The sequence below is a fragment of the Macaca thibetana genome, chromosome 5 (assembly GCF_024542745.1).
Source record: "Macaca thibetana thibetana isolate TM-01 chromosome 5, ASM2454274v1, whole genome shotgun sequence".
NCBI lineage: Eukaryota > Metazoa > Chordata > Mammalia > Primates > Cercopithecidae > Macaca > Macaca thibetana.
Window position 1 is genome coordinate 160429462 of NC_065582.1, and position 551815 is coordinate 160981276.

Here is a 551815-nt window from a genome sequence, read left to right on the forward strand (position 1 = left end):
GGCCTTAGGAAAGCTACTCAGCCTGTCTGGAAAATGAGGATCATAATAGTATTTACCTCATGGGGTCAGTGTGAGGATTAAGTGCATCAATGTGTATAAAGCATGCAAAATAGAAGTTCATAAATATTAGCTATTAGTATTCCTTTTGCTGTTGCTGCTATTTTAAATAGCTTGGAAAGATCATGCCATTCAAGAGACTTGAATTTTTGAAATGGTTATATCATAAGTAAAATGGAGGGATAATTCTATCCAGTTTGAAAAATCCTACAATTTCAGACTCTTACATTTTCTTCCATATATAAAAATGATAAAATGACATTAAATGACATCAATCCTCCCATTTGCTCATTCTTTTACCCCACAAACATTTAGCGAATGCTTACATGCACTAACTATTGCAGAAATAAATGGAGATACAATTACAGCAAATGTGGTTGACAGGGCACTGCTCTCAAGGAGCTCAGGGTCCATCGTGGTGACAGATCGACCCTGCAGGCACAATGACATCACTGCATAGTAGGCTCTGAGACTGTGTGCTTGGGGCTATAACTACTCTGTGATCTGTAAATGCCTGTCTAAGACAAGTTACTTTCAAATCCAAGCTTTTATTATTGACAGGAGTAGAAATAATGTTTTCCTGACATTTCTCCTTTAATTGACTGGTTCATGAAAGGGTTAAAATCAAGTGTTCCATTCTGGCTCTCCCTTCCCAGTAATCAGGCCAGATAAGCATTATGGTGTTTAAACATTTCAAGGCACTTGTGTTTCCAATTGCTTTCACTTTTAAACCAGTTAATGGATTTGGTAGCTGTTACAATCCCAAAATAGCAAGTGGACTTGTGGGTGGATCAGATGCCACTGGGCACAAGTCTAAATGGTTCCCGTAAAAGCCACGAAGCTTGTTCCCCACGCCTCTGAGGAATGTGATCCTCAGGGTTTTAGTGATCCAGTGGTGCCTAGCAGCCTCCTCCTGACATGATGGGAGCATAATAACAGTGATATGGTAGGGCATTGGGCTGGCTGAGCTGGGACATAGACCTCCCACCACCCCAGGAAGACTCATCCATCCCTTTGCATCCTCTGATATTCCTGGGGGCTTTTGTCTCTTAATTTTCAGGGGAAAAAAGGGTTTGGATGGGGCAGTGCAGCAGGATAGCAGAGAGATGGAGGGCCACTGTGGGCCTTGGACTAGATTTGAGGGCTGGAGTTGATGGGACTGTTTTCCCAGGAGGCTTTCTAGGGTCTAACGCAGTGGGGCTCCTTGGGTGCTCAGTCCCCACTGCTGCACACTGTGTGGGAGGATGAGCCACTGCAGGACAGTGTCCTTTCGTGAGAATACATGAAAGATACAGAGACAGTGTCCTTCCCATGGTTCATGGCGTTCTCGTGATGAGATTCCAGTGGTTCAAGGTAGAAGTTTTCCGCAGTGGGATCCAGGGCAGGGGATAAAGTCATGGGTGGCATGAGGTAGCAATAGTTAAGAGTGTGACTTGCAGGTGTGTACATGAGGCCTGCCTTGAGGACTCCCACAGATAAGTGGAGGATGCCTCATACTGGGGCAGCACGTTGTTGTGTGAGAAATAGGACATCTGATGGAGTGTTTGTGCCCAAAAACTGGTGCTTTTTTCCCTCGTCTCTCTAGAACTCAGATGGAACTTTCCCTCACATGCACCATCTCATGGGTTCCTAACGCAACCCTGTGAGGTTAATATTATGATCTGCACTTTGTGGAGGAGGAACTGGAAATGCAAAGGAATGAAGGTCAATGGTAGAGCCCAACTGAGGTCAGGTCAGTGAAGATGGCCCAATAAAGTGGCACACTAGAGTTCCATGTGCTCACTGCGTAGCAGTGCCTCTTAGCTTCCTTCTCTGAGTGGTCCCGGAGAGCCTAAGAAAGGGTGAGAAAATTCTAAGCTAATTCTATACTGGCTTTGTGTTGACTCCCAAGTTAAGAGAACCTCCAAATACCTCCCCTAGGGTCTGCCATACATTATGAAATTTTATTCAGAGATTCATGTCCTTGAATCTTAAAGACTCACAAGCCTCCTCCTCAATTGCACTGAAGACCAGACCGGAGTAGGAACCAGTTTTTGGTCTCCGTTCCCAACCGACTCTGGAGTTTATTACGGTGATACTTTGTGCTGTTGGAGTTGGCATCAAGCCTACTTGGGTCTGAGTGCTGATTCTGCTATTATCATCTCTTTGAGACTCATTTTCCTCATGTGCAAGAAGGAATTATAATACCTTCTTTCTAGTGGCTTGAGGAGGAACACTGACCGACACATTGAGAAGTTACTGTAGTGACATGCAAAGCACAGCTCCTGTCTTCATGGAGCTTCTAGTGTGCAGACAGGTGAGCCAACAATCACACAAATTGTGATGGTGAATACTGAGTGTCAACTTGACTGGATTGAAGGATACAAAGTATTGATCCTGTGTGTGTCTATGAGGATGTTGCCAAAGGAGATTAACATTTGAGTCAGTGGGCTGGGAAAGGGAGACCCACTCTTAATCTAGGTAGGTACCATCTAATCAGCTGCCAGCACAGCTAGAATATAACAAGCAGAAAAATATGAAAAGGTTACACTGGCCTAGCCTCCCAGCCTACATCTTTCTCCTGTGCTGGATGCTTCCTACCCTCAAACATCAGACTCCAAGTTCTTCAGTTTTGGAACTTGGACTCGCAATCATTGCTCCTCAGCCTATTGTGGGACCTTGTGATCATGTGAGTTAATACTTAATAAACTCCTATATACATACATAGGCTCCAGCTCCAGTAGTCACATCTTCATTCCAGTCAGAGGAAAGATGGAAAGGAAAGAAAAGGACATGCTCCCTCTTTGTAAAGATGCTTTCCAGAAGCTGCACGTTCATTTCTGCCTACTTGTCAGTGGTCAGAACTTAGTCACATGGCCCTATCTAGCTGCAAGGGAGGCAGGAAAATATTTTATATATATATGTGTGTGTATATATATATATGAGTTTATTGGAATATATTTTTTATATATATAGGAATATAGTTTATATATATATATATATATTCCATTAGTTCTATCCCTCTAGAGAAACCTGACTAATACACAAATACACAAATCAATATTACAAGCCACAGTAAGTACTGCTAAAGAAAAGACCAGGTACCTGTGTGGGCAGCCAATGGGGAAACTTGTTTTAGTCTAAGTCCAAAGACAGATTTCCCTGAGGAAGGGCATTTGTGGGTGGGAATTCATGTGGGTAGGGCAGTCCAGACAGAGAGAAAACATGTGTGACGACTGACTGCAGGCGAGAGGAAGGGAGTGCACTAAGAGCATGGCAAGGGGGAGAAGCAAGTCTATGGCACACACAGAAAGGAATTGGGGTGGGGAAGGGTGTAAGGTGGGGCCACAGAGGGAGGCAGGGGCCATCCAGGTCATTGAGAGACTCACCGGAAATGTCTGTAAAGTCAAGTAGGGAATAACATTCTGGCTTCTATTTTTAAAATACCACACAGGCTACTGCATGGAGGAGGGATTGGAGGAGTCATAGGGAAAGCGGGGAGCTCCAGCAACTCCCCCTGGGAGAGGTGAGGGCCACGTGCACTAGGGCAACAGCAGCAGAGATAGACAAAAGTGGAAAAATGAGGCAGAAATTTATCTTCAACCCATGAAAGGACAAGACCACTTGATTAAGTCCCAATGAGTGGAATTCGTGGTAAGGGCTGTGGAGGTTGAGAGAAAAAACCCAGCAATGAGGGCTGTAAACTGGAGAAGGCTGCTGGGAGGTAGATTGGAGTTGGGTCTTAAAGAATAGTAGACTCTGGGCCGGGTGCAGTGACTCACGCCTATAATCCCAGCACTTTGGGAGACCAAAGTGGATGAATCACTTGAGGTCAGGGGTTTGAAACCAGCCCGGCTAACATGACGAAACCCCACCTCTACTAAAAATACAAAAATTAGCTGGGAGTGGTGGCATGTGCCTGCAATCCCAGCTACTCAGGAGGCTGGGCCAGGAGAATCACTTGAACCCAGGAGGTGGAGGCTGTAATAAGCTGAGCTTGCATCACTGCACTCCAGCCTGGGTGACAGAGAGAGGTGATATCTCAAAAATGTAAGAATAGTAGACTCTGGGCCAGGTGCAGTGACTCATATCTGTAATCCCAGCACTTTGGGAGGCCGAGGTGAGAGAATCACTTGAGGCCTGGAGTCCAAGACCAGCCTGGGCAACATGGTGAGATCTTATCTCTACAAAAATAAAAATAAATTTAAAAAGGAATAGTAGACTCAGATGAGGTGGTAAGGAATCAGACAGGCACATTGGGAGTCAGGGAAATATCACCAGTGTTCCAACCGATGGAAATATCACCAGTGTTGGTATGAAAGCTATGGTGATGTATCCGGACTATATTAATGGCTGTGGAGTAGTGTGAGGAAAAAAAAGACTAGAAACTAAAATTTGCAGACTCTCATTTACAGTGTTTCTGTTCAAATTAGGCTGAGAGTGGCAGAAAAATCCATAACAGCATTGGTTTTTTGAAATAAAATCCATTTTTCTTTCTTACATAAATGAAGTTTAAAGATAAGCAGTTCAGGTCTAGCTAATATACCAATTCTAAGATCGTCAGGGCTGGGCATGGTGGCTCATGCCCGTAATCCCAGCACTTTGGGAGGCCAAGGCAGGTGGATCACTTGAGGTCAGGAGTTCAAGACTAGCCTGGCCAACATGGTGAAATCCTGTCTCTACTAAAAATACAAAAAAATGAGCCGGGCAAGGTGGTGTGTGCCTGTAATCCCAGCTACTCAGGAGGCTAAGGCACGAGAATCGCTTGAACCCAGGAGGTGAAGGTTGTAGTGAGCCGAGATCATGCCACTGCACTCCAGCCTGGGTGACAAAGTGAGACCCTGTCTCAATAAATACATAAATAAGATTGTCGGGAATCCAGGCTCCTCAAGTGTCTTGTTTCGTTACATCCAACACAGGCACCCACCTCATGGTACAAGACAGCATCTCCAGCTCCAGCGGTCACATCTTCATTCCAGTCAGAGGAAAGATGAAAAGGAAAGAAAAGGACATGCTCCCTCTTTGTAAAGATGCTTTCCAGAAGCTGCATGTTCATTTCTGCCTACTTGTCAGTGGTCAGAACTTAGTCACATGGCCCTATCTAGCTGCAAAGGAGGCAGGAAAATATTATTCATGCTAGGCAGTTGCGTACCCAATTAAAAATGGGAGACCCTATTATTATGTAAAAAGAGAAGGGAAGGAGTTTCTGCCACACGCACACACTGCAGTTTATGACAGTGATTTGCAAATTAAACATCATTCTCAGCTTTTTAGAGCTCGTATTAGGTGATGAGAAAAACTTTAAGACCACAATAACTGCCCTATCTGGAATGGTCTTCTCCCAAACTGTCTTGAGACTCTTTCCCTCAGAAAGGCCTTCCTAATGACCCATCACTCTCTATCCCCAAACCCGCTTTGTTTCCCTTCACAGCCCTTTACACTCTCTGACATAAAACTCTATTCAGTTATTTGCTTATTGCATGTCCCTCACAGAATGAGAGCTCTGTAAAGGAAGGGAATTTGTTTTGTTCACCACTGTGAACAGCACCTGCCCCAGTTCCTGCTACAGAGCAGATGTTCAATAAATATTTGTTGATGGTATAAAGAAATGGGCAAAGCACAGAATCCTAAAAGATGCTCTGGCTTATCTTAGGTTTTGGTGAAGAAGAAATACAACTAGTAAACAAAGGTGGGAAATAGTGAGCATCTTTGATCATACAAGACCTGCACATTGGCCTTGCGCGGTGGCTCACGCCTGTAATCCCAGCACTTTGGGAGGTCAAGGCGGGCAGATCACATGAGGTCAGGAGTTCAAGACCAGTCTGGCCAAGATGGCGAAATCCTGTCTCTAGTAAAAATACCAAAAGAAAATTAGCTGAGCATGCTGGTGCACGCCTGTATTTCCAGCTACTCTGGAGGCTGAGGCCGGAGAATCGCTTGAACTCAGGAGGCGGAGGTTGCAGTGAGCCGAGATCACGCCATTGCACTCCAGCCTAGTGAGAGCAAGACTCTGTCTGAAAAATGAAAACAACAACAACAACAAAAATTAACCAGGCGTGATGGTGGGTGCCTGTAATTCCCACTACTTGGGAGGCTGAGGCAGGACAATCACTTGAACCTAGGAGGTGGAGGTTACAGAGAGCCGAGATCCTACCACTGCACTCCAGCCTGGGTGATAGAGCAGGATTCTGTCTCAAAAAAAAAAAAAAAAAAAAAAAAAAAAGGAAATAAACCAGTACTATTAAATAGCAGCCTTATAAAAGTACAAAGTATGATTTTTTTTGGAAAGCAATTGCCCAGGCCTGCCAGGTGACCAGCTCCAGGGGATCATGCACCTTGCGTGGACAACTATATGAGGTTACATTTGCGTTGCATTCAGTGTGAATGCTGTGATTGTGCTGAGGGCAGCCCTGAAGTTACCAATGTACATCAAATGTCACAAAAACATGTGTGCATGTGTTCACTTATGAAAATAAAAAGCTAACAATAAAACCTAAATATCGGCCGGGCGCAATGGCTCATGCCTGTAATCCCAGCACTTTGGGAGGCCGAGGCAAATGGATCACGAGGTCAGGAGATTGAGACCATCCTGGCCAACATGGTGAAACCCCATCTCTACTAAAAATACAAAAATTAGCTGGGCGTGGTGGCGTGCACCTGTAGTCCCAGTTACTCAGGAGGCTGAGGCAGGAGAATCGCTTGAACCTGGGAGGCAGAAGTTGCAGTGAGCCGAGATGGCGCCACTGCACTCCAGCTTGGGTGACATAGTGAGACTCCGTCTCAAAAAAAAACAAAAACAAAAACAAAAAACAAACAAAAAACCATAATCATGGAATAATGTTAAGTGAAGAAAAGACATATGCAAAATAAATATACAAAATAAGATGTATATAAAACGTTTTTTTAAATTCTCCGGATAATGGGGCTATAGATGTTTTTACTTTCTTGTCTATCTAAGTATTTTTTTAAAAATACGTTTTTCCGTTATGCTACAAAAAACACATTTCTCATTTTGAGAGAAATTTTATCTTAAAATTACATTTTCAAAAAGTGGTAAGTAGAATAATTATGGTATATAGAGTATTATACCAATTCTCTCTTTTTTTAAGAATGTATTTAGAGGAAAAGGCTGAATGGATAACCACCAAACCACTAACAAAGGTTATCTTGAGACAGTGGTATCAGGGTTGGTTTTAATGTTCCTATCAATACATTTTTTGCTTGTTATTATCATTTATTGAGCCCCTATGACATGCAAAGTGCTCTCCTGGGTGCACTTTTTACACACATTGTGACAAGTAAGGTCCCAACAGCCTCTGAGGTGTGCGTTATCGCTGCGAATCCATTTTACAGGCGAGGAAATGGAGACTCAGAGAGGCAAAGCTGCTTGCCCAAAGCCCAAGTCCACTTTGCTAAGTGACATCTTCAAGCAGACACAGTACTGGCTTTCCTCTGTTCAAGGAGAAGGGATCTATTCATCAGCAAAGGTCCACTGTGCTTTTTCCAAGGAGGGCAGCCGTGGGGGAAGAACTTGAGAGGGTGGTTGCAAGCTGCCTTCTGTGGGCACCAGGGATGTGTGAGAGCCTCAGGGCATTAACTCTTCCCAGAGTAGCCCAGCTCGGCCAGCGTGCAATGAGGAAGAGAAGTCCCAGTCAGCCAGTGGCAGAAGGCTGAGAAGGCTAGAGGGAGGAAAATAGAAAAACCCTAGCAAACGGCACTCTGAGTGAGTCTGGGACTAGAGTGAGGAATGAGGAATTCAGGGAATGACAATCTGAGCAGCAGAGTGTACGGAGAAAGTGCAGAGGCAAGAGAATTTTAAGAAATGTCAGGCTGCCCTATGAACTGAGTCTCCCAGAACATGAAATTGCCTGTTCACTACCTCTGAGTGTCTGAGTTTCTCTGAAAGTGGCACCACATTGAGAATGAATCATGTAGGGCCCCAAAATGTATTTGTGTTATATTTATACCTATCTATTTTTCTTTATTATTTATTTATTTATTTGAGACAGTGTCACTCTTGTTGCCAGGCTGGAGTGCAATGGCGCCATCTTGGCTCACCGCAACCTCTGCCTCCCGGGTGCAAACGATTCTCCTGCCTCAGCCTCTCAAGTAGCTGGGATTACAGGCATGCACCACCACACCCGACTAATTTTGTATTTTTAGTAGAGACAGGGTTTCTCCATGTTGGTCAGGCCAGTCTCCAACTCCCGACTTCAGGTGACCCATCCACCTCGGCCTCCCAAAGTGCTGGGATTACAGGTGTGAGCCACCATACCCAGCCTTTATTTTTCTTTATTTTTAAAAAATGTGCAATAAGCATGTGATTAATGTCATAATGGGGTGGGGGAATCCATATAAATCCTTTAGGTGTTTTAGAATGATTGTTTCTTAACACAGAGAATAGCTTGGAGAACAGTTAATAATTTTATCAACCAGGAATCCATGGAGATTGTTTACGTCTTTTCCTTCCAGGGCAGGGTTTGACAGAGAAGAGAGTCCCCAGTACTGAAAGAGTTTTATGGACTGCAGGAGGCACTTGGGCTTATGCCCTGTGTGTCTGTGTGTGTCTCAGAGAGAGGAGAGGCATTTATGCCATTCCAATTCAATTTAGTCCATTTGTATCAATTCATCTGGAACTGTGCCTAATCACAGGTTAGGTCTCCAGGGTGAAAAGGCATTTCCACTTTGCCCAAGTTACTCGTCTTCTATGTCCCACAGAGGACAGCGATTTCATGAGGACAGAAATTCCATCCACTTGGCTCACAAAATCCCTAGCACCAAATACAGCACCTGGCACTTATGAGACACTCACTATCATGTATGTTGAGGAATGAAACAAGGGCTGACACTTTGGAAATGCATCAGCTTTTCCCTTGAAAGTGCATTGGAATCTTTCATTGCAATTCTCTTTTGTTAGTTGAACTCTTAGGTAATACGAGGTTTTAGTCTGTTTTCATGCTGCTAATAAAGACATACCCAAGACTGGGTAATTTAAAAAGGAAAGAGGTTTAATGGACTCACAGCTCCACATGGCTGGGGAGACCTCACAATCATGGTGCAAGGTGAATGAGGAGCAAAGTCACACCTTATATGGTGGCAGGCAAGGGAGAGCATGTGCAAGGGAACTCCCCTTTATAAAAACATCAGCTCTCATGAGACTTATTCACTATCACAAGAACAGCAAGGGAAAGACCCATTCTCATGATTCAATTACCTCCCATCCAGTCCCTCCCACCACATGTGGGAATTATGGGAACTACAATTCAAGATGAGATTTGGGTGGGGACACACCCAAACCATATCACATGGGCTCACAAATTCAAAGTAAAAAATCCAGAGATGGCCAGAAAAGGAATCAATGTAATAGAATTATCAATGGGTGTAATAAGCAATGAAATATTGGCTCCTCTAATTTTTGCTGTTTATTCATTCATATTTACCAAGCACATACTATATGCCAGATTTTGTGCTAGGGTGTTGAAGATATTAATACAAGCCCTTAATCTGGCCATGATAATGGGATAAATAGAGCATCCCTAGAATTAATCTTACCCATTAGTAATAACAAATAGTATCCAGCACTATGTTCCAGGCATTGTTCTGAGTTGTCTCCATGTATTGTTTTATTTATAGTAGCATTATTTTATCTCTATTTTACAGACGAGCAAGCTGAGATTCAGAAAGGTTAAGTAATTTCTTTGTTCATGCTTCCCAACCAGCCAGGGATGAAGATCAGGCTTCAACTTCTGCCTTCTGACAGCTCCCCTCACCCTCTTAACGGGTCCCAGGGAGTTTTCCCACAAGTGATCCTGAGATCGCAGGTCTCCAAATCCCCAGGGATGCTGGATAAAAATGCAGATTTCCAGGCTCAGGGCTGAGGAATCAGAATCTCCAGGAGGAAAGTCTGGAAATCACCACTAATCCAGGTAATTCAGTTGTGCAGTAAAGTTTGTACAAAATAGAACTCAAAATGCTGCCATCCCCCCAACCGTGAGTTCACAAAATCGCTAACATCGACCACATCTCCCACTCCCACTTCCTACCAAACAATGAGCAGGAGGAAGAAACAGAATAGGAAGAAGGGAAAGGGAAGGGAAGGGAAAGGAGGAACTTGCCCCAAATTGGGCTCCATTTTGGTTTAGGGCAGATCGATGCTCAGCCCTCTGCTCTTCTGGTTCTCGGACTTACAGAACTACTGTCCCCCCAGCTTTAGAAGCAACTGCTGATGGGCCTGACAAGCCTCAGCAGGAGGCACCCTGAACGGCTGGTGACGTCTGCCCAGCTGGAGCAGCTGAAGCAGCAGCCGAAACCCTGGATGCTCATCCCTTCTCACATCAGAACACAGCTGCTCTGGGTCATCGCCCAGTGAGCAGGGTCCATCATCTGTGGACAGGGAGGATTCAGCCAAAAGGACTCATGGCAGGAAGGAGGAGTAAAGACGACAGCCCTGGCTCCAAACAGGCTACGTGATGCTAGAATGGGGATGCAAAGCTCCATGCCATGGGAAGAGCGGTGTGAGGATGGGGTCTGCAGGGCCCTCGAGGGGAAATCCACCACTTGTTCTCACCAGCAAAGCATGTGGCCACTGTGAGCCCCAGCCTTCTCATTTGTAAAAGGAAAATAGCCATTATTGTAGGAAGCTATGAATACTGCTGCCTGTGATTTATTGAACATTTTTTGTATGTCAGACACTGTCTTGAGTCAATCGTTCAATCTTCATAACAAATATCTATTAAATCATTCTGATCCCCATTTGACAGATGGAAATGAGTCTTAGGTTAAGAAACTTGCCCAGGCTGGGTGCAGTGGCTCACACTTGTAATCCCAGCACTTTGGGAGGCCGAGGCGGTTGGATCACTTGAGTTCAGGAATTTGAGACCAGACGGCCCAACTTGGTGAAATCTGTCTCTACTAAAAATGCAAAAATTAGCTGGGTGTGGTGGTGCACACCTGTAATTCCAGCTACTTGGGCGGCTGAGGCATGACAATTGCTTGTGACTGGGAGGTAGAGTTTGCAGTGAGCCTAGATCATGCCACTGCACTCCAGCCTGGGCAACAGAGCAAGACTCTGTCTCAAAAGGAAAGGAAAGGAAAGGAAAGGAAAGGAAAGGAAAGGAAAGGAAAGGAGGAGGAGAGGAGAGGAGAGGAGAGGAGAGGAGAGGAGAGGAGAGGAGAGGAGAGAGAGGAGAGGAGAGGAGAGGAGAGGAGAGGAGAGGAGAGGAGAGGAGAGGAGGGGGAGGGGAGGGGAGGGGAGGGGAGGGGAGGGGAGGGGAGGGGAGGGGAGGGGAGGGGGGGAGGGGAGGGGAGGGGAGAGCGGGAGGGAGGAAAGTAAGGAAGGAAGGGAGGAAGGAAGGGGGAGAGAGAGAAAGAAAGAGAGAGAGAGAGAGAAAGAAAGAAAGAAAATAAGAAAGAAAGAAAGAAAAGAAAAGAAAAGAGAAAAGAAAAGAAAAAAGAAAAGAGAGAGAAAGAAACTTGCCCGATATTTCCTAGCAGGTAACCAGTGAAGCCAGGATTTGATCCCAAGTCTGTCTGATGCCAAAAGTCTGTCCTCCTAATAATATCCACAGCTTCTCCAGTGTCCCTTCCCCTTCTTGTTTCTGTGACTAAATGCCCTGAACCATGTGGTCTTCGTGGTTTCAAGGAAAAGAGGCACCACTGTCTTTCCAGCCCCACATTGACAGTAAAAATGCGTTAGTTCCTCTGTGTCTGGCAGAGACTCAGCAAGATGTAGCATGCAGCCAGCGGAAGCACTGTCAGTACACAAGGAGCCCCACGGGTATCTAGCAAACAGACCAAGTCTCAGCACAGCCAAGCAGCACGTCAGAAACGCAGGTTCCACAGCCATTGTCGTGTGCTTTCCAAAGGGTCTGAACTGAGGAGATAATCTGTGCAATGGAGGCCGAAGGGCTTTCCAGCACCACAGAGCTTCATGGAACACCCATGAGTTGGTCCCCCTCTCTGATCTCATGTCCTGCTGTTTGCCCCTCACTCACTCCTGCTTCTATCTATTCGTACCTCAATGGGGCCACCCTCATTCCCACCTCAGGGCCTTTGCACGTGCTGTTACCACTGCTAAAAATACTCCTCCTTTTGCCTGGGAGAAGCTGTCCCCGGATCTTCACAAGACTTTGTCCTCCTTGTGGTTCAGGTCTCAGATCACAGTCCCCTCCTTGAGACACCTCTCCTGACTACCCCTTCTAAATTAGCAGCCCCAGGCCAGGTGCAGTGGCTCACAACTGTAATCCCAACACTCGGAGGCCAAGGCAGGAGGATTGCTTGAACTCAGGAGCTTGGGACCAGCCTGGGCAACATAGCGAGACCGCCTCTATTCTAAAACTAAAAAAATCAGCTGGGCTTAGTGGTGTGTACCCGTAGTCCCAGCTACTCAGGAGGCTAAGGTAGGAGGATTGCTTGAGCCAGGGAGATGAAGGCTGCAGTGAGCCATGATCGCACCACTCCACTGCAGCCTGGGGGACAGAGTAAGACCCTGTCCCCGCCCCCCCAAAAATCAGTCCCTAATCTGTTTGTATACATCACGTCTCCCTGCTTTACTTCCTTCATAGTACTTACTACCTGAAATAATTCTGTTCATTATTTGCTGACATGATAGAAAAGTGCCTGGCAAATGATTGACTCTCAATGAAGATGTGCTGAACGCAAGACTTCATGAATGACGAGGAAATCTTACTAACATCTTTTGTAATAAGGACCCAGGTACCTATGTTCAAAAGTACCTCAATCCTTCTAGTTAACAAGGGCAGAGACCACAAGAAATAACACTGTGTTTAGTAGCAACTTAACAACCAGCCAGCAGTTCTATCCACAGACACACACCACCGGGCATGGTTCCAGAACTAAAAAGGCACTAATTGCTTTTCTATAAGGAGGTAGAACACAGTCCCTCCGTGTTCTTTAGGCCTGATGGTCTGCATTATCGGATCTGTTACCGTGTTAATTGTTCCCGTCTCATACAGCCAGTTTGGGCTTTCTTCTGCACATGTCTTGGATGGTGACAGGTTCCTATATAGAGGAGTACTGGGGAAGCCTGTGTGTGTGTGTATGTGTCCGTGCGTGTGTACACATGTGTGTATAAAAGCAGCCACACTCTGAGAATGGTTAACAGGCAACCAGGCTGTCTGTGCTCAGGGCCCTAAGACTGGCCCAGGAAAGGGCCGGGGGGGTGGGGGGGTGAAGGTGGAGCGGGCTTCGCTTGCGCTCACTGCCTTTTCCACAACAGGAGTGCAAATGCTTGCCCAGCTGGAGTGAGTGTGGTGAACTCAAGTCGCCTTTAGGAATGGCTGAAAAAGCCCACACCTGGAAATCGCTCCCTCCCTGCTCCTCCACGGCAGGTTGCATTTGGGAGACGCTTCAGTCATTAGAGAAATGAGCCGGGAGTGAGCAATTCACCAGCTCTCCAGCACTTGGTGGAAAGCAGCAGGCAAGGATGGATGTGGTTGACAGCCTTCTTGTGAATGGAAGCAACATCACTCCTCCCTGCGAACTCGGGCTCGAAAATGAGACGCTTTTCTGCTTGGATCAGCCTCGTCCCTCCAAAGGTAAGTGTCGGAAGCTGTTATTTTAATCCAGGAAACTACTGAGTTGCGGGAGAAATCAGCAAAGGCAAGGCTGATAAAAAAATATACATAACCAAGTCATTGTGAGACAAGGCTGGATAAAGTCATATGTTCAGAAGTTTGCAGAAGAGATTAACAAGCAGAATAGAGTCAAATATTCTTATTGTCCCCCATGGGAGAGTTGGGCATTCATGAATAGGACTTGAGGGAACAAAAGCAGGGGAGGAAAAGCTGAGTGAAGCAAGAGGGAGTACAAGTGTCAAAGCCTGAACTTACAAGCACAGCAGAAAAGGTGTTGTCACCATGCAGCCGTTTTCTTTTCTTGGGGGGAAACCAGCGTGAAGTGGTTACAGTGAAATCATGCTTAGCAGCCAGGAAAGAAAGTGATCACTGTTCACTTGAGGAGCTTTGTTCTTAAGAAAAAGTGGTTCCCTGAGTGATCCTTTAACAAACCAACCTTCTACAAACAAAATAATTCAGTCTCTGCTTTCCTCAGTTTGTTTCTGCAAAATGTTGTCAGGACAGGAATGGTGGGTCCAGTGATGTACACCCCGGTGAGGGGGGAAATCGGCAGGAAATCACCCTTGGCTTCGGTTTTAGCATTCTGCTCTCATCACCTCCATCCCTCCGTCTTGCTCCTGTTACTGTCTGCAGAGTGGCAGCCAGCGGTGCAGATTCTCTTGTACTCCTTGATATTCCTGCTCAGCGTGCTGGGAAACACGCTGGTCATCACCGTGCTGATTCGGAACAAGCGGATGCGGACGGTCACCAACATCTTCCTCCTCTCCCTGGCTGTCAGCGATCTCATGCTCTGCCTCTTCTGCATGCCGTTCAACCTCATCCCCAGTCTGCTCAAGGATTTCATCTTCGGGAGCGCCGTCTGCAAGACCACCACCTACTTCATGGGTAAGTTGCTGCTGGTGACTCTTTCTGGAGCTTGCCCCAGACCCCACTCAGCCCCAGACCTTCCCAAACCTCTGACAATCACAGCAGAAGACCTCTGCTGAGGGCTGAATCACAGAACATTAGGCTGTGCACGGCTGTGTGCAAGGACATTGCTGCTGACTTGACGGTCATCCTTATACGTTCCCCGTAAGTCGGTCCCCATCATCCACGTTGGAGGTCAGTTTCTAAGAGTGAAATACATTGATAGGAAAACACAGGGGCAGTTAATTTTGCCTGATTCTATTTGAAGGAAAGAGGGACTTGCTTCCTTCTGTTTGAAGTCAAAAGTGACTTTAAGCTGCTCTATCCCTTTCTGGAAGCTGTTGACTGTGTCCTCAGCTATACCCAACTTGAGTCCTGGCTTCTAGGGAGGGTAAGGATTATGGAGGAGGGTTCTTTGTCATTGTTCCTCTTGTTTTCTTAGGGAACAGGGGCTATTTGAAAACCAGTTCTATCACAGTTCCAGATTCTCTTGCCAGGATTCACTTCTCAGCCTGTTCTCCCCAAAGCTGGGACCATCTCTGGCAGAGGGAGAGAGGTCTCTGCCCCTAGATGAGGAGTTGAATTTGCTCCTGGGGGCTGTGGGGTCGCTAAGCTGACCCTGATTGGCTGAGATATGTAGCTGTTTGCCTATGCCAAACAAAAATGATGATAATGAAAATCACAAGAGCTAAATTTTTTGTGCTTTTATGCACCCCATGTGGTACTAAGTGCTTTGACTTTCATGATCTTACCTTACCTCCCAACCACTCTCTGAAGTAAATGCAATGATTCTTCCTTGTCTCATTAAGGAGGAAACAGAGGCACAGAGAGGTTCATAATGTGCCTAAAGCCACACAGATGGTAAGCAACAGAGCTGAGATTTGAGTCCAGATTAGTAGCCACACAGTGGTGAGCATGCTACCTCAGTTTGCCAACTGCTGTGATTCTCCTGGAGTTGAACAAAGACACATTTCTTGGTCCCCTCTGGGTGCCAGATTGCCTAGTCCCTTGCCCTTTCTGAGAATTAGTTGGGAGAGGGGCAGAGGTGGGAAATAAGCAGGGAGTTATTTTTGTTCTGACCCAAGCCTTGAAGAATATGCAGCAGTGAGCTGGGCTAGGGTAGTCTTCAATGACCGGAAGGCTTTAAAAGTCTTTGTTTTTCCCAGTTGAGGAAGTGGGATTCCGCACTGACAAAATGATGATGAATTTCTGACCCTCGTGCCACCAAAAACCAAGAATGTGTCAATCCGTGTCCAAGTCCTCTGAAAAAAAAAAAAAAAAAAAAAAAAAAAAGGACGAAACTTACAAAGGACAAAGATCATTGTTAAATAATGAAGCAATAATAATAACTAGTGCTGTAGACATCCAAGGCCCATCCATATATATCTTATGGTAATACTATTTGGGAACCTTAACCGGAGAATGTGAACCGAGGTTTAAAACGAGTGTTTTCATGGTGGCAAAACATTCTGAGTGCCACAAAGTTGTTCAGTTTGAAATGTTTAATTTTATGTTATGTAAATTTCAACAGCATAAAAACAATTTTATTGGCCAAAAGAAAAGAAACATCATTCTGAAAGTATTTGCAATACCATAATAATTTTGTTGGATTTTTAATTCCAATAATTTAGGTTCTTCTCTTAATTTTGCAGTCTCCTCAATACTAATAATTAACATTGATTAGCTCCTAATTTGTAGCAACAAGAAAAAGAATGCTTGCCTGCCAGTGAGTTTATAGTTACTGAGGATCCATTACACAGAACTGACTCTTAGAGAGTTTTGGGCTATACTCTCGACTCTAAATGTCATCAACTCTTTAGGGTAAAATCCAGTAAAACACAGCAAATCCTATCCCCAGAACATGAGTTTTTAGTTAATGGTTTGGGGGTCATAGACTTCTTTAAGACTCTAAGGAAAGCTAGAGCCAGGCTCCCTAGAAAAATGACATTTTTGGATATAGTTTCAGAGAATTAGTTTATATCCATAAGAATAATGAGAAACTAAGGACCCCAGTTTCAGGACCTCTGCTCCCAAATTTATATTAATTCGGAGGTTTAAGAAATCTTGGTAAGAGATATTCAGAAGAATTGACAGAATTTATAGCGGAAGGACTCTACAGGGAATTTTAAGGGAATAATAGGACATTTTAATAAGTATGCATATACAAATACAAAAATAATAGAAATTTAGCTTTTTGGACAAGAAGCGCATGATTCTATTTATTTTTTATTTTAATTTTTATTTTTTCCATAGGCCATCTAAGACCAAGAAGTACATGATTTATTTTATTTTATTTTTGAGACAGAGTACCTCTCTGTTACCCAGGCTGGGATGCAGTGGTGCGATCTTAGCTCACTGCAACCTTGGCCTCCCAGGTTCCAGCGATTCTTCTGCCTCAGCCTTCCAAGTACCTGGGATTACAGACACATGCAGCCATGCCTGGCTAATTTTTGTATTTTTAGTAGAGATGGCGTTTCACCATGTTGGCCAGGCTGGTCTCGAACTCTTGATCTCAAGTGATCTGCCTGCCTCGGACTCCCAAAGTGCTGGTATTACCGGCATGAGCCACCACACCCAGAAAAGAAATACATTATTTTAAATGAGGTGTGTTTGATACCTTTCTCACTGTAATGGTGATGTTTGCTCCTTCTACAAAATACAGAAAAACAAAAACAACGAGACAGGAGACTTTATAGTCCCCCACCCAGAGAAACCTTTAGTTACCGTATGGGGCATTTTCCCTTGTCTTTTTACTACTTATTTTTTACAACAAGTTGCATTTTGAAATATAGATTGTTTCACTATTAAGAACAGTATGTACTCAAAATTTTTAGAAAAAGCCTTCATGCCTCCAGCTCAGGTCACAGTGACCTTTCAGGGTCAGAGAACGCTTGAGAATCTCGGGTTTTTAAAGTCAACTGAACTATGCAGACCGTACTCAAAATTAGAGCTTTTCTTCAGATTTTAGAGAAACCTTTTCTGTGGGGGCAAGAACAAATTTCATCCCCTTGGTTATTAATTAATGAGAGCCTTGAGCCTAAGCAGGTGTTAGGTGATAATCAAAGCTCAATAAACTTATTAAAAATTGGCAATGAGATGTATTTACAAATCCATTTCTTTAACTGCCTTAAACCCTTTCTGGAACAAAGCTGAGAATAAATCGTCTTTTAAAAATATACATACACAATATTTCCTTACCTTTTAAGCGTTTTCCTTTGATATCAAACCTGTGCGGATCAGATATATTCAAGCTAATGTGCAAATAAACTTTGGATTTCAGAGTCAACATAACCGGCTTCTTTGTTCCTTTCCCAGGCACCTCTGTGAGTGTATCTACCTTTAATCTGGTAGCCATATCTCTAGAGAGATACGGTGCGATTTGCAAACCTTTACAGTCCCGGGTCTGGCAAACAAAATCCCATGCTTTGAAGGTGATCGCTGCTACCTGGTGCCTTTCCTTTACCATCATGACTCCGTACCCCATTTATAGCAACTTGGTGCCTTTTACCAAAAATAACAACCAGACCGCGAATATGTGCCGCTTTCTACTGCCAAATGATGTCATGCAGCAGTCCTGGTAAGGTTGCATTGTTTATTTTTAAAAATACAACTTGATGTAATTTTGCAATATTATGAAAAACTGAGATGCCTTGTCCAGAGTGGTTGGGGGATCAGTTTCCTGGAGACTTTTTGAGGAAGTCATTCCAGCCTTGTTCTAGGATAATCACGATAGCAAACACTTAGCTGGGGAGCCCTGTTATAAATGCCATGAGTATATTCATTCAGTCAATCCTGTGAAAACACTCTAAGATAGGTATTACTGTTACTGTGCCCGTTTTGCAGTTGAGGAAACTGAGACTTGGAAAGGTTAAGTTTCCCAATTCACAAAGCTAAGGAAGAGGCAGAGCCTCTGTGTTCAACCATCATGTAGTATGCTTTTAAATGCTGTAGTGGAGGGTTAGGCTAGATTAATTGTAGAGCTATGATTTTTTTTTTTCTTTTTTTGAGATGGAGTTATGCTCTTGTTGCCCAGGCTGGAGTGCAATGGTGTGATCTTGGCTCACCACAACCTCTGCCTCCCGGGTTCAAGCAATTCTCCTGCATCAGCCTCCTGAGTAGCTGGGATTACAGGCATGCACCACTATGCCCGGCTAATTTTTTTTTTTTATTTTTAGTAGAGACAGGGTTTCTCCATATTGGTCAGGCTGGTCTCGAACTCCTGACCTCGGGTTATCCACCCGCCTTGACCTCCCAAAGTACTAGGATTACAGGCGTGAGCCACCGTGCCTAGCCTTCTTTTATTTAATAAAATTTTTACTTTAAAATACAGATTAGGTCTCACTATGTTGCCTAGGCTGGTCTTGAATTCTTAGGCTCAAGTGATCCTCCTGCCTTGGCCTCCCAAATGCTGGAATTACAGGCATGAGCTACTGCACCTGGCAATGATTTTCTAAAGAATTAAGACAGAGCAGGGAATGAGTCCCAAATCCCACGTGGTTTTTCTTAGAGTTGCAGCAGCTCCGGTACTTACCCAGAGCATTTTACCAGAAATAAAAAGGCAAGATTGTAATACTGGTTCCTTTGCTTACTAACTGGGGACCTTGGGCAAGTTCACATAAGCTCTCTGAACGTCAGGTTCCTTATCTCTATTAGGAGTTTAAAATGTGGATATTTTAAAAATCTCCCTCATTGGGTGGCTGTAAGATACAAAGGAGAATGTGTGCATAAAAATATCATGATAAAAAAAGGCTACACAAATTGCAGGGTATTATGTTTACCAATTCCAAGGATGTTTTAGAAGCAGGGAACTAGACATTGAGTAACAGCCCCAAACTGAGATCATCTCTGCTTTTTTTTTTTTGCTTTCCTCCTTTCATTTCAACCAAGTAGCACACACACAAAGGAATTACGTTGCAAATGAGAGGAATATTTCCAAGGCTTGAAAAGGAATCTTATCAAAACATGTCAAATTGAAATGAGAAATGGCCCAGCCACCATAAGCCTCTGACAATTTTATGGCCTAATCGTGTAACCTCACACATGCCAGACTGCAGAAGTGATTTAGGGGCCAGACTCATAAAGAAGGAGGCTGTGATTCCTCAGGAATCAAAGATGTTTAGAGAAAGCATAGCTCTACCCAGCCAGGCACTAGAATGACGATGCCACTGTGCCAGCCTCATGGGGTCATGGAGAATGGACGCCCATGTAAATGTCTGAGCTGCTTACGGGTCAGAAACAGCCAGAATGGCATGTTTTGTAAGACTCAGGAGGTTTTCCATTGTCCCTGCCTAAGCACTTGATTACTCTGTTGTTTGACAAATGCTATACTGTGATGCTTAAAAAGCATAGCTTCTAGGTTCTCGAATCATATTTTGGGGGTTCAAATTCCACCTCTGCTACCAGCTGTGTGACTTTGGACAAATTATTTAAGCTCTTTAAGTCTCAGTTTCCTCCTTTTTACTATAGGTATTAAGACAGTAGCACCTACCTCAATGGTTATTATGAGAGTTAAATGTAATGATGTATGTAAAATGCTTAGCCTATATGTAGCACATAGAAATCCTTGATGTAAGTCATTTTTAAAGGTTTTTAAAACAGCTTTATTGAAATGCTATTCACATACTCTCATTTTTTAAAGCTCACATTCTTTTTAATACATAGACTTCTTTCAAGCACAGAATTACACCAAACTTTTCCAATTAAACTAGTCCTTCATCAGAGACTTCATCTAAAAAAAGAAAAGAAGTAAACAACGTATAATGACTGAATCGCCAGACATGAAGTTGCCAAGGATATTAAATACTAGTAATTAATGCGTTTGCTCAGGCCAGTAAAAATAAACATAAACCCTATTCATTCCTTCCCATTTGAGTTTGAAGGCCTAAAGTTGCTGGTTATTGGATTTCTTCTGATTTCATTAGGCACACGTTCCTGTTACTCATCCTCTTTCTTATTCCTGGAATTGTGATGATGGTGGCATATGGATTAATCTCTTTGGAACTCTACCAGGGAATAAAATTTGAGGCTAGCCAGAAGAAATCTGCTAAAGGTAACTATCTTGTAGCTGTGTGTTTATGCCAAATGAGCACAAAAGCTTGTTTTCTATCATTTAAATAGAAATACCCGAGTTTATGTAAAGTTTGTTGGAAAATTTTTTAAGTATTCTTATGAGACTCTGTATCAAGAAGCACAGTCATGAGGCCCAGTGTCTCCATTTTCTCATCTGTAGAATGGGGAAATCTTTCCTTTCAAACGCATTCTGAGTGGAATAAAGTAACACACACATAACCCAATAACAAGCCGAGGCCTCTTCTGTGCCGAAAGTTCTGTAGTGCTGTATTCAAACAGAGCCCCTTCCACAACCAAAGCTACTTGTAATTCCAGCCTGTTTTGTGTCTCTCCAAAGGCACTGGAAGGGATTTGATTCCTAACCCACAGCTGGCTTTTTGTTGTCTCCTTTTCCTCATCCTCTCTCCTCCTTTTTATTCTCACCCGGCAGTGGCCACGAAACCTCACTCCTTCTCCATTTATTACAATCCACTGTCCATGAAAATTGACCTGGACACCCGTGTTGACATAGCTTTTCCCTTCTCACTCCATGCCCTAACTCAGCTCTCTACTGCATAGATAACTGAGTCTCTCTAGCTTCTTTGGTTTTCATGGGTTTTTTCCTTCTTATCCAAATTCCTCATAATAAAAGCAATCTGGAATCTTACCCAGCAAGCCCGAACCTTCCCTCTGGGGAGCTAAGGAAGTGAAGGAGAAGAGTGTGAATATTCATTCTTTAATCATTTTTTTCTTGTAAGCTACATGCATAAGATATTGTTTTTATCATATATTTTACTCATTTTAAGCAGCCTTTCATTGAAGGGCAGAACTAGTATAGATCAGTGCTTACCCATGTCAGTGTAAGGCCAGGTCGTCTGCCATTTTTCAGTTCCTTTTTGGTTTGGCCTTCTTCATGGAGGGGAGTGGGGGCTCCATGCCTTCTACCGGGCATGACCCATCCCCAACAATGAGTGGTCTCTTGCCCACGCAGAAAGGAAACCCAGCACCACCAGCAGCGGCAAATATGAGGACAGTGATGGGTGTTACCTGCAGAAGTCCAGGCCCGCGAGGAAGCTGGAGCTCCGGCAGCTGTCCACCGGCGGCAGCAGCAGGGCCCACCGCATCCGGAGCAGCAGCTCCGCGGCCAACCTGATGGCCAAGAAGCGGGTGATCCGCATGCTCATCGTCATCGTGGTCCTCTTCTTCCTGTGCTGGATGCCCATCTTCAGCGCCAACGCCTGGCGGGCCTACGACACCGCCTCTGCGGAGCGCCGCCTCTCAGGGACCCCCATTTCCTTCATCCTCCTCCTGTCCTACACCTCCTCCTGCGTCAACCCCATCATCTACTGCTTCATGAACAAACGCTTCCGCCTCGGCTTCATGGCCACCTTCCCCTGCTGCCCCAATCCTGGTCCCCCAGGGGCGAGGGGAGAGGTGGGGGAGGAGGAGGAAGGCAGGACCATAGGAGCCTCTCTGTCCAGGTTCTCATACAGCCATATGAGTGCCTCGGCGCCACCCCAGTGAGCTGTCCCCTGACCCTCCACTGCAGAAGGAAGGAGGGGAGGAGGCAGAGGAGGAAGAACAGAAGAAGAGATCAGGAAGAGAAGGAAGCAGGGGTGATGGAGAAGGAAGGTTCCATCTCCAGTGGGAACTCTTCAAGGTCTGCTTTTCATCCTTCATCTGGATTCCAGAGCACTGCTGCAGTGGGGCCATGACTTGGTTTCTAGGCAGTTCAAAGCAGGAAATGTTAAGTAACACTCACCATCAGAAAAACCTCAGCAGGCCAGGGACAGGAGTCCAACGGGGCTCCTACTGCAAATGGAGTTGCTAAGCACATGTTCAAAATGGAGATGTGGGGCCTACTGAGCTTTCGAACCTTCTAGAACATCCAAGGTGGGCTCTCACTCCTCCTGTGACACATTTCCATGCTCTGCTTTTTCTGCTCATGCAGAATTGTGGCGGTTGCTCTGCCTGTAGGGAGCCCGTCACCCTCTCATATATCCACTGTAGCCTTCCACCACATTGTGACCACAAAGCGAACACGAAGCAAACCCTCTCTGGCCATTTTGTCCTGGGTATGACAGCAGCCTGATTTCTTCATCTTGAGGCTGGCCAAGAACATTCAGAGTCATAAGCTAGTTTTCATCAGAATAGCATAAGCAATGTCTGAAAGATGGAATTTTGAACTTATTTCTTTTCTTTTCTTTTTTTTCTTTTTTTTTATTTTTTTGAGACTGGGTCTGGCTCTGTCACCCAGGCTGAAATGCAGTTGTGCCATCTCAGCTTATTGCAAACTCTGCCTCCTGGTCTCAGATGATCCTCCCACCTCAGCCTCCATAGTAGCTGGGACTACTGGGATTACAGGCATGAGCCACCATGCCCAGCCTTGAATTTAGCATTTTTAAAAAGAAAAGAGTATAAGGCAAATAGCTAGATGGAATTCTATCTTACTTTAAGGAATGTTAAGTGGCAGAAGGTGCATGGGAATATTTTTTCTATTTTAATGATATATATTACTTAATTTCTCCTTTATGTGGTGATATTAAACCTTATGACTTCTTTGCCTCCACTCAATTTCTCATATTCATCTACACTTCCTTTTTCCCAGAAAAGATCTCCAGGAACAAAGGAGCATTGTAAGTTACATGTACCTGGCCAAAGGTAGAAACACATATAATCAGGCCCAGAATTAAATCTGGCATACTTGGACTCAGTTAACAAATAGCTTTTGAATGTCAGAACGGTCTATGCCTTTAAATGCAATCTATATGCTTGCTAATAATTGGCTAATTTTATGTATATGTGTAAACCAAGCATAAATTACATCCTTTACATATAAATATACTCTTTGGTGTTCTTTAAAAAAAAAAAGAATAGTTATTGGATATAGGAATTCAGCTAGCATTATAATTTTACATTCCTTCATGACCAAGTTTCATGTGAACTTCATTTCTTAGCAGAATTAGTGTTGAAATATCTCTCCTCTGACTTAGAAATCTTAAATAAGATACAAGCTGTACATTCAGATACCAGGAAGTGCATTTCTAGAATAGTATGTATCAGTTCAGTCTACCAACACTTCTTACTTTTTTTTAGAGCAACATTGTCCTGTCCACTTACACAAATTAACGTGAACATATTTGACAGAAGCAAGTTTGCCTGCTACTGTGGGAAGCAAACAGGAAACAAACAAATAAACAACAACAACAACAACAAAAAAACCATTGTTCATAGTTTCATGCCTCTAGGCATCTGAGAAGTGAGCTTTGCTTTTTCTTGTTTCCATGGGGTTATGGCCGTCCATTGATCCAGGCCCGATGCTCTGTGTGGCACACAAGGATTTCAATTCTCAAAAGAATTCAATCTGGAAAGGGGAAAAGGAAAGAGAGTGACAAGAAGTGATGATGAATAGCGTAACAGATGTATAATGGGACAAGATGTGAGTGTCACATTTTTGGAGAAGGGAATTGTCACGTGCTAACGGAAGAAATTATTGAGTGCGTGACTAGTACAGGGGACCTCTCAAGCCAGACTTCCTCAGACTGAAATCTAATTTTACTATCTGTCACTAGCCACCTCAGTCAAAGATTTCAAGGTAAAAATTCAACCGACTCAAACACACACTGCTAAAATGGTGACAATAAAGGGTGTAAGAAATGAAAATCTCTCCAATATTTGAGTAAGTCCTACATTATCTACAATTTTCCTGCCAGAAGAAAAAATCCTTCTTTCTGGCAGTGTTAGCATATAAATGAAGATAAATTAGGCCCCCATTATTAGGAAGCTCTGGAAGTTCCAAAGGCCTGTTAACCCAAAAATAGCTGCTAAATTCTAACTTCAGATTAGCAATGAATAGCTTTTAGGATGACCACGTCTCATGCACTAAAATACATCCTGTATTTTATCTGGCAACCCTACTTAAAAATATTTTTAAAGCACATAAAGTTTAAAAATATTTTAAAGCACATAAAAATAAAAACAATTTCCCAGATATGGAGTAGTAAAATGCCCCTGTTCACTAAATTTATTGGAAAGTCTTTCACATATGGAAGCTTGTTTTAAAAAGAATTTTAAAAGGCATTAACTTTTAGAATCTTTGTCCTTTAAGAAGGTCTGATTTTAGTCTTTTTTTAAAAATTGACATAATTCTATTCTAGTACTTTGTTAACTGCCTTTATATCATGCTAAAGTAGAATGCTAATTTGAGTTTGAAATACAGTGGCTAATAGAGCTAAGAAAACACATTCATCATCATTCTCTGGTATTTTCTAGTGTCTTCTGGTAGCTCCCACTCATCCCCAGAGTAGCCAGGTAGAACTTGAACCCTGGAATGGAGACTTGTATCTTTGCTCTTCAGTTAAGCTGCATGTCTCAGTGGCTTCTTGTACCCCAGTTCCTGTGGGAATCTTGTATCATAAGCATGTAGTAGTGAAAAAGCATGTATGTATTTCTGTGGCTTGTTTACATACGTCTGTGTATGTTTAACTGGTGTTCCCACGGTTCAAATCAAATGTAACCTTCATGAGGCTGACAACAGCTGTTGAACCTCCACTGTATTTCCTTCCAGTGTTTTGCCCAGTACTCTGCACTTTGTGTGTTCAATAAACGCTGTTACTGACTTCCACAGTGCACCTGTGCTTCCGGCACCCTCTCTGTCCACAGTTGTGATTCCCAACAAGGAAAGGCACATTCTTGGGGAGGTGGAAAGGCATGGCAGCAGAATTTCTAGAAGAATTTTTCCAACTCTGGTGTATCCCCATCCAAGATTCTAGGTGTAAGCATTTGCTGCCTCCCCTTTTCTCTCCTCCTTGATGTGTGTGGGGGGAGAGGGCGAATGTAATCAAAGTGATGCCGTTGGGCTGGAGGAGGTCCCCAAATGCCGGTGGGACCTGGACCCCAGCTTGTGTCCAGGCTGTTGACACCATCACAAGAAGGAATTCAAGGACAAGTCAGAAAATAGTGAGCGTATAGAGATTTATTGCAAAGGGAAAAGTACACACTCAAGAAAAGGGGGTGTGGGTGTGCTCAAAAGAGAGACACACAATGGAGTTTGGGGTTGCTACCTCTACTCTATGGGTTTCTTTTCTTTTTTTTTTTTTTTTTTTGAGACATAGTTTCATCCTTGTAGCCCAGGCTGGAGTGCAGTGGTACTATCTCAGCTCACTGCAACTTTTGCCTCCTGGGTTCAAGCAATTCTCCTGCCTCAGCCTCCCAAGTAGCTGGAACTACAGGTGCACGCCACCACACCCAGCTAATTTTGGTATTCTTAGTTGAGACAGGGTTTCACCATGTTGGCCCGGCTGGTCTTGAACTTCTGACCTCAGGTGATCCGCCCTCCTCAGCCTCCCAAAGTGCTGAGATTACAGGTGTGAGCCACCGCGCCCGGCCAACTCTATGGATTTCTTTAACCAAGGGGTGGAATATTCATGAAGATTCCTGGAAAAAAGGTGGAGATCTCTCAAAGCTGTGATGCCACCCATTTTTACACCAAATATGGGTGGTCTCAGAGCTGTCATGGCACTGGTGGGTATGTGTTTAGTATGTTAATGAGTGAATAATGAGGTCCTAGGTGAAATCTAGTCAGATCCAGCACCATGTTGGATGCAGTCAGTCTTAGACCGCTTGGTCCACACCCTGGTTTTCAGGGTCTTATCAGCCCATAGCCTCTGTGGCTATTTCAACAGTTTCATTTTGCTAGTCATGTGGAACTGCTGCCTGGAATTTTCTGTTCTCCTGAGACCACCCTGTATTATTCCTGTCTCAAAAGATGTCACAATGGGAGGGTGTTGCACCTGTGCATGCTGTGAAGCCACCGATGGAAGAGGACTGGGAGCCTGTGGTCTCTAGTATCCCTCAGCTTAGAGCCTCCTGCCCTCATTCCCTTTAAGGAGAACAGTCAAAAACCATCAACATGTGTCTAATCCATACTAAAGTATCCAGTTCACTCATTAGCAGTGATAAATGTTGTCAAAGCCACATGGCTTGCTTGGCCCTTCCCTCCCATCCATCTGCTCTCCCGCAGGGCCTCTCTGGGGACCGCTGGGAGATTTTCTGGGCCACCTGAACCCATGCTACATCTGCCGACTCCCGGTGGCTGGCTCTGCTCCAAGCATGGCACTCCCCTCCCTCTGCCTCCTTGAATTGGATGTTTCTGACTTCCCTGGCTTCCTGGCCCCCCTCAAGTATAACACAGAGCCTCCTGGTTTCCTAAACCTGATGCCACAGCCCAGGGCCAGCCTCACAACTCCAAGACGCACCTCAGGTCTTGGAAACCCAGCCCAGGTAGAATTTCAGATCCTCCTTCTTGCCTAGGAAGAGAAGTCAGACAAGTATACATTATTCAGCACTTAGCATTGTTCACAGAACATAGCTCAATACACATCTCAGGGAATGAGTAGATGAGTGAATCAACCAATACACTTGAATGGCATTGTTCCTTGATGCCAGTTCTTTCCTGGTGTCTTTGGGAAGGGTATGCCTTCCCAATCAAGAGGACTTTCGTGCGGAGGGTGCAGCAGTGCATGATAAAGGAGGCAGTTGATTGGGCAATTGCGTTTCCAATCGTCCTCGCTGTATGTTATGTCTGGTAAATTTTGCTTTTGAATTCACTGACCATAAAAGCCACTTCTATGAGAAAAGAGGATATACTCTGGACTGGAAATTCTAAAGTCTGTATCCCAGTCTCAGCATCTATCACTAACTTACAGTGTGGCTCCAAGCAAGTCAGGCGCCTCCCTGGGTATCAATTTCCTCTTGTACATAATGAGGGACGAGGGGTTGTGGATCTGATCCTGTGTGACTCAGTGGGTCAGAATGTGCTACCCTTGATTGGGTGCAGTGGCTCATGCCTGTAATCTCAGCACTTCGGGAGGCCGAGGTAGGAGGCTCACCTGGGGCCAAGAGTTCGAGAACAGCCTGGGCAACATAACAAGACCCCGTCTCTATGAAAAAATACAAAAATTAGCTAGGCCTGTGGCATGCACCTGTAGTCCCAGCTACTTGAGAAACCGAGGTGGGAAGATTGCTTGAGCCTAGGAGGTTGATGCAGCAGTGAGCGAAGTTCATGCCACTGCACTCCAGCCTGGATGACAGAGCGAGACCTCACCTAAAAAAAAAAAAGTGTGCTACTCTTTTACTATTCCACACCCTCCCTTAATTACATTCGCTTCCCATTCACTTTGCAATCAGGGGAGCTCCTTGACACCCAAGCACAGAACCAAGGCTTCCAGGACAAGAGATCAAGAGGAGGGGCCTCAGGAGGAGGTTCCAGGCTCCCGGTCCCTTCTAGGTCACAGCTTCCCAGTGCCACCAGTGAGAGGCTCATCTCTGGAACACCAGCCTCATCCAATTAAGATGTAGGCATAAAAATCTACTCCAGGCCGGGCTCGGTGGCCCACGCCTGTAATCCCAGCACTTTGGGAGGCCAAAGCATGCAAATCATCTGAGGTTGAGAGTTCGAGACCAGCCTGACCAACATGGAGAAACCCTGTCTCTACTAAAAATACAAAGTTAGTCCGGCATGGTGGTGCATGCCTGTAATCCCAGCTACTCAGGAAGGCTGAGGCAGGAGAATGGCCTGAACCCGGGAGACAGAGGTTGTGGTGAGCCGAGATCGCGCCATTTCACTCCAGCCTGGGCAACAAGAGCGAAACTAAAAAAAAAAAAAAAATTCCACTCCAAAACCAAATGTGGCCTAGGATTGACAGGGGTACCAACATCTATTAAAGCCTGCCTTATATAGGCACTGCGAAAGTCACAAGTGACAGCAGGTGACAATGAACAGTGGCAGGAGGGAGGAATGAATGTCTGTTACATGTGGTCTCTTATTTAATTCTCCAAACAACATGTGTGAGGCATCATTTTTCACATTTCACAGGTGAAGGGATTGAGGCGCTGAGGGGCGGTAATCCGTCCAAGGTCAGACAGCTAGTGAATGACAGAGGCAGGGGTGAGCCCCGTCCTCATTCCGCCAGGCTGCTGTGGGATTAGCTGGCATCCACCAGCTAAGGAACCAAGAGCTGCCTATTTAGCTTCCTGTAAGGCTTTCTAGTTCTGAGGCCATGTGCTGTCATGGCCCTAAGGAAGAGAAATCCCCAGACTTGTTCTCTTTTCTTCCCTCCCCATGTGGACATCTGGGCCTCTCTCTGAGCTCCCTGAATCTGGAGGATTTGAAAGCTGAATCTTGCGCTTGTGTCCTGGATGCTTCCATCTCGATGCTTATTTTTAATTTTTTTTTTTTTTTTTTTTTTTGAGACAGGGTATCACTCTATCACCCAGGCTGGAGTGCAATGGCGTGATCTTGGCTCACTGTAACTTTGAACTCCTGGGTTCAAGCAATCCTTCCCATCTCAGCCTCCTCAGTAGCACTACAAGTGTGTGCCACCGTGCCCCTCTAATTTTTAAATTGTTTGTAGAGACGGGGTCTCATGATGCTGCTGAGGCCCATCTTGAACTCTTGGTCCCAAGTGATCCTCCTGCCTTGGCCTCTCAAAGCACTGGGATCACAGGCATGAACCACCACACCCAGGCCCCTGTGTTTATCTTTAGAAGGAAGATAATATACTTTGCCATCTCGTGGAAGCCAAGTGATAGTAACAGTAAATGAACTTTCAGCAAATTATCAGCATTCTTAAGGTAGATCTGTTTTCTCAGAATCATCAGAAAGGAGACAAATACAGTCCAACTGACAAATACAGTCCAAGGTGAGGCTTATTGCATCGGCCTGCAATAAAAAGCTTTCTGGCTTTCCCCTTCACCTGTTACCTTTTGAGCAAGTCCGCCCTTCCCTAGTGAAACGTGCAAGTTACTGTTACCCACAGGGCATCGCTGGGGTGTTCAACGTCCCCCATGGTAACTTCAAACTTACCATATCTAAAATGGAGCTAATTGTCATATCCCATATCACTTCTCATCCTGATTCACTCTAACTGTTAATGGTACCCCAGCCTCCCAGGTTCGTAGACTCAAAATCTAGCTCATCTTTTGAAAGATGGTATCAGGAAGGGGTGAAGAACTTCATCTTTGGAGTCAGAAAGACTGGAATTCATTTCCTAGGCCTGGCTATGTATGGAATAGCGGGCAAATGACTCAGCCCCCAAGTCTTAGATTCTTCATCCATAGTACTCACCTTACGGGGTTTTTAAATTTTTATTTTATTGTGTTTCCAACTTTTATTTTAGATTCAGGAGGTACACATGCAGGTTTGTTACTGGGTATATCGCATGTTGCTGGGGTTGAGGGTATGAATGATCCCATCACCCAGGTACTGAGCATAGTACCTAATGGTCAGTTTTTCCACCTTCGTCCCCTTCTCTCCCTCCCCCTTCCAGTAGTCCCCAGTGACTCGTGTTGCCATCTTTATGTCCACAAGTACACAATGTTTAGCTCCCACTTATAAGTGAAAACATGCATTACTTGGCTTCTGTTCCTGCATTAATTTGCTTAGGATAATGGCCTCTAGCTGCATCTATGTTGCTAAAAAGGATATTATTTCATCCTTTTTTATGGATGCATAATATTCCATGATGTATATGTGCCACATTTTCTTCATCCGATCTACCATTGATGGGCACCTAGGTTGATTCCATGTCATTGCTATTTTGAATAGTGCTACAATGAACATGTGAGTACCTGTCTTTTTGGTAGAACAATTTATTTTCTTTTGGATTTATACCCAGTAAGGGGATTACTGGGTTGAATGGCAGTTCTGTTTTAAATTCTTTGAGAAATCTTCAAACTGCTTTCCACAGTGGCTGAACTGTTTACATTCTCACCGACAGTGTATAAACATTCCTTATAGGGTTTTTGTGAGAATTAAGTGATATTAAATAATATTAAAAGATTTGAATGATATTAAATTTTAAAGGGATACTGAAGGGGTTCTAGACTCAGGTTAGGACTATAGACAGAGAATGACAAGTTGTCCAACATTCCAAACAGTGGGATGACATGTGAGTCCATGATTTGCTAAGAGATCATGAAATTTGTCCTTCAACATGTACCCCTTCACCTTTCTCCTGCCCCTACAAATATAAAGGGGAGAAAGAGAGAGAATTTCTTTGATAAGGTGGTCAACTGAATGGCCAGGGAATTCTGCGCCATTTTCCTTTTCCCTCACCATGAAACCACACCTTTCAAACCTTGCATCTGGAAACATTTGCGGAGGGTGCTGTTTTTGTCACACGGAAAATTGATCCTTCCTCTCATGGGACCTCAATTTGGGAACATAGTTCCAAGGGAACTTGTGTCTACTGGATTCAGGGTTTGTCTCTGGTGTCTGGTGCTGCGAAGTGTTAAGAAAGAGCCTGACTGGAGCCAGGTTTCCAACGATAGAGAGTGTCTTAGTTAGTTAGGGTTTCTATAACGAAAATATAGACTGGGGGGCTCAAACATTAGAAATTTATTCCTCACAGTTCTGAAGACTGGGACATCCAAGATCAAGCTGCCAGCCAAATCAGTCCCCGGTGAGGCCCCTCTTCCTGGCTTGCAAAAGAATGGCTTCTTGCTGTGTCTTCACATGGTGGAGAGAGGAATCATCTCTCTAGTGTCTCTTCTTATAAGGCCACTGGTCCCATTCATGGAGACCCCACCCTCATGCTTCAATTACCTTTGAAAGGCCTCCAGATACCATGACATTGTGGATTAGGGTTTCAACATACGAATTTGGGAGCGGACACAGGCATTCAGTTCACAGAAGAGAGGCAAAGAGGGATGGCTCCATGGACCCAGGAGACATCACAGGAAGTAGCCAGGCCTGGTCACCCTGGGGCAGAAGGAAGTCACATGGGCTATTCCACCAGAGCAGGAGCTGACCAGAGAATGTGTCTTTGCACCAGAACATGATGCAGTATTGGAGGTCCTCACACAATGTATGTGCATGGGAGAGTGGTCTCTGGAAAATCACAAAGTTGCCCCAAAAGAGAAGGGCTCAGCATTTGCCAAAGGTCCTTTGACCACTGAAGAATTACAGATGACACCACTTTTGCCCCTTTACCACTGACCTCTCCTTCCATCCTCAAGAGGAAGAAATAGAACATGGAAGAGAGAAAGAGAGAGAGAGAGGAAAAAAAGACCACCAGCTTCTTCTCACTGCAGATGTCTTGCCTGGGACCTGTCTGATTTAGAGGAAAAGAGAGAGACTTCAAACTGAATGTGAGATGAAATTTTGGATTTGTATCATACTAAATACCTGAAGATGAAGTTGTCCTAATGAAGAGATGAAATAAGCAGGAAAGATGTGGGGAAAGCTATCGGTTGGGCAGAGATATCATGGCCGGGGCAGAATATCTAACAGACAGGGAGTGAAGACAGAGGTAGAAGAAAAACAAAGCTGTTTCTTGATTGTTCCACACTTTTCAGTAAACTAATTACATGTGAAGAGTGTCTGACAAACAGTAGGTGCTTAATGAGTGATAGCCATTGTAAGTGATGTCTAAGACACTAATTTCAGTTATTAGCCTGGTCCAGTTGGTCTTTTTTATTTTTATTGAGAGCACTCTAAATCAGAATTAACTTTGTTACTGATAACCCAAAATGTCACAGTTGCTGACCGATTGGCCTCTCCCCCTCCCAGTTCTCTGTCTCCTCCACTTGACCCCACTCTCTGGTAAGAGACTGGCCTTACCAATATAAGGTTTGGATCATTTTTCTCCCTGCCCAGTGGCTCCCCAGTGCTTAGTGGTTCGATTTCCTTAGCCTGGTATCCAGGTCCCCAGCAAGCAAGAGTCAATCTCCCTTCCCTATCAGTCAATTTCCTCTTCTTTTCAGAACAGAATGATTTGCTGTTCCCAAGCACTTCTTTGCGTGCATGCCTCCCTCAATTTGGGGCAGTCTCCTTTCTTTAGCACTTCCTGATAAAATCTTATCATTCTTCATAGCTCTGCTCACCTGTTAACTTCCCCCATAAAACCTCCAAAATTCTCTATCAGAAAAGATTTCTCTTTTTTCTGAGCTCTCATAATGCTGTCTTTGTATATTTCTTGTCATCTAACAACAGCTCAGTCCCCCCACCCTACTCTTTATTGCTTGCTCATGAACTCCATAATGGTACAGTACAGGTATTGACAGTTGCTATGCTTTGAACGTGTTCCCCAAAAAGCATGTGTTGAAAATTTAATCTTCAATGCTACAGTGTTGGTAGGTGGGGCCTAATGCGAGTGCTTGGGTCATGGGAGCACTGCCCTCACAAATGGATTAGTGCCATTATTTCAGGAGTGGGTTCCTTATAAAAGGACAAATTTGGCCCCCTCTTGCTTGCTCTCTCTCTCTCACCCTCTCTTTGTCCTTCTGCCAAGTTATGACTCAGCAAGAAGGCCCTTACCAGATGCAGGCCCCTCGGTATTAGACTTCTCAGTCTCCAAAATTGTGAGCCAATACATTTTTGTTTATTATAAATTACCTAGTCTCAGGTATGCTGTTATAGCAGTACAAAATAGACTGAGACAATGGCATTATGTTCAGAGAAAAAGAGCCCATGTCCAGGAGATAAATCATGATAAATCTGTGCCAGACATGATAATCTTATTCCCTTTTGCTAGTTACCGGTTTAGGGGTAGGTTTGTGTCCCAGTCTGGCCAGGGATGTTTAACAACTTGCCCTCCAATTGAAAAAGAAAAAAAAATTCTAATCTATAGCCAGTTTGCTGATTTCTATTGCATAAATATGATCACAGACAGTTTCAAGTTACCAGCATGGCCTCATTGAACAGGGAGCTGGGAGAGACGTGCTGTAACACATCACTTTATAGTATTTCCACCACGCAGACGTAAGAAACATAAATAACAAGAGCATAGATAATAGCTACCTGTAGTAAAATAATTAAAAAGTGATGCTGATACACTTTGGATATTTGTCCCGGCCCAAATCTCATATTGAAATGTAATCCTCAATGCTGGAAGTGGGGCCTGCGGGGGAGGTGATTGGATCATGGGTGAGGATTTCTCATAAATGGTTTAGCACCATCCCTTTGGTACTATCCTCATGATAGTGAGTGAATTCTCACAAGATCTGTTCGTTTAACAATGTGAGGCACCTACTTCTGCTCTCTCTCTCTTGCTCCTGTTTTGCCCGTACAGCCTGCAGAACTGTGAACCAATTAAAACTCTTTTCGTTATAAATTACCCAGTCTCAGATATTCCTTTATAGAAATGCAAGAATGGCCTAATATGGATGCATTTTGAGTATCAACTACCATGTTTTCTGGAAATTTAACAACTGGCCCTTGCAAGTCAATACAAGCCAACCCTAACACACCATTGGCTCTAGCCAATGAAATGTAAGAAACTCTGCTTGAGGTTTCTGGGTTTATTCATCAGTGTTTGTTGTCTTGTGCTTGAATAAAAAGCAACCCCCAAATCTAGCACAGGACGTCATACATGAAAGTGTCATGATGACCTCATGCACACCCATGCACAGAGAGACAATCATGTGAACAGGCAGCAAGAAGGTGGCCAACTGCAAGCCAAGGAGAGGGCCCTTACCAGAAACCAACCTTGCTGACACCTTGATCTTGGACTTCCAGCCTCCAGAACTGTGAGATAATACATTTCTGTTGTTTAAGCCACCCACTAATGTGCCTCCACTCCCTAAAGGGTGTAGGATTCAAAAGTCCGCTCATTCCAAAGGCTCAGAACCAGCCCAACATGGTCAGAGAAGATGGAACCTTAATAATGCCCCTTACATGGCACTAGCAGAAACCACTGAAAACTTGAGCCAAGTCCTCACATCTGTTCTTTGACTTCTTCTTCATCAACTGCTTCTGTCTTTCTCTCCTATTCTCGAATTTCAATGACTTTTCTCAAGCACACAGGCAGCAGCTGCAACAAGAACAGAGTCAATTGAGGCAAATAAAAAAGGTGGGCAAGACAGAACACAAATGGCTAAGGGGCTTTTAGTCCAGCTGAAAAATTCTCCAGGGGTGGAGCAAACAGATCCCAAGACCTAATTCTGCAGGTGTTTTCTTGGGCACCTTCCAGGTGTAAGGTTGCCAGATAAAATACAAAACGCTATTTCAACTTGAATTTCAGATAAATGGTGAATAATGTCTTAGTATAAGCATGTCTTGGGCAATGTTGTATTTTTATTTGCATACTCGGGCAACCCTAACCAGGGGCTGTCAATGGGGTAGGGGTAAGCAGCAGAGAAGAAAGATGGAGATATGAGAAATTACATATGAATGAGGGCTGCACTACAGCTGCGCAGGCAGAGGACATGACCAGGGTGGTCACATAACAGGCACTGCGCCCATCTGGAAGGAAAGAAAGGAGTGCCTCTGGGCAATAGGTCTCTGTCAGCTTCCCAGACTTCTGGCCCTCATTTGGAGTCAAGTCCAAGAATCCTAGCTGAGGCATTTTCTTATGGCTGCTTTAGCAAATGACCACAAACATAGTGGCTTAAAACAGATTCGTGATCTTATAGTTCAGAAGTCTGAAATGGGTTCCAGTGGGCTAACCTCAGGATGCCAGCAGGACTGTATTTCTTCTAGGAAGTCTAAGGGAGAATAAATTTCTTACCTTTCTCAGTTTCCTGAGGCTTCCTGCAGGATCCTTGACTTGTGATCTCTTCTTTCATCTTCAAGGCCAGCATCAGCACAGCATCTTCAAATCTCTCTCTCTCCCTCCCGCTCCCTTCCCATTCCTCTCCCTCCTCCCCCCTTCTCCACATGTTCTTCTCCTTTCTTTCTCTTTTTCTTTCTCTTTTTCTTTCTTTCTTTTTTCTTTCTTTTCTTCCTTTCTTTCTTTCTTCTTTTCTTTCTTTCTTCTTTCTTTTTCTTTTTTTCTTTCTTTTTCTTTCTCTTTCTTTTTTCTTTTTTCTTTTTCTTCTTTCTTTTCTCTTTCTTTCTCTTTCTCCTCCTCCTCCTTCTTCTTCCTCTTCTTCTTTTCCTTCTTCTTCTCTCTCTCCATCCCTTCCCTTCTCCTCCTCCTCTTCCTCCATCTTCTTCTTTTCCTCCTCCTCCTTTCTTCTTCTCCTTCCTGTTCTTCTTCTCCTTCTCCTCCCTCTTCTTCTCCTCCTCCTCCTTCTTCTTCTTCTTCTTCCTCTCTCTCCCTATCCCTTCCCTCTTCTCTCTCCTCCTCCTCCTCCTTCTTCTCCTCCTCCTCCCCTCCCCCCTCCCCTCCCTCCTCCCTCCCTCCCTCCCTCCCTCCCTCCCTCCCTTCCTTCCTTCCTTCCTTCCTTCCTTCCTTCCTTCCTTCCTTCCTTCCTTCCTTCCTTCCTTCCTTCTTCTTCTTTTCTCTCTCTCTCCGTGCTTCCACCTACCTGTCTCCCCCTCTCTGACTCTGACTCTCCTGCCTCCCTTCTATAAGGACCCTTGTGATTGGTGACATTGGCCTGCCTGGAGAATGGTTACAGTAGTAGGTTCCGGGGATTAGGGTGTGGTGATCTTTGGCAGGGGGGTGCATTATTCTATCTTCCAGCATTGTTTCTCTCCTGTGACATTTTCCTCCTGTCAAAGCTACTATTAGGAAAAAATAGTTTGACCAGGGTCCGCCGCTCCTAGATATATACAAGCACAGTGCCAGCAAATCCAGGTTCTGAGTTTGGTGAGTATTGTTAACCTCATTTTATAGTTGAGACTTTAAGAGATCAAGAAGCCTGCCCAGAGTCACATCCCTGGTGAGGGCAGAGCAGGAATGTATATCTTTGGAACACATGTATTCATTGTCCCCAGTCCCAGAAGAGGGATAAGTGAGCAAGGCTCAGGACTGCGACTCACCAAAGGGTATACCCTTGCAGGGACCTGAGTACCCTCTAAGGAACTGAGTAGGTACCTGGGTCTAGAATGTTCTGGCAAATTCTTTGAAGTGCAAGAAGCACTGCCAGCCAGGGAACAATTTACTGTGGAGTGGGCACGTGGGAAGCCTGAGTGAATGGGGCCACCAGGCTCCAGTGGTGATGCAGCCTCCAACTGCGCCTATAGGCAGAAAGTGCGGTCCTCAGCCCCACACCCACGGACACACGGCTTGGCATTTGCCATTCTTAACTCCCAGATGCCACACCACCCTGCCGATGAAAATGACGGTCTTTTTAATTAGAAAAATAGCACTACTTCCCCAGACCAAAGCAATATTGGAAGGACTCCCTAGTAAAAGTTACAAAAGAAGACTAGCATTCTCAAATGTGCACGGAGAGCATGGGAAGCGTTTCATTGAAATTCAGGTTGCTGGGCCTCATCCCTAGGGCCTGGTGTGGGGCTAAGGAACATGCATGATTAGCAAGCTTCCGGCTGACATGGATGGCGGGTGGTTCATGGGTGCACTTTCAGAATTCCTGTTCTGGAACTTCCTGCTTCTCAGCAGTTTTTTGTTTGCTTGTTTTTTGTTTGTTTGTTTGTTTTTGAGACGGAGTCTCGCTCTGTTGCCCAGGCTGGAGTGCAGTGACGCGATCTCAGCTCACTGCAGGCTCTGCCTCCTGGGTTCAAGCAATTCTCCTGCCTCAGCCTCCCGAGTAGCTGGGATTACAGGTGCCCACCACCACGCCTGGCTAATTTTTTCATTTTTAATAGAGACAGGGTTTCACCATGTTGGCCAGGCTAGTCTCAAACTCCTGGCTTCAGGTCATCCACCTGCCTCGGCCTCCCAAAGTGCTTGGATTATAGGCATGAGCCACCGCGCCCCTCCTCTTCAGCAGTTTAGACTCCCTGTTTCCCAAGAGGAGGGTTTACGGGGCTGTGGATCTCACTACCGCCCCCCACTGCCTGTGAGCCACTGGAAGGGCCCCCGAGTCACAGACTGAGACTGACCCAGGACTGCAGTGGTCCAAGGGCAGGGAAGGAGTATCAGCCTTCCTATTCCATAAACATTATGGGACAGATGAGGAATGCTGGCATTGCCGGGGAGACTGGTGTCATGGATTTGGGGGGACACAAGGTGTAGGAGATCATCCACATTCTCAGCACCAGCCTCTGATTCTCCCTCTCAGACTGGACGCAAGAGATCCATTGCCAAACCACCAAGACCTGTGTAGTAATGGCGGGGTGGCTGGGGAGAGCCCACCACAAGCTGAGGCCCTATCCTCGCTAATTTAGAGAGTGTTGCTGTGGTGAAAAGGGGACAGGTAGCCTTACAGGGAGGACTCCAGAGCCAGACTACCAGGTTTACTCCCAGATTCTTACCTTTGCTGGCTGTGAGCCCTTGGACAAGTTAATAACCTCTCTGTGTCTCCATTTGATTGTCTATGAAGTGGGGGGAGGAGAGCAGTGTGTATTTCAAAGGGAATTGCAGAGAATGAATGAGGTCATCTTTTCAAAAAGGACTTATCATATCAAAAGTGCTCAAAAATGTTAGCTAACAGGCCAGGCACAGTGGTTCATGAGTCTCTACTAAAAATACAAAAATTAGCCAGGTGTGGTGGTGCACACCTGTAATCCCAGCTACTCGGGAGGCTGAGGCAAGAGAATCACTTGAACCCAGGAGGCAGAGGTTGCAGTGAACCGAGATCGCTCCACTGCACTCCAGCCTGGGCAACAGCATGAGATTTTGTCTCAAAAAATAAAAATAAATAAATAAAAGAAGTTAGCTAACTAAAATTACTAATCAATGAGACAAGACATGATTGGAATTATCAATTTCGCTTCTGGCAAGCCCATAAAGAGGAACATGGTACAGAGGAGATGCTCAATAAATATTTTTTGAATTTTGCAGAGAGTGTTGGTAGAGTTTTGCAGTAGGATTTGCACCTGTGCCCCGCTGGTCTGCGTGTTTGTAAACCTTCTTTGCATGTTCTTCCTGTCTCCCTGCTTAGGTCCAAAGCTGGAAGAGCAAGTTCAGTGCCCTTTGATCTTCTCCATGGTCCTCAGCCCAGGGTTTGCCCAAGGTGAGTCTCAATGTCACGGACCAGCTCCCCAGACATCACTGGAACAAAAGCCAGATAGAGGCAGATCCCATAAGACAGTTACTTCATTTCCCCTAAACCTTCCTCTCCTATTTTGAAAGTGGGCTCCCAGGGTTTCCCTCCCTATAAAAGTGGAAACTCAGTGTTGCTAACTCCTCACTCAGAGATTCCTTCACTATCCAAAATACTCTACTTGTAAACACATGGGGCCCTCCCTTCCTTTCTCACCCAGTCCTCAAAGGGCACCAGGCTGGATCTGCTGTTGGAGAAGAAGGGAGGTGACAGGAAGCCTGTTCCCGCTGCTCACAGGAATTGGGCAGGGCAGGTATCCACGCCGCCCAAGTCTCTCCCACTGAGTGAATTTGCACAACATGAGCTGGGTCCTGCTGATTCACTGGGGGCAAGGACTGCTGTTGCCCACTGTAATCGGCAGTCAACACCACCTGGGGAAGCAGAAAGCTGCTGCCATGCCTCACAGCCCTTTAGGGTTCCCATTCCTCCTGTTTACCTAAGTGGGTGCCTGTGAACCCAGCTGCTTGCAAATTGCAAGATCAAAGCCAAAGGTGAGAGGCACCGCGCATGTGCGCTGCAGGGCAAACAGGAAAATGTGTTTAGGTTTTGCTGTTGTCAGTTTTGATATGTCAATTTCTGATTTTTAGCTTGGCAGTAACAAAATACACTTATTAACTATGAAAATAACCTTTCTATTCAATTTCCTGCAAAGAAAGGAAAATCTCATTAAGGTGAGTCTGAAACTCTAGCTCCCAGGTCCCTGAACCCTTGTTTGTTTAAGGGGACTTTTGAAAAATTCCAGTATACTGAGCAATAGCTAGGTTTTCTATGGGGGTAGGGGATGGCCCTCAGTATTCAAACCAAGAATATAAAGGTCCAGAGAGGGAAAGGGAATCTGAACCTTTTTAGGCCAAGGAAGTACAGTAAGCAGGGCCTGATGTCCTAGAGTTCAAAGTGAGTGGTGGAAACAGAGGAGCATTTAGGAGAGAGGAGTTATTTGCAGAATAAAATTATAGTGCACTGACAGGGTGGCGGGGCAACATGACGTAACTACCCTCGACCTTAGTTAAGGTTCAATGTCCTAATTCTGTGAGGACCCAAGGAAACTAAAAGGGATAAACGCAATGCAGGATATATTGTGAGGCTGGTAAAGGTGGCCTTTGATATGCAGGCTGCCTGTGGAGGATTAAATTATTGCTCAGCAAACATCACCACTAGCACCTCCATGGGAGGCATACACTTCCCTGTCCCAGCGATATTGGGATTGACTGTGTGACTTACTTTGGCCAAAAGAATGGGGGTTCGGAGTGACAGTGGGCAAGTTTTAAGCCTAGGACTGAAGAGACTTGAGTGTTTCCACTCATTCCTCAGTATGAAGCTGGTCCAAGAAGGACAAGAGAGACCCAAAGCCAGATCAGGTTCTTATGTGCAGCTTGGAGCCAAGCATAAAACAGATCAGCTGAACCCAAGTTGACCAATGACCACATGAGGGAGAAATAAATGCTCAATAGATGTCACTGAGTCTGGATGTTTTCGTTACACAGCACTACTGTAGTGGTAGCTGACTGATACACTGTCCTTTCTTTATTTCCTTCCACCTCTCTCTATGTGCCTCCCAATCTTTCTTGTCTGCCTTCTCCCTACCAACACTTTTCAACCTAAAAGTCTGGGGTTGAGCTTTCACTTCTTAGACTGAATTTCAGTTACAGACTTTCTCTTCCCAAACGTATGAGCTTTTCAAGTCTTGTGTCTTTGCAAAAAGAAAGACTTTGCTATTAGGATTTGGGGAATCAGCAGTCTCATGAGAGCAACATTTACAAGCTGAGGACATTTTATTTGAGTCTCCTGGTTTCGTACTCCTAGCAGCCTAGAGTGAGGCCGACTCCAGAATAGAGCTAATTTTTCAGGAAGTCTCAAAATCCTGCAAGAAGGGCTTAGCAAAAGCCATGCATCTGTTTCATTCTATCATTTGCTCAGGGAAAGTTGAAGCCTGTTGGCAATTCTAGCTGGGCGTATAAGGACTTCTCTTCCTCTTCACCCCTCCCTCAAAGTTTGGCCAGATCCCCAGTCCACATGGCAGTATGTGTTCAAGAAGATGATTAATGTGAGCAGAAGGCTCCAGGAAATCTCTCAGGGCCCTTCTGTTTATTAAATATAAAAACTCATGTTTAAATAGAATGTCAAAGGTATGACATGCAACAACACGATCCAAGACAGACTGTTGGCTTTAACATTCAATAACTAGAGGTTCTTCAAGGTTTGACTTCCGAGCTTAAAGTCTCTTAAAGATTTTCCAGGAAGGCTCAAACTACTCAAGGAAGAAGTCAGCAGAGGTCAGTGGAGTCCATCCATTTGTTTCCATCATCTGTTCTTAATGGCAGAAGCTGTGGCTTTTGGGTTGGGGTACAGTGTCTAATTGAGTCAATGTCATGCACTGTATCAGGAAGCCATTCCCTGACAGCCTGGCCGGAGCTAGAGAACACAACTGCATTCTCTCATAGCACCCCAACTTCTCATGTCTGTTCACTCATTCCTGTAGGACATAGTTCTTGAGAACCTACTGTATACCAGACCCAGCTCCAGGAACTGGAAATGCATGGGATACAAGACAATGCCCAGGTCTCCTGGCTTAGATTCTAGAGGTGGAGAGACACACAACACACAAATAAACACACAGGTAGTTCGATCACAAGGACTATGAAGAAAATATAACAGCGTGATGTGGTACACTTGAATGGAAGGGGGTGTGCTGCAGGTGGGCAGGGTGGGTAGGGAATAACAGAGGAAGAAGTTTCTATGTTGCTTATGCTTTGGCACACACCATTCTAAGAACTTCGTGTATATTAACTCATTTAATCCTCACAGCAACCCTATGGAGTAGAAGCTGTTACCGCCCCTTTTCCAGATAAGAAAAATGATACCCAGAGAAGTGAAGTAACTTGCCCTGCTTCACACAGCTGAAAAGCAGGAGAGCTGGGAGGCAGGCCCAGGTATTGGCACCACGAGTCACACTGTCACCCACTACCCCACACACTGCCTCGGGGAGCAGGTGAGGTTGGGGTGCAGGAAAGGGCCAGCCTCATAAAGAGCTGAGGAAGAGTATTCTAGACAAAAAAGCAAGAAAATCATTGCAGTCCTTTAGGCAAGAGATGAGGGAGGCAAGGACCAGACAGCAGCAATGGACACAGTGAGACGTGGACGGCTTCAGATCTGTTTTTGCTCCGTGGTGGCATTTCTTATTTAAATGCCCACCTTTCCTGATAAGCTGGTAGCTCCATAAAGGCCAATGCCTCATCTGTTTTGCTCACCTTATGTCCCCAATGCCTGGTACAGCATTTAGTTCATTTTTTTTTTATAGAGATGGGGTCTTGCTATGTTGGCCAGGTTGATGCTTGAACTCCTGACCTCAAGCAATCTTCCTACCTTGGCATCCCAAAGTGTTGGGATTACAGGCATGAGCCGCCCCCAACACAACCTACAGATTTTAAAATAATTCTGTGTTGAGTAAGTAATTAGATAGTAAGTAATTAATGAGCATTAGGCCAGCCTGATGTTGGTTCTAATCCCAAATCCTTCACCTCCTTCACCTGTTTACTGTTCAACTCAGGCAAGTTACTTAAGTTATCTGATCCTCCTCTGATTGTATCTACGATGGGGATAACAAGGCAATCACAGGGTTGGGTGTGGAGAAGATTAAATGAGATAGCTTTTGTAAAGGGTCAATAGCAAGGCAGTCACAAGATAGTGACTACAGACATGTTGGCATCCAACTTTCTTTCCCTACTATTTAGAAAACCAGAGTCATTTCAGTCATTCAGACATGCATCGGTTGTAGAATTGAGAGCTGAAAGGGACTGAAAGCCACTATTACTCAGTATGGTCCAAGGACCAGCCCCATGAGCATCCTGTGGGAGCTGTTAGAAATAAAGAAACTCAGGCGCCTGGTACAGTGGTTCACACCCGTAATCCCAGCACTTTGGGAGGCCGAGGCAGGCAGATCACATGAGGCCAGGAGTTCGAGACCAGCCTGGGCAACATGGCAAAACCCCATCTCTACTAAAAATACAAAAATTAACTGGACATGGTGGTGTGTGCCTGTAATCCCAGCTACTCAGAAGGCTGAGGCAGGAGAATCCCTTGAATCTGAGAGGTGGAGGTGGAGGTTACAGTGAGCTGAGATCGTGACACTGCTCTCCAGCCTGGGCAACAGAGTGAGACCCTGTCTCAAAGAGAAAAAATAAATGAAAAAAAAAAAGAAATAAAGAAACTCAGGCTCTACCCCAGACCACCAAAGCAGAGCTTCTGTGGGAAAGGCCTCATTATCTGTATATGTAATCAGCACTGCCACCTCTCCCAGGGGATTTTTTTTTTTTTTTTTTTTTGAGATGGAGTCTCCCTCTGTCACCCAGGTTGCAGTGCAACGGCACGATCTTGGCCCACTGCAACCTCTGCCTCCAGAGTTCAAGTCATTCTCTTGCTTCAGCCTCCCAAGTAGCTGGGACTACAGGCATGCACCATCACGCCCGGCTAATTTTTGTATTTTCAGTAGAAACGGGGTTTCACCATGTTGGCCAGGCTGGTCTCAAACTCCTGTCCTCATGATCCACCCACCTTGGCCTCCCAAAGTGCTGGGATTACAGACATGAGTCATTGTGTCCGGCCTCCCCCAGGGGATTCTTATCAAGGAGAAAGTTGGAATAGGTTGAGCCTGCTGCAGTCAAGGGTCTCATGTCCTTCGTACTGTGCTGAACACTTTAACCCCCACCCTCTCCCTCCCTGGGGCTTGGTGCCTGGGCCTCCACACTTTGCTGCCAATCCATCTGCTGTGCTTCAGACACCTGCCGCTCCGAGCTGGGCTTCCAGTGAATTGAAAGCAGCCCCGTCAGACCCCCACCCTGGACTAATCAGCCGGGGCTAGGAGGTTCCAGTAGCATCACGCACAAGGGGAACCTGAGCCTGGCTGGCTTGGCCACCAGAGTCATGGCATCCTGGGAGACGTGCCTTCTGTCCTTGGCAATCCTCCTGGACCACCTGCTGTACCTGAAAAACACAGCAGAATATGATTCTGACTGTGGAAGGCGTCTCCCTTTCTGAATTGTCCACCCCATACACAAGCCCTAGAGACAGAAGAACAAGAGGACACATTCTTCCAAGCCTCTGAAACATTATCCAGACCTGTCTGTGCCGATTCATCAACTCTGAGCTCAAGGAATCATAAAAGTTTGTTTTTTCATATCTAAGAGATGATCCAACCTTCTGGAAACTAAACTTTCTTCTCTTAGTTCATGCAGAAGTCATTTTAGTGAGCCACAGGATCTGCTTTTCATTCTCGATGACTGTACCCATTTGGGATTGTGGGGAGAGCCAATAAATAACGTTTTTAAAAAGCTCTCTGTAACATCTTCGCTTTGCACCTCAATACACCTACTTCGAAAGGTCATTTAGAGACCATTTGCATTGGGATGATAAATGAAGTGATTGTACTAAAATGTAACTTTCATAATGGCAACAATCCTGTGTGCCACAACCGCCCCTCCTGGCACAAAGTGGGCCTTCAGTACAGATTTCTTAATAAATGCCATAAAGTATAGAGGTGCAAGCGGACTTTACAAAGATGCTCATTATGATCATAATTGGTGGTCACATTTCAGTTCACGTTTTTGTCGAAAGCTGTTTACCTTTAAGCCTATGCTATGCTCAGGCTGACTTGTGTGCTCTGTTACCTCAAACTACAGAAAAGCCATTTCCCAGATCAAGTTCAAACTTACTGCCATCTACTGGCCAACACTTAAAATTATCCTTACCAGCATATGTTTAAAATTTAACTACCTGCGTAAAACGGCAAACATTTGCAGAAAATTGTGGAAACATAATCTACTATAAAGACTTGAGGCTGGGCGTGGTGGCTCATGCCTGTAATCCCAGCATTTTGGGAGGCCGAGGAGGGCGGATCACCTGAGGTCAGGAGTTCAAGACCAGCACAGCCAAGATGGCAAAACCCCATCTCTATTAAAAAAAAAAAAAAAAATTACCTGGGAGTGGTGGCGCATGCCTGTAATCTCAGTTACTCGGGAGGCTGAGGCAGGAGAATCACTTGAACTCGGGAGGCGGAGGTTGCAGTGAGCCAAGATCCCGCCGCTGCACTCCAGTCTGGGCAACAGAGCGAGACTTTGTGTCAAAAAAAGGAAAAAAAAAAAAAAAAAAAGACTTGACAGTAGTATTTCATTTTCAAAAGAATGAACAGAAACTACTATTTTGCATTAATAGTGTTTTATATATATAATCTAACCTTTAAAATAGATATGTCTCCCCCAAGTATTCCTGCAAAAAAAAAAAAAAAAAAAAAAAAGCTTAGGCGCTCAATGAAATTTCTAACCAATAAATTATGTGACAGCCTCCTTTGAGAGATGTGCTGTTTCTGCTGGGTTTGATGCTACTCCTTCATAGACAGTGAGTCTGGGAAGAAGCAAATTGAGGTTGAAAGACGGAGAAGTTCTCCTGAAGATGCTCAGGCCTGGAATGTGGAGATTCAAAAAAGCCTGGCAGGTGGAGCTGCCCACTCAAGAGCATATGCCAGAAGTCCCCCTACCCCACTCCCCAAAAAACGTGTGTGTGTGTGTGTGTGTGTGTGTGTGTGTGTGTGTGCGCGCATGCGCGCGCACACACACACATGTGCTTCCTATGCTTTTTAAATATCTGCAACTGACATGGAGGGGAATTTGCAGAGAACAGCTCCCTTCACACTGCCCCCTACCTCACACTGCATATTTAAAGGAAAGTCTGGCCCAACTTTCCTCTGAGTGCAGAAGCAGCAAAACACACAGAGACCGCAGCAGAGAAAACCACACAGACATGTAAGCAAACAGACAGCTTCAATTTCAAAGATTCTTGCAACACGCAGTGTGGCTCAGGAACGGCCATCAAGAAGCTGATGGTTCTGGAATGGGCCCTGATGTTTATACACTCAAGGCCTGGCTGCTGGTTTTTTTTAGACTGACCAGAGCGGCCACTGCCTCACAGAAGCACTAAAAGCTCACTCTACCAGGGGCAGGCAGGCAGACTCTGTTGTAGTCCAGGAAATGTCCTCTTTCCTTGAAAGTAGATTTAAACTTTCTGAGAATTAATGTTTGTCCCTAGGAACAGGTGTGTGTGTATGTATGTGTGTTTAATGGTTGCCTCTTGGACAACTTCTCACCGGTAGGGAACACAAACCCCTCATCCCCTCAACCGAAGTGACCTGCTGGGAAGTCCCCATAGAACTTCATTTATTCTATAAATTCATCCAGTAAATATATCTGGGGCCTTTACAGACACTGTTCTTGGCTCTGGGAATACAGCAGTGGAGACAGATGTTTCCATTCTCTTGGGTCTTGCTGTCTGGTGGGTGAGAAAAACAATAAACAAGGACACAAATGCAGGAGCCACAAGGGCTACACAGAAAACAAAGCAGGGCATAAGAGAAGAGTGAATGAGCTAGGGGGCTGAAGGACAGAGAATTCTTAGGCTGGTTGTCTTTGAGAGGTGACACCTGAATGAAGTGAGGAAGTCCACCATGAGAAGAATCCGGGAAGAGCAACTCAAGCAAAAGGAAAAGTGGGCATGAAGGCTCGGGGGGTGGGGGCCCCTTGACATGTTCAAGGAACCAGAGAAAAGTGCTTCTTCATATATGATCTCAATATATCTTCGCAAAGATACTAAAAAGTACTGCTACGATCTTCATGTTAAAGATGAAGAAATTGAGGCTCAGAGAGGTTAGGTAACCTGTCCAAGATCATCCAGCTGGCAAATGGCAGAGCCAGCAAAGAACCCAGGCAGTGTGGCTGTGGAGTCCAGGCTGTTAAAGAATTTGCCTGGATATAGTAAGAAACCAGCGCTACCTATTACCTGCAAGAGTTGGGTGGGAGGGACTGAGTAGGAGGTGGAAGGTGGATCCCAGGACCAAACCAGTCTTTGTGGATGAAGGGTGGAGTTTCCTTCCAACTATGGGGCTCACGGAAAATAATCTTTCAGAAGAGCATGTACTGGCTAATGAGGAAGGAAAACGAGGGCCTACAGTGTGTCTACATGGGTCCCCAGTGAAATGCGTGTGTGTTTCCTTGGATAATGGAGATAGTCATACTGAGTACATCACTTTACATTCCTCCCCCCTGGAGACACATGAGCTCTCATTATCCAGCCCCTCTGTAGAGTTTTGCAGCCCCACGGGGTGTCCCCTCCCCACATCCCTGACTCCCTCGAGCTGGTGACAAGGTGGCAGCATAGGTCAAGGAGGCTGTTTCTAGAGATTCTAGAGAGTGAAGAGATGCCATTCTGACATCTTTTGCAAAATGGAAAATGTGAGGGAGTTAGCCCACGGGAATCCCTCAGCCAACGGAGAACAAATCTAGTGGGTAAATGCCACCCCCTTTCATTCCTCCAGGAAGCAATTCCAGTTGCATTACACATGTCTCCCAAGGTGGTTCCCTGTGGAGTCAACCTCAGTGGCCCATAGTAGTGATCAGCTGGATAAGGCACCTTTATGTGGCCTCTCTTTTTTATTTTTATTTTTTAACACTATTCCCTGTCTCCCACTACTGTTTCTTAGGAGGATGTCCAAAATAAACTGCCTGCTAGCTGTTGTCTCAGGCTCTGATTTTTGAAGGAAGCGAGGCTAAGACCATTGGGACCAGAAGGGTTCTAAATGCTGGCCAGGTGCGGTGGCTCACGCTTGTAATCCCAGCACTTTGGGAGGCCAAGGTAGGTGGATGACCTGAGGTCAGGGGTTCGAGACCAGCCTGGCCAACATGGTGAAACTCCCATCTCTACTAAAATACAAAAACTAGCTGGGCGCAGTGGTGCATGCCTATAATCCCAGCTACTCAGGAGGCTGAGGCAGGAGAATCGCTTGAACCCAGGAGGCAGAGGTTGTGGTGAGCCGACACCATACCATTGCACTCTAGCCTGGGTGACAAGAGCGAAAACTCCATCCCCCCCCCCCCCCAAAAAAATTAAAAAATAAAAAGTAGACGCTGTGGATAAGATTATGGAACCTCGGTGACAGGTTGATTTCTCCAGATCTCTTTTACCCTGGAAGAGGTTGCGATTTGCCATTTCTGGAATTGACGTCTATATCAGATATAAGCTTGCTTTCCCTGCCAACAGTACCCTTGCTGGCACCACCACCCACCAGGACGTGGGATCCTGCCTATGATTGCTTCAGATCAAGAGATCTGTTTATGGCCAAGAGGCATGACAGTGGGTGCCCAAACATGGGATCCACTGGCCCTACCATAACACTGCATCACCTGGCAGCAGCTCCTCTAATAGAATGATGGCACGGACTGATAGTGGTTGAGCTAAAATGCCAGTTTAAGCACCCGCTCTATGGGGCTGGGGAGCTGTCCTTCAGGAGGTGGCACAAGCTCTGAGTCAAAGGCCACAATGTGCCACTGTATTCCCAAGAGCTAGAATACTCAGGTCCAGGATCCAAAGGATGGAAGTAGGATTTTCCCCTCTCCCCATCACTCCCAGACACCCAATTGCAGAATTTTGATTTCTGTTTCACAAAGTGGAGGCTTTGCCCAGCGCCTCAGAAGACTCAGTTAGAGACTATGGAACCAAGAGAGCCCACCATTTAAATCCTTTTGGAAAGATGATAGATCCAGGGCTGGCAAAATAGGAGATAAATAACAAAGAGAGAGAAAAAGAGAGAGAGCGAATGAGAATGAATGAGATGGATGTTCTGGAGGTGTCTATGAGGGCGGTGGGTACTGGCCATACAGGTGGAAGTCAGCATGCAGAGACCCAAAAGAAGTGGCCACAGCCATGCACAAAGGTCACACACACACACACACCGACCCCAAAGTCTAGGGCAAAACTGAAGCATACGGGAGCTGCTTGAGAAGGAACCGTGAACATGAAGATGCTGGTCTGAGACAAATCAGCCGGGGAAGGGGGCCCAGGGCCCAGCCCTCCAGCCTTCTAGTTTTTAGGTAGCCATCCAGGTGAGGCCACTAAGGTTTGACTGAAGGCAGGTATCTCCAAGGTACGGGGCATCCAACAGGCGTCCTTGGCCATAACTGACAGGTCCTCTAGCAAGGGACAGTGACAGCGTGGGGTTACAGGGTGGTCAGCCTAGCTCTCCCCTTCACAGGAGGCTACAATGTAGGCCTTTGATACTACTTCCAAATAAGGATATAAGCCATCATTGTTTTTAAACTGGGTGTGATGAAAATGTTGATTTGCAAAAAGTAAACATTTAAAATATACCATGGTTATGAGAACCCTGTTTTGGCATTCCTTCTCTTTAAAAAAATTGATTTATTGAGGAATCATTCACAATTGAGGTATCATTTAAGTACAATTAAATTGTTTTAGGTGCATAATTCTATGCATTTGACAAACACATGTAGTTGTATAACCATGGCCATATTGAAGATACGGAGTATTTCCCTCACTGTTAAAAGTTCCCTGGAGCCCCTTTATACTCAATCCTCTCTTCTCCCCTGTCCCTGAAAACCATTGCTCTGATATCTGTCCCTCAAGTTTTGCCTTTCCTGGGTCATATGATGGAATCAGAGTTCACGGCCTTTTGCGTGCGGCTTCTTTCACTTAGCACAGTGCATTTGAGATCAGTGCGACTGTTGCATGTCTTAGTCATTTCTTCTTTTAATTGTTGAGTTGCATTACATTGTAGATGCATTACCACACAGTTGGTGGCTTAAAACAACAGAAATTTATTATCTCACAGTTTTGGAGGCCAGAAGGTGGAAGTCCAGGTGCCAGCTCCAAGAAGCCCAGGGCTGTGCTCTCTCCAGAGGTCCTAGAGGGGATTTCAGTTTCCTGTCTCTTCCAGCTTCTGATGGCTCCAGGAGGCCCTTGGCTTGTGGCTGCACCACTCCAGTCTCTGCCTCCATTGTCACATGGTCTTCTCCTCTTCTCCCCTTGTGGGCCTCTTACAAGGACACTTGTCATTGGATTTGGGGCCCACTCAGATAATCCAAGATGGTCTCATCTCAAGAGCCTTAATTACATCTTCAAAGACCCCTTTGCCAAAAAAGGTCACATTTACAGCTTCCAGGAATTAGCACGCAGATATAACTTTGGGGAGAGCTGCCACTCCACCCACCACACACGGAAAAGACACAGTTTGATTATTCTTTTGCCAGTTGATGGGCATCTGGGTTATTTCCAGTTTGAGGACATTATAAATACAGCTCCTCTAAACATCCACTGTTCTTTGCTGGAACCCATGCTTTCATTTCTCTTGGCTGTGGGATTAGGAGGCATTCCTTCACTCTGTAACATATAAGGAAGGTGCTGCAAAAAAATGGAAGTGAATAGTCAGGCATGGTGGCACAGGCCTGTAATCCCAGCTACTCGGGAGGCCGAGGTACGAGTATTGCTTGAACCCGGGAGGTGGAGCTTGCAGTGAGCTGAGATTACACCACTGCACTCCAGCCTGCGCAACAGCAAAACTCCGTCTCAAAAAAAAAAAAAAAGGAAGTGGCCTGTGGCCTTGCCCTGGGGCTTTGGATCCTCAGCTCATAGCACACTCCTTCCCTACCCTGGCTGCAGGCATGTTCAGGTCCAGTTGCCTGCACTGCTGCCCCTGCTCCTGCCCACACATCCCTGAACATCCACAGTCCAGCACCGTCCATTTACATAAATGGGCTTCTACAGAGCAGGGAATGGAGACAATCTCATTTCCTGGGCCTGCTTCCTTGTGTGCCAGGGTTTCGGCTCAGATGTGGCAGGTTCTTTTTGTCACAAGCCTTGACTCATGAGACCTCGGTGGCCTCGGGAAGCAACAGGTACAGGGGTATCATGCTGCTGTGTGGGCCTCTGGCAGCCCCCCTGTGACCACAACCAGGCTGACCCAGACAGACTAATGGGAGATTAAACAAAAAAAACAAGGCACACTGCTGAGATGCAATTTCCTAATCAGCCTGTAACTTGATTATCTCAAAAATACACGAACAATCAATACCGCTAAGCTCAGCATACTCCCCTGCTGAGACAGGGAACTTGAGCCTGGCTTGTGTTTGGCTACCCATGTCCCTCCTGTTGGCTCAAAGGAGTCTTCTGTTTAATGTCAACATTTGCTTTTGTGCCTTTTTATGTATTTTCATTATTTGCTTCTGCTTGTCCTTGCTCTGCGTGAGAAAAACCCAGTGCAGGGGCCTTTCTACTCTAGCTGGTTCCGCATTTGTGAGATCCTGCACACCTGTGTGACCCTCAAACTCTGACTTGTCTCACGCTGATTAGGACACATTCAGGGGAGGAAGGAGTCAGTGAGCTTGTTTAGAAACACGGCTTGCTGATGACGGCACCTGTTCCCCAGGGAAAGCTGCCTCCTAATGGGCAGGTGAGAAGGCTGGTGGTGTGAGGAGGGGCAATAAGCCCTGTTGCATCCTCTATTCCGGTTCCATTATTGACTCAGGGCTCTTTAAATTCTGTCCTTGACTTTCTGACTGCATCACCAGCAGTAACTCAGCCAGTCTGTGCTGTGTATCGTGGAAGGCTCCACTTCACCATTTCCCCCCAGGATTCTTTCCCTGTACTAAAAATCCCCCTCCCTAGCCCTTTATGGCTTGAAATGCCTCGGAGTTTTGCAGGGATTCAAATTCCTCGCACAATCTCCCTCGAGCAGAGCGTCTGTTTCTACAGCAGAGGCAGAGAGATCTATCCTAACTTCCTCCCAGCTCAACTTTTATATTCTCGGCTACCCCAGGAGCTTCCTGAATGTTATGCAGCTTAATTCATGATGATAAACATGGGTTCTGGGAGGCTGAGAACAGGGATCATTCACCCTTCTTATTAGAGAATACAGAGGGCCGCCCAGACACGGGTGAAGCCCCCTCACCTCCTCCACCAAGGGATAAGTCTTGGTGGGGTGAAAATTCAGCCGCCTTCCTTCCCATGTTCAGGTCTGCCTTCCACCCCAAAACACAGCTGAGTTTCCACATTGCCCAGATCAAACCTAGAACTAGCTGAAGGTAAACTTCATGCCAGGTACTTTTCATATTCCGTTTTTTATGTTTATCAGCAACCTCAATGAGGCAGATAACATTACCCCATTTTACAGGAGGAAACTGAGGGTTAGAGAAATATAATAAAGTGAGCTGTCCAAAACCACAGAGCTGGGAGTGAGGAAGCTTGAATCTGATAAAAGTCCAAAGATGTGTGCCTCTCGGGTTCATGTTCCTTTCCCATACCATGCTCCAGCTGCCCCTACAACTCCCCAGCTCTCACATCATTGACACTGTGCCCTTAGTCACGTCGTTTATCTTCTCTGTGCCTCAGTTTCCTCATCTATGAAATGGGTATAAGAAGTCCTGCTCTCTGGAGTTGCTGCTAGTTTTAGAAATGCAATCAGGCAGATGAAGTATTTAGCACACTTTCTGGTACCTAGGTGTTTAGCAAGTAGCGATGATGATTATTTTCTAGCAGCAGCATTGACGCTTTTGATGGTAGTCACAGATCACAGAAACTTCCAGCTAGAAGTCACCTTTGAGCCCATGTATCACAATCTTCCCCTTTACAGAAGAAACAGAGGCCAGAGAGTCTAGCTGACCTTCCTAAGCTCAGGGGGTCAGGGGCTGAAATGCAGGCCTGACTTGGGAAAAATAAAATATAAATATAAAATATAAAGTAAAAAATAAAATAAAACAAAAAAACTGTTATGCCTGTCCCCTGAGCTGCCTAGCTGTATTCTGGGTCGCTTGGTCTTTTTTTTTTTTTTTTCCTTTTGGTGTATGGGCTGGCGGGCTGGGAGGTGAGGGCAGGAAGATACAAATCACAATTGAAAAGAAAGTGGCAAAGGAAAGGTAGTTACAGGCTAACACTCCTAGACTGCTGGGTCTCTGAATTTGCATCAGCATCACCTGAAACTTCTTAAACAGTTTCTTGGGCTCTAATCCAGACACCCTGAATGAGAAACCCTGGGGGAGGGTAATCTGAATTTTAACCCTCAGGTGATTCTGTTGCAGGGTCAAGTTTGAGAACCATCACCCTAAGGCCAAGGATGGAAAATAATTGGTGTTTGTGCAGAGAGTCTCCATCTCACACACCAGGCATCACTGTTCGCAATGCCCTTCAGTTAACCACAGATGCAGCCTCTGAATCCTTCTGTTTTTATTTTTACTTTAAGTTCTGGGATACATGTGCAGAGCGTGCATGTTTGTTACATAGGTATACATGTGCCATGGTGGTTTGCTGCACCTATCAACCCATCATCTAGGTTTTAAGCCCCACATGCATTAGGTATTTGTCCTAATGCCCTCCCTCCCCTTGCCTCTGACCCCCCGACAGGCCCTGGTGTATGATGTTCCCCGCCCTGTGTCCACGTGCTCTCATTGTTCAATTTCCACTTATAAATAAGAACACGCGATGTCTGGTTTTCTGTTCCTGTGTTAGTTTGCTGAGAATGATCCTTCTTGACACACAGCACTCCTGACGACTATCACCACTATGGGCGACGGGGAGGGACTGGAGCTAGTCATGTGTTAATCCACACAGAGAAAGAGTCACTTCCCTGGACTCAATTGTCCATTTCGGGAGCAGCTCCTGACATTTCTGCTGTCATGTTCGAGCCCAGAGCCTGGTACAGATCTGGGCCTGTTTCGAGAACTTTGTTTTCTCAACTGTCCCGTCTCCTTGGGTACTGGGCTTCCCTTGCTAAAGAAGGCGCAAAACTCAAACAAACATGGAATGGAGAGCAGTTCAACTTGGCAAGGCTGGGTTTGATCAGCAGCGGGGCTGTGGACCAGCTCAGAGGCCCTAGGTGAGTCTCCAGCCTCATTCAACTTGTAGTTCCCCCTGTAACGATGAAAACCTGTGAGGTGTAAGGGGCGCGGCACAGGCTTTTGGAATCAAATTTCAGCTTCTATCCCAGTTCTGTTGTTTTTCGGCTGTGGAATCTAAGGTAAGTCACTTAAGGGATCATTTTCTTACCTGTAAAACAGAAATAATAACATCTGCTTCTCAGAGCTGTTTGGAAGACTAAATAAGATGATCTATGTAGAGCCCCTGACTCAGGGCCTAGTTTATGGGACAAAAATGATACATTTACTCCAGGAGGAAGCCTCTGTCTTTTGTCCTCCACACCTCAATCAGGATCTTGAGTCAGTGAGTGGAAAAAAAAAAAAAAATCAGCTACAGTGGAATATTCATAAAAACAAGAAATAGTATAAGTTTTAAACATATACATATTAATTTGTTTGATCTTTGATATAGGGCTAAAGCCTTTTCTTTGAGAATGTGCCCAATAATTTACATTCTCCATGATTTTTCTTGCAAAAATCTCATCCCCAATCTGTGACTTCTGGTTTGGGTTTATTATTATTTTTTATTTCAATAGCTTTTGGGGTACAAGTGGTTTTTGGTTACATGGATGAATTGTGTAATGGTGAAGTCTGAGATTAGAGCACTAATCACCTGAGTAGGATATATTGTATCCAATATGTAGTTTTTTAGCCCTCACCCTCTTCCTAGCCTTCCTGCTTCTGTCTCCAATGTCCATTTTACCACTCTGTCTGCCTTTGCATACCCATAGCATAGCTCCCACTTACAGGTCAGAACATACAGTATTTGATTTTCTATTCCTGATTTATTTTATTTCGAATAATGGCCTCCATCTCCATCCAAGTTGCTGCAAAAGACATTATTTTATTCCTTTTTATGGCTGAGTAGTAGTCCATGGTGTATATATACCACATTATCCATTCATTGGGCAATGGGCACTTATGGATTGGTTCCTTATCTTTGCAAGTATGAATTGTGATGTGATAAACATATGTGTGTGGGTGTCTTTTGAATATAATGACTTCTTTTCCTTTGGGTAGATATCCAGTAGTGGGATTGTTGGATCAAATGGTAGTTCTACTTTTCGTTTTTAAAGAAATCTCCACTGTTTTTCATAGAGGCTGCACTAATTTACATTCCCACCAGCACTGGGTAAGTGTTCCCTTTTCACCACATGCACACCAACATCTATGTTTTTTTTTTTTTTTTTTTTTTTTCCTTTCAATTTTTAAAATAATGGTCATTCTGGCTGGGGTAAGGTGGTATCTCACTGTGGTTTTAATGTGCATTTCCCTGATTTTGATGTTGAATATTTTTTCACATTCGTTGGCCATTTGTATTATCTTCTTTTGAGAAATGTCTACTCATGTCATTTGCCCACTTTTTGACGAGATTTCTTTTTCCTGTTCATTTGAATTCCTTGTAGACTCTGTGTTGGGAATAGGCCCCCAAAATCTGGCCATAAACTGGCCCCAAACTAGCCATAAACAAAATCTCTTCAGCACTGTGACATGCTCGTGATGGCCATGATGCCCACGCTGGAAGGCTGTGGGTTTACGGGAATGAGGGCAAGGAACACCTGGCCCACCCAGGGTGGAAAACCGCTTAAAGGCATTCTTAAACCACAAACAATAGCATGAGTGATCTGTGCCTTAAGGACATGCTCCTGCTGCAGATAACTAGCCAAACCCATCCCTTTATTTTGGTCCATCCCTGTGTTTCCCATAAGGAATACTTTTAGTTAATCTATAATCTATAGAAACAATGCTTATCACTGGCTTGCTGTTAATAAATACGGGGGTAAATCTCTGTTTAAGGCTCTCAGCTCTGAAGGCTGAGACCCCTGATTTCTGACTCCACACCTCTATATTTCTGTGTGTGTCTTTAATTCCTCTAGAGCCGCTGGGTTAGGGTCTCCTCAGATGCCCATGCTGGAAGGTTGTAGGTTTACCGGAATGAGGGCAAGGAACACCTGGGTCACCCAGGGTGGAAAACTGCTTAAAGGAATTCTTTGAATGTGTGGTAGAATTCAGCTGTGAATCCATCTGGTCCTGGGCTTTTTTATTATTGTTGGCAATTTTTTAATTACTGATTCAATCTCACTGCTTGTTATTGGTCTGTTCAGTATTTGTTACTTCCAGATTCAATCTAAGTGGGTTGTATGTTTCCAGGAATTTCTCCATTTTTTTTTTGATGTTTTTAGTTTGTGTGCATAGAGGTGTTCATAGTAGTCTTGAATCATCTTTTGTATTTCTGTGGTGTTGGTTGTAACGTTTCCTTGACATCTGAATTGTATTTGAATCTTCTCTTGGTTAATCTAGCTAATGGTCTATTGATTTTTTTTCAAAGAACCAACTTTTCATTTTATTGGTCTTCTGTACTTTTTTGTTGTTTCAGTTTCATGTAGTTCTGCTCTGGTATTTGTTATTCCTTCTCTTCTGCTAGCTTTGGGTTTGTTCTCATTTCTCTGGGTCCTTGAGACATGACATTAGATTGTCAATTTGTAGATCTTCCAGACTTTTTGATGTAGGCATTTCATGCTATGAACTTTCCTCTTAGCACTGCTTTTGCTGTATCCCAGAGGTTTTGATAATTTGTCACTATTATCATTTATTTCAATTTTTAAATTTTCATCGATTTAATTTTTAACCCAGAAATCATTCCTGAGTAGACTAATTCCCATGTATTTGTGTAGTTTTGAGGATTCCTTTTAGAGTTGATTTCTATTTCACTGTGATCTGAGAAGATACTTGATATGATTTCTATTTAAAATTTGAGACATGATTTGTGGCATATCATATGGTCTATCTTAGAGAATGTTCCATTTGCTGTTGAGAAGAATGTATATTCTGCAGTTCTTGGATAGAATGTTCTATAAATATCTGTTAGGTCCATTGTTGTAGAATGTAGTTTACGTTCAGTGTTTCTTTTTTGACTTTCTGTCTCGATGATCTGTCTACTGCTGTCAGTGGAGAGTTGAAGTCTCCCACTATTAATGTGTTGCTGTCTATATGCCTTTTTTTTTTTTTTTTTTTTTTTTTTGGAGACAGAGTTTTGCTCTTGTTGCCCAGGCTGGAGTGCAATGACTCGATATCGGTTCACCACAACCTCTGCCTCCTGGGTTCAAGTTATTCTCCTGCCTCAGCCTCTTGAGTAGCTGGGATTACCGGCATGCACCACCACTCCCGGCTCATTTTGTATTTTTAGTAGAGACGGGGTTTTTCCATGTTGGTCAGGCTGGTCTCAAACTCCCAACCTTAGGTGATCCACCTGCCTCAGCCTCCCAAAGTGGTGGGATTACAGGCGTGAGCCACCATGCCTGGCTGTTTTCTTAGGTCTAGAAGTAATTGTTTTATAAATCTGGGAGCTCTAGAGTTAAGTGCATATATATTTAGGATTGTAATCTATTCTTGTTGGGTTGACCCTTTTATCATTATATAATGACCTTCTTTGTCATATTTTACTTTTTTTGCCTTAAAGTCAGATATTAGGTAAGATATAAAAATAGTTTCTCTTGCTCACCTGTAGTTTCCATTTGCCTGGAATATCTTTTTTCACCCCTTTACCTTGAGTCTATAATATACCTTAGGTATTAGGTGACTCTCTTGAACACGGCAGATATTTGTGATTTCTTTTTTTACGCTTTCTGCCAATCTGTATTAAGTGGAGCATTTAGACCATTTACATTCAATGTTAATACTGAGATGTGAGATGCCATTCCAGTCATCGTGTTGTTACCTACTTTGTTTTCCTCATTATGTTATTGTTTTATAGGCCTTGTGAGTTTCATGCTTTCAAGAGATTCTATTCCGGTGCATATCAACCTTTTGTTTCAAGATTTAGAACTCCATTTAACATTTCTTGTAGGGCTGGCCTGGTAGTGACAAATTCCCTCAGCATTTGCTTGTCTGAAGACCATTTCTCCTTCATGTATGAAATTTAGTTTTGCTGGAGACAAAATTCTTGGCTGATGACTATTCTGTTTAAGAGGCTAAAAATAGGACCTCAATCCCTTCTGGCATGTAAGGTTTGTGCTGAGAAGTCTGCTAGTAGTCTGATAGGTTCTCTTTTACAGGTTATGTGATACTTTTGTCTCACTGCTCTTAGAATTCTTTCCTTCACACTGACTTTAGATAGTCTGATGACAGCTGGGCACAGTGGCTCACGCCTGAATCCCAGCACTTTGGGAGGCCAAGGCAGGCGGATCACAAGGTCAGGAGACCGAGAGCATCCTGGCTAACATGGTGAAATCCCATCTCTACTAAAAATACATAAAATTAGCCGGGCGTGGTGGCGGGCACCTGTGGTCCCAGCTACTTGGGAGGCTAAGGTAGGAGAAGGGCATGAACCCAGGAGGCGGAGCTTGCAGTGAGCTGAGATTGCAATGCCACTGCAACCAGCCTGGATGACAGAGCGAGACTCCATCTCAAAAAAAAAAAAAAAAAAAAAAAAAAGATAGTCTGCTGAGTATATGTTTTGATGATGTCCTCTGCAATGAATCTCAGGTTTGGGTTTATTTAAAATGTAATTAAGAAGTTCAGGCCGGGCGCGGTGGCTCAAGCCTGTAATCCCAGCACTTTGGGAGGCCGAGACGGGTGGATCACGAGGTCAGGAGATCGAGACCATCCTGGCTAACATGGTGAAACCCCGTCTCTACTAAAAATACAAAAAACTAGCCGGGCGAGGTGGCGGGCGCCTGTAGTCCCAGCTACTCCGGAGGCTGAGGCAGGAGAATGGCGGGAACCCGGGAGGCGGGGCTTGCAGTGAGCTGAGATCCGGCCACTGCACTCCAGCCCAGGCTACAGAGCAAAACTCCGTCTCAAAAAAAAAAAAAAAAAGAAGTTCAGAGAAGGGTGTGGTGAGGAGGGCATGAACATACAGTTGCCAACAGAGATTAAGTGAAGGTAACAATGATTCTTTCCTTGACCAAATGCTAGTCAGGCTCCTCTCACCCCCTTTCTCCACTAGATCTCAACCTTGGCCTATAAAGATTTGCACAAACACGAACACAGTTTCTAACAGCTCAAGATCACATCTCTAGGATGACCATAGCCTCCCTTAAAGTGCCTGCCTGAGAAAACTCAAGGCTTCCAAACGAACTTAGTTTATGCTAGTCAACACCCAAAAATAGGGCCCGATCTCTCAGTCTCTGTCCAATGCCAGCTGGCAAGCCCAGATGCATTTCTCATGGACCAATTCTTCCCCCAAACCCTCCATACGTTTTGAAAAAAATGGGAGCCAAAATGAAAAAGGGAGAGCTGAAAGGAAAATTAAAGGAAAACTCTGAATATGGGAAGAAAGAGTAAAGAGATAGAAAACAGATGATAAAAGACAATTAAAGAATTAATCCAGAGTGACAGGGTTGTCTGACTAGTAGAAATTCTAGAAAGAAAAGACAGAAACAATGGAAGGGAAGAAACTTTTGAAGAAATAACACTAGAAAACTCCATCGAAGTTCACAAGTATCCACTTTGAAAAAGCCCAGTGGAATGCTGAGCACCTGTGTGTGAAAAAAAAATACAACAGCACATATGTATCATTGTGAAATTTTAGAAACCAGGGATTTTTTTTTTCTTTAAATCCTAAAAATCTTCTGGAGAGTAAAAAAACAAATAGAACCAAACAAGTACACTGTAAGGGAACAGATATAAAGGAAAAAGCCCACAGAACAAATGGCAGTAAAGCAGAGGCCTCTGGAAGGAAGATTTTTAAGATAAAAAAAAAAAAAATTAATGATTATTTGATATGTCCAAGTATTTGGAAAATAACTGATAGGAATTTAACCAAGTATCAGCACCATGAGGGCAGAGATTTTGTAATTTGTTCAGTGCTGATCTCTAGTGCCAGGAACAGTGCCTGGTGGATACTGGAAACTTAGAATTAATGAAACTGATGGACCATTCAAAAATAGAGACTAGGTGCATAGAAAACTGAGTAGGGGAAGATGATGAACTAATTAATTCCAAGAAAAATAAACAGTTGTACAAAAAAGAAACATAGTATATACTCTACATATTATTGTATACTCTCAAGAATGAACCGTAAAATATAAGCATAATGTAAGCACTCATCAATAATTTAAGTGAAAACTATATTGTATCTACAAGTATATTTGGAGGAAAGGAAGAGAGGAATAGCCACAAGGTACAGGCAAGCAAAATCTTCATCTGTCATGGCAGTAAGATGATAGATTTTTTACAATCCCATATTCTTGGGATTTTTACAATCTCAAGAATCTCTTCGATCCCGATGTTTCTGTTGTCTCTGTGTTGGATCTCTGGTTTTGGGTAGTTGCTGTCACTTCCAGACACTTCTGTCACTGCCGTGTTCTAGGCTATGTTGTTCTTTATCAAGCTTCTGAATTAAAGCAGGGATCTGGATTGTCAAGATAGATTGGCCACACCATCCCGAAAACAGTCATCCATTTGGCAAATATTTATTGAGCATCTAACATGTGCTAGGCACTGTGCTAGGGTCTGGGGACACAGTGAAGAACAAAGTCCCTAGTCTCAAGGAGTTTTCATGCTGGTAGGAGGAGGCAGAAATAAACAAGTGGCCAAGTGATTACACAAAATGTCAAGTGATAAGTGCTGTGAAGAAAAAGCAGGTCAAGGGTAAATTAAGTGACGGGAGTAGAAATATAATTTTGCACATCTATGTAAATAACCTTCAGGAAGGACAGATGAAAAAGTGTTCCAGGCATAAGGCACACCAAGTGCTAAGGCCTTGAGGTGAGAGCAAGGTGAGAGAGTTCAATGAGTTAAATCAGTGTGTTGGCAGTACAGTGAGCCCAGGGAGGGGGGCAAAAGAGGACTGAGAAGTAGGAAGGCAGAGGTAAGAGGCATGAGGATGATCTTGGTGAGCAAAACAGAAAGTCTCTGGAGGCCTTTATGCAGCAAAGGGACATATTTTCAGATAATTGGTCTGAATAGACTTAAGATGGGAAGAGATGAAGTTGCAGGAGCAGTTTTGGACCAGTGCCAGTCAGCAAGCCCAGACGGGTTTCTCATGGACCAATTCTCCCATCTTAGCAACTATTCAGACCAATTCCCTGAAAATTCTTAGAAAGATACTGTAATAATCAATGTGAGACCATGGTGGCTTGGCCCACAGTGGTAGTGGTGGAGGTGATGAGAAGTAGCTGGGATCTGAGTATGTTTTGAAGGACTCAATGGCTGGATGTGGGATGTGAGAGAGAGAACCAAATCAAGGCTGCCTTCATAGTTCTCCTCTGAACAATTGGAAGAATGAGGCATTATTTACCCAAGGGGAAGGCTGGCTGGGTATGGTGGGATTAGGTGGAGGCAAGGGGAAGGAAATAATGAGCTAGTTTTAGATTGGAATGCCTATAGCCTTCAGATGTCAAACAAGCAGTTATATCTACATTTCTGGAGTTCAAGTGAGAAGTCTGGGCAGGAACTATGAATTATGAAGTCATTTCCATATAGCTGGTGTTTCAATGTGAAACGGGGAGAGGTCACCATGGGAGGAACACAGTTGGGGAGCACCATCGCTTTGGTGATTTTATTAGGTTAAAGGAAGTAGGTAGGACTTCCCAGTAACTGGAAGGATAGATGGTCCATTTCCTAAATCATTTTAGATAATTTCCATCAATACAGAAAGGGGGTGGGATTTGTAATACTTTCAGAGAAGAAAATCACATAGCATTATTTTGTGTTTACATAAGTCAGGGGATAGGATTTTGTTGTGGAACTGTCCAAGATGCAGAGGTTGGGTAGGTGAGAAGGAACCAGCAAGGCGGACTGAGAAAGAGCAGCCTGAAACATTGGTGTCCAGGAAGCCAAGTGAAAAGAGTTTCAAACATGAGAGAGTGATCAGCTGTGTCCAGTGCGTTAAAGCCTACGATGTGCAATATTTCAGGCAACGCTATAACAAAGTGATCTGCACCTAGTTAACAAAATGTGAGTTTGCATTTTTTTTTACATCTCAGAAAACAAAGTATTTCATATGCCCTAACATGCTACTTTCAATCTTTTAAAATATCTCCACATTTATTACAAATGTTAAAACAAACACAGAAAACAAAAGTAAAGCCCCAAGTTTGCCTGGGCTCTGGCGCCTACAAAGTCGTCTTTCTCTCCACTTGTCCACGATGAGTCAAACTCCAGTAACTGTGCCCAAAGCTCTGCTCTTTGCACACCTTTGGCTGGTGTTCAAATCACACGACAGAAAATGTTAAGCATCACATTCCCAATAGAGACTCCTTGGTTTTGTTGAAACATTTTCAGAGAAGGAGATTTGCAGTGTGTAGTGGTAGTGGGGATGCACACCCACACACGTGTGTGTTCCAGCTCTCATTAGTGAGGGGAGTGCACATCTCAATTATCTTCTGACAATCCGTCTTTGGGACCTCCACATTTCTGGGATCTCTCCCTCTACTTTGCTTCTCTCTGCTCACCTTGCATCTACAATCCCCTCCCTAGAAGGCACCTGTGTCTTTGTTGGTGTCATTTAGATCTCGAATCACAGTGTGGAAAAGAAAGTACGGCCCTTCCAGAGCCAGGCCACAGGAAGGTTTCTCTATAGATATGCCTGGCCAGAGTGAGGAGACACAGCTATGAGGATTGTCTCTGTCTGTGAATCTCAGCACAGATGCCTCTTTAGGTTTTTGAGATAATTTAGCCTCTCTGAATTTGCAGAACTGCTCTCATGAGTAGGGGAACCCAGTTAAAACTGAGGTGTTTCTTTTCCCCCAAACCAAAGGTTTTTTAAACTTGGGAGCTGCCCAACAGTCCTCTAACTTCTGCATGTAGCAATTTCACCTGGGATGTCAAAAGGCTCTGAGGTTTATGTGCACGGTTAGGCAATGCAGGCCTCTGTATCGTGACTACAGTTGCATGTGAACATTTTGGCTTTTGGACGGGACACATTATCACATTATCTGACTAGCCCATTTGTAATTTGTTATATGGGCCTTCTCAAGGATAAGGAGAAATTTTAACTATTTATTTTTTTAAATGACTGTTAACAGTTATTTGGAAAACAGTAACAATCACTAAAAATAATTACTTTCATGGAGCAAAGCCACTCTTTCACTTCTTGTCAATCACTCTCACTTCTGTCTAGGGACACACTAAACTCCTTTTGACCAGCAGCATCGGTGTCACCTGGGAGCTTGCTGGAAAATGCAGAATTTTGGGAGTCACACTGAAGACCTGAGAGTCAGACTTGGTATCTCACACCCTCCCCTGGGGCTCCTCTCTTCTCCCTATACCCCTCCCTTAGTGATCTCATCAGGATGATGGCTTCAAATATCATGTCCAAGTGACTGACTCCTAAAATGTTCCTATCCAGCACAGACGTCGCCCCAAACTCCAGACATGGAGATCCAACTGCCTACTTGTCATTTTAACAGGCATCTACTTGAAGTCTAACAGGCATCTCAAAATGAGCATAGCGAAAACTCTTGATTTCCTCTCCCACCCCCCAGCTTGCTCCTCCTTCCACCTACCTCCCGCTTCAGACTTCCCTGCTGCTCATCTAGTTGCATTCTGTGGTGGACACAGGTCACTCCTGAATCAAACCAAGAGTGACAGTGAGGCTCCTTCCTCAGCCCATCTGCGAGTTCCCTTGCCTTTCGTCAGCCTGGCTCCTCTGTCCCTGCCTCTAACTTGTCTTGACTCTGCTCTAAGGTGGGGTTCTATATCAGAAACTCCTTGGAGATCCTGTAAGTAGCGCCTTCTTGGCATAGAGGAATCCCAGAGTCACAGCTGGCTGTGTCAGTGTCTGGTGGGCTTTCCTTTTCTCTTACTCCTCTCTTGATCCCTACAGTTCACAGGGGTCATTCTACCCTGATGAATGGTATATCCAGGGGTTAGTTACCTCAAGGTGGCTGAAACAGACCCAGAGAAAGACAGCTGGGCCAAACTTAAGTTACTTAACCAGCTTCACCTTATTGTGATGTGTGCACAGCACCCCCACTGCAATAAACAGTGACATCAGAGGTATGCTGCACATCACGTATCAATACCTTTAGGACATAATTCTCGCCCTGGATGCTGCTAAGGTCCTTTGATGGTCAGATTCTATCTATCTCTGAGCCCTCTGATAGGTAAACATGTCTCCATACTGTTTCTTGCCTCTCTCCACTAGAAGGAAAGCTCCATGTAGCAGGCCTTTATTTATTGCCACATCCACAGTTTCTGGCTGTGGAGAAGCTACATTAACTAATTCAGCAAAGAGTTATTAATACCTTGTCAAAGACAGAGGCTAACAGGCCAGGCGTGGTGGCTCACACCCATAATCCCAGCACTCTGGGAGACCGAGGTGGGCAGATTGCTTGAGCCCAGGAGTTCAAGACCAGCCTGGGCAACATTGAGAAACCCTATCTCTACAAAAGATACAAAACAATTAGTCAGGTATGGTGAGGCACACCTGTGGTCCCAGCTATTCAGGTGGGAGAGGTGGGAGGGTCTCTTGGGACCAGGAGGTTGAGCCTGCAGTGAGCCATGTTTGTGCCAGATGTACACTCTAGCCTGGGCAACAGAGCAAGACCCTGTCTCAAAACAACAAAGAAAAGGCTGAGTGCAGTGGCTCATGCCTATAGTCCTGGCACTTTGGGAGTCCAAGGCAGGCAGATCACTTGAGGTCAGGAGCTTGAGACCAGCCTGGTCAACATGGCAAAACCCTCTCTCTACTAAAAAAAATACAAAAATTAGCCAGGCGTGGTGGCACATACCTGTAATTCCCCAGCTCTTGGGATGCTGAGGCAGAAGAATCACTTGAACCTGGGGGGCAGAGGTTGCAGTGAGCCGCGATTATGCCATTGCACTCCAACCTGGGTGACAGGGTGAGACTATGTCTCAAAAACAACAACAACAAAAAGGCAGAGGCCAAGTATCTTAGCAAATGTCAGTGGAAGGTTCCTTCACGAGGAAGGAAAGACAGTGGAGTCTCAGAAGGAATTGGCGCTGGGAATGCTCCCACTTCTTGCGGAGTGTCTCCTTCATTCTTCTCCTCGCAAACCAGTTCACTTTGATCCTCCGTTCACATGGCCAAACAAGGCCGATGGGAGCTTGCAAGTTTGTTTCTGCCCAGTGGCCAGCGGAGCCTGCCAGAAGTCTCTCAGCAACCCGGAGTCACAGTGGGAAGAAAAGCAGCAATGCCTGCCCGTGGAAGGGACATTTCTAGAGAAGACTGCAAGCTAAAGATGGGAGGGGCTTTGTGCCTCAGGACCTGGGCATCCTTTCCAAAAGCTTCCCAGTGTATTATTAGCTAATCAGAATTTGAGGAGTAAGAAATATTTCATATAAAGCCCTTAGCAAATAGAAGATAGTTTATTACTGAACCTATTGCTTGTAGTCCTCTAGAACGGCTGTCTGGCATCTCTTCTCCCATTCCAGCAACCTCCAGGCCTCTCACCAGAGAAACTAAACAGCCTCTAGAGGTTCCTTTTAACTGATGCTTCAAAGTGTACAGGGAGAGGCAAGTGACCCAGGCTCGCATGACCGTTATTCTCACCTGCAAGATGGAATCCTGATCAGGTATTTAAAGATAGAAAAGAGGGAACACATTCTAGTCCCCTAGATAAGCCACTCCTACGAGAAAAGATTTCCAAACTGCAGGACAAAACTAAGATGGAAAATATTTTGAAATGTCCAATAACAGCTATCATAGTGAAGGTCTACATTTTTAAACCTCTGAAGTATTAAATGCGAAACAACATTATCACTGTTTTCTTGAAAGAACAAGCAAAAATCAGGCCTCAGCACTGAGCTCCTGTTGCTCCTGGAAAAACCAAGACAAAATGATCTCTAAACCTGAGGACAGCCAAAGCAGATACTTGGGCATTGAAGCTAAACTAGGGCTGGATGGGCAGGACAGAAAGGAGCTTTTTGTGTCCTCTCCTAACTATGCATCATTTCCCCCCACTTAAATGAAACAAATTAGCAATGGAGAGCTGCAGAATCAGCCACCAGATGATAATCAATGGCAGGATGGTGTTTATGATTTGAGCATAAATCTCTGCCACGATTTCATACTCTGGTCCTCTGAGTTTGGGTCTTCCTAAAGCCAATGTGAGGTCCAGAAACATGAGGTCTAACCTGAAGTTAGAAATGACTATTAGCTCTATTTATAGATGAAGATCCATTACCTTCAAGATGAAAAAATGCTTTAAGACAGGAGTGTCCAATCTTTAGGCTTCCCTGGACCACACTGCAAGAATTGTCTTGGGCCATACACAGAATACATTAACGCTAATGATAGTTCCAAAAAAAAAAAAAAAAAAAAAATCGCAAAAAAATCTCAAGTTTTAATAAAGTTGACAAATTTGTGTTGGTCCACATTCAAAGCCATCCTGGGCCGCGGGTTGGACAAGCTTGCTTTAAGGTATCCATGATCACTCTCCCTAGCTTTGTGTAATCTAGCGCATATTCAAGTGTGAGACTTGGCCAGGGGAACTAAGAATGTTAGAGCAAAGGGGTCATATTTTTCCCCCAGACTTTTCTTTGTTTCATCATCTAAATATAAATATCTGACCACCACAATAAGAACTCAGTCATGAAGGTTTAACAAGCAGAAGAAAACCAGAAGCCCTGATTTTTGAGTTGTGTAGTGAGGAAGAATAAAGGGGAGGGCAGCCTAGAAGGGAGGAAAAAGTTCTAGGAGAAAAGAAAAGCTGCCAGAGCCAGCTCCAGGCCACTACAGGAGTAACCTAGTCACACTCCTTACTCCTTTATATGATGAAGGTGGGGGAGTGTTTCTAGATAGTTTGAAATGCAAGTAAATATGAGCATCCCGCCTCTGCCCAGCACTGGTAAAAATTATCAAACAGGTAAAGAAGCAAGAAACTGACTGACCTATATGCTCACATGCACTGAATGACAGGACAGTGGACTGGAAGGAGATGAAAAGCTTAATGGTAGATATACCTACACCTCATACTTACCTTTTTAAAAAATTTCCATAGAACATCAGAATTTAAAGTCCCTCCCTCAAAGCAAAACAGCATGTAAATTCCAATAGTTATCAAATAACCCATTTGCATTTAGTATGCTTCTTACAAGAAACTAGTTACAACCTTTTCATTTTTCTGTATTAAAGAGTATTTACCTGCATTTTCTATAAACCAAGATTAGTCCTGAGTTCTATATAGGTGAACGTTACAGCTTCACCTAACTCTGTTGAATACCTATGTGCCAGGCATATGGACAGCCTTACTCTGAACACAAAGAACCACGGGCATAACCGTCCAGTCTTATAGGTCCTGACAGGGCTTTAGGCTTACAGCTCGACCTCTTTGATGAAATGGTCTCATTTGTACTTTATATACAACAGCTTCATCTGTCTTCCTTAAGTGTTTTCTAGTATCAAACTTTCTGTTAGGGTTTCCTTTTTAGTGTATCTTTCCAGTTTGTTGCTGCTGTTGTTATTTTAGAGGGGAAACTTCACTCTGCGCCGACTCATTAGATTTGGAAACTAAATTGGCTTGCACATCATCATAACTGGTGGCCATCTAGGGGTTCAATGACCCAAAAAAACCAATATATTTCACGTTATTTTTTGTAAGATTAAAGTAACCATGCAGTACTTACAGCAAGGAATACAAGATTATTCTAAATTCTAAATCAAGTGACTCACTATCAATCTCAACCTCTGGAGGCCTCACAATTCAAACCCCAACTACATGTTTGTTTCTAACTTAACAATGAGTATATAGCAAGATGTCTTTTGCAAAATCCTCATAACTTAGATTCTTTCTTTGGGCAGGTCAATAACAACTGAACTTGCTATGATTTAAAAATTATGGGCTGGGCATGGGGGCTCATGCCTGTAATCCCAGCACTTTGGGAGACAGAGGCAGGCGGATCACCTGAGGTCAGGAGTTCAAGACTAGCCTGGTCAACATGGTGAAACCCTGTCTCTACTAAAAATACAAAAATTAGCCAGCTGCAGTGACGCATGCCTGTAATCCCACCTCCTGGGGTGGTTGAGGCAGAAGAATCACTTGAACTCGGGAGGCAGAGGTTGCGGTGAGCCAACACTGTGCCACTGCACTCCAGCTCAGGGGCGACAGAGCAAGACTCTGTCCAAAAAAACAAAAACAAAAACAAAAACAAAAAAAAACCTTATGTAACTTCCCCATTTACCTTTGTTTCATATTAAAGAATACTATCCCCACTTCTAGGACCCCCCTCCCCATCCCCCGAAAGACAAACTATTATGTGTTCCTTCCTATACCAGACAAAATGACCATCTTATATTGGAAAAGCAAGTTATTGCTAAATAATATTCTCCAATTTTGTTGAAATCAGCTTTAAATGATTCTGATTCGAGAGATGCCCCTTGAGTGACAAAGCCCATTTCACCATTTACATGGGGGAAAAAAAATCTCTTTAAAGCACTACATAGTTAAAAACATTGACATGGAAATTAAATTAGTAGAGCTATCACTTTGATGTGATATACATGGTAAGATTGTAAATACACCAACTATAATATAGAATTTAATTTTATCTTTATGAAGTATTCTGAAATCAAAGACGATAATACATGCATCAGGCACATTCGACAGAAGACTTTTACAATGGTTTACATTTCCTTTTTATTTATTCCTTGAAACTGCTCATATTGCAAGTTTTTCATGGATGAAATATGGAACTGAGCAGATTCTTTTTTTTCTACAAAATTATGGTATAAACTTGCTCGATTTTCTATCTTATTGCTAATAAACCTTACAGGCGCACAGTTTGTAAGATAAACCCCTTAAGGACTGAATGCGTAGAGCATGCTGCAAGGTACAAGAAATAAGCTAAAAATGAGCATATAAACCTACATCTGGACCAACACAGTACTGAATGCTGGCAAACATTTATCACGACACGGGGAAATTAACAAAAGGAGATACAGTTCAGTCCTGAAAGGGTTAAACAGAAACCCTAATATATTATTGTTTCTAATCATCCATCCCACATTGCAGTGCTTGAAAACAAAGTGTAAGTCTGGCACAGAAAATTACACACATTTGTTCAGTACTCATCAGAAACACAGCTGCTTTTGAAATCAAAGTAACTTGGTTACTAACTGAACAGCATTTTGTTTCAAAAGGAACCTCCTCCCCAGTGGATTTTCTGGTTAGCATGACTAGTTAGGTTAGTTCTCAAAAACGGCATTGGAAGTTTTTTGTGAAAGCACAGATGGTACCAGTTTCATTAAAAACAACAAAACAAAAAGAACTAACCAGTTATGATTGCAGATAAGTCTGTGCAGTAAAAGTGACAAACATTTCACGATTAAGTCATGTATAAGGATGCCTTTAATTGCCACAGTTTAAAGAAATGAGCAGCAAATTTAGATAGCATACTAGTGTTCAACTCTGAAATCACTCAAAATATAAAGGGCATTTTTAAAGCTTTTAGCTTGCCTTCTCAATCTATGTGATAAATTAAATGGAACAAATAAAAACATATTGGATCAGAGACTCAGCTTCTATGTGTATGTTTAGAAATTGCATAAAGTCATGAAAGCATAAGATACATTTCTAAAACAGAATTTTTAAAAATTCAAACATACTATAACTGAAGCACTCACCATTCTAAGAAGAGAGTCTTTCTGCGGGTAAATGATCAGCATGTCTAATAATGCCATTACTGGAGGAGGGGACACAGTCTACTATAACCAGAGGACAAGGTTCCTATAAATTATCATACTGAAAATGATTCACAAAACCATGAAAGAAAAAATTTAAGCAGCTGACAAAAAAACCACTGATAAACAAAAAGCTACAATGGACAAATCGTTTCACTTTTTAGTCTGTGGTATAAGAATGGCCAAAAATAGGTGGGGAAAAATGCCTGTAAAAGTAGATTCTTGGACTTTTCAAAAAAAGAGAGAGAGAGAGAGAGAGAAAAGGGTTTACAGTATAATATTTCAATTATCTTATGGAAAGAAACAATAAAAATAAAACAAACATTTGTTTAAAAAGCACAAGTTCATTTTAACAAAGTCATGAACTTGAAAAATTATTTTTGAGCTACAAAAATGGGTAAGGAATAGTTTGTTCTTCAAAAGTTTCTCTTTTGTTATTGGTTAATTTAATATGATTCCTTAACTAAATACCAAACCTAGGAAGTGGAGGAAACTTGTGGCCGTTAAAGCAAAGCAGCACTAGGAACATGTCCATGCTCTGAACAAAAGCACTGTGTAATGACTCCTGCCATGACTCCACAGAGAGGAGTAACTATTACTCAGAAATAAGCGGTCTGTAAGAAAGAGACGGTGAACAGTTACAACAAAGAAAGATAAGGCCACAATGAGTTCTGCCCTTGATCACTGAAACAGATTTAAGGTGTGAGGCAGGATTAGCTTATAAGAGAGATGTGAGTGACTGGAGCAGATTTGAAGAAAAAAGGCGATACAGAATAAAATGCAGCCTGGGGGTGATTAAAAAGGCTTGCAGTAAGAGAAAACTGCAATAACTGATTTAATCACCTAACGTGCTTTACAAATGACTTTCCCCTTGAAAACTGAGGAAAAGGCGATTTAAAGATGTTAGGAAGAATATTTACAGTGGCATAGTCTGAGCATAGAGTGAGTGATGAAGACAGCGAAGCTGAAAAAAAAAATGCTACTAATAATAATTTCTAAAAAGTCTATTAATGGAAACTTTTTCAAAACAGCCCAGGACACCAGAAAGACAATGTTCTGTAGGGAAACACTGTAGGAAGTTACAGTTTTGCATTCATAAGGTACTGTGGCTCCTGTTTTATGGGACAGTAAAAGCTTACCACAATCTAGAGGTAGTTTTTACTCTAAGAGGGATGATTGTATTACTAGACTGTGTCGTATAACATTACATATGTGATTCCTGTACTAAATGTAGCCCAATGAGTCTGCTGCAATTTCGAAGAAACCAAACAAAAGCATAACCAAAGTTCAGGAATGAAAGCAAGGTAAAACTGGCGGGTTTAGCATGCAAGGCCAACATACAACCCTGAATGCAACCAAATCTCAACTGAAAAGAAAAGAAACATTTTCTGAGTTAGGAGATGTTTGTGGAGATGCTCAGTACTGGAAAAGAGAAAACAAACAAAAAGGCAGAGAAAAAAATGAAAACATAAGTTACATTTGCATTTTATAATCTTACAACTATCTGTTTCTAAAGTACTGTCTTCCAGCTATTTTAGTTGATCATCTAATAGAAGCATCTTATGTTTTAAGATTACAATGATGTTCTGGCTAGCTACCCCCTTCAACCCCCCCCAAAAAAGTAAAGATAATAAAACATGCTTTTGCTGACATTTTCCTCATTCTACCATAAGGGCACCATCTACCAACTGGTAGCAAATACTTCCCATATTTTTTGTCACTTGCCAACAAGGCAGAAAATACCCTGCTGAATGAAATCACTAGGAACATTCCAAGTTCAAAATAAAATGTTTAACTTACACATAATACAAGTTATGTACAAGATTAGGAGGGGGGAAAAACCTGAACAAATCCTGGAACACACATTATGTATTTACGTTATGGGAAAAGGGGAGAAAACACTTCAAATATCAACATGTTCTGTGCCATTAACTCATTAATGGCTAAATGGCCACACCAAATTGCATGTGAATGTTAGAACCTCTTGGATAACCACTATAAGTCCATTTAAAAAAAAAAAAAAAAAAGGAACACACAGAAATTACTACCAACAGTGTCTGAGAAGAGAGACTAAGTTAACATACATTGCATGTATTGCAGGCAAGGCAGAGGCATTTTTTTTTAAAGCTTTTGCACAGACTTCATATAATCTTAAAAAAAAATACATAGGCCTTTACAAGATTTGACTTGCTGAAATCCAAACAATTTTGACTCACGAAAAGTCATAAGACTTCAGCTGAAAATAAAAGAAAAAAGTTCCAGCCTAGACCAAAAAAAAAACCTGGAAGAGTATGACAATTAGATTAAACAAGCATGGTCAGGCTTGGAACCTGAATGTATTTTAGAGCAAAAGCTCAAAGGTAAGTGGGGAAGAGAACAACCTATTTGGTAACAAGGTGTACTATAATACCGTGATATAAAAAAAGGTATGGTGAAAATGTACCTTTTACTAAAGCTTATACAATATACAAGTTCCTTGGTCCATAAAAACTGTGTTAGATTTGTGTCTTCTAGTTTGTTCAACTTGTATTCCAGCCACATTATTTACTTCTTGCCCATTTAAACAAAACCAAACAAAAACCAACCAACCAACCAACCAACCAAACAGCTGAAAAACTTGATTTCCAATAGTTTGTACATTTTGACTTTTTTTTTTTTTTTTTTTAACTGTGGCTTCTGCATTTCAAATCAGCACTTGCAGAGAGATAACGGGGTTTTTGAATAGTATCACCTGGTATGAAAAGTTCCCAAGAAACCACAAAAGATTGTTCATTTTTTCTCCTTTTTTGACTTTTTGCCACACTCAAGTCAGTTTAAGTCCTAGCAAAAAGACGGTAGTTAGGATACCACTGTGGCTGTAGATGATGTGACACTGGTTGAATTTGTGCTGGCGTTTGTGTAACTTCCCTCGCTGTTTGTGTTTGATTCATTAGGGGGCACCTGGCTTGAATTGGCTCGAAGGATTGCTCCTGCTGCACTGCAATGTGGCCGCGGCCCTGGTTCTGGTGTGTAGGTAAAGGTAAGGCTGGTGGAATAAATGATTCCATCATTTCGGACCAAAGTTACTGGAACCTGGACTGGTTGCCGGACCCATCTCCAACCTTCTCGGAATGCAGAAATGTCTGGGACGACACAGAGCATACTCTCTCCACACCTGAGGAGGAAATATAAATTACTTAAAAGCACTTTAAAAAGCAAAGTACATGTTAAAAATGAGACTTAAGACAAGGTTGTTTAATACATTACAATCAATGCCAGGAAAGAATCTCCTGTACCCACACCCCTCACAACCTCTGGATGATGTAAAAAGTTTTATCAAGTACCTGTACATAGTTTCAGCTTCTACATCCCCAAACCACACTCGTAAATTTGGAGTGAAATTCTGTCCTGTAAGTTCAAGCATTGCTACGTCCCCACCGCCATTCAACTGCAATTCATAGAAAATCACAACACTGAGAAAACTTTTCATTTTTCATTAAAGTACACAAATTAGATTCTCATTCAACTTCCATTTGTTTAAAAAAAAAGGGCAATTAAAATGTTTTTTATTACAAAGCTAGCTAAAAACATTTCAAGATAACACACAAGTTTATTTAAATTTAAATTTTCTGGCAAGTACGCTCCTCCTATTTTGTTTTTTTAAAAATCAACAAATGGTGAATATAAAAATCCCCAAATCACACAATTGGAGAAAAATCAAAACTCCCATGAAATGAAATGATGCCAAGTCATAGCTGAGAGTAGCTGCAAAGAGCTAAAGGCCAACTTAGACTAGGCAGTCTCACCTGAAGGCTCTCTACGACAGGCACAGGTGTGACTGGGGCAAGGACAGGGCCCATTCCCTCGTAAAATGTATACTCTGCCTTATCTGTGCTAATGATTGTCCAGGAAGCGCCATCATTTATCATCTCTTTATTTGGTTCTTTTGGACATGGAGTGGCCTAATAAAGAAAGAAGTTTAGAAACTAAGTTTTATACAGTTTGCATTAAGAGTATAAGAAAATTTTACCAAAGTAACCCTCAGACAAGAGTTAAGAGAATTCAGTAAAAACTTATAAACTTTCTAAAGCATGGTGCTTTGCCCATCTCTACATAAACACAAACAGAATACTAATACAGAAACCCCACAGACAGCAGTTTTTCTTATAATACAAACTATTTCAGTGACATATTAAATAATAATAACTTTCAGAGCAACCATGAGTACACCAATGCAGGTAGAAATTTCATTAATAGCAGATCAATATCTGTGATGTAAATGGCTGTTTAAAACTCTTCGGGAACTCCTAAGAAAGAGAATGGGGGTCCTCATGCTTAGGCAACAGCTAGAAGCTTATGCACGTTCCATAGGAGGGAATCAAGATGGGAAGGCAAAGCACCTACCCCTTCCTTAACACACCTAGACCAGGGATTCAGCATGCCCATCAGTGTGTGTGTGGCCATCTCTCTGGAAAGGAGTTTCACATGAAACTGTGACTATCTTATTAAATCATCTGCTCATGTCATAACCTCATGAAAGCCTTCTGAGTAAATGTAAAACATTAGCTTTTAAAGCATGTCATCGTTACTATCTTGGGAAACCACGATGTAAATCTGATGAGATTTTGAGCCTTCACCCAGAAAAATGCTTCGTCTATACAATGTTTGCACACAATTTCAGAAGATTCAATGAGCACTGAAAATCTATTTTTGGATATCCTGAGGGGCTCTTTGTTCTTCAATTAAGAACCCTAGAACTAGATGTTAACTCTTTCTCTGAGAACATTTTCATAATTTTGAGTTCTTCCTTGAGGAAGGATTGCTTGCATGTCTGAGGATTGTGTGTTAAGGATGCTCATACCTGAGATCCCTATCTGTGTATAGCTTCATGTATTTGTATATAATTAACAGCAAATGAAAATTTCATATTTTTGCAAGATGCTAACCTCACAGTTCGTATATTTTAGATTTCACCAGTAATTTAAAAACATACCTGAAATTGAATTATTCTTTCTTGAGAAAGGCACAAGTACATTCTTTCTGTATCCTTAAGGTAAAATGCACATTTATGGAGTTGTGACACAGGATCATCTGCATCCAATAATGCGGTCTGCTTATCAACTTTCCTAATTATCTACATTTGACAATTAAGAAATAAAAGGTCATCAATACATGGAAAGGATTTTCCTTGTGTACAACATCAAAAGTACATAGAAGTTATATACTGTATAATAATATCAGTTATTTGTCATATGCCTACATATATAAAAACATTCACAAACAAAAAGACTAGGAATAAAAAACACTTTTAGATTGCAAGCAGGTCAGAATATAGACATTGTTACCCTCTTCCCTGAACATCTTAAAAAAAAAAAAAATCAGGCAGGCAGGCACTTGTTTTCTAGGTCAGTACTTTTCAAACATTAATGCGCACTGAAATGAGCCGGGGTTCTTGTGAAAAACACAGGTTCTGATCTAGCAGGACCCTTGTGGGGCCTGATATTCTGCATTTCTAACAAAATCCCAGGCGATGTTAATACTGCTGGCCTACAGACCATATTTTGAATAGCAAGTTCTGATGATATTTTCCAATAATATGCATAAAATGACAAATATTCCAACATCAAACGGAAAAATCTCTAGAAGGCTACTGTCAGTGCAAACATCTTATATCCATTATCCAAAACTTACGTATTTAAAAACATAACAAAATTAAACTCATTTTATAGATTACAAAATGGGCTTAGAAAGGTCAGATAAATTGCTAAAAATTACCAGTTCAGTAGCTGAAGGACCAGAATATGTCCTGATCCCAGGGCTGGCTGCCTGTCCAAATGATCTCTAAATCTTAGAATCCAACTAGTCCACAAAACACATGAATATCTGAAAGATAATACTATCAAACCCTATATGACACCTGACACCTAGAATTAATGGCTAAGGAGATGATGACGATGAAGAGCAAGATTGGACACGGAACTTTTACTCTTAGTTTCCTTTTCTATCCATCACTTCCAACAACATACAAACATAACTACCGCTCACCTCAAAACCAAAAGTAAAGAGAACCCTGACTACATGCCAGCCCCCCTCTCACTACCTGCTTCTCCGGAAATGCCTCTTCCTCACTGTCTCATCCCCTACAGTCTCTCCCCTTTTACCTCAAAGACTCCACTACAACTGCTTTTCAAAGCCACCAAGGATTTCCAGACAGATGTATCTCATAACACTTTTCTGTCCACATTTTAGTTCATTTTCTCAGAAGCTCTCAACACATTTTGCCTTCAGAACCACACCTGCTCCAACTGACCTTTAGAATGCCCAGAGGCGAGTTCTCAGCCCTCTTTTCCGCTCTTTATAATCTATACTGTTTAAAATTTAAAGGTTGACAACTCCTAAATTAATTATCTCCAGACTTATCTTCTCTCCTGCATTCAACTTGTATGTACACTTAACTACCTATTCAACATTTCCACTTATGATGTCTAACAGGCATCTCAAGCTTACCATATCAAAAATAGATTTTTTGATTTCCTCCTAAACTTAATCCTTCCCCAACTCATCTAGATCAATAAATGGCACCAACATTCACTCAATCCAAAAACCTTGAGTTATCCTTAATGCCTTGCTTTCTCTCATATCCAACCATCCAATCTCCCAGCAAATTCCGTCAGGTCCACTTTCAAACAAATCTGTCACCCCTCAACACCTTACTACTATGATCCTGGGTCTAAGATACTATCAACTCCTGCCTCAATTACGACAACAATCCAAGCACCTGTCTCTCTGCTTCCACGGCCACATCACTATGCTCTCTTCTTCATCCAGCAGCCAGACGTATGCTTCTAAACAAAAATGGGCCGTTATGTTTAAAACCCTCCAGTGGCCTTCTAACATAGAGAGATAATATGAAGTCCTAACCCTAGATACAGAGAGGGATCCTACAAGATCTTGCCTAGTACTAATCTTACAGCTTCAGTTCTTGCCACTTGACCTCTCCTCCCTCCGCTCCAGCTCCATTGGTTTCTTTACTGGTCATCACACATCCCCTGCCTTCAGTTCTGTACTTGTTCTGTTTGCCTGAAATGCTCCTCCCTCAGTTGGCAGTTCTTTGACTTCATTCTGGTCTCTTCAAATACTGCGCCTTCAAAAAGACTTCCCTGACCTCTCTAAGCGCTCTTCCAATTCTCTATCCTTTTATTATCTTGTTTTGTCTTCTCATCACTACATAAATCCTTTACATGGGTATTTGGCTTATCACCCTACCAAAATGTAAACTCCATGAGGAGAGGCACTCGACTTTGCATGTCAGAATTCCTCAGTCATGAAACCCGTAGAAAGATTTATTTATCAGCATCTTAATAATGGTACTGCAACTTTTTCTAGTAAGTTAATGTTTTATTGCAACATTTTAATATAAAGCCATACAGTTTTGAGTGTAAAAACTTCAATTAATGACGACTTTCAAGTAAGGCAGACTATTGGTACTTTACAAACAACTATAAATGAAAACACTGTTTTAAATTTGGGTCTGTCTTCTAAGTGGTTTGTATTATAAATTATTGGGGATCAGAATCATCCTCCTAAATTGTGCTTCTGCAGTACAAGCACTTAACACTAAAGCAAACAAACATCATCCTTGGAACAGAGAAAATGAATGAGAAGAGAAAAAAATGAATAAATGCTGATTCAGATCTTATGCTTGCTTCTGTCTCCTGCTCTGTTTTTCATGCCCTTCATTCCCTAATGTTACCCTTTTTATTACAATTTGTCTCAACTGCAAAGCTTTACAGATTACTATTACTATACTTCATGTCTTTAGCTGACTGCATTGACATGGGAAATAAAATCACCTTGTACAATCATGACACAGGGCAAAAAAAAAACAGTAACACAGAAATGAATCACTGGCTTAGAAAATTGTAGATCAACCCGGCCTCTGCTGAAATGGCCCCAGAAAATAAAAGCCAGTGGAATATTGCACCAAAAAGATAAATAGAAGGCATGTTTAGGAACATTAATACTAAATGTTCTTCTACTCACCCAACCTCTTCAGTTTGACCTTGAATGAAACTTACTCATAAATCCCCTTCATCTTGAATATAAATAAATTGTATTGTTTCAGAAAAGGAGAGGGAAAATTGGGAGGGGGTGGCACTATAGAGCACTTTTGTTTTCATTTAACAAACAAAAGCAGTTTTTACAGTTTAAGATCTCCTTTTTAGTGGTTGTTGAGATAGGATCTCACTCTGTTGCCCAGGCTAAAGTCCAGTGGTACGATCACTGCTCACTGTAGCCAGGACCTCCCAAGCTCAAGTGATCCTCCCACTTCCGCTTGAGACTACAGGTGTGCACCACCACGCCTGGCTAAATTTTTTTTTTGGGGTGGGGGGGCGGCGTGGGGTAAAGACAAGGTCTGACCATGTTGCCAGGGCTAGTCTCGAACTCCTGAGCTCAAGTGATGCCAGGGTACTCACCTCTCCTTCTCCTGCCTTCACCTGTTGAAGTGCTGGGATTGCAGGTATGAGCCACCATGCGTGGCTGAGTTTCAATGTCTTCTATTGAACAAAAGCCCTAAATCCCAGCCCCTCTCCCAAAGTTAGAAACACCAATTTTATTTAAGTTTTAATAAATCTATCTTCTTGTGAGACAGTAAGCTAACAAAAATTATGCTTATATTTTAAAAGAAATAAGAATTTCTTCTTTATGAAAACTTGGTCCTACATTGGGATATGGCAGGTACCACAAAAAAATGAATACATTATCTGAATTAGTAAAGAAAACAAATGTAATTTATAGTGCCCTCTACTGAACATCTTCAGATAAACAGCTAAAAAGGAAATTGCCACCAAAATATATTGGAAATCATTTAAGAAAAAATCATTAAGAATGTACTTGTAAAAACTGGCTAATTACCTTAAAGCATTTCTGAAATAAGGTACAGTATAACTGTCAATTATAAACAGCTCTGATTACTAACACATCTTTTAAAATTAAAAAGCATAAAATTGAGGTATGTTTTTCCATTTGAATGTTGTGACTTTCCTGTTTAAAGAATTAATTTTTACTTCACATTATCACTAAAGCAAAAGTAGAGCCATACCAATCTTGGTAGTGCCATGCCAGTAACTGAGCACACAAGTTTGACTGTTTGTCCATAATGGATGTAGCCATCTCGGACTGTGAATTCTTCTCCTTCTGATTCATCATCATCCACTACAGTAGGTGGAAAAAGAAATCAAATTGTTACCTTTTTGAATTCATTTTATGATTAGGCAAATGACAAAACTTAATATATCCATATATCTCATCAAAAGAATTTAATGATTTCACACTAAAAACATTCATTGCACATTTTTATACTCACAGAGATGAATAAAAAATGCTCCCCACTGCTGTGAACTGGCATGAAAATTACCTCCTTCTACATGCAAGTATCTGGTACTAACTGTCTGGGATCGTAGTCGATTAAACAGAGCCACCTTTGTTCCTGAGGCAATGCATACTGCAAAGAAAAAAGAGCTCTTATTTATGTGATTGGAGCAAAAGGTGGGGAGGGAGCAAAAGAGGAAATTCTGCTTGGCAGTGTATAATTATTCTTTCTTATCATTTAACAGTTTGACAAATATTTTCACTTTCCAAGACAGTACAGATGACACCAAAAAAAGAAGTCAAGTTAACTGTTACTAATAATGTCAAGCTAATGATATCAAATGTCCATAAAAATAATTTTAAAGTGAAAGCTACACAGTATGTTTAATGTGGTGCTGATTATTACAGAAAAACTTACTTTAAAAATAATGAATGTTAGACCGTAGAAATTTAAATGATGACCTATTTAAAGGATGTGTATCTAAATATACTTGTAAGAAAATATTTTCCTGGAATATCACTGAATGGAAAAGCAGACTATAAAATACTCTGTACGCTGTGGTTCCACTAGGCAAATGTATACATTTTTAATATGAGTTTTCATCCAATTACACAGAATACATGCATAGAAAAGGGACTAGAAGGATGTTTATCAGAGTTGATGGTAAATGCCTCTGCATACTGTGATTTTAGAAAATTCTACTTTCTTCTAAATACCTTAAAGTACCGTATGAAATTTCTTGAAAATAAATCTATGTAAGCAGAAAAATATTCTGAAAGTGAAATATGTTCTCTGTCATCAAGAAACTAATATTCAGTACAAACACAAAGTTAAAGCAGTTATATAAAACCATGCAATTTGAAATGCAAATAGCCTGAATACAAACATAATATACCTCCTAGTACAGGAGAACACACCACCACCTTTGAAGTAGGTCTTGCTTTCCAGCAAGAAAACAAGAAACAAAGGACAACAAACTTAAATCTGATCACGATTCTAGACTAAAGATTCTCTCCTTGACCAAACTTTTAAGCAGGCTGCTCCGAGCATTCAACTAGTATTCGTCCTTGAGCCCTGTCATCAGTCTGTTTAGCTCAGCTGTAGCAAGAATCCTCCTAAATTATCCCCCACTCTGGATCTATGATCATCTTGGCCTGCCTTTAGCACAAATCCTAAGTCTGGTCAGAAAGAAACCTTCTACCTTTGATGTCTCCTTTTAGTAAGTTTCCATCCATTGACCCTCTCACTCTGCTTCATCCCCACTTGTCTTTGTTGTATTCTGAAATGGAACTTGGTTATATTTTCCCCTGTTGCAATAGTACTGAATGAAATCTGTCTTTCCAACTAGTGCCCACGCTCTATTTCTTTTTGACTCTGCCAATTTACAGAAAATACATTAAACTACACCAAATAAATGAAATTAGCAAAATCCAGTATGTGGAAATCTCTAGTGGCCAAATGTCTCAACTTACTTAAATAAATTGCAAGAGTTGGTGTGTGTGTAGCGCGGGGCGGGGAGGGTGGGGGGTTGTTCATAGATTATACTCAAGGACATGTCACAGTATAAACTGTACTATGTGGTAGATTTGAATTTTGATTCAAGCACTCTGATTTTTAAAATAACACTTTAGACCATTTTACATTTGAACATTGATTGGATATCCATCAAACTAAAATAGGGGCAGAAGAAAGTGGGCCTGGAGTACAGGTATAGATGAAGATAAAGTTGGTTGAATTTAAGATCACTGTTGAAGTTAGAGAATGAACATAAGAGGTTTCATTTTATGATGCAACTCTGTCTACTTGAGTGTGTTTGAAATTTTTCCATAATAAAAACTAAGTGATATTAGTGGACTGAGTGGACTAAAATATAACCAATCCAAAAAAAAAAAAAAACCCATGAGCTCATAATAAAACAAAATGAAAAGAAAGCAAACAAAACAAAAACTCTAAGACCCCACTGGTCTCTTTCAAGGAATGTTATCATTGTTCTGCAAATGAGTAAACAAGCAACTAATCCTACCTTTTCATTACATACTACAATTGAAGCAAATAGCTGATACGGCAAAGTTCCTCTTTGTAGAAAAAACTCCAGCTAACAAATGCAGAAGTTATGAATTTAAAAAATTAGAATATTACCTCTTTGCAGCATTTAATGAAATGGATTTAAACATCATCAATGGCTATTAAAACCATTAGGTTAAAGTTTGCTGAGGAACTTTATGGGTAGAATAGACTAACGACAGCTGAACTACTATAATCAATCCTAACATGAAAAAAAAGGGGATAATCAAATATTATGACTTCCAAAGGAAATGAATGTATATTTTACCAACTAGTTCTGAAAGTCTTTATGTCTAACCACCAGTTCATGGAAAATGAGAGAGACAGAGAAACATGTAATCAGGCAAACCCAGAATATGGAATTCCACAACAGAAAAATGATCCAGTTTCTTCAACAAATAAATGACACAGAAGGAAAACAAAGGTGTGACAGGGTGAGAAGAAACTATTACAGACTAAAATGTGTAGACCTTGTCTGAACCCGTGTTTGAACAAACCACTGTAAAACAAAACAAAGCAAAAAAACTATAAAAAGACATTCTGGGTCAATCTGATAAATCTGTACATGAAATAGGATATTAGATGACACTGAAGAGCTGCTGTCAACTGTTAGGTATAACGATGTTTCAAAAAAAAAAAAGGCATGTATTAGTCATTATTGCAGAAATTTTGGTTGAAAGGATAGGGTAAGATTTACATTAAAATACTTCAGCAATTAGAAGACAAAGAGGTGTTGGTGGTGATGGAGATAATGAAACAGAATGATAAAACCTGTTGAGGCTGGGTAGCTGGTTTCTCCCTTTTATATAAATTTGAAAGTCTCAGCCAGGGGTGGTAGCTCACGCCTATAATGCCAACACTTTGGGAGGCTGAGGTGGGTGGATCACCTGAGGTCAGGAGTTCAAGACCAGCCTGGCCAACATGGTGAAACCTCATCTCTACTAAAAAATACAAAATCAGTTGGGCATGATGGTGGGCACCTGTAATCCCAGCTACTCAGGAGGCTGAGGCAGGGAGGATTGGTTGAACCTGGGAGGTGGAGGTTGCAGTGAGCTGAGATCCTGCCACTGCACTCCAGCCTGGGCGACACAGTGAGAGTCTGTCTCAAAAAAAAAAAAAAAGTCTCCATAATAAAAAGCTAAAAAAAGAAAAATGGGTGTGAAGGTTAAATTTATAGTTCACACAGACAGTATACTTCTCTGGTAGTCTAAAAATAGGCTGATGAGACAGCAGTCTCTGCCAGAGTAACCACATTAAAAATTTTGTTTAGATTCTCAGGAAGGCCTGCCAAAAAGCCCATTTAATTAGTAGTGTTTTTCAAAGGGGTGCTTTTTGACACTGTGGGTAGATCAATTCTTTGTGGAATTGGAACTACCTTGGACACTGCAGGACATTCAATTGAGCATCATAGGCTCAAGATACCCAAAGCCAACAACATCACCCCCTCCAGTCACCATAACAACAGAAGGAGAAAACCTCCCATTTCTCCAAAATGTCCTGGGAGCACTAAGGAACCAACTCTGGTTAAGAACTGCTTCATTAGACCACATACTGTCGATTTACGATTAAAAAAAGAGAGACAATAAACAGGGCCACAAAAATATTAGTAAAGAATTAATTGGCTATTGAAAAGGCCATTTTTAATTTAACAAAGAGTCTGTCTTATTAATTCATGGTAGAAATTGGGGACAAATAAAAAAAGCATACATACAGTCAGCATTTTTCAATGACTGCTTCTTTTTGGAAGGTTTGGAGATGACTTTTATCCGCTTGCTGAGGAACACACCAATGTCATCACTGTTGCCATAGAACATCTTTACAGACAACATGAAGTGCTTCCGCTTGTCTGAATCAGATATGTACAATGTTTTGGCTGTGCAATAGTTCTGTGAAAGAAAAGTAAAGTTTTAATAGCAGCAAAACCCTGTTTGTTTATGTAGTACCTACAATTCAGATGGCCAGATAGTTTAAGTAATAATAAGAAAAACAATTCCAATGGATAGCTGATAAAACCAACTACAAAAATTATCAACTGTAAAACTTACTGAAATTGACTTCTGAAAAGTACAAAATCTTCCTCATAAAGTCTATAAAACACAAACATTGTCATCTATTGTATCTTCTTTAAAAGACCGTTTAAAAAAACAGTATTTTCTTGTTTTACATAGCTCTACAACTGTGTCATGGAATTATCACTCAATGTTACAGCAGTAACTTTTAAAATAATCTTTACAGTTAAAAAAATCAATGACTATCTTAAAAAAAAAAAGGCATCACAATTCAACAAATTATGTAAAATATTTTAGCAGTAGTTCTTCTTAAAACAGTGCATAGAATGTTTTTCTTTATATAGCTGAACACTAGAGTAATCACTTGTAAGTTTGAGGAAAACAATGCAAGACAAACTGGATGATTATAAAATGTCTTAACCAGAAAGAGATTATATAAGCATTACTCTAAAGAACTATTTTTAAAATGGTTAACTGCACAAAAGGGCGATTCATATGTACCACTAAAAGAACTGAATTTAAAGGTACTAGAGAAAATGCTCAAGGCATTATGTCAGTTTACTAGAATTTAAATTCTGATAACTGAAAAGATTAAGAGATACAGCACTTGACAAACAGCAAAGACACTTCAAAATGCTACTGCTTATATTATATATGACAATTCTAAAATCTTTCCTATTCTCTTGATCCCTGTGAATCAGCGAGGGATCTAAACTACTGTCCTTTTCCAGATAAGATAAATAATGCTGAAACACAGTATAAATATCTAAAGTATCTGAATTATATTTTTTTAAAGATCAACATTCCACTTTAAAATTAAGCTAAACAAGTTTTTTCAACTATGTCTTCTGTATCTTCCTTTTAAAAAGCAGAACAAATGCTACTCGGGAAACAGTTAATGACTTATAGGTTTTTATTTTTAAAATTTTACTCACAGACAGCTTTGGTAGCAGACAAAACTACTGCAATCATTTATTGTACTTCTCATAGCAAAGCTATATAAGAAAATTTAGGTGCCATCTTGAACATTATACATTCAATTAAGTTTTTAAAAATCAAAAGTTCAGTAAAAGCTTTGAGAGGTTTTGCTCTGTAGAAGACAAAAATAAGATAAAGCTAATCACAGTAATAAGAAAAATAAAAACAGGCCAGGCTGGTGGCTCATGCCTATAACCCCAGCACTTTGGGAGGCTGAGGTGGGCAGAGTGCTTAAGTCCAGAAGGTTGAGACCAGTCTGAGCAACATGGTGAAACCCATCTCTACAAAAAACACAAAAATTATCCAGGCATCGTGGTGCATGCCTGTAGTCCCAGCTACTCAGGAGGCTGAGGTGGGAGGGTAGCTTGAGCCCAGGAGGCAGAGGTTGTAATGAGCCATGATCCCACCACCGCACTCCAGCCTGGGCGACAGGGCGGCACCCTGTCTCAAAATGAAGAAAGATAAAGCAACAAAAAAACAACAGTACTTTGCAGTCACATCACTCCTTGCACCCAAGATCTCCAACACACTCAGAGATGGCATCTGTGAGCCTCTACACCCACAGGTCTGCCATACTCTTAAAAATGATAGCAGTGAAGGTCAAATTAAGCTTAACAATGAAATTCTTCTGCAACATAAGATGAGGTCTGTGAAAATGGGTATCAATGTACTAAAGCAGACAGTCATGAGAAGCAAAAATGAAATGTGTATCTAAATGAAGGTAATTACATTCTAATGGGAAAGCTTAAAACTGTTGAGATCGCTTAATTTTGAGTGTTAAAATTAAAAGGTAAGATCCATATCAGAAAGAGAAAATACTGGCAAACAAGAAAGGAAAAAAGGAACCAAGAAGGTTGGATCATAAGACCTACATAAAAAGAACTGCATTTTGTTCAGAAAAAACAAACACACATATATCTCCTTGGAAAGAAAGGAAATATATCCCTAATTACAATGAGTAGTTTGAATCCACAAAAATCATAACCAAGATAATTTTATGGGAACTATTATTTTTAAAAAACTATAAGGCCACCGACCACAAACTACTCAAATTCCATTAAGAAAAAAAGGAATCAGGCCTGTAATCCCAGCACTTTGGGAGGCTGAGACGGGTGGATCATGAGGTCAGGAGATCAAGACCATCCTGGCTAACACGGTGAAACCCCGTCTCTACTAAAAAACACAAAAACTAGCTGGGCGAGGTGGCGGGCGCCTGTAGTCCCAGCTACTCGGGAGGCTGAGGCAGGAGAATGGTGCAAACCCGGGAGGCGGAGCTTGCAGTGAGCTGAGATCCGGCCACTGCACTCCAGCCTGGGCGGCAGAGTGAGACTCCGTCTCAAAAAAAAAAAGAAAAAAAGGAAAAAGTCACTGACTCATAGAAAATAAGCAAATAAAACTAAAATTACATTTGCCTTGCTATTCTAAAAGGTTAAATTAGCTAATGGAATTCTAGAAGAGAAAATGGTATATAATCATCTCTCTAGAAATACTCTTTGAAAACAAGATCTTTAGGCAATAAAGACACTTCCTTGAAAGGAAGAAGAAATACCAAATCTAATGCTGCAAAGTGATACTTGCGAAAGACAAGCAGTGATACTATTGGTTGGTTGATTTGGTATTACCTCACTTAAAATTACTGGAAGCTGGAACTGGTTAAAATGAGCTATGAAGTAGGATTAAACAGTTATATATATACACAGGTAGCTAGAATCCCTGGCTTCTCACTACCTATCTGATCCACTCATTCATAGTACTGAATGTCTACATGTGAAGCCTGGAGGCATATAACTCTGAGATTTCCTAGGTAACAAGAAAACAGATGAGACAAGACTAAGATCTATTAGATTAACCCACCACTTAAATATATTCGTTACTTTAGCTCGGGGGTCATAATTTGAAACAGTTTGACTGGTTTAAGATGAAACAACTTTTATTGTAATAAGTATCCCAAATCTAATCTAAAATACATAGTCAACAAACCTTACTTACAAAAACTATAAAGATATAATGACATACAAATAGCTAAATTTGAAGGAGGTTGATATTAAGACCTGTAGTACTATCTGTAAAATCACTAAAATTGAATTTGAGAGCACATATCCCCTAGCTCACCTCCATCAACACTACTCCCAACCCATATCTCTAGTGCCAACTACAACACAGCAAACACTAAAATATTCAACAAAGATGCATCGAATGAAACAGCTGTTTATGCACTATTTTAGAAGACATTTAGTCATTGAGATCAGAACTAACCATTTTTCAAAGTACAGTAGCAAGCAAAAATAAAATCATAGCTAAATCCCAAGTGAATAAAAAACTATCTTTCAATATTAAAAGTATAGATTGGCTGGACACGGCGGCATACACCCATAATCCCAGCACTTTCGGAGGCTGAAGTGGGTGGATTGCTTGAGCTCAGGAGTTCAAGACCAGTCTAGCTAACATGGCGAAACCCCGTCTCTACAAAAAAATACAAAAAAGTTAGCTGGACATGGTGACGCACACCTACGGTCCTACTACTTGAGAGGTGGAGGCTGCAGCCAGCCAAGATTGCGCCACTGCATTTCAACCTGGGTGACAGAGTAAAAATCCCGTCCAGGGGAAGAAAAAAAAAAGATCTAGATTGACTGCTTTCTAAATTCATACAATTAGTAGAACTAGTTGATAAATTGTTTTCTCTAGAAAATTAATTAAAGAACCCCTGCTACGCACTAAAATTTGAGGATAACCAACTGTGGCTGTTCTTGTCTATAGTATCTCTGATGTCAAGTAAACATTTATGATCTTTATAACCCAGATAAATGCTTTCCACAATGTATATATCATTATGTCTAGTATAAAACTAAGATTAAAACAGCAGAGTAAAACATTACTGAACAATGTATTTTTGTTGAGATTTGAGTATCAAACCTCTGTCAAACAGAAGATGAGCAATCAGCCTCTTAAATTTATTACTGGCTTCCAATAGAAATCTGATTTGCTAAAACTGCTTGCAAGCTGGGGAAGCTTACTGCATGCCATCTTCCAATGTCAGCAGCATAAGCTTCATGAATGACTAGACCAAAGCGATCTGAGAGGCATACTTTTTGGTCCTAGTTTATATATTCCAGAAATTGTTACTAATAGTTATTAAAGAAAAAAATCTCCACCACAAAAATGAATATGAAACTACATTCTGGTACCATGGTGCCCCTTTCTGGTGAACTAGCAGTCTTGATTTACCTTTCCTTCCAAGTTTAGCTGCTGCATTTCTTGGTCACTATTTCCTATCCCAATAAATGCACACGGTTGAGACTCTTGTTCAGAACAACCATCGCGTTCCATTTGTTCTTTTTTTTTCTTCCATCCACTGCCCATAAGATACACACAAGGAGGAGGGCAAAAAAACCTGAAGAATAATGGGGGGATAAAAACAAAAAGCTCAAATCAATTAGATTCAAGAAAGCATTTCCTTTTCTTGAACATTATGAATAGAAAATCATATTGAAATGCACCTATTTCCCAAAGAAAAATTTTGGTGAAGCCTTTTGTAATGCAAATAATCATGCCCACAAGACAGAAATCGGGACTTCCACAATAACTAAATCTGTTCAGGTAAAATATTGGAGTTACGCGTACAGTTAGATTAAATACTTTTTAGAGTACAGAACTTCTCTTTGTATTTTCACATGGCTCAGAGTTCTAAACTACTGGAGTTCAGCAAATTCAGTGCACTCTAACATATTACAAAACATGATAAACCACCACAAAATCTGTAATTACTAATTAAGGCCTATTCAAAATGACACAATCATTAATGAGTGACATTATTGTTATGGATACTGCATTTAACTTAATGTGGTAAATTAACTTAATGGGATAAATTAACCTGGAAATTTGTATTAGAGTATTGTCCATAGTAGAAATACCCAAAATATTAATAAAAGCAAAAGAGTCAAAAGTAAATGGATCTCCTGATTATGAGCAATGTTGTATTTTACATATCTTTGAATTTTATATATACTTGGAACACCTGGTACACTGTAGATATCTGAGAAATATTTCATGCTCAAAGAACAATACACTATACTCTTTCAACTCACAGAATACCATAGGTTTGTTTTGCTAGTTGTCAAAAACCACCCTCACAAGTTCTTCTGAGAATGACTTTCTTATAATCTTTTCTTTAGCAATTAAAAATATTATCTACTGCAAAGCCTAGCTCAAGGCTCGTATTTTACATAGTTCAGACCATCAATCCAGTCCTTATATAGGGTGTAAATTCAGCTTTGCTCAATTATAATGCTGACTTGTACATACTTTAAAACATCTATGCCATATCTCTCTAGAGGGCCTGAAAACTCAAATTAACTATAGTAGCCACATAAGTCATATACATGGGTGAACGATGTATACAATAAACAGGAATATCTAGGCTGGGCACGGTGCCTGTAATCTTAACACTTTGGGAGGCAGAGGCAGGTGGATTGCTTGAGCCCAGGAGTTTGAGACCAGCCTGGGCAACATGGCTAAACCTCGTGTCTATAAAAAATACAAAAATAGTGGGCATGGTGGCAGGCACCTATAGTCCCAGCTACTCTGGTGGCTGAGGTGGGAGGACTACCTGAGCCTAGGAGCTCAAGGCTGCGGTGAGCTGTCATAGTGCACCTGCACTCCAGCCTGGGTGAGAGTGAGACTGTCTTTAAAAAAAAATTAGGAATATCCTTTAGTTTCCCAAAGAAGTAGTTTTCTTCCCTTCTTTCTTGAAACACACAGCCTCCATTGTCATTCTCACTTTTTGTACTGTTATTAGTACCCCAAATTTTTTACTTTTCTTAATCCTAGTATAAGAAAACCCAGATCTTAAATGCAATGATAATTAGCCACTGGTGTGTATATATCCACTCACACTCACGTGGCTGAACTACGGGCATGCAGGTCTAGTGTTGGTCCCGTCCTCCAATTGTTCAACAGATGCCTGAAATCAAATTTTGTATGAAATAGTTTTTTTTTTAATTTGGCAACTAATTTACACTTATTAACACTTTGTAGGCCAACAACGTGCAGACTAAAAGAAAAAAAACTTTGGCCGGGCGCAGTGGCTCAAGCCTGTAATCCCAGCACTTTGGGAGGCCGAGGCGGGCGGATCACAAGGTCAGGAGATCGAGACCACAGTGAAACCCCGTCTCTACTAAAAATACAAAAAATTAGCTGGGCGCGGTGGCGGGCGCCTGTAGTCCTAGCTACTCAGGAGGCTGAGGCAGGAGAATGGCGTGAACCCAGGAGGCGGAGCTTGCAGTGAGCCGAGATCGCGCCACTGCACTCCAGCCTGGGCAACAGCGTGAGACTCCGTCTCAAAAAAAAAAAAAACAACAACTTTATGTGCATATATGCACACACATGCAGACACCAGCAGGCTGGATTTGGTGCTTAGGTCTTCTTGAAGGTGGTAATATCTACTTCTTATTTGCTTCCCCCTCAGCCTCTACAATATTATCTACTGAATTGACTCAAAATATATTAATAGAACCTACTTTTTGCTCAACCCTAACCAGACTACTTTAGAGGCAATTTACATATGACTTACAAGAAGTAAGCTGGGTTTATTTAATATTCATTAATTCTCCAAATTATTTATTATATCCTGAGTGTGTAACAGATACTGGGGATATAGCAGTAAAAATAACCAAAAAAATTAAACAAAATTCCTGTCCTCATGGAACTTACACTTTAATAGGAGAGAGATAATAAAAACAGATAAATGAGTGAAATAACATGCACATGTACTCCGTTAGCTGGTGTACTCCGTTAGCTGGGGAGAAAAAAATAAAGCAGGCAAGGGGTACTTGAAATGGGGACAGCCCAAGGTGGCCAGGAAAAGTTTCCTTAAGAAGGTGACTTTGAGTCATGACTTAAAGCCATGTGGACACCTGGGGCAAGAGCATTTCCACAGAGGAAAGAGCCAGTGCAAAGGCTCTGAGGTAGGAAGGACTGTGACCAAGAGTGGGGAAATAACCAACAGACCAGAGTGGCTGGAGTGGAGAGCAGGAGGGGGATTAAGAGGCTGCGAAGCCAGAGGTAGTGGACAAGTAGACCAAGGAGGCCCTAAGGATTTAACTGAGTGAGGAGGGAAGTCTCTGTAGTCCTCTCACATTTATCTAATCCAATAGAAAAGAGCAGTTTTCATGCCTGTATACTTACACTGAGGCCAAGGATATAAAGGTCACAGCCAAGGTAGTGGGCCCAGTTCCAGGTCACTCTAAGTTTGGAGGGAAGCCTGGATTAACTGGGCTAGTTTTGGAGTGGGTTCAGTTCAAGTCTACAAAGGGGAGCTTTCTGGCTTATAATGCTGGGAGTTACCCAATGCTTACTATGGCACAGAGTCAAATACCTAGGCTGGCACACTCTCAGGAGGTTGAGAAGGCATCAGTTTTGGAAACACAACTCCTGTTAGTTTTCTATTGAACACTGATGTTAGGACTCCTTAGTAAATTGGTGTATCAGCTATAAAACTCAAAGAGCTGTGTTTTAGTACAGGTTGTGTATTCCTTATCTAAAATGCTTGGGACCAATAGTGTTTTCAATTTTTTTTTTCCAGATCTTGGATTGTTTGCATTTATTCTTAGTGGTTGAACACCCCAAATCTAAAATGCTCCAGGCTGGGTGCAGTGACTCACGCCTGTAATTCTAGCACTTCGGGAGGCCAAGGCGGGCGGATCACTTGAGGCCAGGAGTTCAAGACCAGACTGGCCAACATGGCGAAACACTGTCTCTACTAAAATTACAAAAATTAGCCAGGCATGGTGGTGCATGCCTGTAGTCCCAGTTACTCAGGAGGCTGAGGCACGAGAATTGCTTGAACCCGGTAGGTAGGGGTTGCAGCGAGCCAAGATAGTGCCACTGTACTCCAGCCTAGATGACAGAGGAAGACTCTTACAGGGTCATGTTGGCACTCAGGGTTTTCAGATTTTGGAGCACTTCGAATTTTTGGATTGGGAATGCACAACCTGTATGCCAAATACAGTAGTCAAATCTCAATGAGTTATCATAAGTGGTACTTCTTAATTTCACATCTGAAAAATATAAGGAGAGCTAAAATGATAAAAGAATGAGTAGTGCTAGTTTTCTCAAAAGTACTGTGACAAAATGCATGAAACGGTAAAATTCAGGTTGACAAAAAATTCTCTATTCAAAACAATGACCAAGGGTCTATCTTGAAAGTGCTTTCCAATCATGTAATAAATATAAGAAAAATGAAGACTTTTCAATAGTCTCTGAGTCTTTAAAAAAAAAAAAAAAATCAACTCTAAATTATTTCAAAAAGCCATGATGGAAGAAAGTAGCAAATCCAAAATAATCTAAACATTGAAATTATTTCTATATTGCTGATAAAATCATAACTTAAACATCCCAATATCATCATCCCCTAAAATACGGCAAACAAATCAAGTTGTTGCCCAGACTTCAGTAACAATACAGTGATTGAATAAATGTCAGCATATATACAAAAAAAGGGCAAGAATACAAGCAAAAGAAACCAAAGGGAGTGGGGTAAAAATAAAAGGCCACCAAATTAACAGAAGAAAACTCAAATACATCTTTATTTTATTTATTTACTTATTTATTTATTTAATTTTAAAGATAGAGTCAGACTTTCACTATGTTGCCCAGGTTGGTCTTGAACTCCTGGTCTCAAGGGATTCTCCTGTCTTGGTCTCTCAAAGTATTGGGATTACAGGTACAAGCCACTGCACCTGGCCTAAAATATATCTTAGGTGGTGTATTTTAGGCCAGGTGTGTGAAACTGACGATTTTTTAAAAATTTGGGCAGTTGGTCAATATGTATCAAACATTCAGTGAAAAGTTTGACCAGTAAGTGGTTAGCTTACAGAGTTTAACTGCTGCTACAAAAAGATACCCTATAAAACACATTGCCTCTATTTTCTCATCTTTCCCAGCAGCTCTATCAACTGACAAACAATACTTTCTCTGCCACTTGGTGGCGATATGCACACATTTAAAATTTTATTCCTGTCATAGCTGTCTTTATTTTCAGAGACTGTTTCAACACCTATTTCCTCAAATCTTGAGATGATGTCTGAAAACTGCCTTACAGATTCAAAGAAGGCTTTTTATCTGTCCCAATATATAAATTCGGTTAAACAGAATCCAAACTCATGACATTTGCATTATCTTGCTACCTTTGCAGAATCATTACTAACCTTTGATGATTATTCAGTTCACAAGGACCGTATTTAGGAACTTTCTGCATACCACAATTGGCCAATTAACACAAATCTCAATATGACTTCAGAATCAGTCTAAATGGCTTTACTGTTAATTGTTTCAATAGCATCATACTGCTGCTTAATTACTGCCTTCAAGAAAGCTGAATGTTAATATGTCAAATGACATATTAACATTTGTTATTAACAATGTTAATATGTCATTTGACATATTAACATTTCCTCTAGATAAAATAATCTTTTAAAAAGTTTATTTTTTAACCTAAGACCTTACTTAATGAGAAACTCATCACTAATATAAATGGGGTACTAGATGTGCCATGCAAATAAATATTAGTTATTAGGCACCATATTTAACATCAAGAACAATTTAAAATTTGGGGATAAAATTTCCTAACCAAGTATTTTTAAGCATCACTCACTGGAGTTATTTTATATGCCAAAAAGACACAGCCAAGAGGACTGTGATCATGCCCCCAGGTAACCTCACGCCTTGTGCCTTTGCAACTCTTCAAAAAGGCCTGAACCTGGATCAGCAAGAAAGAAGGCAGATCTTCCTCTTCCCACTATGCACTCCACCACCAAGTAAGAGCCCAGAACTCTTTTCTGAATCCAGGGGAGTTTGCTAGACATCCAGAGGGCTAGACTAGCATTAGCAATCCCTTAATACTAACACCTGTTTTTTAAAAAAATCAAGTACATTTAATGGGTTTCCCCTTTATTATAAAGTAATGCACGTCTACTTTGAAATTTTTAACAATACAAATCAGTGAAAATATAGGAAAGTAGTACTCTGGCCTTTTCATCATTTTTATTCATTTTTTAGAGGACTTCAAAGTTTAGATTGTTCAAGCTTTCTTTTGACTGGGTTTTAGACCAACTAGGCCATGCCCAAACAATACAGAGAAATTGAAAACAGGACGGGTGCGGTGGCTCACGCCTGTAATCCCAGTACTTTGGGAGGCAGAGGCGGGCAGATCACAAGGTCAAGAGTTCGAGACCAGCCTGGTCAACATGGTGAAAGCCCGTCTCTACTAAAAATACAAAAAGTAGCTGTGCATGGTGGGGGGTGCCTGTAATCCCAGCTACTCGGGAGGCTGAGGCAGGAGAATCATTTGAACCTGGGAGGCAGAGGTTGCAGTGAGCCAAGATTGTGCCATTGCACTCCAGTCTGGGCAACAAGGTGAGACTCCATCTCAAAAAAAAAAAGAAAAAAAAGAAGAAAAAATATAAAAGCTACTACAATAAAAGATAAGGCTAAATTTTCCGTTTTAACTCGATAAACCACTACAGCTCTATATGCATTTTGTTTGTTTGTTTGTTTTGAGACAGAGTCTCACTCTGCCGCCCAGGCTGGAGTGCAGTGGCACTATCTCGGATCAGTGCAACCTCCGCCTCCTAGGTTCAAGCGATTCTCCTGCCTCAGCCTCCACAGTAGCTAGGATTACAGCCGCCTGCCACCACACCTGGCTAATTTTTGTATTTTTAATAGAGACAGGGTTTCACCATGTCGGCAGGCTGGTCTCGAACTCCTAACCTCAGGTGATCCTCTCACCTTGGCCTTCCAAAGTGCTGGGATTACAGGCATGAGCCACCACACCCAGCCGTATTTTTTAACAGTAACTAACAAACAGGAACCTTATCTGGATTTTAACATAATTTTCTAAATAGCTCTTCCCCTTTTGTTATCTCCATTGGGCCTCAGTTATACATCCCGGTATTAAATGACATAGTGACTTTTAAAACTCCTAGTAAAGATCCTTTTGCATAAAACCTGGCACATAATAGCCAAATAGCCAACCAGAAATAAAGAATAAGTGAATTCAATTGTACTAAAACGCATCTTCAAAAATCCAGAGAAAAGAAAAGCAGCTTGCCCAAGTTTGAAGCTATATGATAAACATGCATCTATTCACAATTCAATTAGAACTAGCCCAGTCTCACCTAGGTAATGGTAAAAGAGTTAGTCTTAAGCAAAGTTAAGTTTACAAAGTTTAAGTACTCAGAGGATCTTTTCCTCCTTAGTCCCTGCTCTAGATAACCAACACTCAAACGCAAATGGAATGGTATGGCAATTAGGGTAGTAAAAAGGGTAAATATTTAAAATTAGGCCGTCAAGAGTTCCAACCCTAGCTCCACAGATTCCTAACTAATGTCAACCTGGACACATTTAAAATCTCTGATTTTTAGATTCTTTGCCCACAGAATTTGGATCATAACATGACTACTTTACAAAATTGTTATGAGGATTACAACTTTAAAATATTTATAAAGCACTTTTAGCTTCTTCTTCCATAATGATGGGTGCTGACTTTTTCTGTTTTGCTTAAAAAGCAGAAAACTTGCTATAAACACACACTACATTTCATTAATGAAAAAGAAATACTGAATTTCTAGTATCAACTTCGTGGGAAAAAAAAGGACCACTAATTTGAGTTGGTATGCTGTGTCCCAAACTACAGATACCAACTTCTTCCCATATTTAACCCTAAATCAGTGTTTAAGTTGTTTTAGTAAAGTAAGATAAAATAATCATAAATTTAGTAAGCCTGAATAACAATACCTGGCAGTATGAATCTTAAATACTGTTTTCACTTGTTCATCTTTGAGGATAAAACTACCAATTAAATAGCTTTACCTTCTTGGCCAAGCACGGCGTCTCATGCCTCTAATCCTTTGGGAGGCAGAGGAGGGCGGATCACTTGAGCCCAGGAGTTTGGGATCATCCTGGACAGCATAGTGAAACCCTGTCTCTATAAAAAATACAAAAATTAGCCGGCCATGGTGGTGAGTGCCTGTAGTCCCAGCTACTCAGGTGGCTGAGGTGGGAGGATCACCTGAGCCCAGTAAGCAAAAATCATACCACTGCACTCCAGTCAGGGCAACAGAGTGAGACCCTGTCTCAAAAAAAAAAAAAAAAAAAAAAAAGCTTTACCCTTCTTTTCAGCTCAGATCTAGTCAGCTTCCAGGAACTTCCTAAAAAGGGACTTCCTAATTCTCTTTTAACATGTAAATTAATCTAATCACATACATATTACATTTCCCTTCTCTTAAGCATAAGCTGAGGTTTCCTTTATGTCACAATCTCTAAGAATTCTACTCATTCCTTTCACAACAACCCCAAAACCTTAGTTTTCATTCCTTCTCTCTTCAGTTGGGTACCTTTCTAGCCAATTAAAAACCTTTGATCTTTCTCCATAAGCAGGCTTTTTCCATGAAATGCTTAACCAAAAAATGCTGTTTGAAAGACAGACTCAAGAAACTATTCACAAGAAAATTTCAGGAACCAAGTGAAGAAACAATGAAAGTCCCCAATTAAACATAAAAAATGCTGACATTTATAGAATACCACGAGAAATATTTTTAAATCACCTTTTGGTTAATCTACTTTATAGGTAATTTCTGTTGAGTCCACATTCAACCAGTATGAGAGTATGAACCCAGTTTTGCTGTTTCTTCTTAATAGCAACCCAAACAAGAATAGGATCAAGAGAGAGGGCCAGGATTTTCCTTATAATCACTCCATAGCTCAATTAACCTAAGCTCAAGACAGTTTTAGGATCAAGAGCTTGTTTAGCCTTTTCCTTTTCAAAACGGTACTTTTGGGGTCACATCTGTGTAAAAAACTACATTTTCCACCAAAGAGAAAGCTTCGCTGTGAATGACCTAATGTATCACATAAGTATTTGGGAAATATTATGTAGCCCAAAAGAAAAATTGTGGATTATTTGATTTTGTAAGATCAGGGATTTATTAACAAGATGACCTTTATTAAATTCTCCTTCTGGCTTGAGTATGTGTAGAAAGTAGAAAAGTTCCTCTTCAAAGCTCGTCTTGGTTTAAAAATAAAATAACAGACACTAGAAATAATAGCTTCTTACTCTAAAGCCTCCTATCAACTATTAGTTCTTACACTTTACCCCAATTAGTCGCTTTGGTTTACTTAGGCATGTCTGGGCAGGCCCAGACAAGTCTTAGCGCATAGCTTTATGCCTCTTCCTTATTCGGAAATGTTACTGCTTTCTTAAACCTTTTGTAAGCAACTTCCTCTCTTCTTTGTTCTTGCTTGTACTTACCTATTTAGGAAAGTTTTATGTTATTAGCAAATCGGGTATCAATTTAAGACTGTGAGGTCCAGCTCCAGCCAATGGATGCAGGACACAGAGGTAAGGATGACCCAAATGCATAAGGGACAAATATGTCTGCTTTCCCTTGGTTAAGTGTGCTCTCTCCATTACTCCATCTGCAAGGGGCACCTTTTCTGCAGAAAATAAAGATTGCCTTGCTGAGAGGTCCTCTGTCTCCATGCTGACTTTTCTTCATGGCACCAATTATCTATTCCTAACAGTATACTACAATTCACTTTGTTTCTCCCCTTGAGGAGACAAATCCCCTATTTTTTATTTTGTACTAGCAAATGAACCCAGTAATAGAAACCATCCTTTGACACATATATTAATATATAATTGGCAAATTCATGTGGTAACTACAATTAACTATCCACCAGAAAAACAATAATCTTACCTTTTTTCATTTCCATATGACTTCTGTGCAACTTTTGCATGAAGAATAAGTACTGTTTGATCCCCTCGCTCTTTTAAATAATTTCGCATAGCTTCCCTAAAATCAAATATAAATATTACTGTTACAGAGGTGAAATTCGTGATGAAATCTTCCTTCATTACTATGCTCTGTAATGAGAGGAATGCTTATAAATATTTTTTAAATAAGCAAACCTTAAAAACAAAAACAATAAAGCAAAGTAAATCCATAAATTAAACTGGAAGATTATACAATGATACTAAACACTGCTCATTTTCAATTCTATTCCTTGTTCTTTAAAAATAAGAAACTGTCTTGCATTCTTTAGAATTTATGATGTAACTCAAACCACAATTACACCTTCCAGAATAACTAGAATCAACATATACACTGCTAATGTGGCTTTAAAATATTATGAAGTTAATAAAATGCAGTAATTTTGTAGTTTAATAATGTAGTTCCCCTCCTCAGTTTCCCTACCCCAGCTCTCAGAAGCAACGTTTTTCACTGAATACAAAAGCTGTAACAAATCCTTAGGTCATCCAAATTTGTTATTACATGATCCTAAAATGACAATTCTATAGGGACCAAGAAAGGCCTATCGTTCACATACGAATACATAATTATCTCAAGGATATTAAATAAATAAAATTTAATAAAGGCTAATTGAAATCAATGAAAATCTGAATTTTGAAAAAAATATGTTAATTCTTTCAAGTAAAAACAACTCTACATATTTATTGAGCAAATGGTCGATACAAAGTTCAATATCTTAAATGTATTTACATACTCAATTGTTTTGCTAAGCAATATTATATAGTAAAAAGAAAGCAAGTTCTACACAGATGAAACTATAACAATTCTGAATAAGCAGAATCCCAATTCTTGAGATGTCTTACACAGCCCAAACTTAAATGTTATTCTACTCATACTATAAAGACAAATATCAGGTATAAGAGGGTAGCTATACAATAGTAATAAGTTATTAAATATTAGGATTTCTAGGTTTACAGCACTTACATACTAAGTAGCCTGGGGCAAATCATTTAACCTCAACCAGCCTGATTCCCTAACTGGAAACGGAAGATAATAACACCTCCCTACCACAGGGTGGCTGAGGGGATTAAATGAGATAACCTAGATAACAGCATTTATTTTTACCAACTGAAAAAACCTGTTAGCTCCAAGGCAGGGCAGTAATACCAGGATATAAATAGACTGAGAACTAATCCCTACCACTGAAAAGGAACTCAAAGTCCAAATTGTAATGAAATGCAATAATCCAAGTAGAAATATGTACAAAAAGCACCAATAAGGGAATGCCTATGTAAAGACAAGGGTGGATGGTAAAGGACTACATGCTGGGAAAAGTTTTTAGAAGCCCTAATCCTGAGAGAGAAGTAGACACAGGAAGTGGGAGGAGGAAAGCATAAGGTGCTCCAGGGCCTGAAAATAGTGTGAACGAAGGCATCGATAACTGCACATTCAGGCTAAAGAGTAAGGCAGTCACAACAGTAAAACAAGAGCAGCTAATGTTTCTTGAATGTTTCCTATGTGCCAGGCCTTGAGTTAAGCACTTTAACTCCATTATTTTATTTAATCCTCATAATGCAAAAAGTTAAGTACTGATATACTGCTAACACTATTTTGATTGTCATGCCCAAGTTCTTATAGTGAATAGTGGCAGTCGGGAATTCAAACAAATTTGCAAGATTCTAAGGTGAGCATGGCAGTGAATAAGGTTGACAATGACAGAGTCAACTATGAAAGGCTTTGAAAATTGGACATTTGTATACTTAAATACTAAGTATAAAAGTTTACACTATTTCAAATATTACCCCGTAACAGGTGATGATAAAAGTAGTAATACGTCTCTGCATAGCAAAAGAAACTATCAATGGAGTAAACAGACAACCTACAGAATGGGGAGGAAACACGTGCAAACTATGCATCTGATAAAGGTCTAATATCCAGCATCTATAAGGAACAAACAAATTTACAGGGGAAAAAAAAAAAACCATTAAAAAGTAGGCAAAGAACATGAACACTTTCCAAAAGAAGACATACATGTGGTCAACAAGCGTATGAAAAAAAGCTCAATATCACTGATCACTGGAGAAATGCAAATCAAAATCACAATGAGACACCATCTTACATCAGTCAGAATGGCTATTATTAAAAAGCCAAAAAATAGCAGATGCTGGAGAGGTTGCAGAGAAAAGAGAACATTTATACACTGTTGGTGGTAGTGTAATTTAGTTCAACTGTTGTGGAAAGTTGTATGGCAATTCCTCAAAGAGCTAAAAACAGAACTACCATTCCACCCAGCAATCCCATTACTGGATATATACCCAGAGGAATATAAATCATTCTACCATAAAGTCACATGCACACGAATGTTCACTGTAGCACTATTCACAATAGCAATGACATGGAATCAGCATAAACACCCATCAGTGACAGACTGGATAAAGTGTGGTACATACACACCATGGAATATTATGCAGCCATAAAAAAGAATGCGATCATGTCTTCTGTGGGAACATAAATGAAGCTGGGGGCAATCTTCCTTAGCAAACTAACACAGGAACAGAAAACCAAGTATCACATGTTCTCACAAGTGGGAATTAAATGATGAGAACTTATGAAGACAAAGAAGGAAACGACAGACACTGGAGTCTACTTGACGGTGGAGCTTGGGAGGAGGGAAAGGAGCAGAAAAAATAACTATTGGGTACTGGGCTTAATACCAGGGTGATGAAATAATCAACAAACCCCCATGGCATGAGTTTACCTATGTAACAACCCTTCATATGTAACCCTGAACCTAAAATCAAAGTTTAAAAAAAAAACTCTTGGAAAATTATTTGACGTACTTTTAGGGGAAGTATTGTTATATGGTTATTCATTATGATTAAACCTTTAAGTATAAAAAAAGTGGTAGCATGTAGTAAGATCCAGAGAAAAACTCAAAATGAAAAAAAAAAAAAAAAAAAAATCCATCCCTTTTGTGAACTGGGACAAGATCACCAGTCAATTTTCTCTCCAGCCCATTATAGAAAATCAATACTGTAGAAACTGAATTTTCAATCTAAACTAAAGGCAATGAGAGATCTTATTAAGGTTTTTTAAAAATACATAATTAATTTTACTTTTTAGTTATTTTTAGAGAAAGGATTCAAAAGCAGAGGGACAAGACAAACATAAAAAGGCTCTCACACTAAGAAGAAGGTAACAGAAGACAGTAGGGAACAGGAAAAATAACTATTTTTTTTGTTTTGGGAGAAGTGGGTATATATTATTAGGTTTTGCTGACAAAAGTCAACTCTGAAGTGCCCCTGGGACCTCCGAGTTGAAAGTATTCAGTAGGTTGTTGGAAGTATCTATGCATAGTTCAAGAGAGAGGTCTGGGCTGAAAAGGTGGAGTTCACTAGTATGTAATTGGCAAACAAAACCATGGAAGTAAATGTACTCCCCCGGAACAAAAACACATTGACAGGAGAGTCAAGAAGAAAATGTATTAAAGGAAACTGAGAACTGATAACAGGAAGAACTGAAACCAGCCTCAGGTGCTGTAGAAAGACACAACCTCGAAAGAAGGGAGCAATCAAAGGTGAGATGTTGCAGAAGTCAAGGTCACTTTAATTTCAGCAAGAAGTCTAACAGATGCCAGCTGGGCGAAGGACATAAGCAGGAGTTAAGTCTGAAAGTCTCTATTTTATTCGTAAAATGAGAGGCCATCATGATGTCTAATGGATAAGAAAACAGCTGTAAATACTGGAAATACCTTCCAGGGTATGGAAAAGGAAGCTAACTATGGACAAATAAAACAACTGAAGATTGGTATCAAAGGACCAGCTAATGTTGGAATCCAAAAAGAATGGTGTCAATTCCCACTAACATTCCAAGGAAGGGAATAGGGAGACCATACTCTCAAACCTGCTGGGTACTAGAGATGCAGCCTGGAGAGTGTAACAATGATGAGGGATTTGAGGTGCTACAAAGTCAGGTGACTGAACATAGAGTTCAGGGTGAAAAAGAAAACAAAAGCAGGTTGGGTGCAGTGGCTCACGCCTGCAATCCCAGCAATTTGGGAGGCTGAGGCAGGCAGATCACCTGAGATTGGGAATTTGAGACCAGCCTGACCAACATGGAGACACCCTGTCTCTACTAAAAATACAAAATTAGCCAGGCACGGTGGTACATGCCTGTAATCCCAGCTACTAGGGAGGCTGAGGCAGGAGAATCGTTTGAACCCAGAAGGCAGAGGTTGCAGTGAGCCGATTGCACCATTGCACTCCAGCCTGGGCAACGAGAGTGAAACTCTGTCTCAAAAAAAAAGAAAAAAAAAAAAAAAAAAGCAAAGCTAAGAGAAGGCCAATATCCTGACAAAACCAGCACAAAATTTCTCAGCACAAAACTTGAAGGGCTACTATATATTTGAATAATTTTAAGCCATTAAGTGTATTTCTGGATACCAAATTCTATTTGCATTTGTAGTCTCTATTACATTATTTAGCAGTAACTGCATTGTGTTTGTCAGGTTTCATGCTTATTTTTCTTGTCTTCCCAAATAAGGGCAAGATTCATACTTTACATTTCTATCCCTTTCATGACAACTCAGGTAAATCAGGACACAAACTTGGTATTTGATAATATCCAAGGCAGTCACAAATGCTTTCTACAAAGATTTTAATTATAATCATTAAACGAGCTAAAATTAAAAAATCACTCTACCAGTACTCTTCTAAGCATGTATTAACATAACCAACAACCTTGAGGGTAACACACTATTACGTACATTTCAGAAACTGGGTAGAGGTTAAGTCACTTTCCCAAGATGATACTGAAGAGCGAGGATTCAAATCTAGGTAGTCTAGCTTGTGAGGACAAAATTACACTATTAGTGGTTAGGGGTATAGCTCTGGTGTGATAGATCAGGGTCTGTTACTAAGGGTCTGTCTCACTAAGCCTGAGTTTTCTCACCTGTAAGGTAAAGACAGTAATACCTCATATTGGGGGTGGGGGGGACACTTTAAGTTAGTCCCACAAACTGACAGAAAGCAAGTGTCAGTAGCCTCTAATTATTAATATTATTTCCTTAGAAAGACTTCAACCTTCAATAGTACACAAAGTGCAGAGGGAGGGAAAATGGGACTTGCACTGAGGCTTTGAGAGCCAAGTTGAAAATGACCTAGGAATGAATGATCAGGCATCTTAACCAATGTGCAAAACACAAATTTTGTAAGTACACCAGGTAAACTGCACAACTATCCATCTTCCCACTGAAGATTTATCGAAAGCCCACTGTATTCTAGGCACTGGGCATTTTGCTGGCTTCTACTACTGGATGTAACTGTTCATAGTTCTAAGAACTCACGATGCTTATGATGAATGCAGGGTGACAGCTCTGGTTTTCCTTGTCTTTTCTTTCATATTTAGAATACAAATTCCTGAAAAAGTAACTAGAGCCTCAAGGTAATCATGAACAATAGTTGTCCTGTAAGAGTAATTTGCCAAATAGCTTCTTTCAACAGTAAAAATAAATTTTGCTTTATTAAACAGAATATTAAACATTAAAAATTATGTTCTCTGGCAATTAAAACTTGATCATTGACTTTCTGCACCTTAAGGAGCCATAAAAAAAGACGGTATACTCTAAAGAAGCACAATAAATAGTAAAGCCTGTCAAATAATAGCCCATATGCTTTTCATCCAAATAGACTAAGGCTGTGTCAATAAATAGGATTTCTACCTCAGCCCTGTTGACATCCTGGGCAAAATCATTTTCTGCTGTGGAGAGACTGCGCTGTGCATTGTAGGAATATGTAGCAGCAGCACTAGCTTTTACCCTGCAGGTGCCAGTAGCACCCTTCCTTGAATTATGACAACCAAAAATGTCTCCAGGTGGTGCCAAATGTCAAGAAAGAGGATGGAGTGAGATGGTCACATGGATTGAAAACTACTGGGATAAACCGAAAAAAATTTCAGTGGTAAGATATCACAATCATCCAGGTTTTTTTTTTAATAAAAAAATACTGAAAAATTTATTATTGGAAAAACATATTATGGGTGCTGAAGAATCCTTGACCATATAATTATTATGTTTTATACTGAACTTTTTTGAATACTTTAAAACATAATGTAAATTTTGAAGTCTATTGTTTACTAATTTCATTTAATGATTCCACATAAAATTTTCATTCTAAGTGAAAAGCAATTGGATCACACCTGTAATTGCAGCACTTTGGGAGGCTGAGGTGGGCGAATCACTTGAGCGCAGGAGTTTGAGGCCAGCCTGGCCAATATAGTGAAACCACCTATCTACAAAAAATACAAAAATCAGCCAGGCATGGTGGCACATGTCTGTAGTCTCAGCTACTCGGGAGGCAGGGAATTGCTTGCGGAGATCGCAGTGAGCCAAGACTGCACCACCTAGGCGACACAGCGAGACTCCGTCTCAAACCAAAAACGAAAAAAAAAAGGAGATTTTATTTTTATCAAAAATAATTTTACTAACATTAACTTATGACATTATGGCAAATGCCATTCTGGTTCAATATGTTTAATCTGTGATTACCTTCATCAATTTTTTTTTACTGTGGTTTGCTTTATAAAATTCAAACTTTTTTTACACAGCAAAAAAGAAAAGAAAAGAGAAAGAAAGAAAGAAAGAAAGAGAGAGAAAGAAAGAAAGGAAGAAACCACAAAGAGAATGCTAAATTGAAACATCCATGAATAGTAAGATAAGCTCATGTGCTGCTGTTACCAATGGATCTGCTTTTACTAGTTATGCCAATGGAGGCAATGGGAGTCTGCAAATAATGAGAAAAACCTGGTCCCCGCGTAAAGGTAAAAGACAACTTCAGTTAAGGGAACATAATCAATGGTATTAAATATTACAGAACAGTCAAGAAAGATAAAAATTAGAAACTCTTCACAAATTTGACAATTAGTTCATAAATGGAACAGCTTAATTACAATTTTCTCAGTGAGTTGGTGGTGAGGCAATACCACTGAAGCAAGCTACAAAATGAAAGGGAGGAAGGAAGCACAACGAATATAGTCATGCTTCTTGGCTATTAAGGAAAAGGGGTGGTGGTGGGAATAACTAAGGTTATGGCAGAAAAGTTTGTCTCTTTACAGGATTTTTAAAATTTTGGATACAAAGGGAAGTTTTTAATTACTAAGTCTGTTAAAACAAAAAAAGCCAAGAAGAAAATGTAAAGATGCACTGCAAAAAAACCTAGTGTCTATAAACTGAATACTTCTAAGCAGTTGAAGTATATAACACACAGAATTCTGAAAGACAGGCTGGGCGAGGTGGCTCCCGCCTGTAATCCCAGCACTTTGGGAGGCTGAGGCAGGCTCCTAGGGAAACACCTACAAATCTCCCTTCAATCCTCTCTTTTTATGATAGAAGTAAAAATGTCCCAAAATTCCAGTTTTTTGTAGATAAGTAGGTAAATTGCTTCAAATCCTGTCACACAGCTATGAGACATATCCTTTCAAATTCTGACCAGCTCTTGGTTTTCCCCTCCCCGCCTCCCACTCCCAAATAGGCATAGGCCATTACATTGACAGCAATGGGTCATCAACACATCTGTGTTCTATTAGCTTAAAAGGTTATTGTACAAATAAGCCATTTTGCTACTTAAGGTTTTACATCTCATGTACAGAAAAATTTGGGACTAGAGGAATTTGAGAACATAAAACAGTATGAGGTGTTGACAATCAAAGGCAGGTCACCATCTTGGTTCTCCTATTTTTAATCCTGGTTGATACTATCTAAAAGATGACCTTCACAACAGGATGCTTTTTCAATATTGCTTAATTTGGAGTAAGAATAGTGTATAACAGATTTCAAAGATTTTTTTTAAAGGAATAAAATCTGCCCGATTTTGAACTCTCTACACACCAGTGGAGAGAAAAAATGTTAAAATATTTTTCATCAAATAAAATAAGAGATACTAAAATTTTCCTAACTTGAATATTATTTAAAGGAGAAATGGAGAAAAAACCATTTTAAAAAGCATTCGCAAGGCAAGGCGTGGTGGCTCTTGCCTGTAATCCCAGCACTTTGGGAGGCCGAGGCAGGGGGATCACTTGAGCTTAGGAGTTCAAGGCTAGCCTGGACAACATGGGGAAATTCTGTCTCTACAAAAAATATACAATTAGCCAGGCATGGTCATGTGCACCTGTAGTCCCGGCTACTCAGGAGGCTGAGGTGGGAGGCTGGCTTGAACCCGGGACGCAGAGGTTGCAGTGAGCCAAGATCACACCACTGCGCTCCAGCCTGGGTGATAAAGCCAGACTTTGTCTCTCAAAACAAAACAAAACAAAAGGCCAGATGGTACCTAAAATTATAATATATTATCAAAAGGGAAAATTTCTGATTTCCAAGTTTGTGCTTAACAAAATAAAATTTTATCACAGATTTGGTCACTGATTTTACATTTCCATTTGTTGTTATACAAACTTTTTGCTAGATTTGCCTTATTTTAGCTTAAATAATAAGCAATATAAATCTGTAGTTTGCTGTCTTTCAGAGATTTAAAAAGAAATAAAACTTATCTGAAGCCAGGTGTGGTGGCTCACACCTGTAATCCCAGCACTTTGGGAAGCCAAGGCAGGCGGATCACTTGAGGTCAGGAGTTCGAGACCAGCCTAGCCAACACGGTGAAACCCCATCTCTACTAAAAATTAAAAATTAGCTGGGCATGGTGGCAGGCACCTGTACTCTAGCCTCGGCGACAGAGCAAGACTCCATCTCAAACAAAACAAAACAAAACAATAAACAAAAAAAACTTACCTGAATTTTCCCAAGAAGGTACACTAATCCCTTTCAGAATATTTTAGAATATTTTTCAAGTATAAAAGCTTCTAAGTTTTTAACAGCTTTATTGAGATTTAATTGAAATACAATAAAATGCGCTTATTTTAAAGTGTGCAATGTGACAAGTTTTGGCATGTGTATACACACCATCACCAAAATCAAAATAAAGGTATTCACAATTGTGAGTTTCCTTTCTGCCTTTCTGTAATCTTTCCTCCTGCCTCCCCCTATCCCCAGGAAACCACTGATCAACTTTTTGTCACTACAGATCAGTTTGCATTTTCTATAATTCTATGTAAGTGGAATCATGCAGTACATATTCTTTTTTCCTGACACACTTAGAAAATTCAGTATAATTATTTTAAGATCCATCTATGCTATTGCATGCATCGAGTTCCTTTTTTACTGCTTAATAGAAATTCACTGTAGAATACACTACAATTTGCTGATCCACTCACCTGTTGCTGGATATTGGGGTTGTGTCTGTGTAACTATTACAACTAAAGCTAACACGAACATTCGTGTTCAGGGCTTTGTATTCAGGTGTTTTCATTTTCCTTGATTAAATATGTAGGAACAGAATAACTAGGCCATATGGTAGAGGTTTAACATTTTAAGAAAGTATAAATTATTTTCCAAAATTATTATACCACTTTATATACCCACTGCCAATGTATGAAAGTACTAGCTGTTTCCATGATGAGTCCTTTAAATTTCAGACATTGTAACAGGTATATAGTATTAATAGTATCTAACTGCTAGAAAGTGTATGTGTCCCCTAAGATTCCTATGTGGAAATCTAATCAGAAATGCCATGGTAGTAGGAGGTGGGGCATCTGGGAGGTGATGAGGTCATGAGGATGGAGCCTTCAAGAATAGGATCAGTGCCCTTGTGAGGACACAAAGATGACAGCCATCTATCAACCAGGAAGCATCTTCCAACAGATATCAAACACACTGGCGTCTTAATCTTAGACTTCCCAGCCTCCAGAATTATAAGAAATACATTTGTGGTTTATGAGCCACCCAGTTAATGGTACACTTTATAGCAAACCAGTGGGACTAACACACTCACTGTAGTCTTAATTTGCACCTCCTTAATGGGTATTTGTTATACTCATACATTCTTTGGATTAGTATCTGTTCAGACCATTTCCGTCCTTTAAAAATGGATTATTTCCTTATTATTTACTTTTCAGAGTCATTTTCATCTTTGTTCTTTATTTTGATGAAGTAAAATTTATCAATTTCTTCCATAGATTGTGTTTTAGTGTCTAAGAAATGTCTGCCTAATAAACAACATTTTCTCCCATGTTTTCTTCTAAAAGCGGTGTAAAGTTTTACATTTAGGTCTACATTGAGCTATTTTTTTAAATAGGGTACTATGTATAGACTGTAGTTACTTTGTGTGTGGGGGGCAGGTTGAAGGAGCAATGGATATCCAATTGTTCCACAATCAACTGTTAGAAAGAGTATCATTTTAAAAAATCTAGCTAAATTGCCTTTGCACCTTGACTGGAAAGCAACTGATCATATATCTGAAGAACTATTTGTGGCCACTAATCTGACACAATGGTCTACTTAGCTACCTTTATGCCAATACAATACTTTAAACTACCATAGCTTTATAATAAGTTTTGAAACCAGGCAGTGTAAGTTCTTTTTGCTTTTTTTTCAAGGTTGTTTGCATTTCTATATAAATTTTAGAAACAGCTTGTCAGCTGTTACAAAAAACAGCTGAGATTTTGACTGTGATTGTGTTAAATCCATAGGATCAATTTGAGAAGAACTGACATTTTAACCATATATATTTATTTGAGACAGGGTCTCGCTCTGTCATCTAGGCTGGAGTGCAGGGGCGCAAACATGGATCACTGCAGCCTTAACCTCCTGGGCTCAGGCAATCCTCCTGCCTCAGCTTCCCAATGTAACTGGGACCACAGGCACATGCCACCATGCCCAGCTAATTTTTTTATTATTTGTAGAGACGAGGTCTCACTTTGTTGCCCAAGCTGGTTTTAAACTCCTAGTCTTAAGTGATCCTCACACCTTGGCCTTTCAATGTGCTGGGATTATAGGCATGAGCCATTATACCTGGCTCATTTCAACAATATATTAGGTCTTCTACCTGAAGAACATTTAATTAGGACTTCAAGTTCTCTCAGTGGTGTTTGGTAGTCTTCAGTGTAGAGTTTTTGCACCTTTTGTCAGACTTTTCCCATGGAATTACATATATTTTTATACTACTGTGTAAATTGTATTGCTTTCAAATTTCAATTTCCCATTGCTCATTAGTATACAGAAATACAATTTAGTTGTGTATGTTAATCATGTATCCTACTACCTTGCTAAACTCACTTTTTAGTTCTAGTAGCAAGATTCCGCAGAATTTTCTATATAGATGATCATGACATCTGCAAATAAAGACAGTTTCACTTCTTTCTTTCCCATCTAGACGTCTTTCACTTCTTTTTCTGGCCTTATAGTACATCAAAATACAATGTTACATGAAATCTGTGAAAGGAGACACCCCTGTGTTGTTCCTGATGTTGGAGGAAAAACATTGTGTTTCACCAAACAGCATGTTGTTAAATGTAGTTTTTTCATAGGCACCCTATGATGAGGAAATTCTCTTTTACTCCAAGTTTGCTGAGAATTTCTATTAAGAATGGATGTCAAAAGCTTTTTCTAAATCCCCTGAGATAACCATATGATTTTCCTTTTTTGTTCTATTAATATATTGAATTACATGAACTGTTTTCCATTCCTGAGATAAAGCTCAGTAGGTCAAGATGAATCATCCCCTTAATATATTGTTAGATTCCATTTGAAAATTTGTGAAGACTTTTTATAACTATGTTCAAAAGGAATACTGGACTGTAATTTCATTTTCTTGTAATGTTTTGCCTACTTTTCGCAACAGGGTAATGCTATGCTCACAGAATGAACTGATAAGTATGTCCTGCTCTCCAATTTTCTGAAAGGGTATATATGGAACTGAGATAATTTTTTTCTTAAACATATAGTAGAATTTCAACAGTGAAGCCATCTGGGCCTGCAGTTTTGTCAGAAGGTTTATAAGTTCAATTTCTTTAAATATAGGACTATTCAGGTTACCTGTTTCTTCTTGAGTAAGCTTTGGTAGTTTGCTAGTTTCAAAAAATTTGTGCATTTCTTCAAAAGGTGAATATTATTGGCAAAAAGTTAATTGTTGTATTTGCTTATTATCCTTCAAATATCTGTACTCTGTAGTGATGTCACCTTTTTTGTTCTTGATATTGGTAATTTGTACAGAATCGGATTTCTTTCTAGTATGATCATCCTTCTGCTTGAAGAATTTCTTTTAATACTGTAGGTAAGGCCTATTTGCAATAAATTCTTTCCATTTTTACTATGCCTAAAACAGTATATATCTACTGGGTATAGAATTCTAGGTTGACAAGTATAGGTCCCCCTTGAGCACTTCAAAGCACTTGCTCTGTCTTATCCATAGCAAGGTTTCAGATGAAAAACCTGCTGTCATCCTCTCTTTGTTCCTTTGTGCATAATTTGTCTTTTGTTTTCTGTTGTTTTTTTATCACTGACTTTAATCAATTTGATTATAGAGTACTTCCGGGTAGTTTCTGTACTCAGGATTAACTGATTTTTTTTTTTTTTGAGATGGGGTCTCACTCTGTCACCCAGGCTGGAATGCAGTGGTGTGATCTCAGCTCACTGCAACCTCCATCTCGTGGGCTCAAGTGATCCTCCCACCTCAGTCTCCCAAGTAGCTGGGACTACAGGCACGTGCCACAACTCCTGGCTAACTTTTTTTTTTTAACTTTCTGGTACAGATACGGTTTCGCCATGTTGCCCATGCTGATCTTGAACTCCTAAGCTCAAGAGATCTGCCCCCCTCAGCTTCCCAAAGTGCTGGGATTACAGGCGTGAACCACAGCACCCAACTTAGATCTGTGGTTTTACAATTTTCACTAATTTTCCAGTTAGAACATTTTTGCCATTGTTTCTTCATATATTGTTTTAATCATACTCTCCCTACAATGACTAACTACATATATATTAGGTCACCTGACAATAAACCATGGCTCACTAATGCTCACCACTTTTTTTCAGACTTTTTCTTTGTGTGCTTCATTTTAGACAGTATCTATTTCTATGTTTTTGTGTTTACTAATCTACTCTTTGTCCATTCTGAAATTAATCCCAAGTGTATTTTTCCACCTTAAATATTGTAGTTTTCATCTTTAGAGATTTGAGTGTGTGCGTGTGCGTGTGTGTGTGTGTATAATCTATGTCTCTAACCTCTCCTCTAGCTCAGGTATCTACTAATTACAGCCTGTAGGCCAAATCCTACCCATCACCCATTTTACAAATAAAGCTATACTTCACTGTACAGACAATCTAATTATTTACACATGGTCTACTGCTGCTTAGTAGTATGATAGAAGTTATATGGGCAACAAAACCTAAAATATACACCATCTGACCCTTCAAAGAAAAATTTTCCCAGCTCTTGATCTTGGCATCTTGGACATATAGAACACAAATATAGTAACTATTTTAGGCTGGGCACCGTGAATCACACCTGTAATCCCAGCACTTTGGGAGGCCAAGGAAGCAGAAGGATTGCTTGAAGCCAAGAGTTCAAGACGAGTCTGGGCAACATAGTGAGACCCTGTCTCTACAAAAAAACAAAAAAATTACTGTTTTAATGTTCTTATCCAATAATTCTATCATGCATGTCATTTCTGGGTTGGTTTTGATTCACTGATTTTTCTTGTTATGGATATTTTCTTGCTCCTTTGTATGACTGGTATGTTTTGATTTTGCCTTTCTTAGTGCTGGATATTTTTCTATTTCTATATTCTTGAGCTTTGTTCTGGTACACAATTAAGTTTGATCTTTTCAATCCTTCTTTAAGTTTGCCAGGTGAAAACAGAGCATCATGCCTGGACTCAATTTTATATCACTACTGAAACAAAACCCTTCTGAGCAGTCTAGCGAATGCCCCATAAATTAGGAGATTTTCCACTCTGGCTACTGTTAACAGGCACAATTCATAGTCCTAAGTGAACTTTAGAAATTGTTTCCTCTAATTTTTTGGGATGTTTTTCCCCAATCCCCACGACGGAGTAGTTTCCTTACACACGCATGCTGATCAGTATGTAGCTGAAGACTAAAAGGAAACCTCTGTGATAGATCTCTGGACCTATTTATACAGTTAATTCCTCTCCACTTTGCAGCCCTGCTGTCTTGCCCTCTGTGGACTCCCAGTTTCTCAGTAATCACTTATCCTTCTATACCTGATGTTCAATACCTGGAAAACTGTTGTTTTACATATTTTGTCCAGGTTTTTGTTCCAAGCCAGAGAGTAATTCTACTCCATGTTACTCTATCTTGGCCAGAGGCAAAAGTCTTAAAAGCTACTCAAGTTTTCCAAAGAGGGGAAACTGCTTAAAGGGCAAACAATGGAAAATAATGATAAACTAAATGGGACTTACTGCATCTATTTAGGGGAAAGAAAGGCACATTTCCTTATGAGGTTTATTATCATTGTACTGATTGTTATTTTTAGAGAATGTTATTTTACATTAACTTACTCATCAAAATATATCATTAGCAGTCTAACTGCTGCTGGTAATGAAACAAAAATGTTAAATTTTAAATTTCAAAATGTCTAGACATATGAATACAGCAATTCCACTCACCAGAACTGACTCAACGGAATATATATATATGAAAACAAGTAATTGAAAATATATTTACATGGCCTTGTGAGACAAGCTATATTTTCCCAGTTTACTTAACCTAGAATTAATATAATGCTTTTTCCAAAAAAAATTTAAATTTAAAAATAATATTGAGATTACAGAAATGTTGTAATAGTACAAGTAGTACAAAGAATTCCTAGTCTCCTTTCACTCAGACCTCCATAATGTTAACATTTTAAACCTTATTTGCATATTGTTATTTAAATCATTTAAGAGCAAATTGCAGATATAGTACTACCTCACCCAAAATATTTCAGCGTTTATTTCCTAACAAGGACATTCTTTTATACAATTTTCGCCGATTCAATACTAATACCTAATCTACAGATTTTATTCAAATTTTGCCAGCTGTCCCACGGAAGTCCTTTATGAGGGTCCCCTGGTGGGTGAAGTAGGTATTCTGAGAAACTACTACTGCCCTCAGGTCAAATCAGGAGGGTCACCAGTTTTTGTAAACAAAATAAAGTTGTACTGGAACACAGATATGTCATTCTTTTAGATACTGTCTATGGCTGATTTGGAGACACAAGGACAGAGTCGAGAAGTCCTAACACACTTAGTGAGGCCCTCTAAACAACATGTTTATTATCTGATCCATTACAGAAAACATTTGGCCACTTCAGCTTTACAGCAAAAGAAAAAAATTTTTTCCTTTTCAGGATTTGTTTAAATATAGCTTTGTCTCTTTGGTCTCCTCTAATCTAGAAGAGTTTTGCAGTGTTTTGTGTTTTATAATCTTAAAATTTAGGAAAAGCAAGTAACAATTTATTTTCTAGAATGTCCCTCAATTTGTTTCTGTCTGATGTTTCCTTATTCTTGGATGTAGCTTATGCATTTTTGGCAAAAATACCACAAAAGTGATATAATATGTCTTTCTTGGGATGCACATGATACCTATCTGTTCATTACTGGTGATAATAATTTACATAATTAAGGTGATGTCTGACAGGTTTCTCCACTATCATGTTATTACTTTTCCCTATTATCATTAAATACATATGTTGTGAGTGTATACTTTGAGACTCTGTAAATACTGTGTTTGTCATCAAACATTAATCCAGTAGCGTAAGCATCCACCGATGATTTTTGCCTACTGAGGTTGTCAAAGCCTAATTTCCTAATGCCACCACCATTCCTTCTACATTTATTAGGCAACATGCGTCTGTAAGGAAAAGCTATCCTCTTTGCCCTGTTTACTGATTATAAATAATTTTTACTTATATAAATAAATAATATTTACCCTGAGATTAATTATCTCCGTATAGACTTTTAGGCTGTTGTTTTATTACAAGGGTTTTAATCCATTACTCTCATTAATTATCTTGATAATCAAAGCGTCCCAGATTTCCCCTTCGAACTGTCCTTTGTATCCTTCATCATTCTTTAAGCATAACAGCTTTTTAAAACAATAGCAATAATTTGGAAATAACCTAAATGGTCATCAATGTGAAATATTAAAAGTGGTATGAAAACAATGAAAAACCATGGAGCCATTAAGGGGAATTATCAAGGTAGAAGATGTACTGTTAAGTGGCGTTAAAAGGTGTAGAACAATGATAAGAGTGTGATCTCAGTTGAGTTTATGAAGAAAAAGGACAGACATATATACATACAACTTTCTTGAAAGTCTCCAAAAATAAACGGCTAATAAGGCAAGGTTTGCACTGACTCTAAGACATGGCTACAGAACTAGGTCTCTTTATTTTACAACTCTGGCTGCTGGAAATCTTAAAAATCATTCAAGACTAATACTTTTAACATTCATAACTAAAACGTAAATTCTACAACTTACTTATACTCATTAAAAATAGATAAAACTTGTGTTTTCTTAAAATGGGTAGAAATTGTTTTCCTTATAACTCTTTCCTAAAAGCATTTACTTTCAAATCTCACCTGCAATCAACAAATTGTGATGGGCTAACCACAGCTAGATATAGAAAGCTATCTGCACTGCCATCCATGTTGTATTCACTACATTAGACTCAAGACTAATTCTAAGAAAGGTTTCATTTTCCCTTTTCAACTATTCCTTTTATTCCCGTTTTTGGTGAGGGAAGGGAGGAGAGATGAGGGAAAGGAAGGATGAGAATAAGTTTATGCTCTAGATAGTAATATTTGAATGACTTCAAGGGTACCTAACATAATATCTAAAACAATAGGATTTATACTTTCATAAATGTGTGTATGAAAAGCTGACTAATATAATACTTACCTAGTAAGTCGTTTAGGTGGAGGCCGCTCACCAAATTTCCTGGAAAAAAAAAATAAAGAAAATAAAGTTAAGTAAGCCATATGACACACTCTACAGAAAGCTTTTCAGGCATCATAAAATCTCCTTTATGACTTACACTTCAACCTCACTGAAGAACAATGAAGACAGAAATCCTCTGGTAAGCATTTGTATCCCCAAATTGCAAAACACACATTTAAACATGATTCTTAAACACAAACAACATGCCCTCAGCCTTACAAACCCACTCTGAACAAGTAACACACTGATTAGATGGGGAGGACAGTATCTTTTAGAGACGACTTACCGGCTAGTATAAAACAACTAGCCAACGACCCTCACAAAGTTCATCATGTCTCAGGCACTATGCTATACATTTGCTATACACCCTATGTAATCATTAAAAAATAATTCTATTAGCCTGGTGTGGTGCTGCATGCCTGTAGTCACAGCTACCCAGGAAGCTGAAGTGGGAGAAGAGACTGAGCCCAAGGGTTCAAGGCTGCAGTGAGTCATGATTGCGCCACTGCACTCCAGCCTGGGTGACACAGCAAGACTCTGTCTCAAAAAAAAAGAAAAAATAATAAAAATAAAAATAAAATTCTGTTGGGTATACATAGGCTTCATTTTAAATATGTAAAAAGCAACAAGCCCAATATCACAAAGTAATTAAGCATTAGGCAGAGATGAGACTTCCTAGATTTTAACTATTTAATTTGCCTATTTTTAAAATGGCCTAACAGAGAAGCATTTCAACTGGTTGGGAGAGGGCAAAGAGAAAAACAAGAGCAAAGGCAAGAAAGCACAATTCAGGCTAGAACTGGAGTACAACGTGACAGTTAAGAGAAAGACTAGAGTAAGACTGGCTGGGTTCAAATCCATGATTCAGTATTTACTTGCTGTGTAACCCTGAAGTTACTTGACTTTTCTAGACCTGTTTCCTCCTCTGTAAAAAGGACACAGTGACTGTGCTTACCTGAAAGAGTTGTTGAGGGAACTAAACATATTAATTAATATACAGAAAACACAAAAGGCTGGGTGCAGTGGCTCACACCTGTAATCCCAGCACTTTGGGAAGCCGAGGTGGGTGGATTACCTGAGGTCAGAAGTTCGAGACCAGCCTGGCCAACATGGTGAAACCCTGTCTCTACTAAAAATACAAAAATTACCCAGCTACTTGGGAGGCTGAGGCAGGAGAATCGCTTGAGTCTGGGAAGCAATGGGTGCAGTGAGCCAAGATCGCGCCTTTGCGCCACTGCACTCTAGCATGAGAGACAGAGTGGGACTCCATCAAGAAGAGGAAAGAGGAGAGGAAAGGAAAAGGGAGAGGAAAGGAAAGTGGGGAGAGGGGAGAGGGGAGAGGGGAAAAGGGAGAGAGGAGAGCGCAGAGGAGAGGGGAGAGGAGAGGAGAGGAGAGGGAATAGTGCCTGAAACACAGTAAATACTCAATAATAGCTAGTAATTATTATCATTTTTAGCTATAAGCAGTTAAGCCAAAATAACTAAAGGAACGAAATACGATTTTAATAGAGAGAAATAAGTATGTGAAGAAGCAGCTGTGGTTTCTATGTGACAACCTGCTATTTCCTCTGAACTAGGAAGTGTAAACTTCTGAAAGAAACAGTAAAGGCACAGCGCTTGAAAAAGACCAAGAGAAGTTGTTTTTCATTTTGAAGCAGGACTACAGTCAAAAATAGTTAAGTAACTTGTTCATAAACACAGTTACAGGGTATTAAGTCTTATTTGACTTAAAGATTTCTCTACTGTATTTGTAATGTTCCACAAGATTATTAACTTTGGTGATAAAAGTCATAGGATCCCATTTAGTTCATTTTGTTCATTTGTCCTAAGATACTGTTTATGACTTCATAATTCATAAGCAATAAGTATCTGTGACTGGAATATTTTAATATTTTCATTAAACCTGAAATATTGAAAAATGGCTTTAATTGAAATAGCACAAAAAAATGGGCAAATAACCCAAGTTTTTGAAATAAGAGTTACTTATAATTAGTTCTGTTTGATTTTATCCCACATGATACTCAATTTCTAAAATCAAGAAATAAGGCAAGGCATGGTAGCTCATGTCTGTAATCCTAGCACTTTAGGAGGCCAAAATGGGTGGACTGTTTTGAGTTCAGGAATTGAGACACGGCGAAACCCCGTCTCCACAAAAAGTACAAAAATTAGCCCAGCATGGTGGCGTGAGCCCCTAATCCCAAGTACTCAGGAGGCTGAGGTGGGAGGATCACTTAAGTGAAGAAAGTCGAGGCTGCAGTGAGCCAAGATCACACCACTCCACTCTAGCCTGGGTGACAGATCAAGACCCCATCTCAAAAACAAAGAAAGAAACAAAACACAACGTTTTACTGGTAACACCAGCAAGGTGGCTGAAGAACACAGATTTCAAAATACTGAACTACTGATCAACCCACGAATTCCAGCTATGGAATTAAATGCAAAAATCTGAATCTTTTTCTACAAAAAAATTTTTTACACTGATTAAATGTACCACTGTAGCATATGATTACAATAAAACTGCATTAATAGGTTATATATAGTTTACAAAAGCCAAACAGTTTAAGATACTCTTTAAAATACTTCTTTAGATATAGATATTTATACATATGTGAATATGCAGTGTTATACTTTATAAAGAGAGGCAAAGTGAGGTATGACCAAATTCTACCTAAGGGCTTAAAATGGTAAAAATTTTAGAGACACACAGTTAACAAATGAGATAAAGCATTTTAATGATGCTGCCACCCATCATACCAGCTACAAATACTAAATATGTAACCAGCCAGTGCCTCTTTGGATGTATGTAACACAGGATCTAACACAGGTTTATTACATGACTAGTAAGAGATGCATCGCACTCAAAATTCAACTGTAAATTTTGCTCCTTGATGCTCTGAAATTCTGTCAGTATTAGATTAACAAGTAAATATTAATTAAAATATCTAAGTCCTTTTTTGGAAATGCCCATTAGATCAAGTTGGCAATTACAAAACATGCCTATGCAATAACACTCCCGCCCCACAGAAAATATATGCAAAAGAGCTCAATATATTTGCCTGTTGAGTCTGGACAGCATTTTACACAAAATGATACATCCTTCTAGGAGTCATCCTAAGGCTAGAAATCTCATAAATGTTACTAAGATCAAATTGCTCCTTCTGTATATAATAAAACATTTCTATTAATTGCATGCAATCCTGATCTTTCTAATGCATATGCAATCACATTCCTACTTATCTCATTAAAGCTAATGGTTACTGTATATACTGGAGTAGGGAAATAAGAAAATGAGTTTTTTGAAAAAACTCAAAAGGAATGAGGCAGGTTGACAACACATAATTCTGGCAGGGCGCAAGAGCTCACGCCTGTAATCCTAACACTGTGGAAGGCCAAGGTGGGTGGATTGCTTCAGTGCAGGAGTTCAAGACCAGCCTGGATAACATAGCAAAACCCTGTCTCTTCTAGAAATACAAAAAACAGCCGGGTGTAGCAGCTGGGGTCTGTAGTCCCAGCTAATTGGAGGCTGAAGTGACAGAATCACCTGAGCCTGCGAATGGAGGCTGCAATGAGTTTTGATTGAGCCACTGCACTCCAGCCTGGGCAACAGGATTGAGACCCTATCTCAAACAAAACAAAATAAAACAAAAAAAGACAATGCATAATTCTGAGTTCACAATCAAACTAAATTCTAATTATTTAATAAATCTCCATAGGGATACACATTAAAAACTGTCAAGTTATACTAAGGTACTACATACATCCTGCACTTACCAAAGTCCACTTCCACTACTAATTTGATTAAACAAAATTCACAATGTAATATTTATTTTATGCAACCAAAATAATCACTTCTCAGCAGAATGACAGCAGTCAGCTATCAACTACTCACGGATTGATTGTAATTTAATGAATTACAAATCAATAACTGATTATACTGTCTCTCATCTTGCAATAGGGACACTGGGAAAGGAGGTACACATTTTTATCTTTATTTGCACTCTTTTAAAAATAAGGTGCCTATTGACATGATCTGTGTCGAGAATCAAACCAGAAATAAGTTGGACCAACCATATTTAGACAATTATTATGTAAAACATTTTTGATAATAGGCATATGGTGTATTTAACAATGGGGAAAAAAATCAATGCTTACGCATCTAGAGGCCCTTTTAACTTCACCAAATAATGAGTTAATTACTCATTGTAACAAAGAATCATTGCTACTACCCAGTTTATCTTTTTGCTAAGTATAGATTGTCAATATCTCATTTGCATAAGTAGGATTCTCAAATTTTCTGCATACTACGTAAAATCTAGTTTTAATTAAATGTAATAATCCTGGCACACATTTAAAGGAAAAAAGTTATGATTCTGGGCTTTAACAACAACAACAACAAAAAACAAAGCAAAAATGAGCCAGGATATAGTTGATTTGTAACATGCCCTTTCCTTCTTGCTTTATGTTCTGTATACTTTTCCCTCAGACTGATAGTGGCAACAAAGAAAACATTTGCTTACCGTCACCACCCAGTAAGGCTCATATAACACTATGGCTCAAGAAAATTTACATTCTTCACCATATATATGTCATAAGTAAAATTTAAAATTAGGAAATTAATTTTACTTTAATTTCAGTAGCTTTCCTCCTCTAAGAAAACAATGATTTTATATTCAAAGGAAGAACTTCTGGGGAAAATGCCAGTTGCTGTAGGTTAATCTGATTTCATACACCTGGAAGTATGAGACTTTTTTTTTTAAGTTGCAATCTATCATTAAACATAATGCTTCCTACCTGTAAACAGTATTAAGGTTCCCACATATCCTCCAATCCATTCAAATTTTGAAGTAAAAACCCTGCATACACAATAATATATATATACTTCTGTTTTGTTCACGGAGGAGGTATTGTTTTCTCCCAAACCACATACATTTGCTTCTACATACTTCCTTAATAGATAGGTGAATATGACCACAAATGTATTGAGGACAAATGTGATAAAAGTTATCAAAACTACACCATCTTAACACCTTTTCTGGCTAACAGATGCTTCACCTAAGAAAACCAACTCAAATATCACAAAGAAAAGGAAAAAAGAAAAAGAAAAGGCTTTTTTGAATACAGAAAAATATAGTAATTACACTGTTACAAAAAAAAAAAAGCAAAAATCTATCTAGAATGCTGTCTAGTAACAGTACTGGAACTTTGATTTGAAAAACATAGCTGGCTTAAAAAACAAGCTCACAGGGACACCCTACTTGCCCTTGGGTTGTGAAACTAGAAGTTACTTATTTTTCTCTATTTCACAAATCTCTGTAACACACAAAATGAGATAAAATAATAGGATTAAAATTAATTAAGACAAGAAACATGGTGAGGTATATGCTGGAGAGAAGTTTTAAAAAAGCATCAGCAATCCAAACTCGTAATTAAACCAAACTTTACACCAATCTGCCATAAACAGTATATAAATTTTAGGCAGCTCAAAAGTGCTGGGATTTCTGAACCATGAAGCAGTATTTGATTGGAGAAAAAATAGGCCACCTGATCCATAACCCCAAGGCAAATATGAACCAGAAGAAGAAAACAAATAGGTGATATACATTACTACTATATTCTGCGATAACAAATAGTATGAAAAGTTAAATGATACTAAGAAACTGTTTAGTTTTACACACAAAAAAAATACATAACAGGCTCATTAGTAAGACTACTATTGCTCCTTGTGTCCAGATCTGTTCATTCACCAAATAGTATTGAGCACCTTGAGTAGGGGGGCAATTATAGGTGTCCATCTATATAATTTATAAAAACAAAACATTCAGAAACTACTTAAATATTGTACCTACTGAATATGATTGAAGAGGTTAATATTTGAAAATACATTTTTAAATAAATATGTAATTTTACTTTTAAAAGTTTACTCATTCTCCACCCACAGATGCAGAAAGTAGCTTAAGTCACACAAGAATAAGACACTATGTCAGCCTTTGTCCTACTTCAATTTCTAGTTTTGAAACTGCTCTTATCTTAAAAACCACATTTAATGGCAATGCTGCTCAAAACCTGGCTAGCTATAACCAGTTGTCCTCGGCCACAGTAACAAAGGTGATCAAAGCAAGATGTGTTCTCCTGGACAATCTCATCTACTAAACATTTTTATGAAGAAACATCCTATGGATGTTTCTCTCTTAGGCACCGTGGCTCACACCCATAATCTCAGCACTTTGGGAAGCCAAGTCAGGAGTATCACTTAAGTCAAGAGTTCAAGACCAGCCTTGGGCAATAAAGACCCCATCTCTACAAAAATATTCATGTTTCGAGGGAGGAACCTGGTAGCAAGCAATCATGGGGGTAGTTTCCCCCAAGCTGTTCTCATGATAGTGAGTGGGTTCTCATGAGATCTGATGATTTTATGTGTTTGACTGTTGCTCCTCCACACATGCTCTTCTTCCTGTCGCTTTGTGAAGAAGGTACCTATCTCTCCTTTGCCTTCTGCCATGCTTTTAAGTTTCCTGAGGCCTCTTCAGCCATGCAGAACTGAGGCAATTAAGCCTCTTTTCTTTACACATTATCCAGTCTCAAGTAGTTCTTTATAGCAGTGTGAGAACAAACTAATATAGTGTTGCATGCCTGTGGTCCCAGCTACTTACGAGGCTGAGGTGGGAGGATTGCGTGAGCCCAGGAGTACCAGGCTGCAGTGAACTATGATCCCACCACTGTACTCCAGCCTGGGCAACAGAATGAGACCTGGTTGCAGAAAAAATAAAACAAAACAAAAAAACCCCACATCCTATGGGGTAGATTTCAAAGACAGGCCATGCAGCTGGCCACTTCAGGTGAAGAAATGTACTTTCTTCTCATTAAGTTTGCTGTATAGAAACATCTGAAAAGCACCATTTTCTTATTTTATTTTATTTATTTATTTTATTGAGATGGAAGTCTTGCTCTGTTGCCCAGGCTGGAGTGCAATGGCACGATCTTGGCTCACTGCAATGTCCACCTCCTGGGTTCAAGCAATTCTCCCACCTGAGACTCCTGAGTACCTGGGATTACAGGCACCCAGCATTATGCCCAGCTAATTTTTGTATTTTTGTAGAGATAAGGTTTCACCATGTTGGCCAGGCTGGTCTTCAACTCATGACCTCAAGTGATCCACCTGCCTCAGCCTCCCAAAGTGCTGGGATTACAGGCCTGAGCCACCGCACTCAGGCTCTTTTACTTAATTTTTAAAAGTCCTTTAATTCTACCTTTTTCAATTAAAAAAAAAAACAAACACCAATGAACTTCTCTTTATAACATTCTGCCAGCAGTTTACGTAAAGAAACAGGAAGAATGAAAAGACCTAAATGAGGGTAATTGACAGTATCAACTGCAGCCACCCTCAGCATCTGGATTTTTAGGTTCCTCCAATATTGTTTCCAGGTTTGGTTCATGTCTTTCAAAATATCCATACCTGGAGACGGATTCCCCTGGGTTAAATCTCTAGCAGCCATAAGCCCCACTATCCAGACACCACAACTAAGCTGTGCGAATACGGGTCTCCATTAATATCTTATATGAAGGCGTTAAATGAAAAAGTATGGCCTCAAAAAGAAATTTTTTAAATCTATGGCCTCAAAAAAAGAGGGGCAATCAGACTCTGGGCAAACTACTCCACATTTCATATATCAAGACTGAATGAGGCAAACTGACATCAAATGCCTCCTGATATGGTACACTAAGAAGACACCGTCACTTCTCTGATACTCTATTACTGCCAAAACCACAGAACCAGAATCTAAATGTAAGGAACAAAGCCAAATTGAGGAACAAATCCCAATTGTGGAACAGCTGACAAAATGAAACAAAAAACTGAGGCCCAGATTAAAGGAGACTAAGGACACACAGCAACTGAAAGGGACCTACAGTCCAGAATTTACTTTTGCTATAAAAGACATTACACTGGCTGGGCGCGGTGGCTCACGTCTGTAATCCCAGCACTTTGGGAGGCCGAGACGGGTGGATCACGAGGTTAGGAGATCGAGACCATCCTGGCTAACACGGTGAAACCCCGTCTCTACTAAAAATACAAAATATTAGCCAGGCAAGGTGGCGGGCGCCTGTAGTCCCAGCTACACGGGAGGCTGAGGCAGGAGAATGGCGTGAACCCGGGAGGCGGAGCTTGCAGTGAATGGAGATCACACCACTGCACTCCAGCCTGGGCAACAGAGCGAGACTCCATCTCAAAAAAAAAAAGACATTACACTGACAACTGGCAAAATCTGTACAAAATCTGTAAATTACATAATAGGATTTTAGCAATTTTAATTTCCAGATTTTGATAATTGTACAGTGGTTATGGAAGAGAACATCCTTACTTTTAGAACCACACACTGTGGTATTTAAGAAGAATGGGGTATAACGTCTACTTACCTTCAAATGGTTTAAGCGGGGAAAACAGTTTGCATGCGTGTGGGTATGTGTATGCATATGTGTATGTACAGATATACACAAGGACAAGGTAAATGTGGTAAAATGTTAACACTGAGGTATCTGGGGGAACTTCCTTCTAATATTTGTGCAACTTTTCTGCAAGCTGAAATATCAGAACAAAGAAGTGACACCTACAGAAGCACTCATCTCTTAATCAAGATGCTGGCCTATCTCTGCTTGCTACAGAACCTAGTGGTGACAAGCCTATCCAAAAAACATTCATCAGAGGTGACATGTAAGAGATTCTGGCCAGCTTCCTGGCCTAATTTTTATGTTATTAAGACAATTTACTGAAGAATTTCTTGCTACAGATTTAAAGTTTGATAATACCCAGTGTCAGTGTGCAAGTGGAGACAAAAGAACTTGCACACACTGTCAGGAGTTTAAATTTGTGCACCCTTTTAACATTTTACCAATGTGTATTATAATTCAAGATGTGCATTCCTTTGACCTAACCATGTCAATTCTGGAAATTTATTATACAGGTAGATAATCTGTTACTGTGCCAAAACATGGATACAAAGATGTCCAATAAAGCAACATTTGTAGTAACAAAAACATTTTAAATCCATGTGTACAATGAGGAATAAATTGCTAGTTAACACAGTACCTCCCAGTTATGCCTATATACTCACACAAAAAGTCACCCAGTTAGTAACATCAATATTGAAAGAGAAAAGAGATCTACATTTCTCATCTCCCCTTCCCCAGTGTATACATAAAACACACACACCCTACACGTGATTACTATTGATACTGGGCAGTGGCAAAAATTGCATTTTGCTTTAAAATGCATTATATAATTTGACAAAGAAGTTTTGTTTTGTCTTACCAATTAAGTTTGGCTTAAACTACAAGATACAAGATAAAATTGCATTCTCTACACATCAACTGATAGCCACTCAAGCACCAACTCTAGAATATAAGCGGCTTAAAATAAAAACAGAGAAAGGCAAATAAGTAAAAAATTTACAGGAAAAAAAAAAAGTCTCAGCAAGCAAATTTCACTAGGGAAACCATTTTAGAAAATACATGCCTGACTCAAACAAAGAATCACATCAAACCTAAGGGTTTGCCACAAAGAGAAATACAATGAAACTTTAAAGAGGTTCCAAGTGTTTATTCAGTTGTTACTAATAACTCCTTCAGATGCCTCACTTCATCTTATGAACGGCCTTTAAAATGGCACACATGCCTTTATGAACTTCAGTCACAGTTCCCTGATAATTTTGTCTGCCTTCTAGTTTGGCCACTGGAAAAAGTAAGATAAATCTTTGACAGAGGGAAAGCAGTGTTCAAGACCTGAAAAGTGTCACTTGATGAGAGCACACACACAGTTTCTCATACAGGCTAAGTGCATGGACTCAGGAACTAGGTTGCTTAAACTGAAATCCTGGCTTTATTGCAAACTAGTGGTGTGACCTAGAGCAAGAAATTTACTCCAACTCTGTGTGCCTCAGTTACTTCAATGGAAAACACAGATAAATGTACTTCTAATCAAAAAGGTTCATATATGTAAAGCACTGTAATAGTGTCCAGCACTAAGTAAGTCCACTACTACTCTTTCAAGGCTGGATTACTGAATGGTATCTAATCTAATGAATACTGTGAAACTGAAATGGTCCCTTCAAAACAAGTATATATTTATATTGCCTTAAAAATACATATAATCAAATATCGATACAGGATTTTATAAAGAACTCCTACAGCTCAACAACAAAGAAACTTGGTTTATAAATGAGCAAAGGAATAGACATTTCTCTAAGGAAGATACACAAGTAGCCAATAAGCACATGAAAAGATACTCAACCTCCCTAATTAGGGAAATGCAAATCAAAACCGTGAGATACCACTTCATACCCATTAGGATGGCTCTGATTTAAAACAAAAAACAATAACAATAAAGTAACAAGGGTTGGCAAGGATATGGGGAAAACTGGAAACTTTCATGCATAGCTAGTGAGAATGCAAAATGGTACAGCCACTATGGAAAACAGTATGGTTCCTCAAAATAACAAACACAGAATTACCATATGATCTATCAGTTCCACTTCTGAGCATATACTCAGAAAAAAATGAAAGCTGGAATTAGAAGACAGCTGTACACTAATATTCACAGTACCATTATTCACAATAGCCAAAAGGTGGAAAACAACTCAAATGTACACTGACAATGAACAAATGGATAACAAAAATGTGGTACATACATACATATGATTGGATATGATTCAGCCTGAAAAGGAAATTCTGATATATGTTACAACACAACATGAATAAACCTTGAAGACATGCTAAGCGAAATAAGCCAAACACAAAAGGACAAATTATTATATGATTCCACTTATATGAGGTACCTAGTAGTCAAATTCATGGAGACAGAAAAATTGGTGGCTACCAGGGACCTGGGGGAGAAGGGAGAATGGAGAGTTATTGTTAAATGAGTACAGAGTTTCAATTTGGGAGGATGAAAAGTTCTGGAGATGGATGCTGGTGATGGTTAAGTGCATTCACAATAACATCAATGTACTTAATGCCACCGGACTGCAGACTTAAAATTGGCTAAAATGGTTCATTTTACATTATGTATATTTTACCACAAAAAATATATTTAGTTTGTCCTTAAACTATGGCTTAGAGAGGGATAACTAAGCTCAGCTGTGAGGGGTCCTATGTTAGTGCCAGGTCAGGTGGCTCCAGCTGCCCAGTAACAGAAAAAACAGACACGTAGGTGTCAAAACTAGCAATAAAAAGGAAATAAAAAGGAACCTGAGGAGTATATGTATGAATATAAATTGTTCCTATTACCATCAAGGTAAGGATACAAAAGGAGAGAGAAACATAGTGAAGTCTGTTCTAGAATCCACACCTCCCTAGGAAGGGCAGCCAGACAGCACGCAGCATCCCTTTCCCCTGACTTGCTACATGATGGGCTTCATGCGCGCTTTGTGTGCATCCCAACAAAGACTGCTGGGGACTGAACGTCTTCCATGGAAAATCCACAATGTGATTATGGAAAACTGGCTTGTACATACAAGATGTCACACAGTTTTCTTCCTTGCACTTTCTCTCTTATTTCTCTCTTATTTCTCACCCTCACTTCAAATTGTTAAAGTAGTGAAATTCTTTTGCCTATTTCACCTAAAACTGAGATGAAGAGGAATGAAGGAGAATGGTAATAATTAATTGTTCTCCTAGATTCTGGTTCCTTTTCCCTTTCACTATTCAACACCCATTAGGTGTTAGGTACCACACTAGATACTCGGAACAGATAACAGCAAAAAAAAAACACGGTCCCTATCCATATGAAGTACATTACAATAGCAGCTACTGGAGGGCAGGCACTATGTTACATACTTTGTATGCATATCTCACATCATACCCACATTATTCTTTTTTTTTTTTTTTTTTAGACAGGGCAGGAGTGCAGTGACGTAATCTTGGCTCACTGCAACCTCCACAGGCTGAAGTGATCCTACTCCCCAGTAGCTGGGACCACAGGTGTGAGCCACCATACCCAGTTAATTTTTGTATTTTTTTGTAGAAACAGGGTTTCACCACGTTGCCCAGGCTGGTCTCGAACTCCTGAGCTCCAGTGATCCCCCTGCCTCAGCCTCCCAAAGTGCTGGGATTACATGCATGAGCCACCGCGCCCAGCCCCCACATCAATCTTACCAGGTAGGTATTATTATCCTCATCATACAGATGAGGAAACCAGCTTAGAAACTACCTTGCACAAGTTCATATACTGGTAAATTCTGTTCAAAAATGTTAACTAGGTTATAACGTTCATGATTTTCCACGTACTCTGCATTAGGACAGAATTTAATTGCATTTCAATTATGGACACTACAATGTGAAAGGGTGACAGGGGCTGGGTGTATTGGCTCACGCCTGTAATCCCAACACTTTGGGAGGCTGAGGCAGGGAGACAGGTGGATCACGAGGAGACAGGTGGATCACGAGGTCAAGAGATTGACACCATCCTGGCCAACATGGTGAAACCCTGTCTCTACTAAAAATACAAAAATTAACTGGGCATGGTGGTGCATGTCTGTAGTCTCAGCTACTCGAGAGGCTGAGGCAGGAGAACTGCTTGAACCCTGGGGGACGGAGGTTGCAGTGAGCGGAGATCATGCCATTGCACTCCAGCCTGGGTGACACAGTGAGACTCCATCTAGGAAAAAAAAAAAAAGGGGTGACAGAATATGAATTTTTATGACAGAAATGTAAAGTGCATTAACTGACCTAAAACCTTCTATGATATAGCACTGATTTGGTGTGAGTGAGGGGGGCAACAAAAAATCTGAAAGGAAACTCATTACCTTCCCAATCCTTCAGTTACTGACTAAATTTTACAAGGGTACAGAGTAAATTTTTCCTTGATTACTAGAAGAAAATGTTTTCTAAAGCTGTAAACATGGCAGAGCGCAGTGGCTCACGCCCGTAATCCTAACACTCTGGAAGGCTGAGGCGAGTGGATCACCTGAGGTCAGGAGTTCGAGACCAGCCTGGCCAACATGATGAAACTCCATCTCTACTAAAAATACAAAAAATTAGCTGGATGTAGTGGCGGCCACCTGTAATCCCAGCTACTCAGGACGCTGAGGCAAGAGAAATGCTTGAACCCAGGAGGCAGAGGCTGTAGTGAGCCGAGATCGTGCCACTGCACTCCAGCCTGGGTGACAGAGCAAGATTCCGTCTCAAAAAAAAAAAAAAAAAGTAAAATAAAGCTGTAAACACAACATTCAGGAAATCTAAAGACATCTGTTATGGGTGCCACACTTTGACTACATATATACACACAAAGACACTTGTGTGTGCACATATATGTCATAAATCTGATTCTGAAACAATTTATCTTGCATTTTTCCTGCAGGAGAGCACTATGTTACAATTGCAGTAGGGACTGTGACAGTCTTCTGAATGTATGGCTTACACTATCAATCAGAATTCTGCAAGGAACTTTTTTTTTCTAAATTGAAAAAGAACATGAATCTACATATCGTTCCATTTAACAAAGAGGTTTTGTGTTATTTTTTCTGTTGGTAGAAATTACACAGACATATTACGAGCCCAGCCTCCATCAAACCATGTTTGGCCAATTTCTTAGCAGCCAAGCCTTTGACACACAGTTTGGTATTTTCATGTACTTGAATTCAGCAGTGCATCTTTCCTTTTCAATAACACAGACCAGAGCTTTTATGGAGCCCTTCGAAATAAGGTCTAATGAACAAAGACAAGACCATGAGTCAGTTTTATAATGGGTTAAGCTATTTCAAAGAAGCCTGCCCCTAAGGAAAAAATTAAATATGGCAATTGCCACTCTTAAACACATATAAAATAGGACATTGTAGATATTCTACATACGAGTTTAAAAATAACACAATAAACTAAAATAAAATGATGGGAATCAAAATTCCTATGTTCAGAATAGGGGAGAAGAGATTTCCAAAACATTTTATGTAACACCACTACATGAAAAAGGAAATGCCTTTGTTGCTTGAGTATTAATACGAAACAATACATTTCTTCTTTTGAATTGTAACTTATATTTCTTCTTTTCAATTGTAACTTACATTATAATGATCAAACCTACATTTGTGGTAAAAATGAAAACCACTCTGAAGAAGCAGTCTTAACCACAATTCAAAGCTTAAAGAATGGCTTTCTGCCAAAGTGTATCTGAGCCATTAAGCTGTCATGTTGCCTTCCTGCATTGCTAGGACCAAAAGAGCAGGCCCACCAGCTAGTATCTGCTCACTCAAGCCTCATGGGAGGCCATGAGGCTCTGAAAGGGAAATAAACAGCACAGAAGCACAGGGCTCGATGGTGCAAGATCTAACTGCAAGCTGCTTTGCCTTGGGAAATACTACAGGCTGATTAATGCTTCTACAAACATCTGACGATGTTTGCCTCTATTCAGCACAGGCAAAGGAAAGGTTTGGAATTGAGACTGGACAGATCACCAAGCACTGAATAATGTATGCATCATCAGTAACTTATGGCAACACTAGTATAGGAGGGAAAGCCTTGAGAGAGTGAGTTGGGATGGCAATGCAGAAGACAAGAACAAGGCCCCTAGAAAGTGGACATGATTTTCAGAGTTTTGAGTCATTCATGTTATGTATTTACTTGGTACTTTGCTATGTATGAACTTAAATTGTACAAGCTGCAAAGGTGTTGTGTTACAGAGTTAATTTACTAGTTTACTGTCTAGTCAATGTCCCTACGTCAAATCGCTTAATTAAGAAACAGGAGATTAGTTTTACTTTAAAGAGGAGCTCCCCTGTAGCTATTTAATTCTTAATATTCCTTCTCTCACCAACTTCTGTCCAGGCATGTTTCCTAAAGTCATGCAGAATCTCTACTGTCTACAGCACTAGTACTACTGACCTCCTCCCTCATCTTGCCTTCCACCACAGGCAGTTCACTGACAAATTCCATCAACTGGATTTCCAAATTATCTTCTCTATCTCCATTCTCTAAATCCGTAAGATTAGATGAAGCTCTCATTGCCACTTATACCTGTGGCTTCCTCAACTGGCTTCATATAGCAAAGTAAACGAGACAGCAATAGACAGAATACATCTCCTTATGTGTATTCTCATTTAAGTCTCATTAACAATCCTGAGAGGTCAGCATTATTTCTTTTTTTTTTTTTTTTTTTTTGAGACGGAGTCTCGCTCTGTCACCTGAGCTGGAGTGCAGTGGCCGGATCTCAGCTCACTGCAAGCTCCGCCTCCCGGGTTCATACCATTCTCCTGCCTCAGCCCCCCGAGTAGCTGGGACTACAGGCGCCCGCCACCTCGCCCGGCTAGTTTTTTTGTATTTTTTAGTAGAGACGGGGTTTCACCATGTTAGCCAGGATGGTCTCGATCTCCTGACCTCATGATCCGCCCGTCTCGGCCTCCCAAAGTGCTGGGATTACAGGCGTGAGCCACCGCGCCCGGCCTATTTCTAATTTAAAAAGGAAAAACGAAGGTGGGAAAGCCACAAGGTGAGGCTTTCCCTCATTTCTGACTCCACAATGATCAACGAAGTTTAGATAATGAGCCCCACATACAAAACAAATAAGGAAACCATATTCTGTTCCATAAACTACTTAAGTATTCTTTGTCTTTCCAAAATAATGACTTATCCCAATTCATTGATAACATTCATTCTCTTTTCCCAGTAAACAAGCCATCTATCATTATTTAATGTTTCAAAGAAATCACTTATTAATCTGTAACTGATTAACTGATTTCTCAGCAAACCAAAACTATTGAATCCCAAGGATGAAATACTGTAATATTCCAATTTGAGAATATGAAGCAATACCATAAAGTGAAATAAACCAGGGAAATCTGTGTTAACAGCTGTAGGGATCAGTCAAATTCAGACTCCTAAAGAATTATAACTAGGCCGGGCGCGGTGGCTCAAGCCTGTAATCCCAGCACTTTGGGAGGCCGAGACGGGCGGATCATGAGGTCAGGAGATCGAAACCATCCTGGCTAACACGGTGAAACCCCGTCTCTACTAAAAAAATACAAAAAAATTAGCCGGGCGAGGTGGCAGGCCTGTAGTCCCAGCTGCTCGGGAGGCTGAGGTAGGAGAATGGCGGGAACCCGGGAGGCGGAGCTTGCAGTGAGCCGAGATCGCGCCACTGCACTCCAGCCTGGGTGACAGAGCGAGACTCCTTCTCAAAAAAAAAAAAAAAGAATTATAACTAAGTAACCTAGCAATGAAGAAAATGTCATACCACTGTATTAGTGCTGAGAAAAATTTAAAAGTGCCAACTAGTTTCCAAACGAACTGGAAATGCACACTAAATATTTTAGGCTATCACTTTTAATGCTGGCCAGTATTTTTTCTTAATAGCACACACAGCCATTAAAGAAATATGGCCAAAGTTAGAAGCTTGTATTATTCACATTCAAGATGACTCAAGTGTGTACAATATTGAGTTCTCAAATACAAATCTGTACGCAGTAAGTGCTCACTATATGAATAAACTATAACAGCAAGTCATCTGTTAAAACACATGCAACCAAAACAAAAAGATTACGGAATCTTATATATTAAACTACATTATTATTTAGAAAAATTACAATTTATCAATGATTAAAGCACAGTTAAAAATGATTTTTAAAAAACTGATCTGTAATGTTTAAGTTAATTTCCACAATGGAGAAAAAAATTGTAAGTTGACATTCACTTTTCAATTTTTTTTTTTTTTTTGAGACGTAGTCTTTCTCTGTCACCAGGCTGGAGTGCAGTGGCGCGATCTTAGCTCACTGCAAGCTCCACCTCCCAGGTTCACGCTATTCTCCTGCCTCAGCCTCCAGAGTACCTGGGACTACAGGCACCTGCCACCACGCCCGGCTAATTTGTATTTTTAGTAGAGACGGGGTTTTACCATGTTAGCCAGGATGGTCTCAATCTCCTGACCTCGTGATCCGCCAGCCTCAGCCTCCCAAAGTGCTGGGATTACAGGCGTGAGCCAGTGTGCCCGGCCCCTAACTTTTCAAAAAGTTTTACAATGGAGAGAAAAGGGAACTATTTTACCAAATTCAGGTAGCTAAAATTGATAGAACTATTTTTCACATGGAGAATGCCCTACAAAGACACAACACTATAGGTTACTGTTATTACTTGCTCCACAAGCGATGTTCTTTCATGAAGCATGTTGCCACTTCAAAAAAGTGATAATCCACATTTTTGACAGATTCTATAAAGAAGTGGTATCAAGATCTAAATGAGAGTCTCTCAATAAACCTTACAAATTCCCTCATGTAGTTTTCTTGAGTCTAAAACTAATTGATCGGAAAATGTGATAAACCATGTTCAGGTCTCCAGCAGTTACACCCAGGCAATTCTTTACTGTAGTAACAATAATATACCACTGTGTTTAAGATAATAATGACAATATTATTAGTCATAATGTTATTAGTTAACAGATTGATTACCTATGCTTTTAAAATGTTAGCAGCTCAAGATATAAAGGAGAATTTCAGATTGAAAAGAAAACTTTAATTCTAAGTAAAAATTTGAACTTTGGAACAAAAATCCAGTTAAAGGGGAGTAATTCTAACTGTTAATTTTTCCTACTATCTATCAATGTTTTGGTTTGGTTCTAGTATTTCTCCAAAATTAAAACCACTGGTCCAGTCATTATATTCGACAAGGTCTTTATTCTGAAAAAGAATTACTACTCATCCTGGATCAGCTCTCTCCTTTTTGAACAATCTCCTAAGATCTAAGATTTATGCTATTTCACAGCATCCTCCTGACTGGATCCTTGCTGGTCAGATCACTTCTCACTTGACCTGCCCCGTTCGCTGACTCAAAGCAACGTTCACGTATTATTCTTTTACAGGCAGAATGTACAGCAAACTCTTTTGTTTGTTCAGGCTGCATGTAAATGAGGAATGGGAGAAGAGAGAGAAAGGGGCTAGAAGGTTGGAAGAGAGAGGGAGGAAAGCAAGAGGACACTGGAGTACAAAAGATCAGTGAAAAAAAAAAGAGAGACAGAAAAGACTGAGGGAGTGTCACAGCCACCAAGTTGAAGAGAAATAAAAGAGAGCAATGGAGTATCTAGTGGCCATAAAAGGGCAACTGTCCACCTCCTAACAAACCAAATCTGGTCAGTCCCAAATATGGAAATGTTTTAGTTGAAATACAGAGCTTTTCTTCTATGGAATACGAGCACAGATCACAATCAAATAATCTCACACTTGGATATCCACCACTGTGAGAAAAATCTGGTGAATTATTACATAAACTCTTTCTACATTTTGCTTCCTCAAAATCCAGGTTTTTCTAACAAAAACAAACAAACAAAAAATCCCAACACTTTTATAGTTATTCTAGAGCTTCCGTCTCTGTAAAATAGGAATGTTAATTGTTAGCAATCTGCAGAGCTGTTGTGAAGACTGGGTAAATCATTTGGTAAGGGAAATCTTGTAAGTGCAATATTGATTCAATGTTAGCATAACACACTCAGATTTTCTTGGCCTTCAGATGTACCAATCCCCAACTCACAAGAGTTCAGTGATGACAAATTTCTAGAAATTGAAATCATTTCAAAATAAGATTACCTTCTTATGTATCTAGTTATTCTCTCAGTTTGTAGTTAAGAAGTTGGTAAATAAGAGTATGACCTGTTCTGCCATGACAGGATAGATGCATGTCTTAAAAACCTAGTATTATCAAAAGTTCATTCATTTGACTAATATTTGCTGAATACCTGTTATGACTATTCACTGTCCCAGGGGATGGAGATACAGGAGTCAACAAAATAAGCAAAATCTGTTAATGAGGGTGGGGGAAAGAATAGATTTAGAAAGTAGACCAAGGATTGAAAATTGGCTCCCTACAGAGACAGTGACTGTTTATTTCAAATATGAATGCTTTCAGTGTGTTCTGCTTGCACCCAGTCACCCCCATTTTATAAGCATATTTGTGTTACTTATCTCTGGCCTATCCCTGCCCCAGGGCTAGAATTTCCCACTCAAGTTAGTTTTTCCACTGAAACTTCAACAATAAAGGAGTTTATTTAAAGTTAAATTTCATGCACATTTGATTAATCTAGCTGCTTAGCTGCTGCCAACAACACTTCTACAGGCATTTTTAATCCCCTCATCACCCCTGGGTGCCATCTCTGGCTACTGATCTCAGTTTGGGGCCAACTAAACTAGAATGCAGTTTAGTTTCCTTCTAAAGTACACTCTAGGAGGAGAAATTTACCAAAGAAAAAGAATACAAGCTGCTAACATGCATGATGACAACCAAAGGAAAAAGACAAAGCTTTGAAGAAACAAATTCCACAGAGAGACAACATAAAACCTTGTGCTTCCAACAGGATAAGCAGCATGAGGTGGAAAGCGGTAAGACTGAAGTGACTAAACATAACTTAAGGGGGGGAAAAAAAGCAATCCTCTTGTATCGCCAAAAAGCCAAACCAATGCTATGGAAAAGACTAGGAAGAGTTGGATAATCTGGGAGAAGACAAGGGGTTAATGTGGAATAGGGACAATCTGGTGAAACAAAGCAATAGAAAAAAATAAATTCAACTCTTCTATACTCTGAATCCATATGTTTTCATTTACTGCCTCCACCACTGAAAATGTATGCCTGCACACATCTGTACAAAGACAAGCAACTATCATCAGGGTAGTTAACACACTGATTGGGAGAGGTTATTTATCTTCTATAATTTCAAAACATGATTTCTGAAAAGCATATCATGCCCAATTCAGAGAACTGAACTATGTACTTTGACTCAATTTCCAAGAACTTGCAGAAAAAGATGAATTATGCATATTATCTTTTGTCCTCCTCTTTTGGCAAATAATTCTTCCATTTTTCAACTCCCAAGTGTAGAAAACTAATGTACAATTCCACCACTATGAAACAATTTACCAGAAGTCTTCATCCTCTTACTGTTTTCTAAGAAGAAAGAAACTATATTTTAGACAATCTTAAAATATACATATGCTGATATCACCCTGCTTTGAAGCCTTATTTATTTTAAAATATTCACCAAAAACTCTGTGATCATCCTCAATAAATCTATAAAGTAAACATCTGCTGTTATGAGGACACTGCAGTAGGCACAGGAACTAACCCAAGAAAAATAAAATTTTAAATGTTATCGAAATCTTCACAAAAACAGAAAGTTTAACATTTGAACATTTAACTGCCTTCAATATCTGTATTTGATTTATGCTTAATTTTTTGCAACTTTAAATTTTATATTTGCCTTCTGAATTAAAGAAGCACCTATTATACAAACAAGTCCTAACATATAAAAAATGAAAAGTGAACTGAGAGGTTTTATTTTTAATTTTTATTTTTCTAAGACAACAGTCTTACTCTGTTGCCCAGGCTGGAGTGCAGTGCCATGATCTTGGCTCACTGCAACCTCTGTGTCCTGGATTCCAGTAATTCTCCTGCCTCAGCCTCCCAAGTAGCTGAGATTAACCGCATCTGGTTAATTTTTGGATTTATAGTAGAGATGGGATTTTGCCACGTTCGCCAAGAGTCTTGAACTCTTGACCCCAGGTGATCCGCCCACCTCGGCCTCCCAAAGTGCTGGGATTACAGGTGTGAGCCACCACGCTCAGCCTGAACTGACAGGTTTTAGTATGCATCATCATTTTATTTGTATTTTCTTTTTATTTTACTTATTTATTCATTTTTTTGAAACAGAGTCTCACACTGTCACCCAGGCTGGAGTGCAATGGTGCCATCTCAGCTCACTGCAACCTCCACCTCCTGGGTTAGGAGATTCTCCTGCCTCAGCCTCCCAAGTAGCTGGGACTAGAGGCGCCCGCAGTCATGCCTGGCTAATTTTTGTATTTTTAGTAGAGATGGGGTTTCACCATCTTGGCCAGGCTAGTCTCAAACTCGAGACCTCGTGATCCACCTGCCTCAGCCTCTCAAAGTGTTGGGATTACAAGCGTGAGCCATGGCGCCCAGGCTATTTGTTTTTTGTTTTTTTTTTTTTTAACTGCATGAGTCTCTTCCATCAATGCAAAGCAAGGGTAAATCCTTCCACAACCAGGATGTACTGTATATTTCTTATATATGAACCTTTAAATATTTACCAAGGCAGGCCGGGTGCAGTGGCTCAATTCTGTAATCCCAGCACTTTGGGAGGCCGAGGCAGGTGGATCACAAGTTCAGGAGATCGAGACCATCCTGGCTAACATGGTGAAACCCCGTCTCTACTAAAAATACAAAAAATTAGCTAGGCATAGTGGCATGTGCCTGTAGTCCCAGCTACTCGGCAGGCTGAGGCAGGAGAATCACTTGAACCCAGGAGGCAGAGGTTGCAGTGAGCCGAGATCACACCACTATACTCCAGCCTGGGCGACAGAGCAAGACTCCATCTCAAAAAAATAAATAAAAATCAATATATATATATATATATACCAGGGCAAACACACACACACATCACAAAACGATACAGCAACAAAAAAACAAAACCAAAGTTTTACAGCAAACTAACTGTTCTCTACCATCAGAGATTTAAAAAAAAAAAAAAAAAAAAAAAGACTGATCTGGTAATATTTGTCTTAGATATCTGAGGCTTTTGTGGCTGAGGTCAGCTTGGCGATAGGAATTTATCAGACTGAGTTTCACAGTTTTCCAGTTGATGATCACTAGAAATTAGGTCTCTGCAATCCCATACATATACATGCCACTGACACAAAGTTTTAGAAAGGTATATATTGTGTGATACATTCATAACATTTTCTATTTTGTTCTTTTCTGTTTCATTTGGGGGGTAGGGGGTTCATGGGAGGCAGCAGCTTACTAAATTGATTCCAGAGTGTGCTACCACTGGCAGTTTGAAAACCACTAATCTATGAGTTGATAACCATCACAATGCATGCCAAGGGGCAAGATACTACATCACTCTACTTAATAAAACAGCCTTGGTTAATGTCACTCAAAAGCCACTGCTGCTGTGTTCTCCTACTCTCTTTCTATTCCTTATTCTCTAATAACCTTTACTTCAAAAAATAAAAATAAAAGATGGTAGGAGGACCCTTGAAAGTAACGTAGAGGACTGGCATACCATTAGAAAGCACACTGAAACTTATGCTGATCACTTCTTCTCAGAAGGCACAAAATAATATAAAACTAATACCACTTTTAAGGGACATCTATGACTAAGGGAAATACCACTTTTAAGGGACATCTATGACTAAGGGAAACATACACTTAGTGGAACTAAACAATATCCACATAAATGTGTATATATTTTATTTCAATCTTTTGATACAACTAAAACAGAAGTTTTAAGAAATACATTCTTTTCTATATTCAATGCACTGATATTTTATTTTCTATTCTAATACATGTTCTAATGCTGGTCATAACCCACTGAATTTTTCTTTACCCACTCATGAATGTGCTGAAGCCTGCAATTTGAAAAACACAGCTTTAGAAAACACAGAAATCAACCCAGCAGGATAAGATGATCATGGATAAAGTAGCAGATTCCAGTGGCCACCTTCTTTCACTGATGAGAAAAAGCCCAAAGAATTGAAAACATCAGTCAAATAGTGATGGCTTATTTTACTCTAGGAATAGCATAGAAGAGTACAAGACTCAGTCAGGATAAGAAAAATGTAATAGTGCACCCTCTACAAAAAAAAAATTCTCACCTATTCTACCTTGGAACTTGATTAGATCACTGTCATTATGGACTAGAGTTTAATATAAAGCAGTTTCATTTTACTTTAACAAGTAAATTCCATTAAGAATATAACTGCTAACATACCAAAAGGATTTTAACATTAAGGTAGACAAACTGACAAAAATCATGGACTATACCAGTGTACTTCATTTAATAATCAACACTTAATCTGACACTGGCTTCCTACATGCCCAAACCTGCACTGTGTGTATATGTACAATTATCTATATATAATTCATACTATACAATTATATAACAATATGCTTTTTTAAAAATATAGAAATGTATGGGTTTTTTCAAGTCACTCTTAGAACCTGTCACAATAACAAGGGAAGGGTTAGGTTTGAAATGCAGGTGAGGTGACCCCAGGGTCTAAGTAAGCTTTTAACTACAAAGCTATAAAGACTTCCAGGCTGGGCACGGTGGCTCACACCTATAATCCCAGCACTTTGGGAGGCCAAGATGGGCAGATCATGAGGTCAGGAGTTCGAGACCAGCCTGGTCAACATACTGAAACCCTGTCTCTACTAAAAATACAAAAAATTAGCTGGGCATGGTGGCTCGCTTCTGTATTCCCAGCTACTGGGGAGGCTGAGGCAGGAGAATTGCTTGAACCGGGAGGTGGAGGTTGCAGTGAGCCGAGATCACACCACTGCACTCCCGCCTGGGCAACAGAGCAAGACTCTATTTCAGAAAGAAAAAAAAAAAAAGGTCTTCCAAAGAGAACAGGACTTCCCAACTCTAGCTGTATATCATAAACCTCTGTGGAGTTAAAACAAAACAAATGGATTCTCAAGTGCTACCCCAAAAAGAAATGTTAAAGTTGAGATAGCAAGTATTATCAAGAAACAATTTTGTAAACAACACATTGAACACTATCCTGAAACCATTATGTCCAAGAATGTCTTTTTGGAGGGTGGATACTATTCTGTCCCAACAGACATAAAATTCCTGATTGAACTGATTGATTGCCTTGGCTAATAAGCAGATTATTCTATCTTGGAACTTGATTAGATCACTGTCATTATGGACTGGAGTTTAATATAAAGCAGTTTCATCTTACTTTAACAAGTAAATTCCATTAAGAATATAACTGCTAACATACCAATAGGATTTTAACATTAAGGTAGACTAACTGACAAAAATCATGGACTATACCAGTATTTATAGTCCACTTCTATTTCTATTTCTATTACACTTATCTATCCATTATTGATTTAAACTTGTCTTCCCAATATTGTTTCTTCTATTACCTAAAAGAGAGTTCTGAATCTGATGTAATATTAATGAATTCAGCATTCTCCATTCACTTCTATCACTCTTTAAAAAGAGCATTTAATACCAAACACAGAGTACAAAAATCAGGTTTCCAAGATTTCATATAATTAAGAAACTTATTACGTCACTCAAAATTTTACAAAAATAAAAACTTTAAAGGTTTTTGATGGTTAAATGGGTATTATAAAGACTAGAATTACTATACTAGTAACCACAAGTAACAGCAAAACTATATACCACAAACAAATGAATAACTGCATACATACATTGTTAAATAAACAATAATCACAATATTAATTTTTAAAATTACTCATTTTTGGCCAGGCGTTGCGGCTCACACCTGTAATCCCAGCACTTTGGGAGGCTGAGGCGGGCAGATCACCTGAGGTCAGAAGATCAAGACCAGCCTGACAAATATGGTGAAACCCCATCTCTACTAAAAATACAAAAATGAGCCGGGCATGGTGGCGGGCGCCTATAGTCCCAGCTACTCGGTAGACTGAGACAGGAGAATTGCTTGAACCCAGGAGGCAGAGGTTGCAATGCGCTGAGATCGTGCCACTGCACTCTAGCTTGGACAACAGAGCAAGACTCTGTCTCAACAAAAAAAATAAATAAATAATAGGCTGGGTGTGGTGGCTCACGCCTGTAATCCCAGCACTTTCAGAAGCCGAAGCAGGTAGATCACGAGGTCAGGAGTTCGAGACCAACCTGGCCAATATGGTGAAACCCCGTCTCTACTAAAAATACAAAAATTGGCCAGGTGTGGTGGTGCGTTCCTGTAGTCCCAGCTACTCAGGAAGCTGAGGCAGAAGAAACTGGTTGAACCCGGGAGGCGGAGGTTGCGGTGATCCGAAATCGCACCACTGCACTCCAGCTTAGACAACAGAACAAGACTCCATCTCAAAAACAAATAAATAAAAATTATAAATAAATAAATAACTCATTTTCCTTTAAGTGAAAATTCTTTGTAAAAGAAAAAAACTGTACTAAATGGCCCAAATACAAATTGTTTTGTTTGGTCAAATTAGTACCCAAACTGAAGACTTCATCCAACTATTTCCTATTCAGGCTACCATAAAATGACAGTTCTGTAGAGAACTAGTCTATGATGTAAAAGATAATTACAGAGTAATACATGAATAATCCCTAAACTATTTGTTGAATGAAATTACAGCCCATTACTATAAAAACTTAGGGAAAATATTTACCACAGTATCTTCTATAACCATATATCATAAAGGAAAAAGAAAATCCATGGGTTTTTGTCACAAAAAATACTACCATAAATCCATAACCACATCTATAATCAAAAGTTATATATCTTAAATATGCAGTAACTAAATACAGAATATCTTAAATATGCAATAACTAAATACAGAATCATGAGTGTTCATTCTATCCATGACCTTGGGGTCACTGGGAGATTTCTAAAGCATACCTTTTAATCCACGCCATGGTACTTCAAGAACATGTTAAGGTAAGTCACAGCTCGGAACACTTCGATGCACCTCAAAACACCTCAGCCAGTGTATCTGTATCATTCTCCTTTCGTTTTGAGATCATAATGGTTCCGAAGAACTATAATGCTTCCATGTGAATGATAGTCTCATAATTTCAATGACTTAAAAACAAAAACAAAAAACAAGGCCTTAAGTGTTGGTATGTTAAACCACTAAGTGCACTGTGTTAACTGCTGCCATGACTAAGAAAAACAAAAAAGCTGCTGCTACCACTGTGTAACACTGTCATTTTTAATGTGAACCCTCATATGAATGAGGGGTGGAGTGACAGTCCTTGCTTTATCGAGATCTTTCTAGTAAAACCCCACAAATCTCTTTGCCCCAATTGTTTCTTCAATTTTCTTCTCAAGGAATAAAAATTACTTAAAACACTGAAGACTTGCTACATGCTAGGTCCACTTCTCAACGACCACTATTCTATTCTGTGAATGAGGGCCACAAATCACCTATACAACCTGTCTAAAAGGAAACTGATTAATAGACCAGGTAGGGGATTCTTCAAACAATGCTTCTCCTGATGCTGATATTAATGAATCAGGTTAATTCTACGGATGTCATTAAACTGAAAACAGCTCCAGTTTCTAAAGCTTACTTCTATAATAGCATTCATAAAAATGAACAGACAGACAGCTAACCATCAAGTTTTACTCCCATTCTGTGATTGACTTGGCAGGTATCTGTTCCTTTCCTCCTCACCCCATCCCACCTTTCTTACATAAAACATAAAAAATATTTCATTTTTAGAAATGGTATAGTAAGAAGTATATGTATCACATTTTAAATCTACTAAGAATTCACACTGCTTTTACCACAAGTGTGGCATCATGTAGCTACAAGAAAGAACACTCAAGCTACACAAAGTAAAACTAACTGATAACTGATCAATAAATACATTCATTTACTGTCATAAAGCAATTTAAATTACTTTAGGATGACTGATAAGGCAAAATTTTAATACAGGCAAGCCATAAAGAGCTTCCTAGGAGAGAAGTAGATGAGAAAGGTTCTGTTATACTCTAGGAATGTGGAACAGCTTGTGTAAAGAATGGAAGATGAAAGTTTCCCAGCTAGGGCTAAAAAGTATGCGCTAAGGAGAAAATGAAACTATTTCCTGGTTGAAAGAGCAGATGTAACTGATGAAAATCTTTCAATCCACTGTCAGAAAAAATTGCATATTTTTAAGATTTAGATTTACTGTAGATTGTGGGGAATGCAGACTACAAAATGTAGGTCACTCTTCAGAAAGCTGATAATGGTGACAGAATTACATATAGGAAAGAACTCTACCACAGTAGGTGCGAAGAAACTAATGAAGAACAGAAACAAGGGACCCGATCCAATGAAATCTCTGCCTGCAGCCACAACCATCTTTTCAAACTGATTATTTTATACATTAGTCCATCCCTCTGGCCCCTTCCCGTTCCTACTTAAAACAACTTAATGGCTCTGAATGTGACACACACACACACACACACACACACACACACACACACACTCCTGAAAGGATATCACATTGTTTCCTACACTCTGCTCCTCCAGACAAATGAATCCTATACAGAACTACAAATCTTTATTTTATCTTTAGTTGCACTCTATTTTTATCTTCAGTAATGTATATTTAAAACTCTATGAGGCTGGGAGCGGTGGCTCACGCCTATAATCCCAGCACTCTGGGAGGCCAAGGTGGATGGATCACCTGAGATCGGGAGTTTGAGACCAGCCTGGCCAACATTGTGAAACCCCGTCTCTACTAAAAATACACACACATACACACACAAAATTAGCTGGTCATGGTGGCGCACACCGGTAGTCCCAGCTACTTAAGAGGCTGAGGCAGGACCTGGGAAGCGGAGGTTGCAGTGAGCCAAGATCATACAACTGCACTCCAGCCTGGGTGACACAGTGAGATTGTGTCTCAAAGAAAAAAAAAGAAAAAAAAAAACACCTATGAAACTGTCTAGAAAACATTCTACTTCCGTGCTAATTATTATAGTCTCCTTCCTTTACTATGCTGTGAGGTCCAAAGGGTGTAACTTTTGTCTTTCATCTCTGTAAACCTATCATCACTTAACCACCAAAGCCTGCAACACAGTAGGCACTAGAAACTACTAAATATGTGAAAATGTTACAAACTCTACTTTGAATATATGGTTGATAAGCTAAATATAGAAAGTTCATGATGGCAGGTATACCTGATATGCCATCAAATACAGTAGGCACACAAATATTTGTTGAATGAATGGAAGAAAATATTTAGGAATGGCGCTTCCAGGCAGAATAGCAAAAAAACACACATTCACTGCTAAATGATAATAAGAATCTAAAATGATTTTTGGTATATCCAATTTTCCATTTTAAAATTAACTTATTTGGTGGCATATATTAATATTTTGAGAATTGTATTTACATCAAAATTCACATTTATAATTCAAAACTTTGTATGTATTAATACACTAAAAATACATTGTGATGCCAGTATCAAGGAGAGCAAAGACTCTGAAAGCGGAAAAATTAAATTAATATAAATAAGGCCCACTTTTTTGATGACTAAATTCTCATTGTTTTGGTTTTGACTACTGATTTACAACACACAATGTTTATGAAATTATGAGATCAAATAACTACTAGCAAACTACTGCTAAAGCATAAACTTCAGGAAAGTAGTTAGAAACAGATGCCAATAACTAATGTTTTCATAAACAGCCTCATACAGTAATCTGAAACGACAATGATGAAGGTGTTATAACGGTCATTGCAATATGATTATTAGGAAAGGCTTGGGTATTTCTTTCCAACACAGGGGAATGGTTCAATTATGACACATCCATACAATGGAAACGTTTGTTAAATAATACTGAAGTAACATGGTAATATGTTAATTACATATGATTACCTAATTATATATAGTATTTTCCTACATTACATATTTTTGTATGTCTATTTATACATTTTAATCAGAAGAGAAATTTTAAAATACATTTAATAAATATAAATGTGTACATTCCATGAGATCAAGAAAAATTTTGCCCGGCACTGTGGCTCACACCTGTAATCCCAGTACTCTGGGAGGCCGAGGCAGGCAGATCATGAGGTCAAGAGATCGAGACCATCCTGGCTAACACGGTGGAACCCCATCTCTACTAAAAATACAAAAAATTAGCCTGGCATGGTGGCAGGCACCTGTAGTCCCAGCTACTCAGGTGGCTGAGGCAGGAGAATGGCGTGAACCTGGGAGGCAGAGCTTGCAGAGATCCGAGATTGTGCCACTGCACTCCAGCCTGGGTGACAGAGCGAGACTCTGTCTCAAAAAAAAAAAAAAAAAGAAGAAGAAAAGAAAAAGAAGAAAAAATTTCAGGTGTGTACATTTCTGTACCTCCAGCACTTATGACAGCACCTTGACAAAGGTGTTAAGAGTGGCAGCAAAGCTTAAGAGAAGATTGTCTGGGTCTGATTCCTAGATCCACTACTCACTAGCTATGAGACTTCAGGCAAGTTACTTAACCTCTAGATGACTTACTTTCTCCTTTTGAAAAACTGGGGTAAAAATAATGGAGGGGGGAAAAGACTTAATACATGTAAGGCACTTAGAACAATATCTGGAACATAGTGATGACACAATGAACTGGGAAAGTGGGGAGCAGTAGTGAACCCATTGCCTCAAACCTGAATAAATGAATGGACTTTTTTTTTTTTTTTTTAAAGAGACAGGATCTTACTTTGTTACCCAGGCTGTAGTGCAGTGGCACAATTATGGCTCACTGCAGCCTCAACCTCCTGGGCTCAAGTAATTCTCATGCCCCAGCCTCCTGAGTAGCTGGAATTATATAGGCATGCACCACATACCCCGCTAACTTTCTTTTTCTTTTTTTTTTTTTTTTTCAGAGATGGGGTCTCACTATGCTGCCAAGCTGGTCTCAAACTCCTGGCTTCAAGTGATCCTCCTGCCTTGGCCTCCCAAAGTGCTGGGCTTACAGGCATGAGGCACTGCACCTAGACTGAGTGGACTGTTTTTAAAATACAGAAAGAAATGTTAGTAAAGTCACCTGTGTGGAAACTCAAAGACTAGCACATATACTACACCTTCATTGTTTTGGACACTTCAAAGTGTATGTAATTTTGTACCTATTACCCTTCCTTATGATAAGCCAATCATCATATATTAAGAATCCCAGGTCTTCTATTAACTTTATACTAAACCTTTGACCATTATGGTACTTAGTACTAGTAGGATACATATTTTATACTATTTTTCCAGTGGTCATGATGTATTTGCACAGTACAATGTATGGTCTTCTGTAATCGTCATTTTGGAAAACAACACTATTTTGTAACAATGGATCTATATAAGAGTGCAGTGGTTTGTAGAGTTTTATCAAACTCAGTTTTATTATATTCATTCTTTAATAACTAAGCAATTCACTCTCTGATCATTAATATATATATATATACACACACACACAGAATACCCCCTCAAAAACATACAAAAAACATCTGAGCATAAGTAACCCAAGTATCTACCTACCAATGAGTGGATTTTAAAATGTGGTATATGCATACAGTGGAATACTATTCTGCTTTAAAAAGAAACAAAATTCTGCCAATGCTACATGGATGAACCTTTAAGATATTATGGTAAGTGAAGTAAGCCAGTCGCAAAAAGACAAATACTACATGATTCCACTTACATGAAGTACCTAGAGTAGTCAAACTCATAGAGACAAAAAGAATGGTGATTACCAGGGACCTGGGGGGCAATGGGGAGTTATTATTTAATGGGTTTGGAGCTTCAGTTTGGGCAGATGAAAAACAGCTTTCAAGATGGATGGTAGTGATGGTTGCACAGCACCGAGAATGTACTTACTACCACTAAACTGTACAGTTTAAAACTGTTTAAATGGTAAATTTTATTTATGTATATTTTGCCACAATAAATAAACTGAACACACCTGATGAGATACATAAATAATGGATAGTAACTTACTTTCTTCCTTATATTTTGATAAATTTTCTAAATATTTCCCTTGTTATTTTACAAATCGAACGTATTTCTCCTATTTCTTTTTTATTTTTATTTTTTTGAGACGGAGTCTCACTCTGTCGCCCAGGCTGGAGTGCAGTGGCGCGACCTCGGATCTCTGCAAGCTCCACCTCCCGGGTTCACGCCATTCTCCTGCCTCAGTCTCCCGAGTAGCTAGGACTACAGGCGCCCGCCACCACGCCAGGCTAATTTTTTTGTATTTTTAGTAGAGACGGGGTTTCACCATGTTAGCCAGGATGGTCTGGATCTCCTGACCTCGTGATCCGCCCACCTCGGCCTCCCAAAGTGCTGGGATTACAGGCGTGAGCCATCGCGCCCAGCCCATGTATTTCTCCTACTTCTATCTTCGTTAAGTGGCACTACTCATCCTCTCAGACAGCCACGACATTCAACCATTTTCCTTCCCATCCTAAGCCAAGTCTTACAAACTGATTTTAACTCTGTAACACTACTTGAATCTGATGCCTTTCTTTTATTTCTAATGCCTCGGCCTTCATTAAGTTCTTCCTTACAGCACAGGATCACTATAACAGTCCTATAGTCAATCACCTATCCTCAAAAGCCTAGCCTTCACAATTATCACTAGCTATTTTCTTGAAATAAAGCTCTTGTTTTAAAACCTTTACAAAGGGCTCCACTGTTTCTTCAAATTTAAAGTTCCAAGCAAAACATTGAAAAATACCCGGGAGGCAGAGCTTGCAGTGAGCTGAGATCCGGCCACTGCACTCCAGCCTGGGCGACAGAGCGAGACTCCGTCTCAAAAAAAAAAGAAAAAGAAAAAGAAAAATACTTTTTTGCCTCATCTAACCTACTCTTTTGGGCTCACCTTCACAAGGCCCTTCTGCTTCCCACACTCTACACCAGATTCTTTACTCCCTTTCTCACCATCCCCACTAGGCTCTGCTACCTCCATGCTTGTATGCACACTTCTCTATGTGGAATCCTCTTCCTTCCAACTCCGAATTGTATCTAGTTGATTCTCAGACACTGCTATATGATAACAGCAATGTAAAAACAATTTGGCAGTATCTTATCAAAAGTGTAACTGCACATATCCTTGTAACTAGCCATTTCACTTCTAAGTATCTGTCCTACAAAAATACTCAAACATACGAGACACAAAGATACTCACTACAGTGTTGTTTCTAAAAGAGAAAAACATCTAGCTGGGCACCAAATGGGAACTTGCTAAATATACTGTTACAACTATATTATGGATATGGAATACTACACAAAATTATGAGGGGGGCAACCCTAAATATACACTGATAAGAAAAGAACTAAAGAAGAATTATAAATTTTAAAAGTAAAAATAAAGAAAACCCAAACTGTATTTATATACTTTTATGTATTTTTAAGTACACAAAGAATTTGGGAGAATATATTCAAATTTGTAACAGTGGTTATCTCTGGGGAAGGAAATGGAATTTGTGCAACATTTCAAATGGAACAGACAGGAAGAAGCCACACAGATTCACTCTCCTACTTTCTCACTCCCAATCTAGGAGCCTGATCTAGCTCCTACTCTACTTAGCTACTGATACAGAACTTAAGCTGAATGGCACTAGCTACACAGAGCCCAACTGCATGTGCAGCCTGTCTTGGCAGACTTACCTTGGCCACAAGCTCCCTAGCTAAAAGTACTCACAGCTGCCAGTGACACACTCTGCAGGTCCAGCTGTAGTAGAGGTGAGAAAATAGCCACATTCTTACAGGGACTCCACTCAGGCTTACCTTTCTATTGATATTCTGTTTTCTTCCAGTTAAAGGAATGTTTACCAACATTGGGCACTCGTGGTTTTTGAACAAATTCATCTCTAACAAGAACCACATCCTGAATTGGCAGGAGGGTCAGAGGAAGTCAGTACTCAGGTATTCCTTAACAAAATCTCTTGCCCCCAAATTTCTAGAATTCATCTTCCTCTAACTTAGTTAAAAAGTTTAAAACTGAGAAGTAGAAGAAGAAATCCCTTCCTGAAGCTTTCACTGGAATCCCTAGTCTGAATTAACCATTCCCTCTTCTTGTGTACCTCAACACTCCTTGGGAAATGCCTGTTATGTGAGCTATGGTGTTCCTCCTTATAGTTTATGAAAGTGTACCTGGAGTCCCCAAGGAGGCACAAACTATCAAGGGCCAGGCTGTCTTCACTTATCTTTTATATAACCACTACATGTCACAGGCAAAGTAGAAAAGTACAAAAATTTTTAATGGCATCTAAATAGAAAACAGTCCATCTCTATTTGTACCCAAAGGAAAAAAGCCTGTATCCCCCTTACATCACAAGAATCTAAATACAATTACAGTTTCTGTATATTGTAATTATTTGATCAGTTTCCCATGTAAAATCTCTTTGCCGGCCAGACACGGTGGCTCAGGCCTGTAATTGCAGCACTTTGGGAGGCCAAGGCAACCCAATCATTTGAGGTCAGGAGTTCGTGACCAGCCTGACCAACATAGAGAAACCCCGTCTCTATTAAAAATACAAAAATTAGCTGGGCGTGGTGACATGAACCTGTAGTCCCCAGCTACTTGGGAGGATGAAGCAGGAGAATCGCTTGAACTCAGGAAGTGGAGGTGGCAATAAGCTGAGATCGCACCACTGCACTGCCTGGGTGACAGAGCAAGACTCCGTCTCAAAAAAAAAAAAAAAATTTTTTTGCCAATAAATAAAAATACAAATTTCTAATTTACCACATTTTGCATGTTTTCCTTGTGATCTATATTTCATGGTAAAACAAAAATCCTGCCTTCTAGTAAATACTTTGTATTTAAATAAAATAGGGATATAAAAATAACGTGAAAACATTAAGCTTGCTGAAAACAGTCCCTGGTGGCCGCATATATTATATCATGATCTAAAGAATACTGTGCTGTGGCAGGGGGCAGTAGCTCACACCTATAATCCCAGCACTTTGGGAGGCCAAGGCAGGCAGATCACCTCAGGTCCAGGAGTTCGAGACCACACTGACCAACATGGTGAAACCCCGTCTCTACTAAAAATACAAGAAATTAGCCAGGCATGGTGGTGGGTGCCTGTAATCCCAGCTACTCGGGAGGCTGAGGCAGGAGAATCGCTTGAACCCAGGAGGCAGAGGTTGCAGTGTGCCAAGATCGCACCACTACACACCAGCCTGGGCACAACAGAGCAAGACTCCGTCTCAAAAAAAAAAAAAAAAAAGAATACTGTGAATTACAAGAACAATTGCAAATAAGATTTATTAGTATATTTGAAATATACAAAGGTTTCTAATATTTTAAATGTATTATCTAACTTATTTACTACCAAACCTATGAGATAGGCATAATAATTCCATTTTATAGACACAGAAACTGAGGTTAAGGAAGTCAAGTAACTTGCAGGAAGAGACATTTAAGTGGCAGAACCAGAATTTAAAGCCTGGTCTCTCTGATTCCAAAAACAAATACTTGCCACTGCATGCATTTAACAAATCAAATCAAAATAAAAAGTTTGTTCTGATATAATGTATGTTTCCTTGCTGTGATCTACTGCATAGGCAGCTAGTAATAGGGGAATGAGGATGACATAAATGAAAATCTTGTTACTTCATAGACAATTTTTTCCTAGCATATTAATGTTTTGAAGCAACTGGAAATAAACTTTTCATGATTAAAGGAAAAAACCTGAGCAACAGATGAATATTTTAAGAAAAAAGACTGAAAATATACAAGTGCCTTTCTTTGTTGCAAATAGTAGCTGATGTAGTAGCTTCAGGAATTGCTACACTTTCCACCAGGTTTTGCTATACTTTCCTTTCCATGGGGTTTTTTAGGAATTGCTACACTTTCCACTATTTAACAAAGCTACTAGTACATAAGAGGCTGGAAAACAAAAACAAACCTTACTAAAACAATGGATTAATGATTAAGGCTACATACTGGATTAGATTTTAATTTTAATGAAAATAGTCTCTAAGAAACAATGTCCTCCCAGAACTTACATGGCACTATAATAGACTTCTGCATGCATTAGACAAAACAAGCCCTATGAACCTGCAGTACCCATGGTCCTACCAGAATGCCCCGGATAGTTTTTGTTTGGTTTTGTTCGAGGTTTTTGTTGTTGCTGCTGCTGCTGCTGCTGTTGTTGTTTGAGACAGAGTCTCACTCTGTGGCCCAGGCTAAAGTGCAATGGCGCAATCTGGGCTCACTGCAACCTCCTCCTCCCAGGTTCAAGTCTCCTTCCTTGGTCTCAAGCTGCTGGCCTCAGGTGATCCACCCACCTCAGCCTCCCAAAGTGCTGGGATTACAGGTGTGAGCCACCACGCCCAGCCTTGTTTGAGTTTTTTAATGAGGTGAGTGCTATGGTCTGAATGTTTGTGTGCCCCTGAAAGAGGTATGTTGAAATCCTAAGCCCTAACATCACAACATCAGGAGGAAAGACCTTTGGGAGGTGATTAGGTTATAAGGGCATAGCTCTCATGAATGGGATTAGTGTCCTTAGAAAAGAGGCTTGAGAGAGATCCTTCACCCTCTATTCCACCATGTGTAGATACAGCTAGAAGACACCATCTATGAACCACAGGAGGGACCTTCACCAGACACTGAACCTTCGGCACCTTAGTCTTGGACTGTGAGAAATAAATTCTATTGTTCATAAGCTACCTAGTTTATGGTATTCTGTTATAGCAGCCCAAATAGACAAAGACAGTAAGGTAAACTCCCATTATATAGAGAAAATAATGCTAAAACTGCTACCATTAGGACAAGGATGCAGGAGTACACGTTAATGCTACTCTGAATTGAAAACAATTTAAATACACAAAGATCACAATGTCAATTCACTGTGATTCCAAAGAAAGTATGAAAGAGAACTCCCCACCATAACCACACACCTCCCCCCGACCCAAAGCAGTTCTTAGCACACATTGTTTCTTAATAGAACACCTAGAAGTTAATAGCCATGGAAAGTGACCCTACTGCATAACCTGTATAAAACTAGCAGTGGGGCCTATTTGGCATGCACATATTTCCAAATACATAAACGTACTATCAAAACAGAAAGCTCATACAGGAAGGTATACATAGTTGTAGAGAAAACAAGTAATATATAGCAGCTATTTTGATAGATACTATGTCCTGTATTGTTCATAACATAAAAAGCATTCTCAAGGCCAGGGACGGTGGCTCAGGCCTGTAATCCCAACACTTTGGGAGGCCAAGGTAGGCAGAAGACTTGAGTTCACTAGTTCAAGACCACCCTGCGCAACATGGTGAGACCATCTCTCTACAAAAAATACAAAAATTAGCCAGGTGTGGTGGCACACACTTGTAGTCCCATCTACTCGGGAGGCTGAGGTGGGAGACCTCCTTGAGCCTGCAAGGCAGAGGTTGCCGTGAGTTAAGCCTGGGCAACAGGGCAAGACCTATCACCTACCCCCTACCAAAAAATAAACAAAGCACTCTCAGAAAAATTCTCTCAAGTGATGCCTGGAGACCTAAGCATGTGATCAAAAACTTCTGTGTCTTCTTCCTGTTAGTATGAATATCTGCCTTCAGGACTCCCTAATTCCCTTTTACTATCTCAATAGTCTAGGTATCTGTGTTCCTCAAGTGTCAGAGATCACACACTAATGTACACAATGTTTCCACATATACTTTTGAAATCCACAGGATGGACCAGGGAGTTAGCATATTAAAAGGTAGAGCAGAATAATATCAATTTTTTCAGGTAACCCAAACTTAATGCATGAAACACTTCTGTTTACTCCAGGAAAGTTCTCTTCCTTTATATTAATAATTTTGTATGGCTTGAGCGAATAAATTAGTTCCTCTTCCCTAACTATCACCAATTTAGAGTAAAACAGTTATTTAACCCATTTGTGCCTAGTGTTCCATTATTGGAATGCTAAGCTTGTGGGAGTTATTTATATCCTACTGCTGAAGGCTATCACCAAGGTCTGATTTTTCACACACAAAAAAAATTTTGCAACCTCTGGCATAAATGGGTTAAAACCATGTTTCTTACCAAGAATTGGCTAACCTGAGATTTTTTTAAACCTGTCACCATGCAAAATCCAGAAGCCATAAAAGAAAATCATTCATTTATATGTAGCCTCATCTCACAACCTCATACCTAAAATCTGTTTCCCATATTAAATGTTGGCAACCCTGTAATTACCATTGCTCGGGCCAAAAACCAGGGAATCATCTTTGAATCCTGTCTTTACTTCACATGCCACATCTAATCCAGGCATACTCTGCCTGCGGGTCTTTACATTTGCTGTTTCTTCTTGCTAGAATGTTATCTCCCTTATATGCCCTCCATCCTCACCTCGTAATGTCCTTTAATCAACTGTTCACCTATCATGTCTATAGGTTGTAGGTTTCTTGTCCCGAGCAAGGTTTAAAGTCATAATTTTTAATTCAGTACTTTGGAAAACTTCACTAAATTTAACTATCTATGTTCAGATGTCTCTCTTTTTTTTTTTTTTTTTTTTTTGAGACAGAGTCTCGCTTTGTTGCCCAGGCTGGAGTGCAGTGGCGCGATCTCAGCTCACTGCAACAAAGGTTTATTTTCTATAATAGTGTAAGATAAATAGCCAAATACCATGAGGAAAGACTTGTCCTTCCTGTCATGGCAGAAAAATTGAAATATGACTTTGAAAAGCATATGGACATAAACCAAAATGTATTTTTCTGTGAGCAAATTACCGTATAAATAAGCACATAAAAAGCTGTTGAAGATCATAGGGCAGAGTGGGGAAACTAGTATTAGAAAAATTGTCTAGTGTGAGAAATTTGTCGTAAAGTTGGTAGTACAGACCATTTTTCTAATACACCTTAGTTTATAGTCTTTGCTGGCTTCTTAATGAAATATAAAAGTTTGTAAGAAAGTATCTACAGGAAAACATTCTCAACTACAAATTCATTCCACAGTTAAAATTTATTACGTCTTACACGAGAGCCACTCTTGTAGGTTCAGAGCTAGAGCACTGAACAAAAAGACAAGGTCTCTGTCTTCATGGAGGGAGTTTTTTGACTTCTTTAATAAAAGCATTTTATGAAATAACAGTGAGAGCATTATCTGCTCCGCAAGTAGCTGCTTTAACCGAAATAAAACAAATTTCTGTAGAAAGTGTACTGAAATTCCATCACACAAGACATTCATTCATTCCATCTTACATTAGCAAGACAAGAAATTAAAGGCAGAATGGCACAAAGTACTGCCAATGTAATAGATACAGTTACTTTTTTTTTTTTTTTTTTTGAGACGGAGTCTCGCTCTGTCGCCCAGGCTGGAGTACAGTGGCCGGATCTCAGCTCGCTGCAAGCTCCGCCTCCCGGGTTCCCGCCATTCTCCTGCCTCAGCCTCCCGAGTAGCTGGGACTATAGGCGCCCGCCACCTCGCCCGGCTAGTTTTTTGTATTTTTAAAGTAGAGACGGGGTTTCACCGGGTTAGCCAGGATGGTCTCGATCTCCTGACCTCGTGATCCGCCGGTCTCGGCCTCCCAAAGTGCTGGGGGATTACAGGCTTGAGCCACCGCGCCCGGCCGATACAGTTACTTTTATGAAACAATACATCATCATGAGACAGACAGTAACCATGAAAATCTCTTATACCACATGGAGGTCTGCTGTTTATCTCGTGGCAAAGCACTTAGAAGTAAAAGTGTTGTGAAACTTGATGAGTTACTCATTTTCTCTATACAAAAAGGTCCCCAAATCAATTACTTTTCCTGTGAAGACAAGTAGCTGCCTGTAGTACGGTACCTAGTAGACATGTCTGTAAATCAGAACACTTAAGCATGGCATTTAAACAACAGCTTTTCAGCTAAGAAAATCACTTACTTATATCAAAATAAAATGAACTTGGACCCAGTCCTTTGAATGACTCTATCACAAAGTATTAAAGGAGTGATATTCAAATAAAAAAGATAAAAAGAAGTGATATTCAAACACATTGTTCTCACTAAAAACTACATGTGAAGATTGGCCAGGCACAGTGGTTCATGCTTGTAATCCCAGCACTTTGGGAGGCTGAGGTGGGAGGATCACTTGCGTCCGGAAGTTTGAGGCCAGCCTGGGCAACATAGCGAGACACCGTCTGTACAAAAAAATTTTAAAAACATTAGCCGGGCATGGTGGCTCATACCTGTAGTGCCAGCTACTCAGGAGGGTGAGGTGGGAGGATGGTTTGAGCCCCCGAGGTTAAGGCTGCAGTGAGCTGTGATTGCGCCACTGCACTCCAGAGCCTGGTGCACGTGCGCATGCACACACACACAAACACACAAAAACTTGTGATGATAAAATGAGTTCCTGCCATTAACTATTAAAAATATCTTTAAAACTTTGTTTACAGACCAGGCATGGTAGCTCACATCTAACCTCAAATACTTTGGGAGGCCTAGGTAAGAGGATAACTAGAAACCAGAAAGTTTAAGACCAGCCTGAGCAACACAGTGAGACTCCGTGTCTACAAAAAAATTTTTAAATTCATGGGCCATGATGTCACATGCCTGTAACTCATATCTTTTTGAGAGACTAGGGCAGAAGGACGGCTTGAACTCAGGAGTTCAAGGCTGCAGTGAGCTATGATCATGCCACTGCTCTCCAGTCTGAGTGATAAAGTGAGACCTCGTCTCAAAAAAAAAAACCAAAACACAAAAATCAAAAAACAACCAAACAAACTTTTTGTTGTTGAGGTGAAAAGCTTTGTTTACCTCATCTTTATCACAATATTTTTTAAAATTTCAAATTTATGTACATACTTCAGTATATCAGTACAGTACAATATGATAGTCACATGTATTGGGGTACGTGTTAACTTTCTACTTACTGATAAGAGCAAGCAATCAAAAGTCTAGAGGCAATTAGTTGAAAGAAAAAAAAAAGAAACTGATGTATGTGCCACATGGCTCTTACAGTGTATGGATAAAGATCCCAAAGACAAGTAATATCTTTGGCTTCACAGTAATGAACTGAGTCCATCACCTCATTTAGTATTAGAAGGACTGAGCAAAAATATGAAAGAATCAAAGCACAAACATCACTCCTCCAGGAGACGGAGACGAAGACAGAATATTTTTTCTGATTAAAATGAAACAGCAGGCTGGGCACGATGGCTCAGGTCTGTAATCCCAGCACTTTGGGAGACCAAGGCAGGTGGATCATCTGAGGTCAGGAGTTCGAGACCAGCCTGGCCAACATGGTGAAATCCCGTCTCTACTAAAAATACAAAATTGGCCAGGCGTGGTAGCATGTGCCTGTAATCCCAGCTACTCGGGAGGCTGAGGCAGGAGAATCGCTTGAAACCGGGAGGAAGGGGTTGCAGTCAGCCGAGATGGCACCATTGTACTCCAGCCTGGGCAACAACAGCCAAACTCCATCTTAAAAAAAAAAAAAGAAAGAAAGAAAGAAACAGCAGATGTAGACTCTAAAAGAGAATCGAATTGGTAAATGTCCTCTTGGTCACAGAATTACTGAATGTGTGCCACTTTCAGTAACTCCCTTTTAATTCAGGCTTTCCATTAACACATGAGAAGCAGCACAAGGTTACAGAAAAGGCAGCAATAGGAGTTACCAATAAAAGTCTCATATCTTCCCTCTTCGTGTGTTCCTTCCAATCAGCATCTAAACATATCAAGCCTATTTCATCTTCAAGCTCTACCTTAACACCTATGGTTCCACTCCCACTCTCCGTGTTCAAAGCCACTGCTCTTGAAAGAGTTGCATACTTCCTCACCTCCAACTCAACCACAGTAAGATCTCACCAGTTCATTCAAACTGTTCTTGCCATGGTCTCTGAAATCCTAAATCCAATGAACATTTAAACTTACCTCACCCTCACTGCAGCATTTGACACCACTGACCAGTGTACTTCCTTCTAGAACTGTCTTCATTGTTGTAACACTCTACTATTGAGGCTTTTATTCTACCTTGTTTGCTAACAGTTTTCTTTTAACTGCTTCTATACCTCTACCCATTCCTTAAATTTTGGTGCTTGCCAAGTCTGTCTCTGCTTAACTCTATCAAAGAGATATTGCCCACTCCCAAGGTTCTAATTAGCATCTATGGGTCTTCAAATGCACATTTCCGACCCTGACCTCTCTCTTGAGCTCCAGGAATCGCCACATATAACTGGCCACTGGATATCTTCATCTAGCTTTCTCACAAGAACCTCAAAGTTGACATGTTCAGAACCAAAATCTTCTCCCCAAACTAACTCAACTCCTCTACTGTGCCTTTTACCTCAGGACCACCTCATTTCAACAAATGCTGCCACCATTACCCTGGCAACACATGTAAAGCACCAAAATTTTTTTCCTTATTGAAAAATTTTTATTTACTATTTTTTTTTATTTTTTATTTTTATTTTTATTTTTTGAGACGGAGTCTCGCTCTGTCGTCCAGGCTGGAGTGCAGTGGCACAATCTCAGCTCACTGCAACCTCCGCCTCCCGGGTTCAAGTGATTCTCCTGCCTCAGCCGCCCAAGTAGCTGGGACTACAGATGTATGCCACCATGCCCAGCTAATTTTTGTATTTTTAGTAGAGACGAGGTTTCACCACATTGGCCAGGCTGGTCTCAAACTCCCGACCTCAGGTGATCCACCCACCTCGGCCTCCCAAAGTGCTGGGATTACAGAAGTGAGCCACAGCACCCGGCCAATACAGCCTGTTTTTAAAATCCTAATGATAAAAGAGTTAAGAAGATATTACTTAGGCAGACAGTGAGGGTACGGAAGTCCTCAGTAAGGTTTTCCTTTTAATGAAAAGCAGCCCCAAACCATCTTCCTTTCTCACAAAGAGCAGCCTGTAAAATCAAGCTACAGACATAGATGCCAGCAGTTGTGCCAATCATGCTCAAGATAGCGGCTCCATCTTCCCTTCTCTTTGTCAGCCATGTGTACAGTAAGGAGTAGATAAGATGGCACCGGCCAAGGGGAAAGTTTACCTGCATAATAAGATTAGGGTGGGAGAGCCAGCCTCCCCCGCTGTAAATGTCATACCTGATCAAACCAATCTGTGAGTCCTATGTAAATCAGACATCCCCTCCTCCAACCTGACTATAAAATCCAGTGCATCTGCAGTTGGCCGGTCTTTTCCTCTCCGAAGTCCCTTCTCTCTCACTAGAGAGAAAGCTGTTTTCCTTTCTCTTTCTTTTGCCTGTTAAATCTCCACTCTTAAACTCCTTGCACGTGTCCATGTCCTAAATTTTCCGGGCGTGAGATGATGAACCCCCATCTATTTACTCCGACAATGTGTCCACTTCACTAATACTTGACTATTTTTGAAATTTCACTAGCATAAATATACATGTAGATTCCCAATTTGTGTTTGTGTTTTAATTTCCAATGGGAGAAGGAAAACAGACATTTTAAAAAAAGAAAGATTACTAGCAAGTGAAATCTCCAAAAAAGCTTCATTATAGAGCTTAGAAAAGATGTGATTTTGTCATTTTAAGCCCCGGCATCACTGTATTCTCTGAAAATCTTCCCCATACACAATGGAATCCTATCCTTAATTCTAACAAAAACCTACCAGTGCCTCAAAGTACAGAATGGGGTAGTCGTCTGACTAAGCAGAAATGAAAATAGCATGTAGATGACAGAGTTAATGAGAGTTAAAAAGTAGAAGTAGCAGCTTGGGAATCCCTGAGAGTACAACTGAAGCAGAAAGATAAAAAAAGGGGACTTGTGATAAGAAAAGTAAAGTACTAGCTACCAGGCGATTTCTCTCATTGGAACAGACTACTCTCCCCAGGGATGTAGGAACTACATACACTTAACAATTTTGGAAGCTCTCAAGTTCACCAAGTCAATTAATATTTACATCATATTCTGTTACCAGGTGTGATCTTTCAAAAGTATACTGAGTTGGTGTGATTAGGAAATGATCCAACATAAACACGAACCTCAGTAGGCGCTTTTGGGGACCAATACTAGGAAAGCCATCTGTTTGCTGGAAATAATATTTCTACTTCCCTAGTGACTACAGCTAAAAAAAAATTTTAACTGCCTCAACACTTTAATTATTCATATAAGCTGTCCAAGAAATTAAACATACACAAAGGGATCTGTAGCCCCCTAATATTTTTTGGCTAATTATTCCACTGGTAGTCTACATCTGCTCTGCTAAAATTTGGTTATGAATCAGAAGTAACTCACTGGAAAACTTTTATATCTTTTTAAAAGTGACTATGAATAATAACTACAATTCACAAAAATGGTTATTTTTAATGTGCACAAAAATCCTCAGGAAAACATGTCCCACACAAAAGAACAGCTGTTAACTGTCAAAGTTTAAGCTCTTTTGTAGGAAGAATGAGACTAAATTTAACAAAATTTTCTAAATGTTTAAAAATAAAGCAGCAGCTAATTTTAAGCAGCATATTCAACCTGTATTTTTTTAAAATCTTCAATATCAACATTTTATGATTAGGAAACATGTTAAGCATTGCCTTTAAGAAGAATGTGAATCTATTATGATGAGATTCATACATACAAATAGGCCGGGCGCGGTGGCTCACGTCTGTAATCCCAGCACTTTGGGAGGCCGAGGCGGGTGGATCATGAGGTCAGGAGTTCGAGACCATCCTGGCTAACATGGTGAAACCCCGTCTCTACTAAAATTACAAAAAATTAGCCGGGCGTGGTGGCGTGCGCCTGTAGTCCCAGCTACTTGGGAAGCTGAGGCAGGAGAATGGCGTGAACCCGGGAGGTGGAGCGGAGCTTGCAGTGAGCCGAGATTGTGCCACTGCACTCCAGCCTGGGCGACAGAGCGAGACTCCGTCTCAAAAAAAAAAAACAAAAAACAAACAAACAAACAAAAAAACATACATACAAATAGTTCAGAGATTGGCAAATACACACTCTAACACCAGAAATACTAACCATAACCCCACATATATAGTGGGGCTTTGGGGTGGGGTGGGGAGCAGGATTCCTCATTTGTTTCAACTGCTGCTACTCCACCCTTCCTTTTTTCTCTTCTGCTTTAAAAGTAACACACATTTCCCAGGATTATTTTGAGAAATTTATCTTCTAGGTATATTTTGATTAAAAATTTATCACATCTATCTTATTATTTGTAGGTCAGATCCAGGTGATGTCTTTCAGAGTAATACCACTTTTAATAATTATAGTTCACTATATGTCTCAATAACATATTAAAACCATATTCCTGGCTACATGTGGTGGTTCATACCTGTAATCCCAGCACTTTGGGAGGCCAAGGCAGGTGGATCACTTGAGGTTAGGATTTCGAGACCAGCCTGGCCAACATGGTAAAACTCTGTCCCTACTAAAAATACAAAAATTAGCCGGGCTTGGTGGCAGGCACCTGTAATCCCAGCTAGTTGGGAGGCTGAGGCAGAAGAATAACTTGAGCCTGGGAGGCAGAGGTTGCAGTGAGCTGAGACCGCACCATTGCACTCCAGTGTGGGCAAGAAGAGCAAACCTCTGTCACAAAAAAAAAAAAAAAAAAAAAAAAAAAAGAAGAAGAAGAAAGAAACAAGTACAAAAAAATTAGTCAGGCATGGTGACACACACCTGTAATCCCAGCTACTCGGGAGGCTGAGGACAAGAATTGTTTGAACCCGGGAGGTGGAAGTTGCAATGAGCTGAGATCGCACCACTGCACCCCAGCCTGGGCAACAGTGCGAGATTCTGTCTCAACAAAACAATAAACAAACAAACAACCAACCAACCCATTATTTTTCTGAAATAAAAGTAGGTACATACACTGTGCCTAAAACTATTCATATGTATAAGCTGGAAATATGTAGCTTCAAATAACCCAACATTTATATCTTTAGACAGTAACTAGAGGTAAAGCATCATCTATAAATGCTATTATACATAGTAGTTACTGTGAGCGAAAATATTTGATGACAGAAACCATGTCTATAATGTATCTTACAATTTACCTTCCCACATATCCAAATAATATGTTTAGAGATTCATTACAACAGTCAAGCAAAATATTCCAAATTCCTTAAAGTCATAAGAAGATTACCAGAATAGAAACTCTCAGTTTGTACCATCCTAACTCACCCTGCTGAAAAAAGTCACCCTTAGGGATTCACAATAACACACACAGAATTCATTGCAAGTGTGGCTACAATTTGTAAGCAGCCTTTCATTGCTCCATAAAGGCTCATCATTGTAGATACTCATCAGTTTTTAAGCCACATCCACAGCTGCTGTCTTAGAAAAACAACAAAATTTGACAGCAGAGACTTTAAAATGACATTTATACAACAGTTTTCCATAAAACAAAAGTACCTCAGTATAATAGAAAGAATGAATGGCACGTAGGATACCGAAAAACATGAGAATCTTGAGTCATTGTTAATAGCAATACCTGTCATTTATATAATGCTAGAACCATTTTCCTAAGCTCCCTAGCATGTCAGAGATACCATTACACTGGAGAAAAGTGAAGCAGAGATACTACTCCAATTAATTAGTGGTGAACAGAATGTGCTTCATGACTAGCAACCTATGTTTTTTGCACAAACCCTTCTTCCAAAATTGTATAGTGAAATGGGGAGACAAAAAAAATTCCACATAAACCTATTCCCTGTTCAACTCTACTCTTCTGCCTCAGATCTATAATCTGCCTGGACTGAGAGGTTTGTCTGGTTAGTGAGCACACTCAGTCATGTGTTGTCAGATGACTAAGTTAACCATGCATGGAAGAAAGGAAGGAGGAGGGGAAATGTTAGTAGGATCACCATATACTAAGTTACACTATCACCAGCAGATGTTCATACTACAAAGTGGCAGAGGAAATGAAATCTGGAGATATGGGTTTGAATTCCAATTCTCCCACCAACTAGCAGGTAAACTTGGTTAAGTTTCTGTAAAACAAGATAATACTACCTCCCTCACCAAACTATGGCAAGGTCTAATGCAACCAGAGACCTCCTATTCCTTTTTTTTAATTGATAACCCAGGTGTTCAGCATTTGTACTAATGGATATACTCATCTTTTCTGTCTTCCCTCCTTTTGATACAAAGCAGTGGTTCTCAAAATGAGATTTCTGGACCAGCAGCAATAGAATCATCCAGGAACTTGCTAGAAATGCAAATTCTTGGGGTTCCACTGCAGACCTTTTGTGTCAGAAACTCTGGAGATGGGGTCCAACCATCTGTGCTTCAGCAAGCCCTCCAGATGACTCTCATGCCTGCTGAATTTTGCAAACCACTGTGAGAACTCTGCTTTGGGCAGCCTAGTTTTGCACTATGTTCCATCCCTTCTTAGCTATTTTAAGATGTTGGACTAGCCAGCTACCCTTTCTTTCTTCTCTCTTGTCTCAATTTTTACCTTTCTACTGAAACATTCCTGACAACATACAAACGTGCTGGTATTTCTCCTTTGGACCCCACAATCCCTTCTAATTCCCTGTTTCTTTGCGTCCTTTTACAACAGACCTCTAAAGGGTTCTTTCTGTCTCCAATTACTCCCCCTCCATTTAGGTTTTTGTCTCCATCACTTCAACAAAACTTACCAGTTCCCTCCACACAGCTAACTGTAGTCGTCAGTTTTGTTTGGTTTTGTTTTCGTTTTGTTTGGTTTTGCTTTCGTTTTGTTTTTTGAGACCTTGTCTCGCTCTGTCACCCAGGCTGGAGTGTGGTGGTGCAATCTCAGCTCACTGCAACCTCCACCTCCAGGTTCAGGTGATTCTTCTGTCTCAGCCTCTCCAGTAGCTCAGATTACAGGCATATGGCACCACGCCCAGCTAATTTTTGTGTTTTTAGTAGAGACAGGGTTTCACTATGTTGACAGGCTGGTCTCAAACTCCTAACCTCAAGTGATCTGCCTCTCAGCCTCCCAAAGTGCTGGGATTACAGGCATGAGCCACCGCAGCCAGCCAGAGTGGTCAGTTGTCCTTTACCACATGTTATCTGACTTAACTTACCTGATTAGCAGCATTTGATATCTTGGATCACTCCCTTCTTGTTGAGACATTTTCTTTATTTGACTTCTAGGATACTACACTCCTGTTTTTCTTCCTACCTCACTGGCACCTCTTTCTCAGTCTCCTTTCTAGTATTTTCTCATTTCACCACATTTAAACTTTGGAGTGCCCAAAACATAGCCCCTGAGTTTTAGCATTACATTGCCACCAACACAGACCTTGATGATTATGGCTTTAACTACTATGCTGATGACTCCCAAATTTGTATTCCCAGACTTGACCTCTTTTCTAAACTCCAGACTTTATATCCAGCTGTCTCAAAAGACATTTCCTCTTGGGTGTCTAAAAAACATTCCAAACTAGCACATCTAAAATGATTTTTTTCCTTAACGACAGTATTTTTTCAAGGTTTTCACATGCTACATCTTTTTTTTTTTTTTTTTTTTTTGAGACAGAGTCTCACTCTGTTGTCAGGCTGGAGTGCAGTGGTGTGATCTCAGCTCACTGCAACCTCCGCTTCCTGGGTTCAAGTGATTCTCCTGCCTCAGCCTTTCGAGAAGCTGGGATTACAGGCACCCACCACCACGCCTGGCTAATTTCTTGTATTTTAAGTAGAGACGGGGTTTCACCATGTTGGCCAGGATGGTCTCAGTCTTCTGACCTCATTATCCACCCACCTCGGCCTCCCAAAGTGCTGGGATTACAGGCGTGCGCCACCCCGCCCGGCCCCCTATGCTACATTTCTTACTATCGGCATCATCTCTACCTTGAATTGTTGCAGGATCCTCTTAACTTTTCTTCAGCTCTGTTCTTGTTCTTAGTAATGTTGCTTGAGAGATCCTTCACTAGATCCTGCAGTAGCTACCCATCTCAAAATAAAAACTAACTTCCTCCTTGTCTAAGACCTTGTACACTTTGGACCACCATTTTATCCTTGACTTCAGCTCTTACAGTTCTTCCTCTTACTACTCTGCTCCATCTTGGCAGTTGCTATTCCTTTTGTGTGGAATGTTGTTCTCCCACATACCCACGGGAATCTCTTCCTCCCTCCAGATCTTTCTCAGATATCACCTCTGTGAGGCCTTCCTTGACCATCTTGCCTGCTTTTTATTCCACCTTTTATACTCTTTCCTTGTCTTATTTTTCTCAGTTGCATGCATCACCTTCTAACATAATGTTAATAACTTTTAAAATTCTGTCTTTACTACTAGCATATAGTACTTGGTAAGTAATATGTACTCAATAGGTATTTGCTGAATGAATGAATGAAATGTTTTTTTTTTTAGACAGAGTCTCTCTCTGTCGCCCAGGCTGGAGTGCAATGGCATGGTCTCAGCTCACTGCAACCTCCACATCCCAGGTTCAAGCACTTCTCCTGCCTTAGCCTCCCGAGTAGCTGGTATTACAGGCTACTGCCATCATGCCTGGCTAATTTTTGTATTTTTGTAGACACAGGGTTTCAGCATGTTGGCCAGGCTGGTCTTAAACTCCTAACCTCAGGTGATCCGCACACCTTGGCCTCCCAAAGTACTGGGATTACAGGCATGAGCCACTGCCCCACCAGAAGTGTTCTAATGTAACTTTTTGAATGCTCTTTTTCTCACTGATTTGGAGTGTTACTTTTACACACTGTATGTTACAAAGATTTTTGTTTGTTTTTTGAGACCTGGAGTCTAACTTTGTCACCCAGGCTGGAGTGCAGTGTTACGATCTCAGCTCACTGCAACCTCCGCCTCCCAGGTTCAAGTGATTCTCCTGCCTCAGCCTCCCAAGTAGCTGGGATTACAGGCAGCTGCCACCACACCCAGCTAATTTTTGTATTTTTAGTAGAGACAGGGTTTCACCATGTTGGCCAGGCCAGTCTCGAACTCCTAATCTCAAATGATCCGCTTGCCTTGGCCTCCCAAAGTGCTGGGATTACACACATGAGCCACCAAGCCCCAGCCTAAACTGAAATCTGGAGACATGGGTTTGAATTCCAATTCTCCTACCAACTAGCAGGTAAACTTGGTTACGTTTCTGTAAAAGAAGATAATACTACCTCCCTCACCAAACTATGGCAAGGTCTGAACGCAATTAGAGACCTCCTGGGTACTAAACACCACACTCAAGTAACAGATTATATTTGAAAGACACTATAGGCTGGTACAGTGGCTCGCACCTGTAATCCCAGCACTTTGGGAGGCCAAGGTGGGCAGATGGCTTGAGAAGAGGAGTTTGAGACCAGCCTGGTCAACATGGCAAAACCCCATCTCTAAATACAAAAAATTAGCCAGGCATGGTGGCGCACAGCTGTAGTTCCAGCTACTCAGGAGTTTGAGGCTGCAGTGAGCTGAGACTGAGACAGAGTGAGATCCTGTCTCCAAACACACACACATACACATACGCATGCACATACGCATACACATACACACACACACACACACACACACACACACACACACACACTTTGCCGGGCCTCATGTCTGTAATTCCAGCACTTTGGGAGGCCGAGGCAGGAGGATCACGACGTCAGGAGTTCAAGACCAGCTTGGCCAAGATGGTGGAACCCCCATCTCTACTAAAAATATAAAAATTAGCCATGCATGGTGGCGGGCACCTGCAATCCCAGCTACTCAGGAGATTGAAGCAGAGAACTATTTAAACCTGGGAGGCAGAGGTTGCAGTGAGCCAAGATCGTGCCACTGCACTCCAGCTTGGGAGGCAGAGTGAGACCCTGTCTCAAAAAAAAAAAAAAAAAAAAAAAAGGTTAGAGCCTACGTTATGTAACACACACCAAAACAAACAAAAAAGTCAAACTCCCAGAAGGGTTAAGGAGATACATCAATTTTTGAACTATAAAAGAGCACATAGAAGAAAAATACATATAAGAGGCCGGGTGCGGTGGCTCACACCTGTAATCCCAGCACTTTAGGAGGCCGAGGTAGGTGGATCACAAGGTCAAGAGATCGAGACCATCCTAGCCAACATGGTGAAACCCCAGCTCTACTAAAAATACAAAAATTAGCTGGGCATGGTGGCGCGCACCTGTAGTCCCAGCTACTCAGGAGGCTGAGACAGGAGAACTGCTTGAATCCAGGAGACGGAGGTTGCAGTGAGCCGAGATCGTGCCACTGCACTCCAGCCTACCAATAGGGTGAGACTCCGTCTCGAAAAACAAAAAAAAAAAAAAGAAGAAAAATACATATAAGAATGTTTCCAGGCCGGGCGCGGTGGCTCATGTCTGTAATCCCAGCACTTTGGGAGGCTGAGACGGGCGGATCACCAGGTCAGGAGATCGAGACCATCCTGGCTAACACGGTGAAACCCCGTCTCTACTAAAAATACAAAAAATTAGCCGGGTGCGGTGGCGGTCGCCTGTAGTCCCAGCTACACCGGAGCCTGAGGCAGGAGAATGGCGTGAACCCAGGAGGCGGAGCCTTGCAGTGAGCCAAGACTGTGCCAGTGCATTCCAGCCTGGGCAACAGAGCGAGACTCTGTCTCAAAAAACAAACAAACAAAAAGAATGTTTCCATAATGTTAGGGTGAGGAAGATTAAAAAAACACAAAGCCGGCCGGGCGCGGTGGCTCAAGCCTGTAATCCCAGCACTTTGGGAGGCCAAGACGGGCGGATCACAAGGTCAGGAGATCAAGACCATCCTGGCTAACACGGTGAAACCCCGTCTCTACTAAAAAATACAAAAAACTAGCCGGGCGAGGTGGCGGGCGCCTGTAGTCCCAGCTACTCTGGAGGCTGAGGCAGGAGAATGGCGTAAACCCGGGAGGCGGAGCTTGCAGTGAGCTGAGATCCGGCCACAGCACTCCAGCCTGGGCGACAGAGCGAGACTCCGTCTCAAAAAAAAAAAAAAAAAAAAAAAAAAAAAAAAACACACACACACAAGCCAAAGGAAAAACTACAAATCTGACTACCTAAAAAATTTAACTCCTGTATGACAATAAATAAATAGAAATGAATGACAAATGAAAAACAAGGGGAAAAAAACCATAGAATTGACAAAAGTAATATGTGGAAAATAAAAGTTCTTATATACAAAATGAGAAAAGAAATGAATAGACAGCCTGGGCAACGTGGTGGGTTGCTGTCTCTACTAAAAGCTTAAAAATTAGCCAGCCGTGGTGGCACATGCTTGTGGTCTCAGCTACTGGGGAGGCTGAGGCAGGAGGACTGCCTGAGCCCATGAGGTTGAGGCTGCAGTGAGCTGACTGTAACAGTGCACTCCTGCCTGGGTGACAGAGTAAGATCCTGTCCTTCAAAAAAAAAAAAAAAAAAGAAAGGATAAAGAATTATAAGTACATATTTCACATGAAAAATACAAATGGCCAATAACCTCATGGAAAAACCAGTGATTCCACTTAAAGGTATCGAGATACCGGTTAACTTCACACATGCAGAGATTATGTTTGTGGCAGCAACGTAAAAAAACAAAAAGTTGGAAATAACCTCAAAGCAGCCAGTAAGCATGGGGAGCCACACCTAAGGATAGCCAGAGCTACAAAAGATACTGTTCAACCACCCAAGCAAGAAGAACAATATGCTGCTGAATTGGTATAATTCAATTTATGTAGAGGAAAGGAGGACCAACGGAAGGACAGATAGAAGAACAAGATTAAAAAAGATGGCATACGCATTTATATGCATTCAAATGCTACACATCAAACACTAAACAGGCTGGGTGCGGTGGCTCACATCTGTAATCCCAGCACTTTGGGAGGCCGAGGCAGGCGGATGTCCTGAGTTCAGAAGTTCAAGACCACCCTGGCCAACAGGGTGAAACCCCATCTTTAAAAAAATAAAATAAAATAAAATAAAATACAAAAATTAGCTGGTCATGGTGGCTGGCGCCTGTAATCCCAGCTACCCAGGAGGCTGAGGTGGGAGAATCGCTTGAACCCAGGAGACGGAGGTTACAGTGAGCAGAGATCGATCTGTGCATGGGCAACAAAGCGAGACTCAGTCTCAAAAAACAAACAAAAAAACCGCTGAACAAAGACCATCTAGGGCAAAACAAGGAAATATTACACTACCATTTAGGCTTTTTTACAATATATTTATAATTACTTTGGGGAGGTGGTAAAAGTTATTTTTAACTTTGAAAGGATAACTACACCCTAAAATGTTAATGTGTTTTGGTAGAATTATGTTTTTTTCTTTTTATATTTTGTTATTTTTGTTATTAGGAGAAAAAAACTGTATATACGGTATTTTAAAGAGAAAACCCTACCCATATCCTTTAATGTACATGAAAACACCAAAAGCTTACTTAAATTTCTAAAGAATTTTTTTTTTTTTTGGTAAAGAAACAAGGTCTTGCTCTACCACCCACGCTAGATTGCAGTGGTATAATCATAGCTCACCGCAATCTCAAACTCCTGGGCTCATGTGATCCTCCAGCCTCAACCTCACACACAACACCTGTTTTGTTTTGTTTTGTTTTTTAAGAGATGGGGTCTTCCTATGTTGCCCAGACTGGTCTCCAACTCCTACCCTCCAGCTATCCTTCCACCTAAGCCTCCAAATCCGCCATCCAGCAATCCTTCCACCTCAGCCTCCGGGATGGCTGGGATTACAAACCACAATGCATAGATGTCTAAATAATCTTTCACAGAAATAGTAACCATAATTCTTCCTTTCTCAAAGAAAGAAACAGACATGAGCATGTCAAGAAAAGAACTAATTTAGAGTTCGGAAGGAAATTTACCCCACTGTAAACATGCATGCGTATCTCTGGGGACTGGGATCTAGTGAACTGTTACTCACTTTGCATCGATTTAGCCTACAATTAATATGTATTTGTCTGATGATATTTAGACAGGATTTTAGGGTAACATTGGCAGCAGCATAGCTTTCCAATCTCTCCCACATAAAAGAGCCATAACTAAGATAGCAAAATCAAAATCCGTGGGCACCATTTATAACGAAATTAGGTGACCAGATCCCCCAACAAACCCCCAGATACTCACATGCAGGACAAACACCAACAACTACAGACTAAAGAAGTAAGCATATGCGGGGCTGGGGAGGTTGACATGGCTGTGACAATAAGTCTAACTACGAGATGAAGCAGCTTGGAGAGGAAGGCAATGGCAGTGAGCAAAGAGAAGAGAATGCAGACTATCTGATAAGAAATAATGGATGCAGGGTTGGGCCCGGTGGCCCATGCCTATAATCCCAGCACTTTGGGAGGCTGAGGCGGGCGGATTACCTGAGGTCAGGAGTTTGAGACCAGCCTGACCAACATGGAGAAACCCCGTCTTTACTAAAAATACAAAATTAGCAGGGCATAGTGGCACATGCCTGTAATCCCAGCTACTCGGGAGGCTGAGGCAGGAGAATCGCTTGAACCTGGGAGGTGGAGGTGGCATTGAGCCGAGATGCGCCACTGCGCTCCACCCTGGGTGACAGAGCAAGACTCTGTTTCAAAAACAATAATAAGAAGAAGAAAATAAGAAAAACTGACAGTGGGAGGAAATAAGGAAGTTACTGAAGTTAATATTTACCTGTGGCAGCCAGATGGACAACAGCACTATAACAGATATCAAGTATATTTTATAGGATGGTATCACAGATACAGGTGGTAAAAAGAACAAGTTGTTTTGGAAAAGCCAAGTTTAATGAGCCTGCAGAACAACCAGTAGGAATTTTTTTAATGTGGATCTAAACATCGCACTAATGACACAGACATAAAGTGAAAGAATAAATACAGCAAAAGGAAGACAAAAACTGCAAATCACAATACTTAAGACTGGAAGAGAAGTAAGTAGCAAAGAGAAGATGGAATAATCAAGAAGTGGTGATGGTAGCTTGTTAGTCAAGAATAAGGACAAAACATAACAAAACATAACATAAGATGCAGGAAAACGAAATAGGCTGAGGACTGAAATGAGGTTTGGGGATCTGGTAAAAGGAGGTTATTTACCTCCTTTTTTTTACGTCCATTTACATCCATTAGCTTATTTATATCCATTTACCTAGGATGGCCTAGGGTGAAAATCAGATTTTAATATGTAAGCATAAGGGAAAATAAAAACAAGACCAAGTCAAGAGATGAATAAAAGACATGGCAGTAGCTTGAGTGAGAGGTAAGAAAGGAAATGGACGTTAAGCAATTCTTATAGACCAGGCCTAGTCTTGCAGCCCCTTTGCATACACACATTTGATCCTCAGAAGAATTCTGATGTATGCTCTCCTTTGTACAAAAGAGGAAACTTAAGTTTTAATGCAATTAAACTTGCCCAAGGCCACACAGGATGTATACAGAATTTAAAAACCTAAAAATTGGTCTGTAGGCAAAAAAGTAGTATTAGAAAAAGAAAAAAAATACAAAGCAGAAAAGTTGAGCCAGTCATGGTGACTGACTCACACCTGTAATCCCAGCACTTTGGGAGGCCAAGGCGGGCAGACCACTGAGGTCAGGAGTTCGAAAACAACCTGGCCAACATAGTGAAACCCCATCTCTACTAAAAATACAAAACTTAGCTGGGCATTGTGGCAGGTGCCTATAACCCCAGCTACTCAGGAGGCTGAGGCAGAAGAATTGCTTGAACCTGGGAGGCAGAGGTTGCAGTGAGCCAGGATAGCATCACTGTACTCCTGCCTGGGCGACAGAGCAAGACTCCATCAAAAAAAAAAAAAAAAAGGGCAGAAAATTTGGATTAACTGGTAGAATGACATCCCAGGGATGCCCTGACAAAATTATTTTAAAAATTATGCCCAAGTCATGTGCAGTGGCTCACAACTATAATTCCAGCACTTTGGGAGGCCAAGGCAGAAGGATCGCTTGAGCCCTGGTGTTCGAGACCTTGTCTCTACAATAAAAATAAAAAATTAGCCAGGCATGGTGGTGCAAGCCTGTAGTCCCAGCTACTTGGCTGGCTGAGGCAGGAGGATCACTTGAGCCTGGGAGGTCAAGGCTGCAGTGAGCCGTGATTTTGCCACTATATTCCAGCCTGGGTGGCAGAGTAAGATCCTATCCCAAGAAATAAATAAAATTAAGCCAGGCACAGTGATACATGTCCATAATCTCAGGTACTCAGGAGGCTGAAGCGGGAAGAATCCTTGAGCCCAAAATTTCAAAGTCTGCCTGGGTAACAGAGTGAGACCCCCATCTCAAAAAAAAATTTTAATTAAAAAATTTTTTAAAAATGAAATAGAAAATTTTTACCTAAAGCTATATTATGCTACTTCAGAGAAACTTTGAGCCCAAAGACTAGTCTAATCAAGTGTAACTTTAAAAATAAGTTTATTTCCTGGAAATTCATTTAAAGTAATCTAATAGATGGAGATACCACTACCCTCACATTGTAGTTGAGGACTGAATAGATATTCAAAAAAGTGTTAGCTCCCTGGCTCCTTTAATATTATGTTTGCAAAACTATTGAAATTTTTAAAATAAAATAGAATGTCAGCGCTTCCATTTCTTTAAATTGAGAAATATACAGTTGTGCCTTGGTATATGCAGGGGATTCCTCCCATATATCAAAATCCACACATACTCAAGACCAGCAATCAGCTCTCCATATACACTATTCTTGCATCCCATGAATACTGTATTTTCCATCCAAGTTTGGAGAAAAAAATCCACATATAAGTGGACCCATTCAGTTCAAGTCTGTGTTGTTCACGGGTCAAAGGTACTCCCAATTGTTAACAGTGATTATTTCCTGGTATGAGACTACAGTGGCTCACTTTACACAATATACTTAACTTTTGAGGCCAGACACGGTGGCTCATGCCAGTAATCCCAGCGTTTTGGGAGGCCAAAGTGGGAGGATCACCTGAGACCAGCAGTTTGAAATCAGCCTGGGCATCATCGTGAGAGACTCCGTCTCTACAAAAAGTACAAAAATTAGCCAAGAGTGGTGGTGAGTGTCTGTAGCCGTAGCTACCCGGGAGGCTGACATGGAAGGATCGAGGCCAGGAGTTTCAGGCTTCACTGGGCTATGATGGCACCACTGCACTCCAGCCTGAGTAGCAAAGCGAGACCCTGTCTCAAGAAGTAAATAAATAACTTTTGAATTTCTTATAACAAACATTACTTTTCCAACAAGAAAAATAATCAAGATGGTTTTTTTTTTTTTTTTTTTTTTTGGAGACAGAGTCTCACTGTGTCGCCCAGGCTGGAGTGCAGTGGCCGGATCTCAGCTCACTGCAAGCTCCGCCTCCCGAGTTCACACCATTCTCCTGCCTCAGCCTCCCAAGTAGCTGGGACTACAGGCGCCCGCCACCATGCCCAGTTAATTTTTTGTATTTTTAGTAGAGATGGGGTTTCACCGTATTAGCCAGGATGGTCTCGATCTCCTGACCTCGTGATCTGCCCGTCTCAGCCTCCCAAAGTGCTGGGATTACAGGATTGAGCCACTGCGCCCGGCCAAGATGATTATTTTATACAGATGTGAAATCAATTCCTGAGAAAAATTCCATATCAAGATGGTCACTTCCCTGAAATAACTATGAAAACAAGCCAAAAATTAAATAAATGTATTTTAAATTACATTAGAATTTAAACAAAAATGTATATGGTAGCTTAGGTGGACAGTTGATTTATTTGTATTTAATTATTTAAGCAACTGACGATTTCCAGGAGTTAGGGTACCTAAGAAACTAAGTTTAAGTAAATGACATGTCAGTAAATCCTGTGTGCAAAGTGTACATATCACATTGAATACACAGGAGGAAGGCCAGGACAAAGAATGGCTTACTTACCAATAATTATGAAATAAGCTCTGAAAGGTCTTTTTTTTTTTTTAACATTACAATAGTGACATGGCGACTCCCATTAATTCAGTAATATCCATTTAATCAAATAATGACACTCATAAGCTGTAAGTAAATTACCATATACTATCACTACTATCTTTGGAATGCTGAAATTAATTCACTTCCTTGACATGTGGATAAGCAAGGATGACAGATACAACACTTAATGAATTCCATAATCAAGAGAATAATATTGCCTTGGCATATACACTAGAAAAAATTCACTATACACATCATCATAATGTTCATAAACCAGGTCATCTTTTAGTATAAAATTTCAAGTTGTAGCGTCTCTTCCCCGTATGACAGCCTTCTTTCTTTCCACTCTCCTCTGTCCTTCCATCTTCCCTTCCAGAGGCTGTGGAAACAGCCAGCTGCAATTTATTGCAGGTGATATAACCAAGAAGCTAGAGAGAAAAGAGGTAGAGACTGGAGTAAGCCGGGGGTAACTGCATCCAGCCAATTCTCAAGTAGGAGCAACTGAAGCAGAGTGGTTAAGGAGGTGTGCAGTGAGGACAACTATGTTCCTAAAGAGGCCATCTGGTCAGTTATTACAAGATAAAGATAATAAGCAGCACCAAAACAGGAACACAGCAAACGACGAAAGAACAGGCAGGCTCAGAGCTAACCATTTAATGAAGCAACACTGGCCGTGGCACTCTACCCATCAAGGTTTAGGAGCTGAGGGATTTGCAGTCTTGCTCTAAGTCTGCACATATGAGAAAAAAGAGCTTTTTTTTTTTTTTTTAATGCATGTAATGTTAAAAGGCAGCTGAGTGAGATAAATAGAAAGGTATGGGGAGAAAAAAAAAAAAACATAAGGTGGGGTACAGTGGTTCACACTTATAATCCCAGCACTTTGGAAGACTGAGGCCGGCAGATAGCTTGAGCGCTTGAGCCCAGAAGTTTAAGATCAGCCTGGGCAACATGGCAAAATCCCATCTCTACAAAAATTAGCTAGGCATGGTGGCATGCAACTAGTCCCAACTACTCAGGAAGCCTAAGTGGGAAGATTACGAGCCCAGGAAATTGAGGCTGCAGTAAGCCATGATAGCACCACTGCATCCTAGCCTAGGTGACAGCAAACCCTGTTTCAAAAAAAAAGACTAACATAGGCCTTCCCCTCCCTCTAAAACAAACCAGAAACTAGCTCAGTCACTGAATGTGTCCCAGGCATTATCTAACCTGTCTGTGTAAATGAGTGGGTACTTTTAGAATACGTGATTAGAAAGGTCTTCTCCGGCTCTAAAATTTCCTGAATCTAATGGATTTAATAATATATATCACACGTGTCACATAGGATGTAGTTACCTTTCTATGTTATGTAAGTTACCATTCGATGGCATGTTACTCCTCAACAGAGACAGTATAATATAAATAAGAGCACAGAGAATCACAGCCCAGCATCAATACACACCATACTTCATCATCGTTCATCAAATCTTCTTAAGAAACAAATCCTCAACGGCCGGGCGCGGTGGCTCACGCCTGTAATCCCAGCACTTTGGGAGGCCGAGACGGGCAGATCACCAGGTCAGGAGATCAAGACCATCCTGGCTAACCCGGTGAAACCCCGTCTCTACTAAAAAATACAAAAAAACTAGCCGGGCAAGGTGGCGGGCGCCTGTAGTCCCAGCTACTCGGGAGGCTGAGGCAGGAGAATGGCATGAACCCGGGAGGCGGAGCTTGCAGTGAGCTGAGATCTGGCCACTGCACTCCCGCCTGGGTGACAGAGCGAGACTCCGTCTCAAAAAAAAAAAAAAAAAAAGGAAACAAATCCTCACAATATCTTTCTTTGAAGGAAGTCATAACAACAAAAAACAATGCCTGAAATCAAACCATCATGCTTCACTTTAAGCACATTGAGAGATGGGGAATGTGCTTTGTTCACTTGTGAATTTGATTGTGCTTCCATTGTGCTTCTTTCTACAGGACATACTCTAATTATACTTTTCTAATTTTCAACAGTCTAAATGAGTTTTCTAAATATGTGTTTCATATTCCACTTCAAAAAATATAGGTACAGAAAAGGCAAAAAAGTGAAAATAATCCAGGGAGGGGGTCAGTTTCTACACAGAAAAACCTATATACGCTGAATATCAGCCTTATCACTTAGACTAGGAGCCACCTAGTGGCAAGTGTTATATATTACCAAATCTGCTCAAGCCATATTCATCCAGAAAATAACATTCTGGCAGATGGTAGGTGCTCCACAATTGTGCAAGGTAAGTAAAATAATTGTTCCTTTTCTTATGAAGCTCACTGACAGATTAGACAATCAATTACAGATAAATGTATATAACTGCAGAACAATGTTAAGTGTAACAGAAGTATGCAAAAATAAGCATCCGGCATTTATTAAAGACCTACAATAAGCACAACACCGTGTTAAGAAGGTTCTCTTAAATCTGTTCACCTTACTCAGAACTTTTCCTTTCCTGATTTTTTTATCACCCAGGTTTTAATTTCAGGTTTTTTCCTACCCTCCTTTCTGATGGGGATGTACCCCACTCCCATCTTATCCTTTAAATTCTACACTTCAGAAAAGGGGTAAGGAGAACCTATTTATTGAGCACCTACTATTACCAAAACTAAGCTAGGCATTTTCTATCTCTTATCTTATTAATCCTCACATCGATACCATGAAGTATTATTTTCTTCCATTTTTTAGACAAAGGAAAAGATCTAGCTTAAGTGAAATGCTCATAGCCACAAACTTATTTTAGTGACTTACAGTACAATTATTCCAAAGCTCCCTATATTACCCTGCCTCAAAAAGAGCTTCTTGGCCTATTCATTCCTAGTCCCACCACCAAAATCAGATTGATTATATTTATCTTATGGTGTCCACCAATTCCAATCTATTTTACAATGTTTACATCCAGCCTGACCTCATCTTAAAACCTTCAATGCCACCAGGAAAAGTGGCTCACACCTGTAATCCTAGCACTTTGGGAGTCTGTGGCATGTGGATCACCTGAGATCAGGAGTTCGAGACCAGCCTGACGAATATGGAGAAACCCCATCTCTACTGAAAATATAAAATTAGCCGAATGTGGTGGCGCATGCCTGTAGCCCCAGCTACTCAGGAGGCTGAGGCAGGAGAATCACTCGAACCCGGGAGGCAGAGGTTACGGTGAGCCGAGATCGCGCCATTGGCCATTGCACTCCAGCCTGGGCAACAGAGCAAAACTCCGTCAAAAAAAAGCCTCAATACCCTACCCCGTCCTCTGCATCCCTGATTAATATTCAAATAATCACCTTAGGCCATCCGTAATCACACCACATTGGGAAACCAAGGCAGAAGGATCACTTGAGCCCAGGAGTTCTGGACCAGGCTGGAAAACACGCAAGGCTATCTCTACAAAAAAAAATGTTTTAAATTAGCTGGGGTTGCTGGTGCACACCTGGGTTTGGTGGCGCACACTTATAGTCCTAGCAATTGGGGAGGCTGAGGCAGGAGGATCCCTTGAGCCCCGGATGTTGAGGCTGCAGTGAAGTATGACTGTGCCACTGTATTCCAGGCTGAGCATCAGAGAGATGAGACTGTCTCTAAAAAACACCAACCAACCAAAAAAAACCAAATAATCTGTTTAGCACTCAAGATCTTCCAAGAGGCTCCCAATCACTCTTCCAGTTTAATTTCCCATCACTCTCTATCAACTCTCACCTTTTCTATGAACTCCCTCCAACTGAAGATAATCATTCACATCTGTGTTCCCACCAACACTAAATATCTGTTACAGCACTTGTCATAATCTCCCTTACATAATAATTGCCTGTGTACTCTCTACCAAGTCATGAGCTTCACCAAACCATTTCTTAGCCATCTTTATAAGACCAGTACAAACAGTGTCTTATACCTAATAAGTGTTCAACTGCTTATTTAATAAATACATTGTTTTTAAAACAGTACTAAAAGGAGAGCCACTAAAACATGGTTATACTATTAACATTTTCCTTAACACCGTTCCTACATATCTTAGGACCCAAATGTTTCTGCTTACTCCAAATGATGTGTATGGATTAGGAGCTTTGTACAGAACTAGGTAATTTTTTGCATGAAAAATTTTATCACTCAAATTTTTAAAAAAATTTTTTTAAAAAGATGTGAAAAAATATGCTGGCAAAATCAGGCACAATCTTAGCAGATCTGCAGTTTTCCAAAAGGGAACATATACCTTTGTTCTATTTATGCAAACCAATCTAAAGCTAGTATGTGCTGGAGGAAATTAAGCTATTCCATAATAAGCTGTTCACATTATTTAAAAAAAAAAAAATCTACATTACATTATATTTCATAAAGCAATACTGTACTTCTGTAACAAAATCTTTACCATACTTATAAAAAAGTTTTATAGAGTGAAAAATTTTTCTTCTTTTGGGACAGGGTCTTGCTCTGTCACCCAGGCTGGAGTGCAGTGGCATGATCACCATTCAGTGCAGCCTCAAACTCCTGGGCTCAAGCAATCCTCCTGCCTCAGCCTCCCAAAGTGCTGGGATTACAGGCCTGAGCTACTTCGCCCAACATTAAATATTTTTTCTCTTGTTATGTAACCTTTTTATGAGAAACTATTCTTATTCACTTACAACTCTGATTATCATCTCATTAACAATGCATTAGCTCTTATGCTGAGACTACTGAATACAAAAAAAAAAAAAAAACACCTCCAGGGTTGATTTTCTAAGTGTATTCCGCTTCACATCAAATAGATGCAGCTTTCACTGCAAAGCTCTTGCAACTCAGAATACCTAAAAAAAATGTTTTCTGTATTTTATTTTTTGTAAACTTAAAATAGTATAAATATTCCCAAGATTGCCATAAACTTCACCAATATGACGAAAAGCTCTCATACTTACCACTATGCATTGTCTCAACACAACAAAATTACACAAATATCTATACAGATAGGTAATTACTACCACTTACGGTGCCTGTGACACCTTCCCCAACCTCCTACAGTAAATGTGACATGTTCGGGAAATACGTTACCCTTTTTAGACCGTTAGGATATCATTTAATTCAATTAAGCAGCAGGTCTAATGAGGCATAAGCAACACCATGATGTTGTGCCAGGCCTAAGAGGCATACAGAACTGTGGGTAGGATAAGTGTCTGAGAGATAGTAGCAGCTAGACATTCAACATTCCTATATTGTTACAGCTACCCAAGCAGAGAAGAGAGCAGTAAGAAGTAGACCCCAAAAAGCTGGGGGTGACTCAATGACAACATCCGTGGTCAAGCAGTAATTTAACAAATGTCTGCTTAAAATGCCAAAGCACATATTTCAAGCGTTGCGGTCCTCTGCACCAAATACACTGTTGCCTTCCTAAAACATGACCCACAAAACCACGGCTTGCAGTCTAAAAAGTCCATCTTGAGCTCTGCTCAAGCTGAAAAGTTACCAGAGGAAACTGATTCTTATAGTAATTAAAATATTCGTATAGAATGCTTTACTGTTTACAAGTCACTTACACATACACTGTTTCATTTGACCTTATAATTTCACAAAATTTACGTTGACAGTCACAATGTGCCTGACAGATAAAATATAATTACCATCCCCTATTTTACAGAGGTAGAACCTGAAGTTTAAAGAAATTATCTGTGGCCGGGCGCGGTGGCTCAAGCCTGTAATCCCAGCACTTTGGGAGGCCGAGACGGGCGGATCACGAGGTCAGGAGATCGAGACCATCCTGGCTAATATGGTGAAACCCCGTCTCTACTAAAAATACAAAAAACTAGCCGGGCGAGGTGGTGGGCGCCTGTAGTCCCAGCTACTCGGGAGGCTGAGGCAGGAGAATGGCGTAAACCCGGGAGGCGGAGCTTGCAGTGAGCTGAGATCCGGCCACTGCACTCCAGCCTGGGCGACAGAGCGAGACTCCGTCTCAAAAAAAAAAAAAAAAAAAAAAAAAGAAATTATCTGTGAGTAATATGTCCCTGAGACCTGAGTCTCCCTGTAGATTATCAACTTATTATTTGGTTCTATGGCATGGATTCCCCAAAAAGCAGTCTACAGTGTTCTATGGTATAATCTAATGCACATCCCTAGCCATCTAGTACGGAAAACACTTAAAAATATTGGAATCTTTTGATAAACACTGACAGCTAATAATATAAAAACAAAAGTGAAATTTAAACTTGTCAGTTTTGTACAAATATAATGTAGTATTTTCTAATAATCAAAAAACAAAAACTTTTGCCTAAGAGCCTTGCTATAATGTTCTCAGGGGTTATGAGACTGCTTGTGGCTGAAAATATCAATTCTTCTGGGTACTTCAGCAATCACTCCTTATAGAACCAAAGTCAAATACCTATATATAAATTATACATGTATATGAATTAGACACACATATACTGTATACAAACACACAATTATAAAATTGTGCCACATGAACCATGTCTCATCAAGATTTCAAAGCACTGTGTCCTACATTCAAAACTTTTTGCTGAGTCTCTATCATGTGATAGACAATCTTCTAAGTGTAAGAATATAAACGCTACCTGCCACCAAATAACAACATTTGGGTGTGAAAATTACAACTTAGTATCATGCTTCCAAGAGAATTACATACAGCATTTAATACTGTATTAAATATATAGTATTTATACAGCCAGGCACCAAATGTAGTCTGACAGATCTGGTTAGAATATTCCCTTAGTCTTGAGAAATAACCTACTAAGGGCCATTACTTTTCATACACAAGAAGGTGTTAAGCCGCTGAGCTCATGCAGAATATACTTAAATATGACTGGAGCACTGATTATGGAGAGAAAATGGCAAACAACTCAGCTGAAGAAGATGAAAATGAAATAGTTATGGAGGATCCTATGTGCCATATTAGCTAACATCTTTTTTTTTTTTTTTTTTTTTTTGAGACGGAGTCTCGCTCTGTCACCCAGGCTGGAGTGCAGTGGCCGGATCTCAGCTCACTGCAAGCTCCGCCTCCCGGGTTCACGCCATTCTCCTGCCTCAGCCTCCCGAGTAGCTGGGACTACAGGCGCCTGCCACCTCGCCCGGCTAAGTTTTTTTTTGTATTTTTAGTAGAGACGGGGTTTCACTGTGTTAGCCAGGATGGTCTCGATCTCCTGAACTTGTGATCCGCCCGTCTCGGCCTCCCAAAGTGCTGGGATTACAGGCTTGAGCCACCGCGCCCGGCCCCAGCTAACATCTTTTGAGCGCTTGCTACGTGCCAGGAATTCTGCTAAATGCTTTCATACATTATTTCGTTTAATCTTCACAACAACTTTCTGAGTTAGGAATAATTATCTTGCAACTGATAAAGAGATTAACTTGTCAATGTTACAGGAGTTTAAGTGGCAGGGGTTTTAAGTGCCAGAGTCAGACCTGGAACCCAGTTCAGATTAAATACTAAATGTGAGCTCAGAACCCTCCACTCTGTTGCCTCTCTTAATGAAGGCTGCTAGGGGGAGCCATTGAAAGGTTTTTAGATTAAGCAGTGATCAGATTTGCTCTTTAGAAAAACTGCTCTGCTACATGTGGAAGCTGGATAAAGGTGGTGACTCGAGAAGCAGAAAGAGGCTGTCAGTACGTCGCAGTAAACCAGGTGAGAAATGACAGCATGAACTGTGGCAGTGAGGATAAGGGAAACAGATACAAGAGATTTTTTAGAAGGAAAAATGATCAGTTCTCAGTAATTAAATGTAAAGGTTGGTGAGAGAGGAATCAGGAATCATGGCTTTGGGAACCAAATGGCATATGGTATCATCTACCAAGAACAGAGAAGCAACAGGTTTCATTCAGTCAGTAAGTATCTACAGAGTGTTCCTCAAATGCAAAACACTTTTCTAGGGCCAAGAGTCAAATCTGAAATTATAGTCATGGTTATTAGAAATTATTAAGAGCAAATAACAAAGCACTAGCAAATATAAGGCATATTTAAAATTAATCACTGCTATTAACAGACTTAGCTTAGAGTCCAGTGAAAGCATGTTGTACTACCATTTGTTAAATATTACTACATGCAGGCCAGGCATGGTGGCTCACCCTGTAATCCCAGCACTTTCGGAGGCCAAGGTGGGCAGATCCCTTGAGGTCAGGAGTTTGAGATCAGCCTAGCCAACATGGCGAAACCCCATATCTACTAAAAACACAAAAATTAGCCACGTGTGATGGTGCACGCTTGTAATCCCAGCTACTCAGGAGGCTGAGGCAGGAGGATCGCTTGAGCCCAAGAGGTGGAGGTTGCAGTGAGCTAAGATTGCGCCACTGAACTCCAGCCTGATGACAGAATGAGACCCTGTCTCAAAAAATAAAATAAAATAAATAAATAAGATATTGCTACATGCAGAAAACAAAAGAGGAAAGCATCCCATAATTTTATGTTATTACATTTGAGTCTGACAGAACTTCAATCTTTCACACCACACACATACACACACACACACACACACACACACACACGACACATCACCCTGTAATTTGTTTTACTTGTCTCTCTCCCTATAAGTTTACGGGGAGCAGGAATAAAGGTATCTGTTTTATTACCCATACTATAATACATATTTGGGATTTTAAAAAATCCCACTATTGCTACTGTGTCTTGCCAATAATTTAAAAACCTATTTGACTTCCTATAAAATATGAAGTCACATTAGCTTATTTCAGTAACAATTCATAGACCTTCCCCACAGTTTTCATCCAAGGATGCTCTCTGCGAACCTTAAGGCATACCAATCCTGTGCAGATGTGGCAAGTTATTATAATTCCCATTTTACTACACAGTTAGGAAACTGGCCCAGGGGAAGTAGAGTAACTTGGAAATAATCACAAAGCCAGATGCCAAAAATAACAACTTTTAGTCAATCCATGAGAAAATACTGCCCCTAGTTGAAATAACATGAAATTTAGTATTAGGAGGAAGCAAAATGCAAAATAATGTTTTAAAGCCAAGTCCTGGATTTTATTTCTAAAAATGAACAGAAGACTGAGATGTGTAAGAACTTAAAAAACAAAACAATTTTTTCCTAATGCCTTACCCATCAAGGGTGCCAAAGGTTATTTAATGAATTACATCTGGCAAGAATGGCCTTTCAACCAAACCAATTTTGATCTTACCCACTTAAAAAAAAAAATTGACAGAAATCCGTTGGTATAGGACAATAGGTAATTTTTTTAACAAATCTAACTGCTTAAAATCTAAAGCCTACAAGTGTATATTTTGAACAGTACAGATGTGAAAATACTGCAAGTCTCATTTTCTGAAAATATAATCACAGATCCATCAGCAATATGCATGGATAATAAAACTTAAAGTTTTAATAGTTAATACTCAGAATGAAAGTTCTCCAGCCACAACTCATCCAGATTTCGAAATATGCTGCTGTTATAATTTAATTAAAAGCAGTTTTATTTCACCACAAAGTAAAAGTCTTACACGATTTAGAAAGAAAAACGCAACTCAAATGGTAAAAGCGCTTTTATCATGTCTGTGTAATCATTCTACAGGTACAAGTCAGAGCAAAATACCCTCCATTATTACACAGTATTTACACTTTGCTCCCAGTCAGAAAACCAGTGAGCTTAAGATTTTACCTTCAAAAGAATCATTATGTACAAGAACAAGTAAGGGAGACATAAGATTATTGGTAAAACCCACTCATGCGACCCAGACTGCAGATTTTCACCAAAAAAACTTAAGTATCAATCATGAAACCATGGTTTTCCATTAATTAAAACTCAAACTACTAATTCTAATCACAGCCAGAAAAAAAAAAATACTTTCCAATGCTCCAATACTCGTTAGAGTAGATCTCATATGTCCTCTATAAACAACACTTTACTATTGTAGAACTTCAGTTTGTAAATGAAATGACACTCCAAATGATTTTATGTGTAACATACCTTCTAAAAGTAGAGACCAACTAGTAGAAACAAACAAATTCTTGAAGAATACATTCAGCATAGTAATCCTGGTAAATATAATAACTCTTATTCCTAGCACGAGAATAACTCATTAAAAGACATCACACCACACCCCCCACCCCCATTCACACAACCCCAAGCTTTTAGCATTACCAAAACAGTAAGAACACTTCAAGGGTCCTTTAACACTAGGAAGTGTCTTTAAAATAATCTCACTACAGGCTATTACATATATATAATATACATCTTTACGTATACTTTTTACTGCATTTGATTAATATCTTCCACAAAGATCCTAGAAGCAGTATTCATCAATCAGAAACTGCACTCTTCGGTGCTGTCCTCATTTCAACCCCAGTGATGGGACAGAAGGGTTGTCACGCATCCACAGAGCAGCAAAAACGCACATAACTGTAAACCATCTAATGATTAAGAAAAAGTAAAACATTTATATAAAATTCCCAACCGGAATGCCTCTCCTTTTCCTTATGAGGCAGGAGTTTCTGATAAATTCTAAATCCAGATTTCTAGAAAATGCTGAAATTCTCCGCCCCAACACTCACAAGTTTTTAACATGGAAATTCACTCAACTCCTACTCACATGCCAAATGAATATCCATTGTGGATATCTGAAACTATTCTCAAACACTAACAGAAAAAAACATATATACATCTTGAGCCTCCTTCTAACCGTCCTACGATACCCTCCAATCATCCTCAGGCAACCTAAATGCAAAGCTTCGACAGACAGCTGCCCTTGGCCTAGGCCGTCAGGAACCAGGAGGGGGGCGGGGGCCGGGGGCCGGGGGACGCAAGAACCACCAAGAGACCAGACCTTTTTCCAGGGCTACTGTTTCCAAGCAAAACAACCCACCGCACTAAAGAGACGGCGATGAAAATTGGAGACGCTTTAATCCCGAAAGAAAGGGGTGGCGATGGGGGGGCGGGGGGTGCAAGAAATCCCGAGAAAAAGGGGTGCGGAGGAGGAAACTAAGTATCCCATGCATCTTTCAGACCCACAAAACAACAACAAACCGTAGAGTCTGTGTGCACTTAGAAGCAGCAGATGGAGTCCCCGGGGCTGAGACAGTTCAGCAGACGTACACCGGGGGTAGTGGATAAATCAACCGATGACGGGAGAGGAAGGGGGTGCCGAGAGAATAAGCCCATGGATGGGGGAGACAACGCCTCGGGGGGGGATCCAGGACCGTAGAGAAAGGTGAGAGAGGACCCACAGGAGAAAGACAATGGAAGAACAATTAAGGCAGGAATCTGGTGCCCGGGCTGTGGCAGGTCACTGGGCTACCGACAAGAGTGGGGCACAACAAAGGGGCACGGGAGGAAGGACAGCGGAGGGGAGGAGATGGAAAGAGGATGCGGGGCGCCACGGGTCGGACAAAGCGCCCAAGGCGGCGAAACAAAGGGCCGGGGGTAGAGAGTCGCGGGGGGCAGCGGGGAAAGACAAAGCGCCCGGGGCCGGGGGCACTAGCGGGGCGAGGCGGCGACAACGGCCGCGAGGAACAAAGCTGCATGGGTCCCCCGGGCAGGGCCCGCTGGAGGCGCGCGGGAGGCACGGCGCCCGAGGGCCCCGCGCGCCCGGCCGCACTCACGCCCGCACCCGCCGGCCTCGCCGCCGCCTCCCGCCCTCACGCGCCGGAGCCCGAGCCACGGCAGCGCAGAGGCAGCGCACGGTCACACGCCGCAGCCGCCGCCGCGCTCGGCGCACGCGACGCCGCCCCCGCGGGCCCCCGGACGCCAAGCGCGCTGCGGCCCCCGAATCCGCCGCTCGCCGCGGGCTGCCAGACGCCCGCAACTTTCCCGGTTCCCAGCGCTCCGATTCCCTCGGACTTACCCTGTCACAACAGGCGCCATCTTCCACAAACTCTCGCCAAAACTCCAACCCTCGCGAGATTCCCCCCGACGCCTTCCCTGGTCCCTCTCCCCCGCCCCTTCCCTTTTTCCTCACTCCTCGATTCCACCCAGCCCCCGCGCTCCCTTTCCCCTCGCCGCCGCCGCGAAGAGCCAGACGCCTCGCGCCGCCCGCAGAGTAGGGGATCCTGCTCGCTGCCTCCCTTGGAAACCTACCCAAGCGATGGAGCATGCGCAGGCGGCTCCTCCGCGGGCGAGCCCTCCGTGTGGTCCATGGGGAGCGCTCCGGTTATCCAGGTTTTGGGACGCGCCTTGAGGGACGTACGTGGAGACTGAGGAAAACCGGAGGGGATTACTACGGGGACGGGGAATGGAGGGGTCAGGAGGCGGGGCCGAGGAGAAGGGAGGAGGGGTCCTGGGAAAATGGGCCGCGTTTCACAGGCCTAGATGAAACACCTCCTCAATGGGTGTTTTCCAAGCGGCTTCCCGCTCACTCTGGGTTCCCAGCTCCTTTCATTCATTCAAACGTTCCCTGGGCGCCTCCTTTATGCTAATTTCGGCGTTAGGTGCAGGAGCGTCAGAGGTGCCTGGGGTTCGGGCAAGTGACACGTCGGGAACTGTCTTCATTCATTACACCCCCATGCTAATGAGGAGGCCCTTCCAGAGCTCCGCAAACGGAAAACTTTTGCAGTTGAGCTCTCTCGGCTTAGTGTTCTCCTTAGGTGTGAAATGAGGTCAAGTCAAGGCCTCTGGCAAAGACACCCCTAATGGCCACCTCGCAGACACACGCCAGGGCGCGGAGTAGTTCTCTCCAGAAGGGAAAACTGCCTTGGAATTGAGAGCCACATTCTCCCACCTCCGAGTGGGGCCAGAGGCCCTGATCAAAGCTCTTGCAGCTCGCGTGCCACATGGCCTCTCTAAGACCCCATCGCAGCCGCCACCGTGTGTGAGCCCAGGTGTGTGTTGAGGCCACTACTGCACAGGGAACCGGGCCACCCGAGGGCCTGGCACAGCCGAAGACGCTGCCGGCTGCCCGAATCGCGCTTCAGGCGGCCTGATGCCGGAAGCCCCCGGGCGAACCTGGCCCCGCCGGGCATTGAACAGCAAGGTGCAGAGCCCGAACCCCGCCCCCTCCTCCTACCTGCAGCCCCCCATTTTTCCCCTCCTTTGCCCTTTCCTTTCCTAGAGATTCCCAATCCAGCACTGCCTCCCGCAGGGAGCCCCAAAACCCGGAGAACTGGAATTCGCCGCCCGAAACCTGCTGAAAGCGCTGCAGGATTGGCGCGGCCCGCGCGAGCGGCACTGCGCATGCACCCAATGCGGGCAGTCGCGTCTCACGCTACACCTCCTTCCCACCGCCTTCCACTACTCGGCTCAGACACAACACGGCCGTGGGAAATTTCCTAAACCTCGCGAGAACGTGCCCCCTGTTGCCTAGGCTTTCGCTCCAAATCTCGCGGAGCCAAGGGAGGACAGGTGTTTGTTTAGAGCAGGTCCGGGCGCCGTTCGTGCCGCGCGTGCCCGGGAGGCGGGCGGCGGGCGGCGGGCGGCGGGCGCGGGCGGGGTGGGAAGGGAGCGGCTCGCCGCGGAGGCGGGGCGGGAAGGCGCGTGGCGGGGAGCACGGGGCGGAGGGCGGCGGGGAAGGAGACACGACGTCTCGCACACACGCACACGCCCTGTGACGCTGGGTGGAAGACGAGGGGTGGGGAGCCTCGAAGGGAAGAAGGGGAAGCCAGGAGGTTGGAAGTGGCTCCCAGTGCGGAGAGTGAGAGGTCAGGCTCTAGGGCAGGAGGAGCCCCAGGCCGATCTCCCGGGGAGGTTTCCTGTCGCCCTCCACAAGCCTGGTACTTTCCTAAAATGTGTTAGACGCCGCGCCCCCCGCCTCCGGGAGCTGAGAGACAGCCCCCAGAGTCGGGTTTGAGTCATGCCTTGAGTCACCTAGTCTGGCCACCACTTCGCTTATTTTGAAGCAAGTTCTGATTCCTTAGCTACTCTACTTTAGCAATTAGTTGTTTTCTTTCTAATCTACCCGCTGGCCCTGTGAGCTGGTTAGAAAAATAAATAAACAGCTCTGCGCTCTTGCATTGTTGCCTTGTATAGATTCTTGCTCCCGTTTAAGGACACGATTCTTAAAATTTCTTCTCAGTCTCTTCTTAACCTTTTGAAGTAATCTAACAAATCAGTTTCTGTTCTGTTTTTTCCTCCCACTAATATGGCTTTTTTGCTTTCCTTCACCTTTCCGTATTTTTGTTGCAATATCCCATTTTACGTATTGCTGCGGCAGGTGCTATAGTAACTGCTGTTTTAAATGCATCCCTTCCTTTTGGATCATTTATCCAGTGAGTTCCTGATTACATTCTTCAATCAGCCACATTTCAGATTGGCCCTGATGTGGTTTCTGTACTAGCCTTAGCCCGGCATTATCTAGGAACCAGTGTCTTCCTGCTGATGTCACAGCCCCGCAAATGTAGAGTTGAATTGAATTTTGGTATTTGGAGAACAGTGAGTTCTCTAGTAGGAGGAAACCCAGCTTTTTAAGTTGTTTTCAAGGTTTTAGAGGTGTGTGTGTGTGTGTTTGCCTATTCTTTTGATTATATATTCATGCAGAAAACATTTAAAAGCATTTAGTGCAATATTTCAGTGCAAGTCTGGTTTGGAACAGGATAGCTCAGGAGGAGGAGAAAGCCTTTGGTGCACATATTCCTTGGAGCTGGCATCCCAAGAAGGTATTTCAGTCATGGCCTAGTCCAGACCACTGATCTAATTTGGAATCATGACCTTCTGAGAGCCCCAGCGACCTTGGGAAGCCATGGTAATCGCAAGTGTAATTACAGCTCCCCGTTTTTGCCCTAAAACATGCTCCATCTGCATCCCTCCCCCATCTCAGGAAAGGACAACTCCATTCTTCCACCGATGTCAAGAACCTTGGAGTCCTTGCCTCCTTTCTCACTCACGCCCAAGATACGATTGGACGGAAAATCTTGCTGGCTCCACCTTCAGAATATACTCACAGTCACAAATACTGTCACACCTCTTTGGCTACTAGTCTAACCCATCTTATTTCCCACCTGGGTTAAGGAAGTTCCCTAACTGGTCCTCCCTTCTTCCATTCTTGCCTTCCCTCAGTCTGTGCTAATAGAGCATTCTCAGTAGTCCTCTGGAACTCCTACATGACTTTCCCATTTCACTATGAGGACCTAGACAATGTTGCCTACTGCCAAACCTCCCTGACCTCTCTGCCTTCACCTCCTCCTCTACCCCTCACTCCGTGGGCTCTCACCGGCTGCCTTCCTTACTGTTCCTGGAATGCCCCAGGCACACTCTCAGCTCCAAACCTTTGCTTTTTCCACTACCTGGAATGCTCTTCCCGCATATAGCTTATTCCCTCACCCCTTTCTTGTCTTTGCCTGATGTCACCTCCTCAGGGAGGCCTTCCCTGACACCCTTCCCAAGAGGGACCCCCATACTCCTTATCCCCCTTTCTGCTTGATTTTGTCCATGGCACCTATCATTAACTAACATAACATACATAACATTTATCATACTTGTGTGTTGTCTTTACTATCTGCCTCCTTCCATCGTAATGTAATCTTAATGAGGGTAAGGACTTTTGTCTATTTAGTTCATTATTCAAGCTTTCGTTTCTGGAACAATGCCTGGTGCATCGTATTTGTAGAATGAATGGGGTGTCTTCCACTTTAGGGAAGAGTAAAAATGATTCTGAAGACTAAGCCTCCTATGGTTCAAAACAATATTGGGACTAGACTAGCAATGAGTACCCCAGTACCAGCCTGCCTAGGGAGAAGAAAAAGGCCTATGGAGCAAACACCTGTGTTGGTTTTTTGGAAAAAAAAAAAAACGAAAAAAAAAAACTTCTGGGTTGGACCAGTAGGTGAGGCTGCACCTAACTTTAAGAGTTTCCTTTACTCTCCATTTTAGAACTTCAGAGAAAAAACAACAATGAAAACACCATTAGCCAACTATATATGTGTGTGTGTGCACGTGTATACATATATATATATATAGCGAGAAGTCAGGGAGCCTAAACAGAGGGAGCAGCTGGAGCCGCAGCAGAGGAACATAAATTTTGAAGATTTCATGGACATTTAATCACTTCCCTAATAATACTCTTGTAATTTCTTATGCCTGTCTAACTTTAATCTCTTAATCCTGTTATCTTTGTGAGGATGTACGTCACCTCAGGACCACTATTGCACAAATTGATTGTAAATCATGTTTGAAAAATGTGAAATCAGTGCACCTTGAAAAAAAACAGAATAACAGCGATTTTAGCGATTTTTAACGATTTAGGGAAGACAACTATAAGGTCTGACTGCCTGCGGGGTCGGGCAAAAACAGCCATATTTTTCTTCTTGCAGAGAGCCTATAAATGGACGTGCAAGTAGGAGAGCTGTCGCTAAATTCTTTTCCTAGCAAGGAATATTGATAATTAATACTCTGGGAAAAGAATTGCATTCCTCGGGGGAGGTCTATAAACGGCCACTCTGGGAATGTCTGTCTTATGCGGTTGAAATAAAGACTGAAATACTCCCTGGTCTCCTGCAGTACCTCATGCTTATTAGGGTGGAGGAAAAAATCCAGCCTTGGTAAATTTGAGGTCCCACCGGTTCTCTGCTCTTGAACCCTGTTTTCTGTTGTTTAAGATGTTTGTCTTAAATAGACAATATGTGCACAGCTGAGCATAGACTCTCATCAGTAATTCTAATTTTGCCCTTTGCCTTGTGATCTTTGCTTTTGTCCTTGTCCTGTTTCCTCAGAAGCATGTGATCTTTGTTCTCCTTTTTGCCCTTTGAAGCATGTGATCTTTGTGATCTACTCCCTGTTCATACACCCCCTCCCCTTTTGAAATCCTTAATAAAAACTTGCTGGTTTTGCGGCACAGGTGGGGCATCACGGACCTACCAATATGTGATGTCACCCCCGGCAGCCCAGCTGTAAAATTCCTGTCTTTGTACTCTTTCTCTTTATTTCTCAGATTGGCCAACACTTAGGGAAAATAGAAAGAACCTATGTTGAAATACTGGGGGTGGGTTTTATTTATATATATACATATATATATATATATATTTTTTTTTTTTTTTTTTTTGAGACAGAGTCTTGCTCTGTCACCCAGGCTGGAGTGCAGTGGTGTGATCTCAGTGCACTGCAACCTGCCCCTCCTGGGTTCAAGCAGTTCTCCTGCCTCAGCCTCCTGAATAGCTGGGATTACAGGCATCTGCCACCACACCCAGCTAATTTTTGTGTTTTTAGTAGAGATGGGGTTTCACCATGTTGACCAGCATGGTCTCAATCTCCTGACCTCGTGATCTGCCCTCCTCGACCTCCCAAAGTGCTGGGATTACAGGTGTGAGCTACTGCTCCTGGCATAAATAGATATCTTCATGAGTTGCTAGTGGGAGTGAAAGTGGATGTAATATCTGTGGAAACTATATTAGTCTGTTCTTGCACTGCTGTAAAGAGATACCTGCCAGGTGTGGTGGCTCACGCCTGTAATCCCAGCACTTTGGGAGGCCGAGGTGGGCAGATCATGAGATCAGGAGATCAAGACCATCCTGACTAACACGGTGAAACCCCATCTCTACTAAAAATACAAAAAATTAGCCGGGCATGGTAGTGGGCGTCTGTAGTCCCAGATACTTGGGAGGCTGAGGCAGGAGAATGGTGTGAACTCGGGAGGCGGAGCTTGCAGTGAGCCGAGACCACGCCACTGCACTCCAGCCTGGGCAACAGAGTGAGACTCGGTCTCGAGAAAAAAAAAAAGAGATACCTAAGACTGGGTAATAAAGAAAAGAGGTTTCATTGGCTCACAGTTCCGCAGGCTGTACAGGAAGTATGACAGCATCTGCTTCTGGGGAGGCTTCAGGGAGCTTTTACTCATGGCAGACAGCAAAGCAGGAGCAGGTGACTTAGATGGGAGAAGCAGGACCAAGGCGGGGAGGGGAGGTGCCACATACTTTTCAATGACCAGATCTCACGAGAATTCACTCACTATCTGGAAAACATCACCAAGAAGAAAATCCACCCCCACGATCCAATCACCTCCCACCAGGCCCCACCTCCAACATTGGGGGTTACAATTGGACCTAAGATTTGGGTGGAGACAGATCCAAAGCATATCGGAAACCATGTGGCAAAATTTGTCACTACTTGTTCATCCTACAATTCCATTTCTAGAAGTTTATCCTATGAATATGTCCACACATGTAAAATTACCTATATTTTGCAGCATCATTGATGGTGAAAAAAAAAATACTGATAACAAACATCAAGAGATGTCTTTTTTTTTAAATTATATATTCAAAGAATGAAAGAGTGTATTTATTAATAAGCAGAGGCTGCTTTTTATGTACTTTTGCGAAAAGATCACAGTTTAAAACACTGCAAAACAGTGATATATATATATATGTGTGTGTGTGTATATATATATATATATATACTTATTTGCCTATATGTGTCTAAAATGTCTCTGGAAGGACACTCTAACTAGAAATTGTAAGAATGACTGCCTTCCTATAAGGGACTCTACAGTTGGATAATGTAGGTGAGAGAGTAGCTTTCCTCACAGAGTCTACTATCTTGGATCCTTTGAATTTTGTACCATGTACATATATTTCCTATAAATATAAAACGTAAAAAGGCGGGAAAAGAAAGAAATGGAATAAATGTGCCAGAAGACAAAACGTTACCAAATAAAATTGTTTGCTTTCTTCTACTTTAGTAGAATTATTTTTATTTATTTATTTATTTATTGGGACGAAGTTTTACTCTTGTTGCCCAGGCTGGAGTGCATTGGTGCAGTCTTGGCTCACCACAACCTCCGCCTCCCAGGTTCAAGCGATTCTTCTACCTCGGCCTCCCGAGTAGCTGGGATTACAGGTACATGCCACCATGCTCTGTTAATTTTGTGTGTGTGTGTGTGTGTGTGTGTGTATTTTTAGTAGAGACGAGGTTTCCCCCTTTTGGTCAGGCTGATCTCAAACTCCCGACCTCAGGTGATCCGCCTGCCTCGCCCTCCCAAAGTGCTAGGATTACAGGTATGAGCCACCGCACCAGGCCTAGAATTATTTTCTAAAAGAAGTTATGGTTCCGGCTTGGTGGCTCATGCTTGTAATCCCAGCACTTTGGGAGGCTAAGACAGGCAGATCACTTGAGCCCAGGAGTTTAAAACCAGCCTGGACAATATAGTAAGACTCTGTCTCAACAAAAAATACAAAAATTAGCTGGACATGGTGGCATATGCCTGTAGTCCCAGCTACTCAGGAGGCTGAGGTGGGAGGATTGCTTGAGCCCCTGAAGTTGAGGCTGCAATGAGCTGTGATTGCACCACTGCACTCCAGCCTGGGAGAGAGAGAGAGACCCTGTCACCTGTCATACACACACAGAAAAAGTTATGTATGTTACCTATCATCTTGGTAGAATTAAAACAGTAGAACTGCCTCATGGTTCATTCACAGAGCATGTTTAGAGTACCTACCACCACAGGTCAGGCATCATCTTGGTATTTTACAAAAATAGACAACACAAAGAACCCAACCTCCAAGGACTCCCTGTCTAAAAGAATACACAGACCAGTTGCAGTGGAATTCTATGATAGGAAAGAGATAAAAGAGTTCAACAGCTTAGGGGTACAATGAAGGAAGACCTAAGTCTTGCCTCATGGGCCCAGTCTTTGCACAGATGACTTGGGAGCTGACTTACTACAGTGGGAATTCAGAAGACAAGAATAGGAGGAAGCATGACAAGCACAGGAAACAGCATGTTCAGGCTCTGAGGTGTGAAAGAGCATCTGCTATTCAGGGGGACTCCAGGTGGGGGGTTGATGCACATAGAATAGGGAAAGGCATTCTAAGCAGGGTCATAAGAAGGGCCTGGTAGAGCTGTGGCCCTCAGAACTCAGTGGGCATCAAAATCAATTAAGGACCTGAGTCCCACTCCCTAAGATGCTAAATGAGTAAATCTGGACTGAAGCATTTATAGCAGGGTGCTCAGAGATTCTGATGCAAATTGTCCATGAACCGAGCTTTAATAATTTTTTTTTTTTTTTTTTTTTTAAAGACAAGGTCTTGCTCTGTTGCTCAGGCTGTAGTGCAGTAGTGCAATCAAAGCTCATTGCAGCTTTGAACTCCTGGGCTCAAGAGATCCTCCCACCTTGGCCTCCCAAAATGCTAGGATTATAGGTGTGAGTCACTGCACCCATTCTTTGAGAATCATTCTTTGATACAGAACTTGAGTATAACCTTTCTCGGGCACTTTCTCACTAAAGGGAGTGATGGCACATAGTTTCTTTTTAAAAAATCAATAAAAGAAATACTTAAATAGTAAAAGGGATGTGTTTGGGAGCCCCTAGGTGTGTATCCAAAGGCATGTGAAGCAGCTAGTGGCTCATGAGAGGTGGACATTACAGTTTGCTGTGGTGGTTTAAACACAGTGACACCTTTTTTTTTTTTTTTTTTTAGAGAGAGAGTCTCTCTCTGTCACCCAGGCTGGGGTGCAGTGTCACAATCTCGGCTCACTGCAACCTCCACCTCCTGGGTTCAAGCAATTCTCCTGCCTTAGCCTCCCAAGTAGCTGGGATTACAGCTGCCTGCCACCATGCCTGGCTAATTTTTTTTGTATTTTTAGTAGGGATAGGAATTCATCATGTTGGCCAGGCTGGTTTCCAACTCCTGACCTCAAGTGATCCTCCCACCTCAACCTCCCAAAGTGCTAGGATTACAGGTGTGAGCCACCGCACCTGGCCCCACAGTGATGCATTTCAACATTGCTAGCTGTGTGATCTTAGATAAGTTTTTTAACTTGTCAGTGCCTCAGTTTCTTCACCTATAAAATGGAGATTGTAGCTTCTAATTCATAGGATCGTCACAATTCAAAGTATTACTGTTTTAAGTACATAGAACAGCGCTATAACACAATCATTATAGTAGTATTAGTTTTTATCATTATTCAACAAGTCCATAACTTGGATTCATCTCATCAAAATTCTTGCAAAGCATGTCAAAATGGCCATACTTCAAAAATCAATGTCAGTCGGGCACCGTGGCTCAAGCCTGTAATCCCAGCACTTTGGGAACCTGAGGCAGGTGGATCACGTGAGGTCAGGAGTTCAAGACCAGCCTGGCCAACATGGGGAAACCTTGTCTCTACTAAAAATACAAAAATTAACTGGGTGCATTGGCAGTGCCTATAATCCCAGCTACTCAGGAGGCTGAGGCAGGAGAATCACTTGAGCCCGGGAGGCAGAGGTTACAGTGAGCCAAGATCATGGCATTGCACTCCAACCTGGGTGACAGAGCAAGACTCTCTGTCTCAAAAAAAAAAAAAAAGAAAAGAAAAGAAAAATGTTAAAATAGGCAAATATAGTCATGATTTTATCTTGATTGGTGTTAATTCATTTTTTTCTCATATCCCACTCAGAAATGATAATATTATTATTGTTATTTAATTTCCAAGAGGATCACATGTACAGAATGTTTGGGAAACCCTCTGTAGATAGCTGAGAGGAGCCTCTGAGGATACAAAGCAGGGTTTCTTGTTATCAGATTGTGCAGGTGCTCTGTGCCTAAGATAGCCCTACTGATAGCTTATGTTAGAAACTAGGAGCCGCTCACTCTACAAATGTTTAACTCATGTTTTTTTGTTCATCTTTATGCTTCTCTTATATTCATAACATTATCCCTATCATTTTCTACCATGTGTTCACCAAGGTTAATAAAATGTACAGGAGATTGAAAGAGTGCCAAGGATTCCATCAGACTCTGCAATTCTATACAGAAAATAAGCTCGAACTCCAGGATTAAAAGAAATAGAACACTGAAAATGAATCACGGCTTCAGGAGAACTTGAGAAACAAAAATAAATATTCACCGTTTTCTGCCCAATTGTGTTTAATTTTTCACAGGATTCTTTGGCCCTGGCAATTTGAGATTTTTGCAGACCTGGGTTAAGTTTTGCTTAGCTTGTTAATATGTGCAGCAGTTCAAGAAGGTAAAGCAAGAAAATGAATAGGCCATTTACGCTAGTGATGTGGAATGTGAATGGAATCAAATGCACATTTGGTGAAAAGAATGTGTACAAATCTAATAATTTGTCAGAAGTTTTTGTAGCTAATGTAATTGGAGGAAAATGTTTCCATGTGTGATTGATAGATTTTGTTCTTTTTATAACATGAACAAGTTAAAGCCAGTTAACACTACCTGCACAAGAAAGGACAAGGCCATATGAATAATAAAATTCCAGTTATCTGTTTATAAGGGAATATACTTAAATTTTTATTTCCTAAACCTTCCCTGTTTGTCATGCATCACATATTGCAGTGGTTTTGGGTTCTGTATTAAGCCAGTGTTAAACATTATAGTTTTTAAAAAGCAGCTGAGGTATGAATGAAAGAACATTGAACTAGCTTCATCACTAGTACTTCCACCACTAACCAAATGCCCAACTTTGAGCAAGTTTATTTTTCCTCACCTGCAAAAGGGGAATATGAAACCTATTGCATAGAGTTGCTTTGATAATTAATTGAGGTATTACTCAATAATAACAAAATAACTAGGTACATAGTAGGCACTCAATAAATTTCTTAGGAAATTATTTAACCCATACCCATGTTCAGTTTTCTTATCTATCAGATGGACTAATAATACCTGCATTAGAGGTTTGTTGCATGAATCAAATTAGATAATCACAGGGCACGGTGGCTCACGCCTGTAATCCCAGCTCTTTGGGAGGCCAAGACAGGAGGATCGCTTGTGCCCAGGAGTTTGAGACCAGCCTGGGCAACGTAGGACAACCCCATCTCTACAAAGAAATACAAAAATTAGCCGGTAGTAGTGGCATGCACCTGTAGTCCCAGCTACTCAAGAGGCTAAGCCCAGGAGGCCAAGGCTGCGAGTGAGCCATGATTACGCCACTGCACTCCAGCCTGGGTGACAGCACAAGACTCTGTCTCAAAAAAAAAAAAAAAAAAAAAAAAAAAACCAATTAGATAATTATGGGGATAATAAATTGAAAGAATCCTAAATACAATCATGGTATTTAATTTTGGTTGGCATATTTCTTTTTAAAAATTTGACTGTGGTTACATAGGAAATCAATAGAACAGAAAAAAAGATCCCTTTATTTTCTTCTCTGGCCTGTGTTACTATTAACCTTGAACACAGATGGCCTTTATCGCTTTTTCAAAGAAAACCTACCGGAAAGGTTTCACTCTTTGCATCTCTATTGCTTGGTGTCAGAGATAGTGTAATGATAAGAAACAACTTGTAGATATAACCTTTGTGGCTAGCACTCTTGTCCAGACCACACTAAGGACTAAGAAGACCTACTTTGGAACCTGTTTGTTTAAGCATTGACAAATAGTAATATATCAAACAATTCACATCTTGTTAAGTATGTAGCTTTGTGAAAGATAGCTAACTGATAATCCCTTGAACATCAAAAGCAAAGTTGTACATTGTCTCTTTCAATAGTTGCTGCTATAATTAGGTTAATATTTTTTATTTTAATTAGTTTTTTAAAATGCTGTTGTCATTATCTCAACATGTGGGAATTTAAAAGAAGCAACTTGTGAAATTACTGCAAGAAAAAAGTTTCTAAGATTATTTCTAATCATGCTATTAATAAATATTGAGTACATACTTTGTTTTATACAATAGGTCTGTCTGAAAAGTTTTATCTCAATCTAATAATGATGTATTTCATTTGTAAAATGCATTAGAGAAACTCTATTTTTTTTTTTTTTTTTTTGAGGTGGAGTCTTGCTCTGTCGCCCAGGCTGGAGTGCAGTGGCGAGATCTCAGCTCACTGCAAGCTCCGCCACCCGGGTTCACGCCATTCTCCTGCCTCAGCCTCCCGAGTTGCTGGGGCTACAGGCGGCCGCCACCATTTCCGGCTAATTTTTTGTATTTTTAGTAGAGACGGGGTTTCATCGTGTTAGCCAGGTTGGTCTCCATCTCCTGACCTCATGATCTGTCCACCTCGGCCTCCCAAAGTGCTAGGATTACAAGCGTAAGCCACCGCGCCTGGCCTAGAGAAACTCTATTTAAAGGACTGTTCGACTCCATGTTAAATACTATAACTCTTATAAATACTATAACTATAATTACCCTGTGCTTTTGCTACTTAAATTATTATTTTCATGACTAAATTCTGTCATGATTAGCATCCTGTAAAAGGATGGTTAATAAATTATATTAAGGTGTTATTAATATTTCACTAATGGATAAAAACATTTCTTAAGATCTTAACTACAAATCATTTTTCATCTAAGTACTTTGGAAAAATTTAGAAATTGATGCATGGTGTTTTTTTTTTCTTCCAGCTTTCCAAACACGTGGCCTAGATTTTACCCTCAGAATAACTTTTGACTTCAGTAAGAGTTATAAACTGTCGTCTGGGAGAAGCATTTGGCTTCTGCTTTTCTCAAGCCTAAAGTTCTCCAGAAATGTTCTTCTGAAATGCAAATCTGATTTTCATCAAGCAGTTTTACCTACGTTGCATCATATTTTCCTTCACCAGCAAACACTGAGTATTTTATTTTTAACTAGCATAGCTATATCTGTATTTGCATGATACTTTCCAACTTTCCGAAATAAGCAATGAAATGCAGAATCTAGGCAAAAGAAAAAAAGATAATTTAGGTACTGAAAAATAACTTCTGAGAAAGAGATCATTGCCTGGCGCGGTGGCTCAAGCCTGTAATCCCAGCACTTTGGGAGGCCGAGACGGGTGGATCACGAGGTCAGGAGATCGAAACCATCCTGCCTAACACGGTGAAACCCCGTCTCTACTAAAAAATACAAAAAACTAGGTGGGCGAGGTGGCGGGCGCCTGTAGTCCCAGCTACTCGGGAGGCTGAGGCAGGAGAATGGCGTGAACCCAGGAGGCGGAGCTTGCAGTGAGCTGAGATCCGGCCACTGCACTCCAGCCTGGGTGACAGAGCGAGACTCCGTCTCAAAAAAAAAAAAAAAAAAAAAAAGAGATCACATACAGAAGTATTTAGTTTTATGCAATAGAGGGTTTTCAAAAGGTTGTATGCCCATCTAACATGCAACAGCTTTCCAGTTGAAGGGATACTGTGATGTATAATTTCCAAAGTGACAGTAACTATGAGTCTGCACTGTCTCAAGCCCTCTCACAGACATCAATCATTTCAATTGGTCCTCAGGACAATGCTGACGGTCAGTAATTTTATTCCTGTTTTTACAGATGTGCCTCGGAGGGTATGATTTACACAAGTCATACTCCTAGAAGTGGGATTTATGATTGTCAGTGAGTTCTTTATTTTTTTGGCTATAACAATTTAAATTATTTTTATTATTATAAACTGATAGAGAATATTTTATGTGAAGTACCCAGAGTATCAAATTATAATTTTAATAAACTATTTAAAGTTACAAAAATGATTTACAAAAGTATAAAATGATGAGAAATGCAACAAGATTTATTTTATTTTATTTTATTTTTATTTTTATTTTTTTTGAGACGGAGTCTCGCTCTGTCACCCAGGCTGGAGTGCAGTGGCCAGATCTCAGCTCACTGCAAGCTCCGCCTCCCGGGTTTACGCCATTCTCCTGCCTCAGCCTCCCGAGTAGCTGGGACTACAGGCGCCTGCCACCTCGCCCGGCTAAGTTTTTGTATTTTTAGTAGAGACGGGGTTTCACCGTGTTAGCCAGGATGGTCTCGATCTCCTGACCTCGTGATCCGCCCGTCTCGGCCTCCCAAAGTGCTGGGATTACAGGCTTGAGCCACCGCGCCCGGCAAGATTTATTTTAAAATATGTTTTAAATAGTTGATATACTTAAGTTTTAAAAAATCCTACAAACAAGTAACAGTGAGTGGCTGGGGTGACCAAGACAGGGGCTACTGAATTTTTACCCATTTGAATTTTCTGACACATTTATTATTTTAAAAATAATTATCCAAAGAAATGATAAGAAAACTACAGACCAGTGCCTCTTTTAATATAGACACAAAATCCTCAATAAAATACTGGCAAACACTCGACAAAGTAGAAATGGAAGGGAACTTTCTCAACCTGATAAAAGTCATTCATAGGAAACCCACAGCCAACATCATAAGGATTTCCACTCTCACCAATTCTATTCAACATGGTATTGAAGGTTCTAGCCAGGACAATTAGGCAAGATAATGAAGTAAAAGACATCAGATTGGAGAGAAAGAAAGAAAAGTGTATCTTCAGATGACATAATCTTATATGATGACATGATCTTATGCATAGAAAATTTTAAGAACTTGCCCAGGTACAGTGGCTCATACCTGTAATCCCAGCACTTTGGGAGGCTGAGGTGGGTGGATCACCTGAGCTCAGGAGTTCAAGACCAGCCTGGCCAAAATGGTGAAACCTCATGGTAGTGCACATGCCTGTAGTCCCAGCTACTTGGGAGGCTGAGGCAGGTGAATCACTTGAACCCAGGAGGCAGAGGTTGCAGTGAGCTGAGATCATGCATTGCCCTCCAGGCTGGGTGACAAGAGTGAAACTCAGTCTCAAAAAAAAAAAAAAAAAAAAAGAGAAGAAAAGAAAATTCTAAGAACGCCACTAAAAAATTATTACCTGTACCACTAATACATATATTCAGCAAAGTTGCAGAAGACAAGATTAATATAAAAAAATTGTATTCTATATATTTTCAATGAACCATCTGAAAATGAAACTAAGAAAACAATTCCATTTCCAATAGCATGAGTATCAAATATCCAGAGTATCAAATTAAATAAATAAAGCACTTAGGAAAATTTTTTTTTTTTTTTTTTTTTTGAGACTGAGTTTTGCTCTGTCTCCCAAGCTGGAGTGCAGTGGCGCGATCTCGGCTCACTGCAAGCTCCGCCTCCTGGGTTAACGCAATTCTCCTGCCTCAGCCTCCCGAGTAGCTGGGACTACAGGCGCCCGCCACCGCGCCCAGCTCATTTTTTGTATTTTTAGTAGAGACGGGGTTTCACCGTGGTCTCGATCTCCTGACCTTGTGATCCGCCCGCCTCAGCCTCCCAAAGTGCTGGGATTACAGGCGTGAGCCACCGCGCCCAGCTAGGAATAAATTTTTAAAAAGAAGTGCAAGCTTTATGCTCTGAAATCTATAAAACATTGTTGAAAGAAATTTTAAAGGATCTAAATAAATGGAAAAACATCCCATGTTTATGGATCAAAAGATATTATTATTAAGATGGCAACACTCACCAAATTATTCCACAGATTCAATGCAATCACTATCAAAATCCCAGTTGGTCACTTTGTAGAAACTGACAAGGAGAGCCACAATTTTATGGAACCCAGAATAGCCAAACAATCTTGAAAAAGAAGAACAGAGTTGGAGGACTGACATTTCCCCCATTTCAAACTTACTACAGAGCTACAGTAAGCAAGAATGGGTGGTGGTGGATAAGGATAGACTTACAGATCAAATGGATAGAACTAAGAGTCCAGAAATAAGCCCTCACATTTAGGTCATTTGATTTTTGACGAGTGTCAAAAGAATTCAGTAGGAAAAGGAACAGTCTTTGCAACAAATGATGCTGGGACAACTGGATATCTACATGCAAAAGAATGAAGTTGGGCCTGTTATTCACAACATATTAAAAAATTACCTTAGATCACTGCCCTAAATCTAAAAACAAAAACTATACAACTCATAGAAGAAAGTATAGGGGTAAATCTTCATAACCTTGGATTAGCAATGATTTCTTAGCTACGACACAAAAACCCAAGCAACAAATGAAAAAAAATAGATAAATTGGACTTCCTCAAAATTTAAAACTTTTGTGCTTCAAAGGACACTATCAAGAAAGTTAAAAAAAAAATACAGAATGGGAGAAAATATTTGTAAATCAAATATATCTGAAATGGGTCTAGTATCCAGAATATATAAAGAATTCTTAAAACTGAATAATAGGCCAGGTGCGGTGGCTCACGCCTGTAATCCCAGCACTTTGGGAGGCTGAAGCAGGCAGATCACGAGGTCAGGAGATCAAGACCGTCCTGGCTAACATGGTGAAACCCCATCTCTACTAAAAATACAAAAAATTAGCCAGGCGTGGTGGCGGATGCCTGCAGTCGCAGCTACTCAGGAGGCTGAGGCAGGAGAATGGCATGAACCCGGCAGGCGGAGCTTGAAGTGAACCGAGATCGCACCACTGCACTCCAGCCTGGGCGACAGAGCGAGACTCCATCTCAAAAACAAAACCAAAAAACCTGGATAATAAAAAGACAAATCGTTCAATTAAAAATGGGCAAAAGATCTGAATACACATTTATCCAAAGATTTCTCCAAAGCAAATGACTATTCAACACATGAGAAAATATTCAGTATCATTAGCCATCGTGGAAAAAGCAAATCAAAACCACAATGAGATACCATTTCACACCCACTAGTGTGGCAATAAGCAAAAAGACAGAAAATGACAAGTCTTGACAAGGATGTGGAAAATTGAAACCCTCATACATTGATGGTGGGAATGTAAAATGATGTAACCATTTTAAAAAGCAACCTAACAGTTCCCCAAAGGGTAACTATAGAGCTACTATATGACCCAACAATTCTACTCTTAGTACACCTAAGAGTACACCTAACTTAAGAGAACCGAAAACATGTCCATACAAAAACATAAATGTTCATGGCACCATTATTCATAGTAGAAGCAATGCAAATGTCCATCAACTGATGAAGAAATAAAATGTGATATATCTAGAAAATAGGATACTATTAGTTTTTAAAGACATAAAGTATGAAACACACTATAACACGGATGTACCTTGAAAACGTGCTAAATGAAAGAAACGAATCATGAAAGATCTTGTATTGTGGGATTCTAAAATGTCTAGAAAAGGCAAATCTATAGAGACAGAAGACTAATGACTGTCTAGGGCCAGGCAGTGTGGATGTGGGGATAACTGTGAAAGGATATAGGACTTCATTTGAAGTGATAAAAGTCTTCAAAGTTGATTATGTTGGTGGCTGCACAACTCTGAATATACTATAAACCACTGAATTTGCACTTTAGGTGAGTGAATTATATGGTATGTGAAGTGTATCTCAATGAAGCTGTTTAGCAAAGAGAGGAGAGAGAGCAGAAAAAATTAATTTAACTCCAATTACATGCTTTGCTTTTCATAGAGTATTTTAAAAAATAGAGACAGGCATCTCACAATGTTGCCCAGGCTGGTCTCCAACTCCTGGGCTCAAGCAATCCTCCTGCCTTGGCCTCACAAAGTGCTGGGATTACAGGCATAAGCCACCACGCCCAGCCTAGATGCTTTAAAAATCAAATTAATATGATTATAAACTTCATATTAGTAAGTCATATACTTCTATAAATGTTCAAGTGGGGACAACTAAATGATAAAATAAACTCTACAGAAAATTAGCGAACAATCATTACTTTGCTAGTTTGACTTACCTTCTAGCTTCATAGTAAGTTTGAGATTGTATTTCATTATATTCCTTTTTTTCTTTTTTTTTTTTTTTCAGGTTGAAGTGCAGTGGCACAATCACAGCTCACTGCAGCTTGAACTCCTGGGCTCAAGAAATCCTCTGGCCTCAGCTTCCTGGGATTAGAGATGTAGGCCACTGCACTCGACTCCGAGATTATATATATATATTTCATATAGATTATATGTATATACATATATTTATTATTTATTTATTTATTTATTTATTTATTTATTGGACAGGGTTGCAGTCTGTCACCCAGGCTGGAGTGCAGTGGTGCGATCTCAGCTCACTGCAACCTCCAGCTCTCAGATTCAAGTGATTCTCTTTCCTCAGCCTCCAGAGTAGCTGGGACTACAGGCGTGTGTCACCATGCCCAGCTAACTTTTGTATTGTTAGTAGAGACAGGGTAATACTGTGTTGGTCAGGCTGGTCTCAAACCCCTGGCCTCAAGTGATCTGCCTACCTCAATCTCTCAAAAGTGCTGGGATTACAGATGTAGGCCACTGCGCCCAGCCAGATTATATTTCTGACAAGAATAAGGTTCCTCAACCTTTCAGATGTAGAATGATCTTAGTTTAAGATAAAAATAATAGCTGGAATCATTGAGTGCCAACTTGCTTAAACCAAGAGACTTCAAATGGAGATGATCTCATTTGATCCTTCCACACCCCTGAATAGGACTTCTACTCCCCTTTTTATAGCTAAGGAAGCTGTGGCCCGGAAAAATGAAGAAACTCTCCCTAGCTCATACTCATAGTTACAGACATTGCTAGAATGCGAACGCTAGATACTCCTCTGACATTTCTCTATAACTAGCCCTATGCTAGGCCTGCTGGGCCACTTCCTCCCTTATTACCATTGTGAATTAGAACTCCAAGGCTGGGGAGACTTGAAGGGTAATAAGCATGCTAATGTTATCTTGAGGACCTAAGATCTAGTACATCACTTCTAGGTCATTCCGGAGAGCTGGAGAAACCGGATTGGGGAAAGGGGAAAGAAGGGAGTTGGAAATAAAAATTCCTTGTTTTCAAATGTGGAAGAAAGTATGAAGAAATAGAAAAGAATGCCTTAAAGATTCCTTCCAGCTCTAAAGTTCAGTCAATTTAAAGCTCCATCTTAATGGAGCTGAAGATACCCTACAATTCAGAGAACTTCCTTTTCTGACTTAGCCTTGTCCTGGGACCCATGATTGAGGTCTCTCCTTGAGAGCTCCAATGGCTATGGTTCCTTCAGGAAGTGTACCTTCAGACTTTCCCCTCGTTGTTGTACTCTTCTAACAATCTGTGCAAATTTTATCCTTTTATACTTATTTTTAAAAATTATCCTGCCTGGGCTCAGTGGCTCTTGCCTGTAATCTCAGTACTTTGGGAGGCCGAGGCAGGTGGATCATTTGAGGTCAGGAGTTCAAGACCACCTGGCCAACATGGCAAAACCCCATCTCTACTAAAATACAAAAAAATAGCTGGGAGTGGTAGCATGCACCTATAAATCCCAGCTACTGGGGAGGCTGCGGCAGGAGAATCACTTGAACTCACAAGGTGGAGGTTGCAGTCAGCCAAGATTGCACCATTGCACTCTAGCCTGGGCAACAGAGTGAGATATGGTCTCAAATAAATAAATAAATAAATAGAAATTGTCCTTAGGCTTCATATTCAGCTTCAGCCTATATCATGTCTACTTCCAGTGATTAGGCCAAATTGCCTCTAAAAATGTGACAAATTGCAAAACTGCTTTATATTGAAAATTTTCTATTATTTTAAAAATGGGCAATACATGCACATTGAACAAAATTTAAATTTTTTTTCTTTTTTTTTTTTTTTTTTTTTTTTGGAGTCTCACTCTCGCCCAGGCTGGAGTGCAGTGGGTGATCTCAGCTCACTGCAAGCTCCACCTCCCGGGTTCACGCCATTCTCCTGCCTCAGCCTCCGGAGTAGCTGGGACTACAGGCGCCCGTCACCAAGCCTGGCTAATTTTTTTTTTTTTTTTTTTTTGAGACGGAGTCTCGCTCTGTCGCCCAGGCTGGAGTGCAGTGGCGCGATCTCGGCTCACTGCAAGCTCCGCCTCCCGGATTCACGCCATTCTCCTGCCTCAGCCTCCCGAGTAGCTGGGACTACAGGCGCCCACAACCGCGCCCGGCTAATTTTTTGTATTTTTAGTAGAGACGGGGTTTCACCGTGGTCTCGATCTCCTGACCTTGTGATCCGCCCGCCTCGGCCTCCCAAAGTGCTGGGATTACAGGCGTGAGCCACCGCGCCCGGCCAATTTTTTGTATTTTTAGTAGAGACGGGGTTTCACTGTGTTAGCCAGGATGGTCTCCATCTCCTGACCTCATGATACGCCCGCTTTGGCCTCCCAAAGTGCTAGGATTACAGGGGTGAGCCACCGTGCCCAGTCAATTTAAAATTTGTAGAAAGAAATGCATATAGAGTTTCTAGATTTAGCAAATAAATGTTAAGGACATACAGTTATATTTGAATTTCGTATAAACTACAAATATATTTATAGTATACATTTGTCCCATGCAGTATTTGGGACATATTTATACTAAAAATTGTGTGTTCATCTGAAACTATAATAAAATTTAAATGGACATGCTATATTTTATCTGGCAACCTGAAATGCACAGAGAAGTAAGACTCTCCCTAGCCAGGATCTCCCAGGGACCTGTTTGCCCTTTCAGAAGGAAATCCTATTACCATTTTCTCCAGTATCTTTCCAGGATAGTCTATAAACAGCCTTCTTTTGCAGCAAAGTTGTTAGCCCCAGCACAAAATAGACTCTGAAAAAAAGGATTTAATGTAAGGATATCTGTGATTTTGTTTTTTGGTTTTTTTTTTTTTTTTTGAGACGGAGTCTCGCTCTGTCGCCCAGACTGGAGTGTAGTGGAGCGATCTCAGCTCACTGCAAGCTCCGCCTCCTGGGTTCACGCCATTCTCCTGCCTCAGCCTCCCGAGTAGCTGGGACTACAGGCGCCAGCCACCACGCCTGGCTAATTTTTGTATTTTTAGTAGAGACAGGGTTTCACAGTGTTAGCCAGGATGGTCTCGATCTCCTGACCTCGTGATCCGCCCGCCTCGGCCTCTCAAAGTGCTGGGATTATAGGCCTGAGCCACTGCACCCAGCTGTGTTTTTTATTTGGACCTAGAACAGTTATGAAAGGAATTTAAACAGAGGCCACGTGGTGCAGGAGGGCGGGTCAGATCTTAGTTCATAACAACTGGGAATCCTTGGGTATGTTCCTTAACTTCTGGGATCATTTGCAAACCGAGGATAAAAATACTCATCTTATCCATTTGTAGTTAATAATAAGTAACACATGTAACATACATTGCAAAATGCCTGGCACAAAGTAGTCATTGGATCAGCAGTCCCCTCCCTGTTTGGATGTTTTAGGGTGTTCATCTGTAACTTTCCTAAGAAGTTAACTGTGAAGAATTCTGTCTAGAACCACAGGTCAGATGAACAGCGTGTCAGTGCAATCTTCTAAATTTGCCATCAGGTAATTCAGTTGTTTCTTTAAAGCCTCTACTCTATCAAATATTTAATACTTATATGACTCAAGCTCTGATGGCTTTGTTTATCCTATTCCTCTTTCATCTTATTGAATCTTCATCTGTCATCGGTTGATTCAAAAAGAAGTATTTCCTGAACACCCTCTATGAGCCAGGGGCTGTTACTATGCACTGTAGAGGCAGGTCAGGGCCATTAGGGGACTTGCATTCAAGTATTTGAGTACAGAGACACAGATAATAAAAGAGTAAACAAGTCAGGCATTTTAAATAATGATAAAGACTATGCCAGAAAATTAAACAGGAGTGATCAGTGCTAGAGAGGGAGGGCGGCATACTTCTATTCAGGTCAACCACCCTCTGAATAGTAAATTCCTTTTGCTTAGTAGTAAATTCCACCTTCTTAAGCTGCCCAGAGTGCTTTAAGTCTGCATTTCATGAAGGAAGGTTTCAAACAATACAACAACATTTACAATTTTAAGTTTGCTGTTTAGGCTCTAGCACTATGTAGATACAAAGGTCTTTCAGGAGTATAGACTTGGATATTTCTTCCTTCCTTTAGTTAAGGTCTAGATTGGAAAAGAAAAGTGATGAGCATTCAAATTCTGAGTGCCGGTTATAAAAGGGCAAAGCCTCCTGCCAACTATTAACATTTATCATCAATGCCACCCACCCCCACCCTGCCCATACCCACACCTCCAGCTCTGCAAGCTGGATGTTTTTATCCCTATTTTAAAGTAGGAAGAAATGAGGCTCCCAAAATTCAAGTGATTTGGCCAAGGATACTCTGGTCAGAAGTGGGCAGATCAGATGTGATGCCATCTTTCTGTTTCCAAGTCAAGAATCTTTTAATTTATATCTGTTAACCGACAGTTTCATGCCATTTCCACTCCTCCAAAAACCTTGCTTCTTCATTAAGAGGTTTGTGTTAAAAACAACAACTGGGCCAGGTGCAGTGGCTCACGCCTGTAATCCCAGCACTTTGGGAGGCTGAGGCGGGTGGATCACCTGAGATGAGGAGACCAGCTTTGCTAACATGGTGAAACTCCGTCTCTACTAAATATACAAAAAAAAAAAATTAGCCGGGCGTGGTGGCGGGCATCTGTAATCCCAGCTACTCAGAAGGCTGAGGCAGGAGAATCGCTTGAACCCGGAAGGCAGAGGTTGCAGTGAGCCAAGATCTCACCACTTCACTCCAGCCTGGGCAACATGAGTGAAACTCTGTCTCAGAAAAACAAAAACAAAAACAAACCAAAAAGAAACACAGTCCTAAACTATCTTTTCTTAAACTCTGCTTGTTATTTGCCAGGATAAAGCAATTCCTGTTTGTGTATTATAAACTTAATACAATTTATATGCAGAAAATCTCTTTCCTTTGTTTCTCCCAGTCAAATGATGCATTTTTATGATGATTAAGAGGAAAACAGCCTAAAATGCTATATTAGGTCACACAAATTTCTCAGAATGGTGTATGAAAACTGAAACTGAAACATTACAGAGGTGGTGAAATCTACTTACATTCAATTACTTATGGGCAGAAAAATATTAGCTACCATATCTGTGGCTACAGATCTACATGCTTTGTTAATACTGATATTAAAAATAAGCATGAAGTTTGGGTAAATCTTCTAGATAAGGATGTTCTTCTAAACAGGTTTAGAAAAGTTGATGAATTTATAAACCATTAAAATTAACTGAGGGATAAAACGAGAAACGCAAAGGATATTATCATGTTAAACTTTCCTAAGAAAGTAAGAATCACTTTGAAATGTGATTGGTTTCCATCTTCTTAGTTGGCTCTGCCCTGACTCCAACTCCTTTATTTTTTTGAGGTAGAAAGCATGTCCTTGCTACATTCCCTTTTTGGAGTTCTTTTCTTTCATTCTTTTGGAATGGGAGAGAAACAAGTTGCTTCCCCAGGAAAGCCTGCATTTTCCAAGGTACGAATTCAGCTTTCTCTGACCTACCTTTTCTCTTTGAAGCGTAGATTTTAAATGTGCCTTCAATGGTTAGTTTTAATTCTTAAATTGATTTCACAGGTTTACTTTTTCACTTCAAAAGCACTTTTTCAGAATATTATTTTGTATGTTGATAACTCCTCTGGTCCTCCTGCCTCTAAAATTTGGATTTTCCTGGCTTGATGACATAAGTTTTGGCATTGGCCTTTGTCCTTTCCACATCCCCCCACAATAACCCGCCCTGAATCAGTCTCCACTGTTAATAATACCAAACTAATGTGCTAAAGAACAGGCTTGTCAAGCACACTGCTTTGATCTTGAGTTTATAGGAATTTGTAAGCCAGAGTGTTTTCTCCAATTATGGTTGTAATGAACAAATACTAGGTTTTAAAAAGATCCTTTTAATACTTCTTCCTCTTCACTTACTGTTAAGAGTTTAGGTTCTCTGGGAGGCACACAACTAATTTAACTTTGCACATCTTGTGCAAATCCCCCATGGAGTTTGTAAAACTGCAACCCATAATCTCCTCTTCAAAAAACACACTGATTATTTGTGCTATGCTAGTTCCAAATATTACAATAGTTTCTGGATTTTTGCCACATTCCTCTCTAGATGGTCATTTGGGAGACTTTGTTTATAATGTGTGTTTTGAATGAAATTTTAAAATTCCAAGACCACAGGATGTGAGACTCAATTGTGAGTTAAACTTAATTTTGCATTTTTTCAAAGAGGTCCTACTTAGGTTACAACAATAGCAAACATTGAATAGAAAATGAGAGAAGGTATTTTTTTCCCCCAAGGATTAGGGTTTGAAAAAAATATGAGGGAAAGCATGCTATTTTCAAGGATTAGTGAATGTTTTCAAAATGGCCTATAGCATTCAGTTGGTGGTTCAGGTGAATTAAAACATTAATCTGTTTCATGGAAATCGGAAGGAGCATTTTTATCAGTGGTTGTACTAATTGTCATTTTAAAATTAGAGACAAAACTCGGAATTTTAAAATAGTACCTCCCTTTTGAAAAAGAAAAGTTAATGGAGATGAACAGTATAAAAGCATTTTTTTTAAAAAAAAAATTGAGGCAACATTAAAGAGCTCCCCTGGGCATTTTTCCTCCTAATCAATTCTGGGTGGTGTTTTTTTTTTTTTTCTTTTTCTCATATTCTTTGTTTATTTTAGAAGCTGCTGCTCATTAATCAACTGGCAGAGATTTTTAGGACAAAATGAATTGTTTTTAAAAAATAGATAAATTGTAATTTTCTTTTTTCTTTTTTTCTTTGATAAATTATAATTTTCTTGCATCTTATTTCAACTTCAACTTTTTCTTTCTTTCTTTCTTTTTTTTTTTTTTTTTTTTTAAACGAGTCTCACCCTGTCGCCCAGGCTGGAGTGCGGTGGCACGATCTCGGCTCACTGCAAGCTCCGCCTTCCGGGTTTACGCCATTCTCCTGCTTCAGCCTCCCGAGTAACTGGGACTACAGGCGCCCGCCACCTCGCACGGCTAGTTTTTTGTATTTTTTTTTTTTTAGTAGAGACGGGGTTTCACCATGTAGCCAGGATGGTCTCGATTTCCTGACCTCGTGATCCGCCCATCTCGGCCTCCCAAAGTGCTGGGATTACAGGCTTGAGTTACCGCGCCCAGCAACTTCAACTTTTTCAACTTCATACATGATAGACTAAACCAGGTCTGACTTTAGCTGTTTTATGATCTGTCTCTTTAGCCAGTTGCCACTTGGACATATTATTTCACCCTCTACTACTTATAAAAAAGGTAACAGGTAATGAACACAGGAACACAATAACACGTGGAAGCGAAGGCCAGTATCTTCCCTCCACATTCTCAGTCTGGTTGGATTTCTCCTCAAGATATTTCTGTTTACATTCTCCCTATACATCCCCCCATACACCATCTCTCTGTCTCTCTCTCTCTTCTCTCGTACACACACACACACACACACACACACAAAGTGTTTTTTTTTAGTTTATTTGTTTATTTATCCTTGAGACAGGGTCTCACTCTGTTGCCCAGGCTAGAGTGCTGAGTGCTGTGGTATGCTCCCTGCTCACTGCAGCCTTGACCTCCCAGGTTCAAGTGATCCTCCCGCCTCAGCCTCCCAAGGAGCTGGGACTACAGGTGTCTGCCACTACAACTGGCTAATTTTAAAAATTTTTCATAGAAACGAGGTCTCGCTGTGTTGCCTAGGCTGGTCTGAAATTGCTGGGCTCAAGAGATCCTCCTGCCTTGGCCTCCGAAAATGGTGGAATTACAGACATGAACCACCGTGCCCAGTCCACAAGTGATTTACATGACACAAACTTTCTGGAATTCTATAAACGCAGGATATGCAACACGGGTTAACCACTTGTCTCAGAAAGAAAACAAGCAGAGAATTGCCCACAGAACACATCTTAACATTTGGGCTTCTATGTATGCCAAGAAAGTGATCATTTTGAGTCTTTGCCTGAATAATACTGGGACCTTGAAAGCGCAATTGCTATTTTAAATGGATGTTGCTTGTTAACAGAATGCAGAATAAATTATGGCCTCTGAATTAAGCTCTTTTATTGTTGACCTTGCTCTTCAGAGAGGGTGTGGTAGGTAACCAACTACAAATATGTAGCGTATATTAGGTACAAAGGAAACTATTCTACTTTGGCAAAAATAGAATATAAACATGAATGGAACTAATTAAAATAAAACTATTTGTTATTCATCAAAGGAAAGAATAAGATATTTAATAGTTCATATATGCCAACCTCCTGAAAACTTGTATGAAATAGAGTGGCGAATAAATCAGTACATAAATGCCCTAAGTATTGTCCTTTGCTAAACCATTTGATTGACATTGAACCTGATTAATATTGCCTTAACTTAAAGACACCATCCACTGTCCATAAAGCTACGTTCTGCTGTTGAATGTAGCTTTATGCTCAGCAGCCACATTCAACAGCAGAATTTTAAGCTCAAGTCTTCTCCCAGCTACCTAATGCTAAAAAAAGAAAAAAAAAAGAGCATTGTTAGAGGTGGGGTAGGTAGGGATGTGACTAACAGCCTTGTGTTCCTGTAATTATAGCTGGAGATTGCTGTGCCAAATATTAGGAACTTTTCTGTTCTACAGAAGAAATTACATCAGGAGGCTCAGCAACTACTGGTAATTACAGAAATTGCCAGTTCAAGGAATCCAATAGTCCCTCTAAACTCCACTTAAGACAGACCCGAAGGAAAGACATTCAGTGGAGGTAGAGGAAGTGCTTTCTCTCCATTCACATTTATGAACTCATTTGGGCTCACTAATTCAGGTGCTCTTATAGCAGTTCTAAATGGGAGGAATCTGTTTTCTCAATTACTGATATCAAATGAGCATTGCAGGAGTGAAGTGCTTTACTGTGGTTATACAATTATATCCTTCCTCTAATTTCACCCGAGGGGTTAACTACAGCATCAAAATCTGAGAGTGGATTCAGCAGAGGGGCTCAGATTGTAGAGACAGGAAATCCCTAACTATCCTTGAATCGTATGATTATTGGACCACAGCCACTCAGCCACACTGAGTGCTGGAAGATCCACAATTAACACCCCTCATCCAAGTCCCAAATCAGCCTTGAGCCTGATGTCTTGATGCCACAGGGTTATGGGGAAGGAGGTGACCTCCAGAAAACCTGCTCACTTTACAGGACCAATTCTGAGAATTAAGTATAGTTGGGTAGAGTGTGCCTTTGAAATCTCTACCAATTCTTTCATCTCTTCTACTGCCATTAGTATCTTCCTTCCACTCACAACTCATCAGGGTTTTGGTCCTACACTCCATCACATTAGTGCCCAACTGTCTGCTTCCTAGAAAGCAGACTACTACTTTTTTAAGAAGCAGAGAGTTGGGCACTAATATGTCTACTACTACTACCACTAGCATTCACTACTTATAATGAGATAAAACAATTCGTGCATCTCTCTCCCTCACGCGTATGTGCATGTCTGGAAGACGCACACACCCCCATGCACAGCCCCCCCCCGCCCCGCACACATACACACTAATGCACCCTTTCTTCCTGGACGATGGCCACACTTGTCATTTCATTCCACAAAGTCATTCTCATGGAGGAAATGTAAGCCTAGTGGAGGGGAGAAAAATGTAATGTCCCTGCTGAAATGTTTTCAGTGATTTACAGATCTTTGTCCCAAAGCCCAAAACTCGTTAATCCAGAGGAAATGTCCAGAAGGGCAAAGCCTGGGGAACAGAGCAATCCCTCCGGGGGTTCATGGTTTATCCATGATTCCTCTTTTCATCATCAGCGCTATCCAACCTGGTGGCAAGTCTTGTTAGTCCTATCGTTAAACTATGCCCACATCTAATAATTTTTGTTTGTTTGTTTTGTTTTTTTTTCTTTTGAGACGGAGTCTTGCTTTGTCTCCCAGGCTGGAGTGCAATGGAGCGATCTCAGTTCACTGCAACCTTTGCCTCCCGGGCCCAAGTGATTCTCGTGCCTCAGTCTCCCGAGTAGCTGGGATTACAGGCACACACCACCATGCCCAGCTAATTTTTTTGTATTTTTAATAGAGACAGGGTTTCACCATGTCGGCCAGGCTGGTTTTGAACTCCTGGCCTCAAGTGATTCACCCACCTCGACCTCCCAAAATGCTGAGATTACAGGCGTGAGCCATTGCACCCAGCCTACATCTAAAAATTTTGGCCATCTTCCCTCTATGCCCTAGTCTGGGGCACCATCACCTCTTTCTAGGTACCTGTGTTACATTCCCTGCTTCTCCCGACTTCTACTCCACTCCTATCCCCTACAATCCACTCTCTACAGGAAATCTGGAGTACTTTTAAAAATGTAAATCAGATCATCTTACTCCTAAATTTAAAACTTCCCGGCCGGTCGTGGTAGCTCATGCCTATAATCCCAGCACTTTGGGAGGCCAAGGTGGGTGGATCACAAGGTCAGGAGTTCAAGACTAGCCTGGCCAAGATGGTGAAACCCAGTCTCTACTAAAACTACAAAAATTAGCCAGGCACGGTGGCAAGTGCCTGTAATCCAAGCTACTTGGGAGGCTGAGGCAGGAGAATCACTTGAACCCGGGCGACAGAGGCTGCAGTGAGCCGAGATGGTGTCACTGCACTCCAATCTGGGTGACAGAGTGAGGTTCCATCTCAGAAAAACAAAAACAAAAACAAAAAAGACTTCCTGGCCAGGTGCCATGGCTCATGCCAGTAATCGCAGCACTTTGGGAGGTCGAGGTGAGTGGATTACCTGAGGTCAGGAGTTCGAGACCAGCCTGGCCAAGATGGTGAAACCCTGTCTCTACCAAAAACACAAAAATTATCTGGGTGTGGTAGCAAGTGCCTGTATTCCCAGCTACTGGGGAAGCTGATGCAGGAGAATCGCTTGAACCTGGGAGGCAGAGGTTGCAGTGAGCAGAGATCATGCCACTGCACTCCAGCCTTGGTGACAAAGTGAGACTCCATCTCAAAAAGAAAAAAAGAAAAAAAACTTCTGATATACATGTCTATTATTTTTGTCATTTCTCAATTGTTTTGCCACCATAATTAGCATTGAAAAATCTTTTAATATAAAGACTCTGTGCTTGCTTTTCTTTTCTTTTGGAGACAGGGTCTCACTTTGTCATCCAGGCTGGAGTACTGTGGCACGATCACAGCTTACTGCAGCTCCGGACTCCTGGGTTCAAGCAAACCTTCTGCCTCAGCCTCCCAAGTAGCTGAGAGTTTAAGCATGTGCCACCACACTTGGCTAATTTAAAAAAATGTTGTAAAGACAGGATCTCACTATGTTACCCAGACTGCTCTTGAACTCTTGGGCTCAAGCAATCCTCCTGCCTCAGCCTCCCAAAGTGCTGGGATTACAGGTATGAGCCATCATGCCAAGCTGACTCTGTGCTGTCTTGCAATAAACAAAATAAAAAAAGATGGAAGCTGAGGGCACCACCTTCCAGATGCAAGAGATAGGGTGAGTGGTAACACCTCGTAAAGAGGGGAAACCTAGCAAAGCCCTGAGGCCTGCAACTGAGGAAGAAAAGGGAATGCTAAGAGCCTACTTGAGTCTTAGGAGGAACCTGGGTTATGCAGTAGAAGGACCCCAACTGACCTAAGAGCCCCTTCGGAGTGTGGCTTCTGCTCACCTTTTCAGCCTACTCTCCCATTCTCACTCCCCTCCCTGTACCTTGCGGTCCAGCTATACCCAAGTGTCCATAGTATACAGATCCAAATATGCTACCTACCCTAATAAACCAGCAGTCCTATTTCTGGGTATAACATCAGAAGGAAACCATATATCAAAGTGATATCTGCATGCCCATGTTCATTGGAGCATTATTCACAATAGCGAAGACATGGAAACAACCTAAGTGTCCACTGATGGATGAATGGATTAAAAAATTGTGACACACACCACAATTTTTTCATACACACACACAATAGAATATTCTTCTGTTAGGATTTTGGCCAGGCTCAGTGGCTCACACCTGTAATCCCAGCAATTTGGGAGGCCAAGGCAGGTGGCTCACTTGAGGTAAGGAGTTCGAGACCAGCCAGGCCAACATGGTGAAACCCTGTCTCTACTAAAAATACAAAAATTAACCAGGCATGGTGACGCATGCCTGTAATCCCAGTTACTCAGGAGGCTGAGGCAGGAGAATCGCTTGAACCCACGAGGCAGAGCTTGCAGTAAGCACGGATTGTGCCATTGCACTCCAGCCTGGGTGACAGAGTGAGACTCCATCTCAAAAAAAAAAAAAAAAATCATTCATACCTGCTTGTCTTGTCACTCATTTCCTTTGCTTAGAAGGACCTTCCCCACTTTTTCTTATTAGTGAGTATTTATTCTGCAACTCCCCAGAATAGATTTCCCACATGACAATTTAATGTCTTTATTTCCTGCACGCACTTACTCTGAAGCTTGTACAATTGTTAAGACTGTTCTTGGACTCTAAATGACAACTTTGTGATAACATCCTTCAGTAGTTTCCCAACTTTTGAAGTTTTCTTTGTGGCATGAAAATTAATATTTGTATTTCTGTTTGATGCAAAAAGGTTATACTGAACAATGTCCTGTTTTGAATAGACCTCAACAATGCAGATGTTAACCCATAACCCGGAAGAGAATCTTAATATACTAGTCATTCCAACAAGTGGCTTCTCCCCCTCCTTGCCCTTTCTCTGGACTCTGGATTGTTCCACAAAGATTAACACTCATTTTCGGCCGGGCGCAGTGGCTCAAGCCTGTAATCCCAGCACTTTGGGAGGCCGAGACGGGCGGATCACAAGGTCAGGAGATCGAGACCATCCTGGCTAACATGGTGAAACCCCGTCTCTACTAAAAATACAAAAAAAAAAACTAGCCGGGCGAGGTGGCGGGCGCCTGTAGTCCCAGCTACTCTGGAGGCTGAGGCAGGAGAATGGCGTGAACCCGGGAGGCGGAGCTTGCAGTGAGCTGAGACCCGGCCACTGCACTCCAGCCTGGGCGACAGAGCGAGACTCCGTCTCAAAAAAAAAACAAAAAAACAAAAAAAAAAACACTCATTTTCTCTGCTGTGTTTCCATGCACATTAATTTTGTCTCCCTACAACACTTCTGAAGCAGGTATTATAGAAATATGGATCATAAACAGAGAGCAAAGCCTTCTAAGTGAATACCTATTTGCTCACGGCCAATAAACAGTGTTCAAGGAGAATGATTTCTATTTTTTAAAATGAAGGATTATTTGCTTTAGCTTATCTACTTTCTTAGAGGAAGACCAGCTGGTTTAAGAAAGAAATAAAGGCTATGAATCTTTATGTATTTCATTTACAATTCTCTTCTAGAAGGAGGAGACCCATTGATAGAAACATTTGTAAGTCACTACGTTATCTACCTTTAGAGGAATATTTAGGGTGTAATTTTCAGCTAACTGGAAAGAACATAACAAAACTCACGTGCTTGAAAGAAGGCATATTATCACTGAAATTACACTTGATTTCTTTCATGGCAGAACTGGACAGCTGCTCGCACCTGCCTTAACTTTTTTTTTTTTTTTCTTCAGCCTAAAGTTATCTATTCCAGGATTCTATGTCATATGGTATAAAGCTGTGGTTTCAATCAGTCACTAACATAGAAGCTTGGATATATTTGGAATTCCTTTTGGGGGAAAAAATTGGCCAAAGCTTTTGATAGCTTTGCTTCTCACACCCAGGCCAAACTGGGCTGGCTCTCTACTGGGACAAGAATGCATATTGGCATCTCATCCTTAAAGCCACAGAGTCACAGCATATTGGTCCAAAAAGGGATATTAGAGTTCATGTGGTCTAACTTTTTTTACTTTTTTTTTTTTTTGAGACAGGGTCTCGTTCTGTCACCCAGACTGGAGTGCAGTGGTACAATCGTAGCTCACTGCAGCCTCAAACTCCTGAGCTCAAGTGAGCCTCCTATCACAGTCTTCTGAGTAGCTAGGACTACAGGCACATACCACCATGCCCAGCTAAGTTTTTTAAGTTACATGTAGAGATGGGAGGTGGGGTCTTGCTGTTTTGCCCAGGCTGGTTTCAAACTCCTGGCCTCAAGCAACCCTTCCACCATGGCCTCCCAAAGTGCTGGGATTTCAGACATGAGCCACCACCATGCCCAGCCTAACTTATTTATTTTATATTTTTCTTTAACTTTATATATCTCTTTTAGCAAAGTCCTTAATTAATTGACAATATAGAATATTTATATTATGGGTAGGCACCTGTTACAAGATGCCAAGACAAATTAACAAGATTTAGTAGCTCATTCAAGCACTCTCACAACTCTGATACTGGAGAGACAGTCCACTGGACAGATCAACCCTCAATTCCTGTATATTCTCCAAGTTCTATGCCTTAATTTGGTAAAGACATTAGAGAGCAAGGTACCTGGGCCAAATTTCCTCAGTTTCTTGCTCAAATATATTAACCAACTTACAGGTGAGGTGTGTCCTCTGTTTACATTCAGAGTTAATATGAGTACATCTTTTGCAAGAAGAGATTGAAGATATTGACCACAATGTTAAGCGGTATTAACTCTACACAGCTCCACGTGATAAAGTCCTTTTCGAATTTAGCTTCAGGCAATGATAGCATACATGCTCACTCTTGTCAGAAAGTGAAATCCCTGCAGCCTATCACGCTTCTCTTTTCACCTCTGCTGCCAGAAAGATCTGAACCAAATTTATTGCCAAGTGTTGTAATATGATCATTTCTGGTGCCTAGAAGTATTTACTCCTTTTTCTCTTTTCTTTTTTTTTGAGACCGAGCGTCACTCTGTCGCTCAGGCTGGAGTGCAGTGGTGTGACCTGCACACCACTCCCGGGTTCAAGTGATTCTCCCACCTCAGCCTCCCAAGTAGCTGAGATCACAGGCGCCTGCCAATAAGTCCGGCTAATTTTTGTGTTTTTAGTAGAGACGAGGGTTCCTTATGTTGGCCAGGCTGGTCTCGAACTCCTGACCTCAAGTGATCCGCCTGCCTCGGCCTCTCAAAGTGCTGGGATTACAGGCATGAGCCACCGGGCCCAGCCGTACTCCTCTTTCTTTCTTAAATATTTTGTTTGTAAACTGCTTCAAGTAATTTTGGAAGTATGTAAGTTGAACATAAAAAAATTTAATAAAATAGGTAAAAACAATTGGTTGGAAGTAAGGAATAGTCAGTCTTCCTAATGAAACTTCTCTGTGCAAAGGCCTTCATGCCAAGTTTCTCATTTGAAGGATGGTGAAGAGGCCTTATGCTTTGTGCTGGGCTTAATCCTCAGCTATATAACTTACTTGTTAAATAACTGTACAAAAATGACCTCACTTCCATTTCCTCATTTTTAAGTGGGGATATTAATGCTGTTGTTCCACTGGGTGGTTGTGACAATCCAATGAGAAAACATGGGGAAATACTTTCTAAACAGTGACTCACTGTAGAAATGTTGGTTGTTTTAACTTCCCTAACTGTCTTGCAGGGCTGAGCCACTCTAATTTAAGGAATATGTGTTTGTAAGGGCTTTTAAAATAAACTCACAAATAAATTTGCAAGTTCTTTGATACCCGTACTTTCAAGAAGTGGAGCCTAATTCTTCTCTCCTAGAGTGTGGTCTGTAGTCAGTAACTGATTTTTAGCGAATTCAATGTGGCAGCAGTGACAATGTGCAACCTGTGAGAATAAGTCATTACATGCATTGTGGTTTCCTCCTTGCTCTTGCTCTTAGATCACCCATGGCAGGAGAAGCCAACTGCCATGCCAGAGGGGCACTCGAACAGCTCCGCAAGGAAGTCCCTGTAATAAGCAACAGAAGCCTCTGCCATCAGCCATGAGAGCGCCATCTTGGGAACAGATTCTTCAGCCTCAGTCAAATTTTCAGAAGACTATACGTCCAGCCAACTTCTTGACTACAATCCCTTTATAGATCCCAAGCTAGAACCTCCTAGCTAAGCCACTCCTGGATTCCTGCCCCTCAGAAGCCCTGTAAGAGAATAAATGCTTATTCTTGCCTTAAGCTCCTAAATTTGGGGATAATTTGTTACTCAGTGATATGTAATTATAAAATGTCTATAGTTATCTACCCATCCTTTTGGAGAGCACTACTAAGGACTAATATCAGACTTTACTCTTCCCAGATGTTATTATTGAAGGATATTCAAGTACTCAAATATCTTAAAATCATTGAGTGGGAAATCACCTCAGAGTCATGTGCAATTTCCTCATTTTGCAGATGCAAATACAGAGAAGCAGAGAGAGTTCAATGAGATGCTCAAAGACATGTAAATAAATGACAAAATTAGGCCTAGAGCCTTCCTTGGTCTCCTTCTGTTTGAATTCTTCTTTCTCCTTCCCTCCCTCCCTCCCTCCCTTCCTTCCTTCCTTTCTTCCTGCCTGCCTTCTTCCTTCCTGCCTTCCTCCATCCCTCCCTCTCTTTCTCTTTTCTTCTTTCTTTCTCTTTCTCTTTCATTTCTTCTTTCTTTCTTTCTCTTTCTTTCTTTCTCTTTCTTTCTTTCTTTCTTTCTTTCTTTCTTTCTTTCTTTCTTTCTTTCTTTCTTTCTTTCTTTCTTTCTTTCTTTCTTTCTTTCTTTCTTTCTTTCTTTCTTTCTTTCTTTTTCCTTCTTTCTCTCTCTCTCCCCCGCCGCTTCCTCTCTCTCTTCCTTCCTTCCTGCTTTCTTTCTCTTTCTTTTCTTTTCTTTCTTTCTTTCTTTCTTTCTTTCTTTCTTTCTTTCTTTCTTTCTTTCTTTCTTTCTTTCTTTCTTTCTTTCTCTTTCTTTCTTTTTCTTCCTTTCTTTCTCTTTCTTTCTTTCTCTTTCTTTCTTCTTTCTCTTTTTGAGGCAAGGTCTCACTTTGCCACCCAAGCTGGAGTGCAGCAGCGTGATTACAACTTACTGTAGCCAACATCTCTGTAGCTCAAGCGATCTTCCCACCCGAGCCTTCAGAGTAACTGGGACTACAGGAGCCTGCCACCATGCCTGGCTAATTTTTATTATAGTTTTTACTTTCTTTGCTAGAGATGGGGTCTCACTATGCTGCCCAGGCTAGTCTCAAACTCCTGGCTTCAAGTGATTCTCTTACCTTGGCCTCTTAAAGTGCTGGGATTACAGGCACGAACCCCTGGGCCCAATCTTTTCTTTCTTTCTTTTTTCTTTTTCCAATGACCTAAAATACTCCTTTATTTTTGAGCACAGATCGCAGAACAGTGACATGGTTTAAAATCAATACTCCCTTTTTACCATACCATGCTACCTCTTTCCTTTGTCTTTCTCACCTGAAAATGTGCCAACCTAAAGCTTTTAGTTTAGGTCAGATGTGGTGGCTCATACCTGTAATCCCAGCACTTTGGGAGGCAGAGATGGGCGGATCACCTGAGGTAAGGAATTCGAGACAAGCCTGGCCAACATGGAGAAACCCTGTCTATACTAAAAATACAAAAATTAGTCGGGGGTGGTGGTGCATCCCTGTGATCCCAGCCACTTGGGAGGCTGAGGCAGGAGAATCACTTGAACCCAGGAGGCGGAGGCTGCAGTGAACAGAGATAGTGACCACCGCACTCTAGCCTGGGTGACGGAGGGAGACTCCATCTCAAAAAAAAGAAAAAGCTTTTTCTTTACAAGATCATTTCACAAAAGAAAGGGTGCCCCTCAGATTAAGAAATTGTACATAATTAATATATATTGACATGAACACCTGCTGTTTTGTAAGATGCTGTAGGAATCAAGAAAGTTTAAGCCTAAATTCTGGTTGTGAAGTTCTCCCAATCTGGTAAAAATGGGATGTTCTATGTGCAGTCAGAACAATGAATTATAGGATATTGAAGGACAAAGAGATCACATGTGAGATTCAAAGATTTAAGCCAAGAGCTTAAAGTACATGAATTATTTTGTCTCTCTCTTTTTTTTTTTTTTTTTTTGAAGCAAGATCTTGGTTTTTCACCCAGGCTGGAGTGCAGTGGTGCAACCACAGCTCACGGGAGCCTTGATTTCCTTGGCTCATGTGATCCTTCCACTTCAGCCTCCCAAGTAGCTGAGACCACAGGTGCTCACCACCACGCATCTGGCTAATTTTTTATTTTTATAGAGACCAGGTCTCACTGTGTTGCCCTGGCTGCTCTCAAACTCCTGGACTCAAGTCATCCTTCCATCCTGGCCACCCAAAATGTTGGGATTACAGGCGCCAGCCATCATTCCCAGCCCACAGTACATGTTCTATAACTATTGTCCCACGTGATATTTAAAGCCAGTCTTCCAAATTAATATGGTAGGATGAAAAAATGTTTTAAAGCTTTTTAGCCTAAGCTTTTAAGAAAATTTCTTTTTTACATACAGGGTCTCACTCTGTGGCCCAGACTGGAGTGCAGCGGTACCATCACAGTGCACTGCAGCCTTGAATTCCTGGGCTCAAGCAAGTGTTCTGAGTAGCTAGGACTACAGGCATACGCCACCAAGCCCGGCTAATTTTTTTTTTTTTTTTGGAGACAGATTCTCACTCTGTTGCCCAAGCTGGAGTGCAGTGGCACGATCTTGGCTCACTGTAAGCTCCACCTCCCAGGTTCATGCCATTCTCCTGCCTCAGTCTCCTGAGTAGCTGGGACTACAGGTGCCCGCCACCATCCTGGGCTAATTTTTTGTATTTTTAGTAGAGACGGGGTTTCACCGTGTTAGCCAGGATGGTCTTGATCTCCTGACCTCGTGATCCACCCGCCTCAGCCACCCAAACTGCTGGGATTACAGGTGTGAGCCACCACGCCCAGCTAGCCTGGCTAATTTTTAAAAATAATTTTTTGTAGTGATGGGGTCTCCCTATGTTGCCCAGGCTGGTCTGGACTAAACTTTTAAATGGTCTCTTAGTGGGTTATTTTACTCATATATCCAACAATTTGCTGTTAGGCTTTGGGTATACGCATAGTAATTTATATTCAAACAGGATGGCTCAAGAATTTCTGCTTAAGATTGAAGAGCGGGCCGGGCGCGGTGGCTCAAGCCTGTAATCCCAGCACTTTGGGAGGCCGAGGTGGGTGGATCACGAGGTCAGGAAATCGAGACCACCCTGGCTAACACTGTGAAACCCCATCTCTACTAAAAATACAAAAAAATTAGCCGGGCGTGGTGGTGGGCGCCTGTAGTCCCAGCTACTCGGGAGGCTGAGGCAGGAGAATGGCTTGAACCCGGGAGGTGGAGCTTGCAGTGAGCCGAGATCGTGCCACTGCACTGCAGCCTGGGGGACAGAGCAAGATTCCGCATCAGAGAGAAAAAAAAAAAAAAGATTAAAGAGCATTCAGGATAGTATTCTGGTTGGAAGATGCTTCAGGGAACTTGTCTGGAATGCATTTGATAACATGCCACTTTTTTTTTTTTTTAACATATCAGTATCATTAAGCAGGTAACATGCCATTTTTACGTAAGGGTTTTGGTGTGAGGTGTAGAGTTGATGGCAGTCACTATTGATACCAATGTTTTGTCTCCCTTCTCTCACATTCTATTTTTTTCAAACTGTACTATTCATTTATTAAAATTTTGAGGCAGAAAGATGTTGGAGGAGACTCTTTGAAATGACCGTAGGGGTTTTACCAGCACCGGATGTAGATACAGTTGTTCTTGTATCAGAGATGGCAGGAATGAAGTGGGGCAGGGATAATAAGCGTTTAGTTTTAAACTGCTGTGTTTTGCGGACTTGTTACGCCGTAATAGATAACTGAATGGAGGTGGCAGATGCTACTAGTTCCATAACACCAGGGCCCAGGTATCACCATGGTAGTGAGGGGTGGGATGGCGGAGGGGTGGGAGTTTAGAATATTTATCTGAGACTGGGCCTGCTATACAGAAATGCCTTTCCAGAGTCTGGACACTGAGGTATATGTTTGAATAAAAAGTGAAGTTTGGCTGGGTGCGGTGGTTCACCACTGTAATCCCAGCACTTTGGGAGGCCGAGGTGGGCGGATCACAAGGTCAGGTTTTCGAGATCAGCCTGGCCAATATGGTGAAACCCCATCTCTACTAAAAATACAAAAATTGGCCGGGCGCGGTGGCTCACACCTGTAATCCCAGCACTTTGGGAGTCCGAGGCGGGCGGATCACGAGGTCAGGAAATCGAGACCATCCTGGCTAACACGGTGAAACCCCGTCTCTACTAAAAATACAAAAAATTAGACGGGCGAGGTGGCGGCGCCTGTAGTCCCAGTTACTCGGGAGGCTGAGGCAGGAGAATGGCGTGAACCCGGGAGGCGGAGCTTGCAGTGAGCGAGATCGCGCCACTGCACTCCAGCCTGTGCGACAGAGCGAGACTTGGTCTAAAAAAAAAAAAAAAATTAGCTGGGGGAGGCTGCGGCAGGAAAATCGCTTGAACCCGGAGGTGGAGTTTGCAGTGAGCTGAGATTGTGTCACTGCACTCCAGCCTGGGTGACAGAGTGAGACTCCGTTTCAAAAAAAAAAAAAAGTTAAGTTTAACTTGTTCTGGGAATGGAGGACACACAATAGACTGGTTATTGTTGTTGTTGTTGTTGTTAATCTCAAACAAAAGATTTTAAAAAGAGTTCAGCCGGGGGCGCAGTGACTCCTGAGGTGGACGAACTTGAGGTCAGGAGTTGGAGGCCAGCCTGGGCAACATGGCGAAGCCTGTCTCTACTAAAAATACAAAAATTAGCTGGGCGTGGTGGCACACGCCTGTGATCCCAGCTACTCAGGATACTGAGGCAGGAGAATCGCTTGAATCCAGGAGGCGGAGGTTGCAGTGAGCTCAGATGGCCCCACGGCACTCCAGCCTTAGTGACAGAAGGAGACTCAGTCTCAAAAAATAAAATAAAAGTTAAAATAGAGTTCATATGGACCAGAAAAGATGCTTTGCAGACACACTCAACTTGGTAATGTCAGTTTCTTACCAATAATAATTGCAAAACCAAAATTGTTTTCACTAAGTATGAAGTCGGGGGCTGAAGAATCTCAATTATGAGAGAGTTGGTAAGTGGAAGACAACCTTTAAAAATGCAACAACGAAGCTGTTAAGGAAATACATTACAGCATGTTCAGATGAAATAGGCTGTGAAGGCGGCAGTCCTTTATTTCCTAGCCTTTATTCTCTTCACAACTTATTTCTCACTTTTGGGTTTTGTAGTCAGGCAGTATAACATATAACAATAACATAAATACTATTAAGAAGAACTTTGCAACTTGAGAGGTGCTTTCAATAACCATTACCATATTTAATCCTGTATTTTGGATATTGTAAGAAAATGGAAACTTGGGGGTTAGGTGATCTCCCAATAGCATTTGCCTCTAACTTAAATATGCTGGACACCTTCTAAACCATAAAAATCATTGTATTAAAATCACTGTAGTTAAATGGGCCAGGCGTGGTGGCTCATGCCTGTAATCCCAGCACTTTGGGAGGCTGAGGCAGACGGATCACGAGGTCAAAAGATCAAGAGCATCCTGGCCAACATTGTGAAACTCTGTCTCTACTAAAAGTACAAAATTAGCTGGACATGGTGACGCACACCTGTAGTCCTAGCTACTTGGGAGGCTGAGGCAGGAGAATCTCTTGAACCTGGGAGGCGGAGGTTGCAGTGAGCTGAGATCATGCCACTGCACTCCAGTCTGTGTGACAGAGCAAGACACCGTCTCAAAAAAAAAAAGTTTAGTTAAATGTATTCAGCAGGAAAGAAGAGAAAATCAGTAGTCTCAGGCCTCTTTTGCTTTAGAAAATCCTATATCTTTATTTTATCTTATTTTATTTAATTTTTTGAAACAGAGTCTCACTCCGTAGCCCAGGCTAGAGTGCAGGGGTGCCATCTCGGCTCACTTCAACCTCTTCCTCCTGGGTTCAAGCGATTCTTCTGCCTCAGCCTCCAGAGCAGCTAGGATTACAGGCACTTGCCACCACTTGCCACCACTCCTGGCTAATTTTTGTACTTTTAGTAGAGACAGGGTTTGGCCATCTTGGCCAGGCTGGCCTTGAACTCCTGACCTCAGGTGATCCACCCGCCTCGACCTCCCAAAGTGCTGGTATTACAGGTGTGAGCCACTGCACCAGGCCCAGAAAATCCTGTATCTTTAATTCAAAAATAAGAATCTACACTTAAAACACAAAGGGACAGTATTTTCCTGGACTCAACTCCATATTTCCTTCTATATAATGTAGCTCCACCAGGTGTGGTGGCTCATGCCTGTAATCCCAGCACTTTGGGAGGCCAAGGCGGGCAGATCACCTGAGGTCAGGAGTAACAGACAAGCCTGGCCAACATGGAGAAACCCGTCTCTACTGAAAATACAAAAATTATCAAGGAGTGGTGGTGCATGCCTGTAATCTCAGCTACTCAGGAGGCTGAGGCGGGAGAATTGCTTGAACCCTGGAGACAGAGGTTGCAGTGAGGCGAGATCACGCCATTGCACTTCAGCCTGGGCAACAATAGTGAAACTACATCTCAAAAAAAAAGAAAGAAATACATGAAGCTCATTTGATTTGTTGTAATTTAAATTTCTTAGATCTTTATTCGAGTATGAAATGTGTCATTCAACTGTTATGTGGGTGCACATAACAGTTGAATTTTTTGTCAGACAATTTTGTTTTTTTAATTTTCATGTTCCCATATTTAATACTAAACTGGAAATTAAGATTCAAGGGTAGTTTCATAATAGCTTGGGGATTTTGACATGGTGTTGGCACTTTATCCCAGAAAAAAATAAATGCACCAGAACTGGACATTTTTTTTCAAGGATTTATTTTGCTTGGTGACATGATCCTATTATCAATAGCAAAATTCCTTTTTAGATGATTCACAGGCGAGATTTACATTAGCAAAAAAAGAAAAGAGAGAGAGAGGATTACGAATGAAGGCAATTATTTACATTTTGTAGAATCCCCTGAGAAACTATGACCCTCTCCCTAGATAAACACATACATACACAAATACCCATAAAGTCTGCATGAAAATCTGACAGTGGAGGTTGCCCCTGGTGTAGATAATTTGGAAAGAACGAAGCACTTTATTTGAGAGAGCTCTATAATTCAAATAGGAGTGTTATATTAAAACAAAATAGTTTTAAGAAATAATTTTGTAAGACTAAAACTAAGAACTGTTAACTTAGCATAACTCTTCTGTCCAGACATCTTCAAGGAATTAGAACTCCAATGGCTGTGATTATTTATGTGTAGCTCGTTGTCAGTGGGGGAAAGGCTTGCAGGACAATTCCACCTTTTTGCTTTGCCTACTCTGAAGATTAATACACAGCTTGCTTTGCTTATATTATTTTTTTTCATTGGCTACTAAAAGTGACTGCAAAGAATATAAATCTTTTCAAACACCAAACATTTTATAATTACATTAATAAGTCAGAGAGAATTTTAAAGGTCGTGTCTCAGAGTGGTGGGCGCGGTGTCTCATGCCTATAATCCCAGCATTTGGGGAGGCTTAAGCGAGTGGATTGCCTGAGGTCAGGAGTTCGAGACCAGCCTGGCCAACATAGTGAAACCCTGTGTCTACTAAAAATACAAAAAATTAGCTGGGTGTGGTGGCGGGCACCTGTAATCCCAGCTACTAGGGAGGCTGAGGCAGGAGAATCACTTGAACCCAGGAGGTGTAGGTTGCAGTGAGCTGAGTTTGTGCCATTGCACTCCAGCCTGGGCAACAAGAGTGAAATTGTCTCAAAAACAAAAACAAACAAAAACAAACAAACAAACAAAAAACTACAGAGGGATTCTCAGTGTCCTGAAATACAACAAATTTAAATAAGATTTTTAGATACTACCCGTTAAGCCTGCGGAACTGTGAGTCAATTACACCTCCTTTTTTCATAAAAATAAATAAAAAATAAGTAAAATGAGATTTTTAGTATTAATTGTTTTTATATGGTAAAATTAAGACAACTCCTTATTATAATGTCATTCGAACAGGCTGTTTTTGTTTAACACAAACGTTTACAAATTGAACCCAATGGAAAACAGTTACAGCCTCATCATCTGATTTGTTTCTGTATTTAGTTTTGGTTACACAATATATAAGAAAATTCTTGTTTGGGTAGAAATATAGTTACAAATGGTAACAGTTTTTAAAGAGTTATCTTTCAATTTCAAAATATTCTTCAAGTAAACAAAGATGAAAAAAAGTTTTATCCAGAAATCTGCATAAACTGGATAGCACATGGGAAGTCTCCAATTTATTAAAATGTAGTACATTTTAATGCATGTGTGTGTATTTGCTTTAATTTTTTTTATATTGTGGCAAAATATTTATAACATAAAATTTGCCATTTTAACCGTGCTTCAGTGTACAATTCAAAGGCATTAAGTACATTCACAATGTGCAACCATCACTCTTGTCCATTTCCAGAACTTTTTCATTATTCCAAGTCATTTGCTTTTAATAATAAATTCATAAATAGTTAAAATTGAAATTTGAATAAAATGTTTGCAAAGCTCCTAAGGCATTTTCATAGAACAGTTTAAAACGTATGGTCTCCTTAAGTTATCTGAGGCACAGAAAATTAACTGGCTGGAACAAGCACCATTGTCCAGGGATGGAATGGGGCTCTCTCTCTCTTTTTTTTTTTTTTTTTTTTGAGATGAAGTGTTGCTCTGTCGCCCACGCTGGAGTGCAATGTTGCGATCTCGGCTCACTGCAACCTCTGCCTCCTGGGTTCAAGCGATTCTCTTGCCTCAGCCTCCCGAGTAGCTGGGATTATAGGTGCCTGCCACCACGCCTGACTAATTTTTTGTATTTTTAGTAGATTTGGGGTTTCACCATGTTAGCCAGGCTGGTCTCCAACTCCTGATCTCATGTGATCCACCCACCTCGGCCTCCCAAAGTGCTGGGATTACAGGCGTGAGCTATGGCGCCCAGTCAGGGCTCTCTCTTAAAAGACAATTTTGGTTGGGTATGGTGGCTCATGCCTGTAATCCTAGCACTTTGGGAGGTCAGGGTGGGTGGATATCTTACGATCAGGAGTTACAGACCAGCCTGGGCAGCGTGGTCCCAGTTTCTTGGGAGGCTGAGATGGGGGGAATCAGTTGAGCCAAGAAGTCGAGGCTGCAGGGAGCCTTGTTCGAGACACTGCACTCCAGCCTGGGTGCAAAGCAAGACCTTGTCTCAAAAAAAAAAAAAAAAAAAAAATTTCAACTTCACTCACAAAAACCCTTTTACCTCCCTCCACCTGAAATGAGAAGTTTAAATTGTGGCATGCAAAAACCTGCCATCTTCTTAATTTACTGAAATTTATCACCCCTTGTCTGGACAGGTCTTAGAATCATCCTACATTAAAAGCAAATGTAAGCAACCATGGGAATTGGTGTAAACATTGAAAATATCAAACAGGCCAGGCGTGGTGGCTCACGCCTGTAATCCCAGCACTTTGGGGGCCGAAGCAGTTGGAACACGAGGTCAAGAGATTGAGACCATCCTGGCCAACATGATGAAAGCCCGTCTCCAAAAATACAAAAATTAGCTAGGCGTGGTGGGGCGCGTTTGTAGTCCCAGCTACTTGGGAGGCTGAGACAGGAGAATTGCTTGAACCTGGGAGGCGGAGGTTGCAGTGAGCTGAGATTGCGCCACTGCACTCCAGCTTGGCTATAGAGCAAGACTCCGTCTCCAAAAAAAAAAAAAAAGAAAGAAAGAAAATATCAAACAGCAACCAGTGCAGCAAAACTTGCCCTCTTCTATAGTGGCTAGGCTCAGAGCATCATCCTCTCTTCTGCCCAACCGGGTTGAATTTACTGATATTCATTAGAAACTACCACGTTTAACAGACATTCTCTTCAAACAGTTAACATTTATTGAGTACATACTGTGGGTCAGGCACTGTGCTGGGCGCTTCATGTGTATTATCTTATTTAGTTCTCAACATGATCCTATGAAATAGTTACTGTTATTTTCTCCACTTTAGAAAGGAGGAAATTGTGCAGAGAAAGCTAAGGTCCTACAGGAGCACAACCACCCGGCTCCCATGGCAGCACTCTTAGCCACCAGGCACTGTGGCCTCCTTAGAACCTTACCCATCCATCCCATAGCCAAATTTCCTGATGTCTGCCAGATGTCATGTAAGTGGAGCTCCCACCAAAGGCTATTTTAAAAATGGACTAATCATTGTTACTTCAAACCTGCTAGAAACCGACAGGAGTTGAGCTTAATTTTCTCCTTGTAAAGCCCTTGTCAGGAAAATTATAAAGACTTGGAAAGGGGCAAAAGAGATTCTTCGGTGTTATTTCAGTAGAGTCCGTGAGTGTTTTAGCAGATTGTCTGGTAATTATCTGCTTCTATAGGAATAGAAACTTTTGATTATCTTGGATTGATTAGTCTATTTCATAATCCTATAGGTATAGAAGTCAAGTTGTAGAAAACTGATATCAGTGCAGATATGTCCTGTTCATAGTTATTCAAATGATTCTTGTTTTGAAAATGCACATCAATTTTATCTGATAGTTATGCAATTAATTTCTACCCAGTAGATGACCCAAAATACTACATATTTTTCTTCTATCAGATACCAGCCAATTTTGTACCTATTAGTAAATTCATTGCAGCATTCCAGATTGCCTCCATATGTATCTGTTCTTCAAATTGTCCTTTGAATTGGTTTTAACGGTTTTTTCTGGATCCCTCATAAATCAATAAATTAAAAATCTTTGGCACATGTTCACTTTATATTTGCATGACAGACATGACTTTACTTTTTAAAAAATGTTATGTAGCATCCTATCTTTAGATGAAAAATTGAAGATGAATATGAAGTATATGTGATAAAGTAACTAGGAAGCAAAGGCAGCACAGAGAAGGTAAAAGGAGCAGAATCAGTGAAGAGCTCCTAATTAGAATGTCAGTACCATGGCATTTGCATTCATACTGCTATATACTGTCCTTGGCACATAATAGGTGCTCAATAAATATTCAGCAAAGGAGCTAGATTAGAAGGCAAGACACACACACAAACACACACATATACATGAAGAATAAGCAGCAACTTGGAAAAAGAGCCTTAACACAGGTGAAAATAACTTGTAAAGATTAGACGGACACTGAATCGAATTTTTAAAGACCTGATAGAAACCTATGGGGGAGAGCAATACATTTAAAAACACTAATCATGCTTGCAAAATTCTTCCTCTGGACTTTTGGGGCTAGAGAGGGTCAGGAGAGCATTTCTCTCATGAAAACATTTGAGCCCATATGAGCATACTAAGTCTCTCCCTCTGACTAACACTTGCCATCTCTTCCTCCATCACTGCCATGTTAGTTTTTAATCCTGCAAAGGAGATGAATAAGCCCCTGCCACTCCTTCGAGATTGTGTGCCCCACACACTATGCACTCACAAATCAGGGCTTTCCTGGGCACCTATAGCTTGGCCAGACTGGCACTTTCCCTACACAGCTTCTCAGGATAACTCACCAAGGCCATGCATTGAAGAACCCAGCCCTGTGGCACTCAGGCTTGCAGCCTCGTCCTGGTCCCAAGAGAAGAGAGAGGCTTGTATCTGGTGGGGGTGGGGAGCCAGGTGGAGATTCCTAAATCATAAAGGAAGGAATTCCACAAATGCTGAATTTTTCACGAGTGCTAGCATTACAGAGAGGGATCAGAACCAAATTTTTTCAAGTTCAGCTTTTTTGACTTTTGACTTTTTTCTTTGTTTCTTTTTTTTTTTAAACAGACAGGGTCTTGCTTTGTTACCCAGGCTGAAATGCAGTGGTGTGATCACAGCTCACTGAAGCCTTGAACTCGTGGGCTCAAGCATCTTCCTGCTTCAGCCTTCTAAGTCTTCACACCAGCATGTCTGGCTAATTGTAATTCTTTTTTTTTGTAGAAATGGGGTCTCACTATGTTGCCCAGACTGATCACCAATTCCTGGCCTCAAGCAATCCTCCCACCTCAGCTTCCAAAAGCTCTGGGATTATAGGCAAGCGTGATTCTCCTGCGCCCAGCCAGATTTTTCACTTATAGAAAACTCTATGACTAGTTTGTTCTGTGCTAACAAAGAGAATATCATCTAGCCAAAATAAATAAACAAAGAAATTTAAATCTGATCTCACAGGTTGAAGAAGAAACGCAGTTTTTGACTCTGCCCTTGCTACAAAGGAAACAGAAGAGAAGAATTTCCTCAAAGATACAATTTGAGTTTGCTTATTTAAGGTGGCTTTCTTAACAGAGTATGTGCTCAGTTAACATCAGACAGAGTCACTACTGTAGCTCTAATGTCATGGTGAAGCAAAAAGGAGGATTTTTTTTCTTTCTCATTTAAATATTCAAAGTGTTTATATATATATAGCATTTTTTATATATATATAGCTTCATATATATATATACACATATATATATATAGCATTTAATCAGCAAGCCCATGGAAACAGAAAAGTAATCAACAGGGACAGAATTTCACTGTGTTGATAGCAATGGAAGAACAAGCGTGGGACCCAAGGCCGTGTTAGATTTTCCATAAATTGCATTTCAATAGATTTCTGTGGATCATATTCTTTCAAGGAGGCGATTTTATTGGGACATGTAGCATGCAACTTCACAACCACCAAGCCTTGCCCAAGCAGAAACCCAGATCTCATCTAACATCCACAATTTCTAAAGCTGCTTTTAGTTACCATAGGGAAGTGTTTTTTAAATCAGAGAACTTAAAAGTAGAAAGTTAAAATTTACAACAGCTTTATGTATTTATTTTATGTATTTTTTTTTTTTTTTTTTTGAGATGGAGTCTCGCTCTGTCTCCCAAGCTGGAGTGCGTGGCACGATCTTGGCCCACTGCAACCTCCACCTCCTGGGTTCAAGCGATTCTCCTGCCTCAGCCTTCCAAGTAGCTGGGACTACAGGCGTGTCCCAGCATGCTCGGCTAATTTTTGTATTTTTAGTAGAGATGGAGTTTCACCATGTTGGCCAGGCTGGTCTCAAACTCCTGACCTCAAGTAATCTGCCCACCTAGGCCTCCCAAAGTGCTGGAACTACAGGCGTGAGCCACCACACCTGGCCTACAACAGCTTTAAAGTTAGCATGTCACTCAGTATCTTTTTCAGCCATAAAAACTATGATTTGGGCTGGTTGTGGTGGCTCACACCTGTGATCTCAGCACTTGGGGAGGCCGAGGTGGGCAAAGAGGTCAAGAGATCCAGACCATACCAGCCAACATGGTGAAACCCTGTCTCTACTAAAAACACAAAAAATTAGCTGGGTGTGGTGGTGCGCTCCTGTAGTCCCAGCTACTCGCAAGGCTGAGGCAAGAAAATCGCTTGAACCCAAGAGGCAGAGGTTGCAGTGAGCCGAGATCGCACCACTGCACTCCAGCCTGGCAACAGTGCGAGACTCTGTCTCAAAAAACAAAACAAAACTGTGATTTGGAGAGAAGGTGAAAATTGTGTTATGTCAAGATACCTCTTTCCTGGATGGTTTTTCTCCAAAGACTGACTTAACATGTTGCTTAGCCACACCCGAGTCACATAGTCTCCCTGGGTTTTAATTTCTTTTTCCGGCGTTAGTAATACTTGTTCCCTTCCTGCCCCACTGGACGGTTGGGAGGCATAAGTAGAATCATAGCATGCTAGGTCCTCCCTTTTCATTATCTTCCTAGGAAAACAGTTACCTATAGGAGCCCAGAACCTTGCCTAGAGTCACCCTGCCAGCAAGTGGCAGAGCTGGGATTTGAATGTGGGGCTTATGCATCTGATTCTGCTGAGGATGTCAAATTACCAGGCTTTGTGGTCTAAACAGAAGTCAGGGGACAGCAGTGGAAAGATCATGGTTCCACACCTTGATGCCGTCTGTCACTTTCTCTCTGTGTGACCTTGGGTAAGTTATGCAAATGCTCTGTGCTTCAGTTGCTTCATTTATGAAATAGGGATGATGACATCTCATTAGTTTATCACAAATATTAGTTGACAACGTGATCATCTCCCTATCCCATGAATGCTGTCTTCCTTTATGGCTTCTAATCCCCTCCTCTAGCCCTGATACTTTAGAAACATTTTTCCTTTCTTTTTCTTTTTTTTTTTTTTTTGAGATGGTGTCTCGCCCTGTCGCCCAGGCTGAGATCATGCAGAGGCGTGATCTCAGCTCACTGCAACCTCCACCTCCTGGGTTCAAACAATTCTCCTGCTTTAACCTTCTGAATAGCTGGGATCACAAACGTGCACCACCAACCCCGGTTAATTTTTTTTTTTTTTTTTTTTTTTTTTTTGAGACGGAGTCTCCCTCTGTAGCCCAGGCTGGAGTGCAGTGGCCGGATCTCAGCTCACTGCAAGCTCCGCCTCCCGGGTTCACGCCATTCTCCGGCCTCAGCCTCCAGAGTAGCTGGGACTACAGGCGCCCGCCACCTCGCCCGGCTAGTTTTTTGTATTTCTTAGTAGAGACGGGGTTTCACCGTGTTAGCCAGGATGGTCTCGATCTCCTGACCTTGTGATCCACCCGTCTCGGCCTCCCAAAGTGCTGGGATTACAGGCTTGAGCCACCGCGCCCGGCCTAATTTTTGTATTTTCAATAGACGAGATTTTGCCATGTTGAGCAGGCTGGTCTCCAACTCCTGGGCTCATATGATCCACCAGCCTCAGCCTCCCAAAGTGCTGGGATTACAGGTGTGAGCCACCATGCCCAGCCTTCTTCTTCTTCTTCTTTTTTTTTTTTTTTTGAGACACAGGGTCTCGCTCTATCACCCAGGCTGGAATGCAGTGGCATGACCACGGCTTACTGCCACCTCAAACTTCTAGGCTCAAGGGATCCTCCCATTTCAGCCTACTGAGTAGCTGAGGACATAGGCACATGCCACTGTGCCAGGCTAATTTTTAAAAAGTTTTATGTAGAGACAGGGTTTTGCCATGTTGCCCATGCTGGTCTTGAACTCCGGGGATCATGCAATCCTCCTGCCTCAGCCTCATGGAGTGCTGTGATTACAAGGATGAGCCACCGTGTCTGGCCAGAAACATTTTTCTTAATCAAAAATCATACCTTATATCTTTCTTAGGGTTTCAGAAAGTCTCAAATCCATTCATTATTTAACGAATACTTATCGAGCGCCTACTATGTACGTGGCACTGTTCTGGGTGCTCGGGATGCAGGGTGTGGGTGTGAGCATGGGGCAGATGGCAGAAGATAGGCAGAAAATCAAATGAAACAGTAAAATATAACACATGTACAAAGTATTTTAGGAGGTGAGAAGTGTTATGGAGAACAATAAAGCCGAGAAGTAGAAGAGCACATATATCTGGGTTTGGGGCCACACCTGTGGTTGGGAAAGGCTTCTCTGAAAAGGTGACATCTGAGCAAAGACCCATAGGCAGCAGGGGAATGGAAAAAGAACAAACTTTTTTTCCTCAACACCAGAGAAGACACAGACACCTCCAGGAGAAGTAAATCTGGGCCTAATCGGATTCCCAGGAAGACGCAAATGGCGATGACTGTGTCTTGGCTGCGTTCAGCATCAAAGAAGAAGAAGGAAGAACCGTTGGCATACCAAGCCCTGAAAGGGTGGCGGCAAGGGGCACCGGGAATGGCTGTGGTTACCACTGATGCAAACAGACCTCCCACTTCCCCACTTTTCCCTGAAAGCGGAGGAGGGGAGGGAGGCAGTTGAGTGAGGAACTCCCAGGCCCCGCTGCTAGGTTTTTCTGCAGAAAGGTTAGTATCCCTAGGTGCCAGGGGCTACAGAGTGGTTCTTCCCCAGGCCATTGGAATCTGTGCCCTCCTTCTCTTAGATTCCAGAATGGCCTCGGACATCGATACTGCTCTCTGCTGCCAGTTTCCTTCCAGCCAGCCAGAGCTGGAAAGATCTTCATCCTAGCTGCCTGCCAAGGCCGGGAGGCCCGCTCCACGCTCGCTCGGAGGCATCTCGCCCTCTGGGAGGTCGCCAGGCAGACAGCTTTGGAAAACTAGGAGCTTGGAAAAAAGTCACTTGAATTTTATAAAGTGGTAACTACTGTGGGGCTTTATGTGATGAAACCTAAATGCCATTTTCCTCCTAAAGCTCTTGGGTGAGGTAACAGTTCTCTTTAATGTCAACTCAGGAAGTTTTACCCAAGAAAAAGGGGGTGGGCGGGGTGGTGTTTGCCAAATCAGGAAATGTGCCTTAACTGACTAGGAACTTAAAAAAGAGGCTGAGGCAATGAGAGGAAGGGAAGTGGGAGAGAGCAAAAGGTAGTCCTGCAAATGAGTAAATTTGGGACACACAGGCCAATTTTTATTTCAAGTCAATTCTGTTGGTTGAAACTTCCTTTTCATGGTGGGCTGTTTTGAAAAACTTGGAGGGAAAGAAAATCCCAAACTTAATACAGTCTTCATGAAAAAAAAGCACCTAAGGTATTAACAGGGATTCCAGCCTCTATAATGTAAACACTCACCTTAGGCATGGAAACTGTTGCTTGAGAGTTGCAGAGTTCCCCGTTTCACACCACAAATCTAACCACAGCTTTCTGCGCAATGTATGGTTTTAAACAATGAGTACATTATGCAGATCCAATAGGACTTCCCTGCATCCCATCACCCCTTCCCTGGTATTAGACCTACCTCATGGTTTCAAATATGGTTGGCACACCCCAAGGACACAGAAAAGTAAGCCCCATTTTTAAGCAGGTGTTCAAGAACCAGGAAGAATGAATCACTTTGGAAAAAATGAAGACAAAATGCAAGTTCATCTGCAACCAAATCTGTAGTTTTGTTTTTTATTTTTATTTATTTATTTATTGTAGAGATAGACAGGGTCTTGCTCTGTCACCCAGGCTGGAGTGAAGTGGCATGATTATAGCTCATTGCAGCCTTGAACTTCTGGTCTCAAGTGATCCTCCCCCTTCAGCCTCCCAAGTAGCTGGAACTGCAAGCATGTGTCACCACACCTGACTAATTTAAAAAAAAAATTTTTTTTTTTTACAGATGAGGTCTCACTATGTTGCCCAGGCTGGTCTTCAACTCCCAGACTAAAGTGATCCTCTTGCCTTGACCTCCCAAATGTTGGGCTTATAAGCGTGAGCCACAATGCCCGGCCTGTAGTGAGTTTTAGAAAATAAAATTAACCTCTTCATTTTTTCTTTCTTGCAAATATCTCAGTTTTATCTAGAAGAACTTTTTCTTTCCTGCACATATCTAGGTTTTATCTAGACCTTTGACTTCTGTCAAAGCTGTGAAATTTAAACCTTTGGAATTTTATCCAAAGCATTTTTGCACTAAAAGCCTTTTTCCCGGCCGGGCGCGGTGGCTCACGCCTGTAATCTCAGCACTTTGGGAGGCCGAGGTGGGTGGATTACGAGGTCAGGAGATCGAGACCATCCTGGCTAACAAGGTGAAACCTCGTCTCTACTAAAAATACAAAAAAAATTAGCCGGGCGTGGTGGCGGGCACCTGTAGTCCCAGCTACTCAGGAGGCTGAGGCAGGAGAATGGCGTGAACCCGGGAGGCAGAGCTTGCAGTGAGCCGAGATCATGCCACTGCACTCCAGCCTGGGTGACAAAGTGAGACTCCGTCTGAAAAAAAAAAAAAAAAAAAGAAAGCTTTTTTCCCTATTGATTCTTCTACCTAATATTCCCAACCCAATCCTGGTTAGGGCTGCCCTAGTCAGGAGACATTTTTAAGAGACAAGGCAAGTGACCCAAGGCACTGGCCCTACAGAAATCTGCAAGCTGGTACAAGCACGTATGCACCCATGTGCCCATGTACCTGTGCCCACTATGCACATGCTCATGCAAGCATGTGTCTCCGTATGTGGTTGCTCACATGTGTGCATGCACGTGTGTGTGTGGCAGTGGCACTGTGCAGAATGAACGAAAGGACATCATAGTTTGTTGAAGACTCATGGGTCTTTCAAAGTTGATAAATCTGACTTTTACATAGAAGGCCAGGTCTTAGATGAAGACAAAGGAATTCAGGAAATATCATCCCCCAAAATGACACTTTGATAGGCTGATTACTTTGAACTGAGGACACCTGGGACATAGCATATGCAGGCAGAGGCTTTCTCAGAACTCCCTGATGGATCCTCTAAAGAGAACTCAGTTGACATGAATCCCCTCTTGGGGAATTTCATCAAGCAGGGAAGATTAACTCAGATCACAGGAGAGGAGATTGGAGTTCGACACCATACCCAGACAGACTTTGTCACAGGCTGTCACCTATTCTTCTGAGGTCCCGTTCATCTTTTCCCCAAATCATTACTCTCTCCTGAGTTGGCTACACCTCTCCTCACCCTCCTCTATGAAGAGGGTATGTAAGATTCTAGATCCACCAGATTATGAGGTACAGTAGTCCCCCCCTTATCCATGGGGGATAAGTCTCAAGCCCTCCAGTGGATGCCTGAAATCAAAGATGGCACCAAACCTTATATATAGTCTGATGTTTCCTATACATGCGTACCTACGGTAAAGTTTAATTTATAAATTAGGCTGGGCAAGGTGGCATGCATCTGTAGTTCCAGCTACTTAGGAGGCGGGGCCAGGAGAAGAGCTTGAGCCTGGGAGTTTGAGACCAGCCTGGGAAACACAGTGAGACCCCATCTCTAAAGCAAATTTAAAAAATAAATTAGGCACAGTAAGAGATTTAACAATAATTAGTAATAAAATAGAATAATTAGAATAATATACTGTGTAAAAGTTGTGTGAATGTGGTTTTTTTCTCTCTCGAAATATCTTATCATACTGTACTCAGCTATTTTCGAACCATGGTTGACCGTGGGTGACTGAGATAGAGGAAAGCAAAACCGTGGATAAGGGCGGAGGGGGGGATTTTATTCGTGTTTCTCTCATGTGACGCCCCTGTGCATATAATAAATTTGTATGTCTTGTCTCTTGTCAAGTTGTCTACTGTCAGTTTACATCATAGACTCAATTATCACACCTTCAGAGGGTAGAGGGAAAGTTCTCCTTCCCCTTCCAAAAAACCCTGCACACTAACTGGACCTGGGTAGATCAAGGGGGATGATGAAGTGCACCCAGGAAGGATTACATGGATGGTTTGCAAGTTCTAGTGTCTGCGATACTTATTAAAAACTTTTGGAGGTTCCCAACCCCAAAGATTCTGAGTCAGTTGTCCAGGGTGGGGACAGGAGTTGGTATTTTAACCAATGTACCACCGATTTCCCCTTCCTTCCTTCCTTCCTTCCTTCCTTCCTTCCTTCTTTCCTTCCTCTCTCTCTTTCTTTCTTTCTTTTTCTTTCTTTCTCTCTCTTTTTCCCTTCCCTCCCCTTCCCTCCCCTTCCCTCCCCTTCCCTCCCCTTCCCTCCCCTTCCCCTTCCCTCCCCTTCCCTCCCCTTTCCTTCCCTTCCCTTCCCTTCCCTTCCCGACAAAGTCTTGCTCTGTTGCGTAGGCTGGAGTGCAGTGGTGCGATTTCTTGGCTCACTGCAACCTCTGCCTCCCTGGTCAAGCGATTCTCTTGCCTCAGCCTCCCAAGTAGCTAGAATTACATGTGCCCGCCACCATGCCTGGCTAAGCTTTGTATTGTTAGTAGAGATGGGGTGTTGCCACGTTGCCCAGACTGGTCTTGAACTCCTTACCTCAAGTGATCCGCCTGCCTCAGCCTCCCAACGTGCTGGGATTACAGGCCGGAGCCACCGTGCCCGGCCCCATACCAGCGATTTCCCATGGCGAGAAACACCAGTTTACCCTATAAGCCAGATTCTTCCACAATGTTTCATTAACTCTTTCCTAAGTGTGTTGCTTTTTACTGAGGCCTGGGTCCTCTCTAAAAATAAATGCTAGTTTTGCCTCAAAGTAATTTGGGTTGCCAGTTTTGACTCTTTTCTCAGTCATTTTACCCCTCTCCCTCTCCCCTCACTGCCTTCCCTCAAATTATCCTGCCTATACCGCTCACCACTTCCTCCTTCTCCTTAGTTTAGTTCAAGAAGCCATTTAATGAACTTCAACTACAGCTTAAAGCGCTGAGGCTGCAAGAATGAATTGAGACAGAATCCCTGTCCTTGAGAGGGTGAAGTCTGGTTGGGGAGACAGGTAGATAAAACAGATCATTTCAGCAGGGAGAGCCACACATTAAAATAATCAAGGTGAAGCCTGGCGAGGTGGCTCACACCTTTAATCCCAGCACTTTGGGAGGCCAAGGCTGGCCGATCATTGGAGGTCAGGAGATCGAGACCAGCCTGGCCAACATGGTGAAACCCCGTCTCTACTAAAAATACAAAAATTAGCTGGGCATGGTGGCGCATGCCTGTAATCCCAGCTACTGGGTAGGCCGAGGCAGGAAAATCGCTTGAACCCAGGAGGCAGAGATTGCAGTGAGCCTAGATCCCGCCACTGTATTCTAGCCTGGATGACAGAGCGAGACCCTGTCTCAAAATAAATAAATAAATAAATGAATAAATAAATAAATAAATAAAAATAAATAATAAAAATTAATAAAATAAAATAATAGCCAAGGTGAGGGTCTGGGCAGCAGCTGCCTGAGTGGTGGGCTCAGAGGAAAGGCAGTTGGAGAAAGCGCTTTCAACAGCACTGTTTTCCAGTTAGCTGAAGTAGGGCTCAGTGACCAATCTCAGTTCCAACCCCCACCAAACTAAAGCACATGCGTTTGCCAGTTGCCAGTGTATCAGGAGAAGAGCCAAAGAAGCCAAATATTAGAGAAAAAGAGCAAAATTAATTCAAAGTGTTCATTATGAAATCACATAGTATTCCAAATATCCAGGGAGTAAATGTACATTTATCAAGTTAACATATGAAATTTGTTCTAACAGATTTTCTAAATTTAGATTTTTGTTTTGCCCAATTTCACAAACAGGGCATCACTTGGTGAATGACGAAGTGGACTTGGGAGATGAGTATTCACCTGAACATCTTCCTCCCGCCTCTGCTGCAGTGGCCCCTCCCGCTTCAGCCCGGCTTGACCCTGGACAAGGCAGTTTCTATTTTTTAGTTTCCAAGTTGTGAGAAAGAAAAAAAAAAAGGTTTGCTTCCAGCTGTTTGACAATGACGCTGAGATTTATGCACACATTCTGGCGAAATCACCTGAGTTGGCCGAACGAGCAAATAACACGTGTGCTTTTATTGAAGAGAAAAGGGAAGCAGAAGATGTACATTTCATTGCACTGTACTCCTCGCTGGCTAATTAGAAAGCAGGTTCATTAAGGGTTGGGCCTGAAGAAAAAGCCCAAAGCCTGAAAAGAGATCAAAGAGAATTACATCATATCCTCTGTATCTTCCCAAAGGGCATCCTGGTATTGGAGGGAAGGATTCAGGCCACAGAAATGAAGCAAAACACAGCCCAATTTCCAATACTGATTACTTTGGACCAGAACCATACATAGAAAAAGAAGACAGTTGTTTTTTGTTTTTTGAAAAAAATAAAGGAATGAGGTAAACAAAGAACATGGTTTTCTGACTTGGTTGAAAATAAAGCAAAGAGGGAAGTTTAAGCTAAATCGTAACAGAGGGTGTCCTTTTTCTTCTTCCCTTCATTTAGAAATTAAAACAGGCTGGGCGCGGTGGCTCAAGCCTGTAATCCCAGCACTTTGGGAGGCCGAGACGGGCGGATCACGAGGTCAGGAGATCGAGACCATCCTGGCAAACACGGTGAAACCCCGTCTCTACTAAAATACAAAAAAAAAATTAGCCGGGCGAGGTGGCGGGCGCCTGTAGTCCCAGCTACTCGGGAGGCTGAGGCAGGAGAATGGCGTGAACCTGGGAGGTGGGGCTTGCAGTGAGCTGAGATCTGGCCACTGCACTCCAGCCTGGGCAACAGAGCCAGACTCTGTCTCAAAAAAAAAAAAAAAAAAAAAAAAAAGAAATTAAAACAACTTACAGATCCTATGCAACTAATAGTTAGGAAATTTAGATTTGCTAAAATTCTTGAAATAGAAGTATTGGTTTAAAAGCTTATACCTTAAAAATTATTTTTATTTTTATAGTAATATTAGATGTAATTGGGCAGATAAATTAAGTTGGAAGATCTTTTTTTTTATGACTTTGGCAAGTAGCTGTTACTCTTATACTGAAATTGTGGGCCAGGCACCGTGGCTCATGCCTGTAATCCCAGCACTTTGGGAGGTCGAAGTGGGTGGATCACCTGAGGTCAGGAGTTCAAGACCAGCCTGGCCAACATGGTGAAACCCCATCTCTACTAAAAATACAAAACTTAGGCAGGTGTGGTGGAGCGTGCCTGTAGTCCCAGCTACTCAAGAGGCTGGTGTAGGAGAATTGTTTGAACCTGGGAGGTGGAGGTTGCAGCGAGCCAAGATCGTGCCACTGCATTTCAGCCTGGGTGACAGAGAGAGACTCCATCTCCAAAAATAAATAAATAAATAAAGTTTAAAAATTACTTATGTGTATATATATATACACACACACACAAATTGTGAAGTTTCCTGCCAGGTAAATACCTCGTTAAATTCATTTCTTTGCCTCCAGCAATAAGATACACTTAAAAAGCTATCGTTTTTGCTCTGGTGATGAGAGAATCCTGACTGTTATATATGACTACAAGTTGCTTCTCTCTTTCAGTTAGTCAGATATACTCAGAGGAACCCAGGAATGATCCTTGGGCAGCATCCATGGCAAATTCCTAAATTGGGAGTCTGTTATTCTGGCTGCTGAATTGCATTTACTCTGGGAGGCTGGACTCTAGTCAAGCCTTGTCCCATCTCCAAGCCCCACCCCCTCCAGACTCTAAGACTCTGGAGCACACACAAGGAAATATGATTTGGAGAAAATCAAGTCCTCTCATATTTTACAGCTTGAATTTTGAAATCCATCAAACTCCACTGAGCCCCAGGAAGAAGAGGCGAAGCCAATACTGGGCTTCTGTGTAACCCCATGTTCTTCTCTACCTTGAAATCAAGAGGAGACAACTTATCAATCATCTGTATCTTCAGAAAGTGCAAGCTTTTAGGCTATTTGTGTTTTAGAAGTTAATGAAGTTAATGTTTTAGAAGAGAAGAAAAGAACCTCTATAGAACTTTTGCAATAAGGTGACAATTATGAAACTCAGATTATGGAAATAAATTTGGAAAGTCTTTTTGATAACTAATAATTTTTAATACAATTTTGCCTGGGAATTGTGGTGTTTCCAGCACTGAGGTTTTCTTAGCAGATGCCACCAGTAATATCTGCTCTTGAACCCAACTCTCTCCTAAACGTCATTTATCTATCCATCAATCCACCTGATGGGGCTCAGGACACACTACCCCCAAATATGGCACCTTGACATTTGAGAAAACAGCAGGAAGATCATTCACCCTCATCCCCACTCCTGCCCACCTTTCTTTTCTAAAGGTCATAAAAACCAAGGAAGAATTTTTCTTTATCCTGAAGCAGGTTATAACACCCCCATGTAAGAGGTGCCTTCCCTGCACCCAGTGGAAAGGAACGTCCTTATCTTTTAAGACAAAAGGCCACAGAGAAGAATCTGAACAAACAGGCCTTGCTGAGTTTCCCCTACTTTATTACCGTTGGATTATACCCTTTGTGCAATCCTATTTCTCCATGACTGTCTACTTATTCATCAAACCTAGCATGTATTAATAAATACACAAGTTTAACCATTTCTTCAGGTCTTCATTTCCTTATGAAGATGCCCATGTCATGTAAAACATAAATTAAGTAAACCTGTGTGCTTTTCTCTTATTAATCTGTCCTTTGGATGGATGAGGAAAAAGTATTTTTTCTACGCTACACATCCATCAAGCCTCTTTTCCAGGATGTAGGCTATGTGCTAACCAGCGTTTAGAGCACTACAGGGAATAGGACGTGGCAGGACAGTCTGCCAGGGAAAAAGAACCTGATACTGTTGGGACACAGAGAATGAGTCCCCAATGTATGGAATTTAAGGGAAATTGGAAGGCTTTCAAAACTGCCTCAGAATCAAGACCTTTTTGTTTTTTGTTTTTTGTTTTTGAGACGGAGTCTTGCACTGTTGCCCAGGTTGGAGTGCAGTAGCACGATCACGGCACAACCTCCACCTCCCGGTTTTAGGCAATTCTCTGCCTCAGCCTCCTGAGTAGCTGGTACTACAGGCGCAAGCCACCAGGCCCGGCTAATTTTTGTATTTTTAGTAGAGACAGGGTTTCACCATGTTGGCCAGGCTGGTCTTGAACTCCTGACCTCGTCATCCACCCGCCTCAGCCTCCCAAGTGCTGGGATTACAGATGTGAGCCACCGTGCCTGGCCAGAACTTTTTAACTTTCCTTCTTTTGTTCCCCTCCCATCCAGCACAGAGAAGGACTTTCTCTAGAAGTTCCCTTATCTGATTGATGAAAATTTCCAAAAGAAATTCAATTGTGTTCCTTAGGAATCTCATCAAATAATTGGGAATGATTAACCACCAGAGAGGAAAGGGAATAGAAGTCATCAGCATGGGAAATAGACTTTTCATCTATTCTTTTTTTTTTTTTTTTCCTCTTTTGAGACTGTCTCACTCTATGGCCCAGGCTGGAGTGAAGTAGCCACTGAAATCTCTGCCTCCTGGGTTCATGCAATTCCTATGCCTCAGCCTCCTGAGTAGCTGGGATTACAGATGCCCACCACCATGCCCGGCTATTTTTTGTATTTTTAGCATAGACAGGGTTTCACCATATTGGCCAGGCTGGTCTCGAACTCCTGACCTCAAATGATTCACCTGCCTTGGCCTCCCAAAGTGCTGGGATTATAGGCATGAGCCACTGGGCCCAGCCTCATTTGTTCTTTTGAGGGCAGCTCTAAAAAATTATCCAACAGACTTTATATGTATGGTAAGACAACTTTTGTTCACAGTGTAGTTATACCCCTCACCTTCTGGTAACTTTTCCCATTCAGTTTCCAAAGAAAATTATTGACAAACTATTGTCTGCTCTTTGGGCTCATTCAATTCACCTGAAAATGATTTATTACCCCTCAGAATTGCCTACACCCCCTGTTTTTCTCTTCCCTATGAAGACAGTATAAGTACTTAAACCATCTGTCCTTTCTTTGAGTCTCATATTTGCAGGACTCCTGTGTAATGTGCACGTTAATAAATGTGTATGACTTTTCTCCTGTTAATCTGTCTATTGTCAGTTTGATTAGGAGACTTGAACCTTCAAAAGGAGAAGGAAGTGTTCTTTGCCCCTACAGTAACTTAAGGCAAACCATAAAATGCCTGCTACAGTAGACAGAGGGTTATGGGAGCACAGTGCAGGGGCACCAACATCATCTTGAGGGGCCAAGAAAGTGACAACTAAGCTGAGACTGAAGGCAATGAGCAGTTAACCAGGTCAAGGGCATGGTGCTTTTGGGGCGAGTGTCAGTGTTTCAGTGTGGCTAGATGGGGAAGAGAGGAAGACACCTAGAGTGTGTGTGAGTGTATTTAGCTATATGGTGAGAAGTAAGGCTGGAAAGATGAACAGGAGGGAATTACATGGCAAGATAAGAAATTCTGAGGGCAACAAAGGACCACTGAAGAGTTTGAAAGAAACTCCATTTTAAAGAAAATGGCAGGATCAAATAGACAGTTTACGAAGATCACTATGGCTACACTATGCAGGAGGCAAAGAAGAGAGATAGGGAGGTTAGTCAGAAGGCTGTTACAATGCTCCAGACTACATATGCTGAATTAAAAAGTATTCATTGATTAATGAATTAATAAGTATTAATAATGATTAATTACTAAGATCTGAATTATAAGTATTCATTGATTTGAATTAATAAGTATTCATTGATTAATTCAACACACATTTGTTGAAGCTAACTGGGACCAGGTTGTGAACAAAAATGAATCTGTCCACCGAGCGCGGTGGCTCATGCCTGTAATCCCAGCACTTTGTGAGGTCAAGTTGGGTGGATCACCTCAGTCGGGAGTTCAAGACCAGGCTACAGCCTGGCCAACATAGTGAAACCCTGTCTCTACTAAAAAACACAAAGATTAGCAAGACGTGGTGGCACACGTCTGTAATCCCAGCTACTCAGGAGGCTGAGGCAGGAGAATCGCTTGAACCCAGGAGGCGGAGGTTGCAGTGAGCCGAGATTGCACCACTGCTCTACAGCGTGGGTGACAGAGCGAGACTCTATCTCAAAAAAAAAAAAAAAAAAAAAGGCCGGGTGCGGTGGCTCGTGCCTGTAATCCCAGCACTTTGGGAGGCTGAGGTGGGCGGATCATGAGGTCAGGAGTTCAAGACCAGCCTGGCCAATATGGTGAAACCCCATCTCTACTAAAAGTACAAAAATTAGCTGGGCATGGTGGTGGGTGCCTGTAGTCCCAGCTACTCAGGAGGCTGAGGCAGGAGAATTGTTGGAACCCAGGAAGTGGGGGTTGCAGTGAGCAGAGATCGGGCCACTGCATTCCAGCCCGGGTGACAGAGCGAGACTCCATCTCAAAAAAAAAAAAAAAATTTAACAACCAAGGCTGGGCGCGGTGGCTCACTCCTATAATCCCAGCACTTTGGGAGGCTGAGGCAGATGGATCGCCTGAGGTCAGGAGTTCAAGACCAGCCTGGCCAACATAGTGAAACCCTCTTTCTACTAAAAATACAAAAAATTAGCTGGGCGTGGTGGCAGGTGCCTGTAATCCCAGCTGCTCTGGAGGCTGAGGCAGGAGAATTATTTGAACCCAGGAGGCGAAGGTTGCAGTGAGCCAAGATTGTGCCATTGCACTCCAGCCTGGGCAACAAGAGCAAGACTCTGTCTTAAAAAAAAAAACAAAAAAACCCAAAAAAAACACGACAACCAAAAAAAATGCATCTGTCCTCATAGAGTTTAAAATTTGTTGGAGGAAACAGACAATCATGTAATTGCACAAATAACTGGAAAAATGACAACTGTAACAAGGTGCTGTTGTGGCAGAGACTGCTTTCCCCCCAAATCTGTTGTTTGCTTCTTTGCTTTGTTTGCTTAGACAGCTGCACTACATTTCCTGGCCTCCTTTGCAGTGGGAGATAGTCATGTGACTAATTCCTAGCCAATGTTCTCTAAGTGGAAGTGATGCACACCGGGCGCAGGACTGGGGGGAACGGAGAGGGGAACGGGGAGGGTGGGAAGTGGGGGGGTGGGGGGCTGTGTAGAGGAATAAACTGGGAGGAGCCTGGCTGTCTAAGTGTGTGGCTCTGATAACCTGAACATTAGCTCAGGAGTGTCATGTGAACAGACAATAACACCGAATAGATGAGCAGTTTTATATTCGGGTTTATTTGTTACATCAGCTTTGCTTGCTAAAACCAAGATGTATTGTAAAGAGAGCCATAGGGTACAATGAAAGTGCAAAACTAGGGAACTTGACATAATCTGGGGCAGGAAAACTGGGAAGGTTTCACTGTGAAATTCTGGGGTGGGAGTTAACTGGGATCAATAGAAATAGACAGTTCAAGAACTATTCAACAGGTAGGCTCTGTGGAGCCAGATGACTGGACATGTAGCTGAAACATAAATGAATGATAACATTCAGGATTCTGCTCTGGGAAGCCTGATGGATTATAGGGCTGGAAGAAGAACATACTGGAAGATGAGCAAGTTTGGGGAAAACAATGGTAAGAGCAGTTTTGGATGTGTGAGGTTTACGGTGTCTGAGGACCATAAAAGGGATGTCCCAACTGTTGGAATTATGGTTGAAAAGCTCAATAGAGAGGAATTAGGTGCCAGATATAGTCTAGGGAGTCATTATCCTCTGAACAATAGTTGAAACAAGGGAAATAGAGCAAATAATCCAAGGATATTGTGAAATGTCAAAAAAGCAGACATTCAAGGATGGACTGTCCAGGAATTCCAACACAAGGAAAGATATAGGAAGAAGAATCTTCAAAGAAGATGTGGGAGTAGTAGTCGGGGTGGTAAGAGGAAAACTGGACAAGAAGGTTATCCTCGAAACCAGGGGAAAGACGGCACACCTCTATTTTGAGTTTTTTATTTAAATAACAGAATTAATTTTGCTCTGATGATCTTGCATTGTAGGAGAGATTCTGGCGTTTAAAAACTTAGGATAAAAGCAAGGTGTGATGGTGTGTGCCTGTAGCCCGAGCTACTCAGGAGGCTAAGGTGTGAGGGCTGCTTGAGCCTAGGGGTTCTAGTCCAGCCTGGGCAATATAGTGAGACTTCATTTCTTAAAACAATTTTAGGCTGTACATTGTGGCTCATGCCTGTAATCCCAGCATTTTGGGAGGCCAACGCGGGTGGATCATTTGAGTCCAGGGATTCAAGACCAGCCTGGGCATCATGGTGAAACCTCATCTCTATAAAAAATAAAAAATTGGTGGGGTGTGGTGGTGTGCACCTGTAGTCCCACCTACTTAAGAGGCTGAGGTGGGAGGACTGCTTGAGGCCAGGAGGCCAAGACTGCAGTGAGCCTTGATTGTGCCACTGCACTCTAGGCTGGAAGACAGAGCAATATCCCGTCTAAAAACAAAAAAATAAAATTTTAAAACAAAAAATAAAACTTACAATAGTCATAAGACATTGCTAGATTAGATCGTCATTTAAAAGTTCTGGTATAAATGTATGAGAACCTCTTTTATAATGGCAAATCAATTAAACACATGCTTTTGAAGTTTCGGCTAAAATGATCCAAACTGCACATAATTTCTGACTCAAAGTACTGTGATATCACATAACTAGTCCTGATAGAGCACTCACTGTCTTACATCACTATTAGGATAAAGCAGAAGGCAGAAGTAATTTCAAAAGTATAATAAAATATTCCACTGTAGCAAGAAAAGCATCCTCTGGACTCTTAAGTTCCTTTTATTGTGGTTTACTTTTTCTTCCTTTCAATTTTGCAACGTTGTCAAAAACTGATTTCATTTGGAATAATTTTAATAACCCAAAGGGGGCCTGACCACTTCCCTCTCTTCTTCCCCTTTATCCGCTATTTACTTTTCTCAGTTCTCTTACCTTTGACCAAGGGATATAGCCTTCCTCATTTCTTTTCTACTTCCTAAAGCCCAAATTAGCTCTTTTGGTTGGCATAACATATTTTCTTAAGGAGATTGTAAGAATGCTTCTTTGCCTTTTTTTTTTAACCTCTACCTTAAAAAAATAATGCATTCATTCATTCATCTCAACCCACCAGCTAAGGGGTCTCTTTTCTTCCTATTCCTTCTCATTCTTTCTTTTCCTGTTCACTTTTCTTTTTGGCAATCTCATTTTACTTCTACCTTTAAGTAGTTTTTCTTTACTGTTGCATCTTGTTCTATTTCCTGCAGTTTAGGCCATCACTAATCAGTGCAATATTTTCTTCTATTCCCAAGTGATATGTTTTAATTTCCTCATGTATGAGGTTGGCATGATAATGCCTCTTCCTAGGTGTCTCCCTCATTTTCTTCATACCTTTTACATGTAAGATACTGTCTTATATCGTTTAGGGAGTATAACATTGGTCGTCAAGTTATTTACCATCAACAAGTGAAAATTTATGGTTTCTTAAAAGCAATTATAGCAAGCAGTATCATACATGAACAGCATAGTCAATGAGTGATGGTGAGTTCAGAGGAAGGAGGGATCAGGGTAGATTCAGAAAACCAGGGGAGCCTTCATGGAAGAGGAGAGGAGCCTTGAGTGGGGCCTTGAGAAAATGCTGATTTGCATTTTCTGGTTAGGCAGAGATGGCGGCTCCGGGGAAATTACAAAGGAGTACGGAAGTGGCATTTCAATGACAAGTACTTGAAACATACAAAATAATCTGCAACTGCACAGTATTATGATTTCCATTCCCTTATAAGTCACCACCATCAACAAAGCAAGTTCAAAAACTTCCATTGTTTGTCCATTTTGAAAGGTCAGATTTATCAAAGCCCCTGGGTTACAACAGAGTAGACAGGTAACAGCTGCTTTTTTTTATATTCTCGGTCGACTAAAATTTTTGACTATAGATTCGGCAAGTAAGAGAATTGAAGATCAAGACCATTAAAAAGTTTATAATTCCTAATCTTGAGTATAACACAGCTAAAAGTGGAACTCTAGCCAAAGTCTATAATGAAAGAATAGTTAGTAGTGACCCTTTATTTTTTAGTTTCTACCTTTAAGTTAATTTATTTTATCTCAGCAAGAACTTTTGTCCTGAATAGGGCCATTACATGAAACAAGATATGTATTTGTATTACACAAGCCACACAAAGTGTCTGCCAAACTCATGGTTCCCTTCTAACCATATAGGTCCATGCATTGTTCCACAAGAGTCTTTTAAAAAATGCATGCTATGAAAATGTATATTATGAAAAAGCTATGCATGGATTTCAAATCTGTTTTTCTCCAAAATAAACTTGACTAACTTGCTATAATATGTCTGAACAAGATCTAGTTTGAGGCAGTAAGAAAGATAATATATTAGTTTGAAAAGAGCCCCTATCATGACATGAAATTCTGCTAAGATTGAAGTAAGAATAAAGATCGAACTTACAGTAGAAGAATGGTGAAATGACGGTTGCTTTATGAAAACTTCGTGGGGATAATGCCCCAAGTTAATCAGCAGTTTACGAATGAATAACTCATTTCAAGAAGGAATTAAGATGATATTGAAGATGAAATCTGCAGTGGCAGATCCTCCACATAAATTTTCAAGGAAAAAATTCATCTTGTTTGTGCCCTAATTGAAGAGGACCAATGGTTAACAGCAGAGACAATAGCCAACACCATAGACCTCTCAACTGGTTCAACTTACACAATTCTGACTACAAAATTAAGGTTGAGCAAACATTCCACTGTCTGAGTGGCACAATTGGTGCACCTAGATTGACTATGAACAATGGCAGAGCTTTCAGTGGAAATTTTAAAAAGTAGGATTGAGATCCTGCAGCATTTCTTTGAAGAATTGCTGTAGCAGTTGAAACATGGCTTTCCCAGTACAATCCTGAAGAAAAAGCGCAATCAAAGAAATGGCTACCAAGAGGTGGAAGTGGTCCAGTCAAAGCAAAAGTTGACCAGTCAAGAGCAAAGGTCATGGTGACAGTTTTTTTGGGATACTCAAGCCATTTTTTCTGGTTGACTTTTTGGAGGGCCAAGGAATGATAACATCTGCTTATTATGAGAGTGTTTTCAGAAAGTTAGCCAAAGCTTTAATGAAAAAATGCCCAGGAAAGCTTCATCAGAGAGTCCTTCTCCAACACAACAATGCTTCTACACATTCCTCTCATCAAATGAAGACAATTTTGCAAGAGTTTTGAGGGAAAATCACTAAGTATCCACATTAAAGTCCTGCTTTGACTACTTCTGACTTCTTTTTGTTTCCTAATCTTAAAAAAATGTTTAGGCCGGGCACTGTGGCTTGTGCCTATAATCCCAGGACTTTGGGAGTCTGAGGTGGGCAGATCATGAGGTCAGGAGGTCGAGACTATCATGGCCAACATGGTGAAACCCTGTCTCTACTAAAATACAAAATATTAACTGGGCGTGGTGGCATGCACCTGTAGCCCCAGCTACTCAGGAGGCTGAGACAGGAGGATCACTTGAATCCGGGAGGCAGAGGTTGCAGTGAGCCAAGATCGTGCCACTGCACTCCAGCCTGGCAACAGAGCAAGACTCTGTCTCAAAATAAATACATAAATAATAAATAAAAAAATGTTTAAAGGGCACAGATATTTTTCAGCTAATAATGTAAAAAAGACTGCATCAATAGGGTTAAATTCCCAAAACCCTCAGTTCTTTAGGAATGGACTAAACAGCTAGTACTATCACTTACGAAAGTGTCTTGAATTTGATGAAGCTTATGTTGAGAGGTAAAGTTTTTGTTTTGTTTTTATCCTTTAATTGCATTTTTCTATGAACTTTTTGAAGTCCCCTTGTATATGTTCCTACCACCTTGGCCACAGCTAATGAACCCAGAGGTGTTCCCTGCTTCCCCCAGGGGAATGGGGAGTGGAAAAGGCAGCCATCTGTAAACTTTGAGACGAACTGATGAGAGCTCTGCACAATGTACTAGATGCACCAGTACATCTGTTCATGTACCCAAACAGATCCTATTTTATTAATGGAGATTTGATTGTGAGCCCTACAGAAAATACATAGATGGAACTATACAGAGGTGAAGAAGAGAGACTCAGAGCAGAGGCAGGAGAGAGAGGTAGGAGAAGAGAACAGAAAAAAGTCAATTGGTAGTGAGCAAGTTGAGAGACAGGAAGTAAGCAGAGATGCCAAATTATAGCCAGGGATGACTGTGAAATGACTACAGCTTCTATTGTCATCTGAAGCAAAATGAATGATGCTCTATGAGGCTTGGCTGTGCAGCCACCGAGACCATTTTCTGTGCTTTCTCACTTCCCCTGGTATTCTTACAACACATTTCCCGACTATCTGACATAATGTGAGCCTGTGTCTGCTTTTTTCTGCAGAAATAATCTAACTCACATAGTAATTTGCAGATTATGTTCTCATACCGAGCCACCATGTGCAGAAACACACACTTTCATGGGTCATAGCCATAACCTGGTAAAGTTCAACTATTGCTGATATCAATCAAATCTTGGTTGTCCAGGTTATTTGGGATACGGATGGCCCTGGGCACAGCTTTCTCTTCTTTTTGGTTCCTCTATCTTTAATTGTCTCTGTATCAACTTGTATTGAGAAGGCAGGGGATGCAGGGAGAAAATAACTAAGTTAGCTGCTTATTTCTTTTTTTTTTTTTTTTTTTTTGAGACGGAGTCTCGCTCTGTCACCCAGGCTGGAGTGCAGTGGCCGGATCTCAGCTCACTGCAAGCTCCGCCTCCCGGGTTCACGCCATTCTCCCGCCTCAGCCTCCCAAGTAGCTGGGACTACAGGCGCCTGCCACCTCGCCCGGCTAAGTTTTTGTATTTTTAGAAGAGACTGGGTTTCACTGTGTTAGCCAGGATGGTCTCGATCTCCTGACCTCGTGATCCTCCCTTCTTGGCCTCCCAAAGTGCTGGGATTACAGGCTTGAGCCACCGCGCCCGGCCAGCTGCTTATTTCTTTTAACTGTTTGGTGATGGAAAAGAAAGACTAATGAGTAGGTGATGTAGCATAGAGGGGCAGCATATGTCTTGGTTTAAGGGCATGACTCCACCTCCTCTCTCTCTCTCTCTCTCTCTCTCTCTTTTTTTTGAGACAGAGTTTCACTCTTGTTGCCCAGGCTGCAGTGCAATGGCGTGGTGTCAGCTCACTGCAACCTCCACCTCCTGGGTTCAAGCAATTCTCCCGCCTCAGCCTCCCGAGTAATTATAAGCATGCACCACCACACCCGGCAGATTTTGTATTTTTAGTAGAGATGGGATTTCTCCATGTTGGTCAGGCTGGTCTCAAACTTCCAACCTCAGGTGATCCGCCTGCCCTGGCCTCCCAAACTGCTGGGATTACAGGCATGAGCTGCTGCACCCGGTGACTCCACCTCTTTATGACTGTTTCTTCACCAGTAAAATGGGAATAATAGTACTTTAGAGGATAGTTCTGAAGATTCCAATAACTTGCTAGAAATAATAGGCTTGGAGAAGTGCCTGTAACAAAATAATATGTGATAGCAATTGTGATTGTCATTATTACCTACCCCATCAGACTAGTGTGGGTATTAAATAGGTTGACGCAAGTAATACATATAATGCCTGACACATATACTCAACAAATATTAGCAATGACTATAACAATGACATAACAATGAATACTATGATTCCTGAAGCAGTGCCTCAGTTAATGGACTGATCGTTTTATATTCCAGTCTACCACATGACTGGGTTGGCACATATGACTGAAAGCTGCAGGTAATTACAGGGTCTCATAAACGCAGAAAGTGATGAGAAAAGCATGGAACCGTCAACCAGGAGACCAGAGGTTTAGTTCTAAGCTCCAGTACTAATGTGACCTTCGCCTGGTCATTTGATCTTTCCGAGTTTCACTTCACTGTTAAACGAAGGTCTCAATGTTCTTCCAGCTCATAAATACTGTGATTATAAGTCTTCATGTGGTTTTAAATTTTGCAAACTTGATTTGCAAGTATGCATTTAAAATCAAATTAAAATTTGTCCTTACGTCCTTACAACTGATACTGATTTCAATTCTTCTAGCCATGGAAGAAATATCCTTTTTTATTTCCTAAGACTATTTTTCACAGGTTCTGAAATAAGGGATGATGTAAGTTCAAGTGTAACATTGCTATCTAATCATCATTATATTATTTTTAATGTATATTTCTGGAATATTAAAAACTAAGTGGCTAAAAGTTAAACATTTACAAGGATAGGCACTTTAGTTAGGTATGGACTAGAAATAGTCATTTAAAAATTGTCTCTGACAGTATCTATAATTTGATATCACTATCTCCTATCATCTCCATGGGCTTTATTATGTGAAGAAACTTTATAAAGTTTTCATCAGTCCTGTCAGTTGTATCCTGATTTCTCCAGAAACATCATGTTAGTTACTTAAAAATCTTTTTTTTTTTTCCCCAGAAGCCAGAGGTTCTCCTATTCCATTTCTATTTCCAAAGGCAGGGTGGGGCTGTGGCTTGGCAGAGCAGGGTGTGGTTTCGATGGGGTTGGCTAGGCAGGGGAAAATAAACACTATAACATGTGGTTGTGATGACAGTTTAGTGTCTAGAGACCGTATATCTTTGAGAGTTCTATGTTTACGCATAAAATATCTCCAACTGGTTTAAAACTATTCATGAATCCAGGAGAGAGCTGCTAAGTGAGAAAGGGAGAGGGGAGAGGAAATGAAAAGGAAGAGAAAAATAATACTTAAGTATGAACCATGGAAATAGAAAACAAGAAGGACATTTAAAGATCATCTAGTCCAGCTTATTGGTTATTCATAAGGAATACTGAGGCCCAAATGGGTTCAGTACTTGCCAGAGGTTTCTCCATCTCTCAATATCCAAACCAGGACTAGAACTTAGGTGATTTCTGAAGCTGGATATTTATTCATTCCTTCAAGTAACATTATTGGAAAACATCTATGTGCCGGGGTCACATTAGACGTTACATTCTAGGGCAGGATGTGTTATACGTGCGACGTAAGTGTTTATATAGCATGTTTAGCATTTATAACCTTTTAAAACATGCTATATAGCATGTTTAACATTTTAAACATGTTGGCCAGGTGCAGTGGCTCATGCCTGTAATCCTAGCACTTTGGGAGGCCAAGGTGGATGGATCACTTCAGGTGAGGAGTTTAAGACCAGCCTGGTCTTGAGACCAGCCTGAAACCCTGTCTCTACAAAAAAAAAAAAAAAATAGGTGGGCACGGTGGCATGTGCCTGTAGTCCCAGCTCCTCTGGAGGCAAAGGAAAGAGAATTGCTTGAACTCAGGAGGCAGAATGCTGCAGTGAGCCGAGATTGCACCACTGCACTCCAGCCTGGGTAACAGGGTGTGACTCTGTCTCAAAAAAAATAATTAAAAATAATCATGCTATGTAGTACGTTTTTATAGCATATCTAGCATCTATAACATTCACAAGCATATATAGCATTTACACAGCATAAACTAGTTACCAACTATGTGGCAAAGATAAAATCAAAGTATTGAATGCTTTAAAGAAAATACAGTGGAGTGTTGGACACAGGGTGATGGCATGTGTGGGAGGGAAGGCTTCTTTGAGGAGTTAGCCAAGGGCCATGAAAGGAAGCAACCATGAAAGATTGTGGAACAGAACCTTCTAGGCAGAGGACATGGCAAGCCCTGAGACCCTAAAGTTGAGTGGAATGCATTTAGAGTATTTGAAGAAAGCAGGCCTGTGAAGCTGCAGCCCAGTGAACAAGAGGGATAGTCGTGTACATGGAAGTAGGAGAAGGAGCTCTGGGCTCGATTAGGTAGGGTTGTATAATCCATAGGTAAGGACTGAATTTTATTTTATATGCAGTAGAAGCCGTTGGGGAGTTTTCAGCAGGAAGTGACGTGATTTGATTGACAGATTGGAAAGTGCTAGAGTGGAAGCAGGAGACCAGCTGGGATGCTATTGTCCTCGTTTAGGTGCAGAATGATGTGGACCCAGGATGGTGGCAGTAGAGGGGAGAAGTGCACAGACGGATGCTCAGAGAAGATACAGTGGGACATGTTCCCAAACTTGTTACTCAGTGTTCTTATTATTAATAATGGGAAGGAAAAAATGTATGAGTAAAAGAAAATCCCAAAACCTTTAAACATGATTATCATCAATTTGCACCAATGTTGTTTTAGGACTTGGAACTGCTTGACATATGCTTACTATTTGTAAACGGACGGAGTGAAATCTCCACCCCCATTACACCCCAAATTTAGCGTAAAAATAATTTATCACAAGAAAACAAGCAGATACGAGGATTTTCATAAAATACAAAAACAAGTTTCCAGTTTATGATCTGAAGTCAATGTAGATTTAGCTCTATTTCATATACAGTGTATATATTTACATCCACATGGATATTGACGTTTCAATGATTTTATCATGACCAGGGGTGGGGAGGAAAATCAGCAAAATATACTCTCTAAAAATGGGCTGAAAGGTTTGAGAAATATTTTCAGCACTGAGGGTTGAAAGAGCAGATTAAGATATCTGATAAAATGCAGTTAATTAAAGTTTAAGAGTTTTAATTTTGTTTCATTTGTATTTTTGCATTTTAATTTTGTTTTGTTTGTATTTTTGCCTTAGCACAGACTACTTTGATTATATGAGTAATACCGGGTTACCTGGTTTAGAATATTTTTCCATATGTGGAAAAGGATTAAGCATGACATAAAACTCATGGAACATGCCAAAAACCTACAGCTCAAATGTCCCTGTAATATCAGCGGCTGTCATTGAATACCCCTAAGATACCCCAGATGCTTTAAATATGTCAAATATAATCCTTATAGCAAACATATAAGTTTGGTATTATTATAAATCTCTAGTGAAAAAGCAGCTGGGGTTTTCATATAGTAGAGCCAGGTCAGGAAGCAAACCCAGCCCAGTTCCTAGGCCCGGGCTTTCTAATATGCCCATTTTTATGAATCATTTATTCTCTGACATTGGAGTAGAGAAATATTTATAAGTGCATTCAACTCAAATCCAAAAGCTGATGTTCTCCAGCAAAAGGCTTCTTTGGCTGTTTGTACTGACATTTTCCCATAATGATGAACCTGGTCTGGAAATTCTGTGTTGAATTACCTGCTAGGTTAATGTTTTCCAGACTTGAGCAATGTAAGAAACTTTTAAATAGAGTAAAGATTTATTATTGATTTAAATCAATTTTCAAAGAATGTGGCTTTTTTTCTCTCTCTCTCTTTGAGTCAGCGGTCTCCCTCTGTCCTTGGGCTGGAATGCAGTGACACAATCCTGGCTCTCTGCAGCCTTGACCTCTGAGACTCAGGTGATTCTCCTGCCTCAGCCTCCTGAGTAGCTGTGACCACAGGTGCGTGCCACCACACCCAGCAAATTTTTGTAGAGACACAGTTTTGCCATGTTGCCCAAGCTGGTCTTGAACTCCTGGGCTCCAGTAATCCACCCACCTCGGCCTCCCAAAGTGCTGGGACTACATGCATGACCTACTGCACCCAGTCAAAGAATGTGACTTTAAAAAGTCACATAAAACATAAACTAGCATGTGACTTTAAAAAGTCACACAAATCTAGCTATTGGTGGGAGGGTGGTGGATAATGAGAAATTACTTAATGGGTACAAAATGTACATCATTCAGGTGATGGATACACTAAAAGCTCAAACTTCATGCCGACATACTGTATCCATCCATGCAACAAAATTGCCCTCGTACCCTTAAATTAAAAAAAAAAAATCTAGTTAAAACTTATTGTTATAGTTTTTACGTATGTAATGATAGAACCCAAAACAAGTTTAAAAATGACATTTAAACAAAGCTATTAGAACATAATAAATTTTGTGGTTCACGTCATTATATTCCTTCTGAAAGTCAGTCGATAGCCCCATTGTGAGAACGTTACTGACTTTTCCATTGCGGAGTCTTTTTTAAATTTTCCTTCTTCGTCTTTTTTTTTTTTTTTTTTTTTTTGAGAAACAGTCTCACTCTGTTGTCCAGACTGGAGTGCAGTGGCGTGATCTCCACTCTCATTGCAACCTCCACCTCCCAGATTCAAGCAATTCTTATGCCTCAGCCTCCCGAGGTAGCTGGGATTATAGGAGCGCAACACCACACCCAGCTAATTTTTGTAATTTCAGTGGAGATGGTGTTTCACCATGTTGGTGAGGCTGGTCTTGAACTCCCGGTCTCAAGTGATCCACCTGCCTCAGCCTCCCATGGTGCTGGGATTACAGGCGTGAGCCATTGCGCCCTGCCTGGAGTCTTTAATTTGGCCTTTTGCTACTGTACTGGTCCAGTTTTGCTACCACTTTTATCTACTTAAAAAATCTTCATTCCATGGTGCACATGGTGTCATCTGGTGTGACATTTTGGCAAACTTACTAGGTTTGCCACTACTCTTTTGTGTTACGCTTTGACTTGGGACAGTTGCAATAATAAACACAATGGCACATACGGACACCAACATTGGTTGGCAATACTTGGTTAGAAGCTGGTCATGCAGACGATCCAGACAGTCCTTACAATCATATTTTAGATACCTCAAAAATGAAAGCACACAGTTTGACATTGTAAAGGAAATTTGTAGATCCACAACACTACGTCTACCCTAGGTGTCCTCAAACTCCACTTTAAGAAAACTTGCGTTTGCATCATACAGTCCCAGACTCAGGAAGGATAAAGTTGACTTCCATAGAATATCATCCTCACATCACACTATGGAATACAAAGCAATTGGCTGAAAGAATGAGGTAGCTCTGTTTATACTGACTTGAAAAGATGTCCACAGTTTATTAAATGACCAAAGCAATACATCAGAATTGAAAACAGGAACCCACACAAATACTTGCACACCAATGTTTATAGTTATTATTCACAATCACCCAAAGGTAGAAACAACCTAAGTGTCTATGAACAGATGAATGGGTAAACAAAATGTAGTATATACAGACAATGAAATATTATTTAAAAAGGAAGGGAAGGCCGGGTGTGGTGGCTCACATCGGTAATCCCAGCACTTCAGGAGGCCAAGGCAGGTGGATCACCTGAGGTCAGGAGTTCGAGACCAGCCTGGCCAACATGGCGAAACCCTGTGTCTACTAAAAATACAAAAATTAGCCGGGCATAGTGGCACACACTTGTAATCCCTGCTACTCGGAAGGCTGAGGCAGGAGAATCACTTGAACCCAGGAGGAGGAGGTTGCAGTGAGCCGAGATCGCGCCACTGTACTACAGCCTGGGTGACAGAGTAAGACTCCGTTTCAAAAAAAAAAAAAAAAAAGGAATGGAGTCTGATATATGCTACAACCTGTCTGAGCCTTGAAAACATTAGGCTAAGTGATATAAGCCAGAGACAAAAGGGCAAATGTTGTATGATTCTACTTTTATGAGGGATTGAGACAAGGCAAACTCATAGGGGCAGGAAGTGGAATAGAGAGTACCAGAAGTTGGGGGTTGGGTGAATGAGAAGCTATTGGTTAATGGGTACAGAGTTTCTATTTGGGATGATGAAAAAGTTCGGAAGGCTGGGTGTGGTGGCTCACGCCTGTAATCCCAGCACTTTGGGAGGCCAAGGTGGGCGGATCACCTGAGATCAGGAGTTTGAGACCAGCCTGACCAACATGGAGAAACCCCATCTCTACTAAAAATACAAAAATTATCCAGGTGTGATGGTGCATGCCTGTAATCCCAGCTACTCGGGAGGCTGAGGCAGGAGAATCGCTTGAACCTGGGAGGCAGAGGTTGCGGTGAGCCAAGATCGCCCCATTGCACTCCAGCCTGGGCTGGAGCAAAACTCTGTCTCAAAAAAAAGAAAAAGTTTTGAAAATAGTAGTGATGTTTGCACAACACTGTGAATGTACTTAATGCCACTGAACTGTACACTTAAAAAGTTATTAGGTTGGTGCAGCAAAAGTAATTGTGGTTTTGCCATTACTTTTTGTGTGTGTGTGTGATGGAGTCTCACTCTGTCATCCATTATGGAGTGCAGTGGCAGGATCTCGGCTCACTGCAACCTCTGCCTCCTGGGTTCAAGCGATTCTCGTGTCCCAGCCTCCCCAGTAACTGGGATTACAGGCTACCCGCCACCACGCCTGGCTAATTTTTTGTATTTTTAGTAGAGACGGGGGTTTCACCATGTTGGCCAGGCTGGTCTCGAACTTCTGACCTGAGGTGATCTGCCTGCCTCAGCCTCCCAAAGTGCTGGGATTGCAGGTGTGAGCCACCATACCCGGCTGACCCCATCTCTTAATACTGTAATATTGGAGATTAGGTTCTAACATATACATTTTGAGGGAACATGGCCATTCAGACCATAGCATATAAAATAATAATTTGCAGAGCTGTGTGTTTCGTAGATTATTTATATACTTTGCTGTATGCACGTTCAATAAATTCAATAAAATGCCCACGTAAGAGAGTTCTTTAAAAAATCGTCTGTTCTGGTATTAGACTTTGCCGGCTTTTGCTTTCGAGATGCTATTACTTCTCTTTCTTCTTTTCTATTCTTTCAACAAATAGTTATTGTACACCAACTGTGTACAAGGCACTGTGCTAGGCAAAAGACTACTACGCCTGTAGGAAGATGACAATTCATACTTTGAAAGCTTGAAAAACTGTCTCTAGGAGTTGATTATCAAGACTTTCTATTAATCTTTAAGATTCTTTCCTATCAGAGCTTCATATTCCCTCTTTGGCTTCTGCATAAATCTGTTTTGACATAGTGGTTACCTCCCAGCTGGTGTTTTTGGCTTTCGCCCAAGAAAATCCTGCTTGCTGATCGCTAGTCTCTTGTTCTCCTCAGCTGTTTCTAATCTTTGAACTCTTAATCTGCCATCTTGGATATATCAGATTCTTACTGGCTCCTCTCTCCCAACACTTCCTTAAAAATTTTAAGGAATTAAAAATTCCTCAAGTCCCTATTTCTAGCCTGTGGAGATTCAGACTTGCTGTGCTCTTAGGGAATTATCCACTGTTATATATTCTAACTATAATTATTGTATCCTAAGTTTATTTTTCCTTTTTTGTATTAAAACTTATACTGGCTACAAAATGTTCAAGAGCAAATACTCTTGATGTCAACAACAGGTAAACAAATATCACCACTATTATTCTGCATTATTTGGGAGGTTCTAATATGTAATAGGACAAGAAAAGCAAATGAGAACTTCACATATTTATAAAGGAGTTATTTTTATTTACATATAATATGATTGTATGCCTACAAATTCCAAATGAGTCAATTAAAAATATAAAACCAAGAGAGAATTAGCAGAGTGACTGGGTATATTTTATTGATGGATTGATTGATTTTTGAGATGGAATCTCGCTCTGTCACCCAGACTGGAATGCAATGGCATGGTCTCAGCTCATTGCACCTCCACCTCCCGGGTTCAAGCGATTCTCCCACCTCACCCTCCTGAGTAGCTGGGACTACAGATGTGTACCACCATACCTGGCTAATTTTTGTATTTTTAGTAGAGATGGGGTTTCACTATGTTGGCCAGGCTGGTCTCAAACTCCTGACCTCATGATGCCCCGCCTCGGCTTCCCAAAGTGCTGAGATTATAGGCGTGAGCAACCATGCCTGACCTTTATTTATTTATTTTAAGATTTTAGATTCACAGGGTACATGTACAGGTTTGTTACATGAATATATTGTGTGATGCTGAGGATTGGGCTCCTGTTGAACTTATCACCCAAACAGTGATCACAGTACCCAATAAGTAGTTTTTCAACTCTTGCTCTCCTTCCTCCCTACTCCTTGGAATTTCCAGTGTCTACTGTTTCTATAAAATAAATATTTTAAAATATCAATAACTGGTCTTTATATTAGTAATAGTGAATTATACATAGAAATTACAAAATAAATTCTTTAAAAATAATATTATGAAGGCCGGGCACGGTGGCTCATGCCTGTGTTCCTAGCACTTTGGGAGGGTGAGGCGGGTGGATCATCTGAGGTCCGGAGTTTGAGACCAGCCTGAACAAGGTGGAGAAACCCCATCTCTACTAAAAATACAAAATTAGCCGGACACGGTGGCGCATGCCTGTAGTCCCAGCTACTCGGGAGGCTGAGGCAGGAGAATCACTTGAACCCAGGAAGCAGAGGTTGCAGTGAGCCGAGATCGTGCCATTGCACTCCAGCCTAGGCAACAAGAGCGAAACTCCGTCCCCACCCCCAGCAAAAAAAAAGGTTTATGAAAAATTTAACAAGAAAATACTGGAATCTATATGAAGAAAGCAATATAATTTTATTGAAGAAAATAAAGCATACCATGAATAAACGGAGAGACATACCCAAATCATAGATTGGAAAAATATCATGAAAATAGAATTCTTTATAAGTTAATTTAAAAATGTTATCAAATCCAGTCAAAATTCCACCAATAATCCACTAATTAAAAAAATGAAAAAAATAAACTTTCAAAAGTGTCAAGAAACTGTTGAACAAGAATAATAAAGGATAATTTGCTGCACCACAAAAAAGTACTATAAAGTGACTGCAATAAAAATAGCATATTAATTGCTTGAGCCTGGGAGATTGAGGCTGCATGCAGTGAGCCATGATTGTACCACTGCACTCCTGCCTGGGTGAGAGTGAGACCCTGTCTCAAAAAAAAAAAAAAAAAAGGCCTATTATGTTCCATAGATAATAGATAATACTTCTATAGTTCTAGAAACTACTCTTCTATGAATGAGATGCTTGTAAATAAGCCACACCTCAGTACAATATTGGTGCGAGGCCCCTAAGCAAGATAAAATCTCATTGATCTCAGCTGCCCTGTGCTGTTCCATTTTTTTCTCTCCATTTAGACAGGGAGTCAGGCAACAGACTTAAAGCAGGCACTAGGCTGTAGAGAGAGAACTGTGCAAAATACTTTGTTACTGCTTTTAGAGAGTTTTAAGTCCAGTGAGAGAACCTGACAGTTACAGTAGTGAAGAACAGCATATTTGCTGGTGGCAGGCTTGCTTCTCCCCAGTTTCATGAGTTTATCTGAGCTTATAATCTGACAGGTTATGTTTATAATCCCTTGGTTAACGTCAGTGGCATTTTTCCAAAGAGCCAAGCTAATACAATTCCCAGAAAAGTAAAATTAATACAATTGCAGCTGAAAAATGGAATGTGAATTATATCTTCTTAGGACAGTGACTTTCAAACTTTTTGGATTCAGGACCCTTACATTCTTAAATGTTATAGGGATCAATATACCAAAATCAAATTTCTAGTGATGAACAATCTGAAAATGAAATTTAAAAAGACAATTCTATTTATGACAGCATCAAAAAGAATAAAATACTTAGGAATAAATTTAACAAAAATAGTGCAAGTCCTGAACACTGGAAACTATGAAACATCATTGAAATAAATTAAAGAAGACCTAAATAAATGGAAAGACATCCCATGTTCACAGATTGGAAGACTTACTACAATTAAGATGACAATAGTTCCCAAATTGATCCACGGACTCAAAACAATCCCTATCAAAATGGCAGCTGGTTTCTTTGCAGAAATTGACAAGCAGATCCTAATGTTCATGTGGGAATGAAAGGGGCTCAGAATAGCTATAACAATCATTTAAAGAAGAACAAGTTTGGAGACTTACACTTTCCCACTTCAAAACTTATTACAAAGCTACAGTAATCAAAACTGTGTGGCATAGGTATTAAGAACAGACATATAGATTAAAAGAATTGAATTTAGAGTCCAGAAAAAAGCCTAGATCTGTACAGTTGATTGATTTTCAACAAGGGTACCAAGACAATTCAAGGAGGAAAGAATAGTCTTTCCAACAAATGATGCTGGAAAAACTAGATATTCACATATGCAAGGATGAAGTTGGACCCCTACTTCACACAAGAATAAAGAGAAAATTATAGGCCTAACTGTAAGAGCTAAAGCTATAAAACTCATAGAAGAAAACTTGGGAACAACTCTTCATGACTGGAGTAGGCAATGATTTCTTAAATATAAAGCTAAAATCACAGGCATCAAAAGAAAAAATAAATTGAACTTCATCAAAATTACACTTTTGTGCTTCAAAGGAGACTGTCACAAAAGTGAAAAGACAACCCATGACCAGGCGTGGTAGCTCATGCCTGTAATCCCAGCACTTGGGGAGGCTGAGGCGGGCAGATCACCTGAGGTCAGGAGTTCGAGACCAGCCTGACCAACATAGAGAAACCCCGTCTCTACTAAAAATACAAAATTAGCTGGGCATGATGGCACATGCCTGTAATTCCAGCTACTCGGGAGGCTGAGGCAGGAGAATCGCTTGAACCCGGGAGGCGGAGGTTGTGATGAGCTGAGATCATGCCATTGCACTCCAGCCTGGGCTCGAAACTCCATCTCGGGCGGGGGGGGGGGAAGAAAAGACAACCCATACATAAAAGTACATTAGTGGGCCAGGTGCAGTGCCTCATGCCTGTAATCCTAGCACTTTGGGACCCTGAGGCGGGCAGATCACGAGGTCAGGAGTTCAAGACCAGCCTGACCAACACGGCAAAACCCCGTCTCCACTAAAAATACAAAACTTATCTGGGCGTGGTGGTAGTCTCAGCTACTCAGGAGGCTGAGGCAGGAGAATTGTTTGAACCCAGGAGGTGAAGGTTACAGTGAGCTGAGATCACACCACTGTACTCCAGCCTGGGTGAGAGAGTGAGACTCCATCTCAAAAACAAACAAACAAACAAACAAAAAATAAAAAATAAAAAAAACGATAGTGATTGCCAGGGACCGGAGAGAAGAAAGAATGAGGAATGACTGCTAATAGATAGTGTTTCTTCCTTGGAGTAATAAAAATGTTCTGCAATTACAGGTGATTGTTGTACAAACTTGAGGATACACTAAAAAAAGCCACTGAATTGTATACTTTAAGAAGGTGATTCTTATGTTATGTAAATTTAAGTATTATTTAATATGAATAAAATAAAGTATTAGTATTAAATAACAATTGGCATTTAAAAATATTTATTTTAAAATATTCTTATTAGAAATTGAAATTCGTGCCTGTAATCGCAGGACTTTGGGAGGCTGAGGCAGGCAGATCACTTGAGGCCAAGAGTTCGAGATCAGCCTGGCCTACATGTCAAAACCTCTCCTCTACTAAAAATACAAAATTAGCCAGGCATGGTGGTGTGTGCCTGCAATCCCAGCTACTCAGGAAGCTGAGGCAGAATTGCCTGAACCTGGGAGGCAGAGGTTGCAGTGAGCCGAGATCGCTCCACTGCACTCCAGCCTGGGCGACAGAGCGAGACTCTATCTCAGAAAAAAAAAGAAGAAAGAAATTAAAATTGATAACATTAAAAATATTGATTTGTAAAATAAATGTAATTTTAAAATATAGTCATATAAAATACCAATAAGAAACCATTTACATTTAGAATTTTATATATATATATATATACACACACACATTATATTTCTTCTTTTTTTTTGTGAGACACAGTTTCACTCTGTTGCCCAAGCCAAAGTGCAGTGGTGCCACCTCACCTCAGCTCACTGCAACCTCCTCCTCCCGGGCTAAGGTGATCCTCCCACTTCAGCCTCCTCAGTAGCTGGAACTACAAGTAAGTGCAACCACACCCGGCTGATGTTTGTATTTTTTTGTAGAGACGAGTTTTGCCATGTCACCCAGGCTGGTCTTGAGCTCCTGGATTCAAGCAACCCACCCACACTGGCCTCCAAAAGTGCTGAGATTAAAGGAGTGAGCCACTGTGCCTGGCCAAGGGAGGAGTGTACTAATAGCTTTTAGGATAAATGTGGATATTCTTTCTTGATATTACACTAAAATCTGACATGTTATAGTTTCTAAAAGATAAGATGATGTTTATGTGGAATCTGAAACCATAATGATGAAATTTCATATTCTGTTAAATTAAAATTAATTAGCCCACCTTGCACTTTGAATCTTTTACCCATGCATGATTTTATAGCATCATGCTTTGTCATTTGGAAAATATTGGTTTACTAAATTATGCAGATAATCCAAATGTTGGTTTATTTCAATTCCATACAAGAAACATCGTATTCATTAATATCACAATTATTCTCACTCGAAAGTCCAGAAATACTGAGAAAGTGTCAAACTCACCATAGTGGATACAAGCAATCCACAATTCAACTTTTCTCTTGAAAGCTCAAATTCTATCATTGGAAACAAATACAGTCAGTTGTTTTGTTAGTGACAAACTCATTTCATTTGTTTTTAAAGAAAATGTCTGCCAGATACCCATCATCTCTGAATAACAATAGTTTGTCAGTTGATAGAGTGTTCTTTTATTTTTTATTATTATTATTTTTTTGAGACGGAGTTTTTTTGCTCTTGTTGCCCAGGCTGAAGTGCAATGGTGCAATCTCGGCTCACTGCAACCTCTGCCTCCCGGGTTCAAGAGATTCTCCTGCCTCAGCCTCCCCAGTAGCTGGGATTACAGGGGTCGGCCACCATGCCCGGCTACTTTTTGTATTTTTAGTAGATACGGGGTATCTCGATGTTGGTCAAGCTGGTCTCGAACTCTCGACCTCAGGTGATCCACCCATCTCGGCCTCCCGAAGTGCTGGGATTACAGGCATGAACCACCGCGCCTGGCCGATCGAGTGTTCTTTTAAAAAGTAGCCAGCTTAGGTCACAATTCTAATAATTGCTAAAGTACTTTTTCTCAAGGCAACCACCATATTTCAGCATGTGGCACACGTGCTTTATGTGTTCTTTCCATGTAATCACACAGAATATTAAAAAGACATGTACTTAAGTATGGATGTTTAAGAAAATTAATAATTTTTACCACTTCGATTAAGGAGACTCTTAAACGAACGTGGCTTTTTTTTTTTTTTTTTTTTTTTTTTAAACTATGGGTGGGTCTGATGGTGAAAAATTCCATGCTTACTAATGCATTGTATTACTTTGTGCTAAGGTGCCAGCAACTTTATCCACCATTACTTTTGTGCTAACAGCGGCAAACGCCAAGGCAACCAAAAGGCCGAACAGCATCTTGCTATGGAGATAGTTATAACCTTCTTACCTCAAAGGGTCTTAGTGGTTCCCGGGGATCTGTGGACCAAAGTCTCTTTTCTTTTTTTCCTTTCTTTTCTTTTTTTCTTTTTCTTTTTTTTTTTTTTTTTTTTTTTTTTTGAGACGGAGTCTCGCTCTGTCACCCAGGCTGGACTGCAGTGGCCGGATCTCAGCTCACTGCAAGCTCCGCCTCCCCGGTTCCCGCCATTCTCCTGCCTCAGCCTCCCGAGTAGCTGGGACTACAGGTGCCGCCACCTCGCCTGGCTATTTTTATTGTATTTTTAGTAGAGACGGGGTTTCACCGTATTAGCCAGGATGGTCTCGATCTCCTGACCTCGTGATCCGCCCACCTCGGTCTCCCAAACTGCTGGGATTACGGGGGTGAGCCACCGCACCCGGCTGGACCGCACTCTCAGAACCTCTGCACTGAACTCTAAGACCATGAGGGCAGCGTGTAGGGACCTTAACGATTTGGTTCATTGCTGTGTCCTAAAGACATGAAAAAAGGCTGGACAAGAAAGGAGGATCTCAATGGGTATTTGTTGAATGAATATATGAACAAATCTCACAAAGGATCCAACTTTGTGCTCTCTTTGGTTAGATTGTGGGGTATTGAGCGCTGCAAGAGCTACTGGTAGCATGAATCAGTGAAATATATTAAGTACTGCTTTAAATTCGCTTTGAAAGTAGAGTACAAATTTTTTTTTTTAATTCCCCCTTAAGAGGAGTTTAATGATCATACTATTAAGATGGAAGGTTAGAGCAGGGCTCAGTGGCTCACACCTGTACTTCCAGCACTTTAAGAGGTCCGCGTGGGCAGATTACTTCATGCCAAGAGTTTGAGACCAGCCTGGCCAACATGGCGAAACCCCGTCTTTACTAAAATAGAAAAAAACAAATGGGTGTGGTGGCACATGCCTATAGTCTCAGCTACTTGGGAGGCTGAGGCAGGAGAATGGCGTGAACCCTGGAGGCAGAGGTTGCAGTGAGCCAGGATCACGCCACTGCACTCCAGTGTGGGCGACAAAGCAAGACTCTGTCTCAAAAAACAAACAAACAATTTTGAAAAAAGAAAAAAAGAAAAAAGAAAAAAAGTAAAAAGAAGACAGAAGGTCAGAAGTTCTGGATCTGAATGTTCTTTCCTTATGTATAGATCACATTAAACTGTTCCTCAACCTCTGTGAGTTTGCCTGGAATTTTCTTCATGCTTGATTCCAAGTCAGTTCATCAAAATAATTTTTCTTCTGCTTAAGTCTCCAATGTCAGCTCTTTTTTCACACAAAGATTTCACCAGCACTAACTTGCCTAGCAGATTCTAGAGTAAAACAGGGCTGCTTAACTTTTATCTGTGTGGTGGAAAGTGCTCAATTTTTTTTTAAATTTTTCTCTGTCACCCAGGTCTTGCTCTGTCACCCAGGCTGGAGTGCAGTGGTGCAACCCTGGCTCACTGCAGCCTCGACTTCCCAGGCTCAAGTGATCCTCCCACCTCAGCCTCCCTGGTAGCTGGGATCACAGGTGCACACCACCATGCTTGGCTAATTGTTTGTAGAAATGGGGTTTTGGCGTGTTGCTCAGGCTTCAACTTCACAGCTCATCATTTATATATGTGTGACATGTTGTTGCCAGTTATAAAGTATGGATCAGTAAAGCCTTGATTTCCTTTCTGTGCCCCACTTTGTCCTGGATATGAGGGTCCATCATAAGGAACAACCCCAGGAATCCTTTCTCAACTTGGAGACCTTTCTCCCTCTTTCTCATCAACTACTGGGGGTCACAGGATGTTGCACAAAACGAAGGCAGTTTGATAGTCCAAAACCTTTTCACATCTTCTGTGTGAAAATTTCAAGAAGAAAATCAGCAGGATAAACATGAAAGGGCTATCTAACATTAAACCTGGAATGCAGTATGGGTTCAACAGATGGATCTGGAATCTAAATGATCATTTTGGTTTTCACCCTCTGAAGACACCAAGGACTCCCTTCCATAGACAAGAGCCCACTAAAACACGCTCTTCCTCATCTTCTTCTTAAATATATCCTTCCCTACTTCAGCATGGGTATAACTTGGTTCCTTTTTTCTCACCTGTAATCCTACATCTGGCACTTTGTAGGTGTTTAATGATTATATGTTCAGACGAATATCTTCTAAATATCTGCCCCAGATTAATTCATACTGTGTGAATGTTATTGATCTGGAGAGGAGGGTGTAGTTTAGAGAATAAAGTATTTGAAAGGAGGAATGAATGACCCAGACGGGGTATCCCAGGGAATGGCAAAAAGTAAAAGTCAAGGTAAGAAAGAAGAGGAACTAACAGAAATAGCATTGTTAGATGAAAAACAGGACATCCAGTTAAATTTGCATTTCAGATAAACGGCAAATGATTTTTTAGTAGGCCTTATGAGATGTTGGGGTATAGTTATACTAAAAATATTATTTGCGATTTATCGGAAATTCAATGTTAATTGGGCATTCTGTATTATTTGTGAAATCTGGCAGCCCTAAACAGGGAATGACAAGGAAGCTCACCCAGAACTTTGCCAAGGCTCAGAGGATGGGGTGGTGGGAGTCCTAAGTATTTAGTCACTTAAATTTCTACTAACAGGATCTTATTTTCTTTATAAAACATCCTTTACAAGAAAAATTTTGCAAAGCGGAAAACTACATTTTACAATTCATTAAAAAATATATTTTGGCTTTGAGTGGAAATGTGATGAAAATAGAGAATGAAACAGTATAACTGAATTCACTGGATTCACTGAAACAAGGGGACTTTGCCATTTCCTCATAAACAAAGTTTAACTCTACCCGGGTCTCTCCTCTCCCCTCCTCTCCCCTCCTCTCCCCTCCTCTCCCCTCCTCTCCCCTCCTCTCCCTTCTTCTCCTCTCCTCCCCTCCCTTCTCCTCCCCTCCCCTCCTTTTTTTTTTCTTCTCTCTTCCTTTCCCTCCCTCCAATGCACTATAAAGGATGCATTAACTACACCGCGACTAGTCTGAAAATGTATCCTGGGATCCTTGGTTGGCATTTGCCTTTAATACAGACAGAGGTCACTTGGAGCAAAGTTTACAAGCCTTTCCTTGATTACATTGTGCTTAAAGTGTTAACCCTGTTAGCAGTCACAGCACAGATTTCCTCAATGAGACTCTTGTGCGCCTGACAATGTAACTATTTATTTGCAAAGTCACTACCATTGACATTTGTGCTGCTCAATGCAAAGTGTTACCAGTGCTTTCTTTATGTCACTGTTTCTCTTCAGTAACCAAGAAAAGCAAAACAAAGTACAAATAACTGCTTATTCAGAAAGAAATCTCAGATTGTTCCTTAAACCTGCTCCAGGCAGCGGATACAGACTTTTGAGTGATCTGGAAAATATGAAAAGCACTTGGATGGGATACAAAACCCGAACTGATCTGTGGTGATGGCAAAAGCAGAAATAGGAGCTCGGTAATACAAATAAATTTCTATATGGCTGATCACGGTCCGGCTGGCTTGAGGAGGGAGGAGCCGGTCTTGGAAGTTAGGCTATTATCTGTACAGTCGTTGCTTTGGTGGTGTGTGTGTAGGGGTGGGGGGTGGGGAATAGTGCTTTGCTTCATAGGCCGTCCCTCAATTGTTGTCTGATTGATTGAAAAAGGCAAATGGGGCCGCACTGTTCCTGCCAAGTGTTTTCTTCTGCCTCTGCTCTCCCCGGGTGCCTGGAGCGTTGATCTCTGTGGCTCTCTCACCTGCTGCTTTGTTCCAACAAAGCTGGCGTCTTACAGCCGCCGCCACTCACTCTTCCAAGCCGTTGTCCTGGCTGTCCTGACTATGTAAACCCTGCCACCCCCATCTGCCCAGCCACCTGCCTCCTTGTCTTTAAATATCCTCCCGCGACCCCACCACTTCTGGGAAGCTCTCCGGAATTATGACCACCCACTAGTCTCCAACTGCTGGCCCAGCCCTCTCCCCAAAGCTGCTCTCAAAACGACTGCATCTCATTTCTGTTGGTTGTTTCTATGTCACAGCAGAGGGGAAGGTGCACGCACACTGAGTCAGGCTGGGATTCATTTATTGACTTTGTTACTTACCAGCTCTGTGACCTTTGGCCACAACAGTAATGATGATACCCGACAACTCTAGAGCTCTTGTAGTGTGCCAAGCATGTGTACTACATTGTCCACACTTCCATTTTATCCCTGCGTAGAAGCTATGAGATACATTAATACAATGATTCTCCTTGTTTTACAGACAAGAAAGCTGAGGCTCAAAGAAGTTAAGAACTTGGTTAAGCCGGGCATGGTGGCTCATGCCTGTAATCCTAGCACTTTGAAAGGCTGAGGCAAACAGGTCACTTGAGCCCAGAAGTTCAAGACCAGCGTGGGCAACATGACAAAACCCTGTCTCTACAAAAAATAAAAACATTAGCCAGGCATGGTGGTGCGTGCCTGTGGTCCCAGCTCCTCAGGAGGCCAAGGTGGGAGGATTACTTGAGCCTGGGAGGTTGATGCCGTAGTGATCTTTGATTGCGTCACTGCGCTCCAGCCTGGGCGACAGGGTGAGATCCTGTCTCAAAACAAACAAAACAAACAAACACAGATGAAATTCTTGGTCAGGGTCAAATAGCTCCTTAATGGCCAGACATGATGGCTCATAACTGTAATTCCAGTACTTTGGGAGGCTGAGATGGGAGGATCACTTGAGGCCAGGAGTACAAGACCAGCTTGGTCACCATAGTGGGACCTCATCTCAAAACAAAACAAAACAAACTCAAATAGCTCCTTCATGATAGAGCTAGGATTAGAACTCAAAGCGTCAAGCTGCAAGTCCAAACTCTTACTGGGATACAAACATCAGGCTGGTGTTGCATCTTTATTATTTAATTCTCTCAGCAGCCCAATTAAGTGTGTATTGTCCAAATTGTACTGATAGGGAGACCGAGGGTCAAAAAACTGAAGTGATTTGCTCAAGATCCTGGCTCTAGTAAGTAGGCAATGCTGGATTCAATCCCCTAAAACCCTGTTTCTTCAGTTATCACAAGCATCTTCCAGATAGAAGGCGTATACTTGCAGTGGAGGGAAAAATAGTGTGTTTTGCACAGACAAGTCTGCAAGATGATGGAAATGTTGAGTCAAATCCAACTGAACAGACACTTTCCTTCTAATGTTTCTTATTATTTAATCCTAGGACTTCCTAGAGTCTTTGACACCATGCAAAATATGCACTGTGAGGCTTCAAAAAAGGATTTAACAGGCAGCCTTTTCAAATCTATTCGACCATAAAGCTTTTTTTTTTTTTTTTGAGACCCACCTATTAATATATTTTTTGCAGTAGTGTTTCCCAGGATACAAATTCGAGAAACATTGCACTGTATACTTCAGTGACAGCACACATAGACAAGAATACAGATAGGGAAATTGTTGTTGCTGTTGCTATTCAGGAGTCCTAAGGTAGTGACAAGGTTCTCCAGGTGCTTCCCAGAGCTATCGAGTCTGCCAGGGCCAACCAGCTGCTATTGATACTCAGGAGCCCGGCACCCAGATGTCGTTTACTTCATGGGTTCATTGAATTGGTGTTTGTTGTTGCTGCTGTTTTGCTTGAGCTCTATGGCTTTCTGGCTTCTTCCTGCTGGGTTCTAATGTGGGCTCAAGCATTTCACAAGGGAGTCTCTGGTTAAAATCCAGTAAAATCAAACTCAGAGCAGAGATCAGAATCAGCACCAGCCTTAGTATAGGCAGGCATTTAGCACTTTACGGCCGTTGTAATAATAGCTACCGGTTAGTCAGTGTTTACAATGTACTGGGCTTAACATGGGTGTTTCATTTAATCTTCCTGATAATAGTAGATACGGTTGCAGAAATCTCCAAAAGGGCCCTTGTGTGGTCCCATCCACACTGAGTTAGGGACTGTCTTATGTGACTAATATACTACCACAGAGGTGATGCTGTGAGATTTCCAACGTTAGGAATGAAGTCATTGAGCTTCCATCTTGTTCTCTTGAATTGCTTGCTCTGGATGAAGCCAGCTGCCATTTTGCCAAGACACTCAAGCACCACTGTGGAGAGCCCATGTGGAGAGGAACTGACTTGTCAGCCAATGTGAGTGCCCCACCTTGGAAGTGGATCTGCCCGCCCCAGTTAGGCTTTCAGATGAATGCAGACCCCGGCTGATATCTGACTGCAACTTTATGAGAGACCCTGAGTGAAAACTCCCCAACCTGAGGCACTCCTGAATTCCTGAACTATAGGGATGACTATTGTTTTAAGCCACTAATTTGTGGAGTGACTTGTTACAGGCAGGAAATAATGACTATAGATACTATTATTATTCCCCATTTTTCAGATGAGGACATCGAAGCTATAAGAGGGTTAAATTACTTATCGAAGGTCATGGGGCCTACTCACTCAAGGTCACAGCCAGAGTTTACATGGCTGAGGCAGGATGCCACACAGGACCTCTTTCCTCAGTCCCCAAAATATTGCCCCAGAAGTCTGCAATAGTATCCACAATTCTGTTTCTGGGCTCATTTACTCAGTGTGCTGATGTGATAATACAGAAAGTTTTGGAACCTGTCCATATTTTACCTCTCATGAACTTCAGCTTCTTAGAGAGTAATGTCATCTACCTGGTTGTGGATAACATGATTTAATATATTAAAAGTTCAGGCAGATTCTAGGCACTGGATATTTGGAAGTTCCCCTTCCCTTCCAATTCCTTCTTTAGCATTGGGCTTCACTTTGGTGGTGAGGAAAACAGAAAGTTAGCTTAGCCAACAATCTGTCATTCTCACCCTAAAGGGAATTAGCTCATCAGGATCCAGTCCTAACTGGCAGGAGACTGAAGAGGCAGGCTTTATGCTTGGAGAGCAAAGGACAGGAAGACATAATTTCGGAGTATGGGTTACATTGGGAGCAGGCAGACCTGGCTGGGTGCCCCAGAGAGCTCTGGAACAGCTAGAGGGCATCATGAGAGCCTGGAGAAGGCAGAAATGGGGCCCAGTCACTGCGATTGGGAGGGAACTTTCTTTCACTGATTTGCCTAAGGCCGGCCATTCCTAAATTGCATCAACAAAGATGATCATGGTGCAAAGCATGTCAAGAATATCTGCTTTGGCCAGGAGAAGTTAAGAAAAAAAAAAAAGTTGTAATTCTGATAGAAGAGTTTTTGTTTTTGTTTTTAAATGTAAGGCATAAGTTCTTGGCCCCAGGTATAAATACCTTCAGAGATCCACAAAAAAAAACAAAGTTACACATCTTATTTAGGTCACATAGCTAAATAGAGGCAGAGTTTGGTCTAGAACTCAAAACCTATGTTGTAATCACTATGTTTGATCAAATCAATTTGCTTTGGCTTGAAAAGCACATACATCACTTCTTCCAAGAAACTTTTTCTCATTAACATTGCCAAAGGTTACTTATTTTGAATTTTTTCAGCACTAATATGTAGTCTGACATACACTATTAGACACTTGCTTGAGCAAGTTTTTTTTTGAACACTTACTATGTGCCAGGTACTCTACCACCTGCTAAGGATTTAGTAATGAACAAAATGCACAATTCCCCAGTTGTTCTGAAGGCTTTATTCAACAGTGGGTAGGGTGGAGTTATAAGATAGTTGAGAAACAGTCCGGGCACAGTGGCTTACACTTGTAATCCCAGCACTTTAGGAGGCCAAGGTGGGCAATCACTTGAGGTCAGGAGTTTGAAACCAGCCTGGCCAACATGGTGAAACCCCATCTCTACTAAAAATACAAAAAGTAGCCGGGTGTGGTGGCGTGTGCCTGTAATCCCAGCTACTCGGGAGGCTGAGGCAGGAGAATTGCTTGAACCAGAGAGTAGGAGGTTGCAGTGAGCCTAGATCTCACCACTGTACTCCAGCCTGGGTGACAGAGTGAGACTCCATCATAAATAAATAAATAAATAAATAAATAAATAAATAAATACATATTTAAGAAAAGATAGTTGAAAAACAAAATTATGTAATTAACCAAAAGGTGATAAGGAAAAGTAAACAGGAATGGGGGACAGAGACAGGGTTTGTGGAGTAGAGTGGTACTATTTACATAGAGAGTGGTCAGAGAAGTTCTCACTGAAAAGGTAACATTTGAGCAAAGACTTAAAGGAGGTGAGAAAATGAGCCTGTGGTTATCTGGGGGAAAAGTATGCCACAAATTTCCGTATTACTACGGAATCATTCTCTGGTTCTTTCAGGCTTATATGTTTATTATTCTTCATCCCATCCTAAATTGTCAGACGTGTGTATTTCATCTTCTGCTTCCTTTGGGTCTAATAGGAGTGCTTTCTACAGAACGCTATTTGTACCACAGACTTAATAAATGCTTGTTGAATATTTTGGTTAAAGTCATTTTCTCACTATTGCCCTTTTTAGGCAAGAAATGAAGGAAAAAGTCCAGTAGTTCAGTCCTCTGTCCAACATTCTAAATGACTTAGAATGTACAAACCAATATCTAGCTGTACTATCCAACATTCTGGGTTAATATTCTTTGCCTTCCATAAACATTACATCTAAAAGTATTTGCAAAAGTCGTGGTTTCTCCTAAATTCAAAACAGGAAGCTCCTATAGTTTCTAAGCTATGTTTATTCACCTCCAAACCTCAAACTAGAATCCACCATTACTACTTTGCAATTATGAATTTATTTTTTGTACAATTAGCTCTGACATTTTTTGAAAATGGTTTCCTGCCTAAGCTAGAGATATCCTGTTATTCTTAATGATATTCTATCCCACCTACATATTAAGGTGTCTTGAATTCATAAGAACAGAGCCATTCATGCCTAATCACTTGTTCCTCTTTGATTTTTGCAAAAAGAGGCACTTCACAGATCTGCTTTCCAATTTCCTTTTGAACAGGATTCTCAGTTTTTATATCAATGGGATCTTGATCTTGTTTGATTTCGGTGCTTTGCATAAGGGCATATAGCCTGTGTCTGTTTTATTTGCTCTGATTTTATTTTGAAGAGACAGATTGAAAATGAAAAGGAGTTATAACAATGGTGAAGGTACTAAGGATGCCAATAATAATGACATTGGGAGAAATCAAACAGAAAACTAAAATGAGAAGGTAGTGTCAGCAGCTGAGTAATAAACTAACATGACACATACGAAGTGGAGACAAGGCAACATCTTAACGAAACTGAAGGCACTGGGGAGTCAGGATATATAAGTTTCTGAAGGATAACTGAATTCAGCCCTAAATGGAGAAGGAAACTTTTTGCAAGGAAACCTGTTACCACTGATGGTAGGTAATAAGACACAGAAAATGTGAAACAGAAGAGCTTGTATGTGGACACCTGTGGGTTGTATAAATGCCTCTAACAATGGATATTAGAATAATGTGGAGATTATCATTCATAGTCTCCCCCCCAGTATTTTAATTTATAGCTCCATACATTCTCTTATCAAATGTATTCATGAAGGATTTATTTATCCTCTGGGGAAATAAAAGTACAATAAAGTACCAACTATCCCAAATCTTAATCATTTCAGGATGTCAGATACAGAAACAAGAGGTAGTGTTTATTCTTTCTCCAGTGCATACAACACTGCTCGAACATCTGGAGAAGGAAAAGCAGCTGCTCTCTCTGCATGTGAGACGTTGATCAAATTATTTATCTTTTTGAACTTTACTTCTTTTAACTACAACGTAGAAATAATAATACAAAACTTAGATGGTGTTTAGGAACATAAATAACAACAGCCAAATTATAGCAGGTTCCAGGCACTCTCTTTCACTCTTTACATATAGGGATTTATTTAAGTGTAATAAGTCTTACGACATAGGTATCATGATTTACAAATGAGGGAACTAAGCACAAAGAGATCCAAGCCATTTGCTCCCAGCCACACAACTGTGGAACTGGCTGTAGGGACCACATACTTGACCTCCACTCTGAAATCTTCTCTAATAATGGAGATAAAGCACATAGTAAGTGCTCAGTAAAAGATTATTATTGTTGTTGTTGTTGTTGTTATAGAGAAGAGATACATTCATTCTTACACTTAAGAACATTCTGTTACAAATTGCTCCCCTGAGACTCCCAAGTTCATTCAGATAGGAGAGAAATTGGAACTGATAAAACAGAAATTTTAAACATAATTGGCTAGGTGTAGTGGCTCACGTCTGTAACCCTAGGAATCTGGGATGCTGAGGGTGGATTGCTTGAGACCAGGAATTTGAGACCAGCCTGTCTCTACAAAAAGTGAAAAATTAAGGGCTGGGAGGAGGGAGAGTATCAGGAAGAATAGTTAATGAGTGCTGGGCTTAATACCCAGGTGATGGGATGATCTGTGAGCAAATCACCATGGCACACGTTTACCTATGTAACAAACCCGCACATCCTGCACATGTGCCCCTGAACTTAAATGAAAGTTGGAAAATAAAAAGATATTAAAATGTCTTCATTTAAAAATAAAGCAATCGGTTGGGCATGGTGGTTCACGCCTGTAATCCCAGCACTTTGGGAGGCTGAGGAGGTTGGATCATTTGAGATCAGGAGTTTGAGACCAGCCTAACCAACATGGTGAAACCCCATCTCTATTAAAAATACAAAAAAGCCGGGCACGGTGGCTCATGCCTGTAATCACAGCACTTTGGGAGGCTGAGGTGGGCAGATCACGAGGTAGAAGATCGAGACTACGGTGAAAATTACAAAAAATTAGCCTGGCATGGTGGCAGGCGCCTGTAGTCCCAGCTACTCGGGAGGCTGAGGCAGGAGACTGGCGTGAACCCGGAAGGCGGAGCTTGCAGTGAGCTGAGATCACACCACTGCACTCCAGGCTGGTCGACAGAGCAAGACTCGGTCTCCAAAAAAAAAAAAAAAAAAAATTGGCCGAGCGTGGTGGTGCATGCCTGTAGTCCCTGATACTTGGGAGGCTGAGGCAGGAGAATCACTTGAACTTGGGAGGCAGAGGTTGCAGCGAGCCAAGATCGCACCGCTGCACTCCAGCCTGGGCGACAGAGTGAGACTCTGTCTAAAGAAACGGTGGCTCACGCCTGTAGTACCAGTACTTTGGGAGGCCGAGACCGGCGGATCACTTGAGGCAGGTATTCGAGACCAACCTGGCCAACATGGTGAAACTTTGTGTCTACCAAAAATACAAAAATTAGCTGGGCATGGTGGTGGACACCTATAATCCCAGCTACTCTGGAGGCTGAGGCAGGAGAATCGCTTGAACCCAGGAGGCAGAGGTTGCAGTGAGCCGAGATCTCGCCACTCTCATGTATAAAGAGTGGATTAATAATAGTTCCAAAGTTCTGTGGATATTATTATAAGACAATAATAGTAGGATGAAAAAAATATCAACAAGATAAAATAGGATAATAAATGGAAGGTACTGAGCCAGGAAATGCACTCCAGCCTGGGCAACAAGAGTGAAACTCCTTCTCAAAAAAAAAAAAAACAAAAAACAAAAAAACAAAAAAAAAAAAAAAACAAAACGCAATTTAAAAAAGTAAAAAGTTAAAAAAAAGTATTAGGTACACCTCCTTTTGGATCATATGTTCTAGATTTACAAGTGGGTTGAACTGACTAGTCATCTCAGTCAAAAAACTGCTCCCTTAAATGGAGATAGCAGTTCAAGCTAATCGCTTGGCTAAATCAATTGTTAATTCCATTAAAAGTAATCAACCTGTCAGTTCCTCGAGGCTCTAGCCTTTCTTTCTCCTATGGTTTTGTGGCTCTTTTGGGTATAAGACAGAGTTAAAATATTGAAATTGCTCCTTCAGTCAATAAACAGACTTGGTAAACAGGTCACATCGTAGAAATGGCTGTTTCTTCTACCTCCACATTTTTATGTTCAGAATCCATCACTTTTGCTGATGTTTATAGAGCCTGCTTGTGCGTTTCCTTGTTTGATGTTGTCAGAGAGCCTGGGGGAGGAGTTTATTCCTGCCATTATCTCTGGGCAAGGTGCTAAAAATGACAGTCAATTGGAGTACTTTACTCAAAATGTCAAAATATATCAGTGGATATATTTCATCACACTTCATGACAAGGGATCAGAATCCTAAAGCTATGCTTGTCATTTATATTTTGCTATAAATATATTTTGTGGGCCATTTAGATACTAGGTCAAAAGTGTGGAAAGCTAATGGTTATTTGAAAAAAAAAAATAGAAGAGAACTGAACTTATTTGTGAGGAAATAAAAATGTGACATTGGTCGCATCAGAAATAAAGAGGACTTAATGAAGCAAAGAAATCTATATAACACAGCAACTATGTATGGGCAGTAGAGGCCGGTGGTTAGAATGGGACTCATTGGAGTTAGTCTTTCAAGGCCCAACCCTGGTCCTGCCACTTATTCACTACATGTCCATAAACATGTTACTGACCTCCTCATGCCTGTGTCCTCATCTATAAAATGGGAGTTGAAATAGGACCTAACTGCAAGGGTTTTGGTGAAGATGAAAGCAGTTAATATATGTAAAGCACTTGGAACAATGCCTAGCATATTATAGTATCTACTGCATAAGAGTTAGATGTTATTGTTATTATTAGCACCTGTTTGCTTTTGTAAATGCGTAAGTTAAAACCTAAGTTTATCTGAATTATGGTACCTAGTCATGTAGGAAGGTCAGTCAATCTGGGTGTTTCCAGTTTTTAGCTATTATATGTAGTGCTGCTACGAATATGTGTCATAATGACTTTATAAAAAAATTTTTTAAGATAGGGTCTCACTATGTTGCCCAGGCTGGAGTGCAGTGATGCAATCTGGGCTCACCACAGCCTTGACCTCCTGGGCTCTCTTGATCCTCCCACCTCAGCCTCACAAGTAGCTGGAATTAGAGGTGCACGCCACCATGCCCAACTAATTTTTGTATTTTTTTGTAGAGGTGGAGTTTCGCCATGTTGCCCAGGCTGGTCTCCAACCCCTGGACTCAAGCCATTCTCCCGCCTCGGCCTCCCAAAGTACTAGGATTACAGGTGCGAGCCACTGCACTTGGCCGATGACTGAATTTCTAATCCATTTTATAGGAGGTGGTGTAGCACAGTTGTCAGACTATCTGAGTTCCAAACCTGGCTCAGTACCTTCCATTTATTATCCTATTTTCTCTTGTTGATATTTTTTCATCCTACTATTATTGTCTTATAATAACATCCATAGAACATTGGAACTATTATTAATCCACTCTTTATACATGAGAGAAACTGAAGCTTAGATGACACACAGCCGGTAAGCGGCAGAGATGGGATGTAAACCCAGCTCTAGTTTCACCGAAGCCTGTGCACTTCACTATTACTTTATTCTGCCTCTCAGTGAGGGGAACACTTGTATGCATGGAGTAAGAATGGAAAAATTAAAGGAGCAGGTACTTTTGGATGGAAGGGATCATTGGGGATGGCACGTCTTTTCATGAAATAGCCAAGTCCAGAGCAGCACAGACCAGCGGGTGCAGTGGGGCCACCAACAGAAGGAAGAAAATGCTAAAATGGAGGCCAGCTATGGAAATCTTTGCCCATTTCTGAGTTGTGCCAGCGTTCAGCCCCATAGATCATACACACTGATACACTCCAGAGGGGTCCTTCCTGTTTCCCTCAGCGATCTTCGTTTTCTCACTGCTTCTCAACTCAACTGAGAAGGTGACTGGCCCATCACAAACAGTTGCAGAACTTTCTATCACATTTAGGAAAATCTACCCAAAAGGAAAAAGAAGAGAGGCATGGGTTTATTAAATTTCCTTTAGGCTTCCTGCCTGATTCTCTATCCTGTTGCCTAACTTGTTTTAATTTCTCCTGAGGGAGCCCATGGGTATATAATGATTTGCTTGGCTATAGTCATGGGTACTTTTTAGAAAAACAAAGCCAAGAAGAGCTCTAAGGCTCCTGTGACTTGCGCCATCAGCCAATAGTTGTTTTATTAAGTGCTGATTCCCCCTGTGGAGCTGAGTAAATGGAGGTGGGAAAAAAAAAAGTCAGGGTCGAGCTATTCAGATGTCGTATTCAAAACATAAAGGTAACAGAGAGTTTCTGTACCAAGCTCTGCAAGTCCAAGTTCTGTATGAATGAAAAGGGAATGGTTCTCCATCCATCCAGTCAAACAATTTGTAGAGATCCAGCAAGAAGGAGGAGACCCATTACTCATGGCTTCCACCGCTAGCTAGCTCCAGATTATTCCCTACGGGAGAATTCCTCACATTGTGTCCAATTTCATTTCAGTTTTACCTAGAATTTTGTTGATTAGTAACACGTTGTGTTCTTGGGTGTTGTTTTGCTTATCTTGTTTTTCGAAAGATGTTATAGAAACCTGAAAACAAGATGTAAATCAGGAAATACAGGTCTGAATTAAGAACCTTGCAAAATGTAGAACGACATCAGCATTGGAAGGGAAACTGAGAGTGGTATAAATCATGGCTATCAGAACTAAACATGGCTACCATATTAATGACAAATAAATTGCAGCAATAATATCAAGACTGGATACATGGCTTGTGTGTCTATGTGTGGGTGTGAGTGTGAGTGTGCATATGTATGTAATAGCATGCTTGGGTTTATATTTTAAAAGGAATAACCCAAACAGAGAAAGACAGTCTGCAAAACAGCAACTGGGGAAAATGGCAAAACGGGGAGTGACGGATGAAGTAGCCAAACCGAGTCTGCTGCTGAAATTACAACCAGATTGCCTCTGAAAAGCAAACAAGCTCGAACCAATAAACCCCTGTGGCAGATTCGCTTTCATGAGAGTACCTGCCAGACAATGTCCAGACCTCCCTTCCAGAAGAAAGGTGAAATGGCTAAGGGAAGGGCGGGGCACAGGGCTGAGGCCACGTGTTCCCAGTGACTTGCCGCAGCAGGGAGATCCTGAGCCGTCCCTGAGGACAGACCAATGGCTTGCGCATCCCTGAGGACGGGCCAATGGCTTGCACGTGATGGCTTGTGCATCATGGTGACACCGGCACAGAGGCAGGAACTGCCCGTGAAGCCTGGTAGCAGTTCAGGAAGCACAGAAGCCAGGTATGGTAAGGAGCATTCACAGGATACTTGGGAATGAGGAGTGAAAAACTCAACGGGAGAAGGACTAGGCTGGCAGGGAGACATGGAGCAAGCGCGCTGACATCTGACATGTGCCAGCGGCACTCCGATGCTCCGCGACTCAAGCAAAGTCTGCTCTTCGCTGGTGAGTTTCCACATCCTAAGCAGCAGGTTCTGGGAGGGAGTTCTCCCAAGGAGGTGGACATATGGTAATGTACCCTGGGCCTACTGCCTCAAATGTTCTGAAACAGCAGCAACTTCCAATGAAAAAGAATAAATGCATGCATTTGGACTCTGCAAAACTCCACTCCACTCAGGGTGTGGAGGGTCTTAATTTAACCTCACTTAGATTTTCAAGTAGAGTCCCATCTTGGGCCCTTTTCCCTGGACTAGTGGAATACTAATAAAGATCATAATAATTGCTAATATTTATTGTCACTTATGTGCCAAGCTCTTTACATTGTCTTATTAGCTTCTTACAACTACGCTATGAAGTAGCCATTATTATTTTCCATCTATTATACATAGATGTTGGGCAACTAGCCAGGTTGCCATAGCCAGGATGAGCACAGCTGGAATCTAAACAGCAGGTTTTACTCACTGCAGAGTCCACTTAACCACCCTGCCCAAAGGTCTGAGGTTTTGAACTCTCTGTTAGTTAAGAAATTACCCAAGTCTTTGCAATGGCAAAGGAAACCGGAAAGGATTCAAATCAAATTACATGGCTGCCAATCACGCAGGATCCAACCCTCAGATGACGCCAATGAAACGTTTTGTATCCTTCTAATGTTGCTGTGCAAACATTCTCTACTCCACTTCCTTGAGACAGAGACAAATGACCAATGCACAGGTGCATCTTGGGAGTCATACAAAAGAGCTGCTTACAGGGCTTTATTTTATGGTCAGTAAAGACTCATCCACTTCTCCCGGCCTTGTGTCTTTGCAGTTCTGCACAAGGAGAAGTGACATTTGGAATGACACACTGGGGCTCTGCTCCATCCTGGAGTGCCTTCCCTATCACCAAGGACTCATCATCAAATAAATTTCAGTGATGTTCAACCTAGTTTTCTCGTTAAACCCATTTTATTGCCTGCATTCTACTTCTGAGAAAATTGAATGGTTATGGATGGTATCCGTGGCAGCCCTCACTTAAACAGAATATAAAATTAACCAGACCACTCCATGCCTCTGACATTCTAGATAAATGAGTTAACCACACACAGAAGCAAGTGAACATATTTTTAAGGCAATTTTGGGAGTTACATACCTCTTGGGTCTCAGAAAAGATCAGATTACATTCTGTGTAACCCAACTTGAGTAGATGATCATCACAAAGCCAGATGAACCTTAATTTCCCTATTTGAGAACTGCGGAAATTGGGTGTTAGCATCTCTAATTCCTTTCCCCATCCCCAATTTTCACTGCATGAATCCAGATTTTTTTTTTTTTTCCTTGAGACAGGGCCTCATTCTGTCACTTAGGTTAGACTGCAGTAGTACAACCATAGCTCAATGCAGCCTTGAAACCGTGGGCTCAAGCAATTCGCTCACCTCAGCTTCCCAAGTTATCTGGGACTATATGTGGGAACTATCACACCTGGCTAATTAATTTTTTTTTTTTTTTTTTTTTTTTGTAGAGACAGGATCTTGCTATGTTACCCACGTTTGTCTTAGACTCCTGGCTTCAAGTGATCTTCCCTCCTTGGCCTCCCAAAATGTTGGGATTACGGGCGTAAACACCATACCCAGCCAGAAATTTTTATTCCTCTTTTTTTTTTTTTTGACAGAGTCTCACTCTGTCACCCAGGCTGGAGTGCAATGGTGTGATCTTGGCTCACTGCAACCTCCACCTCCCAGGTTCAAGCAATTCTCCTGCCTCAGCCTCCCAAGTAGCTGAGATTACAGGCAACCACCATCACGCCTGGCTAATTTTTTTGTATTTTTAGTAGAGACGCGGTTTCATCATGTTGGCCAGGCTGGTCTTGAACTCCTGACCTCAGGTGATCCACCTGCCTCAGTGTACCAAAGTGCTGGAATTACAAGCATGAACCACCATGCCTGGCTTATTCTGTATTTTTTTTTTCCCTCCATTTAGTAGCATGGCAGTGGAAAATATCCTGCTTCTATTTTATTAGTGTTTGCCCTTGAATTTGTAAAATTAATAGACTTTTTTTTTTTTTTTTTTTTTTTTTTTTTTTTTACAAAGGCATTAGTGTTCCAGAAAAATTGGGCAGAAACTAGAGTTCCCATATATTTCCCCACCCTACAAGTCTCCCCTATTATTAACATTTTGCATTGGTAGGTTACATTTCTTACAAGTGATGAGCCCATATTGACCCATTATTATTAACTGAAGTCCATAGTTTACATCACAGTTCGCTCTTTGTGTTGTATATTCTATGGGTTTTGACAAATGCATAAGGTCACATATCCACCATTACCATATCATACAGAATAACTGCACCACCTGAAAATTCTCTGTGCTCTGCCTGTTCATCTATCTCCCTTTCCCTGGCCAACACTGATGTTTTTGCTGTCTCCATCATTTTCCCTTTTCTAGAAGGTCATGTAGTTGGAATCATACAGCATGTAGCCTTTTCAGACTAGCTTATTTCACTTAACTATAAGCAATTAAGTTTTTTATTCATGTCTTTTCATTGCCCTTGATTTTTTAACAAACAGGTTAACCTACATTTGTCTACCAAGTAAAGACTTAATCAGTACGGCCCATTCTGCTTTCCTACCACAAAGCAATGAGTTCTCTTAAATTCTGTTTTCCTTTATACCAGCTACCTCCAACACTGGTTTGTTAAAATTTTGGTTCCAGATAGGTATTAAAGTTTTCTTTTATATTACACATTTTATATCAGGAAAATCTTTTCTTAATATATGAAGCTCAACAAGTCCATTGCCATCAGTCATTTGGATTTTGCTCTACGCCTCCCTGGTTCTTTTCACTTTTCACTGTTTTCTTGTACACCACGTCGTTCCTTCATTAGTCTTTGTTTTGTCTCTAACTTTTTTAGAGCTCTCTTTGGGGCTGGGTGAGTAGAGCTAGATCAGATGGGACAGGAATTCCTTTGAGGATGAAGTTCCATTTGGAGCTATAGCCAGGCTTCTAATGCCAATATCTTGTGACTGCTTCTGAGAAACTGTTTGTCAATTTACTAAGCATTGTTTTTGCTGCCCTGACTGGCATATATTTAGCAAACATGTATTAAGCAACTACTGCATGCTAACACGGTGCTTCAGTAGAAGCACATGTTACTTGGATTCTGCCATCAAGAATGTTCTGTTCTGGGCAGGGCATGGTGGCTCACACCCATAATCCCAGCACGTTGGGAGGCCTAGGTGGGTGGATCTCTTGAGGTCAGGAGTTCAAGACCAGCCTGGCCAACATGGTGAAACCCTGTCTCTACTAAAAATATAATACAAAAAATTAGTTTGGCATGGTAGTCCCAGCTACTCGGGAGGCTGAGGTAGGAGAATCGCTTGAACCTGGGAGGCAGAGGTTGCAGTGAGCCGAGATTGTGCCATTGCACTCCAGCCTGGGTGACTGAGTAAGACCCCATCTCAAAAAAAAGAATGCTCTGTTCTTACAGAACAGAATGCACAGGTGTAAATGGGAGTACAGGTGTAAGGGGAGGGGACGATGGTGATTGGTGTCCAAGATACATGTTCCGTGTCAGAAAAAAATGGAGATCAATTCAAGACAATTAACCAATATCAATACGAATAATATCAATCATTAACATTTCTTGAGAGTGGCAGGCACTCTTCTAAGCTCTCTCTATTATCTTAGCTATTAATCTTGAGTTCTCACAACAACTCAGTTAGGTGGAGACAATTATTCCCACTTAGAAAACAAAAGCACAGAGAGATCAAGTCATTTTCTAAGATCATAGAGTTCCGTAATTGTAGAGCATGGATTCCAACTTGGGCAATCATCTTATTATGAAAATGTGATGATCATTTTGTGCAAAGCCCTGGACTAAACCCTGTGGAAGATCAAAGTTTCTCAGCCCGGACTCTCTCCTGGCCTCGGTCTATCCTCTGACTGCCACTCTGGCTATCTCTCTAAGAAAGACTGTGCTTCTGTCACTCACCTCTCTGAAGACTTCTACTGACTTTGCCTCCTGTAGGGTCAACCTAAATCCTCATCTAAGAGCACAAAGCCCTTGGTCAGCCAGCCCAGCTATCTTCCAGCAATGGCTCCTCTCTTAGCTCACTCCAGCCTCTCTGAATCTTCACTCTTCTCTGCTTCTGCCTTGCTGTATTAGAACATCTCTGCTCCTCTTCTTTTTGGAATATCTTTCCTCTATTTAGTTGGAAAACTTCTACTTTTTACTTTTCCAGACCGCTCTCAGGCATAACCTCCTTCATGCAGATTTTCCCTGAGCCCTCAGGCAAAGTTGGTCATTCCCATCTCTGAGCACCCATACGCATGACTCATTTCTCTGTTATAGTCCTTGACAAAGTGGGATGTATGTTCCTGTCTGTTCATGTGTCTGTGATACATCTCAGTGTCAGGGACGGCGCCTATCACATGAGTGTCCCTCAGTGCACAACCCACATAAAGCCAGTGAGCCTCATTCCAGTTTCAGAGAGTGCTCCTCAAAGCAGCACATCCAACATCAAACATTAACTAAAGTATAATTCTTACTTAGTCTTGAGGAAACCTCAAAGGATTATATGTTTTATACACTGTAAAACCTCTTACAAATGCTCCTCCTTGCCTCTGCCTCTTTAGTAACCTCCATACAGATGGCAGCTTTACATTCATCCATTCATTTATTCCTTCACTTCAACGAAGGTTCATCTGTTCTTTTTCTTTCTTTCATTTTGTAGATATACAATAGGTATATATACATATATATATATTTCAGGGTACATAATAGGTATATCTATTTTCAGGGTACATATGATAATTTGATACTTTTATATAATGTATAAAAATCAAATCAGGATAATTGGAAAACTCATCACCTTAAATATTTATTTATTTATTTATTTGAGACTGAGTCTCACTCTGTCACCCAAGCTAGAGTGCAGTGGCTCAATCTTGGCTCACTGCAACCTCTGCCTCCCAGGTTCAAGCCATTTTCCTGCCTCAGCCTCCTGAGTAGCTGGGATTATAGGCCGCCGCCACTACGCCCGACTAAGTTTTTGTATTTTTAGTAGAAACGAGGTTTCACCATGTTGGCCAGGCTGGTCTTGAACTCCTGACCTCAGGTGATCCACATGCCTCAGACTCCTCCCAAAGTGTCGGAATTACAGGCATGAGCCACTGTGCCCATCCTGAAATGTGCTTTTAAATACACAGCTACCTATTTAGAAGTGAACGATTTTGCAGCAAGGCAAGAACATTTCTGAGATTTCACAACATGTCCTGAGAAAATAGGAGACACACTGGAGTGTCATCAAAACAGGGTTGCAGATCACACACTGCCAGTCTAGGGCCCCTCGTCTAAGTGGAGAGTGACATGCGTACATTGGAGATGCCTCTAGAAATTGCTATCCATTAGCACCTCTCAGTTAGTCTCCTCACTCCTGCCCTCCCCCATCCCTCTCACCCCCTTGCCAGTCTCTGGATTGAATTGGTTCAGTGCTGGGCTGCACATTGGGAGTGAGGGGCACAGCACAGCACTGGCATGCACTCCGCGCCCAGCCGTAAGTATTTATCTTTAGGCAAGGTGCATTTGAATTATTATCCTCTAGCTATTTTGAAATGTACAGTAGATTACTGTTATCTATGGTCATGCTACCGATCTATTGAACATACTCATCTACTCAATCAGCAAACACTTACTGAGAACCAACTGGGTGCTCTTTTTGGAATTCTACTCTTTGTAAGTATTGTTTCTTCCAAAATGCTCTCTCTCTTCTACTACCACTTTTTATTCTTTCTTTTTTTTTGGAAATGGAGTCTCACTCCGTCGCCCAGGCTGAAGTGCAGTGGTGCCATCTTGGCTCACTGCAAGCTCCGCCTCCCAGGTGCAGGCCATTCTCCTGCCTCAGCCTCCCAAGTAGCTGGGACTACAGGCGCCCACCACCACGCCGGGCTAATTTTTTTGTATGTTTAGTAGAGACCGGGTTTCACCATGTTAGCTGGGATGGTCTCATCTCCTGACTTCGTGATCCGCCTGCCTCAGCCTCCCAAAGTGCTGGGATTACAGGTGTGAGCCACCGCGCCCGGTCGTACTCTCACTTTTCAAATCTCAAAATTCTGTCCAGACATCTAGCCCAAGAGTCTCGCTGTCTCTCTCATTCTATACCTATGCTGGGCTTTATTCTAAAGATCGTATTCTAAAGATCATTATAGCCTTTCTGGACTCTTTAGTTATCTCTGTTAATCCCTTAACAGGATTCCCCTGAACAAACAGTAGTCTAGAAATGGACCCAGCAAACTAGAATTCTTCCCCTTTAAGATCTATTTAAGAGGAAGGGGAAGATTATGAATATTAATATTTTAATAATATTTGTTCTAGTTACAAATTAATGAATATGTATACACACAAAAATAAGAATCAGGGCAAACATATTCTGAGTTCCAAATGGATGATGCAATCAGTAGATGCTACAGAATTAAGGGCCAAAATATGTGTTTGGGCCCCAGATGAATTTCCTCATGGTGATCTCACCACTGTAGTGCAGTGAAATAAATCCTGGCCTTCAGGCCAGGGGACAGCAGCTCCTGGCTCTGTCCCTTAGCGCTGGGTGGGTCATCTGGAACAAACACCTTAACTCTTCGAGCTTCTGGTTCCTCATCTGTGGAGATAGGCATGATTATACTAGCAGTATTCCTGTGAGAAGAGCTTGGAGGCTCTGACGACATAATGGACACTTGGCCCTTCAGAGCTCAGGGATGATTGTTTAATCTGAATCGTTCTGTTCTAAATTCTTTATGAGTGGGACCCAGGGAGAGGCAAGCAATGCTGTGACCAGAGTTCAAGACCTGTATTGCAACAAAGTAACCTAAACCCACCAACATATAAACTCTGTCAGGGCATGGATTTTTGTCCCTTTTGTTCACTAACATACCCCAAGTGCCTACAATGATGCCTGGCCCATTGTAGGAGCCCAGTAGATATTTGGTAAATTAAACAAATTTTATGTTGCAGTATAAGATACATTTTGGTGCCTTTGAAACCTAGGTCTCAGACATTGCTAGGGAGAATGACTATTGCAATAGCTTTTTGAGGTGCCATCAGGCAGAAACTAAGTTCGAAATGCACACATACATCTTTGCAGGTACAATATAAATTTCTGTGCTCCCGGTAGTCAATGAAATATTACTACAACTCATCTGCATATTAACTAGCCCTGCCTATTATAGTAGTAGCTGTCATTGACTGAGCACGTCCACGGTGTAGAGTAGGGGCTCAGAGCACAAACTCTGAAGAAGAGTCCCTCACTTTAAACCCTGGTTCGGCCATATACGTTAATGTGACTTGGATTTAGTCATTTTAACCTGTTTCTTTGTCTGCAAAATGTGGATGACATCAGCACCTACCTACCTCAGGGGTTTTAACAGTATTAAAGGGGTTTCAGATATGGAAATGCTTAGGTTAGCCTTTGCTATACAAAGAGTTCGCTTTCACTTTTTATTCGTAGGGACTTCAGATGCTCAGCTCTGTCCTTGTATAGCTGAAGCTTAGAGAAGTTAAATAATGAAGGTTAGAAGCAGCTAGTCAGCTACAGAACCAGAACTTGAACTCCTGTCCCTCTATCCCAGTGCCTGGAGGCTTAACCATCCCATTCCTCAGTGACAGGAGATAGCACCAACATATTTTCCTTGATTCTCAAAGTATTTATGTCCTGATCCATGTTTTCCAAGTGTTCTGCCCTGATCCTTGTCACAATCACCATGCTTGAGGTTAAGAAAACAACAAACATCTTCATCCCCAGTTAACCTTGTCACCCCCAATAAGACTCATGGCTGGTAGGCTGGTGGGTAGATCTTCCTCTGATGGCATAACAAGGGGTCCAGAACTGGTTCTCCCTCCACCTGACCCCAAACCTGAATTTCCACCATTAAATAATCCTGCTCTTATTTCCCTTTGACTCGTTTTTTTTCTTCTAAATTTACTTCCTCTTATGGTGTTGCTTCCCTTTTTGAAAAATGCTTGAAATTCTTTTTGGGACAAGGTGGGCTATAAATACACTCATTAGCTTCCGTGCTGGGGGCTAGGGGCTGGATAGTCCTGACGAGGCTCAGGCTGGTGCTTCCACCCTAGGTCTGTGTCCCTTGGAGGAGCTCTGGGGAGAAGGCCTGGTGCTGAGAGGCAGGGTAATCAATTTCTCATCAGTGCTGAGGCCTGTTTCTCGTTAGGACTCTGGCTCCACGTGGCTCTGTGCCCTCCCTGCCCCACCCCCATACATGCTATTCCAGGCTCTGAGCACCCAGCCACGGCTTATTTTCCTGCCATGATGAGGGTTAATCAGCGAGTGGTTATTGAATGCCTGCTGTGTGCAGAGAAACCAGGCTGGGGACCACAGTGGCGAGGCTGAGGGGGTATGGCAGGAAAAAAGAAAGGCCCAGCCTTTGGGGATTTGCACGCCTGGCACAGACAGCAACAGCGACAGCCACAGCCACAACAGTAATAACAACAGCGTGGCCAGAGGACCAACTCGGAACCAGTAGAATGCCAGGCTCCAGAGCCGTGGCCCTGTCTGATGCATGAGTACGTCCTGGTAGGAGTGTTCACACTTTGGTGCTTTGGGGATTAAGTGTTCTTCTGGGGATAGAGGGCATGGGATGTGAGCAGGACCACGCATTTTGCTCCTCAGCGCCCATCAGTGTGCCTCCTGGGGAGTTTCCTCAGGCGGCCACAGTTCTGGAATGGACTTTCACTTCTGTCTTTACAGTCATCTGCTCGCTTCTCTTGGTTACATCACTGAGAATCTGTCTCTGATTATTTCCCCATCAACAACAGAGAGTCTGTGTTTGCACGTACCCACCGGTGACAGCTGGATGGATATACTGGTGCCCTGACTGCCTTTGCATGGGGTCTCCTAACCCAGATCCTCACATGAACAAAGACCAAACTGAGGCCCTGGGCTTGCTCAAGGTCACACAATGAGAAACAATGTGAAGTGGGACTTGGATCTTCTTGTTCCCTGTGCGGGGCTCGTGGAAAATCAACATTGCTCCTAGCAAGATGGTCCTGCTGCATTTTAATAAGGTGGAAATGCCCTGGTCTGTTTTGTTTTTCCTCTCTCTTTCCAAAACCTTTGAGCGCAGAGCTTCTTATCCATGAGTATTTACTGAGCACATGTATGTCTCTAGCACTGGTGAGGCCCTGTAGGAGCTACAGAGATCTGTTTTGCAGGGACTGTCCAAACCCAGGTCTGACTCTGAAGACAGCCCCAGCTACATAGCAGGTTGGGTCTTGGGAGGGAATTTAGAAGTTTTTCTGTCATAGTGGAAGGAATTGGATAAAAATTCCAAATACTCGGTTTGCATTTTTGTTGTTTTTTTCCAACTGGGCAGCACTTCCACCCACTTTGGGTTTTATATTGAGTGCAAACAGCACTGCCAAGAGACAACGTTCTACCTTCAAATCAGGAAGGCGCTTCACAGTTCTGAACCCTGGGGTAGCTGCTTCTCATGACCTTCCACGTTGCTGGGCATTCAGATTCTAGAGACAAGAATTGGGCTTTCCGGGTCTGCTTGCATCCTCCTGGCTAAAATAGCTCAGGCCATAAAAATGCCAGAATGAGAATACTTGCAACAACTGCACATCCGCATATTCCAAGCAGAGGCCATTAAAACCTCCAAATGACACCGGTGCTGCTCTTCAAGGCCACAAGAGCACACAGCTGAATGGAAAATGAAGGGGCATTTTCACATTGAGTTCAGCACCCATCAGTATAGCTTTCATTTATCCTCCTAAAAAATCATCTTGCAGCCTTTCGGAATAATTGATAAAAGTTGAGTCCCTTTTGAAATGGTTTTACCAGGCCACGTTAAGGCATGGTCTTTACATATTGCCTTTGTCAATGTGAGTAATTAAATCTCTGGTTGGGAGAGACAAGGTTCAGTAACATTTGGTGGTTCTGACCTACCCATTCCACTCTACCTCTGCCAGCCATCTAGTCCAAACCACCTCCATATTTTGTCTAGAGTCTCACAGAGCACCTTATCCGACCTGTCTACCCTCAGTTTTCCCCTTTCACATCCATTCTCCACAAAGTGCATGTCTAATTTTTTTCAAAGGCGCACCTGGTCATGATCCTCCTTGACTGATTGACTGAGACAGCATCTTATTCTGTTGCCCAGGCTGGAGTGCAGTGGTGCAATCATGGCTCACTGTAGCCTCAACTTCCTGGGCTCAGGCAATTCTCTCACCTCAGCCTCCCAAGTAGCCAGGACTGCAGGTGTGCACCACCACACCCAGCTAATTTTTTTATTTTTATTTTGTAGAGATGGAGTGTTGCCATGTTGCCCAGGGTGGTCGCAAACTCCCAGCTCAAGTGATCCACCCAGACCTCAGCCTCTGCCTCCCAAAGCGTTGGGATTACAAGCATGAGCCACTGTGCTCGGCCTCAATCCTCCCCTATTTAAAACCCTCTAGAAGCTCCCCACTGTCTCCAAGTCCAAACATCATCCCAGAGCCTAGGAGGCCCTCAGTGACCTGGCCCAGGCCCACCCCTCTGGCTTCACCTCGCCCCATTTCTAGCTTGGTGGAAATCCTTGGATGCTCCATGCTTTCTCTTCAAGGTCTTCAAACCTGCCAGCATCTCTGGAGGCTTTCCCTCTGTCCTTCACTGTGCTCATTCACAGGCACCCTTTGGGTCTCAGTTACTATTCCACGAGAAGAGGGAGCAAATCTCTCATTCATTAGTTGTAGTGGGTGGAATGGTGGCTCCCTTCCCAAATGATATGTTCATCTAGTACCTGGGAATGTGACCTTATTTGCAAAAGGAGTCTTTGCAGGAGTAATTCACTTAAAGATATCCTCATGAAGTCATCTTAGATTATCTAGGTGAGCTTAAATCCAATGACAGGTGTCCTTATAAGAGAAAGGTAGAGGGAGATTTGAGACAGAGCAGAAGGGCATGTGATGGCGGCTGCAGAGATTAAAGCCATTCAGCCTTGAGCCAAAAAGCACATGGAGCCACTGGAAGCTAAGAGGCAAGGAACTGAATTTCCCCCGGGGGCTTTGGAGATAGGGAGGGTGGCCCTGATGACACGGTGATTTCAGACTTCTGGCCTCCAGAACTCTGACAGAATATATTTCTGTTGTTTTAAGCCACTCAGCTGGTGATAATTTGTTACATCAGCCCTAGAAAGCCAGTGCAGTGCTGTGCCCCTCACTCCCAATGTGCTGCCCAGCACTGAACAAATTCAATCCAGAGACTGGCAAGGAGGTGAGAGGGATGCGGGAGGTGGGAGTGGGGAGATGAACTGAGAGGTGCTAAAGGTTAGCCATTTCTAGAGGCACCTCCAATTTGAGGTGGGTCCCTAGAGCGAGAGTGTGTGATCTGCAACCTGTTTTCATAACCTCCAGTGTGTCTGCTATTATCTCAGGACATGTTGCGAAATCTCAGAAATGTTCTTGCAGCAAAATTGTTCACTTCTAGATAGGTAGTTGTGTATTTAAAAACGCATTTCAGTCATTTAGCAAATATAGCTTAGCATCTGTAAGAGTCCCTTAAACTTTACATGAGTTGATTTTCTCCCTGAAATTTGTTCCTTTTCCAGTTGTTGTTTTTCTTTGACGTAGTCGTCCCCTTCTGTCCCTCCCTCCCTCCCTTGCTTCCTCCCTCCCTTTTTCCTATCTTCCTTCCTTCCTTCCTTCCTTTTTTCTTTCTCTTTCTTTCTTTCCTTCTTTCTTTTTTCTCCTCTTTTTCTTTCTTTCTCTCTGTTTACTCCCTTCCTTCCTTCCTTTTTCTCTTTCTTTCTCTTTTTTCTCTTTCTTTCTTTCCTCTCTCCCTTCCTTCCTTTCTTTCTCTCTCCCGTCCCTCCCTCCCTCCCTTCCTTCCTTCCTTCCTTCCTTCCTTCCTTCCCTCCTTCCCTCCTTCCTTCTTCCCTATCCTCCTTCCCTCCTTCCTTCTTTCCTTGTTTCTTCTTTCTTTCTTTCTTTCTTTCTTTCTTTCTTTCTTTCTTTCTTTCTTTCTTTCTTTCTTTCTTTCTTTCTTTCTTTCTCTCTCTCTCCTTCCTTCCTTCCCTCCCTACCTCCTTCCTTCCATACTTCCTCCCTCCCTCCCTCCTTCCTTTTTTCTCTTTCTCTTTTCTCTCTCTTTTTCTCTTTCGTTCTCTGTCTTTCCTCTCTCCTTCCCTTCCTTCCTTTCTTTCTCTTTTCTCTCTTTTTCTCCTTCTTTCTCTCTCTTTTCCCTTCCTTCCTTGTTTCTCTTTCTTTTCTTTCTTTCTTTTTTTTTTTTTTTTTTTTTGAGACAGAGTCTCGCTCTGTCGCCCAGGCTGGAGTGCAGTGGCCCGGATCTCAGCTCACTGCAAGCTCTGCCTCCCAGGTTTACGCCATTCTTCTGCCTCAGCCTCCGGAGTAGCTGGAACTACAGGCGCCCGCCACCTCGCCCGGCTAGTTTTTTGTATTTTTTTAGTAGAGACGGGGTTTCACCGTGTTAGCCAGGATGGTCTCGATCTCCTGACCTCGTGATCTGCCCGTCTCGGCCTCCCAAAGTGCTGGGATTACAGGTTTGAGCCACCGTGCCCGGCCTCTTTTCTTTCTTTCTTTCTTTCTTTGTTTCTTTCTTTCTTTCTTTCTTTCTTTCTTTCTTTCTTTCTTTCTTTCTTTCTTTCTTTCTTTCTCTTTCTTTCTCTTTCTCTCTTCTCTCTTTTTCTCTTTCTTTCTCTCTCTCTTCCCTTCCTTCCTCCTTCCCTCCCTCCCTTCTTCCTTCCTTCCTCCTTCACTCCCTCCCTTCTTCCTTCCTTCCTCCTTCACTCCCTCCCTCCTTCCTTCCTTCCTTGTTTCTCTTTTTCTTTCATTCATTCTTTTCTTTTTCTTTCTTTCTTTCTTTTTCTCTCTTTTTCTCTTTCTTTCTTTCTCTCTCTCTTCCTTCCCTCCCTCCCTTTCTTTCTCTCTCTTTTCCTTCCTTCTTTCTCTTTCTTTTCTTCTTTCTTTCTTCTCTCTCTCTTTTCTGCCTTTTTCTTTCTTTCCTTCTCTTTCTTCTTTCTTTCTTTCTTTCTTTCTTTCTTTCTTTCTTTCTTTCTTTCTTTCTTCCTTCCTTCCTTCCTTCCTTCCTTCCTTCCTTCCTTCCTTCCTTCCTTCCTTCCTTCCCTTCTTTCTTCTCTCTCTTTCTCTCTCTCTTTCTCTCTTTCTCCCTCCCTTCCTTCTTTCCATCCATCCTTCCTAGCAATGAGGTCTCTCTATGTTGCCCAGGCTGGTCTTGAGCTCCTGAGCTTAAGTGATCCTCCCACCTCAGCCTCCCAGAATGCTGGGATTACAGGTTTTTTCAGTTCTTCCATGTTGCTAGGTGATACCTCCATCCACTTCATTGTGCAAATCCAAGACTTGACTTGAGCCACATCCTTATTTTCCCCTCTGCCATCACTCTTATCAGCAAATCCTGTCAAATCTATTTTCAGAACACATTTTGGGGTGGTCTGCCTCTCTCCAGCTCTGAGCCTCCACTGAAGTACATGCTGCCATCATCTCCCTCCTGGACTTCTACAATGGCCTCTCCCCATAAAGTCACAGCTGTTCTCTTACAACCTAGTCTCCATCCAACAGCCAGAGTCACCTTTCCAGTAATAAATCTGATCTTGGCAGTCTTCTATGTGAAATCCTTCAGTAGCTTTTCATTGCAGTTAGAAGTAAATCCAGAACAATGAGATCACTTGGACTTGGGAAGGGGAACATCACACACCAGGGCCTATTATGGGGAGGGGGGAGGAGGAGGGATGGCATTGGGAGTTATACCTGATGTAAATGACGAGTTGATGGGTGCTGACGAGTTGATGGGTGCAGCACACCAACATGGTACAAGTATACATATGTAACAAACCTGCACGTTGTGCACATGTACCCTAGAACTTAAAGTATAATAATAAAAAAAAAAAGAAGCCCAGAAATGCAAGAAGGAATAAAAAGCACCAGGAAACGGATGTCTAAAGTAATATTGATTGTTTAAAACAACAATAAAAAAAAAAAAAAGAAGTAAATCCAAACCCATTTCCATGACCTCCTGGGCCATGCTGGATGTAGCCCCCACCACCTTTCCCTTCTCATGGGAGTCACTCTGTCCCATGACTTCTGTGTGCAGCCTCACTTACCATCTGCTGTTCTTCTAATCTTCTCATCTCATTGCTGCCTCAGGGCATTTGCGTTTACTGCGTCCTCCGTCAGGAATGCTCTTTTATAACTTTCAAACACCTGACTCCTTCTCATTTTCCTAAACCAGGCTTATTCTTAGAGGAAAAAAAAACCAAACAACAGTTTTTTTTTCTCTGCCCTCAGATTATAACAATGAACACAGAGGACTTTGGTGATGAAATGTGGGGGATTTTCTTCCCACCAGCAAGCAAGCAATCAATTCTGCAGCAGACATCAGCTGGATGTCCCCCAATCCAATGCAACTCTGATGCTAGCCACCTGGGATAGAGGTGTCCTGTCACTTCAGGACCTCCGGAACTCCTGACCTACTGACTCCAAGTTGGGGTTCTCATGACCTCTCCTTTAGGCTTGATTAATTTGTGAGAGTAGTTCACAGAACTCAAGGAAACACTTACTTATGTTTACTAGTTTATTATAAAGGAAATTTTAAAGGATATAAGCAGCTGGAAGGGGAGACATATAGTGCGAGACCTGGAAGGTCCCGAGTGCAGGGGCTTCTGTTCCTGTGGAGTTGGGATGTGCCCCGCTCCTGGCATGGGGATGAGTTCTTGTTCACCTTCCTGCGGCCTCCAGGACTTCAGCTGTCCAGAAACTCCCATACCCTGTCCTCTTGGGCCTTTTATGGAGACTTCATTGAATGGGCATGAAGGATGGACAATGATGGAGAAATATGACTGGACAAAAAAGGTCTGATCTCATACTGAAAGACCAAGTGGGGAAACCCAGCAAAGCCTGTCTGTTTAGATTCTGCTTGACCTCTCTGTGTAACATTCCTTTCTGCTGCGTAGGGGGCAGGCCCCCTTCTGAAATGAAGGTCTTATGACCACAATCAGACAAGACAGGTCAGAGAATTTCCTTATAGCCAGCTCCAAGGCAGAAAAGCAGGGGAAGATTAAAGCCCTGCCTTGGGGAGAAAAAGGAGTATGTGAAAAAAGAAGGCAGGAATCGCTTGAATCTGGGAGGTGGAAGTTGTAGTGAGTCAAGATTGCACCACTGCACTCCAGCCTGGGTGACAGAGCAAGACTCTGACTCCAAGAAAAAAAAAAAAAAAAAAAAAAAGGCAGGAGAAGATGAGAAAAGGAGATTCTGTTTCCTGAGGCCTGTTTCTGAGGCTTAAAATGCCCCAACATTATAACAATAGACCATAACAAGAGCTATGGAAGTTATGAGCCAGGAACCATGGACAGAAATCTGCATATATATATAATAAAATAATATCACACCTTCCCTGACCACCCTATGTTAAAAGTAAAATTAGTCACTTTTTCCATGAGTCATATGGGATATTATAATTTCCATTGTAGCAGGGAGGATCACAAGCTGAAATGAGATGTGTATTAGTTTGCTAGGGTTGTTGTAACAAAAAGTGCCACAAACTGGGTGACCAGAAGTCTGAGATCAGGGCGTCAGCAGGGTTGGCTCCTTCTGAGGGCTGCAAGGGTGCCCTGTTCCCACCCTTCCCCTGGCTTCTGTGCTTGCTGGCAATCCTTGGTCACCCTTGGCGTCTGCCGCATCTCCCCATCTCTGCCTTCATCTTCATGTGGCCTTTGCCCTGTGTCCAAATTTCTCATTTTCCTAAGGACACCGGTCATATTGGATTAGGGGTCTACTGTACTCCAATATGATCTCATCTTAACTAATTACATCTATAATGACCCTATTTCTAAATAAGATCATATTAAGGGTCATTGGAGGTTCAGACTTCAACATATGGATTTTGAGAGGGACTCAAGTCAACCTATAACAGATAGGGTATAATTATTTGATTCTTTGTTTGCTGTCTACCCCAATGGAAGGTGAGTTTCTGGAGGGCAGACATGTTATCCCTCATGTCCCCACTGCTGTATTCACCACACTAAGGATGGTGCCTCGGCACAAAGGCTCTCAATAAGTCATACTTATGAGAAATTGATGATGGTTGTGCAACTTTATGAATATATTAAAAACTACTGAATTCACTCATTTACAGAGGTGAATCTATGGTATGTGAAATACATCTCAAATATAAATGAGTAGATAATAAACAATCCCTGTAGAGATACAATGATTATTTATCGTGTAAATATCTATTTTCTCTGGGACTCAGTTCCTCTCTCTCTAATCCCAGTTCCCTGGAGGTTTACGGATGACACAGCAATGTCTTTGGGGCCATGTGGGTCTTGAGTAGAGTGGTAGATCTTTAACATTTTTGAAAATCTGATGAGTATTTGTCCCCAGAAAAGTACTATTAGTCATACGTACAGAAAAGTGCTACTAGGCATATGTACATTGCACACATACATGTGCATATGGTACTTTCTATATAATTTCAGAGGGTTTACAGACACCTTGAGTAAGGCTATTTCCATGGATCAAAGTAACAATAAGCTGGGTTGGAAAATCTCACCAATGACCTAGCTTTTTATGGGAATCCATACACCTGTGCTCTGCAAAGCACAGGGGCTCTGTGGGAAAAATGAAATTACTTTGCTTCTGCTTACAAGAAGCTTATGGACTACTTAAGGAGAAAAATAAATCACAATACAAAACCAAGTGGAGAATGCCAAGCACTTCAGAAAAAGCTTTCATCCAGGCTCTTCAGTTGAAAGTACCCATAACTAGGCTTTTCACTGGCACACCAATAAGAGAGAGAGAGAGAGAGAGTGGGGGGGGGGGGGGGGGGGGGGGGGGGGGGGGGGGGGGGGGGGGGGGGGGGGAGAGAGAGAGAGAGAGGAAGAAAGAAAGAAAGAAAGAAACAAAGAAAGAAAGAGAGAGAGAGAGAGGAAGAAAGAAAGAAAGAAAGAAACAAAGAAAGAAAGAGAGAGAGAGAAAGAAAGAAAGAAAGAAAGAAAGAAAGAAAGAAAGAAAGAAAGAAAGAAAGAAAGAAAGAAAGAAAAGCAAGCCGGCTGAAGAGTTTGAAAACTAGTGTAATCAAGAACAAGTGAGTTTTGCCATGATAAATTTATAAGCCTCATTGATATTTGAAATAAAAATATTTTTAGTTAGCTTCCTTTTGAAAAATGATTAACATCATACAGCTTCTTTTAAATAATATTAACATGATTTTTGATGCAATCGGAATGGCTTTGAATTGATGCAATTGCCCTCTGCTGCTGTCTGCACCCAGGTGGGCCGCATCAGACAAGTTGTAAAGGAGCTAGTTTCTGCATAAGGATAGACCTCAACCTCCTCTCCCTCCCTCAACTCACACACCAAATAGAAATTCTCCTAACTAGAGGTTTAATGAAGAGGAGGGGATGGTCCTGTGGGGAAAGGGAAAGAACTGGCAGTTACAATCTTCTTAAATTCAGGGAAGACTACATTCCCGCTGTCAAACACTGTCAAACTCTTGGATCTGTGTTGAGAGTTATCTTTTATCCTCTGAAACGATTGTGGTTTTGTATCCCATTAAGGACACATTAGGAATTCTGAATGAAAAGCTGAAGTAGAAGAAGAAAGACTTCCTCCAAGACAGCTAGAAGCCAAATCAATCCAATTGTTGTTTAAAAATTCTACAGTGGATCCTCGTATGGGTTTAGGGTGGCAGATTGTTGGTCTTGAAAGTGTTTTCTTATCCCGGAAACGTTACCATAAGTTAAGAGCATAACTTCCCACCCAAAATGAAAATGGTATGAATGGGAAAGGAGGTAAAGTAGTGGGAAAAGAAAAAGGAAGGAAGGGAGAGAGGGAAGAAGGAAGGAAAAAAGGAAGAAAGAAGATAGGAGATAGGATGTCATTTGGTTGTTTGATTGGCTTAAGAGTGTAGATTTTGATTGTTTTTTAAGCTTCATTAATTGAAACACAAAACTTTTTTGCACAACTTGACCCCGGAATGACTAAGTAAGTAGCTGCTGCATTGCTAGGTTCGTATTTCAAATTATCATAGACACAAACCAAAAATCTTATATTATAGGCAAACCTGGGTGTAATCCTTCACTAAGAAAGCCTTTATTGAGAATGAAAACCAAAAGTCACCACATCAGCAAAGATCATATTTTGGAAGAAACTGCAGTATTTTAGAGCCACCCACACCAACTCAATAGAATCAACCATTTAACTTTCAGGCATTTTGCAAGCCAGTTGACATCATGCCGGTAACTTGAAATAGGCCATGTTGAGAGTATTTTTACTATGGTAAATGCTTTTATATATACATACATACACACACACACACACACACATATATGCACACACATACATATATATACACATACTCCTATATATATATACACGCATATATATATTTTTCTGTAATGCTGGTTGTTAAACATTTTCTAGCATACTGTCTTTATATCTGAATATTTACAGTTCTAGCTGCAACAAAACAAAAAATGAATAAGGAACAAGCACAAATACTTCTGCAGAAGCTACTGAGAATTCAACCGAAAGACTATAATTTAAGCAGTCAACAAATATTGAATATCTACTATCTTATCTCTGCCATCCTAGGTTAGGGCTAAAGGGCCAAAGAAGTCATATGACAGAGCTCCCAGTCATTGAGTGTCTTGTAATTTGTTTGGGGAGACAGGCAGGGCACACATGGACAACGTATGTAAGAGTACAAAGCAATGTCTATCACATGTAATATTGTCTTGTGAAGGCTGAGTACAACAAGAGTTCAGAAAAAAGATCACAGGGTGGTCAAAATTAAGCAAGAAAATTGTGCAAATCGTGATCTGTTAATTCAAAGGATAAACTGGGTTCATCGTAAGAGGATATTTGGCTTGTGGCAAAGGGATCTTCAGACCATTTTAAAATCCTTTCAGTGTGTCTCCCTCTTACTTAATGTCATTATCACTCTTGAAATACATTGTTAGCACAGAAAGACTATTGTTCTTTGTGATAGATGGTGACATCTCTGGCTGTGTGGCTATTCATGTGTTCCTGGCCAGCCTATCAATGGATCAGCCTTCTCTTCTGCACTCGAGAGAGTGCAGTGCCCTTGCACCCAGATCTGTAGCTACCATTTCAGGAAGCTGCTTGGGTTTGCATGACCTGGGTTTGAATCCAAACTTCTGCCACTTTTTATCAGTGGGAACTTAGGTAAATGACTCTACCACTCCGTGCCTCAAATAGCTCATCTGTAAGATGGGAAAATAGTTGTATCTATCTCATTGGGATGTTTTAAGGACTGAAATGGATTACTTAATATAGAGCATTTAGAATAGCACCAAGCATGTGGTGAACACTATTGTAGCAAACACTGTTGCTATTATTCTGTCGCGCCTGAAGCCTGGCCCTGCCAGACCTTGTGCAAGTCACTTTTGGTCTTGAAACCCTGGTTTCCTCATCTACGGGACCGAAAGGCTAATTGCTGCCCATCTGGCAGGGCAATTGTGAGGACCATAGGAAACAGTGTCTGTGGAAAGCTCTTGGCAAACTGGAAAGCTCTTATACAGGTGTGAGCTGTCGGTGCTGCCACAACAAGTCTCTGCTCAGAATGAGCTTCTCAGTTCCTGGCCTCCTGATGGCTCATGCATTTGGGGTGTTGTTGTGGTTTCCAGAATCCCATTGCTGTGTCCAAGTGCAGAGTCATGACTTGCCTGACTTTTCTGTGATAACATATAAATATACTCAAAGCATCTCCTGTAAAAATACAATCATTGTTTGTAATTTGCCCCCTCTCCCCAGCAGAGCATCAGCTCCCCAAGGGCAGGCATTGCTTCTCTGTTGTATTCAGGGATGTACCCCAAGTGCCTAAATGAGAGCTTGGCATAGGATAGGAGCTCAACACACATATGTGACCAGAACAAAGGCTCACATTTTCTCCAAACTAGAAAAGTGAACTAAGACGGCTCCACAGGAATGAATCAGTATAACATAGGCATCCAAAATGAACCAATCAATCCATCCCTCACCTAACACCACCGTGTGTGTGTGCAATCCACTTAGCTAGGTGCTTTGTGGGGAAGATTGACATGGAGAAGAAGGTGTGACCTCTGTTAACCCTATTTTTTTTTTTTAAAAAACACACACACACAAGACACCGCTCAACTTGACGTCTCATAAATCTCATTATTATCCCACCCGGGTTCTACATCTTAAACCCGGCTTGCTCATTGCTGACAACAGCTCCCAGAAGTGCATCTAGAAGAACCATGAGGCACTGGTTTACAAAGCACCATCTGCTCACCATTTATTTGCTAAGGTTTTCCATTTCAGAATCAGACGTGAACCACAAAACGCTGTGCCTTACTCCAGGGGCTTAGTAAAACTCTGTCATTTCCATATTAAAAGGAGAGATGGGAATGGAGAGCACCGCTTAAATCTAAACCTGGAAAAGGGGGAATTGATTTATGGAATTCTGCAGGTGGGCAGCCCTGGAGCAGAAAAGCAGACCTTAGTCACCTGTGCAACAGGCATTCATGATTTTCAGAACAGGTACAGAATTTGAGGGGACCTTTACATAGGCATTTAGTACAATCCTCCTTTAAAAAACTACCAGAATTCAGAAAAAAAAAAAAAAGACCAAAAAAATGTTTTCTTGGCTGTGTTTCTTGTAGTGACTGCGAAAACCCACGAAGGAGAAAAACTGGCCAGGCCTTTTTTTTTTTTTTTTTTTTTTGAGTGTATGAAAGCCTCTCATTTTTATAGTTTTGAAAATCCTTGGAGTTTAACTTTGAACTTTAACCAAGAAAAATTATATCTTATAAACAATGGCATTTGTTGACTGGATGAAGGACTAGATCAATATTGGTCTTGGCAACCCATTTTGGCTGCTGTTGCCTGCAGAAATATGCTGGTTGTGGTGTTAAAAAATTATGTCAGTTCCTCACCATGTGTCTCTTTTTCTTGGAGTTATGCCTGAGAATTACTTTCCAAAGATACTTCCAGAAGTTAACCTAGAGCCTGGCCTCCACAGCAAAGGAAGTTACACATAAACTCTCGGAAAGCAGAGTGCCACAGTGAGCTCCTGGGATGGGGAGGAATACATCTGGACCCATGGAGGAAGAAGACGGTTTGAAGCAACTGCTAATTTCACAAGGATAGTGACAGTCCCTCTTCTTGCTAAAGTTATCACCGAGACTTGTCACACCAAGGGTGAAAAAACACTAAACAAAAATAAATCAGTCTTGGTAAATGAAAACCATTGCTTTGAAAGAAAATAATCATTGTAGCCATGATGGAACTGTGTACATTAGAATGTTCTAAATCTTTTCATTTTGGGGAGAAGTGGGAGGCAGTAGTGGCAGTTGGGATGTTCTAGAAGAGGAGTATAAAGCTTTAGTGTTTTCATGTAGACTACCATATTATCCATTTATTTTAGGTATAAGGCTATATGCCACATGTTTATGAGTAATTTATAAAGAAAATATGCATATATCATACTTACTCAACTCAACAGTCTGAATGGATCACTTATTTTTTGTAACTTGACTTTCATTTAGAAGTTTTCTTTCCTAAAAAAATTTTTTTAGGCTGGGCGTGGTGGCTCACGCCTGTAATCCCAGCACTTCAGGAGGATGAGGTGGGCAGATCACTTGAGGTCAGGAGTTTGAGACCAGCCTGGTCAACATGGTGAAACTCCGTCTCTACTAAAAATACAAAAATTAGCCAGGAGTGGTAGGGCATGCCGGTAATCCCAGCTACTCAGGAGGCTGAGGCAGGAGAATTGCTTGAACCTGGGAGGTGGAGGTTATAGTGAGTTGAGATTGTGCCGCTGCACTCCAGCCTGGGCAATAGAGTAAGACTCTATCTCCAAAAAAAAAAAAAAATTTTTTTTTAGATGGTGTCTCTCTATGTTGCCCAGGCTGGTCTGGAATCCCCACCTGCCAAGTAGCTAGGATTATAGGCTCATGCCATGCCGCCCAGCTTCCATTTGAAAGTTTGACAACTGCAGCAATGTAGGTCTGTGCGGTGGGGCAAGGAGACGGCAATAAGAAAAGCTAAAAAGGAATCCCACATAGTCTCCTTAGGAGTCTGACTCCAGAATTGCAGTTGCTAATCCAGCCTCGTGGGCCCTCCATGGTCTGTGTTGGGTTCTTCTACACTGTGCAGAGGGTGAGGCAATGTCCTATACTCCACACTGGCAGCTGGCAGTGGAAGATGGCACAGGGCCGGAGCTACTCCCACATCTCTTCTCCTTGCTAAAGATAAGTGCACACCTGCCACTGCTTGAGAAAGACTGAGCCAAGAGCTGTCACTGCATGCCTGTTCTGAGAACCTGCTGGCTGGCCCTCTCCCTGTGCTCCTGGTGGCCAATGGGAGCCCTGGGCCCTTAACTGAGCCCCTCCGCCATCCTGCAGTGGTAACTCTGCTCCGAGAGACAGCTCCTTCCAGCCACGTGGCCCCTGGCGCCGAGGCCAGGACCTTGGCACATCCCTTTGGAAAGGTGGCCAACTCCGCACTTGCCAGATTCTCACAGTTTTCTGACCGGTGTCTCCAGTGAAATGAGCGCAGGGGGTGAGACTATATTTAGCCCAACTCAGAAAGAACACGCCAGGGCACACGCTAATGGTAATAAAACAAGGCTACTGTTAACGTTTATTGAGCGCTTACTGTCTACCCTGCTTTATGCTAAGCACTTTGTACGCTGCATTTTATTGAGCCCTTACAACCATTTTGTGACAGCAGCACTATGTTCATGCTGAGAAAACTGAGGCCAGGCATCGCATAGCTGGTGAAGCTTTGGGATTTCCCTCGTGTGTCCCACTGCTGAGCTGGGTCACTTCTAACTTGGACACAACGGTGAGCTTCACCCAGGTCATCTCATCATGTGCTACCCCTCTGCAAGGCCACATCTACCAGGGTACCCACTAGTACACCCATCCCCAGTGGATGGCTAGAAAGGCCACCCATACTCATAAGCACGTTGTGTAACTGCACAGATGCTTGGGCTACATAGATCCATCCCCAAGGACCAGTAAAGGTGCCTTCCTCTGCAAGTCATTTCCTGAACTCTGACAGCCTTTACTGAGCAGACTCAGTATGTCCTGTCTTCAAAGGCCATCATCTCTTTCATTGGTGTGGGGACAACTTCCTCTGCTAGACTCAGCATTTCTTGAGTGCAAAAACTATGTATTCTATTTCTTTCACATTAAAGAAAAAAATCACTGACTTCAGCCAGGCACGGTGGCTCACAGCTGTAATCCCAGTGTTTTGGGAGGCCAAGGCGGAAGGATCACTTGAGCCCAGGAGTTTAAGACCAGCTTAGGCAATACGGTGAGACCCTCGCATCCCTACAAAAAATGCAAAAATTCATCAGGCATGGTGGCACGCACCTGTGGTCCCAGCTACTCGGGAGGCTGAGGCGGGAGGATAGCTTGAGCCTGGGAGGTTGAAGCTGCAGTGAGCTGTGATCACACCACTGCACTCCAGCCCAGAGGGATAGCGAGACCCTGGTCACTTGATCATCTGGCTTCATTTTAAGGCCCAGTGAGGTTAAACAACATAGCTGAGACCATGTAGCAGGACAAAGGTAGCATCAGGGGCCTGACTGTCAGGCACAGTAAATTCTGGTCCAGCTGATCTGATGGATGTATTCAGGTAGAGTGAGGCAATGAAGCAATTACTTAAAGGCCAACCTCAGTGGCCCCATTGCTGCTGATCACCTCCTCACTTTGCTGAGATGAAAGCATGTTGGGGGTATGGTGGGTCTGCTGGAAGCTAATGCCTTTATGTGGTGGACCCCATAGGTAGCAGCAGTGGCTAATCATTCTTTCACTCAGCAGAGCCTTTGGTCTGCGTCAGTTCCTGTTTAGGAGTGGAGGACAGAGCCATGAACAAAATAGAGAAAGTCCCTTCTCTCACCGAGCTTACTTGTTAGGGGAGGGAGACAGAGAGCACAGAGATAAATAAATTTATGACAGATCATGCTAAAGGCCATGAAGAAGAATAAAGCTGGCAGGAGGACAGAGAGATAGGGGTATGGAGACTCTACTATATGTGGTCAGGGAAGGGCCTGGGGAGAAGGTAGCATTTGAAGAAAGACATGAAGAAAGTGAGGAAATGAGCCATGTGGGCACATGGCAAAGACTGTTCCAGAAAGAGAGAGCCACGCCATGTAGATGTTGTGCAGATCCTTGTGCAGTGCTTTAATTTTATTCTCACAGTAATGAAAAACTATTAGGTAATTTTGAGCATAGAAGTTTGATTTTTGATTTGAAATGATCATTCTGGCTACTATGTAAAGACTAGACTAAGGGGATAAGACTGGACCTGAAACAGATAGACCCTTTTTAGCAAAAATATGCTGGTGACTTGGACTAGGTAGGGTTGACCCAGTGGTGGAGGTGAGAAATTATTTTTCTTTTCTTTTCTCTTCTTTTCTCCTTCCTTCCTTCCTTCCTCCTTCCCTCCTCTCCCTCCCTCCCTCTCTCCTTCCTTCCTTCCTTCCTTCCTTCCTTCCTTCCCTCCCTCCTTGCTTTTCTTTCTTTCTTTCTTTCTTTCTTTCTTTCTTTCTTTCTTTCTTTCTTTCTTTCTTTCTTTCTTTCTTTCTTCTTTTTCTTCCTTCCTTCCTTCTTTCCTTTCTCTCTCTCTCTTTCTCTCTCTCTCTCTTTCCTTCTTTCCTTCTTTCCTTCTTTCTTTCTTTCTTTCTTTCTTTCTTTCTTTCTTTCTTTCTTTCTTTCTTTCTTTCTTTCTTTCTTTCTTTCTTTCTTTCTTTCTTTCTTTCTTTTTTCACAGTCTGGTTCTGTTGCCCAGGCTGGAGTGCAGTGCTGCACTGCTGTGATCTCAGCTTACTGCAACCTCCACCTCCCGGGTGCAAGCGATTCTCCTGCCTCAGGCTCCCAAGTAGCTGGGATTACAGGGGCATGCACCACGCCCGGCTAGTTTTTGTATGTTTTTGTAAGATGGAATTTTGCCATGTTGTCCAGGCTGGTCTTGAACTACTGCCCTCAAGTGATCCGCCTGCTTTGGCCTCCCAAAGTGCTGGGATTACAGGTATGAGCCACCTTGCCCAGCTGAGAAATTATATTTCTCAAAAGAGACAACTAGATTTGCTGTGGATTGAATGTGGGATTTTTAAAAAGAGGGAATTGATAGTCAAGAATGACTCTGAGGTTTTTAGCCTAAGCAAACAGTGCCAATGAAATGGTCATTTACTGTGGATTGAATGTGGGATTTTTAAAAAGAGGGAATTGATAGTCAAGAATGACTCTGAGGTTTTTAGCCTAAGCAAACAGTGCCAATGAAATGGTCATTTACTGAGATAGGAAACAGTGAAGATGAAGCTGGGTTGGGGGGAAGGAAAGATCAGGTTTTAGATATGTTGGAATTTGAGGTGTCTGTTGGACATGTAAGTGGAGGTGTCAAGTAGGCAGACCATTGCCACTGTTTGCTTAGGTTAAAAACCTTGGAGTCATCCTTGACTATCAATTCCCTCTTTTTAAAAATCCCACATTCAATCCACAGCAAATCTGGTTGTCTCTTTTTAGAAATACAATTTGGAACTTAAGATTCCTTTGGAAATGATCAATGTAGGTTGATGACATTTAGAGCTGTGGACCAGATGAGCTCCTCTAGAGAATGAGTGAAGGAAGAGAAGAGGGCTAAAAGTGGAGGCCTGGGATACCCCAACTTTAAAATTAGAGAAGATGGGGAGGAATCAGCAAAGTGCCGAGAAGAATCAGCCAGAAAAAGGGAAGGATAAGCCAGAGAATGGGAAAGAAAGTTTTTTGGGGAAAAGGGAGAAATCAACCCCGTTCAGTGCTACTGATGGTTGGAGTAAGGTGAAGATGGAAAAGTTAGCACTGAATTTTGTAACTGGCACCTTATGGGTATCATTGAAATGATCGATGGAGGGCCAGCCCCCTCCCTGCAAATTTCTGATCTGTGTAAGCCTTGAGTTTCTTGTGTGACTCAGGGGGCAAGAATAAACCACGAAAAACTTCTGGGATTTGGCAACTCTTGGCTCTTTTGAGTGGAGGGCATGAAGTAGGTGTAACTTGGTTTAGAACATTAGACAAATATAGCCTGTTTGTACTCCAGGGTATGACAGAACAGTCTACCTAAATCTCAGTGTAAATGCATTGAGATTTACATCAGTGTATCTTTTGCTTCCAGAGATTGTGAATTTCAGGTCATGTGTGGTGAGGGTGAAAATGAGAGGTAGAGGTAAAAGTGGGAGAAGGGTCAGGGTTTATGCAATGAAGCTGTGGAGTGAAAAATGGAAAATGAGGATAAAGCCCACCTGGTCCTTGGAGTCACACTGATACCATCTTGAGGAGGGAAATTGTGGCACCTGTAAAGGGAGGTCCATTACATGTTTTTGACAAAGAGTCACTGTAACAGAGCTAAAGCTCTTTATATTTGAGTACCACAGAGGGAGTTATGAAATACCTACTCAGCTATGTCACCCAGTTAAGTAAAAGTTACACCATCCTTTTTCCGTCTCCAACATCCTAATTATACCACAAGTTTGGGACCACAATTAAAACCAGGAGGACAGATCCCAGAGGCAAAAACCAGTCAACAAGCCTGAGTCACAAATTTAGACAAGCATCAAACATTTGGAAAGAAACCCATTAGTGGAAGGGAGCTTTATAGTATATGTATTATTGGTGACAAAGCGGAAAAAATTTCCAAACCGTTTTTGGGAAATTACAGAGTAGAGAGACCCCAAAAATTGTCTTGAGAGTAAGAGATGATAAATGGATACTCATTCATTCATTCATTCATTCAATTTGGTTTTGGAACAACATCCATACGCCAGGCATGGGGGTATATCAGAGAACAAGGTGGATGTGATCCCTGCACTCACACTATTTACAATCTAGGTACTGTCAGGTAAACAAGCAATTTACAGCTTGATGTGATAAATAACATGAGAGGGGTGAAATACAGGAACTAGATAGCCAGAGACAAGAGGCACCTAATCACACTAAGGGGTCAAGGAGGCTCCTGAGATGAAACAATGTCTAATCTGAGAGCTGAAGTTGAAGAGATTTGTGGGCACCTATTATATGGGAGGATATAGTACAGTGGGCATTGGGTCTGATTGCTCAGGTGTTTTTTTTTTCTTTCCATATAGAAAGTTTCGCTTTGGAGTGCAGTGATGCAATCATGACTGACAGCAGCCATAACCTCACGGGCTCAAGTGATCCTCCCACTTCAGCCTCCCAAGTAGCTGGGACCACAGGTATGCACCACCATGCCTGGCTAATTTCCTCTTATTTTTTGTAAACACAGGGTCTCCCTATGTTACCCGGGCTGGTCACAAACTCCTGGGCTCAGGTGATCCTTCCACTTCAGGCTCCCAAAGTTCTGAAATAACAGGCATGGGCCACTGTACCTGGCCATGATTGCTTGGGTTTAAATCTGGGCTCTGCCACCAGTTGGGGACCTTGGTGAAGTTAGTCATCTTTCTATACCTCAATAACCTCCTGGATTAATAATACCACTGTTTCAAGGAGTTGTTATGATGAGTAAATAGTTGGCAAAACATTAAGCCCCGCATCTAACCATAGTTAAGAGATAGAGTAAAATGCTAACAATATCTTCTAAAATTAAAGTTTTGTGTCGTAACTGTGACTGTAAAAATAAGGGCTAAGGGCTTTGCTAACTTCACCCAAAGTCCTCTACAACGTTTTTCTCTACAACGTTTTAAGTTCCTCAGTGGCAAACACACTTCCCACGAGATCTGCAGGCTGTGCCCTTGAGGTGGCGAAGAGATGCCAGAGGTGAACGTGAGAATGAGAACTGGCAGAACTCGACGTGGAAAGGTTGCTGGAGCGAAGATGGAACCGGCCTCCGTCATCAACAGCAGGATTCAATCACAGGGCACAGGCTCCCCAAGAAGAATTTACAGAAGAAACGAGCCACAGCATCCCGTCTACTGAATGGTTCTGGCCAGGATTTGTGTGCATGTTTTAAGAATTTTAAAAATCGAGATATAATTCACATACCGTAAAATTCACCCTTTAAAAGTGTACAATTCAGTGGTTTTTAGTGCATTCCCAAGTTTATGCAACCATCATCACCATCTGATTCCAGGACATTTTCAACATCCCCAAAAAGAAACCACTTGCCAGGTTTTTGAAAGGAGCAAATCTGTGCCAGAGTTGCTGATGGAGAAATAGTCTCTGTGATAAAGAAACTTAAAATTTCTGCTTCAGTCGCAAGAACAGAAAACCAAACACCGCATGTTCTCACTCATAGATGGGAATTGAACAATGAGAACACTTGGACACAGGAAGGGGAACATCACACACTGGGTCCTATTGTGGGGAGGGGGGAGGGAGGAGGGATAGCGTTAGGAGATACACCTAATGTAAATGACGAGTTAATGGGTGCAGCACACCAACATGGCACATGTATACATATGTAGCAAACCTGCACATTGTGCACATGTACCCTAGAACTTCAAGTATAATAAAAAATTTAAAAAGTGAGAAAATAAAATTTCCGCTTCAGATCGGAACTGTAAAGCTCATTTCCAGGGATTTTCTGTCTCTCCCCTCCCCAGCCACTCCACGCTCTATCTAGACTTTCAGTTTCTACTGGCCTCGAAGAATTGCCCCACAGCGGCATGGTCCTATGTTCCAACGCTGTTTTGTGTTTCTGACGTGTGTGTGTATTTTCTCGTCCTCCTGTTAGTGAATACTTATTATCTCGCGGTTAACTTGTTCTCTTATCAACCATTTCTTTCCTCACCGTCCCTAAGCCCCGCATACAAGAGAGGAAAGGATCATTTCAGCAATCCCTTCTCCCTGTATCCCCGACCTCTTTCCTTGCTCATTTCCCCGACCCCTCACCTGAACTTGCCCAAAATGGAACTGATTCAGTTCCCACCCAAACCAACTCCTCTCTCAGGGCCCCTTATCTCAGGCAACGTGTGGATGAAACCACCACCCATTCAGTCATCCGATCTGGAAACACAGGGATTGTTCGCGACTTTCGTCTTCCCTGTCCATCATTTGCACCCTTGTTGGGGCCACTGTCTTGGTTCAGGGCACTCTCACCTCTGGCCTGGCTTACAAAATCGACTGACATTGCCCTTCCTCCTTACTGTCCTCCACATTTCTTGAAATGCAAATCTGATTTTGGTACCTCCTGGCTTAAAATTCTCCTATGGCTCCTGGTTGCTGTCAGGATGAAGTTCCAGTTCCTTAATTTGGTTTTCAAAGCCCTGCCTGTCTGATCCTCTGTACCGTTTTTAAAAATATATATTTTTTATTTCAATAGGTTTTGGGGGAACAGATGGTGTTTGGTTACATGAGTAAGTTCTTTAATGGTGATTTCTGAGATTTTGGTGCACCCATCTCCTGATCAGTGCTCACTGTACCCAATGTGTAGTCTTTTATTTCTCACCCCCCTCCCACCCTTTCCCCTGAGTCCCCAAGCTTCATTATTTCATTCCTGTGCCTTTGCATCCTAATAGCTTAGTTGTGACTTATGAGTGAGAACATATGATGTTTGGTTATCCATTCCTGAGTTACTTCACTTAGAATAATTCCATCTCTAATGGTCTCTAATTCCATCCACACTGCTATGAATGCCATTATTTCATTCCTTTTTATGGCTGAGTAGTATTCCACAGTGTATATATGCCACATTTTCTTTATCCACGCATTGACTGCTGGGCATTAGGACTGGTTCCATATTTTTGCAATTGCAAATTGTGCTCCACGCCAACATCTATTATTTTTTGACTATGACCATTCTTGCAGGAGTAAGGTGGCATCACACTGTGGTTTTCATTTGCATTTCTCTGATCATTAGTGATGTGGAACATTTTTTCACATGTTTGTCTGTGCACCCCTGGAGCCTCCTCTCTCCCCACTCTCCCCAGGGCATGCCTCCTCCTGCCTCTTGATCATCATGCAGTTCCTTACCTAGGTATCCACATTCCAGTCTTACACACACTGTTCTTTCTCCAGAACCCTCTTCCTGCCCTCTCCCTGCCTTCCCCTGCCCCACTCCCAGTCCCTTTCATCTAGCTAACCCCGCTCAAACTTTAGGTCTGGGCTTAGATGTTGCTTCTCTCGGGAAGCATTCCTGGAACCCCTTGGATGTGTTCCCAGAGTATGGAGCACTTCTCTTTCCACAGCAGAGACTGCCATAGTGCTCACTCCACTGACCTCAACAACAGTGCTCAACAGCAGGTCTCCAAGGCCTCCACAGTGCCAGGTACACAATGGGCACACATCAGTATTTGTGGAATGAATGAATGGTGACAACTGTAAGTTGGGGGGAAGCTATGGGGAGAGGAGTTCTTGGGGACAGGCTTCCAGTCTTCCGTTTGAGCTCTCCCCGGATCCTCCACACATACTTCCATCTATGTGTAAGTCTGGGCTCTCAAAGACCCCAAGATTTTCAAAACCTCAGGAATAACTCCCTAATGGTGCAATTTCTAATGTTATGATAGACGACAAAAGGAGCAAATTTCAAGGGCAAGAATTCTTTCTTATTGAGAAGAAGTCTCGCTCTGTCTCCAGGCTGGAGTGCAGTGGTGCGATCTCGGCTCACTGCAAGCTCCACCTCCTGGGTTCAAGCGATTCCCCTGCCTCAGCCTCCCAAGTAGCTGGGACTATAGACACACACCACCACGCCCGCCTAATTTTTTGTATTTTAGTAGAGATGGAGTTTCACCATGTTGGCCAGGATGGTCTCGATCTCCTGACCTCATGATCCGCCCATCTCGGCCTCCCAAAGTGCTGGGATTATGGACGTGAGCCACCGCGCCCAGCCAAGGGCAGGAATTCTTAATCGCTCCTTTCAGATGACTTCCCACAGCTGACTTCCTGCATTTCTCCTTGCTAGGAATTTTATAGGAATGAGGAGTTTAATGGGTGCAGTTTTAGCTGGTGAAGAAGAAAAAGTCCCGGAGATTAATGGTGGTGATGGTTGTATCTCAATGTGAATGAATGTACTTCATGCCACAGAACGGTACACTTAAAAATGGTTAAAATGGTAAATTTTATGTTGTGTCTATTTCAGCACAATAACAAAACAATAATTTTATAGGCTGTGGTTAAGATCCTGCAAGCTGTGAGACTTAGCGAAAAGATGAGTTTCTTCTTCCGTGAAAGGGAAGAATCATTCATTCAACAAATACTTCTCAAGCATCCCTTATGAGAAGATGAGAAGACAAGATGGTATTATGGTTAAAAACTCAAATTTTAGAGGCTGGTGGCCTGGATTTGAATCTTGACTCTGTGGCTCTCTCACTGTTGGGAAATGGGCAAGCCAAACTTTTCTCTATGTCTTAGTTTTCTCATCTGGAAAATGGAGGTAGTAATTCCTCTGTCATTAGGATTGTTGTGAGAAACAATTGAGTTAATATATAGAAATAGAACAGGGTCTGGCACAAGATAAATGCTACCTGTTATCATCATCATCATTATTATTATTTGCTTGAGTTAATGTATAAAAATACGAACTAAGTGCTACCTGTAATTATTATTTGTTATTTTGTGCCAGGCAGCATTCTAGAAGGTGGAGATACAACAATGAACCCTTGCCTTGCTGGAGCTTACCATTTAGAGGGGAAAATAGATAATAAATAAGGAAATGTACAGTATGGCAGGTAGTAGTTAATATCTGCCTCATAGTATTATAATGAAAATTATACAAGGTAATATATGGAAAGTGGCCGATACAGTCAGAACCTGTCTGAAAATGGGTACTTAATAAATAAATGTTAACTCTCCTTTTCTCTCTGCTCCACTCTCCCCTCCCCTCCTCCCTTCCCCTCCCCTCTCCTCTCCTTTACCTATTCTGTCTTTGGAGAGAAACCAGTCAGAAGACAAGCAGCCAAGGGTGCCCCCATACACATCAGCAGAGGAGGCTGGAGGAACAGTTCAGGCCAGGGCCTCCAAAAGCTGGCTGCAATTTCTGCGGCAGGTAGTTTCTCTCTTGCCGCTTTAGGGGAAATGTGAATCATCCGTTGTTGTTTGGTTTCCATTTCCTGGGAGGCTGCAGGCCCAGGAAATCTGTGGTTTGAGCATCAGTGCCGAGATCAAATGAGATGGCTATTAGCAGCAGAGTGTGTTGCTGGGACCACTGACAAAGTTCTCTTGAGCCAAATGACTCACCTTGAGCTGGCTCCTTGGCCCACTTTCTCCTGATTGCATTCAGCTCATGAAATGAGTTGAATTTCCTGGCCTAGGGTGACTCTTCCTTAGCTGTGCTGGGTGGTAGAGCACATCTGCACCAGGATGGGACAGAGGTCTGGCCTGTGTTATTATCCCCATTTTGCACATGATGGAAAGGTGGTCCAGGGCCAATTCTTCCACTATACAACATGCTGTTTCCCCAAGTGCTGGGCAGATCCTATCACAACCAGTCCTAGGACAACCGAGCACTGGTCACCACAACCTTGCCATTGCTGACCTTGGTTGAAGTCCACCTACTTGAACCAGCTATACTCCATTATAACGAACATTATAATTAACCATCAGGACAACCTCATGGAGCTTTTGAAAGGAGAATTAACCAGTTATTACAAAAATAAAAGAGAGAGGGAGAGCGAGAGAAAGATCGATACAGATGGCAGATGTTAAGAGATATACATTCAAGTATTTCCACATCATTCTTCCTTTGGGTCTCGATTCTCTTTCAAACCATTCCTATGAACCAAGGAAATCCTCAGGAACGTTAATTTAAAAGTGAAAGAAGAAGAAACCTCCATGACGGAGGAGCAGTCCGAGCCTCTCCAGCACGGCAGATTTGGCCCAGAATGAAGAAGAATGGTGTCGTGATCAGAAGACAGTGGGAAGGGTTGGGGGAGCTCCCGAGCAAATGCAGCAAAATGCTGACATCTGTTTTATCTCAACAGTGGGTATGTGGCTGTCTGTTATGTGATTTTGTACTTTTATGTATTTTTGAAATATTTCTTACTAAATCAAGAATTTGGAATTGGAAGTCAGAAAATTCGAGCTCAAATTTCACCTCCTTGGATAGGCTACTCAGTGTCTGACTGTGCAGATCTATCGAATGAGGATAACAGTAAGCAATTCGTAGATTTGTTATGATTCTCAGGCAAGATAAAACATTTGAAGCATTTTGTAAATTTAGAATCATTCCTAAAAGGAATCTCATACCCATACACCCTGCTCCTCCTTTCCCCTCAGTCCCAGGCAGCCACTAATAGGCTTTCTTGTCTGTGCAGATTCACCTCTTCTGGACATTTCCTATGAATAGAATCATATGCTATTGTGCTTTTGACAACTTGCTTCTTTCATTTAGCATAAGGTTTTTCAAGGTTCGTTCATGCTGCAGCAGGTATCAATACTTCATTCCTTTTTCTTACCGAATAATATTCTGCTCTATGGATACAGAACATTTCCCTTCATCCATTGACCAGCTGATGGACATTTGGGCTGCTTCTACTTTGGGGCTATTACGAATGATGCGCTATGACCATTCACATACAAGTTTTGTGTAGATGGATGTTTGCATTTATTTTGGGTATATACCCAGAGGCTGCTAGTTGTTCCAACATTTCAATAGAACCAGAGCTAACAGATTTTTCTCTCCCTCTTTCTCTTTCCTCTCTTCTCTCTCTCTCTCTGTTTCCTCTCTCTTTGTGTGTTTGCATATGTTTGTGTGTGTGCGCTCAATTTGAAAATAATGACCCTCTAAAAAGTCATGCGAGTCAGAAGACAAAACATACGGCCAGGCGCGGTGGCTCACGCCTGTAATATCAACACTTTGGGAGGCCAAGGCAGGCAGATCACGAGGTCAGTAGTTCAAGACCAGCCTGGCCAACATGGTGAAACCCTGTCTCTACTAAAATTACAAAAAGTTAGCTTGGTGTAGTGGCGGGTGCCTATAATCCCAGCTACTCAGTAGGCTGAGACAGGCAAATCACTTGAACCCGGGAGGCGGAGGTTGCAATGAGCCAAGATCGCGCTGCTGCACTCCAACCCGGGTGACAGAGTGAGATTCTGTCTCAAAAAACAAAAAGCAAAACATACTCAGAGACCAGTTTTCAAAATTTGATATAGACCTTAGTTCTTTTGTCTGAGAAAGGGGAGAAGTAAAGCAGCTGACCACCATGGATCATTTTAGCTTTAAAACTTATCTTATTATTATTATTTTTTTTTGAGACAGTATCTTACTCTGTCACCCAGGCTGGAATGCAGTGGTGTGATCATAGCTGTATTCCTTTTTCTTACTGAATAATGTTTTGCTGTACAGAACATTTCATTTATCCATTCACCATTTGATGGACAACTGCATGGATGAAAGACTGCAGCTTTGAACTTCTGAGCTCAAGTGATCCTCCTGCCTCAGCCTCCCAAGTAGGTAGGACTACAAGCATGCTGCTACCACGTCCAGCTAATTTTTAAACTTTTTGTAAAGACAAGGTCTCGCTATGTGGGCCAGGCTGGTCTTGAACTCTTGGCTTCAAGGGATCCTCCCGCCCTGGTCTCCCAAAGTGTTGGGATTACAGACATGAGCCACCATGCCTGGCTCTAGGTTTTTATTAATCTTCCAGATAAACATGTATTCATTTATAAATAAACTCACTTTTATTTCCCAAGAGATCTGAGGTGGCTTAGAGTATAAACCTGAAAAGACAGCTACAAATCAGTTCAGAAAGAGAACTCATCACCGTACAGGAAATTGAGCAGAGAGGGTTAGTAGGAGTCTCACGTTTTATGCTTTGCTCCCTGGCAGGTGCACACATAGATATGGTTAGGAGGGTGTGCAAAACCAGGGCAGCTGAGACTTCAGGACCACTGGTCACAGCCACTCTCTGAGGGAGACAGTTTATTTTCCTTTTATATTGTGTGCTCTGAGATGAAAGCTGGGCATCTTCCTCTGGGAAGCTCATGGTCTAGTGGAGACACACGGGTCCACGTCCACACAATTAGAATCCAGGGTACAAAACGCAAAGGTAACTGTGGTAGCTTAGAGGAGAGGTGAAGTGTGGTGGTGATAGGTCGGAGCCCACAGGCCCAGAAAAACTGTTCTGAGGGTGATGGCTGAGCTGTCTGAAGTCATGTGACCTGGTGGTTCCATCACTGATAGGCTGTGTGGCACGGAACAAGTCATTTCATCTTAATGAACTTAGTTTCCCCATCTGACAATGGGGACAAGATAATTAAAGTGCTTAGCACAGTGTGTGGCATGCTGTAAGTGCTCAGTAGGTACTATCTATGCTCCTTAGTGTTTCTCTTCTGGATTGAATGTGTGTGTGTGCTTGTGTGCATGTTTGTGTCTGGCTGAGACTAGAGTCTTTGGGAGCGTCTCTTACCTGGGGCTGCAAATGTACCAGATTCTCAGAGCGAGTTTCATAGTGTCAACTATCCAATGGGAAAAGTCAACACCCAAGAGCCAGAGAACAGGGACCAATAGGCCAGTATCCAGCCAAGAAATTAGACATAGATGACACAGGAAACCATGGTTCAGAAGTAAACAGGATGAATGTTCTGGATAAACACCTGTGTGTCTATCAAGTGCTATTACCCATGTCTTTGCAGGTGACACCGGGACAATTGGGTGTAATAATGAGCTAAGGGAGGAATGGACAGAATTAGCCTGATGGAAGAGAGAGAGAATGTTGCCCTAGGTAAAGGAAGCAAGATGTGTGAGGGAGAGCGGTTTGAGAGAACCTGCCATGTTTTGGAGCAATGAGCAGCTTGGTAGGACCAGAGAATGGGAAATGATGCAGGGAGACAGAGGCTGAGAAGGCAATGGGGGCCAGATCTTGAGGGCTCTGGAGGTCAGGCTTAGCAATCCACTCTTCATTCTGAGCATAAGAGGGGGCCGGGGAAGGAACTGGAGAACAGGAATGGCAGTGTCAGATTTTTGGATGAAAAAGCTCCCTCTGGCTGCCGTGTGGAGCTTGAGCTGTGGGAAGCCAACTGCCAGCAGCAGTTGCAGTTCTGTGGGAGTGGAGAAGGTGCTTATGTCGAACAAGGGTAATAGTTCCATGATTTATTATACTAGCGAGTATGGAGATGCCAGTGTTCTGGAGCAAGTTGAAAGGCAGATTCAGGGCTCAAACCCAGTGGAAAATGTTCAGGAAGGGAAAGTTTTAAAAAGTCTTCAAGTAAAAAAAAAAAAAAAAATTGACACTGAAACAAAGAAGGGGGAAATTTTCAAAAAAAGAACCACCAAAGTCAACTTTGTAAAAGTAAAAATGAGAACCCGTCTGTGTGGACAACCTTTACTTATTCCAAAACTGAGACAAGAGGCACCTTCATTTTCAATATGGAAGCAAGAGCCTCCTTGTTGCTCTGGGCAACCTGTTGCTGTGATCAACTTGTATGAAATGCTTGGTGAATATTCATCCCTCCACTGACAAATGCCTTTTCATTTCCTATTACTACTGTGATAAATTCCCATTGGTTCTGTGACTTAAAGGAACACAAATTTATTATTTCACAGTTTGGGAGGTCAGAAGGTGACATGAGTCTTAATGGAGCTAAAAGCGCCACGTCGGCAGGGCTGTGCTTTTTTCTGAATGTCCCACCTTCTAGGGACCTGAATTCCTTGGCTCATGGCCCCTTCTTCCATCTTCAAAGCCAGCAACTGCCTCACTCCAACCCCTGCTTCTGTCATCACATCCCCTTCTCTTATTCTGGTTCTTCTGTCTCCCTTTTTCACTCATAAGGACCCTTGTAGAATCCAGGATATTCTCCCGATCTCAGGATCCCTAATGTAATCACACCTGCAGAGTCCCTTTGGTCACATATTTGCAGGTTCTGGTGACTAGGATGTGGACATTTTGGAGGGCTGTGGTTATGCTTATTATGGAATGGAAATAATAAGAAATGGGGTTAGATGGCAGCGAGGCAATGTGTGGTGATGGTTAAACCTAAACTGGTGGGGCCAGGCTTCCTGGGTTTGCATGCTGTGTCTCCAAACTGCCAGCCCACTGGTCTCTGTTCATTTCCACATCCAGCAGTGGGATGTTAATCAGACCCCCCTCATAGAGTTGAGAACCAATTAAGTGCTAGTATATGTCAATAACTTTGAGTAGTAACTGGCACATTGTAAGTGCTCATTAGATACTGGCCATTTTAATCTAATGAGTGGGTATTGCATAATCCTTTTGTTCTGTGATTGTATTTGATGATTAATGGCAACATCTGTGTTGTGTGTATGGGGGAATTTGTGTCTTCAGGACAAATACTTAGATGAGTATCACAATATTATTTTAAGTGAAAAAAGTTAGACACAAAAGAATGTGTATTATATTGTTCTATTTATAAAGTTAAAGAATGGGGCTGGGCGTGGTGGCTCAAGCCTGTAATCCCAGCACTTTGGGAGGTCGAGGCGGGCAGGTCACTTGAGGTCAGGAGTACGAGACCAGCCTGGCCAACATGGTTGAAACCTAGTCTCCACTAAAAACTCGAAAAGTAGCCGGGCATGGTGGCACAGCCTGTAGTCCCAGCTACTCAGGAGGCTGAGGCAGGAGAATCATTTGAACCTGGGAGGCGGAGGTTGCAAGGAGCTGAGATTGTGCCACCACACTCCAGCCTAGGCAACAGAGCGAGACTCTGTCTCACCAAAAAAAAAAAAAAAAAAAAAAAAGAATGGAACAAACCAACGTATAGTCAGGATGGTGATTTGTGGAAGAGTTCACATGGCAGGCCTGAGATTGGTATCCCTAGAAAGGCTTGCTTGTAAGGTTGGTCCTTGGCTAGCATCTGGGAACTTGGTTTTCAGAGTATTCTCAGTGAATATTTAACTGATAAGCGTGGTTCACTGTGCCTAGACAGTATGGTTTATACTGAGTATCTGCCTTGAATTTTGTTAAGTGGTAGGCACAGAGTGCCTTTATGACCAGCCCCCAATTGAAACCCTGGATACTAAGTCTCTAACGAGCTTCCCTGGTAGACCACATTTTATACATGTAGTCTCCCCTCATTGCTGGGAGAGTTAAGTGGGTCTTGCATGACTCGGCTGGGAAAGGACGCTTGGTGCTGGCTCCTGCTTTCCTCTGGACTTTGCTCCCTGCACTTTTCGCCTTTGCTGATTTTGCTTCTTATCCTTTCACTGTAATAAATTATAGCCATGAGTAACACTATGTTCTGAGTCTCATGAGTCCTTCTGGTGAGTCACTGAACCTGAGGTGGTCTTGGGCACGCCCAATGCAGATGTTACCTGGGATAGGGGTAGATAAAGATTGAAAAAGGACACAAGAAAATCCTCTGCGGAGCTGCGGTTGTTCTCTCTCTTGATTTGGGTAGTAGAGGAGTGTGTGTGTGTGTATATATATATATATATATATATATATATATAAATCATCATTGAGTGGTACACTTGATACGATCGCTCTCTCTTTCTCTCTCTCTCTCTCTCTCTCTCTCTATATATATTTACAAATACATTTTTTTTTTGAGACAGGTTTTCGCTGTGTTGCCCAGGCTGGAATGCAGTGGTACAATCATAGCTCACTGCAGCCTGGACCCCCTGGGCTCATGTGATCCTCCCACCTCAGCCTCCTGAGTAGCTAGAACTACAGGTGTGTGCCGCTGTGCCTGGCTATTATTTTTATGTTGACTTTTAGTAGAGACGAGGTCTCGGTATGTTGCCCAGGCTGGTGCCAAACTCCTGAGCTCAAGTGATCCTCCTGCCTCGGCCTCCTAAAGTGCTGGGATTATAGGCATGAACCACCGTGCCTGGCCACACTCTATACATTTCAATGTATGTATGCTACTTCTCAAGAAATTGATCTGTAAAACCCCAAACAAAACTAACTGATGGTCATTGCTCAGTGCAACAGGCATTGATTGACAGCTTACTCTAGACATAGCTAGTAAATATTTTTTGCTCTTATGGAGAAGGGTCAAAGAGCAAAAGAGGGTCCCCTGTATTCAAGGAAATTACACGTGGACTAATGATCTTCAAACCCCTGAAGACTGTCCACAAAGTACTTGGGTAAGGATAGTTTTTGAGGCCCCTTCCGGAGCCCTCAAAGAGAGGCATGCATGTCCCTGCAGGTTCTCCCTTTCCATAAGTTGTTTTCCTTTCTCTCACTGTATAAAGGGAAGGCAGACGCCCTCACCTATTTCTAGTCATATGGTGCATTATCCATGGTGTGAAAGCTTCCTGGGTACCAAACTCAGGTCAAACTTGAGTTATCATTTTGGGAAACCCTCATGTAATTGTTAATCCAAGTCCCATAAATCTGTCTAGGACCTGCCTTTCCCCTTCTTATGTTTCCCATAGGGACCGGGTTTTGCCTTAGAAGTTGGGTATCTTAGTCCATGAAGGGATGTTCTCAATCAAGATAAATTGTAGAATGGAGGGGCAGAAGCATCTTAGAAACCAGCACTGCTCTCAAATGATTTGCTGCTCTCAAGGGAGATTTCCATGAGAACAAAGCAAAGCAAGCAGCAAATGTTACAAGTAGTTTATTTCCATATGCTTGAGGGCAATTGATTCTTTCTAGCTACTGTATTCAGGTATTGGAACAGTGATTGCACATAGTAAGTGCTCATTAAATATTGGCCATTATTATCTGATGGACAGTTGTTGTATAATCCATTTGCTCCTGTGTTTGAATTTGACTATTAATGGCAGCATCTGTCTAGTGTGTATCTCTGTGTGTGTGTTTATGTGTGTGTGTGTGTGTTGCGGGAACTTGTGTGTTTAAGAAAAGTCTTCTTCCTAGGACTTGTTATTAGTTGTTAAGGAAAGCACCTGACAACAGCTGAACCCTGCAGGTTAATTAATGATGCTGACTCTTCAATAAATGTAACAGTGTTTTCTGGAATGATTAAGATTTCCATGATAAAACCTGCAGAAAGAAATTTTAGGTTATGTCTTTGAGATTTTGTGTCTACTATTCCATGAGATTTTATCAAATCTATACTGATTTTATCAAATCATACATTTTCTTTTCTTTCTTTCTTTCTTTTTTTTTTTTTTGAGGTGGAGTCTTGCTCTGTTTCCCAGGCTGGAGTGCAGTGGTGCAATCTGGGCTCACTGAAACCTCCAATTCCTGGGTTCAAGCACTTCTCCTGCCTCAGCCTCCCAAGTAGCTAGGGTTTCAGGTGTGCCCCACCACACCAGACTAATTTTTGTATTTTTAGTAGAGATGGGGTTTCACCATGTTGGTCAGGCTGGTCTCAAACTCCTGACCTCAAGTGATCTGCCTGCTTCAGCCTCCCCAAGTGCTGGAATTACAGGGGTGAGCCACTGTGCCTGGCCAAAATCATACATTTTCTGTTTCTTATTTGATACATGTGGCAGGTTGGATCAGTTTTAGCAGTGTAGAGATACACTTTGTTTTCCATTAAATCACTTCATTACACAGAAAAATTTGAGCATGAGGGCTAATAAAATTATTTATAATTTGTTTTAAATATAGAGTCAGGGTCTTGCCCTGTTGCCCAGGCAGGAGTACGGTAACATGATCATAGCTCACTGCAGCCTCAAACTCCTGGCCTTATGTGATCCTTCCACCTTGGCCTCCCAAAGCACTGGGATTACAGGTGCAAGCCCTTTGCCCAGCTATTTCTTATTTTTAAACACAATTCTCATTTATTCCCAAGGTCAATAAACTCACACAGCTTAAGGAAAGACTATCTTGCCTTCTATCACATTTCTGGCTTCGTAAATAACATAATTTTAATAACATAGTGTATCATTTTATTGCAAATCAAGTTATGAGAAGCAGCATTCTTACCCTGTTTAATACTTATAAAATTAATTAAATCAGATCTCTATCAATGTAAACTTGATTGGTCTTTAGTATCTATCTTATATGATGCATGCATAATTTATTCCTCAGTGGTTTTTATAATATTCTTCAAAATGAATATTAAGACACTTAAATCGAACAATAAAGTCACACTTTTAATGACAAGGAATATATCTAATTTGGCTGATTGATTTGAAAATTAGGTTATATGATGAAACATTTTTCATCAGTTGAATGAGCCAAATCAGCAGCTCCAAGATTTTGACAAAGTTTTATTTAAGGTCCACAAGATAAAAGCATTAATATAGTTCTACTACAAAAGATGTGTGGAAATAAAAAATTTTATTTTCTCAACTTGTTCTGAGACAGATTTAATAATATGCCCCTAAGTGTAAGGATAACAGATAAAATAATACTTATTTAAAAGTCTTGGCCTTTTTAGTATACTTCAGGGAATGAGGCATTAAACAATAAATCTGTTCTCAAGTTGAATGATTTCTCATTATTTGGTTTTGACAAACTTGTAGGGAGACCTAACCAAAGCGATAGATCCTTAAGATTTATTAAGATCCTTTTTTAAAAAATATTTATTTATTTATTTATTTATTTATTTATTTATGTATTTTTTGAGACGGAGTCTCGCTCTGTCGCCCAGGCTGGAGTGCAGTGGCCGGATCTCAGCTCACTGCAAGCTCCGCCTCCCGGGTTTACGCCATTCTCCTCCCTCAGTCTCCCGAGTAGCTGGGACTACAGGCGCCCGCCACCTCGCCCGGCTAGTTTTTGTATTTTTTAGTAGAGACGGGGTTTCACCGTGTTAGCCAGGATGGTCTCGATCTTTTGACCTCGTGATCCGCCCGTCTCGGCCTCCCAAAGTGCTGGGATTACAGGCTTGAGCCACCGCGCCCGGCCAGATCCTTTTATTAAAAGGAGTTCAAAGAATTGTTTGTTAGTGCTTTAAGAAAATTCTTTCTCTTCTCATCTGCTTTTTCACCTGTGTGTGTGTGTGTGTGTGTGTGTGTGTGTGTGTGTGAGACAGAGCAAGACTCTGTCAAGCTGGAGTGCAGTGGCGCCATCTCGGCTCACTGCAACCTCTGCCTCCTGGGTTCAAGGGATTTTTGTGCCTCAGCCTCCCAAGTTGCTGGGATTACAGGCACACACCATCCTGCCCAGCTAATTTTTTTGTATTTTTATTTTAATTTTATTTTTTTGAGATGGAGTCTCGCTCTGCTGCCCAGGATGGAGTGCAGTAGCATGATCTCGGCTCACTGCAACCTCCACCTTCTGGGTTCAAGTGATTCTCCTGCCTCAGCCTCCTGAGTAGCTGGGATTACAGGCGTGTGCCACAACATCTGGCTAATTTTTTTATATTTTTAGTAGAGATGGGGTTTCGCCATGTTGGCCAGGCTGGTCTTGAACTCCTGACCTCAGGTGATCCACCCACCTCGGCCTCCCAAAGTGCTGGGATTATAGGTGTGAGCCACTGTGCCCAGCCACCATCTACTAATTTGTGGGAAGGAAAGATCTCAGTGTTCACATCTATGAAAAAGAAAAACAGAATAGAAATTGTTTTAAACCTCATCTCTTTCCAGTAGTATGTAATAGTTATTCGTGAGTATATGAACTTGTTGGCAGTAAATATCTACATCCATGTAACTGAGATGTATTAAAATTACTTTAAATATTATAATTCTATATCAGAGTTAAAATATATTTATGTTGCTCTGTTCAATTGCGTACTACTAGTAACTTTTGATACTGACTTCTGGAAGATTTTTTTCTTTTACATTTAGAGCCTAGTAGTCAGAGGAAAAAAAGTTTTACTCACATATGTGTTACAGAGTACAAGATGGTCAACAAAAGAGTCTAACACATAAAAACATGTTAGAATAAAATCCTGAGGGGGAAGAAAAACAGAAATAACAGTTCAAAGAGATACAAGAATAACATAAGATTTCTGACCGTAAAAGAAAAAGCTTATTTGTGGGTTTTTTTTTTTTTTTCTTTTGAGACAGGGTCTCACTCTGTTGCTCAGCCTGGAATGCAGAAGGGCAATCATGGCTCACTGCAGCCTCCACTTCCCGGGCTCAAGTGATTCTCTCACCTCAGCCTCCTAAGTAGCTGGGACTACAGGTATGCAACACCACACCCAGCTAATTTTTTGCATGCTTTGTCGAGGTGGGGTTTTGGCATGTTGTTCAGGCTGTTTTTGAACTCCTGGGCTCAAGCAATGTGCATGCCTCAGCCTTCCCAAATGCTGAAAATACAGGCGTGGACCATTGTGCCAGTCCTTGTTTGTGTATTTTTTTTTTAAATGGATGATAGTGGGGAGCAAATTGCTGGGGTATTCCATGGATAATAAAGTCATTTAAAACAGCGATGCAGCTGTTTTATTTTCAAGTATAAATTTAATACATGGAGAATCTTTTGCAATCTTAAATAGAAATGGTTAATTAAGGTTTAGGTAAATCAGAAATGTATGAAGAAGTGTAGTTTTCAGACTTGTGTTTTAGCGAATATTAGAGTGAATATTTTTGAATCCCGCTGACTTGGTTTCTGAGAGTGGATCTCAGCAGGTCTGTGAAAGCAAATGGCCAAGCCTTAACCTGTGCATCTCAGCACCTCACTGCCTGGTTTGTCTTAGAGAGGCTGCTCGACCCTGACCTCAGAGAATCTCATTCAAGCACCGCAAGAAAGAGAGTGGTCGGGTCCACGGGGCATAGTCAGGCAACACTGCCCTTCAGGCTAGTTTGCTCAATTCTATTAAACATGACTCTTTTCTCAAAGTGTATTTACCAAACAACTATATAGTATTCACTGTGTACCTGGCACTGTTCCAATAGCCTTACAAATATTAACTGATTTAAGCATCATAAAAACCCTATGAGTTAAGTAACAATCTTATCCCCATTTAACAGACAAGGAAACTGAGGCATAGAGAGATTAAGTAACACACTAAAGGTCACACAGCTAATAAATGGTAGAACCAGGACTTCTTATACACTGGTCTTTTTTTTTTAAAAAGGGGAGCAGAAAGAAGTTATGGTATTCTCTATATTTAAGTGGATGCCTATCAGGCCTATCAGAATGCTTTGTCTTCAACATGCACTAGTTGTTCCATTCCTGGTTTTTTTTTTTTTAGACAGTTTCGCTCTTGTCGTCTAGGCTGGAGTACAATGGTGCCATCTTAGCTCACTGCAACCTCTGCCTCCTGGGTTCAAGTGATTCTCCTACCTCAGCCTCCTAAGTAGCTGGGATTACAGGCACGTGCCACCACGCCCAGCTAATTTTTGTATTTTTAGTAGAGACAGAGTTTCGCCATGTTGGCCAGGCTGGCCTCAGGTGATCCAAGGTGAGCCTTGGCCTTCCAAAGTGCTGGGATTATAGGTGTGAGCCACCGTGCCTGGTCCAGGTCCTGTTTCTAGACCCAAATTTGCCTGGCTTACAAATAGACTGGATTTGCCTGTGGGGCTCTTAGGAATCTCGTACAGAATTGAGATGCACTCGGATTGAATTTCAGTGGTCTGGTTACTGACGCTGGCTTTTACTTCACAGCCTGTGAAACACCATACAAATGTCTTATTCAGAAGCTGAGGTGGAGACTGAGGGAGGCCAGATAATTAATATTGCAGGTCACTAGTAAAAGGCCTCAGAAAGCATCAAACCATCCCAAGAAATTATTTTTCCTGGCCTTCTCCATGCAACCTCGTAATTCCAGTTTCAGATGTTTGGAGTGGGCAAAATGCTCTTACAATTTCCTTTGCGGCAATGAGGAAAACGCATTACCCTGACAGTGGTGTTGAGCAGAGAAACCATTTTTCTTCCATCTCCTGCTGCTGTCTTCCAAACTCCTTCCATTCAACTTGCCATTTGACACAGGCAGAGGGTGGCAAAAGAGACAGCAAGAACTTACGGTGTGAAAAATACTGTAAGAAGTTTGCCACTTTGCAAAAGAAAAACCACTTTAAAAAAATACAAGCCCTTCTTGAAAAACACCAAACAAAAACAAAAATCCCTCCATGCTGCAAAACAACATAACTATCTTTTTTTTTTGGAGACAGAGTGTCACTCTGTCCCCTAGGCTGGAGTGCAGTGGCGCGATCTTGGCTCACTGCAACCTCTGCCTCCCAGGGTCAAGCGATTCTCCTGCCTCAGCCTCTGGAGTAGCTGGGATTACAGGTGCCTGACACCACGCCCAGCTAATTTTTGTATTTTTAGTAGAGACGGGGCTTCACCATGTTGGGCAGGCTGGTCTTGAACTCCTGACCTCAGGTAATCTGCCCACCTTGGCCTCCCAAAGTGCTGGGATTATAGGCATGAGCCACTGCATCCGGCCCAATATAACTATCTTCAAAAAAAGTTCTTCATTTATAGACATTTATTTATAGATGTCTGAGCCAGTCCCCACATCCCAGACTTGGCCTCCCACTCCAATCTGTTATGAGGATTGACAAAGATCATCTCCTTTGACCAAAACTTGACTCAGCCTCCCCTGAGTCTTCTGCTTGACTGGTCCTGAGGTCTTGACCTTGGGTCATTCTTTCTGTCCTTGTAGAATCCAGTTTGAGCAAGAATCCTACTAAGTCAGTTTAGGAAAGTCTCCCACCCTTCATATCTGACTACCCTCCCTGATAGCTTATCACCCCGGCTTGCCTTCAGCAAAAGTCCTATCAAGACAGGAACTCTCCATCCTTCATGTTTCATTTTAGTACTTTTTCACCCACTGCTGCCACCCTGCTCCTCGGCTGTCAGTGCCTGCTTGCTGTTACAGTCAGAGCTGAGTCCAGTCTCTCTTCTTGCAGCAAGAACCCATTGCAGTGATCCCTGTACCTATGGCCACAGGCCCCTTGAAAAGTACACAGTATTGTCTTTCACAAGTGTTTGGATACATTTTTTCTTTTTTTTTTTTTTTTTTTTTTTTTTAGATGAAGTCTCACTTTGTCACCCAGGCTAGAGTGCTGTGGGGCCATCTCGGCTCACTGCAATCTCTGCCTCCAAAGTTCAATCAATTCTCCTGCCTCAGCCTCCTGAGTAGCTGGGACTGCAGGCACCCGTTACCACGCCTGGCTAATTTGTTTTATTTTGTTTTTTTGAGAGGGAGTCTTGCTCTGTCACCCAGGCTGAAGTGCAGTGGTGCAATCTCAGCTCACTGCAACCTCCGCCTCCCGGGTTCAAGTGATTCTCCTGCCTCAGCCTCCCAAGTAGCTTGGACTACAGGCGCGTGCCACCACGCTCGGTTAATTTTTTGTGTTTTCAGTAGAAACAGGATTTCACCATGTTGGCCAGGCTGGTCTCAAACTCCTGACCTTCAAGTAATCTGCTCGCCTCAGCCTCCCAAAGTGCTGGGATTACAGGCATGAGCAACTGTGCCCGGCTACATTTTTTTTTCTTTTTTTTTTAACAGGGCAGACCATCTGGGCTATTATCAGTCCTGGTAAGAAGCCTGCTGGGATCAGCCAGGTCCTAGCCCACCACTAACCAGACTTAAATCTGTTAGAAAAATTTCTCAACACCTCAGTTTTACTGCGAAAGATTAAATTGTCTTCTAGCTGTCTGAGTTGGGAGCATCAAAAGAACTGAAGTGAAAAACAAACTGGCTTTAGGGGAGCTGTGGAAGTGGCAGGCCCTACGAATGGCATTGGAGAGCCCTGTCTGCGAGTAATGGGGCAGATGGTTATTAACAAGAACGGACAGTTATTAACAAGAACGTGTGCTCTGACTCTTCCCTGTTATCTGCCTCGTGAAAAGGAATTGAGTATGGTCATGCGCTGCATCACAAAGTTTCTGTGTATGATGGGCCACATTTATGAGGGTGGTCCCATCAAATTATAATGGGGCTGAAAACTTCCTATTGCCTAGTGACATTGCAGCACAATGCGTTACTCACCAATCGATGATTGGGGATGCTGGTGGACACAAACTTCCTGCTCTGCCAGTCCTATAAAGATCTACATATACAACATATAGTTATGTACAGTGCGTAATACTTGATAATAATAAATTGATTGTGTTACTGGTCTCTGTATTCGCTATACCACACTTTTTATTGTTATGTTAGAGTGTATTCCTTCTACTTGCGTGAAAAGTTAACTGTAAAGCAGCCTCAGGCAGGTCCTTCAGGAGGTACCTAGGAGAAGGTATTGCTATCATAGGAGATGACAGTTCCATGCATGTTATTGCCCCTAAAACTTTGCAGTGGGAACAGATGTGGAGGGAGAAGACAGTGATACTGATGATCTTGACCCCTGTGGAGGCCTATGCTAATGTGTGTGTGCCTTAGTTTTTAACCAAGAAGTTTAAAAAGTAGGCCAACTGGTGACTCACACCAGTAATCCCAGTACTTTGGGAGGCTGAGGCAGGAGGATCATTTGAGCTCAGGAGTTCAAAGACCAGTCTGGGTAACGTAATGAGACTCCCATCCCATCTCTACAAAAAAAAAAAAATTAAAAAATTAGCCGGATGTGGTGGGGCATGCCTGTAGTCCTAGCTACTCGGGAGGCTGGGACAGGAAGGTTGCTTGAACCCAGGAGGTTGAGGCAGCAGTGAGCCGTGATGGGGCCACTGCACTCCTGCCTGGGTGACAGAGCAAGACTCTGTCTCAGGAAAAAAAAAAAAAAAAAAAAAGTTAAAAAGTAAAAAAAAATTTTAAAGTTTTAAAAAGCTTTTAGAATAAGGATATAAGGAAAATATTTGTGTACAGTTATACAATATGTGTTTTAAGCTAAATGTTATTACAAAAGAGTCAAAAAGTTTTAAAAGATCAAAAAGTTTAACATGTAAAAAAGTTACAGTAAGCTAAAGTTAATTGATTATTGAAGAAAACAATTTTAAGTAAATGTAGCGTAGCCTAAGTTACAGTGTTTACAAAGTCTGCAGTAGTGTACAGTAAAGTCCTAGGCCTTCACATTCACTCACCACTCACTTACTCACTGACTCACCCAGAGCAACTTCCAGTCCTGTGAGCTCCATTCATGGTAAGTGCCCTATGCAAGTATACCATCTTTTATCTTTTAGACCGTATTTTCACTGTAGTTTTTCTATGTTTAGATACACAAATGCTTCCCATTATGTTCCAATTGCCTACAGTATCCAGTAGAGTCACCTGCTATACTGGTTTGTAGCCCAGGAACTGGTTTGTAGCCTAAGACTGAGTCATGTAACCTAGGTGGGTGGTAGGTTGTACCATCTGGGTTTGTGTAAGTACACTCCGCAGCGTTCATACAAGAATGAAATTGCCTCGTGATGCATTTCTTAGACCATATCCACATGGTTAAGGGACACATGACTAATAGAAAGTTGAGAGACTGATGGGAAGGGAGAGAGGATATTCTTTGCAGCCTGAGGATATATGGAGCGGGAGGAAGGCTATCACATTAGATAGGAGAGAATTTAGGAGTCATGCGTTGCTGGAGTGTTCTGAACGGGGTCTTCTTTAATTTTGTTTTGAAAGATGTAAATCAGAGATTAAAATATTTTTTAAAAATTTCCTTAGGTTGTTTAGACTGTGCTTTGGAGGTGAATTTGTGCTGATACTTGGTGGGTCACACAGACTTACAGTGAGAAAGAGCTTCAGGAAAATCAGAAGAGCAATAATTAAAAATGCATTGTATTAGTCTGTTCTCAATGCTGCTAATAAAGACATACCTGAGACTGGGTAATTTATAAATAAATTTATAAAGGTAATTTATAAAGAAAAGAGGTTTAATGGACTCAGTTCCATGTGGCTGGGGAGGCCTCACAATCATGGCAGAAGATGAAGGAATAGCAAGGGGATGTCTTACATGGTGGCAGGCAAAAGAACGTGTGCAGAGGAACTGCCCTTTATAAAACCATCAGATCTCGTAGGACTTATTCACTATCATGAGAACAGCATGGAAAGACCCTCCTCTATGATTCAATTACTTTGCATTCCTTCAATTCCCCTGTATTGTTACGTTAGAGTGTATTCCTTCTACTTATGTGAAAAGTTAACTGTAACCCAGTTACACACCCATGTAAATCCTTGGTCTACATTGCCCTTCATAATGGCCTTGTAGCATTTTCTAGTTATTACTGCTATTTGTGAGCACATCTATTCTCCTTAACTATTCATAGTATAAACAATTTGAGGGTAGGGCATACTATGTTTTATTTTATTTTATTTTTATTTTATTTATTTATTTATTTTGAGACAGAGTCTTGCTCTGTCGCCCAGGCAGGAGTGCAGTGGCGCGATCTCAGCTCACTGCAAGCTCTGCCTCCTGGGTTCACTCCATTCTCCTGCCTCAGCCTCCCAAGTAGCTGGGACTATAGGTGCTCACCACCATGCCCAGCTAACTTTTTATATTTTTAGTAGAGACATGGTTTCACCGTGTTAGCCAGGATGGTCTCAATCTCCTGACCTCGTGATCTGCCTGCCTCGGCCTCCCAAAGTGCTGAGATTACAGGCATGAGCCACCGCCCCCAGCCTATATTTTATTTTTTAACCCTTAGGGCCACAATGCTATAGTTTGAATGTTTGTGTCCCCCCCAAATCCATGCATTGAAATCCTAATCCCCAAGGTATTGGGAGATGAGGCCTTTGGGAGGTGATTAGGTCACAAGGGTGAAACCCTCAGGAATGGGATTAGTGCCCTTATAAAAGAGGCCCCAGAGAGACTTCGCACTCCTTCCACCTTGTGAGGACACAGATAGAAGACGCCATCTATGAACCAGGAAGTGAGCCCTCATCAGACACTGAATCTGCTGACATCTTGATCTTAGACTTTCTGACCTCCAGAACTATAAGAAATAGATTTTGGTTGTTTAGAAACACTCAGTTTATGGTATTTTGTTATAACAGCCCCAACAGACTAAGAGAAGCCCTCAGGGTCTCCTGCTTTCTTTCTTTTCTTTTCTTTTTTTTTTAAAAAACCCTTTATTTTAGGTTCAAGGGTACATGCATCGGTTTGTTTTATAGGTAAACTCACGTCACAGGGGTTTGTTATACCAATTATTTCATCTGCCAGGTACTAAGCCTAGTACCCAATAGTTACTTTCCCTGATCCTCTCCCTCCTCCCACCCTCCACCCTCAAAAAGACCCCAGTGTCTGTTGTTCCCTTCCTTGTGTCCATGAGTTCTCATCATTTAGCTCCCACCTATAAGTCATGCAGTATTTGGTTTTTTGTTCCTGTGCTAGTTTGCTAAGAAAAATTGCCTCCAGTTCCATCCACTTTCCCACAAAAGACAGGATCTCATTCTTTTTATGACTGCATCGTATTTCATGGTGTATATGTACCACGTTTGCTTTACCCAATCTGTAATTGATGGACATTTAGGTTGATTCCATGTCTTTCCTATTGTGAATAGTGCTACAATAAACATTTGTGTGCATGTGTGTTTATGATATAATGATTTATTAATATATTTCTTTGGGTATATACCCAGCAATGGTATTGCTGGGTCGAATGGTAGTTCTATCTTTAGCCCTTTGAGAAATCGCCACACTGCTTTCCACAACAGCTGAACTAATTTACACTCCCACCGACAGTGTGTAACTGTTTCCTTTCCTCCACAACGTTGCCAGCATCTGTTGTTTTTTGACTTTTTAGTAATAGCCATCCTGACTGGCATGAGATGGTAACTCATTGTGGTTTTGATTTGCATTTCTCTGATCAGTAAAACTGAGCATTTTTTCATATGTTCGTTGTCCTACTTTCTAAGATCACGCTCATTACGTTACATAAGTACTTGCGTGAATGGACTCATTTGTGACAGTTCACTTATTCATATTACTCTAGGAATGCATGGGGGATTCTGGGGCCCACCAGAGCCCTGGACCTCTTCTGTTCCTTGCAGTGTCCTTGCAGTGGCTCTGACAGCTGGGACCACAGTGGGGCTCCATCCGCATTAGTAACTCTGGGGAATCTGACATGGTTCTTTCTGGAGGAGCTTTCAAAAAAAATACACAGTAATCACCTCACTTCCCACCAAAATGCAGCCAGTTCTCAAGCAGAAGATGACAGCTCTTGGATAACACCATGAAACCTTTCAAAACATCTAACACTGGAGGAGAGAGTAAAGGAAAAAGGAGTCTGTCATCAGCTACCGGTGGTTGTACTTGCTTTTTTGTTACTCTTCACTATCTTCCAATCACTGGGAGTGTCTGCTAGGCACCACAGGGTGCACGCTGCATGGGTCCGTGGTGGGCGTTGGCACGTCAATTAGCAGCCGGGTTTCAGGGATGGATGGAAAGCTCCCCTGCTGCTCCACCCTGCAGGCCGCACGTGAGGCCCAACCGCAAGACAGGAACCTTGGCTTCCAAAACCCGATCCTCCAAAATGTGGGCTTATATAACTTATTTGTTTATTTTTAAGCCAGCTCTGTCCAAGTGGAGAACATTTAAGACTCCCTTTTAGAAAAAATTTGGAAGCCAACATTGTTATTAACTAAATCAGCAAGCAACGGTTTTGTAAAAATTCCAAACGGCACAGTTCTGTGGACTTTGAGCATCCTGTTCTCGGTGGAATTACATCGCATGGTGGGTTCTTGAATTTGTTCCTGGGACTTCACTCTCACTCCCCTCCTCTGCCCCAGGCACTCTGGCCTGAGTTTAAGGGGGTCTGGGACTTCTTTTTCTTTTTGATATAGGGTCTTGCTCTGTCACCCAGGCTGAAGGGCATTGGTGTGATCTCAGCCCACTGCAACCTCTGCCTCCTGGGCTCAAGCAGTCCTCCCACCTCAGCCTCCCAAGAAACTGGGACTACAGGCGTGCACCACCACACCTGGCTAATTAAAACTTTTTTTTGTACAGACAGGGACTCGCTACTGGTTTCAGGCGATTCACCTTGGCCTCCCAAAGTGCTGGGATTACAGGTGTGAGCCACCATGCCTGGCCTGGGCCTGGGACTTCTGTGGCACTGGAGCCCCCTCCATTTGATAAGGGGCCATGGAGTCCCTGTTCTAGAACTGAGTCCAGTGGTTCTCCGGCTAGTTTGGTTGCTGGGGCCTCTGGAAGACACGCTGCTCTTCAGAGCATGGTAAAACAGAAAACATAAGATATATCTTTGGGTCAGATCAGATGCCACTTTATATTAGATTCTAGACATGGGAGGACCATGTGCCAATGGTCTGATAAAAATGTCTTCAGAGATGTTCACTGCTATATTATTTCTACCTGGAAAAACACTGAAAACAATCTAAATGTTCAGCAAGAGTAGCTAATAAATTGTGGCCATTTTCAATCTATCCATCGAAGTCATAAAGATTCTTTGCAGAGTCTTTAATGATGTGAGGGAAGTGTTTATGATTCGTTAGGTTAAAAAAAAGGAGAACACAAAATCACATATGACGTATGAGGGTGTTTATTACATGTACAGAGACTCTTAGAAAATATACCACAATTTTAGGAGAAGTTATATCCCTGCATGATGGCATTATGGGTTGTTTTTACTGCTTTCTTTTTACTTTTCAGCATTTTCAGCTTTTCTAAAATAAGTATGTATTACCCTGATCATCAGAAAACAAAATGATTAGAAGGTAGCTGACTTTCTTAGTGGTGATGGATTTGGGTTCACATTTTTTTTCTTTCTTTCTTTCTTTCTTTCTTTCTTTCTTTCTTTCTTTCTTTCTTTCTTTCTTTCTTTCTTTCTTTCTTTCTCTCTCTCTCTTTCTTTTTTTATTGAGACAGGGTCTCACCTTTGTCGCACAGGCTGGACGGCAGTGGAGCAATCTTGGCTCACTGCAACCTCCACCTCAGCCTCCCAAATAGCTGGGACTACAGGTGCACACCACTAGGCCTGGCTTTTTTTTTTTTTTTTTTTTGGCATTTTTAGTAGAGGTGGGGTTTCACCATGTTGCTCAGACTTGTCTTGAACTCCTGACCTCAAGTGATCTGCCCTCCTTGGCCTCCCAGTGTGCTGGGATTACAGGCATGAGCCACTGCACCCAGCCCACATTTTCTTTAGATGCCATTTTCCTTGGTCCTCACTGCTCTTCACCCTTTCATGGCTCCTCCAGTGAGGAGCTGGAGGGAAAGGCTTGAATTTAAGATAAGGAGGATGCTTTCCCATGCACAGAGTCACGGTAATTCTCCCTGGGACCTGGAGGCTTATGAGTATCTAGGAGCGGCACACACTGGATCCAGATTCCTGTGTGTAAACTCAGAGTCACACATCTAAGAAGGAAAGAAACCAGGCTCATGGCAACTTTACATTTACGGAATCATCCCATCTTCAGACAAGAAAGGGTTCTAGCAGGACACCCCTTCCCTCACCCTATGACCGCAGCTTCTGCACTCCTAAAATAATGTTGACTGAAGTGCAAATAGACATCTCCTCAAGGTCTGGCAAAGCAGCCTGGTTCAAGCAAGGCAACTGGGCTGCACACGCTGAGCTCTGAAGGTGGTCCAGCCAAGACAGGCCTGGCTTACGCCTTGGGCCAGCCCATTCCTTCAGTCCTTGTGGGTTTCCTCCATGTGTTAAATGAATGTAATGTGACTCGAAGCTTCTCTTGGAGCTATGTCCCATGACCTCATCTACCACTGCCTATACACGTGGGGAAGTGCCTGCCTCCAAGCACTGAAACATAGTGTTGAACGGGGATGTTAGCTGGGCATGAGAAACAAGGCTTTTCTTAAGAGTGTTTATAGGAGGGGAGCAGTCTTAGTTAGCAAGAACGGTGATAATTCTATTCAATTACATCCAGCAACTGTTTACTGAGTGATTAGCTACATTCTGAGCAAGGCATTCAGGAATTCCCCCAAATTCCTTGGAGCATGCTTCAGTTTCCCCCATTAGCATCCCATCAGCTTCCTTACTTTAAGGCTTGGATTCTTGTGTGGTGTTGTGAAACCAGCACTGGTTTTAAACTCAGTGGGTCTGGTTGAAAATCTTATCTCTGCTCTACCACTCAGAAGCAAGTTGCGTGGTCTCCCTAAGTCTCATCTTCCCTGCTTTTGAAATAGGAATAATAGGGCCAAGTTCAGGGGATTATTCCTGAGTACAGTCGCTGGATTGAGCAAAGTACAGATACCCAGTTAAACCGAAACGTTAGATAAACAAACTTTTCTTTTCTTTTTCTTTTTTTTTCTGTTTAAGTATGTCCCATGTAGTGTTAAGGACATTCCTATACTAAAAAATTATTTGTTGTTTATCTAACGTTCCAGTTTAACTGGGTGTCCTGCATTTTATCTGACAACCCTATTTTTGAGGCTAAAATGAAGAGATTTACCCTAAAGCCCTGCCCAGGGGCTCAATGATTTCACTTTTTTCTGCACCTTTCTCGGGGTGGATCCCACAAGGTGCTTAACACCTTGCACCTTGCACCTTGCATTTCAGAGGGAATGAAGACTATGAGCGGGTGGGTGGAGGGAAGGTCAAGATGCTCAGTTAGGGAGTGCATTTACCCAAGAACCGTAAGAGAGCACAAAACACAGCGCTGGCACGCTGCTAAACCTCTGCCTCATGGACACCTTCAAAGACCGTAGAGAATAGTGTCCTTTGGTGTTGTGTGCTTGAACATGCTGTTTACTGCACATGGATCTGTCAGTGGGAGTGACACAACAGGGCCAGAAGGAGCCCTAATGGGGACACCAACCCCAGGGAAACCCCATCTAGGCATGATCATTCCACTGGCTTCAGAGGTCACTGTGGTGCACATTTGACACAGGGACTTTCCTGGAGGTGATTTTTACACAAAAGGGGTAAAGGTAACTGGGTGCCCCAGAAACCTCCCTACAATTTGCAGGAAACCTGGGGTGTGATGCTGGTCTGTGCTTCCTGCTCCTTTCTTTGTTTTTCTGCTTCCTCTTTGTGGCTTCTCCCTGCAGCCTCCCCCAGACTCAAATCCCCCTCAGCTTAAGCCCCCCCAGCTTGTAGGGTGGAGGTGGGCAGGTGGCAGGTCTGCTCTCCCGAGTCACGCGCATCACAAGCTGCCCAGGAGCCCTCAGAACCTCAGGGTATGATCTCCCCGCTCTGAGCTTCTGAATTCCAGGCGGGGAGCTCAGCTGTTGTCGGCTTCAGGAAATTTTTCCACTGGGACTGAAAACTGGGGCCAAGAAAGCGTGACTCTGTAGAAGACATTCTCTTCTGCTATTCAAATGTACTTTCCCTTTAGTTCAGGCATTAGAAAATGGTGCCTTTACTCAGAGTCAGAGAGGAAAGTTTTGGATTTCATTACAATGAGAAAACACATGAAGAGGGGCCATCACAGGCTGCATTTCCAAATCTCTGCCATGTCTTTTTCTCATACCCCTTTCCCTTCTCTTATTTACTAGTTTTCTTTAAGTGAATTCATTTTCTATAATTTTTTAAGAAAAATTTATTTTAAGCGGCAATAGTTATGAAATCTACGGTTTGATGTGCTCATATATATGTCTACATATATGTGTATATATATACATTTCTCCCTCAATATATGAAAATTAATATATGCTCTGCAAATTTAAAAATGCTCATCTGGGCCGGGTACAGTGACTCACGTCTGTAATCCTAGCACTCTGGGAGGCCAAGGTGGGCGGATCACCTGAAGTCAGGAGTTTGAGACCAGCCTTGCCAACATGGTGAAACCCAATCTCTACTAAAAATACAAAAATTAGCCAGGTGTAATGGTTTGCGCCTGTAGTCTCAGCTACTCAGGAGGCTGAAGCAGGAGAATCGCTTGAACCTGGGAGGAGAAGTTGTCGTGAGGTGAGATCGCACCACTGCGCTCCAGCGTGGGCGACAGAGCGAGACTCCATCTCAAATAAATAAATAAGTAAAGATAAAAATGCTCATCTGTGTATCACTTAAAACTATCTCTCCGAAACACAGCTCTACTGCATAAAGTTATTTGAAGCTGGGGATTCCTGCCTTATCATTCAGTTAACAGTAGCCAGAGCTGAGTGAGAAATTTACTGTGTCAGTCACAAGAGGAAGTACTCCCCGAAGCTCTAGAAATAAGGTATTTGCATTGGCCCCATTTTAGAGATAAGGAAGCAGACTTAGGTAAAGGTCATCTCACTAGTAAGTGAAAGTCAGATTCAAACCCGAGCTGTCTGAGTTCCGAGTCCACGCAATCATCACTCTCTCTCACCTCTTGGGAAAAAACACAGGTGTTGATACCACGGCTTGCCAAGGAAAAAGCAAGCAACGGTGCTGTTGAAGAATGAATTCATTCAGTACTAAATGGTAAATGCGTCCTTCCTGTAACTTCTAATGCAATGCTTGCAGCTACCAGCTTGCAGAGGAGTTGGATTCCAAAAGCTCATTTAAAAGCAATTTCCCAGTCTCCTTCCTCAGTGCTTCCCTATGGTACTTTGTACACACCTCTCCTATTGCGCTTATCACGTTGTCTCTTAGTTACTCACACATCTCCCTTCTTCACAGGGCTCCAGCTGCCCAAGGGCAGGGACCTTGCTTTATTTATTTTAATGTCCTCAGCACCTAGTCCAGTGCCCAGCCCATGGAGATACAGAGTATACACATGTTGTATTAAATTACAAGTCATTTGTTTGGAACTCAGCACGCGTTTCCCCAAAGAAATGCATTACAAATGGGAGTGGAAGTGTTATGTTTCCAGCCAGCCCACAAAAGTTTATTTAACCCATCTTGTAGCCTACCAAGTTATCTGGAGTCGTGGGTGGGACGAAAGATAGAAATCTTCCCCATCTCCTGGGTGTAAGGTTAGACGTAAATGAAATTTCACATAGGTCAGTGTTTGTTTTCAACTTCCTCCAAATTGCCCTTTTTTTCCTGTATCTCCCACCTATGGGCATTTCTGTCTCCAAGCTTCCTACTCAAAACCTGCCGCAGGCCGGGTGCTCATGCCTGTAATCCCAGTACTTTGGGAGGCTGAGGGGGGCAGATCACTTGAGGTCAGGAGTTTGAGACCAGCCTGGCCAACATGATGAAACCCCATCTCCACTAAAAATACAAAAATTAGCTGGGCATGGTGGCACATGCCTATAGTCCCAGCCACTTGGGAGGCTGAGGCAGGAGAATTGCTTGAACCTGTGAGATGGAGGTTGCAGTGAGCCGAGATCGTACCACTGCACTCCAGCCTGGGCAACAGAGGAAGACTCTGTCAAAAAAAGAAAGAGAGAGAGAGAGAGAGAGAGAGAAAGAAAGAAAGAAAGAAAGAAAGAAAGAAAGAAAGAAAGAAAGAAAGAAAGAAAGAAAGAAAGAAAGGAGGAAGGAAGGAAGGAAAGAGAAAGAAAGAAAAAAGAAAGAAGGAAGGAAGGAAGGAAAGAGAAGAAAGAAAGAAAAGAAAAAAAAGAAAAGAAAAGAAAAGAAAAGAAAGAAAGAAAGAAAGAAAGAAAGAAAGAAAAAATCTCAACAAACCCTACTGTAGTCCCTTACCCCAATTCTTTCTCCAAATAACCTACTTGTCCTGCTCACTCATCAAAATCCCTATTTTCTGAGTGTGGCTGAGCTTAGTTGATTTTCAGTAGGAAAACAATGTGACAGTTAATTCTTGCTAACCTGTGAATGACTGTCCCTAATATCCCTTCACTTGCCCCCACCTCCAAAGCCAGGCATATGACTATGTGTAGCACAGTGGTTAGGATTGTGGGATTGAAAGACAGACCTGGATTTGAATCCCAGTGCTACATATTAAGTCATGTAGTCTAGGCAGAGTAATGGGATTTCTCTCCCTCGGTTTTCTCATCTGTAAAATGGGAATCATTGTAATTATCTAAAGAGCTCGTGCTTTTATAACACTTCTCAGAGTTATACTATCTATAAGGCACAGTTCTAAGGACTTTAAATGTATTAGTTCAGTTTGTCTTCACAGCAACCCCATGAGGTAGATATTAATTATTATAAAGGAGAGTGACATTCCAAAAGAGATTTCTAATGGTAAGTTAAAATTAATTATGATTTATTCCCTGCTTTCCTTATTCCAAAAAGGCTTTTGAGGAAAGAACGTTACATTGCTAAAATTTCTGGCAGTGTGGACAGGAAAGGACAGTCGCTCCCAGGAGGAGACTTTGCAGGACAAAGACAGAGTGGATTGCTGCTAGATCACCCGTGGCAGAAAATTTATCCTGAGAGTCTATTCCCTTACGCTGTTCCTGTTTCCACAGCTTTTCCCCTTCCTCTGCCTCTGAATGTGTGGAATCTGCAAGTGGTCCAATTTTTTTTTTCTATCCCTTTCTTTCTTTTTTAATTTTTTTCACACTGCCCACGGCAGCTGCAGAGTGGTGGGGGCCAGGCGGATGGCGGCAGCTGTTTGTATGTATGGGACCTCTGTAGTCTTTCTCTGTGAGTCAGGGGCTGTCTGTATATATCACGAGCTACCACCTGGCAAGACATTTAGTTCCATCCATGTTGTTGAAATGTTTCCTGGATGATATCATCAATGCACAAGGATGGAAGGAGCTTTATGATGTGGATTTCCAGCCTTCGCTGCCCCCCGGCCTTACACTGAAACAGTCTGTGGCAATTTTAACCTCCAGCTTAGCAGGCAGCCTTGGATTTTCCTCTCCAGTATTTTCCACTTACCAGATCCAGAGACCTAAAGCCCGTGTGCATACATCAGAACAGACCTAACAGTGTAGTCGTGCAAAACCCCCGAGCCTGCCGATGACAGGGGCAGGTGGCAGGTCCACTCCACAGCCCCCTTTGGCTGTGGCGGCCTTGTGATGAAGTCACTGCACTTCTCTGGGCCTCGGTTTCCTCTTCTGTCACACAGCGGCTGGCTGCACTATCTCTACTCCCTCTGAGCTTTAGGAATCTTGGATGCTCTAATAAAGGACCCGGACAGATGACAGTTGATCTTGATGTCACCCATGAGTAGAAGGTCCTTTGTGACTATTGTAAGCCTGTTCAAATGTATCCTCTTCCTTAACATTGAGAATTATTGCCTTATGCTAACTATACATTTTTTGTTTTAATTTGAAATTTGTCTCACTCTGTCACCCAGGCTGGAGTGCACAATCACAGCTCGCTGCAACCCCTAACTCTTGGGGCTCAGAAGATCCCCCTGTCTCAGCCTCTCAAGTAGCTGGAACTATAGGAACATGCTACCATGCTCAACTAATTTGAGACTTTTTTCTTGTGCAGGACTTCTGAACATATAGATAAAATTCTACCCCATATTCCCATTACAGTCATACCTTGTATACTGTACAGTGACATGTCTGCGTTTTAACCTAGGCGATTAGTTTTCAAGGACTTAGTGGCAGTGATATTCTATTTTATATGACATTTGTATTTAAGAAATATTTCATGTGACCCCCAAAACAAAAAAGGGGAGGGAAATTATACTCATTTTTACAAGTGATGAGATTAAGGATGAATGAGTCTAAATATCTTCAATAATATCTCATTACTAAATGGAAGAGGCACAGCTCAAACGCAGGTCCTTTGACTGTAAGTCTATTGCTCAAGCCACAAGATCACATATTAATACAAACCACCACCACCACCACCCAAAACAACAGCCACCCCTAGTTGAGTTTCTGCTACATGACATCTTACTAGGTGCTTTGCATACAGTGTCTCTAATCCTTGAAGCAACCGTGCAAAGCAGGCATTATCATCCTCAGTTTAGAGATGGAAAAATTGAAGTTCAGAAAGATTAAGCATTAAGATTTGCCTGACGGCTGATGTGTACTGAAGGCAAAATTCAAACCCAAGCCTGTTCTTTTGATAGTGCTGCCTCTTGCTTAAATATGCATCACCTAAAACGAGAGCCAATAAAATTTAATCTTATTTCTTAAGCTCGCAAAAATGATCGTCTCATGAAAATACAGTTAACAAAAATTACTGGTTGGTTGAATCACATTCAGTCAACTTACATCTCACTTAACTGCCCTTAAATTTTCCTGTTTGTATCATTCTGCTTCTCAGATTTTCTTTTCTAGATTTTCCTTTTTTTTTTTTTTTTTTTTTTTTTTAGACAGGGCCTTACTCTGTAGCCCAGGCTGGAGTGCAGTGGCACTGCAAGGCTCACTGCAGCCTTGACCTCCCTGGCTCAAGTGATCCTTCCACCCCAGCCTCCCAAGCAGCTGGGACTTCAGGCATGCACCACTATACCCAGCTCATTTTTGTATTTTTTGTAGAGACAGAGTTTTGCCATGTTGCACAGGCCGATCTCAAATTCCTGGGCTCAAGCGATCCACCTGCCTCAGTCTCCCAAAGCCCTGGGATTATAGGCAGGAGTCACCATGACTGGCCTATTTTCCATTCTTTCAAATAAATATATATTTTTTTCTGGGCCCCATTAAAATATCTTTACTTCATTATTAAGTGATGGGAATTTAAAGTGAGCATGGTGGTCTTAGAACTTGAACGATGTCCAATAGAAGAAAAGGATTCTAGCTTACCACCCCCTTCCCTCATTCAGATTATATATCCTGGGATCATTTTACATTTATTCATAATCCGTTTTTCTGGCCATCTTACCTAGGTAACCCTTGCCTATTTTGTATCTGCATAATTTGTCTATGAAAATTCTATAACTAACATCTATAACTTCATCTATGAAATGAGGACAGTGGTTCCTGTCCTGTCCATATCTCATAGTTCTGGCGACATTCAATCAAACAGTATAGAGGAAAGGCACTTTGAAAGGTATAAAGAACCATCAACATAAATAATCATAGCATATTTTGCTTTAGAAAAAGCTAAACTGCAGAAATAGAGCAAAATAATCAGGATTGTTTAGTAAGGCTGAAATTGTATGTCCAAATTTATGTACTATTTATCATATACAACAGGTAATGACATAAAGTAATTTAATTAGTCATTAAATTATTTTAAAAGAGAATTTTTTGCATGACAAAGAGCAGTGCCTTTTTCATACCATAGACAAACATAAGGACTAGTTCAATACAGTTTAATTCTATGGGGTAAACACTATACTAGTTGAATACAGTATAGTACTATACTATATGTATTTAACTAGTCCTTTGTTTGTCTATGGTATGAAAAGGGCATTGGTCTAAGTTATGCATAAAAACTAGTTACATACTTTCTGAGGTTCCCCAGGCTTCCCTGGTTTTCTGACTTCTAGACTTCTCATGGTCTACAAAACCCCACACCTCTGGAATTGCTGTGAATTCTGCATTAGGCTTCTGATACAGAACTAGCAGCAGGTCTCCCCATTTTCCAGTAGAAAAACACATTTTTAACTCTTTTTGTGCAGTACCATAACAACAATGAACTTTTGGAATCCATTGGCTGAGAAAATAATGACAAAAGAACATTAAAGTTTTCAGGAAAACTTTCAAATGGACTTACATTTAATTGTTCACAACTGTATCCAAGTACTTTTGGAAAATACACAGACAAGCGTAAAACATTATTCTACCAGGCATGTTGCAGACATGCTGTAGGTATTCATCAAGTGAGTGCATGAATAAGCAGAGAATAAATATTGGCAGACAGTGCTTGGGGTATATGGGGACTTGTGACCCTTCTGTCATAACACCATTCCCTGGCCCCTGCTCTGAGAGCCAGAGCTCAGAGCTCAGAAACCACTTGTATTGTTTCTTAAATACCCAATATACAGCAGGCACTCAATAATAGTGTACAGAACATATGTATGTATAAGTGAATAAACGCATGCATGAACATTTCTCTTGTCTTTCAGCCAAATTACAACTTTGAAGACAACTGGTATGTTGTGGGCCTTTCTCTGTCCCTGAAAAACCCAGCGGTGAGTTTCGAGAAAACATCCTGCTTTCAGATAAACAACCAACGTGATCGGTATCACCTACCAGCAGAAGCATTTTCGGAGGCGCTTATTTAAAAGAAAACATCTAAAAATTTAAACACCTAGAGGGACTATAATGTTTTTGATTCTAGAAAATTCTTTTTGTTTCTCTGCAAGGGCACATAAAAGAAAGTATGGAGTTAGAAAACTATGAGGAGACATGAAAGGTCCTAAGAAGGAAACAGTGTCCAGACCAGCTAGTCTGGAGGCCCAGGGAAGAGCATCTTGTCCAAGAACTGCACAGCTTATCTTTCTCAGCCTAGGCCAGATCTTCCACTGAGTGATCTAAGGCCTTATCAGAAAGAAGGCTGTGTAACCAGAACACTACCACGCCGAGATTTCAATGGCAAAGGAGGTGGTTAACTTGTTACCCCTTGAGGTGGCAGTAGCAAAAAGCAATTTACTTATTCATAAGTCATGAACTAAAGCATGTTAAGTATTTTTATGGGCAACATAACATAAATAACTCATTAGAGAATTCACTTACCTCAACGATGCTGGATAGAGTAGTCCAATCATCTCAAAGAGAAACTCAATACAGGTTGTTCTTGGAGGCTCAGTCATGAAATGCCGTAGAAAGAGCCCCTTCCACCCAATCTGGTGGTCACTTTGCCTGGCAACAAAGGAAGTGAAAATGTCAAAATGAAGAGGAAGAGATTCAACATTCTCTCTCTCTAAGGGAAAAAATGCAGACACAACTCTTTTTTTTTTTTGGTGGGGTGGAGGGTTTGGACGTGCTTTGATTACAAAGGGTATCTGTAGAGACCAACATAAATTAATATTTATTGCTTCTTGTTTTTCCTCAGCTTATCCCGAAATCAGAGGCCTGCTTTTTACTAACAGCAGCCTGCAAAACAAATCACCAAGGGAAAAAGGGAAATAAATGATGTTACAACTGCTTTAGGTTCATTTGATTTTCTTTCATGTTTAGTGACTGCCTTGATGTTCCTGACCTCAGTTATTTCTGATGAGTTAAAATACTTACTACCCCAAATCCCAGGTGAGGCCTTCACCATCATTTGGTCCAGATTCCCCATCTCCTAGTTCTGAAAGTTGAGGTATAGTGATGTCATGAACCATGTCACCAGCCCAATGACCCATAATGTCATACTCCCCACAGTGCAACATTTCCAAGCTTAACCTCTTGAGCAGAGACTCGGCCTTCTGTAACATAAGTCTTGGTGACAACCATCTATAACAGGCCCTTTTTGGGCTCCCTGCCCCTCTTCCTCCAGACGCTTGTCAGCCTGATAGCATACTTCTTCGGTAGTGGGGGGCCGAGATGGGTGTGGACTGGAATGCAGTCTGGGTCCACAGGCTGTGCCTTCCTGAGATGGTTTCTGAACTGTGCAGCATGCGCTCGGAGCCTGACTGCCTAAGACATCGTGGTCTTGCCACCTAATAGCTGTCTGACCTGGAAAAGTTATTTAACCTCCCTGTGTCTCAATTTGTTCATCTGTAGACTGGGGATAATATGCCACCTCTTTCCTAGGATTGTTGTGAAGATAAATAGATCAATACATGGGAAGCGCCTAGAGCTGTGCCGGGCACAGTTCTACAGATGATAGGCACTTGGTAAACTAACATTGAACACGTCAGTGACCAATGAAGAAAAGGGATGAATGAATTAGCAGAGTGGCCTTGGGCACAGCACGTGACCTCGCCGGCCCTTTCTAGCTTCTCTTAAGTAACATTATGCAGATCATGAACTCACTGGCCTTGCTGTAGGGTGAGCAGTTTGTCCTGATTTGCCCAGTGCTGTGCTGATTTTAGCATGGAAAGTCCCCCATCCTGGGAATCCCCTGTCACAGGCAAAGCGAGATGGTTGGCTGCCTTAGGCTTCTGTGGCCACCCCTGTGTTCCACAGTACACTAACACTCAACCCCTTGGGCCTTGAGTTTCTCTGTCCTGTGTCCCCCATTCCACTTCACCACTGGGAGTGAATCAGGGCATGCATCACAGATACTGTGGATTGTTTATGCCATTTTAGCTTCCCCAATCACTTCCTTCCTTGTTGGGAGAGTCCTGATTTTATCTTTTGTTCACTCACTGAACGGCCATATGCCCAGAAAAGGTGAGACTAACCTCAGTTCACCAAGGTGCGGCTAGTTCTTGACTTATCTAAGCCAAGTATATAATTATATTCTCCTTATCAGAGACTAGTTAGCAGGGGGAAGTGCTATGCACTGGGATGGTATCACTAGTTGTTAAAGCATTGAGATGTTGTTGTGATGGTCAATAATGGGATGTTGCCCACACGCTCCCTCCTCCCTACCCCAGGACGTCTGTGCTGAAGGCTCTCATAATGCAGCCACTAAAGGGTGAACGTCTAGTACTACTGGGGTCTCCTGGACCCCAGCTCCAGCCTCCTGCTTTGTTGGCACAGTGCTGTTGCCTTTGTATCTGTTATTTATTTTATAGCTTATCTTGCCTCTGTGTGACCTACTTCTGGCTACAGGTGACAACAATAACAGCTCCATCCACTTTCCTGAAGACAGTGGACCCCATAGCAGTGACTGGGATCTGGGTCAGTGTGTAGCTGCAGTGTTGGTATTCACAGTGGCAGACCCAGTGGGATCTTTGTTAGGCTGGCTCTGTGGTATGATTCTGGGTAGAGCCTCTAAGCCTCACAGTGCCCTAGTCTTTCAGGGGTTGCAACCTTTTAACAAATCCCATTTATGCTTAAATCACCATGTCAATTTGTTTTTGCCTACACCATATCACCTAAAACCAAGTAGTATAAAACAACCACCATTTATCTACCAGGGGCCATTATTCTGGGCTGGGCTGGGCTTGGCTGGAGCTGCCTGATGTAGGATGACCTTAGCTGGCTCATTTCTGCTCCATGTGGCCTGTTACCCTCCAGCAGACGACCCCAAGCTTGATCATATAGTGATTACACAGTAGTGGCAGCAACCTGAGGAAGAGAGTGAATGTGTACAAGGCCTCTTGAGGCCGAGGTTTGGAACTGTCAAGATGTCACTTCTGCCCATTCTATTGATCAGAGCAAGTCACAAACTCAGCCCAGATTGAATGGCTGGAGAAATAGCCTCTGCCTCTTGGCAGTATGGGCCAAGATACAGGGAGAACAATAACTGGAAACATGTTTTGCCAATTACCATCATCATCCAGAGCTCATATTTGGTACTCCAGCTGATGCAACATGGTGGGAGATCAGGGCAAGAGAAACAGAAAGAGGCCTCTTTCCCCTTAATAGACTGTGGGAGAACCAGGGTGGGATCTGTCTGATAATATCCCTTTGTTCCCTTATTCTGAGAGCAAAGGCCTGGTTTGAGGAAGATGCATGTGGCAAAGGCTATGAAATGCCATTAGACCCTACTCAGCTTTCTTGGAAGTTAGATGTGATGGTGCCTGATTCACCCACACTCTTTCTCCTTTTACTCTGGAAATCAGTCTTGTTCTAGATGATAGCTTCTCCATCAACCTCTATACCAGAGAGAAGAGCAGACCATCTTCCCTACCACACCGTGGACATGTACAAGAACTAAACTTATGTTGTTTTAAGTCTCTGAGATGTGGGAGTGTTTGTTACTGCATCATTAACTATCCTATCCCGACTGATACATTATAGGATAAGATACTAGCTCTAGGGGACATTGCATAAAAAAAAGAGTTTTGTGGGTAAATAAATCTGGGGACAATGACAAACTACCAGTTGTCCTTTGGTATTTGTCCTCCCCTTGTGCATTTTGGTAAAAAACACTTCAGCCTGACACTTGGGCACCTAACCGGAGACTGCCTCTCCTAGATTCCCTTGTATCTGACTGTGTTCGTCTGATTGAATTCAGAGCAGTGAAATGAATCACAAGGTAACTTCTACATTATCTCCTTAAAGAGAAAGCTTCTTGCCCTGGACTCTCTCTCTTCCAGCTTCCTCTGCCTGAGAAATGGTAACTGCTGGTACCATCTTGAAAGCCATGGGTTGAGAATGGAAGAGCCACTTGGCCAGCTTTGGACCATACATCTCTGTACTGATATATGAAAGATAAGTTCTACCCTCCTTTAGCCACTGTTCTTTAGGGTATCTTTGTTATAGTGGCCCAAGGTATGTCCTAATTAATATTACTCTATATCTTCCTCTTGGAAATTCATGGAGGCACTATAAACATGCTGAAGGTTCTGAGGTGTCCTGCATAAGGTAAACAGTTCAAATCTTATTGAATGAAGAAATCCTTATTTTTATGTGAAACTTATTGATATACACACTTTGGGAAATTTTCTCACAGAGAGAGTCCTAACATAGAGTTGTTCTTTGGGAAGTACTGGGATAGAGACATCTTGGTAGCTGCAGAAGGCTGTGGAGTTATCATTTCTAATGATTGTTAATAAGGTGCATGGCATCATCTATCTCCACCCCAACTCAGCTTCTCCTCCATTCTTCTTGGAAAAGCAGCCAGGTGGTGGAAAAAGCTGGAACTTGTGCAACAACAAGTCTGGACTCAAATCAAGACTCTTGTGACCTTAGACATCCTCCTTCACTTTTCCAGGCCTTCATTTCCTCAGATGTAAAATGAGAACACTGAGGTCTACTTCACAGAGTTGCTTGGATACATGAAAGCGTCTAGCATATGAGTATCTCCTGCCCCCTTCCTGTTTCTTTTTGCCTTCTCCATGCAGTTCCCATTAGGGTCTCACAATCCTTCTAACAAAGTTCATCCTGAGGTCTCTAAACCCTTTCTTCCCAAGTAGAAGTAAAATGATAGATCATTTAAAGGAATGACTATCCTTATAGTATTTGCATTCTGAAAGGGACTAAATTGAGAGAGAGAGAGAGAGAGTGAAAGAGAGAGAGGGAGAAAGTCTTCTTAAAAGTCACAAGGAAAATTATTAGCTCCATTTTGGGCTGCAGGATATTCAGGAAGAGAAGTGGCTTTTAGTTCCTCATCTTTCAAGGATCTGAATGGCTTTAGGCAAGTTGCGAAGAATCAGAACTGCTTGTGGGTTTTCCTGGTAAAGCCAAGGATGACACATGGTTTTACAATTCAAGTTAATTAGAAATAATTCAAAGTCTACACCATTGACAGAAATCTCTTTAGTTGCCAGGTCTGCAAATCAAGAGAAAAAGTAGGCAGAAAATCAAGCCAGAAGGACTCATATACTGGAGACTCCATGAGGGTAAAGTTGGTGCCTTCTTTTCACTTTTTCTTCCTCTGCAAAAGCCAGCATGGTGCTCTGTGCACAAGGAAGGTTTTAAGCATACTTACTGACTCCCTTTTCCTCATCTGGAGGGTAAAGCTCTTCACAGGCGGCTTTTAGTAATCAATAATTTTGGAGTACAAGTAACAGAAACCAACTCTAGCTATCTTGAGGGTAAATGCAATTTATCTGAAGGATACCCAGGGAAAAATATCAAATCTGAGGAACTGTAGAATAATCAGGCCTTGAGAAGACCAGAATCAAGACAACCTTGGAGACCTCAGCAAGTCAAGTCCATGGACTGTCCACCTAGAACACTGTCCTGATGTGACAGGGAATGTGACTGGTCCATCCTTAGACAGTGTCCACCCTTGATCAAGTGACTATGGCCAAGGTAGCAGGGCTGCTGGGAGCCTACACCAGTGACATAGGAGATAGTGCCTATAGGATGAGTATTTATTATGAACCAAGCAGCCACCCACAGAATCACCCGTTGTAGATTTTGTGCATAAAAAATAACTTCAAAACTAGTTTTAAACAACAACTATTTTACTTGCTCATGATTCTCTGGGTCAGCAATTTGCGCTGGGCTCAGCTAGATGGTTCATCTCTTGGTTTCACTTGCAGTCATTCCTATGGTTGTAACTATCTGGTAGCTCAACTGAGGCTAGATCATCCAAAATTATTTTGCTAGCATGTCTGGAAGTTAGCATTTGTAACCAGCTGGAAAAACCTGTTCTCACCATGTGACTTCTCATTGTCTAGTAGGCTAACCTGAGCTTTTTTACATGGTGGTCTCAGGGAAGCAAGAGTGGGCAGACCCCAGTGTGCCTATGTTTATATCACATTTGCCATTGCCCTATTGGTAAAAGTGAGTCATAAAACCAAGCCTAGAGTCAAGATGTTGAGAAATAAACCCTCCTAATGGGAGAAGAGGTGAAATCATATTACAATGAGGAATGCAGAAAGGGACCGAAAAAGTTTATGGAAAATGTTGCAATCCAAACCACCTTATACTGGCTTCCATCTATATATATTCCCTAAAGCACAATTAATTTTTAAAAATCTTTTGATCTTTCTTTGAAAGTGAATAAGCTGCTAGAGTAATAAAATTTATCTATAGGAAGATTTAGTTTTCCTTTTTATCTTTTTCATTTTTAGTTTTTAGAGACAGAGTCTTGCTGTGTCACCCAGGCTGTAGTGCAGTGGTGTGATCACTGTAACCTCAAACTCCTGGGCTCGAGTGATCCTTCTGCTTCAGCATCCCAATTAGCTGGGACTGCAGATGTGTATCAACATGCCTGGCTAATGTAAAAAAATTTTTTGGAGAGGTGGGGTCTCACTATGTTGCCCAGGCTGGTCTTGAACTTCTGGGGTCAAGAAATCCTCCCATCTTGGCTTCCCAAAAAAACTGGGATTATAGATATGAGCCACCTTACCCTGCTGGATTTAGTTTTTAGTTTTGGGTTTTCTTTTTTTTTTTTTTTTTTTTTTTTGGTTTGTTTGTTTGTTTTTGACACAGGGTCTCATTTTGTCACCCAGGCTGGAGTCACAATGTTGTGAACCTGGCACACTGCAGCCTCAATTTCCCTGGGCTCAGGTAATCCTTTCACCTCAGCCTCTGGAGTAGCTGAAACCAGAGGCACCTGCCACCACACCTGGCTAATTTATGTATTTTTTGTAGAGACAAGGTTTCACCATGTTGCCCAGGCTGGTCTCTAATTCCTGGGCTCAAGCAATCTGCCAGCCTCCTCTGCCCAAAGCGCTGGAATTACAGGCATGAGCCATTGCACCTGGCCCTGGATTTAGTTTTAATTAGAAATTCCAACCTATGCCAGGCATGGTGGCTCATACCTGTAATCCCAGCACTTTGGGAGGCTGAGGTGGATGGATAACCGGAGGTCGGGAGTTTGAGACAAGCCTGGCCAATATGGTGAAACCCCATCTCTACTAAAAACACAAAAATTAGCTGGACATGAGTGGTGGGCACCTGTGATCCCAGCTACTCAGTGTGGCGTAAACTCTCATGTAAGGCATGAGAATGTCTTGAACACAGGAGACAGAGGTTGCAGTGAGCCGAGATCACCCCACTGTACTCCAGCCTGGGTGACAGAGTGAGACTCTGTCTCAAAAAAAAGAACGAAAAGAAATTCCAACCGATATAGTTATAGTTTTTGGAGTAAATCCAAAGTATAATAGTAAAAACAAACAAAAAAGCCTGGATAAATCCTTAGCCTGCTGCTTGAGACTCGGTCTGACAGGTTTTGAAATGTAATTCTTGCTCAGCTGATATTCATAACTAGCAGATTATCAACTTGACTTTACACTACATTGACAATAACAGTAATCATTTATTGAATACTTACTGTGCACTAGATATTTTTATACAGTACCTCTAATTTTTGCAATACTCTGTCAAATATGAGTTATTATTCCCATTTGATGGTTGAGGCACTGCAACCCACAGGTTAAGCTTCCTGCCTCCATTACACAAGTTGTTTATGTCAGACACAGTGTTTGAATCTGTCTCTGTCTGACTCTATGGGCACTGTCACTGCCCCTTTCTGCCTGTCAGTGATGTATGTTTCTTTCCAGGGGAGATCTGGGTTACACAGATAAAATGGGAAAGGAACACATACCGTGCTTTCTTCTCAACATGGTCAATTTTGTGATTGGAGAGAAAATTTCAATCTGCCAATGGTGAAATGAAACTTCTCTCCTCTGTACCTTCACTGAACATACAGGTTTTCTCTTTCTGACCTTCAGCCTTCCACTATGGAAGGAGTTGTATGTTTGACAACTCTCCTTACTTCAACCCTGTTAAGAAAAAAAGTCACCTGCAATCCCAGCACTTTGGAAGGCCGAGGTAGGCAGATGACTTGAGGTCAGGAGCTCGAGACAAGCCTGGCCAACATGGCAAAACCACATCTCTACTCAAAATACAAAAATTAGCCAGGCATGGTGGTTCATGCCTGTAGTCCCAGCTACTTGGGAGGCTGAGGCAGCTGGGATTGAAGTGAGTTGAGATTGTGCCACTGCACTCCAGCCTGGGCAACAGAGCAAGACTCCGCCTGAGAAAAAAAAAAAAAAAGGAGAGAGAGAGAGAGAGAGAAATAAAAAGAGAAAAAGGTGAGCAGCTCAGTGACCCAGAGGGCATGAACCTGATGTTGAATCTTAGGTCACCTGGCTCCCCACCTCAGCCATGACGGGCTTAAGGGCTGCGAGGTTGAGAAGAAGATGGAAATGGTGCTCTGCTGGTCACTTAGAAAATGTTTTCATATCTGTAAGAGTTAGCTGGAAATGGTCAAAATATGTAATTTTTCTTTCATGATTTTAGATAATAAGTAATGATTGGGATTAATGTATACATGTACAGGCATTCACCCCTCCTTTTCAAAAGACTGTGATTCATATGTTTGCTAGGAGTTGAGTGTTTGAAGTTGTTTACATTTTTCTCTGCAAATGCTATTCCAAAAGCTAGTTTCCTAGACTGGGCTTGTGGCTTGTTTAACTCTTAATATTCTTTAAGTCCAGCCCTGATATGGTTGGGAAGTGTGTCCCCGCCAAATCTCATGTGTCCTCAGTGTTGGAGGTGAAGTCTGGTGGGAGGTATTACATCACGGGGTGGATTCCTCGTGGATGGCTTTACACCATCCCCTGGGTGATAAGTGCACTCTCATCCTGCTAGTTAAAGCAGGAGCTGCTTGTTTAAAAGGAGCCTGGCACCTCTTCCTGTTTTTTGCTCCCTCCCTTGCTATGGGACATATGCCTGGCTCCCCTTTGCCTTCCTCCATGATTATAAGCTTCCTGAGGCCTCACCAGAAGCAGATGCTGGTGCTATGCTTTGTGTGCAGGCTGCAGACCCTTGAGCCAAAGGAATAATTATAATTACCCAGTCTTGGATATGGCTCTGTAATAACGTAAATGGACTAACACAAAACCTGTTTTCAAGCCAACCAATCTTCATTTTAAAACCATGTTCCTGAGAACAGATGTGTGTTCAGGTCTGAGTAAGATCAGAAAGCACTTCCATCTGGGACCACAGCAGCATGGAAGGGATAGAGAAGTTAGTAGCAAAGGGCAAAGCAGGCAGAAAAGCAGGTGGGTCCACACGGTGTTTCCCTGGTAAGTTCCTATGGGAATGAATATTCATTGAGTAACTATTACATGCCAGACCCTGCACAGACACTTGTCAGAATGATTCCTTTTATCCCCCAAATTACCCAGTGAGGTAACCATCATTATCTTATTTATCCTATTTTACAGATGGAGAAAAGGCAGCAACTTGCCCAAAGTCCCAAATCTGGTAAGTGGCAGAGCCGGAGCTTGAACTGAGGTCTCTATCATTCCAAACTTTTTGTTCTTTCTGTTCCCTGTGTTATGGTGGGCTCTATTCACAGAGTGGAGGAGAGCTCTTTGTATCTTTGTCCTCTAAAGGACAGATGGCAGGAACTCTGGTCAGCGGCTGAGCAGGAATTCTTAACTGGGGAAGGAATTAACAATGAATGGGGGTATATCAAGGAAGTTCCAAATACAGATTGGGCATCCCTAATCCAAAAATCTGAAATCCCAAAGTCTCCAAAATCTGAAACTTTCTTTTCTTTTCTTTTCTTTTTTTTTTTTTTTTTTTGAGAGGGAATCTCGCTCTGTCACCCGGGTTGGAGTGCAGTGGCATGATCTCGGCTCACTGCAACCTCAACCCCCTGGGTTCCAGCAATTCTCCGCCCTCAGCCTCACATGATGCCACAGGTGGAAAATTCCACACCTGACCTCATGTTATGAGTTGTAGTCAAAACACAGGTGCACAACGGTGAAGATGATGTTAACACTGCAGCAAAATGGCCTAAGATGATATGGTGAAAATGTATGATGGGTTTGTTGAAGGCCTAGAGCTTTATGTGCCTTCATAAGAAAGAAATCATGTCAGTTTATAAAATCAAAGGGAGACTCCCTAAGACAAAAACCATTGTTAGTGAGGCCAGTGACACTGGAGGAAACATTCGAAAAAAGCCATCCACCAGCATGCCTATTCATCCTTGGAGGACCCACATCCTGGCCCCTCAACTGCTTTCAGTGTTTCTTCTCACCTAAAAAATAAAATACAGTGTACAGTAACCTTTTAATCCAAGCACAGCATCGCAGGTGGAGACCAAACGCCTGCTGTTATCTCCTGTTGCTGTGTTTCAAGCTGATGCAGGTATTCTGGGCATGCTACTGTGCTGCTTGGTTACTCTGAGCATTCTATTTTTTCACTGCATTAATGGTGTGTCATGTTTTATACCTTAGGTATTTATGTGTGAATAAATGTAAGAAAAGAATTGCCTCTCAGTAGCATCTACATTCAGAGTCAGGAATGACGGTGATGCCAAATAACCACAGATTGTCCACATAGGTGGCTGAGCTAGGGTCACCTTTGCTTTCTGATGGTTCAATGCACACAAACTTTGTTTCATGAACAAAATTATTTAAAATATTGTGTAAAATTACCTTCAGGCTATGTGTACAAAGTGTATGTAAAACATAAAATAATTTCCTGTTTAGACTTGGGTGCCATCCTTACGATATCTTATTATGTATATGCCAATATTCCAAAATCCCAAAACATCCCAAATCTCAAACACTTTCGATCCCAAGCATTTTGGATAAAGGACACTTAATCTGCACTTCTACCTCTTGGCAAATTCATTCTACTCTTTTCAAATTCTCAAGCTCTGTGTCTTCAAGAACTGAACAAGAATTCAATATGGATTAGTGATTAAGAGCTTAGGATATGGACTCAGAACAACCTAGGTTCAAGTCCTGGATCTGCTCCTTATAAGCTGTGTGAGTTGAAACATCAATTTAAAAATTGAGGTAAGAATTCTTTATACAAGTTATGAGCTCATTGTGAGAATTAATGAAGATAACATGTGGAAAGTACTTAGCATAGTTTATGCACATAGTAAGCACTTACTAAATGCTGCAGATAAACTATCCTGGCTTTACTATGTACCAGTTATGGGATCTCATGCAAGTTTTCCCATCACAAGGGGCTAGGCTATGCTGCTGTAACAACAATCTGAAAGCATCAGTGGCTTACAACAAAGAGGGTCCATTGCGGATTGACTGAAGCTTGGCTTCTCCCATTCTTTCTAGTGTTCAGGGCGTATCTGGAACATTGCCAGTCTATGTGGTGGATGAAAAAGACAGATGGCAAACCACATGCTAGAAGACATGTGTCAACTCTGTCTACATGTCACTAGCCAACACAAGTCCCATAGCCACTCCTGAATTCAACAGTGCAGGAGTGGATAGTATTCCTCCAGGGTGAGGTATTGAAAGGAAGAAAATTGTAATGTTTTATCATGGTGTATAATTTGCCAGCTATTTATTCTGAGCCCTACCACTCTGTAAACTTTCTGGCACATCGTGGGCACTTTTGAATGAGAATCTTATTATACTCTCAACTGTTCTAGGGGCCCCTTCTGCTCCCAGTTTTCCACAAAGAGGCGTCAGACCCCAAAAGCCCAATTGTGCCTTATTTAGTTCAACATCTGGAGAGACTCAGCTCTCCCACATATTTGTTCCTAAATCACTGAATTGCTCACTGAATTGGCCGCCGAGCCACCTTTTCCAGACAGGAGAAGAGGAAAAACTTATTTGCAAAGAAAAAGAGAAGGCTCCTCTTGGCCAGGCTGAGGCCTCCTTTGGAGATGGGCCATAACAAACAGAGATTTATAATGACTAGGATACCCTAAACCGATAGTGAAATGGAAATCCACAGGCTCAACCCGGCAGAGGGACTGGGGAGTCAGAAGGCTGTCATTGGCCGGTGGTGTGACCTCAGACAAACTCCTTTGCAGCTCTGTGCCTCAGTTTCTTCCTCTGTAAAAGGGAGGTGGTGGTGGTGGGGATAGTGACTCTCTCAAAGAGCAGAGACGAGAGTAAAATATAATATCCGTGACCAAGTCACAAACTATAAACACTATTCCACACCAGTTTAACACAATGGTTAAATCTAACAAAAAAAGGACAGGAGATGCAATAGATCTCACTTTAACAATAATTTGGTAGTAAATATGGAAGGAATTGAGTGCTCAAAATGCAGAACATATTCCCAGTTCTTGGAGATCTTCAGCGGATCACAAAAATCAGAGAAAGTTAGATTACTTGGGTGTTCAATTTGCTGGCAACCATTTTACGCTATAATTCAGCATTAGTCATGGCTGACTAATTCTTTTCTCTAGAAAATTAGATGGGGCATGTAAACACAAAGGCACAGCATGGCCTCCTGGAAAAAACCCCAAATGTACTGAGTCTTCGGGCAAGATTGAGGGATCAAAGGCCAGGTGCGCTGCCTGCTCTGCTGCTTGGGTGCCATTTGGTATCATTTCCGTATTTCTCTCAGCTGACGTTGCTCAATTTCCACTCCCTCCATCATCAAAAAGTATTTTTAGAGCCTTTCATTACAGGAAATCTTTGGCTTTGTTCTCAGGGCTGGTCATATAGGGAAACATGTTTTCCATTGTCAGTATATCCATAAATAAAGACTAGCAAATGCATCTTTACATCTTGGAGGGCACATTTACTCTTGTCTGATGCTGCATGACATACTGAACCATAGAGGACCAGAGCAAACATGTGATGAGCTTTCTCACTAGTGTAAACATGGCTCAGGGACTCCCCAAGTAGGTGACTTCCTACCAATATTTCCCTCACCCCCTGAGACTGGGTTATGGGCTCCTGCTTTGTGTTCTGTGTCCATCACCTGTCCTTGGCCCATTGTGTACCCTACAGACTTAATCATGTAAGTGTTTGCCCTGTGCTGGCCACTGTTTTAAGTTCTTTAAGTGTGTTAACTCATGAGACTGTTATGACAATCCCCTTTTTTCAGACTGAGTTACAGAGAGGTTGAGTATTTTCCCTAAGGCTGTACAGCAAGGGCTGCTCTAAGAATTAAGCGAGTTAATGTCTGCAAATTGCTTTATGCAATGCCCAACACGCTGTAAGTGCTCTACAAGTGTTTGTTAAGTAAATATGCAGAGTGTAGGCAGAGCCATACGAGTAAGGGACTGACCGTGTTTGCACCAGGTAGGGGTGAAAAGGCTTGGTTTCCAGCCCACCACTGTGACTCTGCCCTGCAGCGAAATCTTGGCCAGGTTGTTTGGCCTCTCTAGGACCTGTGGTCCTCATCTGTAGAATGCATCTGATGATTAGGTAGGCTTTCTCAGGTCAAAGCATTACTGGTTGTGCAACACATGATAGGGAATGCAGGCATAGGGAATGTCACTAGATAAGTTACCATCAACATCCAATTTTTGGAACAGTCTTGGGGATGGAAACCTGTTTGTGCCATGCAAGAGTTTTTCCTACTGAATTCAGAAATTTATCTGATAGAAAGGAGCTCATTGCAGAGACAAGTGTTTCCCTAGAAGCTTGTAACCAGAGGCAGTGATAACATCAGAGGTATGTTTCAAGAACGTTAGTGTGGAGGAGTTTTTAAATGCTAACTGCAATCTCACTGGAGAGGCTAAGAAACATAAATTCTGCCTCTTGGAGTCTTGGGGCATAGCTGACACTGGAGAAGGTTGGCAAAGCTGGCAAACCTGGAGGAAAAGTCGGGAAGGAAGTTGATGGAGGAGAATTGGCCACCAGTGTGACAAAAGCATATGTCTTAGTCTGTTTTGTGTTGCTATAAGAGAACACCATAAACTGAGTAATCTACAAAGAAAATAAATTTACTTCTCATGGTTCTGGAGTCGGAAAGTCCAACATCAAGGTGCTGGTACCTGGAGAGGGCCTTCTTGCTGTGTCATATGATAGTGAAAGGTGGAAGGGCATAGAGCATGAGAGAGAGAGAGAGAGAGAGAGCTGAGCTCACTTTTATAACAAACCCACTCCCAAGATAAGGACATTAATCTATTCATGTGACCTAATCACCTCTTAAGGATCCCACTTCCCAATACCACCACATTGGGGATCAAGTTTGCAACACATGAATTTTGGGGAACACATCCAAACAATAGCAGTTTGCATTCCCCACTCACAGATACCTTGAATGTAACACTGCTTACTACTATTATCCATGATAGTAACCTTTGCCAAGTCCATCCAGCCCTTCTACCATTCTCTCACTTGACCAGAGGCAGGACAGTAAAAAATTGCCTTCCACTTAACAAATCACTGAAGAGAGACTCAGAGAGGTTCACTGACTTGCTTACCTTTTCATAACCTTGAAGTTGGGGAGTTATTTAAACTTGATATTCTAACTCCTTAATTCAGGTTTCTTCTCAGCCCTCAACAGAGTCATGTACGTGACCTTTTTTATTTCCCTTATGACTTTGGAAAAACAACTTCTTATTTCCTTCTTAAACTGGGCTCTACTAATATCAGCCCTTCTTGAGGCACTTTCATGGCAGGGCCAGTGATGGAAATGTGAACCCATTCTTCATATTTCCATGTTGGGGGAGACTTCACCCCACTCCTAGGACAGAAATATATGGGAGAAACACTTCTGCTACTTACCATTCTCTTTTTCTTTCTTCCTAGAAAGATAAGTAAATTTCTCAGGGGAAGGGTCTTCTCACAGGGATCCTGATGGTCTTTCATTGCTTAGTTTCAGAGCATCCTGTTCTCTGGAGGCAGGCATCCTTGGCTTCTCTGTAGAATCAGACTTGTGGTTCAGGGTTCCAGCTCATTTTCTGAAAGATGGCTTATCCCTAGGTCTTCCAACAGAGAAAAATGTTCAGATGCCCACCAGGGTCTTTGACAGAATCTTCTCCAGTCTCCAGACAGACTGCCAGGAATAGCACTGCTTTTTTGCTATTTCTGGCAGGTTCCTCTGTCTATCTCTCATTTGGATTAGAGTAGACCATGTACTTTTCCTGAAAACACTTTTTTTCTTCTTGCTTCTTCTGATGCCCCATTTGATAAGAGATGTCTGCCATGCTCACTTGACTTCTCCATCTCAGTCTCCTTGGCAGAATCCTCCTCTCACACTTGCCTTTGACTTTGAAGTCTGTTTTGAATCCCATTTGCTTTTCTGTCTATACATCGTCTCTGTGACCCCACTAGTCCTTTGTCTGAAGTACTATCTACATGCTTTTCCTACCTATTTCTTCAACGTTGACCTCTCTGAAACACACCAGACTCATAGCCACCTGCCTGCCTGACATTTCCTCTTGTAAGCCTAATGAACTTTGAATGCTAGCCGGAAAATTCCCAAATTTTAATTTCCTTAAGTAGTTCATCTCACAGTCTTTCCGTCTTGGTAAAAGACACTACTATCTAGGCAGTTGCTTAAGTGAAAATCTAGGTGTTCTCTTGGATTCCACTCTCTCTCCCTTAAGTTCCATAATCCATCAAGAAGTCCTACAGACTATTTCCAAGTCTTCCTCTTCTTTCCATGTCCTCTACCAGTGGTTTGTGAATGTTAGCATACACCAGAATCATCTGAGTGGGCCTGTTAAAACCAGCTTGCTGAGCCTCAGCTTCAGAATTTCCATAAGTTCAGGGTGGAGCCTGAAATGTGCATTTCTAACAAAGTTTGCAGATGTTGATGCTGCTGGTCAGGAGCCATGCTTTGAGAACCACTGTCCTATACAACATTACAAGCCCTATCAGGCCTTCCATGATCCCTCACTTAAACAAATTACTGCAACAGCCTCCTAATTGGGATCTGTATTTTTACTTTTATTTGATTTCATGGATTTTTTATTGTGTTTTCTGACCTCCCAGTAATTTTTTTAAAGTTTTTCTTATATTTGGGAAAATTCCTCCTTTGGGAGTTTCACTCCCTGAAATTAGAACCTAGAAAACTCAAATTCCCAGTTTCCTTTGCAACTAGAATGTAAGCTGGTGACTGAGGCTCTGCCACTTGGTATACTTGGGAGAAGTTGATTTGGCAATGGTGAGCAACTTGAAGAAGGAAGTTCACTGCAAACTCCTTGTTTTGCGGGGGCAAAAGCAGAGGTAACAGACTTTGAAAGTGACCAAAGTAGAGTTCCACACACAGAAGTATCAGCAACAGGGCATCAGTAGCGGAGGTATCCTCCTTGTGGTTTTAGGAACTGTCCCTGGACCCTTGACCCAGAGTCCTGTTTTTCAGGACCTTCAGATCTGTGAGCTTTCCAATGTCCTTTTAAGATAAGTGTCTTTCTGCTAAACCAGACACAGTCAGCTTTACTGTTTGCAACTAAGAACTCTGAGTGGAACATTTTTTGGAATCCATTTTCTACAGTGGAGCTCACACACATGTCTGACTCAATCACGCTTGAGGGCACATGACCTCCTCACCTCAGCTCACAAAGCCCTCCAGGACCATGCCTCCCCTTCTGTGGCCACCTCAATGGGCGACTCCCCCCTCCTTTCCTACTTTGACAGAGTCGTTGTTCCTTTCCTTAAACATGCCAAGCTCATGCCCCACTCAGGGCCTTTGCATGTGCTGTTGCTTCTGCCTGGAGGGTGCTCCCATTGGATCTTCAGGTGCCTGATTGCTGAATTTTTTTGTTTTGTTTTTCATTCAGAGCTCAGATTGCTCAATTTAAATGAGCAATCTCTGTAGAAATCTCTTTCCTGACTGACTACACAATCCAACATGGTCAACATATCACAGTAGTTTGCTTTTCTGCAGAGCAGGAATCACTGATATTTTTCCTATGCATTAATGTTTATTGTGGGCCCCTCATACTCCCCAAAGAAGATAAACTCCATGACAGCAGGAGTTGTGTTTAGAAATATTTTCTCCCAGTCTGGTGCTTGTCTTTCCATATTCTTAGTGGTGTCTTGTGAAGCACTAAAATGTTTGAGGAGGTCCAACTGATCGATGTGTTCTTTTACAGGTCGCAGTTGGAGTGTCATAACTATGAAATCTTTGTTTAACTCAAGGTCTTGAAGATTTTCTCCTATACTGACTTCTAAATGTTTTCTTGTTTTAGCTGTTACATTTAAGTCTATGATCTGATTTGAGTTAAATTTTGTATATAGTGTGAGGCAAGGGTCTAAGTTCATCTTTTTGCGTGGGATATCTGATTGTCCCAGAACCATCTGTTAAAAAGGCTCTCTTTTCCCCAGTAAATTATGTTGGCACCTTTGTTGAAAATCAGTTGACCAAGGCTGGGTACACTGGCTCATGCCTGTAATCTCAGCACTTTGGGAGGCCAAAGTGGAAGGATTGCTTGAAGGCAAGAGTTCCAGGCTATCCTGGGCAACATGGCAAAACCCTATCTCTATTAAAAATGTTTTTAAATTTAAAAAATAGCCAGGTGTGGTGGCATGTGCCTACAGTTCTAGTTACTCAAGAGGCTGAGGTGGGAGGATTATTGAGCCCAGAAGGTCGAGGCTGTAGTGACCTGTGATCATAGCACTGCAATCATCCTGGGTGGCAGAGTGAGATCCTGTCTCTGAAAAACAAAACAAACAAACAAAAAATTGACCAAAATACAAGAACTTATTTCTAGACTCTCAAGTCTGTTCCATTGATCTATGTGTCTATTTGATGATTTTCTTTGGTATCGTCTCTTTAATCCCTCTGAAATTTATCTGGATTCATAGTAGAAGTTTGGAGCCCAAATGGAGGTTTTTCTCCTCAAAAGAGCTAATGAAGACCCCAGCATCATTTATTGAGTAATTGTTTTTTTCTCCATTGATTTGTCCCATTTATCAATGGTTAAAAGACATTTACCATAACCTCCTCCATATTATTCTGACTCGTCCCAGTTCTTCCCACACAGCATTTCAGAAGTCCCCAGTCCTGTGTTGTTTAACCAAATGACAAAAATTGTCCCTGCCTCAAAAGAGCTTACATTGGCAAATACAGATAGGACATTGATATGTTAGGACAATAAACATAGGACAGATATTTGCGTTGGACTCAAAGAAGATTAGTGCATTTGTGGAACAGTAACTGACATGAAGGGATTCTCAGGGGAGTTTCATGTTTACTTTGGGTGGGGCTGTGGACACTTAATCTAAAAGTCACCCAACCTCTGCTCAGATCACTCCTACCTGTTTGTCTGACACCATCTTAATCTGACGGTGGTTGTGGGATTTTTAAACACTAAATGACTATGAAATTCTGCAGAAGACTCCACCCACTCCAACAGAGTTTAAAAGTTCAACATTTTTCTCAATAAAGACACCGAAGGCATAGTTGTAAAATTTCCAGAAGACCTAAGTCTGAGACGAGCAGCTTGTATGACAGGTGATCCAATTAAAGTTCAATTGGTCTTGACAGGCTGGAAAAACTGTTGAAACCAGGAAGATGAAATGAAACTCGGAAAAATGTAAACTACTACATTTTCATTTTGTCTCAAAAAAAAAAAAAAAAAAAAAAGAAGAAGAAGAAGGCCGGCTGAGGGAGACTTACTAAAAAGAATCTGAAATTTTCAATTGCCTGAAAACCCAGTATGGTTGATCTGACTTGGACCTGTTTTGTTTGCAAGGAACAGTGACATAAATTCAACTGAAGATACATATAAAAGAGTGAAGAAATCACAGGGAGGGAAGGGAGACTGGAACCAATCTCACTGGCTCCAGAATCAAAGTCAGGTTTCCCCAGTCTGTCACCCAGGTTATACAATGGAACTGCATTGCACGTGGGACTACATTAAAGGCAATAACAAAACAAAACTTGTTACAGATCTTGAAGTCCACATTTCCCAAGTCATCAGGTACTGGGGTGTGAGTAGCTAAGCCTAGGAATTAACTTACTCTCTTTTTGCATTTCAGCCATGCCTACCCTCTTTCTGGAATTTAGAAGGTTGGAGGATAGAAAGAAATGAAAGAATTTTTAGGCCAGGTGCAGTGGCTCACATCTGTAATCCTAGCACTTTGGGAGGCTGAGGTGGGTAGATGACCTGAGGTCAGGGATTTGAGACCAGCCTGACCAACATGGCGAAACCCCATCTCTACTAAAAATACAAAAATTAGCTGGGTGTCGTAGTGCATGCCTGTAATCCCAGCTCCTCGGGAGACTGAGGCAGGAGAATTGCTTGAACTCAGGAGCAGAGGTTGCAGTGAGTCGAAACTGCGCCACTGCACTCTAGCCTGGGTGACAGAGTGAGACTGTGTCTCAAAAAAAAAAAAAAAAAAAAAAAAAAAGAATTTTCTTACTCCCTCTCATACTCTCTTCTACCTATAACAAAATTGAAGCAGATAAATCATTGACAATTTTATTTAAATCTTGAGTTGCATTTTGCAACTTGTTTATACCTATTATAGAAGTGATTTTATTAAAAATTCAAATTGCATGAAAACTTTATAGAAATCTTGTACACTAAAAAATTTTTTATTCTATATATACTGTTTTGTGGCCTTTTGAAATTTAATGCATAATAAAAAGTTTATCTTTTCATTAGTTATTTTTCTACAATAATGTCTTTTGACTCTTTTTAGCAATGAACTATTTTTTAATGTGAATCTGTTTTTTATTTGTTTTCTGAGATAGAGCCTTGCTCTGATGCGCAGGCTGGAGTACAGTGGTACCATCTCGGCTCACTGCAACTTCTGCCTCCAGAGCTCAAGTGATCCTCCCGCCATAACCCCCAGAGTAGCTGAGACTACAGGTGTGCGTCACCACGCCCGGCTTCTTTTTCTATTTTTTTTTGTAGAGATGGGGTTTTGCCATGTTGCCCAGGCTGGCCTTAAACTCCTGGGCTCAAGCCATCCACCCGCCTTGGCCCCCCAAAGTGCTGAAATTACAGGCAAAAGCCACCACGCCCAGCCTTCATGTGAAAGCTTAATGGTTATTTATTGCTGTGTAACAAACCACCTCAAACTTAGTGGCTTATAAAAATAACACTCTTTTAGTCACTCATGATTCTGTAATTTCTGTCGGCTCAGCAAAGAAAAACCCATCTCTGCTCCACATGATGCTGGCTGCAGTGGCTCTACTGGAGCTGGAAGAACCACTTCCAAGGTGGCTCCAGTACAAGTAACGCAGGGCCCTGGAAGTCATTCATTGGAGGGACTTTGGCTTTTACACTTTGCGAGATGAGGGTTTTGAGCACAGGACTGATGTGACACAACTTACATGTTAAGAAGATTTCCTCAGCTGCTGTGTTGGGAATAAACTGAAAGGGGGATGAGGTGCATGGTACAGAGGGACTGGTTAGGAAGTGACTGCCATAATTCCGGTGAGAGGCAGAGGTGGCTTGGACCACTGAGGGAGCAGAGAGATAATCAGATGGGATTGAATTTGGATTAACATTCATCTATGCTGGCTTCTCCTTATTTAATCGCATTATTATGAAATATGAGTTAATTTCAGTGTAAGGTTTGAGGTAGTCATTAAATAGTCAAATGCTACGCCTGTAATCCCAGCACTTTGGGAGGCCGAGGTAGGTGGATCAACTGAGGTCAAGAGTTTGAGACCAGCCTGGCCAACATGATGAAACCCCATCTCCACTAAAAATACAAAAATTAGCCAGGCATGGTGGTGCCTGCCTGTAATCCCAGCTACCTGGGAGGCTGAGGCAGGAGAATCGCTTGAATCTGGGAGGCAGAGGTTGTAGTGAGCTGAGATTGCACTACTGCACTCCAGCCTGGGCAACAGAACGAGACTCTCTCTCTCTCTCTCACCCACACACACACACAAACACACACACAAAATAGACAAATGCTTCTTGAATGCCTATTCTTTCTCCTGTGCCTGCACAATGCACGAAACTCACTGGATACTCAAGAATTGTCAGTTCACTTAACTGTTCACTGAACAGTTCACTTAACTTAGGTGACATCTAAGCACCTACAAACGAAGACCTCAGCCATGTCCTCTGATAAGGCATGTGTGACACCTGTAAACACTTTGCAATTTAGATTCCTTCACGATACAGCCAGCTCTTCCCCATCCAAGAGCCTTCTACTCCCAACTAGAGTGTACCATATCCTAATGATCCTGTTAAGCAACCACCTTCCTCTGACCAGCTGCCCAGTGAAGGCCCAACAAATGTGGATTGAACTCGACTGCATTCCATTGGCCTCCACTCTGGCTGGAATGATGTGGAGTGAGATTCTTTAGATCCAATTCCTGGAGGCCTCTGAGTGGTGGCATATCATCCTGGGATATGTTTGTCTTTTTTCTTTTCTCTTTTTCTCCCTTCTGGGAGACCCCGTGTTCTGCAGCTGTTACATCAGCCGGCTGCCCCAGCTGCCAGATGAGCAGAACAAAAGATCTGAGTTGGTGACTACTCACATCTGTACTTCTCAAAAGCAAACAGAACAGATGCCCTTAGCAGTGGGGCTCCTGGGCTCAGGGCAGGGGAAATGTACCCTGAAGGGGGAAGTTTCCCTTCTAAGAGCTGACGGAGCCACTTAACGACAGCAAGGAACATCGTGAAACAGAACATTAAACTTTGATGAACTGCAAAGTCTCAGAGGTTTAAGCTGCGAGTCAACAGAGATGTTCTAATCTATATAAACACTCTGCATGCAAATTCCGGCACAGCTTTGGGCCTTATTTGGATGGCGTTTTTGACTGCTTCTCTTGGGGGAAGGGGCTCTGAAGGCAAGAAGAGATTCTGCTAGAAGTAGAGTAGAATGGCAGGAACTGGAGGCTGGGAAGGGAAAGGGGGAGGAGAAGATAAGGAGAGGTTGGTGAATGAACACAAAGTTACAGCTAGATAGGAGAAATGAGTTCTAGTGTTCTATAGCTCTGTAGGGTGACTATGGTCAGCAGCAATCTGTGCACATTTTCAAATAGCTAGAAAAGAGGATTTGAATATTCCCAACACAAAGAAATGATAAATGTTTGAGGGCATGGAAATGCTAGTTATCCTGATCTGATCCTCATGCATTGTATGCATAGATTGAAATATCACTCTGTACCCCATACATATGTGCAATTATGCGTCAGTTAAAAAAAATAGATGCTGTGGTTTTCTTATTAACTTGGGGGCAGGAAGTGTTCCTGGGCGTTCCAGGCCTGGCTTGGGTCCTGCCCTGGGGCCTGTGCTGCAGCCTGGCCTTCCTGGGTCCTGCACTCACAGGTTCTTCCTACCCTCAGGAGCACAGTAGAAGTATCTGAGTGCATTCTTGGCCTGCCGTTGCATTCTTTCTCCTGAAGCCTTTTAGCCCAGGGCCTAGTGCTGGGTTAGAGAGGCCAGAGTTGGAGCAGGAACATCCACGCATGAATAACAACTGCAAGCACAAATTGATTATTTACTGTGGGCTAGACACACCCTCTGAGGATTTATCCTTTCATTTAATTCTCAGCACAGGCCAGAAAGTAGGTAGGATTATTGGCCTTGTCTTATAGACAAGGGGGCTGAGGTCCAAGATGGTAAAGAGAGTTACCCTGGGTCACACAAAGCCAGGATCTGCCCCAGACAGTCTTATTCCTGAGCATGGATTCTTAACCAGAGCATGGATTCTTAACCATCTTAACAACCTGCCTGGCTCTCATTCTTGGAATAGAAAGAGGAGATGAGTTGTTCAGAGATGTTAAGGGAAAATAAAGCAGAGCTTTTCCTTGCTATGTTAGAATTCTCCTCTGCCATCCTCAAATATTACAAATACTTTATTTATTTATTCCTTTTTTTGTGGAGGGGTCAGGGTCCCAGATTCTGCTTGGGCATCCACTTCTCCTTGTGGCTCCAAGTCTGGCTCCAGGAGCGGTCCTTGACCCAGACCTAACTAATCAAAACACTAGGGTGGTGCTTGACCCAGACCTAACTAATTGAAACACTAGGGTGGTGCTTGACCCAGACCTAACTAATCAAAACACTAGGGTGGTGCTTGACCCAGACCTAACTAATCAAAACGCTGCTGACCATCCTGGGATCAAGTCAGGCCAATCAGAGGCAATGTGATTTGATAGGGGGTGGGGGGCTTTGGCTTGAGCCTCCAGGGCAGCAGCTTGGCTCTTTTCTCATTAACTGTGAGCCAGGGAGGAAGGATGTAGCCCCTGCCCATTGAGAGCCATTTTGTCACCATGAATGGAGATCCAGTCTGAGAATAGAATCAATGCAGGGAGGAGAGCCAAGTTGGGGCAGAGTGACACCAGATCCTGACCTCATCCTTTGGGCATGTGAACCAAGCCATGTACTCTTCAGTTATGTGTGCTCATAAAATGTTATTTTTGCTGATGTCAGTTTGGGGCAGGTTAACTGCTGCTTGTAACCAAAAGAATCCTAGTAGAGACATGAAGCCTTCAGTACATTTGTGGTTTGTGGCACAGCCCGGGCTGTCATTGGGCAATTAAGGAGGCCCGTGTCCTCTTCCCAGCACGCAGCAGCCTGGGGGATGCCAATTGAGGCCATGGTAACAGTATTAGCAAATGCTTGTGTGACATTTACCTAATACTGTTGCAAGTGCTTTTATCCATGTGAGTTCACTGAAGTCACCACAATCTCTGCTTTTTCAGATGGGAACTGGAGGCCCAGAGAGGTTGGAGAATGTATGCAGGATGACACAGCTCCTAAATTTGGGTGTAGTAGGGCTGGGTTCCAAGGCAGCCATCATCAGGCGTATGCTTTCAGCATTCTGTCCCACCCCTCTCATGACCTACAGCCAGGGAACAGAGGCTCCAGGTAGGTCTGTGGGATACAGGAGCATCTTTGTAGAATATAGAGTTATTTAAAAATTTTTCTTTCATTCTTAAAAATTAAGTACAGAAACATGAGTGAAAATTCAACAGCCTCTGGTTAAGGAAATTCTTAACCACTGAGTACAGGCAAAGATGCTCATCTCTTTGACTTTCAGTCTGACTTACTGATCCACCCATGTCACCAAGAGGAACAGAAAACAGAGGCCCCTGTGGCCCCACTCTGTGCAATGCCAGGCTCCATTTGCCTCTGCCTGTCTCTGCCTCATTTCTCCAGGCTCTGCCTTGCCCAGACCCCAGCAGAGGCCCATTGAGTGCTCCTAGGTGAGGCTCACCTGCTGGGAGGCCTCAGCCCAGCCCCAGGGGGAACTCAGCTTCACTGAGCTGCAGGCTGTGACTGGCTCTCATTCTGTCTGCATCTCCGGCTGGGAGCCCACATGCCACTGTGGATGCTAAGTGTGGAATTAATGACTAGAAAGGGGAAGTCTTGAGCTTCTGCTTTGTTCCTGGCCCCTTCCCTGCCCCAGTACCCAACCCACTGGTTCCCCACAGAATCCCTGCTTTTCTTAATACCCAGTAAGTAATGAAGGAGCTCAACGATGGGCTGGACACTACACTAAGCACTTAACATGAACTTATTCTTCAAGACAACCTTATAAAGGAGGAATTATTACTTCCACTGCTCAGATGAGGTAACTGAGTCTCCAAGAGGTTCTTAGAGGTCTGTGGTTGAAATGTGTTGGAGCCAGAGACTGGGGTCTGTGGCCGTGTGCCTATGAGCATATGCCTTGGGCAGGGCTGGCTCCCTAACTTCTCGCTGCTGTGATAGGCTCCTGCTTCTTGGAACCTCAGGTGCTGGCAGCTCCCTGGGTTGTCCTGAGCTGGCCCAGTCCTTTGGATGTCCTGGATTGTTGGCTGTTACTCTGTTGGCCCACCTCCCTCTTTCCTCTTGAGCTCAGAGCAATCTCAGGTGGTCCTAATTATCTCCAGCTTCTTGCTTAGCACTTCATGGAACCCCTAAGCCTTACTCTTCTCCAATCCTGCTACCAGGGCAAGCTGAAGTCATATACTGTCTCCCAGGTCAGCAAGATTGGCCCTCAGGCCTTATTCATTCTTGTTCTTTGGGGCAGGATTGGGGCATGAGGAACAGATGGATAAGGGGCTGCTTCTAATCTGCTCTCTAGTGTCTATGAAGTGGCTCATGTGTTCCAGATGGGTCACTAACATGGGACGCCCTCTGCCCTCAGCTCTGGGATTCATTCTAAACACGCTCTCTGGAAAGACTCAGACTTCAGATCAGTGACATTTCTCTGGCTATGTTTGGTGGGGATTACCACTCCCAGCCAACTCTTAATGATCTACGGGAGAAGGGAAAGGATAGACATCTCCAAGTAACCCTGGAACTTCGTTCCGCCAACATCTCTGAGGCTCTTCTGTTGAGCCTCTTTCCAGAGCAGCTACCAATAAGTTAAACATGTGGGCTTGGCTTTCACGTCCTCTCCTCTTTTCATCCCTGCTCTGCCTTTTTCTTTCTCCCAGTGCCGGAGAGGCCCCATGCATTGGACAAGGAGAGGCAGGGGCAGCAGAAGATTGATGTAGCCGGGCATCCTGCTGTAAATAACAAAACCCAACTCAAGCTGGCTTCAACAGTGGAAGGTATTTATTTCCATGAGCCAAAATGCCTGGAGGTTGGGATGATAGCAGGTAAGGTTTGCCCCAGCAACAAACTGAGGTCACCAAGGCCATGTTTCTCTCTGTCTGCCTCCCACAGTGTGGGCCTCAACCTAGGGCCTCACACAGTGGTCTCCTGGCAGTTCCAGCGTCTCACCTCATAGTAGTAGATAGCTATGACAGTGCCAGACCTTCTATGATCTAAGGGAAGATATCATGTCTTCTGGTAGCTTCTACATATGTTTGAGAAATCACACTCCCTCATTGGTTCAGACTGAGTTGCATGCTCTTCCCTAAGTCAATCACTGTGTTAGGAGGAGGGTTTATCCTTATTAGCTTAAGCTAACTGGGGCCCAGCCCTGAAGGGGGACAGGGCCAATTCCAATCAATATGCATTCCTGAGACCAGGGAGGGCTGAATCCCCCAAATAGAAATCAGGGTATTTTGACAGATAGAGGGAGGCAGTCCATCATTCGATGACCCATGGGCCAGGTTGAGAGCATCCAGGTGACAGTTGTGCCTGACGGTGAAATGAGGTACATGTTTTCCAAAACCATTCTGTTTTCCTCTGTTAGATTCTCAGGAAAACCTGTGTGTCAACTACAGCACCAGGCATTATATTCCATGTTTTATAAATGAAGCAAGAAGGGTTGGAGAGGTACGGTGGCCTGCAGCACACTCCCAGCCATACTTGGCAGGACCTGGACTTGACCCCACACTGCTTCTCTCCATGGTACTCTGATGGGCAGCTAGCAGCTGGCAGGGCACAGGGAGGTCACAAAGCAGTGTCATCTGCTGCATCCCTGATGATGGATTTGTTTAGAGCCAAGAAAGAAGTTCAAGGCCTACACATGGACAGTTTAGAAACCAAAGTCACCAGAGGGCAGGGAGTGGGATCAGCAGAGTCTACAGTGAGAGGGTGGGTCAGGACACATGCATACAACTTAGGGTACAAGATCTCTCCCAAATCCTGTGAGCTGCAGAACATAAATCTGGGGTGGGAAAACCTCCCAGAGGCTTGTGAAGGAGAGAGTTCCAAAGCCTGCGCCTTCTCTGCTGAGCTTGGCTGCTGACCCTACCAGCCCACAGGCATTCCCTTTGCCACCATCTGCCTCTACCACTGCTCCTGTGGGGAAATTACACCTGGCAACCTAGTAGAGCATCCCGGAAGGCAGGGGCACTTCTTCCACTTTTGTCCTGTCCCCCATTTGTGAGGCTTCTGCTGAATAGACAGGCTTGTTTATTTCCGCAATTTCGTCTAGTTCTGCAAGTGACTCTTGAAGATGTTTACATGGTACAAAGACAAGTTTTGGGATCAGCAGTACTAGGATTTCAGTTTCAGGTCTACCACTTATTGGCTGTGTGACCTTTCTCATCCATGAAATAGGCAAATAATAGTCTCAACCCCTCAGGGCCATTGGGGAAAATATAAATAAGGAAGTTAGATATGCTAAGTGCTCAGTGAATAGATTCATATGTGAAAGTGTTCACAATAGTGCCTGGCACAAAATAACTGGTTTTTAAAAAAAGTTACCAATGATAATGATGAAGAGCATGATATTTCTAAGTGCCTGTTATGATAGACTTTTCTGTGTAAGTAATCTAAATTGTTGACAGGCCTGACCACTGCCAGGATGTTGGCACTGGCAATACAAGGAGAGGCATGGGGGCAGGATGGGGGTAGCTGACTGTTTCCATCCAAAGTCTCCCTCCCTCTCCTTCTGTTACTTCCCTGCAGTCTCTTGCTTCTGGGTCATTCTAGGAGGCATTGCCCACCCAATTTCCATGCCATTGCAGGAGATATGGAGGCTGGGATGAGGTAGTCAACAAGGAAGGGCTCCTGGGGCAGGACTGGACTGCACCTGAGATTCAGTGTTGGGGGCGTGCCCGTGGAGCTGGGGATAGACGGGAGAGGAGGGCCGGGGAGCCGAGATGTTGTGTCCTGGGAGAGAAGGGATTCTTTCACCTCCCTGGGCTGTGAAGCTGGGTCCATGATGTGGTTTCACTGCGTCCCCACCCAAATCTCACCTTGAATTGTAATAATCCCTATGTGTCAAGGGTGGGCCAGGTGGAGACAATTGAATCATGGGGGTGGTTTCCCCCATACTGTCCTTCTGGTAGTGAATAAGTCTCATGGGATCTGATGGTTTTAAAAATGGGAGTTCCCTGGCATAAGCTCTCTTGTCTGCTGCCATGTAAGACATGACTTTGCTCCTCATTTGCCTTCCACTGTGATTGTGAGGCCTCCCCAGCCTTATGTGAGTCAACTAAACCTCTTTCCTTTATAAATTACCCAGTCTCAGGTATGTCTTTATTAGCAGCATAAGGACAGACTAATACAGTCCATCTCTGAGCTTCTTCAAGCAGAGCTGCCAGGTACGGCCCTGGAGGGGGACATCAACCACACCTGGGGTTGACCTCTTCAGCTCCCATTGCTTGGGCGTTCCTATGTCAGAGGCTGTTGCAAACTTCCCAGCTGAGCTGTGAAGGTCAGTGCGTGATGGTCAACATGTAATGAGCGTCCCTCCCTCCTCACAGCTGAATGCAGCTCCTCCTTCCTCAATACCTAGCTGGGCCTTTTAGGTTTCTCCAAAAGAGGACAGAGGGAAGTCTACTGGGAGAACCTCTGAGGATGTGGGCTAGAAAGAGCCTCCGGCCTGAGGTCAAGCCACTTGGGTTCATATCTCAGCTCTTCTGCTTGCAGCATTTATGACCTTGAGCAATTGCCTAAACCATCAGAACTCAGTTTCCTCAGCTATAAAATGAGGATTGCTAATGTTGGCCTCATCTGCCTTGCAGGGGTGTTGTGTTTAAATCCCATGTCCACGACTTCATATCAAAATAGCCATAAATCATCCTCAGCTTTCTCATCTGTAAAGTGGGGATACATGGACTCTTTCGGAGGGTTGTGGTGAGGGTTCAATGAGGAGATGGATGCAAGTTGCCCATCACAATGGGGCTATGAGCCTTGGTAAGTTTCAAGGTGTGCTAAGATCTGGAATTAGGGAAGAAGTTGCAGTTTTCTTTAGTAATGGAGACAGATGTAGACCCTCTTGAATCTGAGTCTCCTGGTGGGGCACATTGAGGGTGTTGAGGGGTGAACAGGATCACAGATCCCCAGGGTACAGAATTCAAGAGGCAAGGCAAGCTGTTTAAGGATGCCTAGGAGGAATGCAGTGAGGAAGGAGGCAGACCAAGGCCCACCCTGGGGACTTCAGGAAGTGCTGCAAGGTGAGCCCCCGAGCTGCAGAAAGAACTGTGGTACGCAAGACCTGCCACTGCCTCTGCTGGAGTTGCTGTGTCTCAGGGCGAGTTTCCTTTAGCTGATGGTCCTTCATGCCGTCATGGAGACTTGACGATCTTGAGATCCCAAATGTCAAAGATTTGAGATCCCAAATGTCAAAGCTCCTGGTGACCAGCTCTTTCAGTTCATGTACCTGTAGCCATTTTCCCATGGCACACCCAGAGTTCCAGGGCCACTGTGTGTGTCAAGTACTTGGGATTGTGAAAACCAACTCCTTCAACGAGTTACCTGCTAGTTGAAGGAGCTAAGCTCCTCAAAGGGTAGCTTCCATTTCTATCAGAATCTCCTGGGGTCTTTGGAAAAATGCACATTTCTGGGCCCCATCCTGGAATGAGAATGGACTAGAGAAGCACCGGGAAGTTGCCTTTGCAGGGGGCACCCGTGTGGGTCTTCTGGCGGGAAAACCACTGGCCAAAGGAAAGAAATGAACATTTTATTAACCACCGAACTCTCCTTACACTTTCTCCATGAGACAGGCCTCCACTCTCAGGGCTGACTTTATTGGGTGTGAGACTGGAGCACTTGCACGGGGCCTGTGCCTAGATGGGCCCCAGCCTGGATTTAATACTCTGTTGTCGCCATCTTGAAATTCTTAATAGCTTTTGAACAAGAGGTTCCTGCAAATTATGTCTCAGGTCATGTCCTCTAAATAGATGAGAACTGCAGAAAGGATAGACTTGCCCAGGGCCACAGGGCTAAGTTGTGAAAAGGGGTTTGGTATCCTGATGTGTTTGTTTCCAAAGCTCTGCTATCTCATGACGCTGAGACCCAAAAAGAATGAACTCTAAATGGTAGGGTTTCAGATTTCAACCATCTTGTCAGGAACCAGGAAATTTCAGGGTGAGGGGAGGACCTCTTCCAGGAACCCTCACACTATACCAGGTAGGTTACTCATAAGGATAAGGATGATTTATAAACGTATTCAACTTTAGGGCAGGGAAGCTTCTATGCAACTCCCTCTGACAGTCCCTGTTGGAGAGCTAGGGTAGAGAAACCCTCTGTTTCCTTCCTTCCTCTTTAAAGCTTTGCTATTCAGAGAAAATAAGGCAAAGAAGCAGAGTGGGAGTGGATAGGATCTAGGGTCTGAAGAGGGGGCTCTAAAACCAGCTCTGTTACCTACTAGATCAGCAGTCCCCAACGTTTTTGACACCAGGGACCACTTGGTAGAAGACAATTTTTCCACAGACTGGGGGCGGGGAGGGGAGGAAGGAAACTGTTCCACTTCAGATCATCGGGCACTAGTTAGATTCTCACAAGGACTTTACAACCTAGATCCCTCACATGTGCAGTTCACTATAGGGTTCACACTCCTATGAGAATCTACTGCCGCTGCTGATCTGACAGGAGGCGGAGCTCAGGTGGTAATGCTTGCTCGCCTACCGCTGACCTTCTGTGCGGCCCGGTTTCTAACAGGCCACGGACTGCACAGATCTACAGCCTGGGGTTAGGGATCCCTGTGAATAGTAGTAGAGCAATGAGTCCCTTGAACGCTGAGTCTCAGTTTTTTGTTTGTTTTTTAGTAGAGATGAGGTCTTGCATGTTGCTCAGGCTGGTCTTGAACTCCTGAGCTCAAGCAATCTGTCTGCCCTGGCCTCAAAATGCTGGGATTACAGGGATGAACCACTGCACTCGAACTTGAGTCTCAGTTTTTTATCTGTAAAATGGGGTGATGGAAACACAACGAATTCCCAAAGTCTTGATGAGGGTCCAATGAGCAGACATACGTGAAAACAGTATGTAAAGGGCTATCTCAGATGATAGTTATTGCTATGACAGTTGGCTGGTGCACGTGCAAGGAAGTGGTTTGTCCAGAGAGGACATCTTCCTGGGTCACACTGAGGTTTCACCTCAGGGCAGGCACCTCTGGAGGCCTCAAGGTGGAGCCGAAGCTCAGGCGTGACCTGGTTTGGGAAAGACAAAGGAAGGCTCAGGGAACCCAAAGGGAGGTGGTTCAAGGCTTTTCTGCCACAAAGGGAGGCAGAGCTACCTATAACAATACTAAAACCACCTATGATGGAGCAGGGCCTCAGGGATTTAGGAGCACAGACACAGGCTTTGTGGTTGCTAGGTAAGGACCCTGCTCCTTTTTGCATCAGGGCTGGGATGTGGAGTAGGGGGTTGAGAAGTAAAGAGTAACAGAAAAGAGGCCCCGGAGAAAGAAGTTTGTTACATTCCAGTGACAGTGGTTTTGTTTTGTTTTTGAAGCAGCTTTTGCTCCAAATCTTTACTTCTAAGACTGTAGGGCTAAGTCCGTCCTCTGAGGCTACGGCGATCGAAGGGACAGGGGCTTCCTGGAAGAAAAGGGTATGTGGCAGGGGCAGAGAGACAGGTACAGCACAGCGGGAGGGCAGATGGTCACTGTGGCTCCCAAATTGCACAGCCAAGGGTGGGGCCTTCCAGAAGCCTCAAACCCACCCTCCTGGTCCGATAGCTCCGGGAAGAACAGGTGCCATGAGCAGCTCTGGAAGGGAGCTCAGGTGGGCACACCTGGCGGTGGCTGAGCCCACCCTAGTTAGGCTCAAGGTCCAAGAGATACAATAATTGCCTGATACTGGGGGCTGATGGTTCTCACTGAGTTTCTTAAAGTGGGGTCCAAGGGTCCTTGAGTGCCTGCAGGTGAACCTTGGAGTCCACAGAGTCTCCGTGAGAATATTTAAATTTTGTGTTTTCATATGGATGGTGACCTAAAAAAAAATATTCGTCAGTCTAAGCACAGACTGGGTCATATGAATTAATGACCTTCAAACTTCTGTTTTTTTTTTTTTTTTGGCAGCCACCCACAGAAGGAATCCATCTCACACAGTGGCCCAGTTTCCATCACTGATGTCCATACACAAATAGAACTGACAGGCAGCCAGTCTAGACCAGTCCAGGTGTGCCAGTTGTGAAAATACTATAATACTCCAAACCACTTGAGAAATGGCTCTGAGCCTACGTGTCACTACCCTACCCCCCTAAAAGTCTTGGTACCTCCTCTGGGATTGCCTTCAACTACTCCAGAAAGCACCCACCAGCGGCAGTGAGGGGAGAGGGAGGCTCTATTGGTTTCCTGTGGCTGCTGTAACAAACAACCACAAGAGGGGTGGTTTCAAACAACAGAATTCATTCTCTCTCAGCTTGGGAAGCCGCAAGTCTGAAGTCAGTTTCACCGGGCCAAAACCAAGGAGTCAACAGGGCCACCATTCTGTCTTTGTCAAATCTCCCTCTGTCTTTCTCTTATAAGTATACCTGTGGTTACATTTAGGGCCCACATGGATAATCCAGGATAATCTATCCATCTCAATTCCCTTACTTTAATAATATCTGCAAAGACCCTTTTTGCTTATAAAGCAACATTTGCAGGTTCCAGGAATTAGGACCTGATATCTTTGGGGGCCATTATTTAGTCTATTTCAGTGGGCTTCCATGGACCTTCCCCAGAAACAATACTGGTATCTGTTTGGATTGGTTATGTAAGCGTGTGTGTGTGTGTGTGAGAGAGAGAGAGAGAGAGAAACAATTTTCTAAATACTTATTCTGATACCATGTAATACTTGATATTTTCTCTTTTCTGTAACATTTAAAAAAATTGCTTGTAACAACTCACCAAACTGATCTCACGATGCACATAGGGATGTGACCCAGTTTGAAAAACATGGCAACCACCTTATAACCTAGTAACCTACTAGTGCCACAGCTTCCGCAGCCTGTGCTGTGTCTTTATCACAATGGCACTCAATCTAAATTATCACAGACTAATGAGAAAATAACACAGGGAGCCTTGATGTAAAAAAAAGCTGAGGCCAGTTGGCACGTTGCACAAATGAAGACTAGACCGTAGCTTGGATGGCAGAAAAAGATGGGAGAATCGATCCTCACGTGGCACATGATGGCACAGGCACACCAAGCTTAGAAGATCCCAAGCCATCGTGGCCCATACCACAGTCACATTCCATGCCAAAATGTAATTTTAGCAATTTCAAACAGCATCATCTGCCACATTAAATTAATACATTAAATGAATTAGGATTTTGTACTGTTGCTCGTATCTTATTTATAAGATTGGTTTTTAAAAATCATATGAGAGCTGTATACCTAAGGATTTGAAAAAACCTGGTTTTATATTTGTACATTCTCAGGTGATCAGTTAAAAAGAAACATAATTTACATCAACTCTAACAGAGTGATGGTGGTGAACGAGCGCACAGAATTTTTTTCTTCTGTTTGAAAAAGGAGTAGATCATTGAAGGTTAGGAAACACTGTGGTATTATGGGGAGAGTAATGGGAGTCGTGAATGTGGAAATAGAGAGAGAAAATAAGTGAAAAGGAGAACAGGAAAGGCAGCAGGACTCGGTTGCTGCAGGTTCAGTAGAGGATGTGAAGCTTGAAAAAATAAGGACTGAGACCAGGCAGGGGAGACCCGAGGAGCAGCTGCAGCCCACATGCTTCTCAAGACGTCCCTGCCCACAGAAGAAGCTGACAAACCCAAGCAGACAAGTTTGAAGTTCAAGTAAGAGAATGATTCAAAAATGGACCAAAACTGAGGCCTATCCTTAATCACTCATAGTGAGAAGATGTAACCACTGCTTGGGGAGAAGAATGGGCAGTGAGCACTCAAATCCTGTGTTGTATCTATCGAGGTGAACTATGTGCTGGCCTAAATGGCCTGTTCAAGAAGGTGTGGGTGTATGCATTTAGGTAGGTACCACCTCTTGATTTGCTTTGATTCTAAAAGGATGAGTTTGTGTCCTTTGTAGGGACATGGATGCAGCTGGAAACCATCATTCTTAGCAAACTATCACAAGAACAGAAAACCAAACACCGCATGTTCTCACTCATAGGTGGGAACTGAACAATGAGATCACTTGGACTCGGGAAGGGGAACATCACACACCGGGGCCTATCATGGGGAGGGGGGAGAGGGGAGGGATTGCATTGGGAGTTATACCTGATATAAATGACGAGTTGATGGGTGCTGACGAGTTGATGGGTGCAGCACACCAACATGGCGCAAGTATACATATGTAACAAACCTGCACGTTATGCACATGTACCCTAGAACTTAAAGTATAATAATAATAATAAATTTAAAAAAAAAATCCTTCTGAGGCCAGGTGTGGTGACTGATGCCTGTAATCCCAGCACTTAGGAGGCCGAGGCAGGAGGATCACTTGAGGCAAGGAGTTTGAGAACAGCTTGGCCAACATGATGAAACCCCGTCTCTACTAAAATTACAAAAACTAGCTGGGTGTGGTGGTGCACGCCTGTACTCCCAGCTACTAAGAAGGATGAGGCAGGAGAATTGCCTGGACCTGGGAGGCGGAGGTTGTAGTGAGCTGAGATGGCGCCGCTGCACCCCAGCCTGGGAGACAGAGCAAGACTCCATCTCAAAAAAACAAAAATAAAAATAAGTTAATCTCTCTGCCATCAATATTAAAGAAATAAAAAAAAAATTCAGGTGATGTCCACCTCCATCCCAGATAGACCATCTTGAGTCTGCTGTCTGGAAGCTACATAGGGAACACTCGGGAATGAACAGGCCAGGTTACCATTACACAGCTACTGGTTGCTGAAAGTCTTCAACTGGAAACTAGGTGGATTTGGAGATTGATAGGTAACCCCGTCTTACAATAGCATCATCATATCTATAATTTAAGAGTTGTAAGGGACAGTAAGTTCAGAAAAACTCATTGGTTTTTCAGATGAGAAAAATGAGGTCCCCAAAAGTAAGTTATTAGTTAAGGTTATTTGGCATGCAGGATGGAGCATAGATGAGAACCACGACTCTTGACTTGCAGCTCAGAGCTCTTTCCATTCAACTTTACTCCGATTTTACTTAATGTTCATGCTTTAGAATATATCTACGATATGAAACAGATGTACAACACCAATGTGTAGTCACTTTGAAGTACTTTTAGGGTCCACATATTTAAGGACATATTTTTGGATACAGATACTCTTGGGCCCCTTTGAAATGATTCATGACAGGGCAGGATGGAAAAATCACTGGGCTGGGAAACAGAACACCTATTTCAGGTGTTAAGCTGGCTACTTACTGATTATTAATTTACTTCTCTGAGCCTCCATTTTCTTATCTGTAAAATGGGAATGACAACATTTGCCTTAACTCCCTCACTGGACTAATATGAAGAAGAAGTGAGACAATGTATATGAAAGAATTTGTATTAATAAATTGTTGAGCATTTTCAGACATTGTATTAGTCTATTTTCATCTGTTGATAAAGACGTACCCATGATTGGGTAATTTACAAAGAAAAAGAAGTTTAATGGACTCACAGTTCCATGTAGCTGGGGAGGCCTTACAATCATGGCAGAAGGTGAAAGGCACATCTTACATGGCAGCAGACAAGAGAGAAAATGAGAGCCAAGTGAAAGGGAGAACCTCTTATAAAACCATCAGATCTTGTGAGACTTATCCACTACCATAAGAACAATATGGGGGAAACTATCCCCATGATTCTGTTATCTCCCACCGGATCTCTTTCACAACATGTGGGAATTGTGGGAGCTACAGTTCAAGATGAGATTTGGGTGGGGACACAGCCAAACCATATCAGACATCATCTCATAAGATGCCAGTTTAGGCATCAGAACATAGGCTAATTTGGTATAGTGTATATTGTATATCATACTGTATAGTGATTGAGAAGGAGGGGATTGAGCTCAAATCCATTTACAAAGTGTGTGATTTGGGGCATAGCTACTTCATTTCTTTCTGTTTCTTAATGTGTCAAATAGGGATAATAAGAGGGTCTATCTTGCAGGGTTTTTGTGATGGCTATATAATTTAATTCCTGTAAATGACTGCTTGGCACATAGAAAGTGTTCAATAAATGTTTGCCATTATTATCTTGCAAACTTGCTGATGGTGACGTCTTTTTCTTTGTTGTAGGTGTTATTCATTGTCGCATTTGTGTGATGCTTTGAAAGTCAGCAAACTTTCAGTGCCCCTGGCGACCGTAGGTAGAACCTCCATACCTCTTCTGGGAATCCTTCCATTCTTAGTATGAAGAAATAGGAACAGCAGAGCTGCCTTTAGGAGCCAAGTTGGCAACTAAACCCACCTGCTTCCCGCCTTCCCAAGGCCCAGCTGACGTCAGTGGGAGCCTCACCTACATGAGGAGGGACTAGTATTTGCCTTGGCCTGGCTGCTGCTGTTATCTGAAAGGCAGCAGGGGCCCCAGGCCATGCCACCTCTTGCAGGGATCCTGGCAGAGCACACAAGTCAAACAGGATCAGGGTGCGGCATAACTTGGCCCAGAGGATCCACTGACACCAGCTCATGAAAGGTAGGAGCAGGGAGTGCCCCAGATGAATCAATAGGTGGCATGTTTCCCTCTGAGCAGCTGCCAAAAATGCCTCCCTGACATCTGGTTAAGAGGCAGTAAGTACATGGGGTGGCTGGGAGGCCAATCTCTTTAGGGCCACAATAATTTATCTTGTGCTTCTGTGTACATATGGTTCCCCCTACTTGAAGTGTCTTACTCTATTTACCTGCTGGGCAAAACCCTATTCCTAGCTCATCCTTCAAGTCCTATTTCAAGCCTATGGGGAACCTTTCTGGGATCTAATAGGTAGATTTAGGTGTTTTGTTCCCTACACATACTGTACTTATATATTTACTCCACCCACTTTATCCTGATATAGTCCATCTTACATACTTATATACTCCATCCACTGTAGCACATTATAATTGTTTATTGGTATATGGGCAAGACATACCGTCATGCCTGATGCCTACCAAAATGTTTTCCTCCAGCTCTGCCCACAGACCCTGTCAAACAGGTGAGGCTGGGAGGGTGCGTTTCTACCATATGATCCTGCTTCCCAACCATAGCCAAGGGGAGCCAATCTCCATATGGTTGGTGACCTGTGATGTGGGCCAGGTCAGATCAGATTCTCACTGTCAGTGATTTGAATTGGGAAAGACTTTAGCAATAAGCAGTAGCAACAGAAGCTGAAAGGTCATGAAATACAGAAAGATCTGATGTAGTAGATGCTGTGATGTGCTGCCTGGATCCCCCTTCAGGAATGATAGATTTATTCTCTGTGCCACTGGGAGTGCTGCCAACAGACAGCCCTCAGTTGCCAGCTGTTTTCAGGAAGTATCTCTTTTAAAGACAGTCACCCCACCCAAGATCATGTACCCTTCCCAGGGAAGCCCGTATCCAATGACTGACTGAAATTCTTAGTGCCATCTCAGTCTCAGAGTGACCTGTGTGGTAGGCTGAATCCTTCATCAAGACTAGGGGCACCACACATCCCTGAGTGTCCGGGACAGAGTTGTCCTTTAAGGCGGAATGACCTTTTAAACTCAGTCCATGAAGTTCATGAAGACCTTCCTGTAATGGCAGCTGGCCTTAAATTCTTAGGCTTTTCCACTTTCCATATGGTTCTCTGTGTTCCTACAACAAACTTAACTTATTTGATGAAACTGGGGTAGATTTCTTACCTTTGCCTTCAAAAGCACCTAAGTAGATGATCATTTTTGCATTAGTAGGGAATTTGGTTGTTGACCGCAACCCACAGAACCCAATGCTGGCCACCTTAAGGGAAATAAATGAATATATTGGGATGATATTAGAGGTTCTCAAAATCAAAGGAAGACTGCAGAACAAGTTTGGAAAATGAACAGGACATTGTTTGACCTGCCACCAGCATCGTAATGACTATAACCCATAGCTAGAGCCAAGTTTCTCACAGCACTGTCAAGAGTCCATGGCCCAGGAAAGCATCTGATTGGCTAAGCCTAGTCATGTGCCCACCTGTGCTGTCCCAGAAATGGAAAAGGGAAAGAGAGGGGATTATCTGTCTCTTTTGGCTTCTGTAGTGGGAGACAGGCCGCCCACCTCAAACTACACAATGGGGGATTCCCCGAAAAGGGGAGTGATGGGCTAGGAGGAAGTTGGGGTTGGGGGCGGGAAGCCAAAAAACAACAGATGTCTTCAGCAGTGTCTGTCTCCTTCCTAGGCTAAAAGCCTCCATAAAAGGCAGGGACTACCAATTTTCATCTTTGTATCCCAGATCCCTAGTGCCTGGCACTAAATAGGTGTTTCTTTAAGAAGTGCAGATTGCTTGATCTTTTCCATTCAAGGAATCGAATACATCTGGAAAGGCTGGCGTTTGCTCCTTTAGGAATGCAAAGATGGATTTTTTTAAAAAAGCAATTCTTAAGGTCTTTAAAATCTAGATGTAAGGTTGGAGCACACAGGCAGTGATACGTCTATATCCATACACATTGCGTGTGACAGACACCATAGAGGAGAGGTATATCCCCATCCGCGCACCCGGAGAGAACATGTGGAGAAGCTCTGTGATGCTGCCTCTCCAGCTGCATCATTCTTGTGGGTGGAATCCTCAGACATCCTATAATCCGCCAAGAGGGTGCCTGCTGGTAACTAAAGAAGAGGGACGATTTTTTTTTTTTTTTTCCTGAAACAGTCTTGCTCTACTGCCCAGGCTGGAGTGCACTGGTGTAATCTCAGCTCACTGCAACATCCACCTCCCAGGTTCAAGCGATTCTCCTGCCTCAGTCTCCTAAGTAGCTGGGATTACAGTCATGTACCACCACACTTGGATAATTTTTGTATTTTTAGTAGAGATGGGGTTTCACCATGTTGGCCAGGCTGGTCTCGAACTCCTGACCTCAAGTGATCCACTCCCCTTGGCCTCCCGAAGTGCTGGGATTACAGGTGTGAACCATTGCACCTGACCGAAGAGGGCCATTTTTCTCCCTGTTCCAGATACTCTTTTTGCTGTTTTCTCCAAAGCAATTACATGTGAAACCTGCCTTCCAAGAAAGGTTAAACAGCCTTCTACTCAGAGATTATAGGATACATAAAAACATTCCTCAGTCAGTAGTGTAGAAAAATCAACCTTTGCATTCCCAGGCTGGCTCCATCCACTTCCTATAAAAGTATGTGTGGTGGAGAAGGGACTTCACTACCTACATCACAGGGTGCCCAATGAGGGGCTCCAAAACCTTCAGCAGCTACCCACATGTTGCTCAGAATATAGCCTACATTTCCCAGCCACCCTTGCAGCTAGGTGTGGCCAGATGACTAAGTTCTGGCCAACAGGATGTGAGCAAGAGGGATGACTGCAATTCCTCAATGGTGTCCTTAAAGGGAAGAGATGTGTCTTTCCTCTCCCCTTTTCCCTTCCCCCTTTTCCCTTCCTACTGGCTGGATTGTGGACATGGTAGTCAGTCATCTCAGACCATGTGCCCGAGGACAACATCTTAGGGGTGGCAGAATAGGATAGAAAGTTTCTGTGTCTCTGACACGTTGCTGTTGCCATAGCAGTCCTGAACTACAGTCATGTGCCACATAAGGACATTCAGTCAGTGATGAACTGCATATGGGACATGGTCCCATAAGATTATATGAAGCTGAAAAATCAGCGTCATAGCACAATGCATTACTCATGTGTTTGTGGTAATGCTGAGGTAAACAGACCTATTATGCTGCCAGGCATATAAAAATCTAGCACATACAGATGCCGTAAACAGGGAACAATTCTAAACCACTGGTGGGACTGTAAATTAGTACAATCACTATGGAAAACAGTGTGGAGATTCCTTCAAGAACTAGAAGTAGAACTACCATTTGATCCAGCAATTTCACTACTGGGTATCTACCCAGAAGGAAAGAAGTCATTACTGGGTATCTACCCAGAAGGAAAGAAGACATTATATGAAAAAGATACTTGCACACTCATGTTTATAGCAGCACAATTCACAATTGCAAAAATGTGGAACCAACCCAAATACCCATCAATCAACAAGTGGATAAAGAAACTGGTATATATATATATGATGGAATACTACTGAGCCATAAAAAGGAATGAGTTAATGGCATTCACAGCGACCTGGATGAGACTGGAGATTATTATTCTAAGTGAAGTAACTCAGGAATGGAAAACTAAGCATTGCATGTTCTTACTTATAAGTGGGAGCTAAGCTATGAGGTTGCAAAGGCATTAGAATGACACAGTGGACTTTGGGGACTCAAGCGGAAAGGGTAGGAAAGGGGTGAGGGATAAAAGACTACAAATAGTGTGCAGGGTATACTGCTCGGATGGGTGCACCAAAATCTCACAAATCGCCACCAAGGAACTTATTCCTGTAACCAAACATCACCTGTTTCCCAATAACCTATGGAAATAAAAAAATCTAGCACATACAATTGTGTACAGTACATAAAACATGATCATAATAAATGACTATGTTACTGGTTCATGTATTTACTATACTTTTTATTGTTATTTTAGAATGTATTCTTTCTACTTATTTAACAAAAGTTAACTGTGAAACAGCCTCAGGAAGGTACTTCTGGAAGTACAGAAGACTACTGCTATCCTAGGAGATGAAAGCTCCATGCCCCTGAAGACCTTCCAGTGGAACAAGATGTGGAGGGTGAAGACAGTGATATTGATGACTCTGGCCCCGTGGAGGCATAGGCTAATGTGTGTGTTTGTGTCTTCGTCTTTAACAACAAAGTTTAAAAGGTTAAAAAAAGAAATAAAAATGTAAAAAATAGAAAATAGCTTATAGAGTAAGGATCCAAAGAAAGAAAATATTTTTGTATAGCTGTACAATGTGTATTTTAAGCTAAGCATTATTACAAGAGTCAAAACTTTTTTAAAAATTAAAAAGTTTATAAAGTAAAAAATTACAGTGAGCTAAGGTTAATATATTGTTGAAGAAAGAAAAAAAACCTCTAAATTTAGTGTAGCCTAAGTGTACAGTGTTTATAAAGTCTACAGCATATAGTATAGATGGTAATGTCCTAGACCTTTGCATTCACTCACCACCTATTCAGACTCACCCAGAACAACAGTCCTGCAAGCTCCATTTATGGTAAGTGCTCTATACAGATGTACTATTTTTAAAAAATATTTTATACCATATTTTTGCTGTACCTTTTCTATGTTTTGGTATGCTTAGATACATGAATGCTTCCCATATTGCTCTGGTTGCCTGTAGTATTAAGTATAGTCACATGCTGTCCAGGTTTGTATCCTGGGAGCAACAGGCCACACCTGATAGCCTAGGTGTGCGGTTGGCTACACCATCTAGGTTTGTACACTAGTATGTAAGTATACTCTATAATATTCTCACAATAACAAACTCACCTAATGACACATTTATTAGAACATAATCCCTTTACTAAGCAATGCAAAACTGTATTTATGTCCAATCTGTCCCTGAGAGGGGAGTGTGTTTCTTGTTTGTTTATGTTGCTGCCATTTTGAGTTTCTGTTAGAGCAGCTAATTCTAATGAGGAGGGTCAGCCGACTATGGCCAAATCTGGCCCACCATCTGCTTTTGTAAATAAAGTTTTTTTGGAACACAATCATACCCATTCCTTTTTGTATTATTTATGGCTGTGTTCTCCCTGCAATGGCAGGTTACATTAGAGACCATATGGTTCACAAAGTCTAAAATGTTCCTTCTCTGGATCTTTGCAGCCAAAGTTTGCCAGTTCCTACTATATTCTACTCATTCATATGTACATCAAAATATTAGTGGTGTTTACTTCAGGATATGTTACTCCTTCCTTATGTTTCTCCATATTTTCTAACTTTATTCCAATAAATGTGTTTTACATTAATCACCTCCAAAAAAATCCCAGAAATGTTAATTTAAAATGTTTAAGCGCACATCCTAACCAGTTCTCATTACTTTGATCAATCTATCTTCCTCCAAATATCTCTGCCTCGAATGGGTGAGTTTACTCCAGAGTCTGCCCTATTTGAACCTACAATACCCACATTCTAATTGTCACTCTCTGGCCTACCAGAAATATTTGAACCACTAACCAGTTTGTACAGAAATCCTGGAATTTGGTATTGTTTGTGGTAGGATGCTTTTGGTTCCTTGTAACCCAAATTCAACTTAACAGGAATAATATTTGCTGTTATTATTGGACAGTCCAAAGACAGGACTTACATCAGATATGGCTTGATCTAGGGTGCAAATCAGGACTCTTTCTCTTGATCTACTTCACTTTGCTTATCTCTAATAATCTGTTTTATCCTCGTTGGGGTTTATGTGCCCTGAAAATATGACTGCTGGAAGGCCAGAGCTTGCATCCTTTGCCTAATAATTTATAAACGTGTCCATATATAAAATTTCAGAGATGATTCTGTTTAGCCTTGCTTGGGTCAAAGTTTATGCCTGAACCGATCATGTGCATAGGAGGATGTAATCATTTGAATGGCCAGGTGAAGAGGTTCAAGGTCAACGATGGAATGTGTTTCTCCCAATAAAAGTGGTTTTACTACCTAAAAAGAAAAAGAAGGGCACAGGAGATAAATACAAAAAAAAAAAAGCGATACTCCAAGCAACTTGAGGTTCTTGTGTGTAATCTTAATTGCTTCTGGGTGTGTGATATAACATTTATTTGAAGGCTAATGTGCAGCTCCGTTTTCTGACTGGATGCTACTTGATTATTGTTAAATTACTGTGTCAAGCTCAACACATCACAATACCTGTGTGAACTCAGGATAATTGTTTTTTTCCATTTTGGTTAAGACTATGGTTTACAGAGTAATTTTGTCTGGTTGAAAACTGAAATGTAGGTAACAACTAGTTTCCTCCGAAAAGCAGGCTATAAAGAGGCAGTGTCATGCAGCAGTGGACAAAGGGTGGAAATAGGGGTTAGATGATGGAGACTTGAGGCTCTGATCTTCTACTTCTTAGGGGGTCATGAACAACTTATTTAGTGTCTTTGAGACTCAGTTTACTCTTCTCTAAAATGGGGATAAGATTGATCTTATGATTTTTTTGAGGATCAAATCTCTTCTGCCGGATGCTTCCATTCGAGGCTTTTAATTATTTGGGCACAAACTTGTCTCTGCCTATTTGGCTCTCAAGTTATTGAGAACCCACACAGGAGCACTTGAATAGAGATAATTTGTTGACAAGTTAAAATTCAGAGGTGGAAAAAGCAGGACAGCCCACTGGCTTCAGATCCTTTCCATTATGAGATTAAATATTTGCTTCTGCCCATGGAGCTTGATACATCAGGTGAATGCTTGGAATCTATCATTTTCTGAAAAATTTGAAAGGACTCCTTGGAGGAAATCAGTCATTTTGCTAAATTGCTGCTTCAGTTACTACCCACCTTTGAGAATGGTAGACAGTTTTTCCCTCTCCCTCTACCTCTCCCTCTGCTTCTTCCTCTGCCCCTCCCTCTCCCTCTCCCTCTCCCTCTTCCTCTCCCTGTCCCTCTGCCTCTTCCTCTCCCTTCCCCCCTACATCTCCCTCCTTCCTTCCTTCCTTCCTTCCCTCCCTCCCTCCCTCCCTCCCTCCCTCCCTCCTTCCTTCCTTCCTTCCTTCCTTCCTTCCTTCCTTCCTTCCTTCCTTCCTTCTTTTGAAAAATGTATGTCCATTCATCTTGGTTTAATCACATAGGGCTAGATAAGAATAGCTGGGGCATCTCAGGAATTCTAATTTACATTTTTGCTTCTAAACCACAGTACTCTTGCCAGGCTTCATCCTGTCCATGCCTCAATGGTCTCATCTATACAGTTGGGATATTGCTTATTTTCCAGTGTGCAAATAATAATAATAATAATAATAATTTGAGATAATGGTCTTGAGTAACCTACTAGGTTATGAAGCTGACATATGGCCATTAGGAAACATGAGATAAGCCAGAACTTTGAAACAATATGATATTGAGCAATATGGTGCCAAGGTTAGGATGAAGGCAAACAGGTCTCAGAAATTTACCAGGATATTTGCTGTTTGGATAGTATGAAAGATCATGAGAATGTATGCATTCCACTAATAGGCTATGGGCCAAGGCAGAGAGGACTAAATTTGTCTCTCAAGAGAAAAATAGAGGTACTGAGAGAACGATTTCATATCTCGGTGTTCTATAGAAGGCTCTTCTAGACTGTTCAGAACAAAGATTTGTTTGCCCAAGGTGGTGGATGTTTACTGTAGTGGTTCTTAGCTATTTAAAAAGCACAGAAAGTCAACATCAGTTGAAAAGCCTGCCCGGTAGAGATCTGGAAGGTTATTCAGGGCATTACATGATTCCAGGTCTCAGCAACAAGTTTTGTTGTTGGCTTTCTGGTGCCTTTGCTTTTGTCGTTGCTTTTGAGAGACGGAGTCTACGTCTACTACTACTGCTGATTTTCCACTCTCTCTACTTTCTGCTCGACCTCTTGGTCTTGCTCACTTCCAGCTTCTGCCTCAAGGTGTCTATTTACTGGTGTCTCGTATGGCTTCTTAGCGTCTTTCAAATTCTAGTTCTTCCAACTACTCCCTTTGGATATGGCTCAAATTCAGACTTTTCTAGAAGGAGAACCTACCTATAAAGTAGGTGTCTTTGCCTCAGGCACAAAGCCCTATTTAATTATTTGTAGCCACGATGGTGGGGTCTTATGATCCCAAACACGGTATTTTATCTATAAGCTACGAAGGAAAAGGTTCTTGTAAGTCTCAGCCATTTTAATGCCTTAGGCCACATCTAGGACTTGAATATATTTATGTTCTGCTTTGTATCATGAAAGAACTGAGGCTGTTATGTTGATAATGCTACTGTAATATAGAAGGTGACCTATACCCTATGAGAGGTGCTAAAACATCTTGTGGAAATTCAGAAAGAAAGTTGATTTCAGCTGGTGATTTGGAAAAACATCATGGGTGAACCAAAATAAAATTGAACATGGAAGGATGGGTAGAATGTGGATAGGAAGGAAGGAGGGGGCTAGTGCCTTCTAGGTGGAGAGAACCGTGTAAAGAAAAGCACAGACATGGACAGTTTTGGGGGGAATTGATGACACATCCAGTTTGAGTAGGTCAGAGACTTTCACAGAAAGAGAGGAGGGGGAGCTAATCTGAAAAATGAAATGCCAAGCTGAAGGGTCCGTATTTTCTTTATTGGGTTGGCATTGGAGGAGTCATTAAAGATTTCCAATCTACTCAATGAAGGCATTGGAACTGTTCCTAGGAAGAGCTTTCTGACAGCTGGGCATACAATGGGTTGGGGAGGAAAACAATGGAAGATAGAGGTTGTTATTATCACTCTAGGGTGTGTTGGAGAAATGAGACAATGGATGTGAAACACCTGTCAGAGGTAAAAAATAAAAGCTCATGGTTACTGAGAGTTCACTATATGCAGCCTTGTGCTTGGGGCTTTCCTTACAGTATTTTATTTATTTAACCCACGGTGATAGAATAAGGTAGGTATGGTTAATCTTATTTTACTGATCATGAAACTGAGACTCGGATCAATGCAATACCTCGTTAAAGATCACATGTTTTGTGAGTGGTAGAGCTGGACTTTGTACCCAGCTGTGGAGGACTCCAAAAGCCAAGTCCCTCTGACTACTCTGGACCCCCTCTCAAAAGGACTAGCAATTGACCTAATAGAAGGGACAAGAAAAACAGTGGTGTCAAAGGGAGCCCGAAGTTTTCAAGAGTGTGTGACGTAGAGTACAGATAGTGATGTGGACAGAAATGGGGAAGTCAAAAGAATACCTTTTTCTTGGGAGCGGGAAGTGTGGAAGGATATTTTGGGAGATGAGAAAGGTTGTGAGCTTATTTTGACCTTCCCTCAAGGTGTAACGTATGAATGAACCTAAGCAACAGTAGAAATTAAAGGACATAAAGAGGTCAGAAGACACAGTGTTACAAAAACGACCAATCAATTACTCCATCTATTCTGTCGTATTTAGACTGGCGTGAACGACCACTCTGTTCCCCAGGAACTCTGCCACATTGCCCTGCAAGCCCGAGTGATCTTTCATACCTGCCTGCTGGTATTAAACAGTGGGCCCAGTCTACCTCCCTTCCCAGACGAGAGCCCTGCCGACAGCACTGGGGGGGAGGCAGCGCCTGTTTTGTGCCACGTGATCCCGCCCATTTGGCCACAGTTGGCTGGAGAATAACCAAACCACAGATGGACTGATAACCCATGCCTCACCTGGTGAATGATTAATGCTGTAGGACGAACTGTTTTTTTTTTAACCAAAGAGATACTTTAGTTCTCCACACAAATAAACATCTGGCAGACCCGTGTCTCTAATTCCCCAGACCAAGCCTCTGACTACAGCCAGGGTTTCCAGAGCAGGGCTGAATCTCTGTGAATCCTTTGCATCCCTCTGTCTTCCAGGTCCAGCTCAGTATCTGAAAGCTTGTGGGTAGTCAGTAAATATATATGGGTGAATATATATTTGAATCTTAGTGATGGACATAGCTTTGGCTCAAGCAAGTTTGTAGAAGTTATGTATATATTTGTGTATAGTTGTTTGTACTTTTAAATCACTGCCAAATATTTTATTTTATTATACCATAGGCAGTGATATCCACATCTGTCTCCACTAATAATTATTTTAAGTACTAACAGTGTTAGGCACTTTCTGAGTGCTTTATGTATATTGACTTGTTACTTCTTTACAGAAATACCAAGCATTAGATTCTCTTCTTAACTCCATTTTCAGGATGAGTAAACGTACAAGGAAGTTAATTCATTTGTCAAAGGGTTATAAAGTCAATTAAGTGGAGGAACCCAGCTTCTCCCTAGTTTGTCCCCTTAATGCTATATGTTACACTGCCCTTTCAGAATAGACAGTAAAGTCTATGAAGTCAGTCTCACTCATCTCTGTCAGTTTTCTGCTTGTCACTTAGTAGGTGGTCGGCATGTGTGTGCCATACAGAATTAAATTGCTTTTTCTCAAGTTGACCAACATGGGCTGTAATACGTCGTATTACCTACTGTATAATATGTCATGAGGAGGGTCTTGGTTTTGTCAGGTATAGTGATAGTTCAGATAAAATTGAGGGAGATTGTTAGAACTTGGGGTCCCCGGAGGAGGTAAAGTGAGATATCTGGGGCCAGATAAACCAGGGCAGGATGCTTGGGCTGCAGGAATTTGTGTACCCTGTTTTGTGGTCATGGGAGATGCCCAGAGGATGGGCAGCGGGGGTAGCCACATGGGGCAGGAGTACCAAGGACAGGGTTCCCTTAAGAGTTCTTTCTGTTTTGAAAGACCACTGTGTTCTGTCCGGCAACATTGATAGCCCTTCACTTAAAAAATCAACTCTCCTGCCTCTGTTGACATAAGTGTTATAAATTGAGTGGCCAACTTTGTGGGCCAGCCTATATGGCTTTTCCTCTGAGTGGTTGTGGCTTTGAATCTGTGAAAAGTCAGTTTTCTCAGAGTTGAAGCCATTTTTACCATAGGCTTTAATCTAGACCTGAGCTTACACACAAGTGCCTGTGCATCTCAATGAAGAGCAGATTCTCTGGAATCTATAGAGACTCCAGGGGCCCAAGGCACATGAGTATCGGGAACTGCATTGCAGCTTGCCACCCCAGGAGGCGCAGAAGGCTCTGCCTAGTGACAGAGAAGATGGAGTGGCTTTGGTGCCACTTTGGGCTTATGGCATGGATGGCAGCAGCCACGGGTGGCAGTGGCACCCACAATGGCAGGAGGTCTGTTGTGTAGTGGCTTTATGGAACCTTGTGTGGGTCGATCAGATCTTTGCAATCTGTTTGGTGCACCTTCATGGGCATAAGAAGCTTTTGCTATAGTTCTTCCTAGGAATCCAGGGCTGTAGAGGAAAAACATGGCATGTGCCCGGGGAGCTGAGAGGACAGTCCCATGAGTCCATGCCACGTATCTTCAGGGGACTCCCAGAAACTGCTGGGGGGATTTTGAAGGTGGAGAAAGTCAAGGTTTCTGCAATAGCAGGTGGGAAAAAAAATGATAGAAATAGTGTGTGAACATGCTGCCCTCAGGCCAGTACTCCTTAAGAGATTTGGCTTCCATACAGGTTAAGAACAGGTAAGATTTTCTTTTTCCGGTTTTTCACAGCATACCAGGCATTCCTTATAATGAGGACCAGCTGCAGGCAGCAATGACAGAAAGGTCTTCTGACATCATCCCTGCCCATTCATTGGTTTGACAAGCTGTCAGCTCAATGCAGCCTGCGATGCCTCCACGTGAGTCACTCTGCTGGCTGCTGTCAACACGGTGGATGTGCGTTTTCAGTGCTGATAGCACAAACAGAAAATGTTGGAATGGTCAATTTTATTGAATGAGAACATGATGACAACTTGGAATCTTGAACTAAATGCTAACTTTGGTATGGTTTTATTTTGACAAATTCAATTCATGGTGCCCGTTTATTTTAAATAGGATGTTAAAGACTATTGTAGGGTTTCTTTCTTTCTTTTTTTTTTTTTTTTAATGTACCACCACTTTTCATTTGTAGAGTGCAGTGACTACTACTGTATTACAATGGATGTTAACCTTTGCATAATTTATGTAAATACCATCCTTATTAACAGCATTTACATTACTGACTGACCCAGAGGTAGCTGAAAAACCTCAGAAAAATACAGTTTCACACTTCTTTACTGAAGTGCTAGGTTAGTAAACACAGCCATACCCATTCACATATATCAGGAAACAGTCAGAGGCAAGGTATGTAATGTAGTTCCTTGTGAAATCATATCTCACTTAAAACTTATACTGAATCCCAGCACTTTGGAAGGCTAAGGCAGGCAGATCACAAGGTCAGGAAATCAAGACCATCCTGGCTAACATGGTGAAACCCCGTCTCTACTAAAAATACAAAAAATGAGCTGGGCGTGGTGACACGTGCCTGTAGTCCCAGCTATTCGGGAGGCTGAGGCAGAAGAATGGTGTGAACCCGGGAGACGGAGCTTGCAGTGAGCCAAGATTGCGCCACTGTACTCCAGCCTGGGTGACAGAGAGAGACTCCGTCTCAGAAAAACACAGAGAAACAAAACAAACAAAAAAACTTACACTGGCCAACCTGTAGAGCGAGTCTGATAGTATTTAGAATAGGACTGACTCAGAGGTAGTTTAAAACCTCACAAAGACATTTTTTGGCTCCTTTATTGAAGAGGCAGTTCAGCAGTAATGACGATAGGCATTTGCTTATGTCAGGAAACAGAAAAAGGGGTATGTGGTTTGTACTATGAAATATGTTTTCATATATACATGATAGTATGCTGGTAAATATTTGACAGCAGGTTCTGTGAAGAAAATAAAAACCTTGATTTGTAGTTTGCCGATTTTGATGGTGTAAATGCTCCCACTATGTCTAACCTACCAACAAGATAGTACTGAATGTGGAGTCGGGAAGAGACGTGCAGTAGCAGTAGATGTGGATAGTATTTTCACCATACAGAGTCAACAATGTAAGTAACCTAAACAACAAAGATCATAGCGAAATGTAGCAGCCTAATTAGAAGTGATGAGTGTTGAGTATTTATTACTTTTGTTTTTAATATAATTTAATAGTAAGTTTATATATTTTAAATAATGACTGTGTTTAATAACTGGCTCACAAAATTCCTGAAAATTTAACAATCGGCAGCACTTTTAAGTCAATATGAGATGATGCTAGCACATCACTATATTTAAGTATGTGTGTACAAATATATTTACATATATATGCCCACATGTATACAAATACATAAGTACGTACACACATATAATTATATCAACCTATAAAGATACCAGTGGTATTTCTTTTTTTTTTTTTTTTTTTTTTTGAGACGGAGTCTCGCTGTCTCCCGGGCTGGAGTTGCAGTGGCCGGATCTCAGCTCACTGCAAGCTCCGCCTCCCGGGTTCACGCCATTCTCCTGCCTCAGCCTCCCGAGTAGCTGGGACTACAGGCGCCGCCACCTCGCCCGGCTAGTTTTTTTTTTGTATTTTTTTTTTTTAGTAGAGACGGGGTTTCACCATGTTCACCAGGTTGGTCTTGATCTCCTGACCTCGTGATCCACCCGTCTCGGCCTCCCAAAGTGCTGGGATTACAGGCTTGAGCCACCGCGCCCGGCCTACCAGTGGTATTTCATGTGGAAAATGTTAACACGTACCATAATAGTTACTAAACTAAGGGTACGTATTTCCTCCTGACAACCATGTTGGGTTACAATATGGAAATGAAACATACCAAAATTTGCTACATTAGCATAGTCATAAGGTCTACAAACATCAGGGACTTTTCATATATATATATAATTTTTTTTTTTTTTTGAGAGGAGTCTCATTCTTGTCATCTGGGCTAGAGTGCAGTGGTACGATCGGTTCACTGCAAGCTCCACCTCCCGGGTTCAAGCTTCTCCTGCCTCTGCCTCCTTAGTAGCTGGGATTACAGGCGCACATCACCATGTCTGGCTAATTTTTGTACTTTTAGTAGAAACGGGGTTTTGCCATGTTGGTCAGGCTGGTCTTGAACTCCTGACCTCAGGTGATCCACCCGCCTCGGCCTCCCTGAGTGCTGGGATTACAGGCATGAGCCAACGTGCCGGGCCCACATACGTGTTTAATGCTGTGTCATTCAACCTTTATATGCTTCAGATTCTACTATGAAGATGAGTGAATGAATATTGTCCATTATATTTACAATAAAATGTAGGTATTACATTTGGAATGCAACACTAAACAACATAAATTTTAGATAAAGGTTTTTGCTGCATTACTTACACAGAATTCCCCTCAGTACAAATTTCCTAATGAAAAGGTTTAATTTTTCTTGAATGCTTTCACGTATTCAAACAAGAAGTCATTTTCTAGTAATTTCTGACATTCTTTGCTTTCTCTAATTTTTAAAAGCTGAACAAAAATTTGACAGGTATATGAAGCCTTCTAACATTCAGGATGTGGAAAGACCTTCCAGTCTTGTGCGAATTCTCTGATGTTCGGTGAGAGCTGATTTTTCACAGAAGGTTTTCCCACATTCACTACATTTATAGGGTTTGTCTCCCATGTGAGTTCTTTGATGGACAATGAGATTTGACTTCACACAGATGAATTTTCCACATTCATGACATACAAAGGATTTCTCTCCTGTGTGTGTTCCCTGATGGACAGTGAGGGCTGACCTGGGGCAGAAGGATTTCCCATTTATAGGGCTTCTGCCCTGTGTGAGTTCTCTGATGTTCAGTGAGGTTTGACTTCGCACAGAACGTTTTTCCACATTGGTTACAGTCATAGGGCTTTTCTCCTATGTGTGTTTGCTGATGGTTGATAAAGTGTGGTTTCTGGCAAAAGGCTTTTCCCCATTCGGTGCATTCATAGGGCTTCTCTCCTGTGTGTGTTCTCTGATGCTGAGTGAAGTTTGACTTCTCCCACAAGGTTTTCCCACATTCACCACATTCGTAGGTTTTCTTCTCCTGAGTGAGCTCTCCAAAGCTGGGTGAGATGTAACTTCTTGCTGAAGTTATTCCATTTTCATTGTGATCAGAGGGCTTCCCCCTACGTGTACTATCTGATGTTTAAAAAGAGTTGAGTTTTCCCAAGTTTTGCCGCTCAATTTATATTCATGGGGAATATTTCTTGTGTAAGCTCCCTGATGGATCATGAAAATTGAATTGTCACAGATTTCCTATATTCATTGTATTCATAAAGATTCTCCCTTATAGGCCGGGCATGGTGGCTCACACCTGTAATCCCAGCACTTTGGGAGGCTGAGGTGGGTGGATCACTTGAGGCCAGGAGTTTGAAACCAGCCTGGCCAACATGGCAAAACCCCATCTCTACTAAAAATACAAAACAATTAGCTGGATGTGATGGCATGCACCTGTAGTCTCAACTACTCAGGAGGCTGAGACAAGAGAATCGCTTGAACCTGAGAGGTGGAGGTTGCAGTGAGTAAGATCCCGCCACTACACTCCAGCCTGGGTGTAAGAGCAAAACTCTCTGTAAAAAAAAAAAAAAAAAAAAAAAAAAAAGAGAGAGAGAGATTCTCCCTTATAAGAATTATCTGATCTGATGTCCACATCTAAAATCAATACAGAAGGACTTCTCACAAATACTGCATCCATATGGCTCCATTTCCAAATGAGTTCTTTGAGCTTTCAATAGTGAAAGTTCTTCCACGTTCATTATATTTAGAGTGTCTCTCCTATCCAAGATTAATTCTTATTTGTAAAAAATAAAAAAAAAAAAGTCTGTCTCCTCATGGAAGCCTTGTCCATTTTTATTATACTCAAAATGTTGGTCAAAAATTGGCGGAGTGAGATCCTGGTGATGATTAATGACATCCCTCTTTCGATCATATTTATGCAATTTCTCCCCAATAGGAATTTTCTCATGCCTAATATCAAGGAAGAATTTCTTGCACACATTAAATGCATCAGGCTTCTTTCTGGAACAGTTCTTTTGATCAATAATTAAACACAAAATATTTTTCAAACTCATTTCACACAAGTCACATATTTTAAAAGGAAAATTTCTTGAAGAGACAGGGTTTGTACCCAAATTGAAAGTTTTTCTTATTCTATTACCACTTTCTATGCTTACTGTTTTGTTTTTGGTGAACACAAGCTCCCAAAAATACTTGTCTCGGTTTTCCTGGCCCCTCTCTGACAGGTCATCAACTTTCCAGTTCCTTTCTGGGTGGCACTGGCTTGGAAATCCTTCCTCTAATATTCAGGAGCCCCTTGCTCTATCTTGAAGATCACTTCTGGCTTAGTAATGCAACACCTGGTTGAGACCAGATTGCTGCAAGTTTCCAGAATCACATCTCTGGACAGCATCTTCTGAGCGGGATCCAGCAGATGCCACTCTTGCTGGGTAAAGTCTATGCATACACCCTTGAATGACACTTGTTCTCGGGATTTGTTCATTTTCTGTGTAGTGGAGGAGAGAGAAGTCTCCATGTGTGGCTCTGATATGTGCTGAGCTTAGAAATGCCCCTTTTCAATGAGTGAATGTAAACATTTATTTCCTATTGATTTACTGACAATTTAGGCTCTCTTTCTTAAACCTGTTCCAGACCTTTCGCTGGCACACACACTTCAACAGCTTCAGGATCCCACCACTCCCTTGTCAGGTGCGACCAGAGGCCAGGGATTGTTTCCCATGAGGGACTGGAGGCTGGGGAAGGATAAGCCGGGAAGTTGGGGGAAGCCAGGGATGCACCTGCATATTGTAGAGTGTTTTTCCCCAAAGCCCCAAAAGCCAGCCATGCAGAATATGCTGTGAAATTGCAAAGCTTGTTTGGCCAGCTTTAGCCCATCAGCCCTGCCTGGGCTATAGAAGAAGAGAAGAAGGAGATGAGGAGTCCAGTGAAGAGTAAGAAGCTGTTGGGGAGCACCATGGGGGTGCTGGGCATTTCTGTGCCCACTGTATAGGGATAGGGAAGGGAGCGTGTTCCGTTCACCTGGCACCTAGTGAGGAAAGTGTTTGGAGAGCTGCTTGCAGAGATGTGTAAGAGTCTCCTAGAGCTTGGGGCTGGGGGGACAGGGACCAGTTTGAGACTCTCAACAAGAAGAGTTTGAAGGAGGGGGGCTGGGCCAATCACCTTTCTCTGACAGTAGAGTGGAGACAGGTGGTGGTTATCTGAGCAAGCTGCATGTTGACGATAGTGAACCTCTTGGATGTGGCTTCTGGAAGGAAGCCAGCCTAGAGTCATCCTCCAAGGGAGTTGGCTCAACGATCTTCTCAGGGGGGAAAAGGGATTCTACCTTGGTAAGAGTTCTTAGTTGCAGATGACAGAACCCCTGCCAGTCAGCGTAAATAGAAAGGAATTTTTCAGAGGGCATTAGTGACTTAACAAAATCTTGGGAATAAGTTCCTAGTCTGCTCTCCTAGGACCAAGTGTCAGAACCTCACCAGAGAGACTGTCCTGAGAAGGGAGCTGATGCTGGCCCTCCACTGACTCCAGGGCTGAACCACACCTGGAGACACCCACACCAGCATTATGGAAGCCACACCCACCTATGGACACACCCACCAGCACCGTGGAGGCCACGCCCACCTGCCTGTTTGCTCACGTTTAACTTCAGTGTGAAAGCCTCACAGGGTGCCTCTGATTCGTAGAATCTTTGTCACTTGTTCATGCCCTGCACTAAGAGAACTGGAAAATGTTGTGTTTCAGGTTATTCTTTGGGAAGCTGAGTTCACACTGTTCATGCACGCCAAATTGTAAGAGGATGTGCAAAGGACAGTTGCCCACTTATCCTGATGAACAGGTTTTGGCTGCTGGAAGTCAGAGCTGAGTGGAGAGTTCTAAGCAGCCAGCTGAGGGACAGTAATCTAACCCTATGTCAAAATGGTTAGATGTGGAGGTGCCCAGCAGGAGGTTTTCCAAAGAGACACAGAGCTACAGGAGAGTAAGGGTCTGCAGGGGACATTCGCCATGCCACAGGGCACCAATGCCCTGAGCAGCTTCTCCCTTCAAGTAAATCTTTTCCTCCATCCCCTCCTCCTGTCCCCCTGTACTGGACCCCAAAGGTCCACAATCAGAAACTAATGAATGGGGTAGGAGATGGAGTAAGAAGTACAGAGAAATTGAACTGTAAGAAGTACAGAGAAATTGAATTGTAAGAAGTACAGAGAAATTGACCCCCTTGCCTACTGTAGGGATCAATTTCTACTGTGTTGGGGGATGGGTAAGTTTTAACTAGGGGAGGAGCTTGCAGTTTTGCTTATTTGGTTATTACACTGGGTGGATCTCCTTAATGTTTGAACATGATGTGAAGACCTTTTTATTGTCAAGAATGATGGGGAAAGCTATGGGATCTCACTTAAGGTTTCATTCCAGAGTAGGGAAGAAGAGGGCCAAAGAGCACATCGACTGGGCAATGGGAGAACGAATAAGATGATTCTGTCCGCTTTCTGGCAAGTCGGGTTTATTCAATCAGTTGGTTATAAGAATTATTGTTATAAAGATATATTTATTGTTGCTTCAACTTTAATCAAGTTTTTAAAAATAATGTCAATTGAGAATACAATTGAGAATTATATATATATATATATATATATATATATATATATATGAGGAAGGTGGACACAGTGGGGCATGCCTGTAATCCCAGCACTTTGGGAGGCCGAGGCAGGTGGATCACTTGAGGTCAGGAGTTCGAGACCAGCCTGACCAACATGGTGAAACCCCATCTCTACTAAAAATACAGAAATTAGCTGGCATGGTGGCCATGCCTGTAATCCCAGCTACTTGAGAGGCTGAGGCACAGGAATTATTTCAGCCTGAGAAGTGGAGGTTGCAGTGAGCCAAGATCACACCACTGCACTCCAGCCTGGGCAACAGAGCAAGACTTTGTCTCAAAAAAAAAAAAAAAAAAAAAAAAAAAAAAAAAAGCGGGGGAGGGGCAGGAAGGCAAGAGAGACATTCCTAAATTCTTGTTGCTGGTGTTTTTAATCCCTTCTGGCTAGTGAGAAAGAGTAAGAATGAGGGATCAGCCTGGGTGTGGAGCTCACTTTCCAGACAAGGACAGACCTTATAGTGCCACTGTGCCATCCTCTTTGTAAGTGTTAGTGTCTTTTATGCCCAGAAGAGCCCCAGGAGGTAGATATAATCACTGCTACTTTGTGGGTAAGGAAACTGGGCGTGGACAGATTATGCACTGTGTGCAAGGCCACATATCTTTCAACAGCAGAGTGGGAGACTCAACCCCTTAATCTTACTTTACTGCCCAGTTCATTCTTGCTGAGTCTTAGAAGATGTGTCTATCCCAGTCTGGTTCCTTTAAGAGGCCACTCCCGTTACCAGAACATAGCTGGTTTTTATTGAGCACTTGAGATTTAAGTCACTGTTCTATGCATTTTATGCTTTTCTCATTTAATACTCCCATAAGCCCTATAAGATAGGTAATATTGCTATCCTCATTTTACAAAACGCAGAGAGTCAGGCAAACTTGCCTGGAAGCCATGCAGCTTGTAAGTGGTGGAGTGAGGGTTTATTTTCAGGCCACCTGGCTCTAGTGCAGACTTTGTTTTTTTGGCTTGGAATTCTGTCATTTTTCTCAGTATAGTGCAGACTCCTAACCACTATGCTTTGACATCATGGAATGCACCAAGGCTGAGTTAAAAGACAAAAGGAAGTGCCCGCCAATTCTCAGCCTTCCAGGAAGAGAGTGGGAAGTCTTCTCTCTTCTGTCCCTTTTTCTCTTGCCTACCTCTGCAATTTTCTCCCACCTCATGGGAGGGTTCAAGTAGAATCGTCCTTTCTGTCTGAGCCCTGGATGCCATTCCCCATTCTTCCTCTAGGAGTGTGATCCAAATAAACCTTCTCTACCATGTCTTCAAAACCACCTCCTACTCTGATTTAAGAGCTAGTGGTAGAAAATGTCTTAGATGACAAACTGTCTCCATGGGCCATTTTGCCTGGAGAAAATGTCATCTGGGCAGCCACATTGGATGAGGAGAGACCCCAAAATGTAAATGGCTCAACAGAAGAAATAAAAAATAATTTGCTGAGGTTAGCTGGTGGGGAAGAGGAGGGTCTTGACACATTGCACAATGAAGCAGGAGCCCAAGTAGGAGAAAGAACCAAAGGGAATGTTCTTTCTCTTTTTTGAGACAGAGTCTCTTTCTGTTGCCCAGCCTGGAGTGCAGTGGTGCAATCTCAGCTCACCACAACCTCCACCTCATAGGTTCAAGTGATTCTCTTGCCTCAGCCTCCCAAATAGCTGGGACTACAGGTGTGCACCACCATACCTGGCTAATTTTTCTATTTTTAGTAGAGATGGGGTTTCACCCTGTTGGCCAGGCTGGTCTCAAACTTCTGATTTCAAGTGATTCTCCCGCCTTGGCCTCCCAAAGCACTGGGATTACAGTTGTGAGCCCCCACACCCGGACCCAAAGAGAAGCATCTGAGTGCCACGTTGGCCAAGGGACTTTGAAGAAAGAGACTCACATTCAGTGCTGTGTTTTCTATAACAAGCTACGCTATAATATCCGCTGTGAAGTCTGCTGTGTGTTGCTTGCGTGAAAGTCTGCTGTGTGTTGTCTTGAACTGGTGACACTTTGAGAAGCAAAACATTTGAAGTAGTGTCCTGCAGGCAGTACGTTGGGAAGAGGCACTGCTTTTCTAGAGGGTGGAAGCTGAGATGGATATAGTGGAAGCATGAGCCTGAGAGGATTTGAGAAAACACGAGTTACCTCTGCTTTCCAAGGCACTTTGGTGTGTTAGGAGGAATCCTGGATTTGTCAGGGCATGTGGGATGGGCATTGGAGCCTATTTTTACCTAATTCACAGTCCAACAGTGAAAATTATTTGAATTATCTCAATACCAGACTAAACTTGACCTCAGCTACCTGAAGTACTTGGGTTGCCAATAGTTGAATCTCTCCTTGCCCCATGCTCTCAATTTTTTTTTTACTACTGACTTTTCAACTCATTCTCAGTCTCTGCCTTCATAAGCCTCTCCCATTTACCATAGAATTTACTTTCTCCTCTGCTGTAACCTTGGCTCCATTTCCTGGCTTCTGGTTTTCTCTCTCCTTTGCAACTCATCAGTTCAAAAAGGTTTCCTGGGTAAAAAATTTCCCCTAGGTCAGTCAGCTCCTGGAAACACCCCTTCTGTTTCCTTCTCCACCCTCACTCCTCATTCAGTCTCTCCCAGGCCCATGTGCAAAACTGGGAAGAAATTGGAACTTCTGTAGATGTAAGGGAGAGGGTGCATTGGTCAGAGTCCAGCTGCAGACAGCAGAACACATTCCAGCCAGTTTAAAGCAGAAAGGGATTAAGGGGTATTCAGCGACTTACCAAATTATTGGGAAGATTGTTTATAGGACCAGCTCTCAAAGCCATACTACAAAACAGGGACACAAAGGCAGCCACAATCTCCCATAAACATGACGCTGCTCAAAAAATTTGAAAGTTCCTGCAATAGCTGCATGCTCTAGAAATACCCCATCCAAGCCACAATCAGGGAGGCAGTAGAAATAAGATACACAAGACACCAACATGACCAGGTGATACAGCATGATAAGGAAGTCCCTGCTATTTGGCAGCTTCAGGACTTTGACATATCTGCTACAATCCACACTTATAAAATAGATGGCTGAGGGCTGAGTACTGAGACCATACTAATTCTCCCGTAGTGGTGTTTGCCTCCAGAAATAACAGAAGCAGAAGTGTGGCATTCATCTCACTAGCCATCTCAAAGCTTTCACCAGTGATTCCAATTGGTAGAATCCGAATAATATCTAGAACTCTATCGCAAGATAGCCTGGAAAATACTGTTTGACTTTCTGACCCTCTGCTGTACAGGCAGACACACAAAAAGGTGGGAAGGGATGTTGTGCTTGAATGAATTGTGTTTACTATAGTGGGTTATCTTTGCTCTTCAGTGGCTCTTCAGGATCCCCTTCTCTAAATAGATTTATTGCCCACCTCTTTGGTATGACAGAGGATAGTCCTGTTTGGCTCAGGGAAGGATGACTCATAACCAGGCTATTATTTTTCACAGATTGCATCATAGCCTCTTCCAACTTGTTGCCACAAATGTAGTAAGGCTAAGGGTAGATAAATCCCACTCCATGACACTGGGCCATTGCATAAATTTACTTGCAGTCCACACCATAGATGGCATGGCGGCCACCCTGTAGATCTCTTTTTTGGGACAGAGATCAAAATCAGAAAAGATAAAACCTTTCAGACTTTTTTCCTAGGAAAATAGAAGTAACAGGTCAATTTATTTTTAGCACCATGTCTGAATGATCTTCATGTCTCTTGCAGCTGGAAACAGCACACGCTATCTTTTCTCTTGTTTTTGTTCTGGTCTTTTTGTTTCAATCTTTCTATGTTCTCCAGTTAAGTCCAGTTGGTTCTAGTCATTAGTAGACTCTTCCTGAGCTAGTCCAGTTCCATTGGAAACAGGAAATACTGGAAACCTCACTAGAAAATAGAGTCCGTTTCTGGCCTAGTTTTCGCAGAGTTTTGATGAGCCTCCAAAGGTTTGGTTGTTTATTCGGATTGAGCTTCTGAATCTCTTGAGATTCACCCCTTGCAACTGGTAAGCCAACAGCCTGCAGAGAAAAAAAAAAATCACACATTTGCTGGCCGATACTTGGAAAAATGTCTGTCTTTTCTCTGCCAGATTTACTAATTTACATGTGTTCCAAAGCTGAGGTTAACTGGTTGAAACTGGAGAGCTGATTTTTAACAATTGAACAATCCAACAGTGAAAATTATTTGCATTATTTCAATACCAGACTAAACTTCATTTATTCTTACTTAAGGTTGAAGGGAATATGTGGATTATTAAAAATTATAGGGATTGAGCCCAAAAATACAGCTTTTCTGCAGAAGCTGGATTTTCTTAAAGAAAAATACAACTTAAAATTTATAATAAATGTGAGGGATTGGATCATAGAGTCAGAGTATTTGTATTTAGAAGGGAATTTGCAGGTTCCAATATTCCTGATAGGTTATCTTCTGTTATCTTGGGTAAGTGGGTGTTACTGTAAATAAGATTTAGGTTTTCATCCAATGTTAGAAAATTCATGGCCGGGCGCGGTGGCTCACGCCTGTAATCCCAGCACTTTGGGAGGCTGAGATTGGTGGATCACGAGGTCAGGAGATCGAGACCATCCTGGCTAACACGGTGAAACCCCGTCTCTACTAAAAATACAAAAAATTAGCCGGGCGTGGTGGCGGGAGCCTGTAGTCCCAGCTACTCGGGAGGCTGAGGCAGGAGAATGGCGTGAACCCAGGAGGCGGAGCTTGCAGTGAGCCAAGATCGTGCCACTGCACTCCAGCCTGGGAGACAGAGCGAGACTCTGTCTCAAAAAAAAAAAAAGAAAGAAAATTCTTAGCAAAACACAAGGATGCATTTGTTTAGAGGAAGGCAATGACATTTATTACAAAAGCCCCACGATATTAAAGTATCTCTTCATAAGGATTTGATGTTGGTTCAAATTGTGGGACTAGTTATATGAAGTTGTGAATGTTATACATTCTTTCTGAGTTTATTTCTTCATCAATGTATAATTCAACCTTTTCTATTCTCACCAACATGTTGCTTAAAACAGCTGAATTTAAGGATGATAAAGAATATTCCATTATTTATTATTCCATCAAGCCAATAGAATATTCCTCAAATATTTCTGAGAGTCTTAGGGTGCCTTTCATTAACCCCCATACAAATCCACTTAGCTATCATGTCAACCATCATGTGGAACGCACTTTTCTCTTTAATTTTTGATGGGTACCTTTATATCTGCTGGCTGCTAGTGAATAGTGGTGTCTCGTGATATGCAGCACCTCTCCAATGGCATATTTGTCCTGGTGTGGCCGTCAATATACTACATGCCTTGATGTGTCAAAGCTTTAAGGTGGTTTGTAGCCAAGTGCAGATAAGACTACCTCATTCTATGTATTACTTAGGATGTTTGTGGTTGAGAATTACTAGAAAACTCAACCAAATATGGCTCAAACAAGTGGAAATTGTCTGTTGAACAATAAAGTATATGTTCAAAGGTAAGGAAGCATATGTACCTGTGAGGATTAGGTTAGGTAGCAAGAAACAGAGACCAAAACTAACAGTGTTTTAAACAAGCTTTGTTTCTCTCTCACATATATAAGGCCAGAGATAGGAAAGCCAGGACTTCTATAGTAACAGCACTCAATAGAATCTGGAGAAACTTGCATCTTCTTCTAGACTCCTCCCAGCTCTGCCATTTCCTAAATCAGTGGCATTGTCCCCATGGACTAAATTGGTAACTGGAGCTCCAGCCATTGTATTCATGCTCCCAGCAACTGGAAGAAGAGAAAGATGAAGATGTCTGTGACCTGGTGTTCTTGTAATGAAGGTTCCCAGAAGTTGCCACATGACAGTTCTGCTTATATTCCCTCAGCCAAAGCTCAGTCACACGGACACGCCAGACTGCAGAGAGATGATGTCTTTGCTCTGGATGGCCAGATGCTCAGCAAAACCAGCTCAGCAAAACCCCATGGAAAATGGGGAGAACAGTTTGGGAACAGAATTGTTGTTGACTACCATGGACTTCAACTCTGTTTTCCTGTGAGTCGCTTGGCTTTGCCTACTCAGTGTTTGGTTTCATTTTAATTTGGTAACAAAACTATTGAAGCGGTTTCAGAACATGCCCATTGTGACTGTGTGCAAAGAGAAGAGGTGGCTTCCGGACATTCTCCTAAAGGAATGTGAGAGAATTTTCTCACAAGACCCAGTCAAGGCTGGAACGAGTCTTGCTCACTTTTGAGCCAGTCAATGGCAAAGGGGAAAAGACTACTCCTAGATGGGTCAAGTGCACCCCCTGACTGAAGAGGAGGTCCATTTCCCCAGAGTAAGCTTCTTGGTCAAAAAGGAAGAGTAGATAACTGAACAAAGTTGGGGTTATGTTAGGAAAAACAAAGAGACAGAATAGATGTTGGGCAGGGGACTCTCTGGTCTGGGCCAGAGACGGGTGGCACTAAAGCCCACTGTTTCTGGCTCATGGGCACACGCAGCTTCCGGAGAAATGACTCTTAAAGTTTTATTTATTTATTTATTTATTTATTTATTTATTTATTTACAGGGTCTCACTCTGTCACCCAGACTGGAGTGTGGTGGCCCAAACATGGCTCACTGCAGCTTTGACCTTCCAGGCCCAAGCAATCCTCCCATCTCAGCTTCTTGAGTAGTTGGGACTACAGGAATCCACAACCTCACCTGGCCAACTCTCTTTTGAAAATTTTTTGTAGAGATAGGGTCTTGGTATGTTGCCCAGGCTGGGTCTTTGTGTTATTTATTTAGTTGTGTTATTTTAGTTGGTTGATGTTTTCTTTTACATTCCTTTGTCGTCTTAGGACCCAGACATGAATCTTATGGGTAGATCCAAAGATGTCAATAGTAGGCATCACGTTTTGCTGACCTCTGAAATAGGGTATTCATAACCCGGTCAAGATCCTTGTGTTCAGCTCTCCCTTCCCTTAATGTAAGTTTCCTGTCATAAATTTCTTCACTCTTTCATGCAAACAGATTCCACAGGGCATAGCGAGATGGAGGGAGCTCCTATCCAAGTTGAAACCTACATTATATATAAAATGGAAATAGTAGTCACCCATTCCAAAAGGTTGTTACGAAACTTAAATATATGGCCTTTGAGTGTAGGTTCTCACTTCTTCACACCATCAAATCCCCAGACAGCAGGATATAACACATGGTAGTAAATAACACATAGTTAGATGTTTTGGCATTAGATTAAACAAGATAGCACATGTAGATGCTTAGCATACAGTAGGCATTTTATAAATGTGAGTTCTTTTCCTGCAGAGGCTCTTGATGTCATCAGTTACACCTATTTCAGGGGAATTTCAATACCTGTGGTCTGTGTCCTGAGTTCCTGGTTCATATCTAACATCAAAGCCAAATTCATTTTTAAACTACCCCCAAACTCATGTCCCGGGCTGAAACATATAGGAAGATGATTTATTTAATTTTTTCCTGGGAGAGAAATGAACCCAACAGTAAAAGAAAGAGTATTCTTTCACTGTCACTCAGTGGAGAGAACTTCTGTTGAGGTTGTGAACATGAAGAGTTGAGTCCAGTGGGGCGAGCACAAAGCAATATGGAAATCAAACAGCCCTGGGTAAATTGGCTTGACATTTGCAGTAGTTATTGAATGAAACCGTATTTTAATGAAGAAAGAGGTCATTGTCAGTAAATGCAATTTAACTATAATGAGGTTGTAAAAACTTGCATTTTATTATTGATCCTACAAGAACTATAAGTAAGAAAAGAAATCATGGGAATTATAGGTGACTTTCTTTTTATTAGGCAATTACAGTTTTTTTCAGACAAGGCATGGATGTTTTCTGAGGTGTTTAAACTTTGTCTAATCATATAAAAATTACCATAGAGCATCTGCCATATTCTTTCTTTCTTTCTTTCTTTCTTTCTTTCTTTCTTTCTTTCTTTCTTTCTTTCTTTCTTTCTTTCTTTCTTTCTTTCTTTCTTTCTTTCTTTCTTTCTTTTTTCCATTTTGAAAGGTAGTTGTCCTGTAGGTGCTTTTTATATCGGCCATAAAGTGTACTCTTAATGGTAAAGGCTCCCTGATATAAGTTTATATATTTGTTCCTGTATGGCATTGACATCCATGAAATCAGATTGTATTAAGTTATTCACTAGGAGCAATGTGAAAGGCTGCCTCATCCAATAGAGTTGATTTTATTTTTTTTATTTCCCAGGAAGATGACTTCAGTCAGTCATTCCAGACCTAGGGTGAAATTGGGGTCAACTCTTCCAGGAGGTGGTTAGAAGACGGACTCCCCTTTCTCCTCAAGCCTCATTCAATGGTGGCTCCTCCCTGGGCCCGGAGCCAAGGCCCAGTCTTGGGAAAGAAATCTCTCTGTACAGTTCATCAGAAATGACATAAAACTTACAAACCAGATTTTTTCCTTTGGAAAAGTTGCTAGTGTTTTACCAAGTTCTTTTACACATCAAAATAATTTCTCACTTCTGCATTCTCTTCACTTCTAATTTTGAATTTCTCATTTGCTCCTCCATGGGCATCCATGGATCATGGTTTTGCAGTGATGAACAGGACCAAGAAGTCCTCTGCTCTCACATGACTCACGTGTTCAAGAAAGAGACAGACTGAAATTGAGTAAAGAGAAAAGTAAAAAACTATGGTAATAACAGATCATAAAAGTGCGGTAAGAAAGTGAAACAAGATAAGGTGGTAAAGAGGGTTTGAGGGCGACATTAGCTGGAGTGCTCCAAAGGCCTCTCGGAGGAGGTTACATTTGCTCTGGGACCTGGTTGAAGGTATTCTGTCACTCTCTACCTGGAATCACAGCTATTCATTTTAATCTTCCATTCTAGATTCTAAGTTCCTTAAGGGCACTGTCTTTCTCTAACTGATCTTTGTATCCTCTAGAGCTCACAGCCTTATGCCTTCTACTTGGGAGGTGTTCAATCAACAGTTGCTAAATGAATGACGATGATCTTATATTGACCCACAAAGCCCTCAGAGCTAAGAATTGTTACCCACATATACAGAGTGGCCAAGTCACTTGATTAAAGTAGTAAGTGAGGTACCACCACTCCATCATGCTTTTCTTTCTGGAAGCCCATAGATAGTTCTTTACAGCAATGTAAATGTAATTTTAGGTAGGGGATTTCACGCTTTTTGAAATTATGGAAATACCAGTTTAAAAAATACAGAACACCACTACAAGATCAAAAAGTTGACAATTCTTCACTCTGACTGCTGGGAGATGATGTTTTAGGTAGGATACAGAACAGGAGAATGAAACTATATTCTAGGATATAGTTATCAGTTTTTGAAACCTCTGAGTGGAGAACTGTTTTAGATCACAGACATAAAAGGTTTGGAAGCTTACAATTTAATTCTAATTATCTAGGACCTAGAAAATTCCAACACTTTCCATGAAGTGGTACTAGGAAGTGGGGAAGTAGTACTGTGGAAATTCAGGATGAAAATGAGGAAAACTCTTCAGTTACCATCTGGTTTACTCTGATATGACTTCATTGCTCTTTAGTGACGTTTACTGGGCTTTGTGAGATTCACCTTTTAACCTACGTTGGTGTATTAGAGTTCTCCAGAGAAACAGAACCAAAGTGATATATATATATAGATGAGGGAGTTGCTTTTATTACTAGGAATTAGCTCACACAATTATGAGAAGTTCTAAGATCTGCTGTCTGCAAGGTGGAGAGTCAGGATAGCTGATGGTATAGTTCTAGTCCAAGTCCAAAGCCCTGAGAGGTAGGAGAGCTGATAGTGTAAGTTTCAGTCTGAGTCTGAAGGCCTGAGAACCAGAAGAGCTGCTGGTGCAAGTTCCAGTCCAAGTCCCACACAGAAGGCTGGAGAACACTGATGTTCCAACTTGAAGACAGTCAGACAGAGAGCAAATTCTTTTTTATTCAGTCTTTTGTACTCTTTAGGTCTTCCATTGATTGGATGAGGCCCACCCACATTGTGGAGGTCAGTCTGCTTTACTCAGTCTATCGATCCAAATGTTACTGTCATCCAGAAACATCCCCACAGACATACTTACAACAATGTGTAACCAAATATCTGGGCACCCTGTGGCCCAGTCAAATTGACACGTAAAGCTAACCATCACAGATGGAAATTTGTGTTTCTAAGGGAACCTATCCAAGGGAAGATGTCCACAGGTAAGATTTTTTGAACTATTGATCGGAAGATAAATGTTTCATTGGAGAAGGAAAATGTATGAAGCTTAGATTACAGCGATGGAATGTGCTAAATTTGGGAATCTAGGAAAATTTGCACCAAAGAACAAGGCATTGTGGGAGAGCAGAGAAGAGGCTGTTGGATGTTCGCATTATTTTGAGTGCAGCAGTGTGATGAGCCAAGAACACAATGGGCATTCAGTTAGATGGAGCATGCCTGGTACTGTCTCCTCATGTGAATGACATTGTCATGAGAAAAGCCGCCTGCAAATGAAGGAAGCTGCCATTAGGAGTGGGCAACAAGGAGTCCAGGAACATCACTTTGGGAAAGGTCTGTTGATGAATTTAGGGAAGGTTTGTGCAATGAACACAGGATGAGATTACAAAAATCTTATGATGCAAATCCAAATAATTGTACTTGAGGATGAAGATTCTGAAATTTCTTGAACAGTGCAGACCTGGCACAGTTTTTGCTGACTCGGTCACAGGCAGTATAAACTTAATACACATTGCTTCACTTTTTCCACATTGTGTTTTTCCTGTACATAGGGCACCAGGAACTATTCCTCTCATGACTTTATTAGATTGGCCTGAACTATCAGCAACTGGGGTGGCTTGCTGCTATTATCACCTTTCCTGTTTCTCATTGCTACCCAGGAGAGTCTAGTCCACCAAAAATGGTTACAATCAGATGATAGGCAACTTCCTGGTGCTTACACCCTTGGACAATCCCCTTCCCCTGAGCGTGAGTTGGATTCACTAACTTTTAACAAATGGAATATGGCAAAAGTGATAAGATGTCGTTATGAAAAGATTAGGTTATAAAAAGACTGGCTTCCACACTCTCTCAATCTCTTTTAGATCCCTTGGCATAAGGAAAGCAAGCTTCCCTGTTGTGAGCAGCCCTATGGAGAGGCCCATGTGGCAAGCAGCTGGTATCTTAAGCCAGCAGACAGCAAGGGCCTGAGGCCTGCTGACAGTCACGTGGGTGAGCATGGAAGTGGACCCTTCTCCAGCCGAGCCTTCAGATGACTGCAGCCTCAGCTGATATCTTGGTTGCAGCTTCAGGAGATACACTGAGTTGGAAGACTTCAGTTAAACCTTAACTGGATTCATGACTCACAGAAACTGTGAAATAGTAAATGTTGTTTTTGGCCACTAAGGTGTGGGATAGTTATGCAACAATAGATAACTAATATATATAGAAAGAAGGGGAAATCAACAGAGATACGTGAAAGAGAAAGAACATACTTCAGCGAAGACTTCCGAACTTGCAGTAAGTTATAAAACAGCACATGACTAAACCTGCAGAGCTGTGCTTCTGAAAGCTACACTCGTCACTTGGTACATTTGTTTAAACTCTTTATAAGTTGTAAGGGACTTAGTACTCCTAAAAATATTTTTCTCCTTTCTATCACTTTACTGATATTCTCTGTTTAGGGAGACATTTTGTTCTTACACATTATTCTTTACTTCTTTAGACAATTTCCTTGGTTCTTTGAACATATTTAAAACAATTGATTTGAAGGCTTGGTCTAGTAAATCCAAACTCTGGGCTTCCGCAGAGACAATTTCTATGACTACTTTTCTTCTTTGTATGTAGGCCATATTTTTTTTGTTTCTTTGCACATCTTGTATTTTTGTTGTTGTTGTTGAAACTAGGCATTTTAGATAATATAATGTGGCAACTCTGGAAATCACATTCTCCCCCATCCCCCTGGCTTCACATTGTTATATTGTGATATGGCTTATCTATGTCCCCACCCAAATCTCACCTTGAATTGTAATAATACCCATGTGTCAAGGGTAGAGATAATTGAATCATTGGGGGCCATTTTCCCAATACTGTTCTCATGGTAGTGAATAAGTCACACGAGATCTGATGGTTTTATAAATGGGAGTTCCCCTACACAAGCTCTCTTGCCTGCCACCATGTAAGATGTGCCTTTGCTTCTCCTTTGCCTTCTGCCATGATTGCGAGGCCTCTCCAGCCATGTGGGACTGTGAGTCCATTAAACCTCTTTCCTTTATAAATTATCCAGTCTCGGTTATGTCTTTATTAGCAAAGTACAGACTAATACATATTGTTTCTCCACTTTGTGACCTCTCTGAATTAATTCTGTCAAGTCTGTATTCCCCATCATCATTAATTCCTCTATTGTTCTGCCCACCCACCAATATTCATTAGCAAGTCATTAGGAAAATCTCTCAGCTCTAGCTCTAAAATCTATGCCCTTTCTTCCAGCTGCACTGCTACCACTCTAGCCCAAGACATCTGCTTCTCTCTTCTAGGATTCTCCCCAATGGACTTCTTGCTTCTGCCTTACCCTTCCATCTTCTGTTCTCCACACAGCATCCAGGATGGTCTTAGGTTATAAAAAGACTGGCTTCTACTTGGTATCCTCCACCAAGGCTAGCACTGTGCTTTGCACACGGTAGATGTTTAATCAATGTCTACTTGCACATAGTAAATACACTTCTGTTACTCCTCTGCCTATTCCCCTCCAGTGGCTTCCCTTCCAGAGCCCCTGAGGGCCTGGCTGATGCGGCCCCTCTCTACCTCTCACATCTCCTGTCCTTCCACTCTTCCTTACTTCCTGGACTCCAGCTCCCTGGTTTTTCTTCAGTTGCTCAGACACACCAGGCTGACTTTCATTTTGGTGTCCTTGGACTTTTTTTCTTGCTTGGAACATTCAGCCCAACACCTTCATGGGATTACCTCCTTTGTATTAGGGACTTCTCAGCTCCAATGTCACATGCTCAGAGAGGCCTTCCTTACCATGCTGTCTAACGGAGTGACTCTCCCCAAGTTCATTTCAACCCCATGGTCCTGTCTGATGACAATCACAGCAGCTATTACTTTGGAAATTATCTTGTTTGTTTAATTGGTTGTCGTAGTGATACTCTACCTTTTTCTTGAGCATATAAACATCACAGGAGCAGGGATCTTAACTGTATTATTTTTCCGCATCTGGACAAGTGCTTAACACATAGAAAGTAATAGGTGCTCAATAAGGTATTTGTTGAATGAAGAAATAAATGAATGCGCATATATGCAAAAGTAGTAAAGCAAACTGTGTGGGCTCAGGTCCACATTAGGAGGAAGGACTGAAATAGTAATGGTAGCCATAGTAATAACAACTATAAAAACATCAGATATGACTAGTCTCTGGGAGCAATCTTCATTATCATCTCATTTTCCATGAAAGAGAACTTGGCTTTTTGTCACATCCTCCCTCTACCAAAAAAAAAAAAAAAAAAAAAAAAAAAAAATTTCACCAAGTTTTAGTAAGTAGTGGTAAATATAGTACTCAGCATGTGCCAGACCTATTATAAGCCTCTTGCATGCACTAACACATTTAACTCTCACAAGAACTTTATGGGGTAGGTGCTATTATTATCTTTGTTGTAAGATAGGGAAACCAAAGCACGAAGATGTTGGATTAAATCACGCAGAGTTTCATAGCCCAAAGTCACTGAGCCAGAGGTGGGAATGGAGCCAAGTGGTGAAATGAGGCACTCTGGCTCCTAAACCTGTGTTGTTAGCCCCCACACCAATGGCTGAGCTAGTGAAGGCACTGGAGAGAAATGGTGGAGAGCAGTCTATCACACAGAACATGGCACAGTAGTAGAAATCCCTGCTAAGCCTCTCAGTTCTTCCTTTGTTGTTTCATTTCAGCCAATAGCTGCACTGTTGCCTCATCAGCTCCCCGAAACAGACCCTGTCACTTGATGGGGACGATTGCCTTCTAATCACACGAATCACACTCACCATTCCACTTAGCATGAATGTTCAAAGGATCCTCTCTTAGAACTAGTGGATAATGATAAATTACTTTTCCCAACACACATTTGTTTATTGCACTGTCACATGAATAAAGATGTTCAAGTATTAGGATTTGGGGTTGTGGTTGTGAGAGATGTAATAAGGTTTATCTTTCTAGTTTATTTTCTTCCTCTAAACAAAAAAGTATGTTAATTCCAATTAAATTTCTTTTCTTTCTCTCCTCCTCTCCTTCCCTCCCTCCCTCCTTCCTTCTTTCTTTCCTTCTTTCCTTCCTTCCTTTCTTCTTCTCCTCCTCCTCTTTCTTCTCCTTCTTCTTCCTCCTCCTCCTCCTCTTCTTCTTCTTCTTCCTCCTCCTCTTCTTCTTCTTCTTCGTCTTCGTCTTCTTCTTCTTTTCTCTCTCTCTCTCCCCTCTCTTTCCCTCCCTCCCTCCCTCTCTTTCTCTTTCTTTAATATGAGATGGGGTCTTACTACATTGCCCAGGATGTCAAACTCCTGAACTCATTAAATCCTCCTGCCTTAGCCTCCTGAATAGCTGGTATTCAGGTATGAGCCACCGTGGTTGGCTTAAATACACTTCTTGACCACAGAAAAACTGTTTACTCTCTGGCTTTGTCCTTAATTATATCTGAGAAACAAAGGTATCCCATAAAATCAAGATAAAAGTGTAAATTAGAAATAGAAAAGAAAGAAGGCAGAGAAATGCAAATTAAAACCATAATGAGATATCATTTTATATCAATCAGAATAGCTATTAATAAAAAGACAAAAAACAACAAATGTTGGCAAGGATGAGAAAAGGGAAGGTTTTATACACTGTTGGTGGGAATTAGTATAACCTCTATGGAAAATAGTATGGAGACTTCTCAAAGGACTAAAAATAGAACTACCATTCAAACCAGCAATCCCACGATTGAGTATCTGCCCAAAGGAAACAAAAATCATGATACAAAAAAAGACTTGTATGTTTATTGCAACACCATTCACAATAGCAAAGATATGGAATCGACCTAACTATTCATCAATGGAGGACTGGATAGAGAAAATGTGTTATATACACAGTGGAATACTATTCAGCCAAATAAAAAAATGAAATAATGTCTTTTGCAGCAAGATGGGTGGAACTGGAGGCCATTATCTTAAGTGAAACAATTCAGAAACAGACAAATATTGCATGTCTTCACTTATAAGTGGGAGTTAATGTGTACGCTGGACGTAGAGCGTGGACTGATAGACGATAGAGACTTGAAAGGCTGGGGGTGTTGGGGGTGAATGATGAGAAATCACTCAATGGATACAATGTATGTTATTTGGGTGATGGATACACTACAACCTCTGACTTCACCATTATGCAATAGATCCATGTAACAAAATGACACTTGTACCCCATAAATTTATTTAAACATTTTTTACAAGAAACTGGCACAGAAATAATATCCTCTAATAACCATTAAATATGAAAACAAAGGCTTGAAAATGTAGACCCTTGGGAAGGGGGAATATTGAAGGTCTTAGGCTGTGCTCCTTGTCTATGCAATGCGTTAAGTCACAGACATGTCTCCCCCATCCACATAAACTGAGGAACATCTATCCGTTTAGGAAATAAGCTGTCCTAGGTAACCCCCACTCCCATCCTACCACCCTTGACCTTTTGTTTGGTGGCCTGGTTTGTCCCTGGGCATGCCCATAGACCTCTTATCTCTAGATGTGATGATCAAAGGGAAGGTCTTAGCTCATCAACCGTGGGACCCAGAATGACCTGCTCTGGATAAGCCTGAGCAGCTCAGAAGGGACCTAGCCTTTTGCTGAGTATATGGGCTAGAAATTAGAGTATTGCATGTATTTAGGCAAAGGCATTAAGCTGCAAGTATTTCGCCTGATAAATTGGGTGATTTACTCATAGGTGGGAATTGAACAATGAGAACACTTGGACACAGGAAGGGGAACATCACACACTGGGGCCTGTTGTGGGGTGGGGGGAGGGGAGAGGGATAGCATTAGGAGATACACCTAATGTGAATGACGAGTTAATGGGTGCAGCACACCAACATGGCACATGTATACATATGTAACAAACCTGCATGTTGTGCACATGTACCCTGGAACTTAAAGTATAATAAATAAATAAATAAATAAATTGAGTGATTTAGACCATATTTATACTCTGGATTTCTGGGAAACAGTAGCAAAGCATAATAATCACATGTAGAAATTTTTGAGGATGAAATCACTTTTATAGAATGTTAACTTTGGAAAGCCCTTCAAGGTCTTCCAGTGCTGTCCATTTACCAAATGGAAGAAGAACGAGATCTGGAAGTAAACTGACTTGCTGTAGCTAGCTGGTGGCAAACTAAGCCTCAGAAAACCCAATAGAGTGCCCCTTGCTCCAAATGATGCCACTCATCATAAAACTTGATTTCACCCAGCATTCCAGCAGAATCATGTGGACTGAGTAATAGCTGGTGCCACACATTAGCCCAAAGATGGTCATTTGTGAAAAGCCAAGCCCACCTAGAGCTTAACTAAAAAGCACAAATGTGTTAATGTAACATTCCTCTTGATCTCATTCCCCCTGTTACCAAATGTCCTATTACTTCTATTTCCTTTTTTAGACACTTGGTTACAAGAGATGTCTGTACCTGTTGTTTCCTCTTTTCACTGTCTATGACTAAGTAAAATTTCCTGGGTAGACATCTCTTTAACCCCCTGTAAATTGGCTTCTTTTTTTCACCACTTTGGTAAAGCTGCTTTGCCAAAAGTCATCGATGGTGTTACATTACCAAAGATGATGATGGCAGATTTCCATACCTTTCCTTTTTTTTTGTAGAACTCTCTACTGCATGTGCTTCTGTCGGTCTTTCCTCCATCTTGCAGAGGTCCTCCTTGGCTACCTATCAGGTTGCTTCTTGCTCTTTTCCTATTTCCTTGAACATTTCTTCTGTGTCTCCTTTTGTAGTCACTTCCTAACCACCTAAAATTCTTGTTCACCCCAAACTTGTTCCTGTTTTATTATTGTACTGCTTTCTTGGCGATATCTCAGCCAACCTCAGTGTTTTAACCTTCATCTGTTTTGGTTACATGTTGCTACAACAAACCACCTGAAACTTAGTGGTTTCAAATAGTAACAAATTATTATCTTCACAATCCTGTGGGTTACCTGGGTGAATATTCTTTGTGCAGTATTGGCTAAGGTGCTAAGAGGGTTGATTGCTCAAAAATAGCCTCACTCAGATAGCTGAAAATTGGTGCTGGCCACTTTACTGGGACAACTGAGGACCTTAGTATTCTTTTTCTTTTTTTTTCTTTTTTTTTTTTTTTTTTTTTTTTTTTTTGACAGGGTCTCGCTTTGTCACCTAGGCTGGAGTGCAGTGGCGTGATCTTGGCTCACTGCAGCCTCGACCTCCCTGCTCAAGTGATCCTCCCACCTCAGCCTCCCAAGTAGCTGGTGAAACTACAGGTACATGCCACCATGCCTGGCTAATTTTTGTATTTTTTGTAGAGACAGTTTTCATCATGTTGCTGAGGTTGGTCTTAAACCCCTGGGCTGAAGTTATCTGCCCACCCTAGCCTCCCAAAGTGCTGGGGATTACAGGTATAAGCCACCACAGGCAGCTATTATTGTTTTATATGCTACTCTCCTCATGGCTGCTTGAGCTTCCTTACAGATGGGGGCTGTGTTCCGAAAGAAAGGAGTCCGTGGAAGCTGCTGGTTCTCATAAGACAGATTTTAAAATTCCGTCTGACACTTCTGCTGCATTGTATTGGTCAACACAAATCACAAGGCCAGCCCAGTGGAAATAATCTACATTTATTGATAGGGAATGGTATTTGTATGCAAGGAGGGAAGGAATTGATGGTGGACATATTTGGAGATTATCTGCTATGCACTCTCATGTGCAAAATACACTCACTCCTCCCTCAAATTCTCATTCCATATGGAATCAGCTCAAAATAATAATAATAATAATAATAATAATAATAATAATAATCAGCTCAAGGAATCAGCTCAAAGTTTAGGACAACATCAGTTCAAACAGGCATCAGTGAGGATGAGTCATCCCCGGTCTACTCCTTGAATATAGCTTTTCAGCTGTGGTTTCCTAGATGTGAAGATCCATGAAACAAAAATTCAAATGAGGCTGGGCACAGTGGCTCATGTCTGTAATCCTAGCACTTTGGGAGGCCAAGGCAGGCAGATCACTTGAGGTCAGGTGTTAGAAACCAGCCTGACCAACAAAACCCCATCTCTACTTGGGGAAAAGACAAAAAAAAATTAGCTGGTCATGATGGCGCACGCCTGTAAACCCAGCTACTTGGGAGACTGAGGCACAAGAATTACTTGAACCCAGGAGGCAGAGGTTACAGTGAGCCAAGATCACACCACTGCACTCCATCCTGGGTGACAGAATGAGACTCCCAAAAAAGAAAAAAAAAAGGTGCCAATGATCTCAGAAGCTAACATAAAATTGTGAAAAAAGGACAGAATAAAGCAATAAATGTTTCTGCTCAAAAAAAGTTGAAAACAGGAGACACATGGCCCTACTGTTCTTAGCAATTTTGAAATCCAACTAGGCACATGTGGACATTTTCTCTGATTCCTGGGGTAGAGAACATTCCCTAATTAAGAGTTCATTTCTAAACAGTATGGAGATTTGTTTAAGAACTAAAAGTAGAACTACCATTCCATCCAGCAATCCCACTACTGGGTATCTACCCAAAGGAAAAGAAATCATTATTTGAAAAATACACAGGAAAATGCATGTTTATAGCAGTATAATTCACAATTGCAAAAATACTGAACCAATCTAAATGCCCATCAGCCAACAAGTGGATAAAGCAAATGGTATATATATATATATGTGTGTGTATATATATGTGTGTGTGTGTGTATATATATATACACACCATGGAACACTATTTAGCCATAAAAAGACATGAAATAATGGACTTTGCAGCAACTTGAATGGAACTGGAGGCCATTATTCTGAGTGAAGTAACTCAGGAATGGAAAACCAAATTCTCGCTTACAAGTGGGAGCTAAGCTATGAGGACACAAACGCATAAGAATGATATAAAGAACTCTGGGGACTCCAGGTGAAGGGTGGGAGGGGGGTGAGGGATAAATGACTATGTATTTGGTATAGTGTATACTGCTTGGGTGATGGGAACACCAAAATCTCAGAAATCACCACTAAAGAACTTATCTATGTAACCAAAAACCATCTGTACCCCAAAAAATATTGAGAAAAACATTTAAAAAAATTTAAGCAGTAAGTGTAATAGTAATTTGAAAAGATCTGAAAGTCTTTGATCCATGCAGAATAGTGTATAAACTCTTTTTTTCAGAAAGCTGTTTGTCAGTGAACATCATTATGTCCCCTTCAAATTATTCCAACATTATCAAGAACCTAAAACATGTAAGATACACATAGTTTTAAATAAAATCAATAAATAATGGAAAAAAAAAAGAGTTTGTTTCTGCTCCTTGTGAGTGATTTTCCATGGCTGTTAGCTCTTCCCTCTGGAATCTTCTCCTTCTAAATTGCCCTTCCTTTCCTATAAGAAATGTCCTGTGTCAGTAGCTAAGTAGTTTTCTTAGCCTGCTCCCTGCCATTAGGAAGTCTGGGGTCCAGGGACTTCTTTTTATTTTCCACTATCTGTCCCTTTGAGTTAAAGCAGATATAATTCCTTTAAAAAATGTTGTGGGCTTCCTGTGTATCAAATTATAATCCATACCCAAGACAAAAGAAGTATCCGTAAGTCTCTTTGAGATAGACCCCTCAAGTCAGTGTGTGGTGAGGCAAAACATTTATAATTCTCAGAAGTGCTATTGTCCGGTTAGGAGGGTCTAGAAAATCCCTTTAGCTCTTTGTCTAATTGGGAGGTCCATGAGGCATCACTTTAAATCTTGCTGATATTTCAACAAAGTTTCTCACAATCATAGCCCTGATCTGTTCTTTACCTGTAAGCTATGTTTTCTTGGATTTGATTTTTGTCCTGTGGTCATTTCTTGCTTTGAGAATCATTTGTTTTCCAGATAATCTGTGAATATGAACTGTTTAAAAAATTCCCATCAAGCAAGACTTGCCTTGGAAATATTGCCTCTAAATTCTGCTTGAAAACTGAACAGTTCTGTGTTAAGCTCATCTCACTCCTCCTCTACTTAAAAAAAAAAAAAAAAAAAAAAAAAAAAGCTGCCATTCTGCTTGGAAATCTTCTTAGCCAGATACACACATTTATAGGTGTTCTATCTTTCCTGTCACTGTGGGCAACATTTCACCAATTATTCTGCCAATCCATAACCATGTCCCTGTTAAATTAAATTTGGCCTTAAGCTTCCTCCACACTTTTAAATTAAATTTGGCCTTAAGCTTCCTCCACACTTTGAAACCTATTGCAACCTAACTTAAGAGTATATTCTTGTAACAAATAGCTGAGTCTCAGCCAACCATGGCAGCCAAGCTTTGGTTAATCACAGGCTGCCAGCTCCCTGTAATGTCCTTGAGAAAAGAAATCACGTCCTAAGAGAAGCTATGTTATAGTGATATAACGCCCATAATCTGGAGGTGTAGTGTCTGCACTGACATCTCATCTCTACCGTTTACCACCTGGATAATTCCAGGAAGGCTACTTAGCCATTTGGCACCTTGTTTCTGCATCCTTAACATAGGCATGATACTAACAGGTAAGTAACTTACAGGTGTGTTATGAAGATTAAATGAGTTAATACATCTATTTTAAATAAACAGTATCTGGTACCCGGAAGGAGGATAGGAAACATGAGTTATTCTTATTGTTAACGATGATGAGTTATTCAGCACCTAGTGCTTAATAAATACAGATGCTCCTGATACTAATAGGTAAGCACCTTAAAGGTGTGTTATGAAGATTAAATGAGTTAATACTTATATTTTAAATAAACAGTGTCTTGTACCTGGAAGGAGGATAGGAAACGAGCTATTCTTAATGTTAATGATGATTATATATTCAGCACCTAGTGCTTGATAAATACAGATACTCCTCAATTTACTATGGGGTTTCTTCCTGATAAACCCATTATAAACTGAAAAATCATACATTAAAAATGCATTTAATCCACCTAACCTACTGCACCTGATAGCTTAGGCTAGCCTGCCTTAAACATGCTCAGAACACTTACAATGGCCTGTCGTTGGTCAAGCTCATCCAACACAAAACCTATTTTATAATAAAGTGTTGGAAAGCTTGGCGATTTATTGAACAGTGTACTGAAGGTGAAAAACAATGATTGTATAAGTACTCCCAAGTACAGTTTCTACTGATTATGTATCATTTCTGTACCACCAAAATTAAAATATCAGAAGTGAACCATTGTAAGCCTGGGATGGTCTATGGTTGTTGGCTTGAATTCCTTCTTTTTCCTTTTTAACTCTATAGTTCTACCTTCCATTTTTTCACCAAGTCCCACAATTTTCTGTTTAAGTCACAGATTGTCTTGAATATTTGAAGGGTGGGATTTCCACTCCTCACACCCCCTCCACCCACCCCTCTGACCTGGGGACAGCTGAAGAAGTAGATGACATCCAAAGATATGCTTCTATTTGCCATCTCTTTGCACTGGGGAATATCTCCTTGGCTGACTCAAAGGTTCTTCCCCAGCACCAGCCAAATGGAGATACAATATCAGTCAGTTGCTACTACTTCCTCATCTGCCCACATCCTGAGCAAAACGGGGGAATTCTTCACATACCCAGAGGAGTCCCTAAGGTAAATAGTCAAATTTCAATGCCTAATTGCCAACTGTGATTCAAAGATAATGTAGCAATGAAAAACCATGTGAGTCCCTTGCCATAGAAACAGCTCTTCAGAGGAAGGGAGTGGCCCCTAAGAGCCACAACTAGCCAAGAACCAGAAATAGCGAATTTGTTTCTTAGCTATGTCTCTAGTTTCCTGTATAAAAATAAAATGAGGTGAATCATGTTTGCTCCCTAATCCCCGCCAGCCTGGCTGCGCCAGGTGTCGGGATGTTTTCCTACAGCCCTGTTCTGAGAACCTCTTCCTAACATCTCGGTGAGGGCCCAAAAGGAGAAGACTGGCTCCTGGAGCTCCTCATAGGAGCGCAGCATCTGAAAGGATGCCATCAGGCTAAATGGCCTGCTCCTTTTTCTTGGTACTTTAGAAAATATGTCTCTTTATACAATGTCAACAAAATGATTTGGTTATTTAAAACATACAATATAATAAGATTAAAACACTTCCCTACAACGATAACCTATATCAAAACAAAAGCAAACACAAGCAGTAATGCGCCTTCTCTTCATCACGTAGAATCAGAGGGTTTCATACAGATTCAGCCAGGAGCAGCCTGGGATTACTTTAATGCAGTGCTTCTCAGTGAGGGTGCTATAAGTTGGGGCTTTCTGGCTCCCTCTCAGGACCAATAACGCTCCTCTCCCCCAGGTATTGCAACAGTCAGATAGACTTCCACAAATTTCCAAATGCCGTCCCACATCCCCTGTCTCTGGGCATAGTACCACAATCCTTGCTCACACTTGCCCCTGTTGAGCATCCTGCATTAAGAAAAGTTAAGCAAGGCCAGGTGCGGTGGCTCACGCCTGTAATTCCAGCACTTTATGAGGCCGAGGTGGGCAGATCACTTGAGGCCAAGAGTTCAAGACCAGCCTGGCCAACATGGCAAAAACCCCATCTCTACTAAAAATACAGAAAAATTAGCCAGGTGTGGTGGTGCATGCCTGTAATCCCAGCTACTCGGGAGGCTGAGGCATGAGAACCATTTGAGCCCGGGAGACAGAGGTTGTAGTGGGCTGAGATCACACCACTATACTTCAGGATGTACTCCATCCTCGATGACAGAGCGAGACTGTCATCATTTTGTTCTCCATTTTTCAATGAGGAAACTGAGGCCAGAGTAATTAAGCAGTTTTGTGAAAGCTCACATCATCAAGTAATTGAACTGCAATTTCAAAGTCATTCTTGTCTCAGTATGTTGTGCTGCCTCTTATAACCCCAGATGGTGCCAGGACAAGCACAGATGTGGGTTTTAATTTAAAACATTTATCAAGAGAGACTTCATGAAGTCTTAGGAATCACTTAGGAATGCTGTTGTGGTCAAGTGACAGTTAATGGAGGGGCTCCCCACACTGCCAAGGAAACCACCAATGGGTTGAGATAGTCCCAAGTGAAACTGTCATGCACCGATTATTTCCCTAGTAGCATCCATGGCTGCCTGTGCCCACCAGGGATCTTAGTGGCCAAGTAATAGCCCTTCTGCATCTCTGGAAAAGTCCACCCTGACTTTTAGCCAGAAAATAATTGTCTTTGTTCACAAATTGGCAAAATACATTTCTTGCTACAATAAACAGGACTGCTTCTCAGTAGGGGGTAGGGGAGCCTTTGGATAAATTTCCCTAAAGCTCTCTGCATCTTTTTGTATTTTCTGTCATCTCTGCAATCCACATAAACATTGTCCAGACCTCAAAGATATGATATTAGCTGGTTCTTTTTTAGTTCATTAGCCCTTCTGATATACTAGCAGATTATCAAAAGCATTTTCAGTATGTCATAAAATCTGTTTGGTATTAAGTTGTACATGATGTGTTTTTCTCCATCTAGCTAAATAGTTTCCTTCAAATCTGGACCAGATGAGCACCCTGGGACTTGCATGAGCTCATGTGTGTATCTGCGTGGAATGCAGAACGTTGGGTCCCATTGGATGTGTGAGCATGTGTTTGGCCCAAGTGGAAATATCCTTAGGCACCGATGCCTCAGTTAGGGAAAAGATAAAGGCACAAGATCAGATACCACATCTGCAAAATGTTAATGTCCTGGTGATGCTCCCTATTAGAGCCATTTTTCCATTCTGTTTGATGGCTAGTTTAGGCAAATTGTGACGAGCATGACATTGCCTTGATTCAGTAGCCCCTTGGGACAGGCATCCCATCCGTGCTCCCGCTCACTGTGCCTCTCGCTGCCTCAGGCTCACGGAGGCTCCAGGGCTGGCTCCTGCTCATTCGTTCAACCGGTCTCTTTTGAGCACCTATGATGTGCTAGGCACAGCGGAAAGAGGAGACTAAGAGCGGCCCTTGCTTCTGAGATATGGAGGAGGGTACAGAAAAGCGAACCGACAATTGTGTTACAGCAGGATAAATATATCTGCTAGAGCAGATGAAGGGTCCAGACTAGTCCTGGGGAGAAGTGTGACTCAAGAAAGGCTTCCTGGAGGGGCAACCCAGGAACAGAGAGTTGAAGAAAACCCAAGAACGGGAGCTGGTGCTGGCCAGCTGTAAACAAGACAGAGGTGCCCCTTCTGGCCAGGAGCCGTCTCCTGCAGGGCACGCAGGTTGGCAGGCCCAGCGCGAGCTGTATTTAGTCTCTCCTCATCCTGTAGTGCCCTTGAGAAGTTAGCAACCTGCACAACCTTCCATGGGATCCTGGGATTATCCATGCCTCTTAGTTTCCTAGGGTTGCTTAACAAATTGCCACATACTAGGTGGCTTAAAACAACAAAAATTTATTCTCTTATAGTTCTGGAGGTCAGAAGTCCAAAATAAAGGGTTGGCAGGCCCATGCTCCCTCTGGGGGCTCTAGGAGAGAATCCTTCATTGCCTCTTCCAGCTTCCAGTGACTCCGGGCAAGTTTTGGTTTCAGGTTGCACTGCACGGCTCCAATCTCTGCCTCTGTCTTCACAGGACTGTCTGCTCTGTGTCAAATCTCCCTCTGCCTTTCTCTTATAAAGACAACTGTCGTGGAATTGGGGGCCCACTCAGGTAATCCAGGATGATCTCATCTTGGGATCTTTAAGTTGTTTACATCTGCAAAACCCTTTCTCCAAATAAGATCACATTCTCTGGTTCTGGAAGTTAGGGCATATGTTTTTTGGGTCACTATTCACCCCAAGAGACCAGGTGAATAAGGAAAAGAAGATTTTCAGACAGGAGGAGCAGAGGATGTAAAGGCAGGGAGGTGTTTGTGGACTTGCTCAGTTCTTCAGTGGCAAGAACGCCTGGGGCTTAGGCTGCCAGAGGTGTGGCAGGGAGCTGAGACTGCCTTGGGAAGCAAGGAGCTGGTCTCAGAGGACCTGGAGTGCCCTGCCAAGAGGCTTGGACCACAGTCCAAAGGCAATGAGCAAGCTTTGCATAATTTTAATTTTAACCTAGAAAGGACACATGGGCTGACAGTTAGAGAATGTATTGGAGGCCAGCAAGACAAGAGATGAAGAAATTCCTTCCAGAGGATGTTGCTGTTGCTCAGGTGAGGAATTTGGTGGCCTGGACTTTGGAGAAGAGGTTGTGATGGTGTGATGGGACCACACACAGCACTTGGTGACTGGTGTGAGCTGAGTGGGGAGGGAGCACTGATCCGGAGGTGTCCTGGCCCCAGCACTGCCCATTGTCCACCTTCAGTCAGCTATGGATACATTGGCACTGCTCCTCACAGATCGGCCCTTTGCACTTGACACTTTGAACATGAGTTTTCAAGAGCTTTGAAAGCACTTTGACACAAAAGGACATCCCCAAGCACTGGGTTGAATATTGACCTCTCGAAATTCATATCTTCCTCGAACCCGTGGATGAGACTTTATTTGAAAGTGAGTCTTTGCAGATGTAATTACGCTAAGGATTTCAAAATGAGGTCACCATGGCAGATCCAGGTGGGCCCTAGGTCCAACAGCAAGTGTCCTTATGTGAGAAACACAGAGGAGGAACACTTAGGGAGAAGAGGGGGTCGTGTGAAGACGGAGGCAAAGACTGGAGTGATGCAGACACAAGCCAAGGAATGCCAAAGATTGCCTGGAGCCACCAGAGGCTGGAAGAAGTAAGGAAGGATTCTCCCCTAGAGCCTCCAGTGGAAGCGTAGCCCACACCTTGATTCCAGACTTTTTGCCTCCAGGGCCATGAGAGAATAATTTCCTGCTGTTTTAAGAAACCAAGTTTGTAGTAATTTGTCACGTCAGCCCTAGGGAACTGCTACAGATTGACAATGAGCATGAAATACTTTGGACTTTAAAATAATAATAAGAAAAAGGAAAACAGCAAGATGACTAGAGAGGACTCCTTGTATGGGAGTTTTGTACTAGCAGCTATTCTTGTTCTAAGAAAGGGGCCCCTTCAGCCTTCCTGTTGCTGTGCCATAAGGGACCAAGCTGTCTTGACCTTTTAAGCAAGTTTGCTAATCCCTCCACCTGTTTTCTTTGCTAATATAGCTGTTCTTTCTGTCATGCTAGTGTGCACCCGGGGAGCTGACAGAAATCATTGCCTCTTGATACTGATCATGCAATAAAAATGGCAAGCTGATTAGTCAGCCAGAGAGGAGAAGCCTTTTTCCCATTAGAGGCATGATCTAATGCTGTAATCACCTAGCCTGCTGACGGCAGCCAAGTGCTTGTGGTCGCAGAGTCCTCAGAACAGGTGAACCCTGTTAAGAAGCATCCTTCTCCATGGTTTCAGCTGTCCTGCAGACCATCTTAAGTCTCAGTCCCTGAAATACAACAATTAGACAGAACTCCTGTGTTCCTGAGTTTATGACAACCTTCCAAGACCATCCTTTAAAAAAAAAAAAAAAATATATATATATATATATATATATATATATATATGCAAATAAAAGAGCTCCAGCTTCCAAACCAGGAGGCTTCAGGAAGCCCAGGATTCTTCCAAGGAATATAGACATAGTCTTGGTATTCACTTACTGTTTCTCCACCTGAATGTGTGTCCCTGATCCAATGGATTCAGTGCCTCCCTTCACCCCAAGACAACGCTCACATGAGGCTTTCTGGCTCAACTGCAAGCTTGAAGGAATTTCAGTGCAGAGAGGGAAAAATTAAGCTCAGTGTCAGCCATGACCAACCACACCCCGAGTCCTTGGGCCAAATCTCATCCCACCCAATTCCTACTGGTCTTCCTTCACCTTCAGGCTCCCAGCACGTTGTGGGGTATGCTCCTACCCTGTCTTCACCTCCACACAGGGGTTTGCATTGACTGTGTTTCTCTTTCCCTGAATGCCAAGCCCCCACAGCCCCTTCCCTCTGTCTACCAGAGAAAGCCCCAAATGCATTAACATCGGAACAATCCTCACTCTTTTATTTTGGTAGACACAGAGCTTGAGTGTTTCCTTGTCTAGGCTTTCCATTGCTTTTGCACAGATAAAAGCTCATTTAAGCACTTTTTCTCCACCAGAAAGCCTTGGCCCCCACAGACTAATTTGGGTTTCCATTTTTAGCAGCACGAAGAATTGGCAGAAGCTTTGAAATTGCAGTTCTTCCCCAAAGACGCCCAAGAGCCCAGGTCCAATTCTCAGGCAGAATCGAAGTTCGCATCCTGAATTTCCCTCCTCTTACTTCCATCAGAGGGAAAGTTTTCCCTAAGCCCTCAGAGAACTCGATCTTTGTAAAGTAGAAGATGCAGTTCTTCTCCCGGTAATCAGCACTGGGTGACTTTGATGAAGAAGGTTAACTGGTCTAAGCATTGGACTTGCTAGGTATAAAATAGAATTAATAATCCCTTTGTGCCATAGGGTTATTGTAAGAATATTTAAAGAAATAACTTAAGAAAAGTGTCTGGCTTGGTGTGTGGCACACAAAATATGTCCACTACTTCTTCCTTTCATTGTGTGATTAAGCAATAGTTTGCTTTGTTGCCTTATACAAGGATGATAATACAGTTCTAAAGATTATCTGAAGTTCAGAATCTGGTTAGCAAAGATACACTGAGCTCTCAACAAAGCCAACAAGCACTGCATTATAGAGTGTTCCCTTGGCTCCATATTTGCACATGCCTGTAATTATTTATTTGAGATGAATTCCCAGATATGGAATTCGTGGTCAAGAGGTACATATATTTTTAGGACTGCTGCTATACATTGCCAAATTGCCTGACAGAAAGTCTGTGCCACAGACTTCTTACCTCCCCCACAGAATTGTGTCCAAGAGCCTATTTCTTGGAATCTTGAGTTTTTCTCAAAGTGTATTAGCTTGATGGGAGAAGAGTGGTTGTAGAATTGTTTCTCAAACCTGGAAAACAAGCATCCAACAAACCCAACTCACTTATTTTAAAAATGAAGATCCTAAGACTGAGAGAGATTAAGTGACTTGGCCAATTCATCTGGTTAGTAAGACAGCCAAAATCCATACCCCATGTTTCCTAATGCTGGAATTCTTTCCATTATACCACTCCAGAGACAGAGTGTTAGCCCTGAGGTGAAACCACTCAGGGACTGCTTAATAACAAAGTTCAATTAGACCAAAGGGAAGGCGCTGTAGAGAAAAGTGCTAATGCAGAGTTTCAATTAGTGTCTGGCTAATTCATTCTCAGATAAGTATAGGGCAGTGTCTGTGTTAGCACCACCTACTGGTGAAAATTTAGACTTGTACAGGATTCCTTCTATGGAGTTGCAGGTAGAATGGGAAAAATCTCCAGGAGATTTGGACTGCTTTAAACAGTGTTATTCTAGAAAGAAGTCCGTAGAAAAATGAGTAGGTATGGAGTCACTGAGTCATGAGCCATAAGGACTTCAACTTCTGTGGTCTCAGAACTGCTGTGAATGAAGTTCCAATTTCCTGAAGCGACAAAGTCAGTTTCCTGTTCTTCCTATCGGCTATGTAGAATGTAAACCTCTTCATTTTTCTATAACCTAATTTCTAGTTTAAGTCTACATTTTTCTAGTGGCAGGAAACTTAATATATAGTGTCTTCCTGGTAAAAATCACTCACTTCGGTGTTTATTCAGTCATGCCAGTTTCAGTCACTCAATTCAAAATTTCATTCCCTTCCCTTCTTCTTGGGGTTGCCGGTAAGATCCTGGAAATATAGGATGGTGTAGGTGGAAAACGGGGTTCTGGGGGACTGAGAGAGGGATGGGGTGGTGTGGTCCATGGCATCCTTAGCCTGAAGCAGACCTGGTCTTTGGCCATCGGCACCTATGTGTAGTGGCACTGTGGGGCCATACTTGGAGGCTGCCAAGGCCTCTTTGTTAGAGAGCCCTCCTTCTCCAATATATCCTTCTTGTCCCAACCTCAAGCTCTGCTCAGGTCTGTGGCCCTCTTTTGGCCATTTAATGCCCATTTTGGAGACAGGAGCAAGGGAAACTTTCAGATGCTTTCTTACATGGGCCTGGCTATGAGGGATTGGGGGCTTTCCTGGGGCCTCCCTGCTGCTTTGCTCTGTTGCGCTGTCTTCTCCACTATGGCCAGCAAATGATGCAGGGGGTGGCAAACTATGCCCTGTAAAGGGCCAGATAGTACGTATTTTAGATGAATACTCCACTCTGTCACTGTAGCACAAAGGCAGCCACAGTCAATATGTAAATAAACAGGCGTGGCTGTGTTCCAATAAAACTTGACTTACAAAAGGAAGTAGCATGCTGCATTTGGCCCTCGGGGCCCTTGATGATCTCGACATGTATCTGTGCAGTTCTCCCCTAACTCCAGGCATCTCCCACAGATCAGGGCACACATTCTCAGGTCTTGGCATTACTAAACCTATCTTGATGATTTATCACCGGCTACCCCACTTCAGAAAATCACAAGAAGAGGGAGCAGGCTAAGTGCAGGATCCCTCAGGGTTGTGTCAGCATCTTCTTCTTCCCCTCTCCTCTTTCCCTAGCTAGAATAATCATCCTTTCCTCTCTTTCCATTCTCTTGTTTGTAGTATAAACTTTATGTCATGCTTACATGGGGCTTAGCCTTCAGATTTGATCACACTTTTCTACCGCAAACCTTGCTTACGGAGGCCCCAATCTCTGTAATAAGAGTCAAGAGCCTAAATGGTTCAAAGTCAAGAACTTGACATTTGTTCTGTGTTCTTCATAATCCCTCCCTTCCCAGTGAGTAGTGGATACCTGGAGTGACTGGGAATACGGTCCCATGACGTCTTCTAACTCTTGCTAAGTTCTGGGCTTCAACCAAGCCTCAGCCATACTCTAAGGGCAGCTGGATTCAGATAAGTTTGCTGGTCTGGTGGTTGTTCATTTGTCTTTATCTTATGAGGAAATGAGAAGAGTAAGGTTAACTTGACATTGTTAAAAACACTGCTCACTCACGTGAATAGAAATGAATCCTTTCGGTGCAAAACCATTTAGAGCAGAGCATTTCGAACTGCAAATTGCAACCCTTTAGGGTAGGGGTAGGCAACTTTTTTTCAGTAAAGGCACACATTGTAAATATTTTAGGTTTTGTGGGCTGCACTCAACATGCAACTCTCAACTCGCAACTGCTCAACTCTGCCACTGTAGTGCGAAAATGATCAAAGACAATGGGTAAACAAATGAGTGTGTCTGTCTTGTAATTAAACTATTTATGAATACTAAAATGTAAATTTCATATAATTTTCACCAGTCATGAGATATCATTCCCCTTTTGATTTCTTCCAACCACTTAAAAACATAGAAATTTTTTTTTATTTTATCTTATCATTTTAAATTTTATCTTATCTTTTTTATTTTATTTTTTGAGACAGAGTCTCTGTTGCCCAGGCTGGAGTGCAGTGGTATGATCTCAGTTCACTGCAACCTCTGCCTCCTGGGTTCAAGCAACTCCTGCCTCAGTTTACAGAGTAGCTGGGACTATAGGCATGCGCCACCATGCCCAGCTAATTTTTCTCTTTTTTATAGAGACAGAGTTTCGCCATGTTGGCCAGGCTGGTCTCGAACTCCTGGTTTCAAGCAATCCGCCCACCTTGGCCTCCCAAAGTGCTGGGATTGCAAGTGTGAGCCACTGCGCCTGGCCAAAAATGTAAAAAACATTTTTAGCTTACAAGCCTTACAAAAAGAGGTGGTTAGTTAGATTTAGCCTTGGGCCATAATTTGCTGACCCCTCAATTAAGGAGGTCATGAAATCAGTTAAGTGATACTGGATGAAGAATTTTTAAAAAAAGAAATAAGATAAAGGAGAATGAAGGAGACAAAATATCAAAATATACCGTACACAAAAAAGGTTTTGTAAAATGTTGATTTCAGTTAATACACATTTGTGTGTATTGCACTGTGATGCAAAACGTATTTCTTGCTGTGGAATGTGGCTGGAAAAAGTTTGAAAATCATCAATTTGGAGAAACATTTCTTTCAGTGTGACATTTTTATTCCCAAAGAGTTGTGCCTTTATTTATTCCACACATCTTAAGATTTGATGTTAGTGTTGCCAGATAAAATATAAGACACTCAGTTAAACTTGAATTTCAGATTAAAAATAAATAAATTTTTAGTATAACTATTTTCCATGCAATGTTTGGGAAATACTCACACTAAAAAATTATTCATTTCTTATCTGAAATTCAGATTTGACTGAGTATCCTGTTTGTTTTTCTAAACCAGACAATCCTATGTGGTATATTACAACTTATTTTTATTATTACTCTAATGATCTTAAAACTCAGGGTAGGGGCAGCCCAGTTCAGCTGGTAACTTAAGGGAAAATCTGGCATTTAACAGTTCTTCCTATATGCCAGATTCTGTGCCCTCTCACAATTGCAGAAGCACTAGCCCTCACTACAGCCCTCTAGGAAAGGTACAGCTTTGTTGTCTTCACTTTACAAGTGAGGAAACTGAGGCACAGTCTGACCTCAACAGGGGGTTTAACAATATAAGAGGAATGGTTCCAAGTCCTTGCCACACCGCCAGGCTGTTGGGAAAGGCAAGCCCTGTGAAAGGGCCATGAGCAGTTCTTGGTCCTGGTGGTGCAGTGAGGAGGGCGGACCAGACAGTGGGAGTGGCAATGAGGGTGCCTCGTCCATGGAGTATTGGAACCCAGTGTAAACATGATCCAAGTCATTTTATATTCACTATGCAATGCCGTTGATAACCTGCCCCCTCCCCGTCGAGGCTGACTTCCTCACCTGCTTGACATGCCACTATTTGGCATATGGTTGGTGCTCAGAAAATGTTACCTTCCTCTTTCTTCCTGCTCTCCTTTTCTCTACCTTGGCAAATGAGTTGCAAACCACTTGCCCATTCTGATGGGTGATGGCAGCCTGGACTGTTGGATTGAGAAGGATTCTGAAGTTGAGTCTGCTCAAAGCAAATGAGTGCTGTGCTCTAGAGGATCATCTGCTGGAGAGGTAAGAAGTGGTTACATGGATAGATACCACCCACCATCCTATAGTTTAATGCTTCAGCCTCCAGAGCACAAGCAAGCATGCTGAGCAACGATTCCCCGTGAGCCCCAAACTCCTTCCCACTTAAGACAAAGTAAGAGGGGAAGGGGAAGAGAGTTTCTATCCATCACATCGCCTTGTCCCACCTCCTCCAACACACACAATTCCTGAGTGACCTGGAGCTAGATGCTTGAACACGGATTGGAGAGGCATAAGCAGACTGGACAGACAGGCAGGGCACAGGTTTGCTGGGCGCCAAAGGCCAGAGGCAAGTTAACATCTCCCCTCCCATTGCCCTTCACCGCCTGAAGCTTTTGCGCTTGGCTCACCATAGTGTGACCAGGGGCCTCTGTTCACATGTGCCTTTTTGGAAGCTGTGGGGAGGAATGCCTTTCCTTGACTCAGTTATGTGCATGGCTGGAGGCAGGGCTACAAAAATAGGCTGAAGGCAAGACTTTCCATTCTTCCATTTCCCCAAAAGTAGTTTCTTCTTGGACACAAACTGCCATCTTCTTCAAATTCCCAAATTGAGTAACCACTTGGAAGGTTTTCTTGTTCTTTTTTTTTTTTTATTTTTATTTTCAAATGATTTTTCCAGCTGTAATTTTTCTTCAGTATGGAATTTTGCTCTTTCTGCCTTGAACTTCATTATAAATCCAAGTTTAAAATCAGAACTATTATAAATAGCCTTGCGTACAGCAAGCGTTTGGGCATGCCATGTTTTAACCTTGAAGCAGCCCACCATTTAGGTGGCTCCGTAATTCCTCAGCTTCTCGTTTATCCCCTGCCCCTATAAATTAGAAAGGCCACATGCGGGCAGGCCTTCAGATGGAAGGAGTTGAGAAATTTAAGAGTGTGTCTAAGGTCAAAGAGAAGGGATGTTCAAAAGCATAGAAAGGTATTCGGATAGTTTGTTTCATATTTAATAGCTTTGGCAATACCTTATTTTGTTGAATTAGGGCCTTGTGGGTCTAGCAATGGCTTCCAAAACTATTTAGTCAGTTTCCTCTTGGGGAGCGGTGGTAGAAGGGGGCAACCCTTCCTCTTACGGCTCAGGCCAACTTTATATTTTGTACAGAGGTGAGGATATTAGTCATGATATGAAGGAGAATCCATGACATTTTGATGATTCTGGCATATGTACATTTAAAAATTGCAAATTTAATTTTTCTTAGCATACCAGAGAGACGAGTTTCCAAGGAAATGGGTCTGACTCTTGAGCTCTGTTTGATGTTGCTTTGGCCAAATGATTTGGTGAGTCACTTGTTATGCCTTTCCCTCGGGGTTCAGTGTTGTTTTTCATCGTGTCCTTAAAATCAACTTCTAAGCCACTTAAGTGCCTTGACTGGACTTTCTGGGGCCATATTAATTCCAATCTCAGAAATTTTGTTCTTGCTTAGATATTCCCAGGTTTTCTCTCCCCTACACCCTATCCTTCTACACAGCCCAGATTTCAAGGTCCCCTACAGATCTCAGGTCAGTCAAGCCATCCTTGACTTGTGAAAAACCATGTGATTTCTCCCATCTTTGAACTCCTTTTGGGATCATCATCGATATCTAATCTTTGTACTTGATCTCTAAGAATCATCTATGTTGTTTAAATTTTTCTTAAGGGAAAAGACTATGTCTTATGCTTTTTCTGTATTTTCCAAAACACCTGCCCCATGTTGGGCATGCCCCAATCAATACTGGATTGATAAATGATTGAGAAGTCTTCACTAGGCCTACAGTTCATGCACCTATAAACATGGAGCTTCCCTTTATCTTTGTAGGATTTGACCAGAATTTGCCCCCAGCCTTACCCGATTACAGGAAAAATAGTGTTCAAAGTGGGAAGCTAGTTCTGTGAATCCACATTTCCTTTGTTGGGCAATGATCTAGCTGCATGTGGCATAACATTTGCTGACACATAGTGTACTCACTCTTTCTTTTTTTTTTTTTGCCAGAAAAAGACTATTTCCATTCAAGTCACAAGTGGTGAAGGGTGGTGTGGTTTCTCTGTGACCTTAGGCGAGTCATTTCACCACCTTCAGCTGCAGTTTCCTCTTCTACAATTTTCCACCTCCAAGGTTGGCAATTCTGTGGTTTGGGGGCTGCTCAACGCTTCTAAGAACTCATCTAACAGATTTGTTTGCATGACAATGGGAAGGATTCTAAGGTTCCACTTCATTTTCTGCTCTGGATCTAATGTGAATGGATGGGGCCAGCGATGTTAGTAATTATTGGCCTGGACCTTCTCTCTGTATTAACTAGAGCTCCTTATATCCTTCTAGCTAGGGGCTCAGAGCCCACCTTGAGGATGGCGGCATTAACCCGTCTGCTTAGGGACATCTAGACATTCTGCTAATCGTTCTTGCTACCACTATGTATATCCCTGATAGTGCAGAATCTTCTGCCTGTGGTTCTGTAAGTGGGCCAAGTTAATTCTTCTGTTAGAGCCTTTGGAAAATTCAAGACAGGTACCAGTGACTAATAAAGTGACTAATAAAGGCTATATTAAATGCCCTTTCTCTTTCTTTTTGTGGTTAATGCAACAACAAGATTGTCTAGTTTTGTTTGCCATAATTTTATAAGTTGTTGCCTTTGGTGACATATTTCTGTTTCATCATTTTAGGTGTCACATCTTGAGGACAGATGTCTTGTGTAAGACATGGGCTGATTTTCATTCGCCAAAAATTGGCCCTTGTGTTAGAGGGAGAGTAGAGGAAATCACTCTATTATTAGACTTTGAAATGAATGTTTATGGCCCTATAAAGTGACTACCTAGTGTGCTGTCTGCCATGATTGAAGACAGATCTAAAGCTAGGTCTAATTAAGAAATATCTACTATCTGATTGCTGTTGTATTTAATAAGCGATTTAAAACAGAGAAATTATTTTGTGGAATTTCAAAAGTGAGTTGATTGGATGCATTGGATTTGGACTTCTAAAGGATTTGCAGCATTTTTTCCTAAAAAGGCATTGTTCAGTGGGAAGTGACAGTGGGATTATTGCTCCTTGTTAAGTAAATTCAGCATGTGATTTATGTGCTTATATTTCCATGTACATTCAAGGAAGCAATTCTCCTTTGAAATTTATAAAATAGTGATGCCAAAAAAAAAAAAAAAAGAAGGCGAGGAAGGAAAATCAGAATTTCAGAAGAAAGTAAGCTGTTTGGATAGAACTGAAACCATGTGGGGTCCAGAAATCTTGTAATATTCTGCCCATTAAAAGTTCTTCTGCAAATAAATGTGCACATGCAAAAGTGGGGGGCGGAAAGTCATCCATTTGGATTCAGCAGCATGTCAGCCTAATTATACTAGACAATGCTGAGCTCAGTAATTCCACTTTTGATCCATTGCTGTGTGAAGTTCATTATTATCTGTTTCGAATTATTGTTCATTTCAAGAGCCGTACAACGAAAAAGCATGTCAAGACTTTGAAAGAGCCCTTGGCCTTCCCCGAAAGCTTTGTGAAACGTTTCTTTGGAAACATTTCTGCTGAGACGGTGCATTGGCTGTGAGTGGGTGTAGGGGATGGGCGTCTGTGCTTCCCCTTTTCACATTTGTTTACCTTAAATACATCTCCATGGAAATGAGACCTGCTTCTGAGTTGACTTGAGGGTTGTCTGTAAGAGGAATGAATAGCAAAATATAGATAACTAAAATTCTCATATACTCTAAAAAGGATCAGCCAAAGTGAGGGACACTAAGTTTCATTGAGACCTCTTCAAGACTGATGATTTTAAATAAGGTTTTTCATGTAACGCTGAGAGGTAGATAGTATTGTCTCTGTTTTGCAGATGAAGACCTTTAACTTCTGAAGGTTTACTCAAATAGGAAGCGACAAATCCAGATTTGAACCCAGAACTGTCTGATTCTGATGCCCACGCTCTTTCTATAAAACCACATTGCCAGTCGTTTCAACCTTTCCTCCCACCTGCCCCAAGCATTTTCCAGAACTGTATAAAAATGGGCTACCCTTGATGTTTCCATCTTTTGGGTGATTAAGTGCTTGGGAGGAAAAAGGTACTATGAAGAAAGAAAAACAAGAGGTCTGCATCATCTAAATATGAAATCACCAGTAGCAGTATGAACGATTGTCCCCAGTACTTCCGGAATCCCAGGCTGGGCCAGAAAAACCTCAGTTCACTAACAAAGCCTCAAGTAGGAAGGCCTCCATTTACCAAATTGTTGTCTATGCTGCACTTTGAGGAGAAAACAAGACAGTGGACTGGAAAGAGCCCCAGAAATCTCAGTTCAAAGCTTGACCCCACCACTTATGACTTGCAGGTCTCCCAGCCTCAAATGGGTAACTTCTCTGAGCCTCCAGTGTCAACAGGGTCTCTTGCTGAGGCAGGATCTGGCCCAGGCTTTTCTGGTGGCCCATGGCGATAGGCAACAGGCTTCACATATTGACTTAAGTCCACAATCTCTGTCTCAGTCATATACAAAAGTTAGTTTGCAGACAGGGTCAACAAAGGCTGGGGAAGAACTCACACTGAGGAAGTGGTCCTGTGTGGGGAGGCGAGCTCCACAGCCAGGCCTGAGTGTTCAGGAGGCAGTGTGGCCCTGGTACTATAATGTGGCTCGTACTGGATCTCAGTCTCACCCAGAATTTAAACAGGTTTGCCATAAATGCCATTGCACTAGAGTTCTGGGAACAGGTTGTGGGACCCCCTCACATGGACTGCAACTGATTGTAATATGAAAAGAGCACTTTCCTCTTTTTTTTTTTTTTTTGAGACAGGGTCTCACTCTGTTGCCCAGGCTGGAGCTCAGTGGCGCCATCTTGGCTCACTGCAGCCTCTGCCTCCAGGGTCCAAGTGATTCCCCTGCCTCAGTCTCCCAAGTAGTTGGGATTCCAGGCGTCTGCCACCACACCTGGCTAATTTTTGTATTTTTAGTAGAGACGGGGTTTCACCGTGTTGGCCAGGCTGTTCTCAAACTCCTAACCTCATGTGATCTGCTCCCCTTAGCCTCCCAAAGTGCTGGGATTATAGGCATGAGCCACCATACCAGGTCTGCTTTTTCTCTTTATTTCACAGGTGACAAGGTCTCTGGCTTTGAGGTTCAGCTCTGATGGTGCCCAAGAAATGGAGATAGCTGGAACCCTGAGTGGCCCCTTCAATAGAAGGTTGAGGACTCGAGGCCAAAAATCCTAGCTCTGTGATCCATAGCTGTAAGTGAACAACCAGCTGGGATCCGTGACGTGTTTAGGTGATCCTGTGTTTTCTCAGAAACACATGGGGGCGTGAGCCACTAAATATTGACATTTCTCTGATCAAGGAAGTAGGGCTTTGGAGTCACTGAAATTTGTGTGGAGATAATAGTGAGAGTAGACTACACACAGTGGAGAGTTACTTTTCAGGTTATTGAAAAGATCAAGAGCAGTGCCTGGCACAGAGTAGGACTTCAGTAAATGTGAATTATCTTGATCTGTTTGGTGCACAAGCAGAAGTTGGCAAAAAATGTCCCGGACACTGGACAAAAACCTCCATGGTGGCCCAGATCTCAAGGGGCATTAAGCCAAAGAGATCAGTTATCAGAGCACAGTGCGAAAGAAACATTTGACTCAGGAAGAGGAGACAAGGTGTCTATCTGGAAATTAGCTGGGAGGAGGCAGAACAAGAAAGGCAAGCCATGAGGCCTCCAACTGGAAGGGCAGGAGGAGACCCCGGGGTGTAGAGACTTAGCCAAAATTACACACTTATACAGAGCCAAGAAGGGACCAGAGCCTAATGGCTCTCTTCTCTTCCTTTAACTTATTATTATTATTATTATTATTAGAGACAGGGTGGAGTGCAATGGCACGATCTTGGCTCACTGCAACATCTGTCTCCCAAGTTCAAGCGATTCTCGTGCCTCAGTCTTCCGAGTAGCTGGGATTACAGACACACGCCACCATGCCCGGCTAATTTTTGTATTTTTAGTAGAGTTGGGGTTTCACCATGACCAGGCTAGTCTCGAACTCCTCACCTCAAATGATCTGCCCGCCTCAGCCTCCCAAGTGCTGGGATTATAGGCATGAGCCACCACACCCAGCCTAACTTTAAATTTTAATACAATTTTAGACTCACAGAAAGGTTACATGAATGATAAAAATAATTCTCATAGGCCCACATACTTTTCACCCAGATTCCTCCAATGTTAACGTTTTATCACTTTGCTCTATCCTGTGTCTCAGTCTATCTCCAAATCTATATATCCTCGATAGTATTATATTTTTCCTGAACTGTTTGAGACACAATGTCCCTTTACATATTTCAGTGTGTATTTCCTAAAAATAAGAACATTCTCTGAACTACCCAAAATACAATGACAAAATTCAGGAAATTAACATTGATACAATACCTTTATCTAGTAAACAGACCTTATTCAGATTTCACCAGTTGTCCCAATACTGTCCTTTAAAGGACAGTATTTTGCTTTAAAGCAAAAGACAATCCCAGGTCATGCATTGCATTCAGTTGTCACGTGTCTGTAGTCTCCTTTAATCTGTAACACTTCCTCAATCTTTGTCTTTCATGATATTGACATTTTTGAAGAATACAGACCAGCTATTTTGTAGAATGCTTTTCAAGTAACGTTTACCTGATGCTTCCTTGTGAGTAGATTTAGGTTATTCCTTTTTTTGCAGGAATAACACAAATGTGATGTTGTGTTGTTGTGTTTTCCCCAGTCCATCACGTCAGGAGGCAAATGCTGTGGATTTTTCTCATCTCTTGTAACATTAACTCATCAGTTATTTAAGGTGGTATCTGCTAGGTTTTTTCAGTGGAGGGTTATTAGTTTTGCTTTGTCATTAAGAATCTGGAGGGCGAACACTTTGAGACTATCTAAATAGTCTGTTATTTCTCAAACTTGCCCACTCCTCAGCATCCATTAATGTTCTTACCTGAATCAATTATCATTAGGGTGGTTGCCAAATGGTAGAACCCAGACTCTTGACCTTTCTATTTCAGTTTAATGAGCAAATAATGTGCATGGCCTTCACATCTTCTGCATAGGCCTCCATGCCTTAGCTCATGGCTTCCTCTCTCTTGAAACATCCTTCTACCCCTTAATATTTGCCAACATTCTTTTGCAAGACCCTGTGAGGATTCATCTCCAAGGATCGACTTCCTGTTTCACTTCAACGTACAGTGACTATTCTCTTCACCTCCTTTGTACTCTTGCCTTTAACATTTCTCAGTTTCTAAGCATTTCTGGAATGCTTGGCTTTTCCTTACCGTGTGACTAGGGCTATGTTGTCTTTGACAACATATTTTTCAAATTCTTCGCAGTTAAGCATGAGTTTTTTAAAATTTCCAAAATTTTGAGGGAGGATGTGTGGTCCTAGTGTGTGTGAGCCACCACACAAATTCAACAGCACCCCAAATGGTCTCCACGGCCCTCTTCGTCAAGACAGGTCCATTGATCATGTGCTTGGACATTGTGGCAAAGTAAAATCACCTTAAACATTTCTAAACCCTCCATTTCTGTATTTAACATGGGCCAATAACATTTCTGTAGCCCATTTTAGGACAACTCCTTCCCCTTCCTACATCAATCCCACTCTTAGACCCAAGACAGAGAGAAAATGACGGTAATCAGATGAAAAACAAAATCCTTTTCCCCTGATTGCCTTCATTCCATTTGATTTTGATAAGATTCCTCTCTGTGACATAATACCCACCAGAGGAGCCTGAGGCTTCATGGATGAGGAAGTAATAAATAGCATCTTCTAATGGAGAAGAAGTTTGAAGGACATGAAAGGAACATTAAGATTAAGGGAAATAACTCCTGACAGCATAATATTCTAAAGGAATAGGCAGATCTGCATTTGCCCTTTGAATAATTGAGTCTACAGCTATCAAATGAATAAACTAACTTCCACTCCATTTCCCTTGGCAAAAACAGAGCTCTTCATCTGCAATTCCAGTATTAATAAAAGATTGCCATTTTTGAGGCCGGGCACAGTGGTTCATGCCTATAATCCCATTTTGGGAGGTCGAGGTGGGCAGATAACCTGAGGTCAGGAGTTTGAGACCAGCCTGACCAACATGGAGAAACCCTGTCTCTACTAAAAATACAAAATTAGCCAGTCGTGGTGGTACATGCCTGTAATCCCAGCTACTCGGAAGGCTGAGGTAGGAGAATTGCTTGAACCCAGGAGGGCAGAGGTTGCAATGAGCCGAGATCACGCCATTGCACTCCAGCCTGGGCAACAAGAGCAAAACTCCGTCTCAAAAAGAAGAAGAAAAAAAAAGATTGCCATTGCCATTTTTTAAAAGCTTTTCAACTCTCTATTAGATGTCACTCAAGCACTGTGGTCGGTGCTGGGAATTAGGAGGTAAATAAAACACAGTCCCTGCCCTCACGGAGCTGATATGCAACTGGGGGAGCCAGGGGTAAGCCTACAGGGGAGAAAAATAAGAAACCTTGAGAACATAGGAGTAAAAGTTGAGTAGAAGGGGGAGGTGGGGAAGGAAGATATGCCCTCCCAGCAAAGATGCCCACTGGGCAGAGGTGGGCAGAGGCTCCCCACACTCAAAGAACTGCCTAATCCCTGGTGTGACTGGGCACAGAAAGGCAGAAAGGGCCTGGATGAGGCTGGACCAGCCAGCAGAAGCCAGACACGTGGGCCCTGTGGGCCAGAATCTGGGTCCTAGCGTTGATTGAGAAAGCGATTGAGAATACTTGATGAGGGAAGTGATGGAATGAGATTGCATTTTTAGATGGATCTTTCTGTCATAGAGAGAATGTGCTGGCGGGGTCAGAGTGGGCTTAGCAGGACTAGTTAGGGGGCTCTTGCCTGGATCTGGGCCGGAGATGACACTGGCTTGGATGAGACAGTGGAATCTCTTGCTCTTTTCATCTTTGGGGGACCTGCCAAGAACCAAACTAATTAAATCCTTGTAGGGTTGAGCGGGCAGCATTCCCATTTATTCAGATGGAAACGCTGTTAGAGGGCCCTAGTCAAGGTATTTCTGCCCCCCATGGGGAGTGAAGAGAAACAGCTTCTTGGAGAGGCAGAGACTACGGGTCACATGGAGTCCAGGTGTGTGGGCTGCTGAAAGATTGTTACGGGACTGAATACTTCCCCTGTGGATGCACAGGAGGCCATTCCTAGCTCCTTCTGCCCCACCACTGATGTTATTTTCACCCAGCATATCTTAAAAAGGACAGGCTTATAATAGGAAATTAAAGCCGGGCTTTGGCTTAGAACCTATGAACAATCCAGTTCCCCATCCAGCAAAACTCTCCTGACTGGGAGCAGAGGGGAAGACTGGGTGAATTAGACTGAATTTTCAATTACAGCATGCTTCAAAAGAAACAGTGTGATGGCTTTCAAGGACAAAGGTGAACCAATTAGAAGTCATGTATGAAAAATTGTTTTCCTTTCTCTAATAGGCTAATAGGCAGCCTCGGTGTTATTACCCACGGGTGTACTCCCATCGGCCGTGAGGCATATTGCTAATGACAAGAGTAAGAAAACATTCATAATAAGGCAGTTATCACCTATTGAGTATTTACCATGTAGCAGGCACATTGGCAAGCATTTAGTTTGCATAATCAGATCCAATCCTAACAGACCCTCCATCAAAGGAGTTCTGTTAGCACACCCGTTCTCCAGATGAGAACGCTAAGACTCAAAGAGGGTAAGTGACTCACCCAGCGCCACACAGCCTATAAGTGAGGGAGTCCGAATGGGAGCCTGAGATTGTCTGACTTCCAAGCCTATAATCTACTTCTAGCAATGGAGAAGACATCAATGGTTTTGTGTGAATTACTTATTTTGTAAATTAAAGTGAGTTCATGGTCATCCCTCTGTGAACGTGACTCTCAGTTGCCAGGACTGGTGGCTCCAGGAAGTGTGTATGACCCTGGGTGTATCAAAGACATAGGTCCTGTTGGCGAAGGTCACGTATCTTCTGTGTTCAACAGGAGAAAGGCTGAGAACTAATGGCCTGTTGAAGAGATAACAGACTGATCCCAGGGAAAAGATGTCTGTGTGGGTCTGTCTTAGCCCAACCCTCCTGAATTTTTAACCTCCTTTCCCTTTTACTCCATGTCCTGGTGGCCTTCTTCAAAGTGCCTGCTTCACGTCCCCAGGGCTTTCTGCAGCTGTATGGCTCTGTGACTCCCTGGCTTCGGAAATGCCCTGCATGGATCATCTGAATCCTAGGGACAGCCTCCCACTGTGGGGTCCCAGGCAGTGAAGCTTGCTGGGACCCAGGAAGCTCCTCATCTAAAATTAAACTGACTTCAGCCCCTCTAATCCAGTCTCCCCAAAAACAGCAGAGGAAATTTCTGAAGGTCAGGCAGACACTCTCGCTCACCTTGAGATGCCTCAGCAGTTCCCCTTATCTTTGGTACATGGTTCAAATGATGCTTCTTGGACCTGCCCTCTTCTTACTTCTCCAGGCTTGGCTCTTTCTCTCACTCTACCCTCAGCTGCTAGCAGTTCTCCAAATGCCCTCGGGTGCCCTTGCATCTCTTGCCTTTGTGCTGAAGCCGCCCCCTGCAATGCAGTTTCTTCCCGCTCTTCCTCCTTAAGACTCGTGGTGGCACATGCCTGTAATCCCAGCACTTTGAAAGGCTGAGGTGGGTGGATCACCTGAAGTCAGGAGTTCAAGACCAGCCTGGCCAAATTGCTGAAACCCCGTCTCTACTAAAAATAAAAAAATGAGTAGGGCGTGGTGGTGGGTGCCTATAATCCCAGCTCTTCGGGAGGCTGAGGCAGGAGAATTGCTTGAACCTGGGAGATGGAGGTTGCAGTAAGCCGAGATCGCACCATCGCACCTACTGCATTCCAGCCTGGGTCGAGTGAGATTCTGTCTCAAAAAAAAAAAAAAAAAAGGACTCAGCTCTGGGGTTACCTTTTCTGGGGCACTTTTCCTGCCTTCCCTTGCACCTCTTTCTGCATTCTGGCCTTCTCCCGACTGTGGGCATGTTTCTGTAATAGACGTTCTCACATTGTGTTATGGCGGGTGCATGTGTGTATTTTTTGCTTGTTTCCTCTGTTCTTACCAGGTGAATCACATGCACACTGAAACCTGAGAATCGCTGGTCTAACTCTTTGCCCAGGAGGAAAAGGGGATGGGTTGGGTAGAGAGCTTGCCAGTCTCTGCCAGTTTTGCTGAAGTACCCAATCAGAAGTCACATCTTTGATTGAAAACCTGCGCTTGTCCCTCTCACAGCTGCTTCATAGAGGTTAGGGGTATGAGCTCTGAATTTGGACATACGAGTCTCCACTCAGTTACCACCCATTACCTGTGTGGCTGTGGGTAAGCTGCTTGCCTTCTCTGAGCTTCAGTTTCTCATCTGTGGGGTGGAGATCATTAGTAGTACAATTAAATGAGATAATTAATGTGAAGAAAATCCTTTCCGCACAGCTCTTGGCACAAAACAAATGCTCAGTACATGCCAGTTGTGGGTGACGTGCATAAGACAAGGCTTTGATTAAGCACAGACGTTTAATCTCAGCAAAGTCTCAATTCAATTACACATATACTAATTTAGTGCCTTTGTCTTTCAGGGTGTTTGCCAGATGCCGCAAAGAGAAAAAGACTCAATTCTTCCTAAAGAGTTCACAAAAGACTTGGGGGAATAACCCGATCAAACGACTCAAATTTATGGAATGGGACCCACTCCATAAAATAAGGACTCTGAAGTTTCAAAGAGTGTTTGAGAGAAGGAAAAAAAAAGCTCACATCCCGTTGAGTGATTAGGAAAGGCTTTATGAATTAGTTAGTATTTGAAAGGGCCTTGACGTGAGGATGCAATTTCATGGGTCTTGCGGTAGACAGGGCACTCCTGGCAGAAGAGAGGAAAGAGCCTGATCCAAGGCACAGAGGTTCTTCAGAAGATGGCAAGTTTCCAGGTGACTTTTCATATAGGGAGAGCACTGGGACATAGCCTGGAAATATACATTGATGGCAGAATTTGTGTTGAATCCAGGAGGTAAATGGGAAGCCATTGGATGCCATTACTTACCCCACTAATGTCAGTATATCTCATGCTTTGAACGTGCCATTATACAGGTGGGAAAGATGGTAGAGAAGCCCTCTAGTGCTTTTCTGACCACCTGCAGTAGATGCTATTAGTGTCCCACCCAGGCGCCTTGATAGGGCTGCTGCACGCATCCCCCAGCGCCTGCTAGGGTTAGATGCAAACAGTGCACAGTGGCCCCCTTCTCCAAGAATTGCCTTTGACCAACCCAACAGGAGCTGCCTGACCCAGAAGGTGAATGCCCCCCTCCAAGGGGTAGCTCACTGCCAATGACTCATAGTAATGGGGTACAAAAGGCCAGCTCCCTTGCCTCAAGGCAGGACCCACTCCGTGTGCAACTCACACTTCAGAGCTGCCCATGGAGTCAGGCTGAACAAGACCATCGCTGATGCTACATCCTTGTTTAGCACCTTCCCCTGCCCCGTCCAGCTTCCCTCACAGCCCTTTGCTCCAGACCCAAGACACCAGCCTCTCCCAAGGAGAGCTTTTCATCTTTTGTCCCTCAATTCTTTCTTTCTCTTGTTTGCTTGTGACTGTAGGCCCAAGATACAGCTTCTTTCCTCTTCTCTGGGATTTAACCAGCACGAGATTGTTGAAAATGTCAGTGACCTTGGATGATGGACACCAGGACCAACAGATTCTAAAGTGACTGGAGTAGTGTGGTGAAAAGTGAGGTAAATAGAGCATGGCTCAGTCATGGTTCCTGGTCCCTGGGGAGTATAACACCAGAACAAATCAGAGCACAGTGGCTCATGCTTATAATCCTAGCACTATGAGAGGCTGAGGCAGGATTGTTTGAGGCCAGGAGTTCGAGACCAACCTGGGCAACATAGTGAGAACTCAGCCTCCACAAAAGAAATAAAAAATAAAAAGTTATCTAGACATGGCCGTGCACACCCGGGGTGTTAGCTACTTGGGAGGCTAAGGTGGGAGGAAGGCTTGAGCCTAGAAGTTCAAGGCTGCAGTGACCTATGACTGTGCCCCTGAATTCTAGCCTCAGTGACAGCAAGACCCTGTCTCTAAAAAAGTTTTTAAATAAAATACAATAAAAACTAAGAAAAAAAAACCTAGGGAAACAGATTTTTAAAAAAATTATTTCTGCATCTTTTCGACATAAGTGTCCAATATTCAACCAGTTACAAAATAACAATGATAATGTGGGGTTCAATAGGGCTCTTCCTTCTGGGAACACAGCAGATTTGCCCTTTCTTCCCTTTTGAAGTTAAGTGTGGCCACATGACTTGTTTTGGCCAATGAAACGTGAGTCGAAGCAACCTGTACCTGTCCTGGGGAGAAGCTTTAAGAGCCAGCGTGGCTTTTTCTAGATTCTGTTTTCCTCTGTTGTGGTGACCAGCAACATTAGAGATGGCAGCTGCTCCATCAACCTGGATTCCTGAATATGTAATATGAGCAAAAATAAAAATTGTATTGTTTTAAGCCACAAAGATTTTGGGGCTATTTGTTATTGCAGTATACAAATATATTTTTTTTTAAATGACAATATGCTCAATGTATGCCAGGCACTGCTCTAAATGCTTTCGATTTGCTAATTCATTTAATTCTCATATCAACCTATGAGGTAGATACTATCATTATCCCATTTTATAGATGATAATATGGTGGGGGGGCAAAGAGGTTAAGTGTCTTGTCCAAGGTTATGTAACTAGGAAGTGGCAGCCCCAAAATTCAAACTCAGGCAGCCTAGTTTTCATTCATTATGTATATCACAGAAAAGATCATGTAATGCCTCTTGTAATTCAAAAGTGCAGGTATTACCTGCTTCGGGCACAGCTGGTTCCAGGTGTTCAAAAATGTATCAGTTGGAATCACTCTCTATGTTCTGCTTTTCTCTGTATTGGCTTCATCCTCACATGCTTTTCCAATGAAGAGGTCTCCACACCTCCAAGTTTATTTACAGTGGCAACTACAGGGGAGATAAATTTTCTTCCCCGATAATTCTGGCAAAACATCTTTCTTTTTTTGTTTGAGACGGAGTCTCTCTCTGTCACCTAGACTGGAGTGCAGTGATACAGTCTTGGCTCAATGCAACCTCTGCCTCCCAGATTCAAGTGATTCTCCTGCTTCAGTCTCCCAAGTAGCTGGTATTCCAGGCGCCCGCCACCATGCCTGGCCAATTTTTGTATTTTTAGCAGAGATGGGGTTTCACACATTGGCCAGACTGGTCTCGAACTCCTGACCTCAAGTGATGTAACTGCTATGGCCTCTCAAAGTGCTGGGATTACAGGTGTGAGCCTCTACGCCCGGCGAAATTCTGGCAAAAAGTCTTTAGGGAACCATCTTTCTTCCACTGTCAGTCCCCATCATTTTGTGGGCTTCACCTGAAGAAGTGCAGTGAACGCTGAGCCAAGGACAGCAAGCATCTCCTGCGTATGTGTGTGATCAAGGCCATTAATAACTGAGAGCTTCTGAGAATCTGCCAGAGGGCATGAGAACTCTCACATTTGCAGTTGCTGGAGTCATAAAAATAAACAACAACCCCTCAGATGAATACCAGTTAGACTGTCACACATTGTCATGGAATTAAAGATGGCAAAACTCCAAATTGGAAGTCCTGGGACTTGCATGTATACTGGAAGGATTCCTGGATTTTATTTCATTTTTATCCTGATTTTATTTCGTTTTTATCCTTGTCCTTCCTCCTGGCCCTGAGTTCCTCTTACTCTCCATTCCTCAGCTTGTGCTGCAGACTCACATACACAGAGGTTCACATGCACACTTGTTTTCCCCAGACTACAAACACACAAACACACATACCCACACACAGACACACAAACATAGATACACACAGACACACACACATACACACTCTATTTGCATATGTCTTCAGAGTGGTAGTAGAAGGGGCATTGGATAGGGGTCGTGAGACCTGGCTTCTTGTTCAGCTCCAGCCTCTGTGAACTTGGGGCTGCCACCACCTGGGTTCAGTTTTTTCACCTGAAAAATGTGGCCTTATACCAAATGATTCCAGACACACTTCCCAGCTCCCACATTGTTCTTAGTTTACAGCTCCCCTCCCAATTTCATCCCTTAAATCTACCTCCTGGCCCAGAGCCCTGGACTCCCCACTGGCCTCAGCAGGGCTCCAGCCCAGGCCCAGCTCTAGGGCCTGCAGTGTCCCCCTGACCCCCACGGTTGCCAGTGGCTCCCTAGAGCTCAGCTCACTCAGGACGACTACTCCACTGCACTCTGCCAGCACTACTGCAAATTCTTGGGCCTGACGTTAAGAATGTCCCCCACCCTTCCATCCAATAATTCATGCCTCAGATGGGATTCTTGAGAGGCAAAAATGCAGGAAATCATATTAATATGCATTGAAATAAAACACAGCATGCACAAGGCAATATGGCATTATTGCCAAAGAAATACCCAAGTTGGCATCCAAGACCTTTGCCAAGCACCTTAGGACACCGCTCAGCTCTGCCTTAGTGATAGTCCAAAGTCTCTCCTTGAGAGGGAGGCCGTCTAGTGGTTGAAGGACGCAATTATAGTGCAACAGGCCCAAGACTGGTCTGCACTTCCCCACTCCATGATCTTGAGCCAGGACTTAATCTCTCAATGGGCCTCAATTCCTTATAGCAAAATGGCGGTGATAACTACAGGCCCTAGTTACCTCCTGGGACTGTGTGAGGGTTAATAAGATCGTGTGTTTAAACCCCATAGCAGGCTCACCCATTGCTGATGATTCACATTTTCTAGAATGAAAAGCTGAATGGAATATTACACAGCTGTTAAAAAAGAGAAGACACCCAGGTAGCATTTCTGGAGTGGTAACATAATAATAATCACAAAAAAAGAGAAAACTCTTCATGTACAACTTGGGATATAGTGCCCAGTGACAAAAGCAAGGCGAATAACAATATGTGCTGTTTGAAATCTTTTGTTTAAGAGAAAAGAGGGAAAATGCAAATTTGGTTTACATAAATATACATAAATCTGAATACACAATATGCACACTTTGTAAATTTGCACGAGAAAATAGTAGTCATGTTGACTTTTGGGAGAAAGAGAACTGAATGAGTGAAAACCAGAGATGGTTTCACTGTATGCCTCTTAATATATTTAATATTTCCCAGAATTTTGCCCCATGCAAATATAGTATATTCAAAAAGTTGAATTTCAAAACGCTAGAAATAAAACAAAAGGCATTTCTATTTGTTTGCTGAAAGTTGTAGGGTCCGGAGCTGGGAGGAGAGGGACTTCTGTGCAGGGTTTCACTTTTGACTCTTAGGACAGGTCCAATAAACTGAGGAAACGTCACTTCCAGCCACCCAAGAAATTCACAAAGACTTAAAAGCTACTGGAACCCAATCTATGGTCAGGGATTCCAATGAGGGAGATGGAGCAAGTGATCTAGCATGTGATTCACTGCTGTCATTGGCATCCTCACCATCCCTAGTATCAAATGGAACACTGATGTGATGACTTTTCGTTTACACAGTGATTTCACATATATCACCTCATTGGATTTCCCAGCCATACACTGAAGTTAGCATTCATGTTTTTATTGTTCTTCTTACTTCCTTTTATGGTTGGTAGCAGACACTGTCATTGCCCTTCCTTATGCCCTGGGTTCTTACCATCCTTGATGGCTCCTTATTGTAAGCACCGGTGGTCCCTTCCTGTCTCAGTTGGTTCTGGCTGCTATTGAAAAAAAATAAAAAGAAAAAGAAAAAGAAAAAACACCAGAGACTGGGTGGCTTAAACAACAAGCCTTTATTTCTCACAGCTCTGGAGGCTGCGAAGTCCAAGACCAAGGCACCTGCAGCTTGGGTGTTGGATGAGGGCCCGCTTCCTGGTTTGCAGATGGCTGTCTTCTCATTGTATTCTCACATGCTCAAGAGCAGACAGAGTGGGCAAACTCTTGCTTCTCTTCTTATAAAGGCACTAACCTCATCCCAAGCGCTCCACCTTCATGACCTAATCACCTCCCAAAGGCCCACCTCCTAATTCCATCACGTGCAGGGCTAGTGTTTCAACACAGGGATTTTGGAAAGATGCAAACTTTCGGCCCATAACATTCCTAAGAGCTTTCTTCAGCCACAGGCTCTGGCTCAGCCTGTGCTAGGGACAGACCAGAGGTGCCAAGGAGCTAATGCCTCTAGGAGCAGCCCTTGCCCTGTGGCTGATGGCAGCTGGTAGCTAAATCCCCCTGCTTCCTCACCCCTTGGGTGGGACAGCTCTGACGTGTGCTCCACAAGACTCAAAGATCCCGACTGGGATTAGTTCCCAGTTGCCCTCTGTGGTGACCTAACCGGCTCAGTCAAGCTCCCTGGGTTGCTTTTCTCTCTTCTCTTGCCCATGTCTCCTCTTGACTCCCCTCCTGGAGTTTCATGTGATCCTGTCCAGAGGAGCTACTTGCTCCCCCGTCTTTGTCTCAGGCCTGCCTCTAGGAGAACCGAGCCCAAGTCAAAGGCACCTCTTGTGAGTGAGCCAACAGAGATGGACCCAATGCTGGTTGCAACGCCCAAGCTCTGTCCACCCCATCAAGCTGCTGCCCTCATGGGCTCTCACAGAAGACAAAAGCCAAAGCCAAGAGGGCCAGCATTCTCTTCAAAGCCTGGGCGGAGGAAAGCCACCGAATCAAGCACATCCATGAGCTCTGAGCATCCTCTCATTCAAAGCAAAAGAAAACATGACGCCAGTTCATGAGCACACGTATTTAAACTTGTCTTTCAGAACGACACTTTAAAATGGGTAATTTTTTTAAAAGCATTCATTTCATGTTTGAAAAATAACTAAATACTCATCCAGGTTTTTTCACAAATGTGCTACTTTCGTTTTTTGAATGCCTTGCTTTCCTGTCCAAGAATTACATTGTCAGTTAAAGTCCTCTTTCATTTTCTTACAAAATCAGATCATCTTCTTGAAGGGAGCTATGTGGCAAGATTGGCAAGGGGGTCCATGGAAGGCTTTGGAAGGAGCTAATATTTGGGCTGAGACCCTGCAGGTGAGTAGTTGGTCCAGCAGGCAGTTAGTTGGGAGGGTGTTTCCCAGGCACAAGGACTGGCCTGTGTGTGTGCACGGATGCCAGGGAACATGCTCCATGACAGCTGGGCTCTGGGCCAGCTGGAACGAGCAGCAGAAACGTGTGTGAGTGAACAGGCGGGCACGCCACACTCTGCCTCCCAGGCGATAACGGGAGAAGAGAGAAAATGAATGTCGAATGGGGAAACCACCTGGTTTCCTCCAGACCAAGAGTGGGGCCCTAAGGGCGAGCGTGCCCTGGCACCCCTGCTGAGCAGAGCTTTGTGTGACGCTGCTGAGTCATCTGGGAAGGTCCTGCAGCAGTGCTATCAACAGCTCTGGGACAGTAGAAGCCTTGTTAAAGACCAAATCTCCTCCATAAGATACTACTTATTGAGCTGGGGTCTGAGGGAAGTCCTTTAACCGGGCCGGGGGCCCATTCCAGGGACCAGGATGGATGATCAGGAGTGTGTTTGGTACTCATAGACTGGCTTGTGCTCTCAAATATTTTAAATGGTACAGATGCAAGGTCAGAAGTTTGGGCTGGGCATGGTGGCTCATGCCTGTAATCCCAGCACTTTGGGAGGCTGAGGCGCGCAGATCACTTGAGGCCAGGAGTTCGAGACCAGTCTGGCCAACACAGTGAAACTCCATCTGAAAATACAAAAAATTAGCAGAGTGTGGTGGTGCACAACTGTAATCTCAGCTACTTGGGAGGTTGAGGCATGAGAGTTACTTGAACCTGAGAGGCAGAGGTTGCAGTCAGTTGAGATCATGCTACTGCACTCCAGTCTGGAAAACAGAGTGAGACTCTTTTTAAAAAAATAAATAAATAAATAAATGTGAAAAAAAAGAGTTTGAAGGGACTGTTCTATGACTGCATTCAGCACATTTGTTGTAACTGGTTGATGTCAGTTCACCTCCTGGGACACAGGTTCCTTCAGATCAGAGCTTGGTGTATTTTAAAAGGTCTGTTTACCCACTATAGTGCCAGGCACACAGTAGGAGCTCAATAAATGGGTGCTGAACAGAATGTATACAGAAGCATCATTCTGAATTTCAGCATCTTCTCTCAGAGTGAGTCAGCTTCAGGGAAAGAGGAAAGGTTATTTTATACTTAACTCATTACAGATGAGTTAGATCAACTCGTGACCCCCAGCGAATGACCCTCTGGGTGAGATCCTGCAGCTCTGTGCCTCCTGTTGATGCCACGATACAATGACAGTGCTCGCTGTGGGTTCACTGGAGCTGAGACTGATGGTAAAAGCATGGATCTTGTTCAGTGTTGACACTACAACTACTGTTTATCACAGAGTCTGAGGGGGCCGCTCCCAGGGACTGATTTTTTTTAACTTAACATTGCTGTCCTCTCCTAAGACACAGAGAAGTTGCGTTAGTGACTTCCCTGCTGCCAAGATCTGATTGTGTCCCCTGAACATTCATATGTTGAAATCCTAATCCCCAAGATGATGACATTAAAAAGAAAAACCCAAAGTGATGGCATTAAAAAGAAAAATAAGACAATGGTGTTAAAAGGTGTGGCCTTCAGGAGGTGACTGGGACATGAGGGTGGGTCCCTGATGAATGGGATTTGTGCCCTTAAAAAAGAGGCCCCAGGGAGCTCCCTCCCCATCCCACCATGTGAGGCCACATCCAGAAGGCACCATCAATGAACCAGTAAGTGGCCCTCACAAGATATTGAATCTGGCAGTGCCTTGATTTGGACTTCTCAGCCTCCAGAACTGTCAGAAACACATTTGTGGTTTTTTAAAAAAATAATCTACTCAGCCTATGGTATTTTGTTATAGCAGCCCAAATAGACTCATCCATTTCCAGACATGGAGCTCCTGACTGGGTACCTTAGGAATGGCCTGAATTAGCCTAGGACTTTTACTAAGTGAGAATAAAAATATTGGACTGTAAGTTTTGGTGGAAAATGTACTTGTGGAGCAATAAGAGCAAGAAGAGGAACGTGAGTGAGGCTGTTGCTCTCAGTCCCCTTGAGGGGGCCTCTCCCCTGCCTTCCTCCACCCTTCTCATAACCCACGTGCCTGAGTTCAAACCCCACAGCTCATCCTTTCTGGCTGTGTGACTGTGGGCCAGTTGCTTAACCTCCCCATGCCTCAGTTTCCTCATCTGCACAGTGAGGATAATAATAGTATCTACCTCATACTGCTGTTTGAAGATTAGGAAATTAACAACTGGAAAGGATTTGGGAAATGGCTTGGCACACAGTAAGGACCATCTGAATGTTAGTGTTATCCCCTGATAGGATTAGTTTAGGCAGAAGATAATAATGTTATATAAAATACATTTCGTGGAGATCAAATAATGCTATATAAAATACACTTTATGTCCTTGAAAGGATGTCTGAAGCTCCTGGAGGTCTCCAGACAGAGGGAAGCTCATCTGGGAAATAAGAGGACCCTTGTGTGGGGCATAGCCCAGGAGCTAAAACTTCATGCTATAACTCAGACAGGGTCTTGGCCTTGCTGTATGACCTTGAACAAACTGATTAATCTCCCTGGGTTATAAAAAAGACAGGAGAAAGAGAGAAAAAAACCAAAGAGTAAAAAGAAAACAATCGTGCAGTCTTAGCGCACAGAACAACTTGGTTCCTAAGAAAGACTGAGGAGGCCAGAAATGTTAGGTGATTTTTAAGTCGATGCTTGATGACAATGGGTTTATCTATTATCTTCAAAACTCTTGGGTGTCTGGGATCAGCTGGTTGCTGGCTGAGACAGAAATGAACTCTCTCAGGTTACACTTCCAATGAACCTGAATCAACTTAAAAATCGAAAAGCCCAACTTAGGCAACATGGTGAAACCCCAGCTCTACAAAAACATATAAAAAAATTAGCTGGGCATGGTGGCATGCGCTTGTAGTCCCAGCTACTTAGCGGGCTGAGGCAAGAGGATTTGAGTCCAGGAAGTCAAGGCTGCAGTGAACCATGATTGCACCATTGCACTCCAGCCTGGGTGACAGAGTGACACTCTGCCTAAAAAAAAAACATTGAAAAGCGTTTGCTAGACATCACGGTTGTTCAATAATATCTCCTTATCACTCCTCTGACCACAAAGGAAAGGAGACACCTTATTTGAGACTGCGAACTCAGCCAGAGTTTTCACACAGCTTTGAGGAACATCACTTTTGAAACCTAATTCAGGAGATGGGGTTGACCAAAGGACTATTTTTCATTTGTGAACGTATTTTAAAAAGGAATAAAAATTCCATTCCATTTGGTTATTGCTATGGTTTGGAGGTTTGTCCTCTCCGAATCTACTGTTGAAAAGTCATTCCCAGTATTGAGGGTGGGGCTCAGTGGGAGGTATTGCGTCACGGGGACAGATCCCTCATGAATGGTTTAGCATAGCACCATCCCCTTAGTGAAAAGTGAGTTCTTTTTTTTTTTTTTTTGAGATGGAGTTTTACTCTTATGGCCTGGGCTGGAGTGCAATGACACTATCTTGGCTCACCGCAACCTCCACCTCCCAGGTTCAAGCGATTCTCCTGCCTCAGCCTCCTGACTAGTTGGGATTACAGGCATGCACAACCATGCCTGGCTGATTTTTATATTTTTAGTAGAGACAGAGTTTCACCATGTTGGCCAGGCTGGTCTCGAACTCCTAAACTCAGGTGATCCACTGTCTCGGCCTTCCAAAGTGCATCAGGGTCCCTGATGAATAGGGACCGATGAATAGTTCATGTGAGATCTGGTGCAACACCCCCTCACTTTCTCTCTTTCTTTTTCTTTTTCTTTTTTTTTGAGACAGGGTTTTCCTGTGTCACCCAGGCTGGAGTGCAGAGGCATGATCTCGTCTCGCTGCAATCTCCGCCTCCCTGGTTCAAGTGATTCTTGTGCCTCAGCCTCCCAAGTAGCTGGGATTACAGGCACCCACCATCACGCCCAGCTAATTTTTGTATTTTTTTGAGCATTGTTTGAGCACCATGTTAGCCAGGCTGGTCTCAAACTCCTAAGCTCAAGTGATCCCCCAGGCTCGGCCTCCCAAAGTGCTGGGATTACAGATGTGAGCCACTGCGTGCCCAGCCCCCGTTGCTCTCTTGCTCCCTCTCTTGCCATGTGATGCACCTGCCCCTACTTTGCCTTTCACCATGAGTAAAAGCTACCTGAGGCTTCCCCTAGAAGCTGAGCAGATGTTGGTGCCATGCTTGTACAGCCTGTAGAACCATAAGCCAATTAAACCTCTTTTCTTCATGAATTACCCAGTCTCGGGTATTCCTTTCTAATAACAGAAATGGACTAATGCAGTTACATATTTTTAAAGGTATTGTATTTTAAAAACAGCAGCAATAGTGATAGGAAGTTTGGGCTTCCCTGGACAATCTGAGATTAAGTGTAGGGGACCTTGATGTCCCCAGCATCTGACTATAGCTTCTTAGGAAGCTCTGATTTCCATCTGTGGGTCCAGTGACCCCATACGTGTCGGTCCTACCCCAGTTTTAGGAAGAGAGCATGCAATCCACACCAAGCCAATCAGTGTGCTGGTGCCTTGGCCACAGGAATTGGTTAAAATGGCAGGACCTAATCTAAGCAAAGTGAAGTTCAGGGTTCGTGTTTAGAAATGTGGGACAAAGGCATTCTCTGTCTTCCTCAGATGAGGTCTGGCTTCTGGATGTGAGGATTAGAGCTGCTGCAGTCATTTTTGCTCCCCAGAAGGAGGCCACCCTAAAAACAGTTCACATACGGAAGATACTGGTGCTGAGAAAATGTTGGGAAAGAGCGTGGACTGGGCGCAGTGGCTCACACCTGCAATCTCAACTACTCAGGAGGCTAAGGAGGGAGGATTGTTTGAGGACAGGAGTTCAAGACCAGCCTGGGCAACATAGGGAGATCCCTATCGCTAAATGAAAATGGGAAAAAATAGCTGGGCACAGTGGCTCACACCTGTAATCCCAGCACTTTGGGAGGCTGAGGCAGGCAGATCACTTGAGGTCAAGAGTTCAAGACCAGCCTGGCCAACACAGAGAAAACCCATCTCTACTAAGAATACAAAACTTAGCCAGGTGTGGTGGTGGGCACCTGTAGTCCCAGCTACTCAGGAGGCTGAGGTGGGAGGATCACTTGAACCCAGGAGGTGGAGCTTGTAGTTAGCAGAGATCAAACCACTGCACTCTAGCCAGCTTGAGCGACAGAGTGAGACTCAAAAAAGAAAAAACAAACAAAAAAAAAGGAGTGGGAAAAAATTATCTGGAAATGATGGCATGTGCCAGTGGTCCTAGCTACTTAGGAGACTGAGGCTGAGGATCACTTGAGCCCAGGAGTTCGAGGCTGCAGTGAACCATGATCATGCCACTGCACTCTAGGCTGAGCAACAGAGCAAGACCCTATCTCAAAAACAAAAACGAAAAGCAAAAAACCCAGTGTTGGCCCTAATCATATTTAGACACTCTGGAACAAATTGTGCCTCAGATTACCTTCAATTTGGACTTATGGATTACATAACCCAATCAATGTACTCTCTCAGATGAGCCCCAGCCAGGAAAAGAGAAACCACAGTAGATATTTCAGAACAGGAGATTTGAAATAAAAGAATTTTACATAGTGAGAGATGAAAAAGAAAGAGGATGCTGCAATAACGTGGGAGTAGGTTACTCCTAGGGCTGGCAGAAAAGAAGGGAGAGGGTGATTACCAGAGGAGGGTCTCGTGATGCTGGTGAGGGGCTCCTCGGGGGAAACTGCGTAGCTTGGGTTCAGACCACTGAAGAGCAGGGGGCATGATTTGACAGATGCTTGCACCCCCAGGGTGGTGGGCCAGGAATTGCTCTGATGCCCACAGTGAGTAGGTGAGGAAGCTGTCCAGCTGCTCCTCCAGCCCCCAGGTCCCAGGCTGGTGGTGGACTCCAGCACCTCTGCAGGTGGAGGGTGAGGGGCCCCTGGGAATGCTGAATGGAGCTGGCAAGTGGAGCTCACCATCTGCTCCTGCTAGAGTGACGCTGCCTGGAGCTGAAAGACAACAATGAGGTCCTTCTCCTCTTCTCTTACCCCAGTCTCCCTCTAGCGCCTCCTATGGGCAGTCCGTCAATTGTGGCTTGCAGAGTACCCTTCTGGCATCACAGGGCAGTAGGGTGAGCTTAGACTTGACAGCCGAGAGGTAAAGGGCGTGTCTCACCAGCTCCAGTTGGGCTTCCATTCCTTGCATCCGGCTGGTACACTTAATTATCATAATTACCGCAATTAGAGCCTTAGCCCATTTTTCCTTGGGCTATAATCTGGAAACCATTTTGATCGTCCTAAATTCTATTGTTTAGTTTCAAATCTTCCGTGGATTGCTGGGGCGCCCATCTTCCAGCCTCTTGGATGGGAAGAGCAAGCTCAGGGAGGCCGGATACCAGCTTCACTCCGAGTTGACCACTTCCATTCTGGCAAAGCTCCCAGAGCAAGGAGACTTCAGGGCCCACTGCAAGAGGAAACGTGAGGCTCCTTCTTGGGGTGGGAGTTGGACAAGGATGTTTTCCAGCTACAAGAAACAGAAAGCCTGCCTCAATTGGCTTAAACAATGAGAAAATACGGTAGTCTCCCCAATCTACAGTTTCAAGTTATGTGGTTTCAGTTACCCACAGTCAACTGTGGTCTGACAATATTAAATGAACAATTCCAGAAATAATCAATTTATAAATTTTAAATGTTGCACCATTCTAAGTAGCTGATGAAATCTCTCATAGTCCTGCTGTGTTCTGCCTGGGACATAAATCATCCCTTTGTTCATCATATACACACTGTAGATGCCACCTGCCCCTTAGTCACTCAGTAGCCATCTTGGTGATCAGAACAACCCTCGAGGTAGCATAGCACTTGTGTCTTTTCTTTTACCTAATAATAGCTCTAAATTTAACAGCAGGGATGCTGACATATTGTTATACTAGCTCTATTTTATTATTAATTATTGTTGTATTAGTCCATTCTCACACTGATGATAAAGACATAACCAAGACTGGGTAATTTATACAGAAAAAGAGGTTTAATGGACTCACAGTTCCACATGGCTGGGGAGGTTTCACAATTATGGTAAAAAGGCCAAAGACACATCTTACATGGTGGCAGGAAAGAGATAATGACAGTCAAGCAAAAGGGGGAAATCCCATATAAAACCATCAGATTTTGTGAGACTTATTCACTACCATGAGAACAGGATGGGGGAACCACCTCCATGATTCAATTATCTCCCACCGGGTCCCTCCTACAACACATGGGAATTATGGGAGCTACAATTCAAGATGAGATTTGGGTGGGGACACAGCCAAACCATATCACCTACTGTGCCTAATTTATAAATTGAACTTTATCATAGGTATATATCATAGGTATAGGAAAAAACATAGCATATATAAGGTTCAGTACTATGGCAGTTTCAGTCATTCACGGGGGATCTTGCAACATATCCCCTGCACATACCCGGGGACTACTGAGTAACATCTCCCATACCTAGAACGCCAGGTAGGCGGTTTCAAGGAAGGTTAGTTCCCCAGCTTAACTATACCCTGGAGAACACAGATTGTTTCCATCTCTTCTATCTTGGTCCTCAGCGTGGTTCTTTGGGTAATCCCCTGGCTTGGTTACAATGGCTGCCTCAATTCCAAGCATGATATCCGGACACTACATCAGTAGAAGAGCACCATCTTTTCTTTGTGTCTTTTCTTCAGATCTAGGAAGCCCTTCCCCCAGGCTCCACTATTGGAGTCCCAGGTCACATGTCCATCCCTGAACCCATCACCACCAAGGGGAATGAACCACAACTGGCTCAGACCAACCAGGATTCACTCTCAAGCTGGAGATACGGTATTTACATAAGTCAAAGTCTGATAGAGAGACAGAAAGTGGCTCTACGTATAAACATGCAATGAGGGATTTGTTACAGAGGTTTGACCCTCTGCAATTGTGGAAACAGGTTCAACTGTCTCTACAGTGCTGTGGCTGTGGTTGGAGGTCCATGGGGTGGCAAGTGGAGAAGAGGAGATGGATGTCAAGTGGAAAAGAGCAAGGACAAGCTGGACCCCCCACATGAGGATGATCTCCATGTCCTCCTGCAAGAGAAGTGGGTGTCCTTTGTCACTGAGCTCTGCCAAGGCCTTGAGGAAGCTGAAGAAGGATCCAGGCAGAGGCGAAGCACTTGCAGGCCCGCCCACCACACTCTGACAATGAAATGAGCCTGGCGACACTGCCTGACTTTTGGAGTTTGACTTCTGCCCTCCAAATCTCAGGCAAGGTATCTCTTGAGGCAGAACTGGAAACATACAAGAAAGTGGACTCCAGAAAACTACCAGCAGCCTAGGCACGCCAATACATGACACAGCCGCCATAGTGACCATCCCTGAGCAGTGATTCCTGAACAAGACTGCGGTGCTATCAGCAAGAAGGAGGGGGAGAATAGATCTGGGTGAGGCCACCCAAAGTGTCTGCGCCCAGGAGGATCAGTTTTAGCTCGTACTGGAATCCAGTGATAGGAGGGTTTGTGTGTGTAAAGTTCACACAAAGATGAGATAAAACAAAACTGCATAAGTGGAATACTGTCTCCCTCAGTCCCTGTCTCCCTCTCTCTCTCTCTTCCTCTTCTCCCCAAAGGATAACTTTAAGGAGAAGATCCTCTGGGCCTATCATGGGCCAACCTCTGGCAGAAAACACTCAAGAAGAATAAACTCATGCCTTCAGCATTTAGTGGCGTGCCTGCCCCACCTCTGAGTCATGCCACCCTGTCCACTTCCCCTGCTTAGATCCTGCTCTCTCCACTTCCTGTTCTCATTCCACAAGCACACATTAAGCACCAACTGTGTGCTGAAGGCATTGGTGGCAAGATGAGAAGGAAATGAAGTGGAGCTCCCTTTCTAGGGGGGACCTTCCTTCCCCTGCCCCAAATGGCCCCTCCTTCTACAAACCCACCCAGATGTCATCTCAGGCACTCGAACAAAATCCCCAAAGCCCTGCACATGTCTCTGCATGGCTGTAAGTGATTATCTACAAGCCTGTGTGTATATGGATATGCCACTTTGTTTTCAATGAATGCTTTATTTTTGCTGGTCTCATCTTCCCCCTGGAGCGCATAAGAACTTTGAAGGTCAGCTTTCTGTTTTCCCCTCTGCTTATAACTACATGCCATGTGCAGGGCGGCTGTGCTCAAAAGGGAGAACTCCAACAGGATTTTGTTTCCAAAGACAACAAGTAGCATTTTCCCAGAGCCTTGGAAGACGCAAAATGTGTTTTGTACATACAAGCTCCTCTGTTCCTGACATCCCACTCTGTGTGGTCCCTGACATACCTGTTGTTAGCGGTCCCTATTACCGTCTCATTCTACTGACAAGGCAACTAAGGCTCGGGGCGGGGCAGGGGGTAGGGTTGAGAAAGTTGTAGAAGCTGAGCTCCATCCAGCACGTGCTCCTGCATCTTGGGGTCCATACTCAGAACCCCAGGTGCACTGACCCGTGGTATGAATGCATTGTTACACATTTCCTGGAGGCTTATTCGATGGTGGGTACTGAGCTATGGCTTTCCACACTCTAGTACTAGGTAACACTATTATCTTCTCTTTTAGTGAGGAAACCAAGGCTTAAGGAGTTTATATAACTTGTAAGTGGCAAAGCTAGAGCTTCAATCTAGGTCCTTCTAATACAAAAATGCATGTCTTTTACTCTTATGTCAACTGTGATCTAACATGATTTGAGTGAACATCTAGAATTCACTTTTCCACACCTATGGAACAGGGTCTGAAGTTAGACCACCGGGATTAAATCCCAACTCTGCTGCTTTGGGCAAAGTCCGTCATCTCTACGAGTGTTTCCTCTTCAGTACCGTGATGAATCAAACAAACAAAAAAATAGTTCCAACTTCATAAGCTTGTTGTGAGGATCAAACAAAAGAAAACAATACGCATGTGCTAGCTTCCCACAATGTCTGGCATGAGGTATGAGTTGAGCACCCAGTGAATGTGAGTTTTAATTCTTATCACAGCAATCCTTTTTCTTATTGGCCTTGTACAGTCATCCTGGCCACAGCTTTCCCAACAGAGCTGTCTTTTTAGGGCATGATCTGCACTGAAGGGCCTGAATTCTGGGGAGCCTCAAGATCCCCCAGAAGCTTGCACTGGAACCATCACTGCAGCTGCCCAGGAGATCCTGTGTGTGCAGCCAGGCCTTTATTGATGTCCTATCTTAGCCGGCCCCACTCAGCTGCTGCACACGTGTTCCATAAATGGAAATCATTAGCAGCTAGCCCCATAAACACTCCCTCCTAGCCGTGTTGTGCAGCGTGTGCTGGCTGTGTGGCAACCGTTCAGTCAAGCCTATCAGCCCCGATACGAAACAGCCATAAAAACCAGCATGCCCTAAAAAGAGCCTTCCAGGGGCCAAGGGGCGGCGGTTGGGGGAGGAGTGGGGAACAGCTCCTCCCGGTTGCCTGAACAAACGCTGCTTTCACTCATCTCCCAGCAAAGAACCAGTTAGTTCAGGAGAAGAATCAGAGATCTGGCGTGGGCTTTTCCACAGGGACAGTTAAAAGTGATGATCTTCTTTGCATTTAATGAAACTTCTTTATTATGTTCTCCTTACCCTCAAGTTAATCGAGGGAGCAGATTCACTGTAAAGGGGCTGACAGTCTTGATTTTGCAAAGCTGAAGCCGTGCCATTGCAAGCACATAAAAATGCATTATGTATTCAAGTGATTGAAGAGGAAAACTCAAGGAGCCGGGAGCTATGTCAATCTCGCTCACTCTCAGTAGATTCTGGTAGAGCCCGGAATAGGGAAAGATCGGAAGCATGGCCAGGCTTTTGCTAAACTGGGGTGGGGCAGGAGCAGTGGAAGCATGAGGAAGCTGGTGTCTCAGGGAGTGGATGCAGGTAGCCAGGTCAGAGAACTGCAGGTTCACAACCCTGATGATGAACAACCCTGACGCAACCCTGTAGACCACATTGTTCTTCCGAAGAAGATGGGATTAGATGCGTTTAACAAGTGATTCCTTACTTGAGTACAGTGATGGCAGTGGACGCTCCAGAGAGCAGGTAAATTCATCTCTCTCAGCCTCAGTTTCTCCACGTGCAAAGTGGAAGTAACTATAGAAGATCAGGTGTTGGAAGAAGCAGGTTGTCTTGGGTGGGGTTATACTTAGGGCTGGCACAAAGAAAGACATGGTGATTGTCACGCCCTCTCTGGAGCACCCACGAGGGTGTGGCTGAGGAAAAGCCCTGGATGTAAATGAGGTGAGAGGCCTTTGGGGTAGCCATGGCTTAGCATGAAACTGCTTCTGAGCTTGAGGCTGCTGAGGCGAACTCCGGGTTACCCCCTGGCCTTCTGCCAGGCAATCCAAGGATCAGAGAGGATCAGAGGGATAGAAAGAGGAAGGGAAAGAAAGGCGGGGAGGAAAAGGCGGAACAGAGAGGAGGCAACTGGGCCAGCTGGGGGAAGAAGAGGACACCCAGGCAGGGCGGAGGAGCCACGGGGCAGCTTCCTCAGCGGTAGGCACAGCAAGTCCTATGGTCAGCCCAGTACCTAAGGAAGAGGGTGTGTGCGGGGTGCACTGCTGGTTCTTTCTCTGCGGCAGAGAAGGGTCCGGCGCTCAAAGAGATGTAAGGATCTATTTGCCGATCATGTGGCCATTGCTGGGGAAAGCACCACCCTAATTGCAATATCCCAGAACCCAGGGCCCACAGCACTGATGAAGGCTGGGCCCCTGTCCATCCAGAGCTCATTATTGGGTTAGGGAGGCACGGTGGCCTTTGGAACCATAGTGTCCCTCCCAGGATTTCAGGAGCTGAAGATGGCTCCGTTCCTCCTGCTTCTTGCCCATCCTCCATATCTTGAACCCACCAAGCAAACAAACAGCATTTCTCCCTCTCAGGCCTTTGTCAAAATAGAGTTCTCTGCCTCTTCTCAGTCCCTTCTTGGAAGTCCTTCCCTGGGGGTGACAGAGGAAGATGAGGAGGGGCATGCAGGAGGGAAGCAGGTGCTGCAGAGAGAAATGGGAATGGAGAGGGGAGTCCGCCAGTGTTACTTTGCCAACGTTGGAGCCCAGAGGGCTCGGGACAGATACACCAGACATGCAGCCCTAGATGGACTCAGACACCAGGACAGGCAGGTCACAATGACCGGAATTAGATCAATAGCTGGCTAAGGCACGCTACCCAGTCCCCAAGCACTGCCCACAGAACCCCGTAGCACTTTCCCTGGCCAGCCCCATGAGGCGCTCCAGGACCATCCCTCGAGGCTGGTGGGAACCCCATCCTCTCAGCTCCTTCCTCCCACTGCCCATATTCAGAAAGCTGTCTCATCAAACTCAAACCAGAGTGGACTCTCTCTCTGCAGAGGGAAACTCCTTATATGACCTCCATCCTCTCTAAGAACCTTCTGTATTTCTCTGCTCAGATGACGCCCCACTCTGGCCTTGAGGAGGGAAACCTTCTTTGCAAATTCTTGGCAGCACCATTTCCTACGGTCCCATCTCCTGCACCCCTGATAGTTCAGGCTGCTGAAATGTACCTAAAAGGATGCGTTGCTCTTCCTGAGCCTTTATTATTTCAGTCTTTCTGTCTGCCCAGCTGCCCTAGCCTTGCGTGAAATGTTAATAACTTCAGAAACAAATCTGAGCGATGATGGTGCCAGTGGGGGAGTGCCGGACTGTCATCTTCTGAAAACACATGTGGAAATTTCCCCCTCGCTGGTACCTCCAACCTGTGATCCTCCGACATTTCTAAAGTGTGCTGCATTTCCTTCATCTCGCCACTCGCTCCCTAGGTTTGATGTTTTGTTTGTTATCCCTTGAAATTATATACCCCCTTAAGAGAGAAAAAGAAAGTTGAATGTGGAGAACAAAGAAAGTTAAGGCCTTTTAAAGCACTTTTATGGAGGCTTTTCATGAACTTTACAAACGGAGTAAAAAACAAGTGTGAAAGGATTTTTCAAGGAAGGAACATGCTTTTGCAATTTGCTGGAACTTTTCCCTTGTGTTCCAGAAAAGCAGCCTCCCCATTACTCACCAGGGAGGCACGCAGGCCAGGGAGGAAGGGGAATCAGCGAACGAAAACAGGCTTTCCCCATCCATGTGTAAACGGCACTTAATAATCAAATTGAAAAAACACGCAAATGAAATTAAAACGTTTTCCAAATGGGCTGCAGCCTTGAGGCCAGACTTTGTGGGGCCATGGCCTGGCGTATTTGTATCTCTGCCCTAGTTGGGCCCCAGGCAACGTAGCTGTGGGGACAGCCAGATTCAACAGGCGGGTAGGACACAACGGGCCCCTCAAGGCAGGGACTTCGGATGGCACCCCCACCGTCTCTGTGAATCCACTCTCCAGGGCGATCTCCCACGTGCTGGGACTCCTGCTCAGACCTCTCTCAGATGGCGGAACCCTCACTTGACCCTGTATCTGCTCTCAGTCACTCACTCCCTCATGTGCTCCTTCATTGGCTCGCTCAGTCCCGTCAACATTATGGACTGGCCCTCTCTTTTCCAATCTTAAAGCAAAAAAAGAAAAAAGAAATCAAAAAGCCCCAAACTTCTCTTGACTCCTTGTCCCTCTGTCTGTGACATGCCCCCCCCCCCCCAAACTCTGCTCTACGCACTGTTTCCAATGGTTCTCTTCCCAGTCTCTCCCAGGCCTCAGCCTGGCAGCCCTTTGCTACTTCCCTCCACCAAAACTGCCCTGCCGAGGTCAAGGTCAGCTGTGCCTCTGTGTGGATGAACCTAGGCCTTGGGCCTCCTTTTTGAGCCAGCAGGGAACCCACATGATTGCCTCCCACGTCCACACTCAGCTTCCAGGGCACCGCTTTCTGTGGGTTCCCTTCCCCCACACTGGCCAGTCCTTCAGAGCCACCTTGGCTGATCCCTCCTTTTCTCCTGACCTCTTGCCTTGGAAGGCCCGGTGCTCACTCCTTGGCCCTTTTCTCTTCCTTATCCTCATTCCCTCCATGATCTCATCAAGTTTTATGGCTTTGAAATCATCGAATTTGCTGATGACTCCTAAATTTTTATCTCCTTTCATAGCTTCTCCCTTGATTTTTTTTTTTTTTTTTTTTTTTTTTTTTTTTTTTTTTTGAGACAGGGTCTCACTCTGTCACCCAGGCTGGAGTGCACTGGCATGAGGTTCACTGCAGCCTCAAACTCCTGGGCTCAAGCAATCCTCCCACCTCAACCTCCCAAATAGCTGGGATTCCAGGTGTGCACCACCACACCCAGTTAAATTTTAAATTTTTTTGTAGAAATGGGGTCTCATTATATTGCCCAGGCCGGTCTCAAACTCCTGGGCTCAAGCGATCTGCCCACCTTAGCCTTCCAAAGTGCTGGCTTTACAGATGTGAGCCACCACACCTGGCCTCCCTTGAATTTCAGACTTGCATACCCAGCTGTCTGCTCAACTTCTCCACTTAGATGTTACATAGATATTTCAAACTGAATATGCCGAAAATGGAGTCAAGTTCAAAGTCTTTACCAATTGCATCCAAGACCCTATGAATTTTACCCTCCCCCAACTTGCTCACCCTCCTCTGGTCACACTGGCCTCCTTGCCTTTCTTTGAACAGGCTGGGCAGTGTCCCCTTTTGGAACCTTTGCATTGACTCTTCCCCTCCTTTGTAAGGTTCTTTCTGCAGATATGCATGCAGCTAATTTTAGAGTTTAATTTTTTTATGAACCAGGATCCAATCAAAAATATTTTTGTGATTGACTCTTTTTAGCTTCTTTGTAAAAATAACAATGATTTTTTTTAAAATCCTGGCTAGGTGCAGTGGCTCACACTTGGATTCCCAGCACTTTGGGAGGCCAAGACAGGAAGATCGCCTGAAGCCAGGAGTTCAAGACCAGTCTGGTCAGCAAACAGAGACCTCATTTCTATAAAGTATTTAAAAATTTAGCCACATGTGGTGGTGTGCACCTGTAGTCCTAGCTTCTTGGGAGGATCATTTGAGTCCAGGAGTTTGAGGTTGCAGTGAACTATGATCATACCACTGTACTCCAGTCTGAGTGACAGGGTGAGACCCTATCTCAAATACATAAATAAAGAGATCATCTTGATTGTCTTGTGGAGTGTCCCATGCTCTGCAGTTGTTTGATCATTTTCTTTTGTGTCATTGGCCTTGTTCTTCTATCCCGTGTGGACTGTAAATGTGGCCTCCTGTCAGTCCTTCCCACACTGCGTATCTTGGTAGCGTTTGACACTCCTTCCTATTGCCCTGTGCTCTTGTGCTCTTGGCCAGTTCCCCGCCTGTGTCTTTAGCAGCTTGTTCTCAGGCAGCCTCATTTCGGGTTGCTTATCCTTCCTCACTCATGTGGCCACCTAGAATGTCACTGTTCCCCAGAGTTTCATCTTTTCTGACAATATGCAAATTCATTTACTTCCATGTCTTCACAGACATTTTTAATGTTAATGGCCCCAAATTTATAGCTCAAATTATCTGCCAGAGTCTCCAGTTGGACATTATTCATTCTTTACTTTCTCTCTCTCTCTCTCAGTCTCTCTCTTCCTCATTTCTCTCTAGAACCAATTATGTGCTGGGCATTGCAAATGAATCCAAGAATAAGAAAGACATCCTTCCTGGTCTCATGGAGCTTCCTATAGGAAAGATGGACTATAAACAAATAAGCTGGAGGGTTGGCAGGAGCAATGCATGCAAGGTACCGAAGGCCACATTGAGGACTTTGGGCTATAGCCTAGAGGACTGAGAAACCCAATTAGACTTGATCAGTCTACAATGTGGAAAACAGATCACAGGGGACAAGAGCAGAGACATGCCCAGGCAGAAGATAAGTAAGATCTGATGGTGCCAGCCCAAACTTAACATAGCGCAAACTGGAAACTGGTCATTATTTTTTCCTAAAATGTTTTCTAGTCTTTCTTAGCCAATCACCCAGTTATCTAGACCCGACGCCTAGAGCCCCTGCCTTAGTTCAGAGCCTCACAGTTTTGACGGCTGCCTCCTAGATGGTCTCCTTGTCTCAGTCCAGTCTCCCTGCACTCTGTCTTCCTCATGAAGAGAATGGACTTTTCTTCCCTTCTTGCTTCACCTCCCTGACTTCCTGGAGTTGCCACCTCCAGGGCTAAGGGAATTGAACATTGTTGTTACAGAACTCAAAAAAAAAAAAAAAAAAATCTGTGGCATGCTTGGGTGCTGAAACTCTACTAGTGGCTTTGTCTTTTATACCTGGAGCCATACCTAGAATGTTTTGAAGACATTCCAATCTCAGAACAAACTTCCATCTTAGCATTTTATTCCTCCTCCTTCTGACCCATCCAGTTGTGAGGCTGATGAAGCAGATAGTGACCAACAGCCAAAGGGCGAGCCCCTTGTGGAGTGGGGTGGGGAGGGCAGCAAGAGGAAGCTAGAAGCTCAGGACACAAGAAGAGCTTCTCAGGTGCGCTTTGTAGGCTGAAAGGTGACTGTGGGGTTAGTCCCAATATTTTAGAGGTTAATATGATCTGAGGACGAGTTCAGTTATACTGGGAGTCTACACTAAACTCCTCAACACATTCTGAACTCAAATAGGGATGGGAAATTGCACCTGAACTTTATTAGGAAGTGACTGAACCTTTTTCAAAGTGTGCACGTGCACATGCCTGCATGTGTATGCTTCCCTCGTTGTGGGGTGGAGCATAACCTTCCTGCTCCCACCTCTCAAACGTAAGCAGATATCTGGAATCCTCCAGCATGGAGCACAAGAGGTGAGGTCAAAGAACAAAAGGATAAACGACTGAAAGCCACACACTGTGATGTGCTGAACACATCATCATGCAAGGCAGGTGAGAGATGCTTTCTCCTTTGTGTGAGTTGGGATCATAGGCAAGAGGAAGGCCAGGCCACATACTAGGATACTCAGGAAAGAAAGATGGCGCTGGCAGGCAAGGAGCAGGGCCAAGAAAATGGGAAAGAAGGGAGTGGATGGTGAGCCAAGACCTGTATTTTAGGTTTCCTATTGCTTGCTTGCTTGCTTTTTTCTTTTCTTTTTTTTTCTTTTTTGAGATGGAGTCTCGCTCTGTCGCCCAGTCTGGAGTACAGTGATGCAATCTCGGCTCACTGCAAGCTCCACCTCAGGGGTTCACGCCATTCTCCCGCCTCAGCCTGTAGTCCTGTAGCTGGGACTACAGGCGCCTGCCACCACGCCCAGCTAATTTTTTTTATTTTTAGTAGAGACGGGGTTTCATCATTCACAGGATGGTCTCGATCTCCTGACCTCATGATCCATGATCCGCCCACCTTGGCCTCCCAAAGTGCTGGGATTACAGGCATAAGCCACCGCTCCCGGCCTCCCATGGCTTTCTTATAACTATTAAAGTCTGTACCTTTAGCAGCATGGTCCTTAGAAAGGATGAGAAAATGCTTTTTAATTCTGAAGCTGAGAGCTCATTTCAACTCATGTTCACTCTGCTCCCCTGGTCCTCCACTTTGGCATGATTAGAAAGGTTCGAGTCCACCTGGCTGAAGGCGTAAATGAAAGCTCAGCTGGCTTGAGCCTTCCCACCAGGGCTAAGTAGGTAGATGAGTAACAGGATTCAAAGAAGCTGCATTTCAGAGGGTCTAACCATGGTAATTCATCTCCTCAGGACCTCCAGTGAAATAAGACCCTGTGGCAGCCAAAGAATACTTCCAAGGTCAGAAATCTGTGCTGTATCTTTATCCTGGAGCCAACAAACAATAAAAATCAACATTAGTTGATAATATTCCTTGAGTCCCTAGAGAAGTTGGGACTGAAGAACCCAGAGGCAGTCCTTAAATTATTTCTTCTCAAATATTTATGAAGTCCTGACCGTAGCCTAGGCATGATATCTGGAGGAGAAAGATTACAAGGTAAGCTCCCTTTTCACTAAAGTGCAGTTTAGTAAGGGAGGAAGGCAATGGCACAAGTGATTGTGATTCAATGAAATAAGGACTATAAGAGGACATAGTCTGTGGGGTTAGGATGCAGAGGAAGTCAAGGCTACCTCTCTTTGATTAAATTAGAAAATGGACTTTTGAGATGAGGTGGGGTTTTTTGTTGTTTGTTTTGTTTTGTTTTGTTTGAGACAGAGTCTCAGTCTGTCACCCAGGCTGGAGTGCAGTGGTGCAATCTCGGCTCACTGCAACCTCTACCTCCCAGTTTCAAGCGATTCTCCTGCCTCAGCTTCTTGAGTAGCTGGGATTACAGGTGTGCACCACCACACCCGGCTTTTTGTATTGTTAATAGAGATGGGGTTTCACCATGTTGGTCAAACTCGTCTCCAATGCCTGACCTCAGGTGATCCACCTGTCTCGACCTCCCAAAGTGCTGGGATTTCAGGCGTGAACCACCACCCCAGACCAAGATGAGTCTTGATGAATGAGTAGGAGTTCTTCAGAAAGAAGGGTGGAAGATGCCTCCGTGCTGACTCTCTAGCCAGAAGGAACACACAATATTTTTTTAAAAGGTTCTGGGGGAAAGAAAGCAGAGACTTGAACAGGACCTGAACACCAATGTTCATAGCAGGATTATTCACAAGGGTGAAAAGATGGAAGCAACCCAACTTTCCATCGATGGCTGAATGGATAAACAAAATGTGGGCCACGCCTACAATGGAATATTATTCAGCCATAAAAGTGAATGCAATCGGACACATGTTAAATATGGATGAATCTCAAAGACCTCCTGTGAAATAAGCCGGACACAAAAAACCAAATAGTGTATGCTTCCACTTATATGGATTATCTGGAGTCGTAAAATTCATAAGAGACAGAAAGTAGAATGGTTGCCAGGGGCTTGAGAGAAGGGAGAATGCTTGTGTTTGATTGGCATAAGTTTTCAGTTGGGGAAGATGAAAACGTTCTGGAGACGGATGGTGGGAATGGTTGCACAACAATGTGAAGGTACTTAATATCACTGAGCTGTCTACGTGAAAATGGTTAAAATGATACATTTTATGAGATGTATATTTTATTACAATTTTTTTAAATTAACAAGAGAAAAGATGTGGGGAGAGGAACGATTGTGGTATATTGAGGAAAAGGCGAATTCATAGGCCTGGCTAAGACTTCAAGTGTGGGTGAGAGACTGACAAGGTAGATTTAGTCCAGGTAATAAAATATTTTGTACTTGGGGAGATGGGGCTTTACCTTGGAGGGAGGTAATAAAGAATTACTGGAGAAGTGGGGAAGGACCAGATTTTTCAGGAAAGACTCAGTCTGTAGAGTAGAAAGACCGGAGGTGGAGGCCAACTTCAGTGCTGTGAGATGTGATGGGAGCTGGAACTGCCGTGGAGATGAAGAGGACACAGAAGCATCAAGAGATGAAGTCAAAAGCTGGGCATGGTGGCTCACGCCTGTAATCCCAACACTTTGGGAGGCTGAGGCAGGAGGATCACTTTAGTCCAGGAGTTCGAGAGCAATCTGGGAAACGTGGCAAAACCCTGTTTCTAAAAAAAAGACAAAACCTAGCCAGGTGTGGTGGTGTGCACCTGTGGTCCCAGTTACTCAGGAGGCTGAGGTGGGAGCAACACTTGAGCTGGAGAGGTGGAAGCTGCAGTGAATCCAGATTGCACCACTATACTCCAGCCTGGGTGACAAAAGGAGACCCTATCTAAAACAAAACAAAACAAAACAAAAACAGAAAACAAACAAACAAACAAAAACAAGAGATGAAGTCAAACAAACAGGACTGTGTGCCTATTGATTTGAGCCAGATCAGTTGAGGGCGAATGGGAAATTGAGGATGGGTGATTTGGTTTGGGTGGCTAAGTGGACACCAGCCACAAATAAGGATCTTCATGAAGAAGAATGTGTTTTGCGGGAAAGAAAACACAATCAATTTGAGACCTATTTAATAATAGGTACATGTATTTAGTGCCACGTGATTATATAATGCCTCTTACTTGCATCAATTTATTTCACTTGTGTTGTTCTTGTCTCTAAGTCAGATTTTTGAGCATATACATCTGGTGCATTCATTCATTTATTCATTCAATAAGCATTTATTGAGCACATTCTCTTTGCTTGCGACACTTACACAATTCTCAACTCCACTCCAGCCCTGTACCAAGAATAGGCAGTGATCTGGGCATGGAATTCAGGTCTTTTTCACTAGACAATCGCTTCCCCCACCTACAGACAGAAAGCAAAGTGTATATATAACATGGCTCTCTCTATGCTTGAATCTTATTTAAATTCTCACAACAACCTGATGTGATCAGTACTACTGTTTTTAGGGGAGGAATGAGAGGGAAGGGTTGCAAAAAGACAAGGAGAAGCTTTTGAGAATGTTGGATATGCTTATTATGATTGTTATATTTGTTTAACAGGTATATGCATAGGTCAAAACTGACCAAATGGAACATTTTAAAGTTGTGCAGTTCATTGCATGGTAAGTATACCTCATTGATGCTGTTTTATAAAAGTGTTGGGTAACAACAACAAAGTAGCTTTTGATGAGGTATCATTTGCTGAGGGGCAATCAGTTAATTTAGTTTTGAAAAACAAAAAATCTGTCTTTCTATGTTTTTCTTTTCTTTTCTTTCTTTCTTTTTTCTTTTCTTTTTTTTTTTTTTTTTTTTTTTTTTGAGACAGGGTCTTACTCTGTTGCCCCCTCTGGAGTGTGGTGGTGAGATCACGGCTCACTGCAGCCTCAACCTCCTGGGCTCAAGCGATCCTCCCACCTCAGCCTTTTGAGTAGCTGAGACCACACGTGCACGCCATCACACCTGGTTAATTTAAGGAAAAAGGTTTTTTTGGTAGAGATGGGGTTTCTTCATGTTGCCCAGGTTGGTCTTGAACTCCTGGGCTGAAGAGATCCACCCACCTTGGCCTCCCAAAAGTGCTGGGATTATAGGTGAGAGCCACTGAACCCAGCCCTTATTCTTCTTTACACTTCAGCCTCTCTTCCCCCACCCACTTTTTTTCCTTTGGTGCCTACTTTTTCTCTCTACCTTCTCCAGAATTTCTTTGGTTCAGATAGAGCTGGGTTTTTGTTTGCTGTTTCAAGTATAAGTTTAATTTCCATATGGTCAAATTCACCCTTTTAAGTTTATAGTTCTGTATGTAAACATCATCACCATCAAGATAGAGGACATTTCCATCATCCCCCAAATTCCCCTATACCTCTTTGGACTTAATCCCCAACTCCTGGCAATTACTGTTGGATTTTCTATCCCTATGGTTTTGCCTTTTCCAGAATGTCATATGAATGGAGTCTGCTTCTTTCATTTGGCACAGGGTTTCTCACCCTGGCACTGTTGACATTGTGGACCAGATCATTCTTTGCTGTGCCGGCCTGTCCCGTGCACTACAGAATGTTTAGCAGCATCTCTGGTATCCACCCACTAGATTCCAGTAACACCTCTCTCCCTAGCTGTCACAACAACAAATGTCTTCAGGCATGGCAAAATGCCCCCTGGGGGGCAGAATCACTCCTGATTGAGGACCGCTGACCTAGCTTAATGCATTTGAGAGCATCCACTTTGGCGCATGTATCCACAGTTTCATCTTTTTTACTTACACAACCCTTTTTGCTTAAACAATCACAGGTACTGCATACCTGCAAAATACAATTCAAAGTAAGCCCCAAAGAACCAAATAGACACAGACCAAAAGCACACTTGGAATGGGTTTCTCTGCTGTGAGGAATGAATGGTATGAAGATGGCAGGTTTCGTTTGCCTCTGGAATCAATTCTTTCCCAAGACGGACACTTGAATGATGGAGTCAGCTGCTCTCAATCTGAGTAGAAAGCAGTGGCTAAACTATCTCCTGCTACTGAACTTCCCTTAAAGTATCTACACTCAGCCACACTCAGGGGTCAACAACTGAAAAGGTGACAAGAAGTGGATGACCACTGATATGGTTTGGCTGTGTCCCTGCCCAAATCTCATCTTGAATTGTAGCTCCCATAATTCCCACTTGTTGTGGGAGGTGCCCTGTGGGAGATAATTGAATCATGGGGGCAGTTTTCCCCATACTGATCTCATGGTAGTGAATTAGTCTCAGGAGATTTGATGGTTTTATAAGGGGTTTCCCCTTTCACTGGGCTCTCATTTTGTCTTGCCTACTGCCATGTAAGACGTACCTTTGCTGTTCCTTCATCTTCTGCCATGATTGTGAGGCCTCCCCAGCCATGTGGAACTGTGAATTCATTGAAATCCAGTCTGAGGTATGTCTTTATTAGCAGTGTGAGAACAGACTAATACAACCATGAAGGGCAACACCACTTACTGATGGGCAGGATGAGTTTCTCAGTCTATCGCTTGCTGTTTGCTGTACAAAGCACAGATTATAATGCGAATCAGACGGTTAATGAGGCTATGAGGAAGTGCTAGGATATGAAGAAAAAAAGCAAGTGACTGGGGCAGACACAGCCATTGCACCACTCTGGGGTTTCCACAGTTGGCTTGTTGGCTCATCTGTGCATACTTCATGTTGTCTGTCCGCTAACCGGCCTGCACCCACTTAACTGTGAATGACCACACATCTGTCCTGGGCTGTGAGCAGCCACCAATGCACTTAAGGAATGAGGTAGGGATTTCTTCAGGGAAATGTTCTCCAAACTTCTGGAGGGGGTGGTGAGCTAAAAACTCGATGCGCTTGGCCAGACAGTGCATTTGGGATTCGTGCTGATTGGATGGGGCACTGAAGTTTCTACTTGGAACAAAAACTCTTAGGGAAAAAGCATTAGAGGAATTGCCCTTTCCACTTGCTTTTTCAGAAACACTGTTTACAATAATAACAATCATGTGATTTACAAAGCTGCATTTATTGACTGGTTGAGTAAATAAGTGAATAAATTTAGCACACAGCTGGCCCAAGGCAAAACTGGAAAAGAGATAAAGCCGGTCCTGAGTGCTTCCAGACCATTTTCAGGAGCTCTTTTCTTGTGTGTTAATGAACTTAAATATTTAATAAGTAACGACCATGCTTCAGGCCCTCTGCTGCTGAGTTCAGGGATGTCAAACATTCTTCCCCCGTGTGGCGCTCACAGGCATGTCCTGTGAACAGATGGAGACAGCTGGATTGCTGTTCAGTGAATGAACAGGCAAGGCACAGGGGGCAGCCCACGATCCTCTCATTGTGCTCTGCCTTCTCATGTCTCGTGGGCAAGACTTTCAACTCTCAGATGCCAGATCTCAGATCAATTCATTCAACAAACATTGCATGTCAGACACTGTTCTAGGCATTGGGTAGAAAGCAGTGGAAAAAAAAAAAAGTAAATTATGCAGTAGCTCATATGGAGACACACAAGGCAAACCAGGAGAATACGAAACCAGGGACTTGGTTGCAGTTTTCACTGGAATAGTCAGGGAAGGCCTCACATTTGAACAAATACCCAAAAGACTCTAAAGTTCACATATCTTTGGAAAGAACATTCCAAGCAGAGAAATCAGCAAGTGTCAAGGTCCTGTGGTCAAAGCAGAATGTTTGAGTGCGGTGGAGAGACCCAGGAGGGGAGCATTAAGTGAGGTCTATGAGATCTAGCTGTAGGGTGCTGGATGTGGAGGCCTTGCAGGCCATGGTGGGGACAGTGGTTTCCTTCTGTGAGTAACAGTGGCTTCATTCCTTGTATGATGGTATGCTGCTGGAGCCTTTTGCACAGATAAATGAAAAAATGTGATGTAGGTTAATAGGCACCCACTCTGGCTGCTACATTGAGAATAAACTATGGGGGACAAAGCTAGATGACATTGGGATGCTCTTGAAGCAATTCAGGTGGGATAGGATGGTGGCTTTAACCAGTGGAGGGGATGAGAAATGGTTGGATTTTACATGTATTTTTAGAAAGAGCCATTGGATTCGTTAGTAGATCAACAAATCTGTGGGAAAGAAAGAGAAGAATCAACATCACAAGAGCTTTTGTCTGGGCAACTGGAAAAGATAGAATTTCCACTTCCTGAACTGGAGAAGACTATGAGAGAAGGTTGGAGTGAAGAGTCCGGAGTTTCTTTCTTTTTATTTTTCATTATTTTAAAAACTTTTTTAGAGACAGGGTCTCATTCTGTCACCCAGGCTGGAGTGCAGTGATGCAGTCATGGCTCACTGCAGCCTCGACCTTCTGGGCTCAAGTGACCCTCCCACCTCAGCCTCCCAAGTAGCTAGGACTACAGGCATGTACCACCACATCTGGCTATATATATGTTTTTTGTAGAGATAGGGTCTTGCTATGATGTCCAGGCTGGTCTCAAACTCCTGGTCTCAAGTGATCCTTCTGCCTTGCCCTCCCAAAGTGTTGGGATTACAGGTACATGCCACCATGTCCAGCCTGGTGTTTCATTTTTGGACACATGAAGGTTGTGATGCCTATTAGTGATCCAGGTTGTCATGTTGAGTGGACAGTTGGCATAAGAGTCCACAGTTCAGAAGAAAAGTCTAGGTGCAGATAGAGAATGGGAAGTCTCTGGTGGCACACAGATAGCAGGAGCATGGATGATATTTCAAAGGAGTGAGTATGGACAGAGGAAAGATGAGCTCTGTGGACTCAACTCTGGAACATGCCAACATCTGGAGTTTGAGGAGATTGAGAGGGAGCAGTCAAGGATATGAGAAGAAACCAGATGAGTTTTCTTGGAACTCAAGAGAAGAATGGGATTCAAGAAGGAGGGAGTAAGGGATGATGTTAAATGCTATTGACAGGTCACGTAAGATGACATCTGAAAATCAACTATTGGGTTTAGCATCATTAAAATCATTGGGGACCTTGACAAGAGCAATTTGTGGAGTGGTGAGGACAAAAGCCTGCATAGAATAAGTTCAAGAGAGAAGGGGAGGAGAAGAATGGGGAAGACCATAAATGGGAGATAGACAATAGCTGAGAGAAGTTCTGCCATGAATGGAAGCAGAAGGAAATGTATGGTAAGAGAGAGTTTTGTTTAAAAGATGGCAGAAATTTCTGCATGTTCCAAAACTGGTAAGAGTCCTTGGAAGAGAAACAGAGATGATGTAGGAGTTGAATTTGTGAAGGCCTCACTTTAAGGCTATGCAATGAGGTAATGTAAAATGTTTATGTAGACTAGGTTGCGACATGGAGATACTTATGGTGTAATGTACTGCAGTGAAACACACACACACAGAAGAAACATAATGAAATGCACATATAAATGGAAGCATGTAAAATTATACAAGCATTTGACCAAATATTCGAGGGAAACATGGTGTAATAATAGCTGCTCTGGAAAGGGGTGATTATGAGTATTTATTTCTCCTTCAATTCCTAATCATTCTATAATATTGTTTTCTTAATATTATAAAATATTTTCTAAATAAAGTGCATTGAAGTTTTCAGCCTTGCACCGTATTAACATGGTCATTAGAAGAAAGACTTTGTGCAGGTGAAATTTATAATAGATTCTTAAATTGATCTGTTTGGTTTGTTGATTCATTCAGCAAATGTTTATTGAGCACCTACTATGCACAGACACCAGGGATAAAGTGGTGAACAAGGTAGCTGAAGGCCCAGCTATTGAGAGCAGACCTGGTTGTCTGAGAACATGGGGCAGCCTCATCAGACTTAAAGGACAGTGACTGGGAGAGCCAGGAGGACATTCATTTCCTAGAAACAGCATTCCTCATTTTCCACAGCTCTGCTACTCACATTTTCCCTTCAAGTACAGGAAGCCTTGACCCAGAACTAGAGAATCGCCACCCATCACCTCTCACAGGGACCATTCATTGCAATGGCTAATCTCTCTGCCTTCCCCAACCTCTCCCTCCTCTCCAAATCCATGCTGCTGCTAAGATTCTACAGGGTTGGCCTGGCTTGGCTGTGAGTCGTGTGCTGGCCATTACCCACACTCCCAGCTACAATGCAGCTTTGTGCGCACATGGAAAATTCCTTTCCCAAGGCTGTTCTCAGTGCCAAAGTTTGTGTTCTCAACAGCAATGCTCAATCACCTCCAGATCCCAGGCAATATCACCTCCAGGGGCTATCCTCCAGTATGCCCCTCTTGTAATAACAACAGCAGTCTTTGGAAAACAATATGGAAGCATGAAACAACATACTGCTTATGATTATTTTTAGGTAGTCCCTAAACTGAAATCTAGGGGCCACTCACCAGGAGACGGTACTCTTTGGTACTCAAAGGTACAAGACGTCTTAGAAATAACAGTTTATTCAGTCTTACTAGGACAATAAGAAATAGTGCCAAGACAAGAATAAAATGCTGTTCATATAGGTTGAAAGACAATGTGTAGGGGAAGGATATGGATTTTGGTATTATATAGACTTGACTTAACATCTTGATCTTATTGCTTCTTTACTGTGTAAGCTAGAGCCAGTCACAGAAATAAGCACCTCAATTTTCTCACCTGTAAATGAGAATCAGGCCTCCTTGTAGGGTTTTCTTCACGAGTAAAGGAATTAAGTAGAAGCTATGTGACACCTTGGAGGTGTTAATCAGTGATCATTTTTATCATTTCTTGTGCACTCTTGCAGAGGCTGTGGTAGTAACGATGCGAGCACATACTTGTGTGTACGTATGTATGCATGCATGCGTGTGTGTTTGAGCGTGTGGTCCCAGCTCGAACCCATCAGGGATTTATCCATGTATGATGTGTTTGGTAAAGGGAAAGTGAATATCCAGGAGTGGATTTGCAAGGGAGGTGTGCTGGTGGAAGGAGGATGTGGGAATTGTTTGGTCAGATGCTACCAGATGGGGGAATGGGGAGTCAGCCTTCTACAGTGCTCCTTGACCTGGTCTCAAAGATAGTGTCTGAGGAGGGGCTATATGAATTATTTTTATAAAGGACTGTTATAACGAGAATGGCAGAGTGGAAAAGGCACCTCTCCACTTCTGAGTGGGCTAGTGAGGTTCAGTCTCAAGGAGGATGTGGGAGTGTTCAGTACCACATTGGCACACCAGTGTTTTCAGCCTCAGGGTGGCAGAGGACAGCAGCCTGGGCAGAGCAGCATTCTCAGGGTAGGAGATGCCCCTTCTCAATGGCTTTTGGACATCAACCTCAAAGTTTTTCTTGTGATCATAAGAAATACAGTGGGACTGTGAAATGGGGAACAATTCCATGGAACAATTCCATGGGAAATGGGGATCAAGAATAAAGAGTCTTACTTGATCAAGCAGGGGTAATATTTGGATTATTACTGTGCATGTGCTCCATGGGCTGGTCCTGGGCCTCTCCGCCCCAGATCCATTCCTTGAATTGCTCCTACTGTTATAGGGGGCTATCCTTGAAGCTGTGTTTCAGAGGCTCCGAGAGTAGTGGCTTCTGGCCAGGTGTAGCCCATAAAAGGTACTGGCAGGAGATGAGGAGTTGGAAGGAAGGAAGAAGCCAGGCTTCTGCTCTCACTCCCTCTCAGTCTTGGGTGGCTTCTCCCTCAGTGGCTCTGTCTTCTCCATGGCTCCAGCTCCTATCAGACAGGTCCATTATGATTGTAGTTTGTACCATGTCACCCCCTGGTCTCTGGACTCTATTAGTTGATGTCTTCTCTTTGCCTCTCCAATCTCAGAGGAGTAGTGACCTCCTGCCTTTGCTCATCTCTGGGCTGTTGCACTGTCCCCTTCCATCACCAGCAAAAACCATTCTTTCTGTTCTAAAACCTGGAAATGGTGTCTGTTTTTCTATTTAGACTCTATGGCCATACTACCATCTTTCCTATATTCTGGGGAGGCCTGAGGAGTCTCAGGTCATATCTATTTGGATATAAATGTAAATATGGAGGAAGAGGACACTGTTACAAATTTTATGAGATGTTAAAAATGATTCTCACTAGAGTTATTCAAGTCTTACTAATCCCAGTGTCTCCCTACCCCAGCATCCCCAGGACAGAGCTGGCTTGTTCCAAAACTCAACAAAATGATTCTCTGGTCTTTTCTCCTCAGCTTGAGCTCATAACTCTGATTCTCATGGTTTGCATCCCACTAAGCTTAGGGCATCCGAGTCCATTTAAGATTTACTTCCCTCGTGGGTTGGCAGTTTCAGTGATGGCTTCTAATGGAGCCAGGGCTCCCTCCTGTATCCATACTTTTGTTCAGTCCCCACCCATGCTGACTTAGAGCTTGTATGACTTGCTTTTGCTAATAGGACAGTAAATGTCCCATGCTCTGTTTATCAGGGGAATGGGACAAAGTGTGGCCCTTACCTGAGGGTGCAGGACAGGAGACAAGACTTGGGGAACATCACACATCGGGGCCTATCATGGGGAGGGGGGAGGGGGAAGGGATTGCACTGGGAGTTATACCTGATGTAAATGACAAATGACGAGTTGATGGGTGCTGACGAGTTGATGGGTGCAGCACACCAACATGGCACAAGTATACATATGTAACAAACCTGCACATTATGCACATGTACCCTAGAACTGAAAGTATAATAATAATAATAATAAGAAGAAGAAAAACCATTGTGAGGTCAGCCTTTTCCTCTCTCTTGCTGCTTTTAGAACCCAGACACCATGTGAAGAAGCCAAGGCTGGTCTCTAGAGACACATGGCCCAGCTAACAGCCAGCATTTGTTGCTAGAGAAGTAAGGCCATCTTAGACTATCCAACCCCATTTTGAGCTGTCAAATGACTGCAGCCAGAAGAATGACCCCCAGGTGAGATGAGCAGAAGAACCACCTCGCTGAACCCAAACCCAATCACTGACCCACAGAACCCTGAGCAAATGAAATGGTTGTTTTCAGCCACATAGCTTAGAGGCAGTTTGTTATGCTGCAAAGGCTAACTCAGAATTCTCTTTCTACTTTTTGTACTTTTCTACCAACTACTAGTATGTACTTTCCTCTTTCTAACCAACCCTTGTAAAAAATAGTGCCCTCTGCCCCTCCCCTCTCAAAGGCACCTCAACTGACCTTTCACCAAAGAAAAACTCACCTTCCACTCAGAGCAAGGGTTCCATCAGCAAAGACCCAATGACTGTCCCTGTACTGCTTCCTCTCAAGAGTTAAGCCTTGACTTCACTGCATGTAAAGTTTCCTTTAAAAAAAATTTTTTTTGAAAAAAAATGTGGTTTTGCTTCCAAATGATGTTCCAAAGCTCTCTGGCTCACCAAGGAATAATCTCTCAGTTGGAAAGCATAGCAATGCTGCTATTTTAGAATGGCACCAGGCCTCTGGCTCCTTGATTCAGCCAGGGCTGCTGATGCTTCTTCAGGGAAAACTAAAACAACTGCTTAAGATATAGGGACTTATCCCTAAGGGATATTTCAGAAAAGAGAGGCCCTCTGCCATATTTCCATTCTTCCCCTTTCTACCCAACCCTGTGCTCCCCAGCCAAAGATGGGTCTTCTTCCTCCTGAGCAACTGAACTTCTAACCTGCTTAAGTGGAGGCCCATCTGTTATCCCTGACCCTGTGGCCTCCCCCACACTCATCCTAATTGTTCTCTGATGAATGCTGAACGTAAGCCTATGTAACACTCCAAAAATGCACGGCTGGCTGACCAAACATTAACAAGAAAGACAGCTATGAAAAAACAATATGCCTGTTTGCTCAACCTCCCTTTCTGCCGGCAGACTAATTCTGGAAATTTTCCCACTCTCTGAGGGAAGAGGTGCTTGCTAATCCGGCCAAGTGTCAAAATGGATGGTGTTTGAACAGCTTCCTCTGGCTAGAGTTGTTTTTCAGATGGTCCCTTGGCAGAAACTCTTGTGGGTTCTGTGCAGAAAACTTCTCCCCTGGATCCAGTAAAGGGGGCAGTTAGGGGAGGGGTCATTTCTTATGGTAATAATTGCCTTATATCAGGCACTGCTCTTCCCCCAAGAGATTAGCTGGGGCCCAGGTCACTCTTGATACACAGAGGGTGAGGAGGCTGCTTCGGGCACTGGAGGCGACTCATCTGCAACGAGGAAAGGAACTGAGGTTTGAGAGTGGAATCAACAGATTCAGAGGCCAAGCCACGGGACTGATGTCAGCTGTGACCACCTCTCTGGAAATGTGTTCAGGATCCAAGATTCCTAGGCCTCACCAAGGTGGGTCAGAGAAGACTCACGATGACAGGAACGGACCTGGCATGGTTTGCTTCTCCCCGTCCACCTACAAGTTCCAGGAGTATTCCCTCCTGGTCTCCCTTCTCCTGGGAAACCTTCCCTGTCACATTCCCAGTGAGATCAGTCCCTATAATCTGTTTATCCATTTAGTCTCTCCCTGCTTTGGGCCCCACTGTATCAGGAACATTCTCCCATCTAGTACTTCTGCACGGTATGACACTTACTTGTGTATAGATTTATCTCTATGTGAGGAACTCTGGCCTCCTACAGAGAGGGGACAATATCTTATTTACTCAATATCCCCTGATAACCAACGCGATGTGTGTACTTAGTAGGACTGAGTAAATGCTTACTGAGTGGGTGAACAATCCTATTTTCCATTTAACTCAGAGCAGGTAAGAGTGTGCAAGGTCACCTCGCAGGTGGGTACCTGAGCCTGGATTTAGACTCAAGTTTGTCCTGATCTAAAGCTTGTGTCAATTCCACAACTCCATCTTTCCCTCTCCAGTTAGTTAGCCCTCCCTCCTTACACACATACACACACACACACAGACCACAGAAGAGAGTGGATGAAATTATATAGAGTGTCAGAAACAGAGATGACCTAAGACATTATGGAAACCAGCTCATTTATTTAACGAAGGAGGAAACTGAGGCCAAAGAAATTCAATAATTTGTGTAAAGTGATGTGCTCTGGGGTTTGGATCTACTTGAAAACTGGATATAGGGCTATTCCTGTTGATAATCATATTTGATTTAATTATTATTATTATTATTTTTTGAGGTGGAGTCTCACTCTGTAGCCTAGGCTGGAGTATAGTGGCGCCATCTCGGCTCACTGCAACCTCCACTTCCCAGGTTCAAGTGATTCTCCTGCCTCAGCCTCCCGAGTAGTGGGATTACAGGTGCCTGTCACCACGCTCAGCTAATTTTTTGTATATTTTTTTAGTAGAGGCAGGGTTTCACCATGTTAGCCAGGCTGGTCTCAAACTCCTGACCTCAGGTGATCCACCCACCTCGGCCTCTCAAAGTTCCAGGATTACAGGCCTGAGCCACCACGTCCAGCCTCATATTTAATTTAATTTAATCTAATCCACAATCATACAGAAGATATGTAGCTGAGTGAGTGATCCCAGACTAGCTGGGCGATAAATACACACATATCTAAATACAAGGCAGGATGTGAGAGATTCAGAGTGGTGCAGGCCTTAGAGGAGGGAGAAGTCTCATCTGACTCAGTAAACTCGAGAAAGATTCTCATAGGAAATGATACTGAGATGAGCCTTGGAAAAGGACTGGATGATAGAAAATTCAGGCGGGAGTACGGTCGGGGTAATGGCATGGCGGTGTGAAAGCATGGGCTGTGAATCCGGGGAATCAGACAAAATGTGGTCCTTACCTGAAGGTACAGGACTAGAGACGATACTGTAGGGTGGACTGGGGTGTGCTGGGGAGCGATGAGAGCAGAGACGGATACCTGGAGCTTTAACAGAACAATAAGAGAAAGAAGAAAAGCTAAGTGATTTGGATCCGATGAGAGGAGAGTTCTTTAGACTGCAAGAGAAGGGAAGGGGAATCCCATTTTAAGGCAGTAACATGCTTTCTCTTCCGGTTCCCACTCTCCCTGGTTCTCCCTTGATATCTGGCTGTAGGGGGAGGAGGCGTGATGAGATGGGGAGAGGGGAACTATGTGGGCAGATTCAACTCGGTTACAGGAGGAATCCCAAGAGACACCCAGGCAATGCTGAGCTTTGGTCATTCAAAATAAGGTTATGCAGAAAGTTCCTGCATGAGAGACCAGACCATTATTCTGAGAAGGGATTTTTCAGATTCTTCTTCCTCTTCCCTTGGTATTTCAAGGCGAATCCTAAAGCCCTGAGCTAGGGATTTCCAAAATACACGGCTCAGTAACCAACGCTAGTCACTGAGGGCTCAGGGGAGTCTAGAAGGAGGAAACGTGGAGAGAAAGAAGTCAAGGGAAAGCCCATCGTGCTCTTTCTGTACCTGGGAATCTTTTAAAAAGAGAAAGAAGTGGACTGGCTGAGAATAGCCAAGCCATCAACAGAGTGGAGGGAAGACCTGGCTTTCCCATCTCTGGGCCCGCAGAGGGACAGTGTTAGAGACGTGAGTGTCACCCTTCAGGACTCTGAAAGGAAGCCACTCACAAGCTGCCCCCTAAGAACCCAGGCTGCAGCCCCGGAAAGGAGCTCTGTGTGGTCAGCCTGGAGGCTTCCCAGAGCTCCCTTCAGTCCCACGGGGCACAGATGCTGAGTCGGGAACCAGCATGAGACAAGGTGACCGCCTGGTCACCCCCAAGGGCTAGACCTCCCCACGAACAGACTGGAGAGCCATTGGGGGATACGGGGAGACCTCTGGGGCTGCAGCCCACCCGGGGCACTGCCCGGGCTGGAAGAATGGGCCACACATTCAGTACTGGAGGCCAGGAGGTCCAGCATGACCCAGGCCACAAAAGGACATCTCCCCAAAGACCACCAGGCAGCAGCTGGCACACATCCAGGGACCTTCATGGGACCAAGGAACTCACTGCTCTGTTGCCACGGCGGGGAAAGTCCCCTCGCTCCCCATATCCCTGCCTCTGCAGTGAGAGACAGAGCAAGCAGCGCCTCTCAGAGATACTGAGCGCTTTCCCTAAAGACCCAGCAGTATCTGTAGGGTTTAAAATATCAGCTCAAAGTTTAACTGGATTGGACATCTCATTTATCCTCCCATCCCACTAACTAGTGGGTGAGGCTCAGAAGAGACAGACCAGATTAGTTCTAAGCAAAATAGTGATCCTCGGTTTTCCCTTCGCATCCGATGTGCGGTAGGAGATGTATTTGTACAGCCTGGTGACTGAGTCCTTGGGACAGCAGGGCCAGCCTGGGGAGGGCCCCTACTGCGGTGGCAGGGTGTGCTCTGCAGCTCTGCCTCCCTGGCAGGGCTCACTGCGGCATAGTAGGGAGGGCTTGTGGCGAGGGTCCTGAGCAAGACGTGGGGTCTCCGTTCCACCAGGGGTGGGTGGGGGCTGGCCGGGATGGAGGAGAGATTCACGAGTAGGCTAGGAGGCTGTCCCAAGCGCCTGAGGCCTCCGGGGGAGCAGCGGCCTGACGGGATGGTCTGGAAGGCGCGTTCACCCAGGCCCGGAGGCCCGGTTTCCCTGGCCCGGCGGAGGTCCCCTGGGACGCCCCTTGCCGGGGAAGCTGCGATTCCGGTCTCGCAGCCCTGAGGCTGGGAGCGGAGCGGAGCGGGCCGGCTTTGCGCATGGCGCTGCTGCCCCCTCCTGGGAGGCGTCCGGCAGGTCCTGCGTGCCCGTAGCTGCCTCGCCTGTAGCCCTCAGGGTGAATCCCCCGAGGTCGGACTCCGCCCCCCGAGACGCTGTCCCTCCTCTGCATCCGCATGTAAAATCACCAGGCCCATCCTTCTCTATGTAAAATCACCCAGGCCCATCCCTTCTCTATGTAAAATCACCCAGGCCCGTCCCCTCTCTATGTAAAATCACCCAGGCCCGTGCCTTCTCTATGTAAAATCACCAGGCCAATCCCCTCTGTATGTAAAATCACCCAGGCCCGTCCCTTCTCTATGTAAAATCACCCAGGTCCATCATTTCTCTATGTAAAATTGCCTGGGTCCATCCCCTCTCTATGTAAAATCACCCAGACCCATCCCCTCTCTATGTAAAATCACCCAGACCCATCCCCTCTCTATGTAAAATCACCCAGGCCCGTCCCCTCTCTATGTAAAATCACCCAGGCCCGTCCCCTCTCTATGTAAAATCACCCAGACCCATCCCCTCCGTATGTAAAATCACCCAGGCCCGTCCCCTCCCTATGTAAAATCACCCAGGCCCGTCCCCTCCCTATGTAAAATCACCCAGGCCCATCCCCTCCCTATGTAAAATCACCCAGGCCCGTCCCCCCTCTATGTAAAATCACCCAGACCCATCCTTTGTCTATGTAAAATCACCCAGTCCCATCCCTTCTCTACGGAGAATCACCCAGGCTCGTCCCCTCTCTATGTGAAATCACCCAGGCCGGTCCCCTTACTATGTGAAATCACCCAGGCCCATCCCCTCTCTTTGGGCCACATCTCCCTCGTCTTCTCCGGCCAGTTCTACCGTCTTTGCCCCTTACACTGCAGCGCTTGGTGACTAAGGGTTACCTCTGTGGGCTCAGAGAGGGTTGAAGGCCCCGGTTCCGCCGGCGCTGTCTGGTTCCTTAACCTCATGGAGCCTCAGGTGCTCACTGGTGAAATAGGTGGGACTTTGTAGGTTGCCACGTCTTGGCACCGGGTGCCTGGCTATGTTGAGTGCTCAGTAAATGGGAGCCATGATTCTCTTTTCTTCTGGCCTCATTGAATTCTCTGCGCTCTCTCCACACAAGCTCAGGTTGGAGACTTTCCCCACCAATTTTCCGCCTATCCCTACTGGGCAGCCGGGCTTTCCCGAACCACAGGGGGCGATGTTCTACACTCTGGGCACATGGTCGGGACCGGGGACAGCTTGGGTCCTGTCATGAACATCAAGCCTGCGCTTGTCTTCCTAGGTTTCTTGCCTTCCATTTCCTTCCGTCTTACTTTCCTTTCGTTTTCCCCTCCTTATTAGCTCTGGCTACTGCGGAACTCTCTTCCACCTTCACACAAGCTTTCTTCCTGATCCCTAGTTCTAATTGCTTCCCCCCACCCCCACCCCCTGCCCCCTGCCCCCAACCAGACTCTGCCTTCCAGCCCCATCATAACCTCCAGCCGGCAGGGGCCAAGGTCCCCAATGACCTCTTTGCCCTTCAGCCCAATGTTCATATCACAGATTTTTTTGGCCGGTTCTGCAGCATTTAGTGCCTTTTTTTTTTGACAGGGTTTCTCTCTGTTGCCCAGGCTGGAGGGCAGTGGTGCGATCTTGGCTCACTGCAACCTCTGTCTCCCTCCTGGGCTCAAGCCATCCTCCCACCTCAATCTCCTGAGTAGCTGGGACTGCAGGTGAGCAGCACCATGCCCAGGTTTTTTGTTTTTGTTTTTGTTTTTTTGTAGATATGGAGATTCATCATTCACCATGTTGCCCAGGCTGGTCCCAAAATCCTGAGCTCAAGTGACCCTCCTGCCTCAGCCTCCCAAAGGGTTGGGATTATAGGCGTGAGCCATAGGCCTCCATTTAGTGCAATTAACACTTCTTTAATTTCTCTCTCCTTTGAAGTTCCTGGGGGCACTCCCAAGGCTTTTCTTAGGACTTTCTGTCCTGTCTTCCTCTGGTTCCTTGCCGGCTCCTTCTGGTCCATCCCTACCACCCACAGGGCTCTCTCTTTGTCATCTTCTTTTCATTCTCCACACTCACCTTAGGCCTGTGATCTCATCCACCCACAGGACTCTGCAGTCCATCTCCAGCTCAGATCCCCACTCCCTCTGCATCTGTCAGTGCAGGTGAACAACCATCATCTCCACGCAGATGGCCCAGAGACACCGCCAGCTCCACAGGTCCAAAACTGAACTCATTATCTTTCTCCCCAAATTGTTTCTTCTACAGAAATTCGAGTGACATTTCTACCTCCTTTCTGTCTCATCCACCCCTCTCCCCATCCAACTGGTCTTAGCATTCTCTTGATTTCATCTTATTGCTTAGAACCTGTCTTTCACTGCCACAGGCCCAGCAACAATAACAACAGCAATAATTTAGTGAGTCCTTACATGTACTGTCCTAAGCATTGTGCACACATGGCCTCATTTAATTCTTTTAGAAATATCACGGAAATAGGAAGGAACAGAGGCATAGAGAAGTCAAGTCACTTGCTCAGGGTCATATGGCTGATGAGTGACAAAGCCCGGATAGGCCTCTGGGTCTTGCTGACGGCACAGCACTTGGCGTTCAGCACTGTTATGCAGCATTATTTCAGGATCTTATTCCTGGCATAAATAGTCACATCACCTCTTGTCCTAGTTTTCCTGTGTTCATTCTTTCCCTGTCTTCAGTATAGCTACCAATGAGATAGTTATATTTGTTGTTTCCTAATACTAAAATCCAATACTGAAATTCTCCTTAAACCCCATCAGTGGCTGTCTGCTGCTCTTTAAATAAAACCTGTACTCTGGAGCCTCTAATGCTCCTACTACCCTTTACCTGACCTATTTCCTAATTATCTTTCATGATATGCAAGAAATTGTCCCTGGATCCCCAGGATGGGGTCAGGTGATTTATCAGTTAGGACTAGATTCAGTTACATGTAACAGCAATCCCAATTAACGGTTGCTTAAAAGAGACAGTTAATTCATTCTCTGAACGTGTCTGGAACAGGCCATTCAGGGTTGGTATGGTGGCTACCACCGTACCACCAATGACCTCGGATCCTTTCGTCTTTCTGTTCCACCATTTCTAACATTGGCTTCTACCTTTAATGTCACCTCACGGCTGCAGGATGACTGCTGCAGCTCTATCACAATGACATTCCTAGCAGCAGGAAGGAGGAGGGGTAAAGGGCAAGATTGTGTGTCCTTCAGTCTTGGCTTGGCTCCTTTCATAAGCTTCCCCAGAAGTTCTAACCAATGATTTCTGTGTATGTGTCTCTGCTCTCTCACAAGAGAAATTGTGCCGAACATGCTGACTTTTAGGATCCAATCAAGGATACTATATTTCATTTCGACTGTTTTCATTTTTAGTTATGTATCCTTTAATTATCTCTTAATATGATGATTTTGTAATATTTTCTATAGAGAGAATGGAAAGATAATTCCGTCTTCTTTCTAACATGGCAGATCAGACTTTGTTTTTAAGTTACGGAAAGCAAAAAAAAAATTTCAACTTTACAACCCATTTTTGGTACTAGCATATAAATGTTTAGAATTGTTGTTGACTTTGGGAGGACCTTTATGAATTTCTTTCACATATGAGCTGCAAATTTATGGTGTGTTTATAATCGTATGCACCACATTCTCAAATATATTTCTGGTGGGAAAAAATCTTTCATTTGACTAGGCATTAAATAGGAATGAGTCCTCTACTTACAGTTTTACATATCTGATAAGTGGAAGAGTTTTCTACAGACTACCCTGTGATTCCATACATCTTAAATCTTGTTTCTTCACTATCCACTTATTTTTGGTGCCAGACATTGTAGAATTATTTGCATCTCCATCTAATCTCTGATGCTGTGTGCCAGGCGGGTCAGCCTGTGGAAGGTAGGAGTATTTCGGGAAGCCATTCCAACATCTGTACACCCAGCAATAACTGAATAACTGAGCTATACATGAAAAGGACTGCAGATCACCTAATGTGTCTCATGAAATCCAAAGTTAATGTAGACCATCTCATCTTCTCACTAGTCAAATCTCCAAAATGCCCATTGTCACTCCAATGGCACCAATATGAGAAGTTGGAAAAAGTCTAGTTAATTAATAAAAAATGGTATTTTTTTTCTGGACTTTTTTCATGTTTGTTTTATTTGTCAGCATTTCAAACTTAATAATTTGTAGTGATTTTTTTCTCATTGTCAATATTTTCATCCTTAATTTTATATTCATAATTTGTATTATTTTTCCTAAAGAGGATCCAAAATGGCATTAGCTTCAGGCCCCAAGAAAAATGGATCCAGGCTAGGTGCAGTGGTTCACGCCTGTAATCCCAGCACTTTGGGAGGCCAAGGCAGGCGGATTGCTAGAGTGCAGGAGTTTGAGACCAGCCTGGGCAACACAGGGAGGCCTTGTCTCTACAAAAAATTTTAAAAACTAGCCAGGCATGGTGGCGGGTGACTGTGGTCCCAGCTACTCAGGAGGCTAAGGTGGGAGGATTGCTTGAGCCAGGGAGGTGGAGGCTGAAGTGAGCCGTGACTGTGCCACTGCACTTCAGCCTGGGCGACAGAGTGAGACCTTGTCTCTGAATAAATAAATAAATAAATAAATAAATAAATAAATAGGTAAATAAATAAATAAATAAATAGTCTTAAAAATGGATCCATTCTTGACTGAGAGAGTTTACCCCTCACAGACATCAGTGAAAAGCTTCTAAAAGGGGGGGGGGGGTCTTCAGAAATAAGTTGAACCTGAAAAGAAAACAGGCGATTCAAGAAACAATGAAATAAATATTAATTGAATAATAATCAAAAGAATTCCTTGTTGTCCTGGCTATGCAACATAGTATGGCCTTCTAGATCCTATGATCTGACCTTTGCTCCCTGCCAGCTTTAACCGTCACCATCCCCACCTGCCACCTACTCGCAAGCAGCCCAGGAATATTTGCTAAATAAATAAATAGACAAAAATACTGAGAGTTGAACTCAAACCTTTTGCTTTCTAGCCCTGTCATTTCAGCTAGTGCTAATAAGTATTCCTATCAGTCCACTTCCCTGCCTCAGTGGGCACCGTGGAGTAAGGACACTATAGTCTTTTTCTGATGATTAGTCCTTTCCTTATGTCATCTTAGGGTATAGAAGACACTATAGACATGGCTGGTGCCCTTCCCAAATCCCCTCAGCCTGCCCTGGAAGTGGCCTCTGGAAAGTTCTACATTTCTCTCTGCCTGAAGATGTTCCCTGACTGGAAGTGTACTTGGAAGTGCCCAGGAGTTAAGATGCCAAGAGCAACCCTCAGCTATCAAGAGCCAGCTTCCTTGTCCCTCAGTGGGACAATCAGGGGCATTATTCCACTGTTCCTCCTCTTAGAGGGTCCCAGCAGGACTGAGGTCCAGTCACCCAGGGTCACCTCCCCACCGAGTTGCTTCCTGGGCTCACCGCTCAACTAAACTGTTTGCACTCAAATCCTCATCTCAGTGTCTGCTGAGACACAGGGCCATTATTCCAGTCACCACCTGTGCTGACACAGCAGTGTAGGTGTGGAAGGTGCAAGATTGGACCAATCTTTTCTTTGACCCCAGGATACAGTTCTGGAAGACACTGGTTTTGGGGGAAAAAAAGGGACATTCCTGAAATACGTGAATTTTGACAGAATACATCTTTCTCCTAAAAGTTTCAGATGTTTCAGCCTCTATGCTGGCACACTGAAAAAGGAGAGTCTTAAAAGCAGAAGAGTTGAGGGGCAAATTCAGAGGGAGAGGAGCATTGAAAAATGTGATCTTGGCTACCAGACGTTTCGCTGGAGTGACTAACGTAGGAAAGTGCTTCTCTGGCGAATGCATTGGTCAGTGTCTTCCATTTCACATAGGCAGTGAGCAAGGGAGGTTGTTAGAGACTCTTAGGCTGTGACCAGCTTCCAGGGAGCTTAGGAAACCTGCTTCTGGTGCCTATATAGATCCTGAGTATTTGAAAGCAGCTGGGACCACTTTCGGCTGTCCCTATTCTCTGATTCATCAATGCAGAGGCAGGGATACTGGAAAGAAGTGTCATCTCCAAGAGGGGAGACCAGAGTGGTCTTCCTCATTGCCTGGTTTGCATCCTGATCATCTTGGGGGAAAGACTACTGCTCAACCTCTCCCTAGACCCCTCCCAAGGCCCTGGACGCTGGGTCAACTGGCTAGAAGCAAACCTGCAGGAGACACCACCCTTAGGGGTAGGAGCTCAGCCAGGTGCTTGGCAGCTACCTAGATTGTAAATACCTCTACATTTTATAGGAGGCTTCAGACTCCAAACTATGGCAATGAAAAAGGAGAATCTTGAAAGCAGAACAGTTTGTAGACAGATCCAGAGGGAGAGGAAGGGAGAGTATACCTCTGGACTTGGTTGTCTGGTGAAAGGGAGGCAGACTCGTGAAGAGGTTTCCAGAGAGGACGGAAGTATGCAGATGGTAAAGCCATCAGGGAGAGGCAGTGCCGGGATCAGCACAATGGGTGCCCTTGTGCACTGTTTGGGGATTTTTGTGTTTGTATTTTTGCAATCCCTGTCCCCCCTACAACCCCAAGCTGGGGTCTGCTAAGAAAAAGAACCTGGCTTGCAACAGCATTCTTCAGCTCCACTTGAAAGTTTGAAAAACCCCTGGATAGGAAAATAACCTCAGGGAGCCAAGTCTTTCTGCACTTGGCGAAGCCCTAGACCTAAAATACACATATGAACACTTCACTCTGAAAGGCCTGCAGTATTCATATCTGAGTCATCTGAAAACAAATAAAAAGAGACCTAAACAAACAAACCTAATTGTGCACAGAAACACAGCCAGGTTTCCAGCCTGGCTTCCCCTCTGTTTTTATTAGTCAAGAGCCAATACATGAGGCTTTTGTGGCATCCAAAACAAGCAAAAATATTAAAAACAAATTGCCAAGGCTTCTCCCTCTTCCCTCCTTCCTTTATGATGCACTACACAAGCCAAGTTCTCGACTTCACCACATTGGCTTTCGAACCTCTTTCCTTTAGTCCTGATAGATAGCTGCCTGCTTACCGGGCTGTCCAGGGGCAACAGCAACCCTGGGTGATGGTAACATCCATAAACATCAGCACTTACTGGACACTTCAATGAAATTTAAGGAGATGTGTTTCAGGTCTTGAAATGTTATTGTTTTTACCATTAATCAAGGCAGCTGGTTTGAGAACCAAGCCTGCCGACCTGAGTTCACTTAGGACAGACCTGTTCATTGCCCTCTGCCAGCATCCTACCAGCTGCTGCCTTTCTTTTCTCTCTCTTATTTATTTCACCATTACATAGGCATTCCACTGTAACAGGCATCCTTTGCTGTTGCCAAACCATTTTCCTTTCTGGTAATATCATCCTTTTTTTTTTTTTTTTTTTTTTTAAGTCCGTGTAGTTTGGTTGGAGTCTGCCTTACCCCACCCTGCTTCAGGAGTGTGTGATCAAGGCCTGGCCAATTGGAGGCACCCTTATTGGTGTAGGGATGGAAACTAAATCCAATTTGGGCTATTGAGATGCAAGCCTGGACTTTTCTTTCTTTTTTTTTTTTTTTTTTTGAGACGAAGTCTCGCTCTGTCACCCAGGCTGGAGTGCAGTGGCGCGATCTCCACTCACTGCAAGCTCCGCCTCCCAGGTTCACGCCATTCTCCTGCCTCAGCCTCCCATGTAGCTGGGACTACAGGCGCCCGCCACCACGCCTGGCTAATTTTTGTATTTTTAGTAGAGAGGGGGTTTCACCGTGTTAGCCAGGATGGTCTTGATCTCCTGACCTCGTGATCTGCCCGTCTCAGCCTCCCAAAGTGCTGGGATTACAGGCGTGAGCCACCGCGCCCGGCAAGCCTGGAACTTTTCAAAAGACTTCTGGGAAAGAAGCACACGTTCCCCCAGGGATGTGTCTAGCCGGCAGAATGTAAGTCTGGGGCCACTGGTGGTCATGTTGAACCAGAGCTGAGTGAGGAAGAGGGATAAGAACTCACATGACATCATCTGAGCACCTGGATCCAGCCATGACTGAAGACTGATCTATCTTGGACTTTTCTAGAATACAAATAAAACTCCCGTTTTGTTTAAGCCACTTGTAGTTGAGTTGCTCTACCTTGCAACTGAAAGAGTCCATACACACTTCAAATGACATGTGTACTTACATTTTTTGCATCTTCCAAGTGGACTACTACTCTTTTTTTTTACTTTTGGGGATGATCTTCTCAAAAGGAAGATTTTGTTTGTTTGTTTGTTTTCATTTGTTTGTTTTTGGTGAATTGCAATTTCAGTTAAATGTCACAGAGAAGTCCGGAAGATCATCTACTTTAGTCCTGAATCCTGGGAGAAAAATTGCCTCTATCCCTTACGGTGGGATAAAAGATGAATGAATTCTCTCACCTAGCTTGCTTTTGATATGAAGAACAAAATAATGCAGTCATGACTGAGGAATTTCTTTGCACTCCATGGCTTGTTCTGATTCCAGGCATCCTATTCTGTGAGGCCAAAGGGACATCTGAGTGCCAAGATTAGTCTAGATCCAAAGCATGTGAAAGGCAACAACAACACATCCCTGCCAAACAAAACCAAGGTAACAAATGACATACAGACATTTGGGGGAAACAATGGAAACCGTAGGGCCACTGTGTTTTCTTTCTTGTTCTATGTGCCGTGAATAGGTGAAGACTTGGTCTGTTTTCTCCTTCTGTTAGCTAACTAGAAAAGGCACTTATGGTAATGTTACCAGAAGAGGTCCCAATCTAGACCCCAACAGAGGGTTCTTGAACAGATTTGGGGGCTGGGCGCAGTGGCTCATGCCTGTAATCCCAGCACTTTGGGAGGCCAAGGTGGGTGGATAACTTCAGTCCAGGAGTTCGAGACCAGCCTGGCCAACATGACTAAACCCTGTCTCTACTAAAAATACAAACATTAGCCAGGAGCGGCAGTGGGTGCCTGTAATCCCAGCTACTTGGGAGGCTAAGGCAGGGAGAATTGCTTGAACCTGGGAGGTGGAGGTTGCAATGAGCCGAGATCATGACACTGCACTCCAGCCTGGGTGATAGAGCAACACTTCATCTCAAAAAAAAAAAAAAAAAAGAAAGAAAGAAAGAAAGAAAGAAAGAAAGAAAGAAAGAAAGAAAGAATGAATGAATGAATTTGGGGCGAATCCATAGAGTAAAGTGAAAGCACGTTTATTAAGAAAGCAAACAAATAATGGCCACTCCATAGGCAGAGCAGTGGTGTGGGCTGCTTGATTGAGTATACTTATGATTATTTCTTCATCATATACTAAACAAGGGGTGGATTATTCATGAGTTTTCTGGGAAAGGAGTGGGCAAGTCCTGGAACTGAGTGTTCATCTCCTTTTTAGACCATATAGGGTAACTTCCTGATGTTGCCATGGCATTTGTAAACTGTCATGACACTCGTGGGAGTGTCTTTTGCTTGCTAAGGCATTATAATTGGCATATAATAAGCAGTGAGGACGACCAGAGTTCATTTTTGTCACTGCATTCCAGCCTGCGCAACAGATTAAGACCCTGTCTCAAAAAAAAAAAAAAAAATTACTCTTTCCTGTTGCACAAAATTCAACATGCTTGATTTTAGACATAGATGTACATGGAAGAAGATGAAGAAAATGTTTACTCAGAAACATCTTCTTGGGGAGAACGCTGGAATAAACAATTTGAGAAATTGTTCTGGATGACAGGAGGCAAGAGATAAGATCCCAAAGTGCCTGGTTGAACAGCACAAGATGGTTCCAACGCTGACTTCTAAGCAGGGTGGATCTAATTTTGTAAATTGGAGAAGAAGTATTTTGATGTGGGGGAGCCAGGAGAGAGCTGCTTTGCTTTGCATAACAGAGAGGAGAGGGGTGTACTTCTGAAGGAGGTTCTGGAAAGGGGAGAGAGGGAACTATTGAAGATGGGGCTCCTCCAAGGGAGAGTTCGGACACCTTAACTTTGGAAGAACAGAAACATCTGACGGGTTGTTTGAGCTGATGGCCCATTGATATGATGGGTACCATATTATCCGTTTTTTGTTTCCCCTGTGAAGCTGCCCATAAAGTCTGTATTGCTTACAAACACATTTGTCTGATGCGGAACTCTAAAGAGAAGGATTTCTGTGTACAAGTTGAAACAGGCGAAAGCAGAGAAAACACATGCAAATACCTATCTGAAGTTCAAGTTGACTTCTGGGTTCTATTTACCTACCTGCCCCTCCCAGTGGGTGATAAAACTCCTGGGAGTAAGGGTCTATTTTCACTTGTTTCGAAATTCATAGCACCTGGTACAATGCCTGGCATGTAGCAGACACTCAGCATCGCTATGACGGATACATGAATGAATGAATCAATCTCTAGGAGGAATCAATGAATTAATGGCATGACTTGCAGGGAAACATCTGCAACAAACATGGCTCTGGGCTGGCCTTGATAAATGAAGACGCCGAGAGAAATTTTACCCCAAAATATGGCACCCTGGTACGATGAATATTTCAAATGCAAGGCCATTGGAGACCAGCAGATGCTGGAAGAGCCTTTTCCCTTAGCTGCATGAAGACTTGACCCACCAATTGGAACAATTGCTTCCTGTGCCATCCCTGAAATCTCATTGTCTATCCCAGAAACAAAGACTGAGTAATGTAACCACAACTTGTTAGACCTTTTTATAAGATAATATCTGTCTCTCAGGTTTGCTCAGATTCCAAAGAGAATAATTTACAATTGAATTTCAGTCTCCTGGGTCCATTCATTCTCCCTAATAATCATTTACTGCTCCTCAAAAGAATTATCAACATTTCCCATCTCCCCTCTTTGCTATGGAGAAAGTTATATAAGCATCTGGACCACATGGAGATACTGAGTAATATTCTCTGGCAATTCCCTCATGCTATGTACATAAAATAAATTTTGTATGTTTTTTCTCCTATTAATCTGCCTTTTTTGTCAGTTGATTTTCAGCAGACCTCAGGAGAGTGAAAGGGAAGTTTCCCCTTGGTCCCTATGCTAGCTTTGGCCAATGGGACATTAGCAAACAGGCTTGAAAAGTATCTTGAGACTCACTCCCTCAGAACCTGGTGACCACAATGTGAACAAGCTTGAGATGGCCTGCCTGATGATGAGAGACACAGATACCAGCCAAGCCATCTGTGTCACCCCAGCTGATGTCAAGCCAATAACCAGACATCTGCAGGAGGCCCTCCTAGACCATCTAGCTCCAGGTGAGTCCATCCAGACCAGAACTGCCCATCCATCCCACAGAATTGTGTGAAAGAATAAATGTTTGTGCTTTTAGCCACTGATATGGTTTGGCTGTGTCCCCACCCAAATCTCATCTTGAATTCCCACGTGTTGTGGGAGGCACCTGGTGAGAGGTAATTGAATCATGGGGGCAGGTCTTTCCTGTGCTGTTCTTATGATAGCAAATAAGTCTCATGAGAGCTGATGGTTATCATAAGGGGGAGTTTTCCTGTACAAGCTCTCTTTGCCTGCTGCCATCCATGTAAGACATGACTTGCTCTTCCTTGCCTTCCACCATGATTGTGAGGCTTCCCCAGTGACGTGGAAGTGTAAGTCCAATTAAATCTCTTTCTTTTGTAAAGTGCCCAGTCTTGGGTATGTCTTTATCAGCAGCATGAAAATGGACTAATGCAGCCTCTAGGTTTTGGGGTGATCTGTTATCCAGTAGAAATTGACTACACATGATCCCGTTTTATTGGTTAAGAAATGAAGGCTTAGAGAAGTGCAGACAATTGCTTCGAGTCATGCCTATTTAAATGATGGATCTGTCTCATGCCAGCCTCTGGTCCCTTACTAGTGTAGCCCTGTGCCCTCTCTTCATAGAAAGAACTAGTGTCAAGATCAAGGTAAGAGCTTGTTCACTTGCACTGGGGGACCTACAATTAGAACAGGCCGGACAGCAGTGCTGTCTGGAGACTAAAGTGCTGGGTGGGAACCTAAAATTCCTGACTCCAAGTGGCTCTAAAACCCAGCTGCACATTAGCAGCATTGGGTTTTTTAAAAAAAATCCCGATGGCCAGGTCACACTCCAAACCAAATAAATCAGAATCTCTAAGGGTTAGACCCAGTATTTTTAAAACTCCCCTGTTAATTTTAACAAGCAGCCAAGCTTGAGAATTAGCATCTTAGATACTTCTAAATAGAGAAGTTGGTTGGGGTTGGAGAAACCGGAGCTATTAAACTAGAAAAGTCCCCTACGGGATAGACATAGTGACTATCTCCAAGGATATGAGGGAGGGGCCTCCCAAGGAAGAGGGACCACGAATAACAGCATCATTGATTCGATGAATATATATTATGTGCTCAGCTCTGCATTATTATGTCCTCCCTCAAGGATAGAAGAAGTGACAATTATGTAGATGCAGAATCACAATCACACTGTGACTAACATTATGGTTATATGTTCCAAGTAATAGTAGCAGCATGGAAAAGGCAGAGATTGCTCTTTCCAGCTGGGGCCCAGAAAAGGAGGCACTGGTGGTCTTAGAGGAATGAGGAGAACTCTGTGTTCATTCATTAGTGCTGCCCATGAAGGGACCGCCTGGTCCAAGTATGGAGTGACTAGGATACACTCCAAGTATCCTACACTCCAAGTATCCTAGTCAGCTCAGCCTGCTATAACAGAATACCATAGACTGTGTGGCTTAAACAACAAACATTAGTTTCTCAGAATTCTGGAGGCTGGGAAGTCCAAGATCAAGGTGCCAGCTGATTCAATGTTCTGGTAAGGACTCTTTCTGGCTTGCAGATGGCCACCTTCTTGCTGTGTCCTCACATGTCAGAGAGAAAAGGTCTCCTTCTTTTCTTATAAGGGCACTAATTTCAGAACAGGGGTTCCACCCTTGTGACTTCATCTAAACCTAATTACCTCACAAATACCCCACCTTTTAGCATCATCATAGTCACTGGGGATTAGAGCTTCAATATATGACTTTGGGGGATGCACATTCATTCCATAGCAAGAGCAGGCAGGTTGTGGCCTGGCACTGGAGGGTGAAGCAGAGAGGTTGGTCAACCTAGGAAGCTGGGAGGTTGCAAAGGAGAATCTAACACTGAGAAGAGGAGGGTGAAGTGGATAGAGGGAAATAGCGACCCCCACAGCTCCTTTGTATCTCTCAAGATGTTGGGTACCTGAGTTTGGGGAGGAGTTGGGCCTGCTAGTGGGGGCTAAGTGGCTGCAGCTATGAGGGCAGGGAGTCAGCTGGTCTTTTTATGAGTGTGCTATTTGGACCTCTGTACAAGAATTGCAAGCCCTGATCTCACAGCAGGAGCTGCTGAGCCTTCTAGCACTTTCTTTTTCCAAGTGTAGTCATGGACTGGAAGTATTAACCTCAACTGTGGCTTTCCTAGAAGGGCAGAATCTTGGGCTCGCCCAAAATTACTCAATCAGAATCTGCACTTCAACAGGAGCCCCAGATAAATCTAGCCACATGAAAGTTTGAGAAGCACTGCTCGAGTACCCTCTACCCACCAGTGGGATGACTATGTATCAAGCCAATACATGTTCTAGAACCCAGAGTGCCCTCTGTGTATTGAGCCAAGCCAGCCCTGGTTTGGGGGGTAGCAGCCAGCAGAAATTGTCAGCCAGACCACATCAGAGGCATTTAGAGGATACAAAAATGTATGGAGCAGGACTGAAGGTCAAGGGCAGGGAGTCGGCAGCAGGAGTTCCCCTGAGGTCAAGGGTGCTTTGAGGTGGTCAAGAATGGAGTTCCTGACTCCTCCTCTGTTCCATCCTTGAACCCTTTTACTAAATAATGTTTGCAATCCATGCATGTTGGCAAAACTGCTAGCTACAACTTTGCCTCCTGACACCTTTTCTTCCCTTTATTTGTGAGAGGCAAGGATTTATGGATTCAAAGAGGGTTGTGGCTACCAGACCTTTGATCTTCTGGGTCTCAAGTGGTCAAAGAATCCTGGAAGGCTCAAGTTGACCCACACACAAGCTCTTGGGCACCTCGGGGAAAAGGCAGATGGGTCCCTCGTGCATGCTGGTCATCCCGTCTGCTAATGACTTCCCTCCTTCCTAATGGTCTTCTCTTTGCCTCTTTGCCTCAGAATCCACAGCAAGTTACATTCCTGACTGGAGATGTCAGGGGGACCTCGTGTGAACTGCCAGCACTAAATCGTTTCTGAGGTTGGAAGAAATAGTTGGGAGGCTGTCCTCACCTTCCAGCTTGGAACTGGACTGAGTGCAGTCCTATGGCTCACTCTGCAGGCCACCCGCTTGGCTGGGACATGGCTTTGGCAAACCTCGCTCCTGGCAGGCCGGACTCATGAGAACTCTGGCATTTCGAAGCGTGTGTCAGGGCATGTGGAAGGATAATGCAGTGTGGTCACAGGGCAAGCCAAGACCAGGGAGATGGCCCTGCATGATGGAAGGGAAGTTTACCCAAGGGGGTTGGGAGTCACAATTTCTGAACCCTGAAATCATCCCTGTGAGGCATTGGGGAGTGCCAATTCTGAGGATGATTAGGGGGGCTGTGGGGCCTACGTTGACCCCCCAAAGCCAATGACAAGTATTTGGCTCAGTGATATGAGCCGATTGATGATTCAGCCAACATCTCCTCCTCCAGGAAGATTTCTTGGGTTACCCCATTAGCTTTTCTGATGTTAACTGCCACTAAGACTCCCACCCCAGGAAGGGATGATCTCTGCTGAGTTATTTCTGCCACTAAATTCTTCCCGTGAGATCCTGTCAAAAATTATGGAAACTGAAGCTTAAACAAGAGAGGGCTTTTCACCTACTGCTTGAGCAGAGAGTTCCCACCTCCCTGGCAGAACGCCATGTGACACAGAACGATTGAACCCGTGTCCCAAAAATGATATCAGAGGCCATGAACCTCCCTCAGAATGACATTTTCCCAGCTTCTTGTCCCCTCATAGTACAGATCCAAGTGCCTGTTGGTCCCGAAGAGGGGAGGAAAGCTTTCCTCTGCCCAAACTAAGACCCTGTTCTTTTCTTGACCCATGGGAGTATTCATGGCCTGTAGGAGAAACTCATTTGGCAAGCGATTCACTGGCCCATTGATTCATTGATCCACTGATCTATTGCTTGCATGCAAAGCCCCATTCCACCTGCTGGGCTTGTCCCCCTGCCTCCTATAAGACACAGCTAATGCATTTCTAAAGCCTGGGTTTGCTGGTCTTAAATGACATCATCTGGTGGTCACACCATCCTGGCCCAGTTCAGGTCCTGGTCATAGTCTTTCCTCTGACATTAGGAGTGAAAAGTCCAGGCTCTCTGTCCCTCTGCTACGGATGTCCCCTCAATCTCCTGTGGGCAAAGAAAGGGAAAGGGCACACATACTTCAAGAAACAATGATTTCCAGTTGTGGTGCTGTGTAAATACAGATTGAGGAAGGAAAACGTTCTCTAACTCAGCAAGGAGATAGTGCTGGGAGCACTCCCAATTTGCATAATAAATAGAGCACTTAACTTATCAGTCTGTGTTTCAGCTGCTTCATGTCGTTGGGCTCCTCCTCCCCAGTGGTGGGTAAGCACTTGCATTAGGACTAAGAGGTCTTCCCAAGTGCTCCCTCTCAAAAGCAAAGGAGAGTGTGCCTCACCAACATAGAGTTTCCTGGATCGAAAACTTCCTACAAGCTGGCAGATTTTCCAGCTTCAATAATTTAACACCTACTAGTACTTGTTACAAATATGTATTCTGTGCCAGGCATGGAGCTGAGTGCTTTACATATGGGACCTTGTTTAATTCTCACACTAATCCTGGAAAGTGGCTTCTATTTTTACTTCTATTTAAGAGAGGAGGAAGCGAAGGTTCAGAGAGGTTATATTGTTCAAAGTCCCACGGAGGGAACCAGGACTCAAACCCTTGTCAGACTCCAAGCCCATGCTCTTAGCCATCACACCATATGACCTCCAAAATGGAACCCCATCACCAAGTGCAGGAGAACCACACAGCCTGGGATTTCCAAGTCCCTACACATTTAAAATATCCTGTGGCTTTTTCTCATAAAAATACTTGAGCTTGTCAGATGAGTATCTTGATTTGAGGTTTGACAATATATTCACCCAAGCTGTTTTCCAAACTCGCTTCAGCAATGCCTTACCTCATGGGGCTTTTAAAAGCCCAGATCCAAGCATCTTACCCCAAACCTATTAAAAGTCAGACTCTCCAGGGGATAATCCAGGGAATCTGTATTTCTAAAACAAATTCTCAGGACGATGCCTATGCCACCAATGATCTACCATGTGCGAGCAACTGTTTCCATGCTTGATGCTGAGATGGGGTGAGGGGAATAAAACATGCTTAAGAAATGGTCCTTAAATTCAAGAAACACATATTTCAGTAAGGGGGCAAGATAGATTCGAATACCAAAGTGTGCAACAGCTAAATAACAAGCTGTATGGCCCTAACTGTGGAGCAATTCAGAAAAGATGCAAATCATGAACTAGAAAAATCAGAGAAGGCTGCACGGAACAGGAGGGACTTGAAGTGGGCTGTGTAAGATTTGGAGGCAGGAGAAAGAAGAGAGAAGGGTATTCCAGACAGGAAGAACACAAACAGCAAAAGCCTTGAGGGGAGAATGAGCTGGATATTTTTTTCTGAAGCAGGGAGAGGCTCAGCCCACCAATCTGGGGGATGGAGAGAGAATGTGCGGGAAGGAAGTTAGCCTAAGCAGGGCAGGTTCTGGCACAAGGTTGGTTTAGATGTGGGTAACACTAGGGAGCCATTGTGGGCTCTAGAGCAAGTACATGATAAAAGGGTGATTAAGTTAAGGTAGAGCCTGAGATGGTGACAGGAGAATTAGCCAGATCCCTGCTCTCTGGCTCCTTGAACACAGATGACAGACTGCACCAGAGAACACCCAGGGGCGTCCTAAATCTGGGGGCCCCCGGAGGCCTTAGGGGAGGGATCCTTTCTCAACCAAGCACCTGATTCTGCAAAGGCTATCTTCAAGTGAAGTGTTGACCTGAGAAGGAGGCATTTGGAGAATGGGGTTGTGAGGTTGTGCACACCTGTTTCCTAAATGGAGCAGTGAGTGAGGGAAGGAGACAGCATACACACACACACACACACACACACACACCCCAGAGGGGGAGGCTCAGACTGAGCCAGAGAGCAGTGGCAATTCTGCATAAGCTATCGTAAGCAATTTGATGTGCCTCTAAATTATTTTGACACCAAAGCATGATAGACCATATGGAGAGAAAAAAGTGTGCAAAAAGAAAGGTTGAAAAACAATTTTTTACAAAATGAAGAAACAAGGGCTGATACAGAAAGAAACCAAGAGTCTGGCCTGATGGCCCTGATATACAGCAGAGTTTAGTCAAGTCTTTCTGTAAAAAAGTGAGACATTGAACCAGCTTCACTGGGTTGCAATAATTTTATGTGCCAAATAAATGGTCCTAATAATAAGAGGGAGAATTAATTGGTCAAGACTCTTGGTTTGAGGGAACTCAAGTTCAGAGCACTTCAAGACAAAGGGAAAGGAAGTGGCTCAAGTAGTAGAGTAGTCTGGCTTCAGGCACAGCTCAATCCAGGGCACTCTTGTGATATAATCAGGATATTCTCTGCCCATCTCTCAGTTTCGCTTTCCTCGGTGTGCCCTCACTTCTTGACACTTTTTCCTTGTTGCAGAAAACCTGATGCTCATCGGCTCCAGCCATGGTCCTTCAGAAGGAGAGAAAGCCTCCTTTGCCCAGAGTCCATTTTGTTCCTTTGCCCACTCTTGGACCCATCACTGTGTCCAGGTGAATGGCGTACTCAGGTTGACCAGCCTGAGTTTTACGGCTCCTCAGATGATGGGAAGACAGTTCCCCTTGATTGACAATCCATCAGATTTCCAAAGTGTTGGGAGGAAGAAAAGTCTCCAAGAGGAGAAAATCTGGCACAGAAAAGAGAATTAGATATTGGTGATGGTGCTACAGGAGTTCAGTGTCCAGAGAAATGCCCTCTAAGGAGAATAGTCATGGAAGGCTTCCCCAGGGAAGTGTGATATGAGTTGAGCCTCAAAGGGCAAACAGAACTTGGGCCTTGGGAGGAGACAATGTGGTGTTACAGCAAAAGGCATGGCTTGGGCAAAGACACAGAAGGAGTCCTTGCTCCTGAAAGATTTCGATCAATCTCTGGGTATATTCAAATGTCAATTTCCTCTCACTGTCTCATTTTGTGTTTAACTAGCGGTGGTATTGAGGCTGAAGAGAGTAGCATTGAAGGTTCTGTCTGTACTTAAAAGGCAAGATCAGTTGGGCGTGGTGGCTCATGCCTGTAATCCCAGAACTTTGGAAAGCTGAGGTGGGAGGATCACTTGAGGTCAGAGTTTGAGACCAGCCTGGGCAACATTAACTATGTTAATCCCATCTCTACAAATACATATATGTGTGTGTATATATACATATACATATACATATTAATACACACGTACATATACATACACACAAACACACCCGCACACATACACACACACATATATTTAAATTAGCTAGATATAGTGGATCTTACCTAGTCCCAGCTACTCAGGAGGCTGAGGTTGGAGGATCTCTTGAGCCCAGGAATTGGAGACTGCAGTGAGATATGATCATGCCACTGTGGTCCAGCTTGGGTGACAGACCAAGACCGTGTCTCAAAAAAAGAAAATAAGACAGGATCACTTACTTCTCTTAGGTCACGAAATAAAAGGGAACCAGTCCCATAAAATTCTGGACAAAATGAGAGGCTGTCCTCATTTCCCAATGCATGGAAGACCCTACACTCCTGGAAACCACTAACCATGTTGGGCACAGTCAAGTTCAATGTGAGCACTTCCTTTCAAGGGTCCTGCATCAGTGCCTTGGATGGTAGTCACATTTGTCCTCTAAGTGATCCCATCAATCTCAACCAAAAGCTACTTCCCTCATTTCCCACTCACTCAGCTGGGGCTTGGTGAAGAGTCTCTATCCCCAGCTGTGGGGGTTCTGGGTAGTCTTGCAAAAGGAGAGGCTGATCCAGGCTTGTTGGTCCTGGCTTACATGCACTCACTCATTCACTGATTACTTATTGAGACTTTATCACATGTAAGACACAGTGCTAAGCCTAGGTGCTGAAGAGACAATTCAACATTGTCTTTGCCCTTAATGAGCTGTTTACTGGGGAGACAGATGTGTAGATCCCCACCTATTTGGAGATAATTTTCCCTTCCTTGCCTCATTCATCTGTTTTACCAACGACTATTAATCACAGATCTCATCTCTTTCTGCACCACAATCGCTGGCTCAGACACAGACAAATATGAAGCAATCTGATTTTTAAAAAAAAAAAAAAAGAGAGAGAGAGAACACCTTTATTGGGATTTTTCAAGCTTTAGCTTGCAGGCGCCATGTTCTTTTCTTGTTTTTCAGGATGATTGGAGGATGTGACACCTAACGCTATGATTAGATATTTTTCAATTAAAATTCTGAATTTAGAGCATATAAAAACTTAACCATTTTTAAAATGTTGATTTTGCAGCCAGCAATTTTGTTTAACTCACGTATTCATTTGAATAATTTGACAGTGGATATTCTTGGGGTTTGGGAGGAGGGATTTCTACACAGATAATTGTATTGCCTGCATATAAAAAGTCCCACCTCTTCTCTTCCAATTATTATGCTGCTTATTTATTTTCCAGCTTTGCCTTAGACAGATACTCCAGTACTGAATAGTTGCCTGCGAGTGGGCATCCTTGTCTTGTTTCTGATTTTAATGCAAGTCATTCACAGGTTGCACAATTACTATAATGCAGTCATAAAAAAGAAAATCTTCAAAATGTATTAACTGAAACTTGTACATGTTTCTTATAACATTTTTATACCAGTGGTAGCATACTACACACATTGTTTTGCACATTACTAAGCCTATACATATATGCTTACATACGGTTTGAATATCTGTGGATGAATACAAAAGAAACTGGAAACATAAGCAATTTCCAGGGAAGGGAACTGGGTAGGTGGAGTGTGTGTATGTGGCGGGTAGTGGGGGTTATACTTACCTCAAAGTATCACTTTAGCTCTATACTTTTTTGATATGTAATCATTCGAATGCTCTTCAGTTCAAAATATTTTCTGTTTCATTATGATTTCCTTTCTAACCCATCTGTTGTTTAGAGTGCATTTTTTAGTTTCCAAACTTTTGGAAGTTTGACATTCAATTTAATTGCCATGGGAACAGAGAATGTGGACATTATTATTTTATCTCTTTGAAAATATTGTGATCTAACATATGATCACTTTTTAAGTGTTCCACATGTATCTGAAAATAATGTGTATTCTTTATTTAATGGATACAGCATTTTATATAGATTTTAAAGTGTTTAATGTTTTTGTTTAAATTTAAATTCTAAATATTTTTGTCAATTTTATATAACATTTTTAAAAGATCAGTTAAAATTTTCCATTATAACATTTTTTTCCCATTTTTTCTAGTAATTTAGTCAGTTTTGCTTTCTATATTTTGAGGTTACATTGGTAAGGTCATGTAAGTTTACTACTATACATTTTTAGAAAATCATTTCTTTTAATGTTCTATACCACCCCTTTGTTGCTATTACTTTTTTTTTACATTAAACTCTATTTTGTCTGACTTAAGTAGTATAATCTCAGCATTATTCTTGTTATTATTTATATGATATTGTTTATCTTTTTCTCTACCTTTACTATAATTTTGCTATGTGGCTTTGACAATATGCCCCAGAATTTTAAAAACTTTAATCTGATAATCCCTACCTCTTTATCAATGAATTTATTCCATTTACATTTATTGTAATTACTGATGTGCTTGAAACAATTTCTACCATTTTATTTTGCACTTTCTATTTGCCATTCCTTTTCTTTGCTTCCTTTTTTCCTTCCATTTATTCTGCTGCATTGATAAAGTTTTCTATATTTACTCTTTTCCCTCTCTGTCAGTATGAAAGCTGTAGGCTTTATTTCTATTCCTTATTGTTACCTTTATAATTCACACAAAATAAATCTGAAGTCATTCCATACTTCTGTGCTCATTTAAATCATGAAAAGAAATATAAACACATTGTAATTATCATCTTACTTATGTTGTTACTGTCAACTAAGTTTTATCTCTTCTTTAAAAATTAATAATTTTTGGCCAGGCGTGGTGGCTCATGCCTGTAATCCCAGCATTTTGGAAGGCTCAGGTGGGCAGATCACTTGAGGCCAGGAGTCTGAGACCAGGCTGGCCAACATGGTGAAACCCCGTCTCTACTAAAGATACAAAAATTAGCCAGTTGTGGTGGCACATGCCTGTAATCCCAGCTACTCGAGAGGCTGAGACAGGAGAATCCCTTGAACCCAGGAGGTAGAGGTGGCAGTGAGCTGAGATAATGCCACAGCACTCCAGCCTGGGTGACAGAGTCAGATTCAAGAAGAAAGAAAGAGAAAGAAAGAAAGAAAAGAAAGAAAGAAAAAGAAAGAAAGAAAGAAAAAGAAGGAAAGAAAGAAAGAAAGAGAAAGAGAAAAAGAGAGAGAGAGAGAGAAAGAAAGAAAGAAACTAATTTTTAGACTTCATAATTAAGTTTACCAAATGGATGATCAAGTCCTCATTGTTTCTTGACTCCTATGCCTTCCCTTTTAGTTAATTTTTCTTCTTATGGAAATATATACATTAATAATTTGTTAAATGAATGTCTGTGGGTAATATATGTCTTCTAATTTTTATGCACCAAAACATTTCTTAATGTAGCTGGAAATAAAATCTTAGGTTGTCATTTATTTTCCGTCATTACCTTGAACATATTTGTCTACAGTGAGAAGCATTACAGAGCAGTAACTGTGAGCATTTGGAGTCAGATCAGCTCAGTTTGAGTCCCAGCTTCTCTACTTAATAGATGCGAGACCTTGGACAAGAACCATTAAACTTCCTTTGGGCTCAGTTTCCTCAACTGTAAAAAGGGGATAATAAGAATCCCATCTCACAGAATTGTTGTGAAGATTAAATTAGTTAATATGCATGAAGTACTTTGCATTATGCCTGGGACATAGTACCATTCAAGTGTTAGCTGTTGTCATTACTATCTCTGACTTCATTGTGGCTCATGAGAAAATTACCTTCAGTCTAACTGTGGTTCATTGTTAGATAATCTAATTCTTCTCTCTGATTGCCTTTAAGATTTTCTTTATTCGCTCAAAATACACTTTCAGCCTGAGAGTTTGGTCTTTCTACCATTCTGGAAAGTTCTTAACCATCATTCTTTTATTATTTTTTTTTTACTCTCTTTCTCTGTAACTTCCATGTGCTGTAAGTTGTAGCCTCTCCAATTATTCTCCATCTTTCTCAATTGTTCTTACATAATTTTAAACTTTGGCTCTCTGTGCCATATTTTTGGGTGAACTCTCTGGTATCATCTTTCAATTCAATTATTTTTATGACTGTACCAAGTCTGAAATTTTATCCAATCTATTAGACTTTTTAAAACTTCAGGAACTGTATTTTATATTTCCAAGATTAATAATTGTTTCTTTTCCATATTCTTTTTTTTTTTTTTTTAGATGGAGTTTCGCTCTTGTTGCCCAGGCTGGAGTGCAATGACATGATATCAGCTCACCACAACCTCTGCCTCCCGGGTGCAAGCGACTGTCCTGCCTCAGCCTCCCGAGTAGCTGGGATTACAGGCATGCACCTCCACACCGGCTAATTTTGTATTATTAGTAGAGATGGGGTTTCTCCATGTTGGTCAGGCTGGTCTCCAACTACTGACCTCAGGTGATCCACCCGACTCAGCCTCCCAAAGTGCTAGGATTAGAGGCATAAGCCACCACACCTGGCCATATTCATTTTTTTAAAAGTTCATTTCTTGGCTAATATGGTGAAACCCCATCTCTACTAAAAATACAAAAAAAAAAAAAAATTAGCCAGGTGTAGTGGTGGGCGCCTGTAGTCCTAGTGACTTGGGAGGCTGAGGCAGAAGAATGGTGTGAACCTGGGAGGCGCAGCTTGCAGTGAGCTGAGATCATGCCACTGCACTCCAGCCTGGGTGACAGAGTGAGACTCCTTCTCAAAAAAAAAAAAAAAAAAAGAAAGTTCGTTACTGTCTATTTTTGTGTCACATTTTATACTCTTATTTATTTCATCTTATTCCTTCACTTTCACTTTCTATTTTAAATACCTGGAACACATTTATTTTTCAATTCTTTTTCAGATTGTTTTACTATTTTAGTTTCACTTGAAGCAAAAAAATCTATCAATATTGATTAGCTCTTATCCCTTGGAGATAGATTTCTTTTTATCTTTTGGACTTTTAGTTTTCAGGTTTACTTAAAGCTTTATCCTTTACTGTCTTCTCTCTTTTCCTCTTTTTCTGTCTATTCTTCTTTTCTTATCTAGGAGTTTTGAGTTTCCTCTATCAGCCTGCCTGCTAATTGAACTTTATATTGATTATGGTAGCTCTTGCCTATTGGCAATGTGGGTGCCTTAGTGAACAAGTGGCTTGGTTCAGGTCCTGCCTCTTGTTCTGTCTTGATCACTGTCCACCTAGTCCCTCAGCTTCACATAAGCTAAAACCTCAAGTAGTTGTTTGTAGGCGCTTTTAGCAATCTCTTGTCCTAAGTGGAGAATATACCAGTCTTAGTTTCAGTCCTGAACCCTGTCTCACCTACAGCATATTCAATTCCTGTTTCCTTGGAGCCAGATTAGCTTAGCTACACCCAGAAGCCAAAGTCTTGCCCACAAACTGCTGTATGTTTCTCTTCTGTTTCTGGTCTGCAAAACTGACTATCTCATTTGCGAGCTCAGTTATACCCTTTTTACATGCTCCATTAAAAAAATATTATCTATAGCTACTACATATTTATGGCAGAATGGGTGACACAAATGTGTATTTACACAAATGCTGTCTTGACCAGAAGTACTTTTCTGATTTTTGAACACAATGGACAATTGCTTCTATGTTACAATAAATGCCAGGATAAAAGAACCATATCCATGAACATTATTTGTGACCCAGGTCGACATTGTTTTCTTGTTCTGGTGAAGGTGGATACCAGGATGCTGTGAGTTGAAGACTAAGAGCTGGAGCCACCCACCAAGAGGATGCCACTGTTGCAAAGATGGTTCCCCAGGAAAGACAGGAAACAGATCATGGGAAGCTCTGTTTTGTTGAATCAGAGAGATTTTAATATGTTTATAATCAGATAATAAAAAGCCAGAATAGGGAAAGCAGCTGGAAGGTGGCACAGATTAGTGATTAAGAATATAATCTTCTGAGTCAGCTAGACTTGGTTTGAAGAGGAGCTCTGCCCTTCACTGTGTAACTTAACATTCCCATCTGTAAAGTGGGGACAGCAATGGGATCTACCTCATGGGGCATCAAGAGGATTAAATAAGAAACTGTATGTGATTAATTTAGCACAAACACTAACACTTAGTAAACATATAAAAGCTCTTAACCACAATTATAACTGCTGTAATTGGTTACTTTCATGTGTCAACTTCGCTTGGCCACAGTGCCCAGCTATTTGGGCAAACACCAGTCTGGACATTGCTGTGACAGTATTTTAAAGGTGAGATGAGCATTTGAAACAGTAGATTTCGAGTAAAGCAGATGATTGTCTATCACGTCAGTGGGCCTCCTCCAATTAGCTGAAGCCTTAAGAGGAAAAGACTAAGGTCCTTCAAGCAAGAGGATATTCTGTCTCCAGACTGCCTTCAGACTTGAGCTACAACATCAAGTCTTCCCAGGGTTTCCAGACTGCTGAGCTGCCCTGCAGAATTTAGACATGCCAGCCCCACAATCACATAAGCCAATTCCTTAAAATCTGTGTATCTATCTATCTATCTATCTATCTATCTATCTATCTATCTATCCATTCATCCATCCACCCATCTATCTACCCATTCATCTACCTACCTATCATCTATCCATAGATCTAATCTATCATCTTTCTTTTTTTTTTTTTTGAAATGAAAGGCCTCACATATTTATTACTGAACCCAGCCAACCAACGCATTCATAATAGACTCAGAGAGGAAAACACGTCCAACTCTCCAGATAGTGGTGACATTTTCAGTTTGATATGGTAATGTGATCATGACCTTCAGACAGCACAAATATGTGTGCCATCTCATGTGCAATTCCTTACAGACCTAGCTTGGTTCTTCTCCAATGTCTCCTTTTGGAGTTGTACCTGATTTTATTTCCAGTTTTCATCCAAATCCACTGGGGAATGGGACGATTTTGCTTTTGTTTCTTGGCCAGGAATTGCTTAATCCTGAAAGTCTTGTGAGAAGACATGGCGAGAAGCAGAGGCAAGAACACACCACGATGGCGGAGAAAGGAAAAGAGTAATCTATCATCTTTCTTATCTGTTTTGATATCATCTATCTTTCTTATCAATCTATCCATTCGTCCATCTATCTAATCTATCTATCCATCAATCATCTTTCTTATCTATCCATTTATCTATCTATCTGTCTATCTATCTCTCATCTTTCTATCTTCTATGCAATCTATAAATCTATATGTCTTTTGTATCTATCTGTTTTATCTATTTCTTATCTATGTATATATCTATCTAACATCTCTTATCTATCTATCTATCTATCTGTCTATCTACCTACCTATCTATCTATCATCTACCTATCCATCCATCCTATTGGCTTTGTTTCTGTGCAGAAGGCTAACTAACATTGGTGGTATAGGAGGGAGACTTTCCTGAGGAGGCAGAGCATATGTGCCTTAGACAGGAAGAGGGGCTCCTTAGATAGATCTCTGGGATGGAGGGGAAACGAGGAGGTTTGGGGGTGCAGCGGGACTGTGGACATCTTCTCTGATGACTATTCTTTCTGGGATAAAGAAAGTGGGGTCACATCATGGCCTAAGGGGAGGCACTTTTTAAAGGACTGTGGGAAATCAGGGGCTCTAGTGCTGAAAAGGGCCCCAGGGAGCATGGAGGTCCTGCTGAGGCTGAAGACCATGATCCACGATGTGCCCATCTGTAGGACCAGGAGGCCTGATGTGGGAGAGAACAGCAGGCTAAATCCAGGGTTGGTCTCTACAGCAGAGGGAATCGCAAGCCTGTCAGCAAGTGAAGAACCAGCATTGGCAAGAGTGTGGAGGCCTCTCATCAGAGTTCTCAATACCTGCCTACTCCCTTGGCATCAAAGGAGAACTAGAACAAAGATTTCCACTGAGAGGGAATGGCTGTGTTTATCCTCAGCATAGGCAAGATATTTCTCAGCTGTTTCTCTCACCCACAAACTGGGAAAGTTGTCTATAGGCTTCTTTTAATAATGCACGAGCAGAGGTGTGGAGAGCCAGAGACTAGGAGGTTATGGAGCCAAGGAGAACCCAATCACACGAATCCATGGAGCTGGAAGCCCTTGGAAGCGAAGGCCAGAGAGATCTCACCAGCAAGATCCAGGCCTCGGGAATCTCAAGTCCATAGAATCAGGAATCATAGTTCCAATCCCTGAGCTTGAATCTGAAGGGTTATGAGGTAAAAACTGCCTGGAGACAGCAGTCGAGACAGCAGTCCCTGGAAGGGGTGTGTGGGGTGGCACTCCAGCCTCTCTGAAGCAGATCCCAGCAGGAAACAGCTGTCTGAGAGAGTCCCTGCTCTCTGACTGTGACCACCCTCCTCCATGCTCTGAGCCGGCTTATCTCCTGGGCTGAACGCCAGGCCTGTGTCCTCTCATTCGGAGTTGTCTTCATTCATCCTTGTTCTGGAGAGGCCTTGGAGCTTAGCTGGTGAGTGTCTGAGACTATGTGATCTGCATCTGTGCTGAGTGCCCCTCCAACTGCGAGGGGTGGTGGTGCGGGGTACAGGACACCTCCCCTCTTGCTGGCCTGGCTGATGGCAGCAAAGGCCAGCCAAAGTAGCAAAGAGGTGCTGGAATCTGCAGCTAAGACCCTTACTTTAAGGATTATAAATGAGTCCCAGATTACTTCTTTGAGATCAAGCTCTGAAAGATTGGTTGATACACAAATACAGCAAAATGGTGAAACACTTTTCTACACAGGTTGGCATAAATGTGAATTCTGGCCCTTCCTTTCTCATCATATCTGACAATCTTGAGCAAGTTCGCATTCACAATTGCTATTTATTGCATTTAGACTCAATGTAGAAGTTGTGAGTTATAGGTTGTGTCTAAGGGACTTTTTTTTTTGGCCAAGTCTGGGGCTAGGCTTAGGGCTAGTAGCCCAGGGATTGGTTTGCATGTCCATTTGCTTAAAGGCAGTTACTTTATTTTTTTTTGTTTTGTTTTGTTTTGTTTTTGAGACAGAGTCTCACTCTGTTGCCCAGGCTGGAGTGCAGTGGCGAGATCTTGGCTCACTGCAAACTCTGCCTCCCAGACTCAAGCAATTCTTCTGCCTCAGCCTCCCAAGCAGCTGGGATTACAGGCGCCCACCACCACACCTGACTAATTTTTGTATTTTTAGTAAAGATAGGGTTTCACCATGTTGGCCAGGCTGGTCTCAAACTCTTGACCTCAAGTGTTCCTCCCGCCTCAGCCTCCCAAAGTGCTAGGATTATAGGCGTGAGCCATACCGCCCAGCTGCAGTTGCTTTTATGAGACTAGAGAGAAGGGAACAGTTTTATGCGCAGGAATCTTTATGCACAGGTATGTGAAGAAAGAAATAACAGTGCAGGTATTCGTTAGGACCGTTTGAGTTGCAAAAAAGCAAAAGCCAATTGAAGTGAGTTTTAGCAAATATTGAGAGCAATTGTATGGACTCCCTGAAGCACAAGGTCAGGGATGCAGCAAAACCTTAGGAATGATCTAGAATCAGGGCCTGGATGGGAGGCTGCCAAGACTCTGTCACTTCCTTGCTGCTCCCTGTCCATCTGCTCTATTCTCTGTTCTATGCAAGCCAGCTTTCCTCATGCCTCAGGCCACAGGGTGAAAGGTAGAGGCCAACCAACAGCTCTTGGGTTTCTTATTATAGGTTTAGTCCACGAGCTCCAGCTTAGAAACATAAGTGAAAAGAAGAGAGTGTCTTTCTCCGCAGGTTCTGGGAATCTGTCCTCCTGCATGGGTCCCATGTCACTTCTTGGCCAGTCTTCATTGTCACGGGGAGAAAATACTTTGACTGGCCAGGCCTGGTTCCTCCCAGATCACAGGGTTTCTTAACAGAGGAAATAACATGCAGAAGCTTGTTGAAGAGAGAAAGATAAAGCACAGATGCCACAGCCCACTGCAGGGCGATTTCCTTCACTGGTCCTCCCACCCCCATTGGCTTAGCCCAGCTCTGATACTCCAGAGCTCAAGCCACCCAAAGGACAGCTTCACACAGAGGAGCAGTTTTCCCAGACAGCCCCGGGCAGTGGTGAAATGTCTCAAGGAGGAAGCCAGAGTTGAAAAATACAAGTGAGCCTGTCCTTGAACTTATGTGAGACATTACCATGGGACCCCAGACAAAACCATGGGGACCCTGGGTGGAGGTGAACCCCTGTGTTTCACAGTCAAGCCATTAACATCACTAGATGTCACTTTTTATCCACAAAGTCATCAGACTTAGGGACACTAGGTTACTGTATAGGTGAGTGATCCCTTATGAGCCATCTAAGTTTTTTTCTAAATTTTTACCATAACAAATAACTCTGCAGCCAGTATTAGCTTACAATTAGATCTTCTTGACTTATTACCATTTGTGAAAGATGAAAGTGAGAAAACCCAAAACAAAAACAAAAACAAACAATAGATAATAAAGCCTCTGGGTAATGAAGCAAGTCTTAGCCAGAAATCTTTTGGTTGCAAGCAACAGAAACTCAAGTCAAGCCAATTTAAACAAAGGGGATATTTACTGATTCCAAAAACTAGGAGTTCATGGAATGGAATTGTTCTCCAGCATGACTGGACACAGGAACTCAGTAATATTCTCTCTCTGTGCCTGTTTCTCAGCTGTGCTATTCTTGGGATGTTAGGCTTATTCCTATTGCAAGAGATGAGCTTCTTCTCTGTGGATTTAGGGGTTTCGGAGAGGAGGGTATGACTATGATCACAGACAGGTTCTAGTTTACATCATTCACTCTCAACAAAAAGCAACCTTCTCTCTTCTAGTGCCAGACTCTTCTCCTAGAAGAGTCTGATTGCTCTTACTAGAGTGACATTCCCGATCCATGTGCTCATCACTGCAGCTCAGGGGCACCTACCCTCTGGCCAGAGTTAGGGGATCCTAACAGATTCATGTGGAATGGAAGAGGGTTAGTTCTGAAACAAAAGAAGGGAGCTGTTACCAAATAAGGTTAGTAAGAGCTCTTGGCAGTTCAAAAGAAAAGACATGCAAGAGTCAAGTTCCTATGCTGGCCAACAGTGTGTCCTGCTGCAAGGGGTTCTGTGCCAGGACAAACAGGATGTTTTCTCCTGAAAAACAGAAATGAAACCCATTTCTGTACATCATGGCACACAGTATAAACCACACTAAGGTGTGGCCTCTGGGAGGTGTGTATGGGGATGTCTTTTTGTCTCATGGTCAGAATAAATACAATGAAGGACCCACCCCTTCTTTGAAAGATGGCATTATTTTTTGGGAACACCCAAAACCTTTTGGTGGCTGCCAATCCTTTTCAAAATTGAAATCTAACTTCGTTATGTGCAATTGCATCATGATGCTGAGGAAAGAGCTTGCTTTGGGTCAGATGAACCAGTCTGGACTGCTGCTGTGTGACCTGAGGCAAGCTACCTTGAACTTCCAGAGAGAAGCTTGGCAGCATGGTATCATGTCAGAGTCCTGGCCCCTGAAGTCACTCTGTCTTCACCACTTCCCAGCCGCCTGCCCTTCAGCACGTTTCTAAATGGTTCTGTGCCTTAATTTCCTCATGCATAAAATAGGGATGATGATAACAACTTTCACAAGGTTGTTTAGTGGAATAAATAAGACAATGAATGTCAAATGCTTGGAACGGTGTTTGGCACATAGTAAGTTCTCAATAAAATGTTAGCTGTTGTTATTATTGCTATTATCTTTGACTGCTCAATATCTAGTAGAGTACCTGATCCAGAATAAAATATATGGTGAATGAACCAATGGACTGAACCCTTTGTGACCTAATTTTCCTAATCTATAAAATGTGACTATTACTCATCAAACATGCTGTTGTAATGATTAAGTGAGATAGTGTATGGAAAGCCTCTAGCACAATGCCTGTCTTAACAATAGGCAAGTTCTGTTGGTTCCTTTCTGTTTTCTCCATTCCCCTATCCCCAAAATTCAAGGTCCTCCATATTTTTTCATGCCAAGCCTCTCTGAGTTGCGAAGTGCCAAAACCTAACTCAAGTTGGCTTACACTTACACTATAGGCTCAAGAAATAGAAAAGTCCTAGGTCTAGCTGAATCCAGAGACTCAGATGACATCATCGGGACTTGATCTCCTTGCAACTCTTTCTTTTGAGCATGGTTGACTTGAAGGAGTTGACTTTACCCTGAGCAGATCTGTCTTTGTGGTGGCCTCCAGTAGGTCCAGATTGTCACCAGGTCTCTTAACCTCTCTGCACCTCAGTGTTCTCATCTGTAAAAAGGGAGATAATAATAGCACCTATAGTAAGCCTTTGATACATATTATTCTTATTGCTGTTATTCTTTAGCAATTCCAGAGGAAAAAGGAACTGCTGCTTCTACTTCTGGAAAATTCCAAGAATTGTGTCTCATTGGATCAATGCAGGCCTCCTGTCCATCCCTGAGGCAATCAGCATGATTGAGGGGGTAGACTAATAAGACTGATGGGGCCTGGAATATGCCCCTCCCCTGGGGCTGGGGCCAGATGTGGGGTCAGCCTTCCTTCCACTTAGAGTAAGAACTGGAGAGGGTGCTCTCTCTAAGAAAAACCAAGATGCTAGTAACGGGGGAAAAATATGGGCCGTGCCCAGGAGGGAACAGTCCCAGTGGCTAACCCCCGGCTCCTGAGTTGAAGTTGATGACTCTGTCCTCCACTGCTGCCCACAACAGGCTGTGGAAACTTAAGCAAATTACTTATCCTCTCAAAGCCTCAGTTTCCCCACTTAGAGAAATGTGATGCTATTTCTTCACAAGCGTTTGCTTTTAGGATTTTTATTATAGAAATTTTCAAGCACATTCATCAGAACAGTCAATAGTAAAATGAATCCAGGTAAGCATCACGCAGCTTCAATAATTATTGACACAGCTGATCTCTGACCTGTATCTCTCCTTCTCCCCACACCCTACTGCGAGAATATTCTGAAGCAAATCTCAGATGATATCATTTTGTTCGTAAACATTTCAGTATGTATGCAAAATATAATTGCTCTTTTTTCTTAAATTTAACCTTTACTATCACACCGAAAACATTAACAATAGTTCCTTAATATTCAAAAATGTGGAGTTAGAATCTTCCTTTTTTTTCATAAATCGTTTTTCACTCTTGATTTATTTGAGTCAGGACTGAAGTAAGGCCTATTACACTCCATTAGGTTGATATGCCTCTTGAGTTTCATTTAATCTCTAGGTTCCAACAGTTATCAATAAGTCAATTTTTTTTTTTTTTTTTTTGACACAGAGTCTCCCTCTGTTGCCGAGGCTGAAGTGCAATGGCATGATCTCGGCTCACTGTAAGCTCCGCCTCCCAGGTTCAAGTGATTCTCCTGCCTCACCCTCCCGAGTAGCAGGGATTACAGGTGCTTGCCACCACGCCTGACTAATTTTTGTATTTTTTGTAGACAGGGTTTCACCATTTGGCCAGGCTGGTCTCGAATTCCTGACCTCAGGTGACCCACTCCCTCAGCCTCTCAAAGTGCTGGGATTACAAGTGTGAGCAACCATGCCTGACCCAATAGGTCATTCTTACTTCATCTCTATCTACTCCCTACACCTCACTTCCTATCCCCTACTTCTGAAATATTTTGAAACAAATTCCAAACACCAATTTTTTTTTTTTTTTTTTTGAGACAGAGTCTCACTATGTCACTCAGGCTGGAGTGTAGTGGTGTGATCTCAGCTCACTGCAATCTCTGTCTCCTGGGTTCAAGCGATTCTCCTGTCTCAGTCTCCCAAGTAGCTGGGATTATAAGCATGAGCACCATGTCCGGCTAATTTTTTTTTGTAGAGATGGGGTTTCACCATGTTGGCCAGGCTGGTCTTGAACTCCTGATCTCAGATGATCCACCCACCTCGGCCTCCCAAATTGCTGGGAATAGGCGTGAGCCACCACACCTGGCCCAGACACCAAAATCTTAAGTCTCATCTCTAAATATTTCTGTTTGTACTTCTAACACCCTCGCTCTCTCTCACATTAGAACAAAACCGCTATTCAATTAATACACCACAATGATAATAATCATACTTGGATATCCATTGTTCAAATTTCCCCAGTTATTATCACTGTTTGGAAGTGATATAATTCACAGTGAAGTTGCAGCTTGTTAAAATCAAGATCCAAACAAGCCCATGCTTTTGGTTTATTTTTCTATTAAACCTCTTTTAATTTCTAGGTTCCTTGCCTTTTCTTTTCTTTTGTTTCTTCTATTTTATTTTTTGAAAAAACTAGGTCATTATCCATGTAGAATTTCCTCATTTGGAATTTTGCTGATTGCATTACCCTGGTGCCATTTACCATGGGGCGGGAAGCGTGTAGTGTCACACAGCCCTGGGGGGAATCATGCTCTGGAACTAACTTGCTGAGTAACAGAAGATAAATTCCTTAATTTTTCCAAATCTCAGTTTTCTCATCCTAAAAGAGGATAATGATAATGGCACCTCCTAAGCTATAGGGAAGATTAACTGAGTAAGTTATGTAAAGAATTGAGTATAATGGTGAATGAGAAATTAATTTTTTTTCTTAAAAAAGCTATTGGTAGAAATAACCATAGAGTCCCTTGATAGATGAATGGATAAGCAAAATGTGGAATATCCATACAATGGAAAATTATTCAGCCCCAAAAAGGAAGAAAATGTTGACATAGTCTACATAGGTGATCCTTGCATCTATTATGCCAAGTGAAATAAGACAGTCATGAAAGGATTATTGCCTGACTTCTTCTATATGAGATACTTAGAGAAGACAAATTCATAGAGACTGCCAGTTGCAATGGCTCACACCTGTAATCCCAGTACTTTGGGAGGCCGAGGCAGGAGGATCACCTGAGGTCAAGAGTTCAAGACTAACCTGGCCAACATGGTGACATCTCTACTAAAACTACAAAAATTAGCCGGGCGTGGTGGTGGGTGCCTGTAATCCCAGTTACTCGGGAGGCTGAGGCTGGAGAATCGCTTGAACCCAGGAGGCAGAAGTGGTGGTGAGCTGAGATTGCACCATTGTACTCCAGCCTGGGTGACAAGAGCGAAACTCTGTCTCAAAAAAATTCATAGAGACCGAAAGTAGGATGGTGGTTCCCAGAGGCTTATGGGGAGAGGTGAATGAGGAATTATTGTTTAATGAGTACAGACTTTCAGCTGGGGAAGACAAAAAAACTTTGGAGTTAGATGGTGGTGATGGTTGCCCAGCAATGTAAATGTAATGAATGCCACAAAACTGTACATTTAAAAATACAAACATGATACATTGTATGGTATGTATATTTTACCATGATAGGCAAAACAGCTGTTAAATAAGTTAATATTGTATAGGACTGTGGCCTCCAGCGGCTCCCCGGCCCCTCATTTCATACCTCTTGGAGACGGCTGGCACAATTCCAGGGACGGGCTGTTATCATGAAAGAAACTGAATTAAACTTACCTGAAATCCTGACCTCCGTCCTTGAATCCACAAATGTTCATTAAGCTCCGGCTCTGAGGTAGGCCCGGCCACAGGCCACGGCTCGGGTGTAAGGGAGGAGGGGAGGATGCAGAGGTCTAATACCCAGTGCAGGGTTTCAGAGGCCTTTGAATTCTCATCAGATTGAGGAATGTGCCATAACAACACAGGCGACACAAGACAAGCATCTCCTGTCAGTGGTAAAAGAAAGCAAGACTTGCGGGCCTCCAATCCTTCCTCAGGAAGACATTGACCTCAAAAGAGGGTGGACGTGCCCACTGCCCTCACTTCCCGGAGGCCCGGGAGAGACCCTACCAGTGACCATCTGACCACATGGGCAACCGTGGGGCCAATCAGATTCTCTGAGAATTTCAGCAGAGCATCCCAGAGGAGGAGGGTCAGGGGTGACCTGGAAATGGAAAATCACATAGACTCAGGCTGGGGCGGGCTGGTTCTGTTGAGGGAACCAACCATGAGGATGCCACAGAGAGGGGAGGTCTTCCTGGGGAATCTGCAGCACGAAGCAGACACTCAGAAAGGGGACAGAGACACACGGGCAGGTGCTAGGGAGAGGCTGTTCCTCTCCAGCTTCCAGCCCCAGGTGCAGTCCTTCCCCGGGCCTGTGCGTTCCTGCCATGCATGTCTCCAAGTGTCTCCTGTGCACTCCCTACAGGCTCCCCTTAGAGCAGGCTGCAGGAGTGGAGGCACAGTCTGGGTCCCCCGGAAGGCGCCTCTGAGAGCATTAGGCTGCTCCATGTTGACCAAAGACTGCCCTTGGGATAGACACCCATGGAAAGGAGGGGAAGGAGGCAGGAGTCGGGGGAGAGAGCCGCTGAGCTGCGACCAGGGCCGCAGCCTTGGCCAACCCATGTGTGTTAATCTGCCAGGCTGAACTAGCCTGAGGGGCTTCACACAGAAATGTATTTCCTCACAATTTTGGAGGCTGGAAGTCTGAGATCAGGTGTTGACTGGTCTGGTTTCTTCTTTTCTTTTCTTTCTTTTTTTTTTTTTTTTCAGACAAAGTCTCACTCTGTCGCCCAGGCTGGAGTGCAGTGGTGGGATCTCAGCTCACTGCAACCTCTGCCTCCTGGGTCCAAGCGATTCTTGTGCCTCAGCCTCCTGAGTAGCTGGGATTACAGGCGAGCACCACCAGGCCTGGCTAATTTTTGTATTTTTAGTAAAGACAGGGTTTCACCATGTTGGCCAGGCTGGTATTGAACTCCTGACCTCAAGTGATCCATCTGCCTGCCTCAGTCTCCCAAAGTGTTGAGATTACAGGAGTGAGTCACCACACTCAGCTGGACTGGTTTCTTCTGAGGCCTCTCTCCGTGGCTTTAGGCGACTGTCTTCTCCCTGTGTCTCCCTCTGGTCTTCCCTCCATGTGTCTGCGTCTTAATTTCCTCTTCTTTTTTTTATTTTTTTGAGACGGAGTTTCGCTCTTGTTGCCCAGGCTAGAGTGCAATGGCACGATCTCAGCTCACCACAACCTCCTGGGTTCAAGTGATTCTCCTGCCTCAGCCTCCTGAGTAGCTGGGATTACAGGCATGCGCCACCACATCTGGCTAATTTTGTATTTTTAGTAGAGACGGGGTTTCTCCATGTTGGCCAGGCTGGTCTCAAACTCTCGACCTTAGGTGATCCCTCCACCTCAGCCTCCCAAAGTGTTGGGATTACAGGCGTGAGCCACTGCACCCGGCCAATTTCCTCTTTTTATAGACACCTGTCATATTGGATTATGGCCCAACCCAATGGCCTCGTGTTATCTTAATTAACCTTTAAAGGTCTTATCTCTGAACAGGGACTCATGTTGAGGTTCTGGGGTTTAAACTTCCACCTATCAGTTGTGGAGTTCGAGGCGCCAGTAGAGAGCACAGTTGAACTGACACCATGGGAAGCTCTGGAGTCAGAACAGCCCTTCAAAATCATCCCAGTCAGGCCAAAAAGTTCAGGTCTGTAAGGATCAGTCACTGCACGTGGAACTTTCTGGGAAGAGCATGACCTTGGGCGAGGCCACACTCTGCAGCGGAGTCTGTCCCAAAAGGCTCTGAGAGCTGAAGGCTGTCTGTGGTCAGCTCCCCCAGCAGCTGGGGCATCGGATCCCGCATCAAAGAGGGCGGTGCTTTCAGGATCCAGAGGGCGGTGCTTTCAGGATCCACCACCAGTGGGTTCTGGGTCTTGCAGCTGAACGAACCTGAAGGCGGGACTGTCCCGGGGGGTGAAGTGAAACAGTGATTCGCAGCTCCCTGAGGGTGGGACTGTGTGCTGGTCACCTTATCCTCCATCCATGACAGACACTTCATCCATCTCCACCCTGTTGCAGCCTTTCTTCCTGAAAAGGAGATGTCTGCTGGGTGGGGTCTAAGACAACTCGTGACCTGGTGACGATAGGGATGGATGTGACTGGTGCTGTCACCGCCCCCCCAACCCTCTGCTCACATAACCAGATGAGCTGAGGTTGCTTTCTCGCATGATGGGGAAAACCCAAGATAACTGCAGAGAGGAGGCGGGGAATAAACCAGGGCTGGCAGCTGCTGGCCCCCAGACTCCTTGTTAAGTGAAAAGAATAAAACCCTTTTTATTTAACACACTGTGTAGTGGGTTGATTGGTGGGCGTGTCGTGTCCCCCCATCGCCCCCCCTGGCCCCGGCCCCGCCCCCGCAACAGAAAGTCCTTCCCCTGAGGCTTGCAGATGTGACCTTATTTGGAAAAAGAGTCTTTGCAAATGTAGTTAAAGTAAAGGAGATAAAAATAATCCTGGGTTAGAGTGGGCCCTGAGTCCAATGACAAGCGTTCTTATAGAGACTTGTCATCTGGAAGAAGAGCAGAAAGACACAGAGGAAAGGTAATGTGAAGACAGAGGTGGATATGGAAGTGACTCACCTAGAAGCCAAAGAATTCCAAGAATTGGTGGGGCGCGGAGGCTCATGCCTGTAATCCCAGCACTTTGGGAGGCTGAGGCAGGCGGATCACCTGAGGTCAGGAGTTCGAGACCACCCTGACCAACATGGAGAAACCCCTTCTCTACTAAAAATACAAAATTAGCCAAGTGTGGTGGTGCATGCCTGTAATCCGAGCTACTCGGGAGGCTGAGGCAGGAGAATCACTTGAACCCGGGAGGCAGAGGTTGTGGTGAGCCGAGATCGCACCATTGCACTCCAGCCTGGGCAACAAGAGCGAAACTCTGTCTCAAAAACAAAAAGAATCCCCCAAATCTAGGAGATGAGCATGAAGCAATTCTCCATCAGAGCCTCCAGAAAGAACCAACTCTGCTGACGCCTTCATTTCAAACTTCTGGCCTCTGAAAGTGTGAGGGAATAAATTTCTGTTGTTTTAAGTCACCAAGTTTGTGGCACCTTGTCAAGACAGCCACAGAAAACTATTGCATGCTGTATTGTTAGGTTATTTTCTGCTTGCAACCCAAATCCTAATTGTTGTAACTTAGCAGCACCCAACATACAATAAAATTAAATGAATGAACGGTCCAGGCACAGGGGCTCATTCCTGTAATCTTAGCACTTTGGGAGGCCGAGGCAGGCGGATCACTTGAGGCCAGTAGTTTAAGAACATCCTGGGCAGACTAAGTGCGGTGGCTCTTGCCTGTAATCCCAGCACTTTGGGAGGCTGGTGGATCACCTGAGGTCAGGAGTTCAATACCAGCCTGGGCAACACGGTGAAACCACGTCTCTATTAAAAATACAAAAATTAGCCAGGCATGGTGGCACACACCTGTAATCCCAGCTACTTCGGAGGCTGAGGCAGGAGAATCACTGGAAACCAGGAGGCAGAGATTGCCGTGAGCTGAGATTGTACCACTGCACTCCAGCCTGGACAACAGAGCGAGACTCAGTCTCAAGAAAAAAAAAAAAAAAAGAACAAATGTACTTATTTGTGTTTGCCTGATAGGACATACTTAAATATGCATAATTTTATTTGATTTCTTAATGGGATAGTAGAAAAGACTTCGGCGAGCATTCTCCTGCACTGAGCAGGCTGATGTGCTCTCACAGCTGGGGAGGAGGGTGATCTAGACAGGAGGGATGACACAGGCAAAGATATGAAATTGGGAGGGTGCAAGGCATGTTGAGGGTTTGAGGGTTCGGAGGCCTGCATGTAGATCAGCCTGGTGGTATAGGGTGCGTGTGGGAGGCAGAGGGAAGCCAAGCAGGAAAGGCAGCCTGAGGCCAGTGTGGAGGACACTAAAGCCATTCCAGACGTGGCACTGGCCTTTTTCCTGAAGGTAATGGGCTGTCATGGCAGGTTTTTCACCCAGAAGCGACATGATAGAAATGGCGCTTTAGAAAAATGAGTCTGTTCTCATTAGCATTGATTCTAGTCCTGCTGAGACAACAAGGCATAGATAAATGGTCCACATCCATCCTTAAAAGTGCACAGCAATTGTCCAAATGAACCACACTCTACACTGGCTGAGCTTTCAATTACAAAATGCAATCAGTTACAATGACACAATGGGGCATTACAGTAATCCGTCACTGAAATCATATGGAGCTGCCAACTCTGTGTGCTGCCACCAAGATCTTGGCCCTTTGAGCCTGCCTCTCCCGCCAGCCAACTCTGCCTTTAGGCAAGGATTCCCAGCATCCCCCTGGGTAATTCCAGACCTGGAGTCACTTCTTTCACACTCTGGGCTCTGACCCCATCTCAGGTCCTGCCTGTGGCTCTTTGGCTGTCTGCCAACAGATTCTGCCCCTTCTCACCCAAATTTCAGGCCCATGGACTCAATCCCCAGTCCTGGTAATAGTGAAAGATGAATTCCCACTCCACGGGCCAGGCTCTCTGTGACCGTCTTAAGGAGGTGGTATGGCAGAGAGACCAGCCACAGGCTTGGGTTGAGTCCTGGCTCTGCCACTGGGAGGTTTTTTAACTCCTCCAAGCCTCAGTTCTCTCAGTTGATAACAATATCTAACTCACGAAGCAGCTATGAGGATCAGGGAAGGTGATCCATTAGTAAAACTATTATGAGACATGAACTTACCCTTATGGAACTGTACTCAGAAGAAAAAAGCCAAGTTATCTTCATTTATGAAACGTCAACAATGAAGCAAGTCAAGTGAAACAAAAGCACCATCTTGGATTTCAGTAAACTCATGCACCAGCAACATGCACCATCTAATTTTGTTTCTGAAATACATTGTTGTCTGAATTCAGTATCTACCACTCCGGTCATCCCAAATGAAAGTGGACAGAGGATCAGTGACTTGGCTCGTGCTTTCTTGGATAAGTATAATGTGGTGCTCACACATTATGGGGCTCTGTGCAGCAATGAGGAACCACAAACTGGATGCACATACACAGTAACGCGAGCAGATCTTAAAAAACATAATAGAGGACATCGAATGCCACTCTGTACCCAGCCCCGTTCCAAATACTTGACATAGCTTAACTCATTCAGTTCTCACCAAATCCCAAGAGGTACACAACATCATTATCTCCAATGTGCAAAGAGAGGCATGGAAAAATTCAGTAACCTGCTCATCATCTTATATAGCAGAGGAGCTGGGATTTGAACCGGGCAGCCTACATGCTTCACCTCAATTCTGTATTAAATGCATACACATGCTTACACACACACACACACACACACACACACACACACACACACGGACATTTACTTTATTTTTGTATTTATTTATTTATTTTTGAGACAGAGTTTCGCTCTTGTTGCCGAGGCTGGAGTGCAATGGTGCGATCTCGTCTCACCACAACTTCTGCCTCCCAGGTTCAAGCAATTCTCCTGCCTCAGCCTCCCGAGTAGCTAGGATTACAGGCGCCTGCCACCGAGCCCAGCTAATTTTATACTTTTAGTAGAGACGGGGTTTCTCCATGTTGGTTTCTCCATGTTGGTCAGGCTGGTCTTAAACTCCCAATCTCAGGTGATCCGCCCGCCTCGGCCTCCCAAAGTGCAGGGATTACAGGTGTGAACCACCTGCCTGGCCTCACACACGAACATTGATACAGCAGGACCTTCAGCACACCACCATTCTGCCTATGCCAAACTGCCAGTTTGTTCTCAATAAATCTCTGCCTTTCCTCTGCTCTTCCTTGTATCCCAGGGAACTACAATTGCCAGCTCTCGTGGCTCTGACTTGTGGGTTGGTTTAGGGAATGGGAAACTGGTAGAAGATTAGAGAGGGGGAGACGGGAGAGCCAGGGTGTTCCTCTGTGTCTGTTTCCTCTGGTAGTTCCTACAACCCTGCTTCTCTTCCTTGGCTCTGCCTTCTGCCAGATGGCCCCTCCTCCATTGTTTCAGATCCTGCCAGCGGTCCCTACATTGGAGTCCCAGTCATAAAGCACTAGCATCATCCTTCCTATTGCTCCTCCAGCCCTAGGTGGCTTCCTGAGGTTGATAATCTGTGGTTCATCTATTTATCTTCTCAGTTTGCCTATCAACTTGTGTAACCAATTCCCTATATTAAATTTCCTCTGTTTGAAAGACCTAGAGTGGTGTCTGATTTTCTTGCTAGATCCAGACTAATAACTCATTTGTGTGAATTAAAAATCTATGCTTGCTCTGGTGGAAGATGTACTGACCTGTGAATCAAGATGCCTGGGATGGAGGCAAGTGCTGTCCCAACCCAGTGTGAAACTTCAAGCTCTTTGTCTGTCCTTCTTAGACTTCGGATGTTTCTCTTTTTTATGAAAACTTTTTTTTTTTTTTTAACTTTATAGAGATCGGGTCTTGCTATGTTTCCAGGGAGGAGTACAGAGGTATGATCATTGCTTACTGCAGCCCTGACCTCAGTCTCCCGAGTAGCTGGGACTACAGGTGCACGCCACCACACCTGGCTAATGTTTTGATTTGTTTTGTAGAGATGGGGTCTTGCTGTGTTCCCCAGGCTGGTCTCAAACTCTTGGTCTCAAGCAATCTTCCCGCCTCAGCCTCTCAAAATGCTGGGATTCCAGACATGAGCTACCATACCCAGCCTAGATTTTGGATTTCTAATTTGCAACGTTAATGTTGGATTAGGTGCTTTTTTTAAAAAGTGCATTCTTACTCAAACTTTTTGAATATGTGTGTTTGTGTTTGTGTCTGTGTGTGTGTGCAGGCATGCATGCATGTGTGCTCAAGATCACAGATTTTTTTCTATGGATAATATGAATTCAAAGATATGTATGAATCACATTAAAGCAGCTGCCTTTGGAGTACAGAACAGGGTCAAAAAAGAGTAAAAAGACAATCAGAAGCCAGGCGCAGTGGCTCACGCCAGTAATCCCAGCTAATTGGGAGGCCAAGACCAGGGAATCACCTGAGGTCAGGAGTTCAAGACCAGCCTGGCCTACATGGTGAAATCTCGTCTCAACTAAAAATACAAAAATCAGCCAGGCGTGGTGGCACAAGCCTGTAATCCCAGCTACTTGGAAGGCTGAGGCAGAAGAATCACTTTAACACAGAAGGCGGAGGACGCAGTGAGCTGAGATCACACCACTGCACTTCAGCCTGGGTGACAGAGTGAGACTCTGTCATCAGAAAGTCCCGGTACTGATCAAGAATGAAAACATGAAATAACCACAATATGAACCTGAGGTTCCATACACTTATTTCTTTATGTCCCTTTGTTCACAGAGACGCCCAAGTTTGGGTGATAATATCTGACTTCAGGCCCAGCATTCATATCACACGTAAGGATGCGCAAAGCTGGGAAGTGGGCAAGTGTCCCATCTGAGCCTCCCACAGAGCCCCTCAGTGCCTCTCCCTGTCCTGTGGTGATGACTTCCATCCCCGGATGTCCTCTGCTATGTGGTCCCTGGCTGCCCAGAGCTCCCAGACGAAGGGAGGTTCTATTACTAAGGTAGCAGAAAGCAGATATTAGAGGACAACAAGTAGTTTCTGCCAAAACAGAGTGCCATCTTTTGGGAAGCTCTCGGGTAGCTGACGGAGAGTAGGCTGTGCTGCTGAGGCTGACGCAGGCTAAAAAGGTCTCAGTGAGGAAACCAGCCCTTCGTCGCAAAAGCACCTGGAGAGCAATGCAACACAGCACACAGCGTGGTTCCTAACCTGTCGGCCAGCCCACATGCTGCCGTCCAGAGCTAGAGGTGTCACCAATCACCTTCCACATTCACCCTCGGTGCTCCTAAAACAACGGGAAGCCTTTTCTGGGTGTGTGTGTGTGAGGGTGTGTGTGTGTGTGTGTGTGTGTGTGTGTGTGTGTGTGTGTGTGTGTGTGTGTGTTCCACAGCCACTTTACGGGCCAGCCTCGCCCTGAGAATGGGGAGGGAGAAGGCGGTTCAGCCAGGGCAAGCTGCTTGCGCCATCTAGCGCTCCGATGGAGAACTGGCTCCCGCGCATTCTCTGAGCTGAGATTTCCGACGCCTGCTCCGAGCTCTCCAACCTCCATCTGCTTTTTTCAGAACCTTCATAGCTTGCCAATTTGCAAATATTGGGAAATCACTTTGCCTTGCGATCTTCAAGGAGTAAATCTACTGAGCCCATTGCCAGTAGAACCCGCAGAGGCTGCCAGGCAATTACCTAACCCCCAAGAGGCCCCTGGCAAATTGGACATTCTGGGCATTTAAAACCTGCCATTCTCATGCACAGAATTGTAGGAAACATGGGCTCCAAATTTTATCATCAGAATCTCTCAGGGGCGACCTCAGCCTTTCCTAAGAAAACAGTCTCTCTCCTGAGGTGTGAAGGCATCTGCTTTCCAGAGTCCCCCACTGCCACTCTCTCTAAATAACAATTTGTAAACCAGTTGTTGGTTCACATTTAAAATTGCGAGCCATGTTTTCTTTTCCCCCTATAGGAGAGAAGAAGCTGGTTGGTTCAGGATTCATTAAGCCCTAATTTCTTCACCAGCATTCTGAGCGTAAATGGCTTGGCTGTTCCATTCCATGTTTAAGACGTACTGAAATAGGCCCTATCCTGAGACATTAACTTTCAGCAGTAACTGCTAGAAAAGGACCTTGATTTATTTGTAACCAGCTGATGTTATCATTGACAGGAAAGACTAATAACATGAGAAATAAACTTGAGCACTGAATTAGGGGGCAAAATTTGGGAGCCCACCTTAGTTATGTTTTGTTCTGAAATAACCAAGAACAAAGACAGGAGGCAAGCACAGGATGGACATGAATGAATTCCTAATTATTGAAACAATTTATTTGACACTCTGCTACCCGGGAGAGAAGTAGAGTGCTTTTTGTCTTTCCCATCAAAGACTTTATTGCTATTTTGATCATCCAGAATTGTCAAGAACATGTTTCCCTAATAACGCAGCCAGTGATTTCATTTCGCCTTAGGGCCACGGTCACCCATCAGCTTGTAGGACTCCCTGTCCCTCTCTGTTATGAGTGCAGGGAGACGACAGAGGAAAGGAGGGTATAGGTTGGACGGGAAGCGGAAGAGACTTTTCTCTCCCCTTTTTCCAAGCATCAAAAGTGCATCAGTGGCAAGGAGGAATTGCCTTTTAGTTTAGTTGGATTTTGACAGGCCCCTTTTATTTTCCCGTCAGCTCCTCAATTCAGGCAATTTCACGGCTTCTTTTCTGCTGCTGAGATATGTTTGTGGCAGCAGGGTTGTTAGCTGCAGCCTCAGGCTGAGGAGCCAAATTGCTAAGCAGCCTTGCTTTGACTGCAGCCCAGACCCGCTCAGAAGGCTTTGCTAGCAACCCAGGGACAGTCCAGACCTAACAGGGCCATCAGGCCAGCCCGAAGGGCGACAGTGTGTCCTGGTTCATTATTCAGCCCAGTTAGATGGCTGAGAGCTGTCTGTATACTTACTTTCAATGAACCGAAATATCATAAAATAGACCTCATTCATTCATTTAACAAGTAAGCATTTATTGAGAGCCATGCTAAAGCTCTGCTGAATGCAATTAGCCGATTAAGCCAAACTGCGCTAAAGAGAGTTCCAGGCAGAGGGAGCAGCAAGTCCAATGTCTAGGTCATAGGTTTGGCCTGTTTGAGGAAAAGCAGGAAGATAGGAATAGCTGGAGGGCAGACACTGAGGGGCAGAGTGGCGGGGAGATGAGAGCAAAGATGGGAGCCTGGGCTGGGAGGCCACACCGTGTACAGCCTTCTAGGCCACAGTAGGGACTTTGGGTTTTGGACTATGTATGATGGGAAGCCACTATGGAGTTTGAAGACCATGTTGTTTCCAGCCCCAAAGGGGCTTTAAAATGCCATGGCCTCTAGGATGAAACACTTCCTCAGCATGGCACCCAGCCAGCCAGCTTCTCCTCTGCGCTCTCCTCCTGCCTCACCACCCCACTCTCATCTCCACATATACCCACCATAGCTCTGTCTTGTGTTCCAAAGGCAACATCCCTTTATCTGCCTGGGAAACACCTACCTACCCTTCAAGACCCTGCATATCCACCACTGCCTTTATCAAGCCAACCTTGACTGTCTTACGCTGTGAATCCCCCTATTCTTTGCCTCGGAGCCTCTTGGACACAATCCTATTATATAGGGTCCCTGTCATTTCTAAGGGTCTCCCTGCCTTCCAAGACTGGAGGCCCTAGATGGGGGAATCCCGTGTGGGGCTGGGGCAGAGTCAGCAAAATAAGTGTGTTAAATTCTCCTTGGGTGGATGAGCAAATGAACAAGTGAAGGGGTAGCTGAGGAGAGCTAACCCATGAACTCCCTACCAGCCACCCACTCCACAGTGTGAAGAACGGATGACGGGTTGGTTGGGAGGTGGGCTGCCTCAGTTCAAATTCAGCCTGCAGCAAGTATTTCCCAGGTGACTTCTGGCAAATTTCTGTGCATTCACTTCTTTATATATAAAATAGAAAGGGTCATAATGCCATGCTCTGCCCACAGGTTGTTGAGAGGATTAAATAAATCAGTACATAAAAGCACTTAGGGCCAGGCACAGTGGCTTATGCCTGCAATCTCAGCACTTTGGGAGGCCAAGGCGGGCAGATCACTTGAGGCCAGGAGTTCAAGACCAGCCTGGCCAAGATGGTGAAACCCCATCTCTACTAAAAATACAAAAATTAGCCAGGTGTGGTGGCAGGCACCTGTAATCCCAGCTACTCGGGAGGCTGAGGCAGGAGAATCACTTGAACCCAGCAGGCAGAAGTTGTGGTGAGCCGAGATTGTACCATTGCATTCCAGCCTGGGCAACAGAGCAAGACTCTGTCAAAAACAAAAACAAAGAAACCAGCACTTAGAATAGGGCCTAGCACAGTAGTCACTTGGTAAGTGTGAGTCTTATTAAGGCTGTTTTGTTGTTGCAAGGGAAGGGAGCTGAGGGATGCAGAGAGGGGAATACAGGGGAGAGTGAGAATCTTTGTGGGGGGTGGCGAGCTTGCCGCTTTCTTCTCCAGCTTTGTCTGGGGTTGTTCTGAACCACAGGTGCCCTGCCTATAAGGCGTGTGTCAGAGGCTCTTAGAGGGAACCATTTTTTCATTAATCTCCCAGTAATGTCATGGGAAAGTCAAATTGCTTCTTATTCTCAAACCCTTTCCTACCTTCCTGGAAGCTTTTGCCGCTCCCTTTTCGATGGAAGGAGGTCGAGCTGGGGTTGGGCTGGGAGCCAGAACACTTGGTTTGGAGTTCTTGCTCTGCCATCTGTCCCATCATTGGGCAAGAGGTGTGACCTCTGAGAATCGAAGTCCTCAGCTGGTCTGAGATCTTCCTCTGTAGTCTGCCGTGGGGTCCAGGCAGCGCTTCTGTGCTCAGGCTATGGAGTCAGGCTTTCTTTTTTCTTTCTTTTTTTTTTTTGAGACAGAGTCTTGCTCTGTTGCCCAGGCTGGAGGTCAGTGGTGCCCTCTCCCCGCCTCCCGGGTTCAAGCGACTCTTGTGCCTCAGCCTCCTGAGTAGCTGGAATTAAGGGACACACCACCACACCCGGTTAATTTTTGTATTTTTAGTAGAGACGGGCTTTCACCATGTTGGCCAGGCTGGTCTTGAACTCCTGGCCTCAAGTGATCTGCCCGCCTTGGCCTTGGAGTCAGGCTATTCTGGCTCAAATCCTGACTCTACCCTTTGTCAGCTGTGGACTTAGGTAAGGTATCCAGTCTCTCTGTGCCTCAGTTTCCTCAGCTGAAATGGGGCAATAACAGCTACCACCCTGTTACGGGCTGAATTCTATCTCCTGCCCCTACTCCCACTTCATATGTTGAAGTCCTAACTCCTGGTACATCACGGTGTGACTGTATTTAAAGAGGGGAAGTTAAAAGAGGTCATTAGGGTGGGCCCTAATCCAGTATGACTGTTGTCTTTATAAGAAGAGGACATTAGGACGCTGACAGGTTGGGAAGGCCATGTGAGGGTGCAGGGAGAAGAGGGTCATCTACACGCCAAGGAGAGAGGCCTCAGGAGAAACCCACCCTGTTGACACCTTCAGGTTGGACTTCTAGAACTGTGAGAAAATAAATTTCTTTTGTGGAAGCCAGCCAGGCTGTGGTCCTTTGTGATAGCAACCTCAGTGGACCACACACCCCACTAGGCGGTTATGAGTGTTAAATGAGAAGGTGCAAGTGAGGTGCTTGGAATAGGCCAGGTATACAGCAAGTGCCTAACACGTAGCAGCCTCTTATCACAAGTGAGAGCCTGATTCTTGCAGGGATCAGCGGAGACATGCTGCTCTTAGTTCTATTCAGACCCAATGACACATTCAATATTTACTGCAGGCCGGGTATGATGGCTCATGCCTGTAATCCTAGCACTTTGGGAGGTCAAGGGCAGGTGGATCACCTGAGATCAGGAGTTTGAGACCCAGCCTGGCCAACATGGCAAAACCCTGTCTCTACTAAAAATACAAAATTAGCCGAGCATGGTGGTGTGTGCCTGTAATCCCAGCTAATCAGGAGGCTGAGGCAGGAGGATCGCTTGAACCTGTGAGGCGGAGGCTGCAGTGAGCTGAGATTGTGCCATTGCACTCTGGCCTGGGAGACAGAGAGAGCGAAACTCCGTCTCAAAAAAAAAAAAAATTACTATATGTCCACTGTGCACCAGCATCACCTGCGTGCGGGGTGTAACACAGCAAGGAGTAAAGCCAGCGTTTCCCCTGCCCTCCTGAAGCTTACAGTCTAACCTGCAGAAGGACAGAGGACAAGGGACCATGGAGTAAAGAATCCCCTACCATCGGAACCCGGAGTGAAAACAGAGCAAATAGAGCAGGAGCCGTGTGCGAGAGAAACAGAGGGTCAGGCCAGGGTTGAGAAGGTGCCCAAGAGACAGTGGAGGCAGGTCAGGGAGAGAAAAAAGGTAGGCGGAAGCAGCAGCATTTAAAAGGCCTGAGCAGAGAAGGAGCCAGGTGTGCTGGGAATCAAAATGCCTGCAGTCATGTAAGGAGGGAGGATCTCCTCCTTCCTGCTCCTTTTCCAGCATGGTGTGTGCTAGCTTCCATTTTCCCCTTTCACCTTCCACCATGGGGTGGCGCTCACCAGATACAGGCTCCTCAAACTTGGACTTCTCAGCGTCCAGAACCATGAGCCAAATAAACCCTTTTTTTCAATAAATTACTCACACTGTGGTACTCTGTCGTAGCAGAAGAAAATGGACTAAGATACGCTCCAGCTATGCTGCAGTTTTCTTATCTATAAAATGGGGGTTGTGGTGGTAGTAATAGTAGTCCTCATGGAGTCATTGTCAGGATGAAAAGAGTTTATATAGGCCAGGCGCAGTGGCTCACACCTGTAATCCCAGCAGTTTGGGAAGCCGAGGCAGTTGGATTACTTGAGGTCAGGGGTTTGAGACCAGCCTGGCCAACATGGTGAAACCCCGTCTCTATTAAAACTACAAAAATTAGCCGGGCAAGGTGGCGCACACCGATAATCCCAACTACTTGGGAGGCTGAGGCGGGAGAATCATTTGAACCCAGGAGGTGGAGGTTGCAATGAGCCAAGATCGCACAACTGCACTCCAGCCTGGGCAACCGAGCAAGACTGTTTCAAAAAAATTTTTTTTTTTTTTTTTTTTTTTGAGACGGAGTCTCACTGTCTCCCAGGCTGGAGTGCAGAGGCGTGATCTCGGCTCACTGTAAGCTCCGCCTCCCGGGCTCACACCATTCTCCTGCCTCAGCCTCCCGAGTAGCTGGAACTACAGGCACCTGCCACCATGCCCGGCTAATTTTTTGTAATTTTAGGAGAGACGGGGTTTCACCATGTTGGCCAGGATAGTCTCCATCTGCTGACCTCGTGATCCGCCCACCTCGGCCTCCCAAAGTGCTGGGATTACAGGCATGAGCCACCGAGCCCGGCAGAAATTTTGTTTTAAAGTTTATGTATGTAAAGTATTCAGTACAGTGTCTAGCACACATAAGGAACTCTGTTGTATTATTATTACTCCATAACAATAACAGGCAATATTTATTGAGCCCTTACTATGTGCCAGGTATCTAAACTCTTCACTTGAAATATCTCATTTAGTCTTTGTAACAGCCTTTTGGAATAGAAACTGTCATAAATTCCATCTTGCAGGTGAGGAACATTGTGTCCAAAATCACATAGCAAAGTATATAACGAAACAAGGACATTGCAAAAGGCAGCCAGATGCCAGGAGTGGGCACCCAGTAGCAGAGGCAGATGCAGACCCAGCAGAGGACACGTCTGTTGGGATCTTCATGGAAGAAGTCTCAAAACTCCTGGCCAAATACTGCCATTTCCTCCGATCTCCCAAGCCTGGCCCGAATGTGCAGGGGACTCAAATCCTGCTCTTCCTCCAGCAGCCTGGGAGAATGAAAATTTTAGATTTCTAGCAAGTTCGAAGGCTCTGTGCCCTGCCTTGTGGATCACTGTTGAAGAGACCAACATGTGTTGTTCTTGCACGGCAAATGGGCCAAGCTCAGAGAAGCAGAACAGAAGGTATTTCTTCCTCATGCTCACAAGAAGAGAAGCCAGTGCTTACAAGATTGCCCCGTGATAGTTTTGGTGATGTGCCATTTCTTTCGACTCAGAAGAGGACAGACAGTGGGTGCTGGCATGGAGCTGTAATGTCATCACAGGTGGCTCCTAATAATGCCACAAAAATAGCAGGCCTGGCAGAGGGTGCAGTGACGCAAATCAGGGTGAGTCGTGGCTATCAGAACCCATTCAACATCTGTCTTCCTGACAGCTCCTTCTGCTGGGCTCTCCAGGGCAATTCTGGTTGGTTCTGAGTGTCAAGACCACTCCTGGACACTTCTGTGCAGAAGACCAATTTTGCCTCTGAGGCTTCTTCTCCACTTTCTTTGTGCTGTATCAGTTGGGATACTTTGGGTTGCAAGCAACAGAGATACTAAAAAAACAATGGCTTAAACAAGACAGCAGCTTATTTCTTCCTCACATGAAGCCCCAGAAATCAGCATTCTGGGGTTGGTGGGGTGCTTGACTAAGCCCTTAGGAACCCAGCCTCCTTCGAGTTCAGACTTCTACCTTCCCCAGATCCAGTATTGTCCCTGTTGGGGACAGGGTTGCAGCTAGAGCACCAGACCTCACACTCATGTTGCTAATAGGTGGGTAGGGGAGAAAGGCATAGAGAAGAAGGTGCCTATCAACCAACTTTGAAGGAAAGTCCCTGAAGGAGCCTAAGGACAGTTTTGCCTACTTCCGATTGGCCAAAAGTTAATAAAGTTAACCATTTTGACCACACTGCTGCAAAGCAAGCTGGGAAACGTAATCCTTATTTGGGATGGTCAGGGCCCAGCTGAAAGTTGTGGGATCTATTTTTATGGAAGCAAGGGAAAATTGAAACATTTTTATGGGGCTTTCTAACAATTTGAACCGCATCTCCTCACTACCAAACTTTCCAACAGAAGAGAAATGAACATTTTCTGTAATGTGCTAGGTATCATAAACTTCCCCATAAGCTAAGTCACCCAGTCAATGAAGAAAAAGTATAGAAGAGTAGGTAAGTGTACAGTCTCGAATCCTAATTTTACTCATTTACGAATGGTGATACCAAGTAACCAGACTTCAGTTTTCTAACAAAGAAAATGGTGCAGTGGCTCACATCTGTAATCCCAGCACTGTGGGAGGCTGAGGTGGGTGGCTCACCTGAGGTCGGGAGTTCGAGATCAGCCTGACCAACATGGAAAAACCCCACATCTACTAAGAATACAAAATTAGCCTGGCATGGTGGCACATGCCTGTAATCCCAGCTACTCAGGAGGCTGAGGCAGGAGAATCACTTGAACCTGGGAGGCGGAGGTTGCAGTGAGGCAAGATCACGCCATTGCACTCCAGCCTGGGCAACAAGAGCGAAACTCTGTCTCAAAAAAAAGGGGGGGATTGTGATCATGATACTTGTGTCACAGAATTGTTATGAGGATTAAAGAGAGTAGATAAAGTTCCTGGCATACAGTTTGTGTCTCCAGCTTTGCCAAGTTACTTAGTGTCTCTGAGCCTTAGTTTCCTCATTGATAAAATAAAGATCTGCTTTATAAGTTTGTGATGAGGATTAGATGAGCTAATGGATATAAAGTGTTTGGCACAAGGTTTAGCTTTTACAAAAACATAGTCAGGCATGGTGGCTTGTGCCTGTAATCCCAGCTACTTGGGAGGCTGGGGCAGGAGGATCAATTGAGGCCAGGAGTTTGAGACCAACCTGGGCAGCATAGCATGACTCTGTTTCTAAAATTTTGCTTTGTTTTGTTTTAATTAGCCAGGCATAGTGGTATGTGATTGTAGTCTTAGTTGCTTCAGAGGCTGAGGCAGGAGGATCACTTGAACCCAAGAGTTTGAGGCTGCAGTGAGCTGTGACTGCACTCCAGCCTGGGCAATGGAGTGGAACCACATCTCTAAAAAAAATTTTTTTTTAATGAAAACACAACGACTGGGGCTTCTATTATTTAGGACTCCCTAAATTCCTGCAGGAGATCAAAATATTCTCACAAAGCTAAAAACATATCTTTTATAAAACATAGAATGAACACGTATCAAAGTCTTATTATTCAACTCACCGAATAATAAGGGAACCAATAAGACAGCAAAGCCGATTTCAATAATATTTGAGGTATTGATAGGTAAGAGAAAAAAAAGACAGAGGCTGTTTGAATAAGATTGGTAGTTAGGTACAAAAATGGTTAATGGTCTACATGGCAATAAAACCATAGCTTATCTTTTCTACCAGGAAGAAATTATTTCCAACTCTGCAGAATGAAAGTCTGTATATTAATTACATGCGATATTCAGTGTCTGGGCTGTATGCAATAGTAAATAGCAAAGTCAAACGCAGATAAGTTCTCCTAGAGAATTAAATGATCCTTGGTGAAACTGGATGCGTCAGCGTGACACTGAAAGGGCAGTGCAGAAGGGCACTGCATTCAAACCTGGTATAAAAGCCCGGCAAGGTGCCACATGCCTGTAGTCTCAGCTACACTGGAGGCTGAGACTAGAGGATCACTTGAGCCCAGGAATTTGAGCCCAGCCTGGACAACATAGTGAGACTCTACCTTAAAACAAACAAACAAACATCACATGAAAAGCTCATAAATATACACAATTATAATTTGTCAATTAAAAGTAAAGTTTTTTAAAGGCGTGTAGTCTTTTCTTGCTCTATTTCCAAGTTTGGAATTTTTTCCTTAACAGAAAGTAATTCTCAGTTGTTGAAGAGGCATTTGCTGATTTCTTAATGGTGACCTGGAGGAGAATGAGGAAGGGTTCGTACCCTTAGGGTATCACTGTCTGTCTGGGGTATGTGTGTGGGCAGGGGTGGATGCGGTAGGAAAAAGCGAGAGTGGCTTGACAAGTAAATACAGTGTCCCTTGGTGCAAAGGAATGATTGTTCCTGTACCCCCATATACTGATATTTGTGCATAACGAAGTCACATTTTAGCCCCTTCAGAATCCATGTATACGAGAAAAGTTGGCCCTCCACATCTGCAGGTTTCCAATCCGGAAAATACTGTATTTTCTTTTTTTTTCTTCTTTTTTAAAATTATTGTCTTTTTTTTGAGACAGATTCTCACTCTGTCCCCCAGGCTGGAGTGCAATGGCACGATCTCGGCTCACTGCAACCTCCACCTCCTGGGTTCAAGTGATTCTCCTGCCTCAGCCTCTAGAGTAGCTGGGACTACAGGTGCCCACAACCACGTCCGGATAATTTTTGTATTTTTAGTAGAGATAGGGTTTTGACATGTTGGCCAGGCTGGTCTAGAACTCCTGACCTCAGGTGATCCACCGCCTTGGTCTCTCAAAACGCGGGGATTACAGGAGTGAGCCATCGTGTCCGGCCAGAATACTGTATTTTTGATCTGCGTTTGTTTGAAAGAAAAACTCCGTGTATAAGTGGCCCTGTGTAGTTAAACGCATGTTGTTTGAAGGTCAACTGTAACTGACTTTACTATGTGAACTGGATGATGGCCATCCAACCCTGGGAAGACGTCCAGGGAAGTGGAAAGATGAGGAGGTAGGTGAGAAAAGAGGAGGGACCTTGAAGACCAAGAGGTCACTGAGAAATGGCACAGAGAGAGGGTGGGGTTTGGCATAGCCTGGAAGCCGCAGGCAGCTCCTCTGGCCACAGCAGCTTTCTCATGTTTTTACTGATGAGAGGTTAATTAACTTGCTCTAAGTCCCAGGGTAGTGAGTGGAAGGACTGAGATGGTAAAAAATCCATTCTCTCCCCACATCACCTTTCCTCTCCTTGCTTTTTAAAATCTGCCTTCCAGGGACAAAACGTCTGCGCTCAGTCATTTGCACTTTAGTGTTCATTTAAACCAGTACTTTGCTTCCCCTGGGGTATTTTGAATTTTCAGCCTTGTCTTTCTGAGCTGGAACGAAAGGTGTTGACCAGTGTTAAAGGAGATTCTCAGCAGGAGGAGAGGTGCTGGAGGGGAGGTAGCTACCTCCCGGTCCCTGAAACCCCAGCACCTCCAGAAGACAGGCTGAAGCTGTTTAGCAACCAACAATCAGAGAGAGACAGGAGCAGGTAGAGGCCCTGCCTGCTTTATCACCCAGATGTCACCTCCTCTTACAAGCCAGTTAGATTTAATGAGAAAATGTAGGCCTCCAGGCCCAAAGATGGAGGTAACAGGATCCTCTGAAATATTCAGACTTATCAAATTGGATGTGGTTTAATTGCCTGAGTAGTTATTACAGACTAGCCCTGGCCTGAGTGGAGCCTGAGATCATTGGTGATAGGAGGTAGGGAGGCGCAGGGAGGGGAGCTGGGGGAAGACACGTTAAACTCAGTAGCTCTCATCATTCCATACTTTAAAATCCTTTATCAGTGAAGTCTCTGATGCATATGCCTGGGAAGAAAATATGTTTCATTTCGCCCAGCATCTAAGTAATTCACAGTCAGAGGCCACCAGTCCACTTCTCTCCCATGATGCCAGCCTTGTTCAAGTCCAGCAGGCTCCTGACATTTCAGTGAGTCGTGCCATTGCCTCCTCCGCACCGCCCTTCATGTCGCCTGCTCACAGCCCATCCTTGTAGGTTACAGGGCTCCTCTTCCTTCGCCCAGTCTTCTAAAGGCCCCCAGCTCAGGTCCAACCACAGCTTTCCTGGACTTCTTGGGTACCAGAGGAGGGGACAACGTGGTGTCTGTCTCCCCATCCAGCCCTTTCCTCTTCCATTCATGTAATAGATATGTATCTTGAGTACCCTCCGTTTCCTGTTCTCAAGGAACTTCCATTCTAGCGGAAAAGCTGTTCCTCCTCCACTCCAGTCATGTAATGGAGAAGGAACCACCACTTTACATGAAGCTATTCACTTATTCAGTCAAGAAGTACTGCCGAGAGCCTGCTATATGGCAGGCACTGGTGGAGGCACTGGGAGCACAACAGAAAGAAAACAGACAAAGCTCTTGCTCCCTTGGGAATTTACCTTCTAAAGGGGTTAAGGTAGACTATAAACAAATAAATCTAAGGTGTCAGGTAGTCAGAATTTCAGGGAAGGACATAAAAGGGATGGTAGGGTGGGTGCCCCTGGTATAGATACAGCCGCCAGGGAAGCGCGCTCTAACGCGGTGGCATTTGGGCAGACCGGAAGGAGGTGGAGGCCAGGTGGATGGGCGGTTTACAGACAGAGGGCTTCCGAGGGCCAGCACAAGCCTTGGTACTGATCCTCACGGCTGTTCTTTGAGATGGGTGGGGCAGCTTCCGTGGATAAAGAAACTCAGCTTCAGATAAATGACCTGAAATGATCCATTGGAAGCCACAGCATCCAGCATGGAGCCCACAGCTTCCCTTTGTAAAACTGCCCAGTTGTTGCAGAGTGCTTTGGTTTCAAGGGGTCCAAAGCTCTTGATGACATAAGAGCTTCAGCTGCTTCTTCCTCTCCTCCTCGCAGGCTGCACAATGTCCTGGTGAATCGCCTGCGACTTCAGAGCCATGCCACCCGGGTGTGAAGCTCAGGTCTGCTCTTGGTAGCTTGGTCAGTGTGAAGTACAGTGTGATTTTGGGCAAGCTGCTTATCCTCCATGGCCCTCTGTTTCCTCATCTGTAGAATGGGGATATTCACAGAACCTACTTGTAGGGCCGTGGTGAGGATGAAATGATGAACAGTGCTGGCAAACAGGAAATGCTATACAAGTGTCCTTAGCAATACACACACCGCACATCCTCAGTCACTGTGTGTGTTCACTGAGGTATGGGCCATGTGTGGGTGGAATTGTGTTCCCTAAAAGGATATGTTGATGTGCTAACTTGAGGTCCCTGTGAATGCAGGAAACCAAAATATGTCTTCTCAAAATAGTGAGGATTGTTAAAACAGGGGAACTGTGCCTCGGCCTCTACTTGCCTGATGACGGGCACAGATCCTTCCTGACTTAAGACACATCACTTGCTTATCAGCCCAGAGAAAGCACCCGCAGGCACCAGGAAAATCTAGGAACAGATTTTACTCTCTTCCCACATTTCCCACTTTTCCCACATTTTTCCCACACTGAAACTGCTCTCTCCTTTGTCTTGTCACTAGATAGGATTTATGGCTCTTTGTTAAAATATTATTTAAGCAAGGCTTCTATGCCACTAGCTTGAGAGAGAAATACTTTTGAACTGAGGCCTCTCCCGCGTGATAGAGCACACATTGATACATTTCTGCGTGTTTCTCTTTTATTAATCTGACTTTTGTTTTCCAGAGAGTGTCTCAAGTAAGAACATAAAAGGGAGGGAAGAAATTATAGTTTCTCCCCTACATGAACTTATTTGGAGATAGGGTCTTTGCAGATGTGATCAAGTTAAGACGAAATCATGTTTGATTAGGATAGGCCCTAATTAAATTTGGTTGCTGTCCTTATAAAATGAGAAGAAGAGACCATGTGCGATGGCTCACACCTATAATCCCAGAACTTTGGGATGCCAAGGTGGGAGGATTGTTTGAGGCCAGGAGTTTGAGACTAGCCTGGGCAACACAGCAAGACTCCATCTCTAAAAAATTAAAAATTAGCTGGGTGTGGGCATGCACCTGTAGCCCCAGCTACTTGGTGGGCTGAGGCAGGAGGATCACTTGAGTCGAGGAGTTCAAGGCTGCAGTGAGCTATGATGGCACCATGGCAACCTGGGTGACAGAGCAAGACCCTGTCTCTTAAAGAAGAAAAAAAGAGGAGAAAAAAACAGAGACATAGAAAGAAGGCCTTGGGATGATAAATGCAGAAATTGGAGCCATGTATCCACAAGCCAAGGAACCACCAGGATTGTTGGGAACCCCAGAAGCTAAGAAGAGGGCATGAAACAGGTTCTACCCTAGGGCCTTCAGAGGGAGCACAGCCCTGCAGACAGCTTGAGTTTGGACTTCTGGCCTCCAGAACAGGGAGAGAATAACTTTCTGTTGTTACAGCAGCCCTAGGGCACTAGTGCAGGTGACATGTATTGCTCTTCTGAAGAGCGGGGTGTCTAGAGTGGCAGAGGCCTGGGTCCTGGCACGTGTTCTTTAGGATTCCAATATCCTTAGGGACCTGCTGGTGCCGACAGCTCCAGAACCATAAGACAGAATCCCTGTGGGCCGGTTTGGAAGCAGAGAGAGGAAACTGGAAGAGCCCTTAGCCTGTGCTTGGGCTTAAAGACCTTTAGCTTGTGGCTTCAACTCTGTAACTTCTAGAGGGCATCTTGCAGGTCAGTGTGAGGTACAGAAGTTGTCACAAGCTTCCTGGCCCAAAGAAAGTGACACTTCATGAACTTTTCTGGACATGACACCATCATTTATTATCTTGTTAAACACAGATGAAATCAGAAATACAGGCATTCACCGTCACTTAAACAAAGCTCAGATTGTAAAGCGCAAGGAAGAAAGAATCGGTGGGATCTGGCCAGGATTTGGTCCTCCGTGCCACAGGACTGACACAAGACAGGGAACAGGTTCCACGGGCCCCTGGCAGCCTCCCACCTCTCAGTAAAAATATCAGTACTGGCGAAAATGAAACCTCACAGGCAGATGCAGTATCATTTCCCCATGGATATTCAGAATTATTGCATCTTATGGGTGGAAGGGACTTTAAAAGCCAACCTGTATCTTACAGCTGTTGAAAGCAAGGGCTTTGGAGGCAGACTCATCTGGGGTTGCATCCCGGTTCCTTGACTCTAGGGAATGACAGCTCTGAGTTTTGTGCCTTTGGGCTTGTTTCCTTTTCTGTAAAACAGGACAAGGCACTAATATTCTGGGCTCTAAAAGTGCTTATAAAATGCTTAGCATAGTTGCTGACTCATCACAAATACTGAGAAAGTGGTAGGTCTTATGAGGATTGTTGTTATTTCATCCAACTCCATAGCAATGCTGGCTTCCCCTTTGTAAAGGGGATCCTGCCTATTTTCAAATGTTGCCAGCCATGGCTCTCTGAACACCTCTACTTAGAACTTTGCTACAGGAAGATGATTCCTTGTAAATAAGCTTCCCTTAGCTGAAATTGCCCACTATGTTTGCAGCACTGTTAAACGATTAGGGGCATGGGCCCTGGCCTTACATTCAAATCCCAGCTCTTTCACTTAGGAGCTTGATGTCCTTGAGCAAATTACTTAGCCTTTCCAGTAACTAATGGTCACAGTGGTTCTACCACTCAACCTTTCAGTGCCTCCGTTTCTTAAACTGGGAGATGATGATGATGATGATGATGATGATGATAGTACCTACCCCATTTAGTTGTCATAAAGTTTGAATTAGGGAACATATATAAGGCATTTAGAAGACAGCCTGACATACAGTAGGACTCAATAACTAGGTATTATTGATGTAACTTCCATCCCTCGATTTGATCTTATTATGTCCCTCCCAAGATTTGTTTTTAATCTCAATAAACTGCATCTGAATTAGGCCAGAGACCATCAAAGCACCAGCCCCAGCCCTGGAATCGGGATGGCTTCATGGGCATATGACCTGTGCCCTTGACCAGGGCCCCATGCTCAAGGGCCCACTCTTGTTTTAATCCTCTTCAGTGTCCATCTTGAAGTTCTTAATAATTTTTGAACGAGGTAGCCCACAATCTCATTTTACACTGGCCTTGAAAATTCTATAACTGGCCCTCCCTGCAATACTGGTATCACTGGTCTCCTGCCTTCATGCGTGAGCAGGGTTAGCAAGCAGGGGCTGCCTCAGCAGAGCCTGGTTCTCCTCCTAGCCCTGTCTTCCACTTCGTGCAGTAGGTTGGTAAGCTTGGGGCTCCATTGTTCGGGTCACCCCCTCCCTTTTCTCCCACCCACTTCTCTTCTCCTTGTCCCCTGGTTTCTGCCCTTCCTTCCAACTCTCGCTGCTTCTGCTTGGTAGCCAAGCTCGGAGGTGTTTGCTCTGCTCCAGACCCAGGGCCTGGGCCACCAGAGGGGTTCACCTCCTTCTTCTGGCTTGCCTCTCTCCTTCCCCTGGTGATGGTGGAAATCTTTTTGCTGGCTTGCAATGATGAGAATGACACCGTCTCTGAAGGAATGGAAACTCATAAAGGTTGTAGAGTAAGATTTCCAGTTTCTTGGCCTAGAGGTGGGGTGTAAGGGTTAGCAGAGGGTTCCTGATGACAGCTGCTTGAGTGAAGGATCAGGGGGCATGGGGCTTTGTTCTTAGTCACCAAGGGAAGAAGAATAATCTGTTCTCATGCATCAAACAGGAGAGTTTGCTCCCCATCTTTTCCATGAGGACAATTCCCCAGGATCAGGCATTCTCTCCTTCTCTAGTCTCTAACACAAAACAACACCAGTTCTCAGCAGACACAGCCACCACCAGGAATTGTTTGGTCCTGCTTGCTGCTTAAGAAAATTTGCAGGAGAAAGGAAGTAGATTCAAGATGAAACAAGGCAGTGTGTGCTTTAAGATGCAGAAAAAGCGCTAAGGGACTTGTGTTTGGAGAAGCTTGTCCCACCAAATGGAAGAAAGATGCCAGGAAGATAAAGCACAAGCGGCCTGCTGTGATGCAGAGCTGGAAACACTTCACTGGCTGGCAGAATGAGAAAAAGGGTCATCCGGAGCTCTGCCTGTGCCATGGGGGCATCCCCGGGGCTGGGGCTTGGCCGAGATTGTCTCAGTAAAAAGGGGGAAATGAGGCCTTGGAATTCCTTTCATGCTGCTTAACTGCCAGGTCCCCCGGGTTCTTGCAATCAGGCACAGAGCCCGAGACTCCTAAGAACTGCAGATGGGGCACTGGGATAATCCTCCTTCCATTTCACACTGAGTGAACTGGCTCTCAGCTGGAAGAACTGCTTCCCAAGGCACACTCTGGGCCTCACTCCTTTAATGACCACGGGGGCAAAGTCTCCTCCAGGTTCCCCTGGTAACCAGACTCCTCACGTGGGCTCCAGGCTAGCCCTGAGGGCATCTCGAGTGACTGCCCACTGGAAGGGCAGGGCTGTCCCAGACTCCTGGGCTTGCTCCAGCCACCAGAATCTGCTCCATGGACTGAGAGCCTGGAGGTCTCCGCAGCTAGTGAGTCTCCAAAGCCCAGCACACTTCACCAACATAGGCCCGAGTGGCAGGAAGACCGATGTTGCTAGAATGTTTACTCAGCCACCTCAGAGAGTCAGAAACGCAGCTGTTCTAACCGCACCACGCCCCGGGATGTGAAACTGGGACTTGATCCAGGGGAGGCTGGCAGGGCAGTTACCTTCTCCAAGGTCAAGCCTTGGGCTAGGGCTATTCAGTTGGCAAGCTCGCCCTGGGGCTCAGGAATACCATGGGGACTTCACTCTGCAGGGCTGATGGGTGGAGGAGGAGAACCTCAGCTCCTGACAGGCATTGGGGTGGTGGCACGAAGAGACCAGGCTTGGTTAAAGGGACACAACTTGAGTCTTGGCGTTGCCACCGACTCCCTGGCTGAGTGTGGATGGGCCACTTCCCCTCTCTCAGCCTGGCTTCTGAGGGGCTGGAGGAGCTGGAGCAGCTTCCTAAGGGAGCTTTCAGCTCCGGTTTTTGATGATTTGAGTTTCCGGTGTCCTGAGCTGCAAATGGCATGTGGGGAATGAGGAAGCTGCAGAGAGCTGACTGGTGATTTCCCCGGAGAGTCTACGGCTGTTGGGGAAGCTCCCACTACCATAGACAGCCCGGGCCCCACTTGGCAGCCCTCAGCCTCGGATCAGCTGAAATGTGTAGCGGGGAAGCGAGATGAGCTCATTAGATTCACCTGTGCAAATCGGCTCCTTTCACAGCTGAGTGTCCTGGGGAGGGGAGGGTTGAGAAGGCAGCTCAGCAGGGCAGGAAGCCCCGCATCCGAAGGCCAGGCTGACACCAAAATGAGGCTGGTAGAAGCATATTTAATGACACGGAAAAATGTTCAGTGATAGGTTAAAAAAAAAAAAAAGCAGGTTATAAAAAGCAGCATATGTAGGACGATCCTCTTTACGAGGAAGAAATATTTCCCTCTAAAAGTAGACACACACACACGCGCGCACGCGCGCACACACACACACAAGGAAAGGCCCTAAAATTCAAGGAGTGATTATCTCGGAGTGCTGGGATTTCCTGTGGCTTTTATTTTCTTCCTTTGTGCTTTTCTGTATTTTCCAAGCGTTTTGTAATCATTCAAAAAAGACTTTTTACAGAATGCTTGGCCTATTAACCTGCCAAATACACTGGCCTCACAGACACCCCCTTTTCCCAGGGAAGGTCTTGCCCACAGCCCTACTGAGGGTCCAGTCCTTAGGAGGCCAAGTCTTAATTTATGCACAACCATAGCAGCTTCGAAACTTCAGTACTGGAGAGACTTAAGAAGACAATCTGATTGGAAAGGAGAAATTGAAGTTATATTTAAAATAAAGTTAAGACAATGTCAATTGTCCATATGAAGAAATGGGAGAGAGGCTAGAGCTTCACCAGTCTTCTCCTTGGGGTCGGCCATTACACCTTCCAACATGCGCCTGCCCCATCTCCCTTCTGATTGGACAGGAAGTGATCAGCTGACCTGAGTGCAGCCAATCCACCCAGCAGCCTGTGCCTTATGCAAAAAAAGATTGCTGGGTCATTAAATTCCTCCCTGGCGGATTTGAACTGAAAAATTAGGGAAGAGCCAGACAGTTAGCAGTGGGAATAGTAAATGAAAGGCTGTAGGGAGAGGGAGCAGGAGCAGAGTAAGAGCCATGAGGAGATACAGATGGTGTGCATCATGAAAGAGTAGAAATAATTACTAAAATGAATAAATAAAAAGAAGAAAAAGGCAAAGATAGATTTTTTTTTTCCCCCCAGACCAAATCTTGCTCTGTTGCCCAGGCTGGAGGGCAGTGGCGGGTCTCAGCTCACTGCAACCTCTGCCTCCAGGGTTCAAGCAATTCTCTTGCCCCAGTCTCTTGAGTAGCTGGGATTACAGGCACATGCCACCACGCTTATCTAATTTTTGTATTTTTAGTAGAAACGGGGTTTCACCATGTTGGCCAGGCTGGTACTCCTGACCTCAGGTGATCCACCCGCCTCTGCCTCCCAAAGTGCTGGGATTACAGGCATGAGCCACCACGCCTGGCTGAGATTTTTTAAAAAGGTTATAGAGATTAGAGGAAAGGATAAGTCAAATGGTAACAAGAAGAGCACAGAACAAAAGTGAAAGAGACCAGGGTGGCCCCGTTTCTTCATTTGAGTTCCCTCAGGAGCAGACTCTGAGAAAACGATTTCAGTCCAAGTGGTTTATTTGGGAAGTGGTCTCAGGAAACTGCAGAAGAGGACTTGGGGAAGTGATACCAGGAAGGGAAGGCAGCCAGTAAGTGGCGCATTACTGAGCCAGCCACAGAACGCAGTGCCTGGAGCTTAACGCATGGGGAAATTGTGTAATATGCACACCTCAGAACTCTCCCCAACCAGGAGGTAAGGGAGTTGGGACATTTATATAGGAACTCCTGAGAGTCTTTGGTTGAGGACTGCTCCCATAGCACTTGATTCCCTGGAATTCAAACCCTGTGCTTATGGAAAGAGCCGCCTTCCCCGGCTCCAGGAAAAATATTCCCTAGACACAGAGTTGCAGATATACTGGCAGCTGCAATGATTCGAAGCACACGGAAAGCTCTGAGGAATACAGATGAGGCTCTGGAAGTGTCTGCCTCATCAAGAGAGAGGAGCCATACACAGATAGATGGATCCTACAGTCCATTTGAGATGGTGAGAGAGTGCTAGCCCCTGAGCGCTTTCTTTCTTACAAGCTTCTTGGTTCTTCAGCTTCATATAGTATGCCCCCAAGACTTGAGCCAACTGGAGGGACCCCAGTTAAGATAAGGAACCTGGGAAGCGGCACCCCTCTTCTCTAGGACTCCATGCCTTCCCCAGCCTCCCACAGGGAAAGAACTGTCCTATATTATCTAGGGTCACAAGCCATAAAAGATTGTCACCTTGGATTGATTTTTTTTTTTTTTTTTAAATAGAGATGAGGTCTCACTCTGTTGCCCAGGCTGGTCTTGAACTCCTGAACTCAAGCAGTCTTCCTGCCTCAGCCTCCCAAAGTGCTGGGATTATAGGCATTGACTGATTCTTAATACAGATTTTAGATTCTCACATAGACCCCTAACATTCCCTCCCCTAATTCCCAATGACCATGCTAAGAAATTCTACAACAGTTTCCCAGGCATGGGTTAAGAAGACCTGGAAAACTCCTGTGTCTGTTTACCGTCATCTCCACCATTATGACTTCACTGGACAAACATCAGTGAGTTTACACTATGCTAGACAATATACCTAAGAGCCATCTCAGTCTGGAAGGAAGTGGACACATACATTCACACACTGGGGCCTATCACGGGGAGAGGGGAGGGGGGAGGGATTGCACTGGGAGTTATACCTGATGTAAATGACAAGTTGATGGGTGCTGACGAGTTGATGGGTGCAGCACAGCAACATGGCACAAGTATACATATGTAACAAACCTGCACGTTATGCACATGTACCCTAGAACTTAAAGTATAATAATAATAATAATAAAATAAATAAATAAAATTTAAAAAAAAAAAAAAAAGAATTTCCTCAGAATGTGGCAAGTGTTAAAATGGAGCTGTGTTCACATGGTGGGGAGCATTAAGGCAGAACAAATGAATTCAGCTTATGGGAGTTCAAGAAGGCTTCACGGAAGGAGTGGTTTTTGGATCAGGTCTTGAGGGATGAGTAAACGTTTAGCAGGAGGGAAGGCTGGGGGATACAGGAAGTGAGACCCAGTCAGGCAGGAGGTATAGCCAAGCAAAAGCTCTGGGCCAAGAAAGAGCCTGGTGGCTTGGAGCATGGACAGAGACAGCAAAGGCTAAAAGAGAGGTGAGACTACGGAGGCCCCCACACTGATGGTGAAGGGCTTTACATATTGAGCTGAGTGTTAATTGTATTCAGTGATTACTGAGGATCCACAGAAGGTTGTCCATGAGAACTATAAAGAGCAAAATACCTGGAAAGGTAATTATCAGTTCGTAGAGATACTTTCCCACCAGAGCACTGAGCAAACACCACATCAAAAGTTTCTTTTCTTATATTTGCTAAGTACCTGCTATGTACATAGCACTGACTAGGCACTGTGAGAATGCAACTAGTTCTCATGCACCAATACCCAGCTAATGCCACTTAAGAATAACTGGAGAAAGGCAGGGCACAGTGGCTCATACCTGTAATCCCAGCACTTTGGGAGGCCAAGGTGGGCGAATCATGAGGTTAAGAGTCTGAGACCAGCCTGACCAATAGGGTGAAACCCTGTCTCTACTAAAAATACAAAAATTAGCCAAGCGTGGTGGTGCGCGCCTATAATCCCAGCTACTCAGGAGGCTGAGGCAGGAGAATCACTTGAACCAGGGAGGCAGAGGTTGCAGTGAACTGAGATCACACCACTGCACTCCAGCCTGGGCAACAGAGGGAGACTCCATCAAAAAAAAAAAAAAAAAAAAGGATCACTGGAGAATCAAACCCAATACGCTTAAGATTAAAGAGTTATTGTGGTGAGGGGGAAACATATAATTTATCTTAAGAGCTATAAGAGGAGTTTTTAGGGAGAGAACTACTCTTTGGTCAGCAGAACATCATATAAACCATTTGCTGAATAGTGAGCTGAATAGTGTCTCCCTCAAATATACATCTTCTTGGAACCTCAGAATGTGACCTTATTTGGAAATAAAGTCTTCGTAGATGTAATCAAGTGAAGATGAGATCATACTGGATTAGGATGGGCCCTAACTCTAATGGGACTTGCATCCTAATAAGGAGAGGAAGATTTGGAGACACACAGACACACCTACAGGAAGAAGGCCATGTGACCACAGAGGCAGCAATCGGCGTGATGCAGCTGTAGCCCAGGCATGACAAGGATTGCCAGCAGTCACCAGAAGATAGGAAGAGGGGAGGAAGGACGTTTCCTTAGATTCTTCCAAGAGAGCATGTCCCTGCTGACATCTTCATTTCAGCCTTTTAGCTTCCAGGACTGAGAGAATACATTTTTGTCATTTTAAGCCACCCCAGTTTGTGGTAATTTTGTTTCAGGACTCTTTCCTTTGTTCAGCTAAAGATGGGGGTCCTTGTAACATGGCCACAAAAAATTAGGGTCACAGACAATTTGAAGGGTGAGGAGGGCAGAATTTATTGGGTGAAAAGGACCAAAAAAGAAAAAGAAAAAAGAGAAAAAGAAAAAGAAAGAAAGAAAGGGAAACAGGCACCCTCCGTCCACAAAGCCAGAGCGAGAATCCTGCTAGTATATGCTTTCCACCTCGCAAATTGAATCCCAGGTACCACCCAGGAAGCAAAGGGGCCAGGCTCCGCCCTGCAAACTTCTGTGGCTCCACCCCAGTGCACACTCCCTCCAGTGTGCATGCTGGTTGGGGTTTTTCTGGGGACTGTTTCCCATCTGGCTGTCTCAATTTGTCACAGCAAACGAATACACCATCTGAGTGAAAAGAAAGGACTCTGGACAAAATCTGAAAGAGGCTGAACAAAGGGAGGTCTGAACTTCTCTGTATGAGAAAATCAAGAGAAGCAGAGGAAGTGGAGGGCTGAGAGAATTGTAAGGAGTTAAGGGGAAAAAGAGGTCAACGCCACAGCAGGAAGCCAGCATCTTAGGAGAAAACACAGCTAAGCTGGAATCCCCACCAACACAGATTGCTGAGGGGCTTTAAGAAAAGCAACATTTAACTTGCTTGCTGAATTTTACCATGGCTGAGTAAATGACATTTGCACTTCCTTCTTTTCTCAAAAATCCTACTCAAACAACAAGATGAAAACCATCAAACAAATACATCTTTGATGCAGCATGGAGACCCTTTGTGACCCTGAACCACAATATGAGAAAATAGATGGAGGAAATTGAAGGAGGAATGACCAACCTCTTGGCAGAACCAGGGAGGGTAAACTTGATTGTCTGAGGGGATACTGAGGAGAATCGAATCCATTTGTTCACCCTGGAATGGGAGGCATGAGTGTGCAAAAAGGAAGATGTGACTCTGAATAAAGTAGAGACATCTTTGAAGAAATGAACAAGGAGCAGTTAGACCTTCTAGGTCCCCGTTCCTGCTTTACCAGTTAGGCAGCCACCCTCAACCCCATCTCCAGTGTAGAACGTGCGATATAAATTCTAGAAAAAATGAATCAGAGAAGACCTAGACTCAAGGACACCAGGCACAGAGGAGGGTGGGGCTGAGATGCTGAACTAAAAACAGGGGGAAAATGAAAATCTGTTGAATAGTGTTATCCCCAGTCCTCTTCTATTTCCTGTGTTTACAAGAGGTCTACAGATACTGACATTAGGTATTCCCTATTGAAAGAATCAGTTAGTCCCTTAACCACTCATGAATAAGGCCCATTAGTTGACAACTATCCTATTCCACTTTGACCACCGACATTCTAATAGTCTTTGAGCTTACAATGAGCTTTTGAGATCCTTGATATTAAATAAAAACAGGCAACAAGGGTCATTAGAACACCAAATGGAGCTCTAGGAAATTAAAAATATGAGGGCCAGAATTTAAAATTAATTAAAAGAGAAAGTCAAATATATTTATCAGAAAGTTAAAAAAAATTAAAATGTTAACCCAGAAGGATCACCTTTCAGTGAATTCCAGAGAAAGAGAAAATAGTGACTATAATACAGTGGAAATTACTAAAGAAATAATATAAGATAATTTACCCATATATAATAATGTAAGTATTATGTATTATATATATTTACTTGTTCATATAAATTGATTAATATATTTTATTCTTATGATTTGTTTCTTTAATGAATTTTTCCTTGAGGGAAATATCTTGTTTATTCTCCTTCATATGCCCCCCAAACACATAAAACAGCAGTTTTTGTAAAGAAGGCATAATATTTGTTGATTAAACCAGATATTGAAAAATGAGCTTCAAATTGATTTTCTTATCTGTGGTATATCTACCTCTAATTCCTTCTTTTACTAGTTCTAAATTAATTCTCTAAGTCTCAGCTCAAAACATAGCACTTACCTGTTCTAAATTACCAGTGATTATATTTTTTCTACAGACAATTTAGCCCATACTGAAGCTCATTCCCCAGACTCATAAACTTCTTGATCAAAAGGACCCCTTGAATGCCCAGCACAATAAGTGAAAACAAATGCATCTTTGTGAAATGGCTAAACACTAAAAGCTTCCTGAGAGAGAGATGGAGGAGAAAAAAGGGTCATATAGAAAGAAGAGGACTAAGGATAGCATTTAACAGCAACCCTAGGAACTTAAAGACAATAGAGCAATGTCTTCAGAATTACAAGAAAAAGGATAATTTTCAACCTAGAATTCTATACCTAGCCAAACTATCAATACCTGTGAGTACACATATAGTAGGATATTTTCAGATATTCAAAGTCTCAAAATAGTTATTTCTATAATCCTTAAAGTTACTGGAAGATATTTCTTAGTCAAAATGAAGGAGCTATTAGCAATAGTTAATTCTTTTCTTAGTCAAAAAGAGGAAGATCTAGAAAATGAGAGCCACAGGAGAGAGGCAAAGGGCATTCCTGCAAGGAGGGTGAAGAAAAATCTCAGGGCTGTAATTGGGCAGTGGGTTTAGGGAGTAGGAAGACGGGAGGCTGTCTGAGAGGAGAAAGGTGAGAAATAACAACAATAAATTTTCTGGCTGATGTGACCAAGTGGGAAATTGTATAAAAAGACATTAAACAGAGCCATAGTGGGATATGGGAAACTTAGGCACAGGCTCAAAAAAAGTCAGCGAATAATGCAGTTATTAACTACAGAAATGTAAAGAGTTGCACAAAAGTAAATATGTTATCTGGGACACTGGAAGTCTCTGTAGTGAGTGAAACTAATATGATATAATGAGATGAATAAATAGTCATCCCAGAGATGGAAGAAATAATGAATCCAGTGCAGAGGAGGAAATTATTACAGAAATAAGGCAAGAAAATTTGCTCAAACTGAAAGGCTTGAGTTTCTTGATTTTAGGGATACATTGAATATTGAAAGCATTAAATATTGCTTTGACTAAGAAATTGTGATAAAACTATATTTAGAGATTTGACAAAGGGGCATAAAGCATTTTTAAAGAGCTAAATCTTCATGTACCAAAATAGAAAGCCAAGAGATAATCAAGAATTGGCACTGTATTTACAGTAGAAGAAAAACTTAAAAGAATGGTTGTCTAAAACATGGAGATGAAGGGATTATTGTTCTTTGTTTTTGTACAGTCATAAGCTGCATAATGACATTTCAGTCAATGACTTACACATATATGACGATGGTTCCATAAGATCATAAAGGAGCTGAAAAATTCCCATTGCCTACTGATGTTATAGCCTTTGTATGGTAGTGCAATGCATTACTCATGTGTTCGTGGTGATGCTGGTGTGGTGATACTACCATGCTTCCAGTTGTATAAAAGTTAAGCTCATAGAATGATGTATAGTACATCAGGTATCCTCAAACCCCAGGGCCATGGACTGGTACCAGTCTGTGGCCTGTTGGGAACTGGGCTACACAGTAGGAGGTGAGCGGTGGGCAAACAAGCGAAGCTGAGCTCTGCCTCCTGTCAGATCAGCAGCAGCATTAGATTCTCATAGGAGCAAGAACCCTATTGTGAACTGCTCATGCGACTGATCTAGGTTGCACACTCCTTATGAGAATCTAATGCCTCTGAGACCATCCTCCTCCCTCCATCCAGTGGAACAACTGTCTTCCATGAAACTGGTCCCTGGTGCCCAAAAGGTTGGGGACTGCTGCGGTACATAATACTTGAAAATGATCATAAATGACTATGTTACTGGTTTATGTATTTACTATACTATATGTTTTCTCACTCTTTTAATGTATGCTCCTTCTACTTATTAAAAAAAGTTAACTGTGAAACAGCCTCAGCCAGGGATTCCTTAGGTATCCAGAAGAAGGTATTGTTATCACAGGAGATGACAGCTCCATGTGCATTAATGCCCCAAAGACCTTCCAGTGGAACAAGATGTTGGGGGAGAAGACAGTAATATTGATGATCCTGACCATGTAGGCCCAGGCTAATGTGTGTGTTTGTGTCTTGGTTTTCAAGAAAAAAGTTTTAAAAGTTAAAAAAAAAAAAAAAAAGTGTTGGCCAAGCATGGTGGCTCAATCCTAGCACTTTTGGGGAAGCCAAGGTGGGAGGATTACTTGAGGATTACTTGAGTTTGAGACCAGCCTGGCCAACATAGAGAGACCTCATCTCTAAAAATAAAAATAAAAATAAATTAGCTAGGCATGGTGGTGTGTACTTGTACTCCTAGCTACTTGGGAGGCTAAGGTGGGAGGATCATTTGAGCCCAGGAGTTTGAGGCTGCAGTGAGCTATGTTTGCATCACAGCACTCCAGCCTGGGCAACAAAGTTAAGACCTTATCTCTGAAAAGAAAACATTGTTTAAAATAGGAAAAAGCTTCTAGACTAAGGATACAATAAAGAAAGAAAATATTTTTGGACAGGTATACAATGTGTTTGTGTTTTAAGCTCTGTTATTACAAGAGTCAAACCTTAAAACAACTAAAAACTTTTTAAAGTACAAAAGTTACAGTAAGCTAATTTATTATTGAATAAAAAAGTTAGGCCGGGCGTGGTGGCTCAAGCCTGTAATCCCAGCACTTTGGGAGGCCGAGACGGGTGGATCACGAGGTCAGGAGATCGAAACCAACCTGGCTAACACGGTGAAACCCCATCTCTACTAAAAAATACAAAAAAAAAACTAGCCGGGCGTGGTGGCGGGCGCCTGTAGTCCCAGCTACTCGGGAGGCTGAGGCAGGAGAATGGCGTGAACCCGGGAGGTGGAGCTTGCAGTGAGCTGAGATCCGGCCACTGCACTCCAGCCTGGGTGACAGAGCGAGACTCCATCTCAAAAAAAAAAAAAAAAGTTTTATAAATTAGGTATAGCCTAAGTGTACAGTGTTTATAAAGTCTACAGTGTTTATAAAGCAATATCCTACGCCTTCATATTCACTACTCACCCACTCACTCACCCAGAACAACTTCCCGTCCTGTAGGCACCGTTCATGGTAAGTGTCTGCACAAGTGCACCATTTTAAATCTTTTATACCGTATTGTCACTGTACCTCTTCTGTTTAGATATGCTGAGATACACAAATACCTCTGCATTACAACTGCCCACAGTATTCAGTGCAGTAACATGCTGCACAGGTTTTTAGCCTAGAAGCAATAGGTTATACTATACAATCTAGGTTTGTGTAAGTACACTGTGATGGTAGCATGGCAGAATTGCCCAGTGACGCACTTAGCACGTATCCCTGTCATGAAGTGACACATTGATGTACTTTTTAGCCTCTATTGACTTATTAAACTCAGATATAATACCTTGATTTTTAAAAATAATTAGACATTATATATATGTATATACACACATATATAGGCATTTCGTGTGTGTGTGTGTGTGTGTGTGTGTGTGTGTGTGTGTATAAAATGTTTTGGCTGTGCTGCAACATACTTGCCTAAGCCTTTTTTTTTTTTTTTTTTTTTTTTCCAAGATGGAGTTTTGCTCTGTCACCTAGGCTGGAGTGCTGGAGTGCAGTGGCTCAATTTCCGCCCACTGCAACCTCCACCTCCCGGGTTCAAGTGATTCTCCTGCCTCAGCCTTCTGAGTAGCTGGGATTACAGGCATGCGCCACCATGCCTGGCTAATTTTTTAAGTTTTAGTAGAGATGGAATTTCACCATGTTGGCCAGGCTAGTCTCGAACTCCTGACCTTGTGATCTGCCCGCCTCAGCCTCCCAAAGTGCTGGGATTACAGGCATGAGCCACCCCGCCTGGCCAGCCCAAGCCTTTAGTAAAATTTGTATGTGCTGCTGTGGGAAATTCAAAGGAGAGGAGTGTTTTCAAGACTGGTAGGGAACAGCTGCCAGAGAACTGAACATGAGAGATGGTCAAGTCCAATCCCAAAACCCATCAGAACAATCATAGGAGGACCATTCTCTCTGTACGGCTGATAAAGTCAATTCTCAGGCAGTTAACGAGGGCCCTGGGAGGGCAGTCTGAAGAGAAAGCCGTCATATAGGCTTAGGCCAGTGTTCCTCAAACTGTCACATGCACACGAGTCACCTGGGGACTCTGGAGAAATGCAGATTCCATTCAGTAGGATTCCGCATTTATGTATGTACGTATGTATTTACTGAGATGGGGTTTCGCCATATTGCCCAAGCTGGAGCTCAGATGGTTCACGTGCCTCGGCCTCCCACAGTGCTGGAATTACAGGTGTGACCCACCATGCCTGATTGGATTCTGCATTTCTAACAAACTCTCAGGTGACGCCAAGGCTGCTGGGTTGCGGACCACTCCTTGGGTAGTAAAGTTGTGGACTGAAGAAGTATGAGAGCAAAAGAAGGATTTCAGCTGGGGCCATGATGGCCTAGGAAGGGGGAAGAACATGTGTGGGGCAGCTGGGCCTAAGTTCCTGGGACAAAGACCCTGGGCTTGCGGGGCTAAGACCAGACAGAAAGGAAATAAGGACATCAGAGGATTTGTGGGGCTGGGGAGCCAATCAGAGACAAACCTGTCTCACATCAGTTACCTTGGGCCAGCCCCGACAAAGCGTTCCGTGTTCCGTGTTTTCTTCTAGGCAAAATTGCCCCAGCCAGCCATGGGCCAGTTGAAGAGTTGCTGGTGGTCGCTAGGCTGTCTGGCCTCAACTGCCCACTTCAGTCCTCCCTTTGCTTTCCTTAGCACCAAGGAACGGTGCACACTTGGAGATCTGTACAGGAGGTCTGGTGCAGGGGTGGTGTGGGGGTGAGCTCTCAGCCTGAGCTTCATACTCCCTGCCCCCCTCTCAACTCTGCTCACCCCAGCCTTGGTCTCCTTCATCTTCCCTATACCCCATCAGCCCTTCAGCAATTGCCTTTGTGGGTGGGAAACAGGCTTCCTCCTGCCTTTCCCACAGAAACAGAGTCTGAAATGGTGGTAAGACTGGTGCTCTAAGTCTATTTAACCAATAAAAACAATGAAACAACTCTTATTTAGAAGGCACTGAAGCCCTTTAAATACTTCGACTCATTTATTTCTCCTAACAGTGTTATTATCCCTATTTTATGGATAAGGAAATTGAGGCAAAGAGAAGTAATTTGCCCGAGGGCGCTCAGTTAGAAAGTGGAACTGTGATTCAAACCCAGGCATTCTGGTGCCAGTATCTATTCTCCTAAGAGGCTTTGCTCCCTGCAAATAGTACTATTGAGTTATATGTGAATTTTCAAATCTATATAATCAGAGAGAGATGGAGAGAAACAATTAAAAGTATAGGCGGTTGTCTGCCATTCTCCTCAATTATCAATGCCCTGGAGGGACTGTGCTATCTGAGCTGCCTTGGTCCACATCAATTTCTTCTAGTTTCTCAGACTCTAATGGTGCAAAATCTTGGTGCACTGAATTTTATTCTAGTTTAAAGATACGTATTTTTTCATGCAGCACAAATCCTTAAATGCAAGCCAACTGCTTCATCCTGTGCTCAGCTAAAAAAACAGCTATCTGTTCCAGTGCTGGAAGAAAAGCTGGTGCGTGGGACTTCCTGAAAGATGAGGTAGATGTGACTCCACTTATTATTATTTCTACTGTTTTTCTTTGTAAATGTATAGTATTTCAGGGCCATATTGGATCACATGGGCTATCCTGGGGACCTAATCATCATTGAAAGCATCATACTGCATTCTTTCACCTTCTCGGCCAGGTGCCTTTTGCTGGTTGGTCTCTTTTTAGCTTGCCCTGATTTCTCTTCTTTGACTTGTTCTAATATCACCTTATCCTTCAAGACCCAGCTTGAGTAAGTATCAGCCCTCCTGGAAGCCTTCCTTTGCCCACTCTGGGTGAATTGCGTGCCTGGCTCTGTACTTCCATAGAATGCCTTACTCTGCATGGTCAAGGTTGGCTAACTTGTCTGGTTCCTTCACTGTTAGGGTGAATTCCTTGAGGGTAAGGTGGTGATTTTCCCCAAAGGCTAACCCATCCCCTGGTTCCTGATAGGTTTTGAATAGTGTCTGCTGAGTGAATATGGAGAATGTTTCAGCATGTGCTGGCCCTCTCTCTGGGATTTCTTTTCAGTCTCCAACACACACACGCACGCACACACACGCACACACACACACACACACACACACTTTAATCCAAATTGTATTTCTGCTCCAGCCCTGAGCTCCAGCATCCACTCGCAGGTCTTCCTGCTACACATGCCCACTGCAAAACATACTTCCCCTTCCCTAAGATACATCACTCAAGTTATTGCAGGCTGTCCGCCTCCTAGAGACAGAAACTCATCTGCTGCCCCTTCCAGCACCTATCACGGCATTGAGCATCCAGTGGGTACTCAATGTTTCTTTACAAATAAACAAACAAAGGAGTCAGTGGACAATTAAGAGTTTTGAGTTACCCAAAGCACTTTACAGAAAGTCAAGACTCCCATTTGTGGCCAAATGCTGTGATTACCACCCAGGGCCAGGAAGTATGAGGCCAGACAAGTGACAAGAACACAAAATTTAAAAGACATTCACCTCGGATGCCAACCCTGCCCTTGCCCAGGGCTGAGAGTGAGAGTCTCCTTAAATTGGAGGCCCCGAGTACCTCGCTTGCCTCACCCTAATCCCAGGCCTGTCCTCATTCCCTCCTTATATAACTCAAGCCTCTCTTGATGTAGGCAAAAGAAATCTAACATATACTTATGTGTGGGGAAAAAATAGTTTTTCTCCTACTATACTCTCACAACACAACACAGAGACTTCTGTGACCAGATGTGTGGGGGCTTTCTCCACCAACAAGCCAGCAAGCAGTTCTGCAGCAGATTCTCTGGCAGACACCAGCTGGGTGTCCTCTAGCAATTCAATTCAATTCAATTCTGACACTATCTACCTGGATAACATCAGTTACCACAGGCTCAGTTTTCAGTCCTGCAAGATATCCCATACTGCAGATGCCAGTCACAAGTCTGGGCCTCTGCAATGTCTGAACAAGCAGCTATAAATCAGAGTGCCCATGACTCCTCTGGTTTGATTAATTTGTTAGAGCTGCTCATAGAACTCAGGGAAACACCTTACTTCTGTTTACCCATTTATTACACAGGATATTTTAAAGGATCCAAATGAACAGCCGGATGAAGAGATACACGGGGCAAGGCATGTGGGAAGAGGCACGGCGCTTCCACGCCCTCTCAGGGCACACCGTCCTCCAGGAACCTCCGTGAGTTCAACTAGCCAGAAGCCCTGAATCCCTGAACCCAGTCCTTTTGAGTTTTCACAGAAGCTTCATTACATAGGCATGACTGACGGAATCATTGGCCATTGGTGGTCAGTTTATCCTTCAGCCTCTCTCCCCTCCCTGGAGGTTGGCGGGTGGGCGTGAAAGTCCCAACCCTCTAATATGCCTTGGTGTTTTCTGTGACCTATCCCCATCCTGAAGCTACCTAGGGGATCCGAGCCACCAGTCATCTTATTAGCATACAAAAGACACTCTTATCACCTTGGAGATTCCAAGGATTTTAGAAGCCACGTGCCAGGAAACCTGGACAAAGATTATATAAATATAGCTTATTATAAATCATAATAGCACAACTTATTAAGCAAAAGCTGGCATTTATTGTCTTACGTAATAAAGCCACAGAAAGGTCAGGACAGGAAAATGGCTTAGGAGCTCCTGGAAGCAGGAATTCCAACATTATCAAAACACTCTGTTTCTCTTCTCCATTTTCCTCACTCTCAGACCAGCTTACTTCATACAATAGACAAATTGCCTATAAACTTTGCACTCACGTTCTAATACTGCCTCAGCCAGGAAGAGAAACCACTTCTCTTTGCAAGCTCCAATGCGTAAGACCTGGGAAGGACCCGAATTGTCTTGGCTTGGGTCACCTGACCACCACTAGGACTAGTCACTGGGGCAGAGGCAGGAAGTGCTCTGGTTGGCTCAACTTAGATCCCATATCTCCCCGTGTAACCAGTGTCTGGGGTCCATTACTGGAGGAAAGGAGGGGGAGGTAGCATAGATCATGGCCCCAGGGAAATCCTTGCGACTAAAAATCCACCAGAATTGACTTTTACCAAGTTCCTCCAAAACACAGACCTCTGAGCTGTCACTGTGATCTAGTGGTAACATCATCACCCGATTCCCTTAGGTAGCTTGCATGAGGTGCTAATGAAGTACCGCCAATCTTCTGAGCACCCATTCTCCTTTGCCCTGAGCAACCCCTTGCCAGGCTGAGAGCCAGTAATGAGCAGACAAATGTCACTTAGAGAAAGGAGTGGGTTCTCAGCCTGTAGCTCTACAGCAGTGGATATCTTTCAACGAGGAAATAAAATCTAGCCCCCCTCCTAGGAGACATCTGACAAAGTCTGAAGACATTTTTGGGGTTGTCACACTTGGGGAGTAGGGGCCTACTGGCCCCCAGTGGGTGGAGGCCAGGGATGCTGCTAAACATCCCACTGTGCACAGGACAGCTTCCCACATCAAAACATCATCTAGCCCAAATTGTCAACAGCTCTGAGATCAAGAAAACTGGTCCCACAGGAAAACTCTTATGATCTGTGTGATGGTGAATTTAAGTGTCAACTTGACTGAGCCATGGGGTGCCCAGACATTTGGCTAAGCATTATTCTGGGTGCATCTGTATGTTTCTGGATGAGATTTGAATCAGCAGACTGGGTAAAGGAGATTGCCCTGTCTGATATGGGTTGGCCTCATCCCATCAGCTACAGACCTTAATAGACCTGAAAAAGGTTGAGTATGAGGGAACACCCCTGCCTGACTGCTTGAGCTGGTCTTTTCCTGTCTTCGGACTTGGCCTGAAGAACCAGCTCTTCTTGGGTCACCAGCCTGCTGGACTTCACACCCGAGCTTCACACCTCTCACCTCTCTTCACACCTCTCACCTCTCTTCACACCTCTCACCTCTCTTCACACCTCTCACCTCTCTTCACGCCTCTCACCTCTCTTCACGCCTCTCACCTCTCTTCACACCTCTCACCTCTCTTCACACCTCTTGCTGCAGTCATGGTGCTTGTAACGCACCTCATTTCCCTCCTGTTTCTCAGGCCTTGAGACCCAGACTGGAATTACAGCATGGGCTCTCCTGGGTCTCTAGCTTGCTGATTGCAGATCCTGGGACATTTCAGGCTTCATAATCACATAAGCCAATTCCTTATCATAAATCTTTCACTAGAAGATATATATATATAATGTATTCCCCTATTGGTTCTGTTTCTCTAGGGAACCCCGAGTAATAATACAGTGCTGATAGGAGTTCCTTGAGGAGGTGGATTCCTACCACCCTCTTACCAGCCCTTACGCTGCCTCCCTGTGCATTCAGTGTGTGGAGAAAGTGACAGGAATTTTTCCCAGGTCTTCCCCACGCTCTGAGGCATCATCTTTCATCTCTAAGCCATCATCTTTCATCTCTTTTACTTCTCAGGACACGATGCTAAGGTTACTTAGCGGGCAAAGGGGGCCTGGAGCCCTTCAGGGGCGTGCAGAGTTCATTGGCTCCCAGAACACCTGTTCCAAATAGTGCAGGGTGGCAGCGAGGCTGGGAGGGAAACTGGCTGAGATGAAAGACACAGCTGGCTCACTTTCAAAGGCGCGGTCCATCAGGGAGAAGCACAATGGTTTAGTCATTCTTAGCAACCCACCCAGAGCTTCACAGAGTGTTGCTTCTCTTTAGAGACAGCAGGGGCTTGAGGAGAAGGGAGATCCTAGGAGCCCACAGCAGCCTAGCGGTTCCATCCTCTCCTTTTTCTGCACCATCACCAGCTCAGGGTATTTCCAGATTGTCAGAGAAAAATAAAGTCCCTGCCTCATAGAATAGCTAGGACCATTGGAGCTCTGGAGTCAGACCTGGTAGAAAACCCAGAAAACCCTGACTCCCTGTTTGACCAGCTGGTAAGTCTTTGGGCAGCATCTAGAAACCTCAGTTTCTTTCTCTGTAAAATGGGGATCATAGTATCTCCATTTTGGATATGCTGGGAGGATTATTAGACAAGAGAAAGCATGGAAGTGCTCAGCACAGCGCTGGCTTCACAGCAGACGCTCAGCAAACGTCAGTGGGTGCTGTGCCCCTTAGGATGGCTGCTTCCAAGAGATGACCAGTCGGCATGGGCGAGAGGCAGTGGCGCCCCAGCTTCACTGTACTTGCACCCCCCTCGGGATTGTTAAAACACAGATTGCCAGGCCCCATCCTCAGAGTTTCTGATGCACTAGATTTGGGGTGAGGCCTGAGAATATGTATTTCCAACAAGCTCCCAGGTGTCTTAGTTTAAGCTGCTGTAACAAATATATCCTAGACTGGGTGGCTTAACTCACACGCTTTTACTTCTCACAGTGTGGGAGGCTGAGAAGTCCAAGATCAAGGTACTGGCAGGTTCGGTGTCTGGTGCAGGCCACTTCCTGGCTGCCACGTGTCTTCTCATGATATCCTCCTGTGGTAGAAAGAGGGAAAGAGAGCTCTCTGGAGTCCCTTTTATAAGGACTCTCATCCGCTTCCTGCAGGCTGCACCCTCAGGACCCAATCATCTCCCAAAGCCCCCTCCTAATACCATTACATTGGGAATGAGAGCTTTAACGTATGGATTTTGGGGAACACACACATTCAGTCCAGAGCACAGCAGCAGGCAGGTGATACGGATGCTGCTAGTGTGGGGACCACACTTTGAGAACCACTGTTCTCAAGCAACGGTGTTCAGCCCTGGCTACACCTTAGAATCACGGCGGGGAAGGGGGGAAGCTTATAACCCCCCTCAGGGTTCTGATTGAAGTGCTTTGGGGTGTGGGTTATGCATCGGCATTTTCTTTATTTTTTCTTTTTTTTGAGACGGAGTCTTGCTCTGTCACTCAGGCTGGAGTGCCGTGGTGTGGTCTCAGCTCACCGCAACCTCTGCCTCCCGTGTTCAAGCAATTCTTCTGCCTCAGCCTCCCCAGAAGCTGGGATCACAGGCCTGTGCCATTACGGCCAGCTAATTTTTTTTTTTTTTTTTTTTTTTTTTAAGTAGAGATGGGGTTTCACCACATTGCCCAGGCTGGTTTTGAACTCCTGGCCTCAGATGATCCACCTTCCTCGGCCTCCCACAGTGCCGGGATTAGAAGCGGGAACCACCGCACCTGCCCTGCATCAATATTTTCTAAAGCTTCCTATTTTCCCCACATGCAGCCAGTGGAGAATCGAGGTTCTAACGGTCATGTAGGGTGATGGACAGTGCTCACAATGTCCCCATTAGGAGACCAGGAGTCCCGCCCGCTCAGCCATGCATCTTCCTGGGAGAGGAAACAGCCCAGCTCCCATGCACAGTTGAGAATTTCCTCTCCTGGGTGCCCCTCTCTGGCTCACCTTACTTTTTCCACCTCAGCCATTTCCTGCTGGCCATATCGGGGTGCTGTGACTCCATCACCCAAAGGCTCAGCCCCAGGTCCGGGCCAAGGGTGACTGAGGCAGTGGGTTCCCTGCTGATGGCTCTCCAGGTTCTAATCTCTGTCTGTGTTGGGCTTCCAGGGCTAGGTGTCCCGTTACTGACTGCTGGACTCCAGGCTCCGCCCTTACCTGGTGCCAGCTGTCCCCATGGCTACCATTGGACTGCCTCT

General features: G+C 42.8%; 3 protein-coding genes, 1 long non-coding RNA gene and 1 pseudogene across 8 annotated transcripts; 2 read left to right on the plus strand and 3 right to left on the minus strand.

Moving 5' to 3' along the window:
• Nucleotides 1–13254: 13254 nt before the first annotated feature.
• CCKAR (cholecystokinin A receptor) lies at nt 13255–23143 on the plus strand. Its single transcript, XM_050790710.1, has 5 exons — nt 13255–13592; nt 14265–14516; nt 17853–18114; nt 20459–20586; nt 21577–23143. The coding sequence occupies exons 1-5, from the start codon at nt 13481–13483 to the stop codon at nt 22107–22109; spliced, it is 1287 nt and encodes a 428-aa protein (XP_050646667.1). The 5' UTR covers nt 13255–13480; the 3' UTR covers nt 22110–23143.
• Nucleotides 23144–67748: 44605 nt separating this feature from the next.
• RBPJ (recombination signal binding protein for immunoglobulin kappa J region) lies at nt 67749–337938 on the minus strand. Of its 5 annotated transcripts, none has more exons than XM_050790709.1 (12): nt 337867–337938; nt 138230–138412; nt 112809–112847; nt 95972–96067; nt 86445–86610; nt 81944–82118; nt 78163–78300; nt 77899–78011; nt 73789–73929; nt 72602–72757; nt 72140–72243; nt 67749–71970 (listed from the first exon to the last, which is right to left on the minus strand). In XM_050790709.1, the coding sequence occupies exons 2-12, from the start codon at nt 138244–138246 to the stop codon at nt 71655–71657; spliced, it is 1461 nt and encodes a 486-aa protein (XP_050646666.1). In that variant the 5' UTR covers nt 138247–138412; nt 337867–337938; the 3' UTR covers nt 67749–71654. The 5 variants fall into 5 exon arrangements, with proteins under 5 accessions (XP_050646666.1, XP_050646664.1, XP_050646661.1 ...); XM_050790707.1 differs by lacking the exon at nt 337867–337938 and adding an exon at nt 180730–180952; XM_050790704.1 differs by lacking the exon at nt 138230–138412 and having other exon boundaries at nt 337867–337889.
• LOC126954818 (uncharacterized) lies at nt 203553–214160 on the plus strand. The gene is made up of 2 exons (XR_007725730.1): nt 203553–203657; nt 213873–214160. It is a non-coding gene; the product is annotated as an uncharacterized LOC126954818 (long non-coding RNA).
• A 49750-nt stretch (nt 337939–387688) lies between the features above and the next one.
• Nucleotides 387689–389663, minus strand: LOC126954459 (zinc finger protein 248-like; annotated as a pseudogene).
• A 110132-nt stretch (nt 389664–499795) lies between these two features.
• On the minus strand, nt 499796–500180 carry LOC126954814 (60S ribosomal protein L39-like). Its single transcript, XM_050790719.1, has one exon. It carries the CDS (start codon nt 500129–500131, stop codon nt 499976–499978), a length of 156 nt encoding a protein of 51 aa, XP_050646676.1. The 5' UTR covers nt 500132–500180; the 3' UTR covers nt 499796–499975.
• Between the last annotated feature and the right edge of the window lie 51635 nt (nt 500181–551815).

Excerpts from the sequence above, each read along its gene's own strand:
- CCKAR (XM_050790710.1), top strand. The coding sequence starts at position 13,481 with ATGGATGTGGTTGACAGCCTTCTTGTGAATGGAAGCAACATCACTCCT. Across the intron at positions 13,593-14,264 it reads TCAGCCTCGTCCCTCCAAAG|AGTGGCAGCCAGCGGTGCAG; the intron begins GTAAGTGTCGGA and ends TACTGTCTGCAG. Across the intron at positions 18,115-20,458 it reads GATGTCATGCAGCAGTCCTG|GCACACGTTCCTGTTACTCA; the intron begins GTAAGGTTGCAT and ends TGATTTCATTAG.
- RBPJ (XM_050790705.1), bottom strand. The coding sequence starts at position 181,021 with ATGGACCACACGGAGGGCTCGCCCGCGGAGGAGCCGCCTGCGCATGCT. Across the intron at positions 82,119-86,444 it reads AGCTAAACTTGGAAGGAAAG|AACTATTGCACAGCCAAAAC; the intron begins GTAAATCAAGAC and ends TTTCTTTCACAG. Across the intron at positions 73,930-77,898 it reads GCATGGCACTACCAAGATTG|ATAATTAGGAAAGTTGATAA; the intron begins GTATGGCTCTAC and ends TGTCAAATGTAG.
- LOC126954814 (XM_050790719.1), bottom strand. The coding sequence starts at position 500,131 with ATGTCTTCTCACAAGACTTTCAGGATTAAGCAATTCCTGGCCAAGAAA.